At 46.5% G+C, this 576,716-nt stretch overlaps 1 protein-coding gene and 1 long non-coding RNA gene across 4 annotated transcripts; one reads left to right on the top strand and one right to left on the bottom strand.

The window, feature by feature from the left end:
• Positions 1 to 317,932: 317,932 nt before the first annotated feature.
• Positions 317,933 to 548,217, bottom strand: TMEM39B (transmembrane protein 39B). Of its 3 annotated transcripts, XM_086955660.1 has the most exons (11): positions 548,090 to 548,217; positions 519,679 to 519,710; positions 519,478 to 519,569; positions 459,072 to 459,245; positions 455,976 to 456,195; positions 434,020 to 434,103; positions 432,923 to 433,077; positions 402,791 to 403,130; positions 402,344 to 402,531; positions 368,771 to 368,891; positions 317,933 to 318,288 (listed from the first exon to the last, which is right to left on the bottom strand). In XM_086955660.1, the coding sequence occupies exons 4-11, from the start codon at positions 459,197 to 459,199 to the stop codon at positions 318,052 to 318,054; spliced, it is 1,473 nt and encodes a 490-aa protein (XP_086811786.1). In that variant the 5' UTR covers positions 459,200 to 459,245; positions 519,478 to 519,569; positions 519,679 to 519,710; positions 548,090 to 548,217; the 3' UTR covers positions 317,933 to 318,051. The 3 variants fall into 3 exon arrangements, with proteins under 3 accessions (XP_086811786.1, XP_086811785.1, XP_086811787.1); XM_086955659.1 differs by lacking the exon at positions 519,679 to 519,710 and having other exon boundaries at positions 548,090 to 548,213; XM_086955661.1 differs by lacking the exon at positions 519,679 to 519,710 and having other exon boundaries at positions 548,086 to 548,174.
• A 25-nt stretch (positions 548,218 to 548,242) lies between these two features.
• Positions 548,243 to 553,237, top strand: LOC147730830 (uncharacterized). The gene is made up of 3 exons (XR_015308402.1): positions 548,243 to 548,358; positions 551,112 to 551,311; positions 552,127 to 553,237. It is a non-coding gene; the product is annotated as an uncharacterized LOC147730830 (long non-coding RNA).
• The last annotated feature ends 23,479 nt before the right edge of the window (positions 553,238 to 576,716 follow it).

Genomic DNA, 576,716 nt, shown 5'->3' with positions numbered 1-576,716 from the left:
ACCTATATACCTGACAAAAGTATCGAACTTAAGAAATATGTAAGGAACATAACTAATTTGGAAAAGGAACTCAAACCATTAGAGGTTGACAGTGCCTGGACGAGACTGACTGGAGGTCTCTCCTCTATAGGTAGTTGGTTTTCTAACTTAGGTAAAAATCTTCTGTGGAAAATACTGATGCCAATAGCTGGAATAGGTGTGGTTGTACTGATCATCTGTATCTGTTGTAAATGTCAAAAAATCAAAAAGGACACTGTGAATAAGAGAGGAGTGAAGCGAAATATTGATGAGTTAGAATTAGAAGAATTAAGGAACCAAATCTACAAAAAGGCCAAGAATCGCCACTCTCATAGAGAAGCCGAAAGAAAATTAAACAATAAGTCTGTTGAAATTGAAATGGAAGAAATGGAAGAATGAAGTTGCCATCTGTTTCCTTTGTAGTGATGATAGTAAATATCATCAAAGAGGGGATTGATGGAGCAAGGATTCGCACGTAAAGCGACTTGCTCTCAATCAAGAACCTCGCCTAACTTATAATCATATTAATTCAACATGTCCGTCATTTATTTAGCGTTTTCCCCAACACGCGGGTGTCCCCAGGAGGCTTGCCTGTGTGTCTTTTCATACTAACCATGCTTGCACTACGGAAATGGCTGCTTCGCAGAAAACCAGTCTGCGCATGCGTCGGTCATACTCACGTGATGTGACGCACTCGCATTCTGGAGGGATTTTGTTGCTCATGCGCATTGTTGCAAACATGGCCGCTTGTCTCTCACCACGCTCTCTGCTTGCCACCGCTGCTTCTGCCTATCTGTCTTTTTGCACTAAACCTTAATGCTATAGATATTATAAAGTAAGGGGTGCAGTGAAGCTTATAACGGTATACAGTGTAATCATTTTTACGTATGATTCTAATTTGTTCTCGTTTACTTTTCATGTACCGCGTATCTGTGGGCCCGGGAACGGGGAGCCGCTCCATATTTGAAGCTCTTCTAAACCCTGTCACGTGACATGGGAGAAACCCCACTGCGCAGAAGCTAAAACCAGCCAGCTGGCTCCCGAAGCTCGATGCGCCTGAGAACCTACCTAGAAGATGCTGCAGTTTACCTTGACTATGCAACAATGTATCTATATACTGCACTCTCTCATTGTCTTCTATATTCCTATGCCTGGGAACGTGAACCCAAGGGGCGGGTATGCAAAATTGAATATTCATTATGAGAACACTGAATTATAGGTGGTGACAATGACAAAGTCACCTCTCCTGACCAATCATAGCGTGGGAATTGTGTCACTTGCAACATTTGTGGGTGGTCTAGGGGTCCCAAAACAGTATAACTAGCTTAGTATAGCTTAGAGAAATTGTCCGACTTGTCCGAGTAGCAGACCTGTCACTGACCCTACGAACTCTATAGGTGATTGATACAGAGTGCTGCGGAGCACTCTGCCCGTACTTTTCCACAAACTAGAAGGGGTGGAAATATTCTTAAGTGCTGGCGGAGCACTTTGCTGGGAAATTCGACAACCCAATCGGGGTTACTGGCGGATTACTTGCAGAGAGGGGGTAATGCAGGCGTTGCATCCTAAGCTGTGGGTGTTGGTCGTACCTTGGTGAGCCCAGTCCTGATCCTAACCTGAGGGGTATCCTGTCCTGACTGTCCACGAGCTGTACCTGCTCACTTTCTGGTATTCCAATCCTTGAGGGTCCTTGTCCCCGTCTTGTCCCAACTGACCTGTGGCCAGGGTTAGTCATCTTTCTCGTTCTAGGTAAATATCCTCTGTGGGTGTCTGACTGACTATACTCTTTCTTCCCTTCTTAATAAAGCTCTCTTGCCTGTGATATTGCTCTATCACCTCTGAAAGCAAATTATATGCAATTGTTTATTAGTGATGTTCCACTTCTCTCCCCACCTATAGGATATTATTAAACTGTCATAATATTTTAGTGTGTTCCATTTTACCCTTCCCTTTAGCCTGATTGCCGTGAACTTAGTAAGAATAGCATAAGATCTAGGGATTAGGTTTGAGAATATTAGTGCACATATTAGGCCCTCCTCACGTCCTTTTCCTTAGTTTAAAACTCGTGCTGAATAGCGTGTTTTCTAAATGCTCATACCCTGTAGTGTTCCCAACTACTCTAAATGGTACTTGCCCTTATCCATAGTTACATTGTGGCTTTAATATTAATGATTGATATATTGATTTGTATTTGCCTCATTATACTGGCATATTCATTCTGAAACTTCCTATATAAAACTTTAAACCTCATCAGGTGTCTGTGGTCATTTTACAAAGTAAATGTCATTAAAGTATTAAACGTGAAAGGTTTTCTACCCGTTTAGGTTTCTTGTTACCTGTCCACTGCTAGCTCCTGATCCTTCAGGAGTAATGTGCCTGGGGTAAGTCAGGTACATGTATAGTAAGTGGTGTAAGTGACACCCCCCGAATTACTCATAGTAGCGTGGTGAAGGTTTCACCTGGTTCATGAAAAATTCTGTCATTACATGCACACCAGGGCCCAGTGCGTGGAGATTGATAATCTAATGACCCGGGTGACCTACGCGCTCTATCACTCTCAACATAATATTAATAAATTAATCAACATATTTGTTCTATTAATATCGCATTTTACATGAACATTGGTTATCTAGATGAAGCTTGCATATGTGTTTTACTAACAAAAACTTGCTTGCATTAAAATGGCTGCTGCTACGTGGGATTTTCTATTGCGCATGCGTCTGTCATAACTACGTGACATGGCGTATCTTTCGCTTGGGGGGAAACTTTCGCTTCTGCGCACTAGAATTAAAATGGCTTCTTTGTGTAACCGCATGCATGAAGCTTGCACTGCTGCTTTTGCTAAGCTGTTCGTACTGCTTAACCATAACGCAATAGTTAAAAATAAAGTAATGGGAATAGCGTAGAAATAAGTGGTATACAGTACAATCATTTTTTCTGTGTTCTAAAATTGTTTCTTTTCTACTTTTCATACATCGTAATTTTTGGGCCTGGGAAATGTTAATACTCCATCTTGAAAATTTACTGTGCATGTCAAACTCCAGAGGGAGCTGAAGCCATTTGTCATTGAAACCCAGCCAGAGGACAGTCTCAGCCAAGATGCGCCTTGGAAGATCAACAAATGACCCCACGAGAGGAAGACCAAATGTACTAATATTGAATACATTGTATGCGATATTAAATTCTCTATTGTTGGGTGGAATAAAGATGTCATGAGAACCTAAATTGATGGGCGGAAACATTTAATATGAGACGGTAAAGGTTTCATTTATGTGTGGTGTGATAACCTCTCCTCCTCTTTTGTCCAATCAAAATTGGGAATTCTTACACTTGCAACATTGGGGGTGGTACACTGACCTGGAAAATAGTATAACTAGGGTAGGTTTAGTTAGTTAATTTGTCCGACTTGTCCGAATAGCTGACCTGTCACTGACCCAACGCACTCAATAGGTGATCAAGAGCAGAGGTGCTGCGAAGCACTCTGTCAGAAGATTCGCTGACTCAATTCAATTCAAACAACTTTATTTCGATTCCAAGCAGGAGTCATAAAAGTATACATGAATGATAAAAAAAATTAAAACAGCATTCACAGTTAATATCTACAGTTAAAACAAGATATGTTAAAAAACATTAGTCCGATAGGAAGAGAATCATCACTGGGCTCATTTCATTGACAAGAAAAATTCCCCTTAACTAATATCTTTTTCCATTTTTATATTTAATATCGGTTTCTAATCACAAGGGCCGATCTAATAAAATTCAGCACTGCATTACAAATGGGAGGGGTTGACAAAGATAATAAGTGCTCATAACACTCTCTGTAACAACGGGATCCAAAGGAGACCAACACTGGTCTAAGAAATCTGCTTCTGGGAACTTTATATAAAGCACAGAAAAGGATTAGATGCACAGTGGTCTGGGTAACTATATTATTACAGGGACATGGCGGTTGGTTTTACACCACCCACCTTGTTTTGGGAAAGCAAAAAGAAAGTGTAAAATATTAAGACGAAAACTTGTTAAATAAAAACGCCATTGTGTGTGAATAATATAAGTTTGGTAAAGGGGCCTTTGTAGTTTACCCCTTACATACATTGCATGCTTGCTACGAGTTAAAGTGCCCAGGGTATTGCGGAAAGCAATTTTGGTCTTTGTTTTTGAATCCTTGCTTATTAACTCAGGATAATCGAAAATATCACTTAAACCAATCTTGTAAAAGTTTTCCTTTACATATTTAATCCAAGGTATCTCCCTAGTGTGGTCCAACTTGAGGCAATCCTGTAAGATTTCATGGGTCAATTTTAAGTCTTCAGATTGCCAAACTTTAATCCATAGCAATAAGGGGGCCAGATTTATAATATCGCTAAGAAACTCCATGCCCACCTCCGCATGGCAAAAGGCATTTGAAGTGCCTGTCGAAACTGCTAGGAGACGTTTAATAAATTTATTTTCCTGCAACTGCAGTGTTTCACAATTGTGTGTGCCCCACACGCAGCACCATAAGTTGCTACCGAGACACATTTGGCGTTATATAAAGCTAAAAATGTGGGTATTAATTTTTGACCTAATTTACTCGGAAAGCGGAAAAGGCCCTCCACTATATTTGATACTTTTTGGGCCCGCAATGCAATTAATGGTTCCCAATTCATTTTTTTGTTAAAAAGGTTTCCCAAATAATTAAAATTGTCCACTTTCAATATGATGCAGTCCTTAACCCTATAGGTAAGTGTTTTTGCATTTTTAGGACCGCAAGTCATAGCAAAGGATTTGGTAAAATTAACTTTTAAATCCAAGTCCCCCATAAATAAATCAAAAGCGTCCAGACAAAGCTGCATGCCATTTGCAGTGAGAGTCATTAGAACCGTATCATCCGCATATGACAGCATAGGGATCCTTCTATCATTAGCCTTTGGAAAATCAGCCCCACAGTGCAACAAAAAAAATTCTAGGCCATTCGTGTAAACTAAAAACAAAAAGGGAGCTAAAATACATCCTTGCCGGACACCCTCAGTGGACGGGATAGGATTCGTTTTTTCTCCCCCAGGGCCATAGCGCACACTTACTGTAGTTGCAGCATGTAGTCTGCAGAGCAGGGATACCAGTTGCTCCTCAAACCCCATCGTCCCCATCATATGCCACAGCTTGTCCCTACATACGGTGTCAAAGGCACTGGATAAGTCCATGAATGCCAAATGGATGGAACTATGTTTGGCACACATGTACTTACCCATAATTAGTGCTAAATTCAGGCACTGCTCGGTGGTTCCCCTACCTCGTCTAAATCCATATTGGGAGTCAACAATGATACCAGCTGAGTCTGCCCAAGTTTCAAGACGCGCCAAAATAATTCTGCCCATTAATTTTCAGGTTGCATCAATTAGAGATATCGGCCTATAACAGCACGGATCTGATTTTTTACCCTTCTTAAAGATTGGTACCACTACTGCATCTTTCCAGGATCTAGGGATAACCCCCCCAACTATAGCTCTAAAGACATTTAATAAGAGAGGAACCTAAACATCCATATTGCATTTAAAGAAATCTAGCGGTACCGCATCAGGGCCAGGTGCTTTTAAGGCAGAACCCCTTGTCAGAGCCATCTTTACCTCAGAAAGAGTAAGAGACGCTCCTAACTCTTTAGCTGATTCACTATCAAAATCATCTATTCCCTGTATGGCTCCTAACGGCACATCTTTAGGTTTAAAAATGTTACTGTAATGGGCAACCCATTCATCTTCTGATATTTGCATCTGCATTAACTCCCTATCCTCGGTTTTTAAAAATGGTTGATTTATTACTTTCCAAAACAGGGTATTATCCCTCATGTCTACTGCTTTCTCCAAATCTTCCCAAGCCTTTGATTTTAACTCCTTTTTCCGTCTGTTTAGTGCTACATTGTACCTTTTCCTGGCCGCTCTAACCAAGTCTCTGTTAAGTGGCACTTTTCGTAAGGCTTTTGCTAGGCTGGTTTGGGAAGCCGAACATTCTACATCAAACCATTTAAAACCCTTCCTTTTGCTTTTACCTGCCTTCTTCACCAGGTGTGTAGCTACATTACCCAGGAGAGTTTCAACATTTTTAATAATACAGTCAGGGTCAGGGTCAGTCTTGGGGTTCAAACACAGTTCTATCACTCCGATGTTTTCCTTAAAAATATCCTACTCTAGTTTATCCACATTTACTTTATCCCATCTTAGCGTGACCCCCTGATTTTTGGTATATTGTATTTGATGATCAATATGATCGCAATGCCGTTTTTTCACGGGGGCAGAGGCAAAGCTCACAATTAAGGGATTATGGTCACTAGCCGGGTTTGCCTCAACCTTAAAATCAGTCACCAAATCTACATAGCCCATAGATACAATAATAAAATCAATTGTACTAACTCGATCCCCTAGCCCCTGAAATGTTGGAATACATGTTTTAGATGAAAAACTGGGCATGTCCAGAATACATAGGTCAATATTAACAATAATACTATTTAAAGCATTCCCTTGACTTGAGTGAGTAAAGTGGGCCAAAGGCTGGTCACTATGATCAAACAACCCACATACATTTGATCCACTGAACTTGCAGAGGGTACAATTAAAGTCACCCAACCAAATAATAAAAAGTGGGAAAACTGTATTTGTTAATTTAACAATCTCCTCCTGTAACATTTCCATAACAGATGTTTCATGGTGAGAGAGGAAGACCAAATGTACTAATATTGAATACATTGTATGCAATATTAAATTCTCTATTGTTGGGTGGAATAAAGATGTCATGAGAACCTAAATTGATGGGCGGAAACATTTAATATGAGACGGTAAAGGTTTCATTTATGTGTGGTGTGATAACCTCTCCTCCTCTTTTGTCCAATCAAAATTGGGAATTCTTACACTTGCAACATTGGGGGTGGTACACTGACCTGGAAAATAGTATAACTTGGGTAGGTTTAGTTAGTTTATTTGCCCGACTTGTCCGAATAGCTGACCTGTCACTGTCAGAAGATTCGCTTACTCAATCGGGGTCCGGGAAGCTGAGGTGCTGGCGAAGCACTTTGTCAGTGTAATCGATAACCCAATCGGGGTTCTGACTGTTAGTTGCAGAGAGGGAGTAGCGCAGGCGTTGCAAATGAACTGTGGATGCCGGTCTTAACCTTTGGTGTTCCTGTCCTGATCCAAATCTGTTTTTTTCTGTCCTGATTCTGATCTGCACCTGTTGGCCTACTGGCAACTTCAACTTTTGGGGTTTTCTGTCCTTCAACTGACCCGTGCCTAGGGTTGATCTTCACACCATTCTAGGTAAATATAAATCAGTGTGGGTTTGTTATTGTTTTTGTTCCTTCTCTTTACCCTTCCTAACGTGAAGCTTTGATTGCATATATATATATGTTACCTTTCTTACCCTCCCTTTCATAAATACTCAAATTGTTTTGATTACATAGCATGTTCTCTTCTCTTACCTTCCCTTATTACAAAATGTTCAGTATAATATATCTTTTGCATAGTTATACATTAATTCTTATTTTCATTACCGAAAGTCTTTTGGTATTTAATCTTTGGACCATGACCATTTAACAAATTTAGATAAAGAGTTTAAAACTTCCAGAGCCTGTGGTTATTATATGAGTGCAAATTTTATTTTCCTATTATTCATACACCCTGATCGAATAGCTTTACAAGTACCAGCGACAATGTAGGAAGGTGGATACCTGACTATGGTTACCCCAGAATTTTTTGCCTAGTATTTAGCTGGTTTTCGACTTAGTTGGCCTGGGATCCTGCTAATCAGGGTCCCAGGCTATCTGCTCTCTCTGTAAAATGGACTCCATGTACCCTAGTTACATCTCCAATTGGATATAGGGTCACCTTATCAGCCCCTGTACAGTGTACTATAGGTACCCAGGGCATAGGTGCATCAAGGCCTACCAGGGGCTGCAGCATATCTTTTGCCACCCCTGGCTGGCTATCCAAAATTACACAACTGGCTGATCACTCAGCTGGGGCAAGGTGGTGTAATCACCCCTTGCTTAGATATAGTATACATATGTCTAAACCTATATCTGGACACATATACACCTATAAGTCACTCCTATGGCAAGCCTTAACAATCCTGGAGGCAGAGTGCTTGGTTTTATGTGAGATGGTGCTCAAGCATGAGCTGAGCCTGTCTGTAGCTTTTGGAACCTTGTCCTCATAGCTGTTCTGAGATATTGCCATACCATATACTCTTAAGTGCATTATGAACCTCGCGGTTCACTGCTAACTTTGGTTTGGCTTTATCAAAACATGTCGTGTAAGGTGTCATACGCTTTGGAATACTACCCCCTCGCCAGTCCTGGCGACAGGGGTAGCATTCCACCCTTCTAGAGGGAGAAGACATGTTACTTTCCTTAAACGCGGTTAAATCTAACCAGAGCCTCAGCATCACAAAATGGATGCTGCTGCCACAGACACACAAGTCTGGCCTCCTGCTGCTGACAGAAACTCCGGCAGGGGAGGCCTGGACAAAAGGTTTCCTGTCACAGGGAGGTGTTACACCACCCCAGACAGGAGATAGTGGATTGGGGCAGGGAGGGCTAAATGAAACTAGACACTGTCTGGGGCACACAAGGTGTCCCATGCAAGGTCCAGTTCAAACCCGTGCTGGGGCACTCCAGCCCCAGCTCTGGCGCGAAACTGGACAAAGGGAAAGGGGTGTAACCACACCCTTCCTGGGTCCCACCCATAGGAGGGACCTAGCAGGTGATCCAGCCCCTTGATTTGGAATAAAGGTAGGAGCTGTGTCAATGCACATCAGATCATCCTGACTGAAACTTTGAAATGAAACTCTGGACCCTTCGACATCCTACTCGACGTAGAAGACTGAAGAATCTCCCTTGTGGTCAAGGAGTGGCCACCCTGTGCAAGCAGGCACCATCAGCGCTCTAAGGTTTTCTTTGCCGTTGCTCCTGCCGGAGCTCGAACGGCAGAGACCAACAAGACCTGGACCTCCCAGACTTCCAACAGCCCGATCCACAGTCCTAGCAAAACTGAGACCCGTAGAGGCGACGTGAGATGTGGGACCAGCCATCTTGGAAAGCCAGCGAAGTGCTTCCCATGCAGCTCCCGAGGCACCCTTGAAGCTGTGCATAGGGGTTTGAGAAGCCCCAGCCCCGAGAAGCCTATGCACCGAAGATCACCTCTCCACACTCACCGAGTGCTGCGTGGGGCTCTTTTGCACTTTTCCTTCTCGACGCGTTGTCCGGTCACTTGCCTGTTGGCTAGTGGCCTCTGAGACGATGAACCTTCGAATTTACACTGCTGGTCTGGTTGCTCCAGACTGGCCCCAGCTTCCCTGAAAAGGAGCCACCGATCTGACCTTCCCGGTCCGATCCAGAAGCCATCTTCGAGTCCTGCGTGGGTTGCATTTGTCAAGGCTTGGTGACTCTGATTCGAGGACCGACACCGCCGACAGCAAGAGCCTTCGTGGGACAGCTCGTGTCCACCAGCTGGTCATCCTCGATCCTTCCTGGTCCACGTGGCAGCGGAGACAAACTACTCGACAGGACCTGATCGCAACCCGACATTGCCTGGTTCCGTCCTGGTTCCATCCTGGTCACTGGCTAGTGACCTGTCCCCTCTGCTTTCAGGTACTCTACATCTTCGATCCACCCTTGGATCCAACCGTACTCTTCTCTCCTGGTCGCCTGCAGCATCTTTTCCTCCAGGCTCCATAGAACTCCACGAAGAAACCCGACACACTTTGGCACCTATGCAACCGCTTCCTGTGGGTGAGGTAACAAGGTTACTCCGGTGCCCCTGTAGTGATTTACATCCCTAGTGTCCTAGTTTTAAGTGGCTAAGTTCTAGTCCAGTCGGAAGTCTCCTAAACCTATAACTTTCTGATTTTTACGCACCATTGACTTGTATGGTAACCGCGGTTGCCTATAGACACTACACCCGCATCCTGTGGGGCTCCTATGTCCTAACCTTCATTAGCCCAGTGTAGGCCCAGCGATTTCCAAGGCCCTAGGCCTTATCATTGTTTGTGACGTGGTACTTATACCACTTTCTTAATATATGGTTTGAGTGGCCACCCGGCCTATCCATAATTGTGCAGCTTATTGTATGTTATATTGAGTTCTTTGTTTAATGCTTGTGCTTCTGTGGGGATTATTCTAATAATAAATACATATATTTTATAATATATAACTTATGTGGTGTCCTTTCATTTGGTATTAAAAGGATTGCATATGGTAAAACAGCTGGCTTCACATGCTCTCGTGAGTTTAGCCTAAGACTGCTTTTGTCCATGCTACCCCTAGGATAGCTGGTCTATAAGGTTGACTTACAACCAATCATCATAAGGGTCGTTTGGACTGGTACAAGGTGCTCACTAGAATTAGTGATCATCATATACCAGGCCAACTTCTCACAGACAAGGATTGGTAAGTCAATGGTATAGGACCCAGTAAATAAAATAGACTGGTAGTAGAGCGAAGGTTACCTGGTTAAGTTATAAGTTATTGATTATGGGTCCAGGTGAGTATGGTAAAATTATAGTTGGGTGACCTGCGCGCTCTATCAGTATATTCTTTTGGTAGCAGTAGTATGGTTAGGGTTTAGTTAAGATAGGTAATTGGTTAGTTATGTACTGAATATTGATCGATCAAATCTGATTTTACATTGATTATAATGATGCTGTATTGAATTTATGTATTAACCAAAATTGTTCGTACCTGTTATATGTTTTGTCTGGAATCCCCGGGGGCAGAATAGCAGGGGGGTAAATGGAAGCCACACTGCAGTGAGGTCACTTACCTAGAGGAAATTAGTGCATGGTTAGGTAGAACCGGAAGCACTATTTAGGGTTTTCTGTATGAGTGTGTGAATAAATGATAGCAAAGACTTCGGTAGCAAAACTTTTTTGTGTGATAACACCTAGAAAGGGTCACACGGAAGGAGTAGCAGGTTCGTCTAAGCTTGATAGAGAGCAAAGGGGTTCGCTGGTGAAACTTTGGCCTTAGTATATACTTGAGTGGATAAGTCTGAAGGAGTAGCAGGTTCTCTAATGCTTGCATGAAGGGTAGACGGAAGGGATCTACTCGTAGTATATGAAGAGTAAGCGGAAGGGATTTACTCGTAGTAAGTGAAATTGAACTTTCCTTTGAATTAGTCACTCAGGTACAGTGGCGAATGTTTTTACGTTGTTAAATAATAAAATCTGCACAGAAAAGAGAAAAGAAAAAGGTTTTCGCATTAACTTGCAAAGGAGGGAGTCAGTCGCGGTGCTGCGCTGATGTCACTCAGGGCCGCCCTGGTATTGGTTGAGACAGCGGGTGTGTAGCTGAGGTAGTAATTGTAAAGGAGGGGTGAGCCCAGGAGCGTGGGAACTCGTCTCTCGAGAAAAGACGTGCAATCATTGGCTATTGTTATTTGAAACTACATTGTTGATTGGCTAAAGAGAAAAAAAATAACAAACGCACTGGTATTGGAAGTACTTTAGGTAAACAACCAAGTATAATTGAAAATTTTGAAATCCGGTTAAGAATATATGTGGCATATAGGTCCACTTGACGGAAATAGACCTGATAGGAAATACTTAGGTTTTGCTAAAGAACAGATGATAAGAGGCAGACCTTATATCATGTACGGAGGTGAAAGAAAAAGGTAATTGGTAAAAAGAATTAAGAATTTCTTTAAAAAAGATAAACCGATTAAAACTAGAGAAGGAACTATTATTCCACCACCGAATACGCCCGCATCATACATGATGTTTGACAGGGGCTACCACACTTGTGTATGGGTAGAAAATTGGGTGGAATACACTAAAGATGACAGAGTTTTGGCATTTCCCCAATATGGTACTTTTAATGGCAGAGTTCTGTTTAATTTAAGGACACGTATGAATGACTTAAATCCCAGACCTAGATTAACGCAGATTGAGGTTTTAGAACGAGACAGACCTAGAAGTGACAAAGGGTTGAGTAAATTCTACCCTAAGTTTCCAAGCGAAAACTAGAGATAAACAAATGAAACAATGGCGACAGAACATGATAGTGGAAGGACTATATCCTGTATTAACTCTAGAAGAACCTATTGGAAGTAAAAGGACTGAGAAAACAAAAAATTAAATGACTAGTGGTGAGTCAGGCGATGATTATTTGGAGGATTTATTAATGAACAAACCACCTCCTTATAATGAGGAACCAAGCACAATAAATCCAAATTCTCCGTTTCTGAAACCACCTTTGATTCCGCAAGTGGTACATGAGACTTCAATAGAAAAGGTATTACAGGATAGAGAAAGAGAAGCATTAAATAAATAGAGAAGTGAATTAATTCAGAAGATTTACCAATTAAATACAAGTCCCGAAGCCCTGACAATACTGGTAACTATTGGCCCAGTTGTTCCTTTGTACAGTGACAAACAAGCTGGTCCTAAAACTCCTGTTTTGACTACATCGGTAGTACAGCCAAGAAAAGAGCCTTTGATAATAGAAGATCAGGCAAGTGAATGTGAATCAGTAATTTCCTTAATGGATTTACCAATAAGAGACCCAAAAAGTAGTTCGATTAGGAAAACCACTCCAGTAAATTCAAGAGAAGTACAAATGGAGACATCCTCAGGTACAAGAAGTGCCACGGTAGTAACCCCAGAAGAAATAGAGAGATGGACACGAGAAATAGAGAAACCAAAATCACAGCCAAAGCCATTGGATGTATATAAATTAAGAGTTGAATTGGAGGAAATGATGGCTGGAATTGTGGGATTGGACAGATTAAATACATTTAATGAAGATGAATTGTTATTTATATGTAAAAGTATTACTAGAAATACAAAGATGTTTCATGAAAAATGAATGGACACAGCAGCTAGTATGGGAATTGACATTGGCAAATCTAAAGTATTTCAGAAACCATATCGAGTTGAATTCTCTGACAAAGATCTAGAAAACATGAATGTGTCAGGGAAAAAACTGCTGCGCTATTTGGAGTTAGGGTCATGCTGTTCCCGGTGATTTTGCGCACCTGGTGTTTGTTCTGTGCTGTAAAACCATCCCGAACGGCCCCATGTGCAGCACGTAGATTTTATCAACGCGAACGGGAGGTTTCTCAACACGAGTGGTGGCGACCTGCCGTGACCACTGGCATTGAGAAATGTCGCCAGAAGGTTGATTTTCCTCATTCGAGCTCGCCAACTTGACGTTGACCAGCAAGAGAAAAAACTCCGCAAACTCCGCAAATGGAGGAGCACAGTTCAGCGTTCGGGGATACAAATCACTTAATCTATCTTTACTTAAAACTTTTCATATATGTGAAAGAGAACCCTAAAATATTTCTTGAATAACAGTATTTAAACTAACAAGTTTTAGCAATGTTAAATATGCCTTATAAAGCATCGTTTTTGCAAAATTTCTAAGCAAAAAGCTGTGGGAAGCATCTATCTTTTTAGTAGATGGTCTTTCAATCCTTTTAGTTTGTACCAACTAGACCAATCAGCTGTTGATTGGTCTAGTGATGAGTACCCTAGAGACCCAAAGACAGGGGCTCCTTCCGAAGAAGTTATGAAAAAAGACAACCAGGTAATACTCTACCTCAAGGGGAAGGTTCCCGCAAAGGAGACAGATTGGACGAGACTAGATAGAACCACTTAGGATAAAGACAAATCTGTGCATACATATTAAGTATGGGCGAATTTTGCGGATCTGCGGTCCTTGAATTCTCACAAAATCGCAAAAAAATTGGCGAAATTGGGGATTTCCCCGCGAAATCGCGGATTTGTTTGCGATTTGCCCCATACTTAACTGGAGTACTTTCTACTGGCTAATCAGTAAGTGCTACTTCGTTAGGTAAATGTATAGTGCTTTTCCTACACTACAGCTGCGTAAAGGGCCAGAAGAGTTGCCTCCAGTGACCATGTGTGTGTAACTTTGCCATCGCGCCGAAGGGCGCCGGGGTCCCTCGAGTGAGCTGTTCATCATAGTGTGCAAAGGGCGGGAAGACGGTGCACACCGCTAGTGTGAGTGGCGGGGCCAAATGGGCAGGGCTTCTATGCGAGTTCACATGCCTCTTGTACGTGTATAAAAGGTCAGACACCGATCAGAGCAGCAGATGAGGAGAAAGAAGCTCCTGGTCACGGAGATTGCGCCCGTGAAAGTCAGGAATGCAAAGGCCTCCATCAAGCATCATAGCTAATTTTCGACAGTAGATATTGGGAGAAAGCACACCTGCCCAGCCTTGACAAAGCGAACAATGTTTTTGGGCTGATTTAGGCGTTACTGAATTTGAGCTTCAAATCAGGCACCTGCTTTATTTATATCTGTAAGTGATTCCTGTTGAGGTTTAATTTTTGTGACAGGAGCCTCATTGTCTACTTGTAACTATTCTCTGACCCTGCTTCGAGGGTCAGAGCAGGGTCAGAGAACAGTTGCAAGTAGGCAACGAGGCGCCGCTCAGGAAGCACTTACAGGGTTACAGCAGGTGCCCAAGTTGAAGTTATTTCTTTGTAACTATTTTGTAAATGGTTACAAAGAAATTAGCTTCAACTTGGGCACCTGCTGTAACCCTGTAAGTGCTTCCTGAACAAAATTTGTCCCGCTCGCGGATTTGCAGATTTTGCCGCAATTTCGTGAGATTCGCGGATCGCAAAATTGCGGAAAATCCGCAAATTCTGCGAGCGGAACGAATTTTTCGCCCATACTTACTTATTACAAGTATTCAAACAGTATAGTGGTCTGGACAACATTGATATGAAGGACATGACGCATTTCATTTATCGATTTGTATCAGGACTAAGGCCAGAAATTTCACAATGGATTAAGGACCATAACATTTGTTGGCAGGCCAAGCCGATTGATGAAATCCTTAAATATTAAATATTGTGAAGATGAACTGGATAATAAACAAAAAGAGTTAAAAGAAAAAGTAATGTGGGCCCAAGTAAATTTAGCAGAGCAACAAGAGCTTCAGTTAAGCCAATTAAATAATAACCAGAATTAGGGTGATGGTAATGGAGGAAAGCCGAGGGGAAAGTTCAATAGAGAGGAGGCAAAGAACAAGTTCCCTTGTCATGGGTGTGACAAGTTGGGGCACTGGAAGAACGAGTGTAAGGCTGTGCAAAATGCTAATGTGCAAAATAAGGATTTGAATCCACAGACGCAGAATGAGGTGCCACGGAAGCCACAGCAGCAGGTATAACAAAACCAGTTACCCCTTGCACCTACGCCAAATTACAGGAGCAAAGCACAACAGGATGTAGATACCACAAATTGGGAGGGAAGTGAAAAAAGAGATACAGCAGCCTCACAATTTCTTTTGAGTGATACATTTTTCAGTGAAGACACCTATTGACGGTGCCTGAGAGGGGAGGACGAGGAGTGCATACTTGGTGCCTCCTTGTTTGTAGATCAGTCTAGTCCATACATTGAAGGAAATGTTGAGGGAAATGATGTCACCTTTCTATTGGATACTGGTGCTACCTGTTCTACTGTGAGAACAGCAGACGTTCCAAACCTACCCCTCTCGGGAGAAGCGATCCAAGTAGTGAGTGTTTCTAATAAACAAATTCCCCAGTTACAGAACCTATGGAAGTTAGAATAGGCAATTTTAAAGAAATGCTTAGATTTGTTGTATGTGATTCAAGTCCAGTAAACCTATTAGGTCGTGACTTGTTGTGCAAAATGAATTGCACCATTTTCTGCACCCCAAGTGGTGTTGAAATTCAAACCCCAGACGAAGACGGAATTTATAAACTAATGTTAGCAAAACAAGAAACAGAGACTAAAAAGTTAACTATAGAGGATTTACCAGAAGAATTACTACAGACTGTAAAACATAATGTATGGGATTTTACCGGAAAAGATGTAGGATTAATGGCAAATGTCGATCCAATAAAAGTGACAGTAAAGGAAGGTGCAGTTGACCCAAATACTCTACAGTACAAAATGAGCCCAGAAATAAAAGCAGGTGTTGCAGCAGAAATAAAACGTTTGGTTGAAGCAGGCATTTTACAAGAGATAATGAGTAGTCCATGTAATTCGCCCATAATTGGAATTAAAAAAACGAGTGGCAAGTATAAGGTCGTTCAAGACCCCCGCAAGATTATTAAAATTGTTGTCCCATGCTGTCCAGTCGTGCCAAATCCTGCAGTAATTCTGTATCAGATACCGTGGGAGGCTGGATGGTTTACTGTAATAGACTTGTGTCACGCATTTTTCTCGATTCCATTGCACCCAGATAGCAAATTTCTTTTCTCATTTGAATTCAACAGTCATGTGTACGTCTGGAATCGAGTTCCTCAAGGATATACAGAGAGTCCATCGATTTTTATTTTTTTTTAAAACCTTTATTGTTTAGATAAGAGCATACAAATACGGGCCTACAAGCAGTCAGGCCGGCCACAACACATTATGAGAAGCACATAAGTCAATAAGGAGGTTTCCCGGTAGCACCCAGCATTGTGCAAGCAATTAGTTCAGTCCGAGAAAAGCTGAGCACGACCGCTGAAAACAGGATCAAAGAAGGTTAATTTTATAATAGGGTTTATATAGCAGGATCAGTTGCAGTTTTTAATCATCTGGGTTCCCATAGCGGGCTACGAATCAAACATCAAGACATAAAGGCATCGATAAAGATGGTTATCAGCAACAGTTCACATCAATCAGGATATAGACGCCATTTTTCAAATCAGTGCCCACCGTGGCCCGTCGCTTGTCCACCGACCACCCAATTATCGTACTGATACATAACGGAGGAACCAGAACAGCAACAGTGGTTACAATCATCCTCTAAACTAACCTAAATATAAGGAAAAAGGGGAGGGGGGGAAGTATTATAAAGAAGAAAAGAAAGAACGCCGCGCTGCTGCACGCGACCCACAGCGATAAAGGCGCGCAAAGTGACTGAGGTTCCCACTATCGGGGTTAGGGCGTGCAAGTCATAATATATGTGCAATCAATACCGTAGAAAGAAGGACAACTCGCTCCCTGTCCCCACCTGCAATCACACCATGGGAGACACGCACAGACACGGCGCCCCGATAAAGGGATACAAAAGAGCCATAGAACTAAGGGGAAAAAGAACAGATAAAAGGCCCGACCCACCCACCCCACCCTGCACCCCTGCAGAAGGCTACGGCCTACCCCCCCAGCAGCGTGCCTGTCGCCCTAAATCGGAAACCCGAAATATAGAAAAAGTCAGAGAGAGGGAAAGGAACAAAAGAGGCAAAAAGGGAAAAGAACCAGGGGGGGAGGAGACCATCAATCGAGTCATTCTGCCACTGCCCCCAGCCTTCCCACACATTTATGCAACATCAAATCGAGATCGACACAGTCTCAGGTATCATAAACCCTCAAAGGAATCGTCCATATTGTTGTGATTGGGGCATTCCTCATCTCCATCCGTTAACCAGTAGTCCTCCGGGTGCAGTCCGGCTCACCCCTGTCCTTTCCTAGTCATTGCCACCATAGGTGATAGAGTAGTGGGCAGCAAACATTTCAAGGTGGAGAGGCCACTCGATCGGAACAAAACGGGACAAGGGTGTAAACCAGAGGACCCCGGCAACCAGCAACAAAGCAAGAACTTTTCACGGCAGTCCAAACTTTCCATTAGTGACAACTGGAGCAGCAAACAGTGTGGGTGCAATCTCGCCTCACAGGAAAGTAAAGTCTCCCCCGCAAGGCAACAACGGGACCTCACCGAAGCAGATCGAATCGGCAATCCACATCGCTCCCCGAACATTCGAGCAGGAACGGGCCCCAGCATGGAGCCCACACCCACGCCCGTCACAATCAAAGCTACCTGGAGATTCGGGCCGCAGGCGTACAGTCTTGTCGATGCACGGCGGCAACACTCCCCGCAGCAACTGAGGGGGACGAAGCAGCGCACACTCGAGGTCAAGCCACGTTCATGAGGGACGGCCCAACAAAAATGGCGGCAGACCGTCTATCTTGCACAGGGGCGACGGGGGCCATGGCCGCATGTAAAGACTGTAGGGCGTCAAGGACATCGCCAAGCGTGGGCTCACACTCACAGGACCAGGCCCCCGTACACTTCAGCGACACAAGTTCGCCGCCCTGAGTAAATCCGTGACCCAGGGCGTCGGCCGCCATCCTGCGGGTCCAGCCGCGTCTCCACACGCCTCAACTTCTGGAGCGGGCTCTCAAGCAAGGCCACCGCTGGAGTTCACTCGAGCCCCAGAAATGGCAACCTGGGTGTAGAAAGGAGAACCACCAAAAGGGGGGTCTGCCAGCGCCACCGCCCCGTGGGCGCCACACGCCGACTCCGGGTGCAGGGCTTCAAGATGGCCGGACAAGGCAACAAAGGGGGTATCCTCCTGCGCGGTCTTCCCCCATCCACGGCGTGCCACGCCCTACCACGGGGCCCCCCGGCCGCTGGACCGGGCCTGGTCAGTCTCCACCGGCATAACCGCACAACGGCCTCTCCCAGCCGACCCCTCTCCTCCACCAGGGCCGCCGCCAACACCGTCACTCCGGCCGACCTACACAGGCAAGTCCCCGGTCTCCACGCCGCGAAGGCCCCGGATCAAGCAGGAGCACGGCTTCGGATCCGCAGCTCGCAGGAGCCCCCGGGTCAGACGGTGAGTACGAGCGTTGCTTCACCTTTCCATTTCTTCCCGAGTGTGTCGTCTCAGGGCAGGATGCTTGACAGGATATGTGTGTTGGGCAGGAAGGCTGGCAGAGCCGAGCTACAGTGCGGCCATCGCGGTCGCGAGCTTGGCTCCTCCCCTTCGAGTCCATCGATTTTTAATCAGATTCTGAAAAAGTGCCTTGAGTCTTTGGTACTGCCTGGACAGTCAGTTCTGGTCCAGTATATAGACGATCTATTGGTAGCGCCTAAAACATGAAATGACAGTGTTGTTGATACCATTGCTTTTCTGAATTATTTAGGTGAAGGAGGACATAAAGTGTCACCAGAGAAGTTACAATTTTGCACCACGTCAGTAAAATATCTGGGACGCCAGAGAGAAAAAGGCATCAGAAGGGTTACCTCAGAAAGAATCAGAATAATTGAGTTCCTCAAGGATATACAGAGAGTCCATCGATTTTTAATCAGATTCTGAAAAAGTGCCTTGAGTCTTTGGTACTGCCTGGACAGTCAGTTCTGGTCCAGTATATAGACGATCTATTGGTAGCGTCTAAAACACGAAATGACTGTGTTGTTGATACCGTTGATTTTCTGAATCATTTAGGTGAAGGAGGACATAAAGTGTCACCAGAGAAGTTACAATTTTGCACCACGTCAGTAAAATATCTGGGACATCAGATAGAAAAAGGCATCAGAAGGGTTACCTCAGAAAGAATCAGAATAATCAAAAACATGAATTTGCCTCAAACTCAGAAAGAAATCAGAATGTTTCTTGGAGTTGTAGGGTACTGCAGGCAATGGATTGTGGGATTTGCAGTCCTAGCAAAACCATTGATACAAATGACTAAGAAGAGAGCAAAAGGCCCAGTAGAATGGGATGACGAAAGCATGACTGCTTTCTTAAAATTACGAGAATGCCTGTGCACAGCTCCAGCATTAGGGATGCCTGACTATTCAAAAGATTTTGCACTTTTCTGTGACACACAAGATAATTGTGCACTTTCAGTTTTGATTCAAATACATGGTCTGATGAGACGTCCTGTGGCATATTTTTCTTCCACATTGTACCCGGTGGCATCTGTATTGCTCGGATGTCTAAAAGCAGTGGCTGCAACTTGAATGAGCCTTGAGCAGAGTGAGTCCATTATTATGGGACATCCTGTGACTGTGTATGTTCCACATGCAGTTGTAATTTTGTTAATAAGGACCAAGACCCAGTATCTCACACCTTGTCGGCTGACTAGGTATGAGAGAATCCTTGTAGGTGCAGGAAATGTAACTATTGCCAGGTGTAATATTTTGAACCCAGCAACATTGCTACCTAATTCACACTTTGCAGAAGTGAAGGAAGAAATAGAACATGACTGCATTGATTTGACTGAATATAGTACAAAACCACGTCCAGACATAAGAGAAGAGCCATTAATTGATCCTGAATATGAGCTGTTTGTAGATGGCTCATGTATGCGACATGAGGAAGGAGGTCTAAGTGCTGCCTACGCGGTGTGTACTTTGGGAGGTCCAATTGAAGCATCCTATTTGCCTGGAGTCAAGTCTGCACGAATAGCCGAATTGATTGCATTAGCAAAAGCGTGCAAATTTGGGAAGAATTGGAAAGTAACCATATACACTGACAGCCAGTATGGTTACGGGGTTGTGCATGACTATGACCAACTATGGATGCAAAGGGAGTTTCTCACTTCTTCAGGTACGCCAATTAAAAATGGTCATTATGTAAAAGATTTACTTGCAGCAATTCAGCTACCAAAAGTAGTGGCTGTGGTCAAGTGTGCTGCTCACAAATCTGGAAATGACAAAGTGACAGCCGGTAACCAATATGCTGACCAGTTAGCCCAACACTGTGCAAAATTTAAAATGGCTGTTAATAGGAAAATTGAGGTGGACGGAAACAGCTGCCAACTTATGTTGCTAGAAGGTGTGAGTACGTGGGAAGAAGTGAGAGATTTGCAAAATGGAGCAGAACCAAAAGAAAAGGAAGAATGGAGGAAGATAGGTTGTCAGAGAAGGGGGGAAGATTGTGTCATTGTGTATCTTGATGGGAGGCGGATGTTACCAGACTGTATGCTTGCTCCTATGGCTAGGATGTTTCACGGAGATTCACATTTGGGAAGAGATGCTATGATACGTCTGTTCAGACAGTCATGGTTCAATGCGAAATTCAGGAACATAGCAGAAGCACTTTGCCAGAGATGCTTGATTTGCCAACAAATGAATCCAGGAAAGAAGACTGTAGTGTTGCCAGGGAGAATTGGGAAGGCAGAGGGTCCTTTCATACAGAATGATTTCATACAGTTACCCCCTTGTCGAGGACTAAAATACATTCTTGTCATTGTCTGCCTATTTTCAAAATGGGTAGAAGCTTACCCCACACGTAGGAATGATAGCCTCACTGTAGCCAAACTTTTGCTCAGGGAGCTTATTCCGAGGTTCGGTTTTCCAGTAACAATTGAATCAGACCGAGGAAAACATTTTAATCGTGAAATAATTAGTCTAATCTGTGAAGCATTCAATGTAAAACAAAACTACACTGTGCATACCGCCCGAGGCTTCTGGAGTGGTAGAACAACTGAATGGCACAATCAAGTCAAGATTGGGAAAGATGTGCGAGTCTACTCGATTGGAGTGGCCAGATGCTTTGCCACTTGTTCTGATGGGACTTAGAAGTATTCCAGACCGGAACACAGGCTTGAGTCCACATGAAATACTAATGGGAAGAGCAATGAGGCAAACATGGGTGCCAGGACACCAGCTAATAAATATATCTGATGATTTAGTACTGGAGTACTACAAAGAACTGGCTGACCAAGTGCGTTCTATCTCTCACCAGGTTGGGGAAGACGCTGTCGCCAGACAAGCAACTCCAGCACATGACCTGAACCCAGGTGATTGGGTAGTGCTAAAGAAACATACTCGAAAATCTTGCCTTGCACCGAGGTGGGGAAAACCAAAACAAGTGATTTTAGTTACCACCACAACTGTAAAGTGCGAAGGAGTTCCACACTGGATTTACGCCAGTCATACAAAAAGAGTGACTGAGCCGGATTAAACTGAAGCTGAAGGTTGTGCAGCTGAGGGATTTCAAGATATCGATCCTGAAGTAGCTGAAGAGGAACAACCAAGCACCAGTCAAGATGATTGGATTCCAGTAATCGACATACCTGCAGAATATGTGAGAACCAGAAGTCAAACTTATCTAGATAGACAGAGTGATAGTGAGGATGAGACAGGTTTAGAAGAAGGTACTCAGATCATAGAAATACAAATTAAAAGTGATTCTGAGGAGAACCTGATAGGGAAAAATCAGGAAATCAACACTTCACCAAGAACTCCAGAATCTTAGGAGGGACAGATAGCAACAAGGGCGGAAGCTCGAGCAGAAGAAAATCAAGGGTTCAAAGAGCTTGAGCAGGACCAGACAGGAATAGGAAATTGGGTTCAGGAAGAAGAAAGTGAATCAAAACAAAGTCAATTACAGCCAATATCTGAACCAGGCCAGATTAGTAATCAGGCAGAAGAAACAGAAATAAGACCTGGATCTAGTCAGATAGAAAGGATACAGAAGACAGCATTGAAATAGATGTGCCACAACAGAATGAAAATAAGAGAGCGTTGGAAGAGGGCCAAAGCACAGTGCCAGCTAAAAGACTCAGAAAAGGAGATAAGTGGCCTAGGTTCATCAAAAGACTGAAATTACGTTTAAAGAAAATTGATGAAGAACCTGAACAAGTGAATGAAATAACAAGTCAAACTGATCCACCTGTAATACAACCAAGAAGGAGAAGTCCGTGATTGAAAAGGCTAAATAATAAATATAAAGGCCCTGAATGTACATACATAGTATTGGAAGATTTTGAAAATTTGGAAATAAGTGACGAAAGTGATGATGAATTGATTGCCGATCAGACTGACAAAGAAGTGAGACTAACTTGATAAACTTCACAGGGTAAAAAGGCTGTGTAAAATTTACAAAGAGGGGTTAAATCTCCTTAGTCAGAAATGGCTGATCGTACTGTTAATGGAAGACCGAAAAGAAATTGTTTAAAAACATGCTGTATGCTAATGAAACAGAAATTTCTTGAACGAGGCTACCCCCATCACCTCATAAGAGAAGCATATAAAAGAGCTCGCTTCTATGACCAAGATGCCCTTGTTAAATCCCCCCAAAAAACAGAAGAGCCTAAACTGGTATGCATCACAAAACATTCTACACTTGATGCTACCGTCAAACAAATCGTCAATGCCAACTGGCATCTCCTCAATGTGAATTCTTCTCAAAACAAACTAAGCAAACCTATGTTTGCACATCGCCGCAATAAAAACTTAAAAGATCTCGTAGTACACTCACGTTATACATCAGTGACTTCAAAGACCCCATTCCTACAGAAATCTATAAATGGACCTAAACAAGTTAAAGGGACCTCCCGTTGTGGCTCCTGTCAATCCTGTGACAGTATCATACCTGGAGAGTAATTCATCTTTAATGAATTTAACATCCAAGCAAAAGAACTATGGACATGTAACTCCAGCAACTTAATATATTTGATTCTATGCCCCTGTAACCTAGGCTATGTGGGAGAGACCTCCCGCACAATAAAAACACGCCTCACTGAACATAGGTCCGCTATCAAGAGATGTAAATTAACAGCTCCACTGGTCAATCACTTTATTGAGTTTAAACATTCTCCTACAGATATCAGATGGCGGATCCTGGAAAAGATCCATATACCTAACAACAATGGCGGCGCTAAAATCAGAAAGAAAAAAGAAGTATTCTGGATTTTTTCATTGGGAACTTTTACACACGGCCTAAACAGTGAGTTACCTTGGGAGAATGCCATCCTGTAAAATCAAAACACAACTTTCAATGTCCTACCAACTATCTATTAAAACTGAGTCCCCCATACTAAATGTATGCAGAGTCCTCATCTATTATGCAAATAAAATGATTCTGTAAACACGGTTTCCCCGTTGGATGTACTTCCACCGTTGACAGGAGTAATGAACAACCGTTATTCCTGTCACATTCATCTATCCTAAAGTCTCAGAGTGTACACCTTTAAGAGAAGAACAAACTAATACTTTTGAGTGTATACCTTTAAAAGGAGGCTACACCGATGTCTCACGCCATTGTTGTGGCTCAATTTATAAGCCAACCAGCATCAGCAACTCAAACCCTTCCACCCGAAGCAGGGACGATAGACCGCGCAATGTTGCACGCCACTATTTCAGTACATACAGGTAAGAACTACTGTAGAAATCCGTGAGATAACTAGGAGTTAGCCCTACTGCGCACATTATTAATGCCCTTGCATGATTATCTTATCTCTAAACAGAGCTGTAGTCGTATTTATCTTCATTGACACCGTACAATAGAACACCGGTCCGCCCGTAACTTTTGTCAAAATTGGTAAGAGTTTAAACATAGGTTTCCACCATAGACAATATATTAGTTGCCATGCAACATACTATAGTTCACCGTATATTACTGTGTCGATTTTTAGATAGCCAGCAATCCTCAACTGAGTAAACCACACTGACGATGCATCACGTGACACCGGCCCGTCTTTAAATTATTCAAACGGGTAAGAAGGCAGTTTAACACTCACGCCACACTAACCAATTTAGGAGCTCGCTATACCACTTTAATCATTAATACGTTTGCATGATTACTTTGCCTATAGATAGACAGTGATCTGTAGCAGTATTTGTTCGTATTGTTGATGTACGACGCAACGCCGTCCGTGCCTGTAATCTGTCTAAAACAGGTACATAATCAAGAATAGCATTCCGCTCCAGATAATCATTTATCTGACATCGAACATATCATAGCTTTTCTTCTGATATCATTGTGTTCAATTTTAGATAGCCAACAATCTACATCCAGAGTGAACTCCGCGGGTAGGGTAGCACGTGATACCGGCGCATTTCCAAACGATTTAAGTAGGTAAGGAGGTAGTTTAACCCCCGCGCCACGCTAGTTGTTTCATCACGCTGTCCGCAACACTCTCACCCAGATACAAGGATTTCTATTTTGCAGATATCCAGTATATCGTAACCTAGCAAACCCTTAATGGCTCCACGTAAAACTACATCAACTGGGTTAAACCAGATACAGGTAAGCGACAATCCAGCCTAGGGAGTTAATTTGAAAATATGCCTCCAATCGCATGCTTCATAAGATCCCTCTCTCTGTCATACCACATTCCATTATAGATTGCCGACGGCCTACTCTGGATAAAATCCTACTCAGCTTTTTAATTTCGTACGTTCGGCATAAAACCAACATAATCTATGGAGGTAGGAACCTTTAGGCATTATATCTTTCTACCTATTAATCAGTGAAAGCTATTATTATGGCAGATTGCTAAATAAGGCATTCTTCATATCTCATCTAGTCAGCTCATCGAACTTGACCGAATTTTCACTATACACGCAGGCCCGGGTCCAGGAATTTTTATTTGGGTGGGCCAAAGGTGCATTTGGGTGGGCCACTGGGACTCAATTTGTTGCATATATTTCTGGGCAGGCCTGCTTCAGGGCCCTCATTTATCTCTTCTTACTCTTGCGAGGCCCAGTAAAACGCACTCTTTTCCAAATCTCTTTCTAAATGTTATTACTCTCAAAAAGTGCTTTTTCCTTGTAATGTTCCTTTGCTGGGAAGAGGAGGTTTCGGAGGTGGGGGTATCAGGCAAATGACACTTCTCGGGCTCACTCTGTGCGAGCCTTCAGGGAGAATCCCTCTTCATTACTACCTCCACCTGACCCCGGACTCTGCAACACACTCCCTTACAGGCTTGAATATCCACTACTCCTCTCCAGTGCACCTTATGTCACAGCTGTCCTTGGGCCCTAGCCCCATATCAGGCACCATCGGGCTTCACTTTCATTTTGCTCGGTCAAAACATTAGAAATCACCTTCAAACTTAAAACACTGAATATAGCAGTAAATGTAATTAGCACGCACTTTAAACAATGTTCCACAGTAGCCCTTATGACCCGACTGCTAATTAAATAAACAAAAACAGAAAGGCCATGACAGGGCCGGCTTTATCGCTGATGCAAAAGTCTTTTTTGGTGCCACACCAATAACCTCTTTCTCCGTAAATACCTTTACTACCACCTTCCAACAGTGCCCCTCATCCCTCCATGACCCCCCCGTATTGATCTCCTCCTCAGATTTCCTCACTGCCTCTTGCCACAAGTGCCCCTCATATCCCCATAGCCCCTCCCCCTCATGACCTCCTCCTTGGAGACCAGTACCCCTTATCTCTTGGTAGCCCCTCCCACTCAAGACCTCCTCGTCTAACTCCCTCACTACCACCCTCCACCAGTGCCCCTCATCCCTCTATGACCCCCCTATTGACCTCCTCCTCAGACTCCCTCACTACCACCCTCCACCAGCACCCCTCATCTTTACGTAGCCCCTCTCTCATATGCATTTCATTTGTTGTATAGCGCTACTCATATCAGTGTAGTGTGTGTCAGTACTTTACATCACACACACATTATACAGAGACAATGAATCAATCAAGTATGTAAATCAGTCTACAGGGATTGTTACATTAGCCAATGAGGATTACAAGGTGTAGAAATCACATGTCATCCATACTGGTGGGCAGTATATTTTAAGAGGGTTTGGTCTGGGGTAACACAACCTTAGGATTTAAAGAGCATTCCATGGGGGTCAGCTTTACTGATAAAAATGTATATCTGTCCAAACATACTCATTTTAGCAACATTAGAATAATGAAAGACTGGGGAAGTTCTAACTATATCACAAAACAAAAAAAGGGAAGTTCTAACTATACCATTCATGTTGGTAGACAGCTCTTAGATGACAGTTCATAGGTCACTGTCCTATGATACGATTGTAACTTCTAAACTCTAAGTAACACAAGGATCTCTGCGACAAAGGCAGTAACCCACTGAGCTATCCAGATACAATACAGTTCATCTGCATTTAAAAACTACTAACAAACAAATGATTGCTCTCCAGAAGGAGCGTTATCCGGGCATTTTGTATTGTCTTATTGCTGTCCCGCATCGGCCATGATAAAGATAAAAACTGTTTAAATGAAGCTCACACGAAGTATGTGTCCTGCTGGGCCTGTGCAGATTTAAAAAAGAAAAAAATGTAGTAACACATTCTCTTACCTGCTCCATTAGTCAAACTTTGTGTCACAGTCTGATGTGATAAGCCACTGCAGGGGTTAGGAAAGGTGACTAAGAATAAACAAACTTATTTTCACTTGAGCTGCATAGAAAAAGAAATATCAACACAGCAGGACAATAGGCAAAGGTTACCAAAGGTTACCAGTGTCAAAGAAAGGATTTGTCACCTTTCGCTGTGCCGAGATGAAGGGGTGAAAAAAGTAAACAAAGCCTCGTTAACATGTTAATGGTCTTTAGAGACCTGTGAAGTACTCGGGTGATGGGCTGCGATAATCTCTAAATCTGTCTGTGTGTGTGCGCCCGGGATAGCTGTCTCGACCGGGCTTACACACACGACCTGCACGTTGCGCGCCTGCCTTCCAGCACTCACTGCTGAGGGCCAAGGCTCCTGTTTGGGTGGGCCAGGCTCATATTTGGGTGGGCCTGGCCCACCCGCTAGAACCGGGCCTGGATACACGGATGATTGGAGGCTCACTTCTTTAGACTCTTGTCATCATTTCAGACTATCAGGCAAACACTGGAAGATACTGTATCCACCCATGACCTTAGCTCTATCCAGATTTCATCATTAACAACAGCTAGAATCATATTGGTTATCATTGCTCTCTTTTCATACAGTGAACCTAAATTACTTACGTGCATACAGACATTAAAAACCACGCGGCTTCAATTCATCAGGAAGATCTCTATACAGGTAACAGATTAACGCCACAGTCACCAAGCTTATAATTTCATTTTTTATCAACCCTAACTTATCTAGATCAAAAGTAAACACCAGGTCTCTCAAATTATTCACTCTCAACTTTATTCACCCCCTCTTCTACTTTTTCTGTCTCCATTACCTATACTCATGTACTAAGAGCTATGTACCTCTTTCTCTATAGCCACATTGGTAGAAAAATCCTCAACATAGAATGTTCGATTTTGCTTCATTAGAATTATATCACTGGAACTGAATTTATGCATCTTATTGCTTTGTGTTGTATGTTATGTATGTATGTATTGCGACTTATATAGCGCACGTATCACCCGAAGGCATCAAGGCGCTTGCCTTGGGAACCCATCCTGGCTTTTTCCCTGTGAGATAACCCCTACTGGGCATCCCCAAGGTGAAAGCCAGGCATCCGCAAGCGGGTGGGCCGCCGTAGTGGAGATTAAGCAAGCTATTGCCCAGAGTTGCAGCGTGGGACCCCATGATTAGAATAGGCACCGAGGCGAGAATTATCGAGTCCGTGGACATTTTTGGGCTCAGGACCCTGCCGCGTCGGGAATTGAACCCTGGTCCCGGGCCAGACCTCTGCATCAGGGTCTGCCGCTCTAATCAGTGAGCCACACTTCTCCACTAGTTAAAGAGATGAACTCAAACGATGCGGTATGTCATGAAAACTTTATCAAATAACTGGCCGATATAAAGTCAACAAACTGTATCTAGACTATTTAGCATACAGACATATTATTAAAACATTGTTTATTTTATTTCCAGTATCATGATGGTAGTGTCCTGAAGAAGACACCTTCAACGTGTCGAAACGCATAGACAGGAAACCATCTCCCCATTTATTTTACTGTATATAACAATGTATTAATGTTATTTGTTTTATCATCTTTTATCAATATGTCAATGGTTTAATTCATGACATTTTTTATCAAAATGTATTAAAATTTACTTTTTCATGCTAATCTAGTCTGTTACTACTCAATTTTGACTTTGTTTATTAATTTATTTGTGCCAGTTTATATGCTTACTTGCCTGGGTATGCTACTTTACATACATTATTTGCCCTGACCCAGGAACGCTATCCATATCAGGGGCTCCTTGTTATTTCTCATACTAGGTTCATCAAAAGACTGAAATTACGTTTAAAGAAAATTGATGAAGAACCTGAACAAGTGAATGAAATAACAAGTCAAACTGATCCACCTGTAATACAACCAAGAAGGAGAAGTCCGTGATTGAAAAGGCTAAATAATAAATATAAAGGCCCTGAATGTACATGCATAGTATTGGAAGATTTTGAAAATTTGGAAATAAGTGACGAAAGTGATGATGAATTGATTGCCGATCAGACTGACAAAGAAGTGAGACCACCTTGATAAACTTCACAGGGTAAAAAGGCTGTGTAAAATTTACAAAGAGGGGTTAAATTTCCTTAGTCAGAAATGGCTGATCGTACTGTTAATGGAAGACCGAAAAGAAATTGTTTAAAAAAATGCTGTAGAATATGCGCATGTAGTATAGCAATAGTACTCATAGTATGGTTAGGACTGACAATAGCTATTCCTTACTTAATGAGTAGAGGCATAAAGAATGAAACTAATAAGCAACAAACAATAGATAGAGATGAGCTGCAAACAATGAATACACCTAGAAAAATAGATACACAAGAAAAAGCACTTAGCATTAAACAACATAAGGTAGATTTAGAAGCATCAGATGAGGAAGGACAACATTATACTGGAATTAAAAACAGAAGTCATTTAAATGTATTTGCAAATTTATTAGTACATTATGTAGAAGCTATGGAAATAGAAGATTGCTATGTTTGTATGAAGTTGCCCACTTCGGTAGCTGAAGGTGTGACTTACCATCATTTGCCACTAACATATGGAATTTCATGTACTATTTTAGCTAGTTTATTCTATAAGAAAGGACCTTTACAGTATTACTATTCTAATTCAGATGTGATATTTTCAGAACCCCCTATACGAAGTAACCTGAATCCTATACATACCACTAGTGATGTGACACGTTATATGGGTGAATATTTTAAAACTATAGGTACCATAGATATAGCTGAAGCACACAAAAATAATTTAACATGCTTATTACAAGAAAAGGAGAAAATATTTTTAAATATGGTTGAGAAAAGGAGAGAGAATTTCCAAAGAAAGGCAAATGATAAGAATCATAAAATTCCTAAATGGGCTGAAAATATAGGGTACACCCCAAATGGCAAAACCCATGCTGCTATGTAGCTGGATTTTGAAAAGAAGGGGACACTCTGTCTCCACAGGGAAAGAACTAGTTATTATAACAATATATTCATTGGTTCCAGTGAATGTGAACACAATTATAAGGTAATTGGGGGTTGGGGTTTCAAAGATGGAACTGAACCTGTGTTTCCTGGAGTCTTATTATATATGTGGAAACAAGGCTTATTACAAATTGCCAGATCACTGGTATGGGAGTTGTTATTTTGGAATAGTCTTCCCAAAAATATATCATGTAAGTAAAATCACTGGGAACAATGAAGAAACTAATGGATTAATACGTAGTAAAAGAGCTAGTTTTGGTGAAATAGTAGGTGATATATTTAGTGCATTGATACCTACAGTGGGAGTGGCTCTGAATACACACAGAATCTGTAAATTGTCAACAGTGTTGGATCGGTTATCAACTGACACTGCTGGAGGGTTCTTGATGGTCAATACTGAATTGGTTGCGATCAGATCAATGGTTTTACAAAATCGACTTGCTCTTGATACATTACTGGCAAAAGAGGGCGGAGTCTGCAGAATGTTGAAAGCGCAACATTGTTGCACTTACATACCTGACAAAAGTGTTGAAATTAAGAAGTATGTAAGAAATATTACTAATTTGGAAAAAGAGCTTAAACCACTGGAGGTTGATAGTGCATGGAAGAGACTTACTGATGGTTTCTCCTCTATAGGTAGTTGGCTTTCTAATGTAGAAAAAAGTTTTGCAGGTAGAATACTGATGCCAATGGTGGGAATAGGCTTACTAGTTTTAGGAATATTAATCTGATGCAAATGTCGGAAGCATAAAAAGACGTACTCCATAAATAGGCGAGGAGTAAAAAGAAATATTGATGAGCTTGAATTAGAAGAGATGAATGGGAAAATATACAAGAAAGTGAACATTTTCCACAATAATAATGAAAAGAAACAAAATAGAAAGTTTGAAGAGATTGAGTTGGGTGAATTATGAGAAGTTGGCATCTGTTTCATTAATTAGTGATGATATAAAATATCATCAAAGAGGGGATTGATAGAGCAAGGATTTGCATTTAAAGCGACTTGCTTGTATTCAGTCCTCTCAACATAATGTTAATAAATTAATCAACATGTTTGTTCTATTAATATCGCATTTTACATAAACATTGGATATCTAGATAAAGCTTGCATATGTGTTTTACTAACGATAACTTGCTTGTATTAAAATGGCTGCTGCTTCTCGGGATTTTCTATTGGGCATGCGTCTGTCATAACCACGTGACATGACGTATCTTCCGCTTGGGGGGAAACTTTTGCTTCTGCGCACTAGAATTAAAATGGCTTCTTTGTGTAACCGCATGCATGAAGCTTGCACTGCTGCTTTTGCTAAGCTGTTCGTACTGCTTAACCATAACGCAATAGTTAAAAATAAAGTAATGGGAATAGATTAGAAATAAGTGCTATACAGTACAATCATTTTTTCTGTGTTCAAAAATTGTTTCTTTACTACTTTTCATGCATTGTAATTTTTGGGCCTGCGAAATGTTAATACTCCATCTTGAAAATATACTCAGCATGTCAAACTCCAGAGGGAGCTGAAGCCATTTGTCATTGAAACCCAGCCAAAGGAATGTCTCAGCCAAGATGCGCCTGAGAAGATCAACTAATGACCCCACGAGAGGAAGACCAAATGTACTAATATTGAATACATTTTATGCAATATTAAATTCTCTATTGTTGGGTGGAATAAAGATGTCATGAGAACCTAAATTGATGGGCGGAAACATTTAATATGAGACGGTAAAGGTTTCATTTATGTGTGGTGTGATAACCTCTCCTCCTCTTTTGTCCAATCAAAATTGGGAATTCTTACACTTGCAACTTTGGGGGTGGTACACTGACCTGGAAAATAGTATAACTAGGGTAGGTTTAGTTAGTTTATTTGCCCGACTTGTCCGAATAGCTGACCTGTCACTGACCCAACGCACTCAATAGGTGATCAAGAGCAGAGGTGCTGCGAAGCACTCTGTCAGAAGATTCACTGACCCAATCGGGGTCTGGGAAGCTGAGGTGCTGGCGAAGCACTTTGTCGGTGAAATCGATAACCCAATCGGGGTTCTGACTGATAGTTGCAGAGAGGAAGTAGCGCAGGCGTTGCAACTGAACTGCGGGTGCCGGTCTTAACCTTTGGTGGTCCTGTCCTGATCCAAATCTGTTTTTTTCTGTCCTGATTCTGATCTGCACCTGTTGGCCTACTGGCAACTGCAACTTTTGGGGTTTTCTGTCCTTCAACTGACCGGTGGCTAGGGTTGGTCTTCACACCATTCTAGGTAAATATAAATCAATGTGGGTTTGTTATTGTTTTTGTTCCTTCTCTTTACCCTTCCTAACGTGAAGCTTTGGTTGCATATATATATATATGTTCCCTTTCTTACCCTCCCTTTCATAAATACTCAAATTGTTTTGATTACTCCCTTCTCTTACCTTCCCTTGTTACTAAATGTTCAGTATAATATATCTTTTGCATAGTTATACATTAATTCTTATTTTCATTATCGAGAGTCTTTTGGTGTTTAATCTTTGGATCATGCCCATTTAACAAATTTAGATAAAGAGTCTAAAACTTCTAGAGTCGGTGGTTATTATATCAGTGCAAATTTCATTTTCCTATTATTCTAACAACCTGATCGAATAGGTTTAGAAGTACTAGCGACAATGTAGGAAGGTGGATACCTGACTATGGTTACCCCAGATTTTTTGCCTAGTATTTAGCTTGTTTTCGACTTAGTTGGCCTGGGATCCTGCTAATCAGGGTCCCAGGCTATCTGCTTTCTCTGTAAAATGGACTTCATGTACCCTAGGTACATCTCCAATTGGATATAGGGTCACCTTATCAGCCCCTGTACAGTGTACTATAGGTACCCTGGGCATAGGTGCATCCAAGGCCTACCAGGGGCTGCAGCATATCTTTTGCCACCCCTGGCTGGCTATCCAAAATGACACAACTGTCTGATCACTCAGCTGGGGCAAGGTGTTGTAATCACTACTTGCTTAGATATAGTATACCTATGTCTAAACCTATATCTGGACACATATACACCTATAAGTCACTCCTATGGCAAGCCTTAACAATCCTGGAGGAAGAGTGCTTGGTTTTATGTGGGATGGTGCTCTAGCATGAGCTGAGCCTGTCTGTAGCTTTTGGAACCTTGACCTTATACCTGTTCAGGGATATTGCCATACCATATACTCTTAAGTGCATTATGAACCTCGCGGTTCACTGCTTTCTTTGGTTTGGCTTTATCAAAACATGTCGTGTAAGGTGCCATACGCTTTGGAATACTACCCCCTCGCCAGTCCTGGTGACAGGGCTAGCATTCCACCCTTCTAGAGGGAAAAGACATGTTGCTTTCCTTAAAGGTGGTTAAATCTAACCAGAGCCTCAGCATCACAAAATGGATGCTGCTGCCACAGACACAAGTCTGGCCTCCTGCTGCTGACAGAAACTCCAGCAGGGGAGGTCTGGACAAAAGGTTTCCTGTCGCAGGGAGGTGTTACACCACCCCAGACAGGAGATAGTGGATTGGGGCAGGGAGGCTAAATGAAACTAGACACTGTCTGGGGCACACAAGGTGTCCCATGCAAGGTCCAGTTCAAACCGGTGCTGGGGCACTCCACCCCAGCTCTGGTGCGAAACTGGACAAAGGGAAAGGGGTGTAACCACCCCCTTCCTGGCTCCCACCCATAGGAGGGACCTAGCAGGTGATCCAGCCCCTTGATTTGGAATAAAGGTAGGAGCTGTGTCAATGCACATCAGATCATCCTGGCTGAAACTTTGAAACTCTGGACCCTTCGACATCCTACTCGATGTAGAAGACTGAAGAATCTCCCTTGTGGTCAAGGAGTGGCCACCCTGTGCAAGCAGGTACCAACCATCAGCGCTCTAAGGTTTTCTTTGCCGTTGCTCCCGCCGGACCTCGAACGGCAGAGACCGACAAGACCTGGACCTCCCAGACTTCCAACAGCCTGATCCACAGTCCTAGCAAAGCTGAGACCCGTGGAGGCGACGTGAGACGTGGGACCAGCCATCTTGGAAAGCCAGCTAAGTGCTTCCTGTGCAGCTCCTGAGGCACCCTTGAAGCTGTGCTTAGGGGTTTGAGAAGCCCCAGCCCCGAGAAGCCTGTGCACCGAAGATCACCTCTCCTCACTCACCGAGTGCTGCGTGGGGCTCTTTTGTACTTTTCCTGCTCGACGCGTTGTCCAGTCACTTACCCGTTAGTGGCCTCTGAGACGACGAACCTTCAAATTTACACTGCTGGTCTGGTTGCTCCAGACTGGCCCCAGCTTCCCTGAAAAGGAGCCACCGATCTGACCTTCCCGGTCCGATCCAGAAGCCATCTTCGAGTCCTGGGTGGGTTGCATTTGCCAAGGCTTGGTGACTCTGATTCGAGAACCAACACCGCCGACAGCAAGAGCCTTCGTGGGACAGCTTGTGTCCACCAGCTGGTCATCCTCGATCCTTCCTGGTCAACGTGGCAGCGGAGACAAACTACTCAACAGCACCTGATCGCAACCCGACATTGCCTGGTTCCGTCCTGGTTCCATCCTGGTCACTGGCTAGTGACCTAGACTCTGTCCCCTCTGCTTTCAGGTACTCTACATCTTCGATCCACCCTTGGATCCAACCGTACTCTTCTCTCCTGGTCTCCTGCAGCATCTTTTCCTCCAGGCTCCATAGAACTCCACGAAGAAACCTGACGCACTTTGGCACCTATGCGCCCGCTTCCTGTGGGTGAGGTAACAAGGTTACTTCGGTGCCCCTGTAGTGATTTACATCCCTAGTGTCCTAGTTTCAAGTGGCTAAGTTCTAGTCCAGTCGGAAGTCTCCTAAACCTATAACTTTCTGATTTTTACGCACCATTGACTTGTATGGTAAACGCGGTTGCCTATAGACACTGCACCCGCATCCTGTGGGCCTCCCATGTCCTAACCTTCGTTAGTCAAGTGTAGGCCCAGCGTTTCCCAAGGCCCTAGGCCTTATCATTGTTTGTGACGTGGTACTTATACCACTTTCTTAATATATGGTTTGAGTGGCCACACGGCCTATCCATAATTGTGCAGCTTATTGCATGTTATATTGAGTTCTTTGTTTAATGCTTGTGCTTCTGTGCTCATAAAGAGTATAGGGGATTATTCTAATAATAAATACATATATTTTATAATATATAACTTGTGTGGTGTCCTTTCATTTGGTATTAAAAAGATTGCATATGGTAAAACCGCTGGCTTCACATGCCCTGGTGAGTTTAGCCAAAGACTGCTTTTGTCCATGCTACCCCTAGGATAGCTGGTCTATAAGGTTGACTTACAACCAATCATCATAAGGGTCATATGGACTGGTATAAGGTGCTCACTAGAATTAGTGATCATCATATACCAGGGTACCTTCTCACAGACAAGGATTGGTAAGTCAATGGTATAGGACCCAGTAAATAAAATAGACTGGTAGTAGAGCGAAGGTTACTTGGTTAAGTTATAAGTTATTGATTATGGGCCCAGGTGAGTATGATAAAATTATAGTTGGGTGACCTGCGCGCTCTATCAGTATATTCTTTTGGTAGAAGTAGTATGGTTAGGGTTTAGTTAAGATAGGTAATTGGTTAGTTATGTACTGAATATTGATCGATCAAATCTGATTTTTACATTGATTATAATGATGCTGTATTGAATTTATGTATTAACCAAAATTGTTCGTACCTGTTATATGTTTTGTCTGGAATCCCCGTGGGCAGAATAGCAGGGGGGTAAATGGAAGCCACACTGCAGTGAGGTCACTTACCTAGAGGAAATTAGTGCATGGTTAGGTAGAACCGGAAGCACTATTTAGGGTTTTCTGTATGAGTGTGTGAATAAATGATAGCAAAGACTTCGGTAGCAAAACTTTTTTGTGTGATAACACCTAGAAAGGGTCACACAGAAGGAGTAGCAGGTTCGTCTAAGCTTGATAGAGAGCAAAGGGGTTCGCTGGTGAAACTTTGGCCTTAGTATATACCGGAGTGGATAAGTCTGAAGGAGTAGCAGGTTCTCTAATGCTTGCATGAAGGGTAGACGGAAGGGATCTACTCGTAGTTTATGAAGAGTAAGCGGAAGGGATTTACTCGTAGTGAGTGAAATTTAACTTTCCTTTGAATTAGTCACTCAGGTACAGTGGCGAATGTTTTTACGTTGTTAAATAATAAAATCTGCACTTTAAAGAGAAAAGAAAAAGGTTTTCGTATTAACTTGCAAAGGAGGGAGTCAGTCGCGGTGCTGCGCTGACGTCACTCAGAGCCGCGCTGGTATTGGTTGAGACAGCGGGTGTGTAGCTGAGGTAGTAATTGTAAAGGAGGGGTGAGCCCAGGAGCGTGGGAACTCGTCTCTCGAGAAAAGACGCGCAATCATTGGCTATTGTTATTTGAAACTACATTGTTGATTGGCTAAAGAGAAAAAATTAACAAACGCACTGGTATTGGAAGTACTTTAGGTAAACAACCAAGTATAATTGAAAATTTTGAAATCCGGTTAAGAATGTATGTGGCATATAGGTCCACTTGACGGAAATAGACCTGATAGGAAATACTTAGGTTTTGCTAAAGAACAGATGATAAGAGGCAGACCTTATATCATGTACTGAGGTGAAAGAAAAATGTCATTAGTAAAAAGAATTAAGAATTTCTTTAAAAAAGATAAATTGATTAAAACTAGAGAAGGAATTATTATTCCACCACCGAATACGCCCGCATCATACATGATGTTTGACAGGGGCTACAACAATAAACATGTAAGGAGGGTCAAAAGGGGATTTAAAGACCACACTCTGATACGGCCCCAACAGTACTGCAAAACACGAAGTGTCAGAGGGTCTGGACTAACAAGAACAAGAACGTCAGATGAGCGACTACAGAGTACTCCAAAACCATGTTGTGTATAAATTATAAAGACAAAGGTCACCCTTACATTGAACCCAACAAGTGATCATATAAGGATGCCCATCAGTCACCACACGGAACCGCCCTTCATCATTTGGGTTCCTTTTGTAAGACCACTGGTGGTGTTATCTATTATCTTTCTCATGGGGGGCTATGATTGTAAAAACCAACCCAAGATCAGATAGATTAAAGTGGTCCTATTCCTCCACTGGGACGATGTTACAATGGGGGGGACTGATGTCGTAGTGCAAAAATAGTGAAAAAACAGGAAAGAAGTGTGTGAGATAAAATTGGATGAGAGGGTGCTAAAAGTAACTTTATTTTGTTGCAACCCACTTTACCAATATTAAAAAGTAGACAAGGACAACCAAATTATTCTTGGGTCATCTGAATAAGTTTTTGAGGATCAACATGTTTCAGCAATAATAGACACAAATTGTCATTGCTTTCGTCAGGACCACAATAATCTGTTTGCTACTACGAAATAGTGTTTGAAAAAAGACAAACGTGCTCAAAATTATAGATAAATATGAAAACCGATACTCAGATCACCTGTATCCACTAGATGTCTGTATCGGTGACTTCACCTTTCCAAGTAGGAGATTGCCCACTTGGAGGATGTATGGACCTCACCCCACCTGGCCACGGCTCAGGATGAAGGGGAAGCACCGCTCTGTCCGTCGATACTTCGTCTCGGCATCCGAGCCGATCGGGGAGGTCAGGGGCTACCACACTTGTGTATGGTTAGAAAATTGGGTGGAATACACTAAAGATGACAACGTTTTGGCATTTCCCCAATATGGTACATTTAATGGCAGAGTTCTGTTTAATTTAAGGACACATATGAATGACTTATATCCCAGACTTAGATTAACGCAGATTGAGGCTTTAGAACGAGACAGACCTAGAAGTGACAAAGGGTTGAGTAAATTCTACCCTAATTTTCCAAGAGAAACTAGAGATAAACAAATGAAACAATGGCGACAGAACATGATAGTGGAAGGACTGTATCCTGTATTAACTCTAGAAGAACCTATTGGAAGTAAAAGGACAGAGAAAACAAAACAAAACATTTAATGACTCGTGGTCAGTCAGACGATGATTATTTGGAGGATTTATTAATGAAAAATCCACCACCTTATAATGAGGAACCAAGCACAACCCAAATTCTCCGTTTCTGAAACCACCTTTGATTTCGCAAGTGGTACATGAGACTTCAATAGAAAAGGTATTACAGGATAGAGAAAGAGAAGCATTAAATAAACAGAGAAGTGAATTAATTCAGAAGATTTACCAATTAAATACAAGTCCCGAAGCTCTGACAATACTGGAAACTATTGGCCCAGTTGTTCCTTTGTACGGAGACAAACAAGCTAGTCCTAAAACTCCTGTTTTGACTACATCGGTAGTACAGCCAAGAAAAGAGCCTCTGATAATTGAAGATCAGGCAAGTGAATGTGAATCAGTAATTTCCTTAATGGATTTACCAATAAGAGAACCAAAAAGCAGTTTGATTAGGAAAACAACTCCAGTAAATTCGAGAGAAGTACAAATGGAGACATCCTCAGGTACAAGAAGTGCCACGGAAGTAACCCCAGAAGAAATAGAGAGAGGTACACGAGAAATAGAGAAACCAAAATCACAGCCAAAGCCATTGGATATATATAAATTAAGAGTTGAATTGGAGGAAATGATGGCTGGAATTGTGGGATTGGACAGATTAAATACATTTAATGAAGATGAATTGTTATTTAGATGTTTCATGAAAAATTAATGGACACAGCAGCTAGTATGGGAATTGACATTGGCAAATCTAAAGTAATACAGAAACCATATCGAGTTGAATTCTCTGACAAAGATCTAGAAAACATGAATGTGTCAGGGAAAAAGGTACAAATCAAGTAGCTGATGACTGTATTGCAAAAATGGGGTGAATTAGAAATATGGAAAACTAGATTGGCAAAGAAAAAAGAAGAGGTTCGATCTAAACAAATTGCTTCTGAATATGTATTAAAAGAAACAGAAAAGGTGGAAAAATTATGTCCTATGAGAGAGGTACCAAGTGGAGGTTATGTGCATGTCCTATGTGCCCGACAGGATATTTTATCCTTTACAAATGATTTCCCAAAACTTGGTGAGAAACCTGTAGAATGGTACAGACAAGTCGAGAGATTTGTGAAAGTTTCAAAATGTCCTTTAAAAGATTTAGATGGACTATTTGACATTGTGGTTCCTGTAGATTTGTGGACAGAATGTAACATGATACTGGACACATCGCTAGGACTGGGCAGAGGCGCTATGCAGAACTCCTTGCAGTGATAAAAAAAACTGCTGCGCTATTTGGAGTTAGGGTCATGCCGTTCCCGGTGATTTTGCGCACCTGGTGTTTGTTCTGTGCTGTAAAACCATCCCGAACGGCCCCATGTGCAGGGCGCAGATTTTATCAACGCGAACGGAAGGTTTCTCAACACGAGTGGTGGCGACCTGCCGCGACCACTCGCATTGAGAAAAGTTTTCAGGAGGTTGATTTTCCTCATTTGAGCTCGCCAACTTGACGTTGACGAGCAAGAGAAAAAACTCCGCAAACTCCGCAAATAGAGGAGCACAGTTTACCGTTCAGGGATACAAATCACTTAATCTATCTTTACTTAAAACTTTTCATATATGTGAAAGGGAACCCTAAAATATTTCTTGAATAACAGTATTTAAACTAACAAGCTTTAGCAATGTTAATGGTAAAATATGCCTTATAAAGCATCGTTTGTGGCAAAATTTCTAAGCAAAGCGCTGTGGGAAGCATCTATCTTTTTAGTAGGTGGTCTTTCAATCCTTTTAGTTTGTACCAACTAGACCAATCAGCTGTTGATTGGTCTAGTGATGAGTACCCTAGAGACCCAAAGACAGGGGCTCCTTCCGAAGAAGTTATGAAAAAAGACAACCAGGTAATACTCTACCTCAAGGGGAAGGTGCCCGCAAAGGAGTCAGATTGGAAGAGAATAGATAGAACCACTCAGAACAAAGACAAATCTGTGCATACATATTAAGTATGGGCGAATTTTGCGGATCTGCGGTCCCCGAATTCGCACGAAATCGCCAAAAAATGAGCGAAATTGCGGATTTCCCCGCGAAATCGCGGATTTTTTTGCGATTTGCACCATACTTAACTGGAGTACTTTCTACTGGCTAATCAGTAAGTGCTACTTCGTTAGGTAAATGTATAGTGCTTTTCCTACACTACAGCTGCGTAAAGGGCCAGAAGAGTTGCCTCCAGTGACCATGTGTGTGTGTAACTTTGCCATTGCGCCGGAGGGCGCCGGGGTCCCTCGAGTGAGCTGTCCATCATAGTGTGTAAAGGGCGGGAAGACAGTACACACCGCTAGTGTGAGTGGCCGGGCCAAATGGGCAGGGCTTCTATGCGAGTTCACATGCCTCTTGTGTGTGCATAAAAGGTCAGACACCGATCAGAGCAGCAGATGAGGAGAAAGAAGCTCCTGGTCACGTGGATTGCGCCCGTGAAAGTCAGGAATGCAAAGACCTCCATCAAGCATCATAGCTAATTTTCGAAGGTAGATATTGGGAGAAAGCACACCTGCCTAGCCTCGACAAAGCGAACAATGTTTTTGGGCTGATTAAGGAGTTACTGAATTTGAGCTTCAACTCGGGTACCTGACACTACAGCTGCGTAAAGGGCCAGAAGAGTTGCCTCCAGTGACCATGTGTGTGTAACTTTGCCATCGCTCCGAAGGGCGCCGGGGTCCCTCGAGTGAGCTGTTCATCATAGTGTGTAAAGGGCGGGAAGACGGTGCACACCGCTAGTGTGAGTGGCGGGGCCAAATGGGCAGGGCTTCTATGCGAGTTCACATGCCTCTTGTGTGTGTATAAAAGGTCAGACACCGATCAGAGCAGCAGATGAGGAGAAAGAAGCTCCTGGTCACGGGGATTGCGCCCGTAAAAGTCAGGGATGCAAAGGCCTCCATCAAGCATCATAGCTAATTTTCGACGGTAGATATTGGGAGAAAGCACACCTGCCCAGCCTCGACAAAGCGAACGATTTATTTGGGCTGATTAAGGAGTTTCTGAATTTGAGCTTCAAATCGGGCACCTGCTTTATTTATATCTGTAAGTTATTCCTGTTAAGGTTTAATTTTTGTGACAGGAGCCTCATTGTCTACTTGTAACTATTCTCTGACCCTGCTTCGAGGGTCAGAGCAGGGTCAGAGAACAGTTGCAAGTAGGCAACGAGGCGCTGCTCAGGAAGCACTTACAGGGTTACAGCAGGTGCCCAAGTTGAAGTTAATTTCTTTGTAACTATTTTGTAAATGGTTACAAAGAAATTAGCTTCAACTTGGGCACCTGCTGTAACCCTGTAAGTGCTTCCTGAACAAAATTCATCCCGCTCGCGGATTTGCAGATGTTGCCGCAATTTCGCGAGATTCGCGGATCGCAAAATTGCGGAAAATCTGCAAATTCTGCGAGCGGAACTAATTTTTCGCTCATACTTACTTATTACAAGTATTCAAACAGTATAGTGGTCTGGACAACATTGATATGAAGGACATGACGCATTTCATTTATCGATTTGTATCAGGACTAAGGCCAGAAATTTCACAATGGATTAAGGACCATAACATTTGTTGGCAGGCCAAGCCGATTGATGAAATCCTTAAATATTAAATATTGTGAAGATGAACTGGATAATAAACAAAAAGAGTTAAAAGAAAAAGTAATGTGGGCCCAAGTAAAATTAGCAGAGCAACAAGAGCTTCAGTTAAGCCAATTAAATAATAACCAGAATCAGGGTGATGGTAATGGAGGAAAGTCGAGGGGAAAGTTCAATAGAGAGGAGGCAAAGAAGAAGTTCCCTTGTCATGGGTGTGACAAGTTGGGGCACTGGAAGAACGAGTGTAAGGCTGTGCAAAATGGTAATGTGCAAATTAATGATTTGAATCCACAGACGCAGAATGAGGTGCCACGGAAGCCACAGCAGCAGGTAATACAAAACCAGTTACCCCTTGCACCTACGCCAAATTACAGGAGCAAAGCACAACAGGATGTAGATACCACAAATTGGGAGGGAAGTGAAAAAAGAGATAAAGCAGCCTCACAATTTCTTTTGAGTGATACATTTTTCAGTGAAGACACCTATTGACAGTGCCTGAGAGGGGAGGACGAGGAGTGCATGATTGGTGCCTCATTGCCGGTAGATCAGTCTAGTCCATACATTGAAGGAAATGTTGAGGGAAATGATGTCACCTTTCTATTGGATACTGGTGCTACCTGTTCTACTGTGAGAACAGCAGACGTTCCAAACCTACCCCTCTCGGGAGAAGCGATCCAAGTAGTGAGTGTTTCTAATAAACAAATTAGTACCCCAGTTACAGAACCTATGGAAGTTAGAATAGGCAATTTTAAAGAAATGCATAGATTTGTTGTATGTGATTCAAGTCCAGTAAACCTATTAGGTCGTGACTTGTTGTGCAAAATGAATTGCACCATTTTCCGCACCCCAAGTGGTGTTGAAATTCAAACCCAAGACGAAGACAGAATTTATAAACTAATGTTAGCAAAACAAGAAACAGAGACTAAAAAGTTAACTATAGAGGACTTACCAGAAGAATTACGACAGACTGTAAAACATAATGTATGGGATTTTACCGGAAAAGATGTAGGATTAATGGCAAATGTCGATCCAATAAAAGTGACAGTAAAGGAAGGTGCAGTTGACCCCAATACTCTACAGTACAAAATGAGCCCAGAAATAAAAGCAGGTGTTGCAGCAGAAATAAAACGTTTGGTTGAAGCAGGCATTTTACAAGAAAAATGAGTAGTCCATGTAATTCGCCCATAATTGGAATTAAAAAACCGAGTGCCAAGTATAGGGTCGTTCAAGAACTCCGCAAGATTATTAAAATTGTTGTCCCATGCTGTCCAGTCGTGCCAAATCCTGCAGTAATTCTGTATCAGAAGGCTGGATGGTTTACTGTAATAGACTTGTGTCACGCATTTTTCTCGATTCCATTGCACCCAGATAGCAAATTTCTTTTCTCATTTGAATTCAAAAGTCATGTGTACGTGTGGAATCGAGTTCCTCAAGGATATACAGAGAGTCCATCGATTTTTAATCAGATTCTTAAAAAGTGCCTTGAGTCTTTGGTACTGCCTGGACAGTCAGTTCTGATCCAGTATATAGACGATCTATTGGTAGCGTCTAAAACACGAAATTACTGTGTTGTTGATACCATTGCTTTTCTGAGTCATTTAGGTGAAGGAGGACATAAAGTGTCACCAGAGAAGTTACAATTTTTCACCACGTCAGTAAAATATCTGGGACACCAGATAGAAAAAGGCATCAGAAGGGTTACCTCAGAAAGAATCAGAATAATCAAAAACATGAATTTGCCTCAAACTCAGAACGAAATCAGAATGTTTCTTGGAGTTGTAGGGTACTGCAGGCAATGGATTGTGGGGTTTGCAGTCCTAGCAAAACCATTGATACAAATGACTAAGAAGAGAGCAAAAGACCCAGTAGAATGGGATGACGAAAGCATGACTGCTTTCTTAAAATTACGAGAATGCCTGTGCACAGCTCCAGCATTAGGGATGCCTGACTATTCAAAAGATTTTGCACTTTTCTGTGACACACGAGATAATTGTGCACTTTCAGTTTTGACTCAAATACACGGTCTGATGAGACGTCCTGTGGCATATTTTTCTTTCACATTGAACCCGGTGGCATCTGCATTGCCCGGATGTCTGAAAGCAGTGGCTGCAACTTGAATGAGCCTTGAGCAGAGTGAGTCCATTATTATGGGACATCCTGTGACTGTGTATGTTCAACATGCAGTTGTAATTTTGTTAATAAGGACCAAGACCCAGTATCTCACACCTTGTCGGCTGACTAGGTATGAGAGAATCCTTGTAGGTGCAGGAAATGTAACTATTGCCAGGTGTAATATTTTGAACCCAGCAACATTGCTACCTAATTCACACTTTGTAGAAGTGAAGGAAGAAATAGAACATGACTGTATTGATTTGACTGAATATAGTACAAAACCACGTCCAGACATAAGAGAAGAGCCATTAATTGATCCTGAATATGAGCTGTTTGTATATGGCTCATGTATGAGACATGAGGAAGGAGGTCTAAGTGCTGCCTACGTGGTGTGTACTTTGGGAGGTCCAATTGAAGCATCCTATTTGCCTGGAGTCAAGTCTGCACAAATAGCCGAATTGATTGCATTAGCAAAAGCGTGCAAATTTGGGAAGAATTGGAAAGTAACCATATACACTGACAGCCAGTATGGTTACGGGGTTGTGCATGACTATGACCAACTATGGATGCAAAAACTTCTTCAGGTACTCCAATTAAAAATGGTCATTATGTAAAAGATTTACTTGAAGCAATTCAGCTACCAAAAGAAGTGGCTGTGGTCAAGCGTGCTGCTCACAAATCTGGAAATGACAAAGTGACAACCGGTAACCGATATGCTGACCAGTTAGCCCAACACTGTGCAAAATTTAAAATGGCTGTTAATAAGAAAATTTAGGTGGACGGAAACAGCTGCCAACTTATGTTGCTAGAAGGTGTGAGTACGTGGGAAGAAGTGAGAGATTTGCAAAATGGAGCAGAACCAAAAGAAAAGGAAGAATGGAGGAAGATAGGTTGTCAGAGAAGGGGGGAAGATGGTGTCATTGTGTATCTTGATGGGAGGCAGATGTTACCAGACTGTATGCTTGCTCCTATGGCTAGGATGTTTCACGGAGATTCACATTTGGGAAGAGATGCTATGATACGTCTGTTCAGACAGTCATGGTTCAATGCGAAATTCAGGAACATAGCAGAAGCACTTTGCCAGAGATGTTTGATTTGCCAACAAATGAATCCAGGAAAGAAGACTGTAGTTTTGCCAGGGAGAATTGGGAAGGCAGAGGGTCCTTTCATACAGATTGATTTCATACAGTTACCCCCTTGTCGAGGACTAAAAGACATTCTTGTCATTGTCTGCCTATTTTCAAAATGGGTAGAAGCTTACCCCATACGTAGGAATGATAGCCTCACTGTAGCCAAATTTTTGCTCAGGGAGCTTATTCTGAGGTTCGGTTTTCCAGCAACAATTGAATTAGACCGAGGAAAACATTTTAATAGTGAAATAATTAGTCTAATCTGTGAAGCATTCAATGTAAAACAAAACTACACTGTGCATACCGCCCCGAGGCTTCTGGAGTGGTAGAACAACTGAATGGCACAATCAAGTCAAGATTGGGAAAGATGTATGAGTCTACTCAATTGGAGCGGCCAGATGCTTTGCCACTTGTTCTGATGGGACTTAGAAGTATTCCAGACCGGAACACAGGCTTGAGTCCACATGAAATACTAATGGGAAGAGCAATGAGGCAAACATGGGTGCCAGGACACAAGCTAATAAATATATCTGATGATTTAGTACTGGAGTACTACAAAGAACTGGCTGACCAAGTGCGTTCTATCTCTCACCAGGTTGGGGAAGACGCTGTCGCCAGACAAGCAACTCCAGCACATGACCTGAACCCAGGTGATTGGGTAGTGTTAAGAAACATATTCGAAAATCTTGCCCTGCACCGAGGTGGGGAAAACCACGACAAGTGATTTTAGTTACCACCACAGCTGTAAAGTGCGAAGGAGTTCCACACTGGATTCACGCCAGTCATACAAAAAGAGTGACTGAGCCGGATGAAACTGAAGCTGAAGGTTGTGCAGCTGAGGGGTTTCAAGATATCGATCCTGAAGTAGCTGAAGAGGAACAACCAAGCACCAGTCAAGATGATTGGATTCCAGTAATCGACATACCTGCAGAATATGTGAGAACCAGAAGTCAAACTTATCTAGATAGACAGAGTGATAGTGAGGATGAGACAGGTTTAGAAGAAGGTACTCAAATCATAGAAATACAAATTAAAAGTGATTCTGAGGAGGACCTGATAGGGAAAAATCAGGAAATCGACACTTCACCAAGAACTCCAGAATCTGAGGAGGGACAGATAGCAACAAGGGCGGAAGCTCGAGCAGAAGAAAATCAAGGGTTCGAAGAGCTTGAGCAGGACCAGACAGGAATAGGAAATTGGGTTCAGGAAGAAGAAAGTGAATCAAAACAAAGTCAATTGCAGGCAATACCTGAACCAGGCCAGATTAGTAACCAGGCAGAAGAAACAGAAATAAGACCTGGATCTAGTCAGATAGAAAGGATACAGAAGACAGCATTGAAATAGATGTGCCACAACTGAATGAAAATAAGAGAGCGTTGGAAGAGGGCCAAAGCACAGTGCCAGCTAAAAGACTCTGAAAAGGAGATAAGTGGCCTAGGTTCATCAAAAGACTGAAATTACGTTTAAAGAAAATTGATGAAGAACCTGAACAAGTGAATGAAATAACAAGTCAAACTGATCCACCTGTAATACAACCAAGAAGGAGAAGTCAGTGATTGAAAAGGCTAAATAATAAATATAAAGGCCCTGAATGTACATACATAGTATTGGAAGATTTTGAAAATTTGGAAATAAGTGACGAAAGTGATGATGAATTGATTGCCGATCAGACTGACAAAGAAGTGAGACCAACTTGATAAACTTCACAGAGTAAAAAGGCTGTGTAAAATTTACAAAGAGGGGTTAAATCTCCTTCGTCAGAAATGGCTGATCGTACTGTTAATGAAAGAACGAAAAGAAATTGTTTAAAAACATGCTGTAGAACATGCGCATGTAGTATTGCAATAGTACTCATAGTATGGTTAGGACTGACAATAGCTATTCCTTACATAATAAGTAGAGGCATAAAGAATGAAACTAATAAGCAACAAACAATAGATAGAGATGAGCTGCAAACAATGAATACACCTAGAAAAATAGATACACAAGAAAAAGCACTTAGAATTAAACAACATAAGGTAGATTTAGAAGCATCAGATGAGGAAGGACAACATTATACTGGAATTAGAAACAGAACTCATTTAAATGTATTTGCAAATGTATTAGTACATTATGTAGAAGCTATGGAAATAGAAGATTGCTATGTTTGTATGAAGTTGCCCACTTCGGTAGCTGAAGGTGTGACTTACCATCATTTGCCACTAACATATGGAATTTCATGTACTATTTTAGCTAGTTTATTCTATAAGAAGAAGAATAGGCTTGCTAGTTTTAGGAATATTAATCTGATGCAAATGTCGGAAGCATAAAAAGACATACTCCATAAATAGGCGAGGAGTAAAAAGAAATATTGATGCGCTTGAATTACAAGAGATGAATGGGAAAATATACAAGAAAGTGAAAATGTTCCACAATAATAATGAAAAGAAACAAAATAGAAAGTTTGAAGAGATTGAGTTGGGTGAATTATGAGAAGTTGGCATCTGTTTCATTAATTAGTGATGATATAAAATATCATCAAAGAGGGGATTGATAGAGCAAGGATTAGCATTTAAAGCGACTTGCTTGTATTCAGTCCTCTCAACATAATGTTAATAAGTTAATCAACATGTTTGTTCTATTAATATTGCATTTTACATAAACATTGGGCATCTAGATGAAGCTTGCATATGTGTTTTACTAACGATAACTTGCTTGCATTAAAATGGCTGCTGCTACGCGGGATTTTCTATTGCGCATGCGTCTATCATAACCACGTGACATAACGTATCTTTCTCTTGGGGGGAAACTTTCGCTTCTGCGCACTAGAATTAAAATGGCTTCTTTGTGTAACCGCATGCATGAAGCTTGCACTGCTGCTTTTACTAAGCTGTTCGTACTGCTTAACCATAACGCAATATTTAAAAATAAAGTAATGGGAATAGAGTAGAAATAAGTGGTATACAGTACAATCATTTTTTCTTTGTTCAAAAATTGTTTCTTTTCTACTTTTCATGCATTGTAATTTTTAGGCCTGCGAAATGTTAATACTCCATCTTGAAAATATACTCAGCATGTCAAACTCCAGAGGGAGCGGAAGCTATTTGTCATTGCAACCCAGCCAAAGGACAGTCTCAGCCAAGATGCGCCTGGGAAGATCAACTAATGACCCCACGAGAGGAAGACCAAATGTACTAATACTGAATACAATGCAATATTAAATTCTCTATTGTTGGTAGGAATAAAGATGTCATAAGAACCTAAATTGATGGGCGGAAACATAAATTTAAATATGAGACGGTAAAGGTTTCATTTTGGTGTGATGACCTCTCCTCCTCTTTTGTCCAATCAAAATTGAGAATTCTTACACTTGCAACATTGGGGGTGGTACACTGACCTGGAAAATAGTATAACTAGGGTAGGTTTAGTTAGTTAATTTGTCCGACTTGTCCGAATAGCTGACCTGTTACTGACCCAACGCGCTCAATAGGTGATCGAGAGCAGAGGTGCTGCGAAGCACTCTGTCAGAAGATTCGCTGACCCAATCGGGGTCCGGGAAGCTTCGGTGAAATCGATAACCCAATCAGGGTTCTGACTGTTAGTTGCAGAGAGGGAGTAGCGCAGGCGTTGCAACTGAACTGCGGGTGCCGGTCTTAACCTTTGGTGGTCCTGTCCTGATCCAAATCTGTTTTTTTCTGTCCTGATTCTGATCTGCACCCGTTGGCCTACTGGCAACTGCAACTTTTGGGGTTTTCTGTCCTTCAACTGACCCGTGTCCAGGGTTGGTCTTCACACCATTCTAGGTAAATATAAATCAGGGTGGGTTTGTTATTGTTTTTGTTCCTTCTCTTTACCCTCCCTAACGTGTAGCTTTGATTGCATATATATATGTTCCCTTTCTTACCACCCCTTTCATAAATACTCAAATTGTTTTGATTACATAGCATGTTCCCTTCTCTTACCTTCCCTTATTACTAAATGTTCAGTATAATATATCTTTTGCATAGTTATACATTAATTCTTATTTTCATTATCAAGAGTCTTTTGGTGTTTAATCTTTGGATCATGACCATTTAACAAATTTAGATAAAGAGTTTAAAAGTTCCAGAGTCTGTGGTTATTATATGAGTGCAAATGTTATTTTCCTATTATGCTAACACCCTGATCCAATAGGTTTACAGGTACCAGCGACAAGGATTCGTAAGTCAATGGTAAAGGACCCAGTAAATAAAATAGACTGTTTGTAGAGCGAAAGTTACCTGGTTATGTTATAAGTTATTGATTATGGGCCCAGGTGAGTATGGTAAAATTATAGTCGGGTGACCTGCGTGCTCTATCACTATTAAAATCTTTGGAGCTGATTACGATGTTGGTCAGACCAGCTTCCGCTGTCCTGTCGGAGTCAGTCAGACCGCTGCCTCCACTTCGGAAGCAGCTTTACCGACCTATATATTACGATGCATGTGAATGCACTGAAATCCGACCGCTGGGGTCTCTCTGACTCCGACAAGAATTCCCGACCACAGCAGCAGCGGAATGGACCATTGGAACCAATCGGAGAGCGAAACGCGTTTGAACCTCCTGCCCAATCATGATGCACTTTTCCGATGAGGCGGGCCATCCACATCGCCTGAGCTGGCGGAAAAGGAAGCACATAAGTACAAAAATCATCTCCACAGAGCTGCACACTTCCTGTGACATGGATCCTGCATTACACGTCCTGCTTCTACTGTACCTTCATGACGAGGAAAACCGACAACGTCGTGGACACAGCCGCCGGTAAGTGAGATACAGATCCCTCCACTGAGATTCCATAGCAAATCGATGGGCTCACTTTAAAAAAGCAGGACCCCGTCCGTCTCTGCAGGTTTGTGGGTGTGTAATTAATATATGTCCCAGTCATCACACAGGGACAGTTTGACAATTCACTAATGTTGTGAAGATGCACATGAGGGGGTTTCAGGCCTGTCACTGGGCTGGGTCATGCCATTGCCTTGCACTGGTAACACAAAAAAGGTTGTGGTCAAACGGATATCCATCAGGCTCTCCATTCTAGCCATCACCATCTGGATCGGCAACTACACCACTGACATCAGCAGCAGTACCACCCTGCAGTACCTGTGATGTCACTCCAAAGAGACTTGTTATAACACACTCATTATCTCTGAACATAAGCACTTCCAAAATGTACCAGAAAGCCATTCATGTTCTACATTGTTCCTATGCAACTCATAACCTGTCAAAAAAGCCAATAGTCCTGGAATGGCGTATGTGTGAGGTCACTTGTATCAGATATCTTGTATCACTGACAAAAGCTTACAAATGCATGTCAGGTGCCCCCCTAAGATAAGTACAGATGCACATCAAAGGTGTTATAAGACATGCTCACAATTACATAAGGCATGCTCCTCTCACAGACTCCTCCAGGTAGAATCCACCCACTGCAAGACCTAGGTGGCCTGAAGGCCATTTAAGTAAACATTTAAAAGTGTGAGTTGGGTTGCAGGTTTTGAAGTGTCCCAGGGAATGTCCATCATCATTCTCTGTAGTTCAACAAAGCAGATGCTCATAATGTCCCCAACGCACATTACATTTGTTCTACACACTGAAGGTGAGAAAAAGTCACATATATGCACCAGTAACACCATATACATCCACATATGGAACAACAAACACACTGATAACAGTCCCTCCCCACTGTTGGTAGGTCAGAACTGCAGCATCATTAAAAGTAAATGGATGTAAGTCAGAGTAGGGTCTTCAACAACTAATGCAACTAACAACTGTGTGTATATGTGACAGTGGGTAGCACAAATATCCCAGTTGAACATCTATAGACACTGTGGGTCACCTGACTGAAGGCACTCAAAACCAACTCTTGTCACCCAGTAAACATCAATATAGGTGGGGAGACTCTACATTCTGGCCCCCTGGAGCCACAACAAAGTGAAAAAGGCTAGGGTCGTTATACCCCTGATCCTAAAGTATCTTTTGTGGCCTTGTACGCTACATTACATAGAGTCTGTTCACATCACATCTCATTGGTTCTTCCTATGTTCAAGATCAGTGTCTCTCTACAGACACATACTTTAAATTCATGCATTTGTGAACATCTCAGAAGCTAGTGTAATGCTGTGTGCTATAAACATTGCCAAAACACTAGACAGCCACACGATTTACACAGTAAACATCATCTATGACAGCCTCTAATGCTTCATAAGCTACATCATGGTGTCACCCCCATAAAACATCATTGAGGATGTTTTAAGGAAAGACACATTTCCTCAACTGCTGATGGACTGTATTTGGGCTAACACACAGCACCCACTTGGAAATGGAAAGGCAGCTAAATGGGTTAGTTTAAAAGTAAAGTCATATACATTTGACACCCACATTGTCAATACTCCCTGCTAATTTTGGTCATTCTACGCTGGTGGACTCCTGGAAGAAAAGTGGTCAAGGCCACACTGCACATAGCACCTGCATCAATGTCTCTATGTGCATAGGACCTGTGGCTGGGTGTGCAATAGGGACAGCCAATCATCTTACCAAGTGGCATGCACATGTGGCTAATGTGTAAGTGCAAGTCTCTAACAAACATCACAGAAATAGCAGTTGGCCTGACACCCAAGAAATGTTGTTTGAAGAGCACACATGGAAATGCTCACATGTCTCTATAGTAACACATTGCATGAATAAGACCATACCTCCCATGTGTGCTGTTACAAAAGGCCTATTGTGTAGACATCAAACACCCTTCCATCCTAAATATTAGGTAGTACCAAAAGCTAGCAGACTTGGACATTAGCTGAAACAAAGATGCCATACTTACCACAGCAGACACCAGCCACAGCAATGTGTGTACCAACAGTAACTCATCCTAGATATACCTTCACTGAACAGTGATCCTCACCCTCTATAAATCCATTATCTGTCTCAAGGAAAACATACTTACCACTGCAAATGGATCACCAATCATGGTGAAACAAACACAACTAAACTCTCACAGGCCTACAGATACAGTAACAAGAGTCTGCAGGGTTAACAAGGGCACAGGACACAGCTCTACATGGAAAATAAATTAGATATTTATTACAATAAACACATGACTGTTTAAAGACAAAGGCCAATGGCCTGTCCAAAGGAGGAAATGTGGTCCAGCACACTGCTATGCCAAGAAACCTGACAATCAGAGCACTGACAAGGAAACCTCCCCCAGGTTGGAGCATCTAATGGGCAGGTCAGGCACCTCTGAGTGAAAAAATGGGTGGTATGGGTCGGGGGAGGGGAGGTAGTTGGAGTAGTAGCCAAGGGGTTGGGTGTGTGAGGTAGTAGAATGTGCGGTGTGACTTGTGGATATGTTTTTTGTGTGGCCATGTCCTTGAGTGTCTGTTTGGCTGGCGAAAGTGTGTTGTACTTGGTCCTGTGTGTAGTGTCTGTGTCTGGTGTTGTGGGTGTTGGGTCTCGGTGTGTGCTCTATGTGGTTGAATAGGATGGTTTTGTATCCGGCTGTCTACTGTCTGGTTTGTGTGTTGGTGGTGTGGTGGCTGCAGTGTGTTTGTGTGTGCCTTTTGAAGTGGATGTGTCCGGGACTGTGGGTGTGGTTCCTATGTGTATTGTATTGTAATTGCATTTATATAGTGCTTACTACCCCTGACGAGGTGTCGAAGCGCTTTTTCGGCGAGTAGCACGCTACTCGGGGACCCATAGAGGATTAGTGTTGAATTAGTATAGTGAAACATGCAAGTACATTTTAAGTGGTGGATAGGTTAGTCAGTTATTTGGATTTGGAATGATAGCAGAAGGATAGAGGAGGACAAAGGTTTGTATTTAAATAGCGCTTGTTGACACACGCTATTCAGGAAGCCTACAAAGGATTAGTGGATTAGTGGTGAATTAATATGGTGAAATATGAAGTAATTTCAGTGGTGGATATATATATATATATATATATTTTAATTTGTTTATTGATATTTCAACAAATTACAGTCAAACATTGCAAAATGAATGGCATGTTTGCGTTGATAATAATGCAGTATCTACGTGGCAGGTGCACATCGTTCAAAAGGCATCGGCTCCACCTATTCCAAATTCAGATTGACATTTCGCATACAAAATACCATCGCCTCCCAACAACACTATATACATCAATGTACACTCCTTCCATCTCCAGGTCAGTATTAAGGGCTCAGTTTCGACTAATTATGGTCAAGTGTCTACGTCATTGTGTGATTGTGCATCGTCCCGTGCGTCCACTGTTCCTATAATGGAATGTGTGTCACTTGAGTCGTCGTCCCCTCGCGCAGGCCTCCTCTCCAGGTACAGCGCCCAATAATTCTTAGGTCGGTTACGTGGAGGAAGTAATTCGCTGTATAACCCCGCTTGCGTACAACAATATAACATGTCATTTGTCCATCTAGTCATTGTCGGGGTCGGGCCACGCATCCAGGTGAGCGCGACGCAGCGTTTGGCTATTAAAAAGGCCATATCCACCAGTCTCCGCAACGTAGGCGCTATGTCTTTGGAGTATCCCAGTAAAGCCAACAGAGGGGAAGGAGTCAACGACAGACCAGTGATATCATTTACTACACTGCCAGCCAGAAGTCCGCTATTTTCGGGCATGACCAGGCCAAATGCAGAAAATCCGCTGTCTGCGACCTACAGCTCTCACAACAAGGGCTTTCACGTAAGCCGTATCTGAAGAGCCGCTCGGGGTGTAATAAACCCTATTAAGGAATTGTAATAGGTGGTGACGACCGTTGAGCGATATCCTCTTAACACTGGCACAACAATATCCCCATTTCTCTTCCAGAAGGTCAGTGTCCAGGTCCATCTGCCACGCCAAGCGTGGTTTTGCATAGTTCGTCGTCCGTTCTGCCAGCGCAATTCGATAGAGACGAGATATTAGCTTGGCTGGTGTCTTAGCAGTTACTATAAAATCGTATGTCGACACCACTAGAGTCTCTGCCATGTCATCCCCCAGCAGTTTCCGCAGGGCCTGTCGTACCCTGTGGAACTGAAAACGAGAGAGAGCTGGGGCGTTCCGGGCGTCCCCCGCTCTACGTCATCCCATGTGCAGGCTGTTCCATTGATGAAAAAGGTCACCCATGGTAGTGAGTTTTAATTTGGCAAGCGCAGTTAGAACACCTCTGTCTCTACAGGGGCTGAGCCATTGGCACCAGGCCAATTTCGCCTCTGGGGCGTACAGCAGCGAACAAGCCTGCACATCCATTAAGTGATGCCAGGCATGCGTTACAGCATTAAGTGAGTATAAGATGCCCGTTCTCCTATCTCTAGGCAGGGCAAGGAGCGCCGGTAGTGTTGTTGGATCAGCTACTATCCCCTCAATCTTTAAGTGTGGCTCATCCATTGGACCATGCATTCACCCATACGCGTGCGTGCCCTGGGCTGCTGGGTAATATAATTCAAAGTCTGGGGCATTAAGGCCGCCCTCTCCATACTGGCGAACAAGGATGTCCCAAGTGAACCTGGGTTGCTTACCAGCCCAGACAAGCCGCAGCACCAGTGTATGAAGTTGTCGAAAGAACGCACCCGATAAAACCATTGGAATGGGACTGAAAAGAAACAGCAATCTAGGAAGGACTATCATCTTCAGTAATGATATTCGGCCCAGCAACGACAGGGGAAGCTCTACCCATTTGTCAACCGAATCTTCCAATTTAGAAATCGCTACCCCATAATTCTCTCGAAGGGCCTCCTCGGAGTCCGTGTGTAACCGTATACCCAAGTAGTGCACCGATTCCGTAGTCCACTGTATGGGATACTCCGAGTCTACACTACCATTAGCAGGGGTAAGTGAGAACATAACTGTTTTGCTCCAGTTCACATGTATCCCAGACAGCGAACTGAACAGCACCACCTGATATATAGTAGGGTGTCATCCGCGTACGTGGACACTATCAAGTTGTATCCGGGAAAGCGGATACCTCGGTGGCTAAGGTATTCTCGCAAAGCACACGCCAGGGGCTCCGCAACCAAGGCATATAGAAGCGGAGATAGCGGGCAGCCCTGTCTGGTGCCACGACCTATTGAGAATGGTTCCGTCGTGAGCAGCCCGATTCGCACCCTCGCCGTCAGAGATGCGTAGAGCGTATTCAACAGTTGGATAAAGAGATCTCCAACCCTCATGCGATGGAGAACCAGGCGGAGAAAAGGCCACTCGACAGAGTCGAAGGCCTTTTCCATATCAAGGAAGACAGCAACCGCAGGTACTTCCTGCCGTGTGTGCTGGAATGCCGCAAATACAGTGCGCGGATTGTAGGTCAAATTTCGATTAGGGACAAAACCCGCCTGCTCGGGGCGACTAGCGTTGGAATGAGTGGACTGAGACGGTTCGCAACTATCTTAGCGAATATCTTCGCATCTACATTTAGTAGTGACAGCGGCCGATAAGAAGCGCAATCCTCCTGGAGGGTTATCGGGCTTAAGGATTGCCACAATGATAGCTTTTCTCATCGTTGGTGGCATTGATCCGCTCTCCGCCATCTGCTCTATCAACGTCATCAGTTTAGGTATCAATAAGTCCGAAAATGTTTTATAGAATGAGGCCAGGAAGCCATCACTGCCCGGAGCGCTCCCTGCTTTCATGGATGACAACAGCCATACCACCTCCTCCCTCTCAAATGGGCGCGCCAAAAATTCCCGATGGGTATTTGTTAGCCAAGGTAACTTAATGTGCGTTAAGTAATCTAGAATGCGGTCTTTTGGGATCGGGCCTCAGGTGGCGTATAGATTCTCATAATATTCCCTAAAACGGTCCGCAATGCACGCCTCTGTCATCACCTCACCAGTCTGTGTTGATCTAATTTTAGGTAACACAGCTTCGAGTCTGCGTTGTTTGGCGATTCTGGCCAGGACTGCCCCTGGACGCTCCCCCTCACCGTACGATCTAGCTATAGCATATTTCCCCAAGTGTTTTACTTCCGTATCCGCTTCATCATGATACCCTTGCAGCGTTTATCGCAAGTTCCTGAGTCAACTCTGCACCGGGGTCACTACATCGGCGCGATTCGATGTCTTTCAGTTTGTTTCCAGGTACGATAAGCGAACGCGAATGGACTTGAGGACGCCCGCATGTTTCGAAATGGCTACGCCTCGTATATAGGCCTTAAAGGCTTCCCAAACAGTCAAGAAGGAGTCTACCGAACCTACGTTTCTGTCAAAGAAGTCCTCAGTGGCTGTCGCCAGCTCTTCCCGAAATGCGTTGTCCAGAAGCGCGTACGGCGGAAGACGCCACGAAAACGTAGGAGGTCTGCGCGTCGTCGCCTTTATCGTTACAAGAACTGGGGAATGATCCGAGTATGTGCGGGGTAACGTCACGCAAGCCTGCACCGCAGAGAGGAGGGTCGATGGGCAAAGCCAATAATCTATGCGAGTGTGAACATTGTGTTGCGTTGAATAGTGCGTGTACCCCCCTTGCGTTGGGTGCCTAGTTCTCATTATGTCTTGTAAACCTAGTCGAGTCATCTCGGCCTCCAGCACACGGGCAGAGGATGAAGGTCGTCTGTCAGGACCGTCTGAGCGATCAAGCACCGGTTGTCGCGTCATGTTGAAGTCTACGCCCCACAGGACGTGTCCCTCACGAGCTCTCTAACCATGCCGGCCAGCGTCAAGTAGAAGGAGAGGCAGTCAAAGTTGGGTCCGTATGTGTTAATCACGTGGAAGGTCATACCTTTACCAGTGCATTTCGTGATAGAGTATCGTCCCTCCGCGTCAGAAACCAAAGGAGTGATGGTAATGGAGGACTTAGGATTAACCCACGTAAGGAAACCCCTGGCATTAGAGGTGAAGCCGGCCGCGTGTGTGTTGTTGTGCAGTCCTCTATAGGTCAGCGTGGGGCTGTCCGGTCGCAAGTGAGTGTCTTGTAGTAAGGCTATGTCAATCGAGTGTCACGAGAAGTACTGTAATACCCGTCTAACCTTTCTATGGTCATTTAATCCCCTTACATTCCATGTCATGAGTGTTATGGTGTCATTTTCATGTGTACGTTGTGGCATTGTTGAGGGCTTTGTGCGCATACTTAAGGAAAGGTGATCCCATGTGCCATTTTCCAATGTGTCTGCCTATGTATTCGCTCGTCAATGTATTTCCATTCAAAACATACTGCAACAATATATGTCCTCTCCTTTTTAAACAACCAGTAGAAGAGGTCATAAAACTTTACCCTGACCCCCTCCCACGCTTGCCCAACCCCAACACGGCCACGCCCCGACCCATCCCGCTCCCCACCCCTCCCCTCTCAATCGGACTCCAAACACTCTCACCCCCCTCTCCCCCTCCCACCATCCCAATCATCCAATACAAAAAGATCAAAACATAGCATAAACAACTGCTACTTGAGGAAATGTGGTACACACACAGGGGCGCAGTTAGCTCGCTCATTGTGAGTTTATATCGGTTTCTGTCCAACGTTCCTGCCACCTCGCCCCGCTCTTCCACCTCTATAATGTGAAAAATGAGTAAGAGCCAGTGCCCATTAAGTAAATTCAAACAGTTTTCCATGGTAATATGAGGCAATACAGTCCGGCCTTAGGTTTCTCCATCTCTCTACCTTCCCTGTCTTGTCTCCCACCCTCTATGTCTCATTGAGTGTAGCCTATACAAAAAGTGTGCAGTAGTATGGCTTCCCTGAGATAGATGTGATATCACTATATGCTCAATGGTTCCCAGGTGTCATGCACATATAGCTTTCAAGAGCGAGGAACAGCAAAGGTTTCCTTGTAGCTAAGTCTCTCGTGGGAGCGCACTCACTCCCACAGCATCACCATATGTCTCATCTTCCCCTTTACGGCCCTAGAATGCTCCAGCAAAGCACAATCCTTACTCAGACCACCACTCCTATCCTGTTCAGTTCTATCAGCAGATAGAAACAGTCTCTTCCCCTGTGCAAATTGCTGGAGTATAAATACCTTGCATGTTCGTATAGCCCAGGCTTAGTCCTGTTTTTCCATGGATCCCCCAGAAGCTTCTTCAAGACCTCCGTCGTTGGCTGCGTTTCGAGTTTCCCTGCGCCAGTCCTTCATGGCCTTCTGTAGCGCCCTCGGGACAGTGAAGATAGTGGATCTGCCCTGTCTATTAACCCTCAATTTAGCAGGGTACAGCATTGCATAGTCAACCCCCAGATCCCGTGTTGTCGTTTCATGGGAACAAACTGATGCCTCGCTTCCTGTACTTTGGTAGTGAAGTCCGGGAACAAGGACAGCGTGCTGCCCTCGTAGTGCAACGGTTGCTTCTGACGGGCCAGTCGTAATGCAGTATCCCGATCCCTGTAGTTAAGTAACTTGCCCACAATGGGTCGCGGTGGAGCTCCGGGTTTCAGTCTCGGGCCAAGTGTGCGGTGTGCACGTTCTATAACAAACATTCCTGATAAGGTGGTATCTCCGAACAACTTTTTAAGCAGTGATTCCACAAACAGTTCCATGTTGCCCGTTTGGGTGTTTTCCGGAAGGCCTGTGATGCGTATGTTGCATCTGCGCCAACGCGCCTCCAAATCTTCGGCTTTATCTTGCAAAAGTTGGATCACCTTACCCAGATGTTTATGTTCCGAGTCCAGAGTCGCCTGTGCCTCCTCTACCTCTCCTATTCTGCATTCCGACATGTCTAGGCGCTCGGCATGTTTGTCTAGTCGTTCCGCCATCCGATCCATGCAATACGTGAGGGCATCCATTTTAGTTCCCAGGGAGGCGATTCCGCCCTGCAAGTTCTTCTCCATGGCCATTAAAATGCAGCGAATGTCCTGTCCAGCTGCATCATCTTCACCCAATTTCCCAGCTCCTTCAGCCGTTTCACTTGGCGGTGGTTCCACTGTTTTGGATTTTTTGTTATTGCTATCGAACGACAGCTTAGGTTGCGTGCGATCTGGGCGGCCCATGGCGACGCCAATTACTCCAGCGCGATTCAGATCCACACACCAGGGTCTCTTATGTTCTTAGCGACTCCGGACTAGGGGGAGCAGTATGCACGCAGCTCAAGCCGGTCTCAATTCTGGGCTAAGGGTGATGAATTATCAGTATGTTTGCAAATCCTACCGGCCTTCTGGGTCATTAATGTTAGGGCAGACGTCAGTAGCAGGCTCGCAGCGGAGGCGCCACTTAAGCCAGTCAGCGCTCACCTCCTGTCACGCCTGATCAATTTGAGTGCGGAGTCGTCGCTCGCTCCAGCCTCGAGTGGTCGCTCCCCTGCCTCAGCGCTGCAAAGCGGTAACGTGGTTTGGCTTCTGAAAAAGCGATCTGGGATATAGTTTTACTTCTATAGCGCCAGGATAAATATAGCGCTTTCATTGCTTGGCTTGCTCAGTTTATTTCATCTGCGCACTGTTGTTGTGTTCTCCCCCAGCGCACTGTTGTTGTGATAAATATAGCGCTTTCATTGCTTGGCTTGTTCAGTTTATTTCATCAGCGCACTGTTGTTGTGTTCTCCCCCAGCGCACTGTTGTTGTGATAAATATAGCGCTTTCATTGCTTGGCTTGCTCAGTTTATTTCATCTGCGCACTGTTGTTGTGTTCTCCCCCAGCGTCCTGCTCTGCCCTCCCCTCCATTTTAACGCTGTTGTTGTTGTGCTCCGTTCCCTTTAACCCGCCCCGCCTCCCAGCTGAGACGCCCTCGCCCCTCCCCCCTCCACTATCCATATATGACAGCTCCCCCCGCGCGCAGCGTTCACGCGCAGCGACCGCGCCCCATTCGCGCCGAAGGTGCGCCAAAGGTAAGCCCGTCTACGCCCGTCCGCGCCTGGACCGCGCCCAGCGCCAGACCCCCTGCCCCTCGCGCTCCCCAGCCCTCCCGCATTACCTACGATGCCGCCACCCTCCTAGCCCTTGACCCCGGTCGCGCCCCCAACTGCGTCCAAGCCGCTCCTGGACACACCCATGGACCTTTCTCTTGCTACTCCTGCAAATTCAGCGGCACCGACAACATCTCCGCTACGATCACACCACAGACTCTCGACCCCAACCACCTACAGTGCATCCTTCTCAACACCCGATCGGTCCACAGACACGCCATTGACCTATGGAATCTACTAGACACCATCTCTCCAGACGTCGCCTTCCTAACAGAAACTTGGATGAACTCTTCCTCCGCCCCAGACATCACCATCGCCATCCCTGAAGACTATAAGATCACACGCAAGGACCGTACCGGCCACACAGGAGGAGGAATCGCTATCGTCCATAAGAAATCTATCCGCATCTCAACCAGCTCTGACGCCAACCTCGCTAACTCCGAACACCTTCACTTCCAGATCCACATCGACCCCAAGACCACACTCAGAGGCACCCTCCTCTACAGACCACCAGGACCCCGCGCAAAATTCAGTGAAGACATCACGGACTTCATCACCCCACACGCGCTCCCCTCCAAAGACTACATCCTTCTGGGAGACCTCAACTTTCACCTCGAAAAGATCAACGACCGCAACACCGCCACCCTCTTAGACAACCTCGCCAACCTCGGACTTAAACAACTAGTCACTTCCCCCACCCACATCGCAGGTCACACACTCGACCCCATCTTCACCTCCAGCAATCATGTCTCCTTCAGCCACACTACGGACCTCCTCTGGACTGACCACAGCTGCGTTCACTTCACCTACAACAAGCCGAAACCCACCAACCACCTCCAACCAACTCTGCAAAGAAACTGGAACAAAATCACCATGGACCAGATCTCCGCCTCGCTCCTTCTAAAAGCCCCAGCCCACTCTTCTAACGCAAACGAAGCCGCCGCCAACCTCACCCTTTGGTTATCCAACACCGCCGACACCTTAGCACCACTGAAAAAACGTCAAAGCAAACCTGGCAGCAAGAAGGCCTCATGGTTCAACGATGATCTTAAGAAGTCCAAGAAACTCTGCCGCTCCCTTGAAAAGGCCTGGAAAAAAGACCCAACCACTAGCACCAAGGACGCCTTCAAAAACGCCACCCGCACTCACCACCAACTAATCCGAAAAGCCAAGAAAACAGAATTCAAGGATCGACTTGACAACAACACCCACAACAGCAAGGAACTTTTCAACATCGTCAAGGAATTTTCCAATCCCTCGGCCAAATCCAACGACATCACCCCCTCTCAAGCCCTCTGCGACTCCCTAGCCTCATTCTTCCACAACAAGATTGCAGACATCCACAACAGCTTCGACAACCAACCCGGAAACCAACCCACCCTACCATTTGCTGAACATTCTCCCCCCGTGAACACCCTTAATGACTGGAACCCAATCTCCACTGAGGACACCATCCGCCTGATGAACTCCATCCACTCAGGATCCCCCACAGACCCATGTCCTCACCACATCTTCAACAAAGCAGACTCCGTCATAGCACCGCACCTCCGAGACGTCATCAACTGCTCCTTCAACTCCGCCACCTTCCCGGAAGACTGGAAACACGCTGAACTCACCGCCCTTCTGAAAAAACCCACAGCGGACCCCACCGAACTCAAAAATTACCGCCCCATCTCGCTCCTTCCATTCCCGGCCAAAGTCATCGAGAAAGCTGTCAACAACCAGCTAGCCGCCTTCCTCGAAGCCAACAAATCCCTCGACTCCTCACAATCCGGCTTCCGAGCAAAACACAGCACTGAGACCGCCCTCATCGCAGCAACAGACGACATTCGAACTCTACTGGACAATGGAGACACAGTCGCCCTCATCCTCCTCGACCTCTATGCAGCATTCGACACAGTCTGCCACAGCACCCTTTTACAACGCCTCAATAACATCGGAATCCAAGGAAAAGCACTTGAATGAATCACCTCGTTCCTCTCCGGAAGAACCCAGAGAGTCCGCCTCCCACCATTCAAGTCCGAGGCCACTGAAGTCATCTGTGGCGTACCACAAGGATCCTCACTCAGCCCCACCCTCTTCAACGTATACATGAGCCCCCTCGCGGCCATCGCCCGCCAACACAACCTCAACATCATCTCTTACGCGGATGACACTCAACGAATCCTTTCTCTCACCAATGACCCCAGCACCGCCAAAACTAACCTACACGAAGGAATGAAAGAAGTTGCCGAATGGATGAAACAAAGCCGTCTGAAACTGAACTCAGATAAAACAGAAGTCCTCATCTTAGGTACATCCCCCTCTGCATGGGACGACTCCTGGTGGCCGGAAGCCCTCGGAAAAGCACCCATCCCGACAGACCACGCACGGAACCTAGGCGTCATCCTGGATTCTTCACTCTCAATGAACAGACAAGTCAGCGCCGTATCCTCTTCCTGCTTCAACATTCTTCGCATGCTCAGAAAAACATTTCGCTGGATCCCCACCGAAACAAGGAAAACAGTCACCCATGCTCTGGTCACGAGCCGACTGGACTACGGAAACACCCTCTACGCAGGCACTACCGCTAAACTCCAGAAGAAACTCCAACGAATCCAAAACGCCTCAGCCAGGATCATATTAGACATCCCACGCAACGAACACATCTCTGGTCACCTTAAAGACCTCCATTGGCTACCCGTCAATAAGAGGATCACTTTCCGACTGCTAACCCACGCACACAAATCACTCTACGACATCGGACCAGAATGCCTCAACTCACGACTGTCCTTCTACACCCCCTCCCGCCAACTACGTTCTTCCAGCCAAGCCCTCGCCACGGTACCTCGCATCAACAAGACCACCATGGGAGGCAGATCCTTCTCATACCTGGCTGCTAAAACATGGAACTCACTCCCCGCTTACCTTCGCCTTACCCAGAACCACCTAGCATTCAGAAAGCAACTTAAAACGTGGATATTTGACAAGTAATCCTCCTCCCCTTTCTAAGCGCCTTGAGACCCTCTGGGTATGTAGTGCGCTATATAAATTCTCTGACTTGACTTGACTTGACTCAGGCACATGCCCGTCTCAGTATTCACAACAGCACACTTGCATGGTATGCCCCTCCAGGTAGACGCTTCACAGGGTAAGGGAGAGGAGCTCTGACCAAGCAATCAGTACACCCTCCAGCCAGGCTCACCCTCCGCCGCAACCCCCGTGGTGCCTCTCGAGCATCGCAGTAGCCGCCCTCGCAGTTCTCTGATGCTCTCACCTTCCAAGTGGCCGGGGAGGCTGCAGCGCGGGGTCCTGTATAGTGGCTCTACTTTCACTGCACCACATAAGTGAGATACCAGGGCTTCAGCAAGGGGTTTTATCACTGGGAGATGGCCCAAATTTAATACCCGGTCTGCTCCGTTCCACGTGGTAGAAATACCCTGACTCAGCTAGAATCTTGGAGCTGCAACGGGGCGACACCGTTTCCACAGTACTTAAAAGCATCTCTTAAAAGCGACTCAGCACTCCCTGCATCATGCCCTCGGCTGCTGTCCTGCGTCACAGCCACGCTCGGTCTCTCTCCGCCTCGCTCCAGCACAGGGCCAATGTATGTATTTTGCCCCTCCCCAAGGCATGAGCGCTCATCAAGCTGCAAGGTCCCACATATGCTGGTGCAGTAGTTATGCCTCAGCATCCCAGCAGTCCCTTCCCGCCGGCGCCTCCGCGTACTGGAGGCCTAGAGGCCCAACTGAAGTCGGGGGTTAAATTAGGGCGCCGCGCCCGATCTAGGTCTCTGGGCCGGCGCGGCACACTCAGCTCGGCCCCCCTTCCCGCAACTCCTCACCGGAGGTTCCGTTCTTACTCCTCTCGGCTCCGGAGCGGCTATCTCAGCACTCGGGCACTCTCAGGCGGTGGCAGCGGTGGGATGTCGCAATGCAGGCATATCTATGCACTCAGAGCCTGGAGAGCCGCGTAGCAGTCGGTCCCGGCCTGAAGCGTGGTCTGACTCTCAGCAGCGCTTCCCTTAGTCGGCCTAAAACAAGGATCACATATCGTATGCCCACAATGCTCCGACACGATTTTCCGGCATTTTGATGTCGGTCTGGCACTGGCAACTCAGGATATTCTAACAGGATAATTAATTCGGCGGAGGAGCCGACGGCTTAAGCGGCCATCTTCGCTGCAGGCTAGCTCAGCCCCCAATTTCAGTGGTGAATATTAGTCTGTTACTTGGAGTGAGAAGGATAGTGGAGGGATAAAAGGGAAGAAATATTTGCATTCATAAAGCACTTGCACTTGGGTGTTGAATCGCTTTTTTGGTGAGTAGCATTACTGTTGAAAATTAGTATAGTAAAAAAAAAAATATATATATATATGAAGTAATTTGAGTAGTGGATATGTTATTCAGTTATTTGGGTGGTATATTAGTATAGTTTAATATGGAATTTGAGAAGCAAACATGTTAGCTTGTTAATTTCGATTGAAAAGGATAGTGGAGGGATAAAAGAATGAATTGTATTATTTTAAAAAAAGAATTTTTAGGAGGTCTTAGCAATAGGAGTAGGCTTTTGGATGAGTAAAGGGGAGTTTTGGAGGGGAGGACTCAGAGGACAGAGTTTAGAAAGGTTTGTTTTAGGGGATTGGTATAGTAAAAGAGGTGTCAGATGATACAAGGAGGGGTAGAGTAGGAGAGAGTCTAGAAAGGGTTATTTTGGCAATCATAGTAGTAGTATGGGGTTTGGGATAAATGAGAGAGTGGATGTAGAGGATATATTTATAGATGTATAGGATGAGAGATAGGGTAGTGCATTGGAAGGAGTAGTAGAAGAAGTTTGAGATGAGTCAGAAGGTTGGGCTAGAAGATATATTGAGCAAAGTACAGGCTGAGAAATAGGGTAGTGCATTGGAAATGCTAAATTAGAAGAAAGTGATAAATATCTAGATCCATGATTACATTGAAAGTATATGTGTTGCAAGAGTTACAAAGTGTGGTGGTGTGCAGTATGTGTGTTGTGCGTTAGTGTTATTATGGTCAAAGAGTGAGGAGGGTGTTTGTTGAACAACTGATGGAAGGTCTGTTAGGTGTACTTACAGCAGGAGAGTGTGTCTGAATGGGATGTAGTTATGTATGGTGTTGATTGGTGTTGTGTTAGTGATGAGTGTATTTGTTAGTGGTATAGGATAGAGTTGTGTACTGTTTGTAGGTGATGGTGGCTATATGTGGTAGTTGGGATAATAGGGTGTGTAGATGTGGTTTGGTTGGGTTTGTAGTGCAGGTTGGGACATTAATCTGTGCATAGTGTTGTGCGTGGTGTACATTTGGTGTGAGTGTGTTGCTCTGTTTGTGGATGTGGATGGTGTGAGAAATGGCGTAAATGAGAAAAAGGGCAGCATTTCTGGCCCTAGTCCTTACCAGTCTCGAACAGGCTCAAACAGGCAACTGCCCTTGTCCTCTCTGCCCATAACAGGCTCAAACAGGCAATTGCCCTTGTCCTCTCTGCCCATAACAGGCTCAAACAGGCAACTGCCCTTGTCCTCTCTGCCCATAACAGGCTCAAACAGGCAACTGCCCTTGTCCTCTCTGCCCTTAACCTCGACGCCCGGGCTGAGACGCTCTAACCCTGGCCTTTTTTATAGCCCTAGTAATCAGGAAACCCCTTCAGCCAATGGGAACCCTAGCCCTAACACTATCCAATCACAACACTAGCCCTAAAATCGAGGAATCAATAGGAACCAATAGGAGACCAGGACCTTACAGCCAATCTTAACCCTAGTCCAAGCACCCAATTAGTTCAAAAACCCTGATCTCTACGTCCAATAGAGGCCCTAGCCCTACCAGTAGTCCCAAAACAAGTCCATGCAACCAATGGCACAGGTAGCCCTAGTCCCTACTTCCAATAGAAAGCCTAACCCTACTCTAAGTCCCACACCTAGTCCAGCAACCAATCACACCAGAAGCCCTAATCGTTACTTCCAATTAAAGGTCTAACCCTAGCCATATTCCCACCCTACTCCCAACAACTAATAACATAGGAAGCCCTAGTCCCTACTTCCAATAGAAATCCTAACCCTAGCCCTAGTCCCAATCCTACAATGATTGAATCACAGACCCAGAAGCCAATCAGAACCCTCAAATACCCACTAGATACAACCACCAATCAGTGTAGACATGTACCAACCACTAGCAGACCATATTAGGTCCCAGCAACCTCAGACAAGGTTTGCTGGCCAGTGAGTTGGAAGCTGCTTCTCCTGTTCAGAATCTCCTAGAAGACAGACAGGTTCAATCCACACTTTGGACTTCAGCAGGTAAGGGCCTCACTAACTTGAAATCTAACAATACTGTTTGAATAAAACTTTACTCCCCCTGCTGGCCAAAAAACGAAGTGCACAGGCCCTAGTAAAACACATTTTAAACAGCTCACAGAATCACCCTCTGATGTAGAAAACATCCCTGTTTTTGGGAGGTGGGGTGGGGCAGGGGGTCTGGTTTCACTGGCTTGTGAACACAAAATGGTGGTTGGGAGTGCACTGTTTTAACATACAGGTCTTAGCACAGAGCAAAGGAGAAATTTAGAGGGAAAACAGAATTGTCACCAAGGAATGAGCGGGACAAACTATGGAGGTTGGACTGTAAATCCCACAATTCAACACACTAAATGGAGGCAATCATGGGCAGGGAAAACCACAAATTTAAAACACAAGACAGGTGATAAAATATGCAATTACAGGCAGGCTAAAACTACAATTCTTAACTGTAACAACCACAGGCATAGACAGTAAACACAGAAAGTGAAAATCGTTTTTTAAACAACTTTTTTTCTTGGGAAGAGACAGCACTAGTCTGTCTCCTTACCACTTCCTGGACTCTGCTCACTGCAATCTGGGGCACAGGTAGGCTGCAATTCACAAGATGGAGGAGAATGATTTGGGGTGCACCCAACAAGGCCTTAAGGGGCCTGGGCAGGTGTGATAGGAGGGCTCAGACGTGCCTGGTAGCTAAATAGCCAAAGGTCTGCTGGCCTGGGGGTGGGGGCTGGGCAGCTACTTCTCCTGTTCAGAATCTCCTAGGAGACAGACAGGCTGTCATGTCATGTTGATGTGTGCTCAGGTGTGTGTTGAGCAGGTGTGAGGCTACAGATGGTGAATGGAGAATGGGCAGCAGGTGTGGTGGGAGGGTGGAAGGCTTGGAAGGCTGCCATAAGTGTGGATGAAAGAGCCTGAACAATCTTTGTAGGCATGCATGCCAGAGTGAATGCCCTCCACATGGGCAACAGCCTGGGTCAGCTTGTTCCCATGCTCCTGGAGAACATTCAGCACTGGAGTTTCACTAACAGAGATCTACCTCAGGACATCCATCGCCGCAACACTCAACACTCAGGGCAGCAGGGGAGACAGAGTCAGGGGCTGAGGTGCCTGGTTCGAAGAAGACTCTCGTCTGCTTAGAGAAGCGGGCCCCAACACCAGGTTGGGGAGAAACAGTGAGGATGGCGATGGAAGAGCGGTGGCGGACTGAGATGTAGCTGATGGTGTCTGACCGGGGAGTGGCCAACGAAGGCTGACTAACAAGATGACGTTGATGTGTTGTCATCTTTCTCTTCTAGGGCACTCCCCTCATTCTCCGGGCCAGTGTCAACTCCAAGTCACTGTGGAGTGGGGAACTACTGTGCCTAGCTGCAACCCCAACAGTTTTGGGCCGTTCTCCTTCGCTGCCCTCTGTAGAAGCTGGAATAGGAGTAGAAATAGGCTTTAAACAAATGCTTTAGACTAACATGCAAGCACATCATCACAACACACATTTCACATTACCATGGACAACTAGCAATACAAGGGTCAGTACATTATCTGTACCATTGTCATGGGCACATACATTGATGCCACATGACGTGAGCACAGGCAATCATCAGGGTGTCAGGACCACTGACAGCTCCAATTGCACTTGTGAGACTGTCCACATTTACCCCTCATATGTGTAGCAAGAGTTAACATTACCCTCTCAACCTATGCCTTTGTACCATGAGATTATTAACTTAAGTCATCTCATGGGATGTCTACATGTATATATCACAACATATCCACACAGAACCTGCAACAAGCAAATGGTCAGATATGCCAAACATGCCACAGGTAGTTCTGCAGCGCAACTACTAGGGATGAGTCACATGTTGTACAGAGCAGTAGTATGGAGATAAATAGGCACCAAGTGATGTGAGATAACAGCACAAATGACCATTGTATATGACTTTTCCTAGATGCATCCCCATTAAAGATAATTTCTTGTAAGTAAACCCTTTCCACATTTAAAAAGTCAATGTCATGAGGAACTTAAAGTATAAGAGTCAGTGTTATGAGGCCATCCATGAAGATGTCAGATCAGACTACACAAGGGCAGAGGACTCACAGTACATTCTAGGTATTTGTGACATATGTATCCATATAGGATTGACTGAAGGTACACACGTCATACAAACATGTCAGCATATCACTCCAACAGTGCTGAATGTGTCTAATTTGTCATCTGCCCGCTCGGTGGGCTTCTGGAATACCCTCCCGCTCTCTTTAATAGGTAGAATGGGGGTGGCCAAAATGGTGGTACCACCCACTGCTTATTTATGTTGCAAAACGGGTTATGTCCCCTACCTAGACGGATATTCTGGTTACTGGACTCTATATTAAATTATCTTTACTGGGCTGGCTGCTGTAGCAGGTTGGCACTTACTACTCTGAACCACTTATACGAGGAATGGGGGTTGGAAGCACCACAGATGGATCTCTATTATTACGCAGCACAGTTACAGCATGGCTTTCGGTGGCTTGACGAACGAAAAAATTGGAAAAAGTGGTTGCTGCGCAATAGGGGGCTGTGGGTTAGATTGCCATCATTGCCGATGGAGGGGGCGGGAGTCTTTGACGAAGTACCATATGTGGCGGTGCAGACTGCGAGCACCCGGCAGAGCTTCATGGGTCGTATCTTGAGGTGCACCCCGTTTCCTCGGAAATTGTCAGTGTGGCCCTCTACCCGCTTTGGAAAATGATGTCCAATATGTCCTACATGACTTGTCAGGGGTACGACGTATTGGCAGACATATAACCGGGCAAGAATTTCATCACCTACGAACAGCCATGTTGGGTATTTGAGCTGGGGAGGGGACAATATCGGCTTGTCCGACTTATTCAAGGAACTATGGCCCGCATACCCATGTATCCCAGATCGTTCCCAGACGTTAGATGTGTTGCATACATGTGGAGCTGGCCAGTCAGCTGGCAGACGTTTTATTTCCCTATTGTATAATGCCATGAGGGCTGACGCAGATGGTCCCCCTCCAAGGTCATTTGCAGCAAGGAATGCAGACTTGGAGGGACCCCTTGAGGATAGGGAATGAAGGACAGTGGGCATGCTCACACATACAGTTTCATGCAATGCCCGCTTTAAACTGGTCCACTATAACTATATGCACCACCCCTACATGATCCCGTGTGAAGTTACACCGCATAGGACCGGATCGCACGACTCCTGCCACAGGGATCGGGCCAGACTGGCCTGGAAGTGCCCTGGGGTCAGGCTCTTTTGGACCGAGGTGGTAGAGAGGGTAAGGAGAAGTATTGGAATGCATGTAAGCCTGACGCCATCCCACTGCTTGTAGTGACTGATACGGAAACCCAAAAGACAAAGCAAGATAGAATACAAGTTCCTACATTTGCTAATAGTGCTAGCGTGGCGAAGAGTATCCATTGCGTGGATTTGAGTGTGGGCCCCGAGATATCTGCATGGCGAAAGGCGCGCGTGAGTGGACACTAGCTGAGGAGGTTCATATGAAAGCGTGCCGTAAAGATGATAACTTAGACTAGGATTTAAAGTCATAGAGGGAACTTTGTCACAATTGTTTGAATGAGGGGGTCAGAAACAAGCCCAGAGAGTCAAATGGGGACAGAAAGTCGCACAGGCTCAGAGGGAGATACAGACTATATGTCATTCACGACTATCTGGATGCTCATGAGATTGCCCATACCATGCGAACTGCCGGGGCTATGTACTATGTCTGATGTGTAAATGATTATGCTCTTAACGAATGCGGAGAATTGTTGTACACCTTTTATACGTGTTGTTTAAACCATAGAATTGATACTTGTATAGCGCACTACTCACCCGCAAGGGTCTCAAGGCGCTTGTACGAATACCGCTGTGGAACCCATCCTGGCTTTCCCTGTGAGGCGTTCACTCCTGGGCACCCCCAAGGTGGAGGCCAGGCATCCTTAACGTTGTGGGGGCCGTTGTGGAGATTAAGCAAGCTATTGCCCAGAGTTGCATAGTGGGACTCCATGATTGGAATAGGCACCGAGGAGAGAATTATCAGGTCAGTGGAATTTTTGAGCCCAAGACCCGCCGAGGCAGGGAATTGAACCCTGGTCCCGGGCTAGACCTCTGCATCAGGGTCTGCCGCTCTAATCATTGAGCCACACTTCCCCAAGAGAATAAAGTTAATAATTTGTCCTCTGCACAATGGCAGGCAACTCTTCCACTTTTCTCCTACTAGAATTGGTGACTAATGTTTACTGTCATACAGACATGCTGTACACTGCTCACAAATGCACTACTGTTAAGTCAGACTGTTGGTTTTATCCTGGTATGAGTGAGTGTGTACTGTGTGACCACCATCAATAAGTGTTTTCATTTCACACATAGGAACCCTGGCAGGGAGAGTAGACAAAGTGCTCCAGTGTTCCACACTTCTCCAGAACTGATGACAATGGAAGAAAGAGACGTCACCAGGAAGTTCAGTCTCAATAGGCGGTCAATACTGGATCTATCTGGCCAGTTGGAGGGTCACTTGCATCCTCGACGGACCTATCCCCACTCATACACCAAGAGTGAAAGTGATGGCCATACTGCAATTCCTGGCCATTGGATCTTTTCATTACATGGTGGCTATATCTGGTGGAATGTCGCAACCGATGTTCAGTTTGGTGCTACGTGTAATGCTGTCAGCACTGCTGAGACACATGGATAGCTACATTCAGTTTGACAAACCTGACAATTTGGTCACTGTGAAGAGAGACTTTTATGTCCTAAGTCGCATCCCACATGTCGTTGGAACTATTGATGGAAAACATATTGCTCTTGTACCACTACAAGCCTGTGAACAGATGTAAAGGCTACATTGCCCCCCTCGCACAAGTGGCCCGACAGCACGACCTGAACATCATCTCCTACGCCGACGACACCCAGCTCATCCTCTCCCTCACCAAGGACCTGCACACCGTCCAAACCAACCTCCACAAGGGAAGGAACAGCCGTCTGAAACTGAACTCGGACAAGACGGAGGACCTCATCTTAGGTCCCACCCCATCTGCGTGGGACGACTCCTAGTGGCCGATCACATTGGGAGCAGCTCCCACACCCACTGACCACGCACGCAACCTAGGATTCATCTTGATGCCTCCCTCTCCATGTCAAAGCAGGTCAACGCCATCTCCTCCTCCTGCTACAACACCCTCTGCATGCTTCGCAGGATCTACAAGTGGATCCCGACCGAAACAAGAAGAACAGTGACCCAAGCCTTCGTCAGCAGCAGACTGGACTACGGCAACGCATTTTACGCAGGAATCCCATCCAAATACCTGTGACAACTACAACGCATCCAAAACACCACCGCACGACTGATACTAAACGTCCCCCGCCGCAGCCACATCACCTCCCACCTAAGAGACCTTCACTGGCTCCCCGTCGACAAGAGGATCACCTTCAAGCTCCTCACCCACGCACACAAAGCACTCCACAACACCGGACCAGCCTACCTGAACAACAGACTCAACTTCCACACCCCCACCCGCCAGCTCCGCTCCGCCAGCCTCGCACTTGCCTCCGTCCCGCGTATCAAACGCACAACATCCGGCGACTGTGAGGAGGACCCGGCATTTACCCCCTCCCTGGTCCCCACGCCGAGCCACTTTCATGTTATTGACCCTGGATCACACCAAAACAAGGGAAGGAGGGGTTAACTGACCCGGACATCTTTTGCGTGCAGGGAAAGGACCGCCCTCGAGAGAGTAACAACCAATGGAAGGAATGGCTGCCAAACGAGGGGCGGAGCAACCACCTCATAAGCAGATCTAGGGAGACGCTGAAGAAGAGGAGATCCGACGGAGCCAAGCAACAGGACAGATGCTGAGGACCTTCGTGGAAGGAGAGTGGAGTCGAGCCATCCCAGGACGCGAGGAAGAGGAAATCAGGAGCGAATCCATCCTCGTGAAGGAAGTGGATGAAGGCGACGGGGAACCGGTGAGCTGGTCCAAAGACTGGTGGACACCCCTGGAGGACGCGCTCCATGCCGCTGCAACTCCGGAGAGTTGCGGCCCCTGCTGTATGTGACTCAGGACTGGGGAGGGAGTGAAGGGTTTATTAAGGACACACCTGGTGGTTTTTGGTTATACATGTTGGGTGTCACTGTGTGCACAACTCGCAAAATCCTATACCTGTGATTCTTTTCTGTGCAAGGAGCACTCACGTTGTCCCACAGCTGTGCATTTGTAATTTAAAAAGAAAGGCACAGAACAATTTTCCTTGGCATGAATCCAACTCTTGAAAACACTGCAGCCTTTTTTTTGTATATAGCCTGAGACCCCTGAAGTTAAGGGGCTGGAAATAAGTGACCCAACATAACAAAGATCCATAATTTCCCGTTCTTTCCTATAGAATATACTTTATACACCTATTTGTCCTACCTACTTCTTTTGCAGTACAAGGGATTGTGAAGGTTCCCCTTCTTTTTGAGCCTGAGATTGTCTAAAACAGTCATACTTAATGCCGTCTTCGTCAACTTTCTCTCGGTACCCCAGGGACGTCACATCACCAAAACGCCGGAAGGAGGAAAGAAGGAAGAAAAATCCCATCCAGGAGAGTTTCATCCTGACTGTGACTTTACTCTTTATTATTGGTGCTCTTGTTCCTCAATAAAAACGCCACAATCAAGCTGCGCTTAAGGCCTCCAAGATTCCGTTTCCACCCATCTCTCTCACAGTGACAGCATATCCCAACCGGCCATGGTTTTAGGCCCAGCTGAGGAATCCAACAACGCAAGGGGAAGTCGCTTCAACGAAGCCCATGGTAGAACACGGCGGCCAGTGGCGCGGGCTTTTGGGCTCCTGAAGGCCAGATTCCGATGTATGGACAAGTCTGGTGGAACCCTCCTCTACCCTGTTGCCTGCCACATGCTCCACAACCTCGCATTGAGCAGGAACCTCTCTCTGATCAAAGAAGATAGAGACCAGCAGGTTCCCCTTGGGTGTGCACCCTGAAATGAGCAGTGATGATGATAGTGGTGATAGTGGCTCATCAACAACTTCTTTGCTTGAGTGTAAGTATGCTGAGATAAGTCATGACTGTGACAGTTACAGTTACTGTGGTTGTGAAGCTGTGAGGTTGTAGTTTATGTTTGACTGTTTATTGTGTACAGTTGTGGGTGACTGTGCTGGTCTGTCAGTGGAGGAGGTCTTGACAAATGTACACGTTGATGATGTTGATTTGTGTATTCTGATTTTCTACATGAACCATGTACTGCAGATCAGTGGCGGCTACTCTCGGGAAGCAGCATTGAGTCAGGTAGAGAAGAAGAGGGGCAGGAAGCGGGGTTTTAAAAAAAGAAATGTACTCACCTGCTGAACGGATGGCTGCCCACCGCCTCTCCTCCGTCTTCTCCATCCTCTTCCAGGCTTCTCCTGTGCAAACAGGAAGCAGGAAGCACCCTGCTCCCCATAGCCAATCACAACGCTGCAATGCTGGGTTGTGATTGGTCTGACCGCCGTGGTTTGGCACTCAGCCAGGTAATGGGAGCCTGGGCATGTTTTCCACCAAGGCTGTTGTGCAGCCTGGGTGGAGAACATGCTAAGTGTGCTTGAATGTTTAGCCGGCCCGAGACAGCCAGTCAAACCTTCATGCGCACTTAGGGAGTGCGAACCACTCCTACCCATCTCTGTCAGCAGAGCAGATCACCCACCCGATGCCGCAGCAGGAACAAATAAAATGATAATTAATTACGTCCAGTTACTATCATTTTATTTTTCCTTAGGGTGATGCTCCTCTGCCTTAGCTGAGGAGCTGCCCCAGTGCAGGTGTAGACTGTCATTATTGTCACATGTATGATTAGCCTACTTGATATCTGACCTTTGACCTTTTGTAGGTAGCTTTGCCCTTTCATCTCATTTAGACATTTCAGGGGAGTGACTTCAGCAGGTGTGGGATGCTGTTCTGCAGTGCAAATTGGACATGGTAAGTACCTGGGAATGTTTGTCACAGACTTTTGGTGTACTACTTCGGCACAGTGATAGGATGGTAAGTTTCTATTACACCATGGTGTACCTGACCTGTTCTGTGGTGGTCCTGATTGAGCGGTAATTTCTTCTGGTAATTTCTCAATGCAAAACCCTCATGCTACCTCTATTTTACCACTGAAAAAGGGATTGGGCCCTTCACACCATGTATTACCTTCAGGAGATTTACATAAACCCGAACAGTCAAAAAATGCAATTATTATTTAAGCCAATAAAGAGAGTTGTTGAGTATTTTAAAGGGTTTTATTTTCTAGTAAAAAGTTAAGTTTTTCTCTGACCCTTTATTCATTAGTAAAATATCAACCAGGTTACAGAATTTGGAAAACAGGAAAAATAGCAATAATACAGAACACATTACAGTCTGCATATAAGCATTACACGTAGGAAAGAAAATGTGGTGCAAAATATCAGTTAAAACTCTTAAAGAGTTTCTAAGAAAAATAGTCTTGCAAGGCTAATCAATAATTAAATAGTTTGCAAAAATCTCCCATTAAGGGAAATAAATGCATAAGTCAAATAAATCTTTTCAGACCTAATTAATTAGTCAAAGCATAAACTTGAAGTTTAGCATCTAATTCTATCCTAATCAGCTGCACTCTCTGCTCCTGTCTGTGTCTAAAGAGCAAAGCAGCCCGTCCTTCACAAGACCTCAAAGGAATGTGGCCTGCAGTGCCAAAATATGACATGCCAGGACTTTGGAAGAAAAAATCACCAGGGAACCCCCCACCTGACTCTCCTCGGACTCCCAAGGCTGCACCTGTGACGATCTCGTACCTAACCCATAGAATGTCTGGTCTAATCTGTTCCTTCTCTCAAGAGCTCACAAGCCCCCTGAAGCCTAATGAGTCTAGTAGCCAGCTGAGCTAAAAGCCAACCACGCCTCCAGAGAGGTCATTATTTATACTCTAATTCATGGTAAACTACACAAAAATGTTTCATCTTCAGGAAAACTTGTACGTGATTGGTCAGTCATGATGGCATGAAATCTCACTATCCTGACTCATTGAAAATTCTAGATCATACCAGTCTTAACAAAAGAAGCATACATGAGTAACTATATTTTATAAGTTTGCAACATTTGCTAGGAAAAATGTTTCATTCAAATTCTCTTCCTTCCTTTCACAGCGCAGTAGGACGGATATTTTAACTAACTGGTACATTGGCACAATCACAAGAATGTACAAAGTTCAAGATGGCCATGACTCCCTCATGGCTTGAGGAAAGCTGATTTGCAAGTCATAGCCTTGATGGATTCACAGGCAGCCATGTTCTCTTAGGCCCAAAAAACAAAGCAAACACAAAGAGAATATTAATTTCATGTAAAACAGCCCATTATGTTTCCCTCCCTCATACTAATACCCCTTATAAATGTTTACCTAGCCAAGCTATTAGTTTAAAGCAGCTTTTATAATTATTTATGACAACATGCAAAATAAATGTGCAATGTGCAACATAGCTTTTGTATGCTTTAGTGTAAATTTTAAAAGTGCACACAGTTAATACAGCGCACACAGTTAATACAGCGCACACAGTTAATACAGCGGACACAGCAACATGCTTTAATGTTTTAGATAGCTTTTCATGCAAAAAACATTTAGCCCCATGTGTAGTGTTTGGTGCATTATTAATTCACACACATTATAAAAAGAGGTGTTATTAACTGAAATTTTTTATCAAAATATGCAACAAGTAAAATTCTTTTAAGACAGGAATAGTGAATTTAGATTACAATGATGAGCTGGGAAGAGAGAAACACATTCTATTAGTCTTCACAGCTAAAAAGGCCATTTTTTCTCTATACCTCAAAAACACATGTTAAGTCAGCACAAGCATTTCAGACTGACTTAGGCCTCACTTTCATATTTTTCCTGTGCCATGTTTTTAACTTGCACCAAAATGTGGGTGGCAATTTAAATGCAGTCTGTCTGAAGCACAATAATAAAACAATGCCTGACTCCAGGTGAAATCTGCTCCATCATTCCACCCTTCTGATGATATCAAATCATAATCAAATGATTTATAATTCATAACACATATTTAATTTCACATGTGACATTTTTATTGCAAAAGCTGAGCATATAACAACTGTACTTCTATTTCTAAGGCAAACACAAGTCTTATCAGTAATCAGATCATATATAGCCAAGCGCAAATTTTTTAGTGCAGAGATCTGTAAGTAGCTTCTTGGAGCTGTTAGTCTTCTTTAAAATAAGTAACTAAAATAATACAAAAAGGAAAATTAAACAGGACAGTTTCAGCATTACTTTGCTCTTTGTCACCAACTTGCCATCAGAATGGCTCATATAGTGTGGCATTCTGTACCTTTTTCCATGCAAATTAGACTTCTTAGGTGCTGAGAAACACTTGGAAGAAGTGTCTCGTTGGTAGCGGTTTACTGCTTTTTGAAGGTGGCCGGGGAAGCCGGACCACGAGGGGATCTGAGGGTCTGACGTTGCGGCGAAGTGGCTGCGCGGGTAGATACCTCACGGACTTGTTTGGTGAAAACTTGAGACAACACCTGGTGCCTTAGCGGTGTACAGAGTTACTCGCTCGGCCGAATTCTCTTCGGGAAAGCCCTGGGAGCAACTGGGTAAGCTAGGGTTCTGGAGCTACGCGCCCAGACGCCCGGCCCAACCAGAACAGGACCATGGGATGGCCTGTAAGAGGGTTCGTGGTTCGCCCACGAGGTGATCTCGGAACAGTCTAACGACTGTTCCTTTTGTTGTTGAATTTTGTTGGTCCGGAATTCTTTTGAATCGATTCCCCGAACAGGAGTCGACGGGCTCTATTCGTTTTGAAGACATGTCATTTGCATAGAACGAGTAACCAGTACTGAAACGCTATTGCCTTGCGACGCTTTACAGCACTTTATTGTGAGAAAATAGAAGAATATGAGAGTGTGAGTGGTGAAGAGGACGCGTCCGAATGTGAATGATTTCTGGAGTATATGAGTAGAATTGTGTGAATATTACAGATCATGTCTTGTTTTAGTAAAATATGTTTTGGGTGCTGCTGTCGGCGAAATAAATGGCTGGAAGAAAGATAGCCTGCCCCTCCCGAGGGCAGCCCCAGTTTTGATATGTATGTGAAACACGGTCTTACACCGATTTTGTTTAACACAATTTAGAATAAGTACACTAAAGATCATTCTGATTTGCAATGGCCTCTAACGGGGTCGTTTGACAAGAAAAAGATGAATTACATCCAAAACAAACTGTTTATGAAGAAAAGCCGCCAGTCGATGTTTGACTCCTTGAACCTATGGTTGAAGGAGGCAAAACGACAACGGGTAAGAGAAGAGAAATTGGGAAAGCTTAAATCAGGACAGACAGTCACCCAGAAAGCTATAGTTTATGATAAAGGGAAGGTGGAAGAAAATATCGCCCAAATGGATAGGCAGTTCCGTTTGGAGACGGATAAAAGTTATATGACTCGACCGAAAAACTGGAGATGAGATAGAGGATTTATTAGAAGCCCAACCACCCCCTCCTTACGACCCACAGGGTTTGTACCCGGCTGTGCCTTTGTTAGGGACGGGACAAATTGGAGCAGCATCGGCCACAGGAGCACCGGTGACGGCTGCCACGGCCCCTGCTGACGGATTGGTACGAAGCGCGTTACCTCCCCCTCCCACTCTCCGACCAACTACCTCACCTTTGATATCCCTACAGCCGGACGCGGCTGTCCCATCCCCTTTGCACCCTGTATTTCTCTCCCCTCCGACTCAGTCTGCCATAGATTCCCGATACACTGCTTGCCTGGATACCACACCCAAACGCCTTAGACCTGACTTGAGTGATCAGCGAGTCTATACTAGGTCGTTGTTGGGAACAGAAGAAAGGAAGGCCATAGTAGTTCAGGCATCCCAGTGGATGCGGAACACCATTTACACCTTGGAGGATATTTGGAGCACCATGAAAGATTTTGAACCAGTTTCGCAGCAACTGGCTTTGGAGAATATGGCGATCCGTTTAATTTCGCTCTGGGAGCAGTTTTTCGAGGAAGGACTACCTCCTCAAATACTGCGCGATATAAGAGATCGAGCTTTCAAATTCCAATTACAGGCTGATGAAGTATATCAGAACGTAGCCACTCTTGTGCATTATCGCGAACGAATGCACCGAAAGTGCGCCGATTGGGGAGCGCAGCACCCCATGAGAGAGGTGCATCCCCTCTTCTATCCGGAACTACCTGAATTAAGGGATGGCGCTGGCCAAGTAACTAGGGCTCGTGTGGAAGCTAGGCTTCAGGAACAATGGGTTTATACCCCTTGGAAACGAAGTGAAGTCCTCACTCTAAAAGCTCAGCTCCCCGACCCCCGTAAGAATCCCACCGCTTACTATAAGGAATTGACTGAGGCCGCTAATTCAGCTATCATGACAATACCTGATATTGAGCTGTTCTTTGGCCTTTTGATCCCGGTAGACATTTGGAGACAAATACATGATACGGACCATGCCCCCGAATTAGGAGGGACATGGGACCAAATAAAAACCTGGGACAAGGAACGAAAGCCTGGAGAAAAACCAAGAGATGAGGTACCAGCAGCACCAGCTAAAATTATTACTTATATACAGACTCTCCTCCCTCCTAGAAAGGTTGATTGGGACAAATTAACCGCTTGTAGACTGAAGGAGGATGAAAGTATGTCAGATTTCTTCACCAGGTTTGAGAAAGTCTTTATAGACTTTAGTGGGCAAGACCTGTCCACGGACGGTGGGATATGGTTGTTTGTAAATCGGTTTGTTACGAATTTGCTCCCCGAAGTTATGTCCCGCCTCCAAGCAGCCGAGAGCACGTGGACTCCGGCTGCCCCGTCAGTGATTCTCAGTATGGCCCAATATTATGAGCATCGAGAGAATGAAAGCAAAGAAAAGTCAGAAAAGAAGACGAAGGATTTGAAGACTAGGGTTCTGTTGCAGCAAGTTAGCCGAGGACAGAGTGCAGGACGGGGAGGGCGTGGCTCATTCCAGAGGGGTGCAATGGCAGGAAGAGGTAGAGGAGGTCCCCCGAACATTGGTATAAATCAATATTCCTTTTGCAAGCAGGAAGGACATTGGAGGGCAGATTGCCCTCTGTTGCTGGCAAAGAACGGTCCTAATAGAGGACGAGGAAGGGGTCGAGGGAATATAGACCAAAATAGTATGAGACGGGAAGAGATGCACCATGAGGATTCCCGAAAAAATTATTTTGACAATCCCCAATCCAGACAGTACTACAACGAAAATTATAGGGATGATGGGTACGACGGACAGGATTATGCATGCGACAGCCATGGACAGAGCGGGGGCCATTTTACTGTACCAGTTGACCAGGAGGGACCTTATGTACAAGGGGAACTGTTGGGAACATCGGGAAGATTTCTAGTGGATACTGGGGCAATGAATAGCTCAGTTGCCAATACACTGGTCCCAGGGGCTGCTCTGTCTGGCCAAATTAACGTATCAGTGGGATTCTCTGGAATACCGGTGGTAAGCCCCGTTTCTAAACCTTTGCCTTTCACTGTAGGCCCCATTTCTATAAATGCACCTTTTCTTTTAACTTCAAATTGTGGAGAAAATCTTTTGGGACTAGACGTTTTGAAAAGATTACATGCACGGAGTTATTGTTCACCCGATGGTGTCTACTTGACGATGCAGAAACCACCCCCGAATGCAGCCCAATATTTTGCTAAAAATGAGAGCCTTCCCCCTGAATTTTCTACGATTCCTCAGACACTGTGGGCTATAGGAGACAACGATGTTGGTCTGTTAAGAATAGCCCCCATGTCAATAACCTTGAAACCAAATGTCCAGTTGCCCCGCATTCCGCAGTATAAAATTTCACCAGAAGGTGAACAGGCCTTGTTGCATATTATTCGTAACCTCATTCAGAAGGGGGTGGTGGAAGAAACAGCTGCTATTTGTAAGAGTCCGATTTTACCGATTTTGAAGAAAACACCGATTGATGGTGCCCCAGACTATAAAAATACATATCGTTTTGTAATTGACCTCCGAGAGGTCAACAAAATTGTGGTCCCGCAATATCCGGTGGTACCTGATATAACTGCTATTCTAACAATGATTCCCCCTACAGCTCAGTATTTTTCAGTAATTGATTTAAAGAATGCTTTCTTTCGCATTCCGATTCATCCTGATAGCAGACATATCTTCGGATTCTCATTAGCTGGCCGAAGCTTTAGATTTACACGCGCCCCTCAAGGCTATACAGAGAGTCCTAGCATTTATAGCCAAGCCTTGAAAGAAGTCCATGACAAATTAATTTTGCTAGCAGGGAATACGATCATCCAGTATGTGGATGATATTTTGGTGGCCTCCGACACACAGGAAGGCTGCAAGGAGGCCACAGTAAAATTATTACAACATTTGGCTGTAAAAGGTAATAAAGTATCCCTTTCTAAATTTCAGTATTGTCGACAGGAAGTGACCTACCTTGGCCACTTACTATCGAAAGCGGGGAGACGATTGACTCCAGAGCGAATATCTGTAATAACTAACATGTCTGTACCTCGTACTCAACGTGATGTTAGTGCTTTTCTTGGCATAACCTCTTACTGTCGCCAGTGGATTCCTAACTATTCACTCCTCTCTAAACCCTTGTTGTATTTGACAACCAAAGATGTGCATGAACCCCTACCCTGGACTGATGAATGTCAAGAAGCCTTTGATTCTTTAAAGTCTGCTCTTTGCTCTGCAGCTGTTTTGGGTACTCCAGATTACCGGAAGCCTTTTTCACTTTATGTCCACGAGGTGGACGGTTGCTCGCTTTCAGTGTTAACACAGGGTTTTAGTGGAAAGCAGAGACCCTGTGCATTCTTTTCATCAGTTTTGGATATTGTTGCACAAGCCCTCCCGAGTTGCCTGAGGGCCACGGCTGCAGTAGTGGTGGCCATCCGGCAATCAGAAGGAATAGTTTTGAATATAGACCTCACAGTCATGGTACCGCATGCTGTGGATATCCTTTTGAATAGAACTAAGACCCAGCACCTTACGAGTGCTAGATTGACAGGGTACGAGCTGACTTTGCACCCCATATCACGATCAAAAGATGTACCACTCTGAACCCAGCCACATTACTACCCCTCCCTTCAAATGATGAAAAGGACGATGTCCATGACTGTATATTTAGAACAGATGAAGAAACGAAGGGACGTGTAGATCTTACTGACATCCCTTTATCTGAACCTCAAGGGGAGTTGTATGTGGATGGCTCTTGTTTTAAGTTACAAAAACACTATGGTAGGAGGGCACCTGGGGGAAGTTTAAAGACCAAGCTCTGGATACAATCCCCAAAGAAGCCTATAAACAACAACGGTACCAGAGGGTCTCAAGAAATGTGCCCAGAGGAAAAGAAAAGCCAACCTATCCCTGACCTCTAAAGAGATGCGTCACAGAAGGCTCTCAACAGGATGAGGAAAATACCCATCAGTCACCAAACGGATCCGCCCTTCGTCATTTGGGATTTTATCCGTACCACCCGTCTGAGAAGATCGGTGCCACACTCAGAGGTCAACCCGGTGGTATGGGGGTTCCTCGACAGGTATAGGCAATGACAGTGTGGTGTGCCTCTCGATGTTATGAGTGGCCAAAAACATGGGACTGGGGTGTGCAGTGTTTGAAAGGGTGCGGAAGTGTAAAAACCAAGAAAGGGGTGTATTAAAATTGGTTCAGAAAGAGCACTCTACAAAATGTATTCTCTGTGTGCCTAACATACCAATATTAAAAATAAGTGCAACCTAGGGCTGTCTGATTATGTAGACCGCCTGAGGTAGAAGTGGTCGACTAGTTTCTGCAATCAAGGGACTATTGCGTCCTTGCATTCATCAGGACCAAAATACAAATAAAACTACTGCACCAAGTGGATTAAGTGAAGTGAAGGGTGACACCAGGAAGGCAAGAACAAGTGCATATGGTCACTTGAATGCTCCGGGTGCCCTTACAGTCTGTGTTGATCACTAGGAGAAGAGAAGAAGGTTAAGTGTAGCTATCATTATCCAGTGGGCTGTAAAGAAAGTCCATTTCATGTAAATCAGACAAAATATCACACTCAGAGTATTGATATGCAGATACTCAAAATGAGTATAACCTGATGTTAATTCATTTGGAAAGAAAATTCATAAGAGGGGCACACCACACTGTCATTGCCTATACCTGTCGAGGAACCCCCATACCACCGGGTTGACCTCTGAGTGTGGCACCGATCTTCTCAGATGGGTGGTACGGATAAAATCCCAAATGATGAAGGGCGGATCCGTTTGGTGACTGATGGGTATTTTCCTCATCCTGTTGAGAGCCTTCTGTGACGCATCTCTTTAGAGGTCAGGGATAGGTTGGCTTTTCTTTTCCTCTGGGCACATTTCTTGAGACCCTCTGGTACAGTTGTTGTTTATAGTCTTGTTTTAAGTTACCAGATGGCACTGCGACAGCTGCTTATGCTATCACGACATTACAAACGGTGGTGGAGACCGCAAGGATTTCTCATCACTCAGCCCAGGTAGCAGAACTAATAGCCTTGTTAAGAGCATGCGAATTGAGTGAAGGACTGAGGGTGAACATTTTCACGGACAGCCAGTACGCCTTCGGCATGACCCATAGTTTTGGGAGGCTGTGGAGGGAGAGGGGTTTCTTTACTAAACATGGTCAGAAAATTCAACATGGCCCCTTAATTGATCGACTGTTATTTGCCTTGACACTACCAGAGAAAGTGGCCATTATCAAGTGCAGCGCCCATAAAAAAGTTGCTAATTCCACTGGAAAGGGAAATGTCTGATTCAGTAGCGAAAGAAACAGCCCAGACTAGAATGAACCCGATGTTCCCTAGCACATCGGCCCAGTGGGTAGCAGAAACATCCCTGTTTGACAATACTATTGAAAGTGTGAGAGAACTACAGAAGGAAGCAAAAATAGATGAACAGGAAGTAGGAAAACTAGACAAGAATGATTGTTGGATAGACTTATCTGAGAAGCAGCGATGGTTACTGCCCAATGCCTTAGTATATGCAGTAGTGACAATGGCCCATGGTCCAGCCCACATAGGCGCGAAGGGGATTTGTGCCGTGTTATATCCAGTATGGAACAACCCAAACATTTCCAAAATGGCAGCGCACATAGTAAAATATTGCCCGGTGTGTTTACGCCACAATCCTGGAGGGGGAGAATCCGTTTTGAGTGGAAATTTTGCCCCACCGTCCTTGCCTTTTGAGGTAATACAAAATAATTACATTCAGATGGAAAGAGTAAATAATCTAAAGTATGTATTAGTGGTGGTATGTGCTTTTAGCAAATGGGTTGAAGCCTACCCTACTAAAGAAGCTACTGCAGTTGCAACTGCTAAAGCCCTGGTTAGAGAGTACTTGCCCCGATATTGCTTGCCTCGTGTCATTTGGTCCGACAATGGGTCTCATTTTAATGCTCAGCTAGTACAGAGCGTTTGTAAAGGATTGCAGATAAAACAGAAAATCCATGCCGCCAGACACCCCCAGTCGGCCGGACTAGTTGAAAAATATAATGGCACCCTGAAACTAAAAATGGCTAAAATCTGGCCTGATGCGCTCCCATTGGCACTACTGTCTCTAAGAACAACCCCTCATACTAGAACCGGATTGTCTCCTTACGAGGTGATTTTTGGCCGACCTGCCAATGTGTGGGGTATCCCTAGACCCCGATCCTTTAGGGATATTGATTACCCTTTGATGACAGACTACCTGTACGCCTTAACTAAAGATTTGCGCTCTATTCATCAACAGGTATCGGACACATTGCAGCCACTACCGGAGGGTCCTGGACATCGATTGGAACCTGGCCAGTGGGTACTGGTGAAGAACTACCAACGGAAATCGAGTTTGAAGCCCAGGTGGTCAGAGCCCTATCAGATCCTCCTGGTAACGAGAACAGTGGTGAAAGTGCATGGAAGAAAGCACTGGATCAACGTCACTCATCTAAAACGCCTGCCGTTGCTGTTGCTTTTGCCGTTTGATCTACAAAACCGAAAAGGAATTCTGAGCCAGGAAGGAGAGCTGATTCAAAGCTTTGTGCCTTTTTCAGATGCCCAAGAAGTGGGGCAACCGAGTGAGGTGTTGCCCACCGTTGGAAGTAAGACAGCTCAATCAGCGGAGGCTGTCATTTCCAAGGCACCACAAGTTTTGAACGCACCAGATGCCCTTGCCGCAGAATTTTTTCTGACCAGGAACAACCTGGCCGTTGTAAATACGACCTGCGGCCCCGAAAACAGCGCGGTACCCTAGCTTCCAATGGTAGGAGCTAGACAGAGACGTTAGTTGAGGAACATTGGATAGAATTACTGGGGTACTGAGCGAAACACTGCACTGAACCCGTTGAGAGCTTGGAACATTGTGTTAAATAGCTCTGTTCAGAAAGAAAGACTGAATTAAGGACTGCAGTCGTACTACTGGAAAATAAAGCTTGTTATTTTTGATGAACGATAGGAGTCTGCCTGTGAGACTTTAACGGACACAGGGAGAAGATCCCTCAGTGGAAAGAAGAACCCTCTGGTGGTGTGCGTGCTTTGTGGATACAAAGATTCGTTTTTGGACTTTTAGAGAGGATCCAAGTTAGAATTTGGACTTATAGAGAGCATGTTTCCTTTTACCCGATTTGTCATGGAGGATGAACGACCAATTGCCCCTCGACGATATATTGATAATACGCAATCATTTTCCGGATGGACCACCAGATTGCAGGTGGCATTCGTTACTTTTATTGTTGTGATCACGATAATTCTTTTTTTTTTGGTTTTTTTGGTGTAAGACATTTATTGTGAACAAATGAGGTAGAGGGTTCACACTGCGTCACGCCAACAACCCGGAGGCAGGCCGCTATCGGATGTAGAATGCACAAGGAACAAGAATACAGAATAGGGGCCGTCATCCGGCCGGATCCAACCGTTCTAGGCAGACATTGAACACAATGACATCTTGATCGTATGCAGTGCATCTTCAGCGAGTAAACGGTCTTACTTTTCTCACAGTGCGTTTGACATTTAAAGGCATCAGAAAACAATCAAGCCGCCTCTGGGCAGGCAGTGGTCAACAACCAGCTGCAGCGGCATGCGAAAAGGATGTGTCATACAGCACCGTTTTTCTCCCAACATGGCCCACCAACAAACAAAGACCAAAAAAAACAACAGTCAAAGGTGCAAGTACGTGTTAATAGAGCCATACAACATCTCAGCTAACCATGAGACCTCATGGTCCCGCGCTGAATTGCCTCGAAGGATGGCCAGCCACAGCTAGGGCGGGCATGTGGCAATATCCATGGTGTGCACATATAGGTCATTGGGGCGGGGGGGGGAGGGGTGGGAGGGGCAGAAGTGAGGTCACCAGAGGGCTAGTGGGAGAGGGGGGTCAGTGACACATCCGGGGGTAGAGGGGATCTCAAGCGCAGAGTGTGTGCCAATGCAGAGTCGGTCAACGCCAGCGCATGTCCATGGGACAGCAATCTCTCAACCACGCAGAGTGCATATCAACCCATATCATCTGAAACACTCGCAGCAGGTGACGTACCCGGGGTGTCCGAGCTCGCGCGTTCCCTAGTCCACTGAAGAAACGGTTCCCATATATCAGTAGGTCTGGAAGTGGTGGGCATAGTCTCCCAGTAGTGCGTCAGTTGTGAATGACCGTACGTCACATCCCTGATCCAGCCCTGGAATGAAGGGAGAGCCGACCTGCCCCAGTGTAATGCGATTTGTCTTTTGGCATACAAAAGAAGTAATGCATGCAGTTTCCTGTCACAGGGTTCGGTGTCCTTAACGTATCCTAGCAGGCCCAGTAGCGGGGCCGGCGCGTCGGTTCTATGTATGATTTGATTGATGGCAGTGAAAATCTCCGACCAGTATGCACCCAGTTTGGGGCAACTCCAAGCCACATGTATAAAGGACGCACCCTACCCTCCACATTTCCAGCAAGAGGCGTCCGCACGGACGCCCATCCGGTGTAAAAGTGTCGGCGTCCGATAATATCGGTGCAGGAATTTGAAGTGGATTAGCCGCAGCCGATAGTTCGGAGAAAGTGCCGTGAGCTGTTTACAGCAGTACTCCCATGTATCGTCCGACAGCTGGTCTTCTAGGTCCTCAGCCCAAGCTTTCCTGGCTGTAGCCACCGTCAGTGGCGCCTGTTCCTGTATGCAATTATACAGTCTAGATACCAGCTTTTTCGGGGAAGGTCGCGAGAGCAGGTTTTGGAGGGCGGACAGCGTGCACGGTTCCTCCGGGAGTCGTGGGCCTAGCTTCTTGCATGATTCCCTAAGGGAATGGTACAGGAGCCTATCTGCAAAAGAGTCGGGCTGGTCGTCCCCACTGGCGGTCATCTCAAAGAAAGTGCCGTCAGGATATAGGTCAGCAAAGGTGAGAAGTCGGTTTCCACGGATCGTGAGAACGTCCCCTCTGGCTGTCAGACAAGGTAACATAGGGTTACCCCTCAAGGGGATGGCCGGCGCGTAAAGTAAGGAGAGCCCGGCCCGTTTCTGAAGCTCGCGCCAGGCCCAGCGGACCATTTCCACTGTGTCCACCTCTCGCGACGGGCAAGTAACTTTCCCGTATAGTGCCACTCGTAATGGCAAGGGGGCGACCACAGCTAGTTCCACCGCCGCATGCGGCTGGAAGGGAGTGGGATAGGCCCAGAAATGTAGGAACTGTGCCTGTGCACAAAGAGAGTATAGCTTCAAGTCAGGGGCACCCAGGCCCCCTTGTCGGAGCGGAAGTGTGAGCAGATCCCAGGAGACTCTGGCCTGTCCACCGGCCCACACTAACTTCAGCAGCAGCGATCGGATGCGAGCGTGGAAGTGTGTCGTCATCGGCAGTGGTATGTTTACAAACAAATATAAAAACTTGGGGAGGACCACCATTTTTGCCAGTGCAATCCTAGCAACTAGGGACAGAGGTAATTTGTTCCAGACCTCAATCTTTCCTTCAAGCCAGTCCACCGCTCTCCCGAAATTTAGCGACCACAGCTCCTGTACATCCCGGCTGATCCAGACACCCAAATATTTGACCGCTTCCGACTCCCACTTGAGGGGGTAGTCCGGAGCAGGGCGAACAGTGCACTCCGTAAGGGGGAAGGCCACCGACTTTGACCAGTTGATGGATACCCCCGCCAGTCCCTCAAACCTCACAAATTCTCGGAGTAGCGGACTCATGTTGTCTTTGGGGTTGATGACGTACAAAGTGACATCATCCGCGTATAGCGAAATTAGCAGGCTCCTAGCGCTAAAACTAATGCCTCTGGCAGTATGATGTTGCCGTATTCGAGCCGCAAGCGGCTCATCGCGATCGCAAAAAGGAGCGGGGACAGAGGACACCCCTGCCTGGTACCCCTTGAGACAGTAAATGGCTTGGAAACGAGCCCGTTAACACTCACCCTGGCTCTAGGTTCCGTATACAGGAGCCTGATCAGGGTAATGAAATTCTGGCTGAAGCCCATCCGCCTTAGAACACTAAAAAGGTAAGGCCATTCTAAGGAGTCGAAGGCTTTGGTGGCGTCTAGAAACACCACCGCTGCCTGTACTGATGGGTGCAAGTAGTGAAGGACAGAAAAAATAGTTCTGAGATTATGTGAAGTCGCGCGGCCAGGGATGAACCCCGATTGGTCAGGGAGCGCAATCATAGGCAGCATTGGTTGTAGTCTATCTGCAATCACCTTCGCGTAGATTTTAGCATCCACGTTTATAAGTGAAAGGGGTCTGTATGAGTCCAGTTGTTGTTCATCCTTGTCCGGTTTAAGAAGCGTGATAATCAGGGCTTCGCGCATGGAGTCCGGAAGGGAATTTAATTCAAGAGCCTCGACAAACACGGAGTGCAGCCTCGGCGCCAGTTCATCGACATAAGTTTTATAGAAGGATGTAGTTAGGCCATCAGGGCCAGGGGCTTTGTTGGCCGGCATACTTTTAATCACCTGAGCGATATCTTGTACTGTGACGGTGAGGTCCATGTATTGTCTGTGATTGTTGTTAAACCATATGAGGGCAATCGAGTCAAGAAAATCACGCAGTGATGTGGGTGTCGTGGGTTGTTTTGAGGTGTAGAGGGTGGCATAAAAATCCGCGAACGCACCTAGCACGGCCTCTTGGCCTCTCACTAGAGTGCCGGAACTATCATATATGGTGTGGATATAGTTGGATTGTGAGCGAGGAGCTATAAGTCTGGCAAGGGTTCTGCTCGGTCTGTCTCCCTCTCCGTACCTGCGCGCCTCGGCCTGCTTCCCTAGAAATCGCACCTCCCGCTCCGCTTCCTCATTGAAGGCTAACAACTTTGTCTTCAGATTACCAGCAATTTCTAACGACGGGTCAGAACTAAAGGCGATATCAAGGTCTCTCAGTTCCCCCTCTAGTTTAGCCAGCGTGTCTCTGATGGTGCGTAGGACCCCTGCTTTCCGTGCTATACATTGGCCTCTGATCACAGCTTTAAAGGCATCCCATACAACGGCCTCAGAGGAGACAGACCCAACATTCTCAGTGAAGTATTTAATAATGTCTTCTCTAATCTCCTCTACAAATACCGGGTCTGTGAGCGCGTGTGGTGGGAGGCGCCATTGGAACGCCCTGTTCACAGTGTCGGGGGGCGCAGCTCTAACATACACGGAGCATGATCCGACAGAGATCTAGCCAAGATATCAACATTCGTCACCCATGTCGCAACCTCAGGAGACACTAGCCAGAAGTCCAATCTGGACCAAGCGGCTTTATGACAAGTATAGCAGGTCCCCGCTTTGACCCCTGGTTACCTGGCCCTCCAAACATCAGATAGCATACCCTCACTCATGACATCCAATATCGCCTGGCGCGCTCTAGCATGCTGTGGCCTGCTCACCCCGCTTCGATCCACGTCATCATTCAGTACAGTGTTGAAATCACCCCCTATCACTATCGTCTGGCAGTCCAGCAACGCAATCTCCGCCCAAACACTCCTGAAAAAGCCGGGATCATCTACATTGGGGCCATAGACTGCAGCCAGAACAACGGGTCGCCCCTGCAAAGAGCCATGCAGCAGGACATACCTCCCTTCTGCATCTCGTACTTGAGAGTGCTCACGCCAATCCAACCCTCTGCGAATGAGTATGGCTACGCCTCTCGCATAATTAGAGTAAATAGAAGAGTAAACGTGCGCCCATCGGGAATTTTTCAAACGGGGTGAAGGGGTGACATGAAGATGTGTTTCTTGCAAAAAGCAAATGTCTACATTATGCCTAGATAATATACCATGCATCAAGCGGGCTTTCTTGAAATCCCCAAGGCCCCTGATATTCCAAGTCCAGAGCTTAACACCCCCCATTTAAAACGTCTGAAAGTGTCGAAGCCCTCCCCCGCGCCCCCACCCCCAACAGCTGGAAAGCCTTCGAGGCGTCATGGCTACAAGCAAAGGTCGCAAACAGATAAGCATGTATAGCAGTACAGTGCACCAGTTCAAAACTGAAACTCGCAACTTGCGAAACTCCCCCCACCACCCCCCTCCCTCAGCAACCCCCCAATCAGGTCGTGACATACCCCTAAAGCAGGCACGCAGCGCGTGAAAAAACCCCAACACCAATAACAAAGGGAGGCACCCCATGAGGCGTGGCGTGCTCAGCAAACACCCCCGTATGTACGGGGTGGCTACAGTCAAACTTTAAAGTTCCTGGGCACTAGCAGTACCCCCGTCCCGAGGTTCACAAAGTCAATAAGTAATCAAAGTCTCAAATAAAGCACAGATGCAGCAGCTACAGGTTGGCGCTCAAGAGCGTCCCAGTGACTTACCCGCAATGGGTCAGTTCAGAAGTACTATACCCGTGTCCAAGGCCGACTCGGGTTTCCCACGGTGAGTCAACAAGACAAATTTGCAGCTGTACCAGGTGGAAGCCGTAGGCGCCTCAGTCATTGTCACTGAGGTGGTCCGACGTGTCCTCAAGTCGTGGCGATTTCCTTCTGGCCCCAGCACAGATGTGTTTAGCAAACTTGAGTGCAGACTTGGCGTCCGTGAAGAAGTGAGAGGAGTTTTCGTGTTGAACCTTCAATTTCGCCGGGTAAAGGAGGGAATAGGGCACACCAGCTTGTAGCAGAATCCTCTTCGCTGGTAGGAATTCCTTGCGGGCAGCCTGCACAAGTGGGGTGAAGTCCGGGTAAAAGGAGATATGGTTACCCTGGTGCGTGATCTTACCCTTCTCTCTCGCCAAACGTAGGATGATGTCTCTATCCTGGTAGTTGAGCAATTTAGCCAGGATGGGTCGCGGAGGGGCGCCCGGCGGAGGCTTTTTCCCAAGGGATCTGTGCGCCCTTTCCACTGTGAAAACCGGGGACAGATCCGGGTCGAACAGTTCATGCAGGAGGTCCGACACAAACGATTCCATCTTTCCTATGTTTGTCGTCTCCGGGAAGCCTGTAATGCGGATGTTGGATCTCCTGGAACGTGCTTCCAAGTCGTCCGACTTGGCGCGCAGATTATCGATTTCCCGCTCCAGCGACGTGATATGTTGCTTGGCCTGCTGTTGGAACTCGCAACATTCTGTTTGCCTATTTTCAAGGCAATCCAGTCTCGTCTCGTGGGCGTCCACCTTAGTTTTCACAGATTCAAGTTGTGAGGCCATATTATCAAGCTTGGCGTCGATGCTATTTAAGCTGGATCTGACCTCCATAATGAGGGCCCCAAAGTCAATGTCCGGGGTAGCTCCTTGCGCTGACGATGCGCCACTGTCCGACTCCAACGTCGGGTTCTTCGGGGGTTTCCTGTTGTCGAAGCTTATCTTTGTCTGCTTGGCATCATTCTTCCCCATGTCTGCAGACGGATGAATTTCACGGGTTGCGCAAAGGGGCAGCGCCCACCCTGTGTCGCGGTCAGTGAGTGCGCAGACCACGTGTGGCAGTCCAAGTGGCGCCAGGTGTGCCAGGCGTAGCTGTGGGATGTCAGTGCCTAGTCCAGCCGTGCGCGCGGTGAGCGCAGTTTCCCAGTGGCACCCCTGAAACGCAGTGTACCATGCGGGCGGCGTCAGGTCCTAAAATGGCGGGCACTCGGACCGCAATGGCGAGTCCACGTCGCAGGCAGGAAATCAGCAGCTTCCGAGATTGCGGGGATCAGGGCCGCAAAGCGTCCAATTAATTGAGCGGAGGCCCGCCCCGCGCAGTATGTGTTGGATGGTAAGCTCAGGTGAGGCAGCGAGGCCGGCGAAACACCAAGTCTCCAATGGAATGGCAGAGGGCAGGTCCCGGTGTGGCTACGAAGCGGGTGGAGCGCCAAGCAGCCCTCTGTCCCACCGCTGCAGCGCCTCTCACCCCTCCGGACCCCGCAGCAAAGCAGCCAGTGCCTGCGCGTCCCTCACCTCAGCTCCCCAGGCCTCCTGCAACTCAGCGCTCCCCAGGATGGGCGTCGGAGCTCCTCGTGACGTCTTAGGCCGCCTCGCCAAGCCTCGTCGGCCCCCGCAGCCCCTCACCTGGTCAGTCCCTCCACGGCTGCACTCGCGGCTTCTCGGGTCGAGTGGTGCGGCAGCACCCCGGCAGGCGATGTTCCCACGCAGAGGCCGCCAATCCAGAAGAGGCCTCCGCAGCCACGGCCCACAGTGCCGCGCGACGCCCAGGAAGAGGCACTTCTGGCGAGGGACCGGGCGGGCGCTCGGGTCGGTGTATGTGCCGGTCTCCGCCGCTCCTGAGGGGCGCCGCCTCCGCGCCCCGGAGTCAGGTCGAAGGATCCCCTGGGTGTGCTAAATCGAACCCGGGAAGAACAGGGGTCCGCAGGCACCAGGGACAGGATAACTACAGGATTAATTAGAGTAGCCGGCGGAGCTCACTCAAAGAGCGGCCATCTCGCTGCTCGGCTAGCCACGCCCCGTGATCACGATAATTCTAATGTGTGTATTTGTGTATCTAGAATTTCAGCACCCTGTACAGAAACTGCTAGGAACTACCCCTGCTCCTGAAGAACATCTCTTTTATTATTATTATTATTTATTTAAAATATTTATAAAGCGCGACTGTCACCTGGCAGGTATCCTGGCGCTGGTAGCTACTCTTGTGGTTTATTGACGGGGGTGGGCTAGGAAAGGCCGGTTTTTATAGGGACAGGGGAAAGAGCCAAGTTTTGATACGTTTCCTGAATGGGAGGAGATGAGGGATATGGCGAATGTCGGCAGGTAGACTGTTCCATAGCTTGGCTGCAGCAACTCTGAATATCTTCCTCCCATCCTGGCCTTCTTACATCTGGGCACTCTCGCGAGGCAAGCAGTTGTGGACCTAAGTGTTCTGGTGGGGGTATACCAGGAGAATAGATGTTGAAGAGGTCTGGGTCCTATTCCATGTAGTGCCTTGAAGACCAGACAAAGGGCCTTGAAGGCAATGCGTTGCCTCAAAGGCAGCCAATGTAACTCGGCCAGTGCGGCAGTGGCCGAGGATCTCCTGGTCCAACCCAGAGCCAGGTTGGCTGCTGCCGACTGGACTCGTTGGAGTCTGTCTAGTAGTGTCGCCGGAGATTCAAGCAGCAGGGCGTTGCAGTAGTCAAGGCGACTAAGAATAGTACACCTGACTACTAGTGCTCTGGCGGAGGATGGAAGCAGAGGCAAGACTTTGCGCAGTGAGCGCATAAGGCCGGTGCAGATTGCGACTGTTCTTGAGACCTGTGTCTCCATGCTCAATTGGTGGTTGAGCATGACGCCCAGGTTGCGGACGGTGGTAACTGGTGGGGGGTTGTTGGAGTTCTCCGGGGGCCAGAACTCAGCGGGCAGAGGGCGGGGTATGCGACTCGCAGGGCAGTACATCAACTCGGTCTTCGAGGAGTTGAACTGAAGTGAGTTCCGGTGCAACCAGCATGCCGTGTCTCGTAGGCAGTCATGGAAGGCTTGTAAGGAGATGGAGTCTTCGCCTTCCCACGAGAGAAGGAGCTGTGTGTCGTCCGCATAGTTTACTGTGGTCATGTTGTGTGACTTAATTAACGTGACCAGAGGTTTTAAGTAAACGTTAAAAAGAATCGGACTGATAGAGGAACCCTGGGGGACACCGTGAGGGACCGGGGAGAAGACCGATTGGAAAGGGGGGAGGGAGACAGCTTGTTTTCTGTCGCTGAGGTAAGAGTTATTCCCTACCTCCACATAATGCTAGACACGGAGTAACTTATGCGAAAAATGTTTTTATTGAAATGTTACATCAGACTCATAGCACTACCAACAAGATGAATTGTTGGGTCTGTGGGTTATTTCCGTCAGTAATGCATCAGCATGAATTATTTATTTCCCTGCCCTTGTCCCAACTAGCTAGCTGTGAAACCTGGTTCCAATTATTATCATTGATGTCTTCCCACTATGTAGCTGAACCTAAGATATATACTGAAAAGGACTATGAGGCCATTCTAAAATATATAGAGCAGCACCAAGGATTTGAAACTGAAGAAAATGGAGGAGCAGGATCCTTAGACCCAAATGCTTGTATGAATGTATACACTGAATATGAAAATGCTACCTGGTTACAAGAGGAAATGCAAGCTTTTGAACTTTTCAACTCCACCATGTATTTTCAGCATTTTAAAGAACAAAATGTCACTAATGACAAAGCCTTGCCAATTCCCATTATAAATAGCACTTCCCCCTTTTGCATACAGGGACGAGGTCATATTAAGGTAGGGCGCAGTAGATGTAATTACACTTACACCCAGCTGACATACAGTGCTCCTTCTGTGATTACTCCCCCTAATGTATATTTTGTGTGCGGTGAAAACGCATATACCTGGCTTCCCCGGGGATGGGCAGGGCGGTATTACCTCTCATTCCTCTACCCCCCAGTTTATATTGCCCCATCTGATTATCATAAGACACATCAACTAGCTAGACGTAGAGATAGAATCTAACAGAAGCATTAGGAGTTTTGATACTGATAGTACTGATCAGACTGATACCTCCTTGCAACAGTTTGAAGATATTTCCAAAGGTCTCACTCCTTTTTGGGGACCGATTTTCAATAGTCAAAGTATAAGACGCTTGTCGAGAATAGTGGAAAATGTGGTTCAGACCACAACTGGAATTCTAACCAACATTACTGTAGAGCTTCAGGCTACGAGGCTTGTTTCGCTCCAGAACCGATTCTTGACGTCATCCTGGCAGATAGGGGTGGAGCCTGCCGTGTGATCGGCAGCTCTTGTTGTGTTTTCATTCCTGATTCAGCCCCTATCATACACCTTGCAATTCAGAAACTACACCGCTTAGCTAGTGAAGCACATGTCGACAATGCTACTTGCTCCCTTAGTGGATGGTTCTGGGGTCTTTTATCCACCTGGTGTTGGAAGATATTCATGGTTCTTGCTGGAGCCTTTGGAGTCATATTTACTTGCTGCCTATGCCTCCATTGTGGCCCGGCATGTTCTTTCTGTGCAGCTAGAATAACGTCCGCCTTGAGAATCTCTCGACAGGCCAAAGTCGACAAACAAATGATCCAGAAAGAGGTCTCAGATCTTATGCAGATTGATGAGGGAGTATTTGTGGAATGAATCTAGTTATATTTGCTATAGTAGGCCAAAAGGGCCATCTGATGGGATATAAATATGATAAATACATGTTATTGGCCTAATATATACAATATAACCTTATAGTTGCACGTTAGCCTTGCATTATTTACACTGTATTATTCAAGTTAGGAACGATTCACTTTAGTGTTGCCTAAACCTATTGGTGTGACCAGAGCCATCTTGTTTCGTTTCTCTGTGTCAAGTACTGTTTCCCCGAAATCACGTAATTAGGCTTTCTGCATGAAACCACAATGGCAGACCTAGCTGTCTGCTCCACTCGTTAGTTTGTAGCTCAGGGAAACCCAAGGTCACACCTGCCCTTCTTGTGGGATGCGCACATTCTAGCAGAGCCCGTTCCTGCACTCCCCGAGCTACAGATAGAAAGGGAGACACCTTACCGACCTGTCCCCGGAATAGCTTAGGCCTAGCTACTAGCAATCAATTGATTGTGCCTTATATGGGTCTTCCTGCTGGCTCACTGAGAAGTTGCATCTTTCCTAGTAAGGTGACATCATGCTAGGTGTAAAACGTATATATGCTTTGCCTTGCTTGTATGTAGTCAGTCTCCTCTGCGCACCACCAAGGGTCGTGTAGACTGAGGCTCCCCTGTCAGGGCTTGTATCTGCGGAATAAACGATTGAACCTTCTCCATTGCAGACTGACTTATTATTTATGTATAAGTTATATGGGCTATTGGTGAGTATAGTCCATTAGTATAATATTTTGGTTCCTTCAAGCAGCTGCAATCTGGTGAGAAACTGCACACTGTACATCAACCAGACCTACATAGCAACGGTTAGTGTTCTCATCAGTTTTTTCCACAAGTGCATTTGCATATGCATTTTCAAGCCACTTTGGTGTTGCTGAAAAACAGCCTTTTACAAAAGATAACTCAGTGCTGCCATTGTGTTGCTTTATTATGCTTGACACTTCGGGTAGATAGCTACAATCCATTCCTTGTCTAATCTGTTGTTCTGTACTCATTATCTTTGAGACCACATTATGATCTGATTTCAGAGAAACTGTCAATCTATACCTGGGCATCAGTCTTTGCAATAACACTTTTGCCACTTTGCAGTTGTCATTTTTCTCAAAAACAGTTCTGATACAACCCTATTGTGCTGCTTCAAAAACATTTTCTTGAGCCACTTTTAAATCAACTGTGAAGATTCCATTGAATGTATATGCTAACAGAACACACATTTGTGCAACTGAATTAGCATTTCTCTCTCCCATGACAACAGTGACTTCCAATTGAGCAGATATACTGCATGTTATGGTAAGGGCAATCAATTTCACATTTTTGGCTGGGGTAACTACTAAAAGCCATGAAGGTTTGACAACATAATGCATAAGGAGCACAGCATGTGCTGCTTTTAATGTGTCACCTTTCAAACATGGGCCATCTACAAAATGGACATTGTTGGGCTGACTCAGACGTTCATCCTTAAAGTCTGAATTTTGGCTTTATGCATATTTTCATGATATTTAGACACTCATATCCAGTTTCATCACAAATCAATTAATTTGCTGACATTTCAGTGAAGTTAGGGTCAAAGGTCATTGGTAAATACATCACAGACCTTTGAAAACATTCATCTTTTTGAATAGGTAATGAGAGAGCGCAGCCCTCCCTCTCACTGCAAATTGGTGTATTTTCTTTCAAATAAACTTTCATTCCTAGTGCTGGGGCATGCCATTTTTTATCTTTCAACTCTAGGAATGCTTTTGTGCAATTGTTGTCCAATGGAAGCGAATCAGATACACCCTTGTGTATCAGCCTCAGTGAAGGCTTAGCCACTAGGGAAAGGTTTAGTAGCCACTCTCTTCAGCAGCTAACCATTCCCCAAAATTTCCTGACTTCTTTCTGAATTTGAGGTGGATTTATCTTGTGAATTAGTTCTACCCTCTCTGGTGACACCTTTTTACCTCCCTTTCCAATTGTGTGTCCCAGGTATTCATCTTCTTTTTGACAGTACTCCTGACTAAACTAATGCAATGGCACTGTGACATGAACTTGGCAAAAATCAATAAGTGTAAGCCATTCATCAGCACATGGAACGTAAAAAAAATATATTGGCTGGATTAGGTACCACAGGACAACATGGAAAAAATATGCTTTTAATCTCTTGCACTATTCTGTTCTTTTCAATTATTTTCTGTGAACCTGTGATCAGAAAGTTATACAAACTTCCAATCAATTCCATCAAAAATGCTTTTATTGGTAACATTTCTGCAACTGATGGTGTTCCTGAATACATGTCATTTGGTTCTAATTTTAATAAGACATGTTCTGCACATTTTATTAATCTGACATCCTTCGCTATGAACTCTCTTATTTCTGCGTTTATTATTTTTTCCAAATCAGAAGGTGATTTTTCAACTGTCTTTTCTGAAAATAATGCTACAGCTGTCTCTTGTAGGGCCATTTTAAAATGTACATCCTCATCAGGAATCTGAAAAATAACATTATCTGGTGTACAGTAATTTGTGCTGCTTCATTTGCAAAACAATTGTTTTTCTGCTAGGCCTGAATCACAGACAACAGTTTTGCAATCTTCCTCAAATGGGCCTAATTGTGGTGCAAATTTTTCTAAAACTGGATTTTTATTTTCTTTCTTTAAAACTCTTGCAACTAAATCTGGACTTTCCACTGCCTTCACAATGGACTTGGTAAATTCAGAATTGTGAGGGTTAAAACTCTCATTTTCAAACACAGCAACCTGTTGGACTGGGTTCTGATTTTGCCTCTGGAAATAATTCACATTTGCTCTGGACAACTTATTTAAATTAATGTTAGCATTTTCCATATTTTGTGGGACCATCTTTGCTTGGAAAATTTCTGCCATAGGTACATTTTTCTGAACTGACATTTGCATTTGCTTAGCTGGCATATTTTGCATCTGCATTTCTCCATGTTTTTGTGCATCATGTTTACATTTATTCATCTTTGCTTCCAATGCTCAAATATGTTATAAAGATGGCAAAAGGACACATTTTCCAGCAGTACAACATCCATACCTGCATTTTCACAAACCAAAACACCTTTACTTCCATCCTGTGTTCTTTTAATCTGTACCCAATCAACATCCTTTGCTGGCACTCTGCCCTTCAGGAAAGTAATCTCTACTATATTTTCCTCCATAACAACAGGAAATGATGGTGCATTCATGCAAACCTTTTTCTTGGTCTCTTCACCTGGCCTTTCCACAACAACTTTAGATTCAAACCACAATTCTGTTTGCATGGAAATGTAAAAGAACATTTCCAATGTAATCTTGGTTTCGTGATTGATAAAACTCTGACAATGCAAAACCAAGTTAACAAGGTCTCGGCCACATGTTTTGTCATTTTACGGTGGCTAAAGAAAATTCCGTAATGTTGCCTGAAGACTCTCAAAAATCTGTAGTTCATGCGCTCATAACCTCACGACTAGACTATGGAAACATTCTTTTCTTAGGGGCAAAGAAAGATGTAATAGGGCGATTGCAATTGGTGCAAAATGCAGCGGCGAGATTATTGTGTAAACTACCTCGCTCTAGCCATATTTCAGGTCCCCTACGTAATCTTCATTGGCTCAAAATAGATAGCCGTATTAAGTTTAAAACACTTACCTACATGTTTAAAATCAAAACGGACCAGGCCCCCCACTATCTTAAGTCCTTTGTTCACACTCATGTCCCCTCCTGGAACTTGAGATCTGCCCACTTGGCCTATTTTGTAGTGCCTAAAATTAGGCTAACCAGAATGGGAGGAAGATCGTTCGCTCTGCTTGGCCCTATGCTGTGGAACTCCCTGCCATTTCACATACGAACTGAAACGAATTTTGTGAAATTTCGCAGAGCTACTAAAACCTGGCTTTTTAATCAGTAACTCCTTGCAGTTTAGGCGGAGATGTAATGGTTCCTGCTTGTTAAGCGCCGGGAAACCCTTTGTGGGTAGCTGTTCGTGCTTAATAAATTTAAATAATAACATAAATAAAATAAAATAATAAATTAATGCACAACTCTTTTGAAAAGTCATGAAATCCATCAACTTGTGGGTACCACAGCACAATCCTGTCTCTCAATTGTGGGATTATGTTCAGAAATGCTGCAAGTTCACTTTTATTCTGTAGCATAGGAACATGCACTTCTCCCACCATTTCTTTCAATGAGTAAGCAAAAGCTTCTCCCTTATTCTGCTTATTATTTTTCTCAACTAAATCTGGTGGCTTCTTTTCCTTATCCAGTTTCCTTGCTAGGTCTGGTGGTTTCTTTTTCTTCTCATGTTTTCTTACCCACTTGTCTCCTAATTGCTCAAACCCATTGCCTTTTAAAAAATATTTTATTTCTGCAATGTGCAAATGCCTTCCTGAAGAACACATTTTCTCATTTGCTTCATCATCCATGTGCACCATAAAACCTTTCTGAAATGGAATACTTCCTGAATCATCAGTTTCATATTTTTGAGCCAAATCTGTCAGTCCATTATGTGTAGTTAATGCACATGCAGCTGTTTCCTTACTCAGGGAAATTAATTATTTTTCCTGACACTGGTTCACATTTTCATAATTTAAACAGCAGGGACTGTTAATGTCTTCATGTTCACATGTTGAATTTAAAACATTAAGCTGTTTCTCTTTGTCAGGGCCTGTGTTAATATGTTCTCCCATGTTTTCTATCTTTTTAATCACTGCTGCTTCCTCAAAGCAGGTTTGAGAAATCCCATTTTCAAATATATTTATTTTATCCTGGGCTGTAGATATTGTAAAGGCCATTTTTCCCTCACCTTTCAGTGCTTGGGGTAATTTCTGTTCAATAATCCGTGAATTCTGAGTTTCTGAAATAAACTCTGCCATAGTCACTCATTATGCAGCTCTTTGAACCTTTTCAGTAGGGACCATATTATTTGGGATAGTCATAATTTTTCTAGGCATTATCTGTGCATCTGCAGTTAGCAATTCTTGGACTGAATCAGGCACATTTGAAGCAGTAACACCTGGAGGTATCACTGTCAGTGCTGAATCAACAGGTAATGGGTCAATCTGAAATGTTTGCACAGTTTTCTCAATCTGTGTTTTTCTCTGTTCAACAGAAGCAGTAGCCACTGTAGTGCTTACTAAAACACTAGTTTCAGTATTTTTAATGGGAACCACATAAAGTGGTGGACACTCAGTTAACAATGCATCCATTGTTTCATCCCCTGAATCATTATTTATTTGAAGCTCTTTCTCATCACTTATTCCCTTGTCCTGTATCTGGTGCTTCACCTTTTTAGCCTCACTTGCTTTCTCTTTTGCTGTCTTTTCCCACAAGCTTAACGTCTCATTTTGTGCAGCTTTAGATGGTGTCTTTATTTCATATAACACTTCCCTTAAATTGTCAATAATTTGCATTTCAAAAGTACCATCTTTTGGAAGCCCTCAAAGCACCCTCTTTTTCAGTAATCTTGCACCATTGGTGAACCCACATACATGTATTTTGTCCCAAACTGGTAGACATAAAATGCACAGGTGTTCCTTCAGGAGCATCACCAATAAAAACCGAATTTTTCACTTTACCTCCTAACAGCTTCTTTGAACCTTCAAACATTTTCATTTTTGCAATAGTTTAATGCAATTTCTTTTTTCCAAAGCTGTCATTCTCAATTTTAGTCAGTTTTACTAGTACCACTGACCCTCAACAAAATCTTACTGCAATATTTCTCTTAATCAATAACTCTGTTAGTAACAACATAAATGCATTCGCTACTCTGTCTGTTCCACTAAATAAAGGATAGATTTATATTCACTGCGAGTAACACATTCCGCTTTTAACTTCCGTTTACTCTTCAAACACTACAGGTAAATTCCTTTCGCTTACCTTTCACTCAAGCTCAGAAGAACCTGCTACTCCTTTGGACTTATCCTTTAGGATATATCTTAGGCCAAAGTTGCACCAGCGAACCCTTTTGCTGTCAATCAAGCTCAGAAGAACCTGCTACTCCTTCAGTATGACCCTTTCTAGGTGATATCAGACCAAAGTTTCACCAGCAAACTCTTTGCTGTCACTCAAGCTCAAAGAACCTGCTACTCCTTCAGTGTGATCCTTTCTAGGTGATATCACACCAAATTCTAGCAGCGAACTCTTTACTATCAATCACTCACACAGAAAATAGTCCCTAATTTAACACTGCCAGCCCTACCTAGCTTCTCAGTGTTATTCCAACAGACGAGTAACCTCAGTGCAGTGTGGCTTCCATTTACCACCCGCTATTCCTTCCCGGGATTCTCCCATAGGTGTGCATACCTGTGTTTCCAGACAACATAGAACAAGACACTTACTTAACATGAAGAGTTAAAACATGTAATCAATAACCAAAAAATTATGTCCTGTGAAATTACCAATATAATCAATAACACCATCAATTCAAAATGAGCAAAATGTCACCAACACTAAAAAAAAAACTTAATATTTTCAACACTTCAAAAATACATCCTAGCACATTAACAACATTTCACAACACTATTGATACTCACACCACTTCTTGCATCACCTTCCAGTACTGCTTTGCCAGTCTTCAGGTTCTGAGCATAGGAGTCAGGAATCAGGACTTGAACATTTATCTAACTTGGGCAATTATTTTACTTCCCTCTTAAGGTCAATGATCCATTAGTTGAATAGTGATGGTGAAATCAATAATCATTAATCACCAAACTAATCAATAATGAACATCCTCTAATTACCAAAAACTGATTGAGCGGTAATTTTATCTGGTAATTTCTAAATGCAAAACCCTCATACTACCTCTATTTTACCCCTGAAAAAGGTGTTGGGCCCTTCACACCATGTATTACCTTCGGGAGATTTACATAAACCTGAACATTCAAAAAATACAATTATTATTTAAGCCAATAAAGAGAGTTGTTGAGTATTTTAAAGGGTTTTATTTTCTAGTCAAAAGTAAAGTTTTTCTCTGACCCTTTATTCATTAGTAAAATATCAATCAGTTTACAGAATTTGGAAAAAAGGAAAAATAGCATTATTACAGAACACATTACAGTCTGCATATAAGCATTACAGGTAGGAAAGAAAATGTGGCGCAAACTATCAGTCAACACTCTTAAAGAGTTTCTATGAAAAAAAGTCTTGCAAGGCTAATCAATAATTAAATAGTTTGCAAAAATCTCCCATTAAGAGAAATAAATGCATAAGTCAAATAAATCTTTTCAGACCTAATTAATTAGTCAAAGCATACACTTAAAGTTTAGCATCTAATTCTATCCTAATCAGCTGCACTCTCTGCTCCTGTCTGTGTCTAAAGAGCAAAACAGCCCGCCCTTCACAAGACCTCAAAGGAATGTGGCCTGCAGTGCCAAAATATGACGTGCCAGGACTTTGGAGGAAAATATCACCAGGGAACCCCCCACCTGACTCTCCTCGGACGCCCAAGGCTGCACCCGTGACGATCTCGTACCTAACCCATAGCATGTCTGATCTAATCTGTTCCTTCTCTCAAGAGCTCACACGCCCCCTGAAGCCTAATGAGCCTAGTAGCCAGCTGAGCTAAAAGCCAACCACGCCTCCAGAGAGGTCATTATTTATACTCTAATTCTTGGCAGACTACACAAAAATGTTTCATCTTCAGGAAAACTTGTACGTGATTGGTCAGTCATGATGGTATAAAATCTCACTATCCTGACTCATTGAAAATTATAGAGCATACCAGTCTTAACAAAAGAAGCATACATGAGTAACTATATTTTATAAGTTTGCAACATTTGCTAGGAAAAATGTTTCATTCTCATTCTCTTCCTTCCTTTCACAGCGCAGTAGGACGGATATTTTAACTAACTGGTACATTGGCACAATCACAAGAATGTACAAAGTTCAAGATGGCCTTGACTCCCTAGTGGCTTGAGGAAAGCTGATTTGCAAGTCATAGCCCTGATGGATTCACAGGCAGCCATGTTCTCTTAGGCCCAAAAAACAAAGCAAATACAAAGAGAATATTAATTTCATGTAAATCAGCCCATTATGCTTCCCTCCCTCATACTAATACCCCTTATAAATGTTTACCTAGCCAAGCTATTAGTTTAAAGCAGCTTTTATAATTATTTATGACAACATGCAAAATAAATGTGCAATGTACAACATAGCATTTTTATGCTTTAGTGTAAATTTTAAAAGTGCACACAGTTAATACAGCACACACAGTTAATACAGCGCACACAGCAACATGCTTTTATGTTTTAGATAGCTTTTCATGCAAAAAGCATTTAGCCCCATGTGTAGTGTTTGGTGCATTATTAATTCACACACAATATAAAAAGAGGCGTTATTAACTGAAAATGTTTACCAAACTATGCAACAAATCAAAGTTTTTTAAGACAGGAATAGTGAATTTAGATTACAAGGATGAGCTGGGAAGAGAGAAACACATTCTATTAGTCTTCAAAGCTAAAAAGGCCACTTTTCTCTACACTGCAAAAACACATGTTAATTCAGCACAAGCATTTCAGACTGACTTAGGCCTCACTTTCATATTTTTCATGAGCCATGTTTTTAACTTGCACGAAAATATGGGTGACAATTTAAATGCAGTCTGTCTGAAGCACAATAATAAAACAAAGCCTGACTCCTTTGGAAATATGTGGCCAGTTGCTGTGTTGACCTACTGTTGTGGTACCTAGTGATATCGGATATGGGATTCCCATTGTGAGTCAGTCAAGGTGGCTCAAGCTAATTCCCTGAAACATTTCTTACCTTTCCACTGATTTTGGCATTGTCTTATGTATCCTCTCCAAACATATTTTTGAGTCCTGAACATGACATTTGTGATCACTAACACTGATCAATTTGAAGATGAGTCATTTTACTCTGTGGACAACAATATGACCTTCTTAGGCTTGAACACTTCAATAAATGTATGTTTCAACTTAACACTATGGGCTAGATGTAGGTAATTCCCATTTACAGACTCTTAAATACCGAATTTTACCGATTCGGTATTTAAGAGTCTGTAAATGGGAAGGGGGCAGATGTAGGTAATTTTAAAATCTGAATTACCGAATCTGTAAAATTCGGTATTTACTGATTCTGTAAATACTGAATCGTTATTTCCCATTGATTCCTATGGGCTTTGAAGCCCACAGGAATCAATGGAAAATACCGATTCTGTATTTACAGAATCTGTAAATACCGAATCCTGCAAGGGTACAGGGGGTGTCACTTTGACACCCTCTAGCACCCCAAGTACAGGCGTGTGTGCAATGTGGCACACAGACATGCCCTAAGGGCATGTCTGTGTGTCACATTGCACAGATGTGCATGCACAGATGTGCATGCACACCTGAATTCGGCATTTTACCACACAATAGGATTGTGTGGTAAAATACCGACTCTTAAGGGCCTGTGGCACTGTAAACTGTGCCACCTACATTTGTAATTACAGAATCGGTATATTTACCGATTCGGTAATTTACCGAATCGGTAATTTTACCGAATCGGTAAATATACTGATTCTGTATTTTCCAGCCCCCTACATCTGAAAACCCTAATACCGGTCGGAAACGGCCGAAATCGGCCTATTCCGACCGGTATTGGGGCTCCTATATCTGGCCCTAAGTGTGTTGAAAGAAATGTTTGATGTACTTATGTGGATTAATCCTGAATTTGACAAGTCCATGCATTGACAATTTGGCACAATGTACAATTGGATTGGTGATACACAAGATGTTTAGATCATTCTTCAAAACATTTGAATGATGCACCGTCGACAATTAGATGTGTACAAAGCATATTTATTGTAGTGCACTTTGTGCATTTTTTACAGAACTTTTATAGCGCAATGGTGAACACACCGGGGGAAAAAAGTTTCAGTGGCCTTGAATGAAATCATTGTAGTAGCAGACACAGTATTTGGAGTCCTGAGTCCAAAGACACCTGCCTACCAAGGTGACATGCGGACAGGAGAAGTCAACAAAGTCAATGTGCTGCACACAAATGAGACATCAGCGGCAACTCTTGTTCCTGGGTTGGGTCGATGCCTTGTCACCCGAATCTCCTGCATCCTTTTTGGGACGTTCCGACTTACGTTTCCGGGTAGGTTCACTGCTGCAGGCTCTGAGGTGTCTGATGACTCATCCTCTGCCAGGGCCTTCATTCCTGTGGCAGCCGCTGATGTTGATGGCCTATATGTAGGGAAGCCACGGGAATGGGTAGATGTGGGAAGCCGCTGTCAGAGGGTGGTGTTGATTTCCCTCAGCACCCCAATGAGCTGGCCCATATTGCCATTGTGGGTCTCAAGGCACTAATCTATGGACCGATGCAGCTGTTTCATGTCCCATAGTTCTTGCAGTACCTGGCCCATCTTTCTTTGATTGTTCTCGTATGCCTGATGACTTTGGTCATTTTAGCCGGGGCTGCATTAGGACCAGTGGCCTCACTTCGCTGGCCCACAGTGACCTTCCCACCACCCCTGCCCCACGGCCCTGTGGCCTTGGGTCAGACTGCACCCTCCCACTGGCCCCCTCCATCCTCAGTGAGAGCTGTGTCAGTGCTCATCTCCAGAGCTGGGCCTGGGTGTAGGTTATATTGATGCTTTGTGCACAGGTTGTTGGGGCAGTGGTTAGCTGTGGTGTTACCGCTGAGGTGGGAGGTGTGGTCGTGGGCCCAGTGAGACTTACTGGCTCTGTCCACCCAGGCTGTCCAGAAATGCCAGGTTGGTCCTCCATGCCCGTCTGGCAGGAGATTCAGCATCACTGGAGTGTTGATCCTGGGGTTGAGCTGGAGTCTGGTCATCATCTTCCGTCCCAGCAGATGCTGTGCGTGATCCACCTGTTGGAATAGAGTAGATTGTCACATTTGTAAGTCTGGTATGTACATTCCCCATCTTTTGTTACACAGTAAGTAGAGACATGGAAGGGGCAAAAGGGGTTGAGGTAGACATTATGGACTGTAGTCGTTTACTTTTTAAAATTTTGTAAGATTCTGTGCAAATTCCATTACATGAAGGGTGTCTGGCGGTATTGCACCGTTACAACGCAACTTTTACAACGCACTACCATTACATCGCAACTTTTACAACGCAAATACCATTACAATGCATGCGATTACAACGCATGTCATTACATAGCAGATACTATTACAACGCATGCCATTACATCGTAAGTATAGGTAAGTATATAATTTTTATTTAATTTTTTTTCTTTATTTTATTAATTTAATTAATATTAAAAATATAATAAAATATTAATATATTAATTTAAGTAATTTTGGGGTATTTTTAGGTTTTAGGGCTGGGTTTGGTTTTTGGGGTACAGGGGTATTTTTAGGTTTTAGGGCTGGGTTTGGTTTTTGGGGTACAGGGGTATTTTTAGGTTTTAGGGCTGGGTTTGGTTTTTGGGGTACAGGGTATTTTTAGGTTTTAGGGCTGGGTTTGGTTTTTGGGGTACAGGGGTATTTTTAGGTTTTAGGGCTGGGTTTGGTTTTTGGGGTACAGGGGTATTTTTAGGTTTTAGGGCTGGGTTTGGTTTTTAGGGTACAGGGGTATTTTTAGGTTTTAGGGCTGGGTTTGGTTTTTGGGGTACAGGGGTATTTTTAGGTTTTAGGGCTGGGTTTGGGTTTTGGGGTACAGGGGTATTTTTAGGTTTTAGGGCTGGGTTTGGTTTTTGGGGTACAGGGGTATTTTTAGGTTTTAGGGCTGGGTTTGGGTTTTGGGGTACAGGGGTAATTTTAGGTTTTAGGGCTAGGTTTGGTTTTTGGGGTGCAGGGGTATTTTTAGGTTTTAGGGCTGGGTTTGGTTTTTGGGGTACAGGGGTATTTTTATGTTTTAGGGCTGGGTTTGGTTTTTGGGGTACAGGGGTATTTTTATGTTTTAGGGCTAGGTTTGGGTTTTGGGGTATAGGGGTATTTTTATGTTTTAGGGCTGGGTTTGGTTTTTGGGGTACAGGGGTATTACGACTTTAAATAAATTAAATTAATTAAATTAATTTTATTAAATTTAATTAAATTAATTAAAATATTTACAATTATAAAATTAATTGAATTACATTACTTAAATTAAATTAAATTAATTACTTTTTTAATTTTTTTATTTATTATAATTAAATAATATTATTTACAATTTTTAAATTAATTAAATTTCTTTCATTATATTAAATTAAATTATATTAAGTATTATTTTATTTTTATTTAAATTATATTATTGTAATAAATTACATTATATTATTACTATTTATACATTTATTATATTTCATTAATTATATTATATTAAATATACTAAATTAATTACAATTTTAATATTAATTAAATTACTATAATTAAATTAAATTAAATTAATTACTGTTTTAAATATTTTTAAATTATATTTATTAATTTAAAATAATTAAATTAACTTTATTACATTTTTTAAAAAAAGATATACTTATCTATACTTACGATGTAATGGTATGCGTTGTAATAGTATCTGCTATGTAATGACATGCGTTTTAATGGCATGCATTTTAATGGTACCTGCGTTGTAAAAATTGCGTTGTAACGGTCTGCGTTGTAAAATAACGCGTTGTAACGTCATAGATCCGTGTCTGGCATGATCATTAGGTGAACTGAACCACTTTCTGTTGACAATAGGGATGGACATGGAATTTCCCAATGGATTGATGCAAGACCATTGCGGATGTCGCATGGGTATTGGTAAGGTCAAATTAGTTGCTGTGTCAAGGACAGACCTCTTGACATATGTGCTGTACGTTTTGCACTAGTTATCATTTGTGGTGTGCATCGCCAATGGCTCTCCAGCCATGTAGGATGTGTTGCCTTCACGCTTTTATGACATGTCATTTATACGCTTCATTGTATGTCTGCCTTTTTCTTTTTCTATTCATTCATGGAGACCTAGTGTATGTCAGACTGAGGAGGAGGATATGTGCGTGAGCATAGCTTTGTGTGTAATGTGTGCAGGCCATTAGACATGGGGATTAGTGGTAACATGGCTGCCAGGTGGCTGTGGGGAAAGTAGAGGAGTAGACGTGGGGAGGTGCTGAGGCAACCAAGTCTGATGGGACTTGCCGTCCTAACTCTCTCTCCCAGCCCACTCTTGTAAAATGGCTACCTACCTGTGAGGTGAAGCTAAGTGTATAAGATGGCAGCCAGGTGGCTGTGGGCAAATGATAGGAGTAGATGTGGGAAAGGCGCTGAGGCAACAGAGCCTGATGGGAGTTGCAGTCCTAACTCCCTCTCTCATCCCACACTAGTAAAATGGCTACCTACCTTAGAGCTGAAGCTAAGTGGATGAGATGGCTGCCAGGTGGCTGTGGGGAAAGTAGAGGAGTATTTGTTGTTTAGTGCTCAAACAATAGGGCCTGGTGGGAGTTGCAGTCCTGACTCCCTCTCCCAGCCCACCCTTGTAAAATGTCTGCCTACCTGAGAGGTGAAGCTGAGTGGACGGGATGGCTGCCAGGTAGCTGTAGACAAAGGAGAGGAGAATATGTTGCTGAGGCAAGAGGGTCTGGTGGGAGTAGCAATCCTGACTCCCTTTCCCAGCCCAGACTTGTAAAATGACTAACTACCTGTGAAGTGAAGCTGAGTGGATGAGATGGCTACAAGGTGGCTGTGGGGAAATGAGAGGAGCAGATATGGGGAGGTGCTGAGGCAACAGGGCCTGATGGTAGTTGAAGTCCTGACTCCATATCCCAGCCCATACTACTAAAATAGCTACCTATTTGTGAAGTAAAGCTAAGTGGATGAGATGGCTGCCTGGTGGCTGTGGCGAAAGGAGAGGAATACATGCTATTAGATGCTCAGACAACAGGGCCTGATGGTAGTTACAGTTCTGACTCCCTCTCCGAGCCCACACTTGTAAAATGGCTAATTACCTGTGAGGTGAAGCTGAGTAGTGAAATGACTGCCAAGTGGCTATGGGGAACAGACACTAGTACCTCTTGTTGAGTGCTCAGTCAACAGGACATGATGATAGTTGTACTCTTGTCAGTTTAAATTTGTCAACAGTAGCAAACATGCATTGTGTTACATACTGGTTGGCAAGATGCTGTTCTGTTGGTTTATACTGTTGTACATTTTAGCATTATATGGGTCCTATAATGATGTTTTGATGAATAAACACTTGCGTACATCATTCACACAAGTGTGATGTAATGGGTGCGGATACATTGGGGATGATGTGGAAGACTACTGACTATAACTGCCAATAACACATCTCTGATACCTTTGCTACTGCATATGGGACAATTTGATGTGCTGGATGATAGCAAACGAGGGTTTTGTGCAAACAGTGCATTGCTATGTTGTGCCAGTTGGAGGGGTGTTACTTACCAGTCTCCAGTCCCCCAGGTATCCCAGTCAATCTCTGAGTGTGCAGGATGGCAAGTACCTTCTCCTCCCAGGCTGTGAGTACCAGTGGTGGCTCGAGAGGCTCAACACCATGTAGTGGTGACCAGATTCTTGACCCTGGTCTTCAGGTCATTCCACCTCTTCCTGATGTCCCCCTTTGTGCACAGGATGGTAGCTAAAGCATTGACCTTGTTGACGACCCCGTCCCGCATTTGGTTCTTGATAGCGACAGATGTTTGTTGGACTTGGGCTCCAACCAATTGTGGCTCTACTCTGACGATTTTCGTCCACAATCACTGACAACTCGGCAGAGAATCGTTGTCTTCTTTTGGGTGGCATAAATGGAAAATAGTGGTGAAATGTGAGTGTGCTGGTGAGGTTGATACAAAATGTGCAGTGACTAGAAGTGACTAGAAACGGTGTGTGTTCAAAAGTGTGTGTGGGGTGGGTGTATTGAGGTGGTGGCTGCCTTCTCTTGCTCTCAAACAACGTATTGTGTGGGGCTGAACTGCAGAGTCTTGGCAAAGGATCATGGTCTGTCATGGGGTATGTTTTATACTTTCAAAGTGGGTGTGGCTACGAGTACGATGATCCTCCGCTGTCTCCTTTTTATTTACCTTCCAATGGACATAATTGTGGTGGTTGGCGACAGCAGTAGTGCAGTGATCGACCGCTGCAATGTGAGAGCTGGCCCATATTGTCATTGTGGGTCTCAAGGCACTAATCTATGGACCGATGCAGCTGTTTCATGTCCCAGAGTTCTTGTAGTACCTGGCCCATCTTTCTTTGATTGTTCTCGTATGCCTGATGACTTGGGTCATTTTAGCCTGGGCTGCATTAGGACCAGTGGCCTCACTTTGCTGGCCCACAGTGACCTTCCCACCACCCCTGCCCCACGCCCCTGTGGCCTTGGGTCAGACTGCACCCTCCCACTGGCCCCCTCCATCCTCAGTGAGAGCTGTGTCAGTGCTCATCTCCAGAGCTGGGCCTGGTTGTAGGTTATATTGATGCTTTGTGCACAGGTTGTTGGGGCAGTGGTTAGCTGTGGTGTTACCGCTGAGGTGGGAGGTGTGGTCGTGGGCCCAGTGAGACTTACTGGCTCTGTCCACCCAGGCTGTCCAGAAATGCCAGGTTGGTCCTCCATGCCCGTCTGGCAGGAGATTCAGCATCACTGGAGTGTTGATCCTGGGGTTGAGCTGGAGTCTGGTCATCATCTTCCGTCCCAGCAGATGCTGTGCGTGATCCACCTGTTGGAATAGAGTAGATTGTCACATTTGTAAGTCTGGTATGTACATTCCCCATCTTTTGTTACACAGTAAGTAGAGACATGGAAGGGGCAAAAGGGGTTGAGGTAGACATTATGGACTGTAGTCGTTTACTTTTTAAAATTTTGTAAGATTCTGTGCAAATTCCATTACATGAAGGGTGTCTGGCATGATCATTAGGTGAACTGAACCACTTTCTGTTGACAATAGGGATGGACATGGAATTTCCCAATGGATTGATGCAAGACCATTGCGGATGTCGCATGGGTATTGGTAAGGTCAAATTAGTTGCTGTGTCAAGGACAGACCTCTTGACATATGTGCTGTACGTTTTGCACTAGTTATCATTTGTGGTGTCCATCGCCAATGGCTCTCCAGCCATGTAGGATGTGTTGCCTTCACGCTTTTATGACATGTCAGTTATACGCTTCATTGTATGTCTGCCTTTTTCTTTTTCTATTCATTCATGGAGACCTAGTGTATGTCAGACTGAGGAGGAGGATATGTGCATGAGCATAGCTTTGTGTGTAATGTGTGCAGGCCATTAGACATGGGGATCAGTGGTAACATGGCTGCCAGGTGGCTGTGGGGATAGTAGAGGAGTAGACATGGGGAGGTGCTGAGGCAACCAAGTCTGATGGGACTTGCAGTCCTAACTCTCTCTCCCAGCCCACTCTTGTAAAATGGCTACCTACCTGTGAGGAGAAGCTAAGTGGATAAGATGGCAGCCAGGTGGCTGTGGGCAAATGATAGGAGTAGATGTGGGAAAGGCGCTGAGGCAACAGAACCTGATGGGAGTTGCAGTCCTACAGGTGGCTGTGGGGAAAGGAGAGGAGCAGATATGGGGAGGTGCTGAGGCAACAGGGCCTGATGGTAGTTGAAGTCCTGACTCCATATCCCAGCCCACACTACTAAAATAGCTACCTATTTGTGAAGTAAAGCTAAGTGGATGAGATGGCTGCCTGGTGGCTGTGGCGAAAGGAGAGGAATACATGCAATTAGATGCTCAGACAACAGGGCCTGACGGTAGTTACAGTTCTGACTCCCTCTCCGAGCCCACACTTGTAAAATGGCTAATTACCTGTGAGGTGAAGCTGAGTAGTGAAATGACTGCCAAGTGGCTATGGGGAACAGACACTAGTACCTCTTGTTGAGTGCTCAGTCAACAGGACATGATGATAGTTGTACTCTTGTCAGTTTAAATTTGTCAACAGTAGCAAACATGCATTGTGTTACATACTGGTTGGCAAGATGCTGTTCTGTTGGTTTATACTGTTGTACATTTTAGCATTATATGGGTCCTATAATGATGTTTTGATGAATAAACACTTGCGTACATCATTCACACAAGTGTGATGTAATGGGTGCGGATACATTGGGGATGATGTGGAAGACTACTGACTATAACTGCCAATGACACATCTCTGATACCTTTGCTACTGCATATGGGACAATTTGATGTGCTGGATGATAGCAAACGAGGGTTTTGTGCAAACAGTGCATTGCTATGTTGTGCCAGTTGGAGGGGTGTTACTTACCAGTCTCCAGTCCCCCAGGTATCCCAGTCAATCTCTGAGTGTGCAGGATGGCAAGTACCTTCTCCTCCCAGGCTGTGAGTACCAGTGGTGGCTCGAGAGGCTCAACACCATGTAGTGGTGACCAGATTCTTGACCCTGGTCTTCAGGTCATTCCACCTCTTCCTGATGTCCCCCTTTGTGCACAGGATGGTAGCTAAAGCATTGACCTTGTTGACGACCCCGTCCCGCATTTGGTTCTTGGTAGCGACAGATGTTTGTTGGACGTGGGCTCCAACCAATTGTGGCTCTACTCTGACGATTTTCGTCCACAATCACTGACAACTCGTCAGAGAATCGTTGTCTTCTTTTGGGTGGCATAAATGGAAAATAGTGGTGAAATGTGAGTGTGCTGGTGAGGTTGATACAAAATGTACAGTGACTAGAAGTGACTAGAAACGGTGTGTGTTCAAAAGTGTGTGTGGGGTGGGTGTGTTGAGGTGGTGGCTGCCTTCTCTTGCTCTCAAACAACGTATTGTGTGGGGCTGAACTGCAGAGTCTTGGCAAAGGATCATGGTCTGTCATGGGGTATGTTTTATACTTTCAAAGTGGGTGTGGCTACGAGTACGATGATCCTCCGCTGTCTCCTTTTTATTTACCTTCCAATGGACATAATTGTGGTGGTTGGCAACAGCAGTAGTGCGGTGATCGACCGCTGCAATGTGACTGCAAATTCTGACTGCTAATACATCGTTCTCATTGTAATCTGCTTGTCAGTTGGACCCCAGTGCTTTTGGCATCAGAAGCCCTATAGGAACACTTTCTGACCGCCGCTTCCGTGTGGAGAGCTTTCCGACCACAGCAGTCGTAATTTACAATTGCATGCATCCTAATCGGGCAGAGTATACTTCGTGGCCTTATCGGTGTGATTTGTTCCGCGGACACAGCAGTTGGACGCACAGTCTGACCGGCATCATAATGAGGCCCTTTGTTTCCATCACACTTTAAAAAATGTTTAAAAGTGCTTCACTTGTTCTTTCCTGATTGCGGATATAATTTGAAATATGTCCATAGTTATTTCACCGATATTTAATAGTTGTGTTGTTTTGGAGAAAAATTGACATGGTACAGCCTTTCCTTTCATTTCTTGTACCTCCGCAGGATTGTCACCTAGAGCACTCTAACAAAATCCTGGCTTTGCAGTCAGAGAAATAAAAGTACACTCCAGTTTCCCAATGCCAGTGATATTTCACACTTAAATCTTCTTCTTTAGGCATTCTTCCATCAAAAATATTTCTAGTTATATGCCGACGATGTCCTTCTGTACACGACGAGACCACATTTCACAGTGATCCAGCGTATCTATAGATATTCCGTCTCTATAGCATCAATCACTACCTAATACTCACCTTACTTATCAACAACAAGGCCCATATAACTGAGACAGAAAATCTAGTAGCTGAATCATGTGGCCTAATTAATCACACTAACCAAACAAATTATGTACATTATATACAACTGCAGTATAACGTTTTCATCATAAGTATTATAAGAAAATCATTTAATTAGACCACTATGGCCAATGGATTAACTGATGGTAACAACTAAATTAATCAAGACCAGCTTGACGTTTTAAGTCTTTTTATTTAAAGGTTCAAAGTTTTAGTTTCAATCACTTTATTAGCTCTTTTATTAATAGCAAACGTTTTTATTAAATTAGTATCATCTATTAGTTTATTTGCGCAAAATCAATGTATTATAATAAACATTTACCCTGATTCCCTAAATAAAGCTTTCTGACCTGTAGAGAAAAAGACATACAGAAAAACATTTATATTCTTACGTGTCCAAGGAAAATCGGACAGCACTTCGCCCTCAAGAACAGTCAGCCCCACTCCCCTCAATGGGCTAAGTTTTTATACCTTTCAAACTCACTAATCTAACTAAAAAGTAATATTTCAAGAGTCTTTCGGCAACCTGATTGGCTGCTGACCATCAGGCCGTCGAGAGCCACCGCTTCAGAATACCATAACGTCACTTGTCATTGTTCTTTCACGTGAAGCGACACCAGCTTCAGAAGATTTGAAACATTATACTAAAAAGTTCACAGTTTCCTCCAGAGCTAGGCCAAACTGCCTCTGGTCACTTCCTTAGCCTTGGAATAATATCTTTTCAGAGCACATCACGCACAAATGTCTTTGTTTGAGCTTCAGTTTATTCAGAGAAATGTTTCTGTGAAAAAGCGTCCACATGGCTGTGCTTGGCTCCTCTTAGTCAGGCTAAGCAACGCTCTCCAAAATTTCACAGGCCTCAAGCCTTTCACACGGGCTAGTATTTAAACAAACACAAAAGAGTAATTAATTCAAGTAATGAAAATCATTCTGTTACCCACCCTCCATTGCTAATGTTAACCCATTAGTATAAGTCACCTAGCAGAAGCACATAGAAAAGCAGCACATTTAAAATCTTCCATTCTTCATAATGTCCAGCAGGATTCTTCATATATCTAAAAAAGATAAAAAGATAAACAGACACAACATAAACAACAACATTACATAGACAATAGCACATATAAACTAAGCACATGCCATTAATTAATCAGCCCCATTAATGTTGACAAAGACAATAGGACAGACAAAACAACATTAGTTATGTATTATAAAACATACTTGCAAATGCAAAAGGAGCACATTATCATTAGTCCCGTGTGTAATGCAATGATGAATTTTAAACTAGATTGATTTAGTACAACAAACGTGCAATAACACATTAATATATTAGTCCATGTTACAAGGGATTAACTTCACGAGCCAGAATAAAATTATTTCTGAAGCTCGCTCCATCAACTCCCTCATCTGGTGATTTCAAAATCACCAAACAATCTCCCAAAATTTAGAAAATTTTGAACCCAATTTAGAGACGTCACATTTTGAGTTCTTTCAGTATTAGTCTCCCTGAACCCCTGTCTCTGCTGTTTGCTCGATACTTTCAAACTGAGCTCTTCGCATTTCCTCTAACTCATATTCCTTCTCTTGTTCCTTTCTGAGTTTATAAATCCTCGTCTTTTCCTTCTGATGCTTCTTTCTCTTGGGAATCATGCAACTAATTTTTAGCAGCAGTATCACCATAATGATGACAATTACTGGACAGAGCACTTTGCCGATGATTGAACCACCAATCTCTGAAAACCATTCTTTAATTGCCTCAATCCTTTTGCCTAAACGTTCAGTAAAATTTTCTTCTTCCATGGGTTCTATTTCTTTGTGAAATTCAGTGATGTTTTTAATAAGTGACTCAATATTCCAACTTTTGTCTGGAATATAAGTACAACAATGCTGGACATGTAAAACTCCACAGACTCCTCCCTCTTTTGCAAGCAGAATGTCTAATGCAAGACGATTCTGCATAACCATGCTTCTAGTAGCAACAATTCTGTGTTAACTAATTGAAAACCACTTGCAGTATCTGTTGATAATCTATCTACAATTGTAGAAACCTTTCTAATCTTGATTGAATGCATTGTTATTCCAACCATAGGGATGATTGCACCAAAAATGTCTCCCATGACTTCTGTAAAACTTTCTCTCTTGAATCTGTTCAGGTGTTCACCAAATTCAAAGGTACCCTTCTCATTTCTGTCAACATGAAAAATCTTTGGAAAAACTAATCCAAGATAGCACGTCCCATACCAATGGTCTGGGAGGCTAAAATATGCCTTGTTGCCACAGATAAAATAAATACCAGGGAAAATTGGATCTCTTCCACCTTTAAATCCCCATCCCCCTATTATACGATAAGTATCTTCACATTGACTAGCACCAACAAAAAAGTTATCATAGAGCGTATTATCTCTTCTTATGCAAAATTTACCACTAACTGGTTCGTCAATATGAATAGCTGCATTTGTGTTAACACCATTAAGCTTAGCATCCTCCATTTGCCAGAATTTCGACTTAGCATGTTTAAGCACCTCATTTCTTTTGTGAATAGCCCTTCTCTCCTCAACCATATTCAGGAAAGTCTTTTCTTCTGCTCTCATCTTGCATGTTAAATTATTTCTATAAGCATATTCATAATTAAGTTCATTAGTTGCCAAAAAGAATTCCCTCATCTGCTTCGCATGCTTAACTTTGTTTAAGCTATTTACAACTTTGAGGTTTGCAAAAACCTCATCAAAGTCTGAGTAATAATACTCCAGTCGACCAGTTTGATAAAACAGACTAGCAATTACACTGCAAGTGATGCCATAGGTGAGAGGTAACATGTTATAAGTAACCCCCTCTGAGACAGAAGCAGGCAGCTTCACACAGACATAGCAATCCTTTACATTCATTACTTTAACATATTCAGATAAAAGCCTAGAAAATGAATTGCTGGAAAAATCTCCAACAGATCTATCTTGGTGGATCTCTGGATCATGCTCAATAACTCTGCTAAACTTGCCAGCATGTTTTTCTTGTTTAGTCTCTGCCTTACTTGTTATATTAGTCTTTAGTTTCTGTTTATCAATACCAAAAGGGTATACCACAGCTAAAATTAACCAAACCAGTATTAAGAGAATCACACAAACTGAAGACATTTTGCAATACCTCTTCAAGATTGAACACCTTGAAGTATCAGAGCTAGGCATTTTAAAATGAATAAATAAAAATCAAAAACAAAAAATTTAAAATAATAGTGTAAGTAACATAAATTATAAAACTAAAATATCCCCCCTTTTAAAATATATATATATATTTTTTAAAGAAACCCTATAACAGATTTTCTTCGACCTCGCGTCACATGAACGTGTATTTTCCAGCTAACACATTTTCTTTGACCTTGTGTCACCTAACACATTTTCTTCAGCCTTATGCCAAGAACTAAATTCTTTATCTAAATTTAAACAACTTCAATCATTGTCACTAGCTTCTACCAAATCTTCTTGACTGCTACTTCCTACCTCAACAATTGGCGGAATTATAATATATGTCCACTCTGGGGACTTATATTTTTGATTCGGCTTTATCACTCTTTTTGTCTTACGAGTGATTACTTCAATTTTCTTATTTTTCTCGTTTGTCTTATCAGAATCACCTCCCTGACTAGAGATCTCGTTGATTTGTTCTTTAGATTTCTTTACTAATTTGAATATCAGGTTATCTTCTGGCCAAATATCTCCTTTTCTCCAGATCTTTTTCTTTGGCACTATTTCATTTGATTCATTTTTCCAAGATCTTTTCCTGAATTTTCTCACTTCAGATTCTTCATCACTCCCATCTGTATCTGTTTCTGAGACTTCAAATCTGTACCTAGGAACTTCTTTACTCAGCAGCTTCACTCCATTAGGAACATCATCCTTACAGCTGGTACTTGGCAATTCTTCCTCTTCTTCAGGGATCACCTTTAGCTTCCCAGTTTCAGAATTCTTGCTCCTGCATACAGAGCTACTCCTTTGCCTTTCAAAACTCTCCTGGATTATATTTTCGTCTTGCTCAGAATCTTCTGCTTCTCAATCTTCCTTTTCTTTTTGAGATTCTTTTTCTAACAGATTTTCATCAACATCTTGATCTTCAGTCACAATTTCTAGATCTTTTTCATTCAAGGCCTGATTTGCATCTAGATTCTCCAGATGTTGATTTTCTTGCTGCTCATCCAATTCTGGATCTTCAGGATCTCCTTCGGAATCTGAGTCAGTTGTTGTCTCACTTTCTTCATCACAATTATCAGGAGGCGGTACACGAATGGTGTGACTTGCATGCACCCACCTTTTCAAACCTTTACACTTTATAGCATTTGTCGTGACAAGAATTACTTGTCTTGCCTTCTGCCATCTAGGTACTAAACAGTTTCTCCTTTGATGTACTTTCGTTCTGACCCAATCTCCGGGTAACAGATCATGAGTTTGTTCGTTAGTAATCAAATCTGTTCCCACCTGGTGAAATACAGAATTTACTACATCAGAGAGATTCTGACAGTATTCAATGATTGCACTATCGTTAATACTTAAAAGCTTGCCAACTGGTACAAATGCCTGCCTCATTACTTTGCCCATTAAGATATCATGAGGACTAAGGCCTGTCTTTTTCTCTGGAGTACTTCTCAAAGACATTAGAACAAGTGGAAGGGCATCCGTCCATTTCACTCCTGTGGCTAGACACATTTTTGAAATTCTGTTTTTGATTGTTCAATTTATCTGCTCTACAACACCTGATGCTTCTGGTCTGTATGCACAATGCAGCTTCTGTTCAATGTTTAAAGCTTCACAAATCAGTTTTAGCAATCTGCTTTCAAAATGTGTTTCGCGATCACTTTCAATAGTTACCGGAAAACCATATCTAGGTATGATCTCCCTCAAAAGTAATTTTGCCACAGTGACTGAGTCCTTATGACGGGTTGGGAAAGCTTCCATCCATCTTGAAAACAGACAAACAAACACAAGCACATATTTGAGCTTGTTGTGCTTTGGCATATCAATGAAATCCATCTGTAACCTGGTAAAAGGACCACCCTCCCGTCCTATGGTTCCCAAACTTACAACAGTTTTCCTGTTCGGATTCATTTGTTGACAGGTCAAACATCTTTGGCAAAGTGACTCTGCTATTATTCTGAATTTTGGACTGAACCATGTTTCTCTGAATAGTCTGATCATGGAATCTCTTCCTAAATGCCCTGGGCCATTGTATATCCGTGCCATGTCGGCAATCATGCAATTTGGCATTACTGGTCTGCCATCTTTGTAGACCCAAACTCCATCTTCCTCTCGCTGTCTGCACTCTGCTTTTAACCATGAGTTTTTCTCTTCTTCATCTGCCTCATCTTGTAATTCTTTTACTCCCTGCCATGTTTTAACTACAGATATTAGCATGAGAAAGTTCAACATGTGACTTTTGTCTTTTTCCCGATTGATTGAATAATTATTCTTTGCACAATACCTTGCAATCTCATCTGCGTAAGCGTTACCTTTGGTAATGTAATCCTCACCCTTTTTATGAGCTGCACATTTCACGACAGCAATTTGTTCTGGTAACTGAATGCCATTGATCAATCTTTTGATCAATTTTGCATTTCTGATTAGCGTTCCTGCAGAAGTCAATTAACCCCTTTGAGACCAGAGCTGACCATAGTCATGAACTACGCCGTACCCATACTGACTATCAGTCACTATGGTTACCTTTTTACCAGCTGCTTTTTCACAAGCTCGAATTAAACCAATTAATTCTGCAATTTGGGCTGAACGAATTCCATCAAGAGGTGAACCCTCTACAACATCTGAAACTGTACATACTGAGTATGCTGCTCTCAGAATTCCTTCGTCTGGTCTTAGACAGGAACCATCAACAAAGTAAACCAAATCAGATTCAGGTAAAGGAACATCTTTTATGTCCTGTCGAGGTTTAGTGCAGTAATCTACAACATCCAGGCACTCATGATCGATTTCAGTTTCATTATTAGCCTCAGTAACAACACCGTCTGGTAATAATGTGGATGGGCTTAAATTCACACATCTTGCAATAGAAACATTATCTGATCCCAGATTTTTTTTCTCATATTTTGTCAATCTGTTACTAGTTAGATGCTGAGTTTTACTTCTGGTAAGAAGAATTTCAACCCAATGAGGTACATATACCTTTACAGGAAATCCCATAATGATACCCTCACTCTGTTCAAGACTTACACTTGTTGCAGACACTGCTTTTAAGCAACCTGGCAAAGCTTTTGCAACAGGGTCCAAAACAGCTGAGAAATAAGCAATTGGCTTTCTCAGTTTTCCATGTCTCTGGATCAGAACTGACAGTGCATAACCTTCCCTTTCACTGCAGTACAACTCAAACTCTTTCTCATAGTCTGGCATACCCAAAGCTGGAGCTTCACATAAACTTCTTTTTAACTGTTCAAAAGCTTCTAATTCAATGTTTGACAATTTAATTGGATCTTTTATGTCTGCCTTCGTCAGTCTTTGTAGTGGTTTTGCAATTACCGAAAATCCACTAATCCACTGACGACAGTATCCGACCATTCCCAGAAACATTCTGACCCGTCTTTGTGTTGTCGGGGGTTGTATTGCTCTAATCATTTTAATTCTTTCAATAGTCACTTGTCTGATTCCCTTTGCAATTCTGTGACCAAGATACTTTACCTCTTGTTTGCAAAATTGTAATTTCGCAGGTGACACTTTATGTCCCTCATCTGCCAATCGATTTAAATGAGTAATCGTGTCAGTTACACAATTTTCTTGTGTTTTTGCTGCTATGAGCAAGTCATCAATGTACTGGACAAATGTTGAGTTTCCAGGTAAAATCAGATCTTCCAGGGATTTCTTTAATAACTGATTAAAGATAGATGGACTCTCAGTATACCCCTGTGGAATACGACACCATGCTAAAATGCGATTCTGGAACCTAAATGCAAAAATTTGTTGGCTCTCTGGATGCAGTGGAACTGTAAAGAAGGCATTACATAGGTCAATGACCGTATACCATTCTGCATCATGCGGAATCTGATAAAGAATTACCGCAGGGTTTGGAACAATTGGGCATCATGGAACAACAATTTGGTTAACTTTCCTTAAATCTTGAACAATTCTGTAAGTTCCGTTTGGCTTTTTGATACCCATAATCGGTGAATTACATGGGCTACTCTCTATTTCTTTTAGCACACATTGACTTATGAATTTTTCAATCACTGGAATGACACCTTCAATTGTCTCAGCTTTCATTTTATATTGAGGAACATTCGGGAAATCTATTCCTTGTTTTACAGTAATTTTTACTGGATCCACATTTTTCATAAGACCCATATCATTTCCAGTTAGGTCCCAAATTTCTGATTTGACTGGCTTCTTGAGCTCTTCTGGCAAATTATGTCTGTCATGGTGCTTGTGGTATCTGGCTCTGCTGAATTTGGCTCTGCTGAATCTGGCTCTGTTGATTCGCTACCTGTCGCTGTAGCTGTCACTGCTGACTTAACTCGTTTAACTGCTGCTGTAGCTGTTGCTGTTGCTGCTGATTTAATTCACTCTGCATCTGTGAATTCAATGAGGTATTTTTAAAATTTCTGGGCGGGTTTTTACACTCGCGCTTCCAGTGTCCAATTTCGCCACAATTGAAACATGGGAGCTTCTGTTTTAAATCTTCAACATTTACATTAAATTTAGGTTTATTATTAAAATTATTTTTAAATTTGCCTTGATTCTGTTGCACATTTGTATTTTCAAAGGCCATTTGCTGTTGCTCTGCTACTTTCACTTGTGCCCACATTGCCTTTTCCTTAAGATTTTTCTGTTTGGCATCTATCTCATCACTGCAAAATATTTTGCCTTTCTCAGGATGTCATCAACTGTAAGTGATTGCCAACCCACAATTCCATTTTTAATCATCTCACCAATTTCAGGCCGTAGACAAATCTGTAAATAAAGTGGCTCATGTCCTTTTCACTTAGTTTTTCGTAACCACTGTATTGTTTAAAGACTAACAATAACCTTTCGTAAAATGAATGTACTGATTCTTTCGGCTCTTAATTTGTTCTGTCAATTTTAACCCAGTCTACTTCTTTCGGGGGAATTTTTCCTTTCAGCCAATAAATTACTTTATTGTACACTTCCATAACATCTTTCGATGGAGCACCTGTAATTGTGTCTCGTGCAGGTTCTTCTTTCGGCCAACACACAGAAACTTTGCATTCTGTCCAAAGATCTGATGGGACAACAATATCAAAGAATCCATCCAGATCAATCGACAGAACTTTTGACACCTTAATAAATCTGTCTACCTGTCGATACCATTCAACAGGCTTTTCTCTCAGCCGAGGAAAGTCGTTGGTGTACAACAGAATATCTTGTCTTGACCAAGGGACATGCACATATCCTCCACCTGCTATTTCCCTCATTGGAAATTCTGAAACTGTTTCACCTCTGACCCTTTTATCCTGTTCTTTATTATTTGCCCATTTTATTCTCCATTTGCCTAATTCACCTAATCTTTTAAGAAAAGCTATCAATTCTTTAATATGGGTCATTCTTCCAGCAATATTGAGATTATCAATATCCTTCTCAGTAAAATCCACTCTATATTGTTTCTGCAAATGTTTCTGTTTGCTCAAATCAATTTCTAATTCAGCAGCCATTTCTTCCAGTTGCTCATACCTGTTTTTCGTTTTCCACTGGATACTCTTGCAAATATAAAGGAGTTCATCATCCTGATACAATTTCATACTGTCAGTACCAATTGTGCCAATAATTAACTCTTCCAAATCAGCTTTTAACTTTACAATATCAATCTTTTTAAATTCAGGAGCTTCTGGTGACAATGCATTTTGCGTTAAATCTATTCTATTTAGGCTTCTTTCTGAAGGACCTGGATCTGATTCTGCAACAGATGGTGTCTAAGAAACTGTCAAACTTCGATTTAAAGTTAAATTTGGCATCATAGAATTTTCTCTATGAATTTCTGAAAGTTCCTAATAAAATTTCTCAGCCACTTTTTGAATTTCTGCATTCAATGGAACTGTCAAGGCAGAATGTCTATTTTCTCCCTGATCAAAAACCGGTACAACAGGACCAATTGTTACTGGTACTGTCACTGCTTCCATGCTTTTTGTTAATTGTTGAATTAAATCTTCTTTTGCTCTGTTATAACTGGTAATTTCTGGCATATCAGCAAGGGTTCTTTCTTGATTTCTTGGAAAATTATTTCTCTGTTGTGGAATTCTGTTTTCTCTGGGTGTACTAGAATTATTTATTGACCCTACCCTTTCAGGTAATTTTAAAAATCTGGGTGAACCTTCATCAACTTCCCTAGGAGGTGCACTTGGAGAGGTTCCTGTAGAAACACTCGGGGTAGATTGAGAATCTACCTGATAAGGTGGCGGTTTGCGTTTAGTAGAATAAATGTCCTCTAAAATTGCATCATCTAATTCCTCATCAAGTCCATTTTTCTGTTGAACTTTCTTTTGACCTGGATCTTTAGTGATCATTATTCTTACTGGGTACAGACCATCATACATGTCTGCTTTTCTCCAGCGTCTCACTTTGTCCTCATGTGTTTCTCTATTTAGAATCTGCTTTGAATTTCTAGGTGCTGAGCATTTGCTTTCACGTTCAAGTTCCATCATCTCAACTTCCCATTCAACTAAAGCCTCAAATTGTGTAGGTCTAAGCTTCGGCACAAGATCCATAATTTTTTCTCTCAGGTTTCTCAAAACTTTCATATTAAATGACCCATCTTCCGGCCATGCTAATACACCATCCTTTAGTGTATAATGCATCCAATTTTCAAACCGAATTACAGTATGATAACCATATTCGCCTTCCATGTAGGCTGAGAGTGATTTGTACTTATGAAGTAATTTACCACCACGCGTTTCAATTTTCTTGTCAGGTTTAAATAAATTTTTTGTTTTCTGAAACCATGAAGGCTTCATTTTCTCCTTATCGTACTAATAACTCATGTTTTAAATCAAAATCGCTTATTCTGAAAAGTTTGAAATGTTTTCTTGGTGTTCCGCTACTCCAGCCAATCCGTGCGCGAAAGACACCAACAAGCCAATCAGGTTAAGCTACGTCACCACTCTGCTCAACCAATAGAAGTACAGTATTCAGAACTGACCAATCTGGTATCAGCTCATCACTGTCACGTGAACCAATCAGTGCGCTTGCTGTGACGTATGTTAGCCAATCACAGCGCGAACCGAAATGACGTACACTGCCGCTGCAGCTTCACTGTGTGTTACTTCGTAAACTCACCCCTCCTTCACAAAATTTTCAGAGCACCATTTTAAACAATGCTTTTCCAATGAATCTCAATTAGTAACTACAAATAAACAAACCACTTGTCTGCTTCGCTAAATAAAGTAATAGTTTTACAAACATTCAGAATTCTTTTCGCGTGAAATAGACGACGCTATTTTCACAAATCATTCACACATTCAAACGGAAAAACCCTAATCACGCACACACGAAATCTTAGCAGGACTTTAACCGACCACAGAAATCGTCAAACGTTAATAAGAATCGACAACGCCATCTTACCCTTCACTCAAGCTCAAATAATTCTATTACTCTTTTCACAAAAAGTTTTAAAACTGGCTCACCACGTCCCTATGCTTAATGCTACAATTTCATAGACGATCCTCACTATACATTTAACCAGTCTCTTCTAACGTCCCTAAACTTGTGTTGTACGTCCACAACACTTTGCGATATATTCTATACCACAATTTTGAAACAGAACAAATGCACTGTGTAACTTTTCTAGTCGCACTACTCTTTTGCCGGCAAACAACCAGGAATTTTTCACACTGCTGGAAAAAATCCTTTCGACTACATACAACAAGTGGACAAACTTAACAACATATTTTAGACATGTATCCTATGTAATTAACATGTAACATGTCAGTTACCAAAGTAACCGAACTCTGCTACCAGAGAATTGATCCAGCGTATCTATAGATATTCCGTCTCTATAGCATCAATCACTACCTAATACTCACCTTACTTATCAACAACAAGGCCCATATAACTGAGACAGAAAATCTAGTAGCTGAATCATGCGGCCTAATTAATCACACTAACCAAACAAATTATGTACATTATATACAACTGCAGTATAACGTTTTAATCATAAGTATTATAACAAAATAATTTAATTAGACCACTATGGCCAATGGATTAACTGATGGTAACGACTAAATTAATCAAGACTAGCTTGACGTTTTAAGTCTTTTTATTTAAAGGTTCAAAGTTTTAGTTTCAATCATTTTATTAGCTCTTTTATTAATAGCAAACGTTTTTAATAAATCAGTATCATCTATTAGTTTATTTGCGCAAAATCAATGTATTATAATAAACATTTACCCTGATTCCCTAAATTAAGCTTTCTGACCTGTAGAGAAAAAGACATACAGAAAAGCATTTATATTCTTACGTGACCAAGGAAAATCGGACAGCACTTCGCCCTCAGGAACAGTCAGCCCCACTCCCCTCAATGGGCTAAGTTTTTACACCTTTCAAACTCACTAATCTAACTAAAAAGTAATATTTCAAGAGTCTTTCGGCAACCTGATTGGCTGCTGACCGTCAGGCCATCGAGAGCCACTGCTTCAGAATACCATAATGTCACTTGTCATTGTTCTTTAACGTGAAGCGACACCAGCTTCCGAAGATTTTAAACATTATACTAAAAAGTTCACAGGTTCCTCCAGAGCTAGGCCAAACTGCCTCTGGTCACTTCCTTAGCCTTGGAATAATATCTTTTCAGAGCACATCACGCACAAATGTCTTTGTTTGAGCTTCAGTTTATTCAGAGAAATGTTTCTGTGAAAAAGCTTCAACATGGCTGTGCTTGGCTCCTCTCAGTCAGGCTAAGCAACGCTCTCCAAAATTTCACAGGCCTCAAGCCTTTCACACGGGCTAGTATTTAAACAAACACAAAAGAGTAATTAATTCAAGTAATGAAAATCATTCTGTTACCCACCCTCCATTGCTAATGTTAACCCATTAGCATAAGTCACCTAGCAGAAGCACATAGAAAAGCAGCACATTTAAAATCTACCATTCTTCATAATGTCCAGCAGGATTCTTCATATATCTATAAAAGATAAAAAGACACAACATAAACAACAACATAATATAGACAATAGCACATATAAACTAAGCACATGCCATTAATTAATCAGCCGCATTAATGTTGACAAAGACAATAGGACAAACAAAACAACATTAGTTATGTATTATAAAACATACTTGCAAATGCAACATGAGCACATTATCATTAGTTCCGTGTGTAATGCAATGATGAATTTTAATCTAGATTGATTTAGTACAACAAACGTGCAATAACACATTAATATATTAGTTCATGTTACAAGGGATTAACTTCACGAGCCAGAATAAAATTATTTCTGAAGCTCGCTCCATCAACAGTGAACCGACTATTATAGATTTTTAAGTTATTTGAGGGGCACTCAGGTTACCAGATTAACTGTGATAAGCCACTCCTGTACATGTTATCAAATGGACCACCACCGATATTCGGTGCAGAAACCAAACTGCAGGTTAAAGATATCTTTAAACATCTGGGCATACAGATAGCCTAAACAGATGCAAGATTTCTGGCGGGGAATTTAAAGCCACAGCTGAGGGATGTCGCCCACTGGAGAACTCGACCTATATCCCTTATGGGAAGAGCGGTTCTCGTCAAAATGATGTCGCTACCAAGAATGTTGTACATCTTACAGAATACCTCTTGTCCAATACCCAACAAATTCTTTAGAGATGAAGACAGTGAACTGAGGATACTACTGTGGGACGGAGGCGGTGCAAGGATCGCATTTGCTAAGCTACAGAGAGGAATGTATGAAGGTGGTTTTGCCATTCCCAACCTTCAAAAATACTACTGGACATCGCATCTAATGGTAAACAACGACTGGGTATTTATGGACAGAAGCAACCCAGCATACCGGGTGGATCATTGGGCGATGAAGGCAGAGGATATTTAGGTGCACTGTATGGTCGAGAAAGAAGAGAAAGCATGCCACCACATACGCAGATTGTGCTAAATGTGTGGTCGAGATCCAATAGATTCCTAGGCTGGGCTAACAGACTGACAGAACAGACCCCTCTGTGGGATAGTGATATGTTACGAGAGGTGGGCAGACTGCAGGGTTTCGGTAAATGGAAACTGATAGACATAGCACGTCTGGGTGATGTATGGCGGGGACAGGCCCTAATCCCGTTCTCTGAATTACAAAAAGACTTGCGGACAGTGGACAGTATAGGTATTTACAACTGAGACACGCACTGCACAGGCACATCAAGGAGAAGGAGCAGATCCCTGAATACAGCTGTTGGAGGACAGATGAGTACTAGATTGAATCCCGGAAAAAGCACTGTCCTGCTACACAAATAGGAAGATTATCAATAACTCCACGGATCTCCTCACAAAGCTAGGGGAGGCATGGGAGTCTGACGTGGGCTTGCTAGAGGAGGATGACTGGGCGGAAGCTGTGCAAAGCCCTAGAGAAGTAGCGATTAAGGCAAGATTCTGGCTCGTTCAGCTGAGAATCCTGCATAGGTCTAACACACTCATGTTTAAGTTGGGGCGCACCCAACTTAAACATGTCAAAGGGGATGTAAACCGAGGGGAACCTTCTTCCATATGCTTTTGGAATGCCCGATTATACAGCGGTTTTGGGGGAAAGTGGCGCGGGTAATGTCGGAGGTTATTGGACAGCCAGTTCCTGCAAAAGCCAGGTGGCATGTACTTTGTATATCTGGGGAACAGGCATGGCCTAAGTATCAACAATGTTAGCTGCTAGTGGCTGCAATGGTGGCGAAGAGGAATATTGCTGGGGCCTGAGGAGCTACTCAACCGCCGACAGTGGCACGATGGAAGATGGAAGATGGACATGGATTCTGCGCAGCTGAGAAGACAATATATGAGATTAGAGGCTGCCCCAAGAAATGGGAAAAAGTGTGGCACCAGTGGGATGTGTACAGGAACGCCTGAGGGACATCTGATTGCTATAACAGGAGTGGGTGGAAGACTAGGGGTATATTGGGTGGGGGTCCTACTAGAACTGTTGATTAATTCACAAATGTCAATATACCAAGAAGTGTGTAATATGATGACACATATGTATTATCAACCATTGCTTGCTGTAATGCTGTATACTAACACTGACGTCTGTTTAATAAAAAAAGAAGTTAAAAAAATATATATATTTCTACCACTTTAAATACATCACTATTTGTGGCAGCTTCAATCCGTTCTTTCTAGTTATGGAATCACATTCTTCTGCTCCGACCCAAGTCACACCTAGCTCTTTGCATTTGTCAACTAGCTCCTGTTCAAGAATCAAAGGTAATCAGCTCAAACAACCTGCTACCTTATTTTTCACACCCAGGAGAGATTGTATCCTGTATTTGTAGTCCATAAGCATCATTGATAAACGTCCAACTCTCTTGGATGCAGATAATAGTGCAAATATTTCAAAACCACATTACATGACACTTTACTGATTAAGGGCCAGATGTACATCCGTTTTTTGCAGTCGCAGAGGGGCATTTTTCCCTTTTGCGACTACAAAAAACAGTAGCACAATGTACCAACCTTATTTTACGAGTAGCTAATGTAATAGCGACTCGCAAAATAGGGTTAGAGATTCACTATTAAGAAGCAGCGTTCCATCGGCGTCCAATCCTAATAGCGACTCTGAACCCTATGTAGGAAGGTTTTGCCACCACATTTGCAGTCGCAAAACACTCGCATTTACCACCCTCTTTAAGAGAGTGGTAAACCATTCACAAATGGGAAAGGGTCCCCCGGGGACCCATTCCCCTTTGTGAATGTGGCGCAAACATTTTTTTAGAGTAGGCAGTGGTCCCAGGGTTCGTTACCTGCCCTTTAAAAATGAAACAATAACGTTTAATTTCTTTTTTTTTAAATGCATCCTGTTTTCCTTTGAACAAAATAAGCTGCATTTAAAAAAACAGCTTTATTGACAAAGCAGTCCCAGACTTGGTGGTCTGGTCACCCCAGCAGACCACCATCCCTGGGAGTGCCAGCCATTCTAAATGGGGTCGCAAATTGCGACAGCCTCATTAATATGCATGAGGCATGCGATTTGCGACCCCATTGGGAATCGCAAACAGTGTCTCTGACACTGTTGTACATTGATGTTTGCGACTCTCAAATTGCGTCTCGCAATTTAATGCAATTCGCGAGTAGCAAACATCAATGGTCGTACAACTGGCCCTAAGACACAAAAACCTGAATGTGCACTTAGCACAAAGTGCATGAAGTAATACAATAGAGACAAGTGAAGTAACAGCACTGTAAAAGCATGCTTGAAAGAGTTAGAAAAGGAGAGAATACATTGGTAAAGTATTAGAATGCCTATTAATAGATTTTCATAACAGGATTTATAATGGAATGATGTTTACTATTCTTGTATGTTTGAAAACTAATGAATCTGAAGATGAGGCCTAACAGTTCTATTGCTTTTTATTTCAAATGCATTGTAATCAGATTGTAGTGCAATTCTGCAATAACATCAGCTAGGAAGTTGAAATTACAGAGGTGATAGTAGAGACCATAATGATTTTAAAAATGCAGAAACGATTTTGGTAAAATGGTTTTAAAGAATAATTTACACGTATGGATGTTAAAGCAAATCGTGGCAGTAGACCATAGCTAATGCTATTCAATTTTGTGTAATAATACACTGGTGGAACATGTATTAATGTTCTTTTATTATGAAATGACTATGTGATGCATTATATTTGATTCCAATTAAGTTTAATTCATTTAGACTCCTTGAAACAGTCCTGTTCTAATTTAGTTGCCCATAGCTCCCTCTTGCATGCTCAGCAGCGCAGAGATACCCCTTTGAGTTTGATTCAGGCGCTATTTAAGTTTTATTATTATTTAGAGCTCATGTATACGTTTTAAGCTTTAAACACATTCCTTTGTGAGCTGCAATGTTCCCTGAGCAAGCATAATAATTCATTGACATTTTTGCCAATGTTGCTTTATTTCTTCTGAGCATGTTTCAGTATACATACAAATGCATTCTTTCAAAGTTCATAGTAGAATGGGTCAGTGGAAAAATAACTCTCTCCTGATGCCATAGTCTATTACTTTGTATGTTTTCTACCGTTGAATAAACTGTGAGGTGCGGAAAGCCACGTCTTTCACATGAAATGCTTTGGAAAGAATGCAGGCGTAACTAAATGAATTCTGTGACAGCATACGTAAACCAATGGTACGATGAACTGACTAATGGAGTGACACCACGTCATTAAGGTGTCATAAGGACTATACAGAAGAAACCCCAAAGGAGGGGAAATGCCATACTTTCTTTCCCTCTGGTGCAACACAACACCATATTTTTCCCTTCCAACAAGGCATCGCTAATAATTTTTAGGTCTCGCCTTATTCTATTCCGCAAGGAATGAATTGCGAGTCTAATGACGTTGAACCACTACTTCAGGCCAAGGGCTCTCCTCCAGCGGATTTTGGACAGTTCATGTGAATCACAATCACGTGACCTGCTCTCATGCACGAACCTTCCCCCTGGCAGCAGCATTTCTCCTTTCACCGCGGCCAGGCCACATCAAAGGGTTCCGCTGCCCCGCCCCCTGCTTTCGGTTTCGTGTTCTGCTCCTAAGACACACTGTTCATTACGCAGCAAGGTCGGGAAGGCGGGAAAGCTGCGTACTTGCACTGTTTTCTTATTTTATTTTCCTGCCTTTCTGTAGTTAGTCCACTTTGTGCGATATATTATTTTTGCTTTCTCTCCTGACATGTGCGCATAGTCTTTGTACATTATACGCTCAGAAGTTAGATGGCAAAAGCTTCTATCTGGTCGTACATCTTATAAGCACGTATTGTGCATTCACATTACATACCGCTTTTAGCATTTAGTTTGTGACAATCATTACATACACGGTGTACTGCTTATTTGCACGCCTCTTTTGGATGCATGTAGGACAATGTGGCGTTTAAACCCGTGAATTGTAACATTGTAGTACAGGTTATGTACGAGCTACGCAGCAAGATCGGGAAGGCGGGAACGCTGCGAACTTGCAGTGTTTTCTTATTTTATTTTCCTGCCTTTCTGTAGTTAGTCCACTTTGTGCGATATATTACTTTTGCTTTCTCTCCTGACGTGCTCATAGTCTTTGTACATTATACGCTCAGAAGTTAGATGGCAAAAGCTTCTATCTGGTCGTACATCTTATAAGCATGTATCGTGTATTCACATTACGTACCGCATTTAGCATTTACTTTGTGACAATCATTACATACACGGTGTACTGCCTATTTGTACGCCTCTTTTGGATGCATGTAGGACAATGTGGTGTTTAAACCCGTGAATTGTAACATTGTAGTACAGGTTAGGTAGGAGCTATGCAGCAAGGTCGGGAAGGCGTGAAAGCTGCGTACTTGCAGTGTTTTCTTATTTTATTTTCCTGCCTTTCTGTAGTTAGTCCACTTTGTGTGATATATTACTTTTGCTTTCTCTCCTGACATGTGCGCATAGTCTTTGTACATTATACGCTCAGAAGTTAGATGGCAAAAGCTTCTATCTGGTCGTACATCTTATAAGCACGTATCGTGTATTCACATTATGTACCGCTTTTAGCATTTACTTTGTGACAATCATTAAATACACAGTGTACTGCTTATTTGTACGCCTCTTTTAGATGCATATAGGACAATGTGGCGTTTAAACCCGTGAATTGTAACATTGTAGTACAGGTTATGTACGAGCCTTTGGTACCTCTTTTATCAGTTACTCTGTGAACGGGCAATATTTAAACTGTACATGTTTATGAATAAATGTGCGTTAGGTATATTCCTAATCTAGCTTTTCTAGTGTGTTTGCTGCCTTCTGCTTTAGCTTTTTCAAAATACAGCTAGGCAGACAATGTGGCGCGTATTATTAAAGCCATATTAGTAATTTGTTTCCTTCCTGCTAGCACCTCAACAGTAACAGTTCAGTTGCTCTGGCGCCTCGCCACAGGTCCACTTTTATCCTTCCCTCGTAACACCTCGTGCACGATAATTGAGTTAGGCTGGCGCCCATTGCTACAGAAGAAGTGCTTGTACGGAAAGCCTTCTCCTGTGCATTGGTAATAGTGTTTGGTATTTAAAGTTGCCTTTAACCCTTATGCTTGATATGGTGTTACGAGCGCTTTGTGCTAAATTACTAGCACAGCGTGCATGTGGTTTAAAAACACGTGCGCAATGTGCATGCATTTTTTTGCAGTTATTAGTGCAATCTCAACAATAAAAACAAGCATTTACAATGCAACGGTTTCGCCTTTGGAAAAGTTAGAGCTATTGGCAATGAAATTGACAATGCCATTATCTGTTTTCAAAACCAACACATACATACAAATTTTGTCATTTACAATGGCAATAGCTCAAACTTTTCCAAAGGCGAAACCGTTGCATTGTAAATGCTTGTTTTAGAGATCCACTTTTTCATCCCACCAGTATAAGAAGGGTAAAAGAGGAGGAAAGAGGGAGGAGAAGGAAGGGGGAGGAGTAAAGGGGGTGTTAAAGAGGAAGGGAAGAGAGAAAGGGAAGGAAGGAAGGGAAAGGAGAAACAGAAAGGGGAAAGAAAGAATTTAGAAAGGAAGGAAGAGAAAGAGTCAAAGATAAAGGCCAAGAAAGGAGGCCACATTTCCACAGACTTTGGTTTTCACGAACATTCTGATAGTTGTGATGTGAATCAGCAAGTTTGGAAAACAGAAATGTTTCTGCATCAAGGGGATCACGGCTGCACACAAAATTCCACGTTCGTACCCAAAAATACAGGCACATTTGCCTTGGTTGGCCTCTTTCAATGCTTCCGGCTTTGGTATCTGAAAACCTTGTGTGTTTAAAGGGATGGTGTTATTACTATGTGAGGGCACTGGTCTGAATAACGCTGCGCAGGAAGTGGAACCTTCCCGGTTTGCAATATTTTACTCCTCCCTTGTAAGCGATCATCACTCAGTACCCCCGCACATGTGACTGCGCTTCAAAGGGGCGAGTGAGCCTGCAGGAAACGCGGAGGCCTCGTGGGCACCGAGGTCTGCCCAAGAGGGGATGTTTGAGTAGCGCGGGCCGAGCCCCGTCATCTATCACCAGGCCCAATCTGTTCCTTTGCCAAATGCTTGTTTATATATCGACTGTAAATAATACCGATGCTGTCCAATCCATCCAGGATTGTACCACCGTTTGTGACTAACGCTTAACAGAATTGTGTCCAAAGTAAGGAATGCATTACATTATATACATTGAATTCAGGAGTTCCGAGTTATTCATCATTTAATCAAATTAATTATTTAAAAGGAATTCTGCCTCTTCTTTGTGGACAGCAATATGTGAGGTTGTTGTTCTAAGTGCTTCGGATCTCTACCCCAGATTTTTGACGCAGCGCCAGAGTAGGATTGGCTGAACAAGATATTTATATACATGGTATTTCCTTTAATTTCCAGTTAGAAATGGGATTATGTAATTCCTTGCAAGCAAAACTTGAACACACGTGTTTCTCTCTGAAATCTGTGTCCATAATAATGCGGGTTAAGGATTTTAATTCCCTACAGGCCATTCATCCTATCGAAGTCGATACAGAACAGCATTCAGATGAGTAGTAGGAACTCCTATTTGACACTTCATGCAACAACAAAACCGCAAAATGAACCACCAGTTAAAGGCGATTTGTGTATTGATCTTTTTTGTTAATATACTGGTATTCAGCGGGTTATTAGTGTTCGTGGAACACTGATCATAGTTTCCACTTTAATATTCGCGTGCATCAGCTTGCAGTAACATCTTAAATCTCCATGCAGCTGCTCGAGGTGAGCGTGGCCCTGGTCCGGGCTCTTTCTGGGCCCTTCACCCAGGCCACACTTGATCTGCAGTTACACTTTCTGAAAAACAGCTAGGTCACTGAAAATATACGTTTTTGTTCATCTACTTCTCAAGGAAACTGAAATTGTGTTTCGCTGTGGTGTACAGTAGAGCATGTGACTTACTGCCCATGTTTTAAATCTCTCCCGTTCTTCGCAGTGTCCTTGTGTGACCTGAAAAAAATATATAACCTTTCCGCAGTGCTCGGACATTGTGAAAGAAAAAGCGCCACTTACTCATGCTTCCGGCCACCTTTATTCAGTCAGGAAAAAATAATTTTTCAACTCAAAATTGAAAGGTGACCTTAAGTCTGTAAGGCAGTGTCCTTGCAAGGTCTATTATAGTTATTTGTTGAAAAACAAAGTGTTGCTTCTGTGGTCTGTCACGGATTGCTGTCTTTGGGTTACAATGACATGCATGGAAAGAACTTACGTCTTTCTGCGTCTACAGGATAACAGGCCCAGTGCCGGCAGCATTATGGACGCAATCTTCAACATATGACATCTGTGTGCATGTCCGCTCCACTGGTTTATTCCGTGTCAATTACTCGAAGTTAAAAAATGCCTGCAACTGCGACGAATGTTCGCCATTGGGTAACTGTGGGGACTCCTTTACAGACACAGCAGCGACAGACAGACGGAGATGGGTAGATTATAGCTAGGTTGACAGACAGACTAGACAGCTAGGTAGATGGATGGATGGGTGGATTTGTGGATGGGTGAATGGATGAAAGGATTAATGGATGGATGTATGGATAGATAGATAGATAGATGTATTTTGCATGTGTATATGAACGTTGCTCGTGGTATTTACAGCTGTGGTGTGATAGTTCAGCAGATCAGTGCACCGATCCCTCTTGGCAGCAAAAGGATGCAGCTGATTGGGCGAGAGGTTTTGCCCATGACAGCCGCTGGTCTGGTCGGCTGTCTGTCCATGGCGCGGGGCGGCGACAGACATATTAGGTGGGCGACACGAGCCCCGCAGGACATTATGGGAGACCATCACCCCGGCGGTGCAGCCTTTGATCCAGGTACCATTGTGTTAGTTTATCACTTAAAAGAATGCAGCCTCAAGGAAGCCCGTAAAATGCCAGATAACTTGTACAATTTCCCCATTATCCATTTACAAGAATGGAGGCAATGAATGGTTAGAACTCTAAAGTACTTTGCGCAGCGATACAAGCGCCCAGATGTAATTACCCCACCCGGAGCGCCTCGTAGATGAACTTGGCGCCAGGTTCGGGACCCCGGCACTTGTTAACGCCTGAATTCAGGGATTAGTCGGATGTGACAATCACCTGAACACAACGAGATTAAGGGCACGCTCCTCGGGCTATTGTCCGAGGCATCATTTCCTGGGATCCGCCATTTAAGGGCCAGGCACTGGCGAAAGTTACAATAGCCAGTGTGTGGAAGCAGCAAGTGCAGCAGCGGCTCGGGGAGTGATTCATAGTTTCGTGGAGTACTTCGAAAGTGTTGGAATGCAGACAGCCTCGCCTCTGCCCGGGAAGGGCCTGCTGTCCGTGGAGTGGATGGCACAGAGCAGCCACAGGGCACCACACAAGCCTGACCAGGGGCCCTTCCCCTGGGAGTGCGGCATGTCCAGCAGTGCTGTGGGGGAGCGAGTCCCACAGGGAGCCCCACGCTCCTGGGGCAGTGACAACAGAGGGCACCTGGTCCATACAAGGCGCAACGTGACTGGACATGTTGCGGCCGGGGAGAATCCGAGCAGAAACCAGACCACGGGTGAGTGAGCAGGGCCGCTACCCCATATGTACTTCACTGATCCGGGTGTAACGCTTCTAATGCTGAAAAGCGACAAGAACATCGCAGTAAGTCATTTATGGCAAGAAATGTGTTGCCACATAAAAATAGATATGCACAATGAAAGTTAATAACAACAAAACTCTGAACCGCGATTTTTACACAAGCAACGGAGTGAAAGGGAAGGGGGCGGGAACGGGCACATGGGGAGGGGGGCGGAACGGACACACGGGGAGAGGGGCGGAACAGACAGCGGGAGGGGGGGTCGGGAACGGGATAAATAATAAAAAATGCTGCTTACCTGATCAGCGGCCTCAGTGCACAGCCCACCCCTGCAAAAGACAAAGTGGAAATGGAGTAAACATGACGAGAACAAAAAAAAAAATGCACACACCCACCGCCGCCGGAAAGGGGTGGAGAGGGAAAAAATCGCGGGAACGCCCCCGAATCTGGTCCGGCCTTGACGGACAGATCCGGCTCCCAATGGCTAGCCTCCATTTATGGAGCTAGCCAATGGGAGCCGGGTGACGTTCCTGAAGCAATATATGTAAACAATACATTTCACCTGCGCGAACTGCTTGCGCAGATCGCCAGGTCGAAACCTAAAAACAGCGCTGTGCATTCCTCGGGGCGGCGTGCTTCGGCCTATCACCGAAAGAGTCCACCCTCAACCCTGGGCTATTTAATACGCGCAAAAACGGCGGCTGCACCGAGAACGAAAGAGAAAGCGAGCGTCTCTCTAAAATGACCATTGAGGAAGCAGATTCACGTTTAATTTCTGGAGACATACATGATGCTAAACAGTTTTGTTTACTTAGATAACTTCGCCAAAGAGGTAAAGTAGAACAATTCGGGCAACGATTGTTGCCCGCCGCTTGGATTACCTGTCCAGAGCATCAGAAGCCAATGTGCCATGTTGACGCCTCTGACGTCTGACGGTAATAAGATTAAACAGACCGATAATGGACCTGGTCAAGGTTTCATTAGGAGTCTATTTACATGCTTTCCATTCAAATACACTGGAAAGGCACAGACCAGTGATTTCTTGACAATGAGCCCCATGGGTATGTCTGATGCTTCAAGCAACAAGCTAACCCGGGTAAATACCCAGTTTCAGGCACTGAACAAAAAGAACCAAAATAATATTCACACACGACACACCCTTAGGTCCTGAGTGCAAAATGTGGCGCAAACCAGCGTCGAATGTGCAGTGCATTCTCTGAAGCCAAACTGTGCTTGTGATACAGTTTCCTGGGATTGCAGGGTACAACCCCCGCTCTGCAGCAGGCACACTGACCACAGGTCAGCCCCACGTTTACAAGCAGGTGAGCGGACAAAGCTCAACGTCTGAATTAACACCCATAAAAAGTCAACAAAACTCCACTTCATCTGAAAGTGCTTTTCAGGGAACACGTACGGCCGGGTTTTGTCCTGTTCTATGTGGAGAAATTGAGAGGTTTCAGATAAATTTAAGTTAAGCAGCATCACAGTCACGATGCGTCTGCAGAGGCTTAGTGTTTTGCACCAGGGTCACAATTTCTAGGTTTCATTCTTATTTATTCAAGGAGTTTCGTTTAGGGCTAAAAAAAAAAAACAGGACTTTGCAGCCTATTCGGAGCACTATGAGGTGGACTCCATTTAAGACTCTGTTAATTCCAAGCTCTGGTGACAGGGGCAGCGCCAACATTTTTTCGGACCTGTGGAATCTTGGAGATGTCTTGAAGGAGGGTCTTCTTGATCCGTCACTGGTGGGCAAAAGGCATTGGTGGTTTTTTGGGTGCTTTATATAGCACAAACTCGACCAAAGGTATCAGGGCGCTTTACATGAGCACCGCTTTCCATTCAAATACACTAAATTGTGGGTGTTTATGAAACACCAGCTGTCTGTTGAAGCAGGAATTTTTTTTTTTAGTATATATGATATAATGAGGGCAGAGGCTTCACATTAAAACTGCGAATCTAGTGACAAGGCAAGTGGAGTAAAAGAATAACGAACGACTTTAATGACTTCCTAGCCAGCAGAGAAGTACGGGATTTTCCAACAAGCGCACGCCATGACACAGCAAACAGCCTTTTGCCTTTGAGCCCTGTCCCTTTCAGGCTGGGCGCCTGGACTTCCTGCTAGGGTAAAATAATCCTCATCTTCTTTATGGGGCCATCTGGACCCATAAAGAAGATAAGAAACCTTTTACTTCAGCAGTAAGTCAAGGAACCACACCTGAAAAGGACGGGGCTTAAAGAGAAAGAAGAATGTCACTAGGACCTCTTCCCCCATGGCTGGCCACCGTTTAGGAGGCCAGCCAATGGAGAAGAGGGATGGGGCTTAACCTCGCTGGTGATGTTCTCTCTATCTCATTAAATCTCGCCAGCGAGCCTGCATAAGCGCAGCCATCGCAGGCTGATACCTAAACAACGCAGCCATCGCAGGCTAAGACCTAAAAATGGGTTGGTCAATGTCCAATGCCTGTACATGGGTAATACGTAACAGGCATAGTTGAAATGGCCCTGGCATTAAGGTAATATTAGCAATAAGTATCGCCAACACTGCATCATTTATTATTGACATATTAGCTTCAAATATATTATGGATATTAAACCATTTTTCTCCAAACATCAGCTTAGGAGTTCTGAAACATTTTCAATTGTGATTTACACATATAAATTCATTTAAGCAAACGAATCTAATTTAGTCATCTGGGCTACACACAAAAGAGCAACCGAGGTACTCGTTAGAGAAGCCTGTTTTATACCTTACATTTCCATTTCCAACAACATTTCCCCTACCTGGATGTTCTTCTACAATAAGTATTTGCATCACGTTTTAAGGATATATGTATATATCTTGATTAGGTGCTTTTATTGCACAGAATACAGTGGTAAATATAATATTTTCATAGGGAACTGTGAAATATGGATTTTATTGTCATGACATCCCTCAAACCACTCTGCAGAGATTTACACCTGACAGGGCTACTAGAATTAAAAAGTCAGGTTACCATATGGAGAAAAAAATTTGCAAACTAAACAACACATTCTCTTTGTTTCAACCATTTGAGCTCGAAATATTTGTGAAATCTGCAAAAAATGTGTCAAATACAGTAAATCCATACCAATACTGTAATTGAAGCAGCCACACAATCGCATACATCAAACTGCTTTCACCGCTGTATTAGCAACAATTTATGTAAGGTAAACAAAACCTAAACATTCTAATTCCTGTTAGTAGCCATTGGTAACTATACTTTGAGGAAAGTGGCTTTCTCTGGTTAACTACCCCAAAATACGCAAGTAATACAAAAAGGCAGTAACGGATAACATGTTACATCATGCTAAACTTGTACTGCCATTTCAGGGGTATTGTGACATTTACAAACCACTCAGCCTCGGGATTTAAAATGTTACCTGAAGCCCTTAGTGCAATACTGCAAGTTATATATCATCTTCCTCCACAGGGATACCTCGACTCCCACCCATCTCCGGATGCGGCCTAGATAGTTGTATACACTAATATGCATTTTTGCCCTTAACATCTATGTACTCCTAAACAAACAAGTCCTTTGTCGGGTCCAAACTGACAGGCCTTGCTTAATAGTTGACAGCACTTTGTATGGTGCGTTTTGAGTGAATATTTTTAAAAGGAAAGGGTAAGATACATATAAGCGAATGGAAATGACGTGGAATAAAAATACCATAATTGCTAAATGGCGCCTATATAATTTCCCTATACGTTTGCATTCGGAGGCATCGACAGATCAACCAACGTCTTCAAATGCTATCGCACTACCCCCCTAAGACGGACCAAGTTCGATCGCCAGTGATTTAGTGTCTTTATTTTCCCAACATACATTTCATGCACTTCAAGCACAGTCTCGATAGAGCATAAAAGAGCCGAGCCTCTCCCAGCCGTGACCTAACCCTCTCCCCAACCAGCGGCTCAAATCTCCTCAAAAGAGCTCTACACTCACTTCGGTCCACAAAATAAGCTTCAAGATGTTCGTGGTCCTCCTGCGGACCCTGGGAGGTAGCGCTGGAAGCTGTAGCCCCCTGAAGCGCCTCTCAAACCCGGTTTCCACCAACCTCAATCTGCGGAAGACATGGCAATGACGTCATAGAGGGGCTCCCTCCGCCGAGGATCATAGAGATGGCCAGGGAGACGAGAAATAGGTGTAGCACGGAAGAGCACTCAGACGGCCATGTCGAAGCTGTGCCGCATACGGATTTCAGAAGGAATGATGCAAGACCGACAGGGGAAATAGGTTTAGAACCTTGTAGCAAAGCAACAGGAGTGGATCGCTTAAGCAAATCAGTGAAAATAAAAACTCATTCATTAGACTTAAAATGAGCTCTTCAAACGTAGTCATTCTTTTTGATTTTTTAAAGGATAACGTGGATTGATTAGCGTGGATATTTTAGCGATACAGTACTGTTTTTAATACATATTGTTAATTGTGATATGACGCATCACCACTGAAGATGTTTACTTCATGTACACGTAAATAAAGGGACTTGGCACCGGGAAGAGGCGAGCGCTGTGACCCTGCGAAGCCAGGAGGCCATTTTGAAACGCACCTGTTTACTTTTCGCTTTTGTTTATAACAGTGCGCAGCCGCAAGTCACTTGTGTACTGTGACTTCAAATTATATAATTCGATGATGCTGGAACATTTTGTTTTTATTATCTGCAACGTTTTTAAATCTGTCTACGGTCGTAAAGACGAGAGTTTACACTTTTTTTCTATTTACTCCCATAGTCAGCACCTTTAATAAAAGTTTTAAACAAGTCAGGTCCCGGGCCGTGCTGTAATTGGCTGACGTCACGGGGGTGTCCCGGGCCGGCAGCCAATCACAGCGCGGCCCGGGAAATGACGTCACGGGGGTGTCCCGGGCCTGCAGGCAATCACAGCATGGCCCGGGACACACGGCAAAAGGGGCGGGGCTTAAAAAAAGACCCCGAAACGCCCCCGAATCGCGTTTTCACCAGAAAGCGTGATTGGCAGCCTCTGTCTCCCAATGGCTAGCCTCCATTTATGGAGCTAGCCAATGGGAAACAGAGGCAGTCCGAACATCCATACTGTTGACAAAAGTTTTCGATCAGGGAGGGGCACTGCGTGCCCTCGCCAGGTCGAAACCTAATAAAAGCTGTGTTACTAGCACGGCATGCATGTAGTTACGTTGTTCCTGAGTAATTGGTTTCACTTTCCTAGCGCCTTACAAACAGCACTTAAGTTGCTATAGCTCCTCGACATATTTCTAATTTTTGCCTGTTTTATTAACGCCTCACGCACAATCATTAAATTACCCTGACGTCTATTGCTACACACAAAATGCTCCTATGGCACGGTTAAGCTTTGCGCAGTTAATGGCATCATGTACATGGATTTGCCTTTCATTTTCTTCCTTTATACGTTGTTATGAGCATTTTTTATGTACAACTGTTAGTGCAGTTTTAGCTAGCAGTACGATGCATTTACATTAAAAGCATCATCACATATACGTTCTACTGCTTATTTGTATGCCGGTTTCTGAGTAATTTGTTTCCCTTTCCTAGCGCCTCACAAACAGCGCTTAAGTTGCCATAGCCCCTGGACAGCTTTCCAATTTTTGCATGTATTACTAACACCTTACGCACAATAACTAGGCTAGCCTAAAGCTCACTGCTTTTACCATTTACTCTACAAACTGGCAATTTTTAAACTGTACTTGCTTATAAAAAAAATGTGTATTAAGTATATTCCTAAGCTAGCTTTCCTGGCGTGTTTGCGGCCTTTTGCTTTAGCTCTGTCAAAATACAGCGAGGCAGACAATGTGGCGTGCACAACTAGAGCCATATTAGCCATTTGTTTCGTTCCTGCTAGCACCTCTACAGTAATAGTTCAATTGCTCTGGTGCCTCGCCACATGTCCACTTTGTTCCTCCCCTTGTACCTCGTGCACGTTGTTTTTTCAGCGTTATGCCTCAACATATGCATCTCTCTGTTTTCCAGTGCCAGGCGGAACAGCTCACTCGGGGTTTGGGTGCTTGTTTAATTGAGATGAACAGTATGAAGGGCTTCCATTTGCTACCACTGTTGCCACAAAAGTGCTTCCATTTGCTACCACTGTTGCCACATGCATTGAACTCGCCAGGCAGCCCACCCCCTCCCTCTCCAGTCGCTAACATCTTGGTACGCCCACTTTGCATGTCATTAGTGATAAATATCACTGACATGGATAGTGGGGCCCAAGATGGTCGCTATCTCCTACTAGCTGTCGCTAACTGGTGTTAGCGAAAGCCAGGTAATGGGGAGATAATTTTAACTCCGCTTTCTTGGCTATTAAAGCCAAAAAAGCGAAGATAAACCCCCTTGATAATATGCCCCATGATTCCTTCTCAAATTTGCAGGCTGTACCGTACTATACAAGATGTCATGAGATACTTGCCATGTGTTTTCAAGATGAATGCCAAGCAAGCTCTCTCCCCACAGCTCCATCAACAGATTAAATACTCCTTCCTCCAGATCCAGCATCAGCCAGTAGAAGGTCGATATCTTCTTCTTTTTTCCAATTTTTCTCCAGAGTACATTTTCTAGTTCATTGGACATGCCCACCTCTGTCCCAATATTCTGATGCCAGCTTCTTAGTTGCCAATACTTACATTTGGAGAGCCTATTGTTGGTAAGTATAGTCAACTCTTCCCACGATAGCAGAGATTGTTCTAATACTAATTGTCCCCAACAGCGAATACCAGCATCAATCAAAGGAGCTGACATGGAATCTCTAGCCCATCCTGGTGATCCCGGAGCATTCCAGATAGGAGCAAGAGTGCTGAAATAACTAATCTTCAGAGATTTTCTGACCTTTGCCCAAGTACCAGCAAATTCGCGTAGTATTTTTAAGCGCACTTTTTAAAGAAATCTCGGGTCCCCGTATTTGTATAAAAAACCTTGGTTTCCATTTTCAACATCCAAAACCATCACATTAAACATTATACCCACATCCAAACCATCTGGGATGTCCAAAAGTAATCTTCCTGCCCTCAAAGAGAACGTCCTAGCATATAAGACTAGATCGAGTAGGCATAAACCCCCCTTGTTTTTATTCCTGCATAGCTTCTTCCACGATATTCTAATCGCTTTTGAGGCCCAAATAAAATTATTGAATTTAGACCGAAGAGACCTTAAACTTTTTACATTAAATGCCAAATGAATGTTCTGTAGTGTAACAATGAATTTAGGCAAAAGAATAATTTTTATTAAGTTCACTCTACCCATCAGAGTCAGAGGTAGGTGGGCCCAACCCACTAAGGAGTTTTGTATTTCCTTAACGGTCTTTTGCAGGTTTAATTCTGGAATGTCAACAATATTTTGGGTGATCAGTATACCCATATACCTAATCACCTTCTTAGTTGGATAAACGCAGGTATTCAGATTCCATGTATCAATAGAGTTGAGACATTTGGGTCTGATGTATAAACCATTAAGTCATTGGCGTATAATGCCACCATTTATTCCCAAACCTAAAATCTGAAAGATTGTATGCCTGAGTGTTGTCTGATTTTTTCACCTAAAGGCTCAATATACACCTCTGCCTAGTACCTCTCTGGATTTTAACAGGAGCAGATAGGTTCCCATTTACTAAGATTCTTTCTATAGGAAATTGGTATATCAAAGAAACTTATCTACAAAAATGATTTCCTAAGTTGTACTCTTTTAATATATACTTTAAATAGGCCCATTTTACTCTATCGAAAGCCTTCGTAGTGTCTATCGATATTAAGTTCCCACAGCAGAGCTATCCCTCAGGTTACACAGCCTCTTTCCTCCAGTCTTGCAGGCTCCCACAGCAGAGCTATCTCTAAGGTTACTCGTCCTCATTTCATCTAGTGGAGCAGGCATGCTCCTTGCCCAGCTCCCCTCACCTGTCTTAGTCTCACAACATAGCTATCCCTCAGGTTACACAACACTTCTAATCCGAAAAATATATTTATGTACTTCACATAATTCAAAAAGCATTCATTCATAATTCCATCCCAGGAACCTGAGTGATTGGTGCTCCGTGCTCTTTTGTGAATGTCACCAGTAAATTATTTAATTGGCTCAAATTGTAAAGCGCTCTGATATCCTTCGGGATCAAGTTTGCGCTATATAAAACTTTATAAATAAATAAAAATAAAATGGTAAACTTCCTCGAAGTAAGACTGAAAGGCTGTTTCGATTTCATCTGGGGTCTCAAGTGTGTCTCCTGGAACGGGAGAATTTAGCTCATTAATGATGCCTCTGGGCTGGTCTTGCTTGGTCTTCCATGCCAGGAGTCTCACACAACTCTCTCCATACTCAAAATGAGCTAGTTTGCTAGCTTGCCATTTCTTTTTCAGCCTTAATTCAAGAACTGCCGCTAAGTCAGATCTAAGAGATAGGAACCCTTGCTAACATATTGGTGACTAAGGGGGTGCACTGATGTGTGTTAGTATGGTTTTTGATTGCTTGTATTTCTTTTTCTATTGCCTCAACTTCCGCTTTGTGTTTTTTCTGTCAAGCAAACTGTATGGAAATTAATAAACCCCTTAGGAAACACTTATATGCGTCCCAAACCATATGTATCGGGGCACTACCTAAATTGATTTGAAAGAAGGCCTCTGATTCTGATGTTAATTTCTCAATTATTTCTTCTTCCAGAAAGATGGCACGCTCCACCGTCCATCTTTTGGCTATTGGTCAAACTGGTATCTTGAGAGTTAAAGACACAGCCGAGTGATCAGAGAGATGTTCTCATACATGATTGACCTCCTGAACCCATTTCTTTAACATTGCACTCAAGAGAAAACAGTCTATTCTGGACTTATGATTGTATTTCTTATTGTGGAAAGTATAGACTCTTTTCTTGCCCAACCTTTTCCTCCACACGTCATACCATGCAAGTTGTTTCATTGTATTTTTAATCAGTGCCGCCATTTTATAGTTCAGGATAGCTCTACTTCTCTGGGATTTATCAAGAGTCTGATCCAGGACTACATTAAAGTCTCCAGCCAGTATTAGCCGTGTCTGTGTAGTTCAATAATTAAGACAACAGACCTCTAAAGGGTCCTGGGTTGTCCGTGTTCGGGCCATAATAACTTGCCACTGTAAACTTGAATGTATGGCACCCTAGCAGTGACCCATCTCCCCATTTTATCCACCGTACTCAAGTGCTATAGCTGATTTTTTTTAAATAATTATTGCAACTCCCTTAGTGGTGTGTTGTTGCGTAGTGCAAATGACACTTTGGATCCATTTTCTAGATTTACAAAGAGATTTTAATTTACTTTCCATCAGGTGCATCTCTTGTAAAATAAGAATATGCTCTGATGTATCTCTTAAGTACTGAAATATTTTTTCCATCCTGTATTTAGGGGTCGATTAGGATCGCGGGCGGACTTGCGTCCGTCCGCGACCCCAGAGCAGGAGGGAGCCTCCGCATGGCATGCGGAGTTCCCTCCTGTGCAATTAGGATGTGACCGCCACCCTGGCGGTCACATCCTGTATTTTTAACATTGCAGCGGGTGCAGCTTCAAGCTGCACCCGCGGCAATGTTAAAAATGCACGCTTTGCATTTGCATGCAGAAAGAGGCAGGCACCGCGCGATGCCTGCCGCTTTCTGCATGCAAATGCAGGGGGGTACCATAGGTACCCCCCATGTGCACCCCCACCCCCCTTCACCTAGGGAGCCCGCAACGGGCCCCCGCAGTGAAGATCCGTATGCTTTTCCACGGCGGAAAACCCGCCACGGAAAAGCACTTTTTAAAGCCCATCCTGATATGGCGGACGGTGTCTGAGAGACACCGTCACCATATCAGAGCTTTTCCACCGCGGTTGTAAGCCGACCGCGGCGGAAAAGCTGCGGACGGAAACCAGGACCCACCAGCCATCCTAATGTGGCGGTGGGTCCTTGGTCAGTCCGCTGCGGTTTTTCCGCATCCTCTGGGCCGGCGGTGGCTTCCGCCGGCCCCGAGGATGCGGAAAAACCGCAATCATAATCGGACCCTTAGTCCTTAATCCATTCAGATTCCAAGAGAGCACCTTTAACCCAAAATTCTGAGTAACCCCTGGGCAGGCCATTCCCTTGATCTCTACTCCTAATAGAACCTTCTATTGTGGCGATTTGGACATAAACTTTTTTTTTTCCTCCCGCTGATCCTCACCCAGTGCTCCCCCCACAACCCCTTTGGTGTACCCCTCCATGAAGACCACCCCTTTACCTCCTCCATGGCCACTACCTAGGCCTATGAGGCACCTCTTTTTAGGTCAGGAGCTTAAATATTTAACTCTTGCAGTTATCCATTTCCCAGGCATTGCTATTTTTCTATCTCACGCCCTCCCCCTGAAATAGACTGTAAAAAGGACTCAGCCTCATCCACTCTTCTAAATATCCTCATGCTGTTGTTGTGCATTACTTTCAGTGATGCTGGGAATTTGAATTGTGCGGTAGCACCCATTTTTTTGAAAGATTCCAACAATGTTCCCAGTTCCCATTACATTGAAGCTGTTATTACTGAGACATCTGATTATATCTGGAATGATATGTCATCTACAATCAGAGAGTTTAACTTTAGTGCTTTGTTAAGTATTTATTCCTTCAGAGTATATGTCAAGAAATGTACTAGGATTTTCCTTTGCCTTGTTTTGTTTGGGTTGAGCCTGAAAGGATCCCTGTGTACTCTCTGCATATCTGCCAATAGAGCCTCCTCCGAGCACTCAGCAGGTGTTGCTTGTTTTATTAACTTTGCTACATACTCTTTTATTTTACTCCCTTCCACTCCTTCTGGAACTTTAAGCACCCGAATGTTGTTTCTCCTCTGAGAATTTTCAACCCTAGTTTATCTTGTGTTTTCAGGTCTTTTTCTTTTATTGCAACTCTGCTCTTTTTATTCGCTTCCATCTGAGTTGTTAACTCAGTTACAGTGAGTTCTAAAGCCATTGTTCTGGTAGCTAGTGAGTCAGTCTTGGTTTCTAATTTTTCGCAGGAATTTTTAATATCTACTTGATTGCTTTCCGAGGTCGAGAATCTATCTTTCATTTCTTTAACAAGAGCTTGTAGCATAACACACATAGAGCTTGTCTGAGTTTCATTCCCAGTGTCATCATGCATGGTTCCAGTTGCCTGTGTACGAGCTCCCTCATGTACTATCATATTGTCTTCGAGCTGCAATTTGTCCAGCAAATCCGGTTTTCCTGATATCGCTATGGAATTGTCTGTATAGCTCTGACTCTCCTCTGTTGCACCCAAAGTGTTGTCAGCTAAATCAGCCATTTCTGAAACTGAAAGTTCGACCTCATCTATTAGGGGGAGAAATCTATTACAGGTAGGGAGATTTGACAGTGGGCCGCTTAGATCCAATATAGAGGACCGCTCTGTAGGTTTTAATACTAGCATACTGGAAAGGGGAGACCACTCGGTCCCCCCGAATGTATGGATGGGTGCCCCGATCCCCCGGGAAACCATTGTGGGCGGGGGGCGTGTCCCGGCTTGTATGCCCGAAACGGCGTGGCCAGAACACGCTCCTCCCGCCCAAAAGAGGTTGTCCTAAACACCCGCCCGGAAGTCCGTGCACTGATGGGCGTGCTTGAGGCGGGGCCCTGCCCTCCCGCAGCTGGATAAAAGGTGCGGGAATCCAATGAAGCTTCCCTTGTTCCGGCGCTCTGAAGGCTGCACCACTCGTCGCTCGTGAGCCCTGAAGGGAACAAGCTGCACTTTTTTGACCCACCCACCAGCCCCTTGTTGCAGAGTTTGTGAATTAAAAGAAATATCGAATGGTGTTATTTGATGTAATAAACATGTATGGCAATCATTTCTTGCACCATAAATGGATGACGAGGGTATGCATGTAAATAAATACTTGCTTGTAGGCCAATTTTTCCTTTGTAGAAACGTAAAGGAATGGATTCAATAAAGATTGTGCTTTGCTTTAGGACCTTTTTTCCCTTTGTAGCAATGTTGAAGTCGGTGAATTTATCAAGCTGTTGCAAGTTTGGTCATAGTTTTTCTTTCCTTAGTAGGTAAAACAATTGTCGTATTTATTTTTTGGTCGGGCGGTAAGGTCATGATCGGTGAGCAGTGATTTCAAGGTCCCTAGGGGGGGGCGCCACCCATTATGGATGGGAGCGCCCGAGGGGAGGCGTCCATTGGCCCCTCCCATGGGGGGCGGCACCCACTACAGATGGGTCGCCCAGGGGGAGACGGCCATAGGCCCCTCCCAGGGGGAGACGGCTATATGCCCCTCCCACGAATTTCCCGGGGGCCGGATATCCGCTCCGGCGGAAGAGAGTGTGGGGAAGGGGGGGAGTCCACGCTGTCCTTCTTACGGATACCTCGCACACAAACTCAGACGACCTTAAGATGGCGTCGAGTGAAAGGAGGCCCCCACGACAAGGGAAGTTACAATTGGCGGCGAGGGTAAAGTCCTCTGCGCATGTGCCACTCACACCGTGAGGGCGGGAAGTTGGTGATAGGGATCTGACACCGGTTAAGACCTTGCCGTTGGCCCTTAATGTTAGGTTGTACAAATTCAAATGTAATGCATTTATCAGGATGCTAGACTCGGCTAGGAAACCTTTGTACTAGAGATTTGTTAAGGTTAGCCTGAAAAACCTGTCTTCATCAAGATGTAATTGAAGTTGAATTTGTACATGATTCATGAAACGTTTTAATTTAAAGTTTTAAATGTTGTTTCATATTTTAATAAATACGGCCGGGGGGGTCGTGAGGCCCCCCCGCCTTCCAAAAGTTCAAATCGGTGTCTGTCTCCTCCCATGGGGAATTGGTGTTGGGAGGGGTGGCGGGCATCCCGGCCCATATGGGGGTTACTATGAAGCAGCTTCTTAAAGAAGGAGTTAGCTTAGGAGGCTCTTTAGTCAGAGTGGCACTCTTTTTTTTGTTAGTAGCTCTGATTCTAGCTGCACTTAAATCTTTTGTCTGTTTATTCTGTATTAACAGTTTTTTAATTAAATTTAGATTGTTGTTTTCCAGATTTTTCTGTGTCCTCCCCACCTAGACAGTGAACAATGTGTGAGTTTAACTTAGTGCTCCTGAGGTAGTACCTAGTTTGCCCCCAACCTGAATTCGTTGACATGCAGCCTTGTTCTGCACCCCCTTTCTGCTCAGTCTTACCTTCCTTGCCCACCCGAGGCACACCGGAGACTCTGCACCAATTCTCAGCCTCCTGCTTCCCCGCCGCGGCTCTCCTCCCTTTCTTCTTCTCTGCTCTACTCAGGGGCTGAAGCTGCTTCGTTTTTTCCGCAACTGTGCTGCCCCTGCCTCTTTCACCTTGGAAGGGGAGCACAGCAACGGCCCTCCACCCCCGATCCAGTTCCCGGGCAACACCCGCTCAGAGCGGCTTCCAGTCCGCGCACGGAACTGGAAGCCTCCTCGATATTCTGTTCGGAGAAGCCATTCTTGCCTGATGGCCCGGAACAACCGGGATGCCCACAGCCCCCACCTCCAGCACCACCAAACACGCCGAGAGCCCCGATGGCCCCCGTCCCAGAAACAAAAAAACACAGAGCAGCCGAGCCTCCGAGCTGAGACCGGCAAAACCAGCAGACCAGCAGGGCTCACGCGGTAAACCCGCTTGGCTCAACTCAAGGTATAATTCCTTTCGAATTCGAAAATCCCAAAGCGGGATTAGTCCCATGCTTAGGTTTTCCAAGGTCTTGACATGTGGATACTTTTCCTGGTGTAGATTTTTGCTACTGACCTATGGGAGCCTCCCCGACCCGCTACTCGCCGGCCGCCATGTTCTTCCCTATCACTCAACAAACGTCCTCCTAGATACTCACCTTGTGTGGTTTCTTGGGTCTCCAACACTTCTACTTCCTCTGATTATTGTCTTGACTTGAGTTGTTGTTTGCATACCACTATTTTAGTAAATGGTTTGGTCTCCCCCTGGGGACCACTGTGTATTCTGTGCTACTTAGCTGTTTCTATTGCAAAGTATTTTGTACACTGTGTATATCTCCGGCTAGGAGATATCTGTAGGTGTTAGTGAGTGTCTTACAATAAATACATATTTTTATAAATAAACTGTGAGGTACTTTTTCACTTAATCTATACCTATAAGATTATGTTCTGGTAAAAAAGTTGCTTTATACTCTTTCTGCCTAAGCTTGAAGGCTACTCTCCACAGCTACTACTGGAAGAGCTTTCTAAGGTTGTCTAAGACCACTAAAATCACCATGAGGTTTATCTGGATCAGTGCAAGGTGTCCACTTACATAAGTGTACATGATATACCGAGTCATCCTCTCACACATTGCTTGAAGATAGTCAGTATCTTTTTGTTTTCTGTTTTGGCAGTAGTGTTTTGGCATGGTGCCGAGCTCCACAAGGGTATACAGAAAGCCCCTCATTCTTTAACCCGATACTTAAAAAGAACTTGAATCTCAGGTAATGCTAAATCGTTAAGTGTTAGTGTCGTACATTGACAAGCTATTGGTGGCATCAAATACAAAGGATGCTTGCATTATTGTTAGTATTGCACTTTTAGACCATGTGGCAGAGAACGGACATAAAGTATCCCCAACCAAGTTACAGTTTTACAAAACAGAAGTCTTGTACTTAGGACATAACATTGAGAAAGGGGTAAGAAAGACTAAGTCACAAGAAAGGATTGCAGCGACTCTTAACATGAATCAACCGACTACCCAAAAGGAATTCGGAAGAAGATTCAGAAATTTTGGTTGCCAGCAAAACCTCTACAGAAGGTTGACACATAAAGACGTGTCTGATCCGGTACCCTGGGATGGCAGTTGTATAACAGCTTTCACGCAAGTATGCCTTTGTAGGGCACCAGTATTGGTGGTGCCAGATTACAAGAAATGCTTTGTGTTGTTTTTCAATGAAAGGGAAGGCTGCACTCCTTCAGTGTTGACACCGATGCATGGGACCAATCGTAGACCGATTTTTCCGTGACTGCATTGCCAGGATGCTTGAAAGACACAGACTGTATTTATACCTCATTCAGTGCAGATACTGTTAACACGTACCCAGTATCTGACGAGCAGTCGTCTGACCAAATGAACAGATTTTGCTTGGTGCTGAGAATGTGACACTCAAAAGATGCTTGATTTTAAATCCTGCTACCTTGATGCCATAACTTGGAAATTAAAACGTGACTGATGAAGTTGAACATGATTGCTTGGATGTGACTGAATTATGTACTAAACCGCATCCTGAAATTATGGATGAAACTTTGCGTGAATTTGATCATGTGTTGTTTGCTAATGGATTCTGTTTGAAAGACAATGAAGTAAATCTGAAATCTGCTTATGCTGCATGTACAGTTGGAGGTGTTGTGGAAGCATCATGATTGTAAGGAATGTATTCTGCCAAAGTCGCAGAACTTGTCGCCTTGATGCGGGCTTGCAGCATTTCAGAGCAACTCAGAGGTACAAATTACACTGATAGTCTGTACGGCTTTGCAGTCGTACATGACTTCGGGCAGATGTGCTCACAGCATCAGTTCACGACATCCTTTGGTTTGCCTATACGAAACGGAAAATGCACGGAAAACTGTTTGGGGTCCTTACAATTGCCTACCTAAATTGCTGTTGTGAAATTTGTTGCTCATAGCCAGCACTGACTGTGTCACTGTTGGGAATCGATATGCCGGTGAAGTGACAAAGTATTGTGCCGTAAATGCGTATACTTAATGAAGAAATTGTGAAAGAAACATCAGCGTCACTGATTGTAATTTATTGTTCTCAGCAGTAGATAACTGGGAAGAGGTGAGGAAGCTTGAAGAGGAAGTGACAGAAACTGAACAGCAAGGTTGGGTGCAAGCAGGATGTAACAAAAAAGAGAATGAAGTGTGAGTTTACACTGTTGGCAGACCTGTTTTGCCTGACCATCTATTACCAGATATGGTGGAACATCACCCTAGACATGCACATGTGAGAAGAGATGCAGTGATGCACCTTTCCCAACAGGTGTGGTTTAATCCAAGATTCAGAGGGAGTGCAGAGACATTGTGTCACAGGTGTGTAGTTACAGAACCCCGGATGAAAAGCACAGGTGGTCATAAGTCACATTGGTAAATCCGCAGGTCCCTTCAAACAAATGCAAATGGACTTCATTATTATATGCCCCTTTGCAACAGTTTGAATTATGTTTTGGCCATTTTATTCCTTTTTAGGTCGAGCTGGTGTAGCAGTGCAGCTGCGTCCAGCGAAGCATCTTTTGTTGTCCACTGCATGGGAATGTGAGACAGGGGATTGGCATGCGCAGGGGATTCTGTCATGTGAGCGTGCACGTTCACCCACACGCCGTGCACATCTCCTGTCTCACATTGCCAGGAAGTGGATAACACACACACAAACGCACGTGCACACACACACACACGCATGCACCCCCCCTCCTCCCACCCCACTCGCGGGCTAACGCGCACACACACACAGCTCCCCCAACCCACTCACATGCTCACGCGCACATACACACGCACACCCACCCCATACGGGATCACGCGCACACACACAGCCCCCCCACCCCACTCACGGGCTCACGCGCACACACACATGCAAACCCCCCACCTCACTGGCTCACGTGAACACACACAGCACCCCCCACCCCACTCACCGGATCTATCAGACTCCTCTCGTCCGGCGGTGGTGGCGGCTTCACGGGCTTGGTAGGCGGCGGGTGCAGGCACCGGCAATGTGCCTCGAGCCCCATCTGTTTCTCTCCCCAGACTCCTGGCGGCAGCGGTCCAGGCCTAGCAGCAGGCGGAGCTCTCCCTTTAGCACGGGAGGGAGCCCCGCTGGTTTTGTGCACATTGGACTTGTTACAAACCGTTTGGTCGAAAGAGTCATGACGTCTATTGACGTAGGTGTTTCCTCATTGGTTGGCGGCCGGGGTCTGGTGGCAGTGGGCCCTGTGATTGGTGTGGCTGTTGCGGTTGAGTGGGAGGCCGGAGCTCATCGCCCGTGCCAGGGCCAGCACTGTGCGTTGAGGGGCCGGAGCGCAGGTCGCAGACATGCCACGCAAGAAGCCGTTCACTGTCAAGCAGAAGAAGAAGCAGCTGCAGGACAAGCACGAGCGCAAGAGAGGTGAGTGACCGGCCAACCGCAGGCTAGCACCCCTGGAGCACTGCCGAAGCTGACCAATGAGAGCCAAGCACCCCTATACACTCTGCCGATGCTGAGCAATGAGAAGCGAGCACCCCCACTACATGCCCAGCGTCACCAACACCACTGTGCATTGTAGAAGTCTCCCGAACTGGGTACATGCAAGGCATACTCGCAGAGTCTCATGTCCCCTTAATGATAGAACAGCACCTGTTCCTGATGCACCTGTGGTCACAGTGAGACAGAGGGATCAGGTTAGTCAAGCTATTAGAGGCCAGCAGGCTGCTGGGACAGCATTTGTTTGTCCTGAAGGGGGTCCCAGAGAGTCTACTGTAGGTACCGAAGGGTTTAAGCAAACAAAGTTGACTGCGAGAAATACAGACCATAGCAAAGGGTCTAGTGCAGCTAGAAAGCGAGTAGTACCCAATATCTGTTGACCTAGAAGAGGTGAAAAAAAAAGTTGCCTGACAACAGGACGACTACTACCAACTGTTCCCGAAAGTTCTGAGCAGTCTGAACAAAGTGATTCTGATGATGAGCAAACCACTGGGAGGAAATCGTAAAGAGCAAGAGTCAAAAGTACTTATCTCCTGAATGGACTTATCTGGGGAACAGGAGTTTATGACCCATTGTTTTAACAATGCGAATCCACCTAAATGTCCTTGAAACAAACTTTGTTGTAGATCTGAATTTCATCCTAGGTGTACTAATCGAGGGACTGACACAATGTTTCTTGACTATACCTTATGTGAGAGTCTTTCCACTTTAAAAGAAGCTGCTGAGTTTTGCCTTATCATTTTTTTGCCAAATTTGCTAATATACGGGGGCGCTAGGTGGCGCACGGGCGGAATGGCCGCAGTACTCCGAGGCTCCCGCTGTCCGGCTCCTGATCCGTCATTTATCCTGGGCTATATCCCCCTTTAATGCGCAAAAAACTACTGTGCTGCTCACTAATGACTAATGACCTGAGAGACCCGGCGGACTATAAATCGGGGCTGCAGAGCGTAGTGCGGAATGAATTAATTCCCATTGAAGATTGGTGCGGGACGAGCCTACAGAAGGTGTGGAGCCTGCTCCCGGCAGAGACGGCAACTCGAGCGGCGCGGCTGTGCAGGGGACACGGGCTGCGCAGGAAAAGCGGAGTGACAGGCTTGATGAGATCGATCAGCGGTCGGCTGGAAGTGCAGGTGGACATCTTGGCGGGCCTCCGGCAGACCCCCCGTGACTTCCCTATCCAGATGATGGCACAGAAGTAAGGTGGCGGAGCGGGCCTGTTGTGGGGAGGTCCGCGCAAACAAGATGGGGGTGATGACCGTGGAAAGCTAGACCCCATAAGACTGTAGTAGCTGGCCCTGACACTGCGGGTGCACTAACAGAGGGCCCGTTTATGCCGGGAGTGCTGATCCTGTGAAGAGCGGGGAGGGCCAGTGCATGTGCACACATCGGGTAGCTGCTGCGATGGTTCTGAGTGTGCCGCGAATAGGCCGCCAAGCGTACTGGGCAATCCCTGAGGGCAGTAACCGTTTTTGCTCAATACTTGCTCCCTGCACATTTCTTAGATTTCGGTCCCACTGCTGCGCAGGTGCGTGGCACATACACATTAACTTGGCATTAGTAGAAGTCGCCTGCACTGAGAGGAATGGGCAAACAGGACGTCAGACAACCCCGGCTCACATTCGAAAGCAAGAAACCTACCAAAAAGCTGCCTGAGGTGGAGGAGGCACGGCCAGTGGAGATGGCAAATGCAGCGCCGTTGGGCTCGAATACTGAGCTACACACTATACTCATAGAAATGCGACTAGGGTTCGCTTCGATAGCGGACAAGGTTGACACCCTTAAAACCCGCATGGACAGCATAGCGCACAAGCTAGATACACATGATGTCCGACTTAAGGAAGCGGAACAACGCATCTCGGATTCTGAGGATGTCACGGAACAACTAAAGAAGGCAGTCACTCAAATGGACAAATTGATGAGCGTAATAGATTCTAAAAATGAGGATATTGAAGCGTGCAGCCGGCGCAACAACGTGCGCATTTTAGGCATTCCTGAAGGTACCAACACAGGGCGCTTGGAACAATATGTTGAGAGGTTACTTACGGCGATTACTGCAGAAGGGGCCCTCTCAGCTCAATTCATAGTGGAGCGAGCGCATCGATCGCTAGGCCCGCGACCACCTCTGGGAACCGCCCCACGTCCCATTTTTTTTTTAAATTATATTTTTATTGCAGAGTTATGAACCACAGGATACAATTAAGCAGCCAGTACACTTGTGGGATCCCCCCGTCCAATGATAGGTCACAGTCGTACACAGCCATTCAGCCCGCATCCCGGAGGCCGGGCGGCATATTACACCGCTCAAAAGGAACACATCACAGTGTACGTCCCATTGGGACCCTGGCGGAAGGTCGTATTGTGTATCTGCTTTTACCCCCCCACCCACAACAACATACCCGTCAGCCATCTCCGTGGTAATCTATGAGATCGCTCGAGCCGGGGCCTGCCCTAGGCTATATGGGCCTTCGCACCTGGCCATTCCACCCAGCCGGCCTACCCCCCACTCAGTGCCCACCGTCCCAATAGGTCCAAGGCCCTAACAAGCAACCCTCCAATGGCTTCCGGCCCTCCCCAAACCCCCTGCAACCAACCCCCCCAAGGCCCCCCTTCCCCTGGCAACTGCTAAGGTGTGTGCTTCGCCCTATCGAATTGGATGGGTCCACTACAGTGCTTAGTACCATACTTCTGTGTTCGCCCCGCGGTGTCCAGCGGCTTAGTTCTCGCCTTCCTCATCCTCAACCAAAGAATCACGCAAAGCCTGTACCACTAACTCCCATGACCGCGCTGCATCCAGTGCCTTCTCATTCCCCAACTTTACTGCTTGCTTCATCCGGAGCACACTCTCGCAGTCAGACCACCGCAGCAACTCATTCTTCCACCTACGCAGTGAGGGACCTCCCCTGGACTTCCAGTGCCACGATATTTCCCTCTGTGCCAATATCAGACCCAGGTCTATGAATTTACTTGTCACCTTGGTGTGCTTAGTATGCGGGAACCAGAGCAATAGGCACGCCGCCATGTCGAATTCTACCTCCCTGTCAGTCACTTCATTCAGGAGTTCCCCTACCTCCGCCCAATAGGTCCCCAGTTGTGGACACCCCCAAAACAAGTGGTCCATGTCCGCCCCTAGGGACGAACACCTGGGGCAACAGGCATCCGGCACCCGAAAGTACCGCTGTAGTTTCTCAGGAGTTAAATAGGCCCTATGGAGCACATAGAAGTGAACCTGCTGAAAGCGCGCGTTCCTGGTGCCCTTCCACGTGCGTCGCAGGATATGGCCCCATGCCGTATCCGGTATGGGCCGGCCAACGCTCGCCTCCCATTTAGCTTTGAGCCCGTGGAGTGGTTCCAGCCCTTCGTTCAGCATCCGATTATGGAGGCACGTCACTGCTTTGAATGTGCCAGCCGCCATTACCACATATTGGCACGCCATAGTCGTCGCGGGTTCCAAGAGCCCCTCTTTCCAGTGCTGTTGTACGGCGGCCACAACTGCCGCATGTAGGAGGAAGCCCCCCTCAGGCAGTCCGAACTGGTCCCGGAGCACCTCGAACGGTGCCAAAGCCCCATCTATGTACAAGTCGCCCACCACCTGCAACCCTGCCTCCTCCCAATCCAACAACGGGGACCAATCCCCTCCGTGCGGCAACGCCGTCAACATCCCGAGCGGAATCTCCGGGGCATAAGGCCGCGATGCCCTCGCTCTCCGAAGGCTCCTCTGCCAGCACAGCCGGAGCGTCCGCTCCTCCATGGTGAGGGCCCGTAACTCGAGCCGCTGCTGCATGATGATGTAGGACAGCACGTGGCGCCGTATTCCCCGATCCCGATCTTCCTCCGGTCCCCGGAACACCCTGGCTACGTTCTGCGTAAGGACCTGCAACTGCGCCGCTAGATAATACAGCTCCAGGTCGGGCACGGCCATGCCCCCTTCCAACTTGGGGCGAAGTAGCGTGCTCAGGGCTATTCTGCGGCGGCCATGCCCCCATAGAAAGCCAGTTATCATCGACCGCAGTTCCCTAAACACCGCCTGGGGAATCCAGGTAGGCAGCGTACGGAAATAATAGAGGAAGCGGGGGAGCGCCACCATTTTCAACAGTGCTATCCTGCCCAGGACTGTCAGCGGGAGGGTCGACCAGAAAGACAAGCTGCCCCGCAGCGCCCGGACACAGCGGCCAATGTTACCCTCCAAAAGGTCCGCAGCCGAGTGGTAAATGCGGACACCCAAGTAGGTGATGCAAGAGGGTTCCCATACCACACCCAGATCGCTGCTAGGGGTTGGCGATCCCGCTCTCAGCGGAAACACGCAAGTCTTCGCCCAATTGACCTTAAGGCCCGACAGCCGGCCGAACTCAGTCAACAGATCTATCGCTCCAACCAATGCCCCCGAGGTGTCAGCTAGGTACAGGAGCAAGTCATCCGCATAGAGCGATATATAATGCCATAGCCCATCACTCACAATCCCCGCGTATCGGTCGCCTGACCTCGCATGGACCGCCAAGGGTTCCATCGCCAGAGCAAACAACAGAGGGGAGAGAGAGCATCCCTGTCGTGTTCCCCTGCCCACCGGGTACGCCGCAGACACCAGGCCGCCCAATCGTACTCTCGCCGTCGCCGAGGTATATAAGACCCTCGTCCACCTTCGAAACCCGTCGCCCATGCCAAACCTCTCCAGCACTCCATCCAGGAAAGGCCATTCCAAGCTATCGAAGGCCTTCTCGATGTCCACGGACAGAACCGCCGGCACTTCCTCCTCATCCAAGATGGCGTCCATTATTCCCACCAGGCGGCGGATATTCATCGCCGTGCTCCTCGTGGGTATAAACCCGGCCTGGTCCCTGTGCACCAGGCCCGTCATATGCGGGGCCAGTCTGGTGGCTAGGATGCGGCTCAGGATCTTATAGTCCACCGTCAGCATGGATAGCGGGCGATAAGACCTCACGTCCGCGGCATCCCGGCCAGGCTTGAGGAGCGGTACTATCAAGGCCTCCCTCATGGACCCAGGCAATGCCCCCTTCTCGAAGGCTTCCGTGTACACCACCAGCAGCCTGGGCGCCAGGATGTCCACATAGTGTTGATAGAACTCGATTGGCAGTCCGTCCACCCCGGGCGTCTTGTTACGGGCCATATGTTTGATGGCCACCCGAATCTCCGTAAGCGTGATTGGGCCACCCAGTTCCCTCGCGTCTTCCTCGTCCAGGACCGGAAGCGGCCTCTCCCCAAGGTACTCCGCGATGTCCTGAACCCCCACTCCCAGCTGACTCCGGTACAGTTCCTCATAATATCCCCTGAAGCGGTCCAATACAGCTGCCTGGGAGTACACCATCTCTCCCTGCGCATTATTAATGCTGAGAATCGGGCAGCCCCTAAGTTCCGGGTTAGCTAGTCTGGCCAAGAGGGTACCCACCTTGTCCCTTTCTGCGTGTGCCCTGATAATGTACTGCCTATAGTCATAACATCTCAAACGTTCCGTCTCCGCGGCTACCACTTCCTTCGCCTCCAACAACTGGGCCTGTAAACCTGGCCTAGCCGGCCTGCGGCGCTCCAAGTCCCTCAAAGTTTCCTCCGCTTTCATTAGGTCATTCAGCACAGTCGTACGAGCATTCGAGAACCTGCCCAAACACACCCCTCTCACCACCACTTTCATTGCGTCCCATTCAGTAGATCTACTCGAAGCCGTGCCCTCATTCACACCGAAATAACTATCAATGCCTTGCCGGACCGCATCGTCAAACACAGAATCCTCTAGCGTCTCCGGCCGAAGCCGCCATGTTGGTATCACTGAGCGCTCCCTCTGCCACTGAATATGCACCAATAGGGGGTTATGATCGGATATAGTCCTAGCCAGGTACTCCGCATGGGTAATCAATGGGGCTAGGGATCCCCCGCAAAGCACCGAATCGATCCTGACATGTAGATCATGGAGAGCGGAGTAGAAGGAATAGTCCCTGGTTCCCCTGTGCCTCTCCCTCCAGACATCCAGCAACCCCCATCGTTCTTGCCAGTCCTTCCTGTGCGCGGCCAGCCTGCGCACAGGAGAGTCTACTAGGGGGGGATGGGACCTATCCAGAGCAACATCCGTAATTGAGTTGAAGTCCCCCCCTAGCACTATCGGACCCGCCAGGAAAGAGGCCAAGGACCCCGAGAGGCTATCAAAGTATCGGCCTTGGTCAGTGTTCGGTGCATAAACACAACAGAAAACCACATCCCGTCCATATAACCTCCCCTCCACCGCTACAAACCTGCCATCCGGATCTACTACTTGATTCAGCACTTGAAAGGGTATCCCCGCCCTCACCCAGATCAAGACCCCCCTGGCATACGCTGAGTAAGTGGTGCCAAAGACCTGGCCCCGCCATCTTTTCTGCAAGGCAGCGCACTCTTTTTTAGTGAGATGGGTCTCCTGGAGCATAGCAATCTGAACCCCCCTGCGTACCAGGTATGCATGCACTTTGTGACGTTTCACCATAGTCCGCAGCCCCCGGACATTCCACGTTAGGCATTTCAAGTTAGGTAATGTCCCCATTCCAACTCCGTATAGTCCGAATCAAATAACAACGGTCCATGGCCCCCCCAAAGCAGTTGCCCCCCCCCAAACAGTCCCAAAACTGAAACATTCCCCAACCCCCACTCCCCAGGACAGAGCACACGAACCCAATGGCCGCCCCCATCCAAACCTTGATCCAACTTCACACACACTTACCCTGTGGTCTCCACCACAGTCGACCTTAAGGGCCTAAGGGGGGTGAGTCGCCGCCGACCCCAGCTAGCGGAGCCCGCATCCCGCACTTCATCCCCTCCAAAACACACAGCTCCCCTTCCCGGCAACCCGCCCCCCAGCAACAGGATATCACCCTACCATGAAGTCCCGATCTAGTCCCAGTTCTATCTCAGCCGCAGAAAACAACATCCGAAGTCTGTGGGGTCACTATCGGCCCCTTCTGGCTCTCTGCCTCCGAAAGTTCCTCTCCTGTTCTGCTGCCTTCCCCTCCCGAGTCCGTTTCGGCCCGTTCACTGTTCTGTTGCGACCCTGTGATGTCCGCCGTCGCTGCGAGTGCATCCCTCTTCTCCGCCGCCATTTGAGCCTCCCGCTTCTCCCGCTGGCGCCTGTTGCGGGATCTGATGCGTTGTGACTGCCGCACCCGGGGCTGCTTGGGTTGGTCTCGCCGACTTTGGTGCGATCTGTCCGTCCCCGCTCTATACGACTCAAGCCATTGCCAAACTTCGTCCGGAGTCTGGAAAAAGTGCGTGGAGCCATCCATAATAATCCGCAGCTTGGCCGGGTAGAGCAAGGAGTACTGGATGCCTTCCTCCCTGAGCTCCTTCTTCACAGCAAGGAACGATGCCCTGTCCTTCTGGACCGCCTGCGTATAATCCGGGAAGATCGTTACCTTGCTGTTCTCCACCTCATAAGGGCCCGACATCCTGGCCCGCTGGATGAGGAGATCTCGGTCCTTGTAGTGGAGGAGCCGCACCACCATCGGTCGGGGGGGGCGGCCAAGCCCCGGCGGGCGAGCGGGCACCCGGTGAGCTCGCTCCAGAGTGAAGAATGGAGTAAGCCCCTCCGGCGCCACCACAGTGCGAAACCAATTCTCCATGTAGGCCACCGCATCCTCCCCCTCAATCCGTTCCGGCAGGCCTACGACCCGCACGTTGTTCCGCCTATTGCGGCCTTCAGCATCCTCCGCCCTCCGCTCCAGTGTGTCCAGTCGGGCCAAAATGTCCGTGATCCTGTGCTCCGCGGTCACCACCGATGGCTTCAGGTCCAGCAACAGTTGGTCATGATCCTTGACCCGATCCGCCAGCTTCGCGTGATCCGCGCGTAGCAGCCCCAGGCCCGTGGCAACTTGGGCAATGTCATTGTGCAATGCCTCCTTAGTGGAGGTGATCGCCTCAAGGATGGCATCCAAACGCCGGTTCAGCCGCTGTTCCTGATCAAGCTCCGGGGAGGGACTCTCACTCAGCTGAGTCGATGTCGCCGAGTCCCCCTCGCGGCTCCCGGGCATCGGCCCTCCGATCGCCGCCATGTCAGGGCGCTGCGTCACAAGTCCGGTCACCCGTGCTGCGAGTACGCCCGTGGGTCCGTGCCGGCCACCGGGCACCGGGCAGTGCTATGTCCCCGCCGACGGTCTCAGGATCAATGGCCAGGCGGACGAGCTCCGTCCCGTCACCCCCCTTTGGCCTGCGGGGGGAAGGATGAGTCTTAGGGCGGTGGCCAACGAGGGCCCCCGATCTTCTGGGTGAAACGGGTCAGCGTCCCCTGGTCTCAGGACATCGCGCCGCCAATCTCAGTGTGTCGGGCAGCCGGGTGCAGGGTCTCTTGCTACTTGGCGACATTCGGACTCAGGGCTGAAGTTCGGGGCCGTCCGACCACCTCGCCGCCATTTTCTTCACACCCTGGGCTACACCTCGGCCGCCTCTTCTCTCGATCTCCTCGGGGCCAGCAGTCCCCCAGCGACTCTCCGATTACGCCCAGCTGTCCCCTTACACTTCAGAGGGCAGGAGCGTCGTCTCCGGGTCGCCTAGGGTCCCAAAAAACAGGAGAAATAGCGGGATTCCGCGCGGAGCTGCGAGCTCACGCCGCCATCCCGATCGGCGTCCAAGCCACGCCCCCGCCCCACGTCCCATTATAGCACGTCTGCTCAATTATCGAGATTGTGATGTTGTTCTCAGAGTGGCACGGGAATAGAAGCAGCTTAACTATGAAGTTGTCCCATTCAGCATATTCCCGGATTTCACAGTTCGAGTGCAAGAGGAGCGACACAAATTCAATGCTGTAAAGAAGAAGCTATGCCAAGAGCAGGTGGACTATGCTCTATTATACCCGGCACGTCTACGTATCACGGACCAGGGGACACAAACTTTTCACACTACGCCACAGTCAGTCGAGAAATTTCTGAAAACGCTGAAGAAACGTAAGAATGTCCCGACAGACGCAGACGAGTTAGAGGAGGCGGAACTGTCTGGAGTGGAATGAGGGTACTGAGGAGCGTAAACACAAATTCATTGTTTTATGTGTCAACAAGCATGCTGCTGGGACGATGGCTGAGAAACTGCTGGACACTCCCAGACTGTAAAGTATATCTGCTATTTTGTCTGATGTTCATAGTGCCTGTTACTTATACTTCAGAAGTTTGGCTTCTATGGGGAAAATTAGTTAGCATTATGCTTGACATGCCGGACACCCCTGCTAATATTGGGAATCAACAAGACCTGAGAATTCCGTTTACTGACAGCACGGTCTATGTGTGCCACCTGGATGTCTATCCCATTGGGAGTACCCCCTTTTGAAATGTGGTCGTTCTGTTGTTGGGGGGGAGGGGATAAATACTGTCATGATTGGGGTGCTTCAGTGGGGGGGTGAGATAGTTATGATGGGTGTTTTTTTTCTTACAGAGGGGGTGGGGACGGAGCATGTTCTGAACGTGAATTTGTTTTTTCTTTTTTTTGGGAGGCAGTCACATGATTGTTTGTCCAGCGGGCCATAGAAATACACACATTAAAAGGAATGGCAGGGACAGGGAGTGAATCGATATTGAGACTTATGTCCTGGAACATCCGGGGACTTAACGATGCTCGGAAGGGTAGAAAGGTAATAGCATATTTGGAACGCCATCAGGTTCATATTGCAATGCTTCAGGAGACGCACCTGGCTCCCAACTCACAATCCTGTTCTGCCAGTAAATGGGCGGATACCCGCATCTTCTCTTCTTACTCCTCCTATGCGAGAGGTACTGCTATCCTGATCAAGCGCTCAGCGTACTTTGTGGTTCTAGGTGAAATCATTGATCCTGCAGGGCGATATGTCATTGTGTGGGGTCGTTTGGGGATGGACACGGTCACCTTGGTGAACTGCTACGCCCCCAACATCGATAAACCTGTCTTTTTCACAACGCTATGAGGCAAGATTGTTGACATTGGTTCTATGCATACTATTTGGGGGGAGAGATTTCAATGTTGCAATGGTACCCGCACAGGATAGGGTGGATGGGGCTGCCCTGTACAAGTGTAGATCTAGGGAAGCCTTACTGGGGATAGCAGAGGAAGGGGGTTTAACAGATGGCTGGCGTTTCTTATATCCTTTGCGAATGGAAGGCACACACTTCACTTCCTCTGCTGGCACATGGGCACGCCTGGATTACTTTCTGCTTTCCAGGGGATTGATAAATAGACTTAGACGAGCTGAACATTTGCCCAGAACTTATTCTGACCATAGCCCGGTCCTGATTAATTTGCACATGGCGGGATGGGATAGCCCTAGACCACAATGGCGATTGCAGCCCACGGCCCTGCTGGAAGAGGTTTTCAGGATGGAATTAGGGGAGGAAATAGCAGCATTTTTTCCTCGCAACAAGGGCTCAGTCGACAGTGTTGAAGTCAACTGGGAGGCCTTTGAAGTAACGGTCCGGGGCTATTGTATTTCGAAAAGCTTTAGGGTCTTGAGGGATATACAAAAAAAGATACATACCCTTGATCATGAACTGAAAAGGTTAGAGACTCTCATGGTACAGGGAGAGGTGACGCAGGCACATATAGATTTTAGGGCTAAGTTTACAGAATATGAAGAGGAGGCTGCGAGAGAGGCTAGGTTTAGAGGACAACAGTGGTCAGCACGCAAGTTCTATGAGGGTGACAGACCTGGCAAAACGCTGGCGGTCATTACTCGCAATCCGCGCTTTAGCAACACTGTTTTAGAAGCCAATACCACAGAGGGAGGGATATGCCGGGATACAGCGGGAATCCTGAACACCTTTGCTTTGCATTACAGCACACTTTACACCACGAAGAGCTTGGTGGATGTGCGGTTTGATGAGTTCTTGGGAGACATTGCTTTATGCTGGCTGAGCGACATACATAGAACGTTCCTGAGTGTGCCCTTTGAGGTGGACGAGATTAGAGAGGCAATAATGTCGTTAAAATATGGTAAAGCTCCGGGTTCGGACGGGCTCCCTGCAGAATTCTACAAGAATTATATAGATATAATGGCTCCCGTCCTTCGTGAAGTGTTCGAGGAGTCATTGGAGGAGGGGGTCTTTCCCCGCTCGATGCGAGAAGTGGTGATCACATCTCTCTTAAAACCTGGGAAAGACCCCTCATCCTGCGATTCATATCGTCCTCTTTCCCTGATAAATTGTGATGCGAAGATTCTCGCCAAGGTGTTGGATACTCATTTGTCCCACTTGATGACTAAAATCATACTTCCGGATCAGTCGTGATTCGTCCCTGGTCGCTCTACTACCCATAATTTGCTGACCCTGTTTTCCCTGATTCAAACAGTAGCTCCTGACTTCCCGGTGGCAGCAATTTTGGATGCCTCTAAGGCGTTCGACTCGGTCGAATGGAACTATTTGTTTGCCGTGCTACAGCGCATGGGATTTCCTAAATTATTTACCTCCTGGGTACAGCTGTTATACACGCATCCCACTGCAAAAGTCCTCATCAATGGCCACCTGTCTCCCTCGATTAATATCACACGTGGCATCAGGCAGGGGTGTCTACTGTCCCCCCTGCTTTTTGCAAAAGCCATAGAGCCGCTTGCCTGTCGCCTTCGTCAGTTACACCCGGTTAGCACGTTGAGGTGTTTTCATCATCAAATTACAGTATCGCAATATGCTGATGACATGACGTTATTTGTCACCGACCCGCAACATAATTTGAATCCTTTGTTGCGTGAGTTTGTTGTGTTCGGTAGGCTATCCGGGGTACAAATTAAGTGGAGTAAATCACAATTTTTCCCCCTTACGGATGCAGTGTCGGAATTCCCCCTTGACTTTCCACTGGAATGGTGTCACTCAGATCTCTGATATTTGGACATTCAGGTATCTAGAGATAGGGAGGAGACGCTAAGGCTTAATTATGGCACCTCTGTCACCAAGTTGACCTCTACCATCAACCGCTGGCTCTCCCTCCCTTTATCCATGGCGGGGAGGGCTTCCCTCATTAAAATGGTATTACTGCCCCGTTTTCTATATCTTTTTCTACATATCCCTTATTGCCCGGTTCCTTATTTTTTTAAGACATTAGGATCAGAATTGATTCGACTTTTCTGGGGTGGTAAACAACCTAGGCTTCGGTGGTCGGTATTGGCACAGCCGTGTAACAAAGGGGGCTTTGTCCTCCCTGACTTTGAAGTCTATTATATGAGTGCTCAGGCGCACTGTGCCTATCACTGGATGGTACCCAAGCCTTATATGCCACAACTAGCGGTGGTGTATTGGGTGGCGAATCCTCTCCCCCTGAGCGGTCTTATACATGGCCCAGTAGCGGCCATTGAGACTCCATTCACGACTGTCACATGTACGATAGATGCATGGCGACGAATAGCTAAAATGCTATGTTGCACCTTGCTTTATTCAGCGCGAATGCCTCTGACCTACCATCCTGGACTAACTCTGCTACAGGAGGGTGGATTCCAACTTTTATGCCAATGCCTTAAGGTGAAGACATGGGGAGACTTATTCGTAGATGGGCAATTCCGACCCATGGATCAGTTTTTTAAAGATCATCGTCCTACTCCGCTGGATATCTTCTATTACATACGGCTGCGTCAGGGGATGAGAGAGGTCCTGCCGGATTTTCCCCAGGAGCCTGACAGCCTGACCCCACTACACTTTATGCTGGGGTCAAAGGATGGCTCGCATCTGGTATCAGGAATTTATGGCCACATAAGGGCGCAGCGACAGGGATTTGAGGGATCCGCCCAATTACACTGGGGTGAAGACTTGGGTATGGAAATCACTGACGAACAATGGTACTATTGTTGCAGCGTTACGGCCAACATTTCTGCTAGCTGTAGATTGAAGATTATCTACTATAGGTTCTTGCAGAGATTGTACTATAGGCCAGCTAAGAAATTCAGATTTCACCTCTCTGATAATGATAGATGTGAGCGCTGTAAGGTTGCAGGTGCGGGATTTCTCCACTTGGCATGGGAATGCCCTACTGTTAGGGACTACTGGATGCAGGTGCACAAAGCCCTTGAAGCCATGGTGGGTGAGACCCTGGACGCTAACCCCTTGTTCATGTTGATAGGGTGTACTATGACCGTGCCTAAATCATACAGGAAGTTCATTGATGTAACTCTCTTGCTAGCAAAGAGAAGAGTGGCATGTCGGTGGGGGCTGGGTAGAGCCCCGAAATTTAAGGATTGGCTCAAAGATGTAATTTATTGTCAGGAACAAAATGCTATTTTTGCTGAAACACAACCAATGTCCAGTAGGCCTAAGGATATATGGGGACCATTGACTGCTTACCTTATTACTCATGGTGAGACAGATGAGGGCTCTGTGCATGATAAGATTCTCGAGGCAAGGGATGCGGTCTTGAATGATTACGAAGTTTCTAACTTGTGATAGCTACCATTTATTACTGTAAAACATGTGGGATGTTCACGAGGTCCTGACAGAGTTTCTTTCACTCCTTGCACCTACCTTATGCTTTAATACATTTCCTCTAATGTATTATGTGTCTTTGTATTACATAACCTCTCTATTTTCCATGTACTATCACTGCAAATTCTGTACAGTAGTCCTTGCTGCCTTATGCGAGCCTTGCTAGATATGCCTTATTGTGCCTATGTATTTCTACTTCTGCCGGATAACTGAATGATGTTTTATGCTTGCCTTACCTCAAGTTCTGACTATTATGACAAGCTCATGGTGGCCTCCGGCCCTCGGAACCGCACCCATACCTACGGACCATGCACGTAACCTGGGCTTCATCCTGGACTCCTCCCTCTCGATGACCAGACAAGTCAACGCCGTCTCCTCATCTTGCTTCAACATCCTACGAATGCTCAAAAAAATCTTCCGTTGGATCCCCACCGAAACAAGAAAGACAGTCACCCACGCACTGGTCACAAGGCGACTGGATTACGGAAACACCCTCTACGCCGGAACCACAGCCAAACTACAGAAAAAACTCCAACGCATCCAAAACGCCTCAGCCAGACTCATTTCGGACATCCCTCGGCAAGCTCACATCTCCAGCCACCTTAAAGACGTCCATTGGCTCCCTGTCAACAAGAGAATAACGTTCCGTCTCCTCACCCACGCACACAAAGCCCTCTACGACCTAGGACCCGAATGCCTCAACACGCGTCTATCCTTCTACACCCCCTCCCGACAACTACGATCGTCCAATCAAGCCCTCGCCGCAATTTCGCGCATCCACAGATTCACCATGGGAGGAAGATCCTTCTCCTACTTAGCGGCCAAAACCTGGAATTCTGTCCCCACCCACCTCCGCCTTACACATAACCACCTCTCCTTCAGAAAGCAACTAAAAACTTGGATATTCGATAAATAAATACACCTCCCCCCCCAAGCGCCTTGAGACCCTCTGGGTGAGTAATGCGCTATACAAATTTTGGAACTTGAACTTGAACTTGAACTGATGGAGTACAACTCACATTCCTCTGTATGAATGTCATTGTTTACAAAATCTTATAAATAAAGTTTTTAAATAAAAAACAAAAGTTGCTAACATTTCTCAAACCACTGCTGCTATTTTTGAAGTTTTATTCTCTATAGTTAAGCAATCTGAATTTTAAGGGGCCATGAAGTCCAACATGGGAATCACTCCTAGATGCAAATATGTCAATACTGGAATCTTTTCTATTATTTCTCTGATATTTGTTTTGTTTATCATTTTAAATTCACCACATTATGTGATGGCAAAAAATTTAAAACTTACAATCTCTTCCAAAACTGCAAAGATTAATAACGCTGATTGTATCACTTTGAATGCTAAGCCATACATCATAATGTTACAACAACTGGTTTGTCAACACATTTATATAATAGATTATTAGGTGAATGTGTAAATACCATGAGTGTTGGTAATTGCTATGTATGTATGCAAATACCTTTATCAGTGACTAAGTGTGTAACCTAACATAGCTTACCTCTGCTGTATGGAATTTTATGCAGTACCATAACCAGCCTATTCTACGGTAGGGATCAATTACAGTATTATTATTCTAATCCAGATCGGATCTTTTCTGAACTTCCGAATGTCAACTTGCTTAAATCTACATAATGAAGCTTCTAAGGCTGAAACTATGGACTATATATTTAAACTGGCTCAAACTTTGGACATGGCTTATGCACTTTAGAAATAATCTAACATGTAAATTAGTAAGAACTGAGAAGATTTTTATAAACTTAGTAGAAAGTAGACGAGATAATATAACTTTAAATACTGATGCATTGCCTAAAGTAACTCCTTGGAAATTATTGCAAAAAGGAAATAAAATACTAGAAGGAATGGCTTCATTAGCTTTAGATTTGCAACATAAAGTTAAACTTTTTATATATAGGAAAAGATCTGCTATGAACACAAATTTTGTAGGTTCTACCGAATGTGAACATTCTTTTGAAATTAGTGAGAACTAGTGATGATATGTACAGGGTCTTGATCCCATCTTTCCTGGAGTGTATTATATTTGTGAAAATAATGCATTTTTATTGATTACAGAGAGGATGGTACGGAAGTTGTAACATGGAAATAGATTTTCCACAAATTTATCATGCTACAGATTTTGAAAGCGAACAGAAATTTGAGAATCGGGAGAGGTGCATGTGCAAGTGAAATAGTAGAATATATTTTTGGAGTTTTAATATCTTCAGTAGAAGTAGCGTTAAACTCACATAAAATTAGATAACTTTCTACTATAGTTGCTATACTAGCCACTAGAACAGCTGTGGATTTTTTGTTAAAGATGTAGAAATTATTTCAGTAAGATCAATGGTAATTCAAAATTGACTTGCCTTTGATATCCTTCTCTTGAAGGAGGGAAGAGTCTGTCGATTATTAAAGGTCCGACACTGTTGCACATACATACCAGATAAGAGTAGAGACTTAGAGAATTACATCAAAAACATTACTGATTTAAATGAAGATTTAAGAGATTTAAAAGTAGATGGTGCATGGAAATGATTGGTAAGGGATTGTCAACTGTTACCAACTAGTTTGGTAACCTAGGTAACAGATCTGTAATTTTTATCTTGAGACCTTTAGTAGCGATCTCTTGGTGCATAATGTTGATGATATTATCTATTAAAATTTGCAAATATCAGATAGACAAACAAGGAGTGAAAAGTATGTGAACTGATCTTGGAATAGAAGAAGAACAATTTAAATAATAGGATGAAATGAAAATCTTAGAAGAGAGTGTAAGAAAGAAGTTATAGACAACAAACTCATAATCTGTGATCAGATCTGATGAGTCGATATTGTGATGGCTTGAGTTGCCATCAGAGGGGTGCTTGATAGAGCAAATATTTCAAAACCACATTAAATGACACTTTATCGATTTAGACACAAAAAACATAATGTACACATAGCACAAACATAAAACTAAGTAATACAACAATAGAGACAAGTGAAGTAACAGCACCATAAAAGCGTGCTTGAAAGAGTTAGAAAAGGAGAAAATGCATTGCTAAATATTTATAGTGCTAATTAATAGACTTTCATAACAAGATTTCTCATGAAATTATGGTAATTATTCACAAATGGTTCAAAACTAATAAATCTAAAGATGAGGCCTGATAGTTCTATTGGTTTTCATTGAAAATGGATTGTAATAAAATTGTGGTGCAATTGTGTGATACAATTAGCTAGGAAGTTGAAACTTAACAGAGGTGATAGTAGAGACCTTATTGATTTTTTAAAATGTAGAAAGGATTTTGGTAAAATGGTCTTTTAGAATAATTTACATATATGGATTTTGAAAAATGTGTTGCAGTAGCCCAGAGCTAATGCTAATCAATTTTCTGGTACAGTGTCATTGGTGAAATATTTATTATTATTCTTTTATTATGAAATAACAATTTGATGCATTATATCTGTTTCCAATTAAGTTTAATTCATTTAGAGCTGATGTACACAGTTTAAGCTTTAAACGTATTTCTTCATGAGCTGAAATTTTCCTCCAGCAAGCATAATAATTCATTACCATTTTTTTCCAAATAGTGCTTTATTTGTACTGTGCATGTTTCAGTACACATACAAAGGACATTCTTTCTTTCGAAATTCATGGTGGAATGGCTCAGATGGAAAATCAACTCTCACCCGATGCCATAGTATGTTACATTTTATATTTTCTTCAGTTAAACAACTTGTGAGGCCCGGAAAGCCAAGTTCTTCACATGAAATGCTTGGGAAAGAATGCAAGGTTTAACTAAATAAATTTTGTGACAGCATACGTAAACTAATTGTACAATGAACTGACTAGTGGAGTGACACCGCGTCTTTATGGTGTCATAAGGCCTTTAAAGAAGAAACCTCAAAGGAGGGACAACACAATATTTTCTTTCCCTCTGGTGCAATGCAACACCATATTTTTCCCTTCCGACAAGGCATCGCAATTAATTTTTCTTTGGGACAACGTATTGCTCTATTTCTTTTTCTTGGGAGAGAATGAAACTCTTTTCCTATGATTTTTTAATTGTCATTTAATACTATTTTGACTGCCATTTGCCAATGCGGCTTCATACATGCAGTTGACTTGGAATCCTTCTTTGCCAAACAAATATATTTTTGCTTCTTTCTGTCAATGCTCATGGACTCGCCCTTAAAGGACTTTAAATTATTTATTTTACCCATTTGTTTTGAATGTTAGATAGAACTGAACTATTCTTTTGCCTCTAATGTTGTAAGAAGCCTGTAATCTCATATCTGAAGTTTGTTTAAAACTATCCTCTTTGGATTTTAAATTCTGACTAAATGTATGGTCTAATACTATATGTTTTAATATTTTTGAATGATATGCTTAAGAAACTGCTTATTTGTTTAAATGTTGGAACATTAATACAATAACTATCTAAATTGCCTGAGTCTTTTATTGTGTCCTGGTGTTCTTTATTTGAATTGTATTAAATGCGTTGTAGGGAGAATAAGCAAATCTTTTCAGAATATCAAGTCCTGCTTCTTTTATTTTGTGTTGCAATTGCAGAGCTTCTAGTATGTATCATATTGGTTGGACTTAATTTATTTAGAAGATTGGGACTCCCCATAGTAACACTTTATATTTATAGAATGGTCCTGAGAGTATTGTATTTGTACCTTATTTCAAATATGTGAGTTGGTCACCAATTAATGGTCCTTACTGGGTGACTGACGTTTCTGTTTTGGACATCCTAATTCTCACCCCTCCTATTGGCGGAGACAGATCGATCAGAGGACCAATCATATCTGTGGTGAGGGTAATGCTTTGATTAATCTGTAGGGGGCCCAGTGCATTTAGAGGAATAGATGAGTACGTAGTAAAGTGGAAGTTAAACCTGAACTATTCATACCGCTTATGTTGGATCACAGACAACAAACTCTGAGTCGATAACACTTTTATGGTTCAGTTCTTTTTTATTATCATTTCAACAAAACAAGCAGTGCCTACATCTGTTTTCTCAGTAAAAGTAGATACTTTTTTTAATTGAATTGAATTTTATTTATTTATTGTTCAGTTAATTAAAACCATAACAATATTATAAACACTATTTTAAAAAGAGCAGATTGCATAAAAGTTGCATTTCTCTAAAAACATCTTAAAATGTCTGTAATTATAAAAATATACTTCATGTTTTATCATTGCTCAGATTTAGCTTTCAGTTTTTGTTCATGAGTACGTAAAAATGTAATCAGTTTACAGTTCATTTGGGGGTTAGTGGAATCCATTCCTCTTATGATAGCTGTTCTGCATGACTTTATACCTCTGTCCAGGAATGCTCTCCTTAATATTATGATTCGTGCTGGTTGCAGTATCTTACAGTGGCATACAAGATGAATCAAATCTTCCTTTTTATAGCCACAATGCCATTCATTTTCATTTTCCCTATATATCCAATGAGGGGCATCCGCAAGAGTGGGGAACTGTCCAAACCTTAATGTTATTAATTTTCTTTTTACATAAATAGAGAAAGTGGAGTCCAAGTAGGCCGCTGGTTTCAGTGTTTTATAAGTGTTGATGACTGACCATGAGTGACTTCTTGTAGAAAAATGTCTTTATCAACCAGCAGCGGTGGAACTTTGCAGCCCTATTTAGTGTTAATTTGAATGTTTGGTAGGGCATTTGTTTATTCCACAACTCACTTGTGCAGGTAACCTTTAATGCATGTTCCAAAACTTTTTAGGCTGGCAAGTGCTTATCCTGTTCCATTTCCTGCCATAAAGATTCGTAAGACTATTTTTCTCTACGTTTTGTTTTATTTGGTAGCATACTTTAATGTATGTGTTAAGTCTGTCCAGTGTTTCGTTCATTAGCCCCAACTCTAGGCGCATCTGTGCTTGAGGAGCTGAAGAACCTTTTTATAACTGCGTGTCATTAGTTTGTTTAGGGTTTCTGAATCCTTCCCATGCATTGCAGCACTGGCGTATGATAGTGTTGGCAGTGTGTTATAAGATGAAAGAAGCATAGACCAGGTGAAGTAGGTAATAAGATCTCTGCTTTATGCTTTAGATCTCTTCATAGTTACAGGTGACCAGATGTAGTTAGATCCATAGGAATGCCCCACCAGGAGCAGGCTCTGCACTGCTCAACCCATCCACACCAACTGACATCCTCATCCAAACCAACACAATCAACATTCCATCTGATGTCATCACTGGCTGAGCAGCAGGGAGAGAACCACAGTAGGGAGGGTGTATTAAGTAAAAGTACATTACAACACATCCCCTGCTTTATAATGATAGAAAACAAACAACACATGTGAAGATGATAAAACACGCATTCGGACAAAAGAGGATGCAATAATAAGAAACATTATACATCAACCCCATGCTAAAGTGATCACAACAACAAATGCATGAAAGTTGCCAAACATACAAATGAGGAGAAACTAAGAAGGATGAGAACTCAAATACAACACCCATCTCCCTTTCATAAAGATCACAAACAAAAAAAGAAGGCAAGTTAATTAAAACAAACTTCTAAACCAGTGGAAACTATCCACTAAACTCATGTCCCAAACTATGGGCACAATAATGAGAAGTCAAGTGCACCACAAACTAAGGCACACAACAGTGGCAGAAGAGGGATCTACAACCCCCAACTGCACAAACCAAAGAAAGAACCAGGTCTACCCAAAAGAAATGGAAAGACACAGCCCCAACTAAGACAGGGTAATAAAACCCCCAAAACACTCTAAAAACCAATTTGGGTATCCCTTAACCCAAAGCAAGCATGTAATGGTCTGCTTAAACCAAAGCAAATATATATCATGAGAATCTCCAAATTCCACAAGCGAAACTAAAATGCACAACCTCAAACACCTACTAGAGGCATAACCACATACAGGGTAACAACAAAACAAAAAGGAGAAGTAACACTAGAAGAAAACTTCCCTTGTGTGCACCCGTAACACACAGTCTGAAAAATACTCTACGTGCGTATCTATAACGCACAGTCCAAAACATACCCCAAAGATACACTCAAAAACCGGCCTCATATCAATTATGAGAATCACCAAACCCAATGTGCACAACCAAAAATGCACAATCCAAAGACATAAATCAATCCAGGGTATCCCTTCACCCAGAACAAACTAAAAATTACCTTTGGTTAACTATAAACCCATAACGACAAACTAGGGTAAGCTTAAACCTCAAAACACTCTCACACACACTATGGGTAATTCTAACCCAAGGTAATACAAGTTACAGTAAACCAACCTCAAAACACTCTCAGACTCACACACACTATGGTAATTCTAACCCAAGGTAAAACAAGTCCCAATGTGGACAGAGTCATCACCCTACATTAAATAAGAACATATGAGAACATTTACACACCCATGAAAACGGTAGAACACATATTAAAGAAACTATAAATTGGTGCAAAAGTCAAATAAAAATGATGACCATCGTTACAGTGAGCGATTTCCCACTCGAACCTAAATAGCACATATCACCAGAATGAAACCACTTCAAAACAAAATCATGAGTAATGCCAGCTCCGGTGAGCGATCTCTCACCCGGTGTCTGTGTACACTGCTCTCTGCAGGCGCCGAAAATGTTCCAGGTGCTGATCAAAGAAAGAGATTGCTCGTGTCTCATCCATGGTCGGCTCGATGGCATGAAGGCAAAAAGAATTCGTCATCATCAACGTTTGCGGCACACTGCCGACACAAAACATGACCTTGACACGGAAAATTGAAGACAAGAGAGTAAGTGTCAAGTTGAAGCCACACTGAGAGCACCAGAAACTACGAGCTTCAACATCAATACACAGATCTTGATGAAGATGGCGGCACGATGTTACGCCACTGCCGGATGGTTCACGGCCAAGGCGTGCTGAACGAAAACAGCAGGAAAGCTGCAGCAAGAAAGAAGGCGTGACGTCACAGAAGAGCTTCGCTAACTCCTCGAAGCATTCTAAGCACGTCATCAGAAGGACGGCAGACAGGAAGGAGGGAAGATCGCAGCTGGCCAACCGTCGACAAACGGACATCGGCATCCAGGCCGAAACAAGCTTGAATGGAAAGGCACTGAAAGTTGAAGCGGTCCAGTCTATACACATTGCCACAATACTGCAGCGCCCCCTAGAATGCGCTAGTCAAGAACATCGGCAGTCACTGAATGCGCTGACAGAGAGCTGCGCTGCCAATAAATACAGATCCGCTAATCAAGAACAGCGCCAATCTCAGAATGCGCTTATACAGATCAGCGCTGCCAATAAATACTGATAAAAATCGCTGATACTTTCCTCAAATGTTTAATATTGGCACCGGTCCCTGAATACACTTACCAGGAGTAGCGCTGCAAAACGCTGATGAAGGGAAAATCCAGTCTAGTTAGAGAAAATCCAGTCCAGTTGACAAAACTTTACAATAAACGAAGAGGGCTCTCTTAAAATTCCATTAAGCTTAATCAGATATAAGCTGACACTTACTTCCCAGGCTGTAGGCAGGCTAATAGAAACTGGCACAATCTAGTAAGGGCGACCGTTGGCAGGGTCACTGGTGGGGCAATGGGGGCCTAGTTTCATAAAATCCATAAGTTAAAGTTCACTTACTTGAGTCTTTAAGTCTATTGGTTCCTAGTTTTTATATCCACATTAAAAACGCTATTTCATTTGCTTCAGCTTTAAAAATCAAATCAGTCCAAGTAGCTCCATGGGTTCTTTGAATCGTCGCCAGTGTTATAAAGATGAAAGAAGTGTAGAGCAGGTGAAGTAGGTAATAAGATCTCTGCTTTATTCTTTAGATCTCTTCTTAGTTACAGGTGACCAGATGTAGTTAGATCCATAGGAATGCCCCACCAGGAGCAGGCTCTGCACTGCTCAGCCCATCCACACCAACTGACATCCTCATCCAAACCAACACAATCAACATTCCATCTGATGTCATCACTGGCTGAGCAGCAGGGAGAGAACCACAGTAGGGAGGGTGTATTAAGTAAAAGTACATTACAACACAGTGCTTTAGCTCAAATTTTCGTTAATAATGGTTTCAAAGGCGGTCCCTCCAGTTTCTTTGCAAGTATTTTAAGGGCGAATGTTAGTGCCTCTGCTCGCTGCGTCATGTATTTTTTCTGATCTTGAAATGATAATTTATCATCGATATAAAATCACAAATATGTGTAGCATGATACTTTCTCCAGTAGATTGCCCTTTAATCTAATATTGTGAATCAAGGCTGTTCCATTTGTAATAAGGATAGATTTGGTTTTTGAAAGATTTAGTTCCAAATTATTTGACGACAAGAATTCAGAGTTTGTTTAGTAGTCTTGTCAGGCCTACCTTAGTCAAGCTGAAAAGAACGATATCGTCTGCGTGAGCGAGATGCGACAATTGTAGTCTAGCTTTCTAGAAAGGTCTGAGATAAATAAATTAAATAGGTGCAGAGCCAGTACACACCCCTGCTTCAATCCCATGTTGGTATACACTTTTCTGGATATTCTAGTTCCATTGCCAAGCTTCACGTGTACCCAGATATCTGTATAAAACAGTAGTAGACCCTTCAATATTTTGTCTGGTATACCCAAGGATTTTAATTTGAAACCACATGAGTTTCCAGTCTACGCTGTCAAAAGCAGCTTTCAGCAATCATCGAAATGGAAAGAATATTTGTAATAGTTCTGATGCCCTTCTTAAATCCGGTTTTATTTTTTGGTATTAGGTTACATTCTCTAGACCAATCAGCTAGGTCTTTAAGGAGTAGTGAGGCAAAATATTTGGCTTCAACATCTTGTAAGGCGAAGGCGATTAGCCTATAATTTTTTGGACTCGATCTGTCACCTCCTTTGTAGATGGAGGTAATGATTGATCCCTGCCAACTTTCTGGGATTTGATTGTTAAGTTCTAAGTCAATATAGAGTTTCCCTAGGATTGAGCTCCAATACTCCGAGTCATATTTAACAGTAGCCTGGGGAATGCGGTTTGGGCTAGGAGCGCCATCACTTCTGCCTTTCTTTATTATGTTTGTTATTTCTTCTGTTGTGTACATGGTCTGTGCTGGCCTGTGATTTCAATTAATTCTCGCTATTCCACTTTACTGTCGGTAATTGGAAATTGTCTATGTCATGGAGTTGTTCTTCTTTAAATTTATCCCTGAGGAAGTTAACCCATTCATGCTCTTGTATGTGCGATGTTGAGATGTTTTGAGGTCTCGACAGGTTGTTTATTGTCTGCCAAAATTTGCTGAGATTTGAATGTCTTACATTGTAGATTAATTCAGACCAGAAACTCTCAGTTTTCACTTTTTTAAAATTCCTATATTCTTTTTTTGAATTGTATTCTCATTTGTTGAAATGTTTTCCAGCGTTATTTCTTGGATTTATCCTGTCGAGTTTCCTTTGAGCTTTTCTTAGGTCTTTCTTTAGCATTTGCAGATCTTTTGGTAGAATCTTTGTCTGTTCATATCTTTTGACACTCATTTCTGAGACTTTCATTGTTTCTGCTAATATGTTTAAGAATTGCGACCAAGCTTTTATTCTATTAATGTGTTCTGTTGTTTGCTCGGCCAAGAGACTCTTTATTGTTAAAATCAAGTCTATTTTCTTTGTATTTGACCATTTCAGACGTTTTAAATTGATTGAGGTAATTTCACCCTCTGGGGCGTTAGTAAGTTGGTATCTTGGTGTGTTTAGGTTAAAGATGACATGCTGTATTGAACGATCACTCAAGGGGGTGAACTCTATATAGAAGCGAGCTAATGTTGATAACAAAGGAAGGGTTGTAAGTGTGAAATCTAATATTGAGTGCACCCTTTGACCGTAATAAATTTTTTCCTGAGGGCGATCTTTGTCGTTTCTTCTGTTAAGGGCCCATATACCTTGGAATTCAATATCTGTGACTAGTTGCTGACCAATGTGGATGACACGATAAGTCCCTGTGTGACATTGCTGTGGCACACACCAAAATGAGTTATCTGCTGTTAAGATTTCATCTTCATCCGGTGGGAATATCAAATTTGAATTACAATCTCCTTTTACTATTAATTCCAGGTCGGCTCACTACAACATAGTCTTGATATTGTTTTAATTAAAAGGACGTTTTTCTCCTTTTTTATTTGAACCTTCGGTTATGTGTATTAATTGATTAGTAGTATCGTATGTACTTAATTTTTCATCTGAGAATTTTACAATTTGTATGCTGGGATCTGGCGATTTCAACTGTTCTGTTGTTATTTTTAGAGCTGTCGATACATACAAAATCAATCCTCCTACTGCCCTACCATAATACTCATTTTCCGCAGCTACTGTATGGTGGGTCTTACCCGCTATCGGAATTCCTTCCTGCGACCAAGTTTCTTGTAGGGCTATAATGTCACAATCTGCCAGCTCCTTAAGTGGGAGGCCTTCGTCAAGCAGTGTCCTGGCTCCTGCTATGTTCCAAGATTACATGTGTATTGCATTTGTTTCAGAGGTGGAAACCTTAGCTCCCTTACGTAAGACACTTTGGTTGTTCAATATACTGGGTAGCCAGTTCAATTGATCTTGATTTTGGTAATTCTACTCATGATTTCCTTTTATTGATCCTATCAAAGTCTGGGCTATATCACTCCTGCCCTTTGCATTATGTAGAATTGAATATACCGGGGCAGGAGGTGTCTTGTGATTTATTATCCTTTTCGTGTCCTGCTGTTCAATTTCTTTCAATGGGGATGTATTACGCGGTCTCACTGGTTCTTTTAATTGAATGCCCCAGGCAGAAAATTGTTCAGAGCTGCTTAGTGTTAGCTGTGCTACCTCAGTTATCTGCCATGTTGTTAGTGTTCGTTCTTTTATTGTGTTGCTTTCTCCTGGGAGAAATTGGACTATTGCAAGATCTGACGATTTTATGTGTTTTAGTTCCTACATTTCAGCCGAGAGCTTCAAGATAATGCCTTTATTTAAAATATCACAATTTCCATGCGCTCCAAATTCCGGGGACCATATTAGCTGGTTGTCTTTCCTTTTCTGATATATGTATCCTCCATTCTCTTGATCTGAGTTTTGAGTTTTGACTTTGAGTGGAGAAGTGTGGCTCACTGGTTAGAGCGGCAGACTCTGAAGCAGAGATCAGGCCCGGGACCAGGGTTCAAGTCCTGACGCGGCAGGGTCTTGGGTTCAATGTCTGCGGACTTGATAATTCTCGCCTCAGCGCCTACTCTAATCATGGGTCCCACTCTGCAACTCATGGAAATAGCTTGCTTAATCTCCACAACAGCCCCTACAACACTGGGATGCCTGGCTTCACCTTGGGGGTGCCCAGGAGGGGAATCTCACAGGGAGAGCCAGGAAGGGTTCCACAGCATTATCCAGCGCCGGGACGCCCCGTTGGGGCAGCTGTGCGCTTTACAAAATACACTACATTTACTACTACTTGGTTAGGAATAAAGATACATAGTTGACCGTCATAGAGACATTGCTGCCAGGTTTGTTTTGGATTTTGAGATGATGCTGGAGTACGCTGGGCGTCCTCTTCTTTTGCTAGGTGACAAATTAAGGACGTTGTATTTACTTTCTCTGCATATGTAATTGTCCTTACAATAGATTTCCAATCATTAATGTCAGTAGGTTTACTTGTTACCTCTGGATACACCCTCTGTTCTTGAGTGCATGACAGAGTGCCCTGCTTTATTGTACCTTCCCGTTTTGACATAATTAATTTATCCTCTTAATCGTCCATCTCCTTACCTGATTCCTCCTCAGTTTTATTTTCATTTTTATGTAACCATGTTGATAAAGACATATCGTATTTTCCTGGCTTATTACTATTAGCTGCAATATTTAAATCTTTATGTGATCTACTACTATCTTCTTGCTTTACTTTTGCAACTACATGTTGTTCCACTGAATTTTATTGGGACATTTAGGTGATTCTTGCAAACAGTCCTCGGTTTCCCTTGTGATTGTCTTATTAATATCATATCTGGGGGCTTCCACTTTTTCTTTAATTGGATCTTTCATTTCTTTACAGAGAGGGTTTACATTTCTTGTAGCAATATTCTATGTTGGTTTAGGAAGATGTTCCTTTTGATGTTCATCTGCTGTTGTTGTGACAAAGATGGGATATACTTTTTTTACTTCATGGGGTTTAAGTTTGTTTGCCCTGTTTCTTGCCTTTCTTTCCTTCTTTTTTTGCCTTCTAGATTGTAGCCTCAGTTTTTCTGGTTGCTCGATAATGACGCTCTGATTAGTTTGTATCACTTCCTCCGTCTCAGTAGTAGACATTTGTGGTTCTTTCTTTTGCTCTTGGTTTATTCTTGCGGGTGCCGATGCATTATTTTGAATTATATTTTCCTCTATTATTGGATTAGGATTGGATTGAACAAGATTTATTCGCGATAATTTCTCATAAAAGCACAGCATAAAATTGTACATAACAAATAAAAAACAGAACATTTAACATATACAAATTCAAATAGGACATTTTGTGCAAGCTCATGCAATACCAACATATAAAAGTACACATATATAGCAAATTTGATTGCAATTTATAAAACAATTAAAAACCAGATTAACTAAGCCCACCCATAGATCGCCGTCTAATTGCCCAGGCCCACCCCAGGTATTTGGCTACCCCGAGAACTATCGACTCCTGGGTAGATGTACATAAAATTCTCAATGCCACTGCACTATGTCGTGTCCCAAGGTTTTTACATACAGGGGTAAGCCATACCCTCCTAGGTGATGAATAGGCTTTACAGACAAATAGAAAGTGACCTAGGCTTTCAACAGCTGCTTCACACACTGGGCATAACATATTGGTCGACCTCTGCCAACCTGCAGTTAGTTTTTTTAGCGGGATGGATCCAGATCTTAACTGGAAGACTAACTTCCTATCCAGTGGGACCGTAATATTGTCCCGATAATTTTCTAAGATAGGGTAGATTTTAGCCTTCAAGAAGCGACCCGCCATGGAATCAGACCTAATTAAACAACAAGGGGTGGTGATGGACAGAGTTTCTGAATTAAGCAGAATACTCTCACCCAGTCAAGAGATCAGGGCTAGATCCAACACCGTTTTTTAGCTCACTGCACCATCCCAGCTTAGAACCTGGCTGTATGCAAATTAGTCTGTTCCTGTCCCAGTGCATGATGGGAACAGGGCAAACCAAACTACAAAGCCAATTCTTTCACTGGGAAGGAAACAAGCTTCCGGGGACCGGTTTCTGGCATTACAGCCGTCTTCGGCCCGGCTTGCTTAAATCCTGATGGTGCAATGAGCAAGGGACTCACATCTAAGTATACCCTTCCACGCTTATGGTGGACAAAATAATTAAACAACAAGGGGTGGTGATGGACAGAGTTTCTGAATTAAGCAGAATACTCTCACCCAGTCAAGAGATCAGGGCTAGATCCAACACCGTTTTTTAGCTCACTGCACCATCCCAGCTTAGAACCTGGCTGTATGCAAATTAGTCTGTTCCTGTCCCAGTGCATGATGGGAACGGGGCAAACCAAACTACAAAGCCAATTCTTTCACTGGGAAGGAAACAAGCTTCGGGGGACCGGTTTCTGGCATTACAGCCGTCTTCGGCCCGGCTTGCTTGAATCCTGATGGTGCAATGAGCAAGGGACTCACATCTGAGTATACCCTTCCACGCTTATGGTGGGCAAAATAATTAAACAACAAGGGGTGGTGATGGACAGAGTTTCTGAATTAAGCAGAATACTCTCACCCAGTCAAGAGATCAGGGCTAGATCCAACACCGTTTTTTAGCTCACTGCACCATCCCAGCTTAGAACCTGGCTGTATGCAAATTAGTCTGTTCCTGTCCCAGTGCATGATGGGAACAGGGCAAACCAAACTACAAAGCCAATTCTTTCACTGGGAAGGAAACAAGCTTCCGGGGACCGGTTTCTGGCATTACAGCCGTCTTCGGCCCGGCTTGCTTGAATCCTGATGGTGCAATGAGCAAGGGACTCACATCTGAGTATACCCTTCCACGCTTATGGTGGACAAAATAATTAAACAACAAGGGGTGGTGATGGACAGAGTTTCTGAATTAAGCAGAATACTCTCACCCAGTCAAGAGATCAGGGCTAGATCCAACACCGTTTTTTAGCTCACTGCACCATCCCAGCTTAGAACCTGGCTGTATGCAAATTAGTCTGTTCCTGTCCCAGTGCATGATGGGAACAGGGCAAACCAAACTACAAAGCCAATTCTTTCACTGGGAAGGAAACAAGCTTCCGGGGACCGGTTTCTGGCATTACAGCCGTCTTGCTTGAATCCTGATGGTGCAATGAGCAAAGGACTCACATCTAAGTATACCCTTCCACGCTTATGGTGGGCAAAATAATTAAACAACAAGGGGTGGTGATGGACAGAGTTTCTGAATTAAGCAGAATACTCTCACCCAGTCAAGAGATCAGGGCTAGATCCAACACCGTTTTTTAGCTCACTGCACCATCCCAGCTTAGAACCTGGCTGTATGCAAATTAGTCTGTTCCTGTCCCAGTGCATGATGGGAACAGGGCAAACCAAACTACAAAGCCAATTCTTTCACTGGGAATGAAACAAGCTTCCGGGGACCGGTTTCTGACATTACAGCCGTATACTCAGACATGAGTCCCTTTCTCACTGCTCCATCAGGATTCAAGCAAGCCGGGCCGAAGACGGCTGAAATGCCAGAAACCGGTCCCCGGTAGCTTGTCTCCTTTCTGGTGAAGAATTGGCTTGGTAGTTTAGTCTGCCCTGTTCCCATGATGCACTGGGCCAGGGACAGACTGATTTGCATATAGCCAGGTTCTGAGCTGGGATGGGGCAGTGAGATAAATAACGGTGATGGATCAAGCCCTGATCTTTGGACTGGGTAAGAGTGGTCTGCTCAATTCAGACACTCTGTTCATCACCACCCCCTTTTGTGAATCGATTTTGGCCACTATAGGTGTGGCAGGGTATACTCAGACATGAGTCCCTTTCTCACTGCTCCATCAGGATTCAAGCAAGCCGGGCCGAAGACGGCTGAAATGCCAGAAACCGGTCCCCGGTAGCTTGTCTCCTTTCTGGTGAAGAATTGGCTTGGTAGTTTAGTCTGCCCTGTTCCCATGATGCACTGGGCCAGGGACAGACTGATTTGCATATAGCCAGGTTCTGAGCTGGGATGGGGCAGTGAGATAAATAACGGTGATGGATCAAGCCCTGATCTTTGGACTGGGTAAGAGTGGTCTGCTCAATTCAGACACTCTGTTCATCACCACCCCCTTTTGTGAATCGATTTTGGCCACTATAGGTGTGGCAGGGTATCCTCAGACATGAGTCTCTTTCTCACTGCTCCATCAGGATTCAAGCAAGCCGGGCCGAAGACGGCTGAAATGCTAGAAACCAGTCCCCGGTAGCTTGTCTCCTTTCTGGTGAAGAATTGGCTTGGTAGTTTAGTCTGCCCTGTTCCCATGATGCACTAGGCCAGGGACAGACTGATTTGCATATAGCCAGGTTCTGAGCTGGGATGGGGCAGTGAGATAAATAACGGTGATGGATCAAGCCCTGATCTTTGGACTGGGTAAGAGTGGTCTGCTCAATTCAGACACTCTGTTCATCACCACCCCTTTTGTGAATCGATTTTGGCCACTATAGGTGTGGCAGGGTATACTCAGACATGAGTCCCTTTCTCACTGCTCCATCAGGATTCAAGCAAGCCGGGCCGAAGACGGCTGAAATGCCAGAAACCGGTCCCCGGTAGCTTGTCTCCTTTCTGGTGAAGAATTGGCTTGGTAGTTTAGTCTGCCCTGTTCCCATGATGCACTGGGCCAGGGACAGACTGATTTGCATATAGCCAGGTTCTGAGCTGGGATGGGGCAGTGAGATAAATAACGGTGATGGATCAAGCCCTGATCTTTGGACTGGGTAAGAGTGGTCTGCTCAATTCAGACACTCTGTTCATCACCACCCCTTTTGTGAATCGATTTTGGCCACTATAGGTGTGGCAGGGTATACTCAGACATGAGTCCCTTTCTCACTGCTCCATCAGGATTCAAGCAAGCCGGGCCGAAGACGGCTGAAATGCCAGAAACCGGTCCCCGGTAGCTTGTCTCCTTTCTGGTGAAGAAATGGCTTGGTAGTTTAGTCTGCCCTGTTCCCATGATGCACTGGGCCAAGGACAGACTGATTTGCATATAGCCAGGTTCTGAGCTGGGATGGGGCAGTGAGATAAATAACGGTGATGGATCAAGCCCTGATCTTTGGACTGGGTAAGAGTGGTCTGCTCAATTCAGACACTCTGTTCATCACCACCCCCTTTTGTGCATCGATTTTGGCCACTATAGGTGTGGCAGGGTATCCTCAGACATGAGTCTCTTTCTCACTGCTCCATCAGGATTCAAGCAAGCCGGGCCGAAGACGGCTGAAATGCTAGAAACCGGTCCCCGGTAGCTTGTCTCCTTTCTGGTGAAGAATTGGCTTGGTAGTTTAGTCTGCCCTGTTCCCATGATGCACTGGGCCAGGGACAGACTGATTTGCATATAGCCAGGTTCTGAGCTGGGATGGGGCAGTGAGATAAATAACGGTGATGGATCAAGCCCTGATCTTTGGACTGGGTAAGAGTGGTCTGCTCAATTCAGACACTCTGTTCATCACCACCCCCTTTTGTGAATCGATTTTGGCCACTATAGGTGTGGCAGGGTATACTCAGACATGAGTCCCTTTCTCACTGCTCCATCAGGATTCAAGCAAGCCGGGCCGAAGACGGCTGAAATGCCAGAAACCGGTCCCCGGTAGCTTGTCTCCTTTCTGGTGAAGAATTGGCTTGGTAGTTTAGTCTGCCCTGTTCCCATGATGCACTGGGCCAGGGACAGACTGATTTGCATATAGCCAGGTTCTGAGCTGGGATGGGGCAGTGAGATAAATAACGGTGATGGATCAAGCCCTGATCTTTGGACTGGGTAAGAGTGGTCTGCTCAATTCAGACACTCTGTTCATCACCACCCCCTTTTGTGACTCGATTTTGGCCACTATAGGTGTGGCAGGGTATACTCAGACATGAGTCCCTTTCTCACTGCTCCATCAGGATTCAAGCAAGCCGGGCCGAAGACGGCTGAAATGGCCGAAACCGGCCCCCATAGCTTGTCTCTTTTCTGGTGAAGAATTGGCTTGGTAGTTTAGTCTGCCCTGTTCCCATGATGCACTGGGCCAGGGACAGACTGATTTGTATATAGCCAGGTTCTGAGCTGGGATGGGGCAGTGAGATAAATAACGGTGATGGATCAAGCCCTGATCTTTGGACTGGGTAAGAGTGGTCTGCTCAATTCAGACACTCTGTTCATCACCACCCCCTTTTGTGAATCGATTTTGGCCACTATAGGTGTGGCAGGGTATACTCAGACATGAGTCCCTTCCTCACTGCTCCATCAGGATTCAAGCAAGCCGGGCCGAAGACGGCTGAAATGCCAGAAACCGGTCCCCGGTAGCTTGTCTCCTTTCTGTTGAAGAATTGGCTTGGTAGTTTAGTCTGCCCTGTTCCCATGATGCACTGGGCCAGGTACAGACTGATTTGCATATAGCCAGGCTCTGAGCTGGGATGGGGCAGTGAGATAAATAACGGTGATGGATCAAGCCCTGATCTTTGGACTGGGTAAGAGTGGACTGCTCAATTCAGACACTCTGTTCATCACCACCCCCTTTTGTGAATCGATTTTGGCCACTATAGGTGTGGCAGGGTATACTCAGACATGAGTCCCTTTCTCACTGCTCCATCAGGATTCAAGCAAGCCGGGCCGAAGACGGCTGAAATGCCAGAAACCGGTCCCCGGTAGCTTGTCTCCTTTCTGGTGAAGAATTGGCTTGGTAGTTTAGTCTGACCTGTTCCCATGATGCACTGGGCCAGGGACAGACTGATTTGCATATAGCCAGGTTCTGAGCTGGGATGGGGCAGTGAGATAAATAACGGTGATGGATCAAGCCCTGATCTTTGGACTGGGTAAGAGTGGTCTGCTCAATTCAGACACTCTGTTCATCACCACCCCCTTTTGTGAATCGATTTTGGCCACTATAGGTGTGGCAGGGTATACTCAGACATGAGTCCCTTTCTCACTGCTCCATCAGGATTCAAGCAAGCCGGGCCGAAGACGGCTGAAATGCCAGAAACCGGTCCCCGGTAGCTTGTCTCCTTTCTGGTGAAGAATTGGCTTGGTAGTTTAGTCTGCCCTGTTCCCATGATGCACTGGGCCAGGGACAGACTGATTTGCATATAGCCAGGTTCTGAGCTGGGATGGGGCAGTGAGATAAATAACGGTGATGGATCAAGCCCTGATCTTTGGACTGGGTAAGAGTGGTCTGCTCAATTCAGACACTCTGTTCATCACCACCCCCTTTGTGAATCGATTTTGGCCACTATAGGTGTGGCAGGGTATACTCAGACATGAGTCCCTTTCTCACTGCTCCATCAGGATTCAAGCAAGCCGGGCCGAAGACGGCTGAAATGCCAGAAACCGGTCCCCGGTAGCTTGTCTCCTTTCTGGTGAAGAATTGGCTTGGTAGTTTAGTCTGCCCTGTTCCCATGATGCACTGGGCCAGGGACAGACTATTTGCATATAGCCAGGTTCTGAGCTGGGATGGGGCAGTGAGATAAATAACGGTGATGGATCAAGCCCTGATCTTTGGACTGGGTAAGAGTGGTCTGCTCAATTCAGACACTCTGTTCATCACCACCCCCTTTTGTGAATCGATTTTGGCCACTATAGGTGTGGCAGGGTATACTCAGACATGAGTCCCTTTCTCACTGCTCCATCAGGATTCAAGCAAGCCGGGCCGAAGACGGCTGAAATGCCAGAAACCGGTCCCCGTAGCTTGTCTCCTTTCTGGTGAAGAATTGGCTTGGTAGTTTAGTCTGCCCTGTTCCCATGATGCACTGGGCCAGGGACAGACTGATTTGCATAGAGCCAGGTTCTGAGCTGGGATGGGGCAGTGAGATAAATAACGGTGATGGATCAAGCCCTGATCTTTGGACTGGGTAAGAGTGGTCTGCTCAATTCAGACACTCTGTTCATCACCACCCCCTTTTGTGAATCGATTTTGGCCACTATAGGTGTGGCAGGGTATACTCAGACATGAGTCCCTTTCTCACTGCTCCATCAGCATTCAAGCAAGCCGGGCCGAAGACGGCTGAAATGCCAGAAAGCGGTCCCCGGTAGCTTGTCTCCTTTCTGGTGAAGAATCGGCTTGGTAGTTTAGTCTGCCCTGTTCCCATGATGCACTGGGCCAGGGACAGACTGATTTGCATATAGCCAGGTTCTGAGCTGGGATGGGGCAGTGAGATAAATAACGGTGATGGATCAAGCCCTGATCTTTGGACTGGGTAAGAGTGGTCTGCTCAATTCAGACACTCTGTTCATCACCACCCCCTTTTGTGAATCGATTTTGGCCACTATAGGTGTGGCAGGGTATCCTCAGACATGAGTCTCTTTCTCACTGCTCCATCAGGATTCAAGCAAGCCGGGCCGAAGACGGCTGAAATGCCAGAAACCGGTCCCCGGTAGCTTGTCTCCTTTCTGGTGAAGAAATGGCTTGGTAGTTTAGTCTGCCCTGTTCCCATGATGCACTGGGCCAGGGACAGACTGATTTGCATATAGCCAGGTTCTGAGCTGGGATGGGGCAGTGAGATAAATAAGGGTGATGGATCAAGCCCTGATCTTTGGACTGGGTAAGAGTGGTCTGCTCAATTCAGACACTCTGTTCATCACCACCCCCTTTTGTGAATCGATTTTGGCCACTATAGGTGTGGCAGGGTATACTCAGACATGAGTCCCTTTCTCACTGCTCCATCAGGATTCAAGCAAGCCGGGCCGAAGACGGCTGAAATGCCAGAAACCGGTCCCCGGTAGCTTGTCTCCTTTCTGGTGAAGAATTGGCTTGGTAGTTTAGTCTGCCCTGTTCCCATGATGCACTGGGCCAGGGACAGACTCATTTGCATATAGCCAGGTTCTGAGCTGGGATGGGGCAGTGAGATAAATAACGGTGATGGATCAAGCCCTGATCTTTGGACTGGGTAAGAGTGGTCTGCTCAATTCAGACACTCTGTTCATCACCACCCCCTTTTGTGACTCGATTTTGGCCACTATAGGTGTGGCAGGGTATACTCAGACATGAGTCCCTTTCTCACTGCTCCATCAGGATTCAAGCAAGCCGGGCCGAAGACGGCTGAAATGCCAGAAACCGGTCCCCGGTAGCTTGTCTCCTTTCTGGTGAAGAATTGGCTTGGTAGTTTAGTCTGCCCTGTTCCCATGATGCACTGGGCCAGGGACAGACTGATTTGCATATAGCCAGGTTCTGAGCTGGGATAGGGCAGTGAGATAAATAACGGTGATGGATCAAGCCCTGATCTTTGGACTGGGTAAGAGTGGTCTGCTCAATTCAGACACTCTGTCCATCACCACCCCCTTTTGTGAATCGATTTGGGCCACTATAGGTGTGGCAGGGTATACTCAGACATGAGTCCCTTTCTCACTGCTCCATCAGGATTCAAGCAAGCCGGGCCGAAGACGGCTGAAATGGCAGAAACCGGTCCCCGGTAGCTTGTCTCCTTTCTGGTGAAGAATTGGCTTGGTAGTTTAGTCTGCCCTTTTCCCATTATGCACTGGGCCAGGGACAGACTGATTTGCATATAGCCAGGTTCTGAGCTGGGATGGGGCAGTGAGATAAATAACGGTGATGGATCAAGCCCTGATCTTTGGACTGGGTAAGAGTGGTCTGCTCAATTCAGACACTCTGTTCATCACCACCCCGTTTTGTATATCGATTTTGGCCACTATAGGTGTGGCAGGGTATACTCAGACATGAGTCCCTTTCTCACTGCTCCATCAGGATTCAAGCAAGCCGGGCCGAAGACAGCTCAAATGCCAGAAACCGGTCCCCGGTAGCTTGTCTCCTTTCTGTTGAAGAATTGGCTTGGTAGTTTAGTCTGCCCTGTTCCCATGATGCACTGGGCCAGGTACAGACTGATTTGCATATAGCCAGGCTCTGAGCTGGGATGGGGCAGTGAGATAAATAACGGTGATGGATCAAGCCCTGATCTTTGGACTGGGTAAGAGTGGACTGCTCAATTCAGACACTCTGTTCATCACCACCCCCTTTTGTGAATCGATTTTGGCCACTATAGGTGTGGCAGGGTATACTCAGACATGAGTCCCTTTCTCACTGCTCCATCAGGATTCAAGCAAGCCGGGCCGAAGACGGCTGAAATGCCAGAAACCGGTCCCCGGTAGCTTGTCTCCTTTCTGGTGAAGAATTGGCTTGGTAGTTTAGTCTGACCTGTTCCCATGATGCACTGGGCCAGGGACAGACTGATTTGCATATAGCCAGGTTCTGAGCTGGGATGGGGCAGTGAGATAAATAACGGTGATGGATCAAGCCCTGATCTTTGGACTGGGTAAGAGTGGTCTGCTCAATTCAGACACTCTGTTCATCACCACCCCCTTTTGTGAATCGATTTTGGCCACTATAGGTGTGGCAGGGTATACTCAGACATGAGTCCCTTCCTCACTGCTCCATCAGGATTCAAGCAAGCCGGGCCGAAGACGGCTGAAATGCCAGAAACCGGTCCCCGGTAGCTTGTCTCCTTTCTGTTGAAGAATTGGCTTGGTAGTTTAGTCTGCCCTGTTCCCATGATGCACTGGGCCAGGTACAGACTGATTTGCATATAGCCAGGCTCTGAGCTGGGATGGGGCAGTGAGATAAATAACGGTGATGGATCAAGCCCTGATCTTTGGACTGGGTAAGAGTGGACTGCTCAATTCAGACACTCTGTTCATCACCACCCCCTTTTGTGAATCGATTTTGGCCACTATAGGTGTGGCAGGGTATACTCAGACATGAGTCCCTTTCTCACTGCTCCATCAGGATTCAAGCAAGCCGGGCCGAAGGCGGCTGAAATGCCAGAAACCGGTCCCCGGTAGCTTGTCTCCTTTCTGGTGAAGAATTGGCTTGGTAGTTTAGTCTGCCCTGTTCCCATGATGCACTGGGCCAGGGACAGACTGATTTGCATATAGCCAGGTTCTGAGCTGGGATGGGGCAGTGAGATAAATAACGGGGATGGATCAAGCCCTGATCTTTGGACTGGGTAAGAGTGGTCTGCTCAATTCAGACACTCTGTTCATCACCACCCCTTTTGTGAATCTATTTTGGCCACTATAGGTGTGGCAGGGTATACTCAGACATGCGTCCCTTTCTCACTGCTCCATCAGGATTCAAGCAAGCCGGGCCGAAGACGGCTGAAATGCCAGAAACCGGTCCCCGGTAGCTTGTCTCCTTTCTGGTGAAGAAATGGCTTGGTAGTTTAGTCTGCCCTGTTCCCATGATGCACTGGGCCAGGGACAGACTGATTTGCATATAGCCAGGTTCTGAGCTGGGATGGGGCAGTGAGATAAATAAGGGTGATGGATCAAGCCCTGATCTTTGGACTGGGTAAGAGTGGTCTGCTCAATTCAGACACTCTGTTCATCACCACCCCCTTTTGTGAATCGATTTTGGCCACTATAGGTGTGGCAGGGTATACTCAGACATGAGTCCCTTTCTCACTGCTCCATCAGGATTCAAGCAAGCCGGGCCGAAGACGGCTGAAATGCCAGAAACCGGTCCCCGGTAGCTTGTCTCCTTTCTGGTGAAGAATTGGCTTGGTAGTTTAGTCTGCCCTGTTCCCATGATGCACTGGGCCAGGGACAGACTGATTTGCATATAGCCAGGTTCTGAGCTGGGATGGGGCAGTGAGATAAATAACGGTGATGGATCAAGCCCTGATCTTTGGACTGGGTAAGAGTGGTCTGCTCAATTCAGACATTCTGTTCATCACCACCCCCTTTTGTGACTCGATTTTGGCCACTATAGGTGTGGCAGGGTATACTCAGACATGAGTCCCTTTCTCACTGCTCCATCAGGATTCAAGCAAGCCGGGCCGAAGACGGCTGAAATGCCAGAAACCGGTCCCCGGTAGCTTGTCTCCTTTCTGGTGAAGAATTGGCTTGGTAGTTTAGTCTGCCCTGTTCCCATGATGCACTGGGCCAGGGACAGACTGATTTGCATACAGCCAGGTTCTGAGCTGGGATGGGGCAGTGAGATAAATAACGGTGATGGATCAAGCCCTAATCTTTGGACTGGGTAAGAGTGGTCTGCTCAATTCAGACACTCTGTTCATCACCACCCCCTTTTGTGAATCGATTTTGGCCACTATAGGTGTGGCAGGGTATACTCAGACATGAGTCCCTTTCTCACTGCTCCATCAGGATTCAAGCAAGCCGGGCCGAAGACGGCTGAAATGGCAGAAACCGGTCCCCGGTAGCTTGTCTCCTTTCTGGTGAAGAATTGGCTTGGTAGTTTAGTCTGCCCTTTTCCCATTATGCACTGGGCAAGGGACAGACTGATTTGCATATAGCCAGGTTCTGAGCTGGGATGGGGCAGTGAGATAAATAACGGTGATGGATCAAGCCCTGATCTTTGGACTGGGTAAGAGTGGTCTGCTCAATTCAGACACTCTGTTCATCACCACCCCCTTTTGTGAATCGATTTTGGCCACTATAGGTGTGGCAGGGTATACTCAGACATGAGTCCCTTTCTCACTGCTCCATCAGGATTCAAGCAAGCCGGGCCGAAGACGGCTGAAATGCCAGAAACCGGTCCCCGGTAGCTTGTCTCCTTTCTGGTGAAGAATTAGCTTGGTAGTTTAGTCTGACCTGTTCCCATGATGCACTGGGCCAGGGACAGACTGATTTGCATATAGCCAGGTTCTGAGCTGGGATGGGGCAGTGAGATAAATAACGGTGATGGATCAAGCCCTGATCTTTGGACTGGGTAAGAGTGGTCTGCTCAATTCAGACACTCTGTTCATCACCACCCCCTTTTGTGAATCGATTTTGGCCACTATAGGTGTGGCAGGGTATACTCAGACATGAGTCCCTTTCTCACTGCTCCATCAGGATTCAAGCAAGCCGGGCCGAAGACGGCTGAAATGCCAGAAACCGGTCCCCGGTAGCTTGTCTCCTTTCTGGTGAAGAATTGGCTTGGTAGTTTAGTCTGCCCTGTTCCCATGATGCACTGGGCCAGGGACAGACTGATTTGCATATAGCCAGGTTCTGAGCTGGGATGGGGCAGTGAGATAAATAACGGTGATGGATCAAGCCCTGATCTTTGGACTGGGTAAGAGTGGTCTGCTCAATTCAGACACTCTGTTCATCACCACCCCCTTTGTGAATCGATTTTGGCCACTATAGGTGTGGCAGGGTATACTCAGACATGAGTCACTTTCTCACTGCTCCATCAGGATTCAAGCAAGCCGGGCCGAAGACGGCTGAAATGCCAGAAACCGGTCCCCGGTAGCTTGTCTCCTTTCTGGTGAAGAATTGGCTTGGTAGTTTAGTCTGCCCTGTTCCCATGATGCACTGGGCCAGGGACAGACTGATTTGCATAGAGCCAGGTTCTGAGCTGGGATGGGGCAGTGAGATAAATAACGGTGATGGATCAAGCCCTGATCTTTGGACTGGGTAAGAGTGGTCTGCTCAATTCAGACACTCTGTTCATCACCACCCCCTTTTGTGAATCGATTTTGGCCACTATAGGTGTGGCAGGGTATACTCAGACATGAGTCCCTTTCTCACTGCTCCATCAGGATTCAAGCAAGCCGGGCCGAAGACGGCTGAAATGCCAGAAACCGGTCCCCGGTAGCTTGTCTCCTTTCTGGTGAAGAATTGGCTTGGTAGTTTAGTCTGCCCTGTTCCCATGATGCACTGGTCCAGGGACAGACTGATTTGCATATAGCCAGGTTCTGAGCTGGGATGGGGCAGTGAGATAAATAACGGTGATGGATCAAGCCCTGATCTTTGGACTGGGTAAGAGTGGTCTGCTCAATTCAGACACTCTGTTCATCACCACCCCCTTTTGTGAATCGATTTTGGCCACTATAGGTGTGGCAGGGTATACTCAGACATGAGTCCCTTTCTCACTGCTCCATCAGGATTCAAGCAAGCCGGGCCGAAGACGGCTGAAATGCCAGAAACCGGTCCCCGGTAGCTTGTCTCCTTTCTGGTGAAGAATTGGCTTGGTAGTTTAGTCTGCCCTGTTCCCATGATGCACTGGGCCAGGGACAGACTGATTTGCATATAGCCAGGTTCTGAGCTGGGATGGGGCAGTGAGATAAATAACTGTGATGGATCAAGCCCTGATCTTTGGACTGGGTAAGAGTGGTCTGCTCAATTCAGACACTTTGTTCATCACCACCCCCTTTTGTGAATCGATTTTGGCCACTATAGGTGTGGCAGGGTATACTCAGACATGAGTCCCTTTCTCACTGCTCCATCAGGATTCAAGCATGCCGGGCCGAAGACGGCTGAAATGCCAGAAACCGGTCCCCGGTAGCTTGTCTCCTTTCTGGTGAAGAATTGGCTTGGTAGTTTAGTCTGCCCTGTTCCCATGATGCACTGGGCCAGGGACAGACTGATTTGCATATAGCAAGGTTCTGAGCTGGGATGGGGCAGTGAGATAAATAACGGTGATGGATCAAGCCCTGATCTTTGGACTGGGTAAGAGTGGTCTGCTCAATTCAGACACTCTGTTCATCACCACCCCCTTTTGTGAATCGATTTTGGCCACTATAGGTGTGGCAGGGTATACTCAGACATGAGTCCCTTTCTCACTGCTCCATCAGGATTCAAGCAAGCCGGGCCGAAGACGGCTGAAATGCCAGAAACCGGTCCCCGGTAGCTTGTCTCCTTTCTGGTGAAGAATTAGCTTGGTAGTTTAGTCTGCCCTGTTCCCATGATGCACTGGGCCAGGGACAGACTGATTTGCATATAGCCAGGTTCTGAGCTGGGATGGGGCAGTGAGATAAATAACGGTGATGGATCAAGCCCTGATGTTTGGACTGGGTAAGAGTGGTCTGCTCAATTCAGACACTCTGTTCATCACCACCCCCTTTTGTGAATCGATTTTGGCCACTATAGGTGTGGCAGGGTATACTCAGACATGAGTCCCTTTCTCACTGCTCCATCAGGATTCAAGCAAGCCGGGCCGAAGACGGCTGAAATGCCAGAAACCGGTCCCCGGTAGCTTGTCTCCTTTCTGGTGAAGAATTGGCTTGGTAGTTTAGTCTGCCCTGTTCCCATGATGCACTGGGCCAGGGACAGACTGATTTGCATATAGCCAGGTTCTGAGCTGGGATGGGGCAGTGAGATAAATAACGGTGATGGATCAAGCCCTGATCTTTAGACTGGGTAAGAGTGGTCTGCTCAATTCAGACACTCTGTTCATCACCACCCCCTTTTGTGAATCGATTTTGGCCACTATAGGTGTGGCAGGGTATACTCAGACATGAGTCCCTTTCTCACTGATCCATCAGGATTCAAGCAAGCCGGGCCGAAGACGGCTGAAATGCCAGAAACCGGTCCCCGGTAGCTTGTCTCCTTTCTGGTGAAGAATTGGCTTGGTAGTTTAGTCTGCCCTGTTCCCATGATGCACTGGGCCAGGGACAGACTGATTTGCATATAGCCAAGTTCTGAGCTGGGATGGGGCAGTGATATAAATAACGGTGATGGATCAAGCCCTGATCTTTGGACTGGGTAAGAGTGGTCTGCTCAATTCAGACACTCTGTTCATCACCACCCCCTTTTGTGAATCGATTTTGGCCACTATAGGTGTGGCAGGGTATACTCAGACATGAGTCCCTTTCTCACTGCTCCATCAGGATTCAAGCAAGCCGGGCCGAAGACGGCTGAAATGCCAGAAACCGGTCCCCGGTAGCTTGTCTCCTTTCTGGTGAAGAATTGGCTTGGTAGTTTAGTCTGCCCTGTTCCCATGATGCACTGGGCCAGGGACAGACTGATTTGCATATAGCAAGGTTCTGAGCTGGGATGGGGCAGTGAGATAAATAACGGTGATGGATCAAGCCCTGATCTTTGGACTGGGTAAGAGTGGTCTGCTCAATTCAGACACTCTGTTCATCACCACCCCCTTTTGTGAATCGATTTTGGCCACTATAGGTGTGGCAGGGTATACTCAGACATGAGTCCCTTTCTCACTGCTCCATCAGGATTCAAGCAAGCCGGGCCGAAGACGGCTGAAATGCCAGAAACCGGTCCCGGGTAGCTTGTCTCCTTTCTGGTGAAGAATTGGCTTGGTAGTTTAGTCTGCCCTGTTCCCATGATGCACTGGGCCAGGGACAGACTGATTTGCATATAGCCAGGTTCTGAGCTGGGATGGGGCAGTGAGATAAATAACGGTGATGGATCAAGCCCTGATCTTTGGACTGGGTAAGAGTGGTCTGCTCAATTCAGACACTCTGTTCATCACCACCCCCTTTTGTGAATCGATTTTGGCCACTATAGGTGTGGCAGGGTATACTCAGACATGAGTCCCTTTCTCACTGCTCCATCAGGATTCAAGCAAGCCGGGCCGAAGACGGCTGAAATGGCAGAAACCGGCCCCCATAGCTTGTCTCTTTTCTGGTGAAGAATTGGCTTGGTAGTTTAGTCTGCCCTGTTCCCATGATGCACTGGGCCAGGGACAGACTGATTTGCATATAGCCAGGTTCTGAGCTGGGATGGGGCAGTGAGATAAATAATGGTGATGGATCAAGCCCTGATCTTTGGACTGGGTAAGAGTGGTCTGCTCAATTCAGACACTCTGTTCATCACCACCCCCTTTTGTGAATCGATTTTGGCCACTATAGGTGTGGCAGGGTATACTCAGACATGAGTCCCTTTCTCACTGCTCCATCAGGATTCAAGCAAGCCGGGCCGAAGACGGCTGAAATGCCAGAAACAGGTCCCCGGTAGCTTGTCTCCTTTCTGGTGAAGAATTGGCTTGGTAGTTTAGTCTGCCCTGTTCCCATGATGCACTGGGCCAGGGACAGACTGATTTGCATATAGCCAGGTTCTGAGCTGGGATGGGGCAGTGAGATAAATAACGGTGATGGATCAAGCCCTGATCTTTGGACTGGGTAAGAGTGGTCTGCTCAATTCAGACACTCTGTTCATCACCACCCCCTTTTGTGAATCGATTTTGGCCACTATAGGTGTGGCAGGGTATACTCAGACATGAGTCCCTTTCTCACTGCTCCATCAGGATTCAAGCAAGCCGGGCCGAAGACGGCTGAAATGCCAGAAACCGGTCCCCGGTAGCTTGTCTCCTTTCTGGTGAAGAATTGGCTCGGTAGTTTAGTCTGCCCTGTTCCCATGATGCACTGGGCCAGGGACAGACTGATTTGCATATAGCCAGGTTCTGAGCTGGGATAGGGCAGTGAGATAAATAACGGTGATGGATCAAGCCCTGATCTTTGGACTGGGTAAGAGTGGTCTGCTCAATTCAGACACTCTGTTCATCACCACCCCCTTTTGTGAATCGATTTTGGCCACTATAGGTGTGGCAGGGTATACTCAGACATGAGTCCCTTTCTCACTGCTCCATCAGGATTCAAGCAAGCCGGGCCGAAGACGGCTGAAATGCCAGAAACCGGTCCCCGGTAGCTTGTCTCCTTTCTGGTGAAGAATTGGCTTGGTAGTTTAGTCTGCCCTGTTCCCATGATGCACTGGGCCAGGGACAGACTGATTTGCATATAGCCAGGTTCTGAGCTGGGATGGGGCAGTGAGATAAATAACTGTGATGGATCAAGCCCTGATCTTTGGACTGGGTAAGAGTGGTCTGCTCAATTCAGACACTCTGTTCATCACCACCCCCTTTTGTGAATCGATTTTGGCCACTATAGGTGTGGCAGGGTATACTCAGACATGAGTCCCTTTCTCACTGCTCCATCAGGATTCAAGCAAGCCGGGCCGAAGACGGCTGAAATGCCAGAAACCGGTCCCCGGTAGCTTGTCTCCTTTCTGGTGAAGAATTGGCTTGGTAGTTTAGTCTGCCCTGTTCCCATGATGCACTGGGCCAGGGACAGACTGATTTGCATATAGCCAAGTTCTGAGCTGGGATGGGGCAGTGATATAAATAACGGTGATGGATCAAGCCCTGATCTTTGGACTGGGTAAGAGTGGTCTGCTCAATTCAGACACTCTGTTCATCACCACCCCCTTTTGTGAATCGATTTTGGCCACTATAGGTGTGGCAGGGTATACTCAGACATGAGTCCCTTTCTCACTGCTCCATCAGGATTCAAGCAAGCCGGGCCGAAGACGGCTGAAATGCCAGAAACCGGTCCCCGGTAGCTTGTCTCCTTTCTGGTGAAGAATTGGCTTGGTAGTTTAGTCTGCCCTGTTCCCATGATGCCCTGGGCCAGGGACAGACTGATTTGCATATAGCCAGGTTCTGAGCTGGGATGGGGCAGTGAGATAAATAACGGTGATGGATCAAGCCCTGATCTTTGGACTGGGTAAGAGTGGTCTGCTCAATTCAGACACTCTGTTCATCACCACCCCCTTTTGTGAATCGATTTTGGCCACTATAGGTGTGGCAGGGTATACTCAGACATGAGTCCCTTTCTCACTGCTCCATCAGGATTCAAGCAAGCCGGGCCGAAGACGGCTGAAATGCCAGAAACCGGTCCCGGGTAGCTTGTCTCCTTTCTGGTGAAGAATTGGCTTGGTAGTTTAGTCTGCCCTGTTCCCATGATGCACTGGGCCAGGGACAGACTGATTTGCATATAGCCAGGTTCTGAGCTGGGATGGGGCAGTGAGATAAATAACGGTGATGGATCAAGCCCTGATCTTTGGACTGGGTAAGAGTGGTCTGCTCAATTCAGACACTCTGTTCATCACCACCCCCTTTTGTGAATCGATTTTGGCCACTATAGGTGTGGCAGGGTATACTCAGACATGAGTCCCTTTCTCACTGCTCCATCAGGATTCAAGCAAGCCGGGCCGAAGACGGCTGAAATGGCAGAAACCGGCCCCCATAGCTTGTCTCTTTTCTGGTGAAGAATTGGCTTGGTAGTTTAGTCTGCCCTGTTCCCATGATGCACTGGGCCAGGGACAGACTGATTTGCATATAGCCAGGTTCTGAGCTGGGATGGGGCAGTGAGATAAATAACGGTGATGGATCAAGCCCTGATCTTTGGACTGGGTAAGAGTGGTCTGCTCAATTCAGACACTCTGTTCATCACCACCCCCTTTTGTGAATCGATTTTGGCCACTATAGGTGTGGCAGGGTATACTCAGACATGAGTCCCTTTCTCACTGCTCCATCAGGATTCAAGCAAGCCGGGCCGAAGACGGCTGAAATGCCAGAAACAGGTCCCCGGTAGCTTGTCTCCTTTCTGGTGAAGAATTGGCTTGGTAGTTTAGTCTGCCCTGTTCCCATGATGCACTGGGCCAGGGACAGACTGATTTGCATATAGCCAGGTTCTGAGCTGGGATGGGGCAGTGAGATAAATAACGGTGATGGATCAAGCCCTGATCTTTGGACTGGGTAAGAGTGGTCTGCTCAATTCAGACACTCTGTTCATCACCACCCCCTTTTGTGAATCGATTTTGGCCACTATAGGTGTGGCAGGGTATACTCAGACATGAGTCCCTTTCTCACTGCTCCATCAGGATTCAAGCAAGCCGGGCCGAAGACGGCTGAAATGCCAGAAACCGGTCCCCGGTAGCTTGTCTCCTTTCTGGTGAAGAATTGGCTCGGTAGTTTAGTCTGCCCTGTTCCCATGATGCACTGGGCCAGGGACAGACTGATTTGCATATAGCCAGGTTCTGAGCTGGGATAGGGCAGTGAGATAAATAACGGTGATGGATCAAGCCCTGATCTTTGGACTGGGTAAGAGTGGTCTGCTCAATTCAGACACTCTGTTCATCACCACCCCCTTTTGTGAATCGATTTTGGCCACTATAGGTGTGGCAGGGTATACTCAGACATGAGTCCCTTTCTCACTGCTCCATCAGGATTCAAGCAAGCCGGGCCGAAGACGGCTGAAATGCCAGAAACTGGTCCTCGGTAGCTTGTCTCCTTTCTGGTGAAGAATTGGCTTGGTAGTTTAGTCTGCCCTGTTCCCATGATGCACTGGGCCAGGGACAGACTGATTTGCATATAGCCAGGTTCTGAGCTGGGATGGGGCAGTGAGATAAATAACAGTGATGGATCAAGCCCTGATCTTTGGACTGGGTAAGAGTGGTCTGCTCAATTCAGACACTCTGTTCATCACCACCCCCTTTTGTGAATCGATTTTGGCCACTATAGGTGTGGCAGGGTATACTCAGACATGAGTCCCTTTCTCACTGCTCCATCAGGATTCAAGCAAGCCGGGCCGAAGACGGCTGAAATGCCAGAAACCGGTCCCCGGTAGCTTGTCTCCTTTCTGGTGAAGAATTGGCTTGGTAGTTTAGTCTGCCCTGTTCCCATGATGCACTGGGCCAGGGACAGACTGATTTGCATATAGCCAGGTTCTGAGCTGGGATGGGGCAGTGAGATAAATAACGGTGATGGATCAAGCCCTGATCTTTGGACTGGGTAAGAGTGGTCTGCTCAATTCAGACACTCTGTTCATCACCACCCCCTTTTGTGAATCGATTTTGGCCACTATAGGTGTGGCAGGGTATACTCAGACATGAGTCCCTTTCTCACTGCTCCATCAGGATTCAAGCAAGCCGGGCCGAAGACGGCTGAAATGCCAGAAACCGGTCCCCAGTAGCTTGTCTCCTTTCTGTTGAAGAATTGGCTTGGTAGTTTAGTCTGCCCTGTTCCCATGATGCACTGGGCCAGGGACAGACTGATTTGCATATAGCCAGGTTCTGAGCTGGGATGGGCAAGTGAGATAAATAACAGTGATGGATCAAGCCCTGATCTTTGGACTGGGTAAGAGTGATCTGCTCAATTCAGACACTCTGTTCATCACCACCCCCTTTTGTGAATCGATTTTGGCCACTATAGGTGTGGCAGGGTATACTCAGACATGAGTCCCTTTCTCACTGCTCCATCAGGATTCAAGCAAGCCGGGCCGAAGACGGCTGAAATGCCAGAAACCGGTCCCCGGTAGCTTGTCTCCTTTCTGGTGAAGAATTGGCTTGGTAGTTTAGTCTGCCCTGTTCCCATGATGCACTGGGCCAGGGCCAGACTGATTTGCATATAGCCAGGTTCTGAGCTGGGATGGGGCAGTGAGATAAATAACGGTGATGGATCAAGCCCTGATCTTTGGACTGGGTAAGAGTGGTCTGCTCAATTCAGACACTCTGTTCATCACCACCCCCTTTTGTGAATCGATTTTGGCCACTATAGGTGTGGCAGGGTATACTCAGACATGAGTCCCTTTCTCACTGCTCCATCAGGATTCAAGCAAGCCGGGCCGAAGACGGCTGAAATGCCAGAAACAGGTCCCCGGTAGCTTGTCTCCTTTCTGGTGAAGAATTGGCTTGGTAGTTTAGTCTGCCCTGTTCCCATGATGCACTGGGCCAGGGACAGACTGATTTGCATATAGCCAGGTTCTGAGCTGGGATGGGGCAGTGAGATAAATAACGGTGATGGATCAAGCCCTGATCTTTGGACTGGGTAAGAGTGGTCTGCTCAATTCAGACACTCTGTTCATCACCACCCCCTTTTGTGAATCGATTTTGGCCACTATAGGTGTGGCAGGGTATACTCAGACATGAGTCCCTTTCTCACTGCTCCATCAGGATTCAAGCAAGCCGGGCCGAAGACGGCTGAAATGCCAGAAACCGGTCCCCGGTAGCTTGTCTCCTTTCTGGTGAAGAATTGGCTCGGTAGTTTAGTCTGCCCTGTTCCCATGATGCACTGGGCCAGGGACAGACTGATTTGCATATAGCCAGGTTCTGAGCTGGGATAGGGCAGTGAGATAAATAACGGTGATGGATCAAGCCCTGATCTTTGGACTGGGTAAGAGTGGTCTGCTCAATTCAGACACTCTGTTCATCACCACCCCCTTTTGTGAATCGATTTTGGCCACTATAGGTGTGGCAGGGTATACTCAGACATGAGTCCCTTTCTCACTGCTCCATCAGGATTCAAGCAAGCCGGGCCGAAGACGGCTGAAATGCCAGAAACCGGTCCCCGGTAGCTTGTCTCCTTTCTGGTGAAGAATTGGCTTGGTAGTTTAGTCTGCCCTGTTCCCATGATGCACTGGGCCAGGGACAGACTGATTTGCATATAGCCAGGTTCTGAGCTGGGATGGGGCAGTGAGATAAATAACTGTGATGGATCAAGCCCTGATCTTTGGACTGGGTAAGAGTGGTCTGCTCAATTCAGACACTCTGTTCATCACCACCCCCTTTTGTGAATCGATTTTGGCCACTATAGGTGTGGCAGGGTATACTCAGACATGAGTCCCTTTCTCACTGCTCCATCAGGATTCAAGCAAGCCGGGCCGAAGACGGCTGAAATGCCAGAAACTGGTCCTCGGTAGCTTGTCTCCTTTCTGGTGAAGAATTGGCTTGGTAGTTTAGTCTGCCCTGTTCCCATGATGCACTGGGCCAGGGACAGACTGATTTGCATATAGCCAGGTTCTGAGCTGGGATGGGGCAGTGAGATAAATAACAGTGATGGATCAAGCCCTGATCTTTGGACTGGGTAAGAGTGGTCTGCTCAATTCAGACACTCTGTTCATCACCACCCCCTTTTGTGAATCGATTTTGGCCACTATAGGTGTGGCAGGGTATACTCAGACATGAGTCCCTTTCTCACTGCTCCATCAGGATTCAAGCAAGCCGGGCCGAAGACGGCTGAAATGCCAGAAACCGGTCCCCGGTAGCTTGTCTCCTTTCTGGTGAAGAATTGGCTTGGTAGTTTAGTCTGCCCTGTTCCCATGATGCACTGGGCCAGGGACAGACTGATTTGCATATAGCCAGGTTCTGAGCTGGGATGGGGCAGTGAGATAAATAACGGTGATGGATCAAGCCCTGATCTTTGGACTGGGTAAGAGTGGTCTGCTCAATTCAGACACTCTGTTCATCACCACCCCCTTTTGTGAATCGATTTTGGCCACTATAGGTGTGGCAGGGTATACTCAGACATGAGTCCCTTTCTCACTGCTCCATCAGGATTCAAGCAAGCCGGGCCGAAGACGGCTGAAATGCCAGAAACCGGTCCCCAGTAGCTTGTCTCCTTTCTGTTGAAGAATTGGCTTGGTAGTTTAGTCTGCCCTGTTCCCATGATGCACTGGGCCAGGGACAGACTGATTTGCATATAGCCAGGTTCTGAGCTGGGATGGGCAAGTGAGATAAATAACAGTGATGGATCAAGCCCTGATCTTTGGACTGGGTAAGAGTGATCTGCTCAATTCAGACACTCTGTTCATCACCACCCCCTTTTGTGAATCGATTTTGGCCACTATAGGTGTGGCAGGGTATACTCAGACATGAGTCCCTTTCTCACTGCTCCATCAGGATTCAAGCAAGCCGGGCCGAAGACGGCTGAAATGCCAGAAACCGGTCCCCGGTAGCTTGTCTCCTTTCTGGTGAAGAATTGGCTTGGTAGTTTAGTCTGCCCTGTTCCCATGATGCACTGGGCCAGGGCCAGACTGATTTGCATATAGCCAGGTTCTGAGCTGGGATGGGGCAGTGAGATAAATAACGGTGATGGATCAAGCCCTGATCTTTGGACTGGGTAAGAGTGGTCTGCTCAATTCAGACACTCTGTTCATCACCACCCCCTTTTGTGAATCGATTTTGGCCACTATAGGTGTGGCAGGGTATACTCAGACATGAGTCCCTTTCTCACTGCTCCATCAGGATTCAAGCAAGCCGGGCCGAAGACGGCTGAAATGCCAGAAACCGGTCCCCTGTAGCTTATCTCCTTTCTGGTGAAGAATTGGCTTGGTAGTTTAGTCTGCCCTGTTCCCATGATGCACTGGGCCAGGGACAGACTGATTTGCATATAGCCAGGTTCTGAGCTGGGATGGGGCAGTGAGATAAATAACGGTGATGGATCAAGCCCTGATCTTTGGACTGGGTAAGAGTGGTCTGCTCAATTCAGACACTCTGTTCATCACCACCCCCTTTTGTGAATCGATGGAATCAGACCTAGCGCCTCTCAGAAGATTGTTGTCCACCCAATCCCAATATTGGTATTTGAGGGCTTCCTTGCTTGGGAAGACTTCCTCCTGCGGGTTGGTCCAAAGATTAGAAAACCCCAGGTTAGTTAACATGGCCCTTTAAGTTTTTTAGCCACTTTATCTTGCGGAAATTATCTTCCTTAATTATCGAAAGGAAACCATCAGCATATTGCCTAATCTCAGGAGTTGTCCAAAGGCGTCTCCAATAGAGAACAGGGCGCAATCGCGCTCTATCGCTAATTGTCCGTCTACCCAACTCCAAGAACAATGGTATTAGGGGGGTGCTCTGTGGAAGGCCTGTGATCCCTCTAAGAAACCTGTTTTCAGATATCTGCAGGGTCGAGAGGTTGTCTCAAGCCCATAACTCTGCACCATATAAGGTCGCACCTAGGACCTTTGCATCATAGACTATAAGGACGGGTTTGATCGGTTTGGTCTTGGATTTTCTGTGTTCCCCCCGCAATGCACCTGATAATTGTTGGTGTTTTAAGGCCGTTTTTTCCAGGTGATGGGACCAACCCGAGCCCTCTGCAATTTGGACCCCTAAGTATGTAAACTCTTTGACAATCTCTAGCTTACTGTTGTTCAGGGTTACCTTGGGATGAATTTCACGGCGTGGAGAGAAGACCATTAATTTCGTCTCACCCACATTTACTTCTAAGCCGTGCTCTGTGCAAAAAACATCAAATATGTTTAATGCACGCTGTAACCCTGCAGGGGTCTTTGACATAATCAGGGTGTCGTCAGCGAACATCAGGATCGGGACCCTGGCACCCGCTAACGATGGTGCATCTATACTCACTTCTAACATTCGCTCGACAATCCCGTTGATGAATAATAAAAAGAGTAAGGGTGCCATGGCGCAGCCTTGGCGGACCCCCCTTTCCACCGGGAAGTCCGATGTTGACTAACCATTCCCACCCCACTGAACTCTTGCAAAATTGGATTCATGCAAGCGCATGATTAGGGTGAGCAATTCGACCGGGATGCCTAGTTTTTGCAGGACCAGCCATAGCTTAAACCTGGGGACCAAATCAAATGCTGCCCGCAGGTCGACAAATGCGACATACAGGCAGCCCCTGCCAAGCAGAACCGTCCTCCACCGCAGTATAGTAAAACGGAAGACCTGGTCAATTGTGCTGGTTGCCTGCCTAAATCCTGCCTGGTAGGGGGAAAGAGCGTTGTTGTCATCCACCCAATCCATAAGCTGATTTGTAACCATTTTCCCCATTACTTTTTGTATGGTTGCTATCAGACTTATGGGCCTGTAGTTGGCGGGGAGAGAACGATCTCCCTTTTTGTAAATGGGAATGATGATTGCTCCTTGCCATAACTCGGGTACCGCCCCCCCCTTGGCTAGAGCATTTCCCAGCAGAAAAATATACCTCGCCCATCTCTTCATGTCATGCTTGAAGACATCCGAGGGTATCCCGTCTAACCCCGGTGCCCTCCCGCATTGTACAGAGCTAATTGCATTCTCTACTTCTTTGAGGGAGAACAAATTGTCAGTAGCGAAGACTGGCAGTATGGCCTCCCCCATCCCAGGATGCTTTACCTCAGCGTATTGTGGTCTGAAGTACTCAACCCAGGCTTCTTCGGCTACATTGTTGTCAGGCCTTGCTGGGATACCTCCTCTGCCCCACTTAATAATTTTCCAGAAAAGCCTAGAATCCTTACTACTAGAGGCCTCCTTTAACTCTGCCCAGTGGTCTTCATCCCATTTCCTCTTGGCCTGGGAGATGGCTATTTTATCCAATTTCCTAGCCGCTCTAATTGCAGCACTGTCCCTATCTCTAATGGCTTGGCCCAATTTCAATCGGGCAGATCTGCACTGGCAATTAAACCACCTACCAACGTCCGGGTTTTTTTTCCCTTTGTTGATCTTCGGCTGTATAAAACATGGTTTAAGGAGGGAAAATAGCTTATCATGGATATCTGTAATATCCCTGGCCCCGGGGGTTATGGAATCTACCGCTTCCATAGTGGAAATTGCCTTATCCACCTCAAGGTTATTATAGGTCATTGCATCATCGTTTGCCAATACCCTTGGCCATTTTAGCCTACGTGCATCATTGGGCATTACTGGGATCTGGTCGTTTCTTAGGTGCATATTTTGGGATCCAACATTCCACCACCTATGGATCACACAAAGGGGATTGTGGTCACTTTCTATTCTGGGCTTAATGACCATATCAGTAACTCCCTGCCACAGCTGGAGGCTACATATTACGTAATCTATTCTACTCCTGCTATGGCCATTATCAAAAGTGCAACTGCCCTCCTTGTCCCCTGGTGTTCTCCCATTCAGGGCTCTTAGACCGTGCTCCATACAGATAGCATTTAATAACAGAATGTCCTTTGTCCACCGCTTGACAGGATTTAAACATAAAGATGGTACTCCCCAAAGAGTGTCCTCCTCCTTCCCTAAGGGATTGTTTGTACTGTCAAGAGGTTCGAAGGTCCTGTTAAGATCCCCGGCTACTAATACCCTGCTATCTTGGGACTTATTTTCTAGGGAGGCAGACAGCACCTCTAGGGTAGAAGAGTTAGCTGAATTACTGCCTCTTGCATAGACGTTATACAGATCGATTAAAACCCCCTTTTTTGATGAAATTCTTAGCAGTTGTAAGTCACTAGTACCCAAATCCAACACTTTGATAGAAATGTCCAGGTCCTGCTTTATCCATACAGTGAGTCCTCCCATTGGCCGACCCCTACCTCCTTTGAAGGCCGGTATAGAAAAGTTTAAGTAGCCACCGAGGAAAACGGGGTCACAAGCCCAAGTTTCTTGGAAGCAACACACATCAAATCCATTAATGAATTCTACCCACGTTTGAGAGTCTAACTTACTTCCCAGCCCAGCAATATTCCAGGATAGAAACATACCAAGGCTAAGCTCGCCCCCACTAGGATTGTTATTATTGGAACATGGTTGAGAAGTCATTGGGTTTTCAATGTTGTTAGTGACCCTCACAAAACCACCATTGATGTCGTCATCCTCATTTACTGTAGGTGTGGATGGTTCCCCTACACCAGCGTTGATATTTGCTATCCCGTCTCCTTCCACCACAATCAAACTACCATTTCCAGTGTTCCTAGCATTTGGAATTGTACCAGCATTGACATCAAGTTCTTCACAGCTCCCTTGTACGTCACTATTACTTCCTCCACCACTACTGCGCAAGTGTTGAGGGGTTTGTCAACATCCCCACCCTTGATCTTGCCATCCAACCACAGGGTTATAATTCGTACAGGTGGTGTAATTTTGGCACAATGGAGGTGGAGCTGGTGTGGGAATCATTGGCCATGGTAGGGTGGGGGGATTTGTGTGTTCATTGAGCAGGCTAGTCGATACACTGGTTGGACGGGGATAAAAAAAGGTGAGGTCGACAATTCCAATTCCTCCCTTGTTTATACCCCATCCCTGTCTAGTTATCCATCCTGCCACCCTTGGATCTTGGAAGTTGACCACAATGCAATCCCCTCCCAGGCTTTTGGTTGTATAGCCTATCCAGTCTATTCTCCTTACCCCCAGGATGAACCCATCGACGTCTCCAGGTAGAGGCCGATTTACCCTTAACCAGTGCATGATGTTGTTTTTTTTTTTTTTTTTTTTAATTTTTGAAAACCTTTATTGAAATCAGAACACACAGCTATTCAGCCTGACGTCCCGGAGGCAAGGCAGCAGAAATAAAAGGAGAGAAGTAGTGTCAAATAATTGAGACATAATCGTCGAAGGTTGATTTTATATTAAATGAATACAACAACAAGGCGCCCACGGGCGCGAAGGTGGCAGTGTGAATAGTGTGACGCTGGGTGTCAGGGATGGGTAGGGAAAGAGGCAGGGAAACGCGCATCAAGGATAGGTTACAGAATGGGAAGGAGGAGGGAGGGGGAAGGTGACAGGAGAATATAGTACAATAGAGCTCAGTTGGCGTCACAGGCTAGGGAGAAACATTATCATGCTGGCTGATTGGTTCAGGCGGTAAGCACACATCTCCCCTGTATTCATTCCATGCTCCCCAAATTTTAGTCCAAGTTCAAGGCCTCCCTCTGGCCACATAGACCGTCTTCTCCCTGAACATGCACCAATCCATGTTGGCCTTCCACTGTACCAGCAGGGGGGCCTCGGCCGCACCCCACCTCTGGGCTATGTCCCTCTTAGCTACCATGTTCCCAAGGGTAACCCACCTAGTCTGCGCAACGTTGTGGTCGGAAGGCTCCCATACGTTCAGAAGGCATCGACGGGCCTCAGCATGGGCAGCCACGCCAGTCACCTCCTCCATAACGCGGTGCACTCTTCTCCAGTAGGAGGCGATCACCGGGCAGTCCCAGAGGATGTGCAGAAAAGTGGCAAGAGCTCCACAGCCCCTGCGACAGAGACCGTCAGGCGAGAAACCCATGTGTATCAATCGGGGCCCTGTCATATACACCCGGTGCAAGATCTTAAATTGCACGAGGCGAAGACGGGAAGAAATGGCAACCTCCTTAGGGGAGGAAACTGCGCTCTGCCAATCCTCATCGTCCAATTCAAGGCCATCCGCCACACACTGGTCTCTCAAACTAAGGAGGAGGTCCGTGCGTGCATTGATTAATTTTTTATATGAGAGAGAGATTGCGCTGTCCGGCATGTGCCCATCTAGTATCCTGTCTTCTAGTGGGGAACTCTCGGGAATGACGCCGTCCGGTGGAGAGGCCGAGAGCAGCGCATGTCGCAGTTGAGCGTAGCGAAAAAACTCCGTCGCGCCCAGCTGGTATTCGGTTTGTAACTGGGGGAAGGTCTTAATCGAGCCCTTGGAGAGCATATCGTCAACCCTGCTGATGCCGATTAGGTCCCACCTGTCAAATCCCTTGGGGTGCCATAGTCTACCCAGGATGTCGGAGTCAAAGAGGGGAGTGAACCTCGTGAGTCTGCTCTGCCACCCTTGTGCCTTATTAACCGCCCGCCAAGTGCGGACCGCCGTACGGGTGGGGCCCGTCAACCGTCGGTCAAAAGGCTTCGAGTATAGGGCCCGATAATAGTTACCATCGCCCATCAGCCATCTATCCATGGCATAGCCGGGGCTCTCCACTGGGCCATAGAAGCCGTGGTTGAGGGCAGCTAGTTGGGAAGACCAATAGTAACAGCGCACATCTGGGAGGGCGATGCCCCCGTCGTACCAGGGGAGTGTGAGTTTGTGAAAGGCAACGCGGGGTCGACCCTCCCAGAGGAGGGTCCGGAGAAGGCCTTCAAGATCACGAAAGTAGCGCGCCGGGACCGGGTCCTGAGCGTTTTGGAGCGCGTATAGGAACCTGGGCAGGGCCATCATCTTGAATAGAGAGGCACGGCCAAGAAGGGAGAGCGGCAGTTTACGCCAGCTGTCCACATCACGCCGTAACCGCTGAAGAGGAGGAAGCAGGTTGTTGTCATGCCTCAACTTGGGATTACCAGAGATGTAAATGCCCAGGTACTTGAAGCCGCGCGTGGCAATCTGAATACCGCAGCCTCTGGGGAGACGCGGAGTATCCCCCTTGAGGACATACAGGGAGGACTTGGCCCAGTTGATAATCAGGCCAGAGTACCGCCCAAAAAGTCTGATCACATCACAGGCCACAATGAGGGACCTGCAGGGGGAAGTCAGATAAAGCAGAATATCATCGGCATACAGGGAGACCCTGTCTTCAAAGCCAGGGGCCCATGTAATGCCTCGCAGGTCAGGATGCGCACGCAATAAAGCTGCAAGTGGTTCAAGGGCCAAGGCAAACAGAAGGGGGGACAGGGGGCAACCCTGTCTAGTACCCCGACGTAGGGGAAATGGCGCCGAGAGGCGACCGTTGACCGTAACATTGGCCATCGGGTCAGCATACAAGAGCTTCACCCAGCTCACAAAGACAGGCCCGAACCCGAGTTTGGTCAGCACCGCCCAGAGGTATGGCCATTCGAGCGAGTCGAAGGCCATAGTGGCGTCGAGAGACGCTAGGACAGCCGGCTCTTCGAGAGTGTGGGCCCTGGCCATGACACCATGGAGGCGACGTAAGTTGAGGGCAGTGTTTCGGTGGGGGATGAATCCCGACTGGTCGGGGTGCACGAGGTCGCTAATGACGCCAATCAAGCGGTTGGCAAGCAGCTTGGCGAGGACCTTGGGCTCTACGTTAAGGAGAGAGATAGGACGGTACGATCGACAGACGTCCCGTGGCTTACCCTCCTTGTGGATGACCACGATGGTAGCTAGTCGTTGATCCAGGGGGAGAGAGCCTCTCTCAAAGGACTCCAAGAACATTCTACGGAGGTGCGGGGAGATCGCGTCCGAACGGATTTTGTAGAGTTCCACCGGTATGCCGTTAGGCCCGGAGGCCTTTCCGGTCCTTAGGGAGCGGATCGCAAGGTCAATCTCTTCAGCGGTGATGTCCCTATCCAGGTCCTCTCTCTCTTCCTCGGAAAGGCAGGGCAGGTCAATATCCGAGAGGAAGGCCGATGAGTCCGCCTCCGAAAAGTCCGAGGCAGAATCATAGACCCCCTGAAAGTAGCCAGCGAATGAGTCAACGATAGCGCTAGGATCCGTAAGGACCACACCGTCGTCCCCGAGGAGTTCGGGTACCACACGGCTGGCCATCTCCCTTCTGTCTAGCCAAGCCAACAACTTCCCAGCTTTATCGCCCACGTTGTAGATGCGGCCCGCTGTTCCTTGGCCAGGGCGAGAGCGGCATTAGTGGCCAGGGCGTGATACTCCGCTTGTTTCAGCGAGAGGGTATGAAGGACAGAGGAATCCGGCTCGGGCCCCAACTGGGCCTCGAGTCGCAGTACTTCCTGCTCGACAACCAGCATGTCAGAATCCCTAGTCCGGCGGGTCTCAGCGATGAGCGCCTGGGCCTCGCCACGGAGCACCGTCTTGAAGGCTTCCCAGAGTGTAACGGCCTACCTCACCGAGCCCACGTTCTCGGAGAAGTAAAGATCAATGGCTTTGGCCAGGAGGGAACGGGTTTTGAAATTCCGGAAATACCACGGATTGACCGCTGCCGGTCGTTCCGACAGGACCACCCCAAAGTCAAAGGAGACCCATAACGGGGAGTGATCGGAAATGCCCCGCGCCAGAAAGCGGGCGTCGGAAACGGCCAGTGCATCCGAAGCCAATGTGAGGACATAGTCGATGCGCGAAAGACTCCCGTGTGCACCCGATAGGAAGGAAAATTGACGGAGCGTGGGATGCAGAAGTCGCCACCCGTCCACCAGCCCCATGGACTCAAGAAAGGATGGCAGCCACATCTGCGGGCTACGTAGGTCGCGGGGCGGTTGGCGATCAAGCAGACCGGAGCAAACTGAATTAAAGTCACCCCCCACTATCAAACGGCCAGCCGGCATAGACAAGATGGCACCACCAAGGTCATGGAAGGTACTAGATTGGAGCCCCGGGGGGACATACACAGAAAACAACGTGAGGGAACGCCCTTCCCATCTACCAGCTATGGCGGCGTACCGCCCCCTATCATCAATCAAAGTGGTCTCTATCTCCAGGGGAAGGGACGCGCGCACGAGAATGCCCGCCCCCCGGGAGCCGGAAGAGAACCCCGAGTGTGCCACCATTTTATATCCCTTACGATTCAGAGCCTTACAGGCGTTGCCCACCAAGTGTGTCTCCTGAAGAAGGACAATATCTGGCATATGCCGTTTAATCAGTTGTATCACCACCCCTCTCTTGATTCGGTCACCCAACCCGTTAACATTCCAACTGAGAATTCTTAACATCCTACCCCCCATCCCTCCACTGCCCGCCCCACCCGAAACCCAAAGACACCCGCACCAAAAACAGTTCAGAAGCACCAATGTCACATTGCCACACAAGAGAAAGAAAGGAAAAAACAACACAAAGCATAACTGTACCCAACAAACCCCCCACCCTGCACCCCTGCATTAGACTAAAAAGCCCCCCCAACCAGCAGTGTGCCTGTCGCCCCATTAACTACTCTACAAAAGACCCAGAGGAGTAAGGAATCCCCGTGAAATCGTCCCGCCACCCACCATGTAAATGAAGGAGAGAATATTAAGTAACAAAAAACCAGTCCGGCGGTCATTCGAGGCGGGGGTAGCATCAGCTCCAAGTTCATTCTTGCCGCTCCGCTCCGCCCGAGGCGCCTCCAGCTTCATCCTCCTGCTCATCACGCGCCGGCGAAACAGTGTCCAGCCATTCACTGACATTTTCAGGATAGTCAAAAAAGAGGGCACGTCCCTTGTGTTCAACACGGAGTTTCGCAGGGAACATCATGGAGTACTTGAGACCCATGTCTCTGAGGCGTCTTTTCACCCCCGCGTAGCTCAGTCGCTGACGCTGTACCAGCCTGGTGAAGTCCGGGTAGAAGTGCACCTCCGCATTTTGGTAGTGAAGTGGTCCGTGCGATCTGGATGCTTGGAGGATCGCGTCTCGGTCTCTGAAGTTGAGGAGGCGCGCCACAATCGGTCGCGGCGACGCTCCCGTTTTCGGCGGGCCCCCTGGTACACGGTGGGCTCGCTCCACTGAGAAAAAATTGCTCAGTCCAGAGGGCGCCAGATGAGTCTTAACCAAGTCCTCCACAAATAGGTCAGCTGCGTCATTCTCGGACCCCTCCGGTACCCCTACTATGCGGACGTTCTGCCGCCTGGCTCGCCCCTCAAAGTCCTCCAGCCGCCTTGAGAATAGATCAGCAGTCGACCGCAGATTGTGGAGCTCAGTCTGTAGCTCGGAAACGTCCGAGGTCAGGCTGGCGGTCTTGATGTCGAGGGCTTTCACACGCTCGTTGGTCTTGCCCAAGTCGGCCCTAATGAGGGTGATATCAATAGCCATGGAGTCCACTTTATGAGTCAGGGTCTCGTGCTGCTGCTGCATGTCGGCACGGAGGCTAGTAATGGCACCCATGATGTCCACGAGGGTGGGATCCGATCCATCCGGCGGGCTAGTCGATGGGGTCCCTTTAGAGACGGCCCCAGATGCAGGTGGCGACTTGAGATTCACATATCGCTCCATGCGATTGTTCTGTGTTTGCGACTTGCCCCGACCACCTTTATTCGATGCCCTGTCCGGATCACCTCTGCCCGCCATGATGGGTACGTGAGAACAAAGGCAAGGTGGCAACAGTTCTGGGTCCACAGCCGAGAGGCAGACGGATCAAGAAATCAAGACCAGGGAGACTAGGGCTCAAGCAGGAGCGCAGTGTCTTCACCAACGAAGGCGGCAGGCGGGCACTACTCAGTCCGATCGTGCGAAGTGACGAAGTGACGAAGTCCGGAGGGACAATGGCACCGTCACGGAGCGGAGTTCAGCTCGGCGTAACTTCGCTCAGGATCCACCGATTCGGAAGCCGATTGCAGTCCCCGCCTCAGTAGGCCACCAGCATTACAATTCCACCAACGTGGACCAGGATTTCAGGCAGGATAGTTGCGGTGGGTCGGACGGTCCACGGAGCTCCGAGCTTACGCGGCCATCTTGGTCGCCCGCGAAGCTCCTCCCTTCCATGATCTTGTTTTTAAGCATCTGGAAGGTTTCTCTCTGTCCTACGGGTAATGGTGGAACATTAATGAGAACTGCTACGTAGGGGAAAGAATCTGGGGTAAGGTTCACGGGGGGTTTCCTATGTGGTGGCTTTATCAAGGGTGTTGGGATTGATTTGGTAGCTGTAGGAACAGGGCGGAGTGCAGGTTTGTTTGGTGCTAGCTGAGTATTAATTGGTTGGGTAGGTACTGTAGCATTGCCCACTGGAGGACACACGTTACCTCCTGGCCCAACAGTAGAGGGAGGATTTAGTATTGTAGTCGTTTGCTGCGCCTCAGTCGGGGCTGGATTTACAGTATTAGTGGGATTTGCAGCAGGGCCTGGATGAACTAAATCAACAGGCTTGGGAGGTCTTTTTGCAATCACACTACCTGGCTTAGGCGGCAGTGGAGGGTTGGTTTGCGGCCTTCTTCCCTTGTCCTGAGTAGCACAGTGGGTATTGCTCTGGGGCTTGCTACTTACATCTGCCCTTGCGTGAGTTTTAATCAACAATTTTGTGGAATAAAAGTTGTCTAGCGTTACCTGCTCAAAATGGTCTAATCGATCAGAGAGCTTACCAATTCGGTCCTCAATTGGGGAAAGGAGTAATCTAAGCAGCTTTTCTAGCTCAGGGATCAGGTTTACGAGTGGTGATGACTTGTCATCAATTGAGGGACCTATCTCTGGAGAAATATTCCTTCCAGGGACTGGGCTGTTTAATAAAACAACATCCCCCTCCTGAACGCTTCCTATGCTACAACTTGCTTCAGTGGCAACCTCACTAGTACACATACTTTTATGTAACTTTCTATGCTTTTGTGGGGGTTTAACAAATTTACATTTTCTTGGTATGATAGTCCTTTTCCTTTTAGATCCATGCTTGGGTTGGGCCAAGATAGCCTGGGCACCTGAATCAGGAAGCATCATAGGATCAAAATGACTCGCACAAGATGAAATCAGATCAGTAACATTGTCCTTGTTTGTTACATTTGAAGGTACATCATATCGCTCACTTACAACTGGGAGATTTACTGAGGATAACGGTGTTACCAAAGCAGGAAATATTTGGGAAGGGTGCTTGTCCGTAGAGTTTTTAAGTAGTTCAATAGACAATCTGCGCTCAGCGCGCCTCTCTGCAAGTGTTATCTCTTTGTCAATGGATAGGGGTGGGCGGTTAAAAAAGAATTTGTCCAGCGGACCAATTGCCGGTGGTCCAGGCTCGACAGAAGGTGTTGTCGGAATAGCACTACTTGTGGAGGTAGACATTGATCTAGTGAACGCCAACAAGGTGAGACACTTAGATATCACTTACTACAATGCGATCCGTTAAGGGAAATATCAGGGGACTGGCCCAGCCCGGCCTCCTTCGGCCCCTGACGGCCACAGACGGTCCCGCCCTTGTCCCGGGCTTCTCCCGGCGCCCTCCCACGCGCTCCCGCGCAGCGGGACACTCAAGTTGAAGATGTACTGGCTGGAGAGGATGGGGAGGAGCCTGCAGGGAGAGCGTCCCAGCTGTTGGCAATTGGGAGTTGTGGGCGCTCCTGGGACTTGGAGTCCTGCGCCCACAACACGCTCGTAGCCCTGCAGGTCCCAGCACCCAGAGAATGATTTTTGGCAGTGGCGCTGTACAAGGGTGACCTCCGGCGAAGCGGGACCCGCGCAGCGGGTACCGCGAGCAGTTGATGAAGGGAGGCAAGGAAAGTTCAGCAATTACGGCAACACAGCGAGCCCAGCGTCTGGTCAGCAGCAGTAAGACAGTGAAATCTATTATTGATATATTCATGGGCTCTAAGCTCTCGGCCGGTAAGACTAAGCGCTCGTTTAGACAAAGTATCTGTTCCATTATTGTTAGTAGGAAACCTAATTTATCTAATATAGGTCCACATGTACAACTTGATTCCTGTGGTGAGTAAACTGATTGTACTCTTTTTATTAACTTTGTTAAATCTTCAAGTTTTGTATTTATTCCAGCTATGTATGATGCAATGATATTCATTAGGTCTATCTGTATATCCAATGTGTCTGACTGGAATTATTGGTATTGCTGTCAATATTTGCAGTGCCTGCAGTATTGATGGAATTAATACTGTTTGCCCATTTTTATTGTTTTCAATGTTACTTGTGTCGGGTATTTCTCCAGGTTTATCCACTGGGATTGGTTGAGCTTTCATTCCGTAGTCCGAGGTTTTGTCTTTTTCTTGCGCTTGGTTTGGACTTGGCGTCTGTTTGTTTCTTCGCATCCCTGGGCCTCCCCGGTTTCCACATGCAGGTCTACCGCAGGTTTACTATCTTTTGAGGCGATCAACTCCTCGCCCTCGTTTCCATTTCCAGCTACTTCCGATTTTATCTCCTGTGTAATTTCCACACGTATATTTGCACTTGAATCCTCCAAGTTAGTTAGCACTTGTTCATGTTTTGACCAGAGATGTGCTAATTCATCTATATTTGAGTGCAAGTCATATTGGCTAACTTCTTGTCCTTGCTCAGCTGTGTATGTGAAATAATTGCTTGTTCTAATCGGGATACCAGGTTTATGCAATGTAGCTGAGCTATAGAGAGAGCTTTCACAATAGATTATACTTGAGGCTGGTAGTAGATTGCAATGTTGATGTTCCAAATTGATGTTGGTATCGCTTCCTTTTGCGTGCACGGTTGATGTTGTTAAAATGGTGTTACATGAAGGAAGTATCCCAACTAGATGTTTCTTGTCTCCAAGTTCTATTTCCTCTAACTATTTGCTCAGGTCTTGTGTCTCAATGAATTTTTGATTTGGGATTTCTGTTGATCGCTTTAAGATGGATTCTTGATTTGGATCCCGCCCCTTTGACATATCCATTGCGCTATTTTTGGGGGTGCCAATGGGGTCATCAGACCTGACGTTTCTCCTGGTGTAGCGCAGAGAGATGAACCAGGATCCTTTAAGTATTGAAGTCTCGAGTTTTGCATCGTTTTTTTATTTAATACTAGCAGCCCGTCCCGACGTTGTCCGGGAGCAATTAGGCTTCAGGGCCCCCGCCCGACGCGATGTTGTCCGTGGGTCCCCCGGAGCCTTCCTCCATATACTGCGGTATTATACCTCTATGTTTACTTTGTACGCTTTTGTAACCTGCACACATAACTTTTTCCTCCTGTAATGCACCGTTTGGCTCACTTTTTTAATGCTCCGTTTGCTTCCTCTTGCTACCTGCACACGTCACTTTTCCCTCCTATACCTCTTTGTTTACTTTCTATGCTTTTGTAACCTGCACACGTAACTTTTTCCTCCTGTAATGCACCATTTGGCTCACTTTTTTAATGCTCGGTTTGCTTCCTCTTGCTACCTGCACATGTCACTTTTTCCTCCTATACCTCCATGTTTACTTTCTACGCTTTTGTAACCTGTACACGTAACTTTTTCCTCCTGTAATGCACCGTTTGGCTCACTTCTGTAATGCTCCGTTTGCTTCCTCTTGCTCACGATGTACGCTTTTGTAACCTGCACACGTAACTTTTTCCTCCTCTAATGCACCGTTTGGCTCACTTTTGCAATGCTCCGTTTGCTTCCTCTTGCTCATGATTTTCATTTTTGCTTCATTTTTCCACCTCTCCTAAATAAATAAATAAATAAATAACCTCCCTCATCCGCCGCTCACCGCTCCTCCCCGCCTGTCCGCCGCTCCTCCCCGCCTGTCCGTCGCTCCTCACCGCCTGTCCACCGCTCCTCACGCCTGTCCGCCGCTCCTCACCGCTCCTCCCCGTGCCATGTCCGCCGGTCCTCCTCACGCTCCTGGATGCCGCTCCTCACGTCGGGCACGCACTTCGCGGCCGGCGCTTCTTCCAAGGGCCTACTTTTTTTCCCGGTAATTTTTTTAAATAACGTATATTTATTACGTTTATATAGCCTATGTCCATCTACACACCCTGACGATTACAATGATGTATCGGGTGTGTGGATTGGCGCTGTGGTTCCTGAGTTAACCCGCCTCAAAGGTGCAAAGTTCTTCCTTTATAATAGTAGTATAGAAATTTTTTTAAATAACGTATATTTATTACGTTTATATAGCCTATGTCCATCTACACACCCTGACGATTACAATGATGTATCGGGTGTGTGGATTGGCGCTGTGGTTCCCGAGTTTACCCGCCTCAAAGGTGCAAAGTTCTTCCTTTATAAGAGTAGTATAGATTGATTTTTCGAACATAGATGCAATAGGAAAGATTAACCGGCTCTTCTTTGTCAAAGTTCCTCCTTTTGCCTTTGCTGGTTTGTCGCTTTTTTTCTCTTTGGCGAGTCCTTTTTGTGTAACTACTTTCTCTCCCAAAGCCTTCCTCACTCGCACTCGCACAGTGTTCTGACTGATTCAGACCGTCGTCGAACAATGGCAGACCCCGGTTCCCCCAAGCGTAGGCGCAGGCGCAGCTAGACCCAAACAAGCACAGACCTAGCACCACGCCCGTCCAGGCTGAACCAGGGTCGGCCAGATACCAAGCCGGCCACCCGGCACCAGCGCAGACAACTACCCCAAGTCACGCTAGGCGGGTGCTATGCTCTCCTGAGTCAGCCTCCCTCTTGTCACTTTCTTCCACCTCCACTGTCGCTAGGGTACACAGGATACACAGCTCACCTGCTCTCATTCCTCCCGGTGCTCCCTTGGCAGGCTTTAGTACACAAAGGGTGCAGCGTGATACCAATTCAGGCAGATGCAGCACCAAACCACTGAAATTTCCTGGTGACACACCTCGCAGCTGCACCTCTGTGGCAGAGGTAGTGGCTTGGCGTTGATAGTGCTGTTGTTGTTGGCTCTCCACTCTCCGAGATCTCACCAATCACAGCTTTTTCCTAGTGCACCACAGCTCTTTTTTCAAGGCGGCGGCGATAGGGTTTGGCGGGCTCGCAACACACCAGCATCCAGCCAGCACTTAGCCGTAGGTGGTGGCGGCAGTGCTGCGGTAGTCGGGGCTCTTCCTTGCGGCTCGAGCGAACCTCGCAGCCACTCAACCTCGTAGCGGCAAGGCAACCGTAAGGCAACTGCAGCAGAAGCACCACAGCTGTGCTCACGCTGCTCCCTGGCTTCCTGACTCTGCACTCGTGTCCTAAGCGCAACGAAAACACAGCGCTGGAATCCGCTCAGGCAGTCAGTAGTAATGGACAGGGAACTGGTGGCGATCTCTGCTCACCACTTCTAACTTGTTCTGTCTAAAGTTCATGCATTAATTCAAGGAAATTCCGAGTCCTACCTATGAACTTTAGCCGCCTGAGATGCACAAGAGGTGCGCCTAAGCTTTTATCTAGATACATAACCACTGATGAGGCCTAACATAGTGTTGCTAATGTTATGTTGGCTGATACGTTCCTGCCCTCCCCGATTTCCCCTCCCTTCCTTCCTCTCTCCCACATAAGGGATTTTGAAACATACAGTTGTTGGGTCTGCTCGGTGATTTGAAATTGGTAGCGGTTTGTTCGTCTCTGGTAGGCAGGCACAATAGTCGCAGGTATCTTGGGCATGTCCTGAATTCCTGTGAAAGCAGAAACACATAGGGGCGCCACAGATCCCAGAATGCTGCTCACTTTCTGGCCAGAGTTAGTATGATCTTTTCCATACCCAAGATGTGCCATAGCCTATGGAACCAAGTAGTTTGAGTGGGGTCTGCGGTGAACCCTAGTGGCTGAGAATATTTTGGATAGCAGCCCCCAAAGCCATGCCAATTTGCCGCCCGTGTATGGATTTCCGAGGGTATGTTAGGGGATTTGGAAGGTCCAGAAGAATGTATGCAGGGAAACGCGGCAGTTGGGTGTCCAGGTGACTATCTTGTAGTGGCGAAAGCGGAAGGAACGACCTACAGGCTCCCGACTTTGAAACATAGGGATTTCCCCTTACAAATTCATATTTTGAAAGACCGGATGATTGTTGGAAAACAGTACAATAATGATGAAGAACTGCAATGAGCAGACTGATATGTAAATAGCCTTGAAAAAGCCCTGGCGCGAATCGCCATAGGAGGCGAAACACGTGTCGGCTGTTCATGTTTTTACTAGAATCAATAAAGATCCTTTTTCTACAAAAAAATGGACTTTGACTCAATCTATATGAGTAAGGATTCAGCCTGATGATACAAAGAACTGTTGTAAACACACTAACTATCCCCCTAAAGACTTTACTGGTTAAAACTCAAGAGGTCCAGAGTTTTTTTGAGTGTGTCCTTCTTATACAAAACTACGTGAAGACTGATATAGCCTTGGATTCTTCTTTGGACCACCTCTACTTTCTAGAGACTATCTTGTAGTATAGTTCCTATTTTTCCAATAGGCCCTGCGCATTGGAATAACATAAACAGTAGTATCGACGTAGAAGTGCGGTTCTTCCAGGTCTCTACTGACTATGCTAAACTTAATTGGGTTTGTTACCAACTAGCTCAGAGGTCACTGGAAACTTTCTTGACTGAATAGGAAGTGATCAGCTTCCCTGGTACAGACAAGAAGGGATTCAGTTTTCCAACAACCGCATAAACATGACAACTTTGCTCCTTAGAATAAGAGTCAATCTCTAGAGTCGTGTGAAACAATAGACAGCTATTTTACTCAGTCAGTTGTGCAGATTACTTTCACCAAGATGCAGAGAACAGAGAGACGGGCGTTTTCAATAAAAAAGGTAGTATTTATTTAACAGTCTTTCTTCTCATGCAAGAGAAATGAATTGCCACAATTGCAAGACTAGTTATTATAAAAAGTGCGTACAGTAAAATGAGGATTGCGAAATAATACTGTAAAAGCATTGAGATGGTTTCTTAGCCATACAATGGTTAAAAATCAATAAAATATATACATTCATAAATACATTTAGCTAACATACTCAACTGGTGCTTCTAACTATGCCTACCCCAGTGTACCTGACCTAAGCCTAATACTTGGGAGGGAGTAAGTAAGTAGCAGTTTTAGTTAAGTTAGTTTTGCCAAGGTTTGGTTCAAGAATTCTCTCTCAGGGTTTAGTCAACACCATACCTCTGGAATAGAATGTTGGAGGTCTTGTATCTCCTTCCAGGACTCGATATCCCAGCCACTCGCAAGAGTAGGCTGGAAACGCCGGAGCTGGATTTTATCGGCAGGAGAAAAGACAGCGTCTCTCTCAGCGCGTCAAGGAGGAGGAGAGGCAGCGTCCGTGGGCAGCTTGCATCTGATGGGCTCTGCAGGGGACAGCTGTTCTGCTCCTGTATTCACCACACCATCACTATCATCGATGTTGTTGAGGCAGCGTTTGCTTAAGGCAACGTTGGTAATATTTATACCTGAAAGGTGCCTGGTTTGACGTAAGTTTTTGGACATAAGACGTCAATAAAGATGTCACTAGGAAGTGATCGTCTATCAGTGCTCATTAGAGTTCTATTACTAATCAAAACATTGCAAGCGGGTCCTTCCCAGGTTGCTGAGTTTTATCTTGTTGAAGAACTCGGAGTGTAATCTAGGAATCTTAGATAGTGGCTTCTGCTGTGTCATTTGCTCTAATGAGCTGCAGAGGAAGAGATTCTGAAATGTGGCTCTGATCATGTTAGGCCAGAGACGAGTTTCTGAAATATCGCTCTTGATCGTTTATGCCATTATAGGGGAATAAATGGATTATAGCCGCATAGGGGCATAAGGTCACAGTATTGATCGGGGTCCTAGATTAGAACGCGACAATCTATGTCGTCGAGTACCTGCAACCAGGTACTGCTGAAGCTAGGGGCATTCCCACAAAATGTGCGTCAAAGTCTCCTGCATCCCCGCCTGAAATTCATGCTTTGTGTGGGTTTGACCCTGTGGAGTGTGACTGGGGTGTAGTACCAGTACGTGGCTACTTTTGTGAGAGTTTCGGTGGGGGTGTTTCTACTAGCCGTGTGTCTGGCTCTGTGTGATATCGCTCCCCATTCCTTGGCACTCAATGTCCTCCCCAGTTCTTCCTCCCACCTAGCCTGCCCAGCAATATGTGCATGCTTATTATATTGGATCAAAATTGCGTATAATTCGGAAATTAAATTTTTTTGGGGGGGAAAAGTTTTATTGATGAACAAAACCGATTTGCTGACATCAGACTTTAGTAACAATTTAACATTGTACAATTGACAAGGAAATGTTACACTGAATATTGAATACAAGGATGCAATGCGCCCCTATCTTTGAGGCATCAAAGTAGCACATATCAAGTCCAAGCCTCCATAGCATGTCAGAGAGGTTAGTTACTGAGGTCAGGGTCAGAGGCCTCCGCTGGAGGGGAGCATATGTTGCCTCAGAATGCATTCCATCTGCCCCATAAACGTGTCCATTTACGGGGGCAACCCCTGTGGATAGATACAATTTTCTCCGCTACCATTGCCCTTTCTAAGTCTTGCCACCAATGATGGTGTAGAGGGGCAGTGGGCGCCCGCCAGTGTTGTGCAATATTTAGTTTCGCCAGAGTAGTTCTCAGGGTTTCCCATATTTGTGCTGCCTGGCTGAGATTGGTAGGTTCCCATATATTGAGGAGGCACCGCTGGGGTTCTGGGAGAACTTCTACTCTGCCGACCTTGGCTATAGTAACCATGACTTGTCCCCAGTATCTTGCAATGACGGGACAGTCCCATAGCGTGTGAAAAAACGTACCCAGTTGCCCACAACCCCTTAAGCATAAAGGTGTCTCGGCCCGTCCGATCTTGTGAATCATTCTCCTAGTATAGTATGTTCTATGTAGTATTTTCAGTTGCACAAGTTGCAGTCTGGATGGGATCGCTACCTCACGGGGAGATGCAAGGGCCTCCTGCCAGTCCTGATCGTCCATTTCTCCCATGTCCATCTGCCACTTCTCTCTCGGGGCGTGCGTAGGGGATCTTTCTGGTTATTCACCAGTTTAAGGTACGAGAGGGAAATTCGCCTTTTTGGTAAGGTGGTCCGTTAAGAGGCGATCTTCTAGTGGCAATGATTCGGGGAGATCGTCACCTTGGGAAATGGCTTTGGTGAGTGCCTGTTTGATTTGTTGGTATCGGAACTGTTCCGAATCAGCCATCTGGTATGTTGTACGTAGATGAGCAAACGTCACTACTTCCCCTTTTTCCACAGATCTCTTACTCTGGAGACCCCTATAAGGTCCCAACAGGTGAAACCCTTACTATTACGGAGCATACCCAATTTAGGGGAGTCCCAGAGTGGTGTGTGTTGGGTAATCCTTCCTTCCCAGCCCAGCGCTTTCTGTGCTTTAAACCATGTATGCGTTGTGTGAGCAGTGGGGCCAGTCAATGTGCGTGTTTGGGCCTTGCTGTATAGTGGTCCCAAGAGTCTATCTGTACCCAGGGTATGTCTGTCCATATGCAGTGCTGGTTCCTCGTGCGGGATGTGGAGCCACTGGTTTACTATTATAATTTGGGAAGCCCAATAGTACAGCCGCACATTGGGCAGAGCATTCCCACCATCCTACCAGCTCCTGGTTAGTTTGTTCATTGCTATGCAATCCCGTCCCAGAGGAGGTCACTCACTGCTGCCTCGATGGCTTTAAAGTAGGAATCAGGGACTGGGGTTGGTGTGTTGGATATTAAACTTTTATCCAAAGCTTTAGCGAGAAGCCATTTCTCGTATTGAGTTAAGTGCCATTGTGCATCAGGTTTATTTTGTGAATGTACAATCCAATGTCGTATTTGTAGGTAGTGAAGTCTTTCTGATTCACGGATCCCATATTCTTCGCATTCGTGGGGAAAGGAGAGCACTCCCTCAGTATCGAATAGGTGGCCCATGGAATGGCAGGTGGAATGTCTCCACTCTGCAAACCCTTCCACATTCCTTCCCGGAGCAAAGTCTGGGTTGTCAAATATTGGAGTCATCAGAGATGGGATAGAAAGGTAGTCAGTCCATGCATAGTGTTAGTCTGGTCCAATGCTGTCATAGTCACCCGTGTGATTAACGATAGATATAGATTCTGTGGTCTGGGTGGTTTTCAAAAAAGGGACCTTCCAAAGAGACGTTCCTGCCACCGCCCTGTCCTGAAACAGCCAGTGTTTCTCGGACTCTGCTCCACTCGACTAGGTAGCGTAGCTGTCCCGCCTGGAAATATAGCTGCAGATCAGGGATACTCAAACCCCAAGCTTCTGGGGGGAGGTAGCTCAAAGCCTTCTTCATGCGCGGTTTCCTGCCCTGCCAAATAAACTGTGAGAGTTCCGTTTGGACTTTGGCAACCGTACCCAAAGGCGGTGGTTAAGGGAGAGTCTGAAAGAGATAAAGTTTCTTGGGGAGGATAGTCATTTTGGTAGGAATTATCCTTCCTAGCTTGGTGATCTGGAGGCTCTTCCACCTCCCAAAGTCTTTACGAATTTGCCTGAGCAATTTTTGATAGTTGTTGGAACCCTTTGCTTTCTTGGTTGTGGCAATGTTGATCCCCATGAAGGGGATCATCTTAGTAGCCCATTGAATGTGATATTGGTTTGCCAGTTGTCCCACTAGCTGAGTCAGCATGGAAAGGCTAAGTGCCTGTGACTTACCAATGTTAATCTGGAAACCCTAGGCGGCCCCAAAGGCCACGTGCTCTTCCAAGAAAGCCGGCAAGGTTGTGGCTGGTTTATTTAGTGTCACAAGCACATAATCTCTGTACAAGCTGATGGAGTGACGATTGCCTCCGAATATCACTCCAGTGCTGATGGGGTGATCTCGTATTCTCTGGGCCATCAGCTTCATGTAAAAGCGAAGAGCAGGGGAGACGGGCATCCCTGGCGTGTGCCCATAGGAATGGAATGGGCATGGAAGTGAAGCCATTGAGCCGGACCGTCGCCGTTGGTGCATAATAACAGTTGAGGATTTGTGCCTTACACTTTCCCCAAAACCAAAATGCGTGAGGCTCTGTCCAAGGTAGGGCCAGTGAACCCTATCAAATGCCTTCTCTGCGTCGATCGCTAGCAGCATATATTCCCCTTGAATGCGGGAGGCCTTTTCGATGATATGCAGGATGCACTTAGGGCCCGATGTAGGTAAATCCCATTTACCGAATTTGAAATACCGAATTTTACCGATTCGGTATTTCAAAATCGGTAAATGGGACGTAGGTCCCAACATCTGGAATCGTTACCGATTCCTTACAAATTCGGTATTTACCGATTCGGTAAATACCGAATCGGTATTTGCTATTGAATCCTATGGGCCTTTGAAGCCCATAGGATTAAAGTCAAATACCGAATCGGTATTTACCGAATCGGTAAATACCGAATTTGGCAAGGGTGCAGGGGGTGTCACTTTGACACCCTCTAGCACCCCCAAAATGGGCATGTGTGCAATGTGGCATGTCTGTCTGTCACATGGCACATGTGTACATGCACAGATGTGCATGTACACAGGAATCGGTATTTTTCCATGGATTTGTATTCCATGGTAAAATACCAATTCTGTAAGCCATGTGCTGATGGAACATTGGCTACCTACATTGCATTTTCGGTAATTTTACCAAATCGTTATCATTACAGAATCGGTAAATATTACCGATTCGGTAAATTTACCGATTCGGTAATGATAACGATTCGGTAAAATTACAGAAAATGTGCCCCTACATCTGGATAGCCCTTTACCGATCGGAAACGGCCGAAAATCGGTATTTTCGGCCGATTCCGATCGGTAAAGGGCTACCTACATCTGGCCCTTAGTGTTGTTGCTTGTTTGTCTCTGTGGGAAGAAACTTGCTTCGTCTGGATCAACTATAGAGGGCATATATGTGTTAAGCCTATATGCTATGACACCCTTGAATAGTTTCAGGTCTGCATTTAGGGGGGAAATGGGTCTATACGAGCTACAGTTAGATTTGTCTTTGCCTGGCTTTGGGAGGACAATTATGGAGACCGTCAACATCAAGATTGGGATCGCCCCAGGGCCTGCGATGGAGTTAAATAAACGCATCAGTATAGGTGCTACGTTAGGACAGAACGATTTGTAGAAAGCTGTGGAGTACCCATCTGGGTCGGGTGACTTTGCGAGTTAAAGCAGAGAGATGGCTGATATGACTTCCTCTATACGGATCTCCTCATCTAGGGAAGCTGATTGGTCCGGGGTGAGGGGTGTCATTTGTGCCGATTTCTATAACACTTTTGAGAATGGCATGTGATCACACCTAATCCAATCTTCAAAACCCATACAAAGTGCCTAAAATACTCAAGACCCCATACTGTCAAAGGGGCACATGCATCAAACTCTCCATTTGCGATGACCAAATAGCGATTTTTTTTTATTTATTTATTTTTTTTTTTTAAACCTTTATTGAACCTTCACAGTTGTTACACAGCTTGTCGCCTACAACCCAACTGGGCCGGCCGCCAAGTAAGTGCCAAGTACGAAAAAACCATCATTACTATACAATTGTGCCTGCATTCTTTGAGGACGGGAAGGTAGGATCTAGAAACAAATTGTGAAGGAAAAATGCGAATGTTCCATGCTGGGTGTGTGAGGTTTTCATTTTCTGTTTTAAACCTAAAGAAAGAACATTCAAAACTTCGGGAAGTCACATTACGATCAATATAATAAACTTAATGCCAGTTAGATGTGAGAGTAATTCGGAGTTAGGGCCAACAGCCCGTTGCCCTTCATGCTAGGTAAAGTGTGAGCCGTCCCTCTCCATCTCCCCGCCCCCTCCCGGTGCACCCCCCCGCATCACTCAGCCCCCCCAGCCCATTCAGTCTTCTTCGTCTGAGTCTATTGCGTCATCTTCAGGAAGTGGGTCACAAATCTCGCCCCGGTACGTGTTCCATGGGGACCATACTTTGTTCCACTTGGCCGGGCACGCCCTATTCAAATACACTGCCCGTTCTGTGACCATTGCCCTGTCCATATTTACACACCATTGTGAGGCCGTCGGTGGGCCCGCCACCCCCCAGCGCTGCGCGATATCCCTCTTGGCCACCATCATTCCTAGCGTTACCCAGAGGCGGCCATGCCGGGACAAGTCAGTTGGCTCCCACACATTGAGAAGGCAGCGTCGAGGTTCAGGGAGCACTGAAACCTCCAACACCTGTGACACAGTGCGCATGACCTGACGCCAATAGGATTGTATAACTGAGCAGTCCCAAAATGTGTGGAAGAGTGTGCCCTCCTCCCCGCAACCCCGCAAGCAGAAGGGGTCAGGGGCTCGCTGTATGCGGTGAAGCAATGTTCTGGTGTAATATGTTCTGTGCAGAACTTTGAGTTGGATGAGTCTCATTCTAGATGATATGCCCGCTTCCTTAGGGGATGCCAGTGCCTCGTTCCATTCGTGTTCATCCATCTCGCCCACGTCTTGCTCCCATTTCTCCTTAAGAGGCACTAGCGGGTCTGGGGAATTGTTAAGGAGTTTCCGGTAAGTGAGGGAGGTGGCCTTTTCCACCATGTAGTCAGTCAAGAGGCGATCCTCTAGCGGGGACGACTCGGGGAGAGTCGACCCCGCCGGAACAGCCGCCAATAATGCGTGACGGATTTGGACATATCGGTAGGTTTCATGTGGCCCCAGGTCATAGAGTTCCCTCAGGCGGTCAAAAGTAATGATAGCCCCACGGTCCCACATGTCCCCCACTGTTGAAATGCCAATGTCGTCCCAGCGGGAGAACCCCTTACTGGTCCGAAGGTTGCCCAAGGCACGTGTGTCCCAGAGTGGCGTGAGCTTGGTAATTGTGCCTTTCCACCCTAGCGCAGCGGTGGCTGCATGCCAGGTAGCTACTGTGAGCCTAGTGGGCCCCTTCAGCGACCTGAGTTTTCGTTTATCATAAAGCGGGGCCAGCAGGGTGCTGGCTCCCAGCTGGGCCCTGTCCGCCTGGAATGCTGGGTCCGATTGCGATGCGTGCAACCATTGATTGATCGGTCTGAGCTGGGCCGCCCAATAGTAGAGGTGGAGGTTGGGAAGTGCGATGCCACCCTCGTACCAGCTCTTGCATAGCTTGGCGTGAGCTATCCGCGCTGGGCGGTTACCCCACAACAGACCAGAGACCACTGCCGCCACCTTCTTGAAGTACCTCGGGGGCACAGCAAAAAGGGTATTGTCCAGAATATATAGAAAGCGGGGCAGGGACTTCATCTTAAACAGGGCTGCTTTCCCCAGCATCGTCAACGGTAATCCTGCCCAGAAGCTTGCATCTCGCTTGAGGCGGTCCAGCGGTGGCGTTAGGTTCAGTTTTTCGTATTCCGCCGGGTCACCCGTGACGTGAATACCGAGATATTTAAATGAGGAACCGGCCAGTCGCAGAGGGCAGTGTGGACCAACCATTGGGTGGCTGCCCGTCAGGGCATACAATTCGGATTTACTCCAATTGATAGTGTAGCCCGACACTTCTCCGTGGTCATTGCAAATGCGCAAGAGAGCCGGTATGCCGTGATCGGGATCCGTCAGATATACCAGCATATCATCCGCATATAGCGATATGCGGTCCTCCCAACCCTCCCCCCATTTAATCCCTTTAAGCAAGGGGGTAGTCCTGATGCGGATCGCCAAGGGCTCCAGTGATAGCGCAAATAGCAGGGGGGAGAGAGGGCATCCTTGTCGGGTGCCTCGCCTGAGTGGGAAGGAGTGCGAAATGTGGCCGTTCGCCACCACATGTGCTACTGGTGCGGTGTATAGCAGTTTGATCCAGGAGATGAAAACGGGACCGATTCCCATGTATTGGAGAACCTCAAAGAGATAGGCCCACTCCACCATGTCAAAGGCCATTTTTGCATCAAGGGCCAAAATGACCGCGGACTCGCCTATGTCATCCGCTTTAGCTAACACCCCATGCACCCGTCGGAGATTGAGCGAGGTGTTCCTGTGGGGCATGAACTCCGACTGGTCCGGGTGAATAAGGTCAGATAGATGGGGCATGAGACGATTTGCCAAAAGCTTTGCTAGAATTTTGCTTTCCGCGTTAAGTAAAGATATAGGGCGGTACGAGGAGCATTCCTCCGGGGGCTTACCGGGCTTAGGAATAGCCACGATCGTGGCCGTTCGTTGGTCCAGTGGGAGCACCCCCTTAGCACGGCATTCTTCGTACATTCGGAGCAGGTATGGGCCTAGAACGTCAGTGCGGTCTTGAAACCATTCGATTGGGATGCCGTTTGGCCCCAGCGCCTTGCCCGTATGGAGGGCCCCGATGGCGATCCGCAGTTCGTCAGCGGTGAATGGCGCCTCAAGCTCAGTTGCAGCCTCCGGTAGTAGTGCCGGGATGTTCAAGTCATATAGTGCGCTTTGGGCTGCAATCGCAGTAACGTCCCGGTCCGGGGTGTAGACTTTCTCAAAGTGGGCAGCCAGTGCCTCCACTATTCGATCAGGGTCAGTCTGAGTATTTCCCTCTTCGTCTTTTACCTGTTGGATCCCCTTGGCGCTACCCCCTCTCTTGTCGAGCCAGGCCAACATTTTCCCCGCCTTGTCCCCAACATCATATACTCGATTTTGTGTGTCCGTGATATGGCCTTGTGTGATGTGCCGAGCGTGGTCTGTATACATGCGTTGGGCCAGTGTGAGTGCATGCAATGTATCATCAGTGGGGTCCGTTTCGTGGGCAGTGGTGGTTTCGCGCAGTCGGAGCTCAAGCGCCGTGTGGTCAGCCGCCTGCTCCCGTCTATGTGATGTTACAGAGCTGATGGCTTGCCCCCTCAGGACTGTCTTATAAGCCTCCCATAGGACCTCAGCCGAGGCCGCGGTAGGCTCATTTTTCTCGAAGTAATGTGTCGTGGCAGTCTGCAGGGCCTTCCTGACCTTTGGGACCTTAAGATAGGAGGCGTGCATAGGGAAGACGCGGTGGCGTGTTCGTGTTCGTGAGGTAATAGTGAGAGTCAGCGGGGAGTGATCTGAGATGCCCCTAGGGTGTATGAGCACCTCCTCTACGCGCTGTATCCCATCCCCTAACGCCAAGAAGTGGTCAATGCGGGACAGACTATTGTGAACGGTGGAGTGGAACGTGTACTGTCGTAGTGTAGGGTGGACATGTCGCCATACGTCTACCAGCCCCAATGCCTCAAGGAAGCGCTGAAACCTGGAAGGACCCCCCGAGAGGGCGGTCGCTGGGAACCTGTCAAGTTGTGGGTCAGCAGGGGCATTAAAGTCCCCGCCTAGTAGGGTGTCTCCCTCAGGGAGGGATAGTAAGAATTCGCCCAGGGCAGGCAACATCACTGAGTGCAATGACGGCGGGATGTAGACTGAAACTATAGTCAGGGGGCGCCCGTCCCATTGACCAACCACTGCCGCAAAACAGCCCTGCGTATCAGTTTTAGTGCTGAGGGTGATAAAAGTGGATGACTTCCTGAGTAGGATCCCCGTACCCCGGGACCCAGTGGAGAATTCTGAGTGGGTCAGCATTGTATACCCCCGTCTGTCCAGGGCCTTAGTGGCGCTACCCATTAAATGGGTCTCTTGGAGGAGTATTAGGTCAGGTTTATGACGTTTCACCTCGGACAAAACAAGGCCGCGCTTCACTCTATCACCTAGGCCGCGCACATTCCAGGCTAGAAGCTTGAGGGAGGAGCCGCCCATTCGCGTCTCCCCCGCACGCATCACGTTAGGTTGTACATCCACCACCATCGAACTTTAGAGACAGAAACCATCTCCCCAGCATTATTCCAATGAACATCATAGCACATTTTACTGTTTGTGATCGATATCATGAACTTCCCGTAAAAACGAACAAATCCCCCCCCCAACTCCCCCCTCCCTGCCTCCCTGCCAAACGGACTCAGAACTGCCCGCCACCCCAACTTAGCAGAGCGCTTATCCCATGCCAGAAACAAAGTACTTGCGCGTCAGGGGAGAGTGTCCCCCAAAGCAGGCGGTCCCTTTGCAGTCCTCTGGTCGTCCGGGCCAGCGTCCATGAACGACTTGGTGAACAATCAGAGTGGGAGTTAAGTCCAGGGTTCACGCTTTAGTCCCTCGTGGTAGTATCATTCCCCCCCAGCGGCTCCTAAATGGTCCTGTGACGGTGATCCATTCGCGCTGCCTCCGGTCGGAGAACGCGAGCCCGGCCGGCTCTCCTCTCCCATCCCGTTGCGTCGGCGGTTGGAAGTGCGGTCCACAGTACGCCAGCCATCCAGCCATTCCCTGGCGTTCTCCGCTGAGTCAAAGAACCAGACCTTCTTATCGGCCACCACTCTCAGCCGGGCCGGAAACAACATGGAGTACGGCAGGTCTTGGTCGCGAAGTGATTTTTTAACCTCTAGGAATGTCCTCCTCTTGCGGGTGACTTCCGCCGTGTAGTCTGGGAAGAAAGAGATCCGTGAATTTTGGATTTGGATAGGCGGTGCCACCCTGGCTGCCTGGAGGACTGCATCGCGGTCTCTAAAGTTAAAGAGTCTCGCCAGGATGGGGCGCGGGGTGGCCCCCGGGGTAGGCGTCCCCCCAGGGACCCGGTGGGCCCGCTCCACTGTAAAAAAGTTGGACAGTCCCTTCGGGGCCAGTTTAGTCTTTATAAGATCCTCAACATACAGATCCATGGCACCCTTTGTTTCAGACTCCGGAACCCCCAAGATACGGACGTTGTTGCGTCTGGAACGCCCTTCCTGGTCATCCAGCTTACTTTTCAGAAGTTTATTGTCCGCCTGCAGTCTCTCCATTGCCACTTGTAGGTCGGAAACGTCTTCTATTAAAGATTTAGTCACCACCTCCACCTGCTTCACCCTTTCGCTCATTTTCTGGAGGTCGGCTCTAATAAGGGTAACCTCCGCCGCGGTCGAGCCCACCGTAGCCTGTACCTGCTCCAGTGCTCGCAATACATCGTCCAGCGTGGCTTTCTTAGCACCGTCAGTGTCCGCGCCCTTCCCCAGTGATTTGCGCTGTTCAGGTTGGGTGGATGTCTGGTTATCGTAGGCATATTTCCCTAGCTTCACCTGAGCGGCGGCCTGCCGCTGCCCCTTCCCCGCCATTTATCTCTTCCAGCAAGACAAAGTTTATGGTGGAGCGGGCCGGACGCCCGTAGCCGTCCGCTTGAGGGAGAAGAATGCAGTAGGGCCCAGACTGGGTTTGGGCCAGAGGCCGCTGACGCTGGCGGAGTGTCGCCGACGGCCGCTGAGCTGTTGCGGCCTCGGCGAGGTCAAGCAAAATGGCGACTGGTGCCGCACAGGTCCCTCGGCGTGTGTCGAGCGCAGCCAAGGGGCACCGCTGCGTAGCGCCACCGGATACACAGCGTGAAGGATGAAGTGGTCGGTGGGAAGGGTTGCCAGCCGGTGGTGTCGAGCGTTGTCGTCAGCGGCTACTTCCGGGTGGTTGCGCCGGGGAGGGTGGACTTCCGCCCGGCCCAAGGATTCACTTGACACCGGTGCTCGCCTCGTGTTATCAGGCCTGTCTTCCGCGAGGGACGTAGATGAAGTTACGTCCCGATGCCGGGGTCTGATCGCTCCCAAATTTTCTGTGCTGGCGCCGTTCGGTCACCGCACCCAGGACACCCTCTTCGGACTGATCAGTGAACGGATAGGCATGCGGATTGATGCGGGGAACCGCCTTGCTACGGGAGCCTCTCTAGGTTGCTGCCGCCATCATCGGCCGCTAGCCACGCCCCTCCCAAATAGCGATTTTTAATTAATTACTATTTGGTAATCGCAAATGCCTATGCATGTAGGAATCGCAATACATTTTGTGATTCCTCAACATTAGCTAATAGCGATTTGGTAATTGTGAATCGCTATTAGCGAATGCGACACCATTCATTCCTATGGACCTGCAGGCCCATAGAAATAAATAGTAATGCATTCGCAATTTGCGATTACCATTACCCCCTGAAGCACCTTCTAAAAAAAGGTAAGTGTGCACATGTGTAGCACACAAATGCCCTAAGGGCATGTGTGCGCTACATGGCACTTTGAAAAATGCTTTTTTGTGCATTTTTCAATGCATGCACAAATTACCATCAACTTGAAGTTGATGGTAATGGCCGTTTCCTAAATGCACATTCACATTTAGGAAAGGCTACATTCACCACCTTTAGGGAATCGCAAATTGCGATTCCCTAAATGAATTTGCAATTAATTGTGATTCCCTAAATTGCAAATGGAAAATGGTACATGCATCAGAAAAGGTGTTTTTCCATTTGCAAACGGGCCGATTGGAAAAAAGCTTGATGCATGTGCCCCTAAGTCTCCTCTATCACATAATGACATTCATCTGCTGGCGACAAGATTCTGGAGGCATATGCCTCAGACACTTTCTTCCTGTTGTGTTCTCTTTCGGACAAAACTGCACCAATACCTTTACAGTTTGCATCTGTAGTTATTCACCAGATCAAATCCATGGAATGCCTATGCTGAACAAATAGCATTTTTATCAATTCAAAATCCAATTGCTCATTTTATGTCCAAGCAAGCTTTACTTTGTTCTTCAAAAGTTCGGTTATATATTTTTTCTAAAACGTTAGATACAAGTTTACCGAAAAATTGTACTAACTCCAAGAAGAACCTTAACTCATCCAGGTTATAAGATGCAGGATCATTTCTCACCTCATCCAAATATAATTCAATATTTCCTTTTTTTGGTTCAATACTACCCTTATTGACTTCATGGCCTACATAATTTAAGGATTGAAAACCAATCCTACATTTGGAAACTTCTACTGTTAAACACTGCTTTTGGAGGTTAACCAAAACTTACCTTAGACAATCATGTTGCTGCTTGTTGGATCCCATCACCAAAATATAATCTTGAAAAACTCTGTGACTTCAAAATGTTTTAATAGTTTGTGCATTCAAGGCAAGGCAAAGAAGAGAGAGAGCCCGTTGGACGTAAGGAATGAGTTGTTCAAAGTGAACTTAGCGGCAGGTCAGAGAGATTTCCAGTTGTCTCGGGTAGCAGAAATATAGCATCATAAGAACTCTTCCTGAGTTCTGTTCAATATCATCATCAAAGCTTTATTTTGATATAAATATATCATAAAAGCATTTAACATTTCATAAAAAGTGTACAAATATTTAAAAAAAATGTTTGGACACGGGTACCATATTAACAGAAAATTAAGAAACACATCATAGTGAAACAGCTTTTCCTTTTCCTTTCTCCATATCTCACATACTTGATTATACAATCAATAACAGTTCATCAGGAAAGGGGCACACAATGCACTTTTTTTTAAAATTGATTAAACTAACTCAGCTTTGAGACAAATATAAAACAGAATTTAAAAATAGCTTCATCCGGAACCTAACTTCTTCGATCTAATCACCCATGCCCAACTGAGAAATTTGGCCACACCACAGGCCAGAGTGGTATTCGTGTCTGTTCGCAATATTCTCAGCGCTTCACAGTGATACCTTGTTCCCAGTTAACAGCAAACAGGACACAACCATTTTTCCCTTGGTTTAACATAAGCAGCACGTGCAAAAACAAGGTGCAGGACACTTTCGACCACTCCAACGCAATGTGGACAGAGCGGGTGTGTCTGGTAGGGAGGTTTCCAGCTACTGGTGTGTTCGGGAACTGGGAGTGTGCCCAATCTAAACTGGATATAGAGAGCCCTGTCTCTAGGTTTCTGAATAAAATCTATATAGGGTTCTAGGCTTTGGATTTGCCTATGCAAGAAAAATTGATCAGTCAGCTTAACTAGGCCATGGTTTCTGGTCTCCTGACTGTCGACCCAAGCCCAGTAGGCACTTTGATCGCTGTCTTGTTCAACGGGGACCCCGAATCCCAGGCTTCTCTGAGCCCGAATGCTATAAGGAACTTTTTAATGTTTGAGAGCCATCTAATCTTGTGGGATCCCTCAAGATGCATCACTTCTCTTAGGTCGTCGGCGTATTTAGATAACTCGGTGTATGCCACAGACGAGCCCAATAGAGAAGAGGACGTAGAGTAGCAAGATCTTTTAATGAGCAACGTCCCAAATCGCTCAGTTGTGGCTTGGTTTGGGTCCCCTGTGGAAGTGAGACCAACTCTTTAAATATCTTGTTTTCTGCCTTTACCATGTCATCGATGTTTTCAAAGCCCCAGAGCTCAGCGCCATATAGTGTCCAGCCTACGGCCTTGGCTGCGTATTCACGAGGGCTGGGGCAATTGGCCTGGATCTTGATGAGCGATGCTCTCTGCCTATGGCACCCACAACCCGCTTATGTTTCAGGGCCATTTTATTAATATGTGGTGTCCTTTCCAGGTCAATTTATCTTAAATTCTAATGCCCAAGTAATCAAATATTTTGACGCACTCTAAAGGCACCTCATCAAGTGTGAGAGTGGTCTTTACCTGCCTGCTGGGATTAAAATATAGGAGCTTGGTATTCTAGGTATTAATTACCAGGCCCCTCAAGCTGCAGAAAGAATAAAACCTATTTAGCAATTTTTGCAGACCGGCAGGTGTTTTGGAAACTAATAAGGTGTCATCTGCAAAAAGTAAGGCGGGCACCTTATCTCCTGCAGGACTGGAACATCTGCATTTATTTCTAAAAGATAAGAGATGACCCCGTTTACAAAAAGAGAAAAGAGGGTTTGGGCCATAAGACAACCCTGGCGAACTACTCTCTCTACTGTAATTTTCTCTGTTTTCTGATCCTGTGTACCCCACCTAACTCGGGCGTAGTTGCCCTCATGCATGCGAACCAGAAGATTCAGGATGGCTGAGGGAATCCCCATCTCCTGTAGGACCAGCCATAGACGGTCTGGGGGGACCAGGTCAGAGGCAGTCTTTAGATCGATAAAAGAGAGGTAAAGACTGCCCTTTCCGATGGTCACCACCTTCCAATACAGGAGGGCCAGCCTAAAGGCCTAATCGATCGTACCTGAACAAGCCCTAAATCCTGCCTGATAATCCGATAGAATGTTATTCTCCCCGGTCCAGGAGAGAATCCTCTCCAGTAAGACCCGGCCAACCACCTTCTGGCCAGCATCTATAAGGCTGATGGGGCGGTAGTTGGCAGGGTCTCCCCTGGAGCCCTTCTTATAGATGGGGATTACCTCCGCCCCTTCCAAGAAGTTGGGGTGGGGGCCCCCTCCAAGAGGGCATTGATCAACAGGGCAAAATATATAGCCCATTCTTTAGGATTCGCTTGATATAGGTCGCCTGGTAGGCCATCTTGGCCCGGGTCCTTCGCTGGAATAATCTTTTCTATGGCTATCTCTACCTCTCTTGCCACTATTGGCTGAAATGGTTCGGGAGGAGCTAAAAGGGGTGGGCAGCTAAGGGGCTCTTGATACTCCAGGACAGGAACTCCCTCATATAATTTTTTTAAATGATCGTACCACTCCTGATTGGTGATATGGTTTGGAATCTGGTCAGGGTCCCGACCATTAGTTCTCCTAACCAGGCTCCAAAATAGGTCGCCATTTTTAGACAGACAAGCCGCCTTCAGGTCTGCCCAATGGGATTCCTCCCAGGCTCTCTTGGCCTCAGCCATAGTACGTCTGTAGTCCTTTCTAGTCCGTTGGACCTCACTAGTGTTGTGGTTCTTGATTGCGGATATCTGAGAGGACTTTTTCCGTCTACACTCCCTATTGTACCATGCTTCTGATCGTTTGCAAACCATGGGTTTCCTATTAGAAGGAGAAGATTCCAAGAAGAGGGAGCTCAACTGGTCTGTAGTGTTGACATAAACGTCCCCGACAGCTGGGATCCCGTCCTTTTCTGTGCATGCTTCGAACAATTTGGGGGTCTGAACACTCAAAATTTTCCCAAGAGCCAGCATTTTCCGCTCATTAATAGCAATTTTTGGCCATTTGAGGAAATGCTTGCAATTTGATGGTAAAACCTCTTTAGTTGTCATCATGGGGCTAGTATTAGAGCTGCATGCATCACAGGGCCATACGTCTGGGAAAGTGGATTGTGATCACTATCAGTTGACGGGACATTGATCATATCAACTACCTGTCTTCAGAGTCTTTTGTCGACTAATATATAGTTGATTCTGGAAGGGCATGCGATCCTATTAAATGTATTCGCTTCCATGGTGTCCGAAGTGGTACGGCCGTTGACAGACCTTAGTCCAAATTCTAATGCTAGAGTATTTAATTGAATAACCATCAGTGACCATTTCTTGACAGGTGGTAATGACAATGATGGTATGCCCCATCTGGCATCCTCATCTTCCATTCCTATAGGATGGTCAGAAGCCAGTGGCTCGAATGTACAATTCAAGTCACCGGCCACCATGACGTGGGCACTAGCAGGACAGGGGAAGAGTTTGTTAGATAATATGGAAATGATTGGAGATTTAACTCCTCCTCTTGTGCCTCTAGCATAAATATTGAATAGTTCGATGGTAATACCTCCGATAGGCCCCCTCAAGGTTAATCTCATAAGATCCGGAATGGGACAAGGGTGATGGGTAACCCTGCAGTTAAGAGCTATATTGACCCAGACCATCAGCCCCCCCCGACGGGCGACCACGCCCTGTAGTAATTGCAGGTATAAAGAAACACGAGTAGCCAGATTTATATAGTGGCACTACATTCCATGTCTCTTGAAAAATACATAAATCATAGCCATCTATGAAACTATTCCAGTCCGGTAATGATAACTTGTTTCGAAGACCAGCAATGTTCCATGAGATCATTTTAAGATTTACTGAGGTCGCCATTAGAGGAATTACAGTACTACTAGGGACCAAGACAACCCCATCTCCAACTAAAACATCCAAGTGAATGTTGTTAGGTTGCATGGTTTCATTTTTTTGTTGGTCAATCAGATTGAGAGATGTTATATTTGCGTTTGAGGCTTCACCTGGAATGCTAGCAGAATTAGGGCTAGTAGGTAGTCAATCATTTGCATCAATTGCGGAATAACCAACCATAGCTGGAGCATAATCAGGACTAGATCTCTTAATAATTTCCATAGTGGGAAACCGCCTAAACTGTATTATGGATCGACCTGGTGGGAAGGTTCTAAAGTCGAGTGCTAATAAGCCCTCAGCAAGGACATGGTTGGTAAGTGTCAACTCTAAAATATCTGTACAATTGTCCCCTGAGCTTCTTCTTTGGGCCCTTGTTATGTCCTCCCTGATTAAAGACCGGCACCCCCTTACCTAGCGAATCCAATGTACCACCTTGTTGATCAGGGAGCCCTCATCTTCTCGAAAGCGAGTTTTAGGAACGTTGACCATATAGACTCTTGCTTGGCTGATCTTGGGCCTAATTCGAGCATTATACGTGGATGAGGATGGTTGATCAAGGCCAGGATTGGTGTGTATTAGATGAGAAGCAGGGCTATAATTTGAGGGAAAATAAGAGTTCTTGGTTAAGAACTGTTGTGTTGACTTATTTGTGTTACAGTCCACCTGTCCACTTGGCTGTCTAGGATTACTATCTAAATTAGATAAGGTTGTTAAGCTGAGCAGTTCGTCTATTTTACTGTTAGAGATGAGCTGTTTTTGATCCCGGAACGATTCTCTACGGACTAGGTTACCTGTACCCACAGGTGAGGGGTTACTGGGTGGGTTCTTAGCAACACTTAATAATTCAAGCATTAACAGCCTTAGCTCGCCTAATTCTAATCTAATGGCGGCAATAGATTGAACAACATCATGTAAATTCCCCATATTAGTGGTTCCCCACAGAGTCCCATCTGACACAGTAGTTCTAACAGCCCCTTCCGTCCCAGTTTCTTCAAGTGTATCTATGGCATCAGCTAAAACAGAGTAGCGGTTGGTACAGGTAATCACTATAGGCTCCAGTGGTATATGATTAGGGGTGGTTATGGGACAAGGAGGCTCAAGCCTAGTTCCAACATGTTTAGCTGAGGCTTTTTGAAACATCAATGGTACAATTGTTGGTCGGTGGGACTTGTAGCTTGGGGGCTACATATAGTAGGATTACTCAGGGGGCAGTGAAAGATCTTGTGACAGGATATCCTCACAATCGTTAACTAAGGTCTGGATTCTATCAAGAGTCTGGAGGGTACAAGAGTTTTCTGATGCTTTCCTGGGCTTTTTCCTTGTGACCGCCTCCCCATTCGTGCCGGGTGCCCCGCCCACAGGATCCATGAGTTTCCTTTTGCCCATATGTGCTTTTCAGTAGAACAAACCCCTTTATAACAGAACATGTAAAGCAAGCCCTCCCCTATCAAACACAACTGTATTCTATTTAAGGAAAAGTCAGTGGGAGAGTTCCAATAACACAATAAATCACTGAGGCTTCCCCTATAGCGGTTAGAAGTACCGTCGCCACACTGTGGGTTAACAGAAACCTGTTTTCTTGGTGCAGACGTCAGAGAAATGATCCAGCCCAGCCTCTTCCGGGCTGTGACGGGCAAGGACGGGCCCGCCCAGGCTTGGCGCAGTGCGCTAATGAGGGCTGACGGCGGCGCCAAGCTGTGACGCTGTCTGCAGGGACTGGAGGTAGATCTGGGAGTTATAGTCCCCGGGAATGCCGGCAGATCGTTTTACTCACAGCGGAAAGCTGGAGTTTTCCCTCTGCCACCGGGCTCGCTAGGAAGTGAGGAAGATGATGAACCATTCCCCTCATTGTAGATGACAAGCCTCTCCCAGTTAGTTGCGCGTCTGTTCAATATACTAGTCTGAATATTAGCTTGAGGGTGAAAGCCAGAAGTTTAAGCTCTTTGGATGCCAAGTTTATGACAAAAGGATTACCAGAAATTTTTCTTTTTTGTAAAAATTTTATTTTTTGCATAGTAAATAAAAAGAAGGAAACATAGAGAGAGAGAAAGATAGAGGAAAACAGGCGGCAATATTGTAGTATCACACATGCAGGATTCGGGAAGAGTCTCAGACATATACATCTGCAGCGATGTTCTCTAGCAATCTGCCAGTCCCGGAGGCAAGGAGAACCAGTAATAGTCTAGGGACTTATATTCAGAAGGTACCTAATGCCTAGGCTGCCTCCTCCAAAGGTAAAGTCCATCCAGCAAAATTCGAGGGTCGTGGGAGCCCCCGGGTAGGAAAAATCCTCCATCAGCTATGCAGTGCCGCAACAAGTACAAAACACCCCCCCCCAACTCACCCCCAACCCGCCTCCCACTACTCCCCCTCCCCCCAAGGTGGTGGCGCCAACATACATACTCACTCATAGTCGCGCTATCGCACAGCTTACTTAAATCTGGAAAAGGTGAAGGGCTCATAGGGCTGATGGGCAGACCGCAGAAGGCAAACCTCGCGATAGAAATCGGACCAAAGGTCCCCACCGAAACATAAAGATTTAAAGTTGCCCAGGAAGATGTCCGCCATTCTCTCCATGCTCATCAACCTCCACAGCTTTGCGTGCCATAATGACAGAGCCGGGGCCGTCGGTTTCTTACAGGCCGCAGCCAATGTAAGCTTAGCTGCTCCCAGACAGAGCCATAAAATGTGTTTGTCCGCCTTCGTCTGATGCTCCAATAGCGGATCCCGCAGGCCCAAGATGACAAAGGACAAGGAATCCGGGATCGGATATCCCAATATGTCTTTGATATGAGACAAAATTGCGGTCCAAAGGGCCGTATGACCGGACAATCCCACCAAATGTGGCTAAAGTCTCCCAACAGACCACAGCCCCTCCAGCAGCGGTCCGAGGTCGCCGGAAAAATGCAATGCAGTTTTGAGGGGTAGAGGTACCAATGGAACATAGTTTTAAAATGGGCATCCCGTAGGTCCACTGAGTGATTGTGAGTCCTAATGTCTAGCCAGAGACCCTTCCATTCTCCTTCTGTTATGTCCCTACCTAGAAGGCCCTCCCAGTGGTCCATGTAGCGGGGACGAGGAAAGATTACCGTACGAAGCAAGAGTTTATATATAGAGGAAATCGTCCCCTTCATCGTGGCAGTTCATAAGAGAAAGGCCTCGAAGGGTGAGAACGGTCTAGTTGCTGCTCTCTCAGTTTCGTCGAGGTAGCCCAGTGGATTAGAAGAGCATATCGGAAGTGCTCCGTGGAAGGAAGGCCATAGTCATGCATGCAGTTAGGAAATGAGAGAGGCTCCGTGCCATGAAACAGGTGCGTAAGGGCTCTACAACCCCCCTCTCTCCAGAGTCGAAACGGTCCCTCCTGCAGCGCCGGCGGAAAGGCCGGATTAAAATGCAAAGGAGTGAAGAGGGAGGGGAACGTCGTCCAGCGTTCATCTCCCGTTACCGTGTCCCACACCTTCAGGACAGTGCCTGTGGGTGTGCTGATGTAGGCGTTTCTGGGCCTGTCAACTTTGGGTTTCAAGGCCAGATCCCAGATCGACCTTCCAGCCACACTTCTGTCCATATGCAGCCAGTGTTTCTCAGACTCTTGCTGCGACCATTCCACCAACATCCGTAACTGTGCGGCTTTATAGTACAGGTGCATATCAGGGAGTCCAACTCCCCCTTCCTCCCGCAGAGTCGCAAAGGAAAGGCACGCCCGGCCTCCCTGCCTGATGAATTTCAGCAATAGAATCTTAAGGCGCCGGAAGAAGTCCATCTCTATAGGGATGGGGAGGGCCTGGAAGAGGTACAAAAACCTAGGGAGGAGAACCATCTTAATGGCATGGATCCTGCCCAGCCAAGAGATGTACTTCGGCTTCCAGCGGTCCAGTTCTCCGCGCACAGCCGACAGCATAGGAGGAAAATTTGCCGCGAACAGGGATCCAATAGAAGGTGTCAAACGGACAGCCAGGTATAGCAGGGAGGCTGGCGCCCACGCCAACGGCGTAAGCGGGCGCAGTCACTCCAACTCGCCCGGCGGGAGCGTCAAATTTAAGACATACAATTTGTCAAAATTAACTTTAAATCTGGCCACTTCCTCATAGTCGGACAGCAGTGTTTGAATGTGTGGCAGAGATTGAGCCGGGTCCCCCACCGAGAGCAACACATCGTCCGCGAAAAGGGAGATTTTATGCTGTTCATCCGAAAAGGGGATTCCCTTTATCTGCTCTCTCTCACGCACCGCAAGGGCCAGCGGTTCAATGCTTAAAGCAAAGAGGAGGGGTGAAAGAGGGCAGCCCTGTCTAGTTCCCCTGGAGTGAGCGAAGCTGGCGGAGCGATGACCATTAATTACCACCCTGGAGTTGGGAGTGCTGTAGTTCACACGAATCATGGTGATAAAGTGGTGCGAGAAGCCAAAGGCCTCCAGGGTGCGGAACAGGAATCCCCAATCCACCCGGTCAAAGGCCTTTTCCGCATCCAACCCCACCAATACCGCCGGGATACGGAATCGAGAGGCCTTCTCTATGAGGTGTATAACCCTTCTCAGATTGTCATGCGTCTGACGGCCCTTAATAAACCCCGATTGAATGGTGAATTATGGCCGGCATCAGATCCTGGAGCCTGCGCGCTATGATGGCGGAATATAGTTTAGCATCAACATTGAGAAGAGCTATCGGGCGGTATGACGAGCAGTGAGACAGGTCTTTACCCGGCTTGGGAATCACTGTGATCACAGCTTCAGCCATGGTGCCCGAGGTTCGTCCTGTGGCTGCCATTTCGTTGAAGAGGGGTACCAAAAAATCACAAAGCTCCGATGCAAATGATTTGTAAAACAACGCTGTGTAGCCATCTGGGCCCGGCGCCTTGTGGAGCTTCAGATCCCTAATGGCATCCAACACCTCTGATCTGGAGATAGGGGCAGCAAGATGTTCATTCCACTCCTTCGACACCCGCGGGATGGGAAGGTCAGCCATAAAGCGATAATGAGCCGCTTGATCTAGGGAATCACCCCTATAAAGTGCCTTGTAAAAACGGCCAAAGATATTTGCCTTTTCCACATCTCTATGGTGTAACGACCCAGTGGGGTCCAGGATGCCGCCGATATAATCCCTCTCCCTCTTGTCCCGAAGCTGACGAGCCAAGTGCTTGCCTATTTTATTCCCCTGTGAGTAGGAAATACGCCGAAGCCGAAGGAGGGTAAACTCTGCACGGTTGTTATGGTGGGCCTTTGAATTGCCCCGTACGGCAGTCAGTAGTCTAAGGGTCAATCTATACGGATTGGTTTTGTGGGCCTGCTCTAAAACAGCCAGCTCCGCTTCTAGGTCTTCTCGTTCCTTCCTCCTCAACCTATTGAGGTTAGCGTTGAGACTGAGGCAGGTACCCCGCAGGGAGGCCTTACACGCATCCCAAGTATTAAAGAGGGAAGTGTCCGAGGCCGGGTTGAGGGCCAGGAACTCCCCTATCGCTTTACGCAGTTCCTTGCAGGAGGTGTCATCCCGAACAAGCGCCGGCGGAAAATACCATTTCCTCGCCCCATCCCCTCCAGTAGGCCAGTGGAGTCCTAGCACCAGTAGGCTATGGTCAGACTCCGAGAGAAGGAAGACGCTAGAATCCCGGACATCTCCCCTGAGGGCCTGGCTTACAAAAATATGATCGAGTCGGGAATAGGTATGATGAACATGAGAGAAGAACGTGTAGTCTCGCGTTTGTGGATGCAGGAATCGCCAGCTGTCAATCAAACCAAGGTCACCAACCATACTCTGAGTCTCAGTAGAAAAAAACCCAGTGCCCGCTCTCTGAGCTCGAGAGCTATCCAAGTCCTTGTCCCATACCATGTTGAAATCCCCCATAAGAACCACATGCCCCTCAACAAAATCCCCCGCCCTGTCCAACAGATCGCGGAGAAAAGCATTCTGCCCCGAATTAGGAACATACACCACCACAAACGTACAGGTCGCGCCATGAAGTACTCCCTTGACCATCAGCCAACGCCCCTCCTTGTCACAGCTGATCCCCATAGGTTGGAAGTGTAGGAACGCTCGGAACAGGAGTGCCACCCCTCTATGTTTAGTAGATGAAGAGGATCTATAAATGAGCGGGAAATGTCTATGACACAATCGAAGCTCATCTTTACGCGCCGGTGGGTCTCCTGGAGCCCCACAATATCTAAGTGGTGATCGGATAGATATTTCCAAATTTTCTGGCGCTTCTGGGGTGAGTTGAGGCCCTTCACATTCCAAGTCCCAATACTAAGCAGCATGGGAAATAATCAGAACCCACCCCTGCATGCAAGACCCAGCAACCTGCCCACTCCCCCATCCCCCCAAAGGCAGCCAAGCAGACCCCCAAGCCCCATTCAGCACCGGGTCTCCACTGATCACTGTACTCCTCCCAGATCTCGGGTACCCAAGCTCAGCCACAGCTCCCACCCTGCTAGCAATCCCTCCCAAAGGCCTGACAAGCAAGATCACAATCAACGCAGATGAAGAGAGATAAAAGCATACTACACATTCATTCCAGACGCCATCACCGTTCAGTCCAGCACCCCCCCAGTCTCCAACTACCAACCCCCCCAAAGACCTCCAACTTTCCTCCCACCTCCCCCCCCCCAAGACAAAACCAAAACCAAAAGCAAGCAAATGTACTTAGCAGTCCCAGTGGATGGTAGTTCGTGAAAATCCTCCTGGGTTGTGGCCGGAGGACCATAGTTGGGACCCCAAGGGACCACGGACCGGGGTGTCTTCTCCAAAAGTACAATCAAACCCACGGTACCTGAAGTCATGTGCCCCTCCGGCACCTACCAGCTGGCGGCTGAAAGATCAGGCAGCTCCTGAGCTTTGCTGGGAGGTCGCCAAAGTCGCTGAAGCCACCGAGGCCACTGCATCCCCCCTCTCCAGCAAGCTAGTCGAGCGGTCAGGTCGTCTGCTGTCCATATCCAGGCCCACTCTCTGCCATGAGGAGGAACGCCTACGCCTCTGCGGCGGTGAGCCGCCAGCTTCTTGTGAGGGGGTCACGTCGTCCAGACCCAAAAGGTCCTTCGCCACTTGGAGGGTGCGAATCTGCGCTAGCCTGTTTTCCCACCTAAAGATGATGCGGAATGGATGACCCCACGAGTAGGAAATGCCGCGTTCCCGGAGGAAGGCGGTCACCGGACGGAACTCCCGCCTTTTCTGGAGGGTCGAAGCTGCCAGGTCTTGATAGAGCTGCGGCCGGTGTTCCCTAAATTGCAGAGAAGTGATGGTCCGTGCCTTCCGTAAAATACGTTCTTTTAGCAGGAAATCGTGAACACAGACTAGTATGTCCGGGGGTGGCCCCCCTCTCCTCGGAAGACCGACTCTATGCACCCTGTCCATTCTGACTTCCTGGACGTCATCATCGCCCAACACCTGCAGGAAAAGAGCCTGGACATATCCCCGCAGATCACCCGCTTCTCCGTCCCATGGTACCGCGCGGATGCAGATGTTGTTCCGGCGAGAACGGTTCTCCAGGTCTTCCGTGTGAGACTGGAGATCCAGGTTTTGCTCCGTGAGCCGAATTATGTCTTGCTGTAACTGGTGGACATCGTTCGCCATACTTAAATCGTGATCCTCCAGGGTAGCCACCCTCTCTCCAATACCGTCCACATCCCTCCGCACTTCACGAAGGTCCAACGCAAGTTGGGCGCGCAGTTCCGAAATGTCTTCTTTAATGGAAGCAAAGAGCTCCGTCATGAAGGCCTTAGTCGCTGGGGCCTCATCATCCGATTTCTTGGGCGACGTGCTGGGTCCAGGGGACGCCGGTTGCTGAGTAGATTTCGCTGCGCCATCTTTCCCCGGCTTCCCCTTGCTGCGGGATGCGGCTGACATAGTGGCACCACTTATCCGGATGTGGCGTTCTCCTAGCTTCAGGTGGCGCGTCCGGCACCACAATGATCCGCCACTTCCTGTCGATGCCTAAAGCAGGTGCACCCCACAGGCCGTGCTACCAATTCTCTTGCGCTAGCTCTCCCAGGGTGGGCCCAGCGCGGCTCCGCGAACCTTCGTCTGCAGCCTCAGTGGGGGAGCGCGGCAGTCCCCATGCGAGACCCCCCGAGTGCCAGGCGGCCACTGTTGTGGAGGCAGGCCAAGGCAGGGGTGGTGGGGAAGAGTCCATGCAATCACCTAGTCCGCTCTGCTCTTAGGCTTGGGTTGGAAGCGCCCACTCTTCCACTCCAGCAGGCCTCGTTCCAGCGTGGTCTCCCCGCAGTATCTAATGCAGTACAGTCCCCCCAGCAATCGTTAAGCGGAGGCTCAAAATCCGAAGACTCCTCCAGTCACCACTCCGCGCCTGCCTCCGGCACTCTCCTCAGCAGTGCAGGAAGACCGGGCCCGGCAGCAACGCAAGGCCGGGGATCACAGGCCTGCAGATCTCAGAGCACCACGGGCCCAGTTCAGCCGTCGCTGGGACCGTATACATTGTTAAGTCCCATCTTACCACCTTGGGGAGCACCGTCGCTGGGGGGGAAGCCACCCGACACAGCAGCTTCGCTGGAGCAATCGGTAAAGAGCGGGAGGAGGGGGGTCAGGGCGCCCTCACTCCGTCGGACGACACCGTTGGAGGACACGTGGTGGCCGCGGCCCCGATTCCAGCGCCGTCTCACCTCTTCAATTCCTTACTAGCAGTCTTGGTAGGCAACAAAGCCGGGCCGCGAATGTCGAAGCCACCTCCGCTCTGCCTCCGGATCCGCGCTGTGCAACCGCGTCTGGGATCCGGAAGTCCAGCCCCTCCAACACGCTAGGCCGGGGATTACAGGGCCGCGTGGTGTCGCCGCTCTAGAGACCTCGTTCAGCCCTCCAAAGGTCCCGTTCGTGGCACCGGAGCTGACCCCCACACTTCAGGGAGCCAAATCAGTCCAAGTAGGACCGTAGAGCATGCCGCTAAACCTGCTAAACAAAGCTAAGCTGGGCTCGGCGCCGGAGGGACTCGAAAGACGTCTTATTCCGTCGCCATCCTGGCCACGCCCCATTTTCAGAATTTTTAATCATATTGAGGCCCTATATCATAAATTAATTTTAAAGGTAATCCATGGAGTTGAAATATGTCAGAGTAGAACATCTCTGTCATTTGTGAGGCAGTGGGTAATTTTGGAAGACAGACAAAGAAGACATTTTACTGCATGTATCCACAGTGACCATAATTGTAATCAGTTCTCAGATGGGGGCAAATCTACCATGAAGTAACTAGAATTCATTTACAGAGGGTTAAATGGGATTGTAGGTGTCAATAATAATCCCGGTTTTTATTTTTATGTTTCAGATATCTTTTGAGCGCGGACTTCACAGGAGCTAATAACGCTTATGTCATCAAAATGTACAGAATGTCATAAGTGTTGCCTTCTGATTAGATCTTTAGTGACCATTGGACCCCTGTGTCTTGACATTAATAAATCATGAAATAATTGAAGCATATGTTTGTGTGAATGTTTTGACAGAATAAAGAGTTTGTTTTGGACAAAAATCAGACCATTTGAATTTTTATCTGAAAACAAGAAAAATGTTTTCCTAGATTTGTGGAGACTAATTTGTTTGGTTTCGTGACAAATTGATTTAAAATATGTGGAGGTAGCTCTGGAAACAAAGACTTGATTTTCTCAATAGACCTGGAATTTTCTGATTCAGGATATCTCCTAGACCATGAATCATCTATAATATTTTCAGATCCAGGACTGCAGGTGAGAAAAAAATCTAATTGTTGACAAAAGAATGCCATGGGAAGCTTGCCTACTATTCCGACGTTCAGCCTGTTGGAGCACTTTAAGATTTCTGTGATCAATGTGGACAGTTACATGAAAGTGAGCTCCAAGTAACAAATTTCGCTATTCTATTGTGGTTGCTGATATGGCTAGAAGTTCTTTTTCCTGGGGAAAAGTTTTGGTGAAGTAGGCAACCTAATGCTCTCTGTCGTGACCAAGTTGAATTAAGACTGCTGTTGTAGCTAGATTTAAAGCATCAGCCTCAATGAAGAGGTTAGAGGTATCTGCTTGTTGTAATATAGAAACCTGAGGAACTCTTTCTTAAGCCTATTGTAAGTGAGGGTAGCATTGCTTCTTCACTGAAAGTTCTTACTTTTATTGAGCAGATCGGTCATTAGATAGACAAGCTTAGTGAAATTCTTGATTAATTTCAGATAGTAATTTACAAGATATAAAAAGCTCTATGTTTCTTTTTCAAATTAGAAGTGGGCCAATCCAGGATGTCCAGAGTGTCGATGACTATTCCTTCAGAGGAGAGAACATAGCCTAGATAATCTACAGAGCCTCTGCCAAATGAAAGCTTTTCAGGTTTGAGCAGCAATCTTTTTTCTTTATGATGCTGTAGTATTTGCTTAATATGAGAAGGGCAATCTGCTGAACCTTTAGAAAAAACAAGGATGTCATCTAGGTAGACAACCATTGTCTACAGGAACAAGTCTGAAAGATAACGTCCATAAAATGCTGGAAAACAGCAGGAGCTTTATAGAAGCTGAAAGGCATCACTTGATACTCAAAGTGCTCAAAAGGTGTCCTGAATGCTGTTTTCCATTCATCACATTATCGATTCCAGATCGGGTGATAGGCAGATTGCGAGAGGCTCATTAATATTCATGAGCCTTGCAATTTGCGACCCCCAATTGGGAATCGCAAACAGTGTTAAACACTGTCACTAAATATCCATGTAGACATTCGAGGATCTACCTCATACAAAAAAAGTACCAAGAAACGTTGAGTGAAAATTTCTTCTTGTACTAGTATTAAGCTAGAAGAGTGTACAGAAGAATTCAGGGGTATCTGATTAACACCTACCTCTAATCACTGCATTAGGTGAAAAGCATACTAGCTTTCTGACCCATTAGGTCAGAGCTCAGAAGATGACCTTTCTGACCACAGTAAAGACACAGACCTTGTTTTCGGCGCTTTGTCTTGGATTTCTCCATCAAATGACCTTTGAGGAAACTACTTACATGAGATCTTCTTTAGGATCAAGAGCCTTAGGTGTTATCTTTCTTTAACACAGGCCTAGAAGCAGGACCGACAGATTGTTTATGACTTACCATCTGTAGTGACCTTTTCCCTCCTGAGGCGGAAGCCGGGAGGTCTCGCTCTCTTCTTTTGTACTTTTTAGCATTCTGTTTGTAAATTTTAACTGTGTGCTTTTCTGCGCTTGATTAATAAGCGCCAGAGACTTGAGACTTCCCCAGCGCTCCTTAGCGCTTTGTTGTTCCTTCCTCCCTCCCCTACCCCCGGACCGCCCTCGGCCGAGCATCGATGCCGAGGGCTGGGATCTCGCTCTTTGGCGGCCATATTGGGTGGGGGCCAGGCCGATCACGCGCTCTAGCAGCGCTATAAAAAGGAAATAGGAGCCTCTCCCAGGGATAACCATCTGTAGTGACCTTTTCCCTCCTGAGGCGGAAGCCTGGAGGTCTCGCTCACTTCTTTTGTACTTTTTAGCATTCTGTTCGTAAATTTTAACTGTGTGCTTTTCTGCGCTTGATTAATAAGCGCCAGAGACTTGAGACTTCCCCAGCGCTCCTTAGCGCTTTGTTGTTCCTTCCTCCCTCCCCTACCCCCGGACCGCCCTCGGCCGAGCATCGATGCCGAGGGCTGGGATCTCGCTCTTTGGCGGCCATATTGGGTGGGGGCCAGGCCGATCACGCGCTCTAGTAGCGCTATAAAAAGAACGTTCACGACTCTGCGCAGCGGACTCGTACAGCGGATGCGCTGGACCTGCGCCGGAGTCATGCCAGAGTCTTGCCCGTCTGCGCCCGTCAGCGTCCCGGAGGTGATCGGAGTGGCGGGCGGGGTTGGCTTTTTCGTGAACACTTCTCCTGGCGCAATTATGATTTGCTATACACCACTGGAGCTTCGGTCCCTGCAAAAGGCTTCCTGTGCCTGTTATAAAGTTTTTCCTGGTCGATATAGGGGCAAGAGGAAATGTCCGGGTTGTGGCTGGTTCCCGGCCAGTGCCCCGCCCACTATAGCGACCAAGGAGGTGGACAGTGTGAAGCATCTCTGCTTGCTTTTAAACATCAGATCAGTTCGCAGACATGCCCAGGGGATCTTTGATCTCCTCGCTACTGAAAAACCGGTATGCCTGATGCTGACAGAGACATGGTTAGGAGAGTCGTCTAATCCCGATATTGCCACAGCAATCCCCCCCAGAATACAACATTTTTAGGCAAGACAGATTGGAAGGGAGGGGTGGGGGCGTGGCACTCGTGGTGAACAAATCCGTCGCATGTTCGATTATCCCGATGGATGCCATCACGGGTTCCGAATCTCTTGCCTTCTCTATATCATTGGCGCCTCAACAATCCTTTAAAGGGCTCTTAGTCTACAGGCCCCCTGGTCGGGCCGGATCCTTCTTTGAGGAGCTCCAGTCGACAATGTCGGCGCTGGTCCTGAGAGCGGAGCACTGCGTACTGGACGGGGATTTCAATTTCCATATGGATGAGAGATCTGACCCTGACATGATTAAATTGATGGACATCACGGCACCCCTAGGCCTTGTCCCCTACCTTTCTGGACCTACTCATGATAAGGGCCACACCCTGGATCAGGTCTTTTCCACGTCCCCTATAGAGGTGACAGCACTGCTGCCGGTGCTCTGGTCAGATCATCGGCTGGCCAATTTCTATGTACCGTGCACTAAGAAACTATCGAGCACTGCTTTGAGGCACCAGGGACCAGCATCTAGGGCGTATCACCGGGTGACTCCGGAGATGCTGGCCCAGGCATCTCTGGACCATCCCTGCCCTTTTACGGGTGATTTGGATAGGGATTTAGAGTCCCTGCAGACGTGGCTGACGGACAGGCTGAACGATCTAGCCCCTGTGATCAACTCCCGATCAACATCTAAATGGGTCTCTGCCCCTTGGTTCACCGAAGCGCTGTCGGACTCCCGAAGGCGGTGCAAAGTGGCTGAAAGGGCTTGGCGGTCACAGTATGATTCCGATGCCAGGCTTGTCTACAGGTTAAAGCCTATCACCGGGAAATCCTCCAGGAGAAAAAAGGCTATTTTGCCAGGAGGATTGAGGCTGCAGCCAATTCCTGTAATGAGATTTTTACGATTGTCAGGGAATTCACGACCCCACGATCTAATTCGACTCAGGTCGCCCCTTCCGAGTCATGGGTGTCTGCCCTTGCCAACTTCTTTACCACCAAGATAAAGCTGATCCAGGACTCTTTTCCCGTGAGGCTGGTTGATGTTTCTCCCAGCCTCGAGGATGGGCCAGCTCCATCGGCCCCTTTGGGTCCAGTCTTGGCGGACTTTCCGCCATTTTCAGTATCCTCGTCTTTGGCACTTATGGCCAATCTTAAATCCGGGTCTCCTCTTGACCCATGCCCGGCCAAATTTTTGGCGAAAATGGCGGCAATCGTAAATCCATTGGCAAACCCGCTCTTGAATCTTTCCTTGAGTCGGGGGTGGTCCCGCAGGCTTGGAAGCAGGCGATGGTCATTCCCCTCCTTAAGAAGCCGGGCCTTGAACCTGAGGCTCTGGCCAACTGTAGGCCTATCTCTCTCCTCCCTGCATTGGTTAAGATCTTGGAGAAACATGTGCATATCGTGCTTTCCAACTTCTTGAAATCCCACGATCTGCTACACTCCTCTCAATCTGGTTTCTGCCCCAATTTAAGCACCGAGCCGGCGCTTTTAGAGGTGTCCGAAGCCATTAAAGAGTCGCTGGATTCGGGAGGCAAAGCTATGCTTGTCATGCTTGATTTGTCGGCGGCTTTTGACACCGTCCCCCATGAGGGTCTCCTCGCCAGACTTTATGAGATCGGTCTGAGGGGGACGGTGCTCAGCTGGTTTAGATCTTTCTAGGCTGGCCGTCGACAAACGGTCTGGGCCTCTTCTAGCTCTGCCGAGATGCCGCCCTTGGAAGTCGGAGTCCCACAGGGCTCCGTGTTGAGCCCGACTCTCTTTAACATCTTTATGACCCCTCTGGCGGCATTGGTGGCGTCCTTTGGGGCCCAGATTGTATCCTAGGCCGACGACACCCAGCTCCTCTTTACATGCAGGAAAGGAAAAGACTTCGACGGAGAGAGTATCCGCGAGTGCCTTGGGGCTGTTTTCAAATGGTTCCAGCTTAACAGCCTCAAGTGCAACTCAGATAAATCTGAGATACTCTTCTTCGGCTGCCCACTGGATCCTGATTGGCATGAATGGTGGCCTGCAGACATGTTCCCTCCAGCGCACTCGTCCCAGCTGGCAAAGAACTTGGGATTTAAGATTGATAACGGGCTGACGTTAAGATCCCAGGTTCTGGATCTCACGGGAACTTGTTTTGGCCTTCTCAGGATGCTCCAGAAGTTTCTCCCCCTGCTTTCTGAAGAGCATAGGAGGATTACGATGCAGGCCTCAATTGGTTCAAGATTGGACTACGCCAACATATTATATCTTGGCCTGCCGGAGTATCTTCTGCAACGTTTGCAAGTGGTGCAGAACACAGCCGCGCGGGCCATTTCTGGCCTCCGCAGGGGAGCCAGAGTCTCTGGCCTATTGCAGTCGCTCCATTGGCTGCCTATCCGGAAGTGGATAGTGTTTAAGGCCCTGACCTTGGCTCACAAGGCTTTGTACGCCACGGGAGCTCAATATCTCCAAAGGAGGCTTGCCTTTTACCATCCGACCCGATCTCTGAGATCTGAGTCTCTGTTCCTGGCTGTGGTTCCTCGAGTAAAAAAGGCCCGCATTGGAGGCCGCTCTTTCAGGTTGCGGGCACCGCAGCTCTGGAACTCTCTTCCCTTGGCACTACGCAGTACATCTAACCTACTGACTTTTAGGAAGGGCCTCAAAACATGGCTCTTTGCCCGTTAGTGCGCTCTCTTTCTTTTGCTGGATCTGTTTTATCCTTTCTGTTGTGGTCCTATTTTTACTGTGTTATGTTTTTGTCTTTTTCTGGTTGCTAATAAAAGCGCCGGGACACTCTATTGGAGTAGCCGTGCGCTATAGAAGACCAATTTAACATAACATAACAATTTTAACAACTTTCAATGTGTCTTCACTGAAGATGATTATCAATCTGGATGTTAATTTGAAAACAGTCTTGTAGGGATACTGGCTCAGCAACTCTGTCCTTCAGTTAATCCTTTAAGCTTTTTCGAAATCAGTTGAAGAGTGCTGAATTAGCCCAGTCAATCTATCTAGCTAGGCACCTGAAATTGGAAAAGTATGAAGATCCATGGAAACCTGGTTGAGTTTCAAAATCTCCTCTTGGGTCTTGGCTATCTAATATATCCTTAAACTCCAGAAGGAAGGCAGGAAAAGTGTCCAACAACTGACTAGCATCTCAAACTAAAGTCTTAGGCCATGACAAGGCATTTCCCATTGTACTGCTGACAATAACGCCAACCACAGATCAATCACTTGCATAAATGCAGGGTTGAAAGGTAAAATGGACCTGGCAGAAGTTCAAAAATGTCTTTATCTTCCTGGGTTTACCGTTGTATTTCCATTCTGCCAAGCTAGCCATAGGTGGATCCACAGAATCTTGTTGCAGAACAGCAAGGCGCTGATGTAAGGAGGCATTTTCAGTAGTCACACTTTGAACCTGAAGATGTCAGATTGTTGACTGCCATCAGTAATTCTAGGACCTGATCAATTTTTTGATTCCATTGGTGTTGCAACATGTCAAGAGCAAGTCTTCTTTCCAACGCTTGAAAGATCTTCTTATTACGATCTCCAGAGGCAAAGCCGGACACAAGATTGTAATAGGAAGTCAAGTGTTGCTCCAAAAATAATACCCAGCTGGAAAGGAAAGAAATTGGTGCCTTCCAGCTGACGAAACTAGAGAGTAACCTAAAGAACAAGTACAAGCAGGAAATGGAGAAGGTGAATAATCCACAGAATTCAGTGAGCGAGCAACCTAACAGAACAATTGTGATGCAACTGGACTCAAAATGGACTTCTCTTTTATCATGTCGAAACAGGAAGTGACCAACTTCAGGAAGTGGTTCAGCAAACTTAGATCAAGAAAATGAAAAACACTCAATTCCATAGTATGAATATATTGTAGTTAATCATAAGTAAACCAATACAAGATAAAGATGACAACAATATTTTGGGATCGTTTCCACCTGCATGCAGTGACTAATCAACTGACATCTAGAGGAATTTGCCCATGTCTCCTGTGTACACTTGTGCATGTTAGAAAAAACAAAATGGTACTGCCCTAGGAGGATGACACGTTCTGGAAGGCTAAAGCTGCAAGGAGCAGTGAGATAGGGGTAGATATTATGGTACACTTTGGAATGCTGCGTTGCCTCTGAAGAAACAGTTCCAGACCATGGTGTGGTTCAGGCAAGGGGTGAACCCTTACACAAGTGAGTTAACAAAAAACATTGCATCCACTGAGTCTTGGTCAACATCTCATTCATTCTGGGTAAAGGACATTTTTCAACTGTAAAGTCAAAGCATGAGCGAATGTTACCATGTTTACTCCATACCACCCCGGTAGTAACTGAGTGGAGCTACATATGTGCGCTACCATTTTGCACTGATGTCAGTTTCTTGCTGGTCTCTTCCCGTGCCTTCCGATGCAGAGCAGGAACAATTGGTAGGACCAGTGTGCAGAGTTGTAACTTTGGATCTTTTATACATCAACGAGAGGCCACTTTACAGAACACTAAGAAATCTTAAGTTGGACAGAGTATCCACCAGAAAGAGCATTACCAAAGCAAAGTAACTTGTTGTTTTGATGGGTACTTATAACCCCAGATTTCTCACTTCATAATAAACACCAAAGCCTTTCCTCCCTTAGTGGAGGGTCTGTCTATTGGGCAAAAAGTCTTGCAGGACTGAGCGGGCGAAATGTCCTGCCCGGCGGACTTGGGTATCAAGGCAGCAGTGCTTCATGAATGTACACAGGCCCTCGTCAGCAGCAGACTGGACCACAGCAACGCACTCTACGCAGGAATCCCAGCCAAACACCTACGACGACTACAATGCACCCAAAACGCCTCCACCCGACTGATCGTCAACGTCCCCTGCCACAGCCACATCACCCCCCACCGGAGAGTCCTACACTGGCTCCCCGTCGACAAATGGTTCACCTTCAAGCTCCTCACCCACGCACACAAAGCACTCCACAACGCTGGACCAGCCTACCTGAACAGCAGACTCAGCTTCTACACCCCCACCCGCCAGCTCCGCTCCACTAGCCTCGCCCTCGCTGCTGTCCCCCGCATCCAACGAACAACTTCCAGCGGCAGATCCTTTTCCCACCTCGCTGCCAAGACCTGGAACACCCTCCCTACCCACCTACGGCAGACCCAAGACCTATTCGGCTTTAGAAGACTCCTCATTACCTGGCTCTTCAAGCAGTTGCGGCACCCCCCTCCCCTCAGCACCTTGAGCCCCTCACAGGTAAGTAGCGCGCTTTAGAAGTACTCTGATTGATTGATTGATTGATTGATTTATATGCACTGATGTTCATGTTGCAGGCTGATAAATGTTAATGTCATGCATTCTGTGTGCCAACGCAGTAGTAGCAGCCATAGCCCTCATGGAATAAGGTTTCTGACCTACTGATGGCAACTTCTTAGCCACTGAGTAGTAGAACTTAATTCAGAAAACTCAATCGCAATGGACCGCACACCGCTAGCCCCTCCTCTGGATCACCCCTAGGGACTCTGGTACATGGAGTTCTTGAGTGGTTAACCCCAGTGGGTGCAAGTAGGTACTTGTAGAACTGATGATCTCTAGACCCGATACATGTCCCGGGTTTTTGGATATCACCCGAGACATGGCTCGGGTTTCAGGATAACTTCCCTCATCAGTAGAGAAAATAGTTTCTGGTGGAAGAGAAGGCCGCCAAGCAACCGTCAAAGGCCTCGTTGCCCGAACCGGCACGCAGGTGCGTCGTCCAGGAGCTTGTCAGCTCAAAGCTCAAGGGAGCCATTTTGTGGAAACAATCGCAATGGACCGCACACCGCTAGCCCCTCCTCCGGATAACCCCTAGGGACTCTGGTACATGGAGTTCTTGACTGGTTCACCTCAGTAGGTGCAAGTAGGTACTTGTAGAACTGATGATCTCTAGACCCATACATGTCCCGGGTTTTTGGATATCGCCCGAGACATGGCTCGGGTTTCCGGATAACTTCCCTCATCAGTAGAGAAAATAGTTTGGGGTGGAAGAGAAGGCCGCCAAGCAACCGTCAAAGGCCTCGTTGCCCGAACCGGCACGCAGGTGCGTCGTCCAGGAGCTCGTCAGCCCAAAGCTCAAGGGAGCCAATTTGTGGAAACAATCGCAATGGACCGCACACCGCTAGCCCCTCCACCGGATCACCCCTAGGGACTCTGGTACATGGAGTTCTTGAGTGGTTCACCCCAGTGGGTGCAAGTAGGTACTTGTAGACTGATGATCTCTAGACCCAATACATGTCCCGGGTTTTTGGAAATCACCCGAGACATGGCTCGGGTTTCCATATAACTTCCCTCATCAGTAGAGAAAATAGTTTGGGGTGGAAGAGAAGGCCGCCAAGCAACCGTCAAAGGCCTCGATGCCCGAACCGGCACGCAGGTGCGTCATCCAGGAGCTCGTCAGCTCAAAGCTCAAGGGAGCCAATTTGTGGAAACAATCACAATGGACCGCACACCGCTAGCCCCTCCTCCGGATAACCCCTAGGGACTCTGGTACATGGAGTTCTTGACTGGTTCACCCCAGTAGGTGCAAGTAGGTACTTGTAGAACTGATGATCTCTAGACCCATACATGTCCCGGGTTTTTGGATATCGCCCGAGACATGGCTCGGGTTTCGGGATAACTTCCCTCATCAGTAGAGAAAATAGTTTGGGATGGAAGAGAAGGCCGCCAAGCAACCGTCAAAGGCCTCGTTGCCCGAACCGGCACGCAGGTGCGTCGTCCAGGAGCTCGTCAGCCCAAAGCTCAAGGGAGCCAATTTGTGGAAACAATCGCAATGGACCGCACACCACTAGCCCCTCCACCGGATCACCCCTAGGGACTCTGGTACATGGAGTTCTTGAGTGGTTCACCCCAGTGGGTGCAAGTAGGTACTTGTAGAACTGATGATCTCTAGACCCGATACATGTTCCGGGTTTTTGGATATCGCCCGAGAAATGGCTCGGGTTTCGGGATTACTTCCCTCATCAGTAGAGAAAAAATTTCAGGGTGGAAGAGAAGCCCGCCAAGCAACCGTCAAAGGCCTCGATGCCCGAACCGGCACGCAGGTGCATCATCCAGGAGCTAGTCAGGTCAAAGCGCATGGGAGCCAATTTGTGGAAACAATCGCAATGGACCGCACACCGCTAGCCCCTCCTCCGGATCACCCCTAGGGACTCTGGTACATGGAGTTCTTGAGTGGTTCACCCCAGTGGGTGCAAGTAGGTACTTGTAGAACTGATGATCTCTAGATCCGATACATGTTCTGGGTTTTTGGATATCGCCCGAGACATGGCTTGGGTTTCGGGATACCTTCCCTCATCAGTAGAGAAAATAGTTTGGGGTGGAAGAGAAGGCCTAGGAGCGATCAGGAGGAGGGGCTAGCTCTCAGATGAGCTCCCCTCCCAGCTGTCATCCATCCATCACCACCATCAGCTCCAGGTTGGGAAGGGAAAGGGCTGTGCTGCTGATCCAACTGTAGTCAGGTAGCCACCACTACAGATCATGTGCAATCTCCTCAAAATTTGAATGGCATCGGATAGGTTATCTTGGTGCTGGGCCCACTGGAACTTCATGCCCCACTGTGGAGCCTGCATATGGCACATCGCATAGTCGGCATGGAGGACACAGAAGGCTAGAAGACAGAGCTGCCCTAACCAAAAGCCAAGACGAAGGCTGAAATATTGGGATCATAGCCTAAATGTCTCAGACTCATTGTAATAGAGGTAATGGCCTAAAAAACTAATTACTTGCCTTCGGTAATACTCTTTCTCATGGACACTTCATCTAACCGTAAACTCACTTTGGGGATATTCCTCATGCATCAGACTAGATCAATATAACTTAAAAGCAGTACTACTGCTCACCAGTAAGTGGCTTTGTTGGGCTCTGTGTCGATGACGTTCTGCTCCAGAAGTTATGAGTAGAGCCGATTGCAGGCACCACCCATGTGCGTTGAAATCAGTTTATTTCATAGGCTTGTCTGCGCCCTCGGACGCAGAATCCATTAGCAAATTGGTATGACTAGTGTGCTGATCTCTAGATTGGCATGACTTATATTCAGGACATCAACCCTGTGCACCAGTGCTGTAATAGCAGCACTGACTTGAATGGAATAAGCCCCTTGATCCTTCAGGTAGCAGTTTCTTATCAAACACATAGCAAATTTTAATGCACAGGACTATCCTTCTAGACATTCTTCCTTTCTTGCACTGACTGTACTGGTTGGTGGCAAAATGATCAAACCAGGTTTCTCCTGATTAATGAAAGATGCCCTACACCACCTACGGAGGTTAACAGCAACTCATGATCCGCTAAGAATCGGTTGCTGATATCCTTTAGCCTGGTGTTTAGGGATCTCACAAGGTGGTTCACAAACAGAGAAACTGACTAGCGATTAAGCCTCTTCCTAAGGCGTACAGTTTATGGAATGGGACTCAAGACCCTACCCCACCCTGCTTGTTGCAGTACCACATGGCGGTGGTGTCTTTTTATTTTTATTTATTTTTTAACTCTTTTTTATTAACATCGCTCATATCAGTCGACTTTACAGTCCAATGTTCAAATAGCATGAGATAGGTTAGCAGTGTACAATATAAAGTAGGGCCAGAATGAACCACAAGCAAGACATTCAAGTTGAAAACCCCACGCCCAGTGCACCCCCTTTCCTCCCCATCTCCCTGTATCTCCTCCAAGGCCCCCAGATCTTTTTCCATTTTTTATGACAAATCGAGATCTCGTACCCACTGATCCCATTGCGGAGGAGCCTGCGCCCCCAGGCACTGGCAATATTTCTTTTCACAACACTGGCTCCCAATGCCAGCCAGATTTCCCCATGTCTGGTCCAGTCAGTGGCCCCCTTGATCATTAGTAGTAACCACCTGGGTTCCTTCGGTACCGGAGAGCCCACCACCGCAGACATCGTATCCGTGACCTTGGTCCAGAAGGGTACTATCTCAGGGCACTCCCACAAGATATGATAGAAGGAGCCTTCCCCCTGACATCCCAGCGCGCAGAGGGCCGACTGGCACCTACCGCATGTCTACAAGTGGGTGCGAGGGTGGAACCGGACGCAAATCGCACTTTCCTGAGGGCTCTGCAGGGCGTCCTGCCAGTCATCATCCTCCAATGAGCCTAAGTCTCGCTCCTACTTCGCGCAACGACACTAAAGGATCAGGCATATTATTTATGAGCTTACGATAGATAGTGGAAGTAGGTTTCTCAGGGATAGAATTGAGGAGCAGGCGATCGTCCAGGTGGAAATACTCCGGGATGGAAGTGCCTCTTCGAATGTGATATCGCTGTGAGTCGTGCATGTCGTATTCTTTTTGCAAATATTCAAACGAGCAGGGGCGTCCCCCTTCCACACTCCCCCAGATATCGAATGCCTATGAGCTTCCAACCCCGAAAGCCAGCCAATCTGGACACCTTTGCCAGCTGGTCACCGAGCCATGGGGGGGGGTTCTACCAGTCAGGGAGCCCGACCACCCCAGAAATGTGTTTGCCTCCCTCCAGCACTGAACCACCACTCCAGTATGCTAGGGCCAGTCCGCACGTGGCCTGCGGGCATATAACAATAGTTCACAGTTCCCTCTCGGCATCATCAGCCGGTCCACCCTATATGCTGGCTCCGACCTATCTGTGTACACCCAGTCATTGACCACCTGCAGCTGGGAGGCCCAATAGTATAGTTGCACTTCTGGGAGGGCCAGCCCTCCATCGTACACCCCCCTCGTAAGTTTGCAAAGCTCTATCCGGGGGTTGCCACCATCCCAGAGTAGTGTCCGCACCACCTGTGATATCCGTTTAAAGACCCCAGGCAGAATTGGATACTGCGAGTTTTGCAATATATAGAGGAGGGGAGGCATGCTACCATCTTGAACATTGTGGCATATCCCGCAAGAGGTAGAGGCAGCGTACGCCAGTGGCCTACGTCCGTTGTCAATGTATCAGCTGGGGCTCCAGGTTTTTGGAGACGAACTCCGCCTAGTCTCTGGAAATATACACCCCCAGATACTTAAAACCATCCACCGCTATCACTGCAGGGCACCTGGTTGGTATCCGTGGAGCCCGTCATGTCCCGCACCGCAGCCACCCAGGAGCGCTCCCTGTCTCTGCGTTCAAGCCATGCCAGGAGCTTCAGGGCTTTATCCACCACATCGTAGATCTGGTGTTGCGTAGCCAGGGAGTAGGCTTGTGCCTCGCCCTCTGCCAGCGCCCTGAGCTCCTTTTGTTTAAGTGACAGTGCGTGACGATGGTCAATTGCGGAGGCAGTGTCAGCTCTACTTTCAAGATCTTCTATTTCACTTTCTAACTTCCTAATCTGTATGGACTCCTCATTGTTCTTGGCCCCAATCAAGGCCTGTGCCTGCCCTCTCAAGACGGTCTTGTGCGCTTCCCAGAGTGTGATATGGGATGCAACTGACCCCTGATTCTCTTCAAAGTAGAACTGGGAGCCCTCCCGGAGTTTGTCTCCAATTTTGTCATCCCGTAGGTGCCATGGGTCTATCTGGAGGAACGCAGCCTTGTCGATAACTGGACCCTTCAAAATAACGCTCACTGGGGAGTGGTCAGAGGAGTACCCGTCCCAGTATGTGGGCTTCCGAATAGTCACTCAACTGGTCGATGCGTGACAGCAGGTGATCCAATCTGGAGAAGGACCCATGTCTGGCTGAGTAAAACGTATACTGTCTATGGGAGGGATGGTGCAAGTCTCCCAGTCCCAAGGCCTCTATGAATCCCTGTAGTCCCTTCTCCCCCTTAAATCCCTGCCCCCACCCGATCTATCCAAGTTGGCATTCATGACAGCGTTCATGTCTCCTCCCACCAGGAGAGTCCCCAAGGGGAGGTCAGCCAGAAAGGAGCCCAGTCGTGCATAGGTCGCGAGGTGGAGACCAGGCAGGACATACCAGGAGCTCAACACCACCATCTGCCCCTCCCACCTTCCCGCCACCGCCACCATGCATCCAGAGTCGTCAGTCCAAACGCCCAAGATCACTTTAGGGAGGGCCTTTCCCATTAGAATACCTACACCCCTGGACCCGGACGTAAACCCCGAGTGGGCAACCATTTTATACCCAAAGCGGTCTAATGCTTGGCATCTGTTGCCGCGTAGTTGCATATCCTGTCCATATTTTAACCTGCGTCAGGGTACCCGTACTGGATTACTGACCCCCAGCTCCACAAATGAACCACGCTGCCCTGTGGTGTGCCACGATCAACCTCCCATGCAAAAGAACTGAAAATTTCCCCAGGAAACAACCCCTCTCCCCCTCCCACACAGTCCCCCAACTCTCCAACCCCAACTCCCCCCTCCCTGCTGCTCTGCCTGGTGAGCATCCAACCACCCACGCCTGTCGCCCGATACCACAACTAAAACCATTCAGGAGGAAACGTGTGTCCGCTAACATAAGATAGGTGCATACAACTAGTGTCCGATCACACACCCCCTTGCTATACAGCCCCACGCGATCCACATACTACATTATACCCCCTCCACCCGGCCCATCATCCAGCATAGAACCAGGTCTATGACTGTCCCGATCAATGTCTCTCACCAAGGGCGGGAAAGAGTCACACCCTTGTCCTCCCCCCTCCAGGGAGTCAAACCAACTGGCCACCCACCCCTCCAGCCCAAAGTCAAAGTTCAATCAGAGCCATTGACCAGGCACAGCAATACCATCCTCTTACCAGAGTCACTCCGCCGTCCGTCGTTCGCCATCACTGGAGACTCGCAAGGCCTCCGGAACCACCTCACAATCACCTTGCCTATCTTGCCGTCTCCCCTGCCGACCAACAGTGCGTCAGCCTTCCAACCAGTCACCGGCATCTGCCGGCGTGTTGAAGAAGTAGGCCTTTTCTCCATCCAGGACTGAGTTGTGCAGGGAACAGCCTCATGTACTTTCCCCCTTTGTCCCAAAGTGCCTTCTTCACCCCGTCAAAGGAGTGCTGGTATCGCTGCACCTGGAGCGTGAAGTCCGGGAAGAAGCGAATGGTGGCTTTGTCTCGGTGAAGATCCCTGTGAGTGTGTGCCGCTTGCAATATGGCATCCCGGTCTCTGAAGTTAGGTCTGAAGGGTGCGGGCGATGATCATGCGTTGGGGAGCCCCTGGCTTGGGCTTGCCTCCCAAGGCTCTGTGCGCCCGCTCAACAGAAAAAAAGATTGGAGAGACGTTTTGGCTTCAGGTGGTTCAAAATGAGGTCCTCCACAAATCAGTCTGTCGAGGGCCCCTCCAGTCCCTCCGGCACCCCCACTATTCAAATGTTATTCCGCCGAGCCCGGCGTTCCTGGTCCTCCAAGCGGGCATGTATGTCGGCCTAATTATTTGTGAGCTCGGCTACCTGTTCCTCCAGTCTCTTCGCCTTCGCCTGGAGCCCACCAATTCCAGTTTCCGCCACCAAGACTGTTTCCGACATTTTCCAGAAATCTGCCAGCAGGAGGTTCACTTCCTCTGTCACGGAGTCCAGTTTTGGCTCCAGAGTACCTCGAAAGTCTCTGATGGCCCTCAATATGTCTTTCACGGAGGGGTCCGGGCCCCCGTCGTCGTGGTCATCGTCCTGACCACCACCCTAGATAATAATAATATTTATTGTATAGTTAGTAAAAACCATTACAAAATGTAAATACGGCAATATTAAAACACACGAAAATTTACACTGCTGAGTGAAAAACGTCTATCAGGTTAGAAAAGTAAAAGTGTTCAGGGTTCAAGACTTTGCCAGTGTTTTTTGCTTTTTCTCAAAATTGTCAATGAATTTGACTGCCCTGCAAATGTGTTGCGGATTTAATGAGCACAGGATTTGCATGATCGCAGACCGGCAGGTGCGTGTTCCATATTCCTTAAACTTGGTCTTTAACCAACTCCGATGTTCCTGGATCAGGGCCGGGCAAATACAGATCAGATGGATAAAGTCTTGTCTTCCTGCGCCACATAAACAACATCCATCACGTTCTTGGGGCTTCCATTTTGGTGACTCAGCATTTGTTGGTAAGCTACCCAGCCTTAAATTGAGGTGTTTCCGTTTGATGAATGGCGAGAAAGCAAGGTCTAGGTAGGCTGCTGGTGCTAATTTTTTATAAGATTGAATTGTCATCCAGGCATGGGACCGATGACTAAAAGTTATTTTATCATTGAGCAACGAACGCCTGTTGGCAGCCTTTTTTATCAACTGTTTAAAGGAAAGCACTGGAAGCTTGGAATCCCAAAGTGCAGCCAAGTTAGTTGATTCTAGTGATGATTTAAATTTAAGGTACTTGACATAGTGCGAGTTGGGACTTTTACCGATTATTTCCCACATGGCACGGTTCAGCGCGATTTCTTGGTTCATCCACACATTGTACCAGAATTTTATGGTCTTGTACTTTTTCAGCAGGACTTGAGATTGCAAACCGAATTCAAGTCTGACTTGTGCGGGTGATGCATTCGTTGGTAACACAAATACACGCTTGTAGATTTTCATTTGAAGTTTGTCCAAGAGTTGTGCACTCTTGCCATGATGTAATACGCTCCCATAAGCTATTGTTGGAAGTAGCTTGGCTTTCATTATTGTTAGGAGGGGGGACCAGGGGGCCTCTGAGTTCAGTTGCCAAGCTACTGAAAGCGTGCAATAGGACCATGCTCCTCTTTTCCATGCTATTTAGATGCGTAGCAAAGTTAAGACGCTTGTCCAGTAGTATCCCGAGATACTTATAACTTTCAACCGCTTCCAGTTTGACATTGTCTATAGTGAAGGTTGGTTGAACTTTGTGGCGTCAGGTTATGACCATAGTCTTAGTTTTTGTACTGTTTATTGCTAGCAAATTCTGTTTGGTATAGCAGGTCAATTCCTGAGGTAGACGTTGCAGGCCTATTCTTGTCTGGCTTAGTAGGACCACATCGTCGGCATAGGATAGGTGAGTTATACAGAGATTACCTAGCCGCGGTGGATGAGCATTAATCTGATCAAGGCTTACTGTTAGATCCACCATGAATAAATTAAAAAGGTGAGGGGCCAGGACGCAGCCTTGCTTTAATCCATCAAAGCTATTGATCTTCCGGGTTAACCTCTGTCCGTTGTCGATCTTTACCTGCATCCAGGTGTTACTATACAGGTCAATGATCGGCGTTAGGATTGAGTCTGGCAGGCCCTGCTGCTTCAATATGGCCCATAGTAATTTCCTGTTGACACAGTCGAAGGACGCCTTAAAGTCAACGAAGCAGGTATAAAGTTCCTGGTGGTTTTGTAGGCTTTTTTCACCAATCAAGCATAAGGCCATTGCGTTTGCAATGGCGCCTGTTCCGCGACGAAACCTTGTCTGGTTTAACTGGATTTTGCTGTTCATATCCGACCATTGAGCTAGATCGGCTAGCACCAGAGATGCGTAGTATTTGGCTTCCGCATCGATCAGGGCTATTAAGCGGTAGTTAGTTGGATTTTTGCGGTCTCCGCCTTTGTAGATGGGGTTGATGATGGCACACCTCCAGCTTTCCGGGACCCGACCTGAGTTGCTAATTGACCGAAACAGGATGTTGAATTTGCCTGCCCAGAACTTGGGGTCCTCTTTGTAGATTGCCTGCGGAATGCCATTCGGCCCCGGCGCACTCTCTTGTTTGCCTTTCTTGATTATTTTTAGTATTCGGCAATCGTCGTCTGTCCGTATTGATTGATCCAGGTCTTCCTGGCCGGTGATCGAGCCATTAGTGCTGGTAACAGTCGTTCTTTCCTGGCTCATAGCTCTTGGCATTTCAGATTCGGTTGTTGACGTTGTGATCTGGTTCGCCGTTAGGTTTATTGAGAATGTATCGACTATGTGTTTGGCCCAATCGCTTTCGGTGATGCATGTCATATTTGCAGGTTGAGCTGCTCTGTTAATGGAATTGACTTGCATCCAGAACGCCCTGGAGTCTGATTTTTTTATGTTGTGCAGCAGTTTGACCCAGAAGTCATTAGCTTTGTTCCTTTTTTCCATCCAAACCAGATTCTTGTATTGCCTCCTTGTCGATCAGACTTCTTGCCAGATACTTGGGTTTGTCCTTAGCCCTTGTGCCCATCTTATGAGCTTCTGAAGTTGTTTCCTCATAGAGAGTGCTGTTTTTGTGAGTTTTGTATCGATCTTCGGATAGGTCTTCTTTTTTGCGTTACTATTGGACCTTGGTAGCCTTTCCAGGAAGTCAGACCAGGTTTCTGAACATAGGTCCTTTTCTGCAGTTAATGTTTTGAACAATTTCTTAGCGTCTAACGCTATTTGAGGTAGGGTGTTACTTGACCACCTTAACCGCTTCAGGTTGATTGTTGAAGTTAGGCCTGGAATAGTTGGTGCCTTTACGTGCCTGGAGGGACTCAGTTTCATCTCGATGTGTTGCATTGAGTGATCACTGTCTAGTGAGCAGAGTATTTGGAATTTTTTAATTAGACTTAGCAGGGGTAGTGTTACTAATGTATAATCCAAGGTGGAGCTTGCATTGTGGCCTATATAGGTAGCGGCAGGGAGTTTGTCACAAAAGGTTCTTCCGTTTATTACCCGTAGGCCAAGGCGTTCAAAGTCCCACATCAGTTGCCTACCCACTTTGTCTGTCTTCTTAACAGATAACATCTCCTGGGGTTCAACATCCCACAGTTCGTTTGCTACAGAGATGTTGACCTCATCTTCCGGTGGATGTAGAAGGTTGATGTTAAAATCGCCCGTGACAATAATCGCCCAACTTGGTTGTTCAAAGCGGGTGTTGGTTACTACATTGACAACACGGTCGAAGAGTTCCTTTTTAGCCGATTTTTTCGGGTGGGCGTATAAATTGATCAAGATGATTGTTCTGGCATTGCTTTTTATTGTGCTCTCCAGTTTAATAATTTGCATATCTGGTGCTGATATGACCATTTGTGAGGCTCTGATCTTCATTGCTGTGGATATATATATTGAAAGGCCCCCCTTGCGCGCCCGTAGCACTGGGGACGCGTCGCGCTTTCATGGAAGTATAGTCTTCCCGGTACATCAATTGGCACCGTTGTCCACGTTTCTTGCAGTGCTATGATGTCATATTGGAACCAGGTTGCTGTTTTTATACTATGGTTTAAGATGTTTTTCGCTCCTGCGATGTTCCAGGAGAGCAGCTTTATTAGTGTTCTACCACCCGTCGCCCCCTCTCTCTGGTCATGGCTACTGTGTATTTTTCAATCTGGTTGGTTTGGCCTGGGGCCCCATTTCGACCCATGGTGGGCCAGGAGCCAGGGTAGAGCCGGGCACCAGCAGTCCAGGAAGCCCCACCTATGTCTATGCTCGATGCGGGTGGCTCCACGTTGCTCGGCCCAGACGTTCCACCGGCCTCCGGGATCAGTTGTGCCAGTCGCTCCCCATGGGCCTCCAAGACTCCGACTGCCCTTCACCCGCGGGGATGTTCGTTACTGCTGCCAGCTGCCAGGGCACTCAACCAATCCTGCCTTGTACCGGCGCGCATTCCAGGTCCAAAGGATTAGCACCAGAGCAACGGGCAGGGGCCCCCACAAGAAGCAGACGCAGAGTCCGTCCGGAGGCTCTGGGCACCAGGCTGAGATAGAGGCCCAGTCACTATCTGAGCGCTGTAGAGGCTGGACTTCAGCAATAATCACCCCCACTAGGCCAATTGGGGTGGTTCCACCCTCATTTATGCCCCTCGCTGCTCCTGGTCACCGGACGGACCACCCCCTTTTGTACCGCTTTTGGCCGCCATAAGTGTGGCAGGGTATGCTCAGATGTGAGTCCCTTGCTCACTTTGCCACTGGATTCTAGCAAGCCGGGCTGAAGATGGCTGGAATGCCAGAAACCGGTTCTCGGAAGCTTGTTTCCGGTCCAGGGAAGACATGGCTTGGCAGTTCAGGCTGGACTGTTCCCATGAAGCACAGGGTCAGACTGATTTGCATATAGCCATGTCTGAACTGGGGTGGCAGAGTGGGCTAAAGAACGGTGATGGATTAAACCCAGATCTTTTGACTGGGTGTGAGTGTTTGATTGATTTAGATGCTCTGTCCATCACCACCCCCTTTTGTACAGGGTCTCCGGCCGGCACCATCCGCCGCCCCAGCCACAGGGCCTCCCGCATTGGAAGGCCCCCAATGTCATCTCACCCCACTGTAGATGGCTGACACTCCCATGCGGCAGCTTCCGTTCGCTGCTCTCACCGCGCGTCTCCTGATTCTCGCCCGGGCTCCCACTGCAATGAAGACAATGACGGCCGCTCAGCAGGGGCTCACACTCCGCTCAGAGGGGCCGAATAAGCCTCGCTATCACGGGGAACCGCCGCTCAGAGCCCTCAGGCGGGCTCCATGTTCTAGCAAATCAGGCTGCGATCTGTCCCCCTGGCTGCCCCTGCAGGCGCTCGAGGCTAATGAAGATTACCGTCGCGGTCCACTGCCACACTCCCATGGTGGTGGTTGTCCTCCGTGGCCACCCAGCTGCACGGATGTCAGATTTTCGGGGAATTGCTTAGACTGTTAGTGCAGCTCCCGCATTATGCTGCCATCTTCCCCGGCTGCAGGCCATTCCCCGGCGGTGGTGTCTTTGAGAACCTATACCAGCCTCACTTTGATAGTTGGAAGAATGGCCTTCAACGCCAACTAGATCGCAAGCAACACCAACATACTATTGTGAAGCCAGGTTTTGACCAGAGTCCTCTGATCTCCACCTTTCCCAAATGGCTTCATAAATTCATCAGTGATACATTTTATCACCACTGTGAGCTGTGATGGGGTAATGAAAGGGTTCTGTTGTGGATCCAATTGCTATCAAGCAGCCACCACTACAAGCCTTTTGAAGTTTCCTCTGGAACCAGGATGGACTTCAATAGATTTCCTTGGTGCTCTGCCCATGGAGACTTCAGATTCCACTGCAGAGTCTGCATGTGCCATCTGCCATTTTCGACCAGCAACATGCAGGAGGTCAACATTAACAGGAGCCTCAGAGTCAACATCAGTGAGATCCAGAATAGAGACTGAAACATCCGGATTATAGCCTGAATGTCCTGGACTCTGCAGATACAGTGTGATGATGTACCTTTCTCATACAGAGTCAGGACGTTGATAGTGAATCATATGTTAGAAGGTTTGCCGTTATCTAGAGGTAGTCTACTGCTGCCTTGGTTGAGCCTGCCTTCAACAGCCAGTTGTCGAAGTAGGGGAAGACTGGGACACAAAACCTCCAAAGGTGGGCTGCGACCTCCACCATCACTTTGTGAACATCTAAGAGGCACTAGTAAGGCCAAAAGGGAGCATCACAAACTGAAAATGCTCTTCTTCCCCTGTGAACCACAGATCTAAAATAGAATGAAGGCCTCCATCCTTCATCAGCACAAGGAAGTAGCAAGAGTAGCACCAAGTTTCTGCTTCTGTTCTGAGGCTAGAACCCTCTCTATATAGTTATAGACACTGTGGGGCATATTTACAACTTTTAGTGATGTTGCGATGGCGATACGGGCTTCGCCTTATTTACAAGGCAGCGTTAAGCCACTTAACCGTGGCTTAACGCTGCCTTGTAAATAAGGCACCCTTTCACGCTGTACTTAACATGAAAGGGGAGGGCAATGGGTGTTGCAGTGGGCATTCCACTGTGACACCCCTTGATTTTGACACTGTCTCCTATTTACAAGAGTGGTAAGCATGCCGCACACGGATCACCAAAGGATTTATTCCAGCTGTGAGAAGTTGGCCTGATATGCAGTGCTCACTATTCTAGTGATCACTATGTATCAGTTCAAACGACCCTTATTGATGATTGGTTGTAAGTTAACCTTATAGACCAGCTATCCTAGTAGCATGGACAAGAGCAGTCTTTAGGCTAAACTCTAGAGGGCGTGTTAAGCCAGCTGTTATACCATCACATATACCCCTTGAACACCAAGTGAAAGGACACCACACAAGTTGTTATGAAAATAAAAGGATATTTATTTATAACACAACAGCCCTGGACTCTTTAGGGCGCTAAGCACAATACAAAACTCTTAAAGAAATACTGAAAGTCGCACAATTTACACAAATGCCCGAGGGGCACGAAAAACCATATACTATGGAAGTGGAATGCAAAATTACTAGCAGGTAAGTACTACTCTCAGAGGCTTTAGAACCGCTGGCTCTACAATGCTGAACACTTAGATTAGAAGCAGGAGGCCTAGGGACGTCGTGTGCAGAGTGGAAACTCTCACGCGTAATGCGGGACAAAGTCTATGGATACTAGTAAATGCAAAGTTAGTGTTCTCGGGCAAACCCGACTAGGTAGGTCAAAAACGAAAGTGGATCTAGACACTTAGAGAGTGGATCTACGCTGGAGCACCGTGGTACTCAGTTTACCTAGCCCAAGGGCTGCGGCTGCATAGGGTTCAATGGTCGTCGGGAATCCTCGTTGACGAACCAGGAGCCTGAAGTGGAAGTTGCTGGCAGGCGACCAGTGAAGATGTTCCGGGCTGATCCGGGGACGGATCAGTGAAGAAAAGTACCTGTAAGCAGAGGGGACCAAGTTATGAATCACTAGCCAGTGATTAGGTGGGCACCAGGATGGCACCGGACGAGGTCACTCAACCAGGCGAAGAGGTGACACTGGATTTTGCTGCTGCACGGACCAGGGGCGCTGATGTCGACCAGGCTGGAGGTCTGCGAGCTGTCCCATGTCGGATGTCTGCTGCTGGCGATGCTGGATCCGGTGAAGGAGGCAACAAGCCTTGGATGCGGCAAGCCCACGTGGCGACACAAAATGGCGTCTTGAGTGGACCAGGAGGGTCCGAGGAAGGTCCCCTTCAGGAGGAGACTAGGGCCAGTCTAGAGGAGCTAGACCAGCGGTGAAACAAACGTAGGAATTCGTCTGGAGGGTCACTAGCCAACGGGCAAGTGACCGGACAACGTAGCAGCAACCCAGGAGCAAAAGGGCCCCACGCAGATCTGGTGGATGCTGGGGGGCTGGACTTCGGTGCTCGTGCTGCTTGGGGTTAGGGCTTCTCTTACCCCAGTGCACCCACTCGAGGGTTCCTCGGTGGTCATGCTGGTTCAGTGTTGTGCTGGTTCTGATGATCGCAGGGTCCTCTGGTCTCGTCGCACCCACGGTTCTCAGCTGAGCTGTAGAGGCAGGTTGAGGTCAGAGAGGGCAGGGAGTCCGGGTCTTGTCGAGCTGGGCAGTCTGGTTCCGGAGGAAGGACGTTTCAGCAAACCGCAAGATACTTAGTTGGTGCCTGCTGCTGCAGGGTGACTACTCCTTAGTCACAAGGGAGAAATCTTGAGAAGAAGTCTTGAGTTCCTTTCGTAAAAAGCAGTTTCAGGATTCAAAGATGATCTAATTTGGAAGGGTCCCCGCTCCTACCTTTATTCTAAAGAAAGGGGCTGGTACGCGACTAGGTCCTGCCCATGGGTGGGACCAGGAAGGGGGGTGGTTACACCCCTCTCCCCTGTCCGGACTTTCCCCAGCTCAGGGGCTGGTGTGCCCCTGGAACTGGTTCAAGCCGGCCTATGCACAGTGAGCACCGGGGTGCCACTTGCAGTCACCTTCCTATTCAGCCCTGCCTACCTAGGATACACAAAACCCTGTCTGGGATGGTGCTAGCACCGCCCCTGACAGGAAACCCTTTGTCCAAGCTCTCCTCGCTGGAAGGACTCCCAGCAGCAGGAGGTCAGGCTTGTGTCTGTGGTGGCAGCATCCATTTTGTGATGCTGAGGCTCGAGTTAACTTTAACCGGGGTTCACAGTTACACACATGTCGTGTCCCTCTAGAAGGGTGGAATGCTAACCCCGTCGCCAGAATTGGCGAGGGGTTAGTATTCCAATTCGTATGACACCTTACTCGACATGTTTTGATAAAGCGATACCAGAGTTGGCAAATAACCGCGAGGATTATAAGGCACTTAAGAGTATATGGTACGCGTTATCATAGAACAGCTATTAGGACTTGGTTACGCAAGCTGCAGACGGGCTCAGCTCATGCCAGAGCACCATCTCACATAATTCCAAGCACTCTGCCTTCAGGATTGTTAAGGCCTGCCATAGGAGTGACTGATAGGAATACATGTGTCCATTTTAGGGTTAGATATAGGTATACTATATCTAAATCAAAGGGTGATTACACCACCTTGCCCCAGCTGTCGTGCAGCCAGTTGTGTCAGATTTAGATGGCCAGCCAGGGGTGGCACAATACATGCTGCAGCCCCTGGTAGGCCCTGGGTACACCTATGCCCTGAGTTACAGGGTCTGATAAGGTGGCCCAGTACCAATTGGTAAATGCACCTAAGGTACACGTGTCAATTTAGTGAGAGAACAGCTAGGCTGTGGGTCTGATTAGCAGGCCCACAGCCAGGGAAGTCGTAAACCAGTGAAGCAAAAAGCAAAAATCTGGGGTGATCATAGGATTGCAGACCCTACTCTCCTACACCAGCATTTAACTTCAATCTCTAATGGACGAACCCTCCGGACCGATACCTCCTCCCTCCTTGTTTCATCTTGGACAGTGGATCGGGCCCCGGCCTTTTCCCCGCTACTCCCCACAGTATTAGTGTTACTTTGGCAGGCACCCTCTACCTGGCAACCCAGTCCTGAAGATGATCCTGAATAACTAGGATCGACACGCTGTCGATTTTTCAGAGCATATCGCTGCGCCAGTTGAATTATGGTTCACCCAAAATGTCTATGGAATTTTGACTAATTAGTGTAAATAACTCAATGTGAACCATATATTCTTGTACATATCAGTCACCTTTTTCACATTGCGCCTTCCGCTGTTTTCTCTCACTAGTGCCGTCACCTCCGTGTGTCACAAGCACTTTAGTACACAAAGTTTTTAAGTTGCTGTCGTATTTTTTGCCTATAGTGCTGATACAACTGTTTTGTATTGCCTCTTTATTTCCAATTTTCCCTACTTTAAATATATGATACCGTGAGCACATCTTACAACGAACTAAGAGTCTCCCTTCTTCCTTTCCTTGTAATGTCTTGTACATACATGTAAAATTGCCTTCCTAATACAGGTTGAGACATTGTTGTTAGTTTTCGCTTACTCACCCAGATCTCCACCTGGTCTATGGGACTTATACACCTGTTTCTTACCATTCCTGTGTGGGCACTAGGCGCAGTCACACCAACGGGGCAGCATTTTTATGAGGACAAGTGGGGTTTCGCTGGCCTGTTGGAGTTTTGTGTTTCTTGCTGATTATGAAATTTTCCATCACAGAAATATAGGGAAAATGCATGATGTAGTGTCACGTGGAGGAAAGAAGATGGCAGTTTGATTCCGCCGTAGAGAGCTTGCAACCTCCGCAGCTCCTGCTGATGTTTCTATGAAGGCTTTGAAGACCGCTGAAAATCGCAGAAACCTGCTGAGCGAACGACGATCATCATCAATGCAAATTCATTTTGCTCAGTGTTCCTTTCGGCTTGTCAGATCTGTGTGGTGGCATGCGGGGCGACATGCTTCATATCGTATGATAATTGCTTCCCAATACGCCGCCTCCAAGCTCCACAGGGCTCGTCGACGAGCATGGCTCCCGCTGTTCTCTCTGAAAGTAAGGGAAGTAAACTGATCAAGCAGTTAGGACGTCATACAACTTGTGATTTAAGAGGGAGTTGTCAAATTAGCAAACCTTTACTTAAACTCTTTCAGTCTGGAAAACCGGCTGATATTATACAAACGTGTGCCGCTCCCCCGCTGGAACAGACCATAGCGGTGGTTTTGATGGAGGCTGTGCAACTGGAGTGCGAGCGAGACAATGTTGCAGTTTTCCCTCTTCTTGAAGGTCAGAGTGAGGATGAAATAAAGGCTGTGCTGACACAAGGTAACATGTTAATTTCACAATGTGGATTTGACTCAGAGGGAGCAAATACTGCTGCTAATAAGGTTGTGAGCGATACTGAACTGCCTAATCTCCCTAAAGCCTTAATTATGTCTGAATTGGAAATTACTGCCGCTCCCAGTATGGCTAGTGATTCCAAAAGTTATTTAGTAGCAACATCTAGTGGACATAGCGATGTGAACTCTGCAATGGAGATGATAGACATTGCTCAAATGGGGGTCATATCACTACATGGGAAAAGCTGGTCTAATGGTACTAAAGGAACATATGATCAAGGCAAGAGGATTTTGATCATGAGGGGGTAGAGCAGTTGATGACACAACAGCGAGGAAATCAGAACACCACGCTTTGGATTGTGATACTGATCTTTTTTTTTTATTTTTTAAATTTTATTTATAGAACTTTTTGGAGCAAGTTATGAACAAATCCAACATGCCCCCCCCCCCACCCACCAATTTTACAGCACATCAATTTGGCATGAGACACCTATCCGCACATTTTCCAATGATTACACAGCCATTTAGCCAACAACCCAGTCAGTAGGGCAGGCGGCGTTAAGAGCGCGTATTGATGCATACACATGCGGAGCAGGCAATGCAAGGAAGCAGCAGCGTTGCGACTCGTGACCCAGACACTCAAATCAGGCGATTGCTCAATGTCCCAGGTGCATCAGGCACTGCGTCCCACCCACTCAGTTCGCTTGCGGTTCAGCATTTGGGTTATTTTCTTCCCTAGCCGACAAGTAGGTTTGGTAAAGCCCTCAAAAGTTCTTGGGTCTACTGGTAGGAGAGAGGAGTTCACTATAATTCTCGGACTGCGTGCAGCAATACATCATGTCATGTGTCCATCTCTTAGGTGTCGGTTTTGGTCCTCTCATCCAGCAGCATGTCTCTACTCTGCGCGCAATTAAGAACCCCATGTCAGCTAGCCTACGGACTGCTCTCGGCAATTTCTTGTTGTACCCCATCAGAGCTATCATAGGGTCTGGGGGAATGACAACCTCAGTGATGGAGCTGAGTTCTGCGAAAATCTTTACCCAAAAATCATTTATCTCCGGGCATTGCCACGCAACGTGCATAAAATCGGCGTTGGGAGAATGACACCTCTCGCACTCCGCTGTGGTTCTAAGACCATACCTGAAAAGCCTAGACGGTGTATAATATATCCGATTGAGGAATTTAAAGTGGACCAGCCTGTGCCGTCCATTCAGTGAGATCTTCCTAGTGCTGGTGCAGCAGTATGTCCAAGTGTCATCGTCTAGCACCGTTTGTAAAACCGATTGCCACGCCAGTCGCACTTTGGTGTATGTACTTTTCCTGTGGGACTGTGACAGGGTATATAAATGAGATAGCAATTTCTGTGGAGTTGTGACCTTAATGACGTACGTGAGTTCTTTCACCTCCGGCGGTTCCACCATATCCCCCCCAAAAAGTCAGAAAGAGCATGGCGTATCCTAAAGTATTGGAATCTCGATAGTGGCGACGGCTCATCCAGTCCAGCTATCACTTGCTCCCAAGTCTTAACCACCCCATCCCTGAACAGATCTCCTTCCGTCTCAATCCCAAGTTTCCGCATAGCAGCTGGCATCCCTGTCTCGCGAAGTGGGGGCAGCCAACGGGTCCAGTCAATAGGCATAATAGGGGAATACAGCAATGCGCCATTTTGCCTCTGTAGTAGGTTGCTCCACGCCTGATTCGTGGCAGTCAGTGAATCTAGAGATCCCGTCCGTCGATTAGTAGGTTCAAAAATCGTATGTGGGTGGGAGAGCGGTCGGGCAAACAGGGTCTCCATTTTTACGTGTGGAATGTCGCGGCTGCCATGTACCCAAGTGTGCAGGTGAGCAGCCTGCGCCACTCTATAATATAGCTCTAAGTCCAGTGCTCCAAGACCTCCCATATTGTATGGCATTGTGAGAAGCGACCACTTTGCCCTGGGTTGTCCGCCCGCCCACGCTAGCCTCGTTAGCTTCTGTTGCAGCCGCTAAAAAAACGTCTTGGGAAGCACCATCGGGATGGTCGTAAATAAAAATAAGAATCTGGGGAGCACAACCATCTTCAGGATGGCAATCCGCCCCAAAAGAGAGAGCGGAAGTTTGCACCAGGCAGTTACGTCATCCTCTAGCTTACTGAAGGCAGTTCCATAATTGGCTCTAAATAAGATCTCAGGGTCTGTGTGAAGGTGAACCCCCAGGTATCTAACCGTGTCCGTGGTCCAAGTGAGCGGGTAATCTATGATCGTGGGCTGTGTGATGGGGGTCAGAGGAAACGTCAGTGACTTCGACCAGTTCACTCGCAGACCTGATAATGCGCCAAACTGAACTACTTCCCTAAGGACCGATGACAAGTTGGTATCTGGGTCTTGGACATATAGTAGTGTATCGTCCGCGTACATTGACACCACTATCTTGTAGTTCGGGAAGCATATGCCTTCGTTACTGTGGTATTCCCGTAGGGCGCAGGCCAGAGGCTCAGCCACCAGTGCATACAGCAAGGGCGAGAGTGGGCACCCCTGCCTGGTGCCTCTAGTGATCGGGAATGAGTCTGTCACCAAATCGTTAATTCTGATTCTAGCGCGCGGCAAATAGTACAAAGCTCCTATCATTTGAAGAAAAGGCTGTCCCAGACCCATACGCTGCAGCACCTTTCTAGTGAACATCCATTCCACTGAGTCAAAGGCTTTCTCCATATCAAGGAAGACTGCCAGCGCTTTCCTGTTGTATCGTACCTAAGACAGTTCGGATATTGTATGTCAGGTTCCTGCTTGGAATGAAGCCTGCCTGTTCCGGGGCGACCAATTGGGGCGCCAGTAGAGCCAGCCGAGTGGCCAAAACCTTAGCGAATAGTTTTGCGTCTACATTCAGTAGAGACAGGGGTCTGTATGAACTGCAGTCCTCCCTTGGTTTGTCCGGTTTCAGGATTGTCACTAGAAGTGCTTCTCTCATTGATTCCGGCATTTTGCCCTCAACACAACTGTCGTCAAAGAGGGCCGACAGATGTGGGATTAGTTGTTCTTTAAAGGCTTTATAGAAGCCCGCTGTCAGGCCGTCTGCTCCCGGGGCGCTTCCCGCCTTCATATTCGTTAGAGCTTCGGATATTTCATCTTTTTCTATTGTGTGCATGAGAAATTCCCTATCCGAGTTCGATAGCATGGGAATGTCAATAGGTCCCAGGTAATCCTCTATGTCATCTTCAAGATTCCCACCCTGTGTCGTGTAGAGGTCCACGTAGTATGTCTTAAAACGCGTTTGCTATGTCAATTGGGTCAGTGAGGACCTCGCCTGTAGCTGATTTTACCTCTGTGATTTGTTGGCGTTTCCTCCCGCCCCCAATGACCCTGGCCAGCAGCGCATTAGGTCTGTCGCGCTCTCCGTACACTCTAGCTATGGCATACTTTCCCATGTACTTGACTTCTCTGTCTGCTTCATCGTGATATTCTGTAAGTAATGTTTTAATTTCCTCACACACCTCACTGTCTGCCGTTCTCTCTGCCTCCTTTCCAGGGCTTCTAGCAGTTTCTCAAGGTCTGCTAGTCGCTTCCGGATAGTTTTCAGTACGCCTGAGTGCTTGGACATTGCTACCCCCATATATATACTTTGAATGCTTCCCAGACCGTCTGGAAGCTCTCTACTGAGCATATATTAGTGTCAAAGAACATATCTATAGCCTCAGACAGCTCACCCCTGAACATCGGATTCAAGAGCGAGTATGGCGGGAACCGCCATGTAAAGGGCGGGATAGCATTACCTTGAGTTTCCATCTCCAAGAGCACTGGCGAGTGGTCTGAGAGTGTCCTGGGGAGGACACTACAGTTACTAATCGAGCCTAATCTGGAATCAGGGACCAACCAATAATCAATCCTGGTGTGTATGTCGTGGGACGCTGAAAAGTGAGTATAGCCTCCTTGTTGCGGATTGCGTGATCGCCAAGCATCCTCAAGACCCAGGCACATCATAGTGGCATGTAGCTCAACTGCCGACACTGCCGGCTTATGGAGCGGGCCAGCCGACCTATCTAGGATAGGGTCCAGGGTGAGGTTCATATCTCCCCCCCACCAAAGGTCATTAGGGTTATAACATTGGAGTTTGTTTGCTAAAGCTCGGTAAAATTCGGGGGAGTCAAAGTTGGGACCGTAGGTATTGACAATGACCAAGGACACGACCAGTCCAGTGCATCTAGAGACTACGTATCTACCCTCTGGGTCTGCGTCTAGGGTTTGTTGTACCAGCTTGGATTTTGGATTCACCCATGTCATGACACCCCTGGTGTGTGTAGTAAAGCCTGCAACTGCCAAATTAACTTCTATAAGCTTGGTTGCCGAGAGTTCAGTGCATCTGCCTTAGAACACTGACATTTCTCCCCTCCCCTTGCTCCACCTCCCCCCACCCACAGTAGACCAACCCCAACTCGGCCTAGCATGTAAAAACTCCCTCCCTCATACATTCCTACGTACCCCAAATAGGCCCTCGTGAGGGCCATTAGTGCTTACTGGGCTGGGGCAGAGGTAGCCTGAAGCAACAAGTAAAAGTTATAGTCAAATGTGTACCTCATTAGTCACCCCAAACACCATCACCCCCTCAGTATCTTTAAACGTGAGCCTGAAACAAGCCAGTACACCTCTCAAGGCGACCCCCCATCTCAGAGCCTTCAGTCTCCCCGCATTCATTCGAGTGGGCCTCAGGACCCCCATGCACAAAATGAAGGATCCCACAGAGCACCCGTTAATGTCAATCCCTAGTCGGCACATATTATATGATATATTGGAGAGGTCTCCCCCAGTCACAGGTTGTTCGATCACTTGAGGATGTCCTGGAGCCTCACTGCCCCAAACCTTCGAGCAAGCAGGGGTCTATACCATAGAATTTACGGACCCCTGTAAAGTTTTGACCTCACTTCAGTTCCACCAGGGGTTAGTCCTATTTATGAGGCAGCAATCCTAGTCCTGGTCTTCCAGATGGCTGGCAGTCTCCTGTTCTGTTCCCCATTGCGGCCTCTGGGGCTGCTTCTTTGTTCCTTGGACCACTCCTTCAGTGTCTTTTGGAGGGCTTTCGGGTCGGTGAAGAAGTGAAGAAGTGGGAATGCCCTTGTCGGTTGATGCTTAACTTTGCCGGATACAGCATGGCGTAATCCAGTCCCAGGTCGCGGAGTTTTTGTTTATACGGGGCAAAGTGCCGACGCTCCTCCTGCACTTTCGCTGTGAAGTCCGGGTATAATGAGATTGCTGTACCCTCGAACTGTAGCCTCCCCTTCTCACGGGCAATGCGCAACGCCGTGTCTCTGTCTCTATAGTTTAAGAGTTTCGCAATGATCGCCTCGAGGGCGCCCCCGGGCGTCAGCGGGGGCCCAGCGATAGGTGCTCTCTCTCCACAATGAACATGGGCGAGAAGACGTCAACTCCCAGTAGTGAGGTCGGTGGTTTTTCCACAAAAAGCTCAATTTTTCCGGTTTGCTTCGTCTCCGCCACTCCCGTAATGCATATATTCGAGGGCCTTGAGCGGGCTTCCAAATCTTCTGACATGTCCTGTATAGCCTGGAGCAGCTTACCGATTTGTTTGTGGTCTTTATCCAGTTCCATCTGCGCCTCCTCAACTTCAGTCAGGCGTCTTTCCGACATATCCAGGCGTTCCGCATGTTTGACGACTCTTTCCGACATACGATCCATGCGGTATGAGAGGGCATCGATCTTCAAACCTATCGACGCCATGCTGTCCTGTAGGCCCTTCTCCATTGTAACCAACAGTTCTTTGATGTCCGAGTAAATCGAGCCCTCCGCGACCCCGCCCTGCTGTGCAGGCTCAGGTTCCCTGGACTCCGGGGCCTTCAGTTTCCGCTGGCCAAAGGTAAGTTTAGTCTGTGTCCTGTCACTTTTCCCCATGCTGTTAGGTGAGGCCATAAAATTACAGTACCACACAGCCCGCTACCAAAGGGAGGGGGCGGCACAATGATCCAGCCAACAACTGCCCGCCTGACCACTCCGCTACTTTTTGCAGGATCTCAGCCTCTTATTCCTTCGGGAGTGCTTGGTCCGCACTGCCGTGCAACACAATTAGCTGCTTATGGTTGCCCAGCCAGGTCCCACTCCGTCGACCAGTGCAAACTCCCCCGCAATCCATTCGAATGATAGGAGAGGTGCGGGGGGGAGGGCTTCAGCTGCAGACAGAGAATAAAACTTCAGGGCTGTTCAAACTGCCCAGAAACCAGGGGCCTCGTTGTTGGTGTCCGGATGCACCAGGTTAGCTCTCCTCACTTGCCTCTCAGTCGTGTGTGCCAGCAGGTGTCCCTCGTGGTCGGATATCGGATCTCCACCCGCTAGCTGCCTCAGATGGTATAAGGGGCAGTGGACCAGCAGCGTCAGGTCAAACTGACGTTCCCCGCGCGTTGGCAGCAGTTGAGGTATAAATCAGCAGTCTAACGTATCGCAACGGGCACTGTGAGCCTCCGCTGTTATCAGGGGGTGTACACTGTCCCCCTGATTCGGTCTTTTTTCGGAGGTCTGGACCCTCCAATCCAAAGGCCACCGGTCCGACTGCACGTCGGGTGACGCACGCCAGGGAGCGTGCTGGGCAAGCTCGCGGCTTTTTGGCCTTGTCTGCCGGGACTTCTGCCCGCTCGCCTCTCCTTACTAGGCGGTCAGGGAGCAGCCACTATCTCCTTCGCTGGTGTCCGTGGTCTCACCGCGTCTTCGACAGTTCCCAGGCTCCGTGTCAAAAGGATCACTTTAGGATTTTTAGGGTGATGGCGCGGAGCTACTCTTTCAGGCGTCCGCCATCGGCGCTGGCTAGCTTGAGGTAATAGAAATTTTCAGGAAGCCAATGTGTCCCCCACTCGCATCCTATCCATGCACCCATGTTCCTTGTATGTCGTGTAACTTCTTTCCTGTTCATGCTAGAAAGACGCAAATACATTTGCGTCCAACGTTAACATGTCAGCTATCCAGTCATGCATGAAAAAACCCGTTAATTAGGCTTCTAGGACTATGGTGCCAACGTCTTTACATGGTGCACTTTCACGTTTTCCTCCACGTTTTCTGGCCCAGTCGAGCCAGACCCTTAATCGAGGCTCCAAGTTCTTTTCTGTCTCTGAAAGCTGCCGTTTAGGTATGCATCCCTGAGCTCTGCCTTACTTCCTGCCTCAGACGAGCGGTGCCCGGCTCGGCCTGGTTCGCTTGCCAAGACGATGTTTTACCTACAAGTTATCTGCTCAGCCTCCTCGAAAACACATTCCAGTCTAGTGAAATAGGTAAACATATTCCCGGCTGCAGAGCAAAGGGCCCTGCCTTCCTGTCTCCATGCAAGTAATTTACTGCTCCCGTTACCATGGTAGGCCCATGGCCCCCGCACTCTACATGAAGATTCATATGCACGTACTAGCATTCAGTAATGAACGGCCCCTGCCTGAGAGACCTTTTACTCCAGACACTACATCCTCAAAACATACGATATCAGATATGCTATAGGTACAGGTCGTTTTGACACCCCAGACATTAGTCTCCTCTACTCGTGCAAAAGTCAAAGCCCCCAGCTCTCCCCGGTTACACGTCATGCTCAGTTGCGTGCGCATCCAGGTTATAGGTTTCTGCTGATCCTGCAAACTTTCTCTATGCATCCACCCACTTGTGACGTTTCATGTGACGTTTCTCTGACATGTCCAGTGCACGCCTTTTTACACGCCTCCTGTTACGCACATGTGTTCTTATCTCTCTCCTTTCACCTGTTACGCCTACTGTATTTACTTCCATGTGTATTGTTTTACTATATATAATGTATGATGTTAATAAAATGTTGAATGTCCCTTCCTGAACCTGAGTGGTGTTGGAACCCGATGTCCCATGCTTCGAAGCATTCCATTAAAGCCCGTATGACTCAGATACCACGGACTCTGCCTCTCATTTGATTGAGCTATCCTTATGACTTTTAATTATATGGAAAAATGATACGGTAAAATTAATTTACCACAAGCTCCGCCCCTGGATTGTGATACTCATCTAACTGAAAATTATCTCACTGATGAGTTGAAGCTGCTCACTTCTCTTCCTACTCACACTTCGTCAGATATTCTGGTTAGACTTAACGGCAACCCTAAACTAGATGCCGCTCAGAAAGATAAACAGATAGCAGCAGCTAGTGTTCTTAATAAGGGGACAAAACCGAAAAAGAAACAGAAGACTAAGGCGCACTCCATAACAAACTTCAATATGGCTAAATCACAAGACCTTGGTGGGCATACTAGCAAGGTTAGCCCACTCCGAAAATGGGTAACAGCCAAGGGAGAAGTTAAGGCCATTATATCAAGACTGTCTCGTTCATCATCGAGCAATGATTTGCAAACATCTGTTATTGCTAGCCCTGACTCGCTTCTGTTTCTCAATCCTGCGAAGCTCCTGGTGGTTCTCACTCGGTGGGTGGTGAGGAAGGTACCATGAAAGACCTTTCTTTTGCTACCTCAGCTACTCCTACTAATAATGTGGGGTTTACATCTGCTATAGATTAGGAGCCCTCGCTATCTACTATTTTTCAAGCACTCCATGAACAGAAAATTGAGATGCAAAGTAGCTTTAAATCAAGCTAGAATAGATAGTGGTCTGATACAGCAGGGTCTGCCTGAGGTCTCGACCAAAGCAGTTGGACTAACACAAGAAATAGCACAGTTACAGCAGCATCTAACATGGAAGATATTGCAGCAATAACGGCAAAGCAACTGAAATGCACGATGGTCAACTCTTGATTCTAAAAAATAAAAGTAAAGACCTTGACAATAGGAAACACAGGAATAATTTAAGGCCCTTTGGTATCCCTGAGGAAAGGGAAGGTACTAACCTTCGGGCCTATATAGTTCCGCTGTTTCAAAAGTCATTTTTCCAGACCTCTCCGACTGGGATTCGGACTCTCAGATTTAGCAGGCTCATAGACTTCCATTATTTCTAAATCAAGAGCCACAAGTTAGTCGGCAACATCCTCCACCTATGATCATTTACTTTGGTAATTTTTTATTAAGACAAGCAGTCTTCTTCTAGTACACTTTCCTTTTCTGCCAGGTCAGACCTGTGTAAAGAAACAATGGAGGGGCATTGGAAGCTGCGCCAACTGATAGATCCTATGAAAGCAGCCGGCGCACAAGCATTTCTTTAAGAGCCAGCACGACTCAGTCATATGTAGGAGCCATACCTGGATTTTTCATACAGCAAATGAGGCTCAGCAGATCCTTAACTCCTGGAGGTCACCAGAGAAGAAGACTCCCCAAAAAATTTGAATGTATGTAATGCATTTTTTATATATATGATTTCATCTCTGGCTATTTAGCTCTTGTCTAAATTATTTTTCAATTTTTTTTTCCTTTTTTTGGGCAGATTGTGGTGCGGTTTCCTTTATTCTCTTTGGGCTATCCTCAGGCCTTTTTCGCTTTCCAAAAGATTTAGATTTTTTCATTATGGTGGGGGTTTAAGTTGTGCGGGTAGCACTCAGAGGTTGCAGGGGCTCTCTAGTAGCAGTCAGGTCCACCGACAGCCTGTTTGGGGGGATTCCTTCTTTAGGAAATGGGGTGGGGTCAGTGGGTTCTCTATTGGGAGGGTTGTGTCGGGATGGGATGTGCTCTGGGTTGACTTGGTGGAGGGGTTAAATATAAAAACATTGAAAGGAGTGAACAGAAAAATTATTTTGGATATGAGCAATGTTATGCTTTGCAGTAGAACTAGATTAGGATCCTACATTTTTCTTATGATGTCTATTTTTATTTCTTTGGGCACAATTGAAAATATGGTAAATTTTCAAAGATGGAATGGGGCTTTTAGGCTATTATATGACATTTGTATTATATAAATGCGGTTAATCAAGTGTATATGCTAGAATGTGTCTGGTTTAAACTCCGCTAGCAAGTGCCAGATGGTACGTGAAGAATTGAAAAATTGTAAACCTCACATTGTTGCTCTTGTTGAGACGCATTTGGCATACAAAGATTGAAATATGCTAAAACAATTGGGCTTTAAGATAATTGAGTGTACTTCCCAGACGGTTTCAGCTAGAGGGGTCGCCATTCTAATCGATAAAAAGTTTGACTACAAACACATGGCCCCATAAAGACAAGAGATCCTCTTTCACTTCGGGCCCGTGCCACGCTTGTTTTCCTAGCGCCTTAGAGGTGTGAGCAGCTCTTTGTAAGAGCTCTAGTGCCGGAAATTAAACTTTCCACAAGCTGCGAGCAGATACTTTAAAGAGCAGGCCCTGGCAGTGTAGCAGCCTTTCTGGCTTTTTTACGTTGCACGGATGTTGACAAGCTTCTTTTAATAAGAGGTGGTATGCCCAGGGGTTGCTCCCTCATGCATTACTCCTACGCACAGGCAGCAGCAGGCTCCCAGCTAAGCGCCCCGCAGGGCTCAACGCAAGGGGGACCCAGCTCGGGGCAGGACCATGTCCTTGCTCTGCGTCGGAGGTAAGGGGAAAAACCCAGCCTGGGATTGTTTTGGTATAACATCTTTATTTAGATATATAAAAACATATCTTTAAAAGTTGGGATTGTTTTATTTAACTGTATTTACTGATATTCAATCTGGGGTTGGGAAGTGTGTGTGGCTGTTGGGTTCCAATCACCACTTCTTCAATGTTGCTGTACACGCATCACCCCCACTCAGCCGGTATGCACGGTTTAATGTACCCTCGGTGCAGTGCTCCGGTGTGGGTGTAATCTACACAAACATCACAAGCGGTGTCCTCACCCTGCCCCTGACATGGAGCCCGGCTCCCCTTCACAGTGCACGCCCCCCATCTAGAGTGCACCCGGCTTCCCTTCCATTTCTCTCCTCGTAGCCTCCTACTACGGGGAATAAACAGATTTTCCAGAGACCTGGTCTGCTAATGCGTTATCGATCACACATGGCGATGCACTGTGTGAGGGGGTGAGCTTCCACCATGCACCCCGGGGTGCTGCTCTGGGGCTGCTGTAAGGAGGCTGTGCATAGAGATGTGTCACGGCCCCCCACGTCAGGGGCGGGGACATGGGGGGGGGGGGGGCATGGTAAACGGAAAGTGGGGTTTCTGTGCTTTTCTCGTGGGGGTTGGCGGTGTTAGCTCTTACCATATTGATGTCACTAGTATCGACAATTGTGGCAATTTTACCAAGCACATGAAAATAAAAGACCGAATATGCCCGGCTGGGTTAGAAACCGGTGGCCTGCAGGCGCACAACCAGCTGAGCAACTTCAGCCCGGTAAAATGACTTCTACTTTGAACTTGAACTTGACTTCTACACGCATTGGATGCATATAAGGGAGCATTTATAGAATGTATGCATGTGTGATCTCCTATGCTGAGGGAGGGGTTTCTATGGAGGGGGTGAGCTTTAAGGAGCACAGGGGGCGGCAGCCTGGAGCATGTGTACAGCGTGTGTGGGGGTGCGCATGTATATAGAGGCGTGGTGTGTGGGGGTTTGGAGCATTGTGGGGGCATGGGGTTTCTCTGTGGAGACTAACGAGGCAACGTCTGTGTGCGCTGGGGGGAGGTGGGAGCGCTGTATTTTCTGGAGAGATGGGGGATGTGTGTGTCTGGGTGCAAGTGTGTGAAAGGGGTGTAGAGGAAGGAGTGATTTATGTGTTTTTCTATAAGTTATTGCGGGAGGGCGGTTGTACGTGTTTCTGTGGGGGAATGCGAGAAGGGTAGCTGTTGGGGTGGATGCGTGGGCCAGGTTGTGTGTGTATTTTTGTGTAAATGCGCGTGAGAATGAGTATACAAGGAGGGACATGTTATGTGTGTTATTGCGCACGAGAATACACAGTACTTAAGTAGAGGGCACGTGTGCATGTATGTAGCAGCCCTTTAGTCTGTGAACACATTACCCTGTGGTTTCCCTGTTTGGGTACTTGGGGAGCACATCTTAAGTGGGGGGAATCCCCACGCGCTGTTCGCTGTGACCCCGGGCTGCTGACTGCTTTGACGGTGCTGGTGGAGTGGTCCGAAGTAACGTGGAACCCCCGGAACGCGCACTCACTCCTCCATTCACAAAACCCCCGGCTCGCGGCTCGGCTTCTCATTCACAGCAGCAGGTACTGGGGAGGGGTTTAGGGCTGCGCGCTGCTGGTCAGGAGATATGGCAGCGAAGCCATGGCGGATACCTGCTCCTGGGGGGGAATCAAAGAGCTTCTACTGGACGTGCAGGGGGTGAGGCTGGTGTGTTGGGACATCCACTGCCCCTGAAAGGTCGATACGGCCAGGGCAGGGTGGCTCACATGGTAGCCGCAGAAATCGGATTTTTCCCGACAGGAGGCCCGGTTCTAAAGGAGCAGCGGGCCGGGTCGGAGTCGGGGGTATGTTTACTTACCGTGTAGTTTACTCTGCCCTTGCTCGGGCACCACCCAGGGTTTCCCCTAGTCCCCGGCTTCTCTAGGGTCTAAAGGGGTGGTGGGGGGGGGGGGGGGAGATTGGTGTCGGGGAGGGAGCTCGGTAAGGGGTGCCGCTTCTCACTACATACAGTGCAGCCCCCCTACTCCGGAGGTGCACACATTCTCCGATACCATATACTGGGGAGAGGCTTGTGCTGGGAAGAAGCCATTAGAAGGAGACTGATGAAGTGGGAAGGCGGACGGGAGGGGTTCAATGGATGGAAAATGGGGAAGCTGGAGAGAGGGGTTCATTGCATGAAAGATGGGGCAAGGGTGCACTGGAGAGGTGATGAAGGGGTCATGCTGCGCAGGAAATTAGGAAGGGACCTAAGTGGAGAGTAGGTGGGAACAGACAGTACTAGAAGGGGGCTGGATGCGCCACACTGGGAGAGGGGGAAGAATAGGGGGGGTGCCCGGAATTAAAGTTTGTTAGTATTACACTGAATAGATGACAGAGCTAGGAATGGATTTAGAAAGGAACACGGGTCTCTCTTACACAGGCTCCTCCGAGTAGCTGGTGAGTTACTGGTAGCTCTCCAGGTACCTGTAAGCAGCTTACCTGTGTGCACCCAGACTACTAAATTAGAAGCATTTACTTGTTTGAATTATATCTATATCAACATTTAGAGTGTATAGTGGAGGTGAAAATGTGTTTATTTTCAGGACTATTAAGCTGATATATGGGACAAAAATGGCTGAGTTTCCAAACGAGATTGAAGGCTGATATTTGAGCGATAAATCATGTGGCATTGGGAAAATGTTAAACAAATGTTCCCACCTTGGCGCTGGAGTCATTGAAGCTATGGCTAATATGTATTGCCCATGTAGAGGCATTTCATTTAAAGCTTTTTATACATTACTGCCTGCAGCCATGCCTGATGTGATCGCTGGTAGTAATCTTATGTGATGTGAATGGCTATTAATGTTTGGACAACATAGACATTCTGCGTTTTACATAGAAGTGCCTGGCATGGATTATACTCCTAATCTGGTACCCACTTCTGCAATGAGAGTCTGCATAGAAGACCCTCAAAGACCAAACTTCCCCTCACAATCTACAGCGCCAGAGCTTTTCGGGTGAATAAATCCGGCCAGCTGACTCCTGGTCAATTAGGCCAGAAAAGAACGGGCGGTGGGGGGAGATTGAGGGGTTGAAAAGCAAAAGGCACATAACATACTACTGTGACCTACAGAGTGCGAGCGAATCGAACTCTTCCTAAACTGTGGACTTTGAAACTGCCAGGCAGAGTCACGGATGCCTCAGTTGGCTAAACTATGTGAGTTTGGGACACGCTCTTAAAAGACTATGGCTCGGTTCCCTCGTGCGTGAAAAGTGGGAACATAAAAACAGACACATACCCCTCATTATATTGTATACAAATTCCTTCACAGATGCTGATCTCGGTAACCTTCGGCACGCTGTAGCGCCATCTTCGAAAGGGAAAGCAAAGACTCACGTACATGGCTTCAGGGGCGGCCTTAGGCATGTGCATGCTGTGAACCTGCACAGGTCCACCAAACCCAGGGGCCACCACGCCAATATATCCATAATATAATAATCCTCTGAGGATGGATACATATTTGCGTGGCGGCCCCTGGCAGGGATTTGGCGGCCTCTGGCTCTGTTCCACTCCCAAACAGCCTGACCCCACCCCCTCTTCACTGGCCTCCGCGCCTGCGTTTTTCGGGGGGCCCCCTACCTGTTCCTCCGGGGCCCCCTACCCACACTCCCTGCCCAGGGACGCCATGAGCCTAGAGCCGCCCCTGATGGCTTGATCGCCAGATGCTCGCGTCACTTCAACTCGAGGGGGTCCCTGCTTTATCCGAGGCCAGCTGTGAACTTAGGGATGAAAGACGTAGCCGACGTAGCCGAGTGGATGATGACCAGCCGCCTGAAACTGAACTCAGACAAGATGGAAGTCCTCATCCTGGGCTCCTCACCCTCCGCCTGGGACGACCCTTGGTGGCCCCCCGCCCTGGGCACCGCACCCAAGCCGACAGACCACGCACACAACCTGGGCTTCATCCTGGACACCTCCCTCTCCATGACCAGACAAGTCAACGCCGTCTCCTTGTCCTGCTTCAATATCCTGCGCATGCTACGTAAGATCTTCCGGTGGATCCCCACCGAGACCAGGAAGACGGTCACCCAGGCCCTCGTCACAAGCTGACTGGACTACGGCAACGTCCTCTACGCCGGAACCACCGCCAAGCTCCAGAAGAGACTCCAGCGTATCCAGAACGCCTCAGCGAGACTCATCCTCAACATCCCCCGACACAGCCACATCTCCGGACACCTGAGACCTGCACTGGCTCCCGGTCAACAAGAGAATCACCTTCCGGCTCCTCACTGACGCACACAAAGCCCTACACAACCAAGGCCCGAGATACCTCAACAGCCGCCTCAACTTCTACGCTCCCACACGCCAGCTCCGATCGACCAGCCACGCCCTCGCCGCCGTCCCCCGCATCCGAAGAGTCACTACAGGAGGAAGGTCCTTCTCCTACCTGGCCGCCAAGACCTTGGACTCCCTCCCGACCCACCTCCGCCTGACCCAAAACCACCTCGCCTTCAGGAAGCAGCTCAAGACCTGGCTGTTCGAGCAGTAGCGGACCTCCCAAGCGCCTTGAGACCCTCCGGGTGAGTAGTGCGCTATACAAATGCTATGATTGATTGATTGATTGATTGAACTCTCACGAGAGCTCGAGCTCCACGCTACTACACCTGGCTAAAGTGTTAACTTTGTCACCGGACATTTCACACATTTAGAAGGCAAATGTCCCCCCTGGTGCATTTGTTCTTAAGCCAATAATAAAACGCCAATGGACCAGCCACAGACCTGACACTGGGGCACTGAGAAGAGGTTGACTGGTGGGCTGAGGGCTTGGGGTCTTTGGGGGCGTCAAACATTCACCACAAAAACAAGCATTGAAAAATGCAACAGATGTCGCCTTCGGTGGATCCCCACCGAGACCAGGAAGACGGTCACCCAGGCCCTCGTCACAAGCTGACTGGACTACGGCAACGTCCTCTACGCCGGAACCACCGCCAAGCTCCAGAAGAGACTCCAGCGTATCCAGAACGCCTCAGCGAGACTCATCCTCAACATCCCCCGACACAGCCACATCTCCGGACACCTGAGACCTGCACTGGCTCCCGGTCAACAAGAGAATCACCTTCCGGCTCCTCACTGACGCACACAAAGCCCTACACAACCAAGGCCCGAGATACCTCAACAGCCGCCTCAACTTCTACGCTCCCACACGCCAGCTCCGATCGACCAGCCACGCCCTCGCCGCCGTCCCCCGCATCCGAAGAGTCACTACAGGAGGAAGGTCCTTCTCCTACCTGGCCGCCAAGACCTTGGACTCCCTCCCGACCCACCTCCGCCTGACCCAAAACCACCTCGCCTTCAGGAAGCAGCTCAAGACCTGGCTGTTCGAGCAGTAGCGGACCTCCCAAGCGCCTTGAGACCCTCCGGGTGAGTAGTGCGCTATACAAATGCTATGATTGATTGATTGATTGATTGAACTCTCACGAGAGCTCGAGCTCCACGCTACTACACCTGGCTAAAGTGTTAACTTTGTCACCGGACTTTTCACACATTTAGAAGGCAAATGTCCCCCCTGGTGCATTTGTTCTTAAGCCAATAATAAAACGCCAATGGACCAGCCACAGACCTGACACTGGGGCACTGAGAAGAGGTTGACTGGTGGGCTGAGGGCTTGGGGTCTTTGGGGGCGTCAAACATTCACCACAAAAACAAGCATTGAAAAATGCAACAGATGTCGCCTTCGGTTAAGTTGAAGCCATTTGCTTTGCTAATGGTATTGTATAGCAAAGCAAATGGCTTTAACTTAATTTAATTTTTTTTTAATCCTTGTTTCTATCTGAGATTCACTTAAAGCTTACATAAGAATTTTATAAAGCATTTAAGACAAGCCTGATTCCTCTGATGAGCAGAATCATGAACTATAAGAGTGTGAGTGGGATGGTACCTAGCTCTTGGGATATGACAAATATTGTCTTTTCTTAATATAATAAAATGAAGTCAGAATGTGGGTCATATTGCCCGATTTCACTTATAAACGGGACGCAAATTTTTTCTCCAAAAATATTGGCAATGCGTCTTGCACCTTGTATTGTACAATTAGTATCTGATCAACAGCATGGCTTTATACACGGCAAGGATACTACTGCACATGTAAATACTACTTTGGTTGCTTTTGATGCTGCTTCTAAGCTGAACTTGGATATAGGAATGGTCATGCTGGACGCAGAAAAAGCATTTGACTGTGTAACAATCGTTTCTACAGATGGATTAGAGCCTCATATAAATGTCTAAGTGCTAAATTAATCTACTTACACCACCTGTCTGCTCCTTTTATGATACTTAAGGGCACTCTGCAAGGTTGCCCTCTCTCCACTTTACTTTTCGCTTTATACATAGAGCCTTCTATAAGATCACTGCTTGCCAACTTATCCATTCCATCAGTTTTTAGGCTCTAATCAGATGAAAATAACAGCTTATGCTGATGATATAGCCGTTTTTTTCACAGACCCCGTTAAAGCTATGGAGGCAATTCAAATTGAGGCTGGGTCTTTTGGGAATTTTTCTGGCTACAAACTGAATGTAAATAAGTCGCAGACTGTCCTCAACTACCAAACCAGTAGGGAGGTAATTGGGATCTGCTCAGTAGCAACCTATTTAGGTGTATGGGTCACTTCAGATCTGGGTCAGGTCATAAAGCTGTATTATGATCCTCTGTTGAAACTTATGATTTCTAAAATGAAGAACTGGCATTAATTGCCTATTAGTATCTTAGGACGCTGTAATATTATTAAAATGATTGGGTTACCCAAATTTCTTTATCTATTTAGAGCAATACCATTGCAAGTTCCAAACTATTCTTTTTTTAACTTTAGGGGGCTATTAGCAGTTTTATATGGGGCTATAAACAACTACGGTGCGCTATAAGGTACCTAAAGCTCCCCTATAAAAATGGAGGATTTCAATTACCTGACTTTAAAAAATACTTTTGAGCCTCTTTCGCAGGACGTTTGCGTGATATTCTTTCCCCTGGCACACAGTACTGCTGTTATAGCCTTGCTATTGGCAGTGATAGGAGTATGTTTTTATACAGGATTAACGATCCAAATTATTTTAATAGAGTACGGTTTAAGACTCTTAAGGATATAGTAGATCTCTGGTCTGAAATCACTGCTAAATGCTCTTTGCCACTGATGCATTGTAGTTTACCATTGTGGAGTAACCCCATGTTACCGGAAATATTTCATGATACTCAGGCTAAATCATGGGATAGATACGGCATTAGTCAACTTAGGCAGTTGTATAATATCAATGGGTTTCGCACGTTTGAAGATTTACAAACGCTATCTGGTATCCCCAAGAATATGTTTTATAAAGATTTACAGATTAGAGATGGTTTATGGGGGCGCAGAGATATAAGAAAACTCAGCCAATCTGATATATTGGCCTATTTGCACTCTGATGCAAAACTGACTATCAGTAAGACTTATCAGTTACTCTCTCAATATTGGGAGAATGATGGTTTAAAGTTGGCATTTAAATGAAGCGAGCAACTGGGTGAAGATATTAGCCCTGGGGATATTGAAAATGTGTTAGAGATTTTAGGCGGGGCGGTACACTCTACTAATTTAAAGCTGCAACAGTTTAAAACCATATGTATGTTATATTACACTCCAAAACAAACTGCTAATGGGACAAACGTGAGTGATAAGAGGAAGTGCGTTAAATGTGGATTTATTGCTGCAGATAGCTTGCATATGTTTGTTACTTGTCCTGATTCGACAGATTTTTGGAAAGATGTTATGTACATAATAGGAGACCGTTTAAAGATCGATATCCTATTTACGGAAAAAGAGTGTACGCTCGGCTATAATACAGTGTTAGCCTTTGGATTAAGATCTTTTATATCGGTCCTCTTTGCAACACCGTGATTATGCATTGCCTGGGCTTGGATCTCCAAAACACCACCCAGGGCTTTGGAACGTTGGGCAATGTTAAGGGAAATATTCAAAAGAGAAATGGCTATAGCTAAGAGTAGGGGTATTCGCTCTGGGAAGAAGTTTCATCTAATTTGGGCGCCCATGTTAAATCTAGGGTTATAAAATTAAAATGTCAGGTATTAAGGAGTACCTCATTATTTCTATTCCTTTTGTATTGCTTTGGATATATGGACTCTTTTTACTGATATATACTTTGAATAATATTGTTATTGATGCATGGTTTATATGTTTACTCCTGGAGATAATATAAAAAAAATTAAAAAAAGAAAATGCATGATTTTAGCCTAAGTCTGAGATTTGCAGGGCATTGTGGGTAAGAAAACCTTGCCGAACCCCCTGGGTGTCTAGTTTAATAAAAAAACAAAAAACAGTGGTAAGGTTTCCATGGGTGGCGGCAAAGTACAGCCCTAATTACTGCAGCTACATTTATTGCTGATCTCGCTATGTAGTGCTTTAGGGACTTTTGTGTGGGGTACCGCTGTTATTGGGAGATATATGGGCACTCTGGGTGATAGGAAATGCGTGGCTCTCCGCATATTCTAGCACTTTCCTTCATAGAAATGCGAGGAAAATGAGTTTTTAGTCACAGTTTGAGGTTTGCAAGGGCTTCTAGGTAAGAAATCTTGGGGAGAGCCACGTCACCCCACCCTGGGTGCCTAGTGTTAAAAAAATTTGCAGGTTTGCTAGGTTTCCTTAGGTGCTAGCTGAGCAAGGGCCCAAAGTCCACAGCTACACCCACATTGCAAAAAAAAAAAAAAAGTTTTACAGAGGCCTAAACGCAGAGTACCCATAATTGCCAAAAAGGGTACTGCACTTATGTGTGAAAAAGCCTAAGCAGTTGAGGGGTTAAAATAGACATTGTATATCAAATTGTCAACATTACAGAGGTGCTTCGAAATAAAACAAGCATTTACAATGCAACGGTTTCGCCTTTGGAAAAGTTAGAGCTATGTGCCCGCAGCGGGTCAATCCGAGAGAAGGAGTCAATGCTCCCACTAAATCATAAGTACCTGATGCCAGTTAGTATGTCCCTTCCAGAGTATGAAAGGATGTTGTGCTGCACACCAATCTATGGAATCAAAAGTTAGCAAGCAAGAAGGTGGATGGACAACGGCAGGGAAAGGTGAATGCCTTCACACGTATGCTGACTGAAAACAGAGAAGGCTTATGTCATGGAGGCCTTTTAGAAAAAATTCAATTAGATCAACCCACACAGATTAATTATCAAGTATCGACTGTATCAATATCCAGGCTTGATGTTACTCCCCTACTTATTTGGAGGGCGGGACATCATATCAACTGACTGCCTTCCACTAGTGCCATCTTAGATGGGCGTCCACGCCCATGTTCAGAGGCCAAGGGACCAAGCTTGTCCCAACTTAATCCCAGAGTGCTTATGCGGGAGGGGGGCGAAAACAAAGTCACGGACAGCGGGCGGGAGGGGGCGAAAACAAAGTCACGGACAGCGGGCGGGAGGGGGCCAAAACAAAGTCACGGACAGCCAGTGCTTAATTTGTGAAATATGAAGTGCAGGTGCTCAAATGTTTTTCAGAGGCCACACCTACTTTTTCCGACCCCACCCACTTCCTCCACTGGCTCCACCCACTTACTGTGTTAGCTCAACCAACATTCTCAACTGGCTCTGCTAAAAGTCTAATGTACTACCCGATCTGAATTTCGGTAAGGGAGCCTTCCTCATAATAAGGTTGTAATAGGAGATTCCCCTGCCCAGTGAATATTTTGAAAAAGATTAAATCAAAAGTGCATTTAAAGGTCTATTTTGAAATAAATTAGCTAAAATCGCTAATCCATTGAAAAGGGAATATTCCAGTGCTCTATGTACCGATTTTGGGAAAGGTCAGTCCTGGGGTATCATTACGAGGTACCGTGGATGACCCAGACATCCATCTCCAGGCAGGTGCAGTAACAACAGGCCACATTGCCATTGCATTGTATAAAGTGAAACAGCTACTTTAGTCAGCTGGTCCAGTTTTTTCCCTAATGTGCGGCTCCATAGCAGGTGTGAGGTCACGGATGCCCGGGTAGAGGGGCAGCGCTCTATCTATGCATTGACCAAGTCTGCATCTGGAGCACTCACTTAACGAGGCCAGGCTTCTTCACTGGAATATTCGGCTGTAGTTTAAGTTAATCACATGCTGATGCTCTTATATCACTCCTTTTCTGGTCTCATGCTCTTGCCAAGTATAAATACTGCTCTCAGTCTCACTGGCTATGCTGCAGCCCCACATTACCTCTATGAGCCACACTTGTGCATTTTCAGGTTCAGCAATATAAAGAAACAGTGTATGGAACAGTCACATATACCTGCGTGCTTTTTCATAACAGAATTCTGTTCCTATTCAATTTATGAATTTGAATGTAATTTGAAAACTATTAACTGGAATATTACAGAAATATATGGTTCAAGTTTAATCAAGTTAGGATAGCTTGTCAGTAACATAGAAAGCCACTGGACCATTCCTAAATATACTTTGAGAGCTGCAGTGGGAAATGGTTTCCTTGCAGATCACTCATCACAGCAGACCTGATGGATCCTTTAGAAATGTGTTCTTCACTGTGCAAACACTAATTGAATGACAAAGCAATTTTTTGGGCTTCGTCAGGGATCCCAGCCAGCATTTCTTCCCCATGATAACTAATCCTAAATTACATGACAAAACTACATAGAAGGCAAACTGTGCAGCACCTTTGCACACCATCATATAGTCTGCAATGCCATGCAATTCACATACTTTTAGGTCCTAGTAGGGCCCCAGGCACTGTGGAATTTCGATTTGCGATCTGAACATCATCTGCGCCAGCTTGTCACCTATGTACAACATGCACGGCAGCTATTCTAGGTCACCTATGTATTACGTGCACGGCAGCCATTTTAGGTATCATGGTCTCCCTGTCCACGATCGATCGCCAGCACGTCCCTCTGACCCAGCAAGCATCCTCCGCGCACCCTGGCTCCCCCTCCCTCCTCCTCCTTACGAGCAGGACCCTTCTGCATGACCCTGTCCTTGGGAGTCACGCCAGCGCCTGACCAACACCTCCTCTCCTCCCATGAATGCCCCTCTGTTGACAAACCTCCCTCCTGCGCTGGATTGTCCACGCAGCATGAATACCACTCCATTGATAGCCCCTCACCCCGTGTCCGACTGTCCACACAGGTCCGAGGCCATTGCCTAAGCCGGGAGATATCATTTACTGCCCTTTATTGTATGAGGTCGCTCTCCTTCAAAGGGCCCTCTATTGATCCAGGCCTCCCCACCCCCTGTGATATGATCAGGCGCACACATCCTAAGACTCGACGGAACACTCAGCTGCGTGATGGTCCCCTCCTCTTATCAGCAGGTTGAGAACCTCTATTGTGAAGGTATATGGGGGTGGGATTGACACTAGAATTACGGGGATGTCTTTTTCTCTTGCCTTACAAAGACTTGATTGTATTAAAGGAAGGTCACATGCCATAAACCAGTGTATAAGAGGCCAGGCCTCCGAGAGGCTGTTAGAGCACCTCGACATGATAACTTATTGTCTGATCTGATGTGTTCTGCTCCGTCGGAATAAACTTCTGTTTCCTGCCTTCTGGTCTCCGGCGCCTGCCTCATTGCTTGGTAAATTTGAATGGTACAAGGGCGGTTAGCGCCGGGCAAATCTTGAGAAAGGTCCTAGCCCTACCTTTTTCTACAAATTGGCGTCCCAAAGCGTGGGGCCCATCAGCGACACGTGGATCCAGTGGGAGAGGTCCCGATGACAGAGTGAACGACTGCAACGATCGGGAAGAGCTCGTGTCCGATAGACCCTCGTCTGACAGCCGATCATCCGACCTTCACTAGTTCTGAACAGACCTCTCTCGAGTGATCTACGGTCCTGACTGGGAACCATCAGGAGTGCCGCGAACAACACGAAGGAGAGAGGACGATCGGGCGCTGGATCCAGAGGACAGGAAACCGTCCATGCGGTCCGGGTAAGGTCGTGTAAACACGACGAATTGAGGAAATTGTTTTTGTTTGGATAATACTAGTATTACGCTTTGTTGAAACCCTCTGGAGATTCACTGTCTGCAAACGGGGAAAGACAAACAGGCTCTCTCTTTGCAAGCAGTGAAGGATAGGTAACGCAGACTTTTGTCCCCATTGTAATCCGTCGTACCTATCTTCCTCCCCCACTGTTTCCCGAACTATCGTTCGTGGATTATTGTCTGGAGATTCTTTGCCTGCAAACAGGGAAGAACAAGGCCTCTCTTTGCAGGTAGAGAAAGAGTGGGTAACGATAATTTTTCGTGCCCACTTATTCTCCCCACTGGATTGTTTGATTGGCCGATTATTCGGTATTGGTTCTTTTGAGGTATTCACGGCCTCCAAACAACGTAGAATAGAAATATTCTGTCTAGTCTTTGTCCGCCGTGATAAGATAGGTAGTGCAGACTTTTGTCCCCGTTGTAATCCGTCATGCCTGTCTTCTCCCCACTGGTTGGTAGCCTGTTTAGCCCGGACCGCTTATTAGAGATGAACCATCCAGCTCCACTGGAGGGCACCCCTAATAAGGACATGTTCACTAAGTATGGACTAGTCGCTATAGCTTACACTAAACTATGGCATAAATATACGAAAAAGAACCTTGAAAGTCAGTGGCCACTGATAGGTTCCTTTGACGAAAATAAAATAAAAACATTAGAAATAGCGCTCCAGAAGAACAAGACCACGCCCACTATGCTCGACAGTATCGGCATGTGGCGCAAAGAAACGGAACAACGAAAGAAAAGAGAAGAAGCAAAAATAGGGAAAGAATTACGAAAGGCAGCCCACCTAGCCGCAAAGCAACTAGAAGAAGAAATAAAAGAAAGAAAGGAAACTATGCAAAACCAAGAATCAGGGTCGACGGGCCAATGTCCTGTTAGGACCCCCTCTGCGCTCTACCCTGAATTGCCCTCTAAACAACGAGCGAACGACGAGCTACTACTAGGTCCCCCAACCATCTACATGCCCCCTCCATATGCCCCCTGCCGACAAAGCTTTCACGCTCCGAGTGTGAGCGAAAGCGATCTCAGCGCTAGTGCACCAGCCCTCACGGCCTTTGCACCAGCCACATTAACAACCTCATCAGACGACCCCGAGTCTAGCAAACAATCATCGGCCAGATTAAATAGATTAAGCAAAGATGAGCGGGATGGGATTGACAAAATAGCAAAGACATTAGTAGAACGAAGGGAGAGCGAAGATTATACAATGAGCGTATATAATTCACATGCCGACAGTCACAGACGGCATTTTATTTTGCGATTCAGCTACCACACCCTGAACGCGTATGAAGATAGGTATCAGAGCAAGGGTCCCGCTAAATTAACAACGCTGTATAGGAAAATTGATGTTGGAGATGGGACTGAACGTGAGGCGACGGAGCTCTTCATGCAAATGCTTGAGGTCTTCCGCCACCTCACAGAACAGAAACCAGAAGCCAAGGTTACGGTCCCTGAGACAACCTCGGCAGAAATAGCCAATACTATGATGCCTATTAGAGAAGCGGCTCCTTACTGGATCCCGCCACGGGGCCAGGGAACGAGCGATGATATTAATAATGAAAATGCAAAAGGAAGGGTTGTGTACAATTGGGTTTACCAACCATGGGACCGACAAGATATCCTAACCTTCAAGCAAACCCTGCCCGACTTAAGAAAGAACCCGACAGCATTCTATACCGAATTGGGTACAGCCTTGGGTTCAACAATAATGACTATAGCAGATATTGACTTGTTCTTTGGGCTATGTTTGCCAGCTGACGTGTGGAAGCAAATCCGGAAGGCTGACCACACGGATCTGTTTGGACATACCTGGGACCAACTCGGTAAACTAGACAGACAGCGAGAGCCAGGGAGTAAACCAGTGAAGGACATACTGGAACTCCCAGATAAAATAGTTCAGAAATTAAAAACACTGGTCCCGGAAAGAAAAGTAGACTGGTCGATAGTCACGGCCTGTCGACAGAAACCCCAGGAAGATGTGTCAGAATACTTCTCCCGATTTGAGACAGTGTTCTCCGACTACAGTGGCCAGGACCTGACCACCGCAACCGGACAGCACCTGTTTGTGCAAAATTATGTAAAAGGACTAACTCAAGAAGTCTCCCAAAAACTACAGACAAGTGAGAGTAGTTGGGGGGCCTCCAAACCCGCAGCTATCCTTCAGATGGCTCAGTATTACGAGCACCAAAAGAATGAGAATGATAGGGCGTCCGAGAAAAAGAAGAAAGATTTGAAGGAAAGGGTAATGATAGCCCAGATACAGGGTATAGCGCTAGGACGGGAACATCAAAGGGGGAACTACCAATCAAACGCCCCCAGAGATCTACCTCCTAAGGATCACCCCCCAACATCCCACACTGGACGGAGAGACGTTAGCAATGACCAATGCGCCTTCTGCAAAGGGCTCGGCCATTGGAAATTCCAGTGTCCGGTTCTGCTAGAGATGAATAGAAATAGGGATTCCAGGGATGTGGCAGGTGGTCAGAGGAATAGAGTACAGGGACGAGGGAACTCCAACGACACTAACAATGACAGATCAGGAAGACTGAATACATTTGACCGTCCCCGACAGAATCAATATCAGCTATCCGAAGGTGAAAATGCCCCCGATTTTGCATAGGACTGCCAGGGGCAAGGGAGGGATCCAGTCGAGCTCTGTGTTGACCAGCAAGGTCCTTATGTCACCGCTAAGGTCTTGGGTACAGAGTCTCCATTCTTGGTAGACACTGGGGCGACACGTAGTGTGTTATCAAAACGACTGATTCCAAGGGCACCCTTGTCTGGCTCACACATAACGTCGATAGGTTTCGATGGGACGCCCTCCACTAACCCCCTGTCCGTACCTATTACCTTTGACCTAGAAAGCAACACTGCTGACGCGACATTTCTACTCTCCTCCAACTCCCCTGACGCCATTATGGGCATTGACTTACTGAAACATTTTCGAGCTACCATTAGGTGTTCCCCAGATGGAATACGAGTCATTCTGTACGACAACCCAGACATGCCCAGATCCCGTCCCCCACGACACATGTGCTGCATAACTAACGCTGACCTGTCCCTGCTTGACACCCTGCCTCCGTACCTGTGGGCCAAAAATGACTCTGATGTGGGGCGAATGATGATTGACCCTATTCACATAACTGTACGACAGGACGCTATGCTCCCGAAACTCCCGCAATATCGGATATCCCCAGAGGGTGAGAAGGCACTGGTAGCGATCATTCAGTCTCTGGTAGATGCAGGAGTGGTGGAAGAAGTGGTTAGCAACGTCTGCAACAGCCCAATCCTACCTATTGTTAAGAAGCAAGGTGAAGGAGATGAGAAAGCGTACCGCTTCATCATCGACTTACGAGAGATTAACAAAGCGGTCGTACCCCAATATCCTGTGGTCTCTGATATCACCACCATTCTGACCCTCATCCCGTCCACTGCCACCACCTTCTCTGTTGTCGACCTTAAAAACGCATTTTTCTCTATCCCCATCCATCCAGACAGCCGTTATCTTTTCGGCTTCACTTTAAAATCTCGCTCGTACCGATTTTGTAGAGCTCCCCAGGGGTACACTGAAAGTCCCAGCATTTACAGCCAGGCTCTCAAAAGACAGCTGGATGCCTTCCAGCTACCAGAGGGAGTGGTGTTGATCCAATATGTCGATGATATCCTTTTGGCAGCCGACACCACCCCGCTTGCGAAGACAGCCACCGTCCAACTCCTACACTTCCTTGCAGAAAATGGCCATAAAGTCTCCAAAAAGAAACTACAGTTCTGCCAGCCACAAGTAACTTACCTAGGCCATCTTCTGTCCAAGGAAGGGAGGAAACTTACCCCTGACCGAATCCAAACTATCCTAGACACCCCCATCCCAAAAACGCAAAAGCAGGTCCGCTCTTTGGTTGGCCTAACCTCTTTTTGCAGACAGTGGTTGCCTAATTACAGCCTCATTGTGAAACCATTACTTGCCCTGCTGACCAAAGATGTCCCCTCCCCGCTTCCTTGGACCACTGAGTGTCAAGCCTCCTTTAAGGAATTACGGGATGCACTCTGCTCAGCACCCGTCCTCGGAACGCCGGATTACTCCAAACCCTTCTCCCTCTTCACCCATGAAAGGGAGGGATGTGCATTGTCTGTCCTGACTCAATCAATTGGCCCTAAGCAGCGCCCTTGTGCCTACTTCTCCGCCACTCTTGATCCTGTAGCCAGAGCCTTACCTGCCTGCCTCCGAGCGGTAGCTGCCGCTGCTGTCTCCATCCGTCAGAGCGAGGGAATTGTACTTTCCAACTCCCTCACTGTATTAGTGCCCCATGCAGTAGACACCCTTTTGAACCAAACAAAGACCCAACACCTGACTAGCGCATGACTGACAGGGTACGAGTTGACTCTGCTTGCGCCCCACATCACACTTAAGAGATGCACGACTTTGAATCCTGCCACATTGTTACCCCTGCCTGAAAACGACCCCGACGTTCCTCCCATACACGACTGTGTGACCCTCACAGACGAACAGACTAGGAGTAGGGTTGACCTCCGAGACACTGCTTTTCCTGACCCCGATGGAGAGCTATGGGTAGACGGCTCATGCATCAAACTCCCAGATGGCACCACTTCAGCTGCCTATGCAGTAACGACAGCCCAAACAGTAGTTGAGACAGCCTGCATCACACAACGATCTGCCCAGGCAGCAGAGCTGATAGCCCTCACCCGAGCATGCATCATAGCCACAGGGACCACCGCGAACGTATATACGGACAGCCAGTATGCCTTCGGAGTGGTCCACCATTTTGGGCTCCTGTGGAGGGAGAGGGGATTCCTGACGTCCCACGGTACCCCAATCCTCCACGGAGATTTAGTGTCCGCTCTGATTGAGGCAGTTCTCCTCCCCAAACGATTAGCGGTGATCAAATGTCAGGCACACAAAAGAGTGACAGACTTAGTCGGACAAGGGAATGCATTAGCCGACATCACTGCACGAACCACAGCTGAAAATAGGACAGTGACACGCAGATATGTGACTAGGTCGCAAGCAGAAAAATGGAATGACACAAGGGAAATGATCAGAGACATACAGTCGGCCAGCACCCCTCACGAATTGACTAAATGGGCAAGGGTGGGTTTGAAGGACGAAGAGGGTTGCTGGCGAACAAAAGATGCAAACAAATGGTTGCTGCCCGACTCATATCTGATTCCCATACTGACAATGGCTCACTCCCCCGCGCACATAGGATCTGCACCCATGATCGAACTCATTTCCAAAGTCTGGCATAACGACAAAATCCCCGACTCAGCCAGACGCCTAGTTCAGCAGTGCCTCATCTGTCTGCAACACAACCCCGGGAAAGGGACTGTAGTACCCCGGGGAGGGTTCGGGACCCCCAATCACCCCTTTGAGGTCCTTCAGATGGATTACATCCAACTAGAGAGATGCCAAAACCTGAAGTATGTACTAGTCATTGTGTGTGCCTTCAGCAAATGGGTGGAAGCCTATCCAACCCGTGACAACACTGCCATGACTACTGCCAAAGTACTACTGAAGGAATTCTTCCCTCGCTATGGCCTTTGCCGAATTTTATGGAGCGACAATGGCCCCCATTTCATAGCTGAGGTTATCCAATTAATCCTAAAAGGGTTGGGGGTGAAGCAACGATTTCATGCGGTCTTCCACCCCCAATCCGCTGGTCTAGTGGAACGCCATAATGCCACCCTGAAGCTGAAACTGGCAAAAATAGTGGCCACCACTGAACTTAACTGGCCGGATGCCCTCCCACTGGCCTTGTTATCGATGCGCTCCACTCCCACCAAGCACCATTTGACCCCCTACGAGGTCGTGTTTGGGCGTCCGATGAATCTCTGGACTGCTCCCAAACCGACCTCCATTCATGACGTCCCGGACGTCCTACTATCTGATTATTTGTGCAAGTTAACTAAAACGTTGTCTGTCATCCATCAACAGGTGCAGCAGGCTATCCCCGATGCTTCCAGGGGCCCCGGCCATGACATCCAACCGGGAGATTTCGTGCTGATACGAAATTTCCAGCGAACCAAGAGTCTGGAACCTCGGTGGACGGGCCCCTGGCAAGTGCTGATCACCACCCGAACGGCACTCCGAGTGGAGGGGAAGAGGCATTGGCTGCATGCGCATCATTGCCGAAAAGTCTCTGTAAACCTGGCCACGACAGAAAACGTCAGCACCCAAGAAGAGCTCCTGAGCAAAGACCGACCGATATTGGACTGTTATCCCGATACTGGGGCACTCGAACTTGCAAAATTCTCCGATCCCACTGTGCCGTCCAGAGAAGGGTATTTCCTGCGTCGAAAGGGGGGAGTTTCGGCTAAGTAGGCCACGGACTAAGTTAAATCTCAGAACGGTGACCTAAACACAATCAAAGGTTGCCGGGAGAGAAGCTAAACGAAGTCTGTGGTTCTGCCCGCTACCGAGCTCCCTTGAAGATGATGGAAGCGCCAGATAAGAAGATGATGGAAGCGCCAGATAAGAAGATGATGGAAGCAACAGGAAATACCCAGTATAGAAATCCAAAGACTGACAACTTGCACAAATCAAAGACAATCGCACTCTTCATTGTCTTCCTCTTCTGCCTCCTCCTCATGACCTCCTTCTGGATTCTGGAGGAAAGCGCACCGGCTCATGAGGCATTGCTACCTACTGTGCAGCCGACCCCCCTGAAAGAGCATCACCTAATCTCTCTGTCGCCTCAGCTCCGAGAAAGGCGCAGGGAATTCTGGAACAATTCCTTTGTGCAACTGTTGCACCAACACAACATTGCTGCCAATGCTACGAACTGTTGGATCTGCGGGTTGCTCCCGCATGCCACTGGACACTCTATTCCCTTCATCCCTTCACCCTTCTCAGTTCACGGCTCTTGCCTCGCCTGGCTGATCCTCATGCAAGAGAGCCACAAGGACAACGCCACCTCCGGCCGGACAGTGTCACACTTCTACTCCGGGTTCTGGCTGAACAGAACCGGAAAGACTCCTGCTGCCCTGTGTCCTGCGCTCACAGGCGCCACCTTCATCAAAAACATTCCAGCCAAAGAACGAGTCGAAGTACAGGTGCTCCACAATCCAGCCAGGACCACCTTTTCTCATCTACAAAAACAAACTACCGCAACGCTGACTGTGGCTCTGTCTGTCATCAATGTCACAGGTCTTGTGTGTCTCGAAGGCCATGGAACGCAGCTGGTGGGTCACAGCTCCTGCCAGACCACCAGAACATTGGACTCAGCTGACCCCCCTTCCTTTGTTGCTTCTCCAAACATGTACTTTGTGTGTGGCACCAAGGCCTACACCTGGCTCCCGAAGGGTTGGAAGGGTACCTGTTACATTGCCTTCGTTCTCCCACCCACATATGTAGCCCCTGCCAACCATCACAGGCAGAGGCGTGCAGACGACCTTGGACAAGCCGACTCCACCGGAGCACAGTTCCTAGATGCAGCAAAGGGACTTGTTCCTCTGTGGGGCCCAATGGCAAACAGCCGTGCTATCCGGCACCTGACCCAGGCAGTAGAAACAACGATCAACATCACTGCCGGTATCCTCGCCAACAACACTGCAGAACTTCAGGCGGTCCGCCTCGTGACCCTCCAAAATAGACTTGTCCTAGACGTGGTCCTAGCCGACCGAGGAGGAGCATGCCGCATTATCGGATCCAGCTGCTGCACATACGTGCCTGACAACTCACCTTCAGTCTACAAAGCCATTGAACACCTCCACAGACTTTCCTCAGAGGTTCACCAAGAACAAGAAGGATGGTCGCTTGGGAACTGGTTTTGGGACACTTTGAAGAGTTGGGGTTGGAAGTTGTTTTCCTTTGTGTTGATACCTGTTGTGATCTTATGTGGGTGTTGTTTAGGTATCCAATGTCTGCCACCTTTGTGCGGCCTTGTTTCTAACTGTATGTGCCCATAGACTTTGGACTTCCGAAACGAGCACATGAGTCCCCTCTATGAAGTAGAAATACGTGGCCTTATGGGGATAAATTCAAACTGACAAGTTGGCGAGATATGTTAAAAGGGAGGACTGTGGAATTTCGATTTGCGATCTGAACATCATCTGCGCCAGCTTGTCACCTATGTACAACATGCACGGCAGCTATTCTAGGTCACCTATGTATTACGTGCACGGCAGCCATTTTAGGTATCATGGTCTCCCTGTCCACGATCGATCGCCAGCACGTCCCTCTGACCCAGCAAGCATCCTCCGCGCACCCTGGCTCCCCCTCCCTCCTCCTCCTTACGAGCAGGACCCTTCTGCATGACCCTGTCCTTGGGAGTCACGCCAGCGCCTGACCAACACCTCCTCTCCTCCCATGAATGCCCCTCTGTTGACAAACCTCCCTCCTGCGCTGGATTGTCCACGCAGCATGAATACCACTCCATTGATAGCCCCTCACCCCGTGTCCGACTGTCCACACAGGTCCGAGGCCATTGCCTAAGCCGGGAGATATCATTTACTGCCCTTTATTGTATGAGGTCGCTCTCCTTCAAAGGGCCCTCTATTGATCCAGGCCTCCCCACCCCCTGTGATATGATCAGGCGCACACATCCTAAGACTCGACGGAACACTCAGCTGCGTGATGGTCCCCTCCTCTTATCAGCAGGTTGAGAACCTCTATTGTGAAGGTATATGGGGGTGGGATTGACACTAGAATTACGGGGATGTCTTTTTCTCTTGCCTTACAAAGACTTGATTGTATTAAAGGAAGGTCACATGCCATAAACCAGTGTATAAGAGGCCAGGCCTCCGAGAGGCTGTTAGAGCACCTCGACATGATACCTTGTTGTCTGATCTGATGTGTTCTGCTCCGTCGGAATAAACTTCTGTTTCCTGCCTTCTGGTCTCCGGCGCCTGCCTCATTGCTTGGTAAATTTGAATGGTACAAGGGCGGTTAGCGCCGGGCAAATCTTGAGAAAGGTCCTAGCCCTACCTTTTTCTACAGGCACCGCACAGGCTGCAGAGGTCTCCATCGCGCCCCTGTAACTCAGATCATACTGCAATAAAGCAGCACACTGTAGCACAAAAAAACAAAAGACAGCATCAGCACATCAAATGTGTGACACATTACTCTACATCCAGATTCTTGTTTCCATTAGAAAGTGGTAATTTGGTAAATGATGTGCACACCAAACAAACCCTCAGTAATCATCCAGTAGATATATACCTGGACAACAGCACCAAACGATCTCATGGCGCAGCTCTTACCCTCGGCCACTTCGGATCACTTAGATTAATCTTAGACGGCCATTAAATTACTCTCATCTCATAATAGCAGGCACTCGAAATTATCTTTCACCTCTAACGGAAATTTCAGGAACACTTTCCTTACCACAATCCTGTCTTAGGTTTTAATCAGCCACCAAACTTGGAGAAAAAACTATCCATAGTAGGATCCCGCCCCAGCCAAGATGTTCGATGCTGCAGAGCAGACGGTGACTAAGAAAAGGGATCGTACTTCCCCAGGACTAAACTCCCATATTTCTGCAACAATCCATAATACTCATCAGATCTGTCGACTTGTGGCCATTATAATATTCATAGATGACAATTGTACAAACCAAACATTATGTTTAACAAAACTGCACTGTATAACTTATATGCAGCCTGGGCTTAAAATCCCCTCATGCAAATAGTTTGTATGTATAAATCCAAGGCTGGTTAACAGTGTTACATGGCATGTGGCCATCTGGCAACAACACATAATACTGCATCAATTCCTACTTTGTTTTGAAGGCCCGACTATCTGATCTGCACTCTAGAAACATTACCAATTAAAACGAGAGAACACACGTAATCGGTTTAAGAGCAGTGCTGCGATTTGCACCACCACACAGAAGCAATAAAACAGTGAATAATACAAAGGCTTATCCTGTGAACCCGTCCAGACAGACACTAGCGCTGTCGAAACAAAAGAAAGCACTTATATGTACACTCCATAGAGGGTTGTACCGGTGCACACATGTAAAGGTCAGGGAGTATGGCCTGCTCTCTGATCCGTAATTCAGCTAGTGTTGAGGCGGCACCCGCCCTCGTCTCAGTGCTCTGGCCAGTGACAGACTCAAGCTTTACACTTAGCTGAGCAGAATGCTGCCCACCCCATCAGGGAGCCCTGAGGAGAGCAGTGACAGTACACGCTCAGGTTGACCCTCTAAAATTAAATATATTTACAATGCAAGGTGAGTAATTACAGACCTGTATTTGTGAGCTCCGTGGGGATAACCTGTTTCCAGCAGCCCAGTCCGTTTGAGGGCGGCATGGTGATGGGTAGCAGGGAGAAGGTGGTATCACGACAGGCAGTGGCATAGCTGCCAAGGTTTCAGATTGCAGTGTGTGACATTTTCATAATTTCATTGCAATTATGAGTGACATTTCAACAACTATGAGTGACACTTTCTCGCGAACAAAATCATGCAGTGAACATGAGGAGAAACGATATATAAATATCAGTAATTACACTCATTTGAGTAACGAGGACCTCTAAAAAGATCTTAAAACTACTACAAAGCACCAGAAATGGAAGGCCACTAACAGACTGTGTGTCTTATACCATAAATCGGGCTTCTCTGAGACTGGTTAAACTGAAAGAGAAACTAACTTTGTTTTTCATTTCTGTTCGAGAACTCACTGACTAGAGAAAATGCTGAACATTTAACACACCAGACACGACCGTAAATGCATACATCTGCTAAGGCGACACTTTCAATACTAGGAGCCAGGGGCCCAGTCACACTCCGAGGGTAGAGGGGGTGTAGTTATGCCCCTGCCAAACACTAAATAGTCCCTGGTTATTAGTGCACATTGTTCATACAGCCTATCTTTCACCTAGTGTAATACAATTTGAAAATAGTGACATGTATATTTATAGTGCTGCAAGAGGCTGGGACTTCCTAGCACTTCAAATACATGTCACTAATCTCCAGTGCATCAACCAGGGTTCCATTCTCTGTCAACGATGTTACAAACAGCTGCAGTGATTACATTAACCAGCTGACCTACCACACTAGGAACCCCACCAGCGTCTCAGTGCACCATAATTCTGATCTGCAACATTCTCTGTTCGTCCAGTACTGGAAGCCATACACATCTCTGCGGGGATACTTGCGTCTTTACATGTTGCGCCCCCTACTGATCTGGTAGGGGAATGGGGCTCGGTACAGGTCGGAGCTGGTGCACCAGAACTCTCAGTGCACCTCGATCCACACAAGTGCCACCAGCTGTTCCAGACAGCTGGGGCCTACCCATACCCCTCACTGTCCGTTATCTCCCTCTTATAATGCTCTGGTGGTGCTAACACACATAAGACACTCACAGTGCTACATATAGCAAGGGTAGCCTGCGCTTCTGAGTTAAAAAAAAAAAACAGCAATTTACAGCATGTAACATGGTGTGAAATGCCACCTTTACGTAATCCGACCCTTAAATACAAGTACTGAGACTCAGCATAGTTTTGTAAATGTCAAAGCTCCCCACTCGCACGTCCGCCCTGTAAGTAGAGCTGTCAGTGCATCTAAATCTTCAGATGTGTCCTGTGAGTACTGGGGCTCAGGAGGGCATAGCATTGTCAATGCGCCTCAATCCTCACCTGCAATTTCGAGCCGAGGATTTGTTAAATGCAAATGAGCCAGAAGTAAACCCACTACGAATCTGCCAGGTGACAGCCCCCCGCCGCTTCGGTCTCACCTCCTCTTCCTCTGAAGGTGACGGCACTAGTACAGTCAAATCTGGTAATCCTGGGCCCCCATGGTGTGCCACAGTGACTAGCAACCATTGCTGAAAGGGTAGACTCATTACCCCACCCCCCTTGGTGGCGCTGGCTGCAAAAGCTACAGAATCATAACTGCCGCCTCGTTCGCGCCATGGGCGGTGCAGCCACATCCACTAAGTCAAGTCTGGCAGGCAAACAGACAATGGTGCAGTCCTGCTAAGCCATGAATTCACGTTACTGCTGCCGGTAATGCTGCCGAATGCCAGGACGTGAAGAGCACACCACTCACTCGAGTCGGGTCCCGCAACTTTTTGAATATCCAACCTCACTTCCTTCCTGAGCAGGACGTGAGGTCACAGCCACGACGTAACCACTGCCCGGGTCTCCATACTATTGGGCAGTGAGTCGGTGACGTGACATCCACGCCACGGGGGTGCGGTATTTCAATTCATGCAGCCAGCAGGGGTAAAAAGAGTAAATATTACAACACTAAGCAGCAGCGCCACAGGAGCAGCAGAGCCGGCGCTCAGGCGTCACTCTTCTTCACCGGGTGTCGGGAAACATCCAGAACAACAGTCCGTGAGGTAATAAATAAAATAATAAAAACAAAGACACGGACAGCGGGCGGGAAGGAGTTGAAAAAGACACGGATGACGTCATGGGGGTGTCCCGGCCGGCAGATTCGGGGGCGTGTTTTTCGCGCTCTCCCCTTCCCATTGAATGGAAGGTAAAATTCCAGCCAATGGGAAGAGGAGAGGGCGGTACTTAAAAAAAGACACAGAAACACCCCCGAATAGCGTTTTCAGGGGAAAGCGTGATTGACAGCCACTCTCTTCCAATGGCTAGCCTCCATTTATGGAGCTAGCCAATGGAAGAAGGGGCGGATTCAAGTCCCCCCATACTGTAAACAAAAGTTTTCGCCTGGGAGGGCTACAGCCAGGTCGAAACCTAAAAAAGATTAGTGCAGTGGTGCACTGCTTGTGAGGAGTGCAAGGTAAGTGATAAAAGAGTGAATGTCAGGATAAGAAGCCTAGTGGAAACTGTAGTATACAGAGCACACTCAATTTTACAAAGTATAGTCATATTAAAAACAACACATCTAGGCAAAAGTACAGTGTATTCCCAAAGTTTCACCCCTTAGAATATCCTTTGATTGGGAATAGTCCTGATAAAAACCCTTATGAGCACTGCGCTGCTGCATTAATTATTTTTTTCTGTGGAGCACCTCTGTAATGTGGTCAAATTATGTAATACAATGCCTATTGTAAGTGACCTTTTCTTGCGTGTAGTCTAATTTCATTAATTGTACTGTAAGAGTTCCTATCTTTATCTCTTTTCTGATTTGTAAAATTCACCTAGGGAGAACATGGCGGCCGGCTGAAGAGCTCAGTCGAGGGAGCTCCCAAGCTCCCTGCGCATAAAGTAAAAATCCGGGCAGAAGATTCCTCCCTTTTTTTTTCTTTCCTTTCTAAGGAGGCTAACATGAGGTATGGTGAATGATGGTCGTTGGTCAGGGTTCCCAAACGCCTGCGGAGCCTGAGGAAACTTGGACTTCACCCTGCTCTGTGAGCACTGTATGGGCGGACGCGGCCTCGGTCCTGTGCATCAGAATGACTGCTGCCGCTTGGGCTTACTTCCAGGGCAAGGTGGGAAGCCTGCAGGACAGCGCTCCATCAACCACAGCAGCTATCAAGAGCAGGACAGAATACACCGAACCGCATCAGTTTGGCAAGTGAACAAGGTGGGGGAGGTGAACAGTTACATGGCATTGGCAAACTAGGACCAACTACTGGGAAAAATAGGGGGTAAAAAGAACTTGCCTATAAAGGCACAAGTTCACGATCAGGATCAGTAGCAGAAAAGGAGGATAAACTACAGTTACCGTAACAGGAGTTTGGTTATTGATGCTACCACTGGTGCTGTAAGGAAAAGCCCAGTTTTAGTACCTCTAATAAACAATAAGAGGGGAAAGCAGGGCTCCTTAACTCAATCAGTCGGAGCCCCCTCTACACTAGCATAGAGCAGACCGGTAGGCACTAAAGTTAAAATCACCCCCTCTTTTCAAAGTTCAAGCTAAACAAGACTTGCACGGACTGGCCACGCTATCCACAGGAAAACAGATGGAAAGAAAAAGAGGGCTCAGCTACAACCAGGGAAAGCATGTCAGGGGAGAAAGTCCTATGCAGAAACAGATTCCAGCTGAAGATGAGACAGCCACACCAGACCAGCCCCCGGACCAGCAAGCATAAGCTGAACCGGCAAGGCAAGGCAAGGGACAAAGACCACAAGGCCTAAGAGTATATAGGAATGGAGAAAATTATGTAGTCCTTCATATCGGAAATGAGGTAGAACTTCGTCACATCAGAAAGAAACCAAGAGGAAATAGAAGCAGAATGTGAAGCCCTTGAGTCTAAAATCAATACATTAATGGAGCGAGTATCAATGGTGAAAGCCTCCGGAGACAAGCTGGGTAGAGAGGTTGAAGCAAGTCAGGAGGAGATACAGATGCTGAAAGTTAACGAGAAAGACCTCAGAGAAAACAATCAAACATTTGGAAAACAGGCAAGAAGAAATAATCTAAGGATCCTGAATGTACCAGAGGGGGTTGAAGGGGAAAATATAAAGAGCTTTGTTATCAATCTCCTGAATGAATTTGTCCCCTGGGTGAAACCAACAGCCCTGGCAGAAGATATACAGAGGGTTTACCGAGGAAAAATCCAATAAGAATACTAATTAACTTTAAATCTTATGTCCTGAAAAAAGAATATGGAACGAAGCCCTCAAAGCTGGTTCCTATATTAAAGGCAACTGGGCATTCTGAATTAGATTGGATATTTGCACACAGAATCGACAGTGGGAAGTAGGGCAGCGAATGCAAGATCTATGGTCCTTGGGGGCATTAGTGCAAATGTGCTTCCCAGCCACATTAAACAAATATGGAAAAATTAAATGTGCAGAGGTGGAAGCTTTGAACGATTTGATCAAATCACAAAGAGAATGAAAAAGAAAAGAGAAGAATGAAGGAAAAGTAGGTGATGCCTGGGTTGTAGGGGTCTCGAAAGGGGTGAACTTGTTTCCTTCTAAGGAGGGGGGAGATGGAGGGGACATACAAGATAGCACTAAGTTATATTCGCACTGGGTGTGAGAGCAGAGAGGAGAAAAAAAAGGAAGTTGTCCAAATTGTGGAATTTGAGAAATCCAAGTTGCAGGGGGAAAAAGGGGCGTATCACAGACACTTCAAATAAGGCAGATGACAACTAACACATTATTTTGGAATCTGAATGGCCTCAGAGTAAGAAGACAAAAAATCCTGAAATATTTGAAATCAGCGAATAGCGAAATTATAAAACTACAAGAAAGGCACCTATTGAAGGCAGAATGGGTGTAGCGAAGAAACAACAACGCTTTGACACATACATCTGCACTGACCAGGCTTGCTGTGCTAAGGGGGTGGCTATTCTGTTTAAAAAGTCAGCCAAAATAACGGTGGAAAAAAAAGATGACAGACATTAAGGGGGGGATGAGTTTCTGTAAAAGTTAGAATGTTTGGCACTATATATGTTTGGCAGGATATTATGGCCCAAATATGGATGACACTACTCCCTTGCAGTCCCTGTATAGCCACCTCTAAGACTGTTCGGCCCTGGTAATCTTTGGTGGAGGTTTCAACCTGATAATAGACCCAATGGAAGACAGATTGCTCAAAGGGAAAACATTGAACCTGCCTAAAATGAGGAACTGGCTGAAACATTACATGGAGGATCTTGGACTGGAGGACGCCTGGAAGACAAAAAGGGTCCAAAAGCATAAATTTACCTTTACAAACAAAAAACATGGACATGCTTGCAGAATAGATTTCTTCTTAGCAGATAAGGGTCTATGTAAAACGGTTGAGTTAGTGGAAAACCTTCCGGCGCACTTGTCTGATCACTCTGTGGTACGAATGTAACTATTAATAGATATGGGTCATCCCCTCTCAAGATGGACATTGGATAGTACACTGTTCCCAGATCAGCAGATCGAGGAAAAACAGAGAGGGGACAAATGAATACTTCATAATAAACAATACAGGGAAATCCATCCAGACTACATGGGACGCATATAAAGCTGTCGTCTGGGCGAAATTGATAAGCCTAGCAGCCCTTAAAAGAAAAAAAAACACGAAGAATGAGCTTAATCAACTAGAGAGTGACTTAAAACGACTATGTTGGGCATTAGAGCAAATCAATACCCTCGAAAGATAGATAGAATACAGAAAGAAATTCAAGAGAAACAAGCATGTGCAATGCAATAGGTCTCGCAGCATTAAAGTTTGAGTTACTGGCATTGTAAATGACAATGCTTTGCATTCATTTTTTTTCTTTAGTTTGCAATTGGTATATACACATTGTTTGTGAATGGTTAGCTGCTGCTTCTGCTAAGCAAAGTTGGCAGTAATATAGAGTGCTAGTCTTGATTGTTATAAGCGTGCTGATTTAAAGCGCTCTGATACCCGCGGGTAAAGTTTGCGCTATATAAAAGTGAAAACTAATAAATAAATTTAAAAAAGCCTACCTGTATTACGTCCGTTCTTATTCTTTGATGACACATATCTTTGGGTCCCTGTATTTATTAACTGCACCTGGCTGTGGGAAACCTCCATGGCTGGAACAAAGTGTTGCGGGGCAGACAAGGGCAATGTAGCCACTGTCCTGTGGCAGGCAGTTGGTAGTGCTGTGCCATAACACTGCCGCGGCCTTCAATGTGAAATTCACACAGTGCTGATGCAAGGTACTGATGATTCTCTGCTAGCAGCAATTTCAGGCAGCGTATTTTAAATGAGAACACAAAAAGCAAACCAGTGAAACACTTCTCCTACAGTGTTGTTGGGCAGGCTCCTGGCCCCAGGTACGAAGGGGGAGGGGGTTGTGGCGGCTTCAGAGGCCTTCCTCAATCTGCATCACACAGGACTGAACCGTCTCGCAATACTTTTTACATTAGGCCATCACTGCCGTCCCGGGGCGCATTTTTAAAATGAAGTAGGGGAACTGACTGTGCTAAATTTATAAAGTAGGGGCACGCCGCGCCTTCCGATCCCGCCCACTTTCACCACTGTGCCTAGGGAAGAGCGACCCCTCTGACAGGGCTGCACTGTGTTTACTGTAACATGCACAAAAATGTAAGGCTGCTGCTAATTAATATGGTTCAATTTTGAGTAAATACACTACAATCATGTTTTTTTCAATCCCAGCATTGCAACACTTTCTTTATTACCGTTCTTTATCGATGCCGCCATCTTGGAAATGATCAACCCCATATGGCTGCAGCTTTTATTAGCCTTTTTTGTCTACGCAGAGTGGCACTGGTGGTGCTTTTCATTCAGTGTTGCAGTGCCTTTGTCTTCTCATCACCCATTTCTGCAGTCTTGTCTTTGTAAGCCCTTAGTCAAAACTCATAAGTTTTGCCATTTCATGACTTCAAAGGAATCCATTCAGTGCCTGACATACTAAAAGTCAAGCTGATTTGAAAAGATTATGCCCAAGCTGCTATAATTCCAAAGCCACGCCTTTCTTAATCTCGGTTTCTGCAGCGAGTTGACTTCCTTTCAGTGCTTATAATAAGGCCTGACCTACATACAATTTTAGGGGAATTAGCTCAGTGTGAGGTAATTAAGTGGGACACTCAAGAACAAACTTCAATAAAAATAAATCACCAGATGAAGTTGGCCTTCAGCCTGGGCACTGGCGTGCACTAATGTATTATTCTGTGGGTGAATGCTCTTAATGTGCTGCTTTGACAAGATAATTTCCACTCCTGACAGGTCGATAGTGGACAACTACATGCCCTGAATGGTACATTTTACAACAAAATTCTCGGTGTCAGGCACAGTGCGCAATTAAGTTTTCTCCCACACTCTAATCATGCTGAAAGGTTGGAATTACCGGGAACAGGGTGAAACTGCCATAAAAAACAAGCAGGAAAACAAAGCAGGGAAGTGAGCCTTCGGCGTACACCGCCGTCTGGAGGGTCAAAGGGTGGACTGGTGTGTGTGTGTGCGTGTCTGGGGCACGACACCGGAGCCTGTGAGGAGCACATGTGTACCTCTGTGAAGGAGACACAAAAGGCAATCAGCATACGAAAGAGCGTCTCACTGAGGCCAGTCTGTGCTGATCCAGAAACAGGGACATTGCTATATTGTTCTGAAGGGAAATCTGAATGGACATTTCCGTGCACACTCGCCCCGTGTAGCTGTAGCCATAATATATGAATTTCACCAAGTTAGATTTTATATTTCCAGTAGTATCTGCTGAGTAAAGTAACCCACAGATTCTAATGAAGGCATCTGCAGATATAAAAAACAATATCTAAACTAAAACTTCGTACGTACATATATTGCTTGTTTACGCTACCGTGTGCTTTCCCACAGCAGTCGTTAACAGGTTTTAATCCTCAGACCCAGGTGCCTGTAAAGATCTCGCACCTCGTTAGGTCGCACATTTACTTGTATTCCTTACGTACATCATTGGTGGTATGTAGTGTAATTCCCATTGTGTTGTTGGGCACTACTCATTCTACAAACCCTCGAGTCGCGTCTTATTAACCAATGTGAGACCAATCACATAAATATATGTTTTGCGTCTTGTCTCTTGTTGTAAGCTTTTCCTAGCCGTTATATATTGTTATGCAGCTTCACCCAGTATGCATATCACTCGAATTCAATATCTGCTCTATCTACTGTCAACGCCTGACGTCACAGCGAAAGGGAATGAATGACAACTTTGAATCGGCTGGGTGATGCAGAGGCGGGGGTTACAAGTAAACACATGAAACTTCTAAAACTGTTAACAGTGCCTGTATCTGTTATGGGGAATAGCGGGATCGAACGCATTACAGCAAGTCGACTTCTTCATAACAAGTATAATATACGAACACCTGGCCGCTATCACGATGTCCGTGAAACACGACTTCTCTATTAAAACAAACCCCTTTATTGCAAATAAAAATAAAGCCTCCAGAGCACGCATGGGGAAGGCGTTGCTCCGGGGCGTGTGTGCGTAGGGCTGGCTCTGGGCAGTACTGGGGCTCGAGGCATCGTTTTTCAAACTGAAGCCCCTGGAGCCCGCTTACCGCTGCACTGGGGGCTGAGGGCTGCATTTTCATGAATTCCCCCCGGATCTTCATGGCGGCGGCGGCCGTGGTGCATGGAGCTTCCTGGATCGCCGGCCGCGAAACTGAAAGCGCGGTGGGAGCGCACAAGATGCCTCGGCTGCTCCGAGTCTGAATTGCAGACTGACTCACGCGCCGGACCAAATCCCGTTTACAATCCTGCGCGCATGAACAGCTCTTGTCTCTCCCATTGACAATGCTGGGCGCGTGGCCATCTCTTGTCTCCACTCGTTGTCGGCTGAGCCGACGGCTGTAGTCTTGCGGCGAGAGCGCGCTTCGCGCTTTCGCCAGGGCGAGACCTAAAAAGGAGAACTATCTAGTGTCTTGGTGCTTAGTCAGAAACAAATGGGAGTAAGCAAGCTTTCACAGTATGAATATGGGGAGGGATGCAGTAAACTGTTAGCCTGGAAACTTAAAACAGAAAAACCCCAAAATAAGATCTCGGCCATTCAACTAGAAGGCAAGATAAATCCCAGCACAGAAGATTTAGAGATTGAGAAAGGTTTTATGAATTTCTTCCAGGATTTAGGTCTGGAGGATACTGTAGCCCCAGTGGAGAAACAAGATGGCTAACTCGAAAAGATAGTGGTTCCAATATTGTCACAAGATCATAGAGACAATGCCAACTCGGAGATAACAATCGATGAGGTGATTAATATATCAAAGATAAAAAAAAAGGGAAAGCAGCTGGCCCAGATGCATTACCGAACGAAATGTATAGATCTCTAAAAGAAGAACTTGCTCCTTTCCTGACAGAGGTATTCGATGCCACCTTTTTAAAAGGGCAGGATATGCCAAAGTCATGGGAGGAGGCAATTATATGTATAATACTGAAACCATGGACGGACCCGAATCGTTGTGAATTGTATAGGCCTATATCACTACTAGACAGACTACAAAATATATACCCACATTTTGCCGTGAAGGTTGGGAAAGGTTAATGGGCAGCTGATACACCAAGATCAGAAACGCTTTTTCAAGGGAAGGCAGATCCAAGAGTTGACACGTGAATTGGTTAGGGCAACAGACGTGGCTTACCAGGAGAAGATCCCCTTGTCAGTACTTACTTTTGATGCAGTAAAGGATTTTGAAAAAGTTAGCTGGCCCATTCTGTTTAAAGTGATCAATATGTATAAACTGGGGAAGGTGTTTTCAGGTGTGGTAAAATATATATACAAAAATCAAACAGCTAAGCTTCTGGTTAATGGTAGTCTCACAGAGAAGCTAGCCATAAAAATAGGCACCAGGCAGGGATGCCCACTCTCCTCGCTGCTCTTTATTTAACCTGTTTATCGAACCATTAGCCCATGTCCTTAGACACAATCATAAAATAACCCCTTTTTTACTACAAGGGCACGGAAAAGAAAGCTGCTCTCTATGCTGATGGCCTAATAGTACTCAAACAACCTCTCAGGTATTTTCCCATAATATTACAGGTTCTAGATAAATTTGGGAAAGTTTCAGGCTACCATGTTAACCAACAAAAAAACAGAAATCATGGAGTGGATCTCCAAAAGTAACAACCCCCTAGTAAAGGAAAGGATGAAATACTTAGGAATCATAGTAGGGAAAGATATTGATGAAATAGCTTGCCTGAACTTTAACAAGCTTATTTCCGAAACTAGGAAACTATTAAAAAGCTGGGAGGGCCTTCTCTTAACATTTATAGGCAGATCCAATATCTTTAAAATGTCACTTCTTCCAAAATGTACGTACATCTTCAATACCATACCACTGGACCTCAGGAGAGAGTGGGTAAAAAAAAACTACAAGGAGAGCTAAGCAGCTTTCCATGGGCCTCAAAGGGGGGTCAGAATAGCATGGGAAAAGTTTGTAAGGAAAAAAAGAACATGGAGGATTGCGAGCCCAGATCAGAAGGGCAGAGCTTTCCAATTTAAGAATATAAGAGTGCTACCAATGGAATATCAAATCTACCCTCCATATCTACAAGCTAAGATACAGCCGGATGGCAGCTTTTTTCTATATTAATTTGGGCGCCCAAAGTTCTTTAAAAAAGTGAAATTGAAGATGCTATGGTCAGCCTGTAAACTAGGGTACTAGATCAGAAGATCCCTGAAAATACTGTATTACAGTAACCACACCCCAATCTGGGATTCCACAGGGATTCTGGAAGATAAAATTTCAATCCGTTTGAGGGAGGTAGGTATAACGAATTCAGCTGTTAGTGGTAAACAATCTAATAGGTTGGGAACCGCTCTCAAAAATGACTAACTGCACCACATTCAAAATTCAAGTACTATCAGCTAAAGAGTTGGGCTAACTCACCTGGAAACGACGGGTTAGGAAATAGGGATCTGGAAGGAAGAATGCAAAACAGTTTGCTACAAAAAAAGTAAGTAGCAAGATGGTACTGGGGTTTGATGTTGGCAGAGGAAGGGGACTTTACCTTGCCTACGGAGATTTGGGGAAAAGATCTGCCGACACTGGAGATACAAGATTTATGGCAAATATCAATGTCTACATTTTGGTATATTACTAAGTCTGCACCTCTCAGAAAGAACCATTTATTTACAGTGCACAGAGCGTACTTGACGCCTATGAAACTGACAAAGCTGAACAAACAGGAGGTGAAGTGCTGTCCTAAATGACATACCTATGTTTCGGCAGTGCCTCCAGCTCCCGAACTTCTGACACAATGTGGGTAAGAGCCTTACGGAGGTGATGGGACAACACAGAGGTAAAAACTGAATTAGTACTGTTTGGCTATTAAGCTGTAATTAAGGGAACATTTTAACATAGAAATGTACTCTTTATATTGATTTTATTGGCTAGGCAAGAGACTTGCATTAAGTGGATATTTAATAGCCCGCCCACACAAGGAGAGTGGCTAGGAGCGATCCAGAAAGCTAATGAAATGAACCGTAGAGGGAATCAAAGTGGGAGGACTGAATTTCGGGACATCTGGGAGAAGAAATAGAACACAGAGAATTCGTGGAATAGAATATTAGAAAGATGTCAAATGAATATGTATTACAGCAATAACCCACAAACAAGGTACCTGCGCTGGTGGTCCCAGAAAGAAGTCTCTTCCTTGGAATCAAGGGTTCAGGATGATGGGGGTTCCACTGGAATGAAGGGCCACTGGAAGCCAGACCTAAGCCAGTACAGAGAGAACGGGGACCCCTGCTATCTCCTTACCTGTTTATTGCACGAGGACAAAAGAAATTCACCTAGAAATGGTTATCCGACTGAATCGCTGTGTCTACAATATTGAATCCCCAGATTCTGAGGAACACAGGGATACTCCTTTGTTATAACATTAGAACCCCCTGTATGGCCCCTTTGGCCAAAAGAGCCTGTACTTCCGGCTGCAAAATGGACATGTGGTCTTCTGTCAGCTGCCGTGATGGGGGTGGAAGGTGCGGTGGAGTACACAGAAAAAGGAGGACATAATTGAGGACCTATCTGTCAGATGTAATATTTTAACACTCATTAAGGAAATGACAGATCCAGCCTTCTACAGGGTGCCAGCGTTCCGGGAAAGGACACACTAAATCAGATTTGAAGTAGGGGTTGCTGGAGGGATGAGTACTGCACCATACATTGTATCCGATGCTCTGAGAGCTCTCTGCGGAAGCTGCGGCCTCAACCTCGAAAGGGCTGAGAAGTTTGTTGTGCCAGCAGCGATATCTGAAGTTGACAGTATCCCACGGCACTAGTGTAACCCTGAAATTGTTGAGGAAACTGTCTGGTGAGTGTGGAGAGACCCAAGGAGTAGGCTGTGGCGCAACTCTCTTTATATCATTTGAGGGCGGAATCTGCCTCCTCAGCTCCCTTTGTGTGACTGTCTAGAGGGAATGCACAAGACGCCCAACTGTCACCCTTCCTCAGACAGACGTGGCTGTCACAGGAAGGCAGAGGCACAGAATGGTAAAGCAAGAAAATGCTAAATTTTTAAAAGTGGCAATTTCAAACACACAACTTAAAAACCAACTTTACTAAAAGATGTATTTTAACATTTTTAGTTCAGGGACCCCAACCTCCAGATCTCTATCTCTTCCCAATTGGAGGTTACACTTGTAAGAGGTTACATGGCAGCTCCTGTGAGAACCTATGAGAGAGTGATAGTGAAAAACAAGATTGGCAGTATTTCACTATCAGGACATACATGTAAAATACACCAGTACATGTCATACCATCAAAGTACACTGCACCTGCGGCTAACTTGAGTCTACCTTAGGGGTGCCTTACATGTAGAAAAAAGGGGTGGTTTGGGCCTGGCAAGTGGTTTAAAACTGCCCACACAGACACTGCAGTGGCAGGTCTGAGACATGGTTGCCGGGCTACTCATGTGGGTAGCACATTGGGTGCTGTAGGCCCACTAGTAGCATTTGATTTACAGACCCAGTCTTTGCTCTAACCTCGCACAGAAGAGACCCATATAGGAGTGGAGGTGGAGAAGCCTTGGGCAGTTACAGAGGCTAATGGCAACAGGACACGAATATGAAAATAAGCCTGTTGCATTGGTCTCCTCAATGAACCTCCGTGTCCCTAATGCCGGTCTTTCTTTTTCAGCCTCCGCCTCACCCGGACACGCCATTATACCAGGTAAGCCCGCATTCCTACAGCCACTTCACATTGCCCAATTCGCACCCATAAGAAAATCAGGGCCACCATGCGCAGGTCTGTGACATCTGGGTACCTGTCCATTCATCTATTGCAAGAACAGAGCTTCAACGAGTATCCATTAGTATCCAATAGCATAGGATGTGAATTGAGCTTTATGGCAACTGGTTTCTATTTAGTAATTTCATAGCATGACATCAGTCTGGCTCGTGGTAAAATCAGTTCAGGGTCAGAAATTTAAACCAACATCAGACCCTGCTGCGGTGCTGGCAGCATTGGTGCAGGTGTTGATGAGGGATGGTGTAGGTTGTAGCCTATACCAGAGCTGGGATGGAGCCCGTAACGTGTTCAAGGTAGTCAGGCGGCACCACAGACGGGCCCACCAGCTGTAACCCAACTGAGTGCCTCTGTGGATCCTTAGGGCCAGAAGGCTCAGAAAAGCTAGCCATGAGTTCCAAATATCAGCTGCATGGCCTTCTTAGAGACTTCAATTTGCGGTGGAGTCACCAATGGCCCAAAAAATTTAGGGAACACTGCGACCAACTGTGGGATTGCTCAGCAACAAGAGATCTGGAAGAAAAGTGATCGACATTGTGACACACTTATGTCTTCTCTTTAGATGGAAAGTGATGGGGATTGAGCCCCACATCACTTTCTTGTGCGTATGTTTGGACTTTGATTTCGACTTACTGGAGGAATTTAAATACGAAGTAGACCTCTTACCGGGGAGAGTCCTTACCCTCGACTTGGAGCAGGACGTACATGAAGTTTGCAACTTCCTCTTGAGTTCCTCAAATTACAGCTTTACCTCTCGGTCCTGGTCGCCTTAGGGTGCACTGGTCACATGACTTAGGGTCGTGTCAAGAGTCCAAACACCATAGAGACACCTTGTGTGGGTCCATGACTGACATCTATTTCCTACAGTTGGGACATTGTTTCAAACCTGTAATCTTAGGAGGGTATACCATTCCCTTTCACACTTGATTTTTCTATTTGAAGTCATCAGACAGTTCATGAAATTGGGAGTCGAGCAGCCTATCCACATGGAAGGGCACAGAAAGAAACTGATGTTTGTTCGCAGGGGTGGGTGGGAAGGCGGTTGACTAGGGCTTTGCTCCCCACTTGCAGTCCAATATGGAATCAACGTGGAGCACATTGCCACCTAGTAGAGTACAGTAGCATTGCTGGCAAAAGCTTTCCAGACCCAGTCTGGCACCTCGGGAGTATTCTGAGGTGCGGAATCCATCAGAAGAGTCCATCTTATGTACTTTATCAGGATAAGGAGAGGTTGTTGATCCAGAGTATTAAAACTCTTTAGCTGCAGAAACCACCAAGGTATCAGAAGCTGGTAGCTCTTTCAATAAGAGGGGATAGGATTCTGACACCCTATATTTCTTTTTCCTGAAAGTGCTCAAAAGATTTAATGACTGGCGGCCTGTGGAAAAGGATGCACTGTTGGGTCAATACAGTGACGATAGGTCTCGCAAATGTTTTGGAAGCAAAGTCTGAAGAATTATCAATGTTTCATAGACAGGAGTAGCAGTCTCAATATTGATTTCTGAACCTCTCTGTTCGTCACTATCTTGAAAGCTACATAATTCACTGGGGAGATTGTAGGTAACATAATCTACAGACACAACAAAATCTCATTGAAATCAACGACTGAAGAAGATGATGGTCTTCTCGGAGGGCTGATAGATGAGTAACTGGAATACCAGTCTGAGTCTTTTTTAGCATCTAGGACAGTCCCTCTCTTGGAAGGTTCATCCTGAGGAGAAATATGAAGGCCATGTCTCTTCTCTTTGTGTCACTGTTGCGAAGCTGACCGAGGTGGGTTATCTCCCCCACAGTATGGTGATGGAGGTACAGGAGCTCTGGATGGAGAACAGTTGCTCTCTACCAATGGAGCAGAGTGAAGATCTTCAGCAGAGTGCTGTGGCTCCGGAGACAATGCAATGTTTCAAATGTGACTCCATGATCAGACATTGCTGGAAGTCGGTGTCTGACCACTTTCTATGCCCGTTTTCAATGTGGTTGAAACTATCAAACAGACTAAAATGGTAGCACACCAACGGAACTATAGGAAGATCCCTTGTGACCCTGGATTCAGAGGCAGACCATGACAGGGAGACTCCTTAAATTCTCCATGTCAAATATCTATGTTGTTTCAGCTGTGAGCTCCTTGGCATACTATGCTTCAAAAGTGACTGGGAGTGGGAGCTCCAGCAACTTAAGGAATGTCCTTGCCTTTCCTAGGGGAATTAGACTTGACCACACCAGGGGAAGAAAGGAGGTTGAGAGCACCCGTGCCTCTCAAACACTGGACCACAAGGCAAAGTAGCCAAGTTCTCCTTGCTTAGCCCGGAGGCAAACTCCGGCTCCACCTCCGAGACATCTTTAAACAGATCCCACACTTTACGGTGGACTGAGAATCTGGAACACAGATTACACATAGTGTTCATCCTTCCAGGATTTCTTATCGCTACACGAAGAGCATTTCAAAGAGAGCTGACATGACTATCAGAGAAAGGAAGTCAAGAGAAACACCTCAGAAAAACAGTAGGGTGAAAAAAATAATGCATACCTCAAAAATAATAAACGCAAAGATAATGGAAACCTCAACGACAGAATGAAACCACTAAAAGCCCATGAAAGAACAGGTTTGCAGTCCAAAAAGAAAAAGAGAGAGGCTGAGAAGGCAACTTGTCATAGGGACACATCTCTGATGAGCCAGAATTACAAGCTGCCTAACAGACCCTGCACCACATGATGGGAAGGTTATCTAGTACTAGAGTTCTTAAAGTTACAGTCTCTGATTTTGGCATTTTGTGCCATCCTATTAAAGTATATTTTGCTTAGTTTTGGGGTATTAAAATGGGAAGTACAGAAGTGCGTTCTGCCAAATGTATAGTGTATTAATTTGGTAAATTGGAACCACTTTTCAAAACTGAAAAAACTGGTAGAAACGTTGCATCTTATTGGCATGTTTTCACTTAAAGAAAAAAGTGTTCTGGGGATCCTTTTAAATTGTTTACAGAAATCGGAGAGGATCCTATGATGGATAATTAATATTTCTGTACTTTCTGAGAAATTAGCTCTATGAAGAAGCTTACATTGGAGAAACTATGCGAATGTCGGAGGTTTGTAAAAAAATCCGTGAAGGTACAATCCACCTTTCTTACGAAACAAGCTCCATGCCTAGGTATGTATACATAGCCAGATTTGGATCTTTCAATTACACCACAAGTCACTCACTGGGAGTCCCATCTGTACATCATAACACAAACTGACCTATCCATACAGTTGACACGTTATTGATTGCCAGTCACACCACCTCATCGTTGTGAACATAAATGAAGACAACACAAAAACAGAGTACAAAAATATGTTTTCTCTTAATTACATCAGTTATGAAAGACAAAAAAGAGATGTAACAAAAATAGAAAGCTCTTTGTATCTGCCCCCTTCCTTGTGACTTCCACAGTAGCATTTAGGTGAGCTTCTGCTCAGAGTCTCTGTTTGCAGCATGTGCGTAAGCCTTTCCCAGCACAATGCGGTCACGCAGCAGCTTGAAGAATGAATAATAGTTGCTGAAGAGGATAAGGGCCAGGGAGATGGTGTGGTGCCACTTTCCTGAGCACATGAGTGAGTACAGTTGGTAGAAAATCAGGGCACCTTCCAAGACAATAAGGATGTTCAAAATCCGTAGAGGTTTACTGAAAAAAAACTGTAAATGAAAATGCAAAAAGATTGTCAATATAATGAACAAGTCAATAAGCAAACTCTAATTAGATTTGCACTATAAAGAAAGAAGACCGTAAGGCTAAACCTCGACATCTGTTCATATGATACTCATGGCTTAGATAGTCACACCACATGCTTATTCAGCCCAGGCAACTTCAGTGCAAGCCTGACTAGTACACCTACATCATCACACGATTCAATAGCAAGCAGAATAGTCACAAGCTTAACCAGAAGAGACAATACAAATACACACTACTCTTTAGCCAGTGAAGACAAGATATGCTTTTACAGGATGGACCTACGTCTCTGAAACAGGCAATGTCATCACAATTGGTATATTTGGACAGATACAAAGGGAAGATACCAGGACTCCATGTAATGCCCATCTTCTGTTACCACTATGACATCTGACTAAGGTGCCAACTGTTTCCAAAAGTTTTGAAACAATATGGAATGCTCCTCTTCCACTTCTATGAGTTTGGAAGCTGGTGGTGGAGGAGCAGGAATTCCTCAGATCATTCTGCGCAGCTGGTTAGACTGGCTATTCCCATTGGTTGCTCCTATGCCACTAATCATAGATTCACCACAGCATATACTTTAACCCCTTCCCTGCTCATGACGAGCTCAGCTCGTCATGCAGTACACTGGTCGTGTGCTTATGACGAGCTGAGCTCGTCATGAACAATGGAAATCTGGAGGGTTCAGCACCTTGCAGGAATTACTGTAGCAGTCAAGGTGTTAACTGGCCAGTATCATGCCAATCATAGGGTTTGTGCCCTTCGGCAATTCTGGGCAGACATCTGAGCATATACTTTGGCTGTTTGTACAATGCCCGGTCTATGGGCTGCCTCCTGACACGCTTTGTGGACACCAAATTGCATTTCCTAATGCAGGTCCTTGCTAAACTCCTTCGACCGAACAGCATGGCTGGTTATACAATGTCCATTCCTATGGGTTTTATCCTGAATGCCAGGCTGGACTCCACAGGCATGGTAGTATAATAATTATCTGCTTAGGCCCGCCTAAGTGGAATCATCAGAAGATATACAGGGCTTGTTCTACAATGTCCATTCGTATGCCTTGCCAAAGAATATACTATAGTTGATAGTAGAGTGCATCCACCAGAGTACCTGTGCCGATTTTGAATGTGGTTTAATCTACCAAATAGACCAATCCAAAATGGTAGGCGTCTGCACATATGCACAACTGTGTCCCTTCACACTCTTTTCTCCATCACCCCTGCTTAGATGAAGCTATGTGCTTGCTGTTAAATTGCTTGTGCAGCCTCTGCCATACATTAAACACCAACACACTTTCCATATAGGCTACACTATGCAGTTTCCAACTTTACATAGATACGTGTTTAATGCTCGTCACAAATTGGGGTCTCTAATTGGCAGAGGTATGCACCTTTGTCCAAGTAGGGACCCTTGCTTTTAGTCAGGGAGTTACACACTTTAGAGAACCCCTGCTCACCCCCTTGGTAGCTTTGCATGAGCAGACAGGCTTAACCCAAAGGCAATGTGTAAAGTATTTTTACTCAAAACACACAGTAACACAGTGAAAAAACACCACAAATGGACACCACACCAGTTTAGAAAAGTAAAGCATCTTTATCATGTATCAAAATATCACTTTAGAACAGCTATTGTAAAAATAGAACTTTTAGAAACGAAATAGCTCCACCTGGGGTTATTAAGACGTGACCGGCATAAATCCAAAGTACGGCGCCGTCCGCGAGGTGTACGGCTTTGGGCACAGAGTCACATGGACCCCCAACTAACAGTACCTTTGAAATCGAAGTCTAGGGATGATGCACGGCCTCGTGGAGGCGAGGCGTCGGTGCCGAAGTCATGGCCGGTTCCCTGGATGCCACGGGGGAGGCGATGAGTCGAGTTCCGCATGGAGGAGATGCGTCGAGTCTAAGACAGGGGAAGTCGGAAGCGTCGGCGGCAAGGCATCGGTTCCAGTGAGGCAGTTTCAAAGTTGAAGCGTTTGTGAAGTCTTCCTCGTCGTTATTGGCTCGCCATAACAGGATGATGGCGGTGCGAGCGCTGGCATCGGGAAGGCTGATAACTGCAGGCGTCAGCAGGCATCAGAGCTGCGGTGCAGGCAGGCGGTACATCATGCACTTCACAAGCGGTTCCCCATGTCCTTGTGCAGGTCGCAGCATCACTGGCGGTGGCACTGACGGAGTCAGAGTTGTTTTTCTTGCTTTGCAGCACCAAGCCCACAATTCTCAGGGCCCAGGAACTGGAATTGCCACCCTTTTGAATGCAGGAGTCCACACAGGAGTCCAGGTGCTGGTCAGTAGATTGCAGGTGAAATCTTTGTGTCGCTGAGACTTCAGAATAGGAGGCCAGCACACGCAAGCCCTTGGAGATTCTTCTTCAAGCAGGTTCACAGTGAAGTTCCAGTGTTTGTCCTCTCCTTGGCAGAAGCAGCCACTGCAGGCAGGCCCAGCAAAGCAACACAGCGAAGTGGCAGTACTCCTCCTTACAACTCTCCAGTGCTTCTCCTTGGCAGAGGTTCCTTTTGAGTTCAGAAGTGATCTAATTCTCTGATGTTTAAGGTCCAATACTTATACCCCCTATTCTCTTTGTGGCAAGGGTCCCAGAGTCCATACCAAACCAGTTCTGTCCTCTCTGGTGCAGCATCACTACAGAAAGTGGAGACAGCATTGTGCAGAGGAGAGACTGCCTATTTAGGTTCTAGTGAAACTCCTACAACCAGTCTAAATGCAGCCAAGGTCTATTCAGCTCAACTATGAGTAACCCAGGAAAGGCAGGACACACCTCAACCCTCCCCCCCACCCTCCCTTGTGGCGGTCTACAGTGAATGCACATCTCCAGCCCCCGTCACTCCAAAACCAGACAGCCAATACACAAAACAGCAAAGGCTCACAGAATGGTTAAACAAGAAATAAATACTTTCTAAAAGTAGCATTTTCAAACACACAATTTAAAAACCATCTCCCTAAAAAGTTCGGAGAGCCTAAACCCCACTTCTCCATCTTGCTCCAATGGAACGTTATACTTGTAAGATGTTACAAAGTAACTCCCATTTTAGCCTATGGGACAGATAACCTTTCACTAGTAAAATACTGACAATGTAGTGTTTCACTATCAGGACATGCAAAACACACCAGTACATGTCTCACCTTTCACATACTCAGAACCCTGCCCATGGGGGCACCTTATGCCCATCATAGGAGTGGCTTACATGTAAGAAAAGGGAAGGTTAGGGCTTGGCAGGTCGGTACACTTGCCAAGTCGACATACCAGTTTACAAACTGCGTGCACACACTACAGTGGGAGATCCGAGACAGATTTACGGGGCTACTCCTGTAGGTGGCACAACCAGTGCTGCAAGCCCACAAGTAGCATCTACAGGCCATGGCACACTCAGTGCACTTTACTAGGGGCTTACCAGTAAATCAAATATGCCAATCATGGATATCCAATTACAACAACAATTTATACAGGGAGCATATGCACTTTAGCACTGATTAGCAGTGGTTAAGTGCCCAGAGTCCTAAAGCCAACAAAAACAGGTCAGGGAAAATATGAGGAAGAAGCCAAAAAACATGAGAATAACCCTGCAAAATGGCCATTTCCAACAATGCTAAACAAAGAGAATGTACCTTCACGACCACTTAGTTTGAAAAATTATTTGGAACAGAAATAAACGCAAATCAATACGTTATTCCTAGCCTTTGACTTTGGCTAATTAGTTTTTAATTATTCAACACTTTTATAAAAAGAAGGACATGTAATCAACTCCACAGAGAATACATTTTAGTGGTGTCCTACTAACAATACACATAACTACTAAAAAAATCACAAATAGATTGTACACATTGCAAAAAGAATATACACAAAAATCACAAATCTTATCAACAAACATCAACAACTATAACATGTAGTGATCTAATCGTCTACCTGGTGAAAACAGTTGGAATATAAAGAAATCATTCTTGCATGTTTACACAATTCATGAAAAAAGAGAATGCAACTGTTCCAAATACAATTACAAATTGATGCAAAGATTCCTATCATTCAAGATTCAAGCTATACTTAATATAGTGGCCGACGCGTTTCAAGTCTCGGTTTTTAGAATTGCCGGACTCTCATCAGGGCTGGATGAGTCTTTAGGAGGTAAGCCAACTGTTTACGAAAAAACAAAGAAACTGATTGGAACTACTTTTCCCAGACAGTCTATAACACAAAGCAGTCATTTAAACGTGAAAAAAATGCTTCATACCTGGTCAATGACCAGCAGGAAATTAAGCGTCTTCTGTTAAACGTTTATGCAGTGCTCGCCTGTAAATTGACAAGGTGACAAAAGCTAAGTCGGATTTAAGACAATATAGAAGCCCAACAAAGGTTTACTAGGAAGGCGGGGTTTACCTAGTGTAGGCTCACACAGGGCATAACATCTCCAATCTTCCGTGCACTAAGGGACAACGTGGCAGGTTTTTACATCAACTCTAATGGAAAGGATTAAAAACAAAGCCTGACGTTAAACATTTCATACGACTGCTGAGGGGCGCATAAAACGCTCAACAGACCAGCACTTACGTGAGCGAATGATAAATTCATGTCACGAGTTAGGCGGGTGCGGGACAGCGCCGATATTGAGGTTCTGAAAAGGGGAAAGGAAATCGAGTTGAAAGAAACAGCTAACCGAGTAAAGACTCGTCAGCGTGTCCATTATTTAATACGAGCGGCGGGACGCGCTTACCTTCACAATGCGATTAAATCTCAGAAATGAGTGTCTCCTACACAGTCAAAGTAGGGACCGACCTCCATGCTGCCGTCTTCGTTACTACTTGGTAACTACGGAATGGAGTCACGTGACGTGGGCGGGGCTAGGCCACCGGGTCATAAAGGTGCATTCTGGGATATATTTCAATTCACGTCATACTGACATCAAATTCTCATTACAATCAAGTAATCATGAAATGACATTCTTAGATGTCTCTATCAGATGCCAAGAGGAACGAGTCTTTACTCGGTTAGCTGTTTCTTTCAACTCGATTTCCTTTCCCCTTTTCAGAACCTCAATATCGGCGCTGTCCCGCACCCGCCTAACTCGTGACATGAATTTATCATTCGCTCACGTAAGTGCTGGTCTGTTGAGCGTTTTATGCGCCCCTCAGCAGTCGTATGAAATGTTTAACGTCAGGCTTTGTTTTTAATCCTTTCCATTAGAGTTGATGTAAAAACCTGCCACGTTGTCCCTTAGTGCACGGAAGATTGGAGATGTTATGCCCTGTGTGAGCCTACACTAGGTAAACCCCGCCTTCCTAGTAAACCTTTGTTGGGCTTCTATATTGTCTTAAATCCGACTTAGCTTTTGTCACCTTGTCAATTTACAGGCGAGCACTGCATAAACGTTTAACAGAAGACGCTTAATTTCCTGCTGGTCATTGACCAGGTATGAAGCATTTTTTTCACGTTTAAATGACTGCTTTGTGTTATAGACTGTCTGGGAAAAGTAGTTCCAATCAGTTTCTTTGTTTTTTCGTAAACAGTTGGCTTACCTCCTAAAGACTCATCCAGCCCTGATGAGAGTCCGGCAATTCTAAAAACCGAGACTTGAAACGCGTCGGCCACTATATTAAGTATAGCTTGAATCTTGAATGATAGGAATCTTTGCATCAATTTGTAATTGTATTTGGAACAGTTGCATTCTCTTTTTTCATGAATTGTGTAAACATGCAAGAATGATTTCTTTATATTCCAACTGTTTTCACCAGGTAGACGATTAGATCACTACATGTTATAGTTGTTGATGTTTGTTGATAAGATTTGTGATTTTTGTGTATATTCTTTTTGCAATGTGTACAATCTATTTTTGATTTTTTTAGTAGTTATGTGTATTGTTAGTAGGACACCACTAAAATGTATTCTCTGTGGAGTTGATTACATGTCCTTCTTTTTATAAAAGTGTTGAATAATTAAAAACTAATTAGCCAAAGTCAAAGGCTAGGAATAACGTATTGATTTGCGTTTATTTCTGTTCCAAATAATTTTTCAAACTAAGTGGTCGTGAAGGTACATTCTCTTTGTTTAGCAATAATCGGCCCTACCTTCCTTCCCCAAATCTGCTGGGCCAATCCCCTTCTTTGAACATTTCCAACAATGGGCACATTTTCATGCACATCAAAACACTACCCATATAGGCCATATGACCCACTTCGATTTAAAGTACTTCCACTCATAGTGTGCTAGCTGTCCACAAAAACAAGTTGACACATTGTCAGGAGTATGAAGCACTATATAAATGCAAATACAATACATGCCTCCCTAGAAGAGGTACTATGAGGGAATACTTGCCAGCCTAATAATATCAAAACAAGTTTTCTTGCACCGGCAGCGTCATTAGCTTCTTGGCACAGGCAATGATAATACAAGCCTCTTCAGCAACATTTGTTATGAACTTTCACATACAGGCAGCCTCAAACCAAGCTTCCACAGAACAAGCAATGTCAAGATAAAGATGTACAGCATAGGAATCAACACAGCAAGCTCCCCCTGCAGAGACAAGGCAACCAGTGCTGCACCTCACACCCACACGGGGCAGAATTAATGGACACTGTACATAGTCCATTCCGAATAAAGGGAAAGGAAAATGCTACTTACCAGTATGCATCTCTTCTTGGAATGTAAAGCTGCAGAGTTACACACTGTGCATTAGATCGCCACCTAGTGTTGGGCCCGGATGTTTGCAGTTGTTTTTGTCCTGAAAAGTCTTTGGAAGTCACGGGATAGGTGACTCCTCCTTTGGACAATAGTGCGCATGGGCATTGGCTTCATCCTTAGATTGTTTTTCGCCAGCAGGGAAATGATGGAGTTTTGTAAGAAACAGGAAGGATACCCATGTAAGCTGTATCTAATTAAGATAATACTGGAACAGATAAAGGTAGCCGGGTCGGCATGTGTAACTCGGCAGCTCTACATGCCAAGAACAGATTCCTACTGGTAAGTAGCATTTTCCATTCGAGGCATATGAGCTGCAGATTACACACTGTGCATACATTGTATAGCAGTACCCACTCTTAGCGTCAACCACAGGTATCTGTTGGGGTAGTTTGAAACATTATTTTGAGTACAGCCTGGCCACAGTAGCTTGTTGTTTGGTTTGCACATCTACACAATAGTGTTTTGTGAATGTGTGCGGTGTAGAACATGTGGCTACTTTGCAGATGTCATCTAGGGGAATGTTCCCCAAGAATGCCATTGAAGCCCCTATCTTTCTAGTAGAGTGAGCTTTAGGAGGAACAGATAATGTACGTTTAGCTTTGTGGTAGCAAATCTGTATACATTTGACAATCCATCTAGCTATCCCAGACTTTGATATGGGGTTGCCTTTGTGTGGTGGTGAGAAAGACACAAAAAGTTGTATATTTTTTTACGAAAGGATTGAGTTCTTTCAATGTAGTAAAGCAATGCTCTTTTGACATGTAGGGTATGAAGAGCTCTTTCTGCGACTTCTCTGTGGCTGAGAGAAGAATACTAGAACAACAAACAAGGGCTTTGACTCATCTACAGTAAAGCAGAGTCCAATACTAGAATAAACAAAAAGAGTGCCAATACTGTATCCAATTTTGAAAAAATGCCAACCCAATTGGGATCCAAACTAACAAAGATTCAATTGTCAGTCGACTGTTGAAACATATCAAATAAATGTATTTCTTTTCAATAGAAAACGTTTTTTGATAACACAACCAGAAGTAACAAAATACTTTTCTTGTATATATATAAAAGGACAAAAAAATGATAAATTACAAAATAGGACAGACAATCTGTGCAGTGAACATAGATTTTCCTCAAATCTTTCAAACATCAGTCATTCCACATTCACAGAGGAGAAGTGTGGCTCACTGGTTAGAGCAGGCAGACCCTGAAGCAGAGGTCAGACCCGGGACCAGGGTTCGATTCCCGACGCGGCAGGGTGTTGAGCTCAAATGTCCACGGACTCGATAATTCTCGCTTCGGTGCCTGACCTAATCATGGGTTCACACTCTGCAACTCTGGGCATTAAGCTTGCTTAATCTCCACAACGGCCCCCCTGCGGCGGGATGCCTGGCTTTCACCTTGGGGATGCCCTGTAGGGGCTATCTCACAGGGAAGAACCAGGACGGGTTCCCAAGGCAAGCGCGGAGATACCCCTTCGGGGGTCGATTCTGGCGCTATATAAGAAATGTAATAAATAAATAATAAATAATAAATACTCACATTCCTTACAACACACGACAGACACTGTGCATGTGGGTTGAAACAAACAGGGGGGAGGCTTTGTTTGTGTTGTATGTTGGTTGCTGTTTCTTCCTTCTAAAACGTCACACACTTAAGGAAATATTTTTCCTTTTTTCAGATTCTCTGGTCCTGATGAGAATCGGACAAAGGGTCCGATTCGAAACGCGTCGACCTTGTGTACCTTCTTTGTTAGGTCTATGGTTTAAAAAGGAATGTATATATTGACCCTGTTTTATAACTGTTTTGATATCAAGTATCTTGAATAACAGTCTTTAATTGTTGTTGACTTGCGTTTGACTTTGTCTTTTGACCTTTTTCTCACCCCCCTGTTTGTTTCATCCCACATGCACAGTGTCCGTCATGTGTTGTAAGGAATGTGAGTATGAATGTGGAATGACTGATGTTTGAAAGATTTGAGGAAAATCTACTGCACAGATTGTCTGTCCTATTTTGTAATTTATCATTTTTTTGTCCTTTTATATATATACAAGAAAAGTATTTTGTTACTTCTGGTTGTGTTATCAAAAAACATTATCTATTGAAAAGAAATACATTTATTTGATATGTTTCAAAATTGGATACAGTATTGTCACTCTTTTTGTTTACTCTGAGAGAAGAATACTGGCAGCTCTACAGATTGGTTGAGATGGAAGGGCAAAATTACTTTTTTGAAGGAATTTAGGATTGGTACAGAGAACAACCTTATTTTGATGCATTTGCAGAAAGGATTCTTGAATGGTTAATGCTTGTAGTTCACTAACTCTTCTTAGAGAAGTAATAGCTACTAGGAAAGCAACGTTCCAAGTTAAGAATTGCAATTCACATTTATGTAAAGGTTCAAAGGGAGGTTCCATTAACCGTGTGAGAACAATGTTTAAATTCCACATGGGTGAGGGTGGTGCCCTGGGAGGAATTATTCTTTGGAGGCCCTCCATAAAAGCCTTTATGGCAGGTACTCTAAAAAGTGATAGATGTTGTCTTATCTGTAGGTATGCTGCAATGGCAGCAAGATGCAGTGTAATAGATGTGTACGCTAAGTTACATCTTTGAAGGTGTAGTAAGTATCCTATGATGTGTTGAATAGACACATCTAGATGATTGATGTTATTGTTATGGCAGTATATTACAAAACGCTTCCACTTGGCTGCATAACATGACCTAGTGGTGGGACGTCTAGCTTCTTTAATAACGCTCATACAGTCATCAGGAAGGTTAAGATAACCAAACTCTAGGGCTTCAGGAGTCAGATCGCTAGGTTGAGCTGAGCTGGATCCGGGTGTCTGATCTCTCCATGGTTCTGGGTTAGGAAGCGTGGAGACAGATAAAGCTTTTGGTGCGGTGCCACAGAAAGTTGCAGTAGTGTGGTATACCACGGTTGTCTGGCCCAAGTTGGAGCAACTAGAATGAGAGTGAGGGAATGTTGCTGAAGTTTGCGCACCACTAGTGGAAGCAATCGGAGAGGTGGAAAAGCGTACGCAAATTTGCCGGACCAGTTCATCCATATCGCATTGCCTTTGGACAGCGGGTGTGGATACCTGGTGGTGAAGCTTGGGCATTTGGCGTTTTCGTGGGTGGCGAAGAGGTCTATCTGAGGTTGTCCCCGCATCTGAAGAACGGTTGAAGAACTTGTGGATGAAGTTCCCACTCGTGGATTTGTTGTGTCTGACGACTTAACAGATCAGCTATGGTGTTTTGTACCCCTGGAACATGTCGGGTTAGAAGGAAGATATCTGCTGCGCCAAATGAGAGAGCTGCAGGGAGTGTGTCCCTCCTTGTTTGTTTATGTAGTACATGGCTGACATATTGTCTGTGTGGACTAAGCCAGCTTTGCCCGATATGTGCTTTTGGAATGCTTTTAGGGCTAGAAAAATGGCTAGTAACTCCAGGTGGTTGATGTGGAGTAATTTCTGTTGCGGTGTCCACTTTCCCTGCATGGTGTTGCTGCAGGAGGTGGGCTCCCCAGCCAGAGAGCGATGCGTCTGCTGTCATGACTATTTGGGGAACTGGCTCTAGGAACGGTCGTCCCTTGGAAAGGTTTTTGGTGTTCCACCATTGCAGAGAGCGGTATGTTAGACCGTCTACCAACACTAGGTCTGTTAATTGACCTTGAGCCTGGTTCCATTGTTGTGCTAGGCACTCTTGAAGAGGACGCATCTGTAGTCTTGCATGAGGCACTATGAATATGCAAGAGGCCATCATTCCTATGAGTTGCATAAACACTCGAGCTGGAAGAGAGTGTTGAGGTTGGAATTTGGTTAGAAGAGCTTGCATATTTATTATTCTGGAAGGAGAGGGATAAGCTAGCGCTGTCGAGGTGTTTACTGTGGCACCTAGATATTGTTGTACGTGGGACAGTTGAAGGAGGGACTTGATGTGGTTTACTGTGAACCCCAAGTCGTGGAGTAATTGGATGGTGGTGTGAGTGTGTTGTACACACTGACTGTATGAGTTGGCTTTTATGAGCCAGTCGTCGAGATATGAGAAGACGTGAATGTGCGGTCTTCTTCAGTACACTGCCACTACTGTGAGGTACTTGGTAAACACTCTTGGTGCTGTTGTGACCCCGAATGGGAGTACTTTGAATTGATAGTGCTGACCCTCTAGTACAAATCTGAGGTACTTTCTGTGAGCTGTGTGAATGGGAATGTGGAAATAGGCGTCCTTGAGATCTATAGTGGCAAGGAAGTAGTTTTGTAAAAGGAGAGAAAGAACCTGCTGTAGTGTGACCATATGGAAGTGGTCCGATTGTATGTACAGGTTCTTTGGGTGGTATGTTTGGGGGGTAGATGTTAGTTCGAGGCAGTAACCTGTTTGAATTATTTGTTGCAACCACCTGTCTGATGTGATGTCCTTCCAGACAGGAAGGAATTGTTGTAGTTTCCCCACAACTGGAGTGGAATGTGGTGGGGGAAGTGGAGGGAAATCATTGGGCAGGAGTGGAGGCAGAGCGGGAGTTGTTAATTTTGCTTCTGCCTTTATTGTTGTTGCCCCTGTAACCCCCTCTTTGGTAGCCTCTACTGTAGGCGGATTGGGTAGGGGCTTTGTAAGAAGTAGAAAGGCAATCTGAGAAGTAGCCTCTATTGGTACCTCTATAGGATGAGCAACAAAAATAAAGTCTATAGATTTAGCTGTGTCTGTATCCTTTTTCATTATTTCAAGGGATACGTCCACATTAGGTCCAAATAAATGTTGCTCATCAAAGGGTTGATTGAGTATGGTACTTTGTACTTCAGGTTTGAAACCTGAAATGCGTAGCCAGTCATGTCTACGCAAAAGGACACTATATTAATTGCCTTTGAAGCAGTATCTGCTGCATCTAGGGCACAACGAATAGAGGTGTTGGTGATGGTTTTACCCTCTTGTATAAGCTCCTTGGCCCTACTCTTGTACTTATCAGGAAGGTGTTGCGTTCTGGATTCTAACTCATCATAATGTGCCCTGTCGTACCTTGCTAATAGTGCCTAAGTATTAGCAATACGCCAAATGTTTGCTGCCTGTGACACTGTTCTTTTGTCTGAGGCGTCTTGAAGTTTAGACTCTTATCTGGTGGGGGAGCCTCGCCTGATGTTTGGGAATTGGCTCTTTTGCGTGCATTGGAGACTACCATAGAGTCTAGTGGTGCAGGCCCTTTTATGTAGGTTGGGTCTGAGGGGGCAGCCTTATACTTCTTTTCAATTCAGGGGTTGATGATCTGAGCCATGACTGGATCTTTGAAGACCTCTGGCGCATGCTTAATAACCCCTTAACGCATGGGTAAAATTGAGGTGGACCTTTGTGTGATATCAAGGGTATCCATAAGAAAATCCTCCTCTACTGGGTCAGTATGTTGGTCAACCCCATGATATTGGGCGGCTCTATGACAAGTTGGTTAAATTGATTCGTTTCTGCACACAATATAACAATGGTCATCACTATATTCGCAAAACACTCAATAAAAACTGGCATTTACTGAAAGGAAATCCTACTATATCAGAAGTGCTTTATGACAAACCGCAACTTTTTTTTTTTTTTTTTTTTTTTGCAAGACCTTTATTTCAAACATGCTCACATACACAGCAGTGTGCCTACAACCCTGTACAGGGCCAGCTGCTATCAAATCAACAGTGGGTATCTGCAAGCACATATCAAAGGATATCAGGCAGGGACAGTCCAAGATCGCAGAGGGCGACAAGTGTCTACAGTTCAAGACGAGATCATCCTCCACATGAGGTCCCCGTTCATCACCTCTAGGTCTTATTTTATAGTTTTATATAGAACAACAACAAACCCCCCAGCCCAAACGCTCCTGGTCCCAGGTCACAGTAAAGTTCATAGTATTAATGCAGATTGGTAAAACAGTGTAGAAGGTACGCAAGATACTGCCAGCAGTCGTACGAGTAGTGCAATCCCAGATACGAAATTCAGCATGTGCCATCAGCCGTCGTGCAATAACGGTGGAAAAGACAGACAGGACAGCCCCCCCCAGGGATCTCACACACCAGAAGAGATAGACCTCCCATGGGTGATAACAGCACAGTCCAACCATTCATTCAGGCAAACCCTCAGGCTCACCAACAACAGGCAGTCAAACCACGCCCTCGCCATCAGAACTGTCATCCTCCTCTAACGCAAGCATATATGCAGTATATGGAGCCCAAATGTCACTCGGACGTGACTTCTCCGGCAGAGTTTCAGCATAGCAAGTTAACTGATCCCTGCAGTAGGCCAGGTCCTTCAGCCACAATTGCACATCAGGTGCCCGCCTACCACCCCACACCATAGCCACTCTCCGCTTAGCAAGCTGCAATGCCAGTACAACCAATTTCCGCTCCTTACATGGCACTCCAGAGGCAAGGCCTAGCAAGCATAACCGTATATCCATAGCAACCTCCGTGGCCGTCATCTTAGTCAGTGCCTCAGTCACAGCCACCCAGAAGCCATACACCCGGGCACATCCCCACGCCAAATGCACGAAATCTGCATCATCCTCTCCACACCGGACACACTGCGCAGTGTCCCGAAGACCATATCGGACTAGCTGTGTAGGTGTGTAATACCATTGATGTAGAAATTTAAAGTGGAGGAGGCGGAAATTGCCGTTAGCCGCATATCCCCCAGTCATGGAGCAGCATTCAGTCCATTCCTCATCCGTTAATGGCTCAGGCAGACTCCTTCCCATCTGGCCTTAGCCAGTGCAGCCCCCCCCCCCCTTTCATCTTCTTGAGCAGCACGGTATAGTCTGGAGAGCAGTTTAACTCGGTCTGTCGCGGTGTAGATTAATTGCAAAGCGCCCAGTGCTAAAGGTTCCTCCGGGTATGTAGGATATAAGGAGTGTATGGCTGCACGGAGTCGAACATAAGTGAAAGTAGCCATGACCACATTCGTGGACTGCTCCGTCACAGTTTGCAACGAAAGGAACTTGGCCCCTGGGAATAGATCCCCCATAGTGTGTAGACCAGCACCCTGAAGGACCTGCAAACCACCAATTTCACTCGACACTGATATATCCGAATGATACAACAGCGGCATACCAGGAGCATAGAGCGGTAACCTGCCAGCTCTCCTACCAAGCTCTCGCCACGCATTAGCTGTGGAACGGACCGTATCCACCTCACCCCTGTCAAACACCGAGTGGGTGTTACCCACCATAGCTCTCAACGGGTACGGCAGAACAGCGCTGGCCTCAAGTGCCACGTGAGGGGTATACGGGGGCGCAGACACCCAGTAGGCAGCAAAGTGCGCCTGTGCGCATAAGTAATATAGCTTCATATCCGGCACAGCGAAACCACCCAGTGCATGGGGCTTAGTCAGCACATCCCACGTCACTCGTGGCTTCTTGCCAGCCCAGGTCAAGGTGGTCAGCAAAGAGCGCAGCCGTGCAAAGAAGTGCGAGGTCAGTCGAAGGGGTATGTTTACAAAAAGATACAAAAATTTCGGGAGGACAACCATCTTGATTAAAGACACACGATCAGCTAGGGTGAGAGGTAGCTTAATCCAACGAGCCACCTGATCCTCTAGTTTGGAGATAGCCACACCATAATTGGCTCTGATAACCTCCTGACTATCCCGATGGATCTGGATCCCAAGATAGCGCACCGAGTCCACAGCCCATTCCAGTGGAAATTCCAGAGGGAACGGAACGGTGATGTCAGTGAGAGGCAGCATAACAGACTTATCCCAGTTAATAGTTAAACCAGAATGCCGGCCGAACCGTATGAACTCCCGAAGGATAGGTTCAAGATGGCGTGCAGGCTCGCGTACATAAAGCACCATGTCATCAGCATACATGGACACAGCCAACGACCGGAGGGGGAATTTCAAAGCCGCTTCAGCATACCTTTGCCTCAAAACACAGGCCAGGGGCTCCATTACTATAGCAAACAATAAAGGTGAGAGAGGGCAACCCTGTCGAGTGCCCCTCCGCACCGGGAACGAGTTCGAGACATGGCCGTTGACCCGCACACGAGCCACTGGGTTAGTGTAAAGGAGAGCCACCAACGATGTAAAAAAGAAGGGCACCCCCATGCGATGTAGAATAGCTATCATATACCTCCATGCCACTGAATCGAACGCCTTCGCGGCGTCAAGCATAACAGCCACCGCAGCCAGTTCCGGCTTAAGTAAATGCAATACAGCAAAAAGAGCCCCGAGATTGTGGGTGGTAGACCGGAGCGGTATAAATCCCGACTGATCAGGCAGTACCATTACCGGAAGTAGCAGCCGCAGCCGGGTAGCAAGTACCGTAGCTATAATCTTAACGTCAGTGTTCATTAGTGAGAGGGGGCGATATGACTCACAGTGGTCTGGAGGCTTTCCGGGCTTTGGCAATGCAACCAGCAGTGTCTCTCTCATCGTGGTCGGGAACTGGCCCCGTTCTACAGACTCCTCCAGCACCATCGCCAAGCGCGGAAGTAAAAGATCAATATACTCCTTATAGAATTCGGAAGGCAAGCCATCCGTGCCAGCAGCTTTCCCACTAGGAAGAGCAGCGATCGCCTCCCGAAACTCCTCATCAGTGATGTGGTGCATCAGGAATTCTTGCTGACCTCTAGAAAGCCAAACCAAAGTTATATCGTCAAAGTACTGAGCTATTTCTTCCTCCGACGCAGTCTCCCGATACTCATACATGCCCTCGTAATATCTTGCAAAGCAATTCAGGATGCCGGGAGTGTCAGTCACGACCTCTCCCCCATCCACAATCTCCTGTACCGCACAATGCTTGGCCCATGGTTCTCTAATGCGATCCGCCAACCCTTTCCCTGGTCTGCCCCCCTCACCGTAATAGCGCGCCCTGGTATGTTTGGATAAGAACTTCACCTCCTGGTCTGCCAACTCGTTGTACTCGGAGACCTTCGATCGAATGTCGGCTAGCAGAGATTCCCTAGGACAATCCTCCAACCGCCGCTCAAATACCAACAACTCCCTTTCCAACCTAGACATGGAGTCTCTTAGTGACGTCAGGACTCCGGACTGAAGGCCAATACACGCCCCACGAATAGTTACTTTGAAGGCCTCCCACACTGTGCACATACTATCAACCGTGCCAACGTTTTTCTCAAAAAACTCGGCAATAATAGTCCTGATTCGCTCTCGTAGCACTAGATCAGTCAAGGTTCCCGGAGATAGGCGCCAAGTGAACGGAGCAGGCGTACACGTCGGCACCTGTAGCAGCAAGCGAACCGGAGCATGGTCAGAGAGCGTGCGCGGCAAATGGTCAACTTCCAACACCCATCCACTCACATCACGGGTCACCAGCCAGTAATCCTGTCGCGACCAGGTGTCATGCGCTGAGGTATAACAAGTACCCTCCCTCTTCCCCGGGTGTCTCAGACGCCATACATCCACCAATCCTAGTCCTTGCATACCCTCACGAACCTCAGCAGCCGCTTTCTTCCGTACCCAGGGCTTGTCCTGTTTCCTGTCCATTTCCCCATCCAAGATCACATTAAAATCCCCACCGCAAATCACAGCCGACTGTGGCAACATGTATACCTTATTCCATAGCGCAACATAGAAATCAGGGTCATCCACGTTGGGTCCATACACATTAATGAGCGTGACAGGGGAACCGCATAGAGTACCATGCACAATAATATAGCGCCCTTCCTTGTCAATGTCTTCATGGATCGTAACAAATGGCACAGACTTTTTAATCAATATCATCACGCCACGTGCATATGAGGAGTAGTTCGACGCCAGTCGAACACCCGCCCATCTCCGACCCACAGTTTCCGCAGCTTTGCCCTATAGATGTGTCTCCTGCAAGAAAGCGATATGCGTACCATGCCTGTTGAGAAACGCCAACATTTGTCTAGTCTTTTGAGGGCGGTTCAAACCCCTCACATTCCAAGTAACACATGCAATTTTACCCCCCCGGCCATCCACACAAAGTTGACATGCATCCCCAAAACCACAGTACCACCCACTTGTCCAGAAAGAGCACAACGCACAGAGCCCTGCAACCTCTGAAGCCCAGTAAGTAGAGCCACCCTCATCCGGTAACACAATGCCCAGTCGTTGTCCATCCCCGGCCCAGACTCTTCATACCTCCCATCATACTCAATGAAATACTGTGATCGTACCCAGGAGTGAATCAAACTCCCCAACCCCCCACCACCCACTTCAGCATCCCCAACCTGCCAAAGCTGACCCCATCCCCCCTCCCCCAACAGTATGTTCATAAATGTGTGGGGATCTCCCATATGCGGGGACGCAGTGGCGCACAACTCCCGCCAGAAAGCTGACGAGAGAGAGGACCGTGCAAGCGATAAAAAATTCCCGCTCCTCCCCCCCCCCCAACCCTCAGAGCTTCAAGGATCCCTGTAAATCATGTAAGCCCAGCAAGTCCAATAGAGCAATTGGCCCTCACATCAGGATCTCATCCAGTAGAAAATAAACCCAATAAGCAAATTTCAAAGGTCATATGAGGAACAACATACTATCCATGTATCTCTCTATGCACAGTCACAGTGGGGCACAATCCAAAAGTCAAATTAAGCACAGTATTTACATGCCAGTCGTCATCAGCCCCATAAATGATTCGCAATGCAACATTAGAAGGAGCACCATAGAAAACCTGCAACAGCAGAGGCTCGCCAAATAAGACAGGGCGAAGCAAGCCAGAAAAGTACACTGTACCAAGTTGTAACGCATCCAGCAGGATCAACTCCGCCAGTTGAAAAAACGCCTATTCCACATCCTCCATGAGGTCCCCTTCCCCTTCCTGCTGCACATTAGAGTCCCTTTTACGTTTTTTCTGTTTTTTCGCGTAGTCCATGGCAGCCTTAGGGGTAGCAAAGATTTTGTTGTCCGAAGGGGGTCCTATTCGAAGACGCGCCGGATACAACATGGCGTATGGAATGTTCTCGTCTCGTAGCAGTTGCTTCACTGGGGCGAACTCCTTACGTGCTGTTTGCACCGCTACAGTAAAGTCAGGGAAGAACTCCAGCTTGTTCCCTTGGTACTCAATGGTGCTCTTCTCCCTGGCAAGCAGAAGTATAACATCTCGGTCCTTGTAGTTAAGTATACGAGCGATAATAGGGCATGGGTTGGCGCCAGGCACAGGCCGCTTTGCCAGGGTACGGTGTGCCCGCTCCACGATGAAGACCTTCGATAACTTATCCGAGCCAAAGATGTCCACTATCATTCTCTCCATAAAGTCTTCCATCCGACCTACATTGTTGGATTCCGGAAGGCCCGTGACGCGAATGTTGTTTCGTCTGGACCTTCCTTCCAACTCCTCGTTTTTCGCCTGGATCACCGCCAGCACCCTCTCCATGTTGAACACCTTAGTGGTCACCGTGGCCAGCCCATCCTCCGTAGCGGACACCCTCTGCTCCACCTCGCCCATCCGCTCGTTTTGCTGGTCGAACTGTGTCGCCATATGGTCGAGCCTGTGATTGACCGCCTCCATGGTGCATTCAATGGATTGCAGCGTTTTCTGCATCGCCACCAACGTGGTCTCCAGATTCGGGGCGCCGCCAACCGCCCCCGAGGTTTCAGCGTCCGGCGGCGATTGTGAGGAGGACGTCGCCGTTTTCTTCGCCTCAAAGTTGATCTTGGGCTGGTTGCGCTCCGGCCTACCCATGGCGCCTCCACAATGTCCGACACGGCCCAGAGGCAGCAACCCGCTTGGTCACGGGCCTAGTCGAGCGCTTCCCCGGCAGTCGCAGTTCAGGAAAGTACAGTGTACCCAAAGCGGTAGGCCAGGAGACGTAGGGGCTTCAGCAATCCTCCCGATCACGCAGATTTGCAGCGCAAGGGGCTTCCCAATCACTCCGGGCAGCAGCACTCCTCCAACTCTCAGCCGTTATGTCCCAACGCCGGTGCGTACCCCAGCTAGGCGAAGTTCGCTTGGCGAGGCCTAGCGCGGCCCAGCGCCGCCTCCACAGCCCCGGTCTCGCGTAGGCCCACGCCCCACTCACCACCACCAGCAGGGTAGGATTCAAATCCGCTCAGGCTCCAGTCCACCGTCCACCAAGCTCCGTCAGCGCCCGCAGCTCAGATCGCAGCTCAGATCGCAGGGCACCCGCCGGAGAGGCCGTGCAGTCGTAGCGGAACACAAGCTCCAAGTCGTTGGGCGGGGCACGCCACCAGATCGCGCGCCTCGGTCGACCGGCGGTCAGCCGACGGCAAGTCCGATTATTCGGGCCAAAAAACCCTCTCGGTCAAGGAAGAGCACCTCACTCGAGTCCCAGGCACTTCAGGTGAGTTTTGCCATCGAGGTGGGGGGAAAAGGCAGCTGAATTTTCAGGATTTTATAGCAAATTATAGACGGTCCCGGCAGAGCCTCACATACGTGCGGCCATCTTGCTCGGCGCCCTCTAGCGCCCCCCGACAAACCGCAACTTAGTAGTTCAAGAAGTAGAAATCTATGAGATATCCTTTGCCCATCTTTTCTGGATATAAAACATGAACCAAGCAAGTTCTTAAACTGCTCAATATGTAAGCTGGGAAAATCTAAGACAAAAGAAATTGACATTAATAACAAGAAGTATAAAATACAAGACTTTATCAATTACGAAAGCACAAATACAGTCTACCTCATTTCTTGTCCCTGCAATCAAAACTACATTGGGAGCACCACAAGACCCTTAAAAAGTCTGGATTCAAGAACATTATCGTAGCATCTATTAAATCTGACACTCGACAACCAATGGTGGAACACTTTCTAAAATATGAACATCAACGAAATTTCACCTTTGTAGGCCTAAAGAAACTAAAGCAACATAAACGAGGTGGTAATTTGGAATCACGCCTCCACAAGGAGGAGAGTGCATTTATCATAGGCTTTGGAACAGTGGAGAATGGCCTTAATATTGAACATGAATGGCACCACGGACTTTAAAAAAAAACCTGGAGGAACTCGTATTCTCAACATATTGTTTCTGTAGTATCTATGTTCTATGTGTTTCATTTTGAAAATGTTCGCCAAATATGAGGAGCTTAGCTGTACTGTCGCAAAAAAAGCAATCTTGGTAGTAAATCATTTAGGACTGGATTTTAGGGCACCTTCATGATCTTGGAATTATGTCATCTGCAAACTAAGATGAGATAACTAAGGTACTCTACTGGGCGCCGTATAGGTATTGTCAGTGTTAATTGGAGGAGACCCTTAATACTGAATTTGGAAAATTATTTTGTTCTTATTGCACATATTGCCTAGGAACACGCATGTAGCTGTATATTATTGGCTTTCTCTAAACTTTCGTATGTCATTCTCATTCGGAACACTCTGCCAGTGTACTTATACATAGTCAATGGCGTGATCATCTGTTAACAAACCCTTTAACATTACATAGTTTACTTTTTAAATTTAATTGGAGGAGACCCTTAATACTGAATTTGGAAAATTATTTTGTTCTTATTGCACATATTGCCTAGGAACACGCATGTAGCTGTATATTTATGGCTTTCTCTAAACTTTCGTATGTCATTCTCATTCGGAACACTCTGCCAGTGTACTTATACATAGTCAATGGCGTGATCATCTGTTAACCAACCCTTTAACATTACATAGTTTACTTTTTAAATATACCTTCATATTTAGAAACTTCCCACAAAAACGCGACATCACGTTATCTGAAATAAAATAAGAATGGTTTTTCTGAGGAGAGAATGAACCGTGATAGTTTCAGTTCTCTTTACCCATTCCAATATGACGATCGTTTTACTTTGTTCATTAACTCTAAAACTTTATAGCATGAAGGTCCGCGGCTGTTGGGGTTTCAAAATGCACTTAACAAAATAAAGACATATTATATTCCTAGAATAGGAAACTTATAATCAATTATATTTCAATTCTATTGATCAACGTCCATAAATAACCCGATAACCCGGTCTATCTGACCTCAGGGTCAGATAGACGTAGAGGGATATTTAAAATGGACACAACAACACAGCCGTCACACACTGAGGATTTATCCAGTGACATACAGGATGTTGACGACTGCCTTTAAAGTAAGTGACATTGCTAGACAGTCCCCTTAACCGAGTCACTTTGGGTGGCTTTACGATAATGTGGGTAATTATTCTTTCAGAAACTATAGCACGCCAAAGAATAACGGGAGGTTTAATGGACCCTCTCTCTCTTTATTCATTAAGTCCCTAGCCATTTTTTGTTTCCTTTTTTCAAGTTAACAAAGAGCTCCTCTTTGTTTGAATAGAATCATACTTTTTTAAGAATTATCACCCCGCAACACGCTCTATACCTGACAAACGTGCAATCATACTGATACTGAGCGTGCTTTTTCGAGCTCTATACTTAAGCTGTACTAAGGGTACAGCTTGCTTCCGAAATACGGAAGTACTGCACTTGTATTCCCTTCTCCCCATATTATGCCTGCAATGAGACCGCACTAATGGGTAATATAAATGTCATTTTCTTGTAACAAACTTCTGCTTTGGCAAAAAAGACCTACAATTAGCACTACCCAAATGTGAACTTCACAAATGATCATATGTAAATATATTGATATTAGGCTTATGTCTCACACACTGGGCATCAGTATAGAGTACTGCTTGAGTATTAGAACATGCTCTTGCAATGATAAAATGCTATTATTTTACTATGGAAAGTGGATTTTGGCTTAAATATTTAGAATCAAAGCAATGCAACTTAGGTCATGAATATAAATGTATTATAATTTTGTGAAGAAATTTAGAGCTGGTAACACGACTGCATTTGCATTCCTTTTTATATATATAAAAAAGGCAGTGTTTTTAATGTTTCAGGCTACATGTACTTATCATGAAAAATTGCTTCAATGTTATTGATCAAACAGAGAAAAATCACTGCCTTTATATAATCGTCTTTATATTGTTTGACACAAATGTATTTATATCTGTAGACTTATTGCACTGCTGATGATGTCTGCCATATGATATGAAAATGAAATAATTATTTGCGATACCCGTGCAGCTTTGAAAAACTAGGTATTTGACGTTTTGACGCCTGCCCCATCTAAGCCCAAACATATGATGAGAATGTGCATGTTGTTTTCACAATAATGCATGTCAATTGTTTACAGCCAAACTAACACTGTATTTAGTTTTCTTGGTCATTTTTAATATCACCATCACAAAATTACAATGAGAAAAATTATGCTTGCCAGCATGCCTCGCCTCTCTTGGATAACTGCACAATTTGCATATATTTGTTTCCCAATAGTCAAGACGGAGACTTCATTATTTTTACTTTATCTCTTTCCTCTTTCTGACAAACTTTTTTTGGACCCTCCTTTATGTCATTTGATTCATATCTTTAAATAACCACCGGGATCATGGTACATCACAATAGCACAGTCTTCACACTGCATTTTAAATCTTCACAGTCCTCGGTGTCATGGCTCTTTCTTTTTATCTCTCTTAAAATTACTTGATCTAAAACTGCGTTCTTTTTCTTATACTCTTACCGTTGTCTTTCTTTTAAATTAACAGCCTTGAGAAAGCTCTGGTTTGACTCGCCACGTAGGGCGAAATACGTGTTGGCTGTTTAAACATCTGACAAATGAGTGAAAATGGAGGAAACTCAGTGGATATCCATCAATAAAAGGAATCTTGTTCACTCAATCTAACTCGTTTTTGCTAAATCTTATGGAATCAAGTACAACCCACCCATTGATGGGAGCTAATTGAAACATTTGAAAAGGAGGAATACATGCGCACAAATCTTTTTTCCTAAATCCCAAATTGTCCACTGGTGGGGAGGGCCTGGAGGGGTATATGTCATCTTGTGGGACATTAGAGACGACTGGGGTACTATAATCATCACAAGGGTCAGGTGAGCCAGGAGGACTAGGACGATCTAGTGGCTCATTATCTGCACAACTCCCTGTGTCATTAGAGGTGTTATCCCAGTCATCATCATCTTCTACTGGAGTAGGGGATGGTGTAGGGGAGTGATGTGGTTTGGGATGAGGAGGAAGAGGAGGAGAAGGTATCTTTAGAGAAGAGGTTGAAATGTCCTTCTTCTTAGGATAAGAAGCTGGTGCAGGCTTCTCTAATGGTCGTTTTTTAGAACTGAGAGTGAATCGACCAGTTTTAGGACCTTTAACAAGAGTCTTTTGTGTAGGATCTGGAGGGAACAGTTCCTCTGTGGGAGGTAGATCCTTCGGTGCCGAGGTTTTTGGTTCCGTAGGCTTCGGGACCGAAGTGATCGAATCTTTTGGCTTTGTAGTGTCTTTGTCCGGTGGGCCATGTTTTTTCGGCTCCAATGGTTTTTTCGGCTCGGAAGAATGGGAATCAGGTGCTTTCGAGGGCAATTTCTTGCTCGGCTCTGAGAGAGGTTTTGGTGCAGAGGAGCCGGTGCCAGTCTTCGGCGCCGAAAGCTTAGATGTGGAAGCAGCTGGCGTAGAGGTAGAAGAAGATGGCTTTTTTTTTCGGTGCCGGTAGTGTACCAGCACTGGTGATAGGCTGACTCGAGCCTGAGTCGCCTACAGGCTTATTAGGCTTCTTTGCCGAGCTCGAAAGCGGTGCATGGAAGCAGTTTCTCGGTGTGCACCCAGGCCCGAAGGCGAGGGTCTGACCGAAGCCTTTTTGGAGGGTGTCGAGGAAGGGTCGGGGTCGACATGTGTACTTACGACCCTCTGTGCCGGAGTGATGTCCTCGACGTCTGAGTCATCGGCCTCGGAGTCGCCGTCAACGCCATGTTCTTGTTCTTGCACGTCGACGCCCTCTTGGAAAATGACGTCTGGGATCGAAGAAGGCGAGCGAGCCATGGTTCTTCAAGCTCGTCGGTCTCGAAACTTCTTTTTGGAGCGGAAAGAGGCACAAGCGAAACAGTCTCTGGCCTCGAGCTCCGGTGAGAGGCAAAGGTTGCACACCTCAGGTAGATCGGTGTGGGAAAACTTTGACCCACATTGAGGACACTTCTTAAATGGCGTCCTTTCCATGAGCCAGAGAGTAAGGCCCAGAAAGGTGGCAATCTAATGCACAGTGTGTAATCTGCAGATCATATGCCTCAAACATATTACTTATCCTGTAAGCATCTGTTGTAGTGTGTTACACATGATTTTAATTGACTGTAAAATGAGGACGTATAGGGAGTATACCCTTATGCCCCTTCGGTGCAGAGGAAGAGTTTCTACAACCCCTTTGCTGAGAAGTGCTTGCACCCACTCTTAAAACAGCCTTTGATGTTGCAGACTGATGGTGTGACGGCGAGGTAGGATATTTGTTTATGTGGTGTGAAACTTCAAACAGTATCCTTGCTAGATGAAGGAGAAGACCTACTTCTCTGAGGTTATTTCCTTCCATTGTAGAAGGACTAACCTGATTCTTCCCCCAATAGGTGTGGTCAGGTGGAAAATGGCGGGTAAGTCACTGCTTGAAGGTAAAGACACTCTTTTCATTTCAGCCATCATCTTTTCCTTTCCCATCACCTCAAAAATGGTTTCCAATAAAAGTCCTTAGCATTTTCCATCCTCAAATGGCTGCTACTGATGAAAACTGGAACGCTGCGGTTGTGCTGCAGATCTGGAACCCCCTCTAGCCTATAGGTGCCAGAAACACATTTTTATGGATTGCATCTGGAGTGCACCCATGGCTTTGGCTGTGTCCTTTTGTTTTTTTTCCCCTATGGTATCCACTTTGGGTCCAAACAGCGTATCACCATCAAGAGAGACATGGATGGTAGGGACAGAAAACAGATATTCGCAACTAGGCAGGTCCTCTGAGGACAACACTTATGTTGATTTCCCTGGAAGCTGTATCTGCTGCATCTAATGCACTATGAATGTTCACATTAGAAATAATCTCTCTCTCCTGCACTAATTTTCTACAGTGTTTATGGTAAGCCTTGAGGAGATGCTTGACTAACTGCTCAACGTCCTCCCAATGGTATCTGCCATATCTTGAGAGGAGGCCCATAGAGTGCGTTATGCAGCACTGTTGTTGCTCCCACTGTAACCCTTTTCAGCTGCATCTATCTTGAGGTTTGCTTTATTTGGGAGTGGTGCATCTCCTGTTACCTAGCAGTCAGGTGGCACACGACCCTGATATTAAACAGGTCATCAGTCAACGGCTTACATTTCTTCTCTAGTCTAGGTGAACCAGCATGGCCTTGACTAGCTCTTACATTTTCCCCTGTCCATTTTGTCATGCTGTTAAGCATGGCCAGAAATTAGACTGATTTTTCAGTCTTCTTCCTCCAGCGTGCAGTTTCACCTAGTTGTGTCAGCTGCTCTTTGAATGATAGCGTGGATTCCCGATGTGTCTTCTGGTGGTGAAGCCATCACTTGGTTTCATCCGGAGTACGCACATTAGTGATGCAATGGATGTCCCCCAGCATCTGACAGTACACGATTACAGTAGTGCTCATGTGCTTCAAACTATCTTGATCCAGGTCAGTGTCTTTGGAGTGGTGTAGAGAGGTTGAAAGTTGTGGAAACTGTGGTGGTGGAAATTGCAAAAAACACAGTTGATGGACAGAATGTAGAACAATGTCATATATTCACCCCAGTACAAGGATCTGGGCCTAAATCCATCGTTTTTTTGCACTCCACACCACCCTGGGTTAGACACTGGCTATATGCAAATCAGCTCTGACCCTGTGCCTCATGGGAACAGTCCAGTCCGAACTACCAAGCCATGTCTTTCCCAGACCGGAATCAAGCATCCAAGGACCGGTTTCTGGCTATCAGCCTTCATCAGCCTGGATAGCTTGACTCCAGTGATGTGGAGAGTCTGGGGCTCACGTCTGAGCATACCCAGCCCGGAAGCTTGTTTCCGGTCCAGGGAAGACATGGCTTGGCAGTTCGGGCTGGACTGTTCCAATGAGGCAAAGGGTCAGACTGATTTGCATATAGCCATGTCTGAACTGGGGTGGCAGAGTGGGCTAAAGAACGGTGATGGATTAAACCCAGATCTTTTGACTGGGTGTGAGTGTTTGATTGATTCAGATGCTCTGTCCATCACCACCCCCTTTTGTACCGCTTTTGGCCGCCATAAGTGTGGCAGGGTATGCTCAGACGTGAGTCCCTTGCTCACTTTGCCACTGGATTCAAGCAAGCCGGGCTGAAGACGGCTGGGATGCCAGAAACCGGTCCTCGGAAGCTTGTTTCCAGTCCAGGGAAGACATGGCTTGGCAGTTCGGGCTGGACTGTTCCCATGAGGCACAGGGTCAGACTGATTTGCATATAGCCATGTCTGAACTGGGGTGGCAGAGTGGGCTAAAGAACGGTGATGGATTAAACCCAGATCTTTTGACTGGGTGTGAGTGTTTGATTGATTCAGATGCTCTGCCCATCACCACCCCCTTTTGTACCGCTTTTGGACGCCATAAGTGTGGCTGGGTATGCTCAGACGTGAGTCCCTTGCTCACTTTGCCACTGGATTCAAGCAAGCCGGGCTGAAGACGGCTGGAATGCCAGAAACCGGTCCTCGGAAGCTTGTTTCCAGTCCAGGGAAGACATGGCTTGGCAGTTCGGGCTGGACTGTTCCCATGAGGCACAGGGTCAGACTGATTTGCATATAGCCATGTCTGAACTGGGGTGGCAGAGTGGGCTAAAGAACGGTGATGGATTAAACCCAGATCTTTTGACTGGGTGTGAGTGTTTGATTGATTCAGATGCTCTGTCCATCACCACCCCCTTTTGTACAGCTTTTGGCCGCCATAAGTGTGGCAGGGTATGCTCAGACGTGAGTCCCTTGCTCACTTTGCCACTGGATTCAAGCAAGCCGGGCTGAAGACGGCTGGAATGCCAGAAACCGGTCCTCGGAAGCTTGTTTCCGGTCCAGGGAAGACATGGCTTGGCTGTTCGGGCTGGACTGTTCCCATGAGGCACAGGGTCAGACTGATTTGCATATAGCCATGTCTGAACTGGGGTGGCAGAGAGGGCTAAAGAACGGTGATGGATTAAACCCAGATCTTTTGACTGGGTGTGAGTGTTTGATTGATTCAGATGCTCTGTCCATCACCAACCCCTTTTGTACCGCTTTTGGCCGCCATAAGTGTGGCAGGGTATGCTCAGACGTGAGTCCCTTGCTCACTTTGCCACTGGATTCAAGCAAGCCGGGCTGAAGACGGCTGGAATGGCAGAAACCGGTCCTCGGAAGCTTGTTTCCGGTCCAGGGAAGACATGGCTTGGCAGTTCGGGCTGGACTGTTCCCATGAGGCACAGGGTCAGACTGATTTGCATATAGCCATGTCTGAACTGGGGTGGCAGAGTGGGCTAAAGAATGGTGATGGATTAAACCCAGATCTTTTGACTGGGTGGGAGTGTTTGATTGATTCAGATGCTCTGTCCATCACCACCCTCTTTTGTACCGACTGTGGTGGTGGAGCAGGGCTTAGTAAAGGCTGAGGAACAGTGCTGATGCCTTTCTGACAAGGTCTCTTTTGTTATGGGCACCTATGCAATTCCTCAGAAAAAACACCTGAAACTCTAGCTTCTTTTTATTTAGAAGTGTTGGGTCTGGCTACTGCAGTGGACAGCGAGCTAAAATCTTGCCAATTTCAGTTTGAATATATATATCTTTCTCTGCCGGACATAAGGATTTTTTGGGACCAACATGTCTGAAGTCGTGTCACTCTATATGTGCATCAGTATCAAATTCAGAGTGGACTTTGGTGCCAAAGATTTCAACTCAACAGCTCGTGCAGAGGAGGCATGGCTTACCTTTGAGGCTCGAAGCCTTTAACTCAAGCCTTCTCTATAGCCAAAATGGGCCCTAGGCCAAGCGAGCTCAGAGACAGTAGCCATAGCATACTGTCAAGTCCTCAGCAGGATAGTCTCTGGGCTTGAAGCTCAGCTCTCTCGACAGTGATGCTTTCCCTTGATGAGACTTGTGCCGAGGATTAACCCAGAAGGATGATCCTCAGGTGACACGTGAGGTGTCTGAGTCTTCGGTGAAGTCTCTATCTGGGTGCATGTTTGTCTGGGACCCCTGAAGATTGTTCCTACTTGTAGCTGGAGTCTTCTGAGTGTTTTGGAACTCCAATCCAGCCGATCCCACGGGGATACAGGACTGGCCTTTTACTTCTGGCTCGCCTCACACAATGTCCTCAGATCTGAATAAACATCGCTGGCCCTGTACGGTTACAGCGCTGCATTGCATAGTGCGAGCAATGAACCGCTCCTTTGTATTTAATAATCTTTTTGAAGACAGGTAGGCTGAACAGTTTGATTCCGTGAGGTCCAGCCGCAAGCGCAGGTTGGATAACAGATGATAATCTGACCACGGGAACTTACTGGAGCACTTGGAACAGAACTGGAAGGGGGTGTTCCCCCATAACCCACTCTCCCAATATCCATTCCCATACACCTGGTGGTGAGAGAAACCCTCCAGTCCTAACTGAACTCAAGTCATCTTTGACAATGGTTGTTCTTTTAATGTTATAGAAGGTGTTTTGGTTTAATGAGTCGAATGATTGTTGATTGAAGCTCGACTGTCCCGAATCTCCGGAAGCACATCTGAACGAGATTCCTGAAAAAAACAGTGGGCCCAATTCACAGAACTAACTTAAGACAAAATCCTAAGCTTACTACCATTTTGGTATTCACAGAAGGCACTTACTCATTTCGGTATTCACAGAAGTCATTTAGGAGTCCTAAAGTTAGGAGTCCTAACTTTATTACTCCGAACTGAGAAAAATCCTAACATTAAGACTTTCAGTATTCACAGAAGGCATTTAGGAGTCCTAAAGTTAGTAGTATATATTATATATAACACTTAAGATAAAATATATGTCCTGGTCTGATCTCGTCCGCTGTTAGTTTCTAATAAGGTTTTTAACATGTTTTTTAGTGTTGGTAAACCGAAGTTCTGAGTTTGTTAATATGAGGTTATCTGATTCTGTTGCAGGAAAGAAGAAACGCAAATTTGACCACAGTTGATTCCAGCTTTAGGATTACAGTTCAGAGATGGGGAACATTTTGCTCACTTGAGCTTACTTGAAAAAAAGTTTATTATGGATTGATGCACTATATTTGAACATTAACCCACTTGCGTAGAATTGAATACATTTGTATGAATATATATCACAAATTGTGGTTTATAATTGACACCGGAGGATATACAAGTACCGGTTGCAAAGAGTTGCAGAGTATTTTTTCTTGAGTCCATGATTTATGGAGAAGTGTGGCTCAACGATTAGAGGCGGCAGCCCCAGAGTCAGAGGTCGGCCCGGGGACCAGGGTTCAATTCCCTTCGCGGCCGGGTGCAGGACCAATGTCAGTGGGCCCGATAAATCTCGCCTCGGTGCCACTCTAACCATGGGGTCCCACGCTGCAACTCTGGGCAATAGCTTGCTTAGTCTCCACTCCGGCCCCATCACCGCCGGGTATGCCTGGCTGCACCTTGGGGATGCCCAGTAAAGGGACCATCTCACAGGGAAAGCCAGGACGGGTTCCTCAGTGGTACAGCGCTGGGACGCTCCCGGGTAACCACGCGCTCTATAAATCCAACATTCATTCATTTATTATTGGTTAACCCACTAGGGGAAAATAAATTATAAATTACATAATACTATTAATTTCAGTTCCCATAATGTAATCTGATTTTATTAAGGAATTGTGATCATGCTAATATCGATTGCAAGCCTGCATCAAAACGTATTGCACAGTATTTTTACTGTGTTTATTATGACCCAACAGGAAATGAACTCTGTTCCTTTAAATGTCTTTCACTTGGTTGTAAACCTTACAAGTGAGCAAGGAGTGAGGTTAACTCCGAAACGTGTAGAACACCCATTTTGCCAAATAAAAACGTCTGAACTGCATCGAGGCCACGGCTCCAGTGAGTTTGTTATTCTCGTTAAACTGGATAGTGTTTGAGAGATATATATATATATATATATATATATATTTTTTTTTTTGTTTTTTGACAAAAGCAAATGCACGCCAGAGATGGCTTTTTTCGCTTTAGGGAATCACACTGTGTATATAGTTTCCGTATTAGGATAATGCCTACGCCTGATAAACATTCTGCCTTTTATCTGAGTAAGCCTTGTCAAAGTTTTTTCAAATGAAGGCTTACATGCCCACACATAGGTCTACATTTTTTTTCATGTAACAAGTTGCAGTTTTTAAGTATGGGCTCGAGTCCACTTTGGTTGTTTTGCCATCCTCACGTAATAAAATAAAAGAAATCATAAATAAAAAACACATGCGTCGAAGCTTAGCTCTTTTCATTCATTCATTCATTGCTTTGCTCCACTATCATTCAGATGTTTCTGCCAATCATAGTATAAAGCTTTGGCTCTTTTCCACTGTGAGTGAAGGCATTGTGCCTGATCACATGTGCAAAATAGACTAAAAAGAAGTGCCATGGCTGGTGGGCCAATACTTTGCTTAATTTTTACTGCTCAATCTTCATATTCTGCTTTTATTATTTTAGTCATCCATAAGAGTTTAAATTAGGTATTCAGTTTACTGCAATTCAAAGCCAATGGTACTGTGCCCTGGTGACGATGAAAATCATATTTTCTTTTTAAGTGCATTTTAACTAGAAAGTGAATTTATACCTGCTCCAAGTTCACTTGCTTGCTAGGAACTTACACTGGTCTTAAAATGACTTATCACTAATTGTTTCAACAAAACGTTTTTACTACAATGCCCAGATGGCGGATGGCGGCATGCTTTGCATTTCCTTATTATTATTATTCATATTCTTGCAATAAACAAGAATTAAAACATTATCCGTTTTAGGCCAGACACTTTGCAGTCGCCAGTGCTAGCTTGATGAGTGAAAAGCAGTCTCATCTGGTGGTTCAAAAACGTACAGGCTGCGTACAAAGTATGAGAATAAAAAATAAAAAAAAAAGGTACAAGTAAAGCTGTGGAATACAGTGTTTCGAGAGGGACTCGCATGTAACAGATCTGGTCGATACATAGCTAGTTGAGAGATAGGTGGCAGACTGCAACGTAAAAGATGCTACAAGCTCAGACCCCTTTCTAAGTTCACACACTTTACAATTGCATTGCCTGCTCAAACAAATAAAGCTAATTCTATGACATCGGTCAAGCAAGCTCATAATAGTCAAAGGTGTTATAGGCCGATAGGCTAGTTTCAGGTTATATGGAAGGCATAGGTTAACAGCTTGTTTGGAATATACTTATTTTACAAACTTACAAGTTCTTCCAAGGACACAATGCACCAGAGGCACAAGTCAAGTCAAGTCAAGTCAGAAATTTATATAGCGCACTACATACCCAGAGGGTCTCAAGGCGCTAAGGAAGGGAAGTGCATCTTCGATGACACAAATGTTAAAGAGGTCCAAGGATAGCTCTCGGGTTATACTTGAGGCGCTCCCTAATAACTAAGGTCTGCTCAGACAAGAACGCATCTTAAAGCATGGAGGTGTAATAGCTTTGATTTTCCATTTATCCCTCAATGGCACACTCGAAAAAGCCCTATTAGGTAACGCGGAGGTACCTTTCTTTAGTTTAAGGAGAGCCAATGAGATCGTAACGAATGGTCTCTTAATCTAATGCCCACCGGAACCACCCAATGATTTCATAATCAATCTTGCGGATCAGGCAACCCAGTTGGCGCTTAAATACAATAATTTCATGGTTTTGGGTGATCTTAATCTCCACATTGAGAACCAACTCAAAACCGAGGCACAAACCTTACGTAAAGAACTTGCTAGCATACAGCTTGAATTCAAATCAGCGGAGCCAACACACCGCGCAGGCCACCTGCTTGACCCAACTTTCTCGAACCACACAGGGCTGGTGGTAAAACAACTTAGCCCTGTCCCGTGGTCTGATCATCACCTCATAGAATTCTGTATACAGTTACCTAAACAACGCCCCATGAAAAACACTTCAAACGAGACTGCTTGACTGATAGGCAGCTCCTTGCTTTGTTGCTTTTTAACTTGTGATACATTTTAAAAACTTTTTTTCCAATGCTCATGGGGGCGCACCAAAATAGAAGTCCAAGAGAATATATAAGTAGAAAAATGTTCTTTATTTATCTTTGTCCGTTTAAAATACACATCAGTAAAATATGCAACGAGTTCAGCCAACGCGTTTCACTCCCTACCAAGGAGTTTCTTCAGGGCACTGCAATTCTTTATGGTGTGTTGCGTTCAGGTATTTCCCCTGTTATCACGCTAGTTTTTTATGCCATTCATTTATTCACTCCTATATAGTTCTTAAGTTCACGCAGTTTATGTCTTCCCTTATTTTTTCGTTTTCAAAGACTCGATATATCTTGCCCATAAATAGATTCAGGTGGTCCACTGTTTTTCATCCCTGGCCGTATTCGTGCAAGGTTGCTGTGGTACTGTGTTATCAGACGTTCGATGTCAGCGTATCGGCATGGTTGGTTCCAGGCTGGGTTTTAAAAACTTGCATGAATTTAAGAAACCGAATGTGATGTTTAATTTGTAAAAACTGAATTTTAATACACTTGAACTGCAAATTAGAATTTTAATAACCTTGAATCCAGCATTTAGCACAAAGCACTCGAGCACTTCAGACCTGTAATACTTATCGTGACTGACTGATTTAAAAGTCAGCTTGTAGCTTTACTTCAATTGTGCTGCGCCGCGCCGTGCTGTTAACTTTTCCACATACAAGTGTTAATTGTATGTTGCAGAAATTCAAATTAGGCCCTTGAATACAAAGTGGACCCGATCCGTTTCGGCTTTTGCCGCGGGCACGGCGGGCTCTTTCATTTCCCCACGGCGCTTCCGGTAGCCTACACCAGTTAGCGCTACAGACTCCCCGGAAGGCGGTGCCGCCCACTCCTGCATATAGCGGAGTGTGTAGAGTGGACTCGCGCAGCGACGCGCAGGCAGCGTGCCTAAGTCGCGCCAAAGTCAAGCCCTGCCTGTCTGCGCCTGTCCGCGCCAGGCCAACATTTAAAAAAAAATTTTTTTTTGACCTCCTGAAAGGCCACCGTCCACAAACAGGTATTAAAATTGCTATAAATATAATTTCTTATCATGATTACCTACACCCGCACAGAACTCTTGTCTCTTAATTCGTGCCACCCAGCTATCACTGCACCGCTTATCAACCCGGGCCCCCCGCCAACTCGTAAACCACTGACATGTCTATATGGAAACGTGCGATCGCTCCCTAAGCATTCCTTAGAGATCTGGGATTTACTCGATCATGAAACCCCAGATCTCTTCTTCATAACCGAAACCTGGCTATCAGAAACATCACACCCAGACATAGCAACAGCCCTGCCTCCTAATTATAAAATAGTCAGACTAGACAGAATTGGGAAACGAGGGGGAGGGACCGCAATAATCTACAAAATGGAGATTGAAATCAACATTATTTCTACCCATCTCGAGACATGGGGAGAGTTTTTAATCTTCTCCCTTGTCCTCACCAGGAATGAGTCCTGGAAAGGAGCCCTAATTTACCGACCCCCAGAGACCAAAGCCAACTTTGCCGCCCAACTAGTTGACATCCTGGCACCCCACATACTAGCCTGTAAATATTTCCTACTGCTAGGCGATTTGAACTATCACATGGAGATAAACAATGACCCCTACACCACTGAACTAAGGAACAGTATTGAGTCCCTAGACCTAAGACTACTCGAAACTGACCCTACCCACAAAGCGGGTCATATGTTAGATATTGTATGCACCAACTTCCAGGATACACATATCAATGAATTAATTCCCGTTCTATGGTCAGACCATGTAATAATCAAATTCACCATTAAAACAAACGAGTCCCCACAGATTCACTCTAAAGAAAAAAAGCTGAGTCGCCCATGGAAAAAGATCAACTTAGAAATGTTTGCGAAAACGTTTGCCCCCACGAGAGTAACTGAGGACACAGAGCTTGACAGATTGGTCTTAGACTTTGACTCTGCAATCAGCAAGTCCCTGGACTCTATAGCTCCCAAACGCCTAATAAACTGTCCGAAACAGAAATCGCCCTGGTTCACCGAAGAATTGAAAACTATTAAACAACGCACCAGGAAAGCCGAACGAAAATGGCGTAAATCAAAAAACATTGATGATAAATCATACTATAAAATTGCTCATAAAGACTATATGAACAAAATCGCCAATGCCAAGAAAAGCTATCTTGGGGAAAAAATTAAAGCCACTGGTAATTCACAGAAAGAACTTAATGCAATCGTAAAAGACTTTTCAAACCCCATGGCCTGCCAAAAGGTCATTCAGGAATCCCAGGACTGGGCCGACGAACTAGCCACCTATTTCAAAGACAAAATTAATACAATCCATGAATCATTTCCCGCAGAAACAGGCACAACTAGTGAGCCACGCCATGCTGATCCCTCCACCATAAATCCCATACAGCAAAATTTAGCCGACTTCGGTACAATCACTGAGGACGAGGTAGCCAACACACTAAAAAAGGCTAAATCAGGTTCCCCCAATGACCCAGCGTCCGCACCCATTCTAGCCAAACTAGCACCTGCCCTGACTCCCACACTGACCTCTATTTTTAATATATCCCTAACTCGTGCCTTGTTCCCCACCCCCTGGAAGGAAGCAATTGTGAGGCCAATCCTTAAGAAAAACAACACAGACCCCAAGCAACCGGTGAACTACCGCCCCATATCTTTACTACCACTCTTTGGTAAATCAATGGAATCTATCATCAATGCAAAACTTGTAAAATTCCTTGAAAGACACTCACTATTAGATTCCTCACAGTCAGGATTCAGCGCTTCCCATAGCACTGAGACCACACTTATAGAGGTGGTTGATAATATCCGGTTGGCACTAGACTCCAAACAGTCGGCTATTCTCATCCTGCTAGACCTCTCGGCGGCCTTCAACACCATATCCCACAGAGTTCTATTAAAACGACTGGCGGAGATAGGTGTCGAAGGCCAAGCCCTGGGCTGGATCCAGAGCTATCTCACAGGCCGTAGCTCTAGGGTCAAATCAGGAACTTTCTCATCAGATGCTATTGATAACGACAAGGGAGTGCCACAGGGCTCAATTTTAAGCCCAACCTTATTCAACGTCTACGTATCACCATTGGCCAAAATAATTAGGGACTTCGGCTTCGACACACTGTCATACGCCGACGATACCCACATTCTTATAACCCTAGGCTCTGATCCAGCAGAGACTAAAGTGAGATTCAGGAACTGTAAACTAGAAATAAAAAGCTGGATGACGAACAATTTCCTAATGCTTAATGCAGGCAAATCCGAAATAATGCTTTTCGGTGCGGCCAAATCCATCTGGTCCCAAGAATGGTGGCCACCGGAACTTGGACCCTGCCCATCTCCAAAAGACACTGTTCGGAACCTAGGTTTCACCCTTGATGACAAGCTTTCCATGGCTCCCCATACGAATAAACTAGTACATACCTGCATAGGGCTCATGAGGAGCCTAAGGAAAATATTCAAATGGCTGCCCTTGTTTTATCGTAAACCATTGATTCAAGGCTTAACTACCAGCCGCCTTGACTATGGTAACGCTCTCCTTGCGGACGCAAACGAGGGCACACTAAGCAAACTGCAGACACTCCAAAACGCAGCAGCCAGACTGACCCTTGACCTACCTCCAAGCACCCCCTCTGCCCCATGCCTGAAGAAACTACACTGGCTTCCAGTCAGAAAGCGCATAAGGTTCAAGATCTGTTGCCTAGTACACAAATCTTTAAATGGACAAGGCCCGAAATATCTAAAAAATAAACTTCAGGAATACTGCCCGGAAAGAACATTACAATCTTCTAATAAATATCTCCTAAAGATACCAAGAGTCCGTACTGTCAGAAATGGAGACAGGAGTTTCTCGAAGGTGGGCCCCATGGCATGGAACTCCCTGCCTACTGCTTTAAGATCCAATCAAAATCACAAAATCTTCCGAAAAGATCTCAAAACACTACTATTCAAGGCACCAGCATAACAACTCCTCTCTCTTGCATGACTCATACCCTCTGCCAGCGCTGTGAGACCTACCGGTGAAATGTGCGCTTTATAAAAATAAATACATACATACATACATACATACATACCCCACTCGCCCACGGAGAAACAGGTCCAAGTTTAACCATGAGAGTTTCTCCAAAGCACTTCAGAAACCCCCACCTCTATTGCACAATGACGTCAATCTGGGGAATACCGCAATTAACAAGTGGATAACAGAGGCACTCGATGATGCAGCCCCAAGGACCACTAAGACCCCTAAGCGAGGGTCTAAATCAGCGCCCTGGTTTGACGAAGAGTTCAGAAACGCCTAACAGGGCTATAAACGCCTAGAACGAAAATGGAGGATAGCTTTCTCCAAAGAAGCAAAGGAAGATTACAAAACAGGGTATAACAAATACCACTCCCTCCTCAATAAGAGGCACTTCATGTATTACAAAGAGAGAATTGACATGGCAGAAAATTCCTCTAAGGCAATGCCACACTTAAGCTCTCGTCCCTGGAGAGAACACACATGACACCTAACAGCTATGAAGAGCGATGCAACGTAATTGCAGACTACTTCCTCCCAAAAATATTCACTATATATAACTCCTTCCCTGTGGAAGCCCACAACTGCCTTAGTGACCCTAAGGAGGAATTAACTGGGATAAGCGTGCCACAGTTGTGCGAGTTTCTCACCAGCCCGTACTGGTGCTCAAGGAAATGGCTTTACAAATCAAATCTGGCTCCCCCCAATGACCCAGCGGCACCTAACAGAATAAAGTAGGGCATTGAACTAATAATTCTCAAAATACAGATATTAATAGACACATCCTTCAAATGTGGAGAGGTCCCAATGGCATGGAAACATGCGATTGTCATACCTCGAAAGAAAAACTCATCCGCAAACCATGAGCTACTTGAGAACCTACACCCCATCTCCCTACTCTCTTATATATCTAAACTCGCTGAAAAGGTTGTGAACAAACAGTTAGTGGAACACATCAACACACACAACCTTTTACATCAGACGCAGTCAGGTTTTAAAGCAGCCTTCTCGACCATATCGGCTCTTCTCTTCACAACAGAGACCGTACGAAGACAAGCGGATGCCTGTTAGACGGTGCCACCTTCGACACCGTATCCCACAAGCTTCTCATTCAACGTCTAAGGGTATGCGGTCTGGACAGGGCAGCACTACAGTGGATGCAGTCCTTCCTGAAAGATCGCAGTTTACAAATTGCACAAAATCCCCATCGCTCTAAAACCCAACCACTTCACCAAGGGGTCCTACAGGGATCTATTCCGAGTCCCACCCTTTTCAACTTGTATATTGGACCACTGGCTAAGATTATGGAAAACTAAAAGATCTCCATGGTGTCGTATGCTGACGACACACAGCTTGTGGTGACCTTGGCACAAGATGCGGGCGAATCAGCACTACAAGTCTCTTCATGTCTCAATGATCTGGCCTCATGGATGTTCAACAACTGTCTTAAATTGAATGGAAGTAAGACATGGGTCATGATTGTTGGAAAATCCCCCTCCATCTGGGATACAGCCTGGTGGCCTCAAACACTGGGGCCTATCCCTGAGCCTAAAGTCGAGGTTAAAAACCTAGGATTATGGCTTGATCCTAAACTCTCTTTTGAGTCCCAAACCAGAAAGGTGGCAGGGAGATGGTTTTAGCACCTTGAAGATGCTAAAGAAAACCCTAGACTGTCTTTCTGTTTCAGCCAGAAAAACCATAGTCCACACTTTGGCGACCTCACAACTTGATCATGGAATTGTTCTATATCTGGGTTCTCCCTAAGTTGGCAGGGTATGCCCATACGTGGGTCCCTTGCTCACTTTGCCACTGGAATAAAGCTAGCCTGGCTGATGACGGCTGATTAGCCAGAAACCGGTACCAGGATGCTTGTTTCCGGTCCAGGGAAGACATGGCTTGGCAGTTCTGGCTGGACTGTTCCCATGAGGCACAGGGTCAGGCTGATTTGCATATGGCCATGTCTGAACTGGGGTGGCGGAGTGAGCTAAAGAATGATGATGGATTATACCCAGATCAGTTGACTGGGGGTGAGTGCTTGCAATGTTCAACACTCCGTCCATCATCCCCTTTGGTTTTGCTTTGTTCGCCCTAAGTTGGCAGGGCATGCCCAGACGTGGTTATCTGGCTCACTTTGCCACTAGATTCAAGCTAGCCTGGCTGATGATGGCTGCTTAGCCAGATATCGGTCACAGGATGCTTGTTTCCGGTCCAGGGAAGACATGGCTTGGCAGTTCGGGTTGGACTGTTCCCATGAGGCACAGGGTCTGACTGATTTGCATATGGCCATGTCTGAACTAGGGTGGCGGAGTGAGGTAAAGAATGATGATGGGTTAAAATCAGATCAGTTGACTAAAGATGAGTGCTTGCAATGTTCAACACTCTGTCCATCATCCCCTTTGGTTTTGCTATATCTGGGTGCGCCAAAAGACTGCATGCTACGCCTCCAAAGCATTCAATAGGAAGCGGCACGTCTTGTCCTCAACCTTCCCAGCCGCGCTTCTACGACAAAAGTTCTGGGCTCCCTCCACTGGCTGCCTATAGAGAAAAGAGTTCTCTTTAAAGCCTTGTGCTTATGTCACAAAATCATACAAGGGAAAGGCCCCAGCTACCTACATCTCTTCCTCACCCCATAAAGTCTCGTCGCCGGTTACAATCGACAGGGGCACATTTCCTCAAGATCCCCAGGATCAGGAAAGCTTAAGATGGGTGGTCGATCCTTTGGCTACCTAGCGGCCAAGAATTGGAATACTCTCCCTCTCTGGCTTCACACTGAGAAATCTGAACCAACCTTGCGCAGTGGATTGAAAACTTGGCTGTACAAACATTAGCCCTGCAGTCTTTCAATCTTCTTGCTGATGTGCTTCTAGCACGGGGACACACCTTTTGGCACTTTACAAATGAACTATCATTATTATATTGATGCTGCAGATTAGTTTTTCCGTCTGAACATGCACTAAGGACCCACATAGCTTACTAACAGCTTAATTACCAGGTAAAGGCTCTGACCATAATCTTTATTAAAGGCTCAACACTGCTATTTTTAAGAGATATTTTGGTAGCACCTCTATCAAAGGATCATACAACATGCATATCTATTTTAATGTCAATTTACAAATCCAATCGCTTCTTTTAATTCTCAAGTACATATTTAATTATCTTTTTTATTGTTGATTTTTTTAAGGACTCAATAATCTCAGTAGTAATAGATCTAGCTACCTCGTGTTTTGCTAGCCTCTTCTTGCATTTTCAAGGCCAGAAAAAAAATTATCAAATCATAATAGAAAATCTTTGGCAAATTCTTTTTACATTATTGAAGTTTACCATTTTGACAAATCCAGTCAAAGTTACCATTTTAACAATCATTATCAGCTTTAAATCATTATGCTCTGTATTACTGCAATATATTTTCTAAAATCTATATAGTTTATGATGCATGCGTAGAGTCTCATACTTTAGTTTGAATCAAAATTCTCTTACTATTCCTATTTGGAAACGTATTTGGCATTATGGTACATGCATGAATTTCAAATGATAGATTCTAGGAAATCTCCCAGTAGTTGCGTTTTAATCTCAAAGTTTAATTGCATTGTTTAACGTTGAATTTCAAATACCTAATGATTCATCACTCGTATTTCTGCTCAATTTTGCAATCACTTGATGTAAAAATATCTTTTATGTCCTGCCGCTTACAAGTAAGTGCAATTTCAAAGACCATGAGGAGTTTGTACCTGGAGGGGCACAATGTGTTATGGTTAATATCAGTTATGATCTATTCAGGAATTACATATCATAATGTAAGTTTTTCGCTTCACTATTTTCTTCAATGTGTTCTTATTACAGATCACACACAATTGTATTGTGGGCTGAAATGTATGCGAATCAAGCTCAAACTCAATTTGTGTGTTCTCCCAAAGGAATTCTCCACCATTTTGGTAGTTCTGTAATCCTTCGGTCCCGATTTGTAAGTCGCATATTCATTTTCATGTTATAAAGGAGACTTTTGTTTAAATTATGGAAAAATTATGTATAATTTCAGAATGAAATACCTGACCTCTTTAGTTTGTAATATATAAATACACATTGCTTTTAACACAGACTTATTTTTGTGGTAACATATTTCAACCCAATTCAAACCCTAAACACTCTATACTTACTAGCACACTTGTAGCAGTAACTTTTGACTAATCTATTTTGTCTATCCTAAAGGCAAGACCAACCAATTCTAATTTGCTATAAGCATCAGTCCAAAAATAGTGCAGTTAATGATTAAGTATTTAAAGGTTCTTTAATGGTATTGAAGGACTGAATCCAAAATACTTTCTTTTATCTTAAAATAAGGTCTCTATTTCTATCTCGTCTATTTCTCTCCCCATGCATAATTTGTGTTATCAGATTATTCTGTGATTTTTAATGTGTGTTAAACTGCTCTCAATACAGTGCATTTTTTAAGGTCCTGATGTGCTCTTTCAGCCAGATCTTTAGTGTGCATTTTGTTAAACCCACATATAGTAGACTACAAATTCACCTCTGCTAATGTGCATTTCTATTTATTTTGATGGCCCTGAAGTGTTCCTTTAGTCAGATCTGTAGTGAGCATTTTGCTGAACCCACATAGGGTAGATTACAAATACAGTAAATTAAGTATACCGCACAGGTTGCATTAAAATGATATCGAGAAGGCTACTAAACATACATAATTACCACAGTTATAGCATCCCATTGCTATTGTGGTAACCAACTAATTTTCTCTTTAATATCTGCATATGAAATAGAATCATTTTTTGTGATTCTGATACCCATCGTTCTTGCACGGGTACAGGTACATGTTATTAGAGGTTTATGTCCAACATGTTAGGATCATTGTCCAGTCTGACATTCCAACCTTTCTGGCTCAGTAGAAAGGGAGAACCCAACTATAAATCCAAAAGCATGGTTAACTTTCTAAGGTTTTTTTGTCATTGGGAGTTCTTCTCCCAACTTCACTTGGTCCTTCTTTTAGGGCTTTTGCATCATAGTCCCTTTTGCTAAATTTACTGAGGAAAGCTTATTGCTCTAACTAGTAGTCATTTTGTTCATTGCATAATCTTTTTTGCTGAGCGAGACCATCCCCAATATGGGATATCTTTCTTTATGAGGCAAGATGTCTGGTCCAGCATACGGTACTAAAGAGAATTCCATGTTAAATGTGTTTCTGTTGAGAAAGTTGCATTAGTCTTTCAGCATAAGCATATGATCAATATATCTTACCCAAAGTACTATATCTTTAAAATACTCTGAAGTTGTATCAACCAAGAAACACTACCTCTCATGCAAGCCCAAAAGTAAGTTTGCGTAAGAGGGAGCGAACCTGGAGCTCATCACAGTACCAGAGATCTAATAGATAAGATAATGACTTTACTGCATGATTAATTAAAACCTTCGCAAACAAGTAAAACATTAATTCACAAGATGTATCTTCACCATTAAAAGATGCTAAAAGATTACAAATATGTTGTAATTCAATAAAATTACAGAGGAATAAAAACTTGTAGGTAAGATAGTTCTTCATAGTTAATAAGATAGATCAACATAAGGCTTGTTCTCGTGGATGGATGCATCACATGAAGTGATGTTTGTGGAGAATACAAAGTCGATGAACTCGAAGCCCGCCTGTGCTGACTGCTGACAGCTTGGCAACCAGGGAAGTATTCGTAGGTATTAATCAGAGCACTAATAGAGAGGGTTGTTATACTTGTCTCATAAGCCCGCTGGCATAGCATACAGACCGATAACTTGTGGATCTTCCAGACTTAACTTTGTGTTTGCTTCCCTCATAAACCAAACAAGGCTGCAAGACAGGCGGATGTTGCTGCCATCGAAACAGGCCTTTACCGTCTCCCTGCAAGATCGAAACCTGACTTGCAAACAGGAGCTGTTTTAGAAACTGTCTCCTTTCCGCTCTCAAGCCATTGCAGATGCATAGTAGATGTATTAGGTCTTCGTTTAGATTTCCACAGTCTGCAGCAATTAGAGGAGATTGTACGTTTCCATGGAGGAAGGTGGGGCTTTGCTGGTAAGATTCCCAGCCTCAGATGAAGGAACTGTTCTTTTGTTATTCTTGCAAAACCTGTTCCTAAGTATAGTTGGGGCTTTGTTGACATGTAGCTCTGGATTACAAACCAGCTGTGGGCCCTCCTGCTAAGGGCAGCTTTATCTTCAGTTAGAGATACAATCTTTACTGATTTGTTTACCAGGACCTTGAAGCTTTTCTGGGATAAGCAAGAGTCCCATAGGTCCTGTAGAGCTAGCAGCTTGATTGCTGAATGAAGGTAACTCATCGCTGGGCTATCATTTCTCCTTGAGATTTCCAACCACAGGTATGAATTCAATGTGCCCGGCTCGGCCCCCTTTATTTTGAACCAGCATTTGGCGAAGGCCCCTTTCCGTGAGATTTGCTGCTTTAGCAGTCCGAATTCTAATCTTATTTGCGCTGGTGAGGTAAATTGCGGAAGATTGAATATTATTCTTAGGGCCTTAGCAACCACTATGTCCAAGGTAGCCTCGTCTCATCCTCTCATTGCTTCACTTCCGTAAGTGATGGAGGGTAGCAGCCGCGCTCGAAGCACTTCTAGCAAAGGGAGAAGGCTAGGGCCAGTTATTTTTTGATTGATGTGTTTTAAAGCAACTGCCAATACAGTCCCTCTGTCTTTGATGGATGCTTTCTGTTTGGAAAATGAGCCATTTCTCTCAAATATGATTCCCAGACACTTGTACTCCTCTGTTGGGACCAGCAGCCGATTGTTCATTGACCATCGTGGATAGGGTTTGTTGGGACCTTGGTTTGAGTTTGTTGGGACCTTGGTTTAGTACCATTACTTTAGATTTTTCCAGATTATGGTCAGCCCATTTTTTCAGCGAAGGTACTTGTGATATTTATCAGATGCTGGAGGCCGATTGGAGTACGGCTGATTAGTAGCAGGTCATCTGCGTACAAGAGGTTCGATAGAGTTAAGCCCCCCAGGTTCGGGGCATGATGGTTGCAGTTGTCCAGCTCGGTGGAAAGGTCAGAGACAAAGAGGGTGAACAAGGTTGGGGCCAAGACACAACCCTGCTTCAACCCTTTGGTAGTAGGAATCTTTCTAGACAGGGTATCTCCCGCTCCGATTTTAATCTGGACCCAAGTTTTGGAGTGAAGCAGGATTAGCTGGTTTAGAAGATTTGTGGGAATTCACCACCTCGCTAGTTTGGCCCAAAGTATCCCCCTGTCGATGCTGTCAAAAGCTGCCTTGTAATCGATAAAGCAGACGAATAGCGGTTTGTTGATTTTTTTGGAGGCGTCAGACAGAAGAGAAAGGGCGAGAATATTTGTTGTTATTTTTGCGTGCTATAAGACTCCTCAATTCGGACTGGATGTTATCAACTGGGCGGTATATACGAAGACTGCGCATTGCCCTGTTGATGTTGGTTTTTAACTCCCTTAGTTCGGCATCCTGATGTCGTGAGAGGTGGAGTATTTCGCTTCGTGCCTGGTTGCATGAGGCGACCCCAGGATTTTTTGGTCTTACTAATCCTTCTCTTGACTTGTTTTTTTACTTGGTTGGATTGAAGCTGTCCCATCTTTTTTTTGCGAGGGCCTGGAGTTATTCTGGATCGCGGGTGTTACATTTGATTCTCTGGTGATTTGCTGTTATCATTACATTTGTGACCTCCATTGTGTAAGTAGTTGCTGTTCCATGAACATCAAGGGTAAACTCTTGGGGCTGGTGGTCACTGTGATCCTGATTTCCGATCATAAACCCTTTTATTAAGCCGAAAGTCGATAAAGACGTGAAAGTGTAGTCAATTGTGGTATTACATTGGGCAGTGTGGAAGGTGGTAGCCGGTGGGCAGTCTCCTGCGAAACGCCCATTTAATGCAACCAAAGACAAATGCGTCAGCTCTGTTAGAAGGCCCCTCGAGATTTTGGATGACTTGCCCCATCTGCAGGCGTCCTGGTTTGGGATACCCCATGCTGCGTGGAGTTCTGCTGCAGGACTATCCGGGTCAATCCCTCCTGTAAGGAACATGTTAAAGTTCCCCGAGACGATATAATTTGAAGATGGTTCCGCAGTGATGAGATTTGTCAATTCAGTTACTAAGGTATTTACACCGGTTCTTTTATTATGGAGGTGAATGTAAGAATTAACAATTGTTAAGACTTCTTTATTTCTGTGGCTTAATATTTGAAACTGTATTTGTTGCGGTATTTATGCTTGGTAGCTCCTTCACTGAGTTTATCGATTTAATTGAAGCATAGGTTGTGAGCCCGCCTTTCAAATGTCCAAATTTTGAGTTTCTAGTCCCTGAGAGATGGTATGTTTTGAAGCCTTGTAAATGAAAAGGCTCTTCTAGCCATGTTTCCTGTAATAGGATTATATCAAATTGCTGAAGATACAATAATAATCCTTTATCAGAAGTTTTTGCACCAAAGCCGTTTATGTTCCAGGAGCAAAATGTTAACATCGAGGAGTTTATTGTATTTTTTTCCATCTGTCGATGAGCTTCAGGTCTGCTGTTTATTGTTCTCGAGATCCAAGACCAGTCGATTGAAAGTTCCGTTCCTCTTTCGTCCCGACCCTTCGGAACAGTTGCTCTGCTGTTTTGTGTAACCTCAACGGAGGAACTTCGTGCTCCTTTAAGCACGGAGTTATAGGGACCAAGATCTACTTTATTTTTTGTCTTGTCGCCTTTAGATTCATGAACCTGTACAAGAAGGGGTTCTGGATATCCCCCAAGCTTGCATTTGGGGCTTCTCTTTAAGAATTTTCGCTGCTATTTCCTGGTTGACCCAGATAGATTTGGTTATTTCCAGGTCCGAGAGGTTTTTGAAGGTTTCAAATAGAACGGATACTAAGTCTTGTGATCGAATCCCTGTCAGATTACTAATGGCGGTTAGTATTCGAAGAATGTTCCCTCTGTTGAGGGTGTGGCCGCGACCTTTAGATTTATATTCAGGGATGAAGAGTATTGACTGGGTAGGGACCCGTCGTGGGCTATTTGTGGAGGTGACGAGGTGCGAGAGTGCTTTTGTCTCCTCTGGGGAACAGAATGACTGTATTACAGGGTCGTCTCTATTTCCTGAATCAACGCTTAGCCCTTTCTTCCACCACTCTATATTGTTCGTGGTTGGGCCAGCTGAGGCTCCCCTTGTTGTTGTTTCCATTATTAATTTAGGCTTTACTGGACCTCCTAAATTGTCGGCAGTTGTTGAGGCTGCATCTGTGGCAGTGGTAAATTCACTTTTAGTTGGTGGTGACAAATTTTTTGCTGCCAGATCTGCAGTGTTATAGATCGCGGATTGTTTCAGATTGTTTCAGTTCCATTAAATGTGTAGTTCCCGCATTAATTTGAGCTATTGAATCAGATGATGAGATGGTGGTAGCATTGGGCTGACGAGTTGGTGGGTCGCTTCGTGCTCTTTGATCTAGTTTTGGTTCACTCTGAACTTCATTTGCGGCTTGGAAGAATGTGTTGATTGGAGGAATGTTATTCCTCCCTTTGCTCCTCTGTTTTCGCAGTTGTTTAGAGTTTTTGGTTTTGATTGGCGAGACGTCTCCTTCAATTGGTTGGCTTGAAAGTTTTTTGTAGATATTGCATCCCTGTACCGCTCGAGATAGTTCTGGAAAGTGCGTTTTGCTGATGCGGATGGGACTTGAGTGGATGCTCGCTCTACCCCTGCAGTAGTTTCCTAGGTCGTCTTGAGGAGCCTGATTGATTGTAACTACCTCTCTCGCATGAGGGTCGGTTCTGGCCTCAGCTGAAGAAGCCTGGAGTGATCTATTCATATCTGATGGAGGTAGCTTATCATCTTCCTCGGAGAATAGGTCCCTAGTATTTTTAAGATTTCGTGTTTGTTTAAAATGTGGTTTACCTGGAATAGTTGGCTCTGTTGTATTGATGTTTTTTTTTTAAATCCATTAGAAGGTCGCCTATCACCGTGGGTAGTGCAAGTTTATCAATGATTAGATAACAAAGATTAGATAACACGAACAGCTTGGTGGAATTATCAATGTTTCGGCTTGAGCTTTTGAGATGAAATTGTTCAAGTCAGATAACTTCCTGTCAATGCTTGTAACATGAAGGGCTAGACAGTTGAGTAGAGTTAGCTGAATATCCATCTTATCAGAGTGGTACTCCATAGCTTTTGTTGCGAGTTGCATTGTGTTGAGCAGGGGTGCCCAGATTGCATTCTCGGCTGTTGGGGTTTCCTCTTTCGACTTCTCTATAGATTGGGTTGGTTCTTGACCCCCCTATTTCGCCTTTGATCGCAGAAGTGTATGTGGTGACGAGATTTTCCCATTCGTCGCTAGAAAGAACGGGTGCATTTTCTAATGTGAGAGCTAGGTCCTCTGCTTCGATTCCCCAGGCCTCCCCTGGCCTACCGACGGCTGCTGGAGCCGCCGGGACCGGGAGCAGGCTACTGATCGGTGGTGTTGACAATTCCAGCTTGAGAATAGTGTTCTTATCGGCGGAACCGTTAGAGCTGATGGACCCTGGAGATGAATCCAGGGTCCCTTTGTCCTTGAAGACTAATGGGACTTACGTTTATGTTTCCTTGGGGATCATGACAGGCTCCCAGGTTTGATTGTGGATGGGAGACCTCAGCTGAATTAGTTGGACAAAGAACTGGAACGATAGTTCTTATAGAAATGGTCTCGTGGTTAACTTGGTCAGTTTGTAATCCAGTGGGTGATATGGAAGCTGTAGATGGGAAAAAACCTGGACATAGGTGGGACCGTATTTTGATTTCCGGCTCTAATGGAATTGATGTAGATGTTTTGTGGACGATCCTATCGGAAAGGGGAGAGATGGTAATTTCTTTGATCTGTTTCCCACAGTTGCTTGTAGAGCTTTTTCCGTTTTTCCAGTCGTCACATTCTGTCCCTTGATCTCTAACTTTATTATCATTGATTTTATTTCCAAGATAAGTTTTGAATCCAGGATTTATACCACCCCTTGTTTCCGTAGAGGTTGTAATTGCTGAAGTTAGGGTGTTCATTTGTGGGGCTGTCACTGTGTCTATTGCCGGATGCAGAGGGGAGGGGAGGCCCAACCGATTACTGATGCTGAGATTTAGCACTGCTCCGGCATCTTTAACAAAGGAAAATTTAGAATATATTTTAGGTTGAGAGTAGTTCTTTTCTTGACGTTTTTGATTTGATGATGATGTACTTAGTACCTCCCCGATGTCCACCAATATGTCAGAATCCTTGTGGGTTTGAGTCATTTCGGTGCCCAGTGTTGTTATTGTGGTGGCTTGAGTTTTAGTTAGTTCTTTTAAGATTGCGCTTTTCCTTTTCCTGCTGGTAATCATCTTTGTGACAGAACGCCTTTCTTTGCCAGATCTCATGGTTATTGATTATCTTAGGTTTATGATTTATTATTTTTAGTGTGAGATAAGTCTGTGCTGCCGCCTGGATAAATTTGATTCTTTTTTCAGTCGGATTGTAAATTTTGTTTTGTGAAGTAATTAGTGATGCCGAATAGTATATTTGAACTGTCCAGCTATTGTAGCTATTATGGTTATGGTTTGGTTATTGTTGTTTTGTTTGATTGATTGAGATTGATTACAAGGTTTTTTTTTTCTTCTTCCACTTTAAAATGCTTTTGTTGTTTGTTGCTAAGCGGATCTGTTAGAACTGTTAAAGAGCTATTGGGGAGCTCTTATGATGTAGGCCTTCGCAGAACGTTGCAAGAAAATACGGTAATTGCTGCATTAAAAGGTTTTTTTTTTTTTACACCGTTTATGGGGCGATGGGCCTCTGGTTGAAACGCGGAAGGTGGGCGATGGCAAGCTTCTTAGCTTCTTTTGGTTTCTTTCGGCCTTTGCCTCTTTTTGCCCTCTTTTGCCCTTTTTCCTCTAACTCGTTAGGTGATCGTGAGTTTGAGGAAATTGCGTGAGGGGGGGTGAACTCTGCGGTTTGCACTCTATATTCAGCGAGTTTTCGACTTTGAACTCTGTTTTTCCTAGTTGGTTTCCTAATTGGTTTTTAATTTTGATTATTATTTTGTTGCATGGTGAGACCAATGAGGCCAAGAAAGCCCGTGACCGGAATCCTGCTCCAAGGGCTTCTCCACCACTTCAAACTAAGGAAATTGCAGCCCGGACGTGCAGGCCAAAACCAGGATACTGGGCAGAGAATATGGGCAGTGTTGTTGGTTGTTGTTGGTTGGGGGTGGGGGAGAGAGTATCCACTGCTCCCAGTGCTTCCTTCACCCTTCACCCCCAGAAGACTCGGACACTGACTGGACCTGACTCTGACCAGACCTCTTCTTGAGCGGAAGGCGAAGGTGCGCAGAACAAAGCACGGTGCTCGGACCCCCCCTGAGCACTCTCACCTGTGGGGGTTTGGGGTCTGATTCGGGCGGCCTGCTGACTGGAGAAGCCTGCTGGGACCTCCGCGGCCCAGCCGATGACTGCAGCGGGTGATACAGACCTCTGGCACTAGCGGGGGCGGAGCTCCCACGGCTCCGCGACTCCCCGGGCACTCCCGGCTCTCCCGACTCGCCCAACTTGCAGGATGCAGTGGCAGCTGCAGCTCAGGACACCCAGACGCCAAACGCCAGACACACAGAGTGGAAGGACTACTGTTGGACAGCTCTGACCACTCTGCTCCGGGCCGTCGCCAGAGCTCACTGCTAGAACGCCGGCACTGGTGCTGGCGTCGGAAAACCACCGCTCCAAATTGCGGTACGGTTGCTGCGCTGTTACGGCTGTGATACCGGGTGGCTAGGAGCCGGGAAATCGCCTCCGGTAACTGCGCTGCACGCCCGCTCGGACTCAGGTTTAACCGCTTCTCAGAAGGCAACAAGCAAAACCCGGACCAAGTGTGTCTTCTATCTTCATGATGATTTTTGCACGTTTGGATACTTTGCTAGATTGCTTGAGATCTAATAGTATAGTACATTCTAGTAGAAAAAACTATTGTTTTCCTGCAATTAAATTTGGCAAACATGTGCAAGGCGATTGCGGTAAGCAAAAACACTCACATTAAAAATGTACATATTTTAACTCATAAGTCAAAATATTAATGTATTTAAACTTCATGTCAAATTGTGTCCCTCCATATACAGATTTATCATGGTCTTTAGAACTATACAAATAAAACCTGCAATACATGCGAGTGACAAATGTTTATTAAGTAGTTTAAATATAGCATAAAATAATGCAAGTTACCAAAATGACAAATAAAATGCAATCACTGAAAGGATTAGTAAAACCTATAATTTGGACTTTATTTAGACATATTTCAAATAGGTTTTCAATTAAGAAGATTTAAAGTATTATTTCTTATAACAGGACAGGGCTTTTTATGATATATGTTTTCTTGACCAGGCTAACAGTATTTTCAGTTTGCATTTGTTTGGAATGAATACTACATTGATAGTTTGAATAAATATTCTAAACTTCCTTCGGGTCTCTTGTTTATTTTATTGTGGACCAGTATGAGTGAGAGAGCGAAAGGGTGTATCCTGTTACTTCGATCCTTAAGAGGATCGGGACTTTTGTGTTCCGGGGTGTCAATTCCCTTGTTTCTCAAGTAAGGTTAGGAAGGCAAGTGAGGCACTATAGCAGGATGAACTTGATCTTGTAGATACTACGGTGGTATGATGACTCAGTCCCTACAAGCCGATGTTCTATGGTACCAAACATAGTTCTATTCCTGAGCAGAATCCCTCCAACAGTAAAATGCCATCACTGAGAGGTTTAGTAAAATCTATAATTTGTAATTTATTTTGACATATTCCAAACAGGTTTTTAAACATGAACAGTAAGAGATTCTTTAAATTGATCTATAGCACGAGTCCCTATATGCGCCACATGTGCAAAATAGTTTTAATAAAATACATCAAAATAATACAACATATAACGACTTATAACCAGAGCCAGTGGAATTGTTCAGCAGGGGAGAACCACATTATGTGGCATGGTTGACTACATTATGTGGCAAGGAAATGGAAATTATGGGGCATAATGCATCGCATTTCGAAGCAGTATTTCATCACTAGTTCGTCATTCTCACACGTGAACACTGTATGGACCAAGGTTTCATCTCATTAATATTAGTTTGACACAAATCCAAATAAGCAACTGGAAGGTGACCTGCCCTGCGAGACAAAATACTGGTCACTGTGCAGCAACACTTTTGGTAGAGTTTTTATTAACTTTCAGTCCATTTGAGCTAGAAAATTTATTTTGTTAAAATCTACAATTTGTGCAGAAGCAGATCGCTTATGTAGCAAGTGCTGCCAATCCATAAGGATACAAAAAATGCAGAGGCCGCAAAATCACATACCAGTAGCCCTGTTTATAAACAACAACTGAAGATAATCATTTAAATACTGACTGGATTTGTTAAAATGAATTGTAACTAATTTCAATACTGTAAAAAGAAAAGTGTGATACACAGTGTTATGAATTGATTTTGCATTACTTTTTCATTTCTTGATAAAGCAGAAAACTCGCAAAACTTGTGTTGGCTAGTCAGATTTCCACAACAACTGGAAAATTGAATGTATATTAGAAAAGAAAATGAAAATAAACAGTGAATAAACACAAACAAGCAATTCAAAGTACACTGGCCTTCTTCCCAGTCTGATTATATTGTAACATTGACTCTGCACATGACAGTTTAGTGCAGGCAAGCTTCAAGAAAGCACACATAGCTGGGCATTTTTTTCTATAAATACAAACGAAGTCAACTGATGTGACAGGCTCAAACAGCTTGTTCCAAGTGACACTTTACAACACAGTATTAGCACCAGTAATAAAAATGTTACATGCACAGCCCACAAACCACAACACTCCAAGCATTTATTTTGATTAGAAACATGCTTACATGAAATCTGAAGTGGGACACGTCCGAAGGCACAGCCACATTATAATGACCAACAGCTTTGTATACATTCTTATTGTGTTTCACCAGTACCCCTTGTGGCCACATGCATTCCTCTGTCCAGCTGCAGGGAAAAGGAAAGAGAAGCGTACTTGTATTGGGTGTTCAGGTAGGACACTGACAGACAATATTTTATATAAAGTGAAAAACGTAAGTATTCAGGCACACAATTCTCAAAATAAAAAATACTAAAGAACAGGTGTCTTGGTCTTAAAAGCAGGAAAGGGATCAGGAATAGAGGGCTATAGTAAGTTCTCCTGGACACATACTCCATTGTATATTTTCCTTTTCAAGAGAAAACAGGACTTAAGAAACCCAGGAGCTTTAAAAAAAAATGTTTTATTGAGTTTTAAAACAAACAGACAAGAGACTCAATATATCGGAGTAGTAATAGCAATGACACATGTTAATCAAGCTAGTCACAGCAAAGTACCAGTAGGACAGTAGATGCCTCATTTCCAGCGACATCATATCAACAATCCGCACCCCCTCACTTATACACAGAGCATCCCTCCAACAACAGTCACGGTGTGACATAAGCATGTAGAAGGTGGCTAAAATGTACCTATTTCAGTATATCAGCGGAGGGCTGTCACAAAATGTCTTTTTATGTGAAGTAGATCAGGTCGGTTCCTGCGTGGCGTCAGTAGGTGCCACTGCGCCCTCAGTCTTGGTAGCAAGGTTTTTAGGTCAGCTCCGTGGCAGTAGGAGTACCCTAAAATGCTCCATTTGTGTGCTGCAGTATATCGTATCCCATGACCACTGGGCTATCCTGGGAACCGGTCCACGTGACCAACATATCGCTACCCTGTGTCTGGCTAATAAAAATCCCATGTCCACCAGCCAGCGTACCCCCTTAGGTATCTGTTTAGAGTATCCCAGCAGTGTAAGGGCAGGTTCAGGTGTGAGTGTCCGTTCAGTTACCCGTCCTAGTTCCCTAAAAACCGAATCCCAAAAGTTGGATATCCACGGGCAAGACCAGGCCAAATGTAGGAAATCAGCTGGCAGCGCAGTGCATCGCTAACAGGCTGGATCTTCTCGGAAGCCGTATCTATGCAATCTCTCTGAGGTGTAATATACACTATTGAGATATTTAAAGTGGATCAGTCTATGTTCACCGTTTAATGAGATGCGTTGAGTGCTAGAGCAGAAGTAAGTCCACACGTGTCATCTACATCCCTATTCAAGTCTCGTTGCCAAGCTAGTCGAGCTTTAGTGTTGAGGTTTTCCCTATAGGACATGGATAATTTGTAGATTGTGAATACTATTCTGGAACGCGACTTCGTCTTTATGACAAAGGTCAAGGCTGGCAGCTCCAAGGGTTCTAGCAAGTCATCTCCCAGAATATTTAATAATGTGTGTCGTGTTCTGTGAAATTGGAACTGTGTAAGAATAATGGGCGTAGCTCCTCCCGTCTGCAGATCAACCCAATCCCTAGCAAGGCCAACATTGAATAAATCTCCGACGGACTGTACTACCAGCGAATTAAGTGCATGTGTGCCCCATTTATCCCTGCATGGTGGTAGCCAGAGACACCAATCCAGTAATGCGGATGGTGAATACAGGATAACGCCTGCCTGTTGCTGCAATTGGTAATGCCACGCGTGTGTTGTCGCGTTAGTTGAGTCCAGAACCCCCGTCCTTCGGGCAGCTGCTTGGAACATTAACGCCGGCAGAGTCAGTGGAGCCGCCACTACTGTTTCTATGCGGAGATGTGGAATGTCTGGGGAGCCATACCCCAAGAGCTTTTTTAATCCATCACTTATAAAGGAAGCTACAGCACTAAACCTACACTGGTGTACTGAAGATACAATATGAGAACTGTTAGACCTGGCATCTTTGGCATGGTTTCCCCCTATCTTTTTGCCTCTAACTCCTGTATTTTTGATGCTGTGCTGGATTTCGTTTTTGCTGGTTTAGATGCTTTGGACACTCTGCCACTGCTGATTAGTGCCAGAGTGTAAGTGCTCCCTATGTAAATTGCTATTCTGATTGGATATACATGTTTGGCATATTTGTGTCACCATGAAGTCCCTAGTGAAGTGCACAGGGTGTGCCAGGGCTGGTGATGACAAATGCTACTAGTGGGCCTGCAGCACTGATTGTGCCACCCACAGGAGTAGCTCTAAAATGGTGTCTCAGGCCTGCCACTGCAGTGCCTATGGGCAGTTTAGAAACTGCCATGTCCTCCTGGTCAGTGTCCCCACTGACCAGGCCTAACCCTTCCCTTTTCGTGCACATCAGTCAGCCCTATGGAAGGCCCAAGGTAGCCCCCTGGGCAGGGTGCAGTGTATGTGAAAGGTAGAGCATGTACTAGTGCAGGTGACATGCTCTGGTAGTGAATTACAGCCATTTTCGTTTTTCACTATTGTAAGGCTATCTTGCTCCATTGGTTAACATGGAGGATGCTGGCTACCGTGGCTTCCAGCATTTCTTCCCATAGGAACAAGATAGGACATAAGTTTCCAGTATCCCTGAACTCAGAATTTAATAACACATCTTTTAGGAAAGGTTGTTTTTAAATCCTGTGTTTGAGAACAGCACTTTTAGAAGGTTGCTGTTCTCTTGTCTGACCCTTCTGTGTGCCTTGGCCTGTTTGTGTATTGACTGTCTGGTTTGTGAGTGACAGGGGCTGGGGATTCCCCAGGAGGCTGGCTGAGTCAGCCCTAGGCTGAATGACTGAATTTGCAACCTGAGTGGTGGGTGGAGTTAGCTCCTGGGCCTGAATAGGGCTGTGCCTGCCTGCCACAATGCTGGCTCCACCTCCTGCTGGGTGGCTGACTACCCTGCCCCTCACTATGAAAGGAAAGAAGCAGCCAGCAAGACAAAGTACTCAGGATCCACCCAGAACTGGTTCAGACCGGGCTCAGGGCCCACATGCACTAAGAGAACAAAGACTTTAGGGGTATTGCTCTGCTGGACTGAACTGCTGTTGCTTTGCTGCCAAGGAGAGGGGAAGGTTGCTGTGTGCTGTTTCCCCTATCTTGAAGGAATCTCTAAGGGCCTGAGAAGAGCGGGCTCCCTGTTCAGAAGTCCCAGGAACAAAAGGACTTCACCCCAACTTCCCTGAACTCTGCTGAGAGAGTTCTGTCCTTCCTAGAGTGCTTGATCCAGTTGTGGGGCCTCTGGAAGTTGTACCTGTGCTGGGAAGCTTGAAACTAAACTTGAGAGACTTTTGCATCTGAAAAGTGTCACAACGCTCGCTTGCGGAGCGCATCCCCGACAGTGCGAGAAGTTTCCCGCCGCTACAAAGGTCGAAATCGTCGCAGCGCCTGACGCCATTGCCAGAGCCGTCGCATCCTTCGTTTACGGGACGCACCCGATCAGTGCGGGAAGCCAAACATCGCTGCGAGTGTCGTCGCAGAGCCTGTTGTCGCTGGGTGAGATCGCCGCACCGCTTGCTTGCGGACCGCTTCATGTCGCTGCGAGCATCGTCGCAGAACCATTGCATCGAGGAGCTGCGAGAGAGAGGATCCCCGCCGGACCGCGCTTCGTCGTCCCGGAGATCGTCGCAGCACCTACGAGATCGTCGCATCGTGCCTTTGCGAGAACAAACTTCCTACGGGACCTACGCACCGGAATCCATACAAGTGGCCTTCCTCCCATTACAGACCGGATTCGTCGCAACACGCCCGCTGCTGCAGCGGGGCTGTCGCATCGCCTCCCCAGGGTCTCAGGAGCAACGCATCGCTTGTTTTCCACCGCACCAGCTTCTGCGTTTGGAACTTTGTTGCATCTAAAAGGTACTGTGAGTAAACGTGACGCAACGGTGAACTTTTCACGCATCTGTGGATTATTTTATCGCAACTCAAAGAACTTTGATTACAACCTTAAGAACTCTTTTGAAACCATATTCTTGAACTGTGTATGTTGGATTTTTGTCTTTTTGGTCTTGTATAGTTTAGAATAAATATCTTTATTTTCCTAAACTGTTGTGGAATCAGTTTGTGGTGTTTTCACTGTGTTACTGTGAGTGTTGGTACAAATACTTTACGCATTGCCTCTGGTTAGCCTAGACTGCTTGCGCCAAGCTACCTAGAGGGTGAGCAGGGGTTATTTCAGAGGGTTATCTCCTTGCCCTGACAAGAAGTAAGGGTCCCTATTTGGACAGTGGTACCTACCTCTGCCAACTAGAGACCCCCAGTTCTAACATTGGTGGTCAGGCGGTGGGATTTGAACTTGTATTTGTACTTGACCCACAGTAATTGGTGTACATCACTAGTGAGTGCAGACCACTACGCCACCGCATACTACTGGTTTTTGATTTTTGATTCTATTTTTGAGTAACTCTTCCAAGCATCATGTCTGTGAATGGGAAGGCACCCAGTAAGGAGGCAGAAGTAGAATTGGAGTTTGCCATTGGAGATTTGTATTCATACAAAGTTGAGCAACTTAGGAAATTCTGCCTTTAGTTTGAGTGCCCCATAAAGAGCGCCTACAGAAAGAAGGAGCTGCAGAGAATCTTGAAGGCCCATTGGGAGGCACAAGAGGGAAATGATGTGAATGGAGAAAATGGTATTCAAATCACAAATCTGCCACTGGGCAGAGTAGGCTCAGGAGCTGGCAGTAACCACTCCGGGTGGGGCCTCACCCCAGAAGAGTTACAAGAGAATCAGAGAGTGAGAGAATATGACTTGGAAGTCATGAAAATGAAACTGAGGCAATTGGAGTTGGAGAAAGAAAGGGCAGCGGAAGACAAGAAAGAGGCCCGTGCCCTAGCGGAGAAGAAATTGCTTTTGGTTCATGAGTTGAGCATGAGAGAACTGGATCTGAAAGCCAAGTAGGTGGATGCCAGTTCAAATGGTGGCAGCGAGCAGCCAGTGCATGGGGGTAAAGTATATATTCCCAAAGACCTGGTACAGAATTACCATAGGAGTGAGGATATTTATGCCTGGTTCACTTCATATGAAATTGCATTGAAGATGAATGGTGTGCCAGATCAGTATTGGGGGGCGGGCCTGTGGAAACATTTTGAGGCTTCTGGGAGGAGTGCTCTAGAGCCCTTAGAGATGGCAGGTACCATGACCTACCCCAATATGAAGGAGGCCTTATGCCTCAGATATGGCCTTACTCCAGAGCAGTATAGACTGCAGTTTAGAAACTCCAAGAAGAGAGAGTCTGAGACTTGGATGGAGTGTGTGAATTTGTACTCGCGTGCACTGGAAAGTTGGATGAAGGGCAGTAAAGTAACTGATTTTAAGGGGTTGTTGCATTTAATCAGTTGGGAGCACTTGAGTAGTCTTTGTGTTCCAGAGCTGCGCCAGCATCTTTTAGACAGCAAGCTGACAGGCCCCATTGAGCTTGCTAAGGAGGCGGACCGCTGGACCAGTACCAGGGTCCACAGAGGAATTGTGGGTACCACAGCCAAAGGTGGGCAGGGTCCCCAGCAGAAGAGTGGGGGGGGACAAGGGTAACCAAAAGGAGTTCTCAGAAGGGCCCCAAAATAGTTCCCAATGAAAGGAATCCCCAACCCCCCAACCCTAAACAGTCATGGCCCTCTAAGGGCAGGCGGGACAATAGAGACAGAAGAAATAACCAGGATCCCCTTACCTGCTATCACTGCAATGAGGTGGGCCACATCGCTCCAAAATGTCCCAAGAAGAAGCCCGCACCCACTGGTGCTCCAGCCCCAGGGTTAGCAAGTGTAGCTTTGGGCGGGAATTTGATTTCTAGTGGGGAGGTGGGCTTAGCAGTTATGTCCCTTGTCTCTCTAGGAGACCGAGAGAAGGTCCCAGAAACCTTACTGCCTTCTAACACTAAGAAATATGGGCAGAAGGTGACCATCAATGGGAGGGAGGTTGAGGCTCTGAGAGACACAAGAGCCAGCGTGACATCCGTGAGGTGTCAGTGGGTGTCTGAAGAGCAAATCATCCCTGATGTACTCCGCCCTGTAGTGGCAGCTGACAGCTCAGTGCGCCTCTGCAAGCTGGCGCGTGTTCCCTTTGCATGGGGAGGAGTCTCTGGTCTTTTGGAAGTAGTTGTCAGTGATGCCTTGCCTGTAGACTGTCTGTTAGGTAACGACCTGGAGAGTTCTCCCAGGAAGGATGTAGAATACAGAACTCACTTGGAGTTGTTGGGTCTGCCTGCGTGGATCTGCGTGACCACACGTGCTATGGCAGCCAGTAAGGGTGATTCAGCAGAACTGGAGCCTGAAACAGTGGCCCAGAGACCTGCAAGGAGATAAAGAGGCAGGGGGCGCGGGAAACCCGCCCCAGCAGTTCCCACGGTCCAGGAAGGAGCAGAACCTGAGGGGGATGCCCTGGAACCTACAGGGGAACAGGTGGCCGAACTGGGAGACCTACCTGAGCTGACCCATTGGCAGCAAGAAGGTTGACCCTCCAGGGAGGAGTTCTGCCAGGCGCAGAAGGAATGCCCTCCCCTCATTGGTCTGAGGCAACAGGCTGTAGATCAGGCAGCAGGTGGAGCAGTCAGAGACCACTTTATCTACTGGGAAGATGACCTACAATATAGCGAGCCTAAGTTTGCTGAGCCCGGTGCAGCCCGTGTGCTGGTGGTACCCGAGCGCTTCAGAAACTTCCTAATGGGTCTGGCTCATGACGTGCCTCTTGCAGGACATCTGGGGCAAGACAAGACCCTGAACCGGCTTGTCACCCACTTCCACTGGCCCCAGATGAGAAAGCATGTTGGTTCCTTTTGCAGATCTTGCCAAACCTGTCAAGCTAGTGGCAAGATCGGAATGACGTTGAAGGCACCCCTTTCGAGCGGGTGGGACTAGACATAGTAGGGCCCCTGGACTCCAAGACAGCCTTAGGCAACAGGCTCATCCTGGTCTTGGTGAACCATGCCACCCGGTACCCGGAAGCAGTCCATCTCAGGACAATCACAGCACCCGTGGTGGGCCGTGCATTGATGGGGATCTTTTCCCGTGTGAGGTTGCCCAGAGAGATGGTCTCCTACCGGGGTACCAACTTCATCTCTAGGTATATGAAGTCTCTGTGGGAGGAGTGTGGGGTAACTTATAAGTTCACCACTCCTTACCACCCTCAAGGTAATGGGTTGGTTGAAAGATTCAACCGGACCCTAAAAGGTATGATCATGGGCCTAGCGGAGCCCATGAGACGGATGTGGGACGTCTTGTTACCATGCCTGTTGTTTGCCTACAGGGAGATGCCTCAGAAGTCCTTAGGGTTCAGTTCCTTTGAACTCCTGTATGGCCACCCTGTTAGAGGACCTCTCTCACAGGTGATGGAGGGTTGGGAAAAGTCCAGTGGGAAAACCCCCCAGGATGTGTTCAGCTATGTGCTGGCCATCCGCAACCAGACACAACGCTTCAGGAAGCTCGCTCAGGCGAACCTAGAAGCAAGCCAGGAAGAAATGAAAAGATGGCACGACCAGAATACCACTCTGGTCGAATTTCAACCTGGGCAGAAAGTTTGGGTGATGGCACCAGTGGAGCCTTGTGCGCTCCAAGACAAGTGGACTGGGCCATATGAGGTGGTGGAAAGGAAGAGTGAGGTAACCTACCTGGTTAACCTGAGGACTCCCAGGCAGCCCCTGAGAGTCTTGCATGTGAACCGCCTCAAACCACACTTTGAGAGGTCTGAAGTAACCATGCTCATGGCTACAGATCCAGGAATGGAAGAGGATAGTGATCCTCTCCCTGACCTCCTGGCAGTTAAGGAGCAAGATGGGTCAGTGGATGGTGTGGTCCTCTCGCCCACCCTGACCCCAGAACAGCAGAGTGACTGTCGCCAAGTGTTGGGTCAGTTCTCCTCCCTGTTCTCCCTGACCCCAGGAGTCACCAACTGGTGCGTCCATGATGTGGACACTGGAGACAGTCTGCCTGTGAAAAAATGTTTTTACAGGGTAGCTGACAAGGTCAGGGCCAGCATCAAGGAAGAGGTTTCCAAGATGTTGGCGCTAGGGGTGATTGAGCCCTCCAGCAGCCCCTGGGCTAGCCCAGTGGTCTTGGTGCCCAAGAAAGCTGCTACGCCCGGTGGTCCTCCAGAACTCAGGTTTTGCGTGGACTACCGTGGGCTCAATGCGGTCACGAAGACTGACGCACACCCCATCCCCAGAGCTGATGAGCTCGTGGATCGGTTGGGAGCTGCCCAGTACCTTAGTACATTCGATTTGACTTCTGGGTACTGGCAGATTGCCTTAACTGATGGGGCCAAAGAGAGGTCAGCATTTTCGACGCCAGAGGGGCACTTCCAGTTCCGAGTCATGCCCTTTGGGTTGAAAAATACCCCTGCCACATTCCAGAGACTGGTTAACCAGGTATTGTCCGGGCTGGAGGAATTCAGCCCTGCATACCTGGATGATATTGCTGTGCTCAGCTCTACGTGGGAGGAACACTTGCAACACCTCTGCGAAGTGTTGAAGGCTCTGCAAAGGGCAGGCCTCACTATCAAGGCCAGCAATCGCCAGACAGGGGAAGGATCTGTGGTGTATTTGGGACACCAGGTGGGGAGCGGCCAGGTGGCGCCCCTACAGGCGAAGATTGATACCATTCTGGCTTGGGAGCCCCCCAAGACCCAGACAGAGGTGAGAGCCTTTTTAGGACTCACCGGGTATTACAGACGGTTTGTCAAGGGATATGGCACCATTGTCGCCCCCTTGACAGAACTCACTTCTAAGTAGTTGACCAAAAGAGTGGACTGGACTGAAGCCTGCCAAACTTCTTTTGATGCCCTAAAAACTGCCATGTGCACAGCACCGGTGCTCAAGGCACCAGACTTTTCCAGTGAGTTCATAGTGCAGACTGACGCTTCAAAGCATGGTGTGGGAGCAGTACTCTCACAAATCACTGAGGAGGGAGGAGACCAGCCGGTAGCTTTCATTAGTAGGAGGCTACTCTCCAGGGAACAGAAGTGGAGTGCGATTGAGAGAGAGGCATTTGCTGTGGTCTGGGCTCTGAAGAAGCTGAGGCCCTACCTGTTTAGGACTCACTTCCGTGTTCAGACCGACCACAGGCCCCTCAGGTGGTTAAGGCAGATGAGGGGTGAGAACCCAAAACTGTTGAGGTGGTCCATCTCCCTACAGGGAATGGACTTTACGCTGGAACACCGCCCTGGTACAGAACACGCCAACGCTGATGGTCTGTCTAGGTTTTTCCGCCTTAGTGAAGAGAACTCCCAAGAGGGTGGGTAGTTCTCCCCACTTTCAGCTGGAGGGGACACGTGTTAGACCTGGCATCTTTGGCGTGGTTTCCCCCTATCTTTTTGCATCTACCTCCTGTATTTTTGATGCTGTGCTGGATTTCGTTTTTGCTGGTTTAGATGCTTTGGACACTCTGCCACTGCTGATCAGTGACAGAGTGTAAGTGCTCCCTATGTAAATTGCTATTCTGATTGGATATACATGTTTGGCATATTTGTGTCACCATGAAGTCCCTAGTAAAGTGCACAGGGTGTGCCAGGGCTGGTGATGACAGATGCTACTAGTGGGCCTGCAGCACTGATTGTGCCACCCACAGGAGTAGCTCTAAAATGGTGTCTCAGGCCTGCCACTGCAGTGCCTATGGGCAGTTTAGAAACTGCCATGTCCTCCTGGTCAGTGTCCCCACTGACCAGGCCTAACCCTTCCCTTTTCGTGCACATCAGTCAGCCCTATGGAAGGCCCAAGGTAGCCCCCTGGGCAGGGTGCAGTGTATGTGAAAGGTAGAGCATGTACTAGTGCAGGTGACATGCTCTGGTAGTGAATTACAGCCATTTTCGTTTTTCACTATTGTAAGGCTATCTTGCTCCATTGGTTAACATGGAGGATGCTGGCTACAGTGGCTTCCAGCATTTCTTCCCATAGGAACAAGATAGGACATAAGTTTCCAGTATCCCTGAACTCAGAATTTAATAACACATCTTTTAGGAAAGGTTGTTTTTAAATCCCGTGTTTGAGAACAGCACTTTTAGAAAGTTGCTGTTCTCTTGTCTGACCCTTCTGTGTGTCTTGGCCTGTTTGTGTATTGACTGTCTGGTTTGTGAGTGACAGGGGCTGGGGATTCCCCAGGAGGCTGGCTGAGTCAGCCCTAGGCGGAATGACTGCATTTGCAACCTGAGTGGTGGGAGGAGTTAGCACCTGGGCCTGAATAGGGCTGTGCCTTCCTGCCACAATGCTGGCTCCACCTCCTGCTGGGCGGCTGACGACCCTGCCCCTCACTCTGAAAGGAAAGAAACAGCCAGCAAGACAAAGTACTCAGGATCCACCCAGAACTGGTTCAGACCGGGCTCAGGGCCCACATCCACTAAGAGAACAAAGACTTCAGGGGTATAAGTACAGGACCCCTGACAACAGAAAATTAGATCATCCTGGAATCAAGAAGGACCCTCTGCCAAGGAGAAAGCTGACTCTGAAGAAGGAAGACTGTCCTGCTGTTGCTCTGCTGGACTGACCTGCTGTTGCTTTGCTGCCAAGGAGAGGGGAAGGACTTTGCTGTGTGCTGTGTCCCTTGTCTTGAAGGAATCTCCAAGGGCCTGAGAAGAGCTGGCTCCCTGTTCTGAAGTCCCAGGAACAAAAGGACTTCACCCCAACTTCCCTGAACTCTGCTGAGAGTTCTGTCCTTCCTAGAGTGCTTGATCCAGTTGTGGGGCCTCTGGAAGTTGTACCTGTGCTGGGAAGCTTGAAACTAAACTTGAGAGACTTTTGCATCTGAAAAGTGTCGCATCGCTCGCTTGCGGAGCGCATCCCCGACAGTGCAAGAAGTTTCCCGCCGCTACGAAGGTCGAGATCGTCGCAGCGCCTGACGCCGTTGCCAGAGCCGTCGCATCCTTCGTTTGCGGGACGCACCCGATCAGTGCGGGAAGCCGAACATCGCTGCGAGTGTCGTCGCAGAGCCTGTCGTCGCAGGGTGAGATCGCTGCACCGCTTGCTTGCGGACCGCATCACGCCGCTGGGAGCATCGTCGCAGAACCATTGCATCGAGGAGCTGCGAGAGAGAGGATCCCCACCGGACTGCGCATCGTCGCCCCGGAGATCGTCGCAGCACCTACGAGATCGCACATCGTGCCTTTGCGAGAACAAACTTCCTACGGAACCTACGCACCGGAATCCATACAAGTGGCCTTCCTCCCCATACAGACCGGATTTGTCGCAACACGCCCGCTGCTGCAGCGGGGCTGTCGCATCGCCTCCCCAGGGTCTCAGGAGCAACGCATCACTTGTTTTCCACCGCACCAGCTTCTGCGTTTGGAACTTTGTTGCATCTAAAGGTACTGTGAGTAAACGTGACGCAACTGTGAACTTTTCACGCATCTGTGGATTATTTTATCGCAACTCAAATAGCTTTGATTACAACCTTAAGAACACTTTTGAAACCATATTCTTGAACTGTGTATGTTGGATTTTTGTCGTTTTGGTCTTGTGTAGTTTAGAATAAATATCTTTATTTTCCTAAACTGTTGTGGAATCAGTTTGTGGTGTTTTCACTGTGTTACTGTGCGTGTTGGTACAAATACTTTACGCATTGCCTCTGTTTAGCCTAGACTCCTCGCGCCAAGCTACCTAGAGGGTGAGCAGGGGTTATCTCAGAGGGTTATCTCCTTGCCCTGACAAGAAGCAAGGGTCCCTATTTGGACAGTGGTACCTACCTCTGCCAACTAGAGACCCCCAGTTCTAACAAGAACTCCACTTTATTGAACCCAACTCGGAAATACTGACTGTGCGTAATGTAGGAAAAGAGATGCCACAACGTGAGCCCACCAAGAACTGCATTGTTTTCAGTCAAATCTTAAATAGAATGTAGGTTCAGCTAAGAGAACTGAGGAATATATGATATAAAATGACTACTGTGTGTCTTGGCAGGCATATAACCTCGTTTGGAATCTGGCTTAGGCCATGTGTTTATTTGGCTAACACGATTCTGAAACATAGTTTCAGCAATACACACATTGTGATGTGCACAGATTTTAATTTTCAAACTATCTTCAGCGAATACCTGAATCCCCTAGCACACCATGTCTGGCTTAAAAACAGTGTCAGAGACAGCAAGGGGTGTGATTCCCCTGCAACTACTTTTTGGACCAACCGAGATGTTCCAGGATTGAATGTTGGAGGTACTCTGCATTTTGACTGCTCCACCCCATTTTTCCGACATAGCTCAGCACTGGATATAAATCAGTTTAGACTCTGATTCCACACTGTAATACTGTATGTACATACTTATCTTATGCGGTATCTGTACAACACATATTGAGTTGAAAGGCAATGTAGAGCTGTACAGTCAACCAGTGTTTGGAGAAAGAGATCTGTTCTGAGGGCAGAAGCATCAGCATAGCAAGATATAGTGATTGTATATTGTGCTAGTAAATCAGGAAGTGGTTTAACAATGAAAAACCTCTTCCTTAAACTGGGGCATTCGTGGTATGTTGACATCATTCAAGCTCCTGAATGCATAGAGGGAGCAGGCTGTTGTCCAGCCATAAAGAAGCAGGCAAATGACAGTGACAGCAAAGCCAACCAATGGTAAGCAATGGGTTCGCTCCAAGCCCTTGTATGTTCTTGACATACAGAATACATACTGGTTGATTTTGATTCGGTTATCAACGTGTAAATTCCCCAAGGGGCCTCAAGAAAAGATTGAATATAACACAATGCAACCCTTGGGAACTTAGCTGGTGACAAGCGCTTCTGGGACCTGGATGTACAGACGTGAAGGAAAGTTACGAGGAGAACCAGTGAAGGACTTTGCCCATGAATCCCATTCAAGACTTCAGGGTGTGTGAGGAGGGTGGAATCGATGACAATGTTGAAGGTGAATGAGGGGTCCATCAAAATCAGAAGGCAGGCCATTTCTTTGTTCAGGAAGGTGTGGTCTAAGATTTGCATGGTAGAAGTCCTTTGCTGCAGCATGACATTGCGCCAGATTGACAGTCACCTAGGAGATGGGTGGTGTTGATGTGATCGTGGAGTGAAGACTGATTTTTCAATGATCCTGCCAATGAAGGGAAGGTGAGCAACAGTAGGTGCATGCGAAGTCAGTATGCGTGACTCAATAAGGGCAGGCTTGCAAGGCGAGCCAGTGAGGTTACTCCTGATTGAAACAATGTGGTCATATGTCTTCCTGGGCTTAAAGAGGTGCGCTGCGGAGCATAGAATGCCTATAAGAGGGGCCAGTGTGGCTTAGCCAAATCCAGATGTATGAATCAGAGGGCTTAAAGGGCAGTTCTGAAGTAGATTTTTTGTTTTAACCAGATTTTTTGGTTTTTTTTTAATAATTGCTTCTTATACATCAATAACGCAGTGCATGACATGTTAAACTGTACTCATACATTTCTGGTTGTCCTTTAGCCACAACCCCCTCTCCTCTTGAGTTGCAACTACTTCTTAAGACTAGTCTGAATGGTGTTTGTTTATGCAGTGGGGTCTCTCACTGGTTATCCTCACCACTGTATGATCATCTATACTGGGGGGTAGGTCCAACGGCACAGCTGGCCTTAACAATGTAAAATCTTCAAAGTTTCAGCGCTCTGTCCATCATCTCTTTGTGTTTGCTTTATTTGCCCTAAGTTGCAGGGTATGAACAGACGTGGGTCCCTTGCTCACTTTGCCACTGGATTCAAGCTAGCCTGGATGATGAGGGTTGTTACCCCGAAACCGGTACAAGGATGCTCGTTTCCGGTCCAGGGAAGACCTAACCTGGCAGTTTGGGCTGGACTGTTCCTATGAGGCACAGGGTCAAGAATGATTTGCATATGGCTGGGTCTGAACTGGGGTGGCGAAGTGAGCTAAAGAACGATAATGGATTCAACCCAGATCTGTGACTGGGGGGTGAGTGTCTGAAAAGTTTCAACGCTCTGTCCATCATCTCTTTGTGTTTGCAATAGATAAAGAGGTGACAGGGTGAGAGAGAAGTTAATATTTTAGCTTGCCAATGGAGAATACTTTGAAAGATCTGATGTTGTTGTTCTCTTTTGAGTTGACTTTAGTGTGTTGGACGCCGAGCAGGGTAATGGGGATGGTGAGGTGGTTGGTCCAGCTCAGAAATATGGGAGGTTTGAAATGGATGGTTGATATGTAGAAAACACGAAGTCCAGATGCAGCTTTTGGAGTGTACTCACTGGGTAGCATGCCAGGTCAAGCATACTTATATTATTTACTTACTTACATACATACTTGGTGCTAGTTGGATTACTAGCAGAAATATTAGCAAATAAACATGTGAAAGACTAATGTACTTTCGTAAAAGTGACTAAACTATTGTCAAACACATAACTGAGCTTTAGTATCATACCACAGGACTCCAGCTATACCTCACTGATGAAGCCTTAGTAAGCCTCAACTAGACTGGTGTTGCTAGTGTTCATGTCTAGATTGGACCTGGCAGTTTAGGCTGGACTGCCCTATTGGTGCCCTATTGACTGCCCTATTGGTGGAGAAAAGTAAAATGAGATACATTTAGAAGATTGAAATTCAGATACTGAACTTAGAAGCTCAGATCAAAGTAGATGCCAATGAGTTGTACCAATGAGTTTGTTATCACCAAGTTGCACCTCTGTCAATAGTCGATGCGTGAGTTGCAGTAGGCTTTTCTCCCATCTAAGTGCAGATATTACGATGAGGGGAACAAGGCAGGGAAACAAATGTATTGGCTAAGTAAACTTACTGACCAGCATTGGACCATTATAAGAATTAAGACAGAGGATGGTCAGGCGACCAGACTCCACCAAAATAGCTAGAATAGTGGTAATATCTTTATTGCTTGATTATTAAAACCATTGCAATGTAATACATCCTATAATAAGTTACATTATAAAACACATAAAACGTGCATGATGGTCCAAACCATAATTGATGTAAAATATGCTCCATTCTACAGACAACTCTATGATCCTGTACCTGGTGCTGGAGAAAGTACTTGAAGGGGTTATTGCTTCTCTGTCCATAACTAGTTTCGTTGTGCATGGAACATGGTCCCTTAATTTTGAAAAATTCAAAGACGCAGGAGCCAAATGGCTCTTTGTTAAATTTGATAAAATAAATGCATTAATGCTTGCTCACATCTCATGGCCCTGTGAGATATCTTTCCTTCAGACATTAGCGAGGTGGTCACAGTGATTATACCATTAGAGGACAGTGGTACAGCTCGAAGCAAGTCCTGAACAGCAATCTCATTGTTAAATATACAAATAAAAATACTTGCAAAAATGTAGGCAAATAAAATAATGAAAAAAATCTGAAACACTGATACACAGATCAGAGCAGTTTCATGCCACAGTGGGCCATACAACATAATATCCAGTGGCTGAACACTGCCCTGTCAAGATCTATTTTGGCCTATACTGCTATACTTCAAATTAGTTTGATACATTGAATTGGGATTACTTATTCGCCTAGTTTAAGGCCAGGATAAAGAGAACTAACAACCAATTTGAGTTCATTCCAAATTTAACGGGTCACTATACATGGCTGCTCCTCTGTCTCCCCTGCTTTTTGTTGCCCTTGCAGTAGAGTCTCAGGCTAAAATTATGAAATCACATCCCAGTGTGACTGGCTTCAAGTGGGTGTCAGAGGTGGAGGACAAGGTCTCATTTTATGCTGATAATTTACTTCTAGACATGAGAAACCCTGAAACCTTTGGCACACAATTAATCAAGATTCCAAATAACTGGAGGTTTTATTGGGCTATGGGTTAATTGAGCTGTGTATATCCTGTGCCAGGTGCAAGAAACGCCTGGAGTTGGTCTTTGCAAGTATCCATCTCAATAATTACATCCGGAATCAAATATTTGGGCATGTTAATTTCTAAAAATTGGAACAGAAGATGGGAAAGAAATCTCAATCATTTGAAGGAAAAACTTCATAGGGAGAATTCCCATTGGGCTTTTTTCCAATCTCTATTATAGGCATGGTGGAGCTGTTCAAAATTGTTGCCCTCCTGATAATAATTTACTTTCTTCAGAATATTCCTCAAGAAATTCCGGTCAGATATAAAAAAAAAAAAAAAAAAAGAAATCTCACTTCTATAGTTTGATCTTTCCTATGATACAATGGTATTCCTAGGGTCAGTATGGTTATGAATGCAGCAAGTCTGGGCGTGGCCAACAGCATGGCCTGGTAGGACGTGCGTCCTGAGAGGTCCTGGCGAGCTGCATCGGAATCCGTTATAAAACCAACCTATACTACACACAAATCCTTAAAAAGGAGCCACAGACCTGCTGATGGAGGGAGAGAGGGTCTTCCAGCTGCACAACGTCCTTCTCTGCCGGGGAACCAGCGGTTTTTGCTCCGTACGCCGGGACCCGGCTCCCACGACAAGATGAAGGCCATGGCCTCCGGGTCCCCACGGAGGTCCTGAACGCTGTGGAGGGTGTGCATTGCGACCAGACACCTTCGGGGCATGATCGGAAGAGACCTGATGAGGCGAGCGGCTGCTGGTGGGACCCCGGGCTGGAGACGGAGATTCACAGAGCCGGTTCACTGCTTCGACCTGCACCAACATGGCGACGGCACTGGCTCCGAGACTGTGAGGAAAGCCGGGAGAGCGACAGGATGAGAACCGGAGGAAGGAGGGAAGCTGCGGTGAGGCAGGTCCGGCCTAGAAGTGGCCAATCCGGGGGAGGAGGGGGAAGCGGGGGGGGGATGGGGGGGGACGGGGGGCGGCTGGCACTGATTGAGCTGTGAGCCCCCTCGTGTGGACCAAGACCTTTACCAAGATGGCGGCCAGATTTTAAAAATATCGCCCTGGACGAGCCCTAGGCCTTTGCTGGTCTCGGTGGAGGGCCTTGGGGGAGCTGACAGGATCTCTGGCCTGTGTCTCCCCTGCTGAGGAGAACTTTAAACATATCCGGCAGTCGGGCCCCTGGGCAGGAGAAGAAGCCCCAGTGGGAGGCCGGCGATACTGGCACAGGCAGAGAAAAGCCCCCGTCCCCCGAGCACACGTGGACAACATACGGAGAGCAATCCGGAGGGGTGGTGCGTGGGGGCTGGGCCCCGGGGGCGGAACAAGACCGGTGGAGAAAGACATCCTGTGTTGGTAAAGAGGAACGCTGAACCCCATTGGAGGAGAGGACTGTGTGAGTGGTTGTGAGCAACTGAGTGATCCGGGGGAAAGGACACAGGTACCCCCCAAAAAAACATCCTGGCAGTGGGCCTTCGTCTCCCCCCCCCCCTCACTGGTTGACTTGGGGACTGGAAGTGCGACGAGGCTTTGCGACTGGGCAGTGAGAGGGACACGGAGTGGGAGAGAATGGGGAAGAGGGACCTCCCACCCAAGACTCCTAAGGGGCCTATGGATAATTTTGCGGCCCCGAAGCAGGTGGTGGATGCACCCCCGCGGCCTCTGGTGGACACACGGACACGGACCTGCTTCTAAGTGCTATCCAGGCGTCCAGAAGCGATATAAAGGAGTCCCGAGCGGTGCTGGAAGTGAAAATTGGGGAAGTAAGGTCGGAGGTGACGCTGCTGCGGCAAGACTTCAGAAACCTATCGGACCGGGTGACCACGGCCGAAACTCTGATAGGAGAGACCGAGGACTCGGTCTCCACCTTGAGGAAGGACATGGCTGAACTGCAGGCCTCACACCGCCAGCTGCTCTGGAAGGTCGACAATGCGGAAAATAGAGCAAGACGCAACAACCTATGCTTTGTGGGATTTAGAGAAGGAATAGAAGGGACAAATATGGCAGCGTTTCTCCACGCTTGGTTGACGAAGACATTCACGGGGGCGCAATTTTCACCTTGCTTCATAATAGAGAGAGCCCACAGAGCACTCCTGGCTAAGCCACCTGAAGGGGCGAGACCAAGGCCAGTCATTGCACACTTTCTGAACTATGTGGATAGGGATTTGATCCTGCGGGAGGCAAGAAAACTGGGAGAGATACGATTCGAGAACTCAAACATTATGATATTCCGGGACTATAGCCAGGAGATGCAGAAACAACGTCGATCCTTTGATACATTGAAGGCGAAACTCAGAGACCTGCACATTTCATACATGCTCTTGTTCCCAGCAAAACTTAAGGTGCACTACGAAGAAAGGGCGATCTCCTTCAATACACCGGAGGAGGCCTGGCAGTGGCTGAAGGAACGACCGATACTCAATAGCAGAGAGTTAGCCAGCCGTGAGGAGATGGACAGAACGGTGAGACTCAGAGCCAAATGGGAGTCGCCAAAACCGCTACGAAGGAAATCCCACAGAGTAAAGAGGCATACTCCGGCTACGCCCTACGGGGGGCACGGTCCGGAGGGGGAGCGGAAGGGTCGGTCGGCCTCTCCGAGGAGTAGCGGTGGGCCATCCAGCTCCAGTCACATCGGCATGCGGAACCAAGCCCGCTCGAAGGGGGATGACGAGGAAGAGGACATAGAGAGCCATCAGTCCGGAGAGGAGAAAAGGGGGAGGGACAGCACTCAGTTCACCCACTGGTGGAGGCGATCCGAACTTTGGAACACGATGCCTCGGGGTGCAGCAGCGCTCCAGATCAAGATACGCAGGACTCCCACTCATGATTGGTGAAGGTCTAGACTTTGGAGGATGGCAGCTCGTCGAGTGAGGGACACGCAAGTTCACACGCCCTCTTGTATTTTATTTCTTTTATTTGTACGGGTTGCCAGTTGTGCCTGTCCACACATTTATTTAGGTTTGCTAGGACAGGTTAGGATAGTTTAAAGGGTGGGTTGAAAGGGAGGGCAACAGACCTTCTCCTGCGAACAGGTCGGTCCCGTGAAGGGATGGGACTGGAAGGGGAGGGAGGTGGGGTGGGGGGAGGGTCAGGGGGGCTGCACGTTCATTCAAGTTGGGGTCGGGGAGGGGGGAGTTGGGGTAAGGGAGTTATAGTCTGGATTAAGCAGCTGTGCACTTTGAGATTTGGCACCACACACACACACTTCGGAGTCCGCCCTCATACATTTATTGATGGTTCCAATGGCCCGTAATCTAGAAACAACGCACCAGGGGAACAGGGGAGTTAGCATCCTGACGTGGAATGTTAATGGACTGGGTTCTAAAATTAAGAGAGGGCTTGTGAACGTTTACATCAAGAGGGTAGACCAGGATGTTACCCTCCTACAAGAAACTCATCTTAAGGGGACACAATGTGCTTTTATAGCTAGGGGGCGTCACAGAGTCCTGGCACATGCGGGCTATACGTCTGACTCCAGAGGCGTGGCGGTCATAGTTAAGAAGACCTCGCCATTCAATATCGCACGCACCTGGGTAGATCCAAAGGGAACATTTGTGGGGGTACAGGGGACATGGAATAGAAAGTTCTATATGCTAATTTCGGTGTATGCACCGCCAAAACTACAGACACGTACACTTACAGACCTGGCCAACATTCTACAAGACACGGCAGACACTATTCAGGTGGTGGGGGGAGACTTCAATGATGTCATGGATGTGGGGCAGGACAGATCGAGGGGTGGGGGGGGGAAGTCAGACGGCGCTGTCTCGTCAGATGCATAACCTAGGACCCATAGACGTATGGAGATGGCTACACCCTACCCAAACAGCTTACTCGTACTTTTCGGGGGCACGCAAGGCCTTCTCGAGGCTAGATTACGTCTTTATGCCGCAACAGTATCTGCAGGCTGAGGACAAGGCAGAATACAAGGCTAGAGGTGTGTCTGATCACTCGCCCCTGTTCGTGAGGGTGAGATGGCACCGGGGTGCGGGGGGGGCCTCTTGGCGCCTTGCGGCATGGGACCTACAGAATGTAGCTATAGTCCGTGGTCTTAGAGCAGACATCAAGGTATACGTAGCCGAAAACGAGGGTTCAGTAGACTCGGCGGTCACATTCTGGGAAGCCCTAAAACCGGTGCTATGAGATAGGCTGCGAGGCAGACTGGGGGAGGAGAGACGTAAGGTCCAAGCGGAAGTCTCTGCCCTGGAACAGACGGTCTTAGATTTGGAAAGGGACTACCACAGAACAAAGAACGCGGAGACCCTTAGACGGCTGTTGGATACCCAGAGGCAATATAGAGAGTTAGTAACCAACGAGGCAAAGACCCAGTCCCTGGCCACCCTCCACCGTCTTTACGACGTGGGAGACAAATCTGGCAAACTTCTGGCATGGCTCAGTAGGAAGGAACGGGCGGCGAGATGGGTCGAAAGTATCAGTAATGTAGACGGGGTGTTGGTCAATGTAGATGTGGAGATAACCGACGTCTTCGCCACGCACTATGAACGCTTCTATGCAGCGCGGGCTTTGGGAACGTGCGAGGAAGCGCTGGACTACATGGCCCAGACAGACTAACCGACGCTGCCGCCGGAGGCTCTTTTGGGCTTGGAGTCGGACATCACTATGGATGAAATCTCCGAAGCTATAGCAAAATTGAAACCGGGCAAAACCCCGGGGCCCAACGGCTTCCCGGCGGAATTTTTCAAACGCACGGCCGACCTCCTGTCGCGTCACCTTAAGGGGCTTTTTGCAGACGCATATCAGGAAGGGAAGCTCCCACCGGATCTATCTGTGGCCACAATAGTCCCAATCTATAAAGAAGGCAAGCCCTGGGAGGAATGCGCGTCCTTTCGCCCAATTTCCCTCCTCAATTACGGGGGTGAAGCTCCTGGCGACCATCCTGGCAGATCGCCTGAAAGTGGTCATACCGGATTTGATACACCTGGATCAATCCGTTTTTCTACCGGACAGGGCGACAAAATTGAACCTTAGACGAACACACAATTGGCTACAAGAGGTGAGGGGGAGAGAGGAGCCACACTGGTTTCTCTCCCTAGATGCCGAAAAAGCCTTTGATGCTGTCCACTGGCAGTTTCTTACGGCGGTCCTGCGTAAATTTGGCTTTGGTCCAAGTTTCCAGAAGTGGGTCCAGCTCCTTTATATCTCACCAAGAGCTAGAGTGCGGGTGAATGGAAGGCTGTCCCGGGAATTCCAGATCCAAAGGGGAACCCGTCAGGGATGCCCCTTGTCTCCTCTTCTTTTCACACTCACCATAGAGGTACTTGCAGCCAGGATCCGACAGAACAAGGGCATCATAGGTTTCATGAAATCGGGTACGGATCGTGAACAGGAAAAGATCTTGCTATATGCGGACGATGTCCTCCTATACATTACGAAACCGGAAACCACTGTCCCGGAGTTATTCCGGGAGTTAGCACAGTACGGTGGACGAGCAGGGCATACCCTAAACTGGCACAAATCTATCCTGTACGACCCAGGGGGCCAGGATACATGGGGGTGGCTGCCAGAACGGCTGCTGACCACGACCGAAGGTTTCCAATATTTGGGGATCTACATTACACTGGATGTGGCCCTATGGTTCCAGAGGAACCTGGAGTGGGTCATAATGAACGCAGTGGCGGATATGGACCGCTGGAGACAGCTCCCTCTCACTCTCCTTGGCCGTGCGGCCATGTAGAAGATGATAATCCTACCCAAATTCCTCTATGCCCTGCAAAACGAATACTACCCGTTGCCTTCCACGGTACTCACTAGAATTCACGCCGACCTGCGTACTTTTCTGTGGTTGGGCAAACAATCCAGGGTGGCTTTGATAACGCTGCAGAGGCACCAGTATAGCGGTGGTATCTCGCTACCCAGCCTGGAGGCGTACTATTGGGCGGAACACTTGACCCCGGTCAACGACTGGCTGCACGCCCCGGTGGACCACCCGACATATGCTCTAGAGAGATTTAAACTGTCGCCCAAGAATCTACTGTACTATCTCTACGGAGGCCTTAGACGGGCTCCGCTCCTCACGCTCACTGCGTGGAACAAGGCCACGAGACGCATGGGATGGGAGAGGAAGTACACAAGGCAGACACTGCTGCGGCACTGCCAATGGTTGACAGAACTCCGTAAGTTACGGGGATTCCAGAGATGGGACGATATTGGCATCTCCACAATTGGAGATGTAATAGCCAAGGGAGAGCTGAAGTCCTTCCGGGCTCTACAGGGTGACTTTGGTCTTCACGAGTCACAATTATTCAAATACTTGCAATTCCGACATGCATGGCGGGCACAAAATGTTCAATTGAAGGATATCCCGGAGTATGCACCGTTAGAGGGGCGTCTTCTCCAGGAGCAGATGGTGGGACAAGCAGTTTCCTTCAGATACAAAACCCTGACTAACAATATGCTGGGAGACCTGGCCAAACTCAGGGGTACATGGGAGGCGGAAGTAGGACAGATGGAAGACCTAGATTGGGAAATAGTCTTGATGCATCCGAGGGACGTGACTATTAAATCAAGACTGCTCCTGATTCAGTTTAATATACTCCACAGAACCTATTATGACAGACGGCGTCTCCTCCGTATGGGGAAAACAGATAATTCCCGCTGCCTTAGGTGCCTCCTACAGGAAGGGGACTTCTACCATACCTTGTGGGCTTGTGACAAAATACAAACCTACTGGACACACATTTTGGTGGAATTGGGGGAGGTTCTGGGGGTGCCGCTCCAACAGAAAACCAAGTTGGCATTGTTGGGCATGACCAGCGAGGTGGACCTTCCGCGCCCATTCATTACCTTTCTCGTGCTAGCATTGGTGGTGGCGAAAAGGGACATTGCAAAATACTGTGGGGCGCCGGAGCCGCCCGGCATTGACGAATGGAGGAGGGGATTGGACCTCTATATGGCAGCCGGAAGGGTGACATACAAGGCAAGGGGATGCCCTAAAAAATTCAGAAAAGTCTGGGCCAAATGGCGTCACTTTCATGGACTAGATGCGGGACTGTGAGGGAGGGGGATCTGGGGGTGGGGGCCGAGGCCATTTAGTTGTTAGAGTGCTAGGTAGGGGGGGGGAGGGAACGGAGTGATCCCAGGTTAATCAGTCGGGGTGCCCCTAGGCAAGGCATATACGATGCTTCAAGCAGAGAGGGATTCTTGGACTTTGAGGTGGGTGGGTTGGGGTGGGGTGTTAGGAGTGTGGCGGCTGCTTCATATGACTGTATTGTTGAGTTTTTTACGTTCTTCATTGTTATGTATTCAGGAATAATCTTCAAGTAACGAAAAATAGGAAAATTTGATGATTATGTGTGTAAAATGCTTGCTATTACAGTGGACTTGCCTGGTACTAGGCAGTAGAGGTCGGACGATTTGAATACGGATTGCCGCCCATCCCCCGGGATGTGGGCTGAATGGCTGTGTGAGATGCTGTTTGGAGACTACCTTTTGATCCCTCATGATAGACACTGTTAAGAGATATATGATTGCATCACAATAAAAAAAATTCCCCAAAAAAATGAATGCAGCAAGTCTCTCAGAAGGCTGGCCAGAAATGCAAGATTTGGCAGAATACTTTCCACCTTCACATTTAGTTGCAAATGGCAATTGGTGGCTTAAGCGGCGATGTGAGCGGACGTGCACGAACGGGGCTCCCGCTGCCATCGGCCTGTTTATATGCTATTTAAGCGGAGTCCTGCACTCGCCCCCCCCCCCCGGACTGCCTACGGGTGAGAGCGCGAGGTGTCCGGTGAGGCCGGGCTGAACTTTGTCGGAGGTGGCCCGCCATCTTGTGCCTCGGCGGCAACGGCTCCCGCGCCCGACTCTGGAGGCTGTGTCCTGAGGCTGCACACTGCCGGGGGTCTATGCATCATCCTGCCTGCCGGGCCTGGCTGGCGGAATGCCTCCGGCCGCACCCCTGCACTGCCGGTAAGACTCTGACTGGGAGAGGCGCCGTCGTCCGATTGTGAGCCCCGGGAGGAAGACCCGCCATCTTGCCGTGCCCCGGACCCGGCGGGGGTGCTCTAGCTGCTTGGGCCTCCCTGCTAGGGGAGCGTTATTCTACCCGGTGCTGGGGTGCAAATGGGATACCCCCGCTGGACACGCTGAGGCATCGGAGGAATCCTGGTCTTGCAGCACCCGCCATTTTGTGAGCTGCGGACGGCGCACTGGGAGCTGAGGGGACCCGTCGTGATCGGAGGGCCTAGAGTGACCTACAGAGTGAGCAGAGCCTTGGCTAAGCGACGCAGGGATCTGACCAGCGCTGCCTCTTGCCTGGACTGTGGAGGCCCGTCCCTGGACGATTGGTGCAGTGCTTCGGACAGGTACAGGGTTGAGGCGCAGGGTGGGGCCCCCCCCCCGCTGAGCCGCTGCTGCATAGGAGTTGAGGTCGATTGGTTTGCGGGGGGCCCTACAGAGATGGTCAAGATCCCCGAGACACTGAGGTGAGCTGTGCTGGTCCAGCGAGCGAGGGTGGGAAGTCGGCGGAGCCCGCCATTTTGTGCTTGCCGAGGACTGGCCACGGGGGCCCAGAGAATGCACTGGGGACTCATTGACTGGTCTGGGTGTGCCCTGCTCATCGCCCTTCTGCGGGCCTCTGGGTGACCCGTGCACAGCCTCCGGGTGTCCCTACACAGCGGGGCTGGACTGCATAACGGAGGTGAGCTGCCCGGACTGCTTCGGGGGTGGGGAGGAGGCCCACTGTTGTTTTGCTGCTGCGGGAGTCGGGTGGCCTGGGTCCGGGATCCTCGAGTGGCCAGGGTGTATGCCTGATCCCTGTACCGCAGCCTGACTGGTGCGACTTTCCCGGTGGGCCTGCCCCCCCTCTCTTCTGCCATTGCTTGCCGCTTGAGGCTGTGTGAACGCAGAGAAGTGACTGCCCCGACCTACTGGTGGAGCTTCTAGCCACAAGGGACAATGACGCGCTCCAATAAAGGCGCTAGGGCCGACCCGGCGGCGGCCCCTAAAGACAACACCATGGTGGCCATGTGGGGCAAGGCTGGGGCGCCTGCGGCCGGGGAGGGCCCATCTGGGCGGCTGCGGAATCCCCGCCAGTCACTCAGGCATTTATGGCCGCCTTTATGACTGAACTTAAGGCGGAGATAGGATCCCTGCGGTCTGAGGTGCACTCCTGCGTCACCGAGCTTAGGAAGGAGGTTACGGAGCTGGGGGACCGAGTTGACGGCCTAGAGAAAACCATGGACACGCGCACGGAAGATCAGGAGCACCTATGGCAGCGCCTGTTGGCCCTTGAGGAACAGAACATCGACCTCCAGATCAAGCAGGAAGATTTGGAAAACAGGAGTCGGTGAAACAACCTCCGTATCCGGGGGGTTCCGCTCGGAGAAGAGGGGGAAGACGTGATGGACTACGTGGCGCAGCTCCTTCACGAGGTCCGGGGGGGACGAGGACGTATCGCCCCCCACACTAGACCGGGCACACCGAGTGGCGGCCCCCGCGGGGAAACCGGGCCTCTTGCCGGACATCCGGACTAGGGTGCACTTTTTTCTAGAGAAAGAGGAGATCTGGAAACGTGCGCGAGACCAACCTGACCTCCAGGACAAGGGCCACAAAATTCAAATCTTCCAAGACTTGGCGCCTAACACGTTTAAGAGAAGACGAGCATTCCGCCCGGTGACGGAAAAGCTGCGGCGCATGAACATTCCCTACCAGTGGGGACACCCCTTCGCGCTCATTTTCCAGTGGGAGGGTAAACGCAGAGCTCTGAGGTCCTACACTGAGGCGGCACAGCTCCTCCGCATGTCGATGTCTCCCCCGGCGAGCCCAACCCGACCACCTCCCCGTAAGAGAACGCCGGCTGGCCCGGACTGGACCATGGTACAGAGACGGCGGCGCGCTCCTTCTGCTGCGGAGCCCACTCACAGTCAGGCTAAACAAGACATTATAGCCCACATTCGATCCCTTGAGGGGGATACGGCTGGACCGGGAGGGAGATCTCCCACGCCCTGACAGCAGACTTGGCGGTACTGTATCCTTCCTGGTGTGCCGACTCCACATCTACTGCGCCTGGCTTATGGGTCGGAATGCCGGGAGTACGTCTACTACGCCCCCGGAGCACGGTGGCCGAGGCCCGGGGCAGTGGGAGCCCCACGCCAAACTGTACCTTAGGATCACCACGACCCCCTGAACTGCCCCCTGGGGAGTGACATCCCGGAGAGCGTCCAAACCTGCGGGTGTAGGATGCCCTGTAATGGGGACAGTGAACTCTGGCCCCGTTGGCCGTGAGTGTTGGGTTTGAATGTACAGCCTTTCTGGCTGACAGGTTTTTGTCTTCTTCTTTCCTTTCCTTTTCTATCTCCCTCTGCTTTCTCTTCTGTCTATTTCCTCTTCTGCGTGGGACCTGGGGGGGAAGCGCTGGTGGCTGGAGGGGGGGGATGGAGAGTGGGCTTGTGCTTGGGGTGTGACTGTTGTGTGTGGCTTGGCGACGATGGTCCTGACAGTGACTCCTGATGGCTCCTGATACGGCTGGAAGTGTGCATGGCCCCCTGAAGATCCTGTCCCTCAATGTTAAGGGCCTTAACTCTCCCAATAAGCGCAAGCAGGTGTGGCACTATCTTACCCGCCAGAACCCGGACATTATTTTTCTACAGGAGACCCACCTTCTCCATGCTGATACTCTGCGCATGGCACACCCTAAGTACCCTTTACAATTTTGGGTGGCTACGGACACAAAGACAGCGGGGGTGGCGATACTGTGCAGGGCTGGCATCAGGCGGTGTATGGACAGACCCTTCAAGAGTGGTGATGGGTGCTTTCTCAGGGTGGGAGTGGAGGTGGGACGGAGACGCCTCACCCTATGCAACATCTATGCTCCCAATCAGGCGCAGGACCGCTACCTTAGGGACCTTTTGAGGGAGCAGGTGCCGCAGAACGGTTCATCGCTGGTGGTAGGAGGAGTCCTGAACCTGGTATGGGACTCAAAGCTCGATAGGAGTGAAGGCTCCTTTAGCGAAACTGGGGCGATGTCCTCGGGATTGCGTAAACGATTCAGGGACCTGGGGCTCTTCGATTCCTGGCGCTACTTCTCCCCGGATAAAAGGGAGTACTCATACTATTCCCATGCCCACCGTTCCTACTCTCGCATCGACTTCCTGTTCATATCCCCTGATCTCTCCCGCGAAGTCTTAGGGGTGGAGATGTCCGACATCTCAATTTCCGACCACGCTCACGTCGTATTGACCCTGCAAGATCCGGCGGCCGGCCCCCCCCAGGGAGCGGAAGTGGCATCTCCCACCGAGTGTCCTGCGGGATGCAGCGGATGTGGAGAGCATTCGTGAGGCCATCATTTCCTACTTCGAGCATAATGATATACCGGAAACGCCCTTCCCGGTGGTATGGGACGCCTTCAAGGCCACTATACGGGGCCATATCACGTCCCTCTCGATAGCCAGGGCGCGAGAGGTGCAAGCCCTGGAGGGCAGATTGACAGAGGAGTTGAGGGAGACTGAGGAGCGTGATCAAGCGTCTCTACTCAGACACTACGGAGGCGCCTGGCCAACCTAAGGGGTCAACTCCGACTGCTGCGTACCAACAGGGCCAAAACGGCCCTGGTGGCACTGAAGCAAAATTATCATGAGGGTGGCGATAAGGTGGGGAGCATGTTAGCGAGGCGGTTGAGAGCCAGGGCCGCTAAGGCCCACATAGCCAATGTGCAGTTACCGGATGGGACTAGAGTGGCGGCGGCTAGAGCTAAATGAGACGCTTCAGGGATTACTACGAATCCCTCTACACAGAGGAGAGGCCCCCCTCGGAGCTCATAGAGGAGGTGGTTGGGAACTATAGCGGCGCGACGATTCATCCCCACTTTGCCCAGCTCCTCGAACAGGCGATCACGCAGGAGGAGATAACGTCAGCAGTGCGGGAGTTGCGCTTAGGGAAGACACCTGGCCCTGACGGTCTTCCACTATCCTTCTATCGCCTTTTTCAGGCGCAGCTGGGCCCCCACCTGCTCCGGCTGTTTAACTCCTTCGCCTAAGACCGAGGCCCATCCCTAGACATGGGGATGGCTGAGATCGCCCGGATACTGAAAGCTGGGAAGGATCCGGCAATGTGCTCGTCCTACCGTCCAATTGCCTTACTGAATACTGATTTTAAAATCTACACAAAGATACTGGCGACACGCCTGGACCCCCACATGCCGGGCCTGGTCAACCCCGACCAAGTAGGTTTTATTCGAGGAAGGCAAGGGGTGGATAATGTGCGGAAAGTGGCGCATCTTGTCGGCAAGGCCCACCACTGGCGGAGCCCGGCTTGTCTCCTCTCTTTGGATGCCGAGAAGGCATTCGACCGCGTGGATTGGTCCTTCCTTAGAGCGGTTCTATATAAGATAGGCCTCGGTCCAAAGATGGTCGCTAGGATCATGGCACCCTACATTGCGCCGCGGGCCAGGATACGAGTGAACGGGCAACTCACGGACCAATTCGCCATTGGCAGAGGAACCAGGCAAGGGTGCCCGCTCTCGCCTCTCTTATTTGCTTTGGCGATTGAGCCGTTGGCTGACATGATTCGTCGGGCCCCAGACATCCATGGTATCCCGCTAGGTGGTCTGGATCATAAACTAGCGCTCTTTGCAGACAACCTCATACTGACGCTCACGAGACCGCGCGAATCCCTTCTGGCACTACACTCCGTGCTTAGCTTATTTGAACGCGTCTCGGGCTTGAAAATCAACCATGACAAGTCTTGGGCGCTCAATCTCACCATACCCCAGACAGAAATCCCCCACCTTGAACAGGCGGCACCCTACCGCTGGACGGGTCAGCATATCTGGTATCTTGGCCTACAGCTGACCTCCTCGCTCGAAGGCTGGACGCATGTTAACTGGAGAGACTATAGGCGAGCGGTGCTAGAGGATCTGCGGAAATGGAAGGCACTTGTGCCATCCTGGCTGGGACGAATAAACGCCATAAAGATGTCCATCCTACCCAAAATACTATATCTGTTCCAGTGACTGCCTACCCCCATCCCACTGCACAATATTAGAGCCTTGCAAAGGGACTTAACCAACTTTGTCTGGGGAGGTAAGAGGCCTCGCTTCTCGCAGGCACTCCTCCTGACACCCCGAGACCGGGGGGGACTGGGGTGCCGCAATCTAGTGGAGTACTATTGGGCGGCCCATCTCCGCTACATAGTAGAGTGGGGCACCACTGAAAGTGAGAAGGGGTGGCTGCACATGGATAGAGCCGTGACTGGACGCACCATATGGGACCTGGCGTGGACTCATAGGGCGGGGCACTCCCAGAGTGCTTATTTGGCGGTACCGACGAAAACGGTGCTGGACATATGGGATCAGGTGACAGTGCGTCGGGGCCTCACCACCTTTCCCTCACCACATACCCCGATTGAAGGGAATCCGTGGTTCCCGCCTGCCCTCCGCACTAGCGCTTTTCGCAGATGTCCCAAGGTGACTGTTGGATCCTCACGGACCTCTTTAACGGGGGCGCCCTGAAATCCTTCGCACACTGCAGGGAGGAATTCAGATTGACACCTGACGCCGAAATGCAATATATCCAACTAAGACACTGGGTAACGGGAGATGAGACCTACCGGACGGCTGCCCGTGCTTTCACCCCTTTTGAGAAATTGGCCCGTTATTTCACCGACTCAAAAGGCTTGGTCTCCAAGATCTATCATATTCTCCAGCACCCCCGGGCGCCGCTTCCCATACCTACCAGACTCGATGGCAGTCCCTCTCGGGTGCTGACATCACGCCTATGCAATGGTTGCGGCTGTGGCGTGACACACCCAAAATCTATCGTAGCGTCCCCCAACAAGAAAACGCTCATAAAATTAGGACTATGTGGTACTATACCCCACAGCGACTGCTGTGCTGGAGGACTTTTTACATATCTGGTGGACCTGCTCATCACTAGCCCCCTTCTGGAAGGAGGTTCTGAGCCATATCAGAGGGGTCCTGGGGTTCCCTTTGCCTGATGCTACTAGCACTGTTCTACTCAGGGTCAAACCATTCGGGCTCCTGGCACTTACCCACAATGACTGGACGATAGCGCTTCAAATGCTGGGAGCGGCCAGACAACTCATTGCTCTTTATTGGAAAAGAACGGAAGCGCCACCAGTGACTGCATGGTTTCTGCTTCTCTGGCATGTACTGACCATGGAGCTCCTCACGGCTAGATTGCAAGCCCGCGATACGCGCTTTAACAAAGTGTGGCAGCCCCTGGTAAAATACCTATGCAAAGTGGAGCACGCGCGTCATCTGCCCCCTAGGCTGTGAGCCCTGCGTCTGGTCGAGAATGCCCTGCTCCCTCCATAATGTGCCCGAGCGATTTGTTGTGCGTGGGCAGGGGACGTTGGACCCCGCTGACATTGACACTAGCCGATATTCCTTCCTTGGCCCTTGCTCTTTCTGTCTCTTGCTCGCCCTTTGATCTTTCCCCTCCTGCTCTCCCTTCTTTTTTCTGTTCTTACCTGCTGCTCTCTCCTTCGACATTGTACTACTGTTTGGACCCGTTTGGTCCTACGAATTTCCTAGTTGTTTTTTGTTCCTAGGTTGCCCCTGGCCCTTGGGACTGAGCGATCACGGCCAGTGGCTGTTAAGCCTTGACGCTACCACAAACAGCGAGGGAACGCGCAGCCGGCCCTTTCTGGGTTGTAGGCACTTTAGTACGCTTGTCAAATGCCTTGCCATGCCTCTCTGCTGAGTTTTATGAGCATTCCTTTTAACGCGACCGGCCCAAGTTGGGTTGTAGGCTTATCGCTGTGTATGGGTCACTGACAAGTTAATCCCACTTTCGGGGTCTTAATAAACAGATTTGAACACATTTAGTTGCAAATGAATGAATATTGGCAAGTAAGAGAGATTCAGCATATGATAAAGAAAGATGGGCTTTCGGTCGGGGCAGCATATTGTATCTTCTATATGAAGCAGAACGCAAGACAGTTATGGGGAGAACATGACGTCATGCTGTGATTGCTGGGAAGGGAGAAACGTATGGCACTACAGATACCTCTGTGGGTTGACCAGGTTACCCGAATGGGTGACCTCCTAAAGGGTTTTAAGCTTTAGGACACTCTTGGCCTCAACAATCTGGGATATGTGGAATTAAATCAATTATAACATTGAAGGTAGAATTCAGGTGACTCTGAATTCAGTTTTTAATTCTACCTACAATTGCAACAGCCTACCTCCAAACAAATCCTTTATCAAGGGTATCCCCGAAAATAGGTCACGGGCCAAGTCACCATCAAGTCACTTCTGGATAAAAAGATATGCACAATATTATGAATCATTAGTAATCCATAACCCGGACACGCTCCCAAAACTTATAAGTGGCTCGGGGGAAGATGTGGGACAGATGGATGATATCAAAGGGCTAACTGCACCTAGGGAGACTGCCAAGTCTGCTCGTTATAGACATTAACAGCTCCCTTATAACCGGAGTCATAATGGATTGCCTCAAAGTCGGCCAGGTCACGCCATTACTGAAATAACTGGGCTTAGACACTAATGATCAGAATAACTTCAGACCTGTCTCCGATCTCCCTCTCCTAGCTAAAATCCTGGAAAGGTGTTCTCCTCCAACTGACTTAACAAAAAGACAGCACCAACCTCTTAGACTCCCACCAATCAGGTTTCTGAAAATGCTGCAGCACAGAGACAAAGATCCTCAATGTCATCAACGATTTACACAAATCACTCTATGCAGGCCAATGCTCCCTACTTTATACTCCAGGATTTTTCAGCTGCCTCGACACCGTGAGCCACAACCTACTCATCAAGGTATTTCAAGAAAGGGTAGGGGCAGAAGAGGTGGTCTTAAAGTGATTCTCCTACTTTCTCCAAAACTGCACCCAAAGAATAAAGATTATAAACTTCTCATCAGACCTACACCCCTTCAGCAGGGGCTTCCCCCAAGGATCAGTTCTTTCATTTCAACATCTACATGGAACCTCTCATAACCTTACTCAAAAAGACTAACATCCCCTTCTACCTCTATGCTGACGACTCCCACATCTACCTTGAAACCTTCTCCTTTGATGACATTCATAGACTCAACAACACTCTAAGAGAAGTCCAACACTGGCTATCACTAAACAACCTGAAACTCAACAAAGACTAAACAGAAATTCTCCTCAGCTCCATCAAAGAGGAGAACCCCCAAATCGTAGAAAGGCTAAAAGCAACTGACGCTCTAAACGGCAATCTGACCCGGGCGGATTCCGCAAAATCGCTCTGAATCACCCTTGACCCTAAACTGGACATGACCAAACACATCAAGAACACCGCTAAGAGTGCCTTCCTTAACCTGAAGCTACTCAACAAAATAAAACCTTTCATCCTGCCTAACGACCTTAAACAAGCTACTCAATCCCTGGTGTTGTTCAGTCTAGACTACGAGAATGCTTCCCTCACAGGTACAGCAAAATCCCACTTAGCCCACCTCAGATCAACTCTCAATGCAGCTGCCACAATGGTCACCGGAGTAAAGAAGTATGAACACATCTCGCCAGCACTCAGAGAGATAAAATGGCTCCCAATTGAAATGCGTGCCAATTTCAGAACCGCTTGCCTCACGCACAAAGCCCTGCACACAGGGAAACCCACCTACATGTCTAACTCAAGAAGGTTGGTCAGACAAGAAGTCTCATAAGCTCCAACACTCTACTCCTCATCCCGCCGAAAATCCACAAACAAAAAAACGCTTGTAGACCCTTCTCTGGAAATGCCCCAAAATCTGGAACTCCATCTCAGGACTACCCCCTCCTTTATACAATTCAAAAGGCAACTCACAAGACCTCTTCCTCAACCGTACTCTCCTGAATGGATAGCCGCTGCCGAAATGCTTAAGCTTGCACATTGCAGGACAAACACTTGGTCACTAAGAATTCTTTCTCATCACCTCGCTAACCCCTTCTTCTCCCACCCTCCCTAAAGGAGGCTCGGCTCGAGTCAATGTGCTCAATATAATATTCTCCATGTCCTCCTTTCCTGCAATGCTGTTCAGTGCGCCAAGACTTTCAATTGCTCCATGAATCAATTTGTGAACGTCTGCCAGACTGTGCAATTCTACCCATGCTGTGAAGCGCTCCGATACCTTGGCTAGCGCTATATAAAACTATTCAATAAATAAATAAATACTTATTCAGTTTTAGAAGCTCCACAGGATTTATTACACCAGACATACACTAACTCGGGAATAATCAATCCCCTATATGCCTAATACTGCTAGAAACAATAGCATAGTTTTTACATTCAACTTGGTAATGCCAGAACCTTCAAAGGTTCTGGTGTGTAGTGGAAGAAACCTTATCAGGGGTTGAGCATCATACTAATACCCTAACCCCAAAAATAGCACTATTGAGCATTCTAGAGGAGATGGATATCAAAATATTTCCAAAAGTTTGAATGTATCTAGGGTTGGTTATTGTTAAAACGGATATTAACAGAGATTGATAAATGGCAAGCTGGTATGAACTGCTGTAAGATTTTGGTAAAATAAGTTTACGCACTCAGGGGTGGTCTTAAAAAACACCATCAAAGACAGTGGCAGTGGATGGAAATATTAGAAATTGTAATTAATGAAGACCATACCAATTGAACATTAATGTGACACGGTACTTCTCTGTTCAACGTAACCGGTGTTGGTCTGGCACCTTGATATGGATGTAAGGCTGTATCCATATTGTTTTAATTTGCGTTAATATTTTAAAATTTTAATAAGAATGGTGCATTAAAAAAGATAACACACAAACTAAGCAAACACGATTTTGGCACTGACACTACGCAAAAAGCTATGTGTACTTACACTGTGAACACCACCGTGCATACAATACAAAAGCACTGAGCTATGTGCACAAGAGGAGCTTAAATGCTAGGTTTCTAGTATGTGGGCACAGCTATGGTGCTACTTGTTGGATAGAACATATAGAAACAGAGCACGTAGGTCAAAGAGGATGCTTACGAGTGTTGAAGAACGTTGGAACAGAGGGACGGGTCCACCTTCTGCCAGCAGCCCAGGTGAGCAGCAGCTTTGTGCAATAAGTCACAGTAGCGGGCAGGTAGTAGGTGCTGCATGAGGATCACTGAGGTGCTGATGGACACCAGGAGAAACAGTTCACATGACCATCTTTTGTCATAATACTGTGTGTTCTGTGGGCCAGAGAGAAAAACAAGTGTTGGCGATCTATTCTCAGCCAGAATGTTGTTTCTAGTTGGGACTCTCTTCCTTACTGTTCCCCGCCCTATCACCCTCTAATCCTCTTCACACCTCAGATAAACAGCTTAAAATCTGCTTGCACAGGAAGGTAGATCATTTCACCTAAAACAAAGGCTTGCCCCATATCACAGCATCTTTATTCAAGGCCAGGGAATAGTGAAGCCCAATGAGTAGACTGAATAAACTTCCTACCTTCACAAACCAGATGGGCACAAAGGCCACATAGTAGGCACTGAGCATAGCGCTCAGGAGCACCTCCTTCATGCGCCAGTTGAAGTCCACCTTCAAGTACTCCACCTCGTTACGAATCAGATCAGGCGAGAGGCAACAAGCATGTGTTGGCATAGCCTCCACTCCATAGATCTGTCGTGTATGTTGCCGCCAGGTTTCCAGCAGCACTGTTAAATAGTCTTTGCCCCGGCCAGTGTTCACCTCTCCAGTGTCCCTGGGACCAATGGTGGAGACCTGGGAAAAGAATCCAGACTTCCGTAGGTCGCAGTTCAACTGCAGGAAAGGTATGTACATCCCAAAGCTGCAAAGAAGAATTAGGATATGAAGACATAGCAGCGGGTTAATATTTGCCCAGGTTCCATATTTCACAATAACTAATCTTTGTGCATCCCAAGCCTCTTATTATCTCTCTCACTTCACCCCCAGTCCTGCAATAGCTACCAAATGATTATTCAAGTTAGTTCACACATCTTATTGTCACTTATAAATCCCCCCAACATCCAAAGATTGTTGCAAATCGGGCATGTGTGCCTGAAATGTGACTTCACCTTACACCTCTCCCCTTGACTCGCATCAATTGAGCACTGCAGATTGCGAACACAGGCCTGGTACTGCGTATACATAAGAAAGCAATACTGAAAATGTAAAATGCACTGTGAATGTGACGGAATTTGAAACTGGAGAGTCGTATGGACAACTGGTGGCCTCAACAGAAGGATCCACTGAATGTGCTGACAAAACAGGGTAAACATTAGGAGCCAAAAAGACAAAATTGTATGCTAAACATTAGCTTATCACTTTTAGAAATAAAACATTTTGATAGGGTCCAATTTTCCCATTCAAATTTCTATTTTTGCATTTACCTGTGAATTAAATGAAGTATTTCATCATTTATGTAAGTGTTTGATGAATGCTTGTTTCTGTGTTTTTGTACATTACTTTGAAATATAAATCTTAGAGATTGCCTTTGCGGGAGTTCCCAAGCTGCAGTAGCAATTCAGTTGAGGACCAGAGAAGCCTAAATGAGGACCAGAGAAGTCTAAATGTTAAGCTGCTGCTGTAGAACATGCACACAAGCCTGCTATGAAGTCTTGCACCTTTAAGGTATTCTAGGTAAACATACTCAACATAATCCAACTATTTACTGATTAGGTTCTGACCAGCATCTAGTTTACTGCCAAAAGCTCTTCCTACACCCTAGGCAGGAAGTCATGAAGTGGGGGATGTGAGAAGTTGGCCTGATATGTAGTGCTCACTATTCTAGTGATCACTGTGTATCATTCCAACGATCCTTATTGATGATTGGTTGTAAGTCAACCTTATAGACCAGCTATCCTAGTAGCATGGACAAGAGCAGTCTTTAGGCTAAACTCTAGAGGGCGTGTTAAGCCAGCTGTTATACCATCACATATACCCCTTGAACACCAAGTGAAAGGACACCACACAAGTTATGAAAATAAAAGGATATTTATTTATAACAAGTCTACCCTGAACTCTTTATGAGTCAGGGAGCTAAGCACACAACAAAACTCTTATGAAAATACTTTAAGTTGCACAATTTACACAAATGCCCGAGGGGCACGAAAAACCATATACTACAAAAGTGGAATGCGAAATACTAGCAGGTAAGTAACAAGATCCAGAGGCTTCAGGATCGCTAGGACTACATACTGAACCCTAAGGTTAGGAGCAGGAGGCCTAGGGAGATCGGGTGCAGAGTGTGCACTCTCACGCGGGATGCGGGACAAAGTCTATGGATACTAGTATCTCGTAAAGTTACAGTTATCGGACGAATCCGACTAGATAGGCTGAAAACGAAAAAGGATCTGGACACTTAGATTTTGAACCTACGTTGGAGCACCGAAATGCTCGATGCTCGGGTTACCTAGCCCAGGGGCTGCGGCTGCATAGGGTTCAAAAGACGTCAGGAATCCTCGTTACAGTCTATGGAGCCTGAAAGAAGAAGTTGCGGGCAGGCGACCAGTGATGATGTTCGGAGTGATCCAAGCCTGGATCGATGATGGAGACGACCTGAAAGCAGAGGGGACTGAGTTCTTAATCACTAGCCAGTGATTAGGTGGGCACCAGGATGGCACCGGATGAAGTCACCTCGACCAGGTGAGTGGGTGACGCTGGGCTCTGCTGTCTCTCGGACCAGGAGGCGTTGTCGGCGACCAGGATGGAGGTGCGAGCTGTCCCACGAAGGTGTCTGCTGTTGGCGATGCTGGACCCAGGATTGGGGCAACAAACCTTGGCCAAGTCAAGCCCACGCGGTAGAGTCAAGATGGCGTCTGGAGTGGACCAGGAGGGTCCGGGGTGCTCCTCTGTTGGAGGGGAGCAAGGGCCAGTCTGGAGCAACCAGACCAGCGATGTAATCGTCGTGGTTCGTCGTCAGGAGGGCCACTAGCCAGCAGGCAAGTGACCGGACAACGCGGTGAGCAGCAAAGAGCAGAAGGGCCCCACGCAGATCTCGTGGATGCTGGGGGGCTGAAGTTCGGTGCTGGAGCTGCTCAGGGTTAGGGCTTCTCAAACCCCAAAGCACTCACTCGAGGATCCCTCGGCGGTCGTGCTGGATAAGCGTCGTGCAGTTTTGAAGATGGCTGGTCCCTTCAGGTCTCGTCACACCCATGAATCTCAGCTGGGCTGATGATGCAGGTAGAGGTCAGAGGTGCCAGGGAATCCGGGTCTCGTCGAGCTGGGCAGTCTTGATCCGGAGGATTGAAGTGCAGCAAACCGCAAGCGCTTAGATGGTGCCCGCTGGTGCAGGGTGGCTACTCCTTAGCCACAAGGGAGAGTCTTCAGAAATAGTCAAGAGTCCTTTCGTGGAAAGTAGTCAAGATTCAGAATTATCTAATTTGGGAAGGGGGCCCGCTCCTACCTTTATACTAAAGAAAGGGGCTGGCACGCGACTAGGTCCTGCCCATGGGTGGGACCGGGAAGGGGGGTGGTTCCACCCCTCTCCCTTGTCCGGGCTTTCCCCAGCTCAGGGGCTGGTGTGCCCCTGGAACTGGTTCAAGCCGGCATATGCACAGTGAGCACCGGGGTGCCACTTGCAGTCACCTTCCTCTCAGCCCTGCCTACCTGGGATACACAAAACCCTGTCTGGGATGGTGCTAGCACCGCCCCTGACAGGAAACCCTTTGTCCAAGCTCTCCTCGCTGGAAGGACTCCCAGCAGCAGGAGGTCAGGCTTGTGTCTGTGGTGGCAGCATCCATTTTGTGATGCTGAGGCTCGAGTTAGCTGTAACCGGGGTTCTCAGTTACATCCATGTCGTGTCCCTCTAGAAGGGTGGAATGCTAACCCCGTCGCCAGAATTGGCGAGGGGTTAGTATTCCAATTCGTATGACACCTTACTCGACATGTTTTGATAAAGCGATACCAAAGTTGGCAAATAACCGTGAGGATTATAATGCACTTAAGAGTATATGGTACGCGTTATCATGGAACAGCTATCAGGACTTGGTTCCGCAAGCTGCAAACGGGCTCAGCTCATGCCAGAGCACCATCTCACATAATTCCAAGCACTCTGCCTTCAGGATTGATAAGGCCTGCCATAGGAGTGACTGATAGGAATACATGTGTCCATTTTAGGGTTAGATATAGGTATACTATATCTAAAGCAAAGGGTGATTACACCACCTTGTCCCAGCTGTCGTGCAGCCAGTTGTGTCAGATTTAGATGGCCAGCCAGGGGTGGCATAATACATGCTGCAGCCCCTGGTAGGCCCTGGGTACACCTATGCCCAGGATACCTAAGGTATACTGTACAGGGACTGATAAGGTGGCCCAGTACCAATTGGTAAATGCACCTAAGGTACATGTGTGTCAATTTAGAGAGAGAACAGCTAGGCTGTGGGTCTGATTAGCAGGCCCACAGCCAGGGAAAGTAGTAAACCAGTGAAGCAAAAAGCAAAAATCTGGGGTGATCATAGGATTGCGGACCCTACTCTCCTACAGGGGAAGTGGAAACATCTAGTGTGTGAGTAGCCCTTCCTATGGAACAATGTAGGTACTTTGAATAGATGAAAACAAATAGTTTGATTAAATCAGAACACCAACACCACTTTCAGAACAGACTTTAGGAGCAGTGCTCAAGACTGTAAAATCTGCAAAAAAGGCTGTTCTACTCAAAGGGCTTACATTTCACTCACTAAGCACAATTAAACATTTACTTCCTTGCTGAAACAATTTTTCTGGTGGATGGTCTACCTGCATAATTCCTCACCTGTAGAACATACAGGGACCAGACTGGATCCAGAAAACTACAAAGCAAGGAGGTCGCTGGACTCAGTCGGCACCAGAAGTGACATCAGGCGTTGCAACTGGGGCCACATAGCGCTCACCTGGGTGCATCAACATCAGTTTCCCTCTTCAAGGCAAGAAGGCAGATTGATATTGATGAATGATTGCAGTACCAGAATAATACCAGATGGGAATTTATTAACTTCCCCATAACACATTCATCAAATAGGGAGGCAGGCGCATCGGAGAGGAATGTCGAGGAAGAGGATCTACCAGAAAGATAGTTACCGCAGGCAAGTAACTTTTTCTATTTCTATCTTCTACTTGCAGGTTCCTCACCTGTAGAACACATTTCACAGCAATACCTTGCCAATGAGGAGTTTGTTGGATGGTTAGACAAGGAAATCCTGCAAGACAGCCCTGGAATTAAAAAGTAGTATTTTGAAAAGATATGCAAGGAAGCCCAAGTTGCTGGCCTACAGATTTCTGTAACTGAGATTACATGAGTAAGTGCAGAAGTGGTTAATTTAGAACAGGTGGAATGGGCTTTAATTTATGCAAGAGGATCTATTTTGGCTAAGACAATGCAAATCTTGATGTAGAGAATGATCCACTGAGACAAAGTCCTCTTCTGAGGCGCCATACCTTTTTAGGCACCACGAAAAGCTGGTAATCCGACTGGAATTTCTTGATACGGTTCAGGTAGTACTTAACTGTCCACCGAGGATCCAACTGATCGAACTGCTCCTCCTCTTTTGTAGAATGAGATAGAGGGTCAGAAAAGGGATGGATTGTGCAAGATGGAAAGGAGTGATCTCCTTAGGGAGGAAAGCAGGGCTGCTACGTAACACCAAATTATCTGGAAAGAGGGTAGTGAATGCAAGGCAACTGCTAAGGGCCTGTAACTCACTGACCCTTCAAGTAGAAGTGACAGCAACCAAAAACAGTTTTAAAGGTCAACATACGAAGAATACAACTGTGAAGGGGCTTAAATGGAGTCTCCGTCAAAAATGTTAGAACGAGATTTAAGTCCCACTGAGGAACCACAAAGGGAGTTGGAATTAAAGGTTGGTCCTTAACAAAATGCATGATAACAGGGGATTTAAACTGGGATGGTATATCTGGTAGACAGAGGAAAGCAGACAAGGCAACTTAAAAACCCATCATTTCCTAATGGCTCACCCCCTTTGAGTAAGCGATAGCGTAAATTGCAGCTTTTAGGATAATATGGCTTGCAAGGGATCAACAGCATTATCTAAATACCACATATCAAAGTTGCCCCATCTGCCGGAATAAGCAGCCTTTATGCAGGGGCGACACACAGACAAGATGACATGTACCATTTTTGGTGGCAGCTTTAAGAAGCACAGCTGTCCCAGCTCAATCTCCAAGCAGGTGGAGGTCTCTGAGATTGGGGAGCAGAACCACCACCCCGACTATGAGGGCAGATCTAGCATGAGTAGTAAGTGAATCGGGGCGACATGTGGAGAAGTGAAAAAGGTCCACATACCACACCCTTCTCTGCCAAGCTGCGGCAATGACAATTCCTGAGAACCTGGGGAATCAAGGATATGTTAAGGGATACATGTAATGCTGTTGGAAGTTCCACTCCAACTGAAATGAGTCCCCGAAGGTTCCGCTCACCAGATTCTGGAGGGTACAGAACTGCTGGCACCTCGCCTTTTCAGAGGAAGTGAATAAATCCACCCTAGTTCTCCACTGGGCAAAGATGTCCTGGACTCCCTCCAGCAGAAGACACCACTCGTGATCAGCAAGGCAATGCGGCCTCAGCCGGGAGGCTCTGACATTCAGAGACCTCGCTAGGTGATTGGCAGGGAGCCAGATCCCTTGATGGTGAGCCCAAGACCATAGTCTCAACGCTTCCAGCCAAAGAAAGTAAGACCCACTATGCCCCTTACTTGTTAACGTACAACATCCCAGTTGTGTTGTCCGTCAAGATCTGGATCTGGATGATGGAATCAAGGAAGGCCTTGGGCGCTAGCCGAATCACCCACAATTCCAGCAGCTTGATATGAAGCAACCGCTCTTCTGAAGACCAGAGTCCCCTGATCTCCACAGCCTCCAAATGGGCTCATCACTCTACTTTGGAGATTATCCGTCATTGCCATAATCACGGTCGAAAGGGGGATCGAAGATCATCCACTGTGCTAGATTCACTTTGTTTCCCACCAAGCCACTTCCGCCGCATTGCTGGGGGAGTTCGCTATGAATTCCGACAGCTCTCTCATACTGGAGCCACTGCCTGCTGAGGCACCACTGCAGAGCCCTCATGTGCCAACATGCATGTGTGACCAGGAGGATGCAGGAAGCCAGCAGACCTAGGAAACGCAGGGCTCTCAGGACTGGGACGTTCACGCCTTGTTTGAAAGAAGGAACCATCTCCTGGATTTCTTTGATTCGCTGTAATAGAGGAAAGGCATGGAGAAAGGTACTTGAAAGATGAGGATGCCCAACCGTCTGAAATTGGCCTCAATTACTGCCATCACCTTTGTGAACACTCAAGGTGCTGCTGTCAAGCTAAAAGGTAGTACCACAAATTGTTAGTGCATAGAACCCACCACAAATCGTAAGTATCTCTAATGAAACCGCAAGATAAGGCTGTGGAATGACTCATCCTGCAGGTTTCTTGGACACCAATCAATGACGAAGCTTGAACAGCATTAGAACTTTAGCCAGGGTCAGCATCTGCTGCCATTGGACTGCTGGTGTGTCCTGCCGGGAAGAAAAGGAGGAGTCTTGTCCAAAACTGCAATATTAGCAAAAAGATCGGAAGTCCTTGGTCACAAGCGGAAGCTGGAAAGACCATGATGTGGATTTACATGCCTTAAACCGCTACAGTGCAGTGTCAACCTGTCTCCAAATAAGCAGATGCAATCAAAGGGGAGATCCATCAGCTTAGCCTGGACATCAGATGAAAAACTGGATACCCCAAGTCAAGAAAGGGTTTCACCCCGTCACAGAGTTGTCCATGGCTATGGCGACTGAGTCTGTGGTGTCCAGCCCAGACTTCATAAATAAGTGGCATTCTGTCCATCTGCGTTGATCTACTGAAAATGCTCTTTCAAGTCGGGGGGAACATGGTAGAGAATCATTTGGGTCATGTTCCACAAGCTGTGGTTGTCGCTGAAAAGAAGACAGTTTGTATTAAGGGACTTCATGTCCATACTCTCTGCAGAAAAGGCCTTCTTGCCACAGGCTTCCAAAAATTTTGATTCCCTGTCCGAGGGGGCTGTGGAGAAGGCAGTTCCCGATTGGGTCCCTGAACAAGACACCAGGATGGCCATGGGAGGAATCGTCAGAAGGGGAGCGATAACGGTGGGCAACAAGCTGACTGACCAAAAAGAAGGCTTCTCCCATTCTGCCATGACAGGTTCCAATAAAGTCTCTGTCTCATTAAAGGGGGAGAAGGGGCTCTGAAGTGGCCGATAAGGGCAGGAAAAACTTTTGTGAGAACGTTTCTCTTGGTCTCCATGGCTAAATCCAACATCTCTGCTGCCTTTAGCACAACCTTTTGCAAAGACACGACCTCTGGCATTGGTGGCCCAGTGTGGAAGTCCATAGCTAGGTCAGCTGAGGTGTCTAAGCCACTGGCCGAAGAGAGGAAATAATCCACAGGGTCAGCCTTGTGCTCACTGGAATCAAGCTGCACCCAACTAAAGAGCCCCAATCAGGGTGATACTGGTCTTGGGTTGCTTGTGTTCTGGTAGGATTTGCCCGGTCAGTTAGTTCTGGCTTAACTGTTCACATTGGAGCAGGGTCTAGACTGATGATTTGCATATGGATGGGTCCAAACTGGGGTGGCATGGAGGGAGAAAAAAGATGGACTGGAGTGTAGTCCAGAGCAACTGTCAGTGGCTGAGATTAATTCAAGCATTTTGCTGGTTTACAAACCACTTTTTGTCAACAAGGTACTGGTATAATAGCTCTGGAATGCCCTGAGCCCTGCTAAACAGGACTCTGTACATGTGCTCTTACCCTTAACTGGTGTGTGCTTAATTGGCTTGCATCAATTGCCATAACCCGACTTACTTGTAAGTCTGTAAGATATAGTATCAAGGGTACTTAGCCCTGTAGGTTGAGGTGTCTTATGTGGAATGCAGCATTAGTTGTGCCCACCACGAATACGACAAGGTAAATCATGGCAGTTTACAACTGCCAACTGGACTTTGCCATTTAGAGTAACGGGAAAGCCCAAACCTCCCATTTTGGCCTGCGTCTCACACGTTTCCTCCCTACGGTGCAGAGTGGGCTGTTTCTGGATCTGTGCAGCACGCTTGCCCGGGTCAGGCTGGGCATCATCCCCTACGGACTGTGGTTCTGCCTCTAACACTGGCAGTGGAGGCACAATGTTCTGCGGAGTACCCCAAGGATCCTCGCTCAGCCCCACCCTCTTCAATATCTACATGAGCCCCCTCACCGCCATCGCACGCAAACACAACATCAACATCATCTCCTACGCCGACGACACCCAACTGATACTCTCCCTCAACAAGGACCCAGACATCGCCAAAACCAACCTCCAGGAAGGAATGAAAGATGTCGCAGAATGGATGAAGCTCAGTTGCCTGAAGCTGAACTCAGACAAAACGGAGGTCCTCATCCTCGGACAATCCCTATCGGCCTGGGACAACTCCTGGTGGCCCACTGCACTGGGCTCCGCACCAACACCCAGGGACCAGGCTCGCAACCTGGGATTCATCCTTGACTTCTCCCGCACGATGACTAAGCAAGTCAACGCCGTCTCGTCGTCTTGCTTTAACACCCTGCACATGCTCCAAAAAATCTTCAGATGGATCCCCACCGAAATCAGAAAAACCGCCACCCAGGCCCTCTTCACCAGCCGACTGGACTACGGAAACGCCTTATACGCAGGAACCACAGCCAAACTTCAGACACGACTTCAACGCATACAGAACGCCTCCGCACGACTCATCCACGACAACCCTCGCCACAGCCACATATCCGCCCACCTGAGAAGCCTGCACTGGCTCCCCGTCTGCAAGAGGATCACGTTCAGGCTCCTCATCCACGCACACAAAGCGCTACATGACAAGGGCCTGAATGCCTCAATAACCGCCTCTCGTTCTACATCCCCACCCGCCAGCTCCGCTCCGCCAGCCTCGCCCTCGCCCCACGAATTCGCAGAACCACCACCGGAGGAAGATCCGTCTCCTACCTGGCAGTTAAAACATGGAACTCCCTCCCGGGGCACCTACGACTGACCGAGGACCATCTCACCTTTAGAAAGCACCTCAAGACCTGGTTATTCGAGCAGTAGTGACACCCCCCCCTCCCTCAGCGCCTTGAGACCCTGACGGGTGAGTAGCGCACTCTGATTGATTGATATGCACTGAATTGCAGATTCTCTATTTTTGCAATTCTTTAATTGCAAATTCACAATTAAGGAATCGCTATTTGCTGAGTCGCAGTACATTTCTGCACATTTTTGGGAATCGCTAATTGTTAGCGATTTTTTATTTACATGGTGTTTTGTGATTCTCAAAATGCGATTCGCTAAAAATCGCATTTTGAGAATCGCGAACTCCAAATTTCATACATATGCCCCAATGTCTAAATTTGGATCCAAAGAGACACCTTTCAGTGTAGAATATTTCAGTTCCGAAGGTGGTTTATTTTTCGGTGCGGAGGGTTTCGGCTATGAACCGGATTTTCGTTTGGAGCTGGAAGGCTTTGGTTCCGACGAGGATTTCTGTCGACTCGGTACTGAGCAGGAAGGCTTGAATGGGTATTTAGGAGCTTAGCCGGGAGGGGGGCGTCTGAAATGTCTTCTCGGTGCCGACCTTGGCCAGAAGGCAGAGGTGGTGCTGAAGCCTAATGTTTCTTATAGGTGGGTTGATGGTACAAGGGGCCTTCTGTACTCACGTCACATTGTCCCTGTGCCAGTTCTTCGGTGTCGAGGTCTATCTCGAGTTCCGAATCAGAGTCTTGCACGGAGAAGGCTTCTTCCTCCTCTGCCGCTGATGCACCCACCTCTTCTTGACCGGAATCTTCACCAAAGATGTCCAGCGTGTCCTCGATGCGGTGATGCTTCATCTCTCCACATCGAGCCAGACTATCGCAAAGTTTTCTTCAATCGAAACGATCTGAAAGTGTCGCAGTCTTCTTTGTGCTCTAGAGACAAGCACAAGTTACTCACCTGGTGCGAGTCAGTGCGTGGATACTCCGTGTGGAACTGAGGGCAGAATTTAAACGGTGTCCGTTCCATCGATGGAGAGCTGAACTGATGCGGTTAGGCCCGAAGAACGTCCCTGAAGCTTTACGATCCAAAAGTAGATTTTGTTGACCCAATCGATATGCGGGGAAATGGAAAACGCGTACAAAAACAACACCATCAAGGGTAGAGAGATTTGCGCTCCGAGGGCAACCCAAAACACGGTTTCGAAGGGGAATGCAGCAATACACGTCCGAACCGGATGGCGGAAAAAAACAATCTAACAATGGAGTCGATGACCATGCGCAGTATCACCGAAAGGTAGAGTCAACTTACCTCGTGACTAGGAAAGACTTCTTCAAAGAAAAACAACTTGCAAACATCCGGACCCAACACTCGATGAACGAAGTATGAAAAACATGTGTATCTACAGCACACATGCCTCGAACAGCTACTTTCCAAGATAAATATTGGAGCTCGCAAGAATGTAGTGGCTCAAATGGAGGCCCCATGAGCCTTATTAGTACAATGTTTAGATTCAATGCAGGGGCTGGTGGAAGTTTTAATGACAGGTATTTTGAATAAAGATTAATGCTGACTGTTTTGCAGGTAGGCTGCAATGGCAGCAAGGTGTAAGCGTATTGAAGTGTAGGCTAGACCTGAAGTTTGAAGAAGCAACAGAAAGTATTTCTTGTATTTGTGCACCTAACAGATTTACTTTTTGACGCTGACAGTATATAAAAAAATCTTCTTTCATATGGCAGCGTAGAATTTTCTAGTTGCAGGCCTAAGAGCATATTTAAGAATATCGATGCATTGTTGTAGCTAGCTGAGGTACCCAAAATACTTGACTTCAGAAGCCATATTGCAAGGTTTATTTCCTTGGGATTGGGAAGTCTTATTTCGCCATGGTTCAGTGTGAGAGGTCCGGGTTGAGGGGAAGCTTCTGTTGTGGGGTTAGTGAGAGTTCCAGTAGTGTGGTAAACCATGGTTGATGAGCCCAGGTCTGACTGAGCTTTCTGACCACTAGTGGAAGTGGTGGGAGAGGTAGAAAAGAGTAGGCAAATTTCCCTAACCAGTGCGTCCATACAGCATTGCCCTTAGATAGTAGGTGTGGGAACCTGGACACGAAGTTTGGGCATTTTGCATTCTCTGGGGTTGCAACGAAGTCTATTAGTGGAAACTCCCATTTGTGAAAGTACAATAGGATAACTTTGGGGTGAAGTTCCTATTGCGTCCTACTGAGAATGTCAGGAACTTGATTGCTTGTCCCTGGTAAGTGTTCTGCTATGAGATGAATGTTGTGATGTACTGCTAAGTGCTATATGGTCTGGCCTAGGCGCAATAATTGCAGAGCGAGCCCCCCCTGTTTCTGCAGGTAGTACATCGTTGTCATATTGTCCGTCCAGATTAGGACAACTTTGTGTAGTAGTTTAAGTAGGAACGCTTTCAATACTAGGCGAACAGCTTGAAGCTCTAGGCAATTGATATGCAGAGTCCGGGAGTTTGGTGTCCCATATACCGTGAATTGTAAAATCTTGAAGGTGAGCTCCCTAATCCATCAGGGAAGCATCCGCTGGGAGAATGGCTTGAGGAACTGGGTCTAGAAATAGCCGCCCCTTGGACAGGTTTTGTGGATTTTGTGGCGTGGGATGTGTGCAGCTGCCTACCAACACTAGATTGTGTAGTCGACCCTGTGACTGTCCATTGACGTGGGACATATTGCTCATATGTAAACGAGCATGTGGGACTATTGCGATGCAGGATGCCATCATATCCAAAAGGTGAATGAGTGTTCCCCACTGTGACCTGGGTCCCAGTTTGAAACTTTTGGGCTAGGGTCAGAATGTTTTGCATTCTAGCTGTATTTGGGTATGCCAACCCCAAGTGAGCACGAAGTATGACCCCTAAATATGGTTGTATTGGAGATGGTTGTAGGTGCGATTTTTGCAGATTGATGGTAAACCCTAATTGATGTAGTAGGGTGAGTGTTTGTTTTGTAAGTTAGCTACAAATGCGGAAGCGGGTTGCATTTATTAGCTAATCGTCCAAATAAGGAGGAGTAGTTTCTTACCTGTAACTCCAGTTCTGTAGTAGGGGAATCTCTGTTAAAGTCATAATCTGTGAATAGTCCCGCCCATGTGCGTGGACCCCGGAGCAATCAAAATAGTCTCTTAAGTTGTCTTCTTCTGCAGTACTGCTTAGACACTTAAGAGAAAATCAAAGACAAATAATGCAGCCTAACATTAACCAGGTTACATTGGCCAGCACTTCATCCTGAAGTGAAAAAGGATAGCCAATTAATATATAAATTTACACATTTCACAGTTTCACACCTAGAGAAAACTCCCCTTCACAAAAATCCTTTGTCATGATAGAGAGGAATGGTTGGACAGACAAGCCTCATAGGCTGCCATTATGTGTCTGGAAAAGGGATACCGTGGCTTTAAGGAACACTCCGGAGACCCTCGGTATCCCTTGATGCACAGCCCCAGGCAAGTTACTTTCAGTTCTTTTTGAAGGTGTATAAGCCAGGCCTGTGGCATTCAGGTAATCATTGTTTCTTACACAGGTGAGGCGGGCGGGTCGCTTATGACTATAACAGAGATACCCCTACTACAGAACTGGAGTTACAGGTAAGAAACTACTCCTTCTATAGTAGGGGATCTCTGTGTATAGTCATAATCTGTGAAAAGAAAGGCAAGCCCATCCCAATACCAATCCAGCGGTGGAAGAAAACTAAAGAAAAAATCCTTACTGAGCAAATAAATTCCTCAGCGAAGCCTGCCCAACTTGCGCATCCGCCCTGGCATCAGAATCCAGGCAGTAATGCTTCGCAAAGGTGTGGACAGACTTCCACGTAGCCGCCCTACAGATTTCTGCAATGGGAACGTTACGTAGCAAAGTTGTAGTAGCCGCTTTGCCTCAAGTTGCATGAGCCTTTGGCTTACCCCCTAGAGTCTTGTTAGCCTTCTGGTAGCAGAGTTGTATACAGGACACAATCCACCTAGATATGGACTGCTTGGAGGTGGCAAGGCCAGTCCTGACTGAACCGTAATTTACAAACAACTGACCTGACCTATGTATGTCCTTGGTCTTATCTAAATAAAATTTCAACAACCGCCTCACATCCAGTGAATGAAGGGACATCTCCGCCGGAGAGGAGGGATGTTGAAAAAACGTTGGTAAAGTGATGGTCTGGTTGACATGGAAATCAGACATCACCTTAGGGAGAAATTTAGGGTGATGCTCATGACAACTTTGGACAACACAAAGCCTAAATCTCACTCACCCTGCACGCTGATGTTATAGCCACAAGGAAATCCGCCTTCCAGGACAAATGCTGTAGAGAAGCCTTATGAATGGGCTCAAAAGGCTCCTTCATCAACCTGGACAGCACAACATTCAGCTCCCATGAAGGCGAAGGACGCCTAATGGGGGAAACACCTTCAAACCCTCCAAAAAATCTTTAACGCCTTGGCTGCTTGACTCATTCCCCTCCTGTGCTGGAGGTCAATGTAAATGGGTGTGGTCATGACGAGCTCAGCGCATCATGCGCACACGAGCACCGTGCTTCATGACGAGCTGAGCTCGTCATGAGCATCGAAGGGGTTAATGACAGGTTTCTGGAAAAAGGATGTTCGTGAAGGGCATTTCCTATATGCTGTTAATGCTGCAAGGTGAACCTTAATAGAATGGAAATTAAGGCCAGATTGAGCCAAATGCAAGAGGTATGGAAGGATGACATCTTCCTTGCATGAGGTAGGGTCAGCGTTCTTGGATGTGCACCAAATGCAGTACCTCTTCTACTTGTAGGCATAGGAAGTCCTGGTGGATGGCCTTTTCACCTCCTTAAGTATTTCCATACAGTTGTCAGGCAAGTTCAAGTGTTCATATTGTACTATCTCAGGAGCCATGCCGCCAAACTCAACGATGAGAGGTTGGGGTGCACCATCTGCCCCCGAACTTTGTTAGAAGGTCCGGCCGACATGGAAGCCGCAGATGGGGTTGGAGAGACCGGTGGAGCAGGTCTGTGAACCACCACTGTCGAGGCCACTCCGGAGCAATGAGGATCAATCGTGCTCTGGACTGAGACAGCTTGATGAGCACTGCCGGAATCAGGGTAATGGGTGGAAAGGCGTACAGAAAGCTGTTCGACCAGCTGATCCATAGCGCATTCCCCAGAGTCCCCGATTGGTAAAACCTGGAGGCAAAGTCTCGGCATTTGCTGTTTTCGGCGGTGGCGAACAGATCTATGAATGGAGTGCCCCATCTTTCGAAGATGCTTCCTAGCACCTCGTCGTTTAGAACCCACTCATGGTTCTCCTGAACGAGCCTGCTGAGTGCGTCAGCACGAGCATTCTGCACACCTGGTAGATGGTTCGCCGTTATAGTCAGTCCTCTGGCTAGCAGCTAGTGCCAGATCACCTGCGCTTCCTGAGACAGTGCGCGCGATCTCGAGCCTCCCTGCTTGTTGAGGTAATACATCGTGATCGTATTGTCCGTCTGTACAAGCAGGGAGTTGGTCTGGAAGGACGGATGACGGGCCTTCAGTGCCAAGTGAACAGCTCTGAGTTCCAGAAAATGTATATGGTACGTGGACTCCGCCTGGGGCCCCGTTCCTTGGATCTGCAGATGGTCTGAATGAGCTCCCCAGCGAGAAGCATCCATCACAATGGTCTGTATTGGAATGTCCTTGTGGAATGGAACCCCCTTGAGGAGATTCTCCCCTGAACACGACCACTTCAGTGACTACTGAGCGTGCTGGGACAGTGTGATCTTGTCCTCCCAGCTCCCTCGTTTCTGGCCCCACTGATCCTCCAGACTTTCCTGCAGCGGTCTCATGTGGAGGAGTGCATGTGGTATAAGGAAGATGCAAGAAGCCATCGACCCCAGGAGAGACGACACTGTCCTCACTGTCGTTGATGAAACGGAAATGAGAGTCTGAGCCTTCCGAAGGATTGATAAGCATCGCTCCTCCGAAGGACACGCGTTTACTCAGAGTATCGATGGAGGCTCCCAAGTACTGCAGACACTGAACAGGAGTCGGAACAGACTTGGACAAGTTGATGTGTCAACCCAGGTGGCTCAACAGAACAGCCGTCCGGTTGAAATGCAATTGTGCTTCCTGGAAGGTGGAGGCTTTGATCAGCCAGTCGTCTAGGTACAGGTAGACAAACACCTTGTTATTTCTTAGGTGAGCCGCCACCACTGCCATGCATTTTGAAAAGGTCCTGGGTGCAGACTTCAGACCAAACGGAAGTACGGCGTACTGATAGTGGTTGGTGCCGACTAGGAAGCGTAGGAACTTCCGATGTTTCTGTGCAATGGGTACATGGAAGTACGCATCCTGCAGATCTATTGCGCAAAGCCAGTCTCCTCGATGCAGCGGAGGATAAATCTGGTGCAAGGACAACATGCAAAACTTCTCCCTGCGGATCCACTTGTTTGCTTGTCGCAAATCCAGAATGGGCCTGAACTCGTTCTTGTCCTTCTTGTGCACTAGAAATAACCTGGAGTATAGACCCTTTCCCCTTTGAGACAAGAGGGACGTCTTCTATTGACCTTTTTCTTAACAAGGTATCGGCCTCCGCTTGGAGCTTGCGCAGCTGGTATTGCGAGCGAACCGGTTCAATAGCTGGAGGAGGGCTGACAAAACGAAGACTGTATCCATTGCAAACAATATTCTGCACAGACTTGTCCAGAGTAATTTTTCTCCACTCTGCTGGTAATTCTGAATGCTTTCCCCCACCGGAGTGGGTAACAGACGAGGGGGAAGTAATCCCTCAGGGCTTCGACCCAGCCGGGCCCTTATTCCCCAATGAGGCCTGCTGACCGCCTCTGCCCCTCTGCCGCTTCTGGAAGGGCTGCCACTGATATTGTTGTTGCTGCTGTTGGCCAGCTTGGCGACCCTGCCCCCGCTGGACATGTTGGGAGGAGTAGCGCCTCTGGAAGGGCGGAAAAACTTCTGCTGGTCCTTTGGTTTCTCCAAACCGACCGCCTTCAGCGTCTCAACTTCTGCCTTCATGCGGGCCATCTCCTCATCCACAGGAGTCCCAAAGAGAGTAGTGCCCGAAAAGGGCAAGTTGGCAATACGCTGCTGTGCCTCCGGCTTAAGAGAGGTAAGGCGTAACCAGGAGTGGCGTCTCAAATTTACTACATGGCAGTACCCATGAGAAGCCAGGAGAGAGGCATCCGCAGCCGCACTGATGACCTGGTTGGAGACCATCATGCCCTCATTCAAGATCTCCTGGAAATCTTCCCTTCTGTCCCCCGGGAGGAGTTCAATGAACTGTTGCATGGACTCCCACAAGGAGCGGTCATAACGACCCAGGAGTGCTGTCGAACTCGCAGCTTTCATAGACGTGGCTGCCGTACTGCAGACCTTTCTCCCTGCCGAATCCATATGACGGCTCTCCTTGTCTGGAGGTACTGCTGACGAAGGAGCAGTAGAGTGTTGCTTTTTTGCCGCTGTAACAATAACCGAATCCAGGGCAGAATCCGTTCTCAGAAATGCCGGATCGGAATCCGGGGGCCTGTACTTCTACCGCAGCCGGGATGGGGCAGACTTCACCAAGAACGGCGTCAGAAACAGCTCCAAGGCCGGTACCTCCAACCCTGGCACCAAAGGCAGCAAAGGGCGAGACAGGTGCTTACGCTGTAGCGTTTCAAAGATGACAGAGGTGGAACGAGAGGGCACCGTCAGTGCTATCCCCAACTTCGCTGCTCCCCTCAACAGCACGTCCTGATATGTCACAATGTCAGCCACTGGCGACACCCTCGTTGGAGGAGAGTCACAAATAGTAGGCGAATACCTCCTTTCACTTGAAGAGTCCGTGTATCTGGTATGCCTGGACTGCGACCTCTCTCTACGACGACGAGGTCATGACCTGGTTGAATATTTACGCTCACTGCGAGAGCGATGCCGCCCCGTGATTATGACCTCGGTTTCCTGGGTCTCGCCGGACCCACCGGCACCGGCTGTTGTGGAAGAAGAGGCGGCTGAGCCGGAATCAAAGGCCACGGTTGTAGAAGCTAAGGTGGAAGAGGATGCAGAGTAGGAGGCTGAGGAGGAGGAGGTAGATGTTGAGGTGGCAGAGTAGGATTCCTACGCATTGAGGGTGAGTAGGTCCTCGAGTAATCAGAGTCTGAAGACCTAAGTACTCTCCTCTTCTTACGAGCAGGCCTCAGGGAGGATGCTCTGGAGGTAGACTCTCCTGACGAGGAACGCCGCCGCCGCGACCAGGAACTCTCTGATGAGGAGACGCTCACCACGCTAGACCCCGTTCGGGGAGTAGACTTCCTCTTCGACGTCTACTTTTCTTTCCTCAACGTCGATATCCTCTCTGTGACTCTCCGTGACGTTGATCTCGTCGACGGCGACCTCTGCGACGGCGACCTCTGCGACGGCGACCTCTGCGACCGCGACCTCTGCGACCGCGACCTCTGCGACCGCGACCTCTGCGACCGCGACCTCTGCGACCGCGACCTCTGCGACAGCGACCTCTGCGACAGCGACCTCCGCGACAGCGACCTTAGTCTCCTCGTCCTCGATCTTCGTGTCGACGTTGAAGGTAAACGGCGGTGTCGCCTCGACGGCGAGCGCCAGCCTCTTCGGGACTCAGCACGACAACTATGGTGTGTCGACGCCGGTGAAGTCCTCGACGTCCTACCCCTCGACGTCACTTCGACCCAGAGCCCTGGGTCGACGGGGAACAGATGGTAGTCACACCTCTCGAAGCCTTCGACGTCGACCGGGACCGGTGCCGTTTCCAGGCCTGTTTTTGACTGGGGAGCCCCCCCAGAGGCCGATGCACAGGCAGAGGACGAGGATAGAGTCCCTCCATGCCCAGAGGTTCCACCTGCTTCTTGATGTCTCCTCTGCTCCAGGTCTTGGAAACTAATCTTCTCCCGGTCACGCAGGGTCCTCCTGGACAAAGAATGGCAAATAACACAGGAGTCGGGCACATGAGTAGCAGGCAGACAGAGTATGCACACTCTGTGGGGGTCAGACTTGGCCTTCTTTCTACCACAGTCAGGGCACTTGTCGAATAAAGCTGGCATTTCGACAAGATAGAGGTGGTAAAACTGGTCAAAAAAGACAGCAACTGGAAGAGGAAGACCCCAGACGTCGAGTGAAACACAAATCTCATTGGAAAATATCCAATAACTGAAGATATACCCAAAAAAGTGAAGCTCAATGCTCCAGGGTCCTGCTAGCAGGAGCTGAAAAAAGAACTGAAAGTAACTTCCCTGGGGCTATGCATCATGGGAAACCGAGGGTCTCTGTAGTGTTCCTTAAAGGCACGGTATCCCTTTTTCCAGACTCATAATGGCAGCCTATGAGGCTTGTATGTCCAACCCTTTCTCTCTATCATGACAAAGGATTTTTGTGAAGGGGAGTTTTCTCTAGGTGTGAAACTCTGTAAAATGGGTAAGTGTATATACTATTTGGCTATCCTTTTTCACCTCAGGATGAAGTGCTGGCCAATGTAGCCTGGTTAATGTTAGGCTTCATTATTTGTCTTTGATTTTCTCTTAAGTGTCTATGCAGGACTGCAGAAGAAGACAACTTAAGAAGCACTTTTGATTGCTCCGGGGACCACGCACATTGGCGAGACTATTCACGGATTATGTTATGACTATACACTGAGATCCCCTACTACAGAAATAGGTGGAAGCTTTGCCTGCGCAGATGTGCCACCACTACTGCTAGGCATTTTGTGAATTCCCGTGGTGCGTGGGGACTCCAAAGGGAAGAACCTTGAATTGATCTGCTTTCCTTGGAAGACAAACCGTCATTTTTTGCGGTGTGAGGGATGGATAGATATATTAAAGTGGGTGTCCTTTAGGTCCAAGGAGGACATTAAGTTGCCTTTTTGCAGTAATAGTATTATTTCCCAAAGGGTGACCATGTGAAAGTGTTCTGATAAGATACAGTGATGGAGGGGTTGAGGTCGAGAATGGGTCGAAGTGACCAGTCTTTTTGGGGAATGAGGAAGTATAAGGAATATACCCTTGTTGCTTGATGCTGAATTAGGACTGGTTCTATAGCTCCATTGAGTAAGCGAGTTCATATCTCATGTTTGAGAAAAGTTTGGTGTTGTGATGAGCGCCAGACAGTAACCATGTTGGATAATGTTCAATACCCATTGGTATGTTGTGATGGATTTCAGGCTGGTAATATTTTTTGAAGACGTCCCCAAAAGGTTTTAGATGGTCAAGGGGAATGGTGAGGAAGTCATGGTTTGGTGTTTGTATTTGCGGCACAGGTATTATTTCTGCGACCGCAGCCTCTGCAATTGTTTCCTCTATTTGTGCCACTGTACAAGCTTCTAGAGGTAGGCCACTGTCCTTGATTTTTATAGGAGGACTCTGTGGTGGGAGACCTATCACCTTGTTTTAAATTGAGCCGACGAAAGAACCCATCTATGTCTTTTTAAATTTTTTCAAGGATTGTCCCTACCTGAGGGCTAAAGAGGTGCTCTTTGCCAAGAGCGCATTTAATGGAGTTATAAGTGATTAACTTCCCCTCATGGACTATTTCATAAACCCTTTTCTTGTATTCTTCTGGAAGATGTTAGAGGAGCACCTCCATTTCATCCCAGTGAGCCCAGTCGTAGTGACCAAAAGGAGCTTAGCTGTTGGCAATACGCCAATGATTAGCACACTAGGCTGCTACCCGCTTTCCTGAGGCATCGCTAAGTTTTGACACCTTGTCTGAGGGAGGTGCATCCCCAGTTGTTTGCCAGTTAGCCCTTTTCCTTGCATTGGCTAATACCAAGGAGTCTGGGGTTAATTGCACTTTAACATATATTGGGTCAGATGGTGCGGTCTTATAATTTTTGTCAATTCTTGGTGTTAATAGTCGTGCTTTTACGTGGCTTTAAAAATGTCATCTGCATGTGTAGCATTCCTTTAAGGAGAGGTAAAAATTGTGACCACCGTTGATCAGTACAGAGTGTCTCAAAGAGGAAGCCATCAACTATAGGGTCCTAATGTGAGGGGACTTGATGATATGCTAGAACTCTAGCCATCAGGTCTTGAAAGGCAGAAGCATCGTCTGGGGGGATGGGAGTGTGGGATAAAGGTCTGAGTCTGTATCCCTGTTGTAGGAAGGTGGATACCTGACTATGGTTACCCCCAACTTTTTGCCTGGTGTTTTGCTGGTTTTTCGACTTAGTTGACCTGGGACCCTGCTATTCAGGGCCCCAGGCCTACTGCTCTCTCTCTGAAATGGATTCCATGTACCTTAGGTGCATTTACCAATTGGTACTGGGCCACCTTATCAGACCCTGTAACTCAGGGCATAGGTGTACCCAGGGCCTACCAGGGGCTGCAGCATGTATTATGCCACCCCTGGCTGGCCATCTAAATCTGACACAACTGGCTGCACGACAGCTGGGGCAAGGTGGTGTAATCACCCTTTGCTTTAGATATAGTATACCAGGGGTATTCAAACTGTGGGGCGCGACCCCCAGGGGGGCCGTGGAGCGATGCAAAGGGGGTCGCGCCTTCACAGTGTCACTTCTGCCCTGGCCTCCAGGGCTTCAGCCCCCCTCCTCCCCCATCCTGTTTCTCAGCCGGGCTGCTGCAGTGCAGCTCGCGCTCCTGGGGCCTCGCTGGGCAGTGTCTGGAGTCTTATCTCTGGCCCGAGTTTTTCACAGGTCTTTAAAGACCATTAGCATATTTACATGCCTTTGTTAATTGATTACCAAAGCTTAGTTTTTTTAATGGTTCCAGTACCCCCTGGGCCCCCAACTCTGCCTATTCCTTACATTTGTAATTTTACACTTACTGCTGTAGTGTGAGAATGCATTTAAAGATAAAAAATATAAATTTGGGTTGCCAAAAGAAACATGCCTGCTATGTGTTGTTTAAAGACCTGCTCTTGACACTAAATTGAGTTATAAATAAAAAAGAATGTATTAATTAGTGATGTGACTTTTCTGTCTTTATTTTCTTTAATTATTAGTCATGGATCATTGAGGCATCCCTAGAACACAAGTGCTTTCTATTTATATTTGCTGTTCTAAGTATTCACAGATAAGTGCAAAAAATACAGCTTTAGGTGACTGCTTATTTCTGGGCCATCAAAATAATGAGCTGATAACCCTAATCATTAGACTGGAAGTTTGTTACAGGATCGGCACATTATTTATTTCCTCCACCCTCGAACCCTGATTAATGCCATAAAGCAACAGTTTAACTTATATCTGAAACCCTACGCTTCAAGTTTCTGGGAATGCACCCTGCTTTCAGACTACTCACTTCTCATTCTCGCCTTCACTTTCACGCTCACCCAGCACTCCGAGCGATCGCAATGCACTCAAACTGATCACCATGCACTCACACTGATCACCATGCACGCACACTGATCACCATGCATGCACACTGATCACCATGCACGCACACTGATCACCATGCACTCACACTGATCACCATGCACTCACACTGATCACCATTCATTCACACTGATCACCATGCACTCACACCAATCACCATGCACTCACACCATTCACTCACACCATTCATCCGCTCACCCTGCACTCAGTGATCACAATGCACTCACACTGATGACCGTGCACTCACACTGATCACCATGCACTCACAACATTCACCCACTCACCCTGCACTCACAGTGATCATAATGTACTCACAGTGCTCACAATGTACTCACAGTGATCACAATGCACTTGCACTGATGACTGTGCACTCACACTGATCACCATGCACTCACAACATTCACCCACTCACCCTGCACTCACAGTGATCATAATGTACTCACAGTGCTCACAATGTACTCACAGTGATCACAATGCACTTGCACTGATCACCATGCACTCACAACATTCACCTGCTCACCCTGCCCTCACAGTGATCACTCTGTACTAAAACTTTGCTTGCATTGTTCACTCTGTTCCCCACCCTGCAGTCACACGAGCACACTTCTCACCCTGCCCTCAAGTGACACTTCACTCACCTGTCCCCCCTTTACTGCTCAATCTGTAGCTCACTCAAACAAGGCCATCACTAACCATGCACTAATTCGTCCCACTCTGCACTTACAGCCGAACCCAAATTCATATGGTCACCTCACTCACCCTGCAGTCACTCCTTTTACCCTACTCTCACACTGTTGCATTGCTCACCGTGCAGTCACATGGGCACTCTTGTCACCCACACAGTGCAGAAGGTTAAAGTGCCTGGTACAAAGAAGATGTACCATGCACATTACAGAACTGAGTGTGAGTAAACTATGAGTAGCGCTATAAAAAAATGAAATGTTTGTCAGACAGGTGCTATAGAGAGATGTGTATTGTTGGTGAATGGTAGTGAGGGAATTCATGGAGAAGGTGGAAAGACTGTTGCACCGCGTGCATTCAGTGCTTGGACAAGCCCTGGCTGGGAGTGTTACCCCCCCCCCCCCCCCGCCCCCCCCGAAGTTTGGGTCTAGTGGATACCCTGCTTCTGCCTATTATTTACATTTGTAGTGCGCTACTGTTACCAAAAGGTGTCCTGGGACTAATAACCATCTGCCTGCAATGTGAGAGAGGGATCCGGGGTTGGGAGAGGAGAGAAGAGAGGGATGGAAGGAAGGGGGTGAGAGGAAAGGGGCATGGGTAAACTGCTTAACTGCACAAGACCGCCACGGTTTGCATGCACCCTTGCTGCTCCCGGCCATGGCTAGGTGAGCTTCTAATTTGGCAGCGCGTATTCCTCCAGAGGTTGACTAGACACCTTTCTGATGTTAATTGCTGTATTTTGGTTATAAACTGGTACTGATGGGGTGAAATCTTTCCTCAGTATTACTGTGTTTGAAAAAAATCTAAATTATAAAGCAATGCTACCCCAAAATACGCAGCATCACAGAACATTATTTTCATTTTCTACTCTCACAATTTAGTCAAGCCTGTCGCATAATTTGGTCCTCACCTTCCTCATAACCTAGAGGTTTAGAAATTTTTGTCAGGAGGGGGTCCTTACGCTTGAAAATGTTGACAGGGGGGTCTCGGCATCCAAAAGTTTGAGGACCTCTGTAGTATACCTATATCTAACCCTAAAATGGACACACAGATTCCTATCAGTCACTCCTATGGCAGGCCTTGACAATCCTGAAGGCAGAGTGCTCGGAATCGTGTGAGATGGTGCTCTGGCATGAGCTGAGCCCGTTTGCAGCTTGCGGAACCAAGTCCTAATAGCTGTTCCATGATAACATAACGCATACCATATACTCTTAAGTGCATTATAATCCTCGCGGTTAAATGCTATCTTTGGTATCGCTTTATCAAAACATGTCGAGTAAGGTGTCATACAAATTGGAATACTAACGCCTCGCCAATTCTGGCGACGGGGTTAGCATTCCACCCTTCTAGAGGGACATGACATGTATGTTACTGTGAACCCCGGTTAAAGTTAACTCAAGCCTCAGCATCACAAAATGGATGCTGACACCACAGACACAAGTCTGACCTCCTGCTGCTGGGAGTCCTTCCAGCGAGGGAGGCTTGGACAAAGGGTTTCCTGTCAGGGGTGGTGCTAGCACCATCCCAGACAGGGTTTTGTGTATCCTGGGTAGGCAGGGCTTTAGAGGAAGGTGACTGTGCATCTGCCGGCTAGAACCAGTTCCAGGGGCACACCAGCCCCTGAGCTGGGGAAAGTCCGGCATGGGAAAGGGGTGTAACCACCCCCCTTCCTGGTCCCACCCATGGGCAGGACCTAGTCGCGTGCCAGCCCCTTTTCCTAGTATAAAGATAGGAGCGGGCCCCCTTCCAAATTAGATCATCTTTGAATCCTGAAACTACTTTCTACGAAAGGAACTCTCGACTTCTTCTCAAGATTTCTTCCTTGTGACTAAGGAGTAGTCACCCTGCACCCGCAGGCACCATCCAAGAACACTGCGGTTTGCTGCACGTCCTTCCTCCGGAATCCGACTGACCAGCACGACGAGACCCGGCTTACCTGGCACCTCTGACCTCTACCTAAGTCTACAGCTCAGCTGAGATCCGTGGGTGCGACGAGACCTCGAGGGACCGGCCATCTTCAAGACTGCACGACTCTTGCCCAGCACGACCGCCGAGGGATCCTCGAGTGAGTGCTTTGGGGTCCGAGAAGCCCCAACCCTGAGCAGCTCCAGCACCGAAGTTCAGCCCTCCAGCATCCACCAGATCTGCGTGGGGCCCTTCTGCTTTTTGCTGCTCACCGCGTTGTCTGGCTACTAGCCCGCTGGCTTGTGGCCTTCCCGACGACGACCGACGACATCAACACTGCTGGTCTGGTTGCTCCAGACTGGCCCTTGCTCCCTTCCAAAAGAGGAGCACCCCGGACCCTCCTGGTCCACTCCAGACGCCATTTTGAGTCCACCGCGTGGGCTTGAATTTGCCAAGACTTGTTGCCCCAATCCTGGGTCCAGCGACGTCGACAGCAGCAACCATCGTGGGACAGCTCGCACCTCCATCCTGGTCGCCGACAACGCCTCCTGATCCGTGAGACTGCAGAGCCCAGCGTCGCCCACTCACCTGGTCGAGGTGACTCCATCCGGTGCCATCCTGGTGCCCATCTAATCACTCGCTAGTGATTCAGAACTTGGTCCCCTCTGCTACAGGTGTCTTCCATCTTCGATCCAGGCTTGGATCCATCCGAATCTCTTCACTGGTCGCCTGCCAGCAACTTCTTCTTTCAGGCTCCATAGACTGCAACGAGGATTCCCGACGTCTTTCCAGACCTATGCAGCCGCAGCCCCTGGGCTAGGTAACTTCGGCATTTCGGTGCCCCAGCATTGCCTCACTATCCAAGGGTCCAGATCCTTTTTCGTTTCAGCTCTACCTAGTCGGATTCGTCCGATATCACTAACTTTGTAATTCTAGCATCCATAGACTTTGTCCCGCATCCCGCGTGAGAGTGCACACTCTGCACCCGAGTCCCCTAGGCCTCCTGCTAGTAATCTGAAGGTTCAGTAGTCAAGTCCTAGTGATTCCAAAGCCTATTAGTCCAGTACTTACCTGCCAGTAATTTCGCATTCCAGTTTCGTAGTATATGGTTTTCCGTGCCCCTCGGGCACTTGTGTGAATTGTGCAACTTATAGTATTTTCGTAAGAGTTTTGTTGTGTGCTTAGTACCCTGTCCTCATAAAGAGTACAGGGCTGTTTTTTTTTTTTACTATTAAGCCCGGCTACGTTCCAGGCTAAATATTTTATTTCATACATCTAAAAAATGCAGAAGATTAATCCCTTAAATTTTAAGCATGTCTTAATTTTCCCAAGGTAGGTTTCATGACATCCGCATGGCCTCATATATCGCATATTGTTAGTATTATATGTGCACAAATAATTTTTGGCTTCATGATATGCGACCAACCCCTCATTCCTCTCAGCCTGCAAACAAATTTTCATAGTTTTTCCCCTCCCACCCTCAACCCCCCATATTGCGGAGACTCCCACCCTCCAACCCCCCACCCCCCTAGTTCTTACCCCGGCCGGGGAAGAACCAACCCTCTGCATCTGCTGCCGCTGAGAGGGGCAGCTTTCGTGGCAAGTCACCCGGAGAAGTCTCTCCCATCCCCCACTTGCGCTGTAAAAGGTTTGTCAGCGAATATATATTGAAAATAACCTGGGCATTTGATATTTAGCTGCTTAAGAGTTACTAAAGTTGCAATAATAAGAAATATTAAATAAGAATAGCCAATTTTAGCAAATGTTTCATCCCCCCTGCAGCCAAAATATTAAATATTGGTAGTTTCCAATACTTGTTAGGTCACAGAGGAAGAGAAGATAAATGAAATAAGTAAATGGACTAGACTAATTCTTAGTCTTATTCTTGTTCTTATTCTTGTTCGTATCAGCGTTGGCTAAATAAGCCTCTGCTTCTTTGACTTCAAGAAAAAAGTGTGTATGGCCATCTTTGATAACTTTGAGCCTTGCTGGTTCTTGAAGAAATGCCTGGCCTCCGATTGATTTTATAGGATCTATTAGCTTTCGAAACATCCATCGTCTGTCCATTGTTTCTTTGCTGAGGTCAGAACGGGCAAAAATTGAGAATTCACCAATAACTACCGGAGTGTTAGGGCGTGCCCTCTGCCATATGGCCTGACGTAATAAAAAATTTCCAAAGAAAATTAGAAAAGGACGTGGGAATCGATTCTCCCTATTACTCTGTATCAGAGGGAGACGATGGGCTCGTTGGATTTGTGAATCCCAGTCCCAATCTGCTAAATCAGGGAAGGCTTTCTGAAATAAGCCTACTAAGTACGCCCTTGGGTCAGAGCCTTCTGCGCCCTCCGGCACGCCAAAATTTTTTAGGTTAGAACGTCTCTGGCGATTCTCCAAGTCTTCAACTTTTTGTTGAAGCGAAGCAAGTTGATTTTCATGTCGGTCTGTTGCAGATGTAGTCTCTAAGTTGTTCTCTTCTAGCGAAACCACCCGTTGTTGCAGCTCCTCAATATCTTGCGAGAATCCCCTGAGCTTAGTGGTGATTTCTTGTAGAGTAGATTGAGTTTTGCTATTGTCCTCCCTCAATTGTAAATAGTATTCCTGTGCTTCTGCCCGTTGGTTGCTCAGTAGTTGCAGTATCATATCTAAAGAAGCGGGATCGGCTGATTCTTGACTTGAGCTTGAGCTTTGTTTAGGGATAATTGTATGTTCATTGATCTCCACATTTGTATAGGAAGAAGAGGGTTCTGAAGATGAGAAAATATTCGGGGCTGCTATTGCAGCAGAGATTACAGTATGTTGTACCATATCAGCCTCTTCTGTAGAAGATTCTGTAGTAAGCTCGGATTCAGGCACCATCAAAAGTATAGAGGCGGACGGTGGTATGTACGATGTATTGGATATATTAGATGGTAAGTTTGTTGTAGTATCCAAGGGGCAGGAGTCTAATTTAGAAGAGCTGGCGGTATCAGGTAAAGTCTCTTTATTGAATATAGGTTCTGTAGGGCTCTCCCCTGATAGTCTCTGAGTCATATTTTTGACTAGTCCCTTTGCTTCAATCCATCTTCTTAGTGGACTTTGGTTCTGTAAAGCTTTAATTGAGGTCTGACAGTTATTTATCATATGTTTATTTAGTATGCCACCATTTCTACCGCATTTCTTTGCCTTCGATTTTACTTTCTGTTTTCGCCCTTTTTTAGTGCGGGCTTTCGTTGCATTACCCAAATAGACACCCTTGTCACCCTTCTCCCTCAAATCATCATCTTCGATTTCTACGTCTGTGTGTTCGGTGTCTTCAGTATCTTCAATATCCTCGAACGATCCTTGCTCAATCTGATCCGTAGCCACCTCCGCTTCTGTTAGCCCATCAGCTTGCCCACCTACTTGCCCACCAGGTACCACCCTTGCTTCAGCTTCTGCTTCGGTGTTATCCATATTACCCATCAGGTCAGAAGTGTCGCCAGAAACTATCCGGCCCTCTATCTGGCCCTCTACATGCTGATTAGGCTGATTAGGCTGAGGCTTGTCTGCATCTGCCCTGTCTTTCTTTGTAGAGTCAGATAAACTATTATTCGTTGCAGTTGCAGATTTTTTAGACTTAGATATACTGCCACTCTGCCCCTCTGTGATCTCAGTCTCTGGGACCAGTTTTGCGCTTGCACTTATTGGGCCCCCCCCCACATCTCCCCCTCCTGTTTTCATCAGTGACTTGGTTTTAGCCGGCAGCCTTGCAGCATTCTGGTTTGCCTTTTTTAGTGGCACATCAGGGGGTAGGTTAGGGGCTAGATTAGGGGAGTTCTGTACCTGGTTCTCTGGGTCAAAGTCCATGCTGTTCACTGTTTATTTTCATAACACTTGTGTGGTGTCGTTTCACTTGGTGTTCAAGGGGTATATGTGATGTTATAACAGCTGGCTTAACACGCCCTCTAGAGTTTAGCCCGAAGACTGCTCGTATCCATGCTACTAGGATAGCTGGTCTATAAGGTTGACTTACAACCAATCATCAATAAGGGTTGTTTGGACTGATACAAAGTGCTCACTAGAATAGTGAACATTATATATCAGGCCAACTTCTCACACCTGTGTCTTTAGATCACAAGCATCCCATGTATTCCTAGGATGTGCGTCCTCTGGTATATTATCATACTCATCTAATATGGGTGAATGAGGGGGACCTGTTGCCTGCTTCAAATTGTTCTGGTGTAGCAGGTGATGGAGTAAAAGCTGGGGATTGGGTGTTGGTGGGTTTGGAGAGGTAAGGATAGGAATGTGTAAAGGGCTAGTGGCAATATGTGAATTGTAAGATGTTGAATAGGAATGTCTATAGCCTCTTCAAAATCCAGTTGTCTTTTAGAGGGTTTAGGCTTTGCCGGCTAAAGAATAACCTTCTTTATTCCAGGTTGAATCTGCAACGGTTTTTGCCTCGGATCAAGCCGTTCCTGTATAAATTATAGGATTGGTTCAGGTGAAGTTTTCGGTCCGAAGGTGTAACATTTCGGTCCCGAGGAAAGTTTTGGTTTAAGTGCAGGTATGCTCGGAGCTGAATCACTATGTCCCTTGTCTTTTGATACTGAAGTTATTGCTCGATGTGTCGGTGCTGAATCAGATTTCGAGGAGACCGCTGCTGTAGGCTGAAATTTCAGTGTATAGCCGGACGACGGGGCTTCCGAGTCTGTATGTCTGCACGCGCCATGGCTTTTATACAGTGGTGGACTGGGAGTAGTTTTTTCAGACTGAGCCGATTTTTGGGGCTTTGGATCGAGGGAAGTAGCTCAAGGTCCAACGTTTGTGGGCAGACTTCAGAATGGCTGGATCTTGTTTGGTCTCCAACTCGGAATCTTGGATGGAGAAAGATTCTTCCTGGGCTGCTGATGCTTCCTCTTCTTCCTCCTCTTGTTGACCAAAGATGTCAGGTGTGCTGTCTGCTTGTCTGCACTTCATTTCTTGGCAAAGCGCACGTTTTCCCCAAAGGTCTTTTTGGATGAGAATGAATTACAGGCCTCACAGGTGTCTTTCCGATGGTCGGGTGAGAGACATTGATTGAAGACTGAATTGTGGTCGGTGTGAGTTTCTTTGAAATGGCAATTCGGACAGAAACGGAACAGAGTGTGTTCCATTAGCAGCTCATTTTCAGATATGATCTGTTGACTTTGAGTGGGTCCGATGGCAAAATAATATTTTGCTCGGAATGCAAGAGTAACTACGAGAGAGAAGACAATACCGTCTAGTTAGGGGGTCTACCGGAAAACCAAAGGGAGCCCGAAAGGATCTCGAACCGGAGCATGAGAGAGTACATTCGAACCAGTCGACGGAAAGAAATAATCTAACAATTGATTCAATGCCCATGCGCAGTATCACCAAAAGGAGGAGTCACACAGCCTCGTGACTTGAAAAACTTCTTCGAACAAAAAACAACAATGATCCAAGTCCAACACTAGATGGCGTACTTATGCAAAACTTGTGTATCTACAGCCACACATGGCTCGAACATACTACTTTTAAAATTAAAGAGTGTACATTTTGTGCAGAAGAGGTTCCATTTCAGACAACAATTCCTGCATGCAATAGTTTGTAGGACTTGAAAAGCCTGATGGAATCCCATCAATAATATTTTCTCTTTCCACCAACACAACAAAGTAATTTCTCTCCCACATGATAGGTTTACAGTCTCATCAACTTCCTCTAGAAGGGTACCACCCCACGACTACACTCCCAGTCACTGGTACTTACGGGTAACAAAGGAACAGGAGGTTCATGAAGGAATACGTCCTAAAGAGGTGAATGACAGAGCGGCACAGGCTCCAGCCAGTCCCAGTGAGAATGGCAAACCGGGTCACGACCAGGAACACAGAGTGCGGCAAGGAAACTTTACCACTTTGGGATGCCTATTGAAGGAGAAATTAACAGCAGACGGTAAACAGAGGGAGACTAAAGACAGGTGATTGGACAGTATAGAATACAGGCAAATTAGGCAAAAAGGTCAAGGAGGAATAGTCGAAAGGCTTGTAAATTGGCAGAAAGGTGAGAAAATGGGCAAAACAGGGAAGGGTGGATGAAACAACCAACGGAGCAGGAACACCCAGAGGGAGGAAGGAATAAAGGAAAAGAGAGTTAGTGGTACAAAGAAAATAATGAACAGAAGGTAAAAAGGTTGAAGAAAGAGTAAGAATTAAACAAAGCTCATTAAACAGCACTGCTTCTACATACATGCCAACAAGTTTTGAGGCCCAACAAAATTAGCCACTGTCAAAACCCTTCTGCAATGATTCAACGCTGCTGCCACTACTTTCCCTGTCTTGCAGGCACGCCGCCACTTTTGTGACAGCTGCTCCATAGAGCAGCAAAGTAATTCCTTATAACAGTGGTTCCCAAATTTTTGAGTCCTGAGAATTCCCAGAGAGTCACTACTGGAAGCCAGGGACCACCAAGAAATTTGTAAGATTTCGATTTTAAACATTAAAAAAAAATAAACACACAAGAGTATACACCAAACAAATACTCAAACGACTAAAGATTTTAGTATTTTATATTGAAGAGAAAAAAAATGTAATGGGAACCAATGCCTTAAAATAAACACTAATAAAGGCTTTTCATTTCCATTAATGAAGCCCTCTAAAGATCCCTTCTACACCCAACATCCTCTTAGGAAAGAGACTAAAAGTTCTGATCCAGAACATCTCTTCACTGAATGGTCATCGTGTGAGGTGGATGCATTTAACCTCAATAAGGAGGACACATGCTCCTCAACTTAGACATTACATACACAATCTTAGTGACTCGTTAGCCCTCACCATGTAGGCTTCACACCTGGCCACCTTGGATTTTACCTCTTTTACTATCGCGCCAATCAGTCTCCGAGCAAGGACAATTGTGGTCAAAGTCAGGACATTGAAGTCAATCAGATGAAAGTTCTGTAAAAGAAAGCAAGGTCAATACACAGCACTGTGGGAGAGCATACTGTAAGGTGCTTTTGAGGTAAGAGGAAAAGGCTAAGGGGAAAAGGTAAAGGCAAGAGGTTAGGCGAGAGTAAGGTTTGCAGAAGATAAAGAGAAGGGAGAGAGTCATCCTAGTGTGCACAGAACCTGAAAGGTTTTATGGATTGAGATCTGCGTAAGAAGAGGGAAGGAGTGCAGCGAAGGAGGAAGAGAGGGCTGTGAAGGAGGAAGGGCAGGGCTGTGAAGAAGGAAGGGAAAACTGTAGGGGAGAAGGAAAATGATCTTTGTGGGAGGGGGAGATCACAGAGAATGAGAATATGTGGTGTAGAAGGAGCCAGAGAGAGAACAGAGTGGTGGAAGAGAGTGAAAGAGGATGGGAGCCTGTGGAGATGAAAAGAGAAGACTTGTGAGGAAAAGAGGATGGTGGAGGTTGGAAGACCACAGAGAATTGAGAGAGGGATACTACAGAGAGAAGTGAGAGGGAGACCTTTGGGAAAGGAGGGATAACAAAAGGCAGGGGTTATGTGTGAAGAAGGAAGAGGGAGAAAGATATTCAAAAAAAGAAAGACAGCCACTAGAAAAGACATACATCTTTGAGTAAGCCTGGGAAAACGGACTCTGATATTCCAAGTAAAAACAGTAGGGGACTGTAATGAGTGCGAAACCAAGGGTGGGTGTCAACTGCAATAGACAGATGAATGGTGAAATGTGTATCTGTTTCTGGAATTTTGAGAAAATTTCAAGTTCAGTGTAGTGGAAGAGGGTGACAATGAGAAAGGGGAGACTCAATTACACAAAGAAGTGTGAGAGAGAATGGGTGCAGGAGAGTACACTCTCTCTTCAGTGTCCAAGTAGTTCATTACACAGCCTAGAACAATAACCCAGTCTTTTTTTGGAATCGAACATATGTGACTACCAGGTGCCTCGAGTCCAATCAGAACCTAGGTCTCGATAACAAGCCCAGCATCTGCTAATCCATTTCAAGTTTTTAGGTTAAAGGAAGGAATAGTGGGGCTATTTTATTTCTTATGACTGAATGTTAAATATGTTAAGTCAGTACTTTGTGACAATAGCAAGTTAGGCCTTTTGCTCCAACAACATGTATGAACAGTGCTTTCTATTTTATGCTGGGAAAAGAATGCAATGTCACAGGGAAACACTGTTTGGAAGGTATATGTTACTTACCATGTAAGCATCTATTCATAGCGTGTAGTGCTGTAGATTCATAGACTAACAATGTTTTCATTGCCCCCAATAAAAGGCCACTGTTGGTATTGCAACTGTGCATCCTGTGAAGGCACTATTGAAGGAACACAATTTGACTACGGAAAGATAAGTGTGAAACACGAAGAATTCGCAAATTGTAACACAATGACTGTCATATATTGTGTTATTTTCCCGTGCAAACTGGCTTATGTAGGAAAAACCACACAGCCGGTGAAGAAGAGAATGAACCAACACCGGTCATGCATAAGATGCAAAGTACTGAATGCTCCCATGGTTCAACATTGCACCAATTATGAACATGGTCCTGGGGACATCAAGTGGACAGTTCTGAAACACGTCACAGGCAAAAACAGTGTTTCATTACTGGCAAGGTTTGAAGCCAAAACCATTTTGAGCCTCGGTACCACAGAAAATGGATTAAATTAATTAGGCGAGATCATGCACTTTTTCTAAACGAATGAAGTGAGACCAAGCATTATTTATGGAGAAGATTTACGGTATTGTCTCGGTAGTCGAACCAGAAAAAATCCTCCCATTTAGAATTTCGATACGATTAAATTTTAAGTTCTAACATCTTACAAGGCCATAAACAACCGAATGAAGAAAAGGGGCTCTTTATTAGCAATTCTTTATTAGCAATTTCGCCTTAACTCAAATTAAAAACAGTCGCCGCAAAATAGGCGTCTGTCTCCATGGTTACTAAGGAGCGCGCCCAAGTAAGGAAGTCAGGCAAAGACAGGCGATCGACGCGCCCACAGTAAACACGTCTGTAGTGGGCTAACCCCATGTGTTCAGGTGACAAAGTAAACGTAGCCGGGGTGAGTTTCTTTAGTTTATTAAGTCCATAAGTAGAGTAGATACAGAGCCCCACCAGGAGCAGCCTCCTAGATGCTCATCCCATCTCCTAACTGACCACACACACACCAGGGACCCAAGCATTCCACTCACACTAACATTCTACACGGAACACTCACACTGGCTGAGCAGCTAGGTACAGGATGAAAGGGAAAATATTAAAATGACCTGAGGATACTACAACGTCATACGTAGATCGCAACTCGGAAAAGTACCTCTTCTTTTTAAAAAACGCCATATTCTGAAATCACTTGTTGACAGTGCCGGTGATGAGGAAGACTGTAGCCCGCCGCTGCACTCTAATGATTTAAACTAAGCATCCACCAGAAAACAAGCATTTACAATGCAACGGTTTCGCCTTTGGAAAAGTTTGAGCTATTGGCATTGTGAATGACAAACTTTTTATTTATGCCAATAATACTGTATCAAAATTGCTTTGTTTCTTCAATAAAAATGTTTTTTTTTTTAAAAAGACCATCAACTATGTCTACCACCTCAAAATTCCTGCTTCCTTTTATCTAACGTAAGTCCTCTGCGATGCCCCAAACCCTAGTCCATCATCCTGTGGTCTGCGTTCTGGGAATGTCTCGACTACTTTAAATGAGTGCTCCAGCCTGACACCCCTGCTCATGCTGATGTCCATATACATTTTGCTAAAATATTCGATTTGACCAAAATTGTAGTTGATGAATTTTTTAGGCTTTTAAAGATATTTACTTAGTCACTTGCAGTCAGAAAGAGAACATCAAAATCCTACCTTAGTGTCATCGAACGGGTTGATGTAAAATCATATTAACACTCGATTTCTTCAACTTCAAGGTATTACACATCAGTTAAAAAAAAAAAAACACTTCTGCTAATCCGCTGCATAGGAGGTCACCAGGAAGTGATCAAATGTGGGGGCAAGTTGATCATTTGTCAGTAACAATTATTACCCCTATGTTGCGTGACGAAAACCGTATTATGTAAGCAGATTGATTTTTGAGGAAGACTTGCCTCACTTCTTTTGCGAGACTTGCCTCAACTCTTTTGCGAGTTTTTGATTGGGTTATCAATCACGTGCTGTAGATTTGATTTTTCAAGAAAGAGGGGTTTAAAGAAAAGGGAAAAAAAGAAGAAAAAAAAGCTCAACGGACAGTTATAAAGGACACTGGTGCAGTCATGTCAATTCAGTAGATGTCAACTTTGCTACATCTAGGGTTCAATGAAAAAGCAAAACATATTTCGGGAAGTTTACTACGCGCTTGCTACTGCTCTGCTCAACGTCACTATAGAGCATGTTTGCCCTTAACACCCTCTCAAGGAGGCAGTTCATCACTGATTAAATAGTTCAAAACGGTTACCCCCCTCCAGCAATAGCGATATAACTGTACTGAGACCATGAACGCCTCTACACTGGAAATTTATGGCACTCTTCTGAAGAGTCGCGAGAAAACAACATATGCTTTTCTTTACATCACAGTTCAAATTGCTCAGTAAAGATGGAACAGACAACTCGACTATATTTGTTAATGGACAGAAAAAACATAAGCGGTCACATGAAAGGCTGCAATAAATTTAAACGTTGGCACTGCACTGCAGTTCATCAACATGACCAAATGAAAAGCAATTTTAAATTAAACTTGTATGTGAAAAAAATAGTTTAGGGTAACATGCTGTTAAATGACAAACCCCTAACTCGCCGTTCGTCAGAAAGAGCTGGCAACATTTTTCAAACCTGGTAAAGGTCAATTACATAAAAAAGCTCCATCATTCCAGGGAGCTTTTCAATTCATTCCAATGAGGTAATATGCGGCAAAAGCGCTTTTAAAGTTTGCAATGTTATCAAAACTGTGCGCCTAAAAGGTCGTCTTTGCTAGATCATAGAAGAAGCCATATATTAAGCATTGACAAAGGCAATAGGTTTGGCGCATACACATACCATGTCACTAATACAATAAGACAGAAATGGTCGGATGGATGGGAGAATCAGTGCATGAATGGAGGAATGGGCACTTACTTTAATACATAGACTTATGAGTGGTTGGATGCACAATTGAGGGTGGATGCGAAAACGCTAGGGTGCAAATTACTGGATGAAGGGGCCCAAAGTTAAGACAGTATTCATGCCTTGATGAGTGGAAGGAAAGATGAAGAAATGGATAAATGAGGGTCTGTGGAAGGATGGTCGTCTGGGCATGTATAAATATTTTAGGGAAGGATGGATTGGCAGATAGACATCAGCTGATGGTGGACCTAGAAATGGAGTGAAGGAATCCAGGGGGAGGGATATTTACTGTAAATCATTTTCACCTCTCCCTTTCAAGTTCTTTACCTGCTCCTGTCAATTACAACTTCCTCCTATGCACTACTCCCTTCTATACCCGAATAACTACAAGTGAATCTGACCCCTTGATGGTGTAAAGATGTCGAGGGGTGTGAAAACTTGATGGGAATTTAGATACCCAGGCTTCATAGGCAACACAAAAATAAGTGGTATAATTAGAAGACCAATACAATATGCGGTACAGGGAAGTAGACCCCCCCCCACACACAATGCACAATCAGTACCTTAATACAGACACTTGTTGACAACTTGAATCGAGTTATCAAAAACACATCGCACCTTTGGCAAAACGGAGCTGCAAGGAGTGCCTTTCGCAAGAAGTGCCTTTCACATAAGAACAGACATGAAGTCATTTTCCTGGTCCGTAGTGGAAAGCAGCACTGACAAAAGCAATTAATAGCCGAGATAAACCCACAGAGAAAAGTTGTTGGTGTTGCACTAGCAAGGTCTCATATTGGACCCACACACACCTTTCATATAGCATCAGGGTTGATGGACTGAATAATTTACCATTTTTCACGTGCAAGGGCCTCCTAATAACTACTTTGTGGTTCATCTCAAACTTTCTACTGCAACACACTGGCCTGGCCAATCATTTAGTAATGAATCGCCCATTTTTCCTTCATACAAAAGGGGGTAAAACGAAGTCTGCCTCGACAGAATGTTGGATTGAGAGATATGAATGAAGGGGCAGTGGCGTCACTAGGGGGATGCGGGGGGTGCGGACCGCACCGGGTGACACCATTGCATGGGGTGACACCCTGAGCCTCTCGGAGGCTTCGAGGACTTCTGTATTGAAAGTTGAATGAATACATAATTTTTCTTTTTTTAAATACACGCTGTGCAGCAAACAAAACCCCTCCTACAAAAGCCTTTGTTTGTTCTGTGTACAACAGATTTCCTTCCCCGCCGATCTTCCGATCTTCCGATCTTCCGGTGTAGCTGCAGAGAGGTAGAGAAGTGAATCTGAACCCGCCCTCTCCTGCAGCAGAGGCAGTGGCGTAGCTAGGGGGGGAGGGGGCGGTCCGCCCCAGGCGGCACAATTTTGGGGGCGGCGGCAATTACAAGGTGCTGGGAGCCTTTATAATTTAGTTGGGGACTCGCAAATTCTATAATAAAATTAATTATAAAGGCCGCCGCCAGTGCCACGCGGCCCCCGTGTGAAGAGCAAGTGCTGCGTGCCCCTTGTCAATGCTGCCTGCAGTGCATAATGTTTGTCCAACTCTCGCACGAGTTACGCGCTCCACCACCGCTCTCGCGCTCCTAGCTTAGGTGAGGCTGCTGCTGGCAGGCAGCTCACAGTTACAATTGTGTATCATGGATGTATCCACCGGCGCAGTTCTCTAACAGCCTGGATAGAGGTGTGCAATGCCTCCGAGCCTGCATTGCAGCCGGGGCAGGGCGTAGTCCGATTATAATTAAAGGCTGGCGCCGCGGGGTGGCGTCACATCCTGCTGAAACAGCGGGGAGTTTGTTTTGGAAGGAAGCAGCATGGGACTGTTTATCGCCGGAGCCAGCGCCGTAATTATGGCGCTGAGCGCTCGCAGAACTGCCTTAAATTCTGCTTGTCCCGGCTGGGCCGTCAAAAATCGCTCCATGGAATTGTTAAATAATTAAATTATAGGCTGAGCGTGCCTCTCACTCTGGTACAGTGAGCCGGCTCCTTGTACCGTCAGGGTTCAGCAACTCAGCTGCCGAGTGTGGACTTAGAACCCTGCAGCTGGGATCCTCATGGAGGAGCCCGGCCTCTGCTAGCTCTCTTCTCTGTGACTCTGTCAGAACTACGGTAGAATCAGCCGAGTCATCCCTGCCTATAGGAAGTGCAAGCAAGGTACGGGGCAGGAGAGACAGGGAGAAAGGGAGAAGAGAGCGCAGCCATGGAGGGCACAGCAGCTGACCCCTGGAGTACGTCCTGCCAGATCAAGACTGCGGTAAGAGATCCGTGTGTGTGTCCTTGTCTGTGGGCCACTGACTTGTAAAGTAACTCCAACTGTTCTCTAGTGGCAGGCCGCAGGCACCGGGGACGGCACCTCTGCCAGTCCGACATATCAGCGGCACAACGACGAGCACCCATGCAAGTCTATAAAATAAAAAACCCTAGACCTGCCGCTCCTGTAAGGAGCTCCCCTACCTTTATAATGTGGATCCAACTTCAGCTTTTCATGAAAATGCATTGTTTTGCATGAATGGATGTCAGCAGGAAACTAATATTTTTACCCACGTCAGATAAATGTGGTGATCTTGAATGCTTCTAGAATGTACTGTCTCCGACTAAGAAGGCAAGTCCCGCTCCCCATATGCCCAAGTCAACTTTAATGATTTGTGTATATATCCGAGTCGAAAAACATTACCATCTTCCAGATTTCACCAATAGTGCTGCAACGTTTTCCTTGATTGTTATGATTATATTTAAAATTGAGGAACTGTGTATTCCATCAATATGCAACGATTCCCTGTATGAGTTTATGAGTCATTTTCAACACAGAAATGTCATCTCACTGATAACATTTCCGTGAAGGAACTGGTCACCATTGGGCATATATTTGCCCAAAGTGGTTGTTGATGAACTTTGAAATTACCCGCCTCCAGAAAACGAAAGGAGCAACTCAACCAAGCCTGGCATCCTGTTTAGTGCTTCAGGAAGGTTCTGCCACTGAGAGCATTTTGAAAATAATCCACAAATAAGCGTGTTTACAGTACAATTTCACAAATTTGCTAACAAAATCCATATGTTTTGAAGGGGGCAATAATTATATATTCTATTACTTTTGAGTGGTGCCAGGCAAGCCTTAAACTCCCATATGTCTGATGGGGCTCACTCTCTTTGAGATAATGCAATGGCAAAATAGCACATTTTTCAACACAATCTCCCTTAAAAATTGGCTTGTGATAAATCTATTCAGACATAACAGGTGTGTGAACTCCAAAAACCACGATTGTCTTATTCTGTAATTATCTACCACATCACACATACTTAAATATATTAGGAGCGGACACTTCAGCCACAATTTATACTGCCATGCTTCATCATATTGCCTCAGGCCTATAACATAAATTCATTAGTCAGCTGACTCACGGACGCCGCAGTGAGCATGTGCATGATAGCATGATTGCTGGGCAAGCCACAGGAGAGCCTGTGAGACACACATAGCGGTAACAGTCAGGCTGACAAATATGTTTAAAAGTATTAAAAAAAAATCACACCAGTATAATTAAGGAAGTGGCCCGGGGTGCTTTTCCGCAGCCTCTCTACAACTACGAGTTCAGATAGTTAACACTTACTTGCACTAGTTAATAGACCAAAGTAAAACTAGCATTCCAATGATACATGTGAGAAATATCTGTGCCAGAAATTTGACAATGAGGTGAGATTCAAAATTCGAGTCGAGACTTTACCGCACACAATCACAGGACTGTGGATGCAAGGGGTGGCAATCTGAGGGATAGCCCCGGGCGCCACAAGCTCTAGCTACGCCCCTGAGCAGAGGAAGCAGTCCCTGCAGCCGCAGCTTCCAAAATCCCCTGCGCAGGAAGGACTACCATACTGTATGAAAGAAAATAGCATCTGAGGGGATAGTGGCAGCAAGGAAGCAATGGAGAAGCAGACAGAGTGGCGGCACTGGCAGATAGGTAAATAATAAACGGATGAGTAATTTGAAGAAAGAAAGAGAAATTAAAAGCAGGGAGAAAGATGCAAGCCAAGGAAGAAGCGCGCAAACATACAGACCGGCAAGGGGGACACATTCAGTATCTATAGACCCGAAGACAGGTCTGGGGGATGGGGAGAAACGAAAAGCGACTAGAGCTAATTATATATGTTTGGAGAGTGACAGTAAAAAGAAACCATCTAAACGTTTAAGAGCAAGTTTGCAAAATATATACAAAAAATAGTAATGCATGCATGCTCCCTTTTTTAACTTTGGAATCTGTTTTTTACGCCCTGCCACTTTTCAATCTCCTCAGCCACCACTGAAGCACGCGCTGCTGTCCAGCCAATTACAAAGCTAATGAAAGTGGGCTATCAAAATCTGGGCCTCACCAGCACAGTGCAGCAGCCCAGAGCTCAAACCCAACTGAAATGAATTAATAAAAAAATGTACGCATTATCACAGGGGCAACATAGCAATGGTGGTTTGTCAGATACGTTTACCTTCTATGAAAGGTGTTAAGTCTCTGGACTTTTTTTTTCTTTGTACCATGCCATGCTTTGTGCTAGACAGGGCACAAGTTCTAAAAAAAGAAGAGTGGGGACGCTGACGTAACGACGGGACCTGACATCACAAAAGGTGGCTTGCACCTTCAGACTCATTGCCTCCCCTCGCTCACCCCTTAGATGCTATTGCATCAGAGAAGCGAGGGGGCATGAGCAGCGTTCTAAATGAGCTCCGATCTCGCCCCAGAGAGGCCAAAGAGTGAATGTGTGGCTCCATTTGCTCCAGTTATCGAAATCCCGGTAAAATAAGTCGGGGGACGCTATCCACCCTCGTGGTGCCCCGACTCGAGTCCTGGTGCTAGAGCGTTATTTGGCACTAGCGGACTCGGAGGTGGTCCATCATGGGGTGAGTCGTGAGGGGGTGACACCATGAGTTACCGCACTGGGTGACACCAACCCTAGTGACGCCACTGTGAAGGGGCAAGTGCTCTTTACCTACACCCTAAATTAGCTCTCTACTGTCAGGCGTGTGGGAAAGAGTAGCGATTCACGCACTCCACATTCCCTCGGCCTGGTCGCAAAGTAACAAAAATAATAATCAGAAGAGGAGTGTGAAAGAATCATTATAAGTAGAGAAGGCAAGGGGGACAAGAGTGGCCGAGGTTAGCAGGAAACTGTTGTAGAAAAAAAAGAAGAACAAACAAGGCAACAAGTATACAGGTAAGCTGTAGCTTGAAAATGAAACTGCACAACTATGTTTAGGTCTTGGAAGTGGTCTGGTAATGGAATCTAAAGTACCCGATCAACCTTTGGAGAAGTTCTGATGCAGCATGATGGAAGCATGGGGAGCAGCTACGTGGGTAAAGATCCGAATATTTGGGAACGTATCATCACTCCCATGCCGGAAGAACTGCTCCATCATTGCATCGCAAAAACTATGCCACAATTAATTCCATTAAATCATTTTATAAAAGTTATTCCAGTCTTTTAGTTTGCCATTTCAGTTCATTCCGTCACATGAAATCTATACAAATCTGATGCTTTAGGTCATGTGACGGAATGAACTGAAATGGCAATGATGGAGCAGTGCTTCCGGTATGGGAGCGATAATACATTCCCACATAATCGGATCTTTACCCAAGTGGCCATAGGGCGGACCGCATTACCGCATGCACGCATTCCCCCCCCCCCCCCCCCCCCCCCACACACACACACAGTTTTCAGGATGTTCCTCCACCTCCTCCCAGAAGTTAGGAGTCGCACATGAATTTGGGGCGAATCCACCTAGAGTTGAGGAAGACCCTCGTCTAGTTAACTGGGCGATCACAAGACCGCCAAAGAGAAGAGTCCAGCGAGAAGTCTGTCCTAGAGGCAAGAGTGAAATCAAATTCGGGCCGACCATCTTAAAAGTCTAGCGATAAGGATTACCGCAGTCTTGAGCATTTCGAAGTATTAAAATAGGACTCCAGAGAGCTCACGTGACTGCCCAGAAATAATATAAACTAGCAGCAGTTTGGGACGATACAAAGAGCAGGTTGGCTAATGACTTCATTTACTGCCAATAGACAGCGTGACATCTCACTAGTTTCTTCTATGTGGCTGTCATGTGCAGATGTGACAGTCCGGACATCGAAAGCCTACGCCAACCTCCGAAAGAAGTAACTTTCGCTGCCTTTTACTTACAAGTAGAAGCTTTTAATGTGATACTCTTTCCCGCAGAGCAGTCGTCTCACCTGCTACGCAGACACCGAAGTACATGAACACTCCTCCCGGTCGCACACCGCTCCCTGCTGCAACTACACATGAGCCCGGCTGCAAAACATGCTCTATTACTCACTGCTCCCAGGACTCGTGACGAATGGTATGCCGGGAGCTGCAGTCTCAGCCTCACCTTCCTCATGCCTGTGCGCCCAAGGAATGAAAAGTAGATTAGTCTGACTGGTGAACTACAATCCCCAACACGCCCCATGGTGTCTGGCACAACAAGCCTGCCACCCAAGCAGTGTCGCCGGCCGGCTCTTCAACTGCCAATAAGATGCTGCAGCGTAACATATGTATACGAGGTTGCGTCACGATTATGAGACGGTCGAGGCGAGGGAGTAGATTACCTCACGCGTGTGTTGTGTCATCCGGAAACAAGCACCTACGAGGACAGTGGGGGGCGGGAGAGGAACGGACGGCGGGAGGGGGCGGGAGAGGACACAGGGGGCGGGAGAGGACACAGGGGGCGGGAGGGGGGCGGGAAAGGACACGAGAGGAACGGACGGCGGGAGGGGGCGGGAGAGGACACAGGGGGCGGGAGGGGGGCGGGAAAGGACACGAGAGGAACGGACGGCGGGAGGGAGGCGGGAAACGTGGGGACGGCGGGAGGAGGGACACAAGGCAGGACAGCAGCAAGCACGGCCCGGCCGGACCAGACTCGGGGGCGTTCCCGGCGTCGCGTGACGTCGGCAAAAGCCAAAGAATCTCGGGAACGCCCCCGTGTCTGGTCCGGCATTGATGGACAGGCCCCTCGTCCAATGGCTAGGCTCCATTTATGGAGCTAGCCAATGGGACGGGGGGCGTGTTCCATAGTGCCTTACTGTACTCAATAGATTTCTCTGGAGGAGGAGCCTAACGGCTCCGCCCCCCAGCGAAACCTAAAAAGGAGGTATATTTGTTTTTAAGCACACGCTTGTGCAAGCATAACACGGGCATGCCTGGTTTCACCAACATGGAATGGGTTTAAACATTCCCGGGTGAGCACATGGACTAGAAGGTTTCCTCACAATGGATATTCCCTAACGTGAACCACATACAGACAGAAACCCAGTGCTATATATATACTAAGTCACTGGAGATAACAAAATGCCTTAAATAGTTGTATAATAAGATCGTCCCCACTCACTCTGTATCCCTTATTCATATTTTTCTAGACCTCCTGAAAAAAAGAGAAAAGAAGCCTTTGAGAACACGCCACTGACATTGACAGCTATTATTTTCCTGCTGTCTTCTATTAATCCGTATGTATTCAGCCCTAAAATAAATAAAAAGAACACAAAATGGAGCACATAAAATGAAGATAAAATTAATATCCCCTATTTTTCTTTTTTGTCCGATATACCTGTAGTGTCCTACAACAAAATCTTTTTTGCCCTGAAGAAGACCTTCTAACAAAGATTTTAAGATCCTACTCCGAAGGTTGAAACGCGTTGGCATCTCCCATTTGAGGCCAAGAGCAACCAGCTTGTAAAAATATATGTACTTACCAATAGTCTGGTCCATATTAAACAGACACAGACCTTGAGCTGTATACGAACACTGACCTCATACCAGGACCATACAATTAAAAAAAGGGTTGTGGAGATCAGAATATTTAGGCCCCGCCATTTAGAAGTCTATATTAGGACTCATTAGCTTTCCTGTGTTTTGTGAAGTCAAAACTGTAGTTTGTAGTTATCAATGCGTTGATTTTAAATGTCATAGTTGTTGTTTTGAACACTGTCTTGTGTATGATGTATATACATGCATGTTGCTCCACGTGTATTTTCTTGTTTAAGAAATGAATTGTTTGATACAGCCAAAAGATTATGGCATAAAAGAAACATTTATACAATCTACTTAAGCGGTTTGGTTTAATTTAAAAAAATTGAAAACTGTAATAAGTAATATAGCACATTTATTGAGTAGATTCGGAGTTAATAAAAGTAACTCTGGCTGTCTAAAAGTTCACGTTGACTGATGGTGGAAGCAGCATTTTTTTATTGCTAAATGTAGATTCATATGCTTAGCATACTTCTGCCATCTAGTGTTGGGCTCGGAGGTTTGCAACATATTTTTCTTCAAGAGTTCTTTGAGTCACGAGGTATAGTGATTCCTCCAACAGTCAGTGTTGCGCATGATTATTGGCTCCTTTGTTAGATTTTTTTTTTTTGCACGTTCTATCACACCACCTTTAGCTAGACCCTGCTAGAATGGGCAACTATGGCTATGAGTCCAATGGTTGGGTGGGACTAGTTGGCTGGCATATGCCAGTCTTTTCAGGACTTGTGAGGAGTGCTGAAGTGATGCCACAGGCTGAACTGCTTTTGAAAAAGCAGGAAAGGCAGGTTTATAAAGGCAGAGAAAAAACGATAGAGGAACTGAGAGAAAGCGCACGAATGGAGTGGGAGAGAGAGATCGAAAGACATAGGGACTGAGAGAAAGCACACGAGTGAAGCAGGAGGGAGAGAGAGGGCGAGTGAGTAGTGGGGGAGAGCACGCGAGAGAGTGGGAGGAAGAGAGGGCGAGTGGGAGGAAGAGAGGGCGAGTGGGAGGAGGAGAGAGAGAGAGAGAGGGCGAGTGGGAGGAGGAGAGAGAGGGCGAGTGGGAGGAAGGGAGAGAGAGGGAGGGAGGGAGAGAGAGGGAGGGAGAGAGAGGGAGGGAGGGGTAGGAGAGGGCAAATGAGAGGGAGGCGAGAGAGGGCAAGTGGTAGGGAGGCGAGAGAGCGAGTGGGAGGGAGGGATAGGGGAGAGAGAAAGAAAGGGAGGAAGGAAGGAAGAAAGGAAGAAAGAAAGGAAAAAAAGAAGGAAGGAAAGAAGGAGGGAAAGAAGGAGGGAAAGAAGGAGGGAAAGAAGGAAAGAAAGAAGGAAAGAAAGAAGGAAAGAAGGAAAGAAAGAAGGAAAGAAGGAAACAAAGAAAGAAAGAAACAAAGAAACAAAGAAACAAAGAAAGAAAGAAACAAAGAAACAAAGAAACAAAGAAAGAAAGAAAGAAAGAAAGAAACAAAGAAAGAAAGAAAGAAAGAAAGAAAGAAAGAAAGAAAGAAAGAAAGAAAGAAAGAAAGAAAGAAAGAAAGAAAAAGAAAGAGAGCCCTCCACCAGAAACCCAACAAGTAAACTGAAGGAACGCTAGCTAAGATTATAAGTGCTTAACACAGGGACAATGTACCATATCCTCTTCATCTACTTAGATGGTGCAGACTCCTTCAACGAGCAAGACGGGGAAGGGGGTTGTTCCAAGAAGGTCTTTGCAGTGTAACTCTGCAAAGTGTATGTAGTTGGAATATAAATGGTCTGACAAGCAAAGAAACCTGGGAGGAGAAAGAGTTCTCTATACAAGGATACTCAACCCAAATCCATCCTGTCATTCGATGCTCGGCTTATGGTCACAGCCAAGGAGGCCTGGCATCGCTCGCCTCAATACTTACCATTGGAAAAATTGAACTAATAAAAGCAAAAAATTACACCCCCAAGTGCCATACAGGCAATTGCAATAACGATCGAAAAAAAACAGATCGTCCAACAGTTATACATAATAAATATATATTTACACCCCAAGCATAGATTAAAAGGGGCAAGAGAACTGGTCACTGAGGTGGCAAGACTCATTGAAGAAAGAGAAATGGAGAACTTACTCATGGCAGGCGACTTTAAGCTCCAACTCTTCAGAAATAATTTGGATGACGAAACAGTACAGGACCTCAATATCGCCTGGGGAATCCCACCCAAGCCTCAGCCACTCTCAATAAGCAAACAAGATGCTCAAAACAGCTATTAAGAGACCTAGAGCAGTTAAACCCGAGGGTTTTAAATGGTCGATTTGCAGAGGACACACCTCCAGCACTTACCTATTTTTCCTCAAGTACCTCCTCGCACCTCGACTTCACTCTTGCAACCCTTCCTTTGTTTAATACTATTAGCTCATTCAAGATCGGTGAAAACTGCCAAAGCGACCACCTACCACAGGAAGTGGCACTACAAGTCATCAGAGGAAAAGACCTGGAAGTAAGAAAAACCGTCGACACGGAGCACACCACCAACTTCAGACGGATACGGTGCAAGACCAATAAAGTAGAAGAGCTAACTATGAACGCAAAAACAATGTTGCATCGGATCATAAGATCGTCAACTAATCCTCTAGAGGCTTGGGAAGAATTTGTAACAGAACTCGGAACAAAATTTGCCACAGAGCAAAAAACCATCACACCAACTCACACAAAAGCGAAAGTAACCTCACGGGAGATAAAACTAAAACGGGAAATAAACCAGATCCTTAGGAAGCTCCGTATTCAACCAAACAACGATGCCCTGACCGAGGTGCTGCGATTCTTAAAGACTCGGCACAACAAGTCGATCTGGGAAAAGAAAAGGCAAATTAATGAGGACCTCTGGGTGAAAATCGTATACGATTCAAAACAGAAGAACAGCGCCAGGTTCTGGAAAACAGTTCAAAGCCTTCAACGCCCAGGCCATAATGGAATAAACTCTCACATACCGGAACACGAATGGGCAAACTATCTATCAACAAACTTTAACGGAAAAAACTCAGAGAGGGGCTCACCAAGAGGAGAAAATCCTACAACCATGAAGAACACAATGAGCAACAGGCAAACAACAAACATCCATAGAGTAAATGCAAACGAAGACATTACTACTGCGAAGACCTCGTGCAATCCCGCAACGCTGGTGAAAGAAGGTACATCAACTTTTACAGCACCATCAAGGAGTGAGGTCAAAAAACATACAGTTACAGCAGTCAGTATTAAGTTGCAAATATCTAAAGGGAAATTGGAAGGTGCACCCGGGCCCAATAGATTCCCGCTAACAATGTACAAACACGAAGCCAACTTCAGGAGCGAGATACTGGTGCCACTTTTTCTGGAAGTTAGGGAAACAGCGATTTGCCCCTTAACCTGGAGAGGATCTATACTCAGCCCGATCCACAAACAGGGCGAAAGGAGCAATCCAAGTAATTACTGTCTTATTGCCCTAATTGATACAGAGGCAAAGTACTATGCAGGTTTCCTCTTGGAGGAACTAACATCTTGGGCAACCCTAAATCACATCATCCCCATAAATCAAACCGGATTCTGCAGAGGACAAGGCACAACCAAAAACATCATGGCATTAACCCTATTGACAGACGCTGCCAAGAGAATCAGGAGCTCACTATTTTTATGTTTCATAGATTACAGTACGGCATTTGATCATGTTGACCGAGGCAAACTCTGGCAGAAACTGGGACAACTGGGGGATACCGGAGCCACTCCTGCAGCAGCTGATACTATTCCATACCAACACTTGGGTCAAGATCAAACTTGGTAGCGGGACGCATCTTTCAAGGCAAATTAACACCACTAAAGGTCTAAAGCAAGGATGCGTCCTTGCTCCCATGTTGTTTAACCTTTTCCTAGCAGACCTGCCAGGAGAATTTGATAAAACCAACTCTCACGCGCCTCGGCTGGGAGACACCTCGCTATCAAATCTCCTTTACGCGGATGACTTGGTCTTAATAAGTCGGTCCCCAATTGGACTGCAACACCTCTTGGATACAACCAACACATTTTCAATAAACAACGCTTTGAAAATTAACCTAAACAAAACTAAGGTCATGTCAGTAAATTACAACAAGACAAAGAAACTTGCATGGTCCCTGGACGGACAGTGGCTGGATCGAGTCACCAAATGTAAATATCTTGCCGTATTACTTGACAGCAGAGGCTCGTTCAAACCCCAGCTAGAGGCCATAGCACGGAAGGGCAACACATTCCAATTCTCAATGTAGCCTCTAAAGAAAGCTCTCCCTGATCGATCGTTTGACCCCCTCCTACAGGTGATTAGAGCACGTCTGCAGCCTATGCTTACATACGGTAGTGAACCTATGCAAGGGAAAGACGCTAACGCTTTAGACAAAACAATCAGTAGAGCATACAGGGCAATTTTCCATCTGCCAAACTATGTGCCCCATGTCCAAATTCGCCTTGAATTCGGTATTCAAAAACAAACGGTTGAGAGAAAAACGGTCTGCTGGTCAGCCTCATGGACTACGGCATTGCCCTGTTCGTAGGCATGAATGAGCATTTAATCACACACCTACAAGTATTGCAGAATGATGCGGCAAAACTTGTCTGCAATAAAGGAAAGTTCGAATATGCCTCTGGCTGTCTGAAGGAACTGCACTGGTTGCCGATGCGTCAGAGAGCAGTTTTCAAGTTGTTGACCCATGCTCACAGAGCTCTCCATAAAACGGGTCCAACAATACTTCAGGGGAGGATCGAATTCTATACCCCCACCAGAAATCTTCGGTCACTCCAATCAGCTCTTGCCAGAACAAGACGCATAAACAAAGTTAGGTCGGGGGGGGGGTCTCTTTCTCCTACCTGGCAGCCAGGAAATGGAATGAGCTTCCCCAGGACCTATGACACACTGCCAACTACCTTCATTTCCGGAAAAAACTAAAAACACATTTATTCTCTAATCCATAACGCAGCAGTCTTTAGCATCAGTTCTTCAGTTTCATCAACCTGGTATTAGCGCCGTGATATCCTCCGGGATGAGTGCTGCGCTTTACAAATAACAAATAGAAATAGAAATAGAAGAGGCGCCTATATAAAATGCTGGCGCAAAATCAAAGGCGTGGATCAAGGAACCCTAAACGCTCATCTATGGAAGGAACTGTCAATACGATCAAACTCACCCGCCATGAAATACCTTCTGAATTCATTGGAATATCTGGACTTAACCATCCTTTGGGAGTCATCGGCTGACAACAATAGCTTTAAAAAGCTGATAGCAAATGTTACTAAACTGATTTCATCTATCAAAGATAAAGAAACCCTGGCCAAGAGGGCGCATGGGTGGGCCGTGCTGAAAGATTATAACGCCCTTGAACCGCAGGAATACCTGATAATGGGTCTTACACGGAAGACAAAAGATACATTTTTAAACCTGCGTTTCTGAATCATACCAATTCTACCCAATTTGGCACCATGGAAAAGGAGGCCAGAAGAACATCTTTTCCGACTATGCAGATCAAGGAATGAGTACTTATCACACATAATCTGTATCTGCCCTAACCTGATAGACATAAGGCGCGCCTTACTTCGACCACTCTGGAAACAAAAAGGCATAACAAGCTGCAGGGAAGCAGTGTTGATATGCTTTAAACCTGAAGAGGTCCAGCTAAATTGCAGACTGATGAAGTTCTTTGATACTATGTCCACAAACTTATAAATCAATCACAAGGCGTGGTGGCAAACCGTACGCAACAACCCGACAACTAAGAACTAGTGTCATGCCTCGAGACTCCTAAAACAACACTGTCCCTTTAAGACGATCGCTATTTAGGGCATCAGGATCCAGAGAGCGACGCTTCACGTTCTTGCGTCAAGCTCCCTTCGTGTTTTGCATCCGTCTTGTTCTTCTTTGCCTGACTTCCGTTTTCCCTGGAGTTTCCTGTTTCGAAGCGCTGCTCGGCAGAGTGCTTGACCGGCCCCCGCGTTCCTGGAGCGGGCCTCGGTGTGCTCATCTGTTCGTTGGCGGTTTGCTGTTTACAGGCGTTCAGGCTTGGGCGCCTGTAATCCCTTATGTGAGGAGTTCACGTTCTTCTTCGTGAACCAATTCGTATTTCCCCATTTCCTTAGAGTCTAGTCCGGCGGCCGGGTTTTTTCCCCGCCTTCCGGTTGGACTCAGCTTGTGCTTGTGTTTGAGTTGCCTTACCGGACAGCCAGTCCTGATCTCCGGTGCTCCGGTTTGAGCATCCGCGATTTTCCCCCTTTCCCTTTAGTTAGTCAGTTAGTATCCCTTCCACATTTGTCCCACTTCCGTATTTTAGTTATTCCCTATCTATACTACTTCTGGAATACTGCTATTGCATTTGGAGTAATTCTTGCGTGGATCCCAAGGGGGGCATTATCTTCAGCTTCTTCACAGAGAATCACGGTAACAGCGCTTTTGCGCTCTTTTATACTTATACAAAGAACAGTCATATGCATGATTTATATATGTTGTTTTGCTTTTCATTTAGAGATAACCCTACAAGAAAAGAGGTGGCTAAAGGTTTCCTTACATATTCCTCATTTGTACCTAATACTTCACGAAGTCCACCAGACAGCTAAAGTGAGAAGTGTATTAATTAGACCATAGAATCACTATTGAGTTTCGTGCATACTTACTAATACTTTACATTATCTTTGTCACAGAGCCAGATGATGTTCCTTATCTAGACGTCGTTTATATACATGTTCTTCGCTGAGTAAGGTTTCCGGTATGTGTTATTTCTATTTTTAGTTGTGCTAGTGTTTATTCAGTGTAGGATACCAATAGATAGTTGCTTACTTGCTTTTCTTTGCAGGCTGCCTGTTGCCAGTTCCCCCAATTGATGTACCACGCAGATCATCCAGAAGAGTATCTACACATCATTTCTTCTTCACCATCTTCCCTTGTTTTGTCTCCCTGTGTTCCCCTGGCGTGTCTCTCGTACTCTAGTGTTTGATAGAGTCGAGAGGCCGTAGGGGAGGACTGTGGATTATTCTTCGGATTCCTGACGCTCCTGTGGAACTCTCTTGCAATCCTTACAACTAGTCCACAAGGTCCCGACAAGTCGAAGCGCGCACTAAACCTTTGAGGCACATCTTCATTCCATAGGTGGACCACAGACCATGCAAACGAGTACGATGACTGTATAGGGGTTTTAATCACCTTTTTCTTCCAAAAACATATGTGGAATTAAGTTTTAAAACGATTTTAAGAAGGAAATTTTATATTGTGTGTTTTAATTAACTGTACAATAAAGCAATTCTAATTCTAATTCACTGGTGAGTGTGAAAATCTTGCCAAGGACAAGCGTGGAGAGGTGGCACCCCAACTTCATTCCCCTATTTTATAGAGCTCTTATTTGGACAGTTGGACCCTTCATAATACGTCTCAGATTGATTATTTTCAATGAGATCTTCAGCTATGGAACAAGGAATCACACCGGATCTCCAAGCAAGGGCACACTAATGAGATTCCTGCTGGCACACTGCCTACGCTAACCCACCTACAAGGACAGCTGGAAGCTCTCTTAAGTTTTTTTCTTAGAAACTGTGAAACAAAATTTGAATACTTGCTTCTGCTTCAATCACTGTGCAGGTTATTTAATCACTTAAGTCTTATGCAAAGGTTGGCATTTGTTTGGAAGGAAATCATTGATACCTTGTTCCTTATTCGGCTAAAGCAGGATTGTTACTGGAATGAATAACCCAAAAGTGTATCCCTGATTGCCATTGGGAGAGCTAATGGAGACCGAAACTAAACAAATAGTGAAAAGGGGAACTTTTGTTCTCCAAAGCAAGAAGAGCACAAGTCTTACAATACTTTGAAACTGTAGTCTAATGTCATATTCACTGCAAGAGGTGATGAGGATGTTCACCTCCCAGGATGGTGTGGTGAATAGCTGACATAATAGCATGATGGATACCCAAATATGGGATAATAGACTGCTTCTGGGGATGTGTGGGAAGGTGGGAGCAGATCCCTGTGATAGGTGTGTGCAATGGCAAGTTTGGACTCTGATGGAGGAGGTCTCCAATAAAACCTATGTTTAAAATAGCATTTAATACCACAGTTGAGGATTGTAATTTATATAGTGCTTACTACCTCCGATGAGATGTTGAAACTCTTGCAGCAAGTAGCACGCTACTCCGGACCGAAGATAAGTGGTTGATCCAGTGGTTATAAGTCAGTTATTGCTTTGTTGTCATGGTGATTCGTTTTGTGCTTTCAAGGAACCTTCCATGCATTTACTCCAATTTGTTTGGTTAAATTAAATTAATAGGCGTTAGATATGATTATTAGTGGGGGTATACGAGTTCAAGCAGGCGGATGGTGGGATGGATGGATGGGTGAGTGGAGATTAGCTATTGTTAGGTTTCAGGGATAGGATTTCAAAGGAGGTAGTTGTATTCTATAAGGCAAGGTGGGGGAAATTGTAGCAATACCATAAGAGTAGGGAGAAAGACAAGTCACAACAAAAACTTAAATGGAAACTTGCACAAATCACATGCTTTTCTGGTTTTTCCTTGATCTTAGTAATGTTTGTAAATGGATTGGGCCTATCTGGGTCTATCTTGATTATAAAGAGGCCAGTGCAGGGGCATCGGTTTGTAGACAGCGAGACCAATATTTGTGTTGCCACTAGCCTTTGTGAACAATATCAAACATTCTCTGATGGATCATATTGAGAATAACTTGTCTTTAAGAGCTTAAAATACCAGGTACTACTGGAGTATCTAACTTAATCGCATGGAACAACTCAAGAAGTACAAAAAGCTAAGCTGGCTCCACCGGGATTCAAACTTTTGACATGCAGGGCACAAACACACAGGCATCAGCATTGAAAGGATAGCTCAATCTTGCTGGATTTGTGGCATGGTGGGAAAAGGCACATACTAGATGTGTGCGGGATAACAGGAGCAAATAATTTGTATGGATGTTATGATGGTAGGAGCTGGCAACCAAAAGGGATGCTATGATGGTAGGAGCAGGTAAGTATGAGGGACGTATGGAGCAGCAGGTACTTATCACGGACGTGCAAGATACAAGGAGCAAATGCAAAGTAATGAGGATTCCCAACCAGGTATCTACAAAGGATTTTTTGGGAAGGAAGCCCACATATCTACAAGATGTTTGTGAGTGGAGTATGGCTACCAACAATGGATGTGTGAGACGGTGGATGTTAAGAATGACTAAAGATGCAAGGGATGGGAAGAGCTAATGTCAATCACGGATATATAATGATCAGGAGAGGATGCGGCCTAACGACCAGAGCTGCAGACGTTGGAACTGGGGAACCAGGTTCAAGTCTCGGTGCTGGCTCAACATCATGTGATTCTAGAAAAAGCACTTAATCTTCCCATGCATACCAAAAGAAAAATGTGTCCTTGTGTAACGTAACTGGTGCTCATGTAAAGCGCTCCCGTCGGGTCGAATTTGCAATATATAAAACTGTACAAAAAAAAATAATCCTACCAGAGATGTTTGAAGGCAGGTATAGATATAAAAACTGTGTAGGACAGCAGAAACAGGTAATCATCAGGAATGTGAGCAATGGTAGAAGCAGGTTCTATTCAAAGATATGATGGCAGTAGCAAATACTGATCAACAAGGAAATTGTTGGATGGCAGACCTATCATGGCTGTGTGGTCGCGATTTGTGAGATGGCTGGTTTGGGAACCAAACACGGGTGCTTTGAATTACCATATCAGAGATGTGTGAAGTGGCAGAAGCTTGCATCTCCTGGAAACGTGTGCTGGATGATAATGTGGGTAAAAGCAAGACAAGCCTACCATGGATGGTGTAGGAACTTACAATGGTTTTGATGGATGGTTGGTGCAGGTATCCCAAAGGGATGCTTGCAGTAGTGTGTGGATGTACTAAAAAAGCCTGCAAGCTCTCTGGAGAAGGTACCCGATAGCAATGATTGCAAGCTGGGATGTATCCAGATACATGGTTGATGGTGAGTGTGAGTATCTGCCTGGGATGCACAGGTGCTCAGTTTGGTACCTACCAGGGACGTGTGAGATGGAGGGTGTGAAGGTGGGTACCACCACACTGTCTTGTAGATATTGATGTAATGGACAAAAAGAGCAATAAGATGGCAGAAAAAAAGCTGTAGTTCAAACAGAAGGCTTCTCTCCAGCGGCAGCTCGGGGATCTTACAGTGTCTCAGCGGCAGCACCGTCTGAGCAGCCAGAGGGGGACTGGAAAGGCCTGTACCGGATCCACTCCTACAACATAAAGAAACATATACAGCAGGTTTAATGCTTAGATGGCAGGGTTTCACTCAAGCTCAATTTATTTATTTAGAGGTTTTATAAAGCATGCAGCTACCCCCTTTGGGGTTTCCCGGCGCTCTACACATACACAAAATGAAAGAGACCTGCCCTGTGTATGCATCAACACCATATATCAGACAGGCCCTCACTCAAAGGTATGGGAGGGGTCCGTTTAGACAGTTCTGCTCTCATGGCTCACAGCATTGGTTTTGTGCAGCAGAACGAGTGGGAAATACCCAAGTGTATGAAACTGGTTTATTAGTTGTGAAGGATTGGGGTCCTTCTCAAGTAACAGGTCTACAATTGACTCTTAAATGGGAACCAAGTCCAACAGTATAGCCCAGGGTGCTAAACTTGCGTTGAGCCCCATGGGATGGGGTCCCCAGGGCTGAAAGTTGCCTCGGGTCGGGGACTCATGCATGCCCGTGTTCCCAGGAATGCCAAAAATAATGTTGCATCAATGGACTGGCTCTGGTCCACCCTAGGGATATTAAAGGAGATCCAAGGGAGTCCTATTCTTCTTTGTTCTGCCATGCAAATATTTAAACCTGCACATCTCTAGCTCCATTGGGCCAATACTCTTTATCCAGGGTTAGCTTTGCACCTGGTGGCCAGACCTGGCCACCAGGGGCATTTTCCTGCCCTCTTAAAGGACACATTTTGATGGGGAGCTGAATTTCTGGGCTCTTTGTACAAGACCTGTGCTCTGTCTGGCTCCTGGTGCTCCTATCTTGCTGGTGTGGCCATCTTGTGCAGCCCATCCACAACTAGTTGGCAGAAAACACACTCCCTCCCTAAACCCCAGAGCCTCATGTCTTAGTGAAGGGCTCCCGATTGGAAGTGGAATCCAGGTCCGTTCCCCCAAGCTGGTCCCCAGGTGGATTAAAAAGGGTCACAGCCATTGGCCCTTGAAAGACTCATCCTAGTCCTGGGGGTCACCTGGAGTCAAAATCCATAGCCCAGACTTTCAGGGCATCAGTGGAATTCTCCTTCCAGCTGGAAATTATTTGGCTGTGGGCGATCCAAGATACAGGGTCTTCCCAACTGCAAATCCCTTGTGCAGTAGTATTAAGTTGGACTAGAACGTTTTTAGAGACTAGGCACCGCTGGCCAAAACTAGCACGCCAAATCATACCTCCACCCCCGTCTCAACCCATCTCAACCCTCCAGCACAGCCTTCTGGGACAATCTAAGATGGCAACTTCATATCTTCTCTGGTAAGAGCTCCTCTAAGATCCTCAGCTTCACCCCTAGTTGACAGCTGCCTGATCCCTTCCCACCAAAGTTTCAAAAATGAGCCCCTACTGAGTTGGCTCTAGAGGTCTGAGCGCTCTCCTTTGTTCCACTGGGCCTGGGCTGCCCCAGCCCAAGTACAGTATGCCAAGCGAATAATTAGATGCAGTTTTCCTCCCTACCCCTTCCTTTTCAAGGAATGCGGTCAATCAATGTTGATTGCCCTTTTCTGCGGGGATTCCTTTGATCTAGGTGGATGCTGGGAAGCAGAGTAAATAACATGGTCCAGTAAGAGAGACAAACACTTGGAATCAGATTAGTAGGCGAGTCAGAGAAATGAGGATGTCCAATAAGATGTGGATGTGTTATGTTGGGGGCCACCTAATTCAGGCAGGTTGTGCATGTTTTACTCCAGTTTGATACCTCTCTGTAGCATGTAGGGCTAAGAGGAGCAAAACTGTACATTAGGGTACATTTTGCCTCTATGGATAATACAGTGAAAACACCACAGATTTTCCAGTAAGCATTACAGACCTACACTATGAATCCCAACTCACATTATAAGGTGTACTCCAGGTCAGTACCAATCCGTGCAGTGTGCCTTCTGCAACAGCCTACCTGCACGGAGATACTGAGCTGCGCACAATGGTAGTCTCATATGCACAACCCACAGACGTGTGTGCTCATGTATAACCAGATCAGTGCCTCTTACCCTACCTGTGCAGAAGCAGTCTTATCTTAAAAGGCAGACACTGGCGGCTACGAAGTTCAGTTCAATTACCAAGAATCTACCTTGCGCAAGACCCAGGTAGTGAGACACACAGTTAAAGTCTAAAAACCGGGAAGGCAGTTGCGAAAAATCCTGTTGGACAAAATAGAAGGAACCCATTTACTGCACCAGCCCATGGGTTACGTCTAGCAAAAACCCAACAATATGTAAGCTTCTTAAAGAATGTCTTTCCCCACTGACTGGTAAATAGAGCAATATAAAGAGCATTAAACAAGAAATTATTTATTTAGAGATTGTTTTTTAAATATAATTTGAGAACTAGAGAACATAACTGCAAAATATACCATATAAAAGCAGGTACAGTAATTACATAGTGCCGACACCTGGGCATACCCCTTTTGGGAATGAAAATTCGGATCACTGTGAAAACTGAAGGAGTAGAGTGGGAAAATACAGAAAATAATCAACATTTGGATGGTAACAGACTGAGTGAGAGCAAGTGAGAGGCGACAAGAGGAATATCTTGACAGAAACAAAAAAAGACTGACGATTGTGAAAGAAATAAGAACTGATGGGAAGGAACAAAGGAGAGAGTGTGATGACTGGAGTGACTGGTGAAGTAATAGCTGTTATGCAGAAGCGCAATACTATAAATCAAAATCATACATGGGTGGCTTTAATTTCAATCAGCCTACTGATTAAGGAGACTTGCTTCAAAGATTATGTGCCAAAGTAGTTTGCAGCAGAGTTTGATTAACTCACAATTAAGTGCTGGGGTTTCTGACCCATAAGATGGGAAAACACCACACTCCTACTTAGAGAAAGGAAGGTAGAGTTGGAACTATGAGAGAGGATAGTGCCTCACCTGGTACGAGACCGGACTCCGGTGACAGAGGACGTTGTAGAGTGTCCAGAGCCGCCTGCAGCTCCAGCTTCACAGAGAGGATTGCGGCAATAAGATGTCCTGTTAGGCCCCCTGCGTCCACCTGCCATAACCAAGTAGGGTACAGGTGTCGGCCAGTTATGCCGCAATGTTCACCTAGAGAGATAGTGAGGAGGTTATGAGAGAGTGCTCAGCACATTAAGCACAGAGAGAACACATTTACACAGAGAAAAGTCACAATAGGCGGTTTCAGTCCATAGTGCTTCTGTAACTCCAAAACAGGAGTGATAAACAGATTTCCCTGGAAAACAGGGCACATTTGAATTATCTCAAGTGGAGCAGGATGCAGCAGGCCGAATTACTCTACTTTGGGCCACCTGCTGGAAGAGGCTGTCATTTCTTATGTGTATGATTAAACATGCGAAAATCTTTTTAATGGACAAGTTTACAAAGTAAATAAAACACCGAAACACTCGGGGAGAGTACTTCCTCCTCAAAATCATAACGCCTCCTCTCCTGCTCCCTTCCCTTAGAGGTCTGCTGTGAGATCGTGTTGGTGAGAAACTGGAATGTTAACAAGAAACAATTAACTAAATGTCAAGTTATATGTGGCTATTACCAAAAAAACGAAAAATCACCAAGAAGTCATAGCAAACAAAAACAAGAAATAGGGCTCAAACTGTAAATAACTGTTCCTCAAAAAGGTGTCAAGTTTGTACGCTCTGCAATATTTCATGTAATGCATTCAAAACGGGCAAGTCTGACTAGCACCAAAAAGCACAAAAGAAACCCTAATCACAAAACCACAGGGTTCAGTTATCGCTTAGTAAAATTCATTAAACAACTCTACTCTGACCCACTTCCAAACCCTTCAATGTCTTGCATTTGAGCCATCAGACTTTACAAAACAGAGTAAATAATTGTCCCCTTTGAATCTTACTTAGGGGAGAACTAATGATCTAAGTTGAGCATCTCCCCACAATCTAACTCCACTAAGGATGGGTATATTCTGTAATAAATAATATCTTACCAACTGAACTGTTCATCCAAAACAAAATTGCAGTGTGCGAAGGAGAAAGTATACACACACCTCAGAGTGCAAACTGGCTTCCCAAACAGTTTTTTTAATATGTAAGATAGTATTAAAGACTAAACCAGCTGGGAACAGCAGATAGTAGGTTAAGCAACGTATTGGGGTTTGGGAGTAGTTTACACATTTTTCACTCTGTTTTCCAAGTTCTTCAACCACAAAAAGCAGAACTTGAATTATAGAATGGCAAGTGGAATATGAAACTGAATGTAGAGATGTGGAGTGTGCACGAGTGTGGTGTAGTCTGGAATGCAGCAGCATAGGTAAAATTATTCCATCCTCACACATTTCATTCTAATCTAAAAATTACCATTTGGTTTGGCTAGATGTTCAACACAGTAGGATAGTCTTCCATATAAAGAACAGCCCAACTAATTTATTTTCCCTTGCGTTTGTCACTACTAGTAGCTAAAGATCCACTCAGCCAAGCAGAACCTGGTCTAAAGAACAGGCCTCTCAGGAAGGGGATATATCATTTAGGGAAATTATGGGCTGCCAAAGAACCATCTAGTAAGATAATGAAGAACATTTGAGGGATCAGTGGCTAAGCAGTTGCTTAAGCAATTTACAGAAAAACCACAAAGAGCGGCAGAATGAAAAAATGGTATGAAGCTGTGATAGGCTATCTTCCATAGACTGGAAAAAAGAGATCATACACGTCAAACAACACACCCCATCAATAAAGAATGATGGGGCGATACCTGTTGTGATCCAATTATGAAGGTAGTTCTGTTGGGGGGGGGCGTGGCTAGCCAGCCATGACGGTGGTCGGCTGCCGATAGAGCTTCGGCTTCACCCAGGGAATAGATCCTGTAGCTGAACTCCCGCGGGAGCCCAGACGTCTCAGCGGGTGTCGGACACGGTGGGGACACCCCTGGAAGGAATCCCTACTCTGGTTCGCTCGCGGCATCCCGAGAAGCAGTGCGGGCGTGGCGCGGCCTGTTGCGGCCTTGCGCGGAGACGAGCCGGGACCTTCAGTTAGGGCGGAAGTGTAAGGTGAGGCGGCCTGACTGTCGGAACTCGAGACGCGGATGCTGCCACTGCTGCACTTCCAGATAGGAATTAGTGATTGGAGGTTCCAGACGACCACCCCCCCACAGCCCATGTAGTTCTGCTCAACCTGGGGGCCGAAACTGGACTTAAGAAGAGCCTCGAGGTCGCGCCGTCTACGGTCGCGGTTCGCCCTCCTCTCCCCAGTCTTCCCCCTCATCTGCCAGACGGCGAACTTTACCGGTGTCTGGGGAATACTGACAGTTGATTTACGGCTTGGTAGGTGTGAGAGACTGAGGCCTGGAGTCGCACGGGGGAGAAGGCCTAGACCCCGGAGGCGATATTCACAGTAAAAGGGGGGGGGAGCGACTACCCCATGTTATGAGACTATGCCAAGGCAGTGCAGATGATTGAACAGGGACCCCCTGCACCCCTTCCCCCCTGGTGAGTGACGGCGGATACATCCTGGTGAGCGGCCTGACGTATGCGGTCGCTCCCTGTGGCTCGGAGATACAAGTCCGACCGAGACTATGCCATTGTGACCGGAGTGGCCCAAGAGGTCCTGTGGTGGCTAGTACGGTCTTGCCTTGCTGGAGGTTTCAACGGGCTGTGATTCTGAGGCTCACTCTCGCCCTTCCACCCTAGGGCGGCCCACGCTGCCATTGAACGCCCTTTTGATATTAAACATTGGCAGCCCTGGCATTGGGTCACTTTGGTTTGCGACATACATAGGGCGGATTGCTTTTGGCCCGAGGAGATCGGTGGAGGGGTCTCCCTGTTTCTTTCTGTGTCGATCATGGTTCAGAAGGGACCAAGGTACCGGAAGGCCCGGGAGATCAAGAGGCGACACGACATGGATTCGGAGTTGGAGACAGTCGGTCAGTGCCTGGGGTCGTAGGAGCTGAAATCGGAGGGGAACCATCAACGGACAAACTGGACCTGATTTTGAAAGAAATACGGGACTCCAGGACTGCTATGGAACGACAAATGGGTGCCCTAACTACAAATCTGTCTCTCCTGAAAGCAGACCACGATAAGTTGGTGGATAGGGTCAAGGATCAAGGTCTGACCAGATCTAGCGCCGACGGTGGCAGACCACTCTTCCTCAATACAACAACTCCAACAACTCCAACAACAGGTTACTTCCATATCAGACCGGGTGGAAGATGCAGAAGGTCGAAATCGACGCAACAATATACGCGTCATAGGACTTCATGGAGCAGTGGTTACGGGACCACGTGGCCGCTGAGGGACTCTCCCCGTACTTCTGCGTGGAGAGGGCACACAGAGTCCCGACGGGCCAGCCCTGGCCTGGCTGCCCAGCACGGCCGTTGATAGTGAAAATTCTTAATTACAGGGACTGCGACACCTTACTGCAGAAGGCTCGGGAGAAGTCAGCAATTCACTTCGAAAATCACAGGATTTCCTTATACCCGGATTATACCAACATGGTCCAGAAACAACGATCGTCGTATCAATCAGCGAAGAAGAAGCTGCAGAAGATCGGTTTTAAATATGCTCTCCTCTTCCCTGACCGGCTGAAGGTCATTCACGAGCAAAAGATGCACTTCTTAGAGAGCCCCTCGGATGTGGAAGAATGGCTGGAGGTGATGGAATTGGCGGACAGTCAAGACTCTGCATGGGGACAATCGGGCCGGACCCCAGAGGGTGAACTGGAACTGGAGGTACGAGGGTCTCTGGGGCCTGCCGGTAGAAACGGACGTCCTGGCCCATCCAAGAAACAACAGAAGAAAGACCAACTGGGAGCACTGGCGGCTGCAGGTGCCTTCCGCGAGGGCGCGGATAAGATTGGCACAGACTCGGAAGATGGTACGATCCAGTCTGACTCTGATCAGAGTGCTGTTTTATTTCCTACCATCATGCCTAGAGCTGCAGACGAGCTCATGGACAATTGACAACATTGAGGAGCGTATCCAGGAGAAGGATTGTTAACAGTATATGGGATATCTTTTGAAAATTGTTCATGGATGCAATGTACTATATGATTAGGCCTTGCTGATATAATATACAGGTAGGAGAATCAGCCTGGAATATGCTTTCTGGATATCGGGCAAGGGAGTGGGGGGGAAGGGGGGAGTGGGGGGGAAGGGGGCAGAGGGGTGGGGGGGGAGTCGGGCAAATGGGAACCTGCTTTATCGGGGCCAATATGTGTTTCCCTATCACCCTCCCTTCCATTCTATGCTCACTCGCTGCCATATATCCTTATCTTCCCTGGGGTGCTTTGCCGATGGGCACTCTGAGCCGGACACGAACAATGACCTGATGGTGCTAATGGTCAGCCATCCCCCAATTGGCGTATGCACCACAAGTTGGAACAAGATACTGTTTGTAATGTTGTTTGTTGGGCCCAGCAATGTTTAGATGCTGTGCAGAGTTTAGTTGGGTGGGTTGTTCGATGGTGGAATACGGGAACTCCGGGTCGCTACACATAGAAGATATCACGTTAGGGCTACATTCCTTTATAAATGAACTAGGAGGCACATATGACTGAGACTGCAGGAACGCATCAATGTATTACCTGGAACATTCGTGTGTTGGTGTGAGAAGTTGGCCTGGTATATGATTATCACTATTCTAGTGAGCACCTTGCACCAGTCCAAACGACCCTTATGGTGATTGGTTGTAAGTCAACCTTATAGACCAGCTATCCTAGGGGTAGCATGGACAAAAGCAGTCTTAGGCTAAACTCAAGAGGGCATGTGAAGCCAGCTGTTTTACCATATGCAATCCTTTTAAATACCAAATGAAAGCACACCACACAAGTTATATATTACAAAATATATGTATTTATTTCTAGAATACTCTTTATGAGCACAGAAGCACACCCGTTAAACAAAGAACACAGTATAACATACAATAAGCTGCACAATTATGGATAGGCCAGTTGGCCACTCGAACCATATATTAAGAAAGTGGTATAAGTACCACGTCACAAACAATGAACAGGCCTAGGGCCTTGGAAATCGCTGGGCCTACACTGGACTAACGAAGGTTAGGACATAGGAGGCCCACAGGATGTGGGTGCAGTGTCTATAGGAAACCGCGTTTACCATACAAGTCAATGGTGCGTAAACATCAGAAAGATATATGTTTCGGAGTCTTCCGACTGGACTAGAACTTAGCCTCTTAAAACTAGGACACTAGAGGTGTAAACCACTACAGGAGCACCGGAATTATATTGTCACCTCACCCACAGGAAGCGGGTGCATAGGTGCCAAAGTGTGTCGGGTTTCGTCGTGAAGTTCTATGGAGCCTTTAGATGAAGATGCGGCAGGCGACCAGGAGAGAAGCGTCCGGTTGGATCCAAGGGTGGATCGAAGATGTAGTGTACCTGAAAGCAGAGGGCACAGAGTCTAGGTCCCTAGCCAGTGACCAGGATGGAACCAGGATGGAACCAGGCAATGTCGGGTTGCAATCCGGTGCTGTCGAGTAGTTTGTCTCCGCTGCCACGTGGACCAGGAAGGATCGAGGATGACCAGCTGGTGAACACGAGCTGTCCCACGAAGGTTCTTGCTGTCGGCGGTGTCGGTACTCGATTCGGAGTCACCAAGCCTTGGCAAATGCAACCCACGCAGGACTCGAAGATGTCTTCTTGATCGGACCGGGAAGGTCAGATCGATGGCTCCTTTTCAGGGGAGCTGGGGCCAGTCTGGAGCAACCAGACCAGCAGGGTAGTTTTGATGTTTCGTCGTCACAGAGGCCACTAGCCAACGTGCAAGCGACCGGACAGCGCGTCGAGCAGGAAAAGTGCAAAAGGGCCCCACGCAGCACTCGGAGAGTGTGGAGAGGTGATCTTTGGAGCACAGGCTGCTCTGGGCTGGGGCTTCTCAAACCCCAAAGCACAACGTCGAGGGTGCCTCGGGAGCTGCGCTGGAAGCACTTTGTCAACTTTTCAAGATGGCCGGTCCCACGTCTCACGTCGCCTCCACGGGTCTAAGCTTTGCTAGGACTGTGGATCAGGCTGTTGGAAGTCCAGGTCTTGTCGGTCTCTGTCGCACGAGCTCCGGCGGGAGCAACGGCAAAGAAAATCTTGATGCGCTGATGGTGCCTGCTTGCACAGGGTGGCCACTCCTTGACCACAAGGGAGATTCTTCAGTCTTCTACGTTGAGTAGGATGTCGAAAGGTCCAGAGTTTCATTTCAAAGTTTCAGTCAGGATGATCTAGTTTGCATTGGCACAGCTCCTACCTTTATTTCAAATCTAGGGGCTGGATCACCTGCTAGGTCCCTCCTTTGGGTGGGACCCAGGAAGGGGATGGTTACACCCCTTTCCCTTTGTCCAGTTTCGCGCCAGAGCTGGGGCTGGAGTGCCCCAGCACCGGTTTGAACTGGGCAATGCATGGGACGCCTTGTGCGCCCCAGGCAGTGTCTAGTTTCATTCAGCCCTCCCTGCCCCAATCCACTATCTCCTGTCTGGGGTGATGTGACACCTCCCTGTGACAGGATACCTACCATTTGTCCACGCCTCCCCTGCCGGAGTTTCGGTCAGCAGCAGGAGGCCAGACTTGTGTCTGTGGCAGCAGCATCCATTGTGTGATGCTGAGGCTCTGGTTAGATTTAACCGCGTTTAAGCAAAGTAACATGTCTTTTCCCTCTTGAAGGGTGGAATGCTACCCCCTTCGCCAGAACTGGCGAGGGGGTAGTATTCCAAAGCGTATGACACCTTACACGACATGTTTTGATAAAGCCAAACCAAGGTTAGCAAGTAACCGCGAGGATTATAATGCACTTAAGAGTATATGGTATGGCAATATCCCAGAACAGCTAAGGGACTTGGTTCCGAAAGCTGCAGACAGGCTCAGATCATGCTAGAGCACCATCTCACATAATACCAAGCACTCTGCCTCCAGAATTGTGAACGCCTGCCATAGGAGTGACTTATAGGTGTATATGTGTCCACATATAGGTTTAGAAATAGGTATACTATATTTAAGCAAGGGGTGATTACACCACCTTGCCCCAGCTGAGTGATCAGCCAGTTGTGTCAGATTAGATAGCCAGCCAGGGGTAGCAAAAGATATGCTGCAGCCCCTGGTAGGCCTTGGATGCACCTATGCCCTGGGTACCTATAGTACACTGTACACGGGCTGATAAGGTGACCCAATGTCCAATTGGTAATGTACCTAAAGCACACAGATAGCATTCTTTCAAGAGTCCCACCCCACAGCCGCAGAATCACAGAAATTGATGAAGAAATGGAGGGGCACAATATACTCTACAACTTACTCGGCTTTCTCCAGAGGTGCTACTATATGGGTACGTCATGGGGTCCCCTTCGTAGAGATCGAGAGAAGAACAGATGATCAAGGCAGATACATTCTAGTAAAGGGCACGTTAGATGGGAAATTGATAGTATTGGGGAGTGCGTATGCACCAAATTTTGACGGGAAACATTTTTGCACAAATTAGGAATGGCATTGGCAGATTGGACAGGAATACCCTGGGTGCTGGTAGGGGACTGGAACGCGGTCCTAGATTTACAAATGGATAGATCACCTCCCCCCTTAGAGGCGGCTGGAGCTAGCAAGCTGACTGACCTGTTTGCTTCTTGGGTTGTTGGATGGCGATTGGTGGGTGCTTGGAGGGAGTTGTACCCTACCCATAAAGAATATTTGTTCTAATCTCCCATACATACTTTGCATACTAGAATCGATCGATTCCTTTGCTCAAATTCGATTCTCACCTCAGTGGAAAAATCAGAATATTTAGCTAAGACGTTCTCCGACCATCGTCCCCTTACTATCACGCTTCGATGGGGCAGGGTGCCGACCCCGGTGCCTACATGGCGGCTCAACCCTTCTCTCTTGGAGGATCCCCCATTTTGCGAATCGCTATCTGTAGTACTCACTGATTATTTCCGATTAAATTGGGATTCCGCTTCCTCGAACCGGATTGTCTGGGACGCTATGAAAGTTGTGCTCAGTGGGGCGGCGATAGGGAAATTGGTGGGAGCTCGGCAGGAGGTACATAAGAAACTGTGCGATGTTAAGGATAGGTTGAAGATTCTGGAGAGGGAGGCGAGCCTGGACCCGGAGAAGAGGGGAAACCTGTAAGAGGGATATATAGATCATGCAGAAGTTCTACAAACACTACGACGGATCGATTATAAAGAATATTCACGCCGCCAGCATACGGACGCGGATAAGTCCGGTACATTGTTAGCTAGGTTAGTACAGGACCAGCCCGACCAACCAACTATCACCCAGGTACCCGATCTGCAAGGTACATTGGTTGATACGCAAATGGAGATCAATCAGGCCTTTCATGCCCATTTGAGTGGCATATATGCACCTATGGCTCGCGATGATATACCGCCAATTTCGGATTTCATGGCGGATCTCCCCTTTCCTGTATTGTCGGAAGACACGCGGAAGACACTTGAAAATTCTATCACGCAGCATGAAATACGTTCTGCGATCAAAGGCCTTAACCGTAATAAGACCCCAGGTATGGATGGGCTACCGGTGGAATTTTATTTGACGTATTCGGAGATCCTAGTACCGGTATTGGAGAAAGTGTATAAAACGGCGCTCGGTGAGGGGCGGTTGCCGCAATACACCATGTAGGCATTAGTTACTTCCATTCCGAAACCGGGCAGAGACACACTGGACATGACGAATTATAGGCCCCTTTCCCTGCTCTCGACAGAATATAAGATCCTCAGTAAGGCACTGGCAGTTCGTATCCAATCTCACCTATCTACACTTATACACCCGGATTAATGCGGTTTCCACCCGGGACGCAGTACTTAATTAAACACGCGCAGGTTACATGCCTTGATGTCGCCCTCGCCCCGTGACCTGCTACGAGCAGGATGTATAACGCTAGACCTGAAGCAGGCGTTCGATTCCCTGGCCTGGCCATTTATGTTTGAATCGCTGACATGTTTTGGGTTCCCGGACGTCTTTTTACATTGGATACGCCTGCTATACACTAACCCCACTGCAAGGGCACGTACGGGCCGGTATGTCTGACCGCTACTCAATACATAGAGGCACTCGGCAGGGTTGCCCTTTATCCCCGATATTATTCGTCCTAGCCCTGGAACCACTGGCTATGGCACTGCGTAGCACCTTCGACCAGAAGGGCATTCCGATGGATGGGTCACAACATTTGATATCTATTTATGCAGACGACATCATGATGTATCTTCGAGATCTAGAGGCTGACCATACGGAGATCTTTGACTTGTTTCAAAGATTTGAGAAAGTGTCGGGCCTAGCGGTGAATCCGGGGAAGTCTGTGTGATTCTTCTTTCAGGAAGTCATACGCCCCTCTCATGTCAGATTTGGGGCGTGCCTGATACCAGTGGCCCCGGACTCCTTTAAGTATCTGGGTATACCTTTAATATCGGAGCTTGCCAGGAGGAGACCGATTATCCTGCCGACAGAGAGTCTGCTTGCCTGCCGTCAAAGGGCGCTGGTGTTTGGACCTCGCCGCCGCCGCATACCACGCCATCCACGAGCGGCCGCGGAGCGGGAGGACCACAGCCCCCAGAATCCCTGGCGTGTTAGCCATGCCCACCGAGACGCGATCTTTGGCGCCCGGAGGCGCATTTAACACCGGCACTCCCCCGGCAGAGCGGGGGAGTTACCTTTAATATCGGAGCTTGCCAGGAGGAGACCGATTATCCTGCCGACAGAGAGTCTGCTTGCCTGCCGTCAAAGGGCGCTGGTGTTTGGACCTCGCCGCCGCCGCATACCACGCCATCCACCAGCGGCCGCGTAGCGGGAGGACCACAGCCCCCAGAATCCCTGGCGTGTTAGCCACGCCCACCGAGACGCGATCTTTGGCGCCCGGAGGCGCATTTAACACCGGCACTCCCCCGGCAGAGCGGGGGAGTTACCTTTAATATCGGAGCTTGCCAGGAGGAGACCGATTATCCTGCCGACAGAGAGTCTGCTTGCCTGCCGTCAAAGGGCGCTGGTGTTTGGACCTCGCCGCCGCCGCATACCACGCCATCCACCAGGGGCCGCGGAGCGGGAGGACCACAGCCCCCAGATTCCCTGGCGTGTTAGCCACGCCCACCGAGACGCGATCTTTGGCGCCCGGAGGCGCATTTAACACCGGCACTCCCCCGGCAGAGCGGGGGAGTTACCTTTAATATCGGAGCTTGCCAGGAGGAGACCGATTATCCTGCCGACAGAGAGTCTGCTTGCCTGCCGTCAAAGGGCGCTGGTGTTTGGACCTCGCCGCCGCCGCATACCACGCCATCCACCAGCGGCCGCGGAGCGGGAGGACCACAGCCCCCAGAATCCCTGGCGTGTTAGCCACGCCCACCGAGACGCGATCTTTGGCGCCCGGAGGCGCATTTAACACCGGCACTCCCCCGGCAGAGCGGGGGAGTTACCTTTAATATCGGAGCTTGCCAGGAGGAGACCGATTATCCTGCCGACAGAGAGTCTGCTTGCCTGCCGTCAAAGGGCGCTGGTGTTTGGACCTCGCCGCCGCCGCATACCACGCCATCCATCAGCGGCCGCGGAGCGGGAGGACCACAGCCCCCAGAATCCCTGGCGTGTTAGCCACGCCCACCGAGACGCGATCTTTGGCGCCCGGAGGCGCATTTAACACCGGCACTCCCCCGGCAGAGCGGGGGAGTTACCTTTAATATCGGAGCTTGCCAGGAGGAGACCGATTATCCTGCCGACAGAGAGTCTGCTTGCCTGCCGTCAAAGGGCGCTGGTGTTTGGACCTCGCCGCCGCATACCACGCCATCCACCAGCGGCCGCGGAGCGGGAGGACCACAGCCCCCAGAATCCCTGGCGTGTTAGCCACGCCCACCGAGACGCGATCTTTGGCGCCCGGAGGCGCATTTAACACCGGCACTTCCCCCGCGTCGCGGGACGCGCGCGGGTGCAGCCGGGCGAAGCCCGGGCAAAGGGCGGGCCGTCTGAGGCCGTCCGAGGTTGGCCAAGGTTGGGTTGGGCCTGGTCTCTTGGCTCGCTGCCCTGGAGCTGTCGTTGCAGAGCTGTGAAATCTGCCGACCAGTCTGTTACGTAAGTTACATTGACTTTGGTTGCTCATATAGCACATTATGCCTCCTAAAAAGTTAACCACTTCTACTAACACTATGGAAAATTATTTGGTGCAGGTAGTAGAAAAAATCAACCTTGATAGAAGAGCCTCTTTGGGAATAGACTCATCTGCTCAATCTCCATTTATTGACATCGAGGCTGAGGACCCTTTTGGCCTTCTAATAAATAATAGCACTAACAGTGCCACTCCTGATTTGTTCCCAGATACTATTACTATACAGCCAAGTGGTACTGTTGCTGGAGTTGAAGATCTGAGTGCCAACGAGGTACTGGCGGATATTACTATTAGCCAGGATCAATCTATTTCTCCTCCAGCACCCGTTCTGGGTAAACGGGAATGCCTTAGGTCAGCCAAGAACAGAGTAGCAAACCCTCCGAGGAAATACTCTGAGGAAGAGGAGCATGATCTGACTAGTGAAGCGTATATTACACTTTCGAACGCCCAATTTAATAAATTACTAACTTTAATGGACTCAAAAATCAAAGGTGCGACGAAGCCCCTGGTTAGCAAAATAGATAAGCTAACTTCTGAGGTCAACCGTTTGGAAAGTCTATTACAAAAATCTATAGACGAGACTGGGAAACTTTCGGAAAGTGTCTCTGCAAAGATAGAGGAATCTGTCAACAAATCAGTAATTGCAGCCGTTGGTGGTCTCATCCCTGTCCCTGTCCCTGTATCAAATACCCTAACGGCAAGTAATAACACTCTCCCAGGTGTTTCTCACACTGCCTCGATCCCTGCTCCTGCTGTTGAAGACCCGTTCATTGAAAAAGGGACTTTCGAACTTGTGGTTGAAGCTTCCCCACTGGTACTTGTCCTTGCCAATGTTCCAGCCTTGGCTCAAGGTGAGAGGGAAACAGCATCTTCTCTACGAAACAAATCTCTATCATGGTTAACCACCAACATGGTAATTACTCCTTGGGGAAAGCAGCAACTTTCTGAAGAGCTTGTCAAAGCAAGAAGGGTTCAGTGGATCGGGGATAGGGTAAAAAAGTTTAAAGGGGAGTGTGTTGTTCTCCACTTCTCTGACCCTGGGGTCTTGCCTAACATCCTACCAAATATTTTACCACCCCAAAGGCGAACGACTTCAATTGTTCCATTGACTTTGGACTTCTTCTACCCAAGAAGGGAAGCGGACCAAACTCAAGCATTCTAAGAACTAAATGGAACATTGTGACTAAGAGGGGGAGGAAGGATGTTGCCTCTGTTGACTGGGGTCTGGGGCTAGAAAATCGATTTTCTTCATTATCTAATTTAAGTGATTGTGATTGACAACCATCTATTTGTAATGCTGTGTCTGCGCCTGCTTATGCTAAAAGTCTATCAGGTTTAGCTTGTTACCCTCCAACAACTAGCCCGTTGGGGCTTTTGATTGCTGATTTACCTGGGGCACCGAATGTTACGATTGTAGACCAGGTTATAGGGGGTAAGGGGTTAAACATGCATTCTACAACCGATGGTATTCCTATGACACCATCTTCAGGGAATATTCTGTCATGGAATGTAGCTGGTATATCTTCCAAAATGGAAAGCGCAGACTGGTTTGAATTCATAAATAGGTACGACCTCTGTATTTTCCAAGAGACTTGGTCGTGTGAGCCTACTTTTGCTTTGGGGTATGTAAACTTTCATGTTCCTGCCATCAAGGGTCCCAAAGGGCGGCCTATGGGGGCCTTACCATATGGATTAGGCAGTCTTTAAAGATTGTTGTAAAAAGTGTGGAACTTGACCAAAAAGATATTCAGCTTATACGATTGACCAGTGATCTACCCCTCTCCATGGATATATATAATATCTATGCCAGAGGTGGTAGTAAAGGTAGATCGGAGGTTCTTATGAGCCTTTCTAATATTCTTGAGATCGAATCTGCAGGAAAAAACATCTTAATTGCAGGTGATTTGAATCGGACATTCGAACCTCTAATCACTGGTGATTCTCCTCTGGGATCGGAGGAAGATAAACTTTGGGACATTCCCACACTTGAGTCCCCCCCGATAACCAGATGGACAGCTGACATCTTAGGTCTAAATGCCATGTGCTTGGAGCATGGGTTACGCGCCCTGAACGGCCGAACCCAATCAGACCGTGTTCCCGCCATGACATTTAACAATGGGCGAAGCAAAAGTCGTATTGACTATGTTATCTGTAGTACATCGCTATGGCCATCCCTTATTGACATGGTAGTTACTGCCAGAATAGAAAGTGACCATGACCCGCTATGCGTTTCGCATAACTGGTGGACATCTAATGTAAACCCCCCAACTAATTGTCATTTATTTGTGCCGCCAACGATTACGCAATCCAATAATATGCGTAGGTTAAGATGGTCTGGTGTTAAGATGGACCAGCAGGCCCTGGAAAAGATAGGTGCAGCGGCAGACAAGGCCATTCTGGCACTGGAAAATATCACTGATCTAGCAAATGGACAAGATGAGGTTAAAAATGTTCATACGTCTCTTTTTGACGAAGTTAAAAACTTTTTTTTAAAACCCGCACGAAACAACAGGGCTTGTCCATTTAAACCAGCAAAGTGGTATAACCAAGATTGCAGGAAAGCAAGATCGAAACTAGGAGCTGCAATTAAAAATAACAATCTGAGTGAGACTCGGTCTGCTAGAAAGCACTATAAAAACTGTATCGCCAGGGCAAAAAAAGACTGGGACGAAGACCATTGGCAGAAACTGAGATGTGCTAGTGAAAGTAAAAATTCTAGACAATTCTGGCACATTGTCAAGTGGGGTCATGATAGATCTCCAGAGCCTCCTAATAATAATGTCCCTCACGATGCCTGGGTTACGTTTTTTAAAGAGCAGTACTCTTCTAGGGGTCAGCCTGCTAGCAATATTAACCCTACTTATCTGTTCGCAGATGAAGATGTTTTTATGTTGGGCGAAATCCTGTCTGCTTTGAAATCCGTCCATAGGGGCAGAGCCCCGGGTAATGATGGTGTTCCGGCGGATGTCTTTTTAGATGACACCGATAGGTGGAGTAAGTACATCTGCCTTTTATTAAACCACATAGCCAGAGGTGCTGAAATTCCGGTTTCTTGGAGGGGTGCCGTCATTATACCAGTATACAAAAAGGGGGATCGTGCGCAACCCTGTAATTATCGCCCAATCAGCTTAATAGACACGGTCCAAAAGGTGGTAGGACGTGTTATCATCAATAATCTGCTTGATTGGGCTGAGGAGCAGAACATCCTATCCCCTTTTCAGGCGGGTTTTCGCAGAGCAACAAGCACTGTAGACCAGGTTTTTCGCTTCCAACTTATACAATGGCGGACAGTGGTACTGGGTGGATGCAGCCTCTACGCAGCTTTTGTTGACTTACGGGCTGCATTCGACCTGGTGCCGAGGGCAAAATTGTGGGAGGTGCTGGCCGCCCTAGGGGTCCCGATGATTATTCTAACTTTGATCATGAGACTCCATGAGGGCACTTATGCAAAGATCCAATGGGGTGGCTATGGTAATGACACTATTGACTTCACTGTCGAGCGGGGGGTTCGGCAGGGCTGTTCAATGGCTCCAACACTGTTTACTCTTTTTATAAATGGAATTGTTCCCCTTATGCAAGCTGAGCCTGTAGATGCTCCCTCTCTTGCTGGTGCAAAAGTTCCAATTTTAATGTTCGCAGACGACACCCTAATTTTATCAAAATCCCCAAGTGGTTTGCAAAAGGCATTGATAATCTTTGACAAATTTTGTTGTGATCATGGTCTGGAGGTAAATGCAGCGAAAACAAAACTCATGGTTTTTAATCCCAGTAGGAAATTCAAATCCAAAATTACCATGAGTGGGCGCTGCCTTGAAGTCGTGAACTCCTTTACTTATTTGGGGATACATATCTCAAACAATAATAGATGGAACCACCACCTGGATTTAGCTATATTAAGGCATAAACAGCTTGCTGGTACCATCATTAAGGAGCACACGAAATCCTTAACTAAGCCAATCAAACCGCCATTGATCATATATGAGGCTAAAGCAATAGGGTCTGCACTATACGGGGCAGAACTGTGGGGGCAAGAGAACCTCCAGGAGTTACAGAGGTCAGAGAATAGTTTCCTCCGTAAACTAACTGGCACCCCACAGAGTAGTCCCCTCTTGCCACTCAGATATGATCTTGGTAGGAAGGAAATTTCGGCAATGTGCAAACTTCGACCAATATTATATTGGCGTAGAATCTGGACCACCCCTGAGTTGTCACAATATGCAGAAGGATTTGCTGATGTAATCAAGGCAGATCGATTTCATGAAATTAAATGGTTTAGATCTCTGAGAACTGCATTAAGTGAACTGGGGTTGAGTGAATTGTGGTCGGATCCAACCGGGTCACCCTTTCCATCAAAGTTGTTTATAAAAAACCTTTATTGGGAACATGTTGCAAATAAGAGCCTCCTTAGCAATAGCAATGGGTCTATGACGACTGCCTTCCTTGAAGCTAAACTGTTTCCAATGTTTGAGATGTACTGGGACATTATATCTAAATCCCTGGATAGGAAACTGTTTTTTCAACTGAGGGCTGGCTCTCTACCTCTTGGTAACTTAACATCTAAGTGGAGAAATAGAGGTCCAGCAACTTGTTTAGCTTGTGGGGAAGGGAAAGAGACTCTGGGGCATGTTTTGTTTGTTTGTCAAGCATATTCTGTTCCGAGACGTGTCTGGTTGGCCCCCATGTGCAGAAATTTGGGTACTAAAAGCTCCATGGTAGCCTTACGCATTATTAAAACTACCCCCTTAAACTGGATTATCATTGCGACTGCAAAGTATTTGGGGTGGGCGTGGGTAATTAGGCAGAGATTGCTAGTAGGGTGACTACTCTCTGCCTAGTTGTACAGAGACTGCTAGTTTATCTATTCTCTGTTCCCATGCCTGGAGTCTATCTGACGAAAACTTATTTAAATTAATTTTTAATCATGTATGTTTTTATAATATGAACTTTGCACCTTGATGGTTATAACTTGAGGAAATCTGTTTTTTAAAAAGTTTTCTTTTTAACGTGTTTGTGCTTAAAGTCATGCTGACTCTGTAATTTAATTGTATTTTATTATGTGTTTGTTTGTCTGCTTTTATGAGTAATTACTCGAATAAAGCACTTTTGAATTGAATTGTATCTGGGTATAAAGGTCTACAGGAAAACGGCTGACCAAATTGAGGGAAAGATTAAGAGTGTCATGGCCCGACTCCGTGGCAGTGTGGGCTTCTGGACGTCGCTGCCACTATCGTGTAGGGCAGAGTTGCCATATCTAAAATGATAATGCCTTCCCGCCTGTTGTACTTTTTTGTGAATATACCTGTACCTCTGCCCCAATACATTTTTAACTCCATTAACACCCTTCTGATCACCCTTATCTGGGGCACCGTTCAGAGACGCATTCGTTTGCGTAAGCTCCAGCTAGGAACCAAATTGGGGGGACTAGGTCTACCAGATTTCAAAGGATATTTTTATGCCAGCCAGCTACAATGGCCGTCGTATTCGGTTTCCGGCAAGAATCTCCAGGAGATCTCTTACACGAAAGAGCGCATTGATTGTGGGGAACTTCATTCTCTGTTGTTACCAAAGGCCCGGATGCCCCCGAATTGCCCCCCATTTTACATACAGCATTAACGTGCTGGAAAAGAGCCCTATCCTATACTTCCGCAATAACTTCCTACGCGACGAACATACCATTGCTAGGTATCCCGACACCACAGGGTACTCTTACGCGCAATGCACTACGGGCCTGGTCGGATAGCGGGATAGACGAGGTAGGTGCCTTCTTTGGTGATGAGGCAATGTTAGATTTCGACTCGTTCATGCAGATCACAGGAGCCCCCCCCCCATGCATGTATTTATTGCACGCCGTGACCTCACACTATGTTAGGAACATGTGGGCACCCATACGAATAAAACCTTCACAACACGAACTGGTATATTTGATGTACTATATGGGTGAAGGAGGACATCTGATACATTGGCTCTATGCGGGGATACGAGAACATGCGGCGATCCCGCTCACTGCACTCAGAGCGTCCTGTGCACAGGATTCTGGTTTAGAGATAACGGATAAAGCTTGGCAGCTGATACTAGAACACCCGAAGAGGGTATCCCGCAACGCTAAATTTAAGTATATCCAAACAATGGTCCTTCACAGGGCATACCTTACACCAATGAGAAACCATTGTATGTTCCCAGTCTCTCCCCATTGTTTTCCCCGTTGTCAAGGCGAAGAGGTTGATTTTCTTCATATGTTGTGGGCGTGTCCACGGCTGTTGCCCTATGGGAGGAGTTATGTAAGATTCTCCACACAATAACACAATTACCTGTCCCGTTGGAACCCTTGTACTGTCTGGTGGGGATGCGAAAGAGATCAAAGGCATGGAATGTTAAACTGCGATTTATTGATCTAGCCATGCTCTTAGCGGTTAGATGCAGAACAATAAGATGGAAATCCGTGAGGCCCCCTAGGGTGCATACACGGAGATCGGATATGTTACAGTGGGGCAAAGCAGAAGGGGCGGCATTGAGACGGGAAGAGGAGAGAGGCCATAGAAAACAACCGACAGCGATGGACTGGGATGTGATGATACTGAATTTGGAAAGTTTGGATGATGAGAGGTTTCAGGTAGATAGGTCACAATAGTTGGTCAGAGACCGGGGGTAGGGTAAGTTGAGGAGCCTCGCTTTTCCCTCCCTCCCATGAAACAGGTTTTCCTATTTCCCTTGTAGCCACATGAACATCGATACACAATGTTAGCCCTAACGAACATACAGGAATTTAACACAAAGCGACCAGGAGTGGGCGGGACAGAGGGAGGGGTAGACTGTTGAGGGTGGGTGGGTAGGGGGAGAGGCATAATTTAGATTCAGCTATTGACGAAGTTGAAAATAACGTTGACAAAGTTGAAAACTGCTATTGATGATCAATGGGAGGATGCTACAATACTCATTTGTTCTGTAAAGGCGTTATGTGACTAAAAAGAGATATCGTTGAGTATATTTATATGGGTAATGTGGAAAGGTTACAAAACGAAAAATGAGACTGTGATGTTTATTTGATTTGTAGCACTGTGAGAGTGCCTGTACAGTCTGTAATAAAGAGTTTTTTTTTTTTATGAAGGTAGTCCTGTTAGGCGCTAAAAGGATGCAAACACTCATTCACACAAGGTGGCATGCTTCATCATAAGGTTGCTCCTCATGGTGAACACAAGTTTTATTCAGTCTCATCAGTTCCTTGCTTAGATAAGCGGTCTCTAGGGTGATAATGTCCTTCCTGGTGCAGATTATAAAGGACAGCAGAGAATACAATTGTCTTGTGCAAGGTGTATGAATTAACAGTAATCCCACTTTCGCGAGATTTAAAACTGGCATATTAACCCTATTTATCTTCACAGTAAGTCAAAATGTTTCTGTATAATCTAAATGCCAAATCTTAGCCGCTAGACTTCCATCCGGTCGGTTAGTGCTACAGCTATTATGCCCCCGATAGAAATTAGAGAAGGAAAGCACAAGGAGTTAACTACGGTCCTGTTGCTTTATGAATACGGTCCTCCTACAATGCTTTCCGATAGGCACATTATGAATAGTTAGGAGTGTAAATACGATCGCATCTGGATAGTGTTGTTGCTGGTACACGTAGGAAGAAGACGAGTTTTCAAACTGGATATCCACCCTTTTTCTTTGGCAGCCAACGTACTTACAAAACCTGGACATTCATCGGTTACAGGGTGAAATCCTTCCAGTGCATATCCCCAGGGCATGATGCCCTTAAGTGCCTGTTCCCATTTGGATTTGGTATTTCTAAGTGCTACAGTGCCTTAAAGCGGTCTGAAGCCTCCAAAAGGCAGCACGTTTGTACTATATAAAAATAACCTAAACTAACATTAACAAATATGCAGAAGGCTTTTTATCAAGAAATATTACATTTCCAATCCTACTGAACAAAGCAAATGAATTTTCAAACACATGAAAAGATGATTAACTTTGTATTTCTTACGAGCCAAGTTCAACCAGATTCAAAAATCACTACAAAATGCTTGGTTCTGCAACTTGCTCTTAACCTTAATATGCTATGATGACGTTAGTTTGAAATTCCGCAGATCAGATGCTCTGAATGTTGTCACTGCCTCAACTCGACCAAGAGGACAGAATCTGAACTCTTAATGTAGAAACATCATTTGAGTGGGTCAAATGGATTTATAGGTCCTTAACACTCATATGTTTTGATCTTGTACCAGGCTATAAATTCACGGATACTTTTTACAAAAGCTACCCTGCTAGTTGTTATACCACCAGTTTATCATCAAACTAAAGCAAGGATGCTTATTTGTCTAACATATGTATACATCGCTGTCCTTTTACAGCTCACTCCAAAAACAATATTAAATATATTTATAAAAACACACACTATTAGCTTATAATTCTCAATTGCTATTTCATCAAAGCAGCATGCTGGGAATGAAGACGGTAGGAAGGCCTATACTTTCAAGTACAGAATAACCTGGTTAGTCAACATAAGCTGTGCTTTGAATGTGCCCCACCAGGAGCAGGTTTAACTGGCCAGTCCACCAACGCCGATGAAACACGCCCTCACACAACATTTAGTTACATCATACCAAAGTGAGCAAAGCCACACTAACTTAGATAAAGAATAGGTCAAAGGAACAAACAGCATGGAAAATTGGAAATTAATGAAACTTTATACTAACCGCACCAAATGAGAATACCCATTGATTAACCATGACAAAATAAGTGAATAATCAGTCCAATGTAGATGTGGTTTTGTCAGATGTCTTAACATTTCCCATTACCAATCACACACAAATGTATGAAAAACACAGAATGTGCAGATTTGTTGCTACTTTTGCTAAATGATTTAGTTTATTTAACTGCTATAATCAAGTGAAATGCAATGTTGTACAGAATATAAGGCTGCAAACACTTCACACTGTCCCGCCATGTTCCCTATGCCCTTTGTACTATCCAAAAGATATTTCCATTTGCCCTAAACCTGCTTAGCTGGACAAAAAGCAGTTCAGGAGAGAAGTGAAGGGAAATACCCTACCTACCTCTTAGAAGCAAGTGGTATAATTTGCTACTGCCCTTTAGGGCTTTGAGGGAAACACCTTGGGACGATCTTATGCAAGTGAGTACCTGGAAAAATAGTTCTGCCTTTTGGAATATCATTACCCATTCCTGTTTTGCACAATATAACGCCTCTACTTTATGTCACCATATTACCGCTATCCAATGGGTGTAGGAAGCTGGCTCTGTATACACTATACCAAAATGAGTTATAGAGTGCACATAGTCCAGTGAAACCCCAAAGGTAGGCAGAGGTAAAACTAGATAGCACCGTACTCTCTATTTGTGGTAGTGTGGGCGAGCAGTAGGCTTAATCAGAGGGTAGTGTTAAGCATTTATTATCCACACAATCAGCAAATGATGTGTCATACTCAAAAAATGAACTCGGGGGCGTGGTCTGCAGCCGTGAGGAATGGCCGCACTTTAAGGCGGCTCCACAGCCATCGCCGCTATTACTGGCATTGATCATGTGCCTGTGCTCTTTTTGCCCCTGTGCGAAGGGGCATTGATCAGCTGACCTGACTGGACGGTCCCATCTGCTCCCCGCTGGCCGCCAGACCCCTATTTGCCGCGGCTGACTTCCGAGACCCCGCTAGCCTTCAGCCTCAAAATGGCGGCCGGGGCCGCCGGCGGCCGTTCGGCCTGACTCCGGGGCCGCTGTGTGCACCTATAAGCCGGCATCGGCAGAGCCTGGGGGGGAGGAAGGAGGGGGGGGCGAGCGCCCATCGATTCATGCCAGTTTCGGCCTGCTGAGCCCCACGGATTACGTCCACGGGGGCTGGATTTGAGCCCTCCCTGGCACCCGGGAATACGTCTACGCGAGTCCACGGCTTTGGGCCTGCTGCCGGGAACCGCTTCCGAGTTGCCCGGAGGTGCCCTGACCTGCCTGCACTAATTGCAGCTTACTGCGCTGCCTGGGTGGCCTGCCTCTCTCCACCGTGACCTGCTGCTGGAGCCTCAAGCTACTCCTTGGCACCCTGTGGGGCCACACCGATTGCACGGGACTGGAGCGAGCTGGAGCTCGGCTTTGCGGCACGGGAGGCAGTGCTCGCCCCCCCCCCGCGTCTGCGGACCAGCGCGGGGTGCCTGTGCCCTCCCTGGCCTCCGTGGCCTACTGGGACTGCGGTGGGTCACGCTGAGGGGGACACTGCCCTTTCTAAATCGAGTGTGCCGACTGGAGTTTGTAGCCGGGCGACGACTGGACATTGCCTTGGGCCTGGCTCCGGAGCCCATGGGGAGCCCTCCTTGACACTGAGACCTGGAGCAACGGCGACTCGACCTCTCCCACAGATCCTGGAATTGCGGAGTGGACTGGCCCCGGGTTGTCCCCCCCTCACTCTTCCTGGACAATCTATCTGCCTCCCCCCATGTGCTGGGAGCCGAACTGCGTGATCTGCGACCTGCAATATTGTGAGTAAAGCGCTCGCTTCCCTCTGTGCCCTATTGTTGCTTGGCCTCATCCTTCCCTGCTCACGCATGGTCCCGAGACTCTTTATTGGTACTATGCTAACAGGCAATGTGACTACTTACCTATACGAGGGTAGCGGAGGTCCCCTCTTGCTTGCACGCGCTTCGGCCCTGCGCCACTGGGATATACTGTACGCATTGGATTCCACGATGGCCTCTGCTAAAGGAAATAAGCCTTCCACTCAGAGACAGATCAATAAACTCTTGTGTGGCTCTAAAGGGGAGACCCAAGATTCTAACCCCGATAATGTACCTAAAACCGCAACTCCTCCTCCTGCAGCGCGGGCCCCCACTCTGGAAGACGTGATGGAGGCGATCGCTGGTGTCCGTTCCTCGCTGGAGGCCCGCATAGACGCTGTGAACATCGAGGTAACACTGCTGCGGGCGGACCTCCGCAAAATGGACACCAAGGTGAAGGACATAGAAGTTAAAACCACGGCGCTAATAGACGACACCTCCACCCTCCAACAACAGGTGGCCCAACTCCAAAAGCAACAGCTGCAAATGGGGGAGCTTCTCGATGATTATGAAGGGCGCGCAAGGCGCAATAACTTCCGCCTCCTAGGTGTTCCGGAGTGACTGGAGGGGCCGGCTACTGATCTCTTTGAAGAGATCATCTTCAGCCCAAGCAGTTGTCTAATTATTTCTCCATTGAGCTGTAGCGGGAATTCCGTTCGCCTACAGAACTGTGCATAGAGATTCGGAACCTCAGTGAATTAGGATGGCCCAAAACTCACCTCAGTACCCAAAATCCCCTTACCGAGCTGGCTACAGTGTCTCATTGGTCATAACAAACTCCCAATGTTTAGACAAACCAGAACATGAAATTAGATTACCTCAGGTATCGTGGAACACCTGAACACTCTTTCGCTATATGATCATTTCAAACCAGAACGTGGAGTAAATGAGGACACGTGCATATTTGAAATATTTATTTACTAATGCAGGGTTCTCAAACGCAGTATCTTATATAATACAAGCAAACATATTATAAGCAACAAAGTTATCAGCATAGTTACTAGTCCATAAAAGGCGAAAGGTGACAGCATACTAAGATGCTGAAATGAATAGGAACTAACAACACCTATTTCTCACCCTCCCTATTTAGCATAGTATATTTATATCTATGAAGGTCTCTTATGGGTTTTAGCAGGGCGGGCCCATACCTCAAAATCTCAGTGGCAGAGGATCACATCATCTTCCACCAGCACTCTGCATGCGAAGCACCATCAAGTGTGTTACGTGTGTTTTCAGCAAAGCAATATAAAACCCGCTTAGAGCCAGATTTTGGCAGCAGCATTTGTGGTATGTCTAGGAAGGTGCGAAGATCAGACCTCACAACAACACTGTGTTGAGTTATCCTTGGAGACTTCAGCACTCACTGTGCAGACAGTGTACCAAGCAAAGCTGATATCAGAGCAATAACATATTATTTCTCAAGTAAATCACAACCCTCTTCTGGGTTGAAAGCTAAAATAACAATTATGTGTCGTGTGCAAAATGAAGCAAAACAAAAAATGTCGTTTTAGCATTGAATAAGCTCATGCTAACTTAACACAATATATAGAAACGAAGTAGCTATATGACACCCCCCCAATGATCCGAGCACGATCAAAACTAAGGTAAGGTAAGACCTGAATAGGGACATAACATGAAAGCAGAGTTCAATAATAATGAGCTTAGGTAATTTTCAAAAGCAGATATGAGGCCTTACAGCGGCCAAATCAAAAAGGTCTAAACCTTTCAACTCAAGGGCCACTTTTGTACATGTCAATAGGCCTGGGGTGTAGAAAAAATTGTTTGTACGCAAAATGCAAAAGGGAACGTGCTAATAGCAAAAGTCCCGAAGGCTTCTCAGGATAGGACTGAATATGCAAAATATGCAGCTCCAGCCTCCAGCATGAAATCACTGTCATCATCCGAAAACAGTTCAGCCATCCAATTAAGTAGCGGGAAAGAACTTATGTGCTCCTCCAGCACTGGATCCTCTAGCATCATCAGAGGACAACTCGGTGGGTTCTCAAGAAAGCTCTGTGACAAGAACTCATGCGCTGCTGTGAGTATGTCCCAATGACCTATTAGTCCATGCATCGCTGCAAAGGCCATAATCCTGTCACCAGAACAAACCAACTCGTGAGCAACTACGGGGCTCATCAGATGATTAAAATTGACGTCAGGAGACACCGTCTTGCAGAGACACAAATCAAGGGCCCAGTCGAAATCCCAGCTCAGGCAATGAAACACAGGCTGGACACATGTGAAATAGGAAAACCAAAACGATAATCCAAATGCCGTGCTTAAAGTCGCAAGCAGCAGTGTGCCATAGTAATCAAGCATCCAGTTGCAAAACAGTGGCAGGAGGGGCTCTGCGGCTTCTAACGGAGGACCGGCATCCATGTTTAATAAAACAAAATATCACCAAAACGTCTGCAGCCAATGCTAGTAAAACAGGGAGGCCACCTGTTAGACCTGTCTGCATCTGGGGATACTCTAACCAACATTATTTATTTTTTCCCCCTTAGCCTCCCAGAGTTTCTGTTTTTATTTTTTATATGTCCACCAGGATTTTTCAGTGCTGTCAGGGGGCTAGGTGTTCCTTGATTATGACGCCATTTTCCCCTCATAATCTGTGAGGCCTAGTTATGCTCCTTGAAAATCTAGGGACACCCAGAAACCTAAAATGGTGTCCCCCAACTGCCATAACGGACACTACTGGAGAACAGGCCCATAGGCTAACATGAGGAACTTTCTAGAAGCATCCAGTGACTTCTGCAGGTCTCAGGCCACCCTATAAAAGGCCAGTGACCAGCAGCCATTTTGTAGTAGTCTCAGGAGTGACCAGTGAGGAGAGAGGCGACTTGTGGTGGAGGATTGCGCACCAGTGGTGACCAGATCGACCTGTGGGCCGGCTGTCGCGTGTTGGGAAGTGCCCCCTTTCAGGCTGACCGAACCCCACTGTCACATCAGCCATAAAGTGTAACCAGAGACTTTGTAATTAGTTTGGAGAGCCCGGGTTGTGTTGTAAGAAGACCTCCATAATCTACAACCCAGATCGACCTGTGAGAGCGTCCTGCGTCCCCACCTTGAAGGCTGTGGGAAGAACAGTTGAACACTAAAAATAGAACTGTGCCACCCCGCTGGGGAACGTCAGACCCATTCCATCACCCTCGTGACTGACCCTCCTTTCGTAAAGTAAGGCAGTGACGCCGGCGGAGTCTCCTACCTGAGAGCCCAGTTGATCGCCTGCGCGGCGAGTGTGGAGAGCCCAGCTGATCGCCTGCGAGGCGTGTGTGGAGAGCCCAGCTGATCGCCTGCGCGGCGAGTGTGTAGAGCCCAGCTGATCGCCTGCGAGGCGTGTGTGTGAAGAGCCCAGCTGATCGGCCGGTGAAGCGGAGAAGGACGCCGTCGCGTCAGAAGAGGTGCGCCGAGCCGGAATCGGCAGGGAAGTCCCAGCGCGTCTGAGGAGGCGTGCGCAAGGCGGAGTCAGGCGGCAGGAAGGGCCCGGCCGCGTCACCGGAGGTGCGCCGCGGCAGAGCCCCAGTCAGAAGGAACATCGACGGAGGCAGAAGCGCCGCAACGGACGCCTCGGTGAAGCGCTTCGGACTGGGGAAGACTTCCCTGCTTCCTCACGCCCACACCGACTGCTGAAAGGCACCACCGCCACTGCGTGAAGAAGGCAACGCCAGCTAGCTCACCTTCACACAAAAAGTAAGCCGGGAAGTGGGGGAGTGGGAGGTGGCTGTGCCAGCATCCGGTAACCCCTGTGACTGGGAACAACGAACGCGGCTTCAAAGTGCTGAGGCCACCCAAATAGACCCTGAGGGAAGTTGACTCCCGCCCTCTATTTACAGACACAAACCGCTAGGTTCAAGTACTTGTGCCAGTGTTTGAGAAGCTGGGTCAGAGAAAGTCAGTAAGATTTAGAGCTCCCTGTCAGGATCTCTACCAGCAATTAATCACCTGGGGATAGAGTCACTACCAGAGCGGTGTAGTCATTAAGTAAACAAAGGGGCAGCCTTTTTAACTCATCTTGTCTCCTGTTTAGCTTTTTAGTTGGCTGTGGGCTCTGAGAACAGCGCTGCTGGGGGTAGGAGTCTGACAAGCTTGACCGGGTCTCTGAGAACAGAAGGGTAATCAAATGTACATGCCAGGTCTGTAATGTAATTTTTGTAACCTGTATAGTGAATATTCCTTGCTGTGACATCTGATTGAAGAAGTAACTTCGTGGGATTGATAATAATTTTTTCCAAGGGAAATGTACCTATGATTCAGTATTACTAGAGTGTGAAATGTACTAAAGACTGTATAACATACGTGAGATGTTGCTGAGCTAATTGTATACCCATTTTGCATAAGAAACAGAATCATATTATTTTTATAAAAGGTACTGGTATTTTTCTAAATTGGTGTTGTGTCTTTTATTTTAGTGGTCAATCATTGAGTTACTGTGAGTGGGTTCTGTAAGCACTTAACCAACGCCTTGAGTTTAGCTGTGTCCACTACTGTGTCAGGCTACCCTATGTAGTCTAGGATACCCTAGGTCTAACACCACCAAACAGGCTTGAAAATATAGAATGAAAGAAGGCAGGAATGACTCCAAATATTTTCTCGAATGAAGTCACGAGACCACTGCTAACTATTTTTAAAAAGTGAGCGAGGTCAGCAGTGGAGGAGGCATTAAAGATTTGATGAACCAGCTTGCTGAAATGTAACGGCAAATCAGTATTTAAAAGCGCCTGCACCTCTGTGCGCGTGTAAGCTATGTGAAGGATGAATGTTTCTCGGGCCGAACTAAGGGCCACCTCTTTTTGAGACAAAAGGGCTCTTATTCTACTCATACCATTGAACTCTGCCTTCAATGTTGGGATGCGCGGCCAGATGGAAACATCTGAATTCCCATGTGTAGGAGGATACAGAACGTTTTTGCAACAGACTACACGTTCTGATACTGTTACCACATAAGCGATACCTTTAATTAACCCACAACATTCCTCGTTATTCAACAGTAAATAACTACCGTTCGCCAGTAATGTGAAAGTTGGAACGTTTGCGGCAACCGGAGTGCCTTTCAAAACACATGCTAAATTCGGCCGATCCTGATTACAAGAACCATGCAACTGGATGTGCCTGCATATCAATGAATGGTCAGGTGACTCTGTGCATTCCTCCCCATTAAGATATACTTCTTTCTCGTCTTTCAGGCACCTATAAGTGAATGGAAGCGTCCATGCCTCATGGAGAAATGAGCTACATAATGGTTCATATCTCCCTATCGCAATATATCGCATACAATTAGTAAATTTGTACAATGCAAACGGTAATGTGATTAATCCTTGGATAAGCCACGTTGCAGCAGAGGCTTCAGCTACAGAGAACGGTAAAGCTTCCAATCTCTCAATGTGCAACATGGAAAAGGATGCTTCACGCATTGAAAGTATGCGCTGTTTGTCTGTCAAATTAAATGGGGCAAAGAGGGAGGACACTTTCATGTAAGTCCAAGGCACCCTACCAGCCGTAAGCGTCTGCAAGGTCCACTCAAATTGCATAACCTAGCCTCCTGCGCTTCAGGAAATCTCTCAAAACCCTTCTTTTCCCTTAAACCACTATCACACCCGCACTTTCATCCATCAGGACCACGAGGTTTAGCGCTGGGATACTCTTGGGTGACTACGCGCTCTATAAAAACCTAAAATAAATAAATAAATAAATAATAGAACGCAATTTATTTTGACCATGGTATAACACAGACACTTCATCATGTACAATATCAACAACAGAAGATACAATATTATTCAACGTGTAAATGCGGGAAGAAAGCATGTTAATACTGTTGTCGACAACTGCAAGCACCTTTTCCAAATTAGCTTGATCAATTGCCCTTAGGCGCTTAGCAGCCTCAATTTGTGAAGTTTTCCAGATTTCATTGTAAATCGCATAAATCCATCTTTTAGATCTACCACTAGCCGGGCCCTTTATGAAATTATTTAAATCCACATCATCAGTCAGCTTGGATAGATGTAATTTAACTGCAGCCAAAGTAGAATGCTGAAGCCAATTCTGACACAATTTGCCTACTGAGTAAGTGGTGACAGTATGGTCAGTATCAAAACGTGGATCAGGCCTGACTTGTGTAAAACCTTCAGTTAGACCCAGAAAGCGACGTTGGCAAGAATCAGAACTTCTGTGCCACATCAGCCAACCCTTTGTATCCAAACTGGATATATTAAAGGATGAATTGTGCAACAGTGTTTGCAATTCTCGAATGGAAAACTGTGTAAAATTATTCCAACCGGAATATTCTTCCAAATCAGTGATATTAGGGGTATTTAATGTTTTTGAAGTAGCCAATCCAAAGCATGTTGTCTGGAAAATGGTAGAATTTAAAAACAACATATGATTTGGGATGAGACATTCACGGTGCAAAGCCTCAATGCCTTGTACCTGCCAATATTTAAAACCCCAAACCGATTTAAGGTCAATGGTTTCCTTCCATAACTCGTAGCCTTCTACAGCTAAATTGTCTAGAAAGGACTTCGAATACAACAATTTAGTATTGGTAAGTCCAACTTTGGACATGGACTTCTGTGTCATATTAAAATAAAATGACTCAGGACTTGATTGATTAAAGTCGGTCAAATAAGTGTACTTTTTCAAAAATGTACTAGAGCTGCCTTGTAATGGTGCTGGGCAATGTTCCCACTGTGTGTAATTTACAGTACCCCTTATGGAACTCGTTTTATGCAGAAAATGGTTACCAAAATGTTGAAAGCAAAATAATTCACCATAATTAGCAGACTCTAAATATAAATCTTCAGCATCAAAGGCAGCATAATATTTCAAGTCAGAGAATAATGATTCTACAGCCTGAATATCCCAATCATCCGAACGTATGTTTTGTTTCACCACATCCCCCATGTTCACTCTGAGCACATTAGGGACATTAACCACTTCAGTAGGGCCATGGATTTGAAATTTAACCGCATCCCACACAATCCCACCAAGAACAGGCCAAGCAGTGATGTTACAAAATTTAAGTCTCTCTTCAGTCTGTGTGCCGAATGTGACGAAGAAAGGGGGGCCAAAGTTCCATTAAGATGCCGAATGCATGTTCTCTCCTCGACATAGTGTCCATCGATAAGGCGAAAAAAACAAAACACAAAACCAATTGACATAAAAAGGTAAATTGAAAAAAGTACCAGCCAAATATATGTCCAAGGGGGAATCAACATTTTTTTTTTTAAATAAAGATGCATGAACAGCACAACGTGAGGGAATTTTCGAATTCACTGAAACAGAGTCAAAGGAGACTCTTGATCCAGTGGCCAAACAAGTTTGTAAATCAGGCATCGATAAATCAGCAGGATAGGTGTAATCTAGGTCATCAATGTTATTAACGGGAAAAGTACTTAATAAAGGATTGGAAACAGCAGGCATCTCGAGGGCCACTTCTGGCTCAGCATTAGAAGTAGTGGCAAAAACAGAATTTCTCACAATCGAAGGACAGGAGACCGCCGGTGTCATACTATGAAGAATCGGCGCCCTGTGTATCTTGACATTGTCAATTGAGATAAACCGGTTTTCCTTAAGACCTGGAAGTGGTGGTAAAATGACTGTTCTTGTGCCCTTCACTTCAAGAACGGGAACCGGTGCTCGATAGGAAGGACCAAATTCTTTCTTGTTATCGATCTTCTCTCAAACCAGTTCTCCAACTTTGGGTAGCCAGCCAACTACCGAGATCTGCAACGCATCATCCGATGTGGAGGGCAAATGTTCCTTTGCAAGACTGTCTCTGGTCTTTTGTAGATCCTGTAAAACATTGCAATGTTCATCTACATCAAAGGCCGTGGCTTGGGCCACGCAGTCCAGACCATCGAGGTCAGGGACATACATCTTGATACCAAAGAGAATTTCGTACGGGGTCCGCCCACCCAGAGACCTTCTAGGGAGATTATTAAGAGCACGCTGCACGCCATTGAGATGGGCCAACCAGTTTCTGCCAGTGCCTATAACTCGTGCTGTCAAAGATTGCTTTAAGTGACGGTTCATTCGTTCCACTACACTATTACCCTCAGGTCTGTATGGAGACGAAAACTTGACTTGGACCCCCAACGAAATCATAGCATCCTTATACGCCTTAGAAAGCCGGACCCTGATCCGAATGGAAGGTACCACAGGCAAAAATCCCTACAAAGACACGCAAATCTCTTTTGACAGTCCGTGTTTCAACGCTGCGATGGGGCCAGACCCACACAAAGCGTGTGCATGAATCAACTGCTACTAAGATGTACTTATACGCAGTATCAGAAGAAAAAGGACCGCAGTGATCTAAATAAACGCAACCCAGTGGTTTATTAGATATGTACAACTGTGTCTGAAGAGGACGTGCAGCAGTCGAAGGTTTAATCTGCTGCCAAATGTCACATTGAAGCACATAATCGCCCGTCTGTTTCTACAGTCCCCGCCACCAGAAACGTTGTTGTAGCTGAGTTACAGTGGCCGAGACGCCAGCATGCGCAGATGCCACACCTTCATGCGCCGCTGTAATCATTGTAGCCCTGCAATCCAAGTTGGGAATCAACCGCTCCCCAACTTCAGGAATTTTCACATAAGGAATCTTATCGGGACTTAAGTGGTATGTCTACTACGAAGGGAACCCCGTAGGATATTTACCTCCCTTCTCAGTAGCAGCTACAGCCACCAAGATGTTATCATCTATTTTACTTTTGGACCGTGTAACTGCTGTAACTAAATATTTTGATACTGCAGATTTCGCCGCTTCATCAAGCTGCGGGCGGACCTCCGCAAAAAGAACACCAAGGTGAAGGACATAGAAGTTAAAACCACGGCGCTAATAGACGACACCTCCACCCTCCAACAACAGGTGGCCCAACTCCAAAAGCAACAGCTGCAAATGGGGGAGCTTCTCGATGATTATGAAGGGCGCGCAAGGCGCAACAACCTCTGCCTCCAAGGTGTTCCGGAGCGACTGGAGGGGCCGGCTACTGATCTCTTTGTAGAGATCATCTTCAGCCCAAGCAGTTGTCTATTTATTTCTCCATCGAGCTGTAGCGGGAATTCCGTTCTCCTACAGAACTGTGCATAGAGATTCGGAACCTCAGTGATTTAGGATGGCCCAAAACTCACCTCAGCACCCAAAATCCCCTTACCGAGCTAGCTACAGTGTCTCATTGGTCATTACAAACTCCCAATGTCTAGACAAACCAGAACATGAACTTAGATTACCTCAGGTATTGTGGAACATATGAACACTCTTTCGCTATATAATCATTTCAAACCAGAACGTAGAGTAAATGAGGACACGTGCATATTTGAAATATTTATTTACTAATGCAGGGTTCTCAAACGCAGTTTCTTATATAATACAAGCAAACATATTATAAGCAACAAAGTTATCAGCATAGTTACTAGTCCATAAAAGGCGAACGGTGACAGCATACTAAGATGCTGAAATGAATAGGAACTAACAACACCTATTTCTCACCCTCCCTATTTAGCATAGTATATTTATATCTATGAAGGTGTCTTTTGGGTTTTAGTAGGGCAGGCCCATACCTCAAAATCTCAGTGGCAGAGGATCACATCATCTTCCTCCAGCTCTCTGCTTGCGAAGCACCATCAAGTGCGTTACGTGTGTTTTCAGCAAAGCAATATAAAACCCGCTTAGAGCCAGATTTTGGCAGCAGCATGTGTGTTATGTCTAGGAAGGTGCGAAGATCAGACCTCACAACAACAATGTGCAGAGTTATCCTTGGAGACTTCAGCACTCACTGTGCAGACAGTGTACCAAGCAAAGCTGATATCAGAGCAATAACATATTATTTCTCAAGTAAATCACGACGCTCTTCTGGGATGAAAGCTAAAATAACAATTATGTGTCGTGTGCAAAATGAAGCAAAAGGAAAAATGGCGTTTAAACATTTAATAAGCTCATGCTAACTTAACACAGTATATAGGAACGAAGTAGCTATATGACAGAGCGGGCGCATAGGTTCCCGGGGGTAGGCCGAAGGCTGGTGCTCCCTCCTCCCCATCATTGCTCGGGTGTTTAACTTTCGTGACCGTGATGTCATCCTTCAGACGGCACGAACGGGACCGCCCCTGCGCCTGGACAATGCCCAAATAATGATCTTCCATGACTTTACTGTGAAAGTCCAGGCTCGTCGGCGCAGTTTTCTGGAAGTCAAAAAGGCACTCCGTGATCAGGCCATAAAATATGCTATGCTATTTCCCGCCAAACTGCACGTTGAATCGGAGGGCAAGACTTGGTTCTTTGAGTCCCCTGCTGAGGTTTGGGATTGGCTCGAGGGGTGGCGTCCGCCCGGTGCCGCTCAGAATCGCCGGCGGCGGTCGGCAGACCACTCCGGCCAGGACACACTGCTGGAGAGCCAGGATCTGTTCGCTGATACTGCTCACTGAAAACATTGAAGCTCTCAACTGTTTGGAACCATTTCAACGGTTGGTATGGGTTTTTTTTCTTGCTCTACGACCTGCCGCATAACGCAGGGCTCTTTTACCCTTGACCAGCCGTGTATGGACTGGTTTGTACTGACTCCTGTTCCTCATGCACTCCCCACTGGGATCCCGATATTGTGGTCCGTGTGAGAAGGTGGCCTGATATGCAGTGCTCACTATTCTAGTGAACACTATGTATCAGTCCAGCAACCCTTATTGATGATTGGTTGTAAGTCAACCTTATAGACCAGCTATCCTAGTAGCATGGATACGAGCAGTCGAAGGCTAAAGACTCGAGAGGGCGTGTTAAGCCAGCTGTTTACCACACATATACCCCTTGAACACCAAGTGAAAGGACACCACACAAGTGTTATGAAAATAAACAGTTATTTATTAAAGATCACAACAGCCCTGTACTCTTTATGAGGACAGGGTACTAAGCACAAACCAAAAACTCTTACAAAATACTTAAGTTAGCACAGTATACACAAATGCCCGAGGGGCACGGAAAACCATATACTCTGAAAGTGGAATGCGAAATTCCTAGCAGGTAAGTACAGTACTAATAGCTTTTGGAATCGCTAGGACTTGACTAGGGAATCGTTAGATTACTTCTAGGAGGCCTAGGGGACTCGGGTGCAGTGTGTGCACTCTCACGCGAGATGCGGACAAAAGTCTATGGTAGCTAGAAATTGAAAAGTTAGTGTTCTCGGGCGAACCCGACCTGGTAGGGAGAAAACGAAAGTAGATTCTGACCCTTGGATAGTGAGGCTATGCTGGGGCACCGAAATCCCGAAGTTACCTAGCCCAGGGGCTGCAGCTGCATAGGTCTGAAAAGACGTCGGGAATCCTCGTAGACGGACCAGGAGCCGGAAGAAAAGATGCTGGCCGGTGACCAGTGAAGAAAGTTCAGTTGGATCCAAGCCTGGATCTCGAAGATAGATGACACCTGAAAGCAGAGGGGACCAAGTTCGAGACCAAGTTCGAGACTACTAGCCAGTAGTCAGTGGGCACCAGGAGGGCACCGGATGGTAGCCACCTCGACAAGGTGAGTGGGTGATGCTTGAGCTCGAAGATCTCACGGACCAGGAGGCGTTGTCGGCGACCAGGATGGAGGATCGAGCTGTCCCACGAAGATAGAAGCTGTCGGCGTCGCTGGACCCAGGATTGGGCAACAAAGCCTTGGCAAATTCAAGCCCACGCGGTGGACCTAAAATGGCGTCTGGAGTGGACCAGGAGGGTCCGGGGTGCCTCTCTTGAAGAAGGAAGCAAGGGCCAACCTGGAGCAACCAGACCAGCAGCAGAGATGTCGTCGGGCGTCGTTTAGAAGGCCACAAGCCAGCCGGCTAGTAGCCAAACAACGCGGTGCACAGCAAACAGCAGAAGGGCCCCACGCAGATCGTGGAGATGCAGGGAGGCTGATCTTGGGTGCTGGAGCTGCGCAGGGTCGGGGCTTCTCGGACCCCAAAGCACTCACCCGTGGAGGACACGGTGGGCTTGCAGTAAAGATGTCGTGCAGTCTTGGCGATCGTCGGTCCCTCGAGGTCTCGTCGCACTCACGGTTCTCAGCTTTGCTGTAGAGGTGAGTAGAGGTCAGAGGTGCCAGGGAAGCCGGGTCTCGTCGAGCTGGGTCGTCGGATTCGTGATGAAGGACTTGCAGCAGACCGCAGTGGTTCTTTAGGATGGTGCCCGCTTGATGCAGGGTGACTACTCCCTAGCCACAAGGGAGAATCTTGATGAAGAAATCGTGAAGTCCTTTCGAAGAAAGTCGTGTCTTGATTCCAAAGATGATCTAATTTGAACAGGGGGCCCGCTCCTATCTTTATACTAAAAAAGGGGGCTGACCCGGTGACTAGGTCCTGCCTATGGGTGGGACCAGGAGGGGGGTGGTTACACCCCTCTCCCCTGCCGGACTTCCCCAGGCCAGGGGCTGGTGTGCCCCTGGAACTGGTTCTGACTGGCCTATGCGTAGTGAGCACTGGGGTGCCACTCAGCAGTCACCTTCCTGAAAAGCCCTGCCTACCCAGGATACACAAAACCATGTCTGGGACGGTGCTAGCACCGCCCCGGACAGGAAACCCTTTGTCCAGGCCTCCCTCGCTGGAAGGACTCCCAGCAGCAGGAGGTCAGACTCGTGTCTGTGGTGGCAGCATCCATTTTGTGGAGCTGAGGCTTCAGTTAACTTTAACCGGGGTTCACAGTTACATACATGTCGTGTCCCTCTAGAAGGGTGGAATGCTAACCCCGTCGCCAGAATTGGCGAGGGGTTAGTATTCCAAGTCGTATGACACCTTACTCGACATGTTTTGATAAAGCAATACCAAAGTTAGCATTTAACCGCGAGGATTATAATGCACTTAAGAGTATATGGTATGCGATATCATGGAACAGCTATTAGGACTTGATTCCGCAAGCTGCAGACAGGCTCAGCTCATGCCAGAGCACCATCTCACACGATTCCAAGCACTCTGCCTTCAGGATTGTCAAGGCCTGCCATAGGAGTGACTGATAGGAATCTGTGTGTCCATTTTTAGGGTTAGGTATAGGTATACTACACCTACAGCAAAGGGTGATTACACGACTTTGCCCCAGCTGTCATGCAGCCAGTTGTGTCAAATTTAGGAGGCCAGCCAGGGGTGGCATAATACATGCTGCCTGTCACAGGTAAGGGTAAGTGGGACTTTTCAAGGCAGGTTGAACAATAAAAGCAAACTGAATGAAAATGTCTTTGTTACAGGTTTAAATATCTTTTCAATACAGTGGAAATTACTGTTGGATTACTTTCGAGTACTTTACAGATAACTTTATGGATTAATTTTTCTACTCAGAGTGATATGCCTAGATTTCACACTGTGACATTTCCTAGAGAAAGGGTAAATAAAGCAGTTTTTAGTTATTTGCAGTTTTCAAGTTCTCATACAAAACCAACTCCACACTTGAAACAATTTTGAAGAAAAGCAGTCAATGCAATCCCGTGGAAAGAAATGGAGTTGTCGGTTACAGGTAAGTTGTTATTTGTGGGAGTTGGTATTCTCGAGTGAGAACCAGGGTTCCTCCAGGGTCGAGGATGCACTCTTGAAACACCCTCAGCGGCACTAGGCCGGCCGGGTGCTGAGGCCCAATGTTATCCAATGGAGATAGGGGGCTTCCGGTTGGTGGCTGCTCACGAGCCGGCCACAAGGTTGTGGGAGCAAAGCTCCTGGTGTTAGGCTCAGGGCAAAGGGGGATCAGAGTTAGGACACCCGCAGTGGCAGCTGGGTGCAGGGTGCTGTTTTGGTGTGGTAGGTCCTGTTGATTTCAATGGGGAGTCTCCAGTTGCAACAAAGACTGAAGGTTCGGGACGAAGATCTTCTGAAGGTGACCGGTTGGAGAGGTAAGTTGGGATGCCTGGGGATGCTGGGACACCGTCGGTTGGGTCACCAGATCCCAGATCTCAGGTCAGGAACGCCAGAGACACCTCCTTGTGGTGTTGGGCCACTCGAACTCGGGCCATGGGAGCCGGGTGCAGAGTGGTGCAGACTCGTGGATTTGGCCAGAGACTTTGTCTCCTGTTAGCACTGGATTTGAAGGCAGGGCAGGTCTTTAGGGTTCTTGAGGTTGCTGGATACAGGACACAAGGGGATTTGGCTGGAGCAGGTTTGAGGTGGGGACAGGCCAGTAGGGCTGGGGCCAAGTCAGTGGGCGTCCTCTTCTTAGTTTCAGCACAGCTGATCCTTCTCCTCTTCTTGGCTGGTTCTCGCCTGAGGGGGCAAGGTTCAGGGTTGCCCCTAAATACTACATTTAGGGGCGTTACAGGTAGGTAAAGGTTTGGACCAATGGGTCCCTTCCTTGGGGTTGGACACCCCCTATTATGCCACCCTCCAGTGGGAAGGGGGCATATGCCTCACTCTGGTTGGCTGGGTCCCTCATCTGCAAGATGGCAGGGACTGAGAGTTGTGCTTTACCTCGCTTCCAGCACCTGAGGGGTGGGGTTCGCAAAGGTGGGCACACCTCCCTTCCTCACTTGGTTTTCCGCCAATTCTCCTATGTCCTTCACACTAGTGTTAGGTCGTGTTGGTGCATTTTTCATTAAATTCCACATTGGCATCAGTGTGGGTTTAATGTACTGAGAAGCTTGATACCAAACTTCCCAGTTTTCAGTAAAGCCATTATGGTACTGTGGCTTTCGTAATGACAGACTCCCAGCACCATATAGTCTTAATGGCATTACTGCACGAGTGCAGCACTTCCGCATGCTTTACTGTTTAGTTACAATCAGGAATCTTTCTTTTCCCGGTTCCCGACCGTACACTTTGTTTCAATCATCAATATGGGACCGCTGGAACTATACAACCCTATAAGACCAAGTCATGTGGCAGGGTGACTGACAAAATTGCACATTATATGCGGCAATCGTGCAACACTTCTTTCCACTGGAAGAGGCTCTGTACTAAAGTATATTTCGCGTTTATTATACAGGCTCTCGCTGGTGGTAAGTAAACAACTTCCTTCTGCCCTAGAGGCCTGCAGAACCCCTACGCTGTTGACGTTTTTTCAGCTCCTCCACATTAACCCTACAGTGGATGCAAGCCCACTAAGTCACCAGACCCGGCTAATGTAGCCTCTCCACCACCCCCCTCCCCCAGCCCCACCCCCGCACCACCACCACCTTGTCTGGCCGTCTTCTAATTGGCGGAGAACAATTCAGTGCCTACCGTGCAGCATTTTATGTAAGGCACTTAAGCTGCTGGCGCTGATATTCGAAGCTCCCTGCTCGTCAGGCGATAGGTAGTCTCAAACATCGAAATACTGACATTTTCTTTTTTTCACGCAATTTCTTTCTTTCTGTCCAATATCTTGTCCCCTTGGTTTTAAGCACATTAGACTTGTTTTCAAGATGCCCATTGTGAGAAGTTGGCCTGATATGCAGTGCTCACTATTCTAGTGATCACTATGTATCAGTACAAACGACCCTTATTGATGATTGGTTGTAAGTCAACCTGATAGACCACTATCCTAGTAGCATGGACAAGAGCAGTCTTTAGGCTAAAGTCTAGAGGGCGTGTTAAGCCAGCTGTTATACCATCACATATACCCCTTGAACACCAAGTGAAAGGACACCACACAAGTTGTTATGAAAATAAAAGGATATTTATTATAACACAACAGCCCTGGACTCTTTATGAGGACAGGGTGCTAAGCACAATACAAAGCTCTTAAAGAAATACTGAAAGTCGCACAATTTACACAAATGCCCGAGGGGCACGGAAAACCATAGACTACAAAAGTGGAATGCGAAATTACTAGCAGGTAAGTACTACTCTCAGAGACTTTAGAAACGCTAGGCCTACGATGCTGAATCCTTAGTTTCGAAGCAGGAGGCCTAGGGACGTCGTGTGAAGAGTGGGAACTCTCACGCACAACGCGGGACAAAGTCTATGGATACTAGTAAATGCAAAAGTTAGTGTTCTCGGGCGAACCCGACTAGGTAGGTCAAAAACGAAAGTGGATCTAGACACTTAGAGAGTGGATCTACGCTGGAGCACCGTGGTACTCGGTTTACGTAGCCCAGGGGCTGCGGCTGCATAGGGTTCAAGTGTCGTCGGGAATCCTCGTTGACGAACCAGGAGCCTGAAGTGGAAGTTGCTGGCAGGCGACCAGTGAAGATGTTCCGGGCTGATCCGGGGACGGATCAGTGAAGAAAAGTACCTGTAAGCAGAGGGGACCAAGTTATGAATCACTAGCCAGTGATTAGGTGGGCACCAGGATGGCACCGGACGAGGTCACTCAGCCAGGCGAAGAGGTGACACTGGATTCTGCTGCTGCATGGACCAGGGGCGCTGATGTCGACCAGGCTGGAGGTCTGCGAGCTGTCCCATGTCGGATGTCTGCTGCTGGCGATGCTGGATCCGGTGAAGGAGGCAACAAGCCTTGGATGCGGCAAGCCCATGTGGCGACAAAAAATGGCGTCTTGAGTGGACCAGGAGGGTCCGAGGAAGGGGCTGCGGCTGCATAGGGTTTAAGTGTCCTCGGGTTTCTTCGTTGACGAACCAGGAGCCTGAAAGAAGAAGTTGCTGGCAGGCGACCAGTGAAGATGGTTGATGTGATCCAAGCCTGGATCGGTGATGGAGACGACCTGTAAGCAGAGGGGACCAAGTTCTGAATCACTAGCCAGTGATTAGATGGGCACCAGGATGGCACCGGATGAAGTCACCTCGACCAGGTGAGTGGGCGACGCTGGGCTCTGCAGTCTCTCGGACCAGGAGGCGTTGTCGGCGACCAGGATGGAGGTGTGAGCTGTCCCACGAAGGTATCTGCTGTCGGCGATGCTGGACCCAGGATTGGGGCAACAACTCTTGGCAAATGCAAGCCCACGCGGTGGACTTAAAATGGCGTCTGGAGTAGACCAGGAGGGTCCGGGGTGCTCCTCTGTTTGAGGGGAGCAAGGGCCAGTCTGGAGCAACCAGACCAGCGATGAAAGTGTCGTAGTTCGTCGTCAAGAGGGCTGCAAGCCAGCAGGCAAGTGTCCGGACAACGCGGTGAGCAGCAAAGAGCAGAAGGGCCCCACGCAGATCTTGTGGATGCTGGGGGGCTGGACTTCGGTGCTGGAGCTGCTCAGGGTTAGGGCTTCTCAAACCCCAAAGCACTCACTCGAGGATCCCTCGGCGGTCGTGCTGGATAAGTGTAGTGCAGTTCTGAAGATGGCCGGTCCCTCGAGGTCTCGTCACACCCACGAATCTCAGCTGGGCTGATGATGCAGGTAGAGGTCAGAGGTGCCAGGGAAGCCGGGTCTCGTCGTGCTGGTCGGTCTGGTTCCGGAGGAAGGACGTGCAGCAAACCGCAGGTTACTTAGTTGGTGCCCGCTGATGCAGGGTGACTACTCCTTAGTCACAAGGGAGAAATCTTGAGAAGAAGTCGCGAGTTCCTTTCGTAGAAAGTAGTTTCAGGATTCAAAGATGATCTAATTTGGAAGGGTCCCCGCTCCCACCTTTATTCTAAAGAAAGGGGCTGGTATGCGACTAGGTCCTGCCCATGGGTGGGACCAGGAAGGGGGGTGGTTACACCCCTCTCCCATGCCAGACTTTCCCCAGCTCAGGGGCTGGTGTGCCCCTGGAACTGGTTCAAGCCGGCCTATCCATAGTGAGCACCGGGGTGCCACTTGCAGTCACCTTCCTATTCAGCCCTGCCTACCCAGGATACACAAAACCCTGTCTGGGATGATGCTAGCACCGCCCCTGACAGGAAACCCTTTGTCCAAGATCTCCTCGCTGGAAGGACTCCCAGCAGCAGGAGGTCAGACTTGTGTCTGTGGTGGCAGCATCCATTTTGTGATGCTGAGGCTCGAGTTAACTTTAACCGGGGTTCACAGTTACACACATGTCGGTTCCCTCTAGAAGGGTGGAATGCTAACCCCGTCGCCAGAATTGGCGAGGGGTTAGTATTCCAATTCGTATGACACCTTACTCGACATGTTTTGATAAAGCGATACCAGAGTTGGCATATAACCGCGAGGATTATAATGCACTTAAGAGTATATGGTATGCGTTATCATGGAGCAGCTATTAGGACTTGGTTCCGCAAGCTGCAAACGGGCTCAGCTCATGCCAGAGCACCATCTCACATGATTCCAAGCACTCTGCCTTCAGGATTGTTAAGGCCTGCCATAGGAGTGACTGATAGGAATCTATGTGTCCATTTTAGGGTTAGATATAGGTATACTATATCTAAAGCAAAGGGTGATTACACCACCTTGCCCCAGCTGTCGTGCAGCCAGTTGTGTCAGATTTAGATGGCCAGCCAGGGGTGGCATAATACATGCTGCTGCCCCTGGTAGGCCCTGGGTACACCTATGCCCTGAGTTACAGGGTCTGATAAGGTGGCCCAGTACCAATTGGTAAATGCACCCAAGGTACACGGAATCCATTTTACAGAGAGAGCAGTAGGCCTGGGGCCCTGAATAGCAGGGTCCCAGGTCAACTAAGTCGGAAAACCAGCAAAACACCAGGCAAAAAGTTGGGGGTAACCATAGTCAGGTATCCACCCTCCTACACCCATTAAAACGAAGAAATGATGTGTTTATATAAACAGCCACAACAACACGTTCAACAACTGCTCCCTTTCATACAGAGAACAATTTAAAGCTATTTTGTAATTTAAATAATCGTCATTCTTATTCATCTGAGGGAAATGCAATTTTTTTTAACTTGGAATCATTCTGTGGTCACAACCTTATCAGACATTCTAGAAGTCTTTGCCAGTCCAGGGTTTAGATGCCTGCTCCCCCTCCCCGCCCCCTCGCAGCACCAGACCTCAATGGAATGCCTCCTAAGCTGCAGGTCACCATTTTCCGCTACTTCTCCTCCCACACCCCCCTCTCCGAAGACTTTTTTTTTTTACGATTGTTACTGGATTAAACCATGGCTCACTCTCATCGCCCGGGTCTCTACTCAGAGCTGCTCTCCCTCCCTGCCTTCTTCCTATAAAGAAACCAGCCTTTCACACCTGTCCGAAATACTGTCGTAATTCTACCTGTGACTAACTCACATTATCTGCAGCACTAGCTAAACCCCGCTTTCTCCAACCTGGCACTACTGAACCGGCCGAATTTAAAGAGAACAGTTTCAACAGTGGAACGAGTGCGAGCACCGCAACTAATAAGTACATCTGAATTCTAAATGGTGCCCGTGAATTTGTTGCTACATTCACAATGCTCCAATCATAGGCCTTCTAACACGTCCTCCCTCTCTCTCCCTCCAGGCCGTGTCTCCTTTTTTTTAACAAATTGAGCACCGTCTGCATTTTATTCTCATTCAATCTCCCATCATTGTATATCGCTCCCTGCTTCTCTCACTGTCTGCCTTCTTCCGTCTTCCCTCTCCTCTCGTTTCCTTCACTTTCTCCCCTCTCTGTTTCTATCGTCCGTCTCTCTCGCTTGACGTCACTCTTACTTTTCTGTCACTCTTACTTTTCTGTCACTCTTGCGTGTTGCATTACAAATGCTATAGGTGTCACATTTGCAAAAGTTATAACTATTGGCATTGTAAATGACAAAGCTATTAATTTAAAAAACAACACATGAATAAAATAAATGTCATTTATAAGACCAATAGTTCAAACTTTCCTAATGCGAGACCTATTGCATTTCCAATGCTCGTTTATTCCCCCTTCACACAAATAGGCTTGAACAGATGTTAGTAGCCTTCAAGGTAGATTGCCCCTATATTTGCCCTCGACCACTTTTGGTATTTTTATAAGCTGATGGCACAGTATTGATGGCCAGGACTGCTAAGGGTTTGCAAAGCCTTTTGAATTCCTTTCATAAGTTTATGAGTAAGTTGTACTTGTCCGTTAATTTTGTTAAATCTTTTATCATGGTGGTGGGTCCTAACTCGACAAGAGCTTAAACATTCAGTATGAGTAAGCATACTATTGCAAAGGTTAAGGCTTTCTCTTATTTGATGGTATTTTTTTTACTCCAACTTGAGTTGGAACCCCTTAATTACAGCAAAGAAAGAGGAGCTTAGCAGGATCAATGCAGCTGTATTTAGCTTTGCAATATGATTGGGAAGTAGACAGCTTAAGGCACTAGTTAAAATTTACCAGGTTAAGTGCATCTCTAAGGTGTCCTATGAGAGCAATATCTGGGGTTATGGCTATATATGAACTCCAGATATCAGAATGTAAACTTCTAAGATTCCTGTTGTGTGTCCCTCAAAGTACATCAGTCGACTGTGTGCATAAGGAGTTGTGAGTAAAGTATCTAAATGACATGATAGCCCTTCATCCTTTGTTAGGATGGATCAGGGTATGGACCAAGGAGGAGGTTAGCTTGAATAGGTTAATACTAAGGGATTGCTTGTTACTTAATTATGCTTAGAAAAAATCCCTTGGCTTAAGTATATCAGGGACTCGATCAAGAGGATGGGTAGAGTGGAGTTATTTTGTAGCCCAGAGGATATACTCAATATGGACTACAAATAGGGTAGGGCCACTTCCTAGAACGGAACATATTGTTAAGGGATTAGACTAACGGTTGAAACCCACTGTCCTAAAGTCGTTGTTGCTAGACCTGGCATACTTGCCATTGTTTCCGCTGACTTTATGCCTTCCGACCTCCTGTTTTGCGAACTTCATTTTTGCTGCCTTTAGGATTTTGGGCACTTAACCATTGCTAACCAGTGCTAAAGTACATACGCTCTGTACTCAACTCAATTCAAAATAGCTTTATTCAACAGATTTCTCATAAAAGCACAACATAGATAATACAACATACAATTTAAAATCTATAAATATTTCAGCTATTAAAAACGATTTAAGAACATATTAAACATTGAAAAACTGCCGGATAAGGTAGATCTAAAAAGTTAGTATTCAAATATACAATTCCATAAAATTCGACATTAACCCCAAGTATTTTATGACTCCAGTTCCTTACAAGGATTACAGGGCAACATTAAGGGAATAGATCAATTGGGTAATCCTAGGAAAACACCCTAGCCTGGATAGACTAGGCCCAACCCAAGAACTTGGCCACTGCAATTGCTGTTGGTAGCGATGGGTCCATAGTGAGGAATCTCAGCGCCTCTTCATGCTTTCTAAAGCCTAATAGCTTGCAAATCGGTATTAGCCAAATGGTACAAGGTTTCTTGTATAGTGGGCAAAAAAACAACAGGTGACTGACCGTTTCTTGTCTATCAAGGCACTTTGGACATACGTTCTCAATGACCCCTGCCCATTTGCTGGTAAATGTCCTGACAGGTAGGGTTCCAGCCCTCAGCTGGAAATACAACTTCCTGTCAAATTATTTCTCAATGACATCCCAGTACTGTTCTAATGCAGGCCTGGTCTTGAATTCTAAAAACCAGCCTGCCAAATGCTTTACTGAGCCACTAGAGCATACTGTTACAATTACCATATCCCAATACATCTCCTTCAAGGTCTTCTTTGATAAAAATGGAGCGTTAAGGGGATCGGCCCATAATTCACTCAGACCTAGGTTCACCAACAACGACCTGATCTCTCTCAACCATTTAATCTTATGAAAACAATCAGTATCCATTACATCTTTGAGACCCTAAGCATAATGTGCAAGTTCAGCCGTACACTACAGTCTTCGCCAATATAAAAGGGAGCTGAGTTTTGCCAAATCCATTACTGCTTTCCTACTCCGGTCTAGCAGCAATGGGGGCATAGGTGTACTTTTCGGGACACTGGTGACCTTTCGAAGGAAAGTATTTTCAGCTGTGGTTGGGTAGATAAGTTCGTAAACCCCCAGAGCTCAGCTCCGTAAAGAGCAGAGTTTAGCACTTTCATGCCATAGACCTCCATCAATGGGCTGATCGGCTTGGAGAAAGAAGATCTAAATTTAGCTGCAAGGACCTCGGCCTGTTTATGCTTTAATGTGGCCACGTCAATTTGTTTAGACCACCCCATATCTGCCTGTAGCGTGACTCCTAGGTAAGTAAATGCATCAACTTTCTCGAGGGGAGCATTATTCATATGTACCTTACCACGAAATGATCTATGCTCATTAAAAAACATGAACTTTAGTTTTTTCCGTATTGATTACAAGGCCCCGGGTGGAGCAGAAATCCTCAAACCTACTTAGGGCTTTTTGCAGACCACTGGGAGTTTTGGAGACGATTAGAGTATCGTCTGCGAACATGAGGATAGGTATATGTTCTTCGGCCAGCGGCGGGGCATCCGAGTGGACCGCAGAGAGGAAATCGGCCACCCCGTTAACTAAGAGTGTAAACAGGGTTGGTGCGAGCACACAACCCTGACGCACTCCTCTGTTCACGGCAAATGACTAGGTAACCTCGCCCCTGGCCCCCCACCGGACCCGCGCATGGTTACCCTCCTGTGAGCGGATGATCAAAGATAATAATTCAGGGGACATCCCCATCTCACTTAAGACACGCCACAGCCTACATCGTGGCACTAGATCGAAGGCTGCCTTCAGGTCCACAAATACCGCGTACAGGGCCCCTTTCCCCAGAACAACTGTCTTCCAATAGATAATAAAACGGAAGACCTGATCAATGGTGCTTGTAAGGGGTCGGAAACCCACCTGCAGTGGAGTAAGGATTTGCTCGTCTTCCATCCATGACTGAATTTTTTGCAAAATCAGTCTATCCATGATCTTTTGAATGGAGTCTATAAGACTAATTGGTCTGTAATTTGCTGCTACGGATTTGTCACCCTTCTTAAATACTGGAATTATCTCTGCCCCTTTCCAGGGAGCCGGGATTGGGGCACCGCAAGCAATTGCGTTTGCTAAATGTCTAATGTACAATCGCCAGGAAGGTTTATGACTTAAGAAATCGTCCGATGGGATACTATCCCTTCCAGGGGCACGTCCCGGTGTAATAGAATCTAATGCCCTATCCACATCCGCTAGTGTGAATATCCCACTTGTAAAAAAAGAATGGACATACGGGTCAATGTTCTGTTCGTCCTCCAGGGAAGCATACTGGGGTTCAAAATATTCAACCCATAAGTGATGGGCAACATTGTTCTGCAGGGGATCCGGACACCCCCCTCTATCCCACTTACACGTGTCCCAAAATACTTTACAATTTCGGGACACGCATGCTTCCTTAAGCTCCAGCCATCTTGCCTGGTCCCAGAGTTTTTTGGCTTCTTTAACTGCTTTCCTATAGGAATCCCGCGCCAACCTCACTCTTACTGAGTCCCCAGCACCTAGAGCTGTCCCCAATGCCCTCAGAGAAAGCAGACATTTATCATTAAACCACCCTTCCACTTTCTTGTGCCTGCCTTTCTTAGTATTAGCAGGTTTGCAGAAGAATAGGTTTAGCCGATCAAAGAGCGTAGTGTGCGTCTCCGTAACCTGGGACAGTAAGGTCTGGCATTCCTCACCAGTTCCCCACACTTCCTAACTCCTTATTCATGGGTAATAATGTTTCCGGAAGTTCAGAAACATTTCTCCATTTCAGATGTCGTGTATCATTAGTTAGTGCCAGCTCACTAGTCCCTGCCTCTACCTTAGTAAATAAAGCTTCTCCAAACAGCCCAGTCATTGTAACAACAAGTGGGTCATGATCGCTTTCAGCCCCAGTGGTAACGACCATGTCCTTTACAAACTGCCACAATAACAGACTTACTAGCACATAGTCAATACGCTCGACCTGAGACCATTATTAAAAGTGTCGGCCTCCCGCTTATCAGACAATGTTCGCCCATTTACGGCCCTCAGCTGCTGGCCTACACACATCCCCTTCATTTGGATGGCCGCCTCTGACCATTTCTTAATTGGCTCAATCTCTAGGGTAGGTATGCCCCATTTTACGTCTTCATCCTCCGTGAGGCACTGATCCTCAAGCCCTAGTGGTTCAAACGTAGTGTTAAAATCCCCCACGACTATCGTACTAGTGTTCCTCGGCATACAATCCAGCAACTCCTCTATGTCCGCTACAACCTCCGAACGTCTCCCACCAATAAGGCCTCTTGCATAGACGTTATAAATACACAAGCTAGGACCCTGCACTGGGGTGATTTTTATCGCAAGGATATCAATATTATCTGTGGGTATTTGGGATACTTTGCACCGCAGTGTCCGTCGTACCCAAACCATTAGACCCCCCATTGCTCGCCCCTTTGCTTGTTTTACCGCTGGAGCCTGAAAGGTAAGATATCCTAGTCGAAACACGGGCTCTACCACCCAAGTCTCTTGAAGGAGACATATATCATGGGCTTCGATGAAGTCTGACCATTCGGTAAGTACTAGCTTGGAGCCCAGCCCTGCGATGTTCCAGGATAATAGTGTCACACTAGTAACCCTATGAATCCTATGAATACCACGATCCACTACCATGGAACAGCCATCCTGGGTAGGGGATGGATCAGAACTCATAGTCAGCCCCAGAGTCGGTAACAATCCATGAGCCCCAATTCCACCAGGGGATCTTGAACTACCATCAACCGGGGCTGTATTCACTATAATTCTACCAGGCGAGCTATTGATTAAACTAGGAACAGCATCAACCAGATCCCCCAAGTTTGACCAAAGTGAAGGGGGTTAACAACTTTCTGGACATGTACTGGGATGTGGTGACTAGGAGTGATTTGATGTCAATCACACTGCTCTAGGCCAGATAGAACGTAATACCTATTCCCTGTACAGACACCAAAACCACCTCCCTTTGGACAGACCCACTCCTTCCTACCTGGGCATTCCAAGGACCTAGAGAAGTGGCTGGATAGAAGTAGGTTAGCGGGAGTGATTTAATAAGGGAGTCCGTACCATGATAATCCCAGCTACATATGTGCTCGACAACTCGGATATCCCTGAAATGAATGATAATATTATACCCCTTTATAGTTTTACATCTTGACCCAACCCAACCCACCCTTCTTGCAAATAGGATTTCGGACGATACCCTAGGGGGTAGAGACCGATTCGTGTTGAGCCAGTAAATACACTTATTTTTCAGGTCTGGATAATCCTCTCGTTGGCCTGGTCTTAGTGAAGGAACCCCAGTCAAAATACACACATATGGAGCAGAGGCCGGGGGAAGGTCTATACATGGAAGACAATCTAGCGATGGGTCATTGGACACCCTATTACTACAGCCTGGATGTTGGGTCCCCAGGTTAGAACCACCCACCCCTGATCCTTTAGCACCCGGTAGCCGCACTCCATTGATACCATCCAAACTAATCTGGGGGGTTGAGTCACTAACGGTCATGGCGGTGTTACTTCTCGGTACCGCTACCTGCGTTGACTGCATTGGGGGGTTAGGATTTGGGATGGCCTCAGAAACTACCACAGTCCCATGCCCACACCGTGTACTAACCACAGACCCACCAATGTCTTTGGCATTGGCCCCTGCAGCTTCAAGGGTTGTAAGTCTCTTTTCGATGGAGTCCAGTCTGTTATAGATTGTAATACAGGACCTATAAAAAAAGCTGCTCAAGTTTGTCCCACGTTTCCTGTGGCCAATTCGATGGAGTGTCCCATCCTGGGTGGCGTCACTGGGTCCGTCACAGCTGCCATCGGGGACTGAACCTCTGTACTATTATTTAGAGATTTAGATATAGGCCCAGGCATTTCAGCTAGAACATTTGTCTTCTTAATTTTAGCTTTTCTTCCCTTATGGGCTGCACCCCCGCGCTTCCTTTTGGTCACCGGTATTGGTTGTACAGATTTAACACCTCGCGTGGGATGGACCCTTACAGTACTCTCCATGGGGTCAAGCAAAATACTGCGTTCTAGGGAACCAGTTCGTACGTCCTGCATATTTCCCTGGGTGGGGCATAAATGGACAGACTCCCCATGGGCTGAATGTATGAGAACAGAATGGGTCCCGTGGTTCACCCCAGCACCTTCACTTAAGGGAGCGTCAGAACCTGAGATAGTAATAGGAGACACCGCCCTAGCCAGCGGTCCTATTGAGGACCTTTTATTGAAGGCAGGATCCAATGACAGCCCTTTCTCTGTACGGTCAAATTCATGGGCTATAATTGATGAAGCCCGTACAATGAATTGGTCCAGCGTTCCGATAATAGTTCCAGTAGGGGCCATTTTCCCTCCCTTCACAGCCTTTGAAGACATTTTATGGCAATAGGTATAGTCTTACTGCAGTTAATAATAATCCAATGAAGAAACCCTCTGGTGGCAGACAGCCTATGTACAGGTAGCAAAAGCGTAGGGGGCCCCCAGTAACGGATATAAACTAACCTTGGGAAGTCGTTGAAAGGGAGTGGCCCCGTCCCGTCCTCGAGCCGTTCTCAAACGGGCTCAAACGGGCTCAAACGGGCTCAAACGGGCCCGCCCTTGGCCCGGGCTTCGCCCTGCGCGCGTCCCACGGGACTGGAATGATACGTCCGTTAAATACTCCTCCTGCGGGGGCGTGGCGGGGGTGGGGCGTGGCGGTAGGGCGGCTGTTAGCCCCGCTGACCTCTGGGGATCGTGGTTCTCCCGAGCGTGTGCCCCTCTGTAGCTCCTCAAGTAGGAAAGCCCAAGCCCCTGTAACTGCGAGCGTTTTCCGTGGAGCGGGAAACGCGAGAGGTATTTGTGCACCTTCACCTGGGTCAGGGGCATGGCGTGGTGTGGTGGTAGGTTCTCCGGAGCGTGTGCCCCTCTGTAGCTCCTCAAGCGGAGCGGGAAACGCAAGAGGTATTTGTGCACCTTCACCTGGGTCAGGGGCATGGCGTGGCGGTAGGGCGGCTGTTAGCCCCGCTGACCTCTGAGGATCGTGGTTCTCCCGAGCGTGTGCCCCTCTGTAGCTACACAAGCAGGAAAGTCCAAGCCTCTGTAACTGCGAGCGTTTCCCGCGGAGCGGGAAAAGCGAGAGGTATTTGTGCACCTTCACCTGGGTCAGGGGCGTGGCGGTAGGGCGGCTGTTAGCCCCGCTGATCTCTTGGGATCGTGGTACTCCCGAGCGTGTGCCCCTCTGTAGCTCCTCAAGCAGGAAAGTCCAAGCCTCTGTAACTGCGAGCGTTTCCCGTGGAGCGGGAAACGCAAGAGGTATTTGTGCACCTTCACCTGGGTCAGGGGCGTGGCGTGGCGGTAGGTTCTCCGGAGTGTGTGCCCCTCTGTAGCTCCTCAAGCAGGAAAGTCCAAGCCTCTCTGTTAGAACTGGCTATTTCTGATTGGCTAAGGCTGACGCCAAAGCTAGGCAGAAACCACCATTCTAGTCAGGGCAAGGGAGTCACACGCCAAGATAACCCCTGCTCACCCCCTGGTAGCTTGGCACAAGCAGTAAGGCTAAACTCGGAGGCAATGTGTAAAGCATTTGCGCCAGCACACAACAGCAACAACATACTAGGCACACCACAAAAGGAACTCCACACAAGATTACATAAAAATAACTTCTGTATTGTCAAAACACATCAGATAGAAATCACACATGTACATTGTGCCAACTGGCACGGGCAATATTCACAAGGGATTATTTACACAGGACAGGGCCACGTGGGCGCCTGTCAGAATCAGCACTTAGTAGAAATTAGAATAAGTATAGCACAAAATAACAGTTATAAATCACAACCAGTAACTACTGGTAAAGGTAGGTACACACTACGCCAGCGGTCTTCAATCTGTGGGGCGCGACCCCCAGGGGGGTCGTGGAGTCCTGGGAAGGGGGTCGCAGATTCTGCAGAGTGTAGCTCCTGGCATTAGGCTGATGGAAGGTGCTCACGGAGGCCTAATTCACACCGAGGTGTGAAAAACATCAACGCCTCATTAGCAAGTAAAAGGTCTTTTAAAGACCTGTCAAGTACTTGGGTGTGACTGTGTGTGTGTCCCTGAAGCTGTTTCAGCCGGGCTCACATACACGAGCTTGGGGGAGCTGGGGGGTGGGAGGTGGGGAGGGCGGGGGGTGGGGGCTGGCCGAGTGGCTGTAGTTTAGCCCTTTGAGTTCAAAATATGTTGCGCACCTGGAGCTGTGGGTCCCATGACACGTCCCCCGCCCCCAGCAGGGAGGCACAGTGATGCCCTCCCATGAGCAGGAAAGAAGAAGGACGACGACGCAGAGAGATACTGATCCCCCCCACCCCCCCATGAGAGAGGCACAGAAAAGGTGGGTGAATGAATGATGGGTGGATGGATGGATGACAGGCTGAAGGATGGATGGATGTGTGAAAAGGTGGGTGGATGAATGATGAGTGGGTGGATGAATGATGAGTGGATGGATGAATGATGGATGTATGGATGGAAGGATGAAAGGGTGGATGGATGAAGGATAGATTGGTGAAGGATAGATGTATGGATGGAAGAATGAAAGGGTGGACGGATGAAGGATGGATGGATGAAAGGGTGGATGGATGATGGATGGATGTGTAAAAAGATGGGTGGATGAATGATGGGTGGATGAATGATGGGTGAATGGATGGATGAAAGGGTGGATGAATGAAGGATGGATGTATGGATCGGAGAATGGAAGGGTGGATGGTTGTATGAATGGATAAAAGGTTGCATGGATAAAAAGTTGCATGGATGAATGATGGATGGATGTGTGAAAAGGTGGGTGGATGATTGATGGGTGGATGGAAGGAAGGGTGGATGGGTGAATGGATGGATAAAAGGGTGGATGGATGTGTGGATGGACGGATGTGTGAAAAGGTGGGTGGATGAATGATGAGTGAATGGATGAATGAAAGGGTGGATAGATGAATGATGGATGTATGGATGGAAGGATGAAAGGATGGATGGATCAAGGATAGATTGGTGAAGGATAGATGTATGGATGGAATAATGAAATGGTGGACGGATGAAGGATGGATGGATGAAAGGATGGATGGATGAATGATGGATGTGTAAAAAGATGGGTGGATGAATGATGGGTGAATGGATGGATGAAAGGGTGGATGAATGGATGGATGAAAGGGTGGATGGAAGGATGAAAGGGTGGATGGATGAAGGATAGATTGGTGAAGGATAGATGTATGGATGGAAGGATGAAAGGGTGGACGGATGAAGGATGTATGGATGGATGTGTGAAAAGGTGGGGGGATGAATGATGGGTAGATGGATGGATGAAAGGGTGGGTGGATGTATGGATGAAAAGGTGGATGGATGATGGATGGGAGGATGAAAGAGTGGATGGGTGAAGGACAGATGTATGGATGGGAAGATGAAAGGGTGGATGGATGTATGAATGGATGGATAGAAGGTTGCATGGATGAATGATGGATGGATGTGTGAAAAGGTGGGTGGATGAATGATGGGTGGAAGGAAGGGTGGATGGGTAAAGGATGGATGTATGGATGGATGGAAGGATGAAAGGGTGGATGGATGAAGGATGGATGTATGGATGGAAGGATGAAAGGGTGGATGGATGGATGTGTGAAAGTGTGGGTGGATGAATGATGGAGGGATGTGATGAGGTCTAACAGGCGCATTTATGGTTGTCAAAAGTTGATGAAGAGGAGTACCAGTTTCTAGAAACTTTTGTCGGAAGGAGGTCCTTACGCCTAAAAACGTTTTACAAGGGGGTCTCGGCATCAAAAAGTTTGAAGACCTCTGCACTACGCATTACTAATAACCATAGGCCTAGATCACGCATGGACACATAACCTCTCTAGTATAACTATACTAGGCAAAACACCCCCACCTAAGAATAAAATACATCTAGGGGTATAGACCAGAACACATTACACATGATGTATCACAACATTCAGAGGTGTAAGGAAAGAAAACACATGATGCATAAAAACACATTCAGCGGTGTAAGGAAAGAAAACACATGATGCCTAAAACATTCAGAGGTGTAGGGAAGGAAGAACACATGATGCATAAACCAACACATTCAGAGGTGTAAAATCAAGGAAGACACATGATGCATAAAAACATTCAGAGGTGCCAGAACATAACTCAATAGCGCAAAAACACATGATGCATAAAAACATTCAGAGGTGTAAGATCAAGGTGCGTAATCATATTAATGCATTACATTTCCTAGCACCACATCACATTGCACAAAACTCACATTAGGCAATTACCAACACATAGATAATCACATACCAGCCCCCATCTAATAAAGGGACTAAAGAGCCCTGTGTCCAGAATGTCAGGGCGCGCTGCCATGCAGTGCCAGTCAGGGGTGCGCCACCGGCGCAAAACCTAAACGTTGCAGGTGCCCACCACTTGCTGGGCACCTGAGGACAATCCCAAGCGCCTAAACGGTGCAGCTGCCCACTAATTGCTGGGCAGCTGGGAATCAAAACTGTGACATGGTCCTCACTGACCCTTAAGCGCAAACTGCGCCCACTGCTGGAGCCACACAGGCTCTGAACTGCGCACATTGGAGCCACACAGGCTCTTAAACAATTATGGCCATTAGAGCCCTCGAGGTTCTGAACCAATACCTCGCAGGCAGGAGGGGGCGGGCACCGGCAAGGTGCCCCGACGCCCCCTCTAATTAATATGGCCCTCGGAGCCTTCTCGGGGCTTTAGACAAACATGGTTCCCAAGCCCCTCACAGGGACTTTTGCAACAAATACGGTCCCTCGGTGGAGCCTTCGGGACTCTAGAACAATGTGCCCCTCGGAGCACTCTGGCTCCACAAAGCAATCAGGCCCTCGTTGCAGCTGACCCCTGCCAACACGGGGGCAGATGAATAGCAAGAATGCGGGCACTGAAAATGGTGGGGCGGCCCACTGCCCTCCGGGGCCGCCCTGCATGTACTTCCTGCTATGCCCGTCCCACGCACCAGCCGTAGCCCCTTCAGAGCCTGCCCCAGCCTATCTCACTCACCGGCTGCTCTCTTCGGCGTGATGGCTGTGCACCATGCTTCGCCCGGTCCCCCATCTCAGGACCGGGACTCGGGGGAAGGCTAACTCCTCGACCGGGGCTCCCCCCAGCACACGGGAGCCCCGCACCACTTGGCTCTTTCCCGCTGGCGGCCCCAGGGCTCTCCCTACTTCACGGGAGCCCCGGGCCGCGGGCAGCCATCATTCGCCCAGCCTCTCCTCCTTCCTCTCGTGCCGGCCGCGGACGCGAGACTCCTCTTGCAAAACCGGAAGTCCCGCCCGCCGCCAGGCAAAACATTGCCTGACTTCCGGTTCTAATGGCAGCGCGGCCCTTTCCAGGGAGGCGGGAGTAGTGCCTCCATATCGATCTCCAGGCCAGCGGCGGTAAAACACGAGGGGTGGGCACCCTCGCCATAAATATAAAAATAAAAGCGCTACTAAGCGCTTGGGGCACAGTAAAGCGCTCCTAGCGCTGTAAGTAAAAATAAAGCACTCTCAGCGCTGGGGGAAATAAAGCGCGCCAAAGCGCTAGTAAACAGATAGAGCGCTCCCAGGCGCTCAGGGGGGAAATACAGCGCTTCCAGGCGCTATAAATACCAATCAAGCGTCTCCAAAGCGCTTAGGCTTCAACAAGCCTGGGTAAAGGCAAGAAAAAGGTCTCTGCAGGAAAATGCAGCTTCTCCATGCTGCCAAAGGTCCCAGAGATTCCAAGGGGCAAAGCAAAGTCCCCCCAATCAGCCCAGGCAAGGCAGAGGGGTGCCAGAGAAGTCCTTCAGGCATCCAGGAAAGTCCATCAGGTGTCCAGGGGCTGGGCAGGGCTCAGGGAGGCAAGCCTTCCCCTGAGCCCAAGCAGCAGCACACCCCTGGCAGGATTCAAGTCAGAAACAAGAACATTTTTAGAGTGTCACAGCACCCTTTTTATACCCAAAATCCTTTGTCTAAAGGGTGCAGGCAGTGTGAGAACCAGCTGGAACTGGTTATAGGGAATTCCTTTCACTGGCCAGGCTAGGGACATCAGACGCACCCCAGGGGGTGGAGCCAGCATTATGTGGGGGAAACCCAAACCCATTTAGGACCCTCAAACCAGACAGTCAATCCACAAGGAGGCCCAGGCTCACTCCTCCCCTCACATCAGCATGCTAAACACTCCATTGACCATCGGGGCAGACCCTCCCAGACTCTTGGAGCCAGGCTCACCAGCCAGCCTCAGCCAATCACACGCCAGACACAAATTACACAAATATGCCAACTTCTAAAAGTGGATCTTCTACACTAGACACACTCATGCCGCATATACCATTACACAGCATTCAATCTCACGAGTTCTCACATACCAAACTCGAACCTGCACTCCCCACACATCAGGAACTACCATGGGCATACATATTCCCCATTCATTCCTATGGGAGAGCAGGTCACTCACCACACATACACAGAGAGCTCAAGCACTTTACACTGTACCACAGTGAAAAAGTGCGCAGAGGCCTAAAATCACCCACACCAGGTCACAGAAACAGGCTAGGAAAAAGCAAAAAGTCTCTGGGTGAACCTGCCTAAAGGGCCGGGTCCAACACTCTCTAACTGCAAGCGTTTCTGTACTCAAAACATGGAAACATTGGCTTATCCACATTTGGCATATTTAATTTACTTATAGGTCCCTAGTAAATTGCAACATATGTGCCCAGGGCCTGTAAATTAAATGTTACTATGGGCCTTCAGCACTGACTGTGTCACCCACTTCAGTAGTCCTTTAAACATGTCTTAGGCCTGCCACTGCAGAGCCTGTGAGTGCAGTTATAAACTGTCATTTTGCTCTGCCAAGTTAACCTACCTGCCAGGCCCCAACCATTCCTTTTATTACATGCAGGTCACCCCTCAAGTAGGCCCTAAGCATCCCTATGGGCTGGGTGCAGTGTATTTAAAAAGTAGGACATGTATGTTTGAGTTTTACATGTCCTGGTAGTGAAAAACTACTTTACGTTTTTCACTACTGGAAGGTCTATCTCTCCCATAGGTTAAACATTGGAATTGCAGTGAAACATTTTAAAGTGTAATTTCCAATTTGGAAAATATAGAGATTTAGAGTTTGTCATGTGTGGACTCACAATTTAAAATCTCAACTTATGGTGAAGTAGGGTTTTAAATTGTGAGCCTGAATGCAAAAGATCTGGGCTTAAATCCATTATTCATTTGCTCACCATGCCATTCCAGTTTGGACCCAGCCATAAGCAAATCAGTCTTGACCATGTTTCCGATGAGAACAGTCCAACCTGACCTGCCAGGCCGGGTCCTCCCTAAAATGGAAATAAGCATCCTAGGACCAGTGTGAGTGTATCACACCCTCATCAGCCAGGCTAGCTTGAATTCAATGGCATAGTGAGCACGGGACTGGCGTATGGGCATACCCTTTCCACTTGGGGTGACTAAAGGAACACAAAAAGATGATAAACAAAATGATGAACATTGTCAAACATTAATCCCAGTACAGAGATCTAGGCCGAAATCCATAGTTTTTAGAAAGTTGACATTTTCTTACTTTAACCATTCTATGCCTCTGCCAGTCTCTGAATGCATGTCAGGGTTGGGTAACAGCTGGGCTTTGTGCATTCCCTCTAGACAGTCACACAAAGGGAGATGGGGTGTGAGCTTGGTATCCTGATGGCCCATCACCATGCTGATGGGCCTTCCTGAGGTAGTTTGGGAAGGAGGAGCTGACACACACGAATAGGGCTGTGCCTGTCCCCACACAAAATGCTGCATACCCGCCTCCCCCTGTACTGAGCGTGGAGCCAAGGCAGGAAAGGCAGGGAACTTGTGATCTTCAAAGGTCTCTTTGATGTCTCCCCCACTTCAAATGCACATTTGGGTAGAAGTACTGGACCCCTGACACTAACGAATCAGAACTTTGCTGGAACCAAGGACATTCTGCCTGGAAGAAGAGCTGCTGTGATGCCGGGGGGACTGCCACTTTGCTATCTGCTTTACTGAGTTGGCCTGCTGACTGCTATGCTGCAGGAGGGTCTGCCATTTTTCTACATGCTCTGCTGTGTCAGCCTGCTGCCTGATTGCTTCTTGCCTGGGAGTGAGAAGGACTGGGCCTGCTCTCTATATCCTTGAACCAAAGTTTCTTTAAGGGCTTACCCCATTCTTGAAGTTTCAGGGCCATCAAAGACTTCATTCAACTTTGCTTCAGCTGCTATACTCTGCCATCTGCAAGTCCTCCCTTACCTGAGGTGCCAATCCAGTCCTGGGCCTCAGAAGTGGGTTCTGCAGCTGTTTTTGCCTCAAAATCGATGCAGTGGATACTTTGCACAGATCGGAGTCAACACAGTGCCCTTGCGACACAAATGCAGTACCAAGCCAAGGACATCCCTGCACGGCTCAACGACGAAGTGGGTCCAGCCCATGAGGTTCAACGTTATCGCCTTGACATAGACGAAGCACCTGCATTGTAAAGGAGTTTGACACAGAAGCCTTCATCGACTATGTGGATCAACATGGAAGTTTCGCCCCCATCCCAGAAATTGACAACACGACTCCTCGCACCAAGTATTCGACATCAATGCTTGCTCCAACCAAGGTATTTTGTCATCGGAACCTGTCTTAAGCCCTGAAGCCGGCCTGACCTCCATCGTGGTCGACGTGAATTTTGGATTTACCCCAGTCTAGCACGACACCAAGTAACCTTTTAGGACTATTAACTTCTAAGCAATATTTTGGGATTTAATCTTTGATAATTAATCTTTCAACTTCTACTTATTGGATTTTTGTCGTTTTGGTCTTGTTTTACTCAAATAAATATTCTCCATTTTTCTAACATGGTGTAGATTCTTTTTGTGTCGTGTTTCCACTGTTTTACTACAATAAGTGTTGCACAAATACTTTACACATTGTCTCAATTTAAGCCTGTCTGGTCTGAGCCAAGCTACCAGAGGGTGAGCACAGGTTAATTTAGGATGTGTATCCAACTTACCCTGACTAGAGTGGTGGTCCCTACTTGGACAGGGTGCATACCTCTGTCAACAAGAGACCTCATTTTCAACCAGTTATGCTAACTTCTACCCATGGTATGGAGCCCTGTTACCACTGGTAAAAAATAATCGAGAAAGAGGTTTGCTCTTCAGGTACAGATTTAGTGTATTACATCTGTCTTTAGCCCATCCAAGAGGCTGCCAGGACTTAAAATCCTTGCTGCTGTGACAACAGGTCCACACAGGTCACAATACACTTTATTATGTTTTGTAAATGTTATACTGTGCCCAGGAAAACTTTTATTGTCCTTTACGCAAAGATAGAGGCTTTTTACAAATTCACTTTTCTGTTGCTACAGATGTTACCGGAGGAGCTTGTTCTTTTTAATGTATGTTTTTTAAGAGCTGTACTTATCCTCAGCAGCACAGGAAAATTAATAATTCAGCTAAATGTTTATGTATTCTTTTATGGACGTACTGTTTTTATGATAATGCCTTTATGATCTAGATGTATGCTTTTATGATTTAAAATTTAACTGAATATAGATATATATTGATTGACTGATTAACCCTTAATCTGTTGTGGCCCTCTTGGAGCAGACCTTGTGATGTCTCAACACTTGCAAAATGATCACCTTTTCCAAATACAGAAGGGCATAAGTAAGTTCCTGAAACTGGTACACAATTAGGAACAGGACTGTGCCACAGGAAAGGCAACCATGGACTAGCTTGTGTGCACAGTAGCACATTTGTACAGACAAGATGACAGTCTGTCTATGATGGGTGCATTGGAGGGTAGAATGACATCCTGCCACCATTTACTTTAAATTAAATGTTTGTTCTAGAGATCTGCTTGATGTGGACAGCAAGGGGAAATAAGAAATGAATGTTGACAAAGGACTGCAATTGAAGACTTTTCTGGTCAGACATGGGCACCAAACGTTTATAGTGGTCCAGCGCCAGGGAAGACCACTAGAGACACTGCGCTAGAGGACACATTTTCAGTAGTCCTAAAAAGTGGGCCCTGTCCTAACAAGGTTCTATTAATTTAAGTTTCAATTCCAACAACTGTCAAAGAAGCCACACCAACATAAGACACCAGCTTAACCAATGGGCCTTATTTTTAAGTCGCTACCAGGTTTTAATTTGAGGTCAATGTAGGTGATTGTAAGTTTCCTCTTCCTCTCTCTATCTTGCGTAACTATTCTAGACTATGTTATATTCCTTACTCACAGCTCAAGGATGATGCCTAGTCATGCGGAGTGAAGCTGAATAAGAGCAAAGGTTTTCTCAGGCCCAGAGATGAATCAATAATTGGGGATTCCCCACAGGGAAAGCCTACTCTATTTATTCTTTCTCCTTCATTCACACCAATTTCTAGCGCTTCTCAAATCAGTCTTTCTTCTTCGTAACCCTGCAGTATCCACTTAGTCTGTCCTACGTTTTAATGTCAATTATTTTACCAAGTATTGTATCACTTTGTAAGCAAATGTCAGAGTAGCTGAACGAAAAACAAGAAATATTCAAGACTTAGTAAGTTACATGAAGACAGACAATCGGGCACTTATGGTTATTGATAACGACGATGGCATCACCTGATACTTTCCAACACTGCTGCAATATTTCTACGCTCAATTAATTCAGATTTAAAAGTGGTGGTGGAAATACTGCAACACTATGAGAATAACATCAATCAGGAAGTCAATTCCAAATTGAAGGCTATACTCAGACAAGCTTCTTTCTTTCAGACGCACACTGGACAAGTGCATCTCATGCTTCTCTATGACAAGTAAGGCCTATCTAGTTTTAGAGTGTTGAGTCACGCAAACCTGCAAGGGAAAGCTATAATCTGTGTGGTTATTTGTAAATGCATGGACCCTCACCCAGGCCTCTAAAAGAGGTAGACCCACACATCAACTGAAGTTTTATAGTGGTAGGTCATTTATTATGTAAGATCAGCATATAAACCTTGTGAATCAGAATGATGGACATTTATTATTGCCATCTCAGTAGCCATAACATAAAATAAAAGGATTAGAAAAGCCCAAACCATTTTAGATTGCACGTTCCTACTATCACTAATTAATAGTCTAAACACTCTTTAACTCGTATCTAAATTATGACCTCATAGTTCTAGTATGCTGAATGATTGGTATTTTTCTTCACTCCCTTACTATCCCCAGATACCTTGAAGATAAGATCTGATGCCTGCAGTCGGATATTTGCTCTCTAACATTTTCCCACAGCAACCAGCCTTTGTGTTTCACCCTCCCAAAATCTAAGGTCTCTTTATAACTCTCTCCTCAATGATTCTCTATGGAGAGGGTGGGTGGAGTTGTTGTGCTGTCTTCTTATATCTGAATCACTGTGAGAACAATGCCTGAGTTAGAGAGAGATTAGAAAGGCAAGCAATTATATCAAAACATGCTTACTTCCACATTAGCTCTGTGCTGGGCTGGGGCAGCAGAATGGAACTTTCCTCTTAACTGCATTTCAGTTTTTTTTGTAAGCAAGACTAACGTTAACCTGCTTATGCCGAGCTCAAACACTATCTTAGCTGTTATCACCTTTCAAAGTTTTTTTTTTTAGGGCTCAAGCCTTTCAAACGTAGTCTAAAGAATGGGTTTCATGTTTGCCATTAAATTAGGCCTGGTTGGTAACATGTATGTGTCATTGAAAAAGCCATACCAAGATACATCAGGGGAGAAAGATCGAGTAGGCGGAGATACAATAGCTGCATTGGGAGAAGCTCCAACAGTGAAGCCTAACAGCTCGTACAAGGAAAGGAGGAAATGTGGCAGAATCTGTTAATCTGTAAAGTACTCTAAATTCTATTAGCAAAGGAGGAGAATGCTTGACGAATGCTGTTCGATTACTGGTAATGTCCGAGAAAGGTATGATTTATTTTCCTTGTACAACATCCTCCAAAAGTAGGAGTCATAAAGCAGGATGACAGGAGTCAAGGCTTATGAACATAAAACCGACATTTTTTTAGCCTGACTGAGCCAACATTAAACAAATGAAGTGTGCCCCGTTTGGATTTCTCCTCTCCTAAAGGAAGGTGAATGTCCGAAATAAGGGCATTACGCAGGTTTCAGGAAAACACCAGAACATTTAAAAGCACTAACAATGTGAAAGACAAATAATATTTGAAAACAGTTACGAAGTTTTCATGAGAATTAAAAGTTTAACCTTTTGTAGGAGGTGGAGCTCATAGTATGCAGATTTGGTAAGGTTACTTATGCAGGTGTGGACTGTCAAACCGGTGTCTAAACTGAAGATCAACAATGGGGTGCAGCAGATAGTTGAGAGGGCTAGAATGGTATAGTGTTGGATTTAGCACAAGATGGCCGACATGAGGAGATGTTAATAAAATAAGTGAAGTGCTTTGGAATGTGGATTCTAGGTTTGTCATAAGTGTGTCTAAAAGTTAAGGGGTGCTAACTAGGTTCAGCTAGTTGTGCCTGCAACCAAGTCAAATAGATTAACTTGGTGCAAGAAGGGACCTGTATGAGATGGATTCCAGTTTTTCATAGAGTAATGCATTTTTGGGGTTTTCGGAAACATGTCAGTGTGTAAGTGGACACTGGACTGCATTGGACTTCACAAGACTTTAAGGACATCTCCCCACCTACCCCATAATTAATTAATAAAGCTTTACAACAACAAACACGTGTCAGATTACATACTTCTACAATGTTAACAAGAAGATACAATTAGGGTGATTTCCTCCTTTTATGTCAGAAAAATTTACTTTGAACAATTAACCTGTATTCATGGCAACCGAATATCTCCATTAAACCGCTCTACTTTAGGCATTCGTATGATTGCCAACATGTTTCTTTAAAACAAAATAAATACACGCATTGTAATAAGAAAAGCAGAATGTATCTCATGCTAGAGCCCCTTCTTGTACCATGATGAAATGTCATGCAATTTATGTTTACCGAGATTTCTACAGCTAACACAAAGGCTGCGTTCTACAGCTCTCTGGCATGGTTTCTATGAAGAATTTGGTTAACAGTGAGAACGCAACCTGATGGATATTCAATGCAAGTTAAGGAGAATAACGAAAGGTTACATACTTCAAATTCCTGTAGTCCAACATGGGAATGATTCTTCACTGATTTCATCAACCTTGAATATTCTGCCAAGAGCACCTTTATAGAGTAATCGTCTGTTCCAAAACAAACACAAACACCAAACATATAAATTGAAAGAGTATTAACTAAATTGCATTGAGTTAATTTAAAATGAAGCCAACTATAACCAGGAATTAAATTCACCTTGAGCAGTAGTTACAATCTTTTCAACAACTCTGTAAAGGCAAAAAGAAAGAAAGGAAATGAAAAGGAATTTAACTTGATTGGCAGCACCTCCAAACAGCTGAAGAGGAACAATGCTCCTTAACAATGATCGCTTGTGGCATATAAGCCTTAAATTCATTTTGATGGGAAAGGAGGGTCGTATTGTTTAAATAGGTTCAATTACATTGCTTTCAACGAGGAGGAGGATAGTTTTTACTACAATGAATGCCCCCTATAAGGAAAAAAGGTTTAAGTAACTTTTCGTTCATCATCTTGGAATCTTCACTAAAATCAAACAAATAATGGAACTGCATATTTATTGTGATAAACAAAGTGGGTGAAAAGAAGCAACAAAATACCAAAAATACGACAAGGTTAAGGGGTCCAGGTTAAGGGGTCCTAATGAGATCTGGCTACTCTTAATAGAGGAATTGCTAAATATGTGCTGACTACGTATGTCAGTCAGTTCGAGTGAGCAGCTGAAACACAATATAGACATTACTTGGTGAATGCTTCATATTTAAAATTACATGAAAATGTTTTAAACTGGGGTTAGCAGATGTAAAGAAACCATCTCACTTGTTTTAAATCAGAATTGAGAAACCCATTTGGTTATTGCTTTAGCAAATTAGTACATGTTCACATTTAAATACACACACACACATCAAAACGTGATTACTCCGGGATCAATTAAAGTCTTTGTCACTCATACTATTAGAGCTAACAATTGTCATGGTTTATTGTTTTTTACCTGTATAAGCAACTGATGCAAGTCAGATTTTTGGCTTCTTATACTCAACTGTAATTAAGTACATAGGACTAGAGTATTTTAAAGTCACAATGTGTATACAAGATTAGCTTAAGTAAAAGCATATTATAGGGACGTAGACAAGGGCGATAATGTCACTGGATTAATTAAAAGGAATATGCTACTTACCAGTATACATCTGTTCTTGGCATGTAGGGCTGCTGACATTCATATATGTGCATAGATCGCCGCCTAGTGTTGGGTCCGGATGATTGCCCATTGTTGTCCTGGAAGAGTCTTCGAAGTATCACTCCTTTAAACATTAGATGTGCCTTTCCCTACGCACATTTTAGGTCCCTTCTCAAAACTCACTTGTTCTGTAATGCCTATCACTAACGCCTTTGTCTTGCGGACTGTCTTCCCCTTGTTGCTCGAGCGCCAAGAAACCGCCAGGTGTTAGCTGCGCTTTAGAAATAATTTTTACATTACATTAGGTGGCTCCTCCTCTGGACTACATGGCGCATGGGCATCCTCTCCATCCTCAGATTGTTTTTCGCCATTGTGGCAGAGATGGAGTGTGATACAGTAAGAGATGTCCATGCAAGAAAGTAAGAGTAAGAGTGAATGCTACAGCTGCGACAGGCATCAGGGAGGAGGGTGGGCGATATGAATGTCAGCAGCCCTACATGCCAAGAACAGATGCATACTGGTAAGTAGCATATTCCGTTCGAGGCATGTGGGCTGCTGAATTCATATCTGTGCATAGAATGTATGGCAGTCTCTCCCTTAGCGGTGGCTACCTGTGCCAGCTGCAGCAGTCTGAAAAATTGTTTCGAGAACAGCCTGTCCCACAGCGGACTGCTGCTTGGAGTGTACATCTACGCAGTAGCGTTTGGTAAATGTATGTATGGTGTTCCATGTGGCTGCCCTACATATTTCCTCTATAGGAATGTTCCCTAGGAAAGCCATAGATGCTCCCATTTTGCGTGTGGAATGCGCTCTTGGGGGCACTGTTAAAGTACGTTTAGCTGTAATGTAACATATTTGGATGCATTTAACTATCCATCTAGCTAAGCCACTTTTTGAAATAGGGTTACCTTTGTGCTGTGGTGAAAAGGCAACAAACAACTGCTTTGTCTTCCTAAAATCTTTCGTCCTGTCTATGTAATATAGCAGAGCTCTTTTCACATCCAGTGTGTGCAGGGCTCTTTCAGGTACTGAATGTGGGTTTGGGAAGAACACTGCCAGTTCTATTGTTTGATTTATGTGGAATTGTGATACCACTTTAGGCATGAATTTAGGGTTTGTTCGAAGCACGACCCTATTTGCGTGAATTTGAATGAATGGCTCTTGAATGGTTAGGGCTTGCAGCTCACTAACTCTTCTAAGCGAAGTGATGGCTACGAGAAAAGCCACCTTCTATGTTAAGAATTGTATCTCACAGGAGTGCAATGGCTCAAAAGGTGGTCCCATTAGTCTGGTTAACACAACGTTTAGGTTCCAGACAGGGGAAGGAGGGTGTCTTGGTGGAATCACTCGTTTGAGGCCCTCCGTGAACGCCTTGATTGCGGGCACTCTGAACAGCAAAAGGTACTGTCTGTTCTGAAGGTAAGCAGCTATGGCTGCTAGGTGTATCCGTATGGACGTATAGGCTTGATTGCAGCGGTGCAAGTGCAAAAGATAGCATATGATATTTTGAATGGACGCGTCCAGTGGGTTTATGTCGTTGTTGTTACAATAAATGACAAAACGTTTCCACTTTTACGCATAGCAAGCTCTTGTTGTAGGCTTTCTTGCCTCCTTGATGATGTTCATGCAGTCAGGAGGTAAGTTGAGGTAGCCGAACTCTAAGACCTCAGGAGCCAGATTGCAAGGTTCAGTTGCTGTGGATCTGGGTGCTGAATGTCTCCATGGCTCTGCGTTAAGAGGCTGGGTGTTAGACGTAGCCTTTGATGGGGCACCACGGAAAGTTCTAGGAACGTGGTGTACCACGGTTGCCTCGCCCATGTTGGAGCAACTAGGATTAGCGTCATGGAATGCTGGCGCAGCTTGCGTGCCACTAGCGGTATCAACGGAGCTGGTGGAAAAGCGTATGCAAATCTGCCTGACCAGTTCATCCATATCGCATTCCCCTGAGACTGCAGGTGTGGTTCAGCGAGAAACCTAGATCGTGCAGGAGGTGAATAGTGTGCGACATGTGGCTGGCACACTGCTGGGCAGACTGTGCTTGTAGTCGTCCAGATATGGATAGTCATGGATATGCTGTCTTCTGAGGTGTGCAGCTACTGTTGCCAGGCACTTGGTGAACACCCTTGGGGCTGTTGTTACCCCAAAAGGGAGGACCTTGAATTGGTAGTGCTGGTTTAGAATTGTGAAGCGGAGATATTTCCTGTGTGCTGGGTGTATAGGCATATGGAAATATGCGTCTTTGAGGTCCAATGTTGCGAGGAAGTCTCCTTGACGCAACAGTGGCAACACCTGCTGTAGAGTGATCATGTGGAAATGCTCTGATAAGATGTATTGGTTTAGGGGACTGAGGTCTAAAATCGGTCTGAGAGACCCGTCCTTTTTGGGGATTAGAAAGTACAGAGAGTACACACCTGTACCTTGGTGTTCTAAGGGTACTAGTTCTATGGCCCCTTTTTGTAGCATGCTGATTACTTCCTGCTGTAATAAGTGTAGGTGTTCTGCGGACATAGGACGTTGTCTTGGGGGTATGTTGGGTGGTGTGGACATTAAATCTAGGCAATATCCATGTTGTATAATTTGCCTCACCCACCTGTCTGTAGATATGGTTTCCCAGACTGGCAGGAACTGCTGTAGTCTTCCCCCGACCGGTGTTACATGGTCTGGGGGTAGTGACAAGAAGTCACTGTTTGGTGTTGGTGGAGGATCTGGAGCTGTTATTTCCTCATCCTCTACCCTTGGTGCTATTGCCACGGTATCCACTTTTACTGTTCTTGTTGTAGGTGTTTTGCGTGTTGCTTTTAGTAGAAGAGGTTTGCTGTGTTGAGGCTCCTCTAAGAGCTCCTCTGTTGCCGGAGCGACGAAAGGAACCGCCTCTATATTGCTGTGACTGCAAGGCACCCATAGACTTGGCTGTCTCGGTGTCCTTTTTCATTTTGTCCAGTATGGTGTCCACATCAGGACCAAATAAATAGTCAGGGTTAACGGGTTGATTAAGTAAAGTGGTTTGAACTTCATTTTTAAACCCAGAGATGCGTAGCCACGCATGTCGTCTGAGCATGACGCTGGTGTTGATAGACCTGGCTGCTGTGTCTGCTGCATCTAAGGCACATTTTATGGATGCATTAGATATGAGCTTGCCCTCTTGTATCAGGAATTCTGCCTGTTCCTTATAAAGGTCAGGTAGATGTTGAAAGATTTGTTCCAGTGTGTCGTAGTGCGCCCTGTCATACCTAGCTAACAGGGCTTGCGTGTCGTAGCAATTCTCCAGATGTTAGCTGCTTGAGCAGCCACCCTTTTTCCTGATGCCTCCAGAATTTTGGACTCTTTGTCTGGAGGGGGAGCTTCGCCAGATGTTTGAGAATTAGCACGTTTACGTGCATTGGAGACAACTAGAGAGTCCAAAGGCAGTTGTCCCTTAATATATGTAGGGTCAACCGGGGCTGGTCTATATTTTCTCTCTATCCTAGGGTTAATGACCCGTGCCCTGGTTGTGTCTTTAAATATGTCCCCTGCATGTTTAAGCACCCCTTTCAGCATTGGCAATGTTTTGACATTTTTCTCAGAGGTGCTAAAAGTGTCAAAGAGGAAGTCTTCATCAATGGGATCTGCGTGCATCTCCACATGGTGATTATATGCTGCCCTTTCTATCAGTGCGTTAAAGGTAGCTGTGTCTTCTGTAGGCAATGTTTTTACAGGGTATGCAGAGTTGTCAGGAATTGTTTGAGAATCTCCAGGATCCACGGGGTCAGTCCATGGCTGAGTTTGTGTGTCCTGGTCAGTATCCGTTGGATAATTGTATTGGTCATTGTCCTCATACTCCCCATAGTCATTTGTGCTTGTGGGCGAGTACATATATGTTTCCTGTACATATGGTGTGATAGTTTCAAAGAGAACTGGAGATACTGAAGTGTCTCTTTTCCTCTTTAGAGGTATCTTGTAGGACTCAATGGTAGTTTCAGGCCTGATTTTCCTCTTTAACAGGGTAACCCTCCCAGTGTCGGGGTCGACATACAGTTTAGACTGTTCTTCAGCTGAGGGATCCTGTTCTTCTGCTACTGTAGCTTTTCCCCCCATTCTTAGCCTCTCTGGCTGGGTCGGTTCGAATCCGCTATCTTTTTCGACCACCCTTGGCTTGACATGCAGAGGAAGTCCGAATTTTATCGGTCCGAGAGGTTGTTGGACCGTTTTAGTAGCCTGTATGATCTTTTTTGGAGCCGTGGTTTCGATCCGACTGTTTTTGGTTGTTCGATAACCATTCTGTGGCCCGGTGTCGACTTTGGAACATGTTGCTTCGGAGCGATGCTTTTGTCCCTCGGTTCGACAAAGCTCTTCGGCTCGAGTCTCGATTTTGGTATAAGTGTCTTTGTGTGCACTTGCTTCGGTTGTTCGACGCGTAACTTCGGATCGACAACCGTTGTCTTTTTGAGTCCCTTTTTAGTGTTGCCAGGCGTCAACGTCGATGTTGTCGGGTCGACTGCCTTCTGCTTAATCGTGGACGTGGGAGTAGTAGCTCTGGCCTCGACAACCTTTGCAAGCGACCTCGATGGGTCGACGACCTGTTTTTGCTTGGTCAGCTACGACAGATCCGCCATTCTCGGTCCGAAGAATGGGATGACGATCAGTTTCGGTTTGGTAGCTATCACTTTCGGTTTCGATTTTTCCAGATTTTGGAAATGTCGTACCGATGGCTCTTGTAATATATTCGTAGCCGGGCTTAACTGCGGGGCTATCGAATCGTCGTTCTGATCTTGGCTAAGGCCTTCCGGCGATGCCTCGACCTGAGCCTCTGGATCTGAACCTGCGAATGTATTGGGCTCCGTACTCACGGTCGGCCCAGTGTCCTCGCCGGAGTCGTCCTCGACGGCTCCTATGCCTGGTTCGTCGTCCCCTACCTCGATGATGTCTTCCTCGTCATCGACGCAGTAGTTGGAGTCGTGTTCAGACCCCTGCTCCGACTGCTGATCGGAGTCCTCAGGGTTTTTTTTTTACATCCTAAATGTGGCAAAATACTGAATAATTGACTGACCCCTATGCCTTAGTGGCACCGTTATTTGTCCTACGAATACAATCCACTAATTTAAAATTGGCAAGATATTGTTGCTGTATTAATTTTACTAGCAGTTCTTTTGGACAGGACCTACAGCACTGTCTGATTGCTAAATATTGCATCTGCTGGTGTCATACCACCAGCCTGGCTGGGGAGTCTGCTGTGGAATATGACCGAGCCAACATTCCTCTACCAGGCTTGGAACTCGTCCTCACTCGTACTCCCACTACTTTATGACACACACACTGAGCCCACACACTACTTTAGGCCACACACACTGCGCCCTCACACTACTTTAGCCCGCACACACTGCACCCTCACACTACTTTAGGCCACACACACACTGCGCCCTCTCACTACTTTAGCCCACACACACTCCAACCTCACACTACTTTAGGCCACACACACTGCGCTCTCACACATTGCGCCCACACTCTGCACCCTCACACACCCTGCACCCTCACACATACTACACCCTCACACACACTACACCCTCACACACACTACACCCTCACACACACTGCACCCTCACACACTCAGTGCCACATAATTATATGCTACATAATTACACTGCACTTAATGCAACATACACTCCAAACAATACCACTCAGAGCCACATAATTACATGCCACACAATTACACTCTACTGAATACAACATACACTCCACACAATACCACTCAGTGCCACATAATTAAATGCTACATAATTACACTGCACTCAATGCAACATACACTCCGAATACCAGTCAGTGTCACATAATTACATGCCACATAATTACCCTACACTCAATGCAACATACACTCCAAATACCACTCTGTGCCACATATTTATATGCTACATATTTACACTGCGCTCAACGCAACATACACTCCTAATACCACTCAGTGCCTCATAACTACACACCACATAATTACACTGTCTATCTATCACCCTCACTCTATCTACCGCCCTCATTATACCACTCTACCACCCTCACTCTACCTCCCTCACTCTACCACCCTCACACCCTCACTATACCCAGTTCTCAGCAAAAATGCAATGTATCAATGTTTAAAGCTTTATTACAAAAGTACAAAAAAAATTAATATCACACTTTTAATCTTGATTTTTTTAAAATATAACATACGCAACAATCTTCTCACAATTTTTTTCTTTTTTAAATGTAGTGCCATTATACATTACAAAAATTATGTAATTAATAATTACATATAAAATGTATAAGCCATTAAGATTTGTCATAGCAATACATGTAAGACAGGGGAATACTAAACATCTAGCTTTAATAATGCTATAGGTGTCACATTTGCACATTCTATAAATATTGGCATTTACAATAACAAAATTAATACATTTGCTATTATAAAAACATAAACATAACTTTAAAAATTATTACATTTACAAGACCAATAGCTTCAACTTTTCTAATGCGAGACCTATTGCATTTCCAATGCTTGTTACTTATTAGGGTTAACCTTATTTACTGGTTAATGTGAACAAGTATTATTTGGAGAGGGCATTTGTTTACTTATGTAGTCACTTGTTTCTTAGCTGGGGGGAGGGCGGGGGGGCACAGCCACTGTTGGGTCATCACTACTACTCCTAATATGATCATGCATTAGGAAAATAAAGTTTTGACAGGTAACGTTCTCTCTTGGCCTTTTCACTGGGTCCATATATTAATTTGCTGGTCCCATCTAATTCACCAGTATTTGTGCCTGTCTACTGTGTGCTCTGTTTTAGGTTGTCGTTACTTTCTACACAAATCAAAGGAGCATTTGTGGAAGAAAAGAAAAGCTGGCGACCACCTTCACACACATCACAGACACGCACAAAAACTTTGGCTACACAACCCTATAACTGGACCACCTTTGGAATGGGTAGAATTTAGCTATTCAGGGTGATTAAAGATTTTTTTTGTTAAATGGCTAGCACTGGGCTTGGACTGCTTTACGCCTGTTGGTTGGCCGATTATTTCTAATCTCTTGCTCTCCATGCTACCTCTCTGAGAAGTCGGTTACTGCTCGCCCTCACAAAACTGACAATGAAGCGAGGAAAGGGATGTACTTGACTCCGTTTTCGGAGCCAAATTAGGATGGATCCAAGAGGCAAATTACCTCAACCACTTTAGTTTGCACGAAGTAGCTGGTCTGCCCTGTGCTCAACTCCCCCCAAAAGTTTGGAGAACAGTGTACACCTTACAATAGACTATCACTATGTGGCAATAGAACAGCAGGCATTAATGGATTGCTTAACACTGGTTAACTCTCCTCTAGTTTGCGGGCGTTCAGCCCTCTGTAAAGGAGCCAATGTCTGCAGTTTCAGTCCCAGCTCTCAAACAAAGGCCTACTGATGCACCTGCTATAAAAAACACGCTACCATGCATGACTCTTGGTGCATCATGCATGCAGAATTTGAATTCTGCTAGTGGCTACTGATAAGCGGTTCTAAGACACACAAACACGTTTGTACCAAGAACTTGCTGGTACTGCCCCATACTGCTTTTCTGGCCTTTCAGTTAAGATGGAAATGTGTTGTTTGCTGCGTTCATATATCAAACAGGTGTTAAAAAGGATGGATGGCACACTCAAGAAGCCAAGAATTACAATTAGTGGAGACATCCGTTGAAATATTGGGAACCTCCTTAAACTTATATAGGTACAGCCTATTGTTGTAGGTTTGTCAGGCACTTGACTATAAAAGGTTATACCTCACTTTTATTACTGTAATTTGAATATTAGGTTTATTAAATCTGTACACTGAAAAAGGTGCAAGCTTATGTCCCTATAGGGGCGAGTTTCAGGACACCAACCGCAACATCTCCTTGCTAGAGATGTCCTAGACCTGGGGGTGGGTTTACGATTCTACACAAGCTGAAAAATCTTACTCATGGGTGGAGTTTGATGCTGTAAATCCCAACATTGGCAACTTTTATACATACAGTGCTGCATCACTACCACCTAATAGTATAACCTATCGCTACTATAAACAAGCACTGGCGTTGCCAATAGGTTTCGCATTTGGAAAGTTGGAGCGATTGGTTTTGTAAATGACATTTTATATTTATATATTGTTATTGACTATGCCAATAACGATATATAAATATAAAATGTCATTTACAAAACCAATAGCTCCAACTTTCCAAATGCGAAACCTATTGGCAACGCCGGTGCTTGCCTTGATAAGGTCCAGGCTCTCCTCCAGAGAGCTGTGAGAGGCGACACTCCCTCTGGAAATAGTGACTAGAAACCGCATTTACTGGTCATGAAATGTAGGCCCAAAAATATTTAAATGCCGCTGGTAAATACAAAAATGCAAACCATAGTGTTTTCGTATACGATAAAGTGACATTAATATCCACGGTAAACAAAAGGCACTAAGGTAATTTGACGAAGAAAACGACATGAAGCAGACCCACTTTGGTGGAGCTTCCCCGCCCCCGTTTAGCCTCAGCTGTGAACAAATTCCAAGCACTGGGGAATGCAGTGCAGATCTGCGCAGAGCGCTGGAAACCGGATGCGGGCCTCACTCAGCTCTAGGTTGGGGCAGGCGCTCTGGTTATGATATGCTGAACAGTCAAACAAACGGGGGGAAAAGAAAACACAGTCAAGCAAAGAAAAAAAAAGGGACTGACGGTGCTCCGAGAGCTCCTATAGCCAAGACCACTCAAATTATGTAAATAAACCGGTCTGTGACGTAAGGCTTAAGAAGGTACAAGGGAAGCTGGATGGGGGCGGGAGAGCCTGGTGGGGGGGCGGGAATGCGAGCAAGGGGAGGAGAAGTGTGGCAGGCAGATGCGCGGAGGGAAGCCGGATGGGGGCGGGAGAGCCTGGTGGGGGAAGAAAACACAGTCAAGCAAAGAAAAAAAAAAGTTTAGCTTGGCATAGGGAGTTGAACTAGTCGTGCATACAGAGATGGACGTGGCACTTACACCCACACTCTTTGACAAGCCTTTTGTTGTTCTATGTCATATGATTTCAAAAGGTAGACCACTGTCTTCAGCGAGTTTTTTTTTCAACCGTGATGCATTTGTTTCAGTTTACTTTGAAAAAACGGAGAGGTGCACACACTGATTGAAGTTTGGTTCAATTTAAAGGCAACATATCAAAGAAACTGTTGTGTGTGATTTTATTTTCATATTTCCATATGGAAGGTCTAGCAACAAGGGACTGACGCTGCTCCGAGTGCTCCTATAGCTACGACCACTCAAATTATGTAAATAAACCGGTCTGTGACGTAAGGCTTAAGAGGGTACAAGGGAAGCCGGGTGGGGGCGGGAGAGCCTGGTGGGGGGCGGGAATGCGAGCGAGGAGAGAGAAGTGTGGCAGGCGGATTAGGGAGATGCGCGTGCTTGTGTGGTCACGTGACCCGCTTTTGTGGTCACGTGACTCACATGCACTGTGAAGAAACCACAGTGGTTTGACGAGTGGATCGAGCCCTTGAATTTTCACCTATTACATTCGCAAGCGAATGATAATAGGCGAAACCTAAAAAGTCCTGTCAGGATATTTAAACAAGCATTTGAAATGCAATCGGTCTCACCATTGTGATTCATAGCTATATACATATAAGGTCCCAAAGGCCCTTTGGGACCTTATATGCATATAGCTATGCAGCACATTAGCCTGGGTGCTGAGACATCTACTGTTCGTTAACATGGAGAGAAAGTAAGAAACAAACAGCGTAACACGCCATATGGGAACACAAATGGGGAGAAATATTGCCTTTCAGCAGGAAATGGTATAGTCCAAAGCTCTTTTTTTAATATAAAATCTGAGCCTTCAGTAATCATATCACTGAAAATACAAGATTTGAAAAAAATAATATTGTCTACGGGTGCTCGTGGAAGACAATTTCTATGGACTGGAATCTAGAGAATGCTAAAGTGAGGCGGGTATTTTAGTGACCTCTGCTGATCGTTTTCTATCAAGATAGTTAAATAGAGGCAGTTGCTAGAAAATGTAAAAATTAAAGTCGCTCAGAAGAAAGCAATTCTGGTATTTTACGGACCTCTGCTGATCATTTTCTATCAAGACAGTTAAATAGAGGCAGCTGAACAGAAAAAAGTCCCTAAGCGGAAACAGACAAGTCCTAGGGCTGATCTCCAGAGCCCACAAAGTACATACACATAAGTATATATTGATAAGAATATACTCCAGTATATACAAGATGTCTCGAATGCTCGACCTAAAAAACACAAAGCATTGTTTGGTGGTCAGTTACATCATGTAGAACAGATCATCAGAATGGGTCTCTCAAGTATTGAAGGGGCCACCTGCTCTGTATTGAATTGGTGTACACTGTACGCTGATACAGTAAATTTTACACTTGCAAAAGCGAGACGGTTACTAATTTAGGAAGTGGCTATTTACAGGCAGCTTTGACAGTATGTCTGACTAACGACTGTCACAGGAGCAGTTGTTCCTGGATCTGTACAACATGTGCATGCTGCAGAGAAGGCAATAACTTCAAAGACTATTAATGATAATATTGGCAAAGAACCCATAATGCAAAATGACATTCCAGGGATCTCCCTCAACACAAGAATCCAGGAGGGGTGGATATAATTTGAGGAATTGTGACAAACTTAAAAAGACAGATTGGTATCAGTGTCCTGATAGCCATTCTTTCAGTTCATTTCAGGACTCTAGGTACCATAAAAGGGCAGAAAGAAGTGGATGGACCAAGTTTCGCAGAAAGGACAAATATATAAAGGAGAAAAGTGTATCAGGACGTGAAGCTGAAGTTAGTAAGAAGGAAGAGAAAAGTACTGACTCAAAGACTCACTTTTTATATAAATAAAGCAGCTGGTCTAGCAAAAGACATGAGAAAACAGAGACTTCTGTGAAACGGTACTTGCACAGTAGCACTTCTGGAAAAAGCTGCAAAAGTGATAACTTAGAATCTTGGTCTCTGGTCAAGATGCCGGAGAGTGCGAAAGCGCTTTCTGAGCTCTGTGCCCGGCCTGCCAAATCATCCTGAATTACACTGATATGAGCCACTTATCCGGAGGTTTAATGTGCAGCGGAAGTCCCCGGCACATATGCTGACGCCCGATTGCGGAGCGGAGGAGTGCCAAGGCCCATGGTGTGGCACTGTGTGTGCCAGCGACTCTGGCCGAGACTGTGTCGCCCGGTGCAGTTGGAGAAAGGGGGAGGTAAAGAGGAACGTCGGTAAAGGCAGCGCGGGCTGCGGCATCCCCTCCCCGGTGCTGAACACTATCTTCAGCCGCAAACTCCGCAAACTCAACTCAGCGGCCGGCACCCGACCTGACCTGCGGGCGGTTGAACTGAGCCTGTATGGCAACTCCCCCACCCCCCCTTCACTGCCTTGAAGATCAAGCAGCCAGCAGCTCGGGGTGCATTGAACATATACTGAGATTCTCCACCCCCTGTGTGAAGGGACCTGAGGCCAGAGCACGCGCAGGACACCATGCAGCAAGCGCTGAGCGGCCTGCAGCGGGAAAACAAAAGAGGTGTACTGCTGGAGGGCCAGACCGCTCTCGCAGCAAGGCCTCGCTGGCAACGAAGCTGTGTGTCCCCCCCACGCCTGGAGCAGTACCCGTACTGGATACCCACTGAGTTCAGCTGCGCCCTGGGGCCCATTTGCGAAGGCAGAAGCACGGACTTGAAAAAAGACTTGCAACACAAAGGGATACCACGAGGACCTCTGGGCTGCCGCTGACTGTATAGGCGATGCAGGTGCAATCAATGGGTCACTCAAAGACGGCAGAAGAGACGCCATACTGACGGAGCAAGAAACCCAAGACCTGGGCCACGCTGAGAACTTTCCCTGCTATACTTGCTGCGGATATATCCTGGGAGGCCTGGCACCCATCACAAGTGGGCGCACACAAAACTTGGAATATAGATCGACCCGCTGTGCAGGGCGAGATCATCCGTTGCCTAACATGCGTCTTGAGCCGTTGCACATGTTTTCTCCTCCCTCCTCTGGGGACACTAGAATATAGGGGTGATATTGCGTGGCATATCACGACCAACGGTGCGAAGGGGGCACCGTACGACGCCCTACGAGGTGTGGGAATTCGAACACTAGAAGGCTCATAAACGTCCGCCACCAGGAGGAAAGGCCTGTGACTTCTTCGCTAGAGGGCCCAACCAGCGCCCGTACACATAAAGGGAAAGCCGCGATCGGACAAACCGCAGCCCCAGCACGCTGAAACAACGACGTTTGCAGTGGATAGAGGAAACACCGCGTAACAAGGTGCTCCCAATGCAAGTGCTCCAAAAGATCACTCACATCGGTTCGATGAATTGATGGCAGCAATACTGGACATCAAGACCACGCTAGGGTCCAAAATAGATACACTATGCGTTGATATGGGATTTTTGAGAGAGGAGCATAAAAAAACTCAAGGCCAGAGTGGAGGAGTCTGAATCGGCACTGGTGGCCCTGCGCCCTACTGTTTCTACAGCAACAGACCAACTTAAAGCCCTGCAGCAAGAGTTGGACAACTTGGCAAGTCGTGTGGAGGATCAGTATGGTCTTGAAATTATTTTCAATAGAAAAGGCACATAAGGTTCCGGGTGGCCCTCCACGTCCAGGCAATCCGCCACAACCAGTTGTGGCAAGGCTGTTTAATTATAGAGACAGAGAAAATAGCATCCAGGGGACTAGATCCAGGGGCTCCTGGCAGGTGGAGAACGCAACAGTACATATATACCCCAATTACACTATGGCTCTCCAACGTCGCAGATCCTCTTATACGGAGGTTACGCAATGCCTGAGGGAGCACCAGATACAATATGCGCTGCAATACCCAGCCAAACTGCGCATCCCCCTCAAAGAATCCAATATATATATTGCCCTACTCCAAAAGAAGCCTGGTCGCGATTCTGCCTGGGCAGTGGGCGGAGGGTGTGCACACCCTCCGCCCACTGCCCAGGCAGAATCGCGACCATCTTGGAAACTAGTAGGCGCATGCAGATGGCGTGGGAGGAACAGGATACAACGGCCTACGGTGAAGCAAGTGGCAGCGGAGCAGGTACAGGCCATAAAGACTGCGGAACACCTTAACACCACAGCACCAATCAGATCTGACTCGGACGACAGGCTATTATCCCTAACAGACTCACAACGTGCAGAGCTGCAAGAAGGAGACCTGGAGATTACCCCACAGACGGCAAACAAACTTGGGTGATGCCCAGGGTATGCAGAGTCCTGGGGAAGAGATTCCAAGACCTACCAGCAGGTGGCAAGAGAACTGGGGGGGGGGGAGGGAGTACGCCGTGAATATTTTTTTTTTTAAGTATCCTCAGCATGTGGTAAAATGTGGGGGTTTGCCTCAATTGTACATATATTTTCTTTTCCAAATACAGGGGACTGAGCCATGAGATATTGTGTTGATTAATAGATGACAGCCAAAGTCAGGGGAACAAGTCATGGGTAGTCCCTCCACTCCTCCTTTTTTTCTAGGGACTGAATGATTACACGCTCTTAACCTGGAACGTGCGTGGGCTAGCAGGATGTGTCAAAAGACATAAAATATACCAATATTTGCGCACCCACAAGGTCTCAATTGCATTAATACAGGAGACGCAACTCACCGTTTAAACATTAGCCACACTGCGCAAGTGTTGGAGGGGCACGGTCATATGCACCACAAACTCCGGATACGCTAGAGGGGCTCTTACATGGGTGGCACCAAGCACACCTTTAAAACTGGTACATACTCGAATTGACCCTCGGGCTGCTACGTCATACTGGACGGATCCCAATGGAACTGGTCTCCCTGTACGCCCCGAATACTGGGCAAGCACAGTTCTTACAGTCACTCGCACCATCCCTGCTATCAGACCCAATAGCACCAAAAATATGTAGAGGGGATTATAACTGAACTGTACTGGACCTGGACCGCTCACGCCGCCACTCATGGGAGAACAATCCATTCACATATCAAGACACCTGAGAGACGGAGTAGACCACATGCAGCTAAAGGGCGCATGGTCCAGTCAGCACCCTGAAACGCGCACATACTCCCACTAACCCTCGTTGCATGATCTCCATACACAGATCAAAGCAATATATTGCTCCATGGAAGCCTTGGCCCGGGTATTGCATACTGTATATTTTGCACGGGTGCTTTCAGATCACAACCCATTGCAGCTGCACCTCTCGTGGGGCACTCAGAGCTAGGATCCCGACATAGCGTCTTTCCATCGCTGCACTTAGAGACATGACATTCCGCTCTGCCTTCCCACAGGCAATCACCACATACTTCCGGGTGAATACAGACACCGCTTCTAATAGAGGCATAGAATGGGATGGGTTTAAAAAGGTCTCTCGGGGACAGGCCATCAAAACGACATGGCTCAAACATGACACTGACAGCAGATTTACAAAGACATGAGGTGGAAATCCAACGATGTGAAAGTCTAGCACCCACGGACCCCCATGTGACTCCTCTGCTGGCCAAGGCGCGACTAGCATACAAAGACTTTAAACAGACGATGTGCACTAGACTACAAACACTATCTAGCCTGGCAACATGCAGAGGGTGATAAAGCAGGCAAAATGTTAGCTTGGCTCTTGAAAACGGACGCTTCCCAACCTCCCATCACAGTGATATACAACTCACGCTTATGAAAGAGGAGAACTCCCAGCATCCTTGCGAGAAACACTGTTGCTGGTGCAACCTAACCTGGGAAGGGATCCGCTGCATATGGCACCATATCGGCATCTGTTGTCATTAAATGCCGACTATAAAATAGTGGAGAAAGTACTGGCTAATAGAAACGGCAACCCATTTGATACATGAGGATTAGAAATGTATAGACAATCAATGCTGTTCGTGAATATACCAGCATACTGTGAACATGAATACATTGTATACATTGATTTATTATGGTGATGCTTTTATTTTTGTACCAAATCAATTTCCACTGTGACTATTATTCCTTGTACTGACACCTTAGGGTGGCAGTATCTGCTGGAAGTGCTGGGCAAATTTGCGTCCTAAAATTTGTGCTGGAAGCGTACACTATATACAAACCCGCTGGCGAGAGTAAGGACAGGGCGAGACATCTCCCCACAGTTCATTAGAGAGCGAGGCACCAAACAGGGCTGCCCCCTGTGGCCCATTTGATTTGCATTTGCTATGGAGCAAGTAGCATGCAAATTGCGACAACGGGTCCTGGACTGGGGAATTCGCGCAGATAGGCAAAGGCATATAATTTCGCTATATGCAAACAATGCGCTGGTTTACCTCCGGGGGATAGCGCTGTACTGCAGGACTTGAAGGCACTCCTGGATACCCACCCTCTGGCCTTTGGGTTAACTGGCCTAAGTCAGCAGTTTTGCCCATGAAAACGATCCCGCTGGCTCAAAGACAGGTCATGCCTCGAACTCTGCTGGAATGGGCATTTGACACATTTAAGTATCTGGTTGCGCAGATTTACCATTCCAGGGCAAACATCATAGAAGGGAACCTGGGCAAGGCAGTGTCCAGGGCACGCGCTGCACTGCAGTTTTGGCGTGGTTTCCCCATGTCCCTATGGGCAGAGTGGCCATCGCTAAAATGCTTTTACTCCCAAGGTTTATTTACTTTTTTACCACCCTCCCGCATAGGGTGCCACAGACCATATTTAAAGATCTGGAAGCACTCCTAGTTGCACTGATATGGGGAGGCTTATGGTCCAGAGTGGCACTCCCTAAACTGTACCTGCCACTTACAGACAGGGGATTGGGGCACCAAATTATGAGCATTACTATGCTGCTGCACACCTCTAGTGGCCAATGAGATGGTAAGTGGGTGCCCATTTGGCAGAAATGTCCAGTTGTGCAATGCCATTAAGATATACAGCCGTAATAGAATGGCTATCGAGCTCCAAAACCCCGACACAAAGAAAAAAAGGGTAACCTGCTAATGACGGCAGCCAGACATAGCTGGCTGCGGTACGGGATGCCTAAGAGCCAGACAACACCATATGCACCTATGCTACCACTCGGGATTCTACTGGGTTTATTTGCTTGCCACAAAAGACCAGAGCTAGAGTTTTGGGCAGCGGTGGGATGGGATACCTCGGGCGACTTATTCGTAGATGCACGGCTACAGAGCCTAGAAGGAATTGATAGAGGACTTTGGTAACACACAGGCTACTTTCATGCTTTACGTGCTACTAGTGCGACAATTCCTCCAAGTATGGGGGAACGTTGAGAAAGAGCTAGACACATCGCAGGTGCTGCAGACCTTGCTCACATGCGGAAAGGGCAGACATGCGGATACATCGCTTTATAGTTTTCTTAACCCCGGTCCTTCTCTCCTACTGGCACCGCTTTGTGCATATTTGGACTCTGGGTTGTCAGCTACCATGAGTGAAACAGTGGGCGCAGTGTAAAGGGTACCCCAAAATAATATCCGCAAATGCAAGACTGAAATATACACAGTTTAATTAGTTACATCACACATATTTAACACCACACAGACTAGCCCGTATGTACCTCACATCGGTCAACATATGCCCTCGCAGCTCAGGGACAGATGCAACATTTTTCCACATGGTCTGGGTGGCCCTCGCCTTAGCGTCTACTAGACTGAGATTGCGGTGACACTAGGGGAAGCAACAGACACCTCAATCCCTGTGCAAGGCTTGCATTTTTTACTTGGTGTCACCAAGCGCACTGCAGCGCGAACAAACCGTAATGAAATCTTAGGCCTAGCATTGGCGTTAGCGAAGCAAAGAATAGCTATGTCCTGGAAATCTAGCCCAGCGCCTGACATTCGTATCTGGCTGCTGGATCTCCGTAAGGCGCTGGTGGCGGTGCATACAACGCAAACACTGATGGCACCATGTAACCCTCCGCAGACTAACCCCATGCAATGGCAAGAATTCTTGTCATTTGTGGAAGGCAGATTGCATACACCTAGTCCCTCGCAGGGGTGAGGGGGTTTCTCACTCTGGGCATTGGTAACACACTAACATATAGATGAGAGCAAGTTGGACCCCTCCTCAGATAGGACCTATTGTTACAAGGCAAGACCTTTGACCTTGCGAACACGTGGTGGTGCGATGCACACAGCGCTCCCCTTTCCCCCTCCCTCTCCCGCTGATTCAGTACACACATAAGCAATCACCCTCGCTCATGCATGAGCTAAAACACACTGTATATGTGGATTATTCGAGATCGCGTAGTTTTGGGTTTACTGCGGTCTGGTTGGTGTGAAAATATGGAGACAAAGAAAATTTGTTGATTTATTGGCTGAGTACAAAGTGGATAACATACAAAGTCATGAACAAAATGTTAGTTTATTTTTCTGTCACCAGCATTCAATGCAGCCTGGTTCGCCACCAAGTGTCAAGTTAGTAAAAGCCACTGTACTGTTCTGTATAATAAAGCAGGAAACGTGTGCTATGCATAAACTGAGGAAAACCAATAAAGACCATTTAAAGAAAAAAAAACTCAGACTCTCAAGAAACATTTTGTGGGGACTGCAACTAAAGAATATATACAGGTTGAGATGGCAGATGGCCATGTAAAGCCTCCGAACAGGATTCTTAATATAGAACTACAGAGTGAGGAGGACCACTACCAGAATACAAACTATATTCTGGACTTATTTATCAGCTGCTTAAAATCTCATTCTTGCAAAGGATGACTGGCCTCTGGTTTTTGTAAGGATTGCATCTCGAGGTGAGGTGGGAATTAAGCAAGTATTTTCCTATCAAGTACCTGAAGAACGCAAGGACAAATAGGCAGGCGAGTGGACTCTAAATCAAGCTGCTGCCCTCGATAAACAAGCATTTGCAATGCAATAGGTCTCGCATTAGGAAAGTTTGATTTACAATGCCAATAGTTATAACTTTTGCAAATGTGACACCTATAGCATTTGTAATGCAATATGTGTTGTATTTACGTGACTTACATGCATTGATATTACAAATAACAATGGCTTTTAATATTTTAAATAATTAATACTTACATAAAAGTTATTGTAATTTATAATGGCAGTAGCTTAAACTTTTGTAAATAACGTTTGTTAAGATTATGTTCAGTGTATTTTATTGTGAAGAAAATCCAAGAACAGAAGTGAAATATTAACATCTTTTTGTGACATTTGTAATAAAGCTTGAAACATTGAGAGAATATATTTGAACCAGTTGTTGTTGTTAAATGGCTGCACAGATTGATGCTGTGGTGGTGCTGCTGAGTGATGTTGTGGTGGCGAATGAGTGATGCTGTGGTGTTCAGTGATGCTGTGGTAGCGCATAGTAATGTTGTGGTGCCCCTGAGTGATGCTGTGGTGGTGCTGAGTGATGAGGTATGCTATGCTATGTTTTGTTTTGCTATCCTATGTTTTGTTTTGTTATGCTATGCTATGTTTTGCTATCCTATGCTTTGATTTTGTATGCTATGCTGTGTTGTGTTATGCTATGCTATGTTTTGTTTTGCTATGCTTTGTTATGCTGTGCTATGTTTTGTTATGCATACTATGCTTTGCTATGTTTTGTAATGCAATGCTATGTTTTGTTGTGTTTTGTTATGCTTTGTTGTGTTTGGCTATGTTTTGTTATGCTATGTTTTGTTATGCTATGCTTTGTTTTGTTATGCTATGTTTTGTTATGTTATGCTATGTTTTGTTCTGCTATGTCTTGTTGTATTTGGTTATGTTATGCTATGTTTTGTTATCACCTTAGCTGCTTTGGAACGTCCAGCTCCAGTGCTGAGCGTTCCATTGCGCAGGTGCAGCTGGAACGTCCAACGGCAGCACTCCCGAGGTAGTAGTGCCGTCGGCCGCTGGTAGATGCGCAGCACTTAAGAGGTTATACTATGCTATGTTTTGTTTTGCTATGCTTTATGTTATGCTATGCTATGTTTTGTTATGCTATGTTTTGTTGTGCTATGCTATGTTTTGTTATATTATGCTATGTTTTGTTGTGTTTTGTTATGCTATGCAATGTTTTGTTTTGCTATGCTTTATGTTATGCTATGTTTTGTTTGGCTAGGTTTTGTTTTGTTATGCTATGTTTTGTTATGCCATGCTATGTTTTGTTGTGTTTTGTTCTGCTATGCTTTGTTGAGTTTAGCTATCCTATGCTTTGTTTTGTTATGCTATGCTATGTTTTGCTATTCTATGCTTTGTTTTGTAATGCTAGGCTGTGTTTTGCTATGCTAGGTTTTGCTATGCTATGCTTTGTTATGCTATGTTTTGTTATGCTATGTTTTGTTGTTTTTTATTATGCTATGCTTTGTTTTGCTATGCTATGCTAATGCTATGTTTTGTTGTGTGTTATTATGCTATGTTTTGCTATGCTTTGTTTTGCTATGCTTTGTTTTGCTATGCTATGTTTTGTTGTGGTTTGTTATCCTCATAGTGCTATTAAACATTCCTCCCCAGTGCTGCGCTGTCCAATAGAACTAGTGCTGAATGGACGTTCAATGGTCGTGCGCAGCACTGGGGAGGTAGTGCTGCCGTCGGCCAATGCACCGAGGCAGCACTTAAGGGGTTAAGCTTTGTTATGCTATGTTTTGTTATGCTATGTTTTTTGTGTTTTGTTATGCTATACTATGTTTTATTATGCTATGTTTTGCTATTCTGGTGTGTGTGTGGTTGTGTGTGTGTGGGGGGGGTGTGTGTGGTTGTGTGGGGGAGTTGTGTGGTGGGTTGTGTGTGGGGTTGTGTGTGTGTGGGGTTGTGTGTGGGGGGTTTATGTGTGTGCGGTTTTGCGTGTGTGGTTTTGCGTGTGTGTTTGTGTGTGGGTGGGTTGTGTGTGTGGTTTTGTGTGTGGGGGGTTGTGTGTGAGGGGGCAGTGTGTGAGGGGGCAGTGTGTGAGGGGGCAGTGTGTGAGGGGGCAGTGTGTGAGGGGGCAGTGTGTGAGGGGTCAGTGTGTGAGGGGGCAGTGTGTGAGGGGTCAGTGTGTGAGGGGGCAGTGTGTGAGGGGTCAGTGTGTGAAGGGGCAGGGTGTGAAGGGGCAGGGTGTGAAGGGGCAGTGTGTGGGGGGGGGCAGTGTGTGGGGGGGGCAGTGTGTGGGGGGGGCAGTGTGTGAGGGGGCAGTGTGTGGGTGGGCAGTGTGTGGGTGGGCAGTGTGTGGGTGGGCTATGAGTGAAAGGGCAGTGTATTATTATTATTATTATTATTATTATTATTATGTTTGCACTTGTAAAGTGCGCTGCTACCCGGAGGTTTCCTGGCGCTGTGCAACGCTGGGGAACCCGTCCTGGCTTTCTCTGTGGGATGGTCCCTGCTGGGAGTCCCCAGGGTGGAGCCAGGCATCCCTGACGTTGGGGGGGGGGGGGGGGGGGGGGGGGGGGTAGGGCGTTGTGGAGATTAGACAAGCTAATGCCCAGAGTTGCCGAGTCTGACTCCAGATTAGAGTAGGCACCGGAGCGAGAATTATCGAGTCCGCTGACCCAAGTCCACGACCCTGCCGCGTCGGGAATTGAACCCTGGTCCCGGCCGGCTTCTGCTCCCGGGTCTGCCGCCTCTAACTGGTGAGCCACACCACTCCACTATGTGTATGTGGAGCAGTGTGTGAGTGTGCAGTGTGTGAGTGTGCAGTGTGTGAGGGGGCAGTGTGTGAGGGGGCAGTGTGTGAGGGGGCAGTGTGTGAGGGGGCAGGGTGTGAGTGGGCAGTGTGTGAGGGGGCAGTGTGTGAGGGGGCAGTGTGTGAGGGGGCAGTGTGTGAGTGGGCTGTGAGTGAGGGGGCAGTGTATGGAGTGCAGTGTGTGAGTGCACAGTGTGTGAGGAGGCAGTGTGTGAGGGGGTAATGTGCGAGTGGGCTGTGAGTGAGGGGGCAGTGTGTTGGGGATCCGTGTGTGAGTGCGCAGTGTGTGAGGGGGCAGTAGTTGCAAGCAAGCTGGATGGAAGGGTCAAAAGATTGCCAGGTGAATAGATGGATTGACAGAAGAATAGACAGATGGGAAACAGTGAATGAGAGGATATATATATGAAAGGATGAATGGACGGAGAAATGGAAAAGGTTCGATGGGGCAGCGGGTGGGCTGATAGAAATGTGAAACAATGGCAAATAGATTAATAGATCAAAGGGTGAAAGCATTGATGGATGAAAGGAGTGACAGCCTTGCTCGCATTCCGCACTCGGTAATATTAGACGAGTGTTTCAAGTGGGCTGGGATTTTTATTTTCTGACTAGTGCCCTTTGTAGCTTTAATTTACAGACACGAGCATGCACAAATGTTGCATTGAAACATGCACTTACCAGAATGATATGCTGTCTGAAAAACGTATTGTGGCACAACAGCTTGTAAATAGCTAACACTGTTAGGAAATGCAATATTAAGGAAAGTATGTGAAATATAAATACGAATGACATAGATTACCTTAACCTTTTTTTCACGCACTTTAAACAAAAGTCTAAACCAGACAAAGTCGATAGACTGAATCACCTTTATTCCTCCACTGTAATTAGCTTGAAGGAAAACAAAAAAAGCAAGCAATGTGTTCTCTTGGGCTAATCAGTTTGTCAACTCCCTCCTATCTCAGTGACTTTATATGGGGATGCAAACTATATATGTACAATTGTACATTACCTTAACAGTGAATCTATATTCGGGTAAACTCTGGTGGGTATACAAAAAGTTCCTAGTTTTATAAAAGAGGCCCTTGGTAATAAAATGGATCCCATCGCCTGAGGGTTTATTTCCAGCAGAGAGGTGTCAGGGGGGTGATGTGCTCCCTGAGTGGAAGGACCTCTGCTGGGGAGGGGGAGCAGCGTGTGCTTGTCATAAGGCAGAAACAAGCGGATGACATGAAGCAAGACATTCAAGAGCGGTGTCTGCAACGTCAGGGACTGGGGGTGAGCATCACGTCTCGTAACCCTGAGGGAGGCGGGGGTAGGGGCTTCAGGGAGAACAGCCGGTGGAGAGAATTCAGGATGGGGTGGGAGCAACAGTATCAGAAAACGAGACCTATTGCATTGCAAATGTTTTTTTTGGCAGATACGGGGAGATTAAGTGATTTGCCCTGATTCACAAGATATTGAGCCAACGCAGAGCCTCAAACCTGGCTCCTCAACTAAAAAGTCGGCAACTGTTGCCGTTAGGTCACATCCTTTTTTAATTTAAAATATCCCTAGTACTAATAAACAAAAATACAAAGCTGGAAATAAACATGCAAAGTGAGAACTGCGAGGTGCAATTTTGGACAAAAGGCCTTACTTATGTAACATTTGAATGTGGTTGATGCTACTTACATAGTGCAGGCAGATTTGTGCCCTGGCGGGGCAGGCAGACCCCCAGGCAGAGGGAGGGGGTCGGCCAGACACCAAACGCAGCGGAGGAGGAGTTAGTACTGTAGAGGCATTGCCGCCTCATTAAGGGGAAGCTTACGTGTGTGCTAAGTGGCGGGAGGACTTTTAAGGCAAAGTGCGAGAGGTAAAGCAAACAGTACTTTAAGGAGCATGGGGGAGGGGCAGTGCTGGGGAAGCCTTTGATGTGGCCTGGCGGCCGTGGAGAAATGCTGCTGGCAGTGGGAAGGCTGGGCATGCTCGTCCACGAGGAGTCACGTGACTCTCTCGTGCACTGTCCAAAATCCGCCAAATCCGCCTGTTAGGAAAGGAATTTTTTGGATTGACAACAATAGATTCGAGTAAATGCGACCTAAAAACAAGCATAGAGGGACAAAGAGTTGTTCCACGTTAAATTCAATTAAGGAGTACAGCCTCAGTATCCTCTGAAGCCAGACGCTAAAGTGTAATATAAAAGCGATTACAGATCTGCTACAATATCAAGGTATAACAGTGCCTTGTATGTTAATCAAAGATTGACATACAACATTTGTACACTGCCATATTGGGTACATGGTTAGGCCAAAGAAAAGAACTAAATATTGTTACACCTGTGATTAATCAACAGGCTACCATTTAAAAAAAAAATATAGCCCAGGGCTCTGCCACTACCGGTTAAAGACGTCCCAAACCATCAGTGCAGAGTCTAATGTAACCTCATTCAACAAAGCATTTTTCGTTTTGTCTCCTCTTAGAAGACTGGCGGTCTTTAACCACCAGATGCCATTTTGCTGCAACGCTCCTCCGTCCAGTTTGAAGACCGGGCCAAGGTCCCAGGTCTCTCTAGCATAAGTCGGCGTTTCTGTCACATTGCCCCAATCTTCTGTAAGACAATGAACAATTTGAGAATCAAAAGAGATTGGTGTGCTCTGGAAATAAAAATACATTCCTTTTTTATGGGGATGGCAGTAATGCCATGTGCCACGCAGGCCATAAGTATAGGCAGAGGACCATGGACACCTAGTTTGCCACTTGTCTGTGGCCTCCAGTATCTGCTTGTTCCAGACTGATCCAGTGACAGCGCAGCTGCCCGGGTTTTCCCGCTGGGGTTTTCAAGACTGGGTATTTCCACTCATCTTTCTCACCAACAGAAGCCCCGCCCTTCCCAGGACCTACCTGATGCAGGCCGCGTGCAATGGGCCCACCAAAGGCAAGCCCATCTGCACCCATTTGTGCCAAGCACCACAACCTCTGGCCCTCCTGCCCCCGATGATGCACCATCGCCAAGCACTACACCCACAACGCTGCAACAAACACTGCCACTGCGCCGACCCATACTCTACAGTAGGACCTTTCACCTGCACCCAATGCCACTGCATGCACACCAGCCCACCGACCAGCCCCACCCGGAACACATCACAGACACCACCTGAACAAAAAAACAAACAAGCATTTACAAGGCAATGGTCTCGGCATTATTAAAGGTAGAGCTATTGGCATTGCTCATGACTTTTTTTTTCAATCATAAATAAATGGCATTGTCATTTACATTGCCAATAGCTTAATCTTTAAATAAATGGCATTGTCATTTACAATGCCAATAGCTTAATTGCTCGCAAATGCATGACCTATTGCATTTACACCCACACAGAGCCACACACACAAAGCCACCCACACACACAGAGCCACCCACATAGAGCCCCCTACACAGAGCCACCCTCACACATACAGAGCCACCCACACATAGAGCCACCTACAAAAAAAGCTATCCACACAGAGCCACACACACACACAATCTGCCCTCGGAATCCGCACTCTGCATCTGCATCCGCACTCTGCATCCGCACTCTGCACTCTGAATCCGCACTCTGCACTCTGAATCCGCACTCTGCACCCTGAATCCGCACTCTGCACCCTGAATCCGCACTCTGCACTCTGAATCCGCACTCTGCACTCTGAATCTGCACCCCCCAAAAGAGAAACACTTTTAGTTACTGCCAGATTTGAAAGCTGGAATCGTCGTACATTTCCTGTGCAGACCAATTTACACTGTGTCAGCATAGAAAAAAGCCTGCCAAGTAACTTGTCCCTCTGAAAAGCTTGTCATCCAACTTTAGAATAAAGTACAGCACGTGACTGGAGCTGTACGTTTTCCTCTGTAGCACTAATCAACAACTGCCTTCTAGACTACCAAAATATTTCTTCCCTGACAAGATACGTCTTGGTATAATCTGTTGGTAAACTATTGTTTAACATTAAGGCAAAATCTTCTCAAACAGGTTTCAGATTGTTGTAGAACTACCAGGCTGGCAATGGGCAGGACTAAACAGCAAGTACATAACATTTAGAGCAACATGAGACACACAGTCACCATGAGCTTAATTGCAATGTGGGGAAATGGCATTCAAGCACTACACAATTAGGAATAAAGTGTAAATGCATAGATACAAGTTGCAACACTGGCATCATAAAATCACAATTAGTCATAATTAGCTGAATGTGCAGCGAGGTTACATGATACTCAACAGTCGCTGGAAGTAGTGAGCTTAATAGCTGTATAACTGGATAAGTGGAAAAAACACTAATCCGCCATGCAAAGCATTAGACAGCAGACACCAGCTAAAACTGAGACTGGCACAACAAAGACATAAATAAGTATTAAATATGGGTAATTAAATTCTAGTGGATTAAATGTAAAGTAGAAGCCAGTGGAGTTGTAGCACTAAAGAAGATATATATTATAACTTTATCACAGTATTAAATGAAAAACCACAAAAGCAACAAACTCCATCCATGAATTGGAGAACAGATGACGGCAATGAGATGGCCTGCAGGAGGCATCAAACTAACAAACCAAATATAAAAAATGCTTACAAAGGCAGAGGCATAATATTTAACTTAAATTCCTGTGTGTTGCGATCCGACAATTAGTGTGGAGGTCCCCTGACATATACATATAACCTGTGCTGAACATTACTTTACTTTACCGTGATAAGATACGAAAGCAGAGCGACAGAGCTGCTGAACAGGAGAGCGAGCCCTTCTTAAAATGGCCAATGACTGCAATATGTGCGCGCACACTCGAAAACGAAACCTAGCGTGGGGGCGGGACTTCCGTCTTGTGCGCGAAGCCCGCGCCCACGGAGTTCCTGGACCAAGGAGCGGTGGTGACGCGGGGCTCCCATGCCTGAGGGAGAGCCCCGCGGAGGCGACAGAACACCAGATTGGTGGTAAGTGGGCCTTGGGGGGGCGCTCGTGTGTGTGTGTGTGTGTGTACAGCGGGGGTGTCTCTGTATGTGTGCATGTATGTGTGCGTGTATGTGCGCTCCTGTGTGTGTGTCTCTGTGTGCGACGGCGTGGGGGGGGGGAAATGCCCTGTGTGTGTCGCGGGGGAGGTGGGGAGTGTCTCTGTGTGCGTGCGTGTATGTGCGCTAGTGTGTGTGTGCGCATGCGTGCAGGGAGGTGCGCGTGCCAGTTTGAAATCGCCTCCAAGGCGATGCGCGCGGCCAGGATTGTCTCCTGGAAAGCAGACACGGCAACAATAGGTTCTCGGCGAGAACGCGCTTCCGCGCGCTTAGCCGAGACCTAAAAAACTTGAATGAGCGCTTCTCAACACAAGCTCACTATGCAGGCATGCCACTGAATTATGGGGCCTCATCATCCCCCTCGCACCTGGCAGTCGTCCTCACTGAGACATGGCTCTAACCCACATCCGCCCCAGACATTGCCACAGCGATCCCAGAAAATCACTCAGCAGGACCACACCTACAAGCCAGGTGGAGGAACAGCAATCAGAGAAGACACAGGCACCCGAACGTGTGGAAATTAACTTGTGTATATTAGGTAAAGGATGTCTGTCAATCCAAATTTCTTTATTTAGCCTACGAAGAATAACACACAAATGAAGATCCCCGTTGCTCTTAAGAGATAAAACGACAGGTGAAACCCTGCGAGAAGATTCTATAGGTTCAACAATGTTTTTAGCAACCTAATCTGTTAACATCTCCTTAGGTTTACCAAGATATGCCAAATGTACATTTCTTACTCTGTGTCTAATGGGAACTGCACCATCCTTGAGAATGATTCTATGTTTGAAATCCACAAATTTTCCAAGTGAATCATAGAAAAGTTTAGGAAATCTGTTTTTAATTTCCATCACTAACTCCTCATTGTTGGACGCAACCACATAAACAGATGGAGAAGCATTGGGATCTAACTTTATACCCATCTCCCAAACAAACCTTGAACCCCCAAATTAACCCTTGCACCCCAAAACCCAAACACACCCTGATCCCCAATATAAAATTAACCCTGGCCCCCCAAAACCCAACCACACCCTGAACCCCCAAATTAACCCTTGCACCCCAAACTCAAACACACCCTAAACCCTCAAATTAACCCTGGCACCCCAAAACCCAAACACACCCTGAACCCCCAAATTAACCCTTGCACCCCAAACACACCCTAAACCCTAAAATTAACCCTGGCACCCCAAAACCCAAACACACCCTAAACCCCTAAAGTAACCCTTGCACACCAAACACACCCTAAACCCTAATATTAACCCTTGTACCCTAAAACCCAAACACACCGTCAACCCTAAAACTAACCCTGGCACCCCAAAACCCAAACACATCCTGAACCCCCAAATTAACCCTTGCACCCCAAGACCCAAACACACCCTGAACCCCCAAATTAACCCTTGCACACCAAACACAAACACACCCTAAACCCTAATATTAACCCTTGTACCCTAAAACCCAAACACACCCTAAACCCTAAAATTAACCCTCGCACCACAAACCCAAACATGCTCTAAACCCTTAAATTACACCTGGCCCCCCAAAACACAAACACACCCTAAAATGACCATGTACGCCCTAAAATCCAAAAGCCCTACAAACCCCCAAACTGTTTATGAATGCGGAATGCCGGGAGGCGCTGCTGTGGTTGCAAATGATACTTTCTGTAACCCCAGGCTGCACTTCCTTCATAGAGTATTTCCATAAACACATAGTTTAGTGGAATCCGATTGTTAGACTCATTAAACAACTGCGGACAGACCTGCTCATGGCCCGAGGAATGGGTCTTGCAAAGGAAAACAAGCTTTGTCGTCATGGTGACTGCCGAATTCACCCATCACAATACTAAAATACATTTTGAAAAAGCACAGCTGACTCGAAAACAATGCCAAAATCACCTACTGTAAACCATCAGTCTGCCGGCTGGCTGGGACTCGAACCGCAGGTCCTCAATGGAGAGCAGCTCTCTTACTTTTGCATATACCTGAAGCCGGAGGCTTCCTCTTGCAAAAGCCTACGCACATCCGGGGGCGCCGGAAGTGACGTCATTGTTCTGCGGCAAGACCGAAGACCGCCGTGAGTGCAATGGCCATAGAAGGGACAGATGGATTGGCATCGGTGTCTTTATTTTTACAACTCCACTTCCTTCATCGATTCCAGCGTATACTCAGGTTAGTGCTGCAGCTGCTACCAGGGGGTAGATGTTAACCATCGGGGCAAGCTCCACGCTATATCTGCACGCGCCCATCTTGCGCTGCCTTTCTTAAAAAAAAAAGAGCAGCATCGATCCTCCGCTCTCGGTCCCAGCTGCTCAATTTCCGTCCCAGACCAGCTTCCTCATTTTTCGGAAAGCACGAGTTTTCATTAAGGGGCCAAATTCAGACGCAGCTCCCTGCACGTGTGTGCTTCGTACGTGTTATAATGAATGCCTGCGTTGCAATGTGTGTGCATTGTGTGTTTGATGTTTGTCTGTATCAACCTGCCTGCTTGTTTAATATGCACCTTTTGTGTTTGAGCATGTGTATTTTTGTGTATGTGTGACGTAGTGCGTGCCTGTGTAAGTTGTGGTAAATTGCAAAAAAGCCTAACAAATGTGCTTTACAGCAAGTTCTTCGCCGTATGGAAAAATAAATTACTGCCCGTGTATTGTAGGTCCCATGTTGGTTCCAAGTGCACCTGCGTGTATAAAAGATTCTCGACCAAATTGAACAGTTTTCGATCTACTGAAAAGTTGTCAATCAAAGAAGGCTAAACACATTTATTTATGTGAATGCTGTATATTGTTGAGCATTACTTGTGTCCTTGCAACTTGTAGTGAGCTTTCATTACTAAATGAATGTGTGCTCTATTGTTGAATCCTGGTCACGTTCCCCAAGCTGTGTAGTGTGCAGAGCAGCACTAAAACACTGGCAGTTTTCATGGATGCGTTTCAAAGCATAAGGATAAATGCTTCAAATAACTTAGCCGTTGTAATGCTGGTTCTTTATTTTGTTTGCTATTTGTGTAATTGAAAGGGCAGGTTGCCTGTGGCGATTGAGGTTCCCCCCCTATTTAGGAAACGTAGTCCGACGCATTTCAACATCTTGCAATATCTACTTTCGCAAAACTGGCTATCATTCTGGTTTCGTTCCATGTGCATGCAATGTTTTTAACTCGTTTGTATATGTTATTGAGACGGGGCCAATTACGTATTCCCTGTTTGCGCTAATTTACCTTGACCGCTAAGATCTCTGTAAAAATGAAGCCGGTCTTGTTACATCTGCCACTATCGATCCCAGCCATATATTATATATATATATATATTTCCTATTAATTCCAGCCCACTGGGTTTCAATCATGGCCAAGCGGCACTCTGCCCCAGGAGCCTGCGTGTCCTGGTGGCGGTGTTTAAACAGCGGTTGAGACGTGGTAAATCATCTACCTGTCTTAATGGAGGATTATGTATTACCTCGAGCTGGGGTCTCGACAGGAGCTGCGCAGGCAGCATTTCCAACCAAGCACCAGGCCCAATCCTTCTCTCTTTCTCTCTCTCTCTCTCTCTCTCTCTCTCTCTCTCTCTCTCTCTCTCCATATTTATTTATTTTCAAATACATAAGAATATAAAGAATTAAGCAAATGCTTTCCTGGTAAAAGTTAGCAAATAGTACATATCCACAAGTATATATAAGAAAGTTCAGGTGAATCTAGATAAGAGGATCGCTTTCACTTCTTTTTTGAAGAGAGCAGCAGACGGATTCAGTCTTGTTTCTGTGGGTAAGGCGTTCCAAATTCTGGGGCCCTTCCCGAGAAACGTTGTGGTTTAAGAAGAAGATTGTCAGAACTCCTAGTTGTTCTGCTACCACCCGATAGTACTAGTATCTCCGCAAGGTATCTCAGTGTTTTTTGGTGCAATGCCTTATGAGTCATACAGGCAATTTTCAAATGGATTCTGGCCTCAAAAGGTAACCAGTTGAGGGCACGAAGGTCGGGGAAATGTGGCAGTTCCTTCTGGAGCTCTTAGCGGAGCGGTTGTTTATCTGGGAAGGCCGCAGAGAGCCACACTCCCATAATCCACTCCGATTTTTATTCTCGTAGGTTGGATAGAGTAATTTCACTACTTCCTTGATATGGAAAGAGATTATGTGTTGGTCAGACTAGTCGCAAGGAAGAATCAATTCAAGTTGAATAAAGTCTGCTTTGGAGATCACTAGATCAAGGGTTGAGCCCTTATCGTGGGACAGGGTGAGGTCGGACAGAAAAGCTTTGAGGCTATTGACCTCTGGGTCGTTTAGATCGTTCCAATGGAGGTTTAATTCCCCCAGGAAGATCTGGGTAATCTGATGACCGACATTTGTTGCTAAAATATCCATGATGTGCTCGATGAAGGTCAGGTTGTTACCGGGAGGGTGGTAGAAAGAGTGGAGTGAACATATTAGTTTGTTATTGCTCGGGATGACGAGGCAGAGGTATTCACATGAAGAGAATACCGGGGTGTTGGAGTGGTTCACAGAGCGGTTGTTCCTATGAATGCAGGCAATGCCACCACCTAGCTTATCAGGTCGATCAAGTTTTGTGGTGTAATAGTTTGGAGGAACTAAAATGTCTAAGATGGGTGTGAAAGTTCACTTATTGATAGTTCTTCTATTTCTCTCATAATGCCTCTACTTTGCTATTACTATTTGTCCTGATCAGCAAGACCTAAGCATACACTCTGGCTCTCCAAAAATACAGTTGATTATTAGGTAATTTCCTCAATGGCCTTCAGTGCATGCCCAAACACTTCTTTGTAGTCCAAACTCTAGGCATATTAGATAGAAATTGCACCAGGTCAGTGTAATTTCTGGGGTGCTTTTCTCCAACTAAATCTGTTAATCAGTTTGATATGCTTTGTATTTTACCTCTGAAACTTAATCCACACAAACTAATTCCTGATTTTTATATCTAGCAGGGCATAATCATGGTTTCATTCAGCGTCCTGTTTTTCACTTGCGATCATTCTGTGTGTGTTCGAAAAGATGGTGACTTCCTGCTTTTGGACAATCCCCGGGAAGTTTTTTGTAAATGGCTGGTCGAAAATCTAGATGAAGCTGGTCGGCCAATCACCGAAGAGAGATTTTAAAGCTATGATTATTTTCCAATCATCTGGTAAGCACAATAAGTAAACCTTTATAATAAGTTTGCAACTGCAGGATAACGGTACAAATTACCAACCTGTTTCAGTAAAAATCTACATTTGTGATTAATTAAGAAGTGTGGCTCACTGGTTAGAAGCGGCATCTCTGAAGCAGAGATCAGGCCCGGGACCAGGGTTCAATTCCCGACGCGGCAGGGTCTTGGGCTCAATGTCCGCGGATAATTCTCGCTTCAGCGCCTACTCTAATCATGGGTCACACGCTGCAACTCTGGGCAATAGCTTGCTTAATCTCCACAACGGCCCCAACAACACTGGGAAGCCTGGATTCACCTTGGGGGGTGCCCAGTAGGGGCATCTCACAGGGAGAGCCAGGAAGGGTTCCACGGCGTTATACAGCGCCGGGACGCCCCGTTGCGGGGGCAGCTGTGCGCTTTACAAGTGTACTACATTTACAATGAATCCAATAATGGACAGTAAAAATGAACATGCATGTCCCCACACATGCCTTGGATTGCTCTCCAGAGACAAATGTAACACATATGAAAAGGACTGAAACGTTTAGATTGTGGCACTACTATAAGGCAGCCATTTTTGGATAAACTATTTTATTTAGGCAACTTTTTTCAGGAGGTTCAGGCTTACAATGTGTACTGTCTATTAAGGAAAACTTACTTACTTGGTTATGGATAGATTGTACATTTGTCCTTTCATCAAAACCTCTTTATTTATATATTATGGCTAGAGCGTGAAGATATATTGCAAGTGGTCAATGTATTCTTATCTGTTTATATGTAAATATATATTTTTTTCTCTTGCTTCTTTTTAGTGAAGAAACAGTGTCTAATGATTCAGGATATTTTTCAAGAGATAATTGCAAGATATTCTGGCACAACAGAGGGTCGAAAGCAGGTGTTACTTTAATGGGCTCTGGAGGGAAAGCAGGTGTTAATGGACTGTGGCAATCGGGGAAGCGCTGGTAGGCTTAAGAGGGGGTTACGTGAACTACAAGAGGAAGAAATTGCAGAGAAAAGATGCAAGGACAAAAAAGCCAAGCAGAGTGGACTGGATTATATAAGAGTTGGTAACAAAGCTCCTGCTGAAAGCACAACTTCTCAGCCTGGTGATGCAAGTTCGCGGATGAGTTTGCAGAAACTTGAAAACCTGGCCCTTTTAGCAGGGATGGCTAGTGTCCTTCATCAAAAATCCACAACTAAAAATGACGCATCAGACCGTGAAAATGAACTTGTCTTGGAGTCCCTGCTTAAATCCAAATATCAAGGACAAAAACATGCCTCCCTTTCACTGCGTCATCCTAGAGTAATCAGCACTCATTCTGAAAATATAATGGGGCCATTCTGATGTAATCAATAGCCATCCTGAAGCTGTCATAGGATCATCCAGGAATAATCCACACTCATCCAGAAATTGTCATGGGATCATTCCTGAGTAATTGCTTCCATCCTGGAGCGGTTATAGGATCATCCTGGAATAATTGAGTCATCCATAAATTAGCTAGAACCCATCCTGGAGTAATTCTCACTCATCCTGAAGTTGCCAATTAGTATTCGTGGAGTTAAGGTAATCACTCCCTGCCAGTAGTCATCAGAACACCATCCTACTGTAGTTTTTGTGATGAGTCTAGGTTCGTTATCACATTCACATTTTTCGTCCTACAGGCATACTTCAGGATGGCTTGGGATGACTTCCCCAGATAATTGCAGGAATAGCCTGACTGTAATCATCAGATGAGTCCAGAATGACTCCAGGATGATCTTCCTTGGGAGAAAGGCTGTTTGCGCTTGGGAATGGATTAGAACGTGCCACAAAAATACAAGCACAAAACTCACAAGTCCAGTCTTAGCATACTTGCAAGAGCAACTGTTGCATAGTGGAATATGGTGCAAATCCAATATTGCAATACAGAATTTTGAAATACTATGCTATCTTCATAAACTGTTTTGAAGCTTCCCAGTTCATATCAAGAGAAGTGCTTGTATCACTCCTTGCAAAGTGTTTTGTTCTCACTCCTGTCGCTACCGCCCTCCGTTTCCCCTCCCGACTTCAAACCCCTAAGCGCTTATTTATTCCAGTTTCAGAGGGCTCCCTCCTCAGTCCAGGCAGAACCGGACCCCCGTCCCTACATTAGAACTCGCCTGAGCCCATCAATTCCTTACTCATAGGGCTGGGTTAGAGATCTGATGTCCGGAGCCCCTGCATGGCTTACTATGAGTCCCTGCAAGGGTCACTTCATAACCTAATAGTACCATCACCCGCCCCCAGCAACCCAGGTACATGCTTTTATAGCTCCTACATGACTTCCTCCCCATCTCAAGCGCTCGCAGTCACCTCACCTCTATATCCTGTGGAGGGCCCGAGGCCCCTGACGCTCTGTACGTTGCTGGGTGCACGCAGGCGAAAGGCGGGCGCGCGTGCGCTGTAAAGAACTAGCCATAAGTGATCAGGGACTAGAAGGCGGTGCTACCTTGAAAAACGTTGGTCCGTTCTCTATTTTATCACTGTATCGGACCATGGAAATAATGAAAAAAGAAGATTCTGGGATGAGATAGAAATAAATGTGTGGAGGGCGTTGACTCGACCCGTGGCCACATTCCTTTAGTTGTAAAGGAGAGGATGTTTTAAAAACTATTCAGAGTACGAACCCTTCCAAGAATTGTACATTGAGGGGTAGGAGGTATGACAGCCGCCTGTCAGTCATGACCTATCAGGCAAGGGTTTATAGCCCAGGACCTCTTTTGTAGTGTTAGAGAAGGTGGGATTACTGAACATCTGCCCCAAATAAGTGGGCTGGGGCGTACGTACAAAGAGCTACGACTACGGGGACTCCAAGCGACAGGGTGAGTGATATGTACAGAGCTCCCACACCGGAAATGGTTAACTGATTTCAGAGCTGCCAAGTTAGGGAGGTGCCAAGAGCACTGTCGCACACTTGTCATACCCAAAACAAGTATTTTTTTTTTTGCTGATTTATTAGCGCGGACTTGACCCGAAGGTATTGGAGAGCTTTACCTGAGCGCCAGTTACGTTACACATACATTTGATCAGAAATTATAGTAATTGCTGAGCCTGGCGTAATTTTTGAATCAACTGTTCCTATATAAGCTACACCAAGCGGTCCTTTAACTTTACACTTTTTTTCTTCTTCAACAGACAAAACAATATTGGAACACATCTCTTCATCAAAATCCTCAATATTACTTACTTTTACCTTTTTGGTATTGCTTAGATTTAACACAGTTATGTGATTGGTTATTTTTCAGCAGCCCCTCTTTCCACAAAATGTTGGAGGCCTTAGAGTTTAAGTATGTTTTTAACGACCACACTTCCTTCAATGGCTTGCTAATTTACTGACTGCCGGGCCCCAGGTCAGCGTTGTTACAAAGCTTTTGCCAATTACTAGATGGTAAGGCTGTAACCGCCGACTTTGCTGTTTTCAACTATTTTAATTTTCAGTTAGAGAACAAAGAAGACGGGGACACTGAGGGTCTGTTAGATTTAATGAACAGTTTGGACATGGATTAGTTGGTTAATTCTCCTACTCACTCTGCTGGTCACACGCTTGATGGCATCTTTTCTTATAACACTTTATCTTTTTTTAGAGGGGCTGCCACTAACTTGGTCTGATCAAGCTGCAGTCATGGTCAAACTAAAGTTTGTGAACTAAGGGGCTCATTACGATGACGGACGGAGGCACATCCGTGGTGCTGGCGGAAAGTCCTTTTCCACACTCCATCGGCGGTCCTCGCATCTGCCATATTACAATGGGCAAACATAGCCCATTTGCCGTCTGCTGCGTAGCTACGTAATCCGCCAGAAATTTAATTCCGCAACTGTGGCAGATGGAGCCAATAGAGATAGACCGCTGCGCGGAGTGACGTTTCGACTGCCGGACAAATCACGATGCATTTAACAACCCATCGCACCGCAGCAGAGAATCCAGCCACCTCGAGATGGTGGAAGAACTACTGCGGAGAGCAAAACTACAATCCTGGTCACCTTCACGCGGTCCTGACCGCCATGGATCCAGTTCTTCAAGCCCCTCTGCTGATGTATCTCATCCACTACCAGCAAATAAGATAGCACCGCGGACAACACCGCAGGTACGTAAAAACACAACTCCACATACAACCACAACACACAACTCCTGTACGGACATACAGTTCCTGTCCACATCAGACACTCTGGTGGGGACGGGAACATATCCCCCAGTGTACTCACACATGTCCTACCTGATAGAAACCCACACCTCTGCATCCGGGTCACCCATCAACCTGAAATTACTGCAATCTGCTGGAAAGTCAACCCAGCATTGAAGACTCGGGAAAACCTGCACACAATATAGTAGGCAGGGCCTGCGCCAGGCATGGGCAGTCCGCCTCAATTCACTGGGCTCCAGCCTCACCCTTCCTACATTACGCATCACACACCTATTTGAGCACATGCTGTGTGCCCGCCCCCCCTGCAAAATTAATCAGCCAGGGGTAGCCATACCTCGCACCTCACACATAAAAGGACATGGGAGATTGACTGTAAAGGTTGGGGTGAAGAGGGATAATCTGCACAGAAGCTCAGAGACTTGACAACCCTCCCCCTCACACCTACCTTCCACTCATGTGAATCTAACTTTGTATTATTACAAAATGAAGACTCACAATGCATTAGGAACGTCCACTGAACTGTTCACACTGCCTGTCAAGTCCCTCAGAAAGACCCCACTCTGACACTCCGTCACATACTCCTACCATAGGTCAGTACCAATGGAGGACAATAAATGGGCTAGCCAAAAGTGAAATGGACAGTGCTGGAAAGCATCAGAGCAAGCCACATAGCATGTGTACATCACATGCAGGAGGAGGAACATATCACACCACCCTTAGGCCCTCAAATCAGACATGGGTGGCACAGTGAGTGAAATAAACCAAAGTGACCTCTGTGCAACAACTCAGGGATACATCAAGGCAATCCATGCATAGGCACAGGAATGATGGGAAGTGTCAGAAGTCATACAGTGACCAGCCACACATGTGTCAACTTACTTGGCATGTGTATGTCATCGGCACAACACATATGGCTCATTTTCACACTCCCTGACTGTCAAACACAAGTAGGACCTTCACACATGCCCCTCACCTACACACCTCCAACACTCAACACCGATGTGAAACACACATGATGGTGCAAATGATGTCCTGTGAGTTCACTGACAACAAATCACACTCCCTGTGGTGCATCCACAAATATCAGACTCACACTCAGGAATTCCTGAACCAATGTTGACACAAAATCAATAGCCAAACATAAATCTCACAAACAACATCCACAGAAGTTCAACAAGCCCAGCCATGTGCAGCCAAACAGTGGAAATGCAATGTGACCCTGGACAGAACAGAAATACACAACATTGTCAGTCTGGACAAATGCACAGACACCATTCCCAACACAAACAAGAATTGCCTCCTCAAAAAACAATCATGAGCAGTAACTGGGATCAAGGGGACAAATCAACTAACGCACACATACACACCACACCAGCCATCAAGTGAACATGGTGTCATAGTGTACCAAAAGCATGCACATGCACAATCCTGAAAAGTGACATGCCCAAAATAGGACAAACCACTAGTGTGCACTTAAAACAAGTTCATGAAGATGAATCCACATTACTGCATGTGACATGCACACTACACATGCCACACATATGAATGTATCACAATGCACAAACTACTCGCACACAATCATGAAAATAGAACACCTCATACATTGCACCTGTCAGCAGAAAAAAAACAACACAGGCCAAACTGTGCATGCATCCACAATAACAACACAACAGAAGCACAAACCAATACATCACGTAGCAAACTCAGCTGGACATCAGGGGGATGCACACCAAGCAAGTACAAGGCAGCATACACTGACAGCACTGCATGCACACCAAGCAGTGTATGCACAACTACAAAACAAGTAGCACACATATCTGAGTGCCACACCATGAACTCCCACAACACAAATCATCACAGCACAAACAGAATATCACACTCAGGAAGGCTAGCACCACCTCCGCAAACACACATACTTTAGCCTTCACCCACCGATGCACATCTCATGGAAACCCAGATGCAAACAACATGACTAGATGACTGTGATGTTCAAACGCATGCACTGCACATGAGCAACCATGACTGCAAACCAGTAGAAGAAAATATCCTAAAACTAATTGTGAAACTGTCCTGAGTGGCACATTGGTCCTGTACACAGATCAGACTAACACAGCATAGTGTCACAGTATGAAGTGGTGGGGAGGCTCACACACTGGCAAGGCATGGGGTGGAAGACATGAGATTGAAGTGGTGTGTACTTCAGTATTGGACAGATGAGGAGTGTACAGTCCACAATCACATAGAGGAGTAACTCACAATGTGTAGGCATCAGAAAAACATATGTAGGGGATGGTATGACTCAACGTACCACATACCATATTGGGGCCAAAAATGGGTCAAGTGACAGCAATGCATGAGAAAATTCACAAATAATGTCAGTGAGGCTGAGCTGGTCTGCACAGTGAACAGAAACAAGACCTGTGGCTCATCAACAAGACACAACACGGACTTGGCAGTCACACACTCTGCATACTCACAACTGGCAGCGACAACAAGTAGGTGTCCACAAGGAGTGCAAGGACACACCAACACACTGCATAGGGCCCAACCCACAACTCCTACATGTTCCCTCAATCTGAAGCACATGGCTGACAATTTAAACAAACAGGCACTCCTCACCTGGATCATACATGTGTGTACTTGGCATTGCAGGGGCACACACACCAACACTACTGACAATGACAGCCCATTCACACTGTATGACTACTCAAGTTCACATATTCAAATGTACCCATGTGACTATGAAGACTGGCCTACACAAGATGTCCACACATCAACACTGCTGTTAACACATCAAGAAAGGTCACACAGATATGATGGACCCTGGCCACCCCACAAGTAACCCCATGGATAGAATTCACCTCTGTTGTGGTATTGCATCCTAACATGACGTGTACGATTTAGAAAACCATCACAAATAACCATCATTGCACCCTCAAGACTCAGAGTCAACAAGAACAAAAGTGCCTGTCACCTCTGGCAAACTCTGAAAAAGTAAAAGAAGCAATTGGCAATGTTAATGTAGCAGACAGAGCATGTGTCACATGCAACCATACCCATATATAAAACATTTTATTTAGCAAGGACATTGACAAAGCAGACACCAGCAGTAACTGTCTTTATTACAGAAGACCAGATAGGCATCAAAAGTTCAAAACATCAAGGCCATTGGCCAGTACAAATTCAAAGTATGTACATGTGTGCATGAGAAACTGCACAGGGAATGGGCATCCAAAGTGACAAACAGCAAGGCCATTGGCCAGTCCACAGTTCCGGTGTACACATGTGTGCATGAGAAACGGCACAGGGAATCTTCATACAAGGGCATCCAAAGTGACAAACAGCAAGACCATTGGCCAGAACAATTTCAAAGTATGTACATGTGTGCATGAGAAACCGCACAGGGAATGGGTAACGCCGTCCACTGCCATGGGAATAACCCCAGCTCAGAGGATACAAATGGGCAGTCCAGGCACCGCTGTAGGAGAGATGGGGTTGGGAGGGGGGCTTTGCCTCACATTTGGCTGTCAGTTGAACAGGGAGGTGGCTGATTGTCGTGACCAGTTGGAGGATTGGACCTGGGAGAGAGAGAACCAGCTGAGGTAGAGGCGACAGTGGCTGTGGGAGCCTGAGGGCTGCTTGGACCGGGTGGTGTGGTGGCACGGGGAGGAGGAGATATGCTGCTGTGAGACACAGTATGTGAGGGTGAATGTTGAGAGCTGGGTCTTAACTTCTTGGGGATTCGATACCCAACAATTGTCTTGGCAGGAGTGGGAAGTGAGGTGGGCACTACAGCCTCACTCTCCAGCAAAGGTGTATCAGGTGCAGGTGGCTCTCCCTGTGGGGATTTGCTGGACCTGGTGGTTCTCATGGGGTGTCCTTGCCTATTCCTCTCCATCCCCTGTTGTCCAGGTAAACACCCCACTTTGCTCTCCTGTCCCAGCTTCATAGGGGTGTGGGTGGCAGTTGACTTTGTGGGTGAATCTGCCTTAGAGAGGTGTTTGTACTGAGTCTTTGCAGGCACCAGGTTCACAGCAGTTCTGTTTGTTTGTCTTTGGGAGCAGGTATGGTAATGGAAGTGCCCTTGGGTGGGGTGATTTGGAGGAATGTGAGGTTGAAGCTTCTTGGCCTGATCTCCCTGAGTGACACATGAAGGGCTTTTGCGCTCCTGTGTGCCTGTTTTGGGTGTTGGTGTCCGTGCTATGGGCCGCTTGGAGTGCTGCTGTTGTGTGCTGCGTGTGGAGGACTTGGCACCTGAGAATTGTGGCGTGTGGGCACTCTCGTTAGGTGGTGCCACTGGCAGGGTGCTTGCTGAAAGGACTGGAGCTGGACTGGGAGCCTGTGACAGCTGAATGGCTGCCATCACTGTGGAGTACTAAGACTGGACAGCTAGCCCACCCATGTCAGAATGAATGCCCTCCATGAAGGCAACTACCTGTGCCAACTTCTTGTCATTATCCTGGAAGGCATTCAGAAGAGCAGCCTGACCCACACACACCTGGCGCAAAAGGTCTACTGCCTCCACACTGAGGGCAGCAGGGGAGACGGGGGCAGGGACGGCGGTGGCTGGCGGGAAGGACACTCTACCCTTCCTAGGGCTGCGGGCATGGACAGCTCTGGTGGTAGCAGCCGGGAGGGTGGGCACTGGACGATGTGTGGTGGAAGAAGACGCAGATTTCAAACTCCCTGTGCCTGCCAACATCGAAGAATCACAGCTGGAGTCAGATGATGTGGAGGTTGGTGTTTCTGGACGTGATTCTTCCAGGGCACTCCTTTTCCCCTCCAAGGCGTTGGTCACATCAGAGTCAGTGAGCTCATGTTAAGCAGTCGTGGCAGAAGCTTCACCACTGGTGTCTGTCCCCTGTCCTTCTGTGCCCTCGTTAGGTGCTGCAATAGACAGAGACGTAGGTTCAGTATAGTGCCATACTCACAGACATCACATGCAAGCAAAGTACAAAACTAGAAAATGATACCCCCATGTAGCCCACCACCATGTGGAATATGCATGTGCATCCTTTATGCAACCTGAAGATGCATGGGCACATGCATAGTTGACATTAATGACCCATGTTACGTTGACACAGCCAAATAGCTGGCCTATGCCGTCTTGCAACCTAACATACTAATCACTGTAAGCATACCTACGTGCCTGTAGGTGAGATAGATGTACATCTCAACATGTTGTCTCTTTCACATATGGAGTCACTTTAAGGGAACAACACCGATACTGACTCCCAAATGTCCTTTTGCAATGGCCATGAGCTACTGATATCCACCATGTTGTGCTATGAAGCACAACAACAGTTTCACATTGGTGTCAGATGTGTAGTTCTCACAATTTCCAAGTTAAGCACTGCATGCATCTACAAAAGCACACTAAGATGATGCACACTGCTGTTCACTGCCTGGTGATGTCTATAAACCCATAATGCAGCAGATGCAGAAGGCCACATCTCAACTTGCAATGTCAAGGGCCTTTGTATTAAACACATAAGAAAGTACATGTAGCAAAGATGCATGACAGGTGCACTCAACACAGAGGCCACTTACAAGCCATGGCATCACACTAGGAATGTCACTGAGCTCCGCACTGGCTCTGGGTTGGGATACATGCAGTCACTCACACCCAAAGTCACTCCCACCTTGCTGGTGATGGGCCCTCAAACATCCATACAGCTCTGGCTGTGTCACTGCCAAGATGCGGGCCATTAGTGGTGTCATGCTCCTGCACGCCAACCTTCCAGTCCGAGGGAGCATCCTCAGCGCCATCTCTGCCATGGTTTTGCTCAGCCGGCAGATGTCATCCCACCTCTTGTGACAGTGTGTGTGGCGTCGATTGGAGACACCCAGAGCCTGCACCTTGTGTGCAATGGCCCTCCATATGGGCTTACCATGGTGAACTTTAAGCTGCAGGCATGAGAGACAAGAAGAGGATGTTTCAGTGACACTGTTTCATGTACCTTTGTGTGTCAGTACAGGAGCATGAAAAAACATAGCACACCAATACATTCATGTTGAGCACAGGCCATACAGCATGACACGGACATTTGAATCCAATAATCCCATAGAAATGTATGATGATGGACACTGTACCTGGCCATCTCATACACATGCAGAGTGCCCGCGGTGATGCAGTATGTGAGTGAGTGATACATACCATAAATGGGAAATGATGTGTCGGGGCAGACTCACTGTGTCAAACACTACACTCTCCTCAATGTCCTTGGCCAGTGAATGGATACCTGTGTCATGGAGGACACATTTAGGGACATGATTTTACATTCTCACACTCTTCCCACAAGGTGTAGGCCTGTCCTGTGCAAACCTCAGGCCTAAGGTGGCTCATTGAGAAATAGGGTTGTGGACAAAACCTATGTTTCACTTAGTCCATTTACTGATGGGTCCTTTTAAAATTGGGCAGCTTCTGTGCAGGCCAAGGTGACTCACACTGATGTTAAACGTGGTCCCTCAGAAAATCCACATGCATGTACAATATGAGAGAACAAACTCTACACGTGAGAGAAAGAACACGTCATGTAAACAATGGAAGGATGATATCTCCAAATTACATTTATCTGATGTCATAGGTGAATTACCACCAAGAGTGTTACGCTCCAGAATTTTTATCTTGTGCATACACACATACCCATGGTGGCAATATGAAAAATGTACACACAATCTTCAGTACTCTCTGGACGAGATACATTTGTAATGTGGCAAATGAGCATGTGAAAACCTCATGGACTATGACATCACATAGCACAGGCAATGTTTTTTCTGACTTTGACTGTCCAAAACAGCAGTGTTACTGTATGGCTGCAAAAACATCCTTAAATGCAGCAATGGATCTGTGGCAATAAGGCTACACACCCCATTGACATGAAGTCAGCATGCTAGGCAGTGTATCACACATTTACATTACCCAGTCTCAGACCAACATTTGTTTTGTTGCCATCCTCCCCAAATACTCAAGTGCAATATTTACTAGGCCATGTATGGAGCATGGCATATGAAAAATGAGGATGCATGCACATTGACGTGCACTCACAGGCACATACTACTGCAAAGCAACATCATATGAGCACTTTGAGCACTCTTAAACTTTCACTCTGAAACACTTACCAGGACATCTGGAGCACCATATAGCCTCCAATACAGTGAAAGCACCTCATCCAACAGGACCTCCAGCTCTTCTGTGGTGAAGGAACGGACCCTGATGTTCTCAAATGTTGCCATCACTGGGTCCAGGACACAGGAACAGCAGCAGTTGGGGAAGAAGAATGGCAGGCAGCAGTGTCTGGATGCAGTGGAAATGTGTGGCTCTCTCACAGACATGACAATATTTACAAATGGCAGTGGTGGTTTAGTTGGTAGCACATCTATTCTCTTAGTGCATTAAGTTTGTAACTACATGTATTGGTGCCCCTCAAGGTTCCGCTAGCTGCACCCCACTACCTAAGGTTCCAAAAAACTGGTGCCCGTTTGGACCCAGTAAAACCGTGAAATAGAAATGTCAACTGTGGCACTCTAATATGTCTATAATATCAATTCATATGGATGTGTGTGCAATTCAAAGTACCAGCAAGTATAGTTCAAGATGGAGGATTGTGCCCTCTTAAACTGTTGACACAAAGAAAGGTGAATTCTCAAACGTTCTTTTAAGGTTTTCCATGCGTGGTTTTTATTTATCATTCCATATATGAAAGAAAACAGCCGACACGTGTTTCACCCTGGTGGCTAAATAGCCATGGGCTTTTTCAAGGCTGAACAGTAAAGAAAATGAGTAAGAAGGCCATAGCAGAGAGAGTAGTATCAAGCAATTATTATTGAGAATTGAGAATCCAGAGAGGCAAAGAGCAAATAGTAAAATACAGAAGGAGTTAATAGAAAAAAGTAAAGAGTAGAGGTAAAAAGGATAGTGGGGAAGCAGAGCAGAATAGTAGCAAGCGAAAAAGGCAAAAGCCAGGGCAGGAGAAAAGGAGGAGAAAAGGAAAAAGGTGATATATTCAAGTTACATACAGTATTTAGAAAATTATTTACAAACTTTCCCAAAAAATTATGTAAACATGATAAGTCAAAACATCGAACCAAAACAAGATTAAACATCTATGTAGGAGGATGATCCAGTCAACTAAGAACACATGCTTGGTATACTGTTATACAAATGATAATAAGTCACATATAGCTGCAAAACTGATAGTCAACTAAATCAAATTAACCCCTTCGATGCTCATGACAACCTAGCAGTGAAGACGGTGGAAAACCTGCGCACAATGCGCACACTGTAGTAGGCAGGGTCTGCGCCAGACATGGACAGTCCGCCCCAATTCACTGGGCTCCACCCTCACCCTTCCTACATTACGCATCACACACCTATTTGGGCACATGCTGTGTGCCCCCCCCCCCCCCCCAGCAAAATTAATCAGCCAGGGGTAGCCATACCTCGCACCTCACACATCAAAGGACAAGGGAGATTGACTGGGAAGGTTGGGGTGAAGAGGAACAATCTGCACAGAAGCTCAGGGGCTGGACAACCCTCCTGATAATAAGTCACATATAGCTGCAAAACTGATAGTCAACTAAATCAAATTAAATCATCTATGTTCATCAGGAGGCCACACCTGTACAGTCACATTGTTAATAAAAGTGAGTGGGAAAGGGAGCCATACATGGAAACATTTGTGTGAAACTCTCATAAATGAGGAACCAAGGGCCAGATGTAGGTGGCCGAAAATAGCCATTTACCGATCGGTAATGGCCGAATTCGGCCGTTACCTACCGGAAAATGGCCATTGACATGTAGGGGCCCTTAAATGTTGCATTTTCGGTAATTTTACCGATTCGGTAATTTTACCGAAAATGCAAGATTGAAATGTGGGTAGCCAATTTTCCATTGGCACATGGCTTTCAGAATCGGTATTTTACCATGGAATACAAATCCATGGTAAAATACCGATTCCTGTGTACATGCACATCTGTGCATGTACACATGTGCCATGTGACAGACAGACGTGCCCTTAGGGCATGTCTGTGTGCCACTTTGCACACATGCCTGTTTTGGGGGTGCTAGAGGGTGTCAAAGTGACACCCCCTGCACCCTTGACAAATTCGGTATTTGCCAATTCGGTAAATACCGAATCGGTATTTGAATTGAATCCTATGGGCTTCAAGGCCCATAGGATTCAATAGCAAATACCGATTCGGTATTTACCGAATCTGTAAATACCGAATTTTTAAGGAATCGGTAATCAATCCAGATGTTGGTACCTACATCCCATTTACCGATTTTGCAATACCGAATCGGTAAAATTCGGTAATATTCGGTATTTCAAAATCGGTAAATGTGATTTACCTACATCTGGCCCCAAGCTTCATAATCACATGCGCGAGAGTAGGATGTATATATGTGGGTAAGGATAGTCAACAAAGTCAAAGGCTATGGGAACACAGGTGCCATCATGGCTGGCTCTGCGACTGGCATTTGGATGGTGATTTGCCACGTGATCCTCCTGTGATGTTTCTCGGACGGCCCCTTTTGCGTTTTCCAGGGGGAGCCACTGCTGCGGGCTCAGCGGAGTCCGAGGAGTCATCCTGTTGCAGCTCACCCCTCTCTGTGGCCGCAGCTGAGGTGGTGTTTGAGCTGTCCTTTAGGCTGTATGACTGTCCCTCAGAACACCCACGAGCTGGCCCATGAGGTCCACAATTTGACCCACACTTGTGTCCATGGACCTCAACAGCAGGTGGAGCTCACGCACTTCTTCCATAACCTGGCCCATGTGTCCCTGGGTTTGCTCGTATTCCCCAAGGACTCTGGCGATGTTGGCCAGGGCTTCGGCCCCAGTGTCCTCTTGAATTTGTCCCCCTGTTGCCCTCCACCTGCCCTGCTGTCCCGGACCTGTGACGTTGCCACTCACCACACCTGCAGACTCTCCCTGCCTTCCTCTGATTATGTGGTGGTGTTGGTAACCACTGAGGCAGGGAGAGTGTTGCAGGCAGCACTGGTGGGGGTGGTGGTGGTTGAGGCCGCACAGGTCGTTGCAGCAGGGGTCAGCGCTGTTGTTATTGCTGAGGCGGGGACAGTGGGGGCCTGGGACGTGGTGCGCCCTGGCAGTTCGGATGAGCCAGGTTCTCTCTTCTCATCCGAGAAACATAGAGAGTCTGCACCTGAGAGTCCATGTTCCGGGAGGGGGGGGGCTGGCTTTGCAGGTCGGTGTTGTCTTCTGCAGTAGTTGCTTGTGGACTCCTGTAGAACAGAGGTGAAATGGTCATTGAAGTGCACCCCACAAGCTTGGTATTACAAGTTTAGATGTTACATGTGATACACCACACAGTTTACATTGATATCACTTTGTATGGCTGCAAAGCCCCTATAGTAACATCCCAATTCAAGGGGGCTTACAGGCAGTTGAGTGGTTCATTCAAACTATGAACATCGACTATAATGAAAATGTTATCATCCAGTGCCTTAAAGTAGTCCTTGAGGAAAACTTTTTTTTCGAGTCCAGTTATTTAAACAGGTCAAGGGCGTCAGTATGGGCTTTTCCTGCGCTTCGACTGTGGCAAATAGTTATGTGGCCCGATTTGAGTACATACACTTCTATATTGAAGTGGCACCATTTTTTGAATCCATTTGGAAATGGGCCCGCTTCATAGATGATATTTATTTCATCTGGTCAGATATTGAGGATAATCTTAATGAATTTTTGGACATGTTTGAATGTTTGTGATACTAACTTACATTTCACTTCCACTTTTAGTAATGTCCAGATAGAGTTCCTGGATATTATTATTAAACATGTTACAGGGCTGCTGGTTGTCGACTTGTTCACTAAACCAACAGCATGCAATACGTTACTGCATTATGACAGTTTCCATCCCACATATCAGAAAAACAGTATCTCGTTTGAAAAGTTTCTGCGCTTGCGCAGAAACTGCACCAGTATCCATGATTTTGACACAAAAGCGCTAGTTATGAAGGAAAAATTTCTGGTACAAGGTTGCCCTCACAAATTAGTAAGACACTCGTACAAGAGGGCCAGATTTTACGACAGACAGCATTTACTAATAAACAACAATAAACAGAGTACCTCTGAACTAGTATTTGTAATGCGACATTCCATGCTGAATGTACAAATTAAACAAATCTTTTCCAAATGGCATATCTTGAATGTCAACAAGGAACCACAGGACAGAATACCCAAGCTGTTGTTTGCTTATCGGAAAAACAAAAACTTGAAAGACTTAGTGGTGAGATCACGTATGCCCCAACCACGTACACCAATACAAAGAAGTATTGTTGGGCCCTCACCAGTCATAGGCAATTTTAAATGCGGTACATGTAAGGTCTGTCCACTAGCACTAGAGACAGATACGATAAAATTAAATTGACAATCAATGTGAAAAGCATGACATACTGTAAAATGAAAGATATAGTGTATCTTTTTGTCTGCCCTTGCGTATTAGGGAACGTGGGCGAGACAGCACGTACCCGTAATAGACGTTTGACTGAACATCGCTCTTCAAGCCCCACAAAGAAACTGGCAGCACCCATGGTGGAAGACTATATAGCATTGAACCACACAAAAGAAGATATTGAATGGTTCATCATTGAGAAAATCTCTCCCAAGCAAGGTCAGAGCTGTGAAGCCTTTAGAAAGAAACATGAGGTATTTTGGATTTTTACTTTAGATACCTTCAAGAAAGGTCTAAACCAAGAAATACTGTGGGAGCAAGTCATAGGGTTTAATTATTAGTATGCCGCTAATAAAGCAAGGATTGGTTATAAATATAGAGTGTTACTACTTTATATCATTGAGAGGCTTATTTAGCCTCTTTTAATGAATGTTAGATTTGTTTCAGGCACATTTGAATAGAATGTAACTATTGTTTCTTTATACAGAACTCCATCCTGAGATGGGGATAATACTCTTAGTCCATCTTTTGTTACTGAGTCTCCTCAAGTGCTTGCGTATTCGTTTTGTCGAACTCCCGCTAAAATGCTTGGCTTTTTATGCTGGACCATACTCTAAGATGGAGGCCATGCTTGTAGTCTTCTTTCAATCTCTATGTACTTCAAATAGCCTCATAGCAATAATGCCTATTTGTCAAGTACCCCACAAGGCTTACCTGTTGCTTGCAAAGTATTCTCACAGAGACGTCATGAGCTATCGCCCCCGTACCCACCATACCCCTGTTACGGAGTGTACACCAACCAGGATGGAGATGGGACCGGGGAAGGAAGCTAAAGATGATGGGGATGGTGTTCAGAAGATCAGAAGAGAACCACCCTCGGTGTGGGGAATAACCGTCAACTCCAGCTGAAAGGAAGACAAGGGAGACCCTGTTATAACTGGCACAGGCAACACCCTCTCTAGGTTTACCACTTATGCACATGCGGATCAGATTTACCTTATGAAGGGTAGCACCTTGAGTGAGGAAATCATAATAGTAACGGAAAGAAGAAGCAGCGCTCCTGCGCATTGTTTAGGGAAACACAAACAGCTCCACGAGGTTGGTAGCACTAACTCAACAGTGCTCCAGAGAGGTAGGGTGTTTAAATATCGATTACAAAAATATAGTTGTATAAATATCGTTTACAAAAATATCGACTCCCTATACCTAAACAGGTAAGTACATAAATATCTACTCAAAAATATCGATGTAATAAATATAGATGTTAAAAATATCGACTTTTTAAATTAATTAAAAATACATTAAATAATTAAAAAATATAAGTATTATTAACAAAATACATTACATTACTTTTATATTTTAACTATTTATAACAAATTAACTAAATGTTTTCATTATAAACTTCATAAATGTGTACATATACATATATTTAACATATAAAATTATATAACAACAATAATACATACATTTAATAAAAATATTAGTTAAAACATTTGATAGCGAAGGGGTACAAATTACTATTCCCACTCCACTGAGTGCAACAGTAGGGAAAGCGCTGGATAGCGTAGGGGTAAAAATTACTATTCCCACTCCAGAGGGTGCAACAGCAGGGAAAGCTTTGGATAGCGTAGGGGGTAAAAATTACTATTCCCACTCCAGAGGGTGCAACAGTAGGGAAAGCGCTGGATAGCGTAGGGGTAAAAATTACTATTCCCACTCCAGTGAGTGCAACAGTAGGGAAAGCACTGGATAGCGTAGGGGTAAAAATTACTATTCCCACTCCAAAGGGTGCAACAGTAGGGAAAGCGTTGGATAGCGTAGGCGTAAAAATTACTATTCCCACTCCAAAGGGTGCAACAGTGGGGAAAGCGTTGGATAGCATAGGCGTAAAAATTACTATTCCCACTCCAAAGGGTGCAACAGTAGGGAAAGCGTTGGATAGCGTAGTGGTAAAAATTACTATTCCCACTCCAGTGAGTACAACAGTAGGAAAAGCGCTGGATAGCGTAGGGGTAAAAATTACTATTCCCACTCCAGAGGGTGCAACAGTAGGGAAAGCGTTGGATAGCGTAGGGGTAAAAATTACTATTCCCACTCCAAAGAGTGCAACAGTAGCGAAAGCGTTGGATAGCGTAGGGGTAAAAATTACTATTCCCACTCCAAAGGGTGCAACAGTGGGGAGAACGTTGGATAGCGTAGGGGTAAAAATTACTATTCCCACTCCAAAGGGTGCAACAGTGGGGAGAACGTTGGATAGCGTAGGGGTAAAAATTACTATTCCCACTCCACAGGGTACAACAGTAGGGAAAGCGCAGGAACTCAAAAAAAATAATAAACCATCTGTCAAATTTAGTATAAAATTTAATGTAGATTATAAACATATTTAATATATACATTTAAATATATTATTATTAACAAACAACTACACACCTAAAATTAATTACTCAATTACATTTAATATTTACTAATTAATTATTGATTAGTATTGTATTTTCATAATATTTACATAATTAAATAATTGACAGCTTTCACACCATATACACTTATAAACACCACAACACAAACTAAAATGTATTAACTCGTTTAAAAATAAAAATTATTTAATTAGAATTAATTAATCATTCAATTAAAATGTAATTACTTCACTACATTTTCACTTAAAAATTCCAGTACACACACCTAAAATTAATTAAACATTAACATAATTAAATAACATAATTAATTATCAATTAACTAATTGAAATTAATTAACTAATAATTATTATACTATTTATATTAAATTAACACATTAATTAATCAATTATTTTAATATATTTAAATTACTTCCCATCCTATTCCCCTATAAACCCACAACCCGCTATGGAACTATTAACACTAAATTCAACATAAAATACATTATTAACTAATAAAATGCTACAAAATATACTAAATTGACAAACGATACTCATTAAAAACACAAAATTACTTCTAATTATAAAAAAAATCGATATTTTTGTAAACTATGTTTTTGTAAACGATATTTATTACAACTTTATTATTGTTTTCGATATTACTTACCTGTCTGTCGATATTCTGGTCAAACTATATTTTTGATATCGATATTTCTTCTTGTAGATATTTCTGTGGCGATATTAAAGTAACTCGATATTTTCCCGTCGATATTCCCGCTCTACACCCCTCCGGAGAAATAAGGCAAAGTAAATGGCAAGCGCACTAGCGCGGTGAGTAGGATACACTGGCAAGCGCTAAGGTGCAGTCAGGTAAGCAACAGTCTAGCGCTCCAGCGTAGAAACCAAAGAAAATCAACGAGCGCTCCTGCGCAGTTTAAACAAACAAAAACAAGCGCTCCTGCGCGGTGAGGAAATGCAAAACTAAGATGTTTCCATGTGGCGTCTATAAGTAACAAAAACAAAGCTCTCCAGTGCGGCGTTTCATAGACACCAACAAAGCGCTCGTAGATATAAACAAAAGTGCTCCAGCGTGGCGTCTCATAGATACCAACAAAGAGCTCCAGCACGGCGTTGCATAGATACTAACAAAGCGCTCCAGCGCGGCATTGCATAGATACTAACAAAGCGCTCCAGCGCGACCTCGGAAATACCTGATGCGAGGTCCGACTCTGAAGCAGGCAGAAACAGCAATACGTGGGCAACAATCCGAAGCGCCGGACCGGCGGGAACCGCTGTGGTTTATGCGGTTTCCCCCAGAAACGCTGGGTGACGCATTGGCGGTTTCCGGTCGCAGAAGCTAGACGGCAACCCGCCTGCCACATGGAAGAGAGAAACGCCGATCCCGCATGTGCGAAAAAGACAAACACGCTGCGGACTGTTGGAAGGTAGGGAACACCGGGAACCATGCCACGCAATACACATGATGTCAGGCTGCTCAGCTGCGGGTGGCTACGGAGTGATCGGCCAGGGAATCCGAAAAACATTGGCTCTACATGGACCGCGCTGTTGTGGGGAGGTGTATATGGGATTTGTTATGGAAGCCTAAACAGTATCGTCCTGCCAACTCTTATATTAGCACTCCCACCCATACCACTCTCACCACCTGGGATAGGGTCACAAGGAGGGTGGGCTTGGTTCTCCTTTCCTTCCCCATACACGCCTATTCATTTTAATCCGGATTTTCCCCCAGCGCTACGGGAAGGACCTTTTGATTGCTGGAGAAAAGGAGACTGCCTCAAAATAGCCTGGCGCCTGGCATGTTTCTTGATGGGGAGGTTCTGTCTTTTGCTGAATGTAGGAGGGAATTCGCACTCCCTCAGAGCAAACACTATCACTACTTACAGCCTAAACATTGGGTACTGCTGCCCCCTCTCTGAGAGACGGCTGTTAGGGAACGCACGGAAATAGAGAAATTCGTGGCTCTACGGGCGGGATCCATGAAGGGAGCTATTTCAGCTATCTATGGGATGCTTCTTTTCACTACACCTCCCCCCGGGTGAGATTCATGCAGTTTTGGGAACAGATCTTAGGGAGGGGTATCGAGGACGGGGAGTGGGTGCATGTCTGGAGGGACATTTTTAAGCATAACCGGTCCTTAGCCCTACGAGAAGCCCACTATAAACCTCTTTATCATTGGTACCGCTACCCTACTAAGCTTCAACGTATCTTCCCTGGTACTTCCAATTTATGTTGGCGGGGATGTGGATTGCAGGGGGACTTCAGACATATCTGGTGGGACTGCCCTAAAATTCTGCCTTTTTGAGATGAAATCCTCTCTCACATCAAGGATATCTTGGGCTACACCATTCCCCTGTCCATGGACTTCGCTCTTCTGGGTCTGCGTGATCCCCTCCTGATAAAGCAAACCAAGGTGGACAAAGTGATCATGTGGACTTGTTTTGGGGCGGCCAAACTCACTCTGGCTGCAGCGTGGAAAAAGACTTAGGCCCCGGCGCTCTCCTTATGGCATGCTCGCCTCTGGAGGATCTTATCCATGGATCGCCTGGCAGACATTTTCCAAACTGACTTTGAAGACTTTGCACTCCGCTGAGGTCCGCTGGTGGCCTACTTATCTAGGGTCTGCCTTCTGCTGTTTGTCCGCCAACATTGCGAGCCATGCATCTCTTTCAGCTTTAGCGGCCTCCTTTTGGAGACGGTGCACCTCAGCTGCTACTCTAACTGTATTATGGTTCACCCTGTACATCACCTTTGCTGCCTGTATCACTGCCTATTTATTTCTTTGTTATTTAATGCTTCACTTACTTTGCCTTAAATTGTCACCACCAGGTAGGGTGGGTGGGGGGGAATTTTGTTGGTCTTCGGGGGGTTATCTGTTCAGGACATCAACATTTTTTCGCTTAGTACGGGACGATGACTGGCTTGGGGACTTTACGAAGCTGAATCCACCATAGCTACTTTTGTTACCACCCGGGTAGTTGGCCGTCCCTTGTACTGTTAAGATCGTAGTCTTTTGTGTTTGGTCTTATTTGATACTCAATAAAAAGACAACTTTGAAAAAGAAAGATGTCCACCTCATGGCTATCACCTGCTGGGGGTAGGGGTGGGGGGCAGGAAGAGGCCCGGTGGGTGAGGGCATCGTGGACTCGTTTCACCAACAGCAAGCAGTATGTGGGTCTAACGTTTTCTATTTATGCTTGTCAAGTTTTTGTGAATTTTTACAATTGTTGTTGTGTTAAATATGCAAGTACCTTTTATATGATCCCATCTTGGTGTGTTTCACTTCAGTGTATCCTTCTATAAAATAACCAACAATGCTTTGCAGTATGTTTTGTGTTGCAGTGTGTTTTAAATTGGTTTTCTTCGTAATAAAATGTGTGCCATTAATCTCCTCTGTGTTCACAGTGGCTCTGGTGCTTCCGTACATTTTTTGAGGATTACTAGATCTTCAGCAAGCTTTTCATCCATCTTACTTTTTTCCTGTGACCTTCTTCCGCCACTGACCATTCGATCATGTCTCTGACCTAGCTACTGTGTTTAGTTGGGCGTGGACTACCCAATGGATAGCAATACATCTTTCAGATAATAATACTTCTAGGGCTGCAAAGTTAAAAAGAAGATTAAGAATAAAGAACCTTTATACAAAGGCCTGCTGAATGGATCTCAATCTTGTTGAACTTGATTATTGTTTACTTTGAGTGGACTGCTGGACCATTGTGTTGTATTTAAGGCTGTGCTAGATGTATGCTAGGCCGTCTACAAAATGCAGCAGGAAAGGTTGTTTCTGAAGTTACCATGGCACTTTAGCCTTTGAACCTAGAATACCACACGAGCTGAAGAAACTACCAACCAACAATGATGTTGTAAATAGATGTTGGTTTGGTTATATCAGAGCGATCAAGGTGCTAAAATTATTTTCTGCGATGTTGGTCGCCTAGAGTTCTCGCAGAACAAGGTCCAAAGACCGCTTTTATGCCAGTTAAAAAGATTGACACAGCCTTTATAATTTTTGTTAAGCCATCACAGTAATTTATTAGAAATGCACTGTTAAATCATATCCTTAACCAAGGGATTATATCATCCAGTGTTGTAATAAAAATTCTATTCAGATGAGCAAATTCTGGTTTGTTTAACCTTTGGGCGGCCTGGAAGAAATAGCTTACCAGAATATCCGAGAAGATTACATACCTCAAAAAAATGAAATATGTTGGGGGTTCTTGTTAACTCTTGATTTCCCTATTTAAGGCACTTGTGCTTTGAGAGCAGCTTTGTGCTATAAAAATTGACTATATGGAAACTGAAATGCAACCTTATTTACACCTCGTTTGTTGCATTTAAATATACTAAGTGCCTGTTTCCTATTGCATTCTAAATTCAGTTGGAGGTAGTAAAACTGTCTTTGAAAAATGATCCCCTATTGTTTTTCATCCAGCATGGCCCCTCAGTGTGGACCCACCCATATGCAAATCAGCCATGATCCTGCACCAAAGGGAACAGTCCAGCCCGAGCTGACAGGCCAGGATCTCCCTGAACTGGAATACAAGCATCCCAGGTCTGGTTTCACCCTTATTATGGGCTCATCCTCCTGGCATAGTTTGATTCAAATGACACAGTGAGCACTGGACCGAGGTCTGGACATACACGTCGCCCTTAGGGCATCACCTGCCACAACAACAAGGTGATGGATGAAATGCTTCAATTAATCTCAGTCACTGGCGATCTCTCGGACTGCATCCCAATCCACCTTGTTTCACTCATAATGCACCTCATTTGCCACCCTAATCAAGATACACCTCACTCGTGAGCCTATAATAAGGGTGAAACCGGTTTAGGTTGTTCCAAACTGAGGTAGCACGGTGGGCATAAAACAATGGATTGGGATGTGGCTAGAAGTGATTACCAGCACTGTTCCCAATAACCTGAGTGCGCGCGCGCACCTAAGTCACCCTAAGTGCGCAGTGTGCATTATTTAGCGCACACATCCTGAGACCATTTGCACCGCCGCTTTTAAAATGCGAGTGGTGAAATAAACAGTCATTTCCTGGTTGGGGAGACGACAAGAACATGAGGGAGCGTCAGATTTGTGTCTCCCATATGGCTCTGGGTTTTAGGAGGGCTTGAGTTCACGAGCAAGTGGCCCTTGCACTTGCTGCTTTCCTTACAGTGCCCGGCTGCGGGGCTAATTGTGGGCCATTGAGTTAGTATTCATGTTAATTGCAGCCCGTGTGTGCTGCAATTAGCATGAATACTAACTCAAAGGCCCACAATCGGCCCCGCAGCTGTGCACTGTTAAGAAAAGAAAACAGTGTCAAACACAACGTGTGCTTTAGCACACACCTTGTTTGACACTCTGCTTTTCTTTTCTTAACAGTGCACAGCTGCGGAGCTGATTGTGACCCTTTGTGATAGTATGCTTGTGAACTGCAGCACACACGGGCTGCAATTAACATGAATAGTAACTCAATGGCCCACAATCACCCCGCAGCTGGGCACTGTTAAGAAACAAAAACAAGCATTTGCAATGCATTAGGTCTCGCATTTAGGCATGTTTGAGCTATTGATATTGTAAATAACAATGACTTTTATTTATGTTTTCGATTTTAAAACATAAATAAAAGGCATTGTCATTTACAATGCCAATAGCTTAAACTAGCGTAAATGTGAGACCTATTGCATTGCAAATGCTTGTTTGTCTTACCATCATGCTTTCAGGTGTCTGGTGCATTATTGTTTGTGCTATGCTGAAGGTGCTAAATTACATCTGAAATAATCTCAATCATAACACTTTTTGTCACATTCAATCGTAGATTTCATTTCTGCATTCTGTATGTGATAGTTGTGAAAGTCTTAAAAATGAGGCTCGCTGTATTTTGGGAGAGAAGTTGCACTTGGGCAAGTAGTTTAATTTTAGAGCCCAGTTCCAAAGGAAGCAGAATGACAGGACACTCGTCCACAGAAAGCACCTAGGCGCCTACTATGGGGTAGGAAGCACTTTATAAATGCAACTGAGTGGAAAGTCAAAAGAACAAAGCCCATGAGAAGAGGACAGGGTTTCCAACATTCATCATTTGGAACGAAATGCAGTTACCTGTGCTGTGAGGGCAGGTTAATCACTAACTGGCCACAGGTGAGGCTTGCGGCATGACCTCATTCAGTCTGGTGGCATCTTAAGTGGAATCCTTCCGTCTTTATCATCACTGCTCAAGCTAGAGTTGTAAAAATGAATAGGTAACCTGCCCCTGTGATATCGGTGGCCGGTGTGTGCCAGTGGGCGCCCGCGCCTCCAGTACAACAGGGAGTCCACATAACACTTACTAATCTGTGCACTCATGTCTGGTTAGCCATACAAGCAATAGGTTCTGGTTTATTTTCATGGGAAGGAGGTATTATTTTCAAAGACAGATTGGTGTTTATAGGTCCGAGTTAGCAGCACTTGACCATCTCTTGGCTCAGAAATCTTACAGAGTGACTCGTTTGTTTGTAACACAGTGTCAAAGAAAAAAATAAACTGCCCGTGGATTTGAGCATGAGGAGCACCTTTTACAAAATTCTTAATCTGATAAAAGGATCCTGTGTCTTCCATTTTTATATCTTCCGTTTTTATAGCTTTAATAAATCGTGATGAAATCTCAACCATTTTTAAACCTTTAATTCGAAACTGATTATTTTGTAAAAGTTATTCCTTTTCCTTCTGTTAAAAATCAGAGCATGCAAGACGTGTGAGAGCTGAGCTCCTCGCCTGAGCCCCTTTAATATTCGTCAAATTGATCCTTTTTGGCGCCTCACTGTCCTCAGCGAGGGCGGATTTTGCTTCTACGATCCCTAGAGCTGCTGGGGGCACCTTTCCTGATCGAAATCGGTGGTTGCATCGATCAACGGACCGTAGGAGTTTGGAGTGGCGGACCAGGCCGCAATCCGCGGACTATCCTTGGGAGCTACCCGCCCTACGTAACACTGCGTGCGGCGTGAAGTTGCTGTGTGGCCCCGATCTGCTGGACTGCTTTCTACCCTGTGCTGAACCTGGTCTGGTCCTCACCAGTGCTTGCTCACTGTTGCCCTTCTGCCTCGTGTGTGTTTGCTGCGACTACTTGGCGGAGGCCTGGGGCTCCCTGGAGTGGCCTACGGACCGGACCGCGGGAAGTTGCGCCCTACGGCTGCCGGCTGGCGGGCTCCGCCGCTACTCTGATCGGCCTGAGGACTGGAAAGACACTGGTATTGGGACGTGTGCTTTGGTGTGTACTGGCGCTTCTCGACACCCAGCGGTGCGACCTGCACCGTGGCGTGAGTCTGGAGTTTGGGTTTCTCCCCCTGGACTAGTCTGTACCACGCGGCCCGCGGCCGCCATTTTTGATCTCCATTCTTTGCTGCGCACCGGTCTGCTTTGCGGAGTTCGCTCCCCCGGCACTCCCCCTACATCGAGC

The sequence above is a fragment of the Lissotriton vulgaris genome, chromosome 2_1 (genome assembly GCF_964263255.1).
Source record: "Lissotriton vulgaris chromosome 2_1, aLisVul1.2, whole genome shotgun sequence".
Taxonomy (NCBI): Eukaryota; Metazoa; Chordata; class Amphibia; order Caudata; family Salamandridae; genus Lissotriton; species Lissotriton vulgaris.
The sequence above is the reverse complement of the archived record's forward strand: the minus strand, read 5'-3'. Positions and strand labels throughout refer to the sequence as shown.

Excerpts from the sequence above, each read along its gene's own strand:
- TMEM39B (XM_086955660.1), bottom strand. The coding sequence starts at position 459,199 with ATGGCAGGTGGACGCAGGGGGCCTAACAGGACATCTTATTGCCGCAAT. Across the intron at positions 403,131-432,922 it reads CTCCTGTTCCTTTGTTACCC|CTTTGGGATGTACATACCTT; the intron begins GTAAGTACCAGT and ends TCTTCTTTGCAG. Across the intron at positions 368,892-402,343 it reads TCCAACGTTCTTCAACACTC|CTGGACAGAGGAATGCATGT; the intron begins GTAAGCATCCTC and ends TTTTCCCTGCAG.